The 576,716-nt window shown below is 34.5% G+C and overlaps 2 protein-coding genes across 12 annotated transcripts; one reads left to right on the top strand and one right to left on the bottom strand.

The window, feature by feature from the left end:
- The first annotated feature begins 103,473 nt into the window (after nucleotides 1-103,473).
- LOC149564736 (truncated transcription factor CAULIFLOWER D-like) lies at nucleotides 103,474-352,438 on the top strand. Of its 7 annotated transcripts, none has more exons than XM_089818298.1 (3): nucleotides 103,474-103,941; nucleotides 146,125-146,203; nucleotides 281,547-282,130. In XM_089818298.1, exons 1-3 carry the CDS (start codon nucleotides 103,760-103,762, stop codon nucleotides 281,838-281,840), a joined length of 555 nt encoding a protein of 184 aa, XP_089674424.1. In that variant the 5' UTR covers nucleotides 103,474-103,759; the 3' UTR covers nucleotides 281,841-282,130. The 7 variants fall into 7 exon arrangements, with proteins under 7 accessions (XP_089674424.1, XP_089674423.1, XP_089674425.1 ...); XM_089818297.1 differs by having other exon boundaries at nucleotides 103,475-103,941; nucleotides 281,538-282,130; XM_089818299.1 differs by lacking the exon at nucleotides 281,547-282,130 and adding an exon at nucleotides 287,050-287,448 and having other exon boundaries at nucleotides 103,488-103,941.
- On the bottom strand, nucleotides 264,398-570,470 carry LOC149564735 (protein VERNALIZATION 1-like). 5 transcript variants are annotated; one of them, XR_016361908.1, is made up of 9 exons: nucleotides 569,723-570,441; nucleotides 438,678-438,756; nucleotides 350,870-350,931; nucleotides 350,654-350,753; nucleotides 350,406-350,447; nucleotides 279,658-279,764; nucleotides 265,080-265,121; nucleotides 264,895-264,992; nucleotides 264,398-264,807 (listed from the first exon to the last, which is right to left on the bottom strand). XR_016361908.1 is itself a non-coding variant. In XM_089818295.1 (8 exons), exons 1-8 carry the CDS (start codon nucleotides 569,902-569,904, stop codon nucleotides 264,798-264,800), a joined length of 615 nt encoding a protein of 204 aa, XP_089674421.1. In that variant the 5' UTR covers nucleotides 569,905-570,420; the 3' UTR covers nucleotides 264,398-264,797. The 5 variants fall into 5 exon arrangements, 4 of the variants coding, with proteins under 4 accessions (XP_089674421.1, XP_089674418.1, XP_089674419.1 ...); XM_089818295.1 differs by lacking the exon at nucleotides 279,658-279,764 and having other exon boundaries at nucleotides 569,723-570,420; XM_089818292.1 differs by lacking the exons at nucleotides 264,398-264,807; nucleotides 264,895-264,992; nucleotides 265,080-265,121 and adding an exon at nucleotides 278,946-279,339 and having other exon boundaries at nucleotides 569,723-570,470.
- Nucleotides 570,471-576,716: the final 6,246 nt, after the last annotated feature.

The raw sequence follows: 576,716 nt of genomic DNA, 5'->3' as shown, positions 1-576,716 counted from the left end.
TTCTCAAATGTAGGACAAAAACTATGCTCATCGGGCTCCCGAAATTAACACAAAAATGCCCGAAAACACCACACAACACTAATAAACTATCTCAGAAGTTTAATCATGTCCAAATACATATATTCAGCTCTATTTTAACAGCTTAAAGTCTGAAATACAGCAGCAACCAAAACTGATATGAAATGCTCAATTGTAAACACCAAACTCATGCAAAAAACACAACTGAAAACCCACAAATCTACACTGTTCAGCACAAAGGCAAACTCTGTATGAGCATGCACATGGAATGGCTTCAAACTACCGTCCTTAGCCTTCCTAGAAACCTACAAACTCCCATTCTTGGGTCTCCCTGGAAACCTGCAAACTCTCGTTCTTGGGTCTCCTTCTCCACAGGTTTGGCAGCCTCCGAAGAATAACAAAGAAATCAGCAAAATCAAGTTCTGGAATGAGCCCAAAATGCCTCCAAACCCCTTAAAAGAGGGCATAACTGTAACTCACATCCAAGAGAGGTTAATGAAACTTATTTTAATAATAATTTTCATTTATTAGTCCAACGGTTTCCAAAGATTAACCCCCTTTTTCCGAAACTTCACTTTCTTGGGCCTGCTTGCCCTAGCAAAGATTTTCTTTTTTAATTATTTAAAAAGGGGAAATGACAAGTCCTCCCCTCCCAATCATTGCTTGTCCTCAAGCAATGGCTGAACAATAAACCAATCAATCCACCTGGATCCCAAATGTAGTCATGAACTATACTACTACCAATTAAAACAGGCTCCTGCAATATCCTCTGCAATATGACCAAGAGGAATCCATAATCAAATTGACAATTATAGCTCAACCAAACTCCGAAATCACCACTACCACAATCAAAAACCCATGAGGCACAAACTCTTAGAACATCAGAACCCAAGTAAAGTGGACAAATCAAACTACCAACATAGTAAATACCATCAACGCATCCCATTGGCCTATATGGAATGTACAATCCAACTCTGCAACAATGGTGAACCCTCTCGAATGAAACTGTACCAAGTTTGGAGAATCCACACACTGTACAACTCCTGCAGTCAACACAACTCTGCAAATCATCGACCACTATCTCATAACCTTAACTCCCATACACTACTGATGGTGAAAAGACATTACAAGATAAAGAGTAAGAAATGGAATCCAAACCAAATTTGTCTGCCATCAACTCCTCAGCACAAGGATCAAATGCTAACTTATGTACATAGCCTGCAATATAATGTTGATAAAAAAAACCCCACATGCCATTATTTGGAACTTTGATTTAGGGAAATTAGTGGTTCCAAGTGTCTTTATGGATTATGACATCCTTGATTCTATGGTAAAAAGCTATGACCAAGAAATTAGAGTGATGAGCAGAGTTGATGGTGAAATCCTGCTCACAATCAGCCCAGAGGAAATTAGGCAAGTATTTGGTTTAGGGCCTCTCACTGATTATCATGTGCCCATTGATTTGAAAGGATTAGAAAAAGAATACATGTCAAAGAAGGATGCAGTTAGGCAAGGTGCACTGAGGGCACATATAGACAAGATTAGAACTCTACCAGTAATAACAACATCCTCTAAGGAACTCTTCAAAAGGGCATACTTCAATACTAGTGTTGTGGAGGCATACAGGACTCTGTGCAAAGTTTTGGAAAAGATGAAGAGGAGTTTATGCCCATGGATTTTATGTACATGATTACTCATATTTTCTCTTTTGATGTGGATATAATTTTTTATTTTACTTCTTATTTAGTAGAAGAAATTTATAATGGCTTGGTTGGGATTGCGAAAGGCAAGGTGAAAAAGATTTTTGGTCACTATTCTTTGTTAGTGCACATGTTTTTGTCCAGAGGAGTAACATATTTTGGAAAAGAGATGAAATTGAATAGGGAATAGGATGGGGAAGCATTGGCAGTCCAATTATGGAGTGTAGATATGACTTGGGAAGTAGAAAAGGCTAGTTTTGTTAGGTTTGATAGGTATTTTTCTTCCAAATTGAGATGCCTATTATTGAGTGACAATCCCAGAGTGCCCAAGGCATTAGCCAGTCTTATTAGGCCCCTAGACAATCTTATTGGTTTGAAGGTTTCACACAATTGGGGAGACATCATCCCATATTTAGTCTCAACTATCATTAGGATTTATGGTTTTAGAGGTACCCCCCATGTATTACCTTACCAAGTACTTTTAAAAGTAGGAATAGCTACATTTTTGTGGCAGTTGGGAGGATTGGAGGAAACCTATTTGCTAAAAAGATCAAGAGGGTCAATATTTCCCACTTGTACATTGGCCCATCAATTTGTAATCACAAAAGGGGGTTGGCTTTCTCTACACAAGATTTTGGATCAGTATAAAATGGCTATTTCTCACCCTCATTTTTGCGACACTGAGGCATTTTACCATTTGACCTTTAGGCATAGAATTAAGCTTGGTAAAATTGATCATGAATTCCATTTTCCTAAAGATATAATAAGAAATGAATACTGGACTTGCAAGAGCAGGAGACTAAGAAAGAAAAATGGAGAGTTTTCTCAAAAGTTTTGGATTTCATTCATTGTTCTGATGCAGATTATAGTCCTCTAAGTAATGCCATTACAGCATCAAATAGAATAAATAAGCTTATGCTTACTTTTCTTGAAAAAATGGAAACCACGAATGAAAAAAAGAAAATTCTTATTAATTCTTTCCCAGATAAGGCCAGGGAAGTAATGAGGAAAATGGGATTTCGTCCCAACATAGGGGCAGGTCAATTGACTGTCGAAAAGAGGTCAGATTATACTATCATTCAGAATAAAAAGACCACTATGGACAAAGGCAAACAAATAATTGGGTCCACTAGTGCTATCTAGGAAGAGAGGCCTCCTAATCCCTCCCCTAAGAGGTGGAAAATAATAAGGGAAGAAGATCCTCACATTGAGGAATATTCCCCTTCATAGACACCTCTAAGGATTGAGGAGGAACAACTCACTAGGGAAAAAATTGAACAGTTGGGGTCTCAAGGAGGTGTTTTTGTTACTCAATCTAAAATAGATGAAGGAAACCCCCAAGAGCCTCTTGTGCCAAGTTTTGAGTTGATAGTTGTAGATTATAGAGGAAGGGAATTAGACCCTATGTTAGTGCAAGAAAGTTAACAGTTTCTGTCAGATGATAATTTTCTTAAATCTAGAGCCTTTTGCCAGTTTGCATGGAGAACCAACATGGGCAAGTTCAAAGAAAGATGCAATAAGCTAAGAATAGAGCATCCTGAGATGGAGGAAGCAGCATCAAAAAATCAAATAAAAGAAAAGATGATGCAGGAATTCCAAAACATAACCCCTGAAGAGGGGAGACAGATGGTTAAAGCCTCAAATATTTTAGTATTACCCAATTGGAATGTAGTTGATGCCTTGATTTTTAATTCTATTTCAAATAAATTGGATTTTCAAGACCCAAGAAAGAAGGAATTCATAGGCACTGCATCTACTGAAGACCAGGCTGCTCTGGTTATATGGTCATTGAGAAAGGGATCTAGGGTTGATTCATCATAGCAAGATGACTCTGGATTAATGAGAAATATCATTGTGAGGAAAGTAGCAGAGACATCCCATGTACAAGCAGCTCATACAGGTGTAGGAAACTCTCAGTTTGTTTTGGCCACTGCTGAGAAAGAAGAAAAAATAATGTTTGAACTGCAGAGGGAATATGAGTGTTTTGGAGGCCTATAATAACGAAGTTCAAAAGAGAATTGAACTTGAGAATAAATTAATGGGGAGATGTTCTAGTCCAAGAATAACATATCCCCATCCTCCAGTGGAACCTTTTAAATCCACTCCCCTCATAAAACTGCCAGATAGCCCACAAAGGCCACAGTATTACACTTTTGAAGACTTTGAAGAAGAAAAGAGAAAACTATGGGTATTACATGTAGAGTTGAATGTATAGTATGAAGAAAAATTGAGAAATGCTCTCACATATTTGGGGGATAAAATTGAATGGCCACAATTTTATGATCAACTAACAAAGACAATAAACATATGGGATGAATTGAAAGCCTGTGATGAAGCTCTAAAGCCTATTGTGAATAAATGAGTAAAAAGAAGGAAAGAAATGACATTTTTAAATTATTCTATCATAAAAATTTCACATGATCAAATTTAAAAGACTTATGATATTGTTACTGATCTTTCAGAATTTGATAATAAGAGAATTCACCTACAAAGAAGAATAGTAGGCTACTTGAATAAATATAAGGGCCAAAATTTTGATTTATTCCCTCATGACCTAGGTAGGAAGAATAAGTTAAAGAACAAAGATGAATGGGAAAAGGAATTAGATGATTTAGTTTATTTAAGAATGAATAAAATTATCAATGAAAAGGGACATGCATGGTGGGCTACCACAACAAAAGAAATGGTGAAAGCCCAAATATTCTTTGATTCCTTGAAACAAGAATTTTTTGATATTGACAAAGAAGTTGAATATGTTATCAAAAAGCAATAGGATATTCTACATTTTGATTTCTAGATGATACACTTTATGATAAATGTGTTGGTCTAATTTTTTACATAGTAACTTTTCTTAAAATAATGGTATAAAAAGTTAGATGTGAGTCTTCTTCTTTTTTGATCCTAAGGTTTCAGGTTTTGGGTCTCGTATTTTGATATCTTTTAAAATTTGTGTAAAACCTTAGGTCTTGCCCTTTTAATTTTATCTTGGCATGAAGTCTTTTAAAAGAGGTCAAATATTATTTTCCCTTCTGCTTCGAAGTTATTGTTGAGTCCTTTTGAAAAGGTCTTGTCCTACCATTGGATCTTGTTTGGATCCATGGGTGTTGTGTACTCATTATAAAAAGTTGTGAGGCTATTTACTATAGTGATGTAGTGACCATTGCAAAACACTATCATGGTACTGAAAATGTGGTTCGACATCGGAGAAGTGAATCAATTTGAAAAACATTATGGTCACATGCTTTGTCCTAGGGTTGTCAGTATCAGAAAGGATGCACGCAAAGCAATTCACAAGTGGTGTTACCAGCACCTAAGATATCCTGGTGAGTCACTATATTGCGACTAGAAAATCTATGTGCCCTGCCAGTGGCGATATAGCGAGTGCTCAAAATATAAAGAAAGCAATAACTTTTTAAAGTTGATATGACCATGGAATTCCCACAAAGTTTCATAAATGTGCACGACCACCTTTTTTGACAGCATTATTAATTGGTGAAATTTTCAATCAATGTGTTACATTTTCTACATCACCAAAATTTTGAATCTGTCAGAGGTTGCTACCTCGCTACTGGTGAAAATCATCAATTTTTTGGTAGTGACATAGTGAGTGCTTAGATATTGCAAAAGAAGGTGTTCTTTTAAAATGGGCATTGATTTTGAGGGTCCTGAGAAAGATATCTTGCAAACTATGCCTTTATTTCAATGACAATCATGTTATTCATGGTTATTTTGTTTTAATTTTCCCAAAGCCAATTTTTGATGGGTTACTAGAAGTCACTCTGTTTCTACTGGAAGGTTGGTGATTTTTGTCAATAGCAAGGTAGCCACTAGCTGAAAAGTTGTGATGTAATGACAATTTTCAAAAAGGTGGGCCCCAAATGAGTGATTTGTCAGAGATGAGTTGTGCAGATCAAATAATAGGATGGCATCCTACTAAGCAATTATACACCAAAAATTTTGAGTCCACCGAAGCTCGCTATGTCGCTACTGAAAAGTTAATGACTTTCACTAGTAGCGATGTAGCGCCCGATCGAAAAAATAACAAGCACAAAAAAGTCAAGGAGATGTGATGTCACTTAGGATTAAAATAATAATATGTATATGACAGCTGGTTAAGCTAGCTCAACATCAGTAGTAACCTGGACCTACATTTCATGCATAAAACATATAAGGGATTCTAATCGTCAGATCAAGAATGGATAAATGATACTCACTATATTGCTATGGAAAGATGTGCATTTTTTATGTAGAGCAAGGTAGTAAGTGTCCCACCACAGCTTAAAAGATTCATGTAGTTTCCATGCCCTTAGATCAACTTCCAATCTATGGGTATCTCACTATGAGGAGTTGCAAGAAGATTATGTACAACAAGGTAGCGAATGAAGGACCCACCATATTTCTTGTAAGAGTTGTATCAAATATCTGCCACGCAATCAAAGTAGAATCAATGGTTATTGATATCTAGCTATAGCAAGATGCTTGAAAGTTATGTATAGTGAGGTAGCAACTTGATGACATGTGTCCCCAGTCATTAATAGGCCCAGACTAAAACACCAGCATTGAAGGAAAGGTACAGATGGAAGCATTTTATTGGCTTGACTGCCAGCATCTTAAGAAGAAAGGTGAGTCAGCCTAGTTTTCTTTCCTGGATCATAGGATTTTTCGAGGATCAATGACACAAATTCAAAAGGAAATGTAATGCCACTCTATTTTTCTATTATGTGCATTTATGATGAATGAAAGCTTTATGTGTGAGAAAAAAAAAGTATAATACATGAGATTTTTCCATTTCTAGTCTTACGCAAATAAAGATTTCACATTTTTTGAGCACAAGAGCCTACTAATGATATTGTGTTAAGCCTGGAAAAGATGTGAAGCAATCCTCCATCTATGTTTGAGCTATTGCAGAGGTTCAAAGAAGATTAAGTTAGGAAAATCAAGTATGTACTAATATTATAACATTTGTAGCATTCTAGTTCCTATGAATTACAGTCAAGATGCCTCCCAAGAAAGTGTTTTATGGGCAAGTAAATTATATGTATAGGAATGTTCATGACGATTTGCTAGAATTACTCCCAGAGCCCACCACCGAACCTACACAAGTTAAGAAGTTAATTTCCTTAAACTCTAGGCTTAAGATTGCTAATGGCATGTCTGACAAAAGGAACTGGGTTAGGGATGCAACAACTAAGCAAACAGGTCTTGTTTTGTTCAAAAAATGGTTTTCAGAGAGGAATTTTTTTGCCCCACATGCTAACATATGGAATTTTGATTTGGGAAAACTAGTAGTCCCAAGTGTTTTCATGGATTATGATTTGCTTGAAGCTATTGCCAAGAATTATGACCAAGCTATTAAGGTGGTGAGAAGAATCGATGGTGTGCCTCTAATTCCAATTAGTCCTAAAGAAATTAGAGAGGTTTTTCACCTAGAGCCATTGTCATATTATCATGTGCCAATTAATCTACCAAAACTAGAAAATGAATACAGGGAAAAGAAGGATGTGATTAGGAGAGGTGCGTTGAGGGCACACATTGGCATAATAGGAACTTTTCTAATAATCACTGCAACCTCTAAGGAACCTTTTAAGAAGAGTCTTTTCACTTCCCAGGCTGTATAGATATACAAGACACTGCGTCATTTTTTTGGTGAAGATGAGCAAGATTTCATGCCCATTGGCCTTACGTGTATGTTGGTTCAAATTACCTCTTTTGGTGTAGATGTTATTTTTTATTTTGCTTCCTTTTTAACTGAAGAAATCCATGTTGGTTTGGTTGGAATTACCAAAGGGAAAGTGGAGAAGACCTTTGGACACTATTCTCTATTGATGCACATGTTCTTGTTTAAAGGGGTCGAATATTTTGGTAAAGAGATGGAATTGAACAGAGGGGAAGATGGGGAAGCACTGCAAGTCCAGTTGTGGAGTGCAAATCTGACTTGGGATGCAGATAAGGCTAGTTTTGTCAAATTTGATAGGTATTGTGCCTCCAAATTGAGATGCCTCATATTGAGTGATAATCCAAGAATCCCCAAGGCACTAATGAATCTCATTAGGCCTATGGATAACCCTCATAATTTGAAAGTTTCACATAATTGGGGAGATATTATTCCTTATTCTGTTTCTACTATTTTTAGAATTTATGGTTGTAGGGGGAGCCCTCATGTATTTCCCTACCAAGTACCTTTGAAGGTAGGAATGGCTGAAGTATTGTGGCAATTAGGAGCCTGAGTGGAGGAGATGTTTCTGTTGAAAAGTTCACTGGGGTCAAATTTTCCTACTTGTATTGTGGCGCATCAGTTTGTGATTACCAAAGGGGGTTGACTCTTTTTGCATAAATTTTGGATCAGTATAAGATGGCTATCTCTCACCCTCATTTTTGTGATATAGAGGGTTTCTATCATTTGTCTCTTAGGCATAGGATCAAGCTTGGTAAAGTTGAGCATGAATTTTATTTTCCTGAAGATATAATAAGAAATGAGTACTCTCCGCAAGAGCAAGAGACAAAGAAAGAAAAATTAAGAGTGTACTCAAAAGTTTTGAATTTTATTAAGTGTTTTGAAGATTATAGCCCTTTAAGTAATTTTGTAACTACTACAGATAAAATCAATAAGCTTATGAATACATTCCCTAAAATAATGGGAGCAATGAATGAGAAGAAGCAATATTTCGTTAATTCTTTTCCAGATAAGACCAGGGAAATAATGAGAAGATTGGGTTTCACTCCCAATATAGGGGCAAGTCCGTTAATTGTTCAAAGGAGGCCAGGATATCTGTCATTCAAAATCAAATGGCCATTGTAGATAAAGGAAAACAAATAGCTGGATCTACTAGTGTTGTTCTTGAAGAAAGGCCTCTTGAACCTTCTCCTAAGAGGAGAAAGATAATAAGGGAAGAGGAACCTCATATTGAGGAGTACTCACCTTCCCAAACTTCCATGAGAATTAAGGAGCAACTCATTGATGAGCAAGTTGAGCAAATTGGATCACAAGGGGGAGTTTTTTTACCCAAGCAGAGATTAATGAAGGGAACCCCCAGAAGCCTCCTATGCCAAGTTTTGAATTGACTATTGCATATTACAGAGGAAGGGAATTGGACCCTATTTTGGAACAAGCCAATTAGCAATTTTTGTCTGATGATAGTTTTGTAAAGTCTAGGGCTTTCCACCAATTTTTTTGGAGGGAAAACATGAATAACTTTGAAGAAAGGTGTAAGAGTCTAAAAATAAAGCATCTAGAAATGGATGAAACCTCCATTCAAAATCAAATAAAGGAACAAATGATTCAACAGTTCCAAAGTATAACCCCTGAAGAGGGGAGATAGATGGTAAAAGCTTCAAATATTTTATTATTTCCCAATTTGGACATTTTTGATGCATTGATTTTACATTTTGTGTCAAATAATTTGGGATTGCAAGATCCAAATAAAAAAGAGTTCTTGGGAACTGCATTTAGTAATGACCAAGTTGTGCTAGTCATGTGGTCATTAAGAAGAGGATCCAGGGATGTTTCATCATAGCCTAATGACTCAAGACTGATAGGGAATATCATTGTAAGGAGACTTGTTGACACCTCACATGTACAAGCAACCCATATGAATTTAGATTATTCTCAATTTGTCTTAGCTAGTGCAAAAAGGGAGGAAAAAGAAATGAATGAGTTGCAAAGAAAATATGAGGTAGTTGTGGATGCCTATAATAAAGAGGTAAAGAGGAGAATTGAACTTGAAAACAAGTTATTGGGAAGGTCCACAAGGTCAAGAATAACATACCCTAGCCCTCTAGTTGAACCTTTCAAATCCACTCCCCTCATAGAAATACCAGTTACACCCCAAAGGCCATAGTATTACACTGTTGAAGATTTTGAAGAAGAAAAGAGTAAACTGTGGGCCTTACATGTAGAGGTAAATACACAATATGAGGATAAATTAAGAAAAGCTCTTACATACTTGGCTAATAAAATTGAATTGCCATTAGTTTATGACCAATTGGCTAGGGTAGTGAGTATCTGGAATGAATTGAAAGCAAATGATGAGGTTTTAAAGCCTATGGTAAACAAATGGGGAAATAAATAGATGAGGAGAGAGATGACCTTTTTATGTTACTTTGTTATAAGGTCATCCCATGATCTTATTAAAAAAACCTATGACATTTTTGTTGATCTCCTAGAGCTTGATGAAAAGAGAATTCACTTACAGAGAATAATTGTTGGCTACTTAGACAAATGTAAGAGCCAAAGGTTTAGCTTATTCCCTCATCCCCTAGATAGAAGAAATAAATTGAAAATTAAAGATGAATGGACCAAGCAGCTAGATGATTTACTTTGTCTAAGAATGAATAAAGCTATCAATGAAAAGGGACATGCATGGTGGGCTACAACTAGAAAATAAATGGTAAAATTTCAATTATTCTTTGATTCTTTGAAACAAGAATTAATTGATATTGACAATAAAGCAGAGTTCGTTATCAGGAAGCAACAAGATATTCTGTAGTTTGATTGGCCAAATGACACATTATTTGACAAGTGGATGGTAGAAATTGCTTCTGGTGAACAATTTGAGGAAGTTGAAGTTGATAGTGATGAGGTGCAGGATGATGAGATCCAAATCATTGACACTGTCACTACACAAGGCCAACAGGAAGAAGAAGACAAAAATGATCAGTCAATTTCAGTTGAAGGCCTAGACCCACAGGATGTTGATACAACTAAGGAGGAAGAGAGAGTAAAAGTAACTCTAATAGTACAAGATGAAGATGGTGAAAACCCACAGGTAAAAATTAACTTGCAATCATCAGAACACCCTTCATCATTGGCTAGCTTGGAAATTGCATACATAGAGGAATCAGAATAGTAGCCAAATCAACAACATAAGAGGATGTAATAGAAAGGGACCCACCAAAAGAAATTTTTGATCTAGAAATCTTTCTATTACTCATAGTTTTGTCATTTTTTGATAGGTGTATGTAAATATCTCTTGTAAAGGATACCTGTCAATTCTCTAAGCCTAAAGTTTGTTGCATTTCACATTATATAAGTGATATTCCATGGCTAGAGAAGGGTCTAATTTCTAATGATTTTAGTCATATACTTAGTTTTTTTTCGGTCCAGTAATTTGAGCAAGTTTTATGATATATTTTCTCTACAAGTTTTCTAAGAATACATTAATATAGAATGATCTCTATGTTTCTTTCTAAGGTCATTCTGAGTTTACTACAAGTGTATAAAATTTTCAAAGAAAATAAATATAAATTATGAGTTGCCCCCACATCAATTCTTTCTTAATTTTGTCTCCTTTTGATTACTTAGTTATCTTGATGTTGTGTGAGTTAAAGCTTGTGCATTGAATGCAATCCATTTAGATTGTATATCTTGTCATCACTGCTATTAGTTCAATGAATTAAGTAAAAGCTTTGATGAATTTGATAAGATTTCTATAGTAATGGGGAGGATGTTTTGAATGATAAAGTCCAATAAGAATTGCTGATGATATTTTTGGTAAGGCAACAAATCAAATCTATGGAATTGCAGTAGACTCTGATTCCTAATGCATTAGGCACTAGTCAAATTGATTTAGTTGGAAGAGAAATAGATCATAAATGGGTATCAAATGCAAAATTATAATCAATTTTACTTTTATTTCCTGAAGATCTTCAAAGTTCGTCAATACTTATTTGCATGGAATATTTTCACCTTAGTTAGCCACTATTACTGAGACCACTTGCAAATTTATAGAAGAATTTATGACCAAATCTACTATATGGGATGTATTCTGTTCAAAAGTGTCACAAATAGTTGTGTTTGAGAATTCAAGATGAGAATTAGAATGAAACTAATGTAGTTCTTGCACAATAGTAATCAAATTGAGTCATCCCTTAGGTATACCTACCTTGGTTTTGCAGAGCCTAAAGTGAAGGAAACCACCCTTGGTTTTGTTGAAGTTGGGTCTAAATGATTTACACATGTAATTGCTAATAGGAATTAACTAATCCTTAGGTTATGTGAGTAATATCAATTTGGTATTGAACCTTTGTTGTTTAGTAGTTTTAAAACTCCAACAAAGTGGATGGTAGATATTGCTTCTAGTGAATAGTTAGAGGAAGCTGAAAGTGATGATGAAGAAATACATGAAGATGAATTATAAATCATCGATTCACTTCTGTCAGCACCTAGGAAAGAAGAAGACAAAGAAGGGCAGTGATCTCATGCAAAAGATACAATGGATCAGTTGGATGATGTAGTAGAAATAGAACCAAGTGTAATTGTCACCTTGGTAATACATGATGATATGAGTAAAAATGTCAGAGTGGAGGTGAAGTTACATGATTCAGAGCCCAACACATCACTGGCAAGTCTGATAGCTACATATGTTGAGGACTCAGAGTGAATAAAGACCAATCATGGGATTCATAGCATGCAAAGATGTAACAAAAAAGGGGGCTTACCAAGAGAATGATATGATGTTACCTTTCTATTACATAAAGTTGTCTTTTTCTATTAAGAAAAATGTAAATATTTTTGTAAAAGGACACGTATTAGTTTTCTATGCCTGAAGCTTGTTGCATCTCACACTATATAAGTGAGATTCTAGGGCTAGAGAGGGGTCCAATTTCTAATGCATTTTATCTTTACACTTAGGATGTTTTCGATCTAATTATTGAGCAAACTTTATGATGTATCTTCTCTACAAATTTTTTGAGATTACATTAATGTTGTGTGATTTGTGTGTCTCTTTCTAGAGTCATTTTGGGTTTACTACAGTTGTATATAATTTTCAATGAAGAGTAATACAAATTTGAGCTATCCCCATATCAGTTCTTGTTGAATTTTGTCTCCTTTACTATTACCTGGTTATTTTGAAATTGTGTGAGTAAAGCTTGTCCAATTGAATGCAATTCATTTAAGTTGTATGCCAATTCATTACTACTATTAATTCAATGAATTAAGTAAAGGCTTTAATGAACTTGATGGGATTGCCATGGTAATAGAAAGGATATCTATAAGAATGAAACCCAATAAGAATAATTGATAATGTTTTTTATAATGCAACAAATTAGATCTATAAATTGGAGTAGACTCTAAGTCCCAATGGAATAGGCACTGATCAAATTAATTTAGGATGTAGATAGGTAGATCATGAATAAGCATCAAGTCTAAAATCACAATCAACTTTATTTTACTTTTTTTGAAGATTTTAAAGATGGTCAGCACTTGTTTGCATGGAATGTTCTAGCCTTAGTCAGCCACTATTGTTGGGAATACTTGCAAATCTATAGAAGCATTGGGACCAAATCTACTATATGGGATGTATTTTATCTAAAATTTCAAGATTGTGTATGTGTCTAAAGGTATAAGATGAGAATCAAAATGAAACTAATAAAATTCTCATACAACAATATCCAGTTTTGAATCATCCCTTAGGTATACCCACCTTGGTTTTGCAGAGCCTAAAGAGTAGAAAACCATCCTTGGTTTTGTTGAAGTTGGGTCCAAATAGTTTGCACATGTAATTGTTAATAGGAATTGGCTAATCCTTAGGTTGCGTGAGTATTATCATTTTGGTATTAAGAATTTTGTTGTTCATTAGTTTTGAAACACCAACAGGTTCTACCCTATAAAATGATTAAGAGGCTGGTAGATCTCACCTTGTTAGAGGATTTAACACTTACAAAAAAGTAAGGACTCTATTAAGAGATTTAAAAAGATATATTAAGACTACTCTATTAAGAGATTTCCCCTTATTCAAGTCTATTAAAATTGATTCAATACCTAACTCTTGGTTTTCTTTGTTAGCTAATTTTGAGTATCCTCCTTGCTAACTAATCCTCTCCCCTGTTAGTGTAGTTTTTTTATTTTTCCTATTTTGCTAGGTTTTCCTACACTTTTAATAATCTCACTTAGGTTAATAAAGCATGTCTTATTAGGTGAATGGTTGCGAGGTCTCACCTTCCTACATGTGAGCATCCATTAGCTATCTTGGGAAGATGCTTTGCTATTTTTAGTTCGATAGATGGTTGCTCCTCATTGGTTGGTGTTGCCACCTCCTCCCTCTTCCTAGCCTATATAAGCATGCTACTTGGCTTGTATTTACATCTCTTGTTTTTGAATCCTCTTAATGCTATTTTTCTTCTAGCATTTGCATTACTCTCTTGGAGACTAACTCTGTGTTGTTATTTTGATTTTGTATCACTTGCATTCATAGTTTAGATATTTATTCTTTGCACTAGTTTTCTAGGTTATTAATCTTTTCAGATTCTAACATGGTATCAGAGCTTTTCTATGTGCAAGAGTAGATTTTAGTTTCCTTATTTGAGAGATTCAAGGGGGGCTAATAAATCTTATTGTAAGTGTTTGAAAAACCTAGTATGCTCTTCTCTTGCATCTTTGGATGATCTTCAAAATTAGAAAAGTTTGACAAAAACATTTTTAATCTCTAAGTGATTGTAGCATTTCTGGTTATACTAGCAACATTTCTAGTTGTTCCAACACACCCAACAGGCTTGAAAAAGTTAGATTTGGCTTTCATTTCACTGAGATTAGACAGTGTCATACAAGTTGCAAAATTGGGGTTTCAATCTCAAATCTAACAACCAACTTGCATATTTGGTGTTTTCAATCAATATTGCAAGTTCTAGCATGCCATTTATTGACTTAGGTAGCTAATTCAATCTTTTCATGACGTCTTTTGGTTGTTGAGGTCATTTTTTAGCTATTGGGTCCATTTTTTGTTGTTAAAGGTGTTTGATTTACACTATAGCTACATCTTCTATACATCAACTGTTGGAATATCTTATTGGAAAGAATGCTTCTAGGGGGGGGGGGGGGGGGGTGAATTAGAAGTACTAGCTTTCTAATAGTTTCAAATCTTTAATAACATATCTTTGAAATGAACATGCATGCATATAAACATTATGCAATCATGAGAAATAAATATGCATCACCACATAACACTTGAGATTTTGGTAACCCAAAAACCCTCCAGAAATAAGAAGGTAAAATTGGGGTGAGGATGATACCCACAAAATCACTGCAGTAATAATGTTTGACCACTTCTGATGATCTGCCCTATTAAAGGCCTACCCTATCAAAGGCTTTACACTATATCAATAGTGACCTGGTTAAAGGATTTACAAACACTTTACAGGAAGAGTTACCCTATCAAAGGATTTAGTCACCTAGTTAAAGGATCTACAAAATAGCGGCTAAGCTAACCTATCACCATAGGCTTTTTCTTTCTAATACAATTGCTGGAGAGTACTAGGTATAATAAACCTGATAGTTTACAATCCTTCGATTTCTGAATACAGGCACTTGATCTGCTTTCTCTGATCTTGATCCTTTATGATCTGATACTCTTTTCTCTGAAAATTAGTTTTCCTTACACACCCTTGTCCATCCACTACCATGCAATGAGATTTTGTCTTCCTTATAAAGACACTCAAAGACTTAAGGTTAGTTATGGATCTACAATCCATATTGAATCTCTGTTTCCTGCTTATTCCTTGCACTTTTATCATTGGTTGCATGCCTTCTCCATTTTTCTTATTGGTTGCATGAAGATTGCATAGGAAATATAAATGATTTGATCTTATCACTTAAATCCTCTAAGATTCGTCATATGTCAACTATGAAAATGGTTTTCATCTAAGTTTGTGAAGTTTCAAACTCATATGTTGATTCTAAGTTACTCGGCACTTACTGCTTCCTGATGCCTGGCACCTTTTGTAACTTGGCTCCTGTATATGCTTGGCATCCTTTATGTAACTTGGCTCTTGTATATTGCTCGGTACTTAGATCATGCTTGGTACCTGTAGTCACTCGGCACTTGATCTTCACTCAACACCTAAAGACTACTCGGCACCTAAAGATCACTCAGCACCTAATGAATTTTCTAACTCAGCACACGCTGTGGCTCGGCATACATAGTATGCTCGGCTTCAATGTAGAAAGTGGTTAAGTGTGTTGGCACTCAAGTGTCAAAACCATTTTTAGACTAACAATCTCCCCCTTTGACATGAGTGTCAAAAACACTTAACTAAGCAATATTTATCTGATCTTATGAGTACGTTTACTAATCTGCTTGGTATATATACAAAAATTTTGTAACTTTGTAGCCTACAATATATATATATATATATACTTAAAATTATTATAACTCTTATAACTCCCCCTGAGTTGATCATGTCAATGTCTTGTGCCGTTATGCCTAATGTTCTCTTTAATATATCTTCACAATATTAACTCCCTCTTAGAATATTATCTCCCTCTTAGAATATTATCTCCCCCTTTTTGATACTGATGTCAAAGGGTCCTAAATAGTAATGCCATGCTTGGCCAAAAATGTCTTGTTTACCTCAAGGAGTATTTGGAGAGTTGCATCCTAGTTATTTAAGGCAATATCCAATGACTTTTGTTGGATTGCAAGCTCTGCTATGAGATCAACAAGTCCTTCATGTGTAGAAATATTTGGATCCTTCTTCAAGACTATTTCTACATACATTTTCTCCTTGTGCAATATTTCTAAGTGAGGAGTAATGGAGGCTTGAATTTGCATAAGCTTTTCTTTTATAGTGGCCTCTTCTGCTAATAATGTGGATAATTCCCTCTGAGTGTGTAATGTTTGAGCACATTTCTTTTCACTTTGTGCAGGGTCTGAGGGTAGTTGTGTGCTAGAAAGCTTTAATTTACTCTCAAGGTTCAAAATTTTCTGATTTATTTCTTGTGTGAACCTAGAAAAATCACACAATTTACTATAAAGGGAAAATATGTTCCCTAATACACTTTTTACATTTTCCAATTTCTTGGCTAGGTCAACCTGTACCAAAATTATGTTATTAGCTATTTTTTAATTGAATTTGCCTACAAAATTCTTTTCTTACCATTCCATTAGTTTTACATTAGTATCATGGTCTTCATTATTTACTTGGTCAAGAAATGTCAGATAATTGCTCAAGTATTGTCCTGTTTGCATCTGGAGGTTGAAGACTAAATGCATCCATGAATATATCTTTTATTTCATTCATTACCTATTTGTATTATTAGTCTTTCCTCATTGCCTCTTGTCTCCTTCTCTTATCCAATGCACTCTGTATTTCATTCATCTTTTCCTCATTTAGAGTGCTTGAATCATAATAGGGTATTTTGATTTCTTCATCAAGCTTAGGAATACCATAATGGATGGTCCTGGCTACCCTAGTAGAACTTGAACTTGGTGTACTGACATGTAAGGTCATTGTTTCAGTACTTTTCTTATTACTGGGTTTGGTGGGAGTTCCTATTTTAGGTAATTCAACCAAAGTTTGTATTGCACACTCCTCTTTATTTTGATTTTCTTCCTTATCCTCTTCTTCTTGCTTGTCTTCTTCTTCTTGTTGTGTCACTACTGTTGGAGGAGTACTTGCTGTCTGAACTTTTGTTCATGTGACTACCTTTGTTGTTGCACTCGGCTCCTGATGAGTTTGAGTAGCTAATCTTGGTGGTGACCGAGGTGGTAGAAATGTAAGCCCATTAGTTTGAATGATTTGAGGTGGTTCTAGTGGTAACAACTTGGCTTCTTTGAGTTTATCTACTGACTTTTGAAGATTATCCACATTGACCAATATAGGACTTGTACACAATTGTGCTTGTAAAGTTGTTTGGTCAAGGATCTTAGTAAGATCCGTTGTAGTTAATGGATTGATGTTTTGACATGTGGTGTCAACAACATCCTTAATCTTTATGATTTTTTCAGGTGTGGTAGGTGAGTGAGGCGGGCTAGGAGGTGAATGATGTGTGTCTTGCACACTATGTTGTTCATCAGTTCCTTTGTCTTCATCTTTTCCTTCCTCCTCTCTTTCTTTCTTATTTTCCTCTTCTTCAACATTTTTCTCTTTTTTATTTTTCTCTTCTCTCCTCTTTCTTCTTTCTTTAGGTTTAGCAGTAGCTTCCTCTTTATATACCTCTTCAAGAACATCTTCAAATGTCTTGTACAAGATTTTCCAAACTCTTGTTGTTCTCTGCACAACTTCTTCAATTTTGTTTTGCAGGATGGAAAATGCCCTATATTTAGGTATAAACCTTTTGCTATGCCTTTTGATTGCTTGAGTTACCTATTCTTTTGTTAAATCAGGCAGTAGGTTTGCTAAGGTTGATTCCCTCATCTCTTTCTCCATCTTTAGACAAAAATGCCATCTGTCTTCTATAGTTTTAGACAATTCCTTTGGCAATTGTCCATCTAGTTCAAGAGGTGTATACTTGAACTGTGCCATTAATGCATAGACTGACTCTTCTATGCTATTTTGTTCTTCTTTACTAAACTTATTGAAATCAACCTTTTTCATTTCATTTAAGTCTCCATTCAAAATCTTCTTACATAATGAATCAATTGAAGATTTAGGAGGACTTACCTTTTCAGTTTGATCTTCTTCATCAGTATCAGGTTGGGCCACATATCTTATCCTTTTCTTTGGCTCTTCTTGTGCCTTTATGTTTTTCTTCTTTATGGCTTCCTCTTTAGCCTTTTCAGTAGACGCCCTTGTTGTAGCTCTAGTTGTTGGCTTCTTAGGCATTTGCACGGCAACTTTCTTTGGTGAAGGCTGAGAAGCATGAGGTGTCTTTTTTTTCCTTTTGATGACTCTGCCTCTAATGGGTGCTTCCTTGGTTTGTGCTTCCTCGGCACTCTCATCTTTATCACGTGGCTCTTGTACTGGCTCACCTTCTTCTTCTCCTTCACTAATCTCTTCTTCTTTACCTGCTGCACTTGATTCTCCAATACCAAATTTCTTCTTTATCTGCTTTACCAGCTTGTCTATTTTCTTTACTGTTGAGGCTGTCTTGAGTTTTGTAACAACTCTTGATTTTACAATGTCATATGTTCCAAATGCCTTGGCAGATTTGTCCATTTCTTTTGCAAGTAAAGTTGTGATGGCTGCAGAAGCTGGATCAACATCAAGCTCATATCCTAATGGTCTAAGCCATCTTGTTCTTGGAAGGACTGCTTGAATGTAAGTGTAATCAATATCAACAAGAAAACATATGTCATTTATATGCTTTTCTACCAGTGAAATTGGTATTCTCATTCTATTCTTCATTACATTTTTGAAATCCTCAAAATAGATAGACATTTGATCATCAAAGCTATCTCTGATTTGTGCAATGAAATCATTAATTTGATCAACAATGGTTTTATTCTGACTCCAGTTGACTTTGCCAATTGAAGGGAATTCCTTCATTATATAGAAGAACATACAAACCAACACTGAAAAAAAATTACACTATGCTCCCTTGGACTTTCTAATAGCTCCAAGATTTTCATTGATCTGTTGCAACAAGAGCTCTGCAAGGTCATAAGTGTGGTCTTTCTTTACAAGCTGTCACATCTACTGCTATGTAGGGTACACTGTTTAACCTGCTGGATTGGTAAAACTTATGTGATATGATCCTTACAGCAAAGTCTAGAAGGGGATCAGTTATGGTGTCTATAGTCATGCCTCTATTGTTCCACTTTGCACCTGTGTTCTTCTCAATTGTTTCCTTCTTTTCACTTCTCAAAGTCTTTGGTCGATCTAGGGTTGGAAAACTAGTAACCCTATGAACCATATTCTTAGTAATCTTGACTTGCCCTTGTTCTAACCAGAATGATCCATCATGGATTCTGCTGAGTATAATGCATATCCACTCATTTTTGAATATGATTGGAAAAACTAGGGCTTTGGTTAAATCCTTCTTTTCTATGATAGAAAACTCATCTTTCAAAATACCATTTTCACAGAGTTTGTCATAGGCATTAAATATTTCTAAATCTCTTATGGCTCCTATTTTACAATTATAGCATTTTTGCACATCTTGAACCATAACAACTTTTTCAAGGATGGCGGATAGGGCACCAGTGGGATCGTTTTTATATGCAACCTCTGGTATAGGTCTAAACTCAGGTTGCTTTACTTCGTTGCTGAAAAGTTGAATCTCATGGCTCATTTTCTCTTGGGTCATTTTTGAACTAGATGCCATTTATATTGAACTAGGGTTTTAATGATTAAAGTAAATTTCTCAAACTGTAAAACTCGGCACTTGAAGGAAATACCTGGATAGATACTTAAATCGCTTGGGTAGATGTTGAATTGGTACAAATCACTAGTTGAAAGCTTGAAAGTTGCTCAATCGTGCTCAAGGAAATTGCTCTTCATTTTAATGGTTCAAGAATGAATCAATTTTTACTTTTAAGCAGCAAAAAGAAACTTTTGCATTTAATGCATTTTAATACCTACACCTATCACTCAGCTTTTGAATGTTTTTCAACTCAGCTTCCACTCGATAGCTATACTCGGCATCTACTTACTTTATTGATAACTCAGCATCCAAAGTAGTTTCACTCAGCATCTAAAGACAACTCGGCATCATTGTTCAAGTTTAGTCTTAGCATCTTATCTTATGCTTATTTCTTCTTTTCAGTGCTTCTTTGTCTTGGGACTGATGTATGATACAACTTTGTATATCAGTTCCATATATCTCTCTTATGCTTAGATTGATGAAGTGTGATCACTTGACCCGTTAGGTGAAGTGATCCCTTTTCTTGATGTACTGCACTCATCTTTCTTCTTCCAAGTTTTATTCATTTGTCCTCTTATGACATCAATCTTTTCTTTTCCTTTGTTGGCTTTAGTATTTGGTGCTTTGGACCTTGTAGGACAATTTTTTCTGGTATGACTAGTTTTTAAGCAACTAAAACATGTGGTTTCACTCAACCATCTTTTATAGTTCCCCTTGAAATGTGTTCTTATGCAATTATGGGGTATATGTCCATATTCTTGACAATAGTGACAATTGTACCTTGTGTTATAGTCCCAATGGTAGTGACTTTCATTCCCTTTTGCTGGTTGATTTGATGTCCACATGGGCTTTGATTTACATTCAAATGCCCTATGTCCATATTTTTTGCAATTATGACAATGTCCATCAAATCTTTGTGTTCTTGGGATTTTGTATCTGCAATCTTGTGTCATATGTCCTTTCATGTTGTACTTGTGACAGTAACTCTTGCTTTTGTGTGTGTTTGGCTGATTGATTCTTCTACTCCTGTAAATATTAGCAGTATGTCCCTTTTTATTATAGTAATGACAAGTGGGTTTAGAATTCTTACCTTTGTCACTTCTTTGCTCAACACTCTTTGATGATTCACCAACTTCAATGCTGTTGTATCCAAGTCTTGATGTATCATGGGTTGATCTTAGGAATTTTAGCAATTGTTCAAAGTATTTTATGGCTTCGCTTGACTTGTTGAGATTCTCTGCTATCTCTTTTTCTCTGTTCAATTCATTTTGCAATTGTTCATTCTGCATCCTCAAAGTAGGGATCTCAATATCTTTCATATTAAGTTCATGATGAAGATTCATCATTTGAGCAAGTGTATCCATCTGCATGTTTGAGACCCTTGTTAATTCAGTACATTTTTCTTCTAGTTTATTTGCAAGATTTCTTTTGTCATCTTCCATCATGATTCTATCCTCAACTGCTCTTTTCTTTTGTTTAGTGATTTCACATAACCTATATGGCTTGTGATTCATGTTCCATCTTGAGAGATCTTATTTCTTCTGCTTGAACTTTGTTTTTCTCCATCAGTTTTGTTATTGTTGCATCAAATTATTTAGTGTCTCCATTGGCAAATACTTGTGTGGTATCAATCTCCTTGTAGTGTATGTCATTTTCAGCTATGGCTATTTCCTTTCTTCTTTTCAAAGATTTTTTTAATTCTACTCTAGCTTCTTCTACTTTTTGTAGAGTGAGATGCACATCTATCACCTGGTTTTCAATGATCTTTACAAGTTTGAAAACTTCCATCTTTAGATCTTTTCCTCCAAGCTATTAGGCTCCTTTTTGAGAGAAATTTGGCTCTGATACCAATTGTTGGAATATCTTATTGGAAAGAATGCTTCTAAGAGGGGGGGTGAATTAGAAGTACTAGCTTTTTAATAGTTTCAAATCTTTAATAACATATCTTTGAAATGAACATGCATGCATATAAACATTAAGCAATCATGAGAAATAAATATGCATCACCTCATAACACTTGAGATTTTGGTAACCCAGAAACCCTCCAAAAATAAGAAGGTAAAACTGGGGTGGGGATGATACCCACAAAATCACTACAGTAATAATGTTTGACCACTTCTGATGGTCTGCCCTGTTAAAGGCCTGCCCTGTCAAAGGCTTTACACTGTATCAATAGTGACCTAGTTAAAAGATTTACAAACACTTTACATGAAGTGTTACCCTGTCAAAGGATTTAGTCACCTAGTTAAAGGATCTACAAAATAGTGGCTAAGCTAACCTATCACCATAGGGTTTTCTTTCTAATACAATTGCTCGAGAGTATTAGGTATAATAAACTTGATAGGTTACAATCCTTCGATTGCTGAATACAGGCACTTGATCTACTTTCTCTGATCTTGATCCTTTATGATCTGATACTCTTTTCTCTAAAAATTAGTTTTCCTTACACACCCTTGTCCATCCACTACCATGCAATGAGATTTTTTCTTCCTTATAAAGACACTCGAAGACTTAGGGTTAGTTATGGATCTACGATCCATATTGAATCTCTGTTTCTCACTTATTCCTTGCACTTTTATCATTAGTTGCATGCCTTCTCCATTTTTCTTATTGGTTGCATGAAGATTGCATAGGAAATATAAATGATTTGATTTTATCACTTAAATCCTCCAAGATTTGTCATATGTTGGCTATGAAAATGGTTTTCATCTAAGTTTGTGAAGTTTCAAACTCATATGTTGATTTTGAGTTACTCGGCACTTACTGCTTCTTGATGCTCAGTACCTTCTATAACTCGAATCATGTATATGCTCGACATCCTTTATGTAACTCAGCTCTTGTATATTGCTCGGTACTTAGATCATGCTCGGTACCTGCAGTCACTCGACACTTGATCTTCACTCGACACTTGATGACTACTCGACACTTGAAGATCACTCAGCACCTGATGAATTTTCTAACTCAGCACACGATGTGGCTCAGCATACACAGTGTACTCGGCTTCAATGTAGAAAGTGGTTAAGTGTGTTGGCACTCAAGTGTCAAAACCATTTTTAGACTAACATCAACAAGAAAAACACTTTTTGAGTTTTGTTCATAGCCCCAAAAAACCATCTGGGTGTCTTTTTTTTTTGCATGCAATCTATATATTTTGCAGAATCAAGTGTGGAAAGCAACAGTCATAGCCCTCTCCATTGGCAGTCGCAGTTTTGAATGTAGTTTTCAAATGCCTCTTTCTTGCTCATATGAACTCCAATTTTGATGATTCTTGTTATGAACTTGGCTATTTTTTTGTGCTCTATCCACTAGTGGAGTTGTTTTTTTATTTTCATGCATAATTTTTTTAGAAATTGTAGATTATCTACAGTGACTATGCATAGTTATTATTTTGAAAATTTTAGAAGATCATAACTTTCTCATACGACCTTGTATTGAGGTGATTCTTTTTTTGAAAGTGCATATTTTTTGAGTAGATCGCAATGGTGCTATTTGTTTCCTTGATTATTTTGCCTAAGTTTCACTTTCAACATATGCTCTTCATGAGGGTTTGTAATGCATTGAAATTAAGACCACTAAGTGTTTCTTTCTAGTGGTAGTAGAAAAAGCACTAAACAATGTATCCAAGAAACTTCCCTGATGTGACACCAAATGCGCATTTCTTAGGATTGAGCCGAAGACTGAACTTTTCCATACGATCTAAGATGGGACCCAAATCTTGTAGATGAGTATTGCGTTTAGCATTTTTGACCAAGGTATCATCAACATAGTCCTCCATGGTTCTATGCATCATGTCATGGAAAATTGTAGTAACAACTCGCTAATATGTAGCACCAGCGTTCTTCAAACCAAATGGCATCACATTCCAACAAAAGGTTCCCCATGCACATGTGAAAGCCATTTCTCCTCGTCTTCTGGCACAATTTTTATCTGATTGTATCCATAAAAACCATCCATAAGTGAATACATCTCATAGCTAGCCGTCATGTCCATGATCATATCAATATTAGGGAGCGAAAAGTCATCTTTAGGACTGATGGGGACACAACCCAAGCATAGAATGGACAAAATAAGAAAGGGAAAATTTTATTAACTGTAAAAATATGCTAGTACCCTTAGTTCAGAGAAACAAACTCCAAAACATGCCCTATGGGCTTACAATAGCATAAATCTGGAGATAAATTCTTCTCCCAGTGCCTTCTCTCAAACTCCACTTTGAACTGCCTTTTACAATGCCAGAAATGTTCTTAAATAGACCCTAGAGGGTTAAGGATTAGGAATACATTCTAGAAAGTGCTAGTTGGCATCCACTGACCAAATAGAAGGCTCCAAAAGTCGCATTAGAAGTTGGCACAAAATTAGAAGAATCTAGAAACGGTAATCGAACTTTCAGGAGGCATAACTTTTGAGCCGTAGCTCCAATTGATAAACCGTTTACATTTTTGGAAAGCTCTCGAAGTGCTTTATAGCCCTATTTTTTGGCCCTATTCAAGGTCATTTAATGCCACTAACTCAATTTTGAAGCATTCTTAGGAGGTCTCCAAAAATTGAAAAATTGCAATAACTTTCAAACTGTGGGGCCTTTTGACCTGATTCTTTTTCTAGAATGCTCTAAATTACAATTACATTCATCTGGAAAATTTATACCCTCTAATTTACCAAAATTATGGCTCAATTATATACTCCTATTTTTTTGACATTTACATGTATCCCAAGATGTTCAAATACTCTAACGTAGAATAGTGATAGTGGAATTGTGAGAGTTGGAACCTTTATTTGACCCAAATGGGTATCCAGAAATGAAAACACATGAAACATAAACTAAGTCTGAGTACATTTTTTTTTTGGGTGACACAGGATTGCCCTTATACCGCTGGATGCTCCTGCATCAAGGACATGCCAAGTTAAGATCACGGAAGTCTGTACAAACTCTGATAGATTTATCGTGCTTGGAAATTAGAACAATATTGGATATCCATTCAGCATAATCAATTGCACGAATGAAACCAGCCTTTAGGAGTTTCTCCAATTTTGCTTTGACGAGCAATGCAATGTGAGGGTGCATTTTTCGAAGCTCCTATTTAACTGGTTTGATGCCTAGTGCTATGGACAAATGATGCATGATAAGATCAAGATCCAATCTTGGTATGTCAGAGTATGTCCAGGAAAAATTTATTTTCTTTTCCTTGAAAAAGGCAATGAATTGTTCCTTTTCTTCAGGTGACAGTGACTGTGCCAGATGTATCATATGAGGATGTTCTTCTATGCCTAGGTTAATTGGCTGCATTGGTTCTATCAACACTGATGATCTCTCCTGAAAGTGACTGGGAAGGACATCAAATATCTCATCCGTGGGCACCTTAGAGAGGTTTTCGCCCTTGGATACGTCTTTTGTTTTTACTTTTTTGGGTTTCGACACTGCCACAATGTGGTTTTCACCATCGGACCTTTTGCATTTTTCCTTTTTAATTGTGTGACTGAGATATTTGATGTTAGCCTTAGTCATATTGATGCTCTACTCATTGGTGGAAGATGTTACAGGTTTGATAGTGTTTAGGTAACAAGCCAGAGCATAGTCATTCAGGAATGTGGGGACTTCGCTAGATGCATTAGGGTTCCAGTCTATAAGCTCGGGATGTGTGAGTGAGAGAGTAGTGGCTGGTTCAATTGTGTTCATAGTATAGTCATTAAGTGATTGGACTAGCAATTTGAGACCTACGGTGACCTCATCCACAAGTGTGTTCAAACGTCTCAGAGCACGAATGTTAGTAATTGATGATTCTAGGACACTAGTTGGATCCAACCCATGTGACCTAACTCTAGATGTTTCACCCACTTTGATTTGGTTTTCATAGACATGCACTTGGTCAATGTCTTTATCAATAGTCACTTCTGAAAGAGAGTCAAACTCATATTCCTTAGAATCAGTGCTACATGGTGAGAGATTATAGAACTCTCCAACAATGATAGGGACATAGTCACCTTCATCCTTTGGGTTCTTACACAAATACTCAACACGGCATGACTGACTAGATTCTCCCTTTTCTGAATGATATTTGAGTTGCTTAGTATTGTCCTAAGAAGAATCACTCGTATCATCCATAGTGCTGACACATGGCTCAAAGTCATCTGGCTCAGCAAAGAATTTAGCGAGATCATAAGGGATAGGATGAGCATAGGAATCTTCATCATCAGATTCTTCCTCTTGAGTATCTAACTCAACTTGTGACTCATTTTCAGATGAACTCTCAGGTTTGGGGATGAATTTATTTGATCCCAAATAGAAAGGGACCTTCTTAAACCCTAGGCCAGTTGTATCATGATTTCTTTGAGCTCTTTCTTTGATAGGATCAATTAGGCCATTGTTATTGCACCCAATAGGGCCAGTTCCCTTGTAACCAAAATGCTTCATAAGCCTAAGACCAGTCCATATTTCTTAGGAGTGATTTCTCTAGCTTGTTCTATTAGGTCCACTAGAGCCTCCTCTTTGTAAAGCCATGCAACAATGGCTCTATTTTCACTTTCATCTTCTAAGGGAACTGTAGCCTTGACAAAAGCACCATTATACTTGGTCTGAGGTGTCAGCACAAATGACTTCTTTGCTTCTAAGGATCTCCCATAATGTTGAGGAGACTCTAGGAGAGATGTCAATGACAACACTGGTTCAATGTGGTACTCTCCCATACCAGTTTCTTTCAGTTTGAATGAGTGCTCAATTTGTTTCAGCTTATTGTCATGATAATCAGTAGAGTCACGATTAGCAGGGACAAAAGTTTCAGCAGCTTTGAGCATATTGCAGGTGTAGCTAGTAGTGACAGGAATAGAAACTTCGGAGCCATGAAATGGGAACTCGATGCATTGGTGGTATGTGGATGGCACAACACGCATCTCATGTATCCATGGCCATCCTAATAGAATGTTGTAAGCCAAGGGAATTTCAAGCACCTGACAAGTGACATCCCTTTGGACAAGAATGACATGAATTGGTAAAAACACAAGACCTAGAGACTTTCGTTCCACTTCGTCATATGCTTTGATAGTGATCTTTCATCGAGGATCAATAGAGTCCTCAGAATAATTCAATTTTCTAAGTAGAGTAGTAGAGACAATATTTAGGTCAGCATCGTTATCAATGAGTACCCGATGAACATGTGTCTGATGGACCATAACTTCGATGTGTAGAGGTTGATTGTGTGGGTGACTCAACGAGTTGTCATCTTCCTCAAAAAAAGTCATAAGATATGGCGAGGTTAGGTGACCCACCATGGATTGGAATCACTCAAGATAAAGATCTTAAGGAACATTTTCCTTAGTGAGGGCTTTATCCAGAATCTACTTGTGAGTAGGCAAGATTTTAAGTAGTTCAAAGATGGAAATCTAAGCATTAGTTCATTTCAGCTTATCGAGAACACTATAACTAGTTGCAATCAAGTTTGTTGTGGGTTTTGCACCTTTTCCAAATGGACCAGCAAGGGCTTTGTCTTTGTGTTGTTCAAGATCTGAAGTAGAAGTCATAGGGCCTTTGAGCACCAACTTGGCACGAGAGCGAGTAACAGTGTTAGCATGGTGTTGTGAAGGCATATTATCCATTTCATCGAAAGTAGGGCCCCTCAAGACAAATGGTGTCTTTGGTTTGTCGTTATCTTGCTTGCCCTTAATGGTAATAATGTTGCAGTATTCAGAATCCATAGGCTCAACCATGTGAATGACATTGTCATCATTGGAATATCTATAGTTGACCTTGTTGTAGGGTTGTGGTTTTGAAGTCTCTCCTTTTTCATAAGCTGGGAAAGGTTCTTTGAATGCCTTGTGATCTGAGTTTTTGTTATGTCCATCTACCACAAGATCACCAGCATCAATCATGTCCTTGACTTTATGACACAACTTTATATAGTTGCTAGTTTTGTGTCCCTTGTTTTGGTGATACTCACAGAATGAGGTCTCATTCCACCATGGTGGACAAGGTTGTGGATCATAGGGATGAGGGTTATCCATTGGTGAAATAAGCTTATGTTGTAGCAATGTTTTGTAAACCACATCCAAAGGTTCTCCCAAAGGCATATACTCTCATTGGGGCATGTTGTCCAAGAGTTTCTCTCAATTTTTTCCCAGATGTCTTATTGTCAGGAGTTTTCTCAGTGTTTTTGGCTGCTTTGAGGCCATTTGTGAGATTAAATGCAATTTTTGCAGGTTTGGGTGTGACATTGTCAACAACTCCATCATGTACAATTTCTTAGTTCTTGTTGACATGTTTGGTTTTATTCCTGTTGGAAGTGGAACCTTGTTTTATGTCTCTCTAAAGAGTGAGTTCACCTTTCTTGACCATAAATTCTTTGATACGAATAGCATGTGTAATCATGTCTTCAAACGTATGTGGACCTTGTAGTTGGACTCTATACCTAAAATCAGGTAAGAGGTTATTAGTGAAAATGTCAAGCTTCTCCATTTTTGGAATTTTACGGGAATTCTTAGTGTATAGTTGTCTCCACCTTTGGAGGAAAGTGCGAAAAGGTTCACCAACCTTCTGTTTAAGGTTGCATAGATCTTGAATATTGATAGGATGTTGAATGTTATGAGAATATTGCTAAACAAAGAGATTGGCAATTTCATCAAATGTCTTGATACCAGGAAGTAAATGTGAGAATCGCTCCAAAGCTTGACCACCTAGGCTTCTAGGGAATAAACACATGAGGTAGGTTTGATCGTGTATAAACTCCATAGACAAAGCACCAAATTCTCGCAAGTGATCTTGGGGATCAGTAGTACCAAAGTACTTGTCATATATGGGTAGTTCTATGCCTCGTGGGAAAGGTAGCATGTTTATGCTTTTGTCAAATGGAAATGTACAAAGAGTGTCCAATGTGTATGTCTTTGTGGGTTTCTCTTTCTCATGCATCATCTAAGCCAATTGGTCTTGCATAATTTTCAATTGTTTTTGGAGTTTAGAGGTCTGAATTTATTCTTTAGGTGTGACAATGGTTCCACATTGAAATGAGAAGGTAAATTTTCTCCCTCTTGGGAAAGTTTGAGAAAGTATTTTTCTTTCTCTTTGTTGAGTAAGATTCCCATGACCTTTTGGAAGTTTTTGTCTCTTCGACATTTTTCTATGTGTTCAAGGAGTATTTCCACCTCTTCCTATTCCTCATCGGTGTTATAGTCTTTCTCTTTCTCTTTGTCATTCTTAGGTGTTTCTTGATGTCGACTATGACTACCATGTTTAGGTTCATGATTAGTCATTATAGGAACGTGTTCAGTTTTAGTATGTTGTGTTTCAAAAGATCCTCTAAAAAAGGATTAGACATTGTGTTTGGTAATATAGGATATCTACCTGTCTCAATATCCTCTTGGTACAAAGGATTCCTAATTTGTTACAGGTTTATGGAAAATGTTTGTTGAACTCGAGATGACCTGGCAAGTGAGGGAGATCGTGAAGATGCCTCACTAGTCGAACTAGATACAGATTGCATAATGAAAGGTAAGTGACCTTTGCCACAATTATGACCCCTAGCATGACCATGTCTAAGGTTATGGGGATAAAACACATTGCTGCTTCTGGTTGCGACAGTCATAGACAAGGACAAGAAGCTAGAACTTGGACAAGGACTACACTAAGACTGAGTCTCAAAAAGGACAAGATAATAGTAAGAATTTTGTTCACTAAGGCACAAATGGTCTGATTTAAAGGCTAGAACAACCAGAGATTATGACCAATGCAACACAAAGTATGACAAGCATTAAGATGAGGATTAAAAATAACTTATGAGATGAGACTAGTCAAAGTGCAAGATACAAGCCCTTAGCAAAGCAAAGTAACACTATTTTGGGACTGTTCACAAATAGAGAGTGACAAACAGATGCAGAAAAGGGTAGCGTGTAGGTTGTAGATAGCTAAATCAGACCAAAAGTGGAAATGCTGACACAAGATCTCGCACGAGAAACCTTTACAGGTTGCGCGAAGAAGTTTTCTGAGTCGCACAAAGAAGTTTTCTAGATCGCGCAAAAGTCAGTGATAGTGGTTTAATTTTGTGTGAAAAAGTTTAGAGGCTCGCGTGAAGACTCATGATAGCATTTTAATTTTGCACAAGGACAAAATGACTTCGCGTGAGACTCAACAAGTTTTTGCGCAAGAAGGCAGACCAGTTTTAGAATAGCGACTGAATTTGACAAGATTTTTTGACTTTTCGGAGAGAGTAGATAAATTTATCAGACAAATCTAATTGGACAGGCAGTAAGGTTGACCAAGTAATACATTTGGACAAAGTTTTCAAATTTTCAATCCAGGCAAAGTGTTTAACAAGACAATGGGAAACAAGAGGTAGTTGAAAATAGTCCTGCCGAGGACAAAGCAACTCGATAGGATAAGGGAGTCTTGACCTTTGTTTGTTGTAACTGGTTTGGACTTTGTTGATGACTTGATAACAAACACACTTTATCCCTAGAAAGAAAAATTGGTAGAGAAGGAAAAACCTTTGTCCCACATCTTATGTGCATGCATGTACCTCACACAGTTGTGTCATCCCCTAGAGGGTGCCCATGTTTTTGGTATATTCAAAGGACTCAATAGTATATGTTGAACAAGCGCCCTTATGGTAGGGGACAAGCGCGTATACCACCTTCAAATGTCTAGTAGCATGCTTATGGTGAGTTCTACAGGAGAGATTCTTCCCCCTCCTTGCACAAAGATTATGCCTCCTTTTTGAGGTGAACCGGGTAGCTTCTAACTAGGAGGTTTTTACTTGGCTTCCGTTTGAATTAATCTTCGATGGCTCCGCAAGTGGAGTTGAGGCCAGCAGCCCACACCAGCATCTAAAAGTGCACACTACTTGCTTAACAAGCTAGGGCCCAACAATGACCAGTGCACAAATAGAGCTTCCCCTTGATATGTGATATCAAGAATTAAGGGGAAGAAATTAATCCAGATTTGGAGTCTTTTTCTCTACAAAGCATCTTGATTATAGTGAGTTGGAATCTCTGACAAAAGGAGTGTGCTCACTTGGGTCATTCCTAGAGGTTGGATCACTCCGACAGGCCCTCTAAAGGATTGACACGGACTGGTGGTTTAGATCTAAGGGTCCGAGTTTTTAATTTCCCTCAAGGGGAAATAACATAATCCTCTACCTTATTTCCTCACCCAAACACGCAAGACAAATTAATTATCAACTTGGATTAATCAATCCAAACTCATTCTTCCTTAAAGATTTTGATTCCCTTAAAGGAAATCATTGTCTTATCATAGAAGAGAACAAGCTTTGGAGAACTAGCAAGTTGCTTGCCTTCTTCGAAATGCCATCTTTCGGAAGCATCTAGGTTTCTGATTCACTCTTGGTCATGACCTCCAAGAAGTGAAGAGCATATTCTCCTATTCTTCTATCTTGCACCCTAGGAAGTTCACAAGCACCTAATTAGACTAGTTTTAAAGCAGGAAAAGAAGACACACATTGTTTTTGTGGGTTTGAAATATGGTTTTTGACAGGCGTATCTTCAACAAGCATCCTACAAGCAAACAGTAAGTCAATTTTCAAATGGGTTTTTAAAAGGAATATTTTGCAAGCGTCCTACAAAAAATAGTTAAGCTATAAGAAATCAAAGAAATAGATTCAAAATAACATACGTTATTAAAATTAGATAATCTGTAAATCAAAAAATGCTTAAAACTGAAGCTGTCATTACAAGATCTCGTGCGAGATCTCTAACAGAGCCATGCGAAATTATTTTAGGCTTGCACAAAATTTCTTTATGGCTTGCACAAAATTTTGCACGCTCAGGTAGATTCTCGCGTGACACATAGAGAATCTTTGCACAAAGATTCTAGATTCTCACGCAAAAATGAACAGTCTCGCACAAAGATTCTCAAATCTGTACAGAATAGTACAAACAGAGAACATGAAAATGATTTTAAAAATGCAGAAAGAGGCCAGAAAAGTTGATTTTCTCAGCCCCACGGTGGGCACCAGAAATGTATATGTGAAATGTGGCCTTACGCTTCACACACACACTTCAACATGGTCCTTATTTGCGGATTCATCCTGAAATGAACATTGGATTGTTCATCCTAAAATTAGTCAGCAAGGTGACCTGTTACCTTCTATCTAAAGAGATTTTTCTCATTAGATATCCTTAGATTTGAGGTGTTAAGCAACCAGACCCTCTATGAATGAAGGATTTGAAAGAAAATGCGACTAATCTATATGAGAATGTGGATTAATCTAGAATGGAGTATGCACATTTAATCTAAGAACATGTAAAAGAAAACTACGCTAAAATGTATGCATGTTACTTATATATGAAAAATTAAGCTAAATGAGAATCAATTGAAAATACAATAAGCTTTAAATGAGTATGCAATTTGGCAGCAATTTGATGCAAATTCTAATTTCTCCCCAAAATGAAGAGATGACAGTCTCTTAAATAGACTTTCCTGGAATCCATCAACGGTTGAGATCAATTTCAATCAACGATCAGGATTGAAGATGAAGTTCAGTCATAAAGGAAGATTTCCAAATTAAAGGGAGTTAACTAACTCAGATCTGAGTGTAAGAGTCAGTCAACTCAAATAGACTTTAGTGTAAAAGCAAGTGATCTGGGTCACTTCTAATTTGATCAGCAGTGAACTAGGAATTTCCATTCTTGAACTGAAGAGAAATTAAGAGAGATATTTAATTTAATAAAATGAGATATGCTCTCATAATTACCTTTTTCCATTTAATTAAATAATTCTATTTAATTAATTAGAGACACTTTTCTTATTTAATTAAATAACTTCATTTAATTAATTAGGAATGGCTTCCCATTTAATTAAATAACTTTGTTTAATTAATTAGAAGTAGCTTCTCCATTTAATTAAATAATTTTGTTTAATTAATTAAAATAGGCATATTTATTAAATTAAATAAATTTAATTCCATAGTACATTAGCCTTAGGAGATGATTTAATTTAATTAAAGTATAAATACTTAATAATTAAATTAAATCTTAATCAATAGGTTTAATGTGACTTAATGTGAGTCAATACTATACAAATTAAATAAAGAGTCTGATTAATGCAGATTAAGGTTTTAAGCATTTTGACAATTATGTCAAGTAGGGAAACTTAGAATAAGAATTTGCCTAGTGAAATACGACTTTAGAATTGATTTAGAATAGACCAGAATTGGTATTATGGCAATGAGCCAATTTTTGGGTATTACACAATCAAGCCAAGATGGAAAATGCTAAAAAAAAGTGCAAAAGACATCTATGAACATACTCTGAAGTAGTTCATGTTGAGTCTTAGTGACAAAGAGGTGAAAGAATTTATGAAGAAAAATGAGGAAAAGCTCACTTTGAAATTCAACACATGCATGATATTGGTAAATGATATTGAACATGTGGTGAAGATAGCTACAACTACACGGAAGAATATTTATAAACTTCATTAATCGAGTGGTTTTATTGTTCATGTTAGTGACATAGATGATGAAGATGACAAGGAATAAAATGACAACAATGATGAAGAGGATATAGAAATAGATGATGTAGATCTAGATTATTAGAAGCAAGAATAGGAAGCTATAGAGGAGAATCTCCTTTAGATTTAGAGTATTGAGGAAATTGACCCAGAGAAGATTGCAGCAATAGTAATGGCCTCATTTCATCACTCTTCGAGAAAAGTTTTAATGTCATAAAGCTTAAAGAATTTGGTTGTCACAACCACTACAACATCATGCACCCAACCAATCTCTGCACCTATTTAGTTGAGTACCATATTAACTAAAGTGATCAGCACTTTATCCACCAAGCAGCTAGTGCCTCCTCTATCATCAAATTTGGCTACACAACAAAAAGGTATTTCTATTGTAGTGAAATATCTACTTTTGTTGCTAGCTCTTCTATTTCTACTATTGTTACAATTCCAAGTGTACAAATAGCAAGTACAAGGATGGTTGAGAACAAGTCTCAACCAAGTACTAAACTTTCAATTAAGGATAAAGGTAAAGAAGAAGATATTGATCTTGATAAGGATATAATTATCTTAAATTATGATATCTCTACTCTAAATCCTAATCAAATGAACACAATGGGTGAACTATTGCAAAAGAGAGCTTAGCAACATAAGCTTAGAGAAGAGAAAAGCAGAGAAAACAAGGTGCTTGAAGATGTGAAAGACATACTTGTAGATGCACTAAGCACTAAGGTTAATAGGACGCAACCTATTTTGGTTCAATTAGTAGTTTTCTAGAAATTCAATGAAGACACAATATATTTTGGTTCAATTAGAAGAAGTTATCCAAAACTTTAATGAAGATCTGAATGGACAAGGAAAGTTGTTACAAAGAGCAGAGAGGAAATTTGAGAACAAGTATTAGAGCAAATTGCAATAAATCAAGTAGAATTGTCTACTATTCTCAGCTCATTGGAAACCTATGCAAATAATGTTACTTCATCATTCAAAAAGTTATGTGATACATCCATCTTCACTCGGGAAATCAAAGATAAACTATCTAAGATAGATGAAGACTTGAAGGCAAGTGCACACAAATTGTCACTTGACCCAAGCTACAGTTCTACTCACTACTCAAAGATGATATTTCTAACTAATTTGCAAGTAGAATTATTAAGGGAAGAAGCCAGGATCAGGACCATACTTGTAGACATTCAAGGCATGATTCTCCCAAACGTGGATGCATTGCAGAAACACATTGCACATGCCAAAACTCTCATCCATGACAATAACTTCTCCATAGTTGATCACATGATGGAGTTATTCATAGAATTAAAAATTTCACTTCATGCAAGTAAAGTGTTACAATAAAATTGGGACAAGACTATGGCATTGATTTTGAATGTAGATTATGACTTCTTGTCACATTTTGGTATTACCATGTAGCATGCATCTTTGGCATTTATGTCAAAAAGGGGGAGAAGATGTGATATATAAAGGGGAGAAAATGAGATAGGAAACATATGTATATATTGAGATAAGTATAATATGTATGTGATATATGTATGGGGGACCAGTATAATATTATACAAATACATGTACAGATAATAAAAAAAATCATTTACAAAAGCAATTTTAAAAAATTCTGAAAATAGAGTATGTTACTGAGTTGAAGACACGAGATGGAGAAATAGAATATTTTGGACTTGAAATTTTGAGAATTCATTTTTGGATTGATAAGTGTTTTTGTCACTAATGCCAAAGTGGGAGATTGTTGACATTATGGTCAAGTTTATTTATTAGTGACTCACACTTAGTCAAATGGTTAGTAGCTACTGAGCTTATCTTCCAGTTTACAGTGTTAACTGATTTATCTAGGTTCTATCGAGTTCTATAGTTGCTAATAATTTTTAGAATCAGTATTCAGTTCACACCAAGCAGTTAGCATTGAGTTCATTAGTGACAATACAAATTGAGCCTCATAGTACTAACTGAGTTGAACAATGTCAACCATGGTCTCCAATGTCTACCAAGCTCATAGTGTCAATGATGTGAATCTAGTGTTGACTGAGCCAAGGAGGGTCAACCAAGTAATTTATTTTATACTAAGCTAGCAATGTTAGTACTGATTGAGCCATTGAGTGTCAACCAAGTGATTCAATTTATATGCCAAGTTTTGTAGTATTCATTGAGTCACTAGTGCTAAGCAAGTTCAAACTAGTTGGAAGTGATTAGCATGAATTGAGCTTCTATGTCTACCAAGAGCATGATGATGTCAAGTTTTGACAATGGTTGTCGAATATCAGAACCTCACCAAGTTTGTCTTTAGAACCCGAGTGTTAGCAGTTGAGCCAACTTTGTGTATTTTGCTGAAACTTGTATTATAACCAACTTTGTTAAGCTATATTTTGGATTGGTATATATGTAATACATTGTATCATATCCAAAAGAGAGAAAAATAATAAGAAGAAAGCATGAAGAGAAGAAGTATGAAATAAGAAGGCTACAAGTAGTATAAGGAGCGGCAAAGATTTATCTATCACAGCAAGGTGATACTTGTACACTTCAAAGGAATCTCAACCAATAAATCAAAGTTGTAGATTAGAGATCAATGACTGATTCATCCTAATAGGTGTATCAGTTAAATCCTTTCACAAGGTAGACTTAATAGTCTTTTGTAAATCTCTTTACCAAGTGTATACTTCATTTTATGTTTTGTAAATCCTTTCACAAGGTGGACCTAGAAGTCCTTATTGCTCCTAAGATTATCAGTAGTGATCAATTGTAAGCCTTAACTATCCAAATTTATATTGCAATACTAAAGTTTTTGGGTATCATCTGCACCGTAGTTTTACTTTCTATTTTGAAGGTTTTCGGGTCACCATATCTTGTGTCAATATATTATGAATGTTGTATTACTTTAAGTCTTTCATGCATGCAATTAGATTAGAATATAAATGAAGGATTATTTGGTGAAATAAGATTAATTTTTATTAGTTCCTGATTCACCCCTCCTCTCTCACTTAGCCTATCATATATTTCCAACAAGGGACACCCCAACAAAGTCATGAACTCACACACATTGTAGAATGCAAGGAAAACTCCCCAAGCACACACATTGTGGAGTGCAAGGAAAACTCCCCAAGCACGCTCTATGTTATGATATAGTTAAGAAATTAAGTTTTCTATGTTTACTTTATAACGATGTTGGTTGAGACAAGAGACTAAAACTCAATGAGCCAGCCCCTAACTCATTGACTTAGCAAGTTGTGTGATTCAATAAGTCACAAACTAGGGTCATCCTGACCCACCGAGAATGGATTAGCTCAATGACCTAGATGAGTAACTAGGCTTGCAACAATTCACCACATAAAACTCCATGACGTACATCATTTTCATGAAATTTTAAGATGCCAAAAATAGTGTTGATCAAATTTCCCTACACTTCTCACATCCCTTGATTTATAGTACATAATCCTTGCTAATCTTCTTCAATCTAGTATATAGTACTTCCCACATATAGATGCATTTCCTTTCAACTTCAGTCACATTGCTAGCATTATGATATTAGGCTGTGATGTGGCTGGTGTTGAAATAGAAGGAAACCTCTTAATCTAATATTAATGTTTAGAATGTTCTCCATCCTGTACTAGAGAAGGCAACTCATTGTTTATGACCTAGTTCAACACTATTTGATCAATACCATTTGACCAAGGTTCTAGAAGGGACTTACTTGACTTTCACACCAAACTTTACAAAGCTCTAATAATGATTTTTAACATCACAAAATTTTCCATTGACAAATACCCCACTAACAAGAATTTATTGCAAATATCAAAATTCTAAGGATTCTCAATTTAATGCCACAATATGATGTTCAAATCACACATTTTAAGTCACTACAAATACAAATTTAGTCTATATTAAATAAATCTAAATTTGACAATACATAATCATCATTTTTATTTCTACACCTAGCCTCAAATTCTACATATCAATTTTTTATAAAGAGATCCTCTTTCTAATATGATAATATTTATTTATTTATCTGGTAGTTGGGCCTTAATTTACTTGGTACATGCATAAATATTGCAGAAAGTATGTCCACATCCCAAAGCAATTGGCTCAAATAGTATCCTACAAGATAATCTCAATATAACTCTAAATTAAAAATATTTAGAATTATAAAAGGACCCAATAAATAAAGCATAACTTAAACAATAGATGAAAACCCAAAACATAAGATTTTTGAGACATACTAGGCAAATGGGACAATTGAGATTGAAATCCAGATTTGTCGATTGAAACAATTTACACATGATACTAGGTCCACCAAGAAGAATGGTAAATTTAATATCATATGTAGATCCTTTACATGTTTTACTTGCATAGTTCTAGCCTTGTAAGGCACAGTTGATTTGGAAGGCACATAGTTCTATCAACCATGGGGATTTCAGTAGTTCTAATTATTTTGCATGTAATTTGGACTTAAAGATTGGAGTGTAGGTCAAAGTATGGACCTATATAGTATTGAGAAAATATAAGCCAACATAATCAAATAATATTATTGTGCAAATTGGTTGTAAAGAAATAAAAGATAAGATGAGGAGAATCATAGATTTGTATATTTATGAACTTTATTGTATTTTGCTAGTAGCTTATGGATGGTCATGGTGTTGGTAGTTGCATAAGGTACAAGCTTATGGGCCTATATCTTCTACAACAAATCATTTTAAGACAATGGTTATTATTTGTTGTCTAAAATTGGTTTTTTGTAAGGTTTTGTCAATTGCAAACCCATAATCAAGGACACCTTACAAAAATGAAAATAATGTTGAAGTTTCTACACTTAGTTAAACTCCACAAAAACTTAACTTATACCAAAGAAGAAATAAATTAACATAATTAGTATTGGCTTGAAAACTTGGTAAAATTATATATCTCTCTCATCATTCTTTTGTAGATTGAAAGCTCGAAAGGAGGTGTGAGTTGAATGGCAATCTCCACTAGATAAATTGATAGACTAAATGATTTTCATACCACCCAAGGTAACATAAGTAGTCATAACAATATTTTGTAAACTAAAAGCCCATATAAATCCATTGAAGAAGCATTTTTCAAATTGACCTAAAAGGCATTTATAACATATTATAATTCCTCTTATTTTCAAATGTAAACATCAATTCCACTTATTCTATCTTGAAATAGGCTCAATGTTTTCTACTAATTTCTAGCAAGCCAGCAAGAAAACAACTAGATTTTTATAAATGATTTTTTGTCCATAAAAAAATTATTCTTATTTTGTCTTTGATTAGGTTTAATGTTTTTTTGCAAATGTCCAACAGGCCAGTAGGAATGCAACTAGATTGTTTTTGATGAATTTTTGGCCTTCAAAAAATGGACATGTTCAAATTATGAAACACCTATTCTTAAGAAAAATATTTCAAGTATTAATATCCAGTGTATCTAGTATATCTTGAAATAAATGTTTGAGGTAGTGTGACACTCCTCATGGAAGAAGTTACTCTATTGATATGAAGAAATTTGTTAAGCATAATTTAATAAATTGTGGCTTAAAGATGGGGTAGGAATAAAAAAAAAGTTTCATGCTTCAACTTAGGCACAAAGATCCATCAATCATAATTTAGATAATGATGGATCTTAATTATTATTATTGGATAAGTTTAAGTAAAGTGTATCATGAATCTTATCTAAATTAAGATTGAGTGTGGTATATGCAACACTTAATCCCCAACACTGGAAGTTGTTGAAAACTTGGAGAAGTTCTTCCAAATGATGACCATTTAGATGACAAGATATTAGAAAATTGGAATTTAAAACATATTTCATGCCTAGTTTTTAAAAAAAAATAGAATTATTTCACTTTAACTGTGAGAGATGAGATGCAAGTTTTTTTTTATAGTATACAATAACAATAAAGAGACTATAAATTTGTGAATCATGGCAAGACAATCTATGGATTCACTGTCACACTCTTGGACAAGAGAGAAGAAGAAGAAGAATGGTATTTGATAGAAATGTTAAAATTTTGTAGCTGCAAGATTTCATCTACCTGAAATGATTGCTCTGTATTTATTTGTTATTCATCAAATACTTTCATCAAAATGCGTTGTGATTAATGCTCCTATCAATCTTGGGATAGGTTATATATTCCATGAAAGCATCATCCATATCAACATCATGATACAAAAAAGAATAATTTGCATTTGAATGCTAAGATTAAAAAGAAATATTTTTGGCCATCTTTAAATATAGAAAACTAGAATTTAGTTCTGATAGTTGGCTAACAATATAAATGGATTGGATTGCAGCTAAATATACACAGTCAAGATTATATTGGACCATGACAGTGCCTTAAAGGCTTCTCCATGCTTCTCATATGCCCTAATGAATTAATGTGTTGATTTTGAAACAATAGTGTTTTCCAAAAAGTATTAAAAGGGAAAATGAAATTCAGATGAAATGATAGATTTACCTTTTGGTAGTTCCTGCACTAGAAAATACTCTTTTATCATTTCGATAAAGAACAACTATGATACTTTTAGAAGCCTGAATCTATAAAACTAAAATTCAATGATAGTTGAGTATATATGAAAATATCCATAAGTTATTATGTTGTACTTCCATCCATGATTTGCAGAATGTACATCTATTATATTGGAAACTTGACTGATAGAAAAACATGAATAAATAAGTGGCTTCTTAAACACCAATTATGTTGCTTCCTAATATTAATTTTTGAGATTTCATGAATTTAGAATTATCTGCACCCAAAATAGGCTTCAAAGAGCCACATTCCATGTAAAATAACATTTTTTATATTGAGGTGTTATGTCTTGTATTGATGTCTATGGAACACAAAAATTCCATTTGGTATTTGTATTTCTACTTGTAGCTTGTGGGTTAGCATTTTATCTTTTAATATTTTTATGTGGTTTCCTCACCACCTATGCCTTAGGCAGAACTTTGTAAATTTGAATTTTATCTACTCTTAGTGCTCTTGGCATGCTAGCCTGCTTGCCTACTTAATTTGTAAATAGTTGATTGATGATCATATCTTTTCAGCAATGATGGCTAGTTAAAATTCCATTAGATTTCTATTATGTCATCTATCTAAGTTGCTTTATATATATATTTGGTGTGGATGAAATGACTCGGTACATAACTTATCTAGCTGAGGCTTTACTTAGCTTTGTATATGTAATTATAATAAATGCTACTTATGTATTTATGATAGCTTTTGGATATCTAGAACATTGATTAAAATGGGAAGTACTAAATCTCTTTGATTTTGTGCTATTTCACAAATTTAAACTTTTCTATTCATTTCTTTCAACAAACCTATCTTCATCTTTTTCCATATTATTTTTGGGTGGGCTATTTTGATCTAAAGTGTTGGGGATTAAGTGTTGCATATACTACATAGTTCAAGGCATTATGAAATGTTGGGCCTCTCAGAAAAATATTGAACCTAATCAAATATAGAATATGAAGAATTTTGTTATGGAAAAAAATCATTTATAACAATCTAGTTGTTTTCTTGTTGGCTTGCTAGAAATTAGCAGAATTTGTTGAGCCTATTGCAAGATAGAATAAATGGGATTGATGTTCATTCTAAAATAAGAGGAATTACAATCTATCAAAAATGCTTTTAGGTCCATTTCACCAACATTGCTTCAATTGATTAATATGGGCTTTCAGTTTGAAAAATATTGTTGTAACTTGTGTTACCTTGGTTGTATGAAAATCATTTATTCTATTAGTTTATCTAGAGGAGATTGCCATCTAGCACACACCTCATTTGAGCTTTAAATCTATAAAAGAATGATGAGAGAGACATATTATTTTACCAAATTTTCAAGCCAATAACAATTATGTCAAATTTTTTCTTCTCTAGTATATCTTAAGTTGTTGTAGAGTTTAACTAAGTCTAGAAGGTTCAATATTCTTTTCATTTTTGTAAGGTGTCCCTAATTATGGATTTGTGACTAACAAAATCTTACAAAAAACTAGTTTTAGACAACAAATAATCATCATTGACTTAAATTTATTTGTTTTGGTCAAGCAGGTTTCACTTCCATACATAGGAAACCCAATATCACTAACCATCATAAATGCTAAAATAACCTCATGGGAGACTAAGGGTTTTTTATGCATCTCTATGTGAAGTAGAGGGATAGAGATCCACTAGTCTAGAGACTACGAATCATGTCGATAGACATCCACTTACAATGAAGGATTATTCAATAGACTCAAACTCAAACCTATTGAGGAGAGTTGGACTTAAATTGGTGGAGAATAAGGCTCAGACTATTGATTTGATTGAAATGAATATATTATATGCCAAAACTATGGTGAATGAAATAAAATTGGGAATAATCAGCATAACCATTAAGCTATAGATCTAATATTCCAACTATGAATAAAAATCTAAGAGATTAGATCTACAAAGTGCTCATGGAGCTCAAGTGTCCATTTCAATATTGTACATAGTGTTGACCTTTTCGTCAAATCAGTTATCTATTAGTGACTTAACACTTAGTCAGTTGGTTTCATTTCTACCAAGCTCTATAGTTGCTATAGAGCTTACCATTCTTCTAGTAGTATTAACCAAGTGTTTTAGTTTCTATCAAGCTAAATAGTCAGATTGTTGTTCAAGTCAAGCTTTAGTGAAAGCAATTAAACATTTATAACATTTTGACACAATGATTGGTGACCCAAAAACCTTCCAAATAGAAAGCAAAATTGGGGTGGTGATGATACCCACAAGATTTAGTATTGAAGTATAAAGTTGGCCTGTCAAGGCTTACAATTGGTCACTTCTAATGACTTGCCCTGTTAGGAGCAATAATGACTATTAGCCTACCTTGTGACAGGATTTTACAAACATACAATAAAGTATGCACTATGTTAGGAGATTCAACATAAGATTGTTAAGTCCACCTCATTAAAGGATTTGACTAATGTACCTATTTGGATCGGTCAGTGGCTAATATCTAATCTACAACTCTTATTTGTTGAATGAGATTCCTTGAATTACAATGATCACCTTGCTATGATAGATAAGTCTATGCTACGCCTTATACTACTTGTATCCTTCTTTAATTCACACTCATTTGCTTCTTTCTTCTTCACATACTTTACATTGCATATTTACCAATCCACTTAATTATCTTTTGGAGTCGACTACAATATCAAATTCATCATAATTCACAAAGTCATTCCATTATTGTAACTCAGGTTCTGAAGACAACTTGGTGATGTTCAGACACTCAGTAGACTCTGGCACTTGGTTGACATTGAAGCTTGGTCCATACTAATCACTTTGAGTAGTAGGAACTCGGTCAACACTATGTGACTTGATGAATATTGAGAAACTTGGTAGATACTGAATCACTCAATTGACACTGCATGGCTTGGTCAACACTGAATTCACTTTGTTAACTATGTGAGCTTGGTAGACATTGATATACTTGGTTAACACTATGGAGCTTGATTAACACTGAGAACTTCATTACTTACATTGGAAAGCTCGGTAATCTCTTTTATGCTTGAGTAACATTATGCTTTGCCTTTGAAGCTCGGTAGATATTATAGAACTCGACAAGCAATGTAATCTGTCTCAGATGGTCAATAGATAATATGAATCTTGGGATGAACTACAATCTAACTATTTAGCTTGGTAGCAACTAAAACACTTGGTTAATACTAATAGAATAATGGTAAGCTCAGTAGCAACTATAGATCTTGGTAGTAATGGAATTAATAGACTAAGTGTTAAGTCACTAATAGACAAATGATTTGACCAAAAGGTCAACAATCTCCCCCTTTGGCATTAGTGAAAAAAACACTTACCATACCAAAAATATGAATTCTCAAAATTACAAGTCAAAACTCCTCATATCAATAATTTTGGTCTTCAACACAGTTTTGACTATTGTCTACTATTGTAGCTTGGTACACAGTTACTCTATTTTTTTAAAATTTCATAATTGCTTTTGTAAACATATTTTCTACTATCCATACATGTATTACCTTTTTTGAATTTCTTTTGTAAATATATTTTTTGCTATCTATACATGTATTACCTTTCTTATTACTACTCTACCATACATATATCTCTCCCTAATACATATATCTAGTGTATAATAATATTCTCCTGCTATACTAGTAATCTTCTTCTCCTTTTTGACATAAATGCCAAAGGTAAAAAAAATATTTAGAAGTTAATACCAAAATGAGACAAGAAATTATTATGTACCTTCAAAATGATTTCCATGGTCTTGTCCCAATTCACTTGTAATACCTTAGATGCATGCAAGGCTATATGTACTTCTGTTGAAAGTTCTATCATATGGTCTACTATGGAGAAGTTATTATCATGGATCAATGTCTTTGCATGTGCAATATGCATTTGTAGTGCATCCATAATTGGAAGGATCATGCCTTGAATATGTACAAGTGTAGCTCTAATCTTGGGTTCTTCCCTTAATAATTCTTCTTGAAGATCTATCAAATACCTGATCTTCACAAAATGTGTAGGGCTACAACTAGGATCAAGTGACAATTGTTGTGCACTTGCCTTCATGTATTCATCTATCTTGGATAGTGTATCTTTTATATCTTTAGTGAAGATAAATGTATCACTTAACTTGACAAATAAAGAAACAACATTGTTTACATAAGTTTCAAGTGTAGCAAGAATAGTAGATACTTCTATGTGGTTAATAGCTATCTTCTATAGTACTTGCTCCAAAAAAAAAATCTCTAACTTTCTCTCTGCCCTCTACAAAAGTTTTTCTATCCCATTCAGCTCCTCATTATACTTGTGAAAAACATCCATGATTTGATCCAAAATAGGTTGTTTCTCATCAAACTCAATGCTCAAAGCATCAACAAATATGCTCTTGATATCTTCAAGTACCTAGTTTTTTTCCTCTCTAATCTTTTGTTGCCTTTCTCTTTTCTTTGAGAGCTCGCCAAGGGTATCCATCTGATCAAGAGTTAGAATGGAAAGATCCTAATCTAGTATTACAATGTCCTCCTCTAGATCAATCTCATCCTTAGATGCTTCAAACTCTCGACCCTTTTCCTTATGAATAATAAAGGAAACAATTTATTTTCCTTTATTCAAATCTTCATTGCTCGGTTGAGACTAAGTCTCAACTGTCATTGCACTAGCCATGGTAGAAACATCAACAAATGTAGGAACAATATAAATAACAATGAAGACATGAATACCTTGTTGTTTCTTAGTCAAGCCTGATGTTGGAATGATCTAAGCCTACTACTTAGTAGATGAAGTGATGACAACTACACTCATCTTTTCACTAGATAATGTTTCTCTAGAGATTTTTTGGATGCTTAGTGATGCAAATTTTCCCTCAACCAACTCGGTAGAAGCCTTCTCTAAGCTAGGTTGCATAAAGGCTTTGCTTGGAGAATGAGAAAGGGAGGCCATAAGCTTTGTTGTTATCTTCTCTACATCAGATTCTTGAATACCTTGAATTTTAGGAAGATCTCTTCCTGTAACTTCTTGAACTTCTTACTCATCAACATCATCTCCTTCTACATTATCAACCTCCTGATCATCAATTTCCTCATTATCTTTTTCAACATTTTCTTCTTCATCATCCTTATCATCAATTTGCACAACATGATCACTAGGTATGTGCAACCTAGAGATGTTTTCCATGCAATAGTATTTGATTTTATAATAGATTATATGTCATTTGCAAGGATCAGTAATGCATTGAATTTTAGTGTAATTTTTTTCTCATTTTTCTTCAATGATTTTTTCACTTCCTTCTATGGAAGTTTAGGCATTAATTGCCTCACAATCTACTCTTTAATGTCCTTTGCCACATTGTGTGCATTCTCCCATACTAGTGTAACTGCCTTCAAGATTTCATTAGGAGCCTATTTGGTTAGTTCATCTAGGGAGTATTTCCATTTTGTCATCTTTGCCACTAGGGCATGTTCTATTTGTTTCTTCTCTTCTACACCCCTAGTATCATATTTAAGAGATTTGAAAGATGTCATAGCTCCTCCTTCTTCTAGTCTTTTTAAATTTTCTTTAAATGTAAGGGAAGTCTTCTAAAATATGATTTTCTCATTGTCATCGTCATCATCACCTAATTTTATCTTCTATATTTATCTTGATGTTCTTCTAGTGAACACAATGGAGGAAGACTTTGCAAATTTTGTGATGATGACCTTCCCTTTCTTCTTGGGAGGTTCTTCTTCTTCAAGTTCTACTTCCTTTGCATTCTCCTATTCTCCTTCATCCTCTTCTATGTCATCTCATTTACCTTCAATCAGCATGAGAGGAGATCTTGATGATTTGGTATTCTTCATTATTTTCTCTATCCTCTTTCTTCCTATATTTACTGTTTGGGGTAGCTTGATTTCAAGTTCAATTCTAGCCTTTACTTTCTCATAGGTTCCAAAGTAGTGAGCCTTGGGATCAACTGGTTCATTCAAGAGAGCCTCACTGATGTCCTTGGTATCATCTATTTTAACCTCATATTCTAAAGGTTTAACCCATGCCACTCTAGGCCAGACTGCTTTGATATGGACCTTGTCACAGTCAACTCGAAAACAAATATCTTTCTCATAATAGTCTACAAACTTCCTTGGTATTTTGAATCTTCTTTACATTTTCTCTTTGAAGGCCTCAAAATAGTTATCCATTATACTATCAAAATTTTCTCTCATCTCTACCATAAACTCATTTATTTGATACAATACAAATGTGTCTTTCTTCCATACCATAGTTCCTTTAGAAGGGAAAAACTTTTGTACATAGAAAAATAAATAAGTCAAAAGAGAATTGAAATTACAAGGATTGTTCTTGGAGACTCAGATGCTCTCCACATTTTTTTCCTAATTGATTGAATAGTAGCTCGACAAGGTCAAAAGATAAATTATTTTTCACCACCTTAAGTGCTAGGTCAATTGCTTCATAGGGAACATTGTTCAATCTACTCAAGCTATATATTTTGTGAGCAATCACATGTCTATCAAACTTGATTTCCATGTCTATCACTCCATTTAACTTCATTCCTCTACCATCCCAATCCGCAAGAGTTTTCTTGATTAGTTCAACCTGACCTATGGTTTTTGTGGTCTTTACCTTGTTCAACATTGAACAACCTAGTAATTTTGTGCATCATCTTCTTTGTGATCTGGATAGGGTGATCCAACCAAAAATGGATTTCATGGACTCTTCTCAAGAAGTATTTGATCCATTTTCCTTAGAATTCTCTCAGTATATGCATAATGTGCATCAAACCCTTTGTTTCCAAATATTTATGCTCATGTTTTAAAACACCATCGCCACATAGCTCATTGAATGCATGGTTCATTTCTAGGGTTCCAAGTTCTTAAATTGAACAATGGTAAAATAACCTGATATCTTTTATGAGAAGTACCTTCAAAGTGATCTATGATGGCACTCCAACTGGATCAAGTGCCTTTTCTATTGTTGGGGTCAATTTGAATGTAGGAGCCTTGTAATCAATTCTATGAATCAACATCTCTAAACACTTTTTTACTTTGTTGCTAGAAGATGCCATTTACTCGGTAAGGTTTTGAACATGGGAGAAATCTTCAACAATAATTGCTTGAACCACTCAAGGGCTCTAAAATTGCTCTTTGCTCTATCCTCTAAAAATTTGCAGTGAAACTATATATTTGATTTCTTCTTTTTGACAAAATTTAGTCTTTGAGATTGCCAGTAATGCTTCATACAAGTGTTTGATTGGTGATAGGTTGTCCTTCACTTGGTTTTGTTAGATTGTGGTGATTGATCAGGAAAGTACTGTACATACTTTTAAAAAAATTGGGCCCTATTTTATCAAGATCTTGGGCTGACATGTAATTATTAATTATAACCCTAAAGTGGTAAAAATATTTTCATAAAAGAGCTTAGGGTTAGGGGTTGTTTCATAGTTGTGATGCAAAATTGGTTCTTGTGGCAGTATTGAGCTATAATGGCCCAAGGATTGGGTGAACCATGTTAAATCTTTGTGTCTTGTGTTCTTTTTTGTGTGATCTATTATTTTCAGATATTGGTTATATTTTCATGTAATTGTTATTTCTATCCGTGGTTTAATCCTAACAAGTGGTATCAGAGCTAGGTTGTTTTTCAGTTATCCTTTGCAGGAAAGTCACATTGTTAAGTGGGAGTCTCACAATTGAGTGGGAGAAATGGTAGATGAGGGTAACCTGAGGGTTGACAGGTTTAATGGGTAGAAGATGCAAATGGAATACTATCTTTCTCAGAAGGATTTATGGAAGTCGTTGGAAGGAAAAGCCAAGAATCAAGGATCTATGTCAAATGATGAATGGGATCTTTTAGATAGAAAGGCACTTGGAAGCATTTGATTATGCTTGGCACCATCAGTGGCATTTAATATTACAAAATTGAAGACAATAGAAGAATTGAGGCAAACCCTAGCGAAACTATATGAAAAGCCCTCTGCTTCAAACAAGGTATTTCTCATGAAGCATTTAGGTTTAGTGGGAGAAGAAGAAATATTCTTAATTGTTTTTTGACCCTATGTAAGTGGTGTCATACAAGTCAAGCTTGAAGAAATCTCATCTTCCAAATCATTGTCATCACTATGATCACTGTTCACAAAGGAGGAAGAAGGAGGAGTTGAAGAAGCCAAACTTGGACAAGTTTCTTCAAAGTTCACTCTCCTCTAATAAAATATTTCATGAGTCTTTGGATCCATTAGTTTCTATGCCTTGAGATGGTCAGGATATTCAAAAAATATACATGGTTCTAATGCCTTTTCCTTTTGTGGAGGTATCCTTGCCCATGCTGGACAACTAAAAACTCTGAAGTGCTTTACACTTGGTTTTCTACCATGCCAAGCCTCAAAAGGTGTAATTCCATCTACGGCCTTATGCAGACTTCTATTTTGGATGTAGTTGGCACAACACATGGCTTCTACCCAAAACACTTGATCTAGAGACTTATGTTGAAGTATACAAGTGGTCATTTCCTTTAGGGTTCTATTCTTCCTTTCAGTGACACATTTTTTGTTGTGGCGTATATGCAACTGAATGTTGAGGATCTATACCCTCATGTGTGCACAAGTCTATAAGCCTGGAGTCGACATATTCCCTCCCATTATCTATTTGTAGAATCTTGATGGCTTTCCCTAATTTTTTATCAACTTGAGCTTTGAAGGTGATGAAGTTATCAAATACTTCACTCTTATGAGTAAGAAAAAAGACCCAAGTGTACCATGAAAAGTCATCAATACAGGTCAAAACATAGCGGGCCTTACTAAAGTATGGTAGTGGAAATGGGCCAGCTACATCACTATGAACCAATTCAAGAACAACAGTTGCCTTCCAAGACTTCCCCTTGTCATATTTCTCTTCGGGATGCTTGCCTACTTCACAACGTGGACATACACCCTCTACAAACTTGACTTGAGGTAGACTAGACCATATCATTGCTGCTGAGTTTTTGAAGGTAGTGATAATTAAGATGTCCAAATCTTTCATGCCATAGTTTACTTTGTGTATTTGAATGAGTCAACAAGAAAAGATAAGTGGAATTTAGCACAAAATGTGAGAAAGAATAAAGTCGTGTCTCATGATTAGCCTTTCCAAATGCCACCATTGAATCATCCTGGAGATTTTTCACCACAACTATATTAGGGAGGAACTCTACCTTTTTGCCACATCCATAGTGAGATATCTGATAGATGGAGAGAAGGTTGGTGCTAAGGTTAGTAACATGAAGAACATCCTTGAAGATAGATGTAAGGTACATTTGATGGTTTTAAAGAGGAAAACTACTACCTTGAAGCACCCATATAATGTGTTGCTCTTGAATCAAGAACCCATTCCTCAACATTGTTTGTACTTGCTACCAAAGCTTCTCCCTTACCCTTTGAAGTGGATGAAGATCCCTTGTCCTTATATGCATTTGGTACATCAATTTTATGTTTCCTCATTATGTTGACCAATTCATCAACCTGCTTATCCTTACACTCATGTTCATCATGACCATTCCTCTTACAATAGGAATAAGTTTTCTTCTCCTTTTTGTTGGAATTGTTCCCCTTTTGATTATTTTTGAAAGAAGACTTTCCTTGTTGTGAAGAATATTGTTGAGTGGAAGAAGATTGATTTGAGGAAGATTGTTGTTTTAAGGATGATTATTGTGTGTCATCTTGTGGCTTAGCCTTCCACTACTTCTACTTCTTGTTGGAGTTTTTACCACTTGAATTACCTTCATTTCCTACCAAGGCTTTGTTCTTGGAAGACTTGATAATTCCCATACCCAATAGATTGTCATGTTCTAAGATCAACATTTCTAAAAATTTCTCGAATGAAGGCTTGACATAGGCACTACCCATTGTTCATTTGTGTGTATTAAAACTAGAAATAAAAGGAGCATATTCAAGTGGAAGATGAGTCATGATGTGCTTGATTATCTTTCCATCCTTGATCAGTTCACCACAATCCTTAAGTTGTGCCCTATACAGTCTTTGATGGTGTCAAAATTCCTAGGATCTAAATTGAGAAGTTTGTCCTCTATGGTGTAAGCCATGTCTTCATCTACTGTCCTATACAATGCTTCAAGTTTAGCCCAAACCTTTATTGGATCAATAAGCTTCCTAATGTGAAATTTGATAGGATTAGAGAGATTTTTCAACAAGGTTCATAGGGCCATCTCTTGTTTGGATTCCCAGTCTTCTTTCTGAGCTTCATCAACATCAGTAGGAGGTTTCTTTGCTACACTAGTTACATAACACAATAAACCTTTTTCTACCAATGGTTCCTTAATATTTTCTTTCCAAGTAGCATAATTATGTGGAGTTAACTTTTAAAAAGAAACCATAATGCAAGAGCACAAGATCAAGGAGACACAATACACAGTACACCCCCCCCTTTTCACTGAATCAAAAAATCTGCCCCCCTCCCCCCCAAATGAATGATTTTGGCACTTTATATATACTGCATTTACAATAGGCCACTTGTCAAAATGGACAATGTGGACTTCTAATTTCACTGATTACAACCTCTATATAGAGTACAAATTTAGAATTTTACAATGTAGCTCAAAAATACAATAATTGTGAAGCAATACAATACAAAATAGGACCTATTCTTAAAAGTGGTATTTTTGTCCACACAAGCTAACAATCTAACTATAGATCTAAAAACTAGATGAAAAAATCTACACTTCAAAAAAAAGGAACCTAAAAAGAGTCTAGATGAGCCCGTACGATGTATTTGAAATTGCAAAATGTAGGATTAGATAAGTACAATCACCAAAAACACTTATTCTAACAAATCCATGCACCAAAACCAAAGAAAAGTTGCACCACTAAAATGTTCAAGAAATTTTACCAAAAATAAAAAATTGCACCTAATTTGGAGTCTTAATGACTGAGTTATGGCCTTTCAAAGTCGAGCTGCCAAATGAAAACTACATCTGAAGAGGGGTCTGGAGAGGAAAACACGATGTTAAATTTGATAGTCAAATAGCTGTCACAGTAGTTCAAAAATGCCTCTAGAATGACGGTTAGATAGTTTTCAAATTTAATACAGTACTTTGATGACATCAGCAAAAATGCAAGCCCCTACTGACGTGGTAATGACATCACTTATATGATTGATGATGTCAGCACATATGGACTATACGAATGGATAATGTGGAAAAATGATTGTACAATTACGACTTCGTTGATTGTGCATATGGTTCTAGATGTTGTAGTTCTGACATGTCTAAGAAGGTGACATGGCTGGAGCAAACATAGCAGTGCCACGTGTCAGCATATGACTACGTTGTTCTTACAATAGTAGTCACCACATGTCATAATAAGGGAGAGCCATGTGTTAATACAGAGAATGCTAGAGATTACTTTGCACTGCACCGAGATCCATGTATCATCGAAATCCATTGCCGCGTTGCTAGAATAGGCTTTATCAACTAGCAGAGGTCTTTAAATAGTTCCACATTCAATGTGTGGACTCTTTAAACATGTTTAAAAAAGATGTTGACCAAACGCAAAATAAAGCCACCAGGATAGTTGAAGTTGTGAGCGGTGCCCGATGCAAGATGCTCGAAGCTAGAAAATATGTAATTCACCGATTGAGAATGTTAGCCGCTCCTCGTGAGTGTGGCCAAAATTTGGAATAAGAATATTTGGTGCTACTAGATTTGGATTTGAAGCCTACTAATAAAGGAATATGTGGTCAATAAAAAAATATTCCTCCTTGCAAAGGCAGGTTGTGACTACCCGGTTCTGCAAAAAAAAATTCTTTGCAATCCCAACTAGACAAGAAATTCAAAAAAAATTCTGAAAAAATATAGAGAAATAACAGAATTAGAGATCTGCAATAGAATTAACTAGATAAAACAATGACCATACCAAATTTACAAATCAGGCCTTTGAGTTCTAGTTTGCAAATTTTTTTGCCTCACGATCGACTATGGCCTAAAATAGGCAAATTTATAGCCAATTTTCACCGAATCGTTGCTCTAGATGCACTAGTAAGGTCTGCTTTGGCTTTAGATGCTCACCATTACTACTGATGCTCTGGATTTGAATCAAGTCCCTTTGAGAGATGAAGCAATGAGGTCTCCAATGGCTATGTGACAAGTATTTGATTCAGCTTTGATACCATGTAAGAATTTTTCTTAGGGAAAAATTCACCCAAGACCAAGGAACTCAAACACAAGCACAAAATAGACCAAAGTATGATCAAAATAACTGTATAGTATCAATTCAATGTACAAGTACACTAGGAGTACCTATATATAAAGGCCTCTAAGATGCATCTAGAATGTCTAAGAATCAACATCATGATAAGTCATACAACCAGGTACATGTCCACTAGATATGGGTTATCCACCATTGAGCACATAAGTAAGTGTGATGATGAGAAGTAAGCCTACAATGGTGTAGCATGCACATCTATGTTATAGACACCATGTGCTAAATTAGGAGTGTGAATAATTGTGTTGTCTACATGACAACTCAATGAATGATGCAAACTCCAATGTTTTAGACACCATGTGTTGAATTAGAGTTGAGCACTTTTGTGTTATCAACATGACAACTCACAAAGGTACATAAACTCCTAAGTGTCTCACAAAATAAATAATAAAATAATGCAAAATAATAAAATAAGCATTAACCTAAGTAAACTTAAGTAAAGTGTAAATAGTAAATATATATTTACACCAACACCAAGAAATAGAACCAAAACCATTTTTTTGAGAATAGGGTCTCCTTTTGATAAGATGGATCTCTCAAGGTGAGAAGAGAGGACTCATTTAAGGGAATATGATTAATAACTTGATACATCTTCTTCTATAAATCTTAGTCCATAAGCTTGAATTTTGAATCAAAAGTTAATGAAAATTGCACAAAATCAAATACAATAGAGACAAATGAAAGAATGCCCTTCAATGATTTCTAGTTTTCATAACTTGTGAAATAGGAAAACCCTATAATTTATCAATGAGGATGAATAGAATATTTGAAAACTACAATGGATATTAACTTCATTAATGAAGTCCCTATAACCATGACATGAAAACATCCATTTAGAACAATATGATCCTCTCATTTTAAATAATAGATGTGTAGCTCTCACAACATTGTTGTTTTGTGCAAATGGTGGCTTGCATAGATGTAGCTCTAGAGATGAATTGAATAAAAAATACTCAGAATCTATTACCCTATGCCATACTACGTAGTGATTCCTTGCCCTTTGTCACCATTTCTCTTTTTGTTTTTCGCCATAAATTCCACTCTTTGTTGTCATTCTTCCCTTTCCTGCATAATGAAAAATTCTATTTTTTTGTTTTCTTTTTAATTTAAGATCATTAAAAATTAATTTAAGTGACAATAAACTTTATTAAATAATATTATTATTAAAAACAATATTATTCTTGAGAAACATTTTTTACTTAAAATATTTGATTTGTGTTTTTTTTCAAAGAAATATTTCTCATTTATTTATTAAATAATAACAATTGTAAAAATAAAGGAGACATTAGAGTTTCAAGAGACTTTAGAACTTATAATATTCCAAAAAAAAAACCTTAATGCAAGGTATTTTGTATAACTATAGACATGGAGATTAGTTGTTGAAAACTATTGCAGTCAGCTCTAGAAAAAATGAATGCATACAAAAAGATTTTGTCAAAATGAAACACGTGTGAGACTTCAAAATAGGCTTTTATGGAGAAAGCCTTGAGAAAATGCATATCCGCTTAACCTAAAGGGAAAATGGCTAAAAATATTTCATCAATTTTCAAAAAATTAATTATCCAAAATTGCCTCCAAATGAAAATGCATACCCACCTTCTTATAATGTATAAAAATAATAGCATTTACATGTTGAATATATTTTTAATTAGGTAATAAATTATCCAAAAAAATAACTATGTTTTAAAGTACTAGTTATAAATTATAAATTATTAATTATGAATATTAAAATAAACAATCAAGAATCTAAATGAGTAATATATATGGAAGAGAACCGAATTAAGAAGAAATAAAATATTAATCTAGTACCCATTTATTGATATGCCTCTTAGAGAAAAACTAAATCAATTGTAATATTGATCAAACTAAAGCCCAAAATGGTGAATACAATCTCTCAACCCATTTATCAATGTTTCTTGTATCCTAGAAGATGTAAATTGAAACCACAATTAGTATGAGAAAGAGAAGGTCCTTGAGGGCCATGAATGAGTTATGGAAAATAAAATTAACCTAATCCATTAATAAATAGACCTTAGAGAAAGTGAAAAGAGGAGGTACAAATGACTAATTATTATTTGGTAGTTTGTTTTTATCGAACTAATTATCTAGTCACTTATTTAGTCATTTCTATTTGGTTGATCTTGTGATTTCACCTAGTGACCAAAGTAGTCCCTTATTTAGTCACCTATAATTGTAAATTGCAAAGAAATAGTAAAACGTGACCACTTTTAGTCATGTGACTAAAAATTTTAGTGGTGTGACTAAAATTTTTAGTCACGTAGTAATATATTTTCCAAAAATGTACCAGTGCTATAAAGGAGGAACAAAACACTAACAGAGGCAACAAGAGTGATGATGTTTGAAAATAATGTATCTAATATCTTTTGGAGTGAAGCAGTAAATAAAATAGTGTACACAATGAACAATTAAAAATCAAACAAGGTATTGGAAGTATTGATGATAGAAAAAGCACTAGCAGTAGAAAAAAATTCTTAGGAGGAAGATTGGTTCCTTGGCTAAGAAAGAAATAAGACCGTATTTCATAGAGTACAACAGAAGTAGAATATGTAGTAGCAACAAATAGTTGGAATCAAATTATCTGGATGAAGCAAATGCTAAAAGACATTAGGATTGAGTTTACAGAGCATGTTATCATATATTGTAATAATACAAGTACAATGAGTATGTCAAAGAATCTAGTTTTACATTCAAATAAAAAGCATATATCTATTAAATATCGCCTTTTGTGAGAAAACATTATATAGAAAGAAATCAAATTGGATTATAGTAGCACAAAGGAGTAGATAGAAAATAAATTTACAAAACCTTTGGCAAAGGATGCATTTTAGTACTTAAGAGGTATGCTTGCAATTATGCACTAGCCTAATTTTGAGTAGTTGATGCATTGATTACATCAATCTAGTGGTAGTAGCTAGCATTATTTATTTATTTGGACTAGATGGTTGATGCTTCCTCTATGGGAGAGTATCTATATTTGAGATGAGTCACAAAGGACTCTTTGTAACTAGTATTTGCCTTTGGACACTTGAGCTTATTGTAGATCATACTTAGAGAATTGACATAATGATACATTTGCCATTGGTGTCAATGGGGAAGAGAATAACACATGAAAAATAGCTTTTGATAAATATGGGAGAGAGTGGCACATGAAAAATTTCTTGTATACCAATTCATATCAATAAGGGAAGAAGATTTAAAGAAGCTTATCCTTTGGGAGATAAATATTCCTGAAGGAGAGATTGATTGATGAAGAGAATTTGAAACGCTTGATGAAGAGAATTTGAAATGCTTGATGAAGAGGATTTAGAGATTTGATTAATAAAGAGGGGTTGAAAAGATGATAATGTATGGTCGAGATTAACACCTTCCTTGTACATGATGGCTATAGTACTAATGTCATTTATGGATAACATGAATGGGGGAGAAGATGCAACATAGAAATTTCCTATTCATGGAACTTTGATAATTTTAATTTATGTTTCCATAAATGCCAAAGGGGGAGATTCTTAGCATGAATGTTGATGGTATTCCTATGGGGGAGTTGTTAGCATGAATGTTGATGGCAATCCTTTGAGGAAGTATCCTAAGCATTGAAGAGCATGTAGCACATGTTGTATTCATGATTGTGTTTTTCATTGATGTCAACATAGCAATAATTCTATGAAGACTGGCAGAGTAGTAGATAGAGATCATAGTGGTATGGATAAGGTTTTGATTGTCTAGTTAACCACAACTAAGGACATGTTATACATTGTGTCCAAATGATAAGGTGCAATGCACATTAAGTAAGATGAAGATATGCAGAAACTACGTCTAATTTACAGAGAGCAATCTCAAGATAGAGTACTTGAGAAGAGGTTTCTGATGTTTGGATTATATCTTCTAACAGAGATATAATCTGGTGATGCATGGTCAGTCAATGACAAAAGACAATATGTTGATGATGTTAGTGAGTGTGCAAGCCCTTGTGTTGCGTGTGTGAGACATTGTATAGATCGTAGCAAATAATTCTATTGTAATTATGAATTAATTAATTATCTTATTATAATTACTTAAGATATCCTCAAAGTTGACTCAAGGAATTATTTTGAAGATACGATATAAAGGAAAGATGTTTTCCTCATTTGTAAAATATGTTGTATATGAAGTAATTAAGTGTGAAAAATAATAGAGTGTTTGGTAAATGTGAGTAAGAAATCTAAGGGATTATTGGATGTGAGATTTTTTATCTAGTTACAAGATTAGAAGGAGAAAAAGTTTGATTGACATGATAGAGAAAGAGGAAGGAGTAGTACTATTCAATTTTATTATTCAACAAGGAATAATACATAAATCATTTGGATAGTGGGTTCATTGGTCTTTCCCTTGAAGCTGTTTGGACAGTGGGTCCATCTGCCTTCTACAACTCCTACCTCCTAATAGGGTTGGAATCTCCTAACATGGATTCAAAGTCTCCTAACAAGGACTTATATATATTGAATATTGTTATAGGCTCCTAACAGGGTCCATCCTCTAACAAGGAATAGTTTTTATTATTACATCATCTTGTGAGTACCATCCCCACTAGGGTTTTCCCTCTAATCAAGGGTTTCCCTAGTTGACATATCTAATGTTATTGTGCATGAGTATCTTGTTGTGGTCTCTGATTACAATGCTCATGTGGTTAAATTTTAATCAGGTTGATAATTGTGATAATAGTTGTATAACTAATTCAATTGCCCCCCCCCCCCTGCTAGTTATATTGGTGGACTATATATTCTAACAGGAGTATCCTTGTAGCACTAGAGACATGCTTAAGAGGTTGTGTGTTGTATTCATGATAGAGTTTTTTATCCATGTTCACATACTAGTTATTCTATGAAGACTATCATAGAAGCAAAAAAAGTTTGGTTTTGTGGAGTTTGAGGATTGCAGATCAACTTATGCAAACTTTCGATAATGTTCTAGAGTATGTCTGGATGAGAAAGTATGGAAATATAAAGACTGGATAGAGTTATGTTAGATTTGGTAAAGGAATATTTCAAACATTGTTTAGAGAAAGAGGGTACTAATGTTTAGATTGTATCTCCTAATAGAAATAGAATATGGTTAATCGAACATGTATATAGGTTCAAGAAATGTTGAAGATGTTTGTGGTTAATCATGCACATCTAGATGATTAGCGAGTGGAAACTTATGAAGACTATGAGCCGACAGAATATTGTAAATTGTGAAAAGATATAATATTGTAATGTAATGTGTAATGCAATATCTTAAGTTGGTCTTATACTATTATTGTAAATTAGGAAAGCCTCAAGACTAACTCAATAATTTATTCTAGGACTTGGTATAAATGAAAGATGTTTTACTTGGTTGTAATCATTAGTGAGATCATTACATGTGATATTGTATTGTGTGAGCTTACATGCCAATATATTTTGGATTAGAGAAGTGATTGGTGTGGGTGACAAACGTTAAGCTTATAAGGAATTGTATTTGGAAAAGAAGCAATTATTGGATAGTTGTTGATGTACACTTGTATTATTTAGTAAGGATAGTCCTAAAGATGTTTGGATAGTGGGTCCATCTATCTCCTTTTCAACTCCTAAAAGGGTTGGAATCTCTTAACAAGGATTCAAATTCTCCTAACAGAGACTCATATGTACTGAATATATTTCATTAACTTCTAATAGGGTCCATCCTTTCATAGGGAACTTCTATATTAGTACATCATTATGTGGGTACCATCCCCACTAGGGTTTTCTTTTTGATCAAGGGTTTCCCTAGTCAATAGATTTGGTGTTATTTTGCACTATTATCTTATCATAGTCATTCCATCCACTATTTGCATATTTTAGAATTAGTAAGGATATTGAGAGTTATTTTGATTGCATAATTGATTCACCTCCTCCCCCCTCTCTCAGTTATCTTCGTGGAATTTACCTTCTAATGAAATCAATACAATGACTAATAATTCTTGTAGGAGGCAAACCATCAGGTACATTATCATAAATAATATCTTGAAATTAACCCAATAAAGGTTCAATCTTAGGTGCATGCTCAAGTTCGGCTTGTTTCTTAGCCTTCCTAGGAATCAAGGCAAAACAAACAATTTTCTCCTTCAAATCCTTAAGAAACTATTTTTGTACAACCAAACATACTATTAATGTGGTATAATAATTCTCATCAGGTTTCTTTACCATAGCAAATAACACTTGTTTCTTCCAATTAGCCAAAATAATATATTGATTTAATCTACCACCATGCAAATCTTGTCTATCATAGTACCAAGGTCTAACCAATAAAATATTACAGCAATCCATAGGTGTATTATCACAGAAAACTTCATCAAACAATTTCCAATTTTGAATTTAACCAGGCATTATTCACTTACTAGTAGCTTGTGCTCCTTTTATATCTAGGAAATATAATAATAATTAAGATGTCTCAATATCTTGAACTATAATTTGTAGCTTTGATGATGCCAAATTATTCGAACTGTAACTGTCAATGATCACCTTTCAATATTTTTCAGCAACCTTACATCTAGTCTTGCATAAACTTTTCCTCAAAATAGGTTCTTCATTGGTTTCCTCATTCCATAGAATTCTTCTTAACATTGGGTTGTCACCATGCTCAAGCTCATTGGGTGATTTAAAAATTTCTTCACATGCCAAAGAATTTATGCTACAAACTTTAGTCTTCTTGCCATAATTAGTACATTCAAAGTTTCTATGTCCTTCTTCTCCACACTTAAGACAAGTGCCCTTAAACCAGGATCTCTCTTCTCTCTTGCACCCATTATTATTCCTAGGGTAACTTGTATAGCTAGCTCTAATGTAATTACCTTTTTATCAACATGTTTTGCTTTCTATTCTATTTTTGTTGGAATACTTTAGAATAACTAGGGGGTGAATCGATTATCCAAGGTCTAGATGTATAAATAAAGCTTTTCATAGCTTAGCGAACCCGTTCATATCCATGCATGCATCTATAAGATTATGCAACCATTAAAACTTGTAGGTTACTATCAAATCAACTTGCAAAAATGTAAAGCGTGAAACATAATAGATTCATCAACACACTTGACACAATGATTTACGTGGAAACCCAATTTGGGAAAAACCAATAGTAACACGCTACTCCTTTTCACTCTTCTGAAGTGATGCCCTATGAAAGGCCAACCCTATTAAAAGTTACAATAGGTTACAATACACACTATTAAATATGATATAGTTAAGGGATTTGAATCACCCTATTAGAAGTGAGCCTTGTTAGAGGACTTTAGGCCATTCACTTGGAATGCCACCCGATTAAAAGATTTACAAATGACTATTAGGTCAACCTTACTCCAAAGGATTTACCCTAAACTAATACAATTGTTAGAGAGTAACAATAGAACTTTGATCTGATACAACTTACAACTTCTCTTGTAGATTACAAATCTCTATTTAGTCCTCAATTCTGTTTGGCCTTCATACTTTGTAGCTCCAATAGCTTATTCACCCTTCAAGCATTCATATCCTTAAGCCTTCTTGCTTAACATGCCATTGTAAACTCTTCTCTTGGGTCATTTGATGAAGCAAAACCCTTAACTACTTATCTTCATTAGGTTCTTGCACATAACAATTTTGCTTCATGACCAAACATTCTTATAAGTAGGAAATTAGGATATTTTCCTGCTCATTTTCCATCGTCAAAATTTAAGGTTTAGATGGATTAGGTAGGATACAATCTATCTACCCCATATCTCATATCTCTTCTAGAAACTTCTACAATCCATTTGAATTTTCCTAAAAATGGCTTACCTCAAATTCTGTGCCACCAGCTCATCAACCTTATCTTCCACTTGGTTCAAAAAATTCAAGAAAGCAAACTTGTTGGCTTAGATTCAACGAATCTTTGATCTTTAAAATAATGTAGTAGCTCAACATTATTAACCTTTTGATGCTTGGCACATACTGCATTGCTCAACATATATTATGAATTCACTTGACATCAACTAAAGTTTACTAATGCTCGACATCAATTAAAATTTACTCGACATCAACTATCTTGCTCAACATCCACTAGAATTTTCTTTCACTCGGCTCCAACTGACTTTCTGTTCGACTTGCACTATCTTTGCTCAACACCTACTATCCACTCGGTCAAGCTTGGCAGACAAACTTTATGTAACTTGTTCTTCTAAACTTTCAAAGTGTAGCCAACATTTGTAACCTTAAGTAGATTATCAATACATCATATCATCACTATCTTAACTGATCCTTGTACTCATTGCATAATCATAACTCAACCTTTCCTCTAAGTGCTTTTGTTACATCTTATAATCATGTTCATCAATCAACTAAGTGATAGTACTTGAATCTTATAAGCATTTGTCTACCAACAAATAGTAAGTTTGACATCACTGACAAAACAATAATTGAAACACATAGTCTTCTTCAACAATCTCCCTCTTTCAATGATCTCTTTCAATTAAATCTCAACATATTTTACCTTTTTCTTGTATTGCATTGTCAGATCTACTACTTTCTTCATAGGTTTTGCCTCTCCTTTAAAATCTACCACATCTCTATCTTTGTCTTTGATTGTGTTTCTTTACCAACCTGTCTTCAACCTTTAAGGAATATTGATAGGATTCTTTCACACTATCCAACTTAACATAAATAATCTCATCTTAAATTAATGTACTCAAACCATTCGTGTATCTAACTACCTTCTCGACTTCATCATCCACATGTCCAGATTCAATATCTAATTTATTAAATTTCTTAGTACACTCGTTTACTATCATATCTTTTTATCTTATGTTTTGCAATCTTTGCAACATATTAACCTAGTAATTTGCAAGAAGGGACTTCTTCTTTGTCTTACCATTCATCTTTTCCTAGGTCTTGATCTTCTCTTTTTCCTCTTTTCTATCTTTCAGCCTACAAATGATCCCACCCAAGTAAAGCATGACCCTTCAACTTGGTGACTTCTACCTTTACCATCATATTATTACGGGTACTTTCATACTAAAAGAGCTTGTCCATTTTAGAGATCCAATTCAACACTACATTAATCTCAAGTTTTCCATCATAACAAGCACTTTCAATAACAAGTTTGGAGTTTGCTTGAGATAAAACTCTCAGAAGCCTCTCTTCATCTTGTTCCACTTAAGGTTCAAGATTTGGTGTCATCACTAACATCCTCAAGATTTACTTCCTTTGTTTGGGCTATTTTTGTTGAAGTTGATGAACGATCAACCCAAAAACTCTCAAGAATCACCTGCATGCAAACACCTATTACAAAAGAGAGAAGCAAAAAGCTATGAAGGCAGGAATTGTGAGATCCATAGATGAGATATTCTTGATGAGCCAAAAAGAGATTGCTATAATCAAAACTGAATGATTAAAATTTACAAAGAGAGATCATCCTTATAAAGGAGATCAAAACCCTAAAAAAGGTCTAACCTAGGTTGCATAATAATAATTAATAAAAGAATTAATTATTATATACCTAAAGTTTAGCTTAAGCAAACTAGAGTTAATTAGAAAATATCTAATTACTCTAACACCCCCCCCAAGATAAACTTAGGGAGTAGCTAAAAACCTAGAAACTATTGCTGAAAGTATAATTGGTTCTTGACAAATAAGGCCTGATGAGGTACCCAAGCACAACCAAATCTCTAAAACGAGGAGAAATAGAGAAAAACACATGGGACAAACCCTATGGATTGATCTTGCGTGGGATGCTGAGCAAGCGTGCTACACTAAAAATATACTGAATGACATGATTAAGCAAACTTGAAAATTAGATCAAATATTTAAAAGTTAAATGAGAATTAGAATGTTCAATTCCAATTCCATCTCCTAAGGTGGAATATCAAATTCTCGTTTCAGGTCCAAAATGTGAATGTGAATTCTAATTCTCAATTCCAATTTGGTGCACCAAAACTGAGAATTAGAAATTTTAGAAAATTTGTTGATTTCAATTCTAATTCATTTCTTGCAAACAAATGAACCCCTTAGACTGTGTGGTGTTCTAAAGTGTTTTTCCGGACAATATACTCCACAACATACTATATATTATCTCATATAATCTTTACACATGTTTGTTTTCTTCTTATTAAAATTTCTAACTCGCATGTTTTAGAAGTGTTTTCCCCACCTTTTATTCCTTTTCAATGTCAAACCAAAATAGAGAACTCAAATACATGTCGTAAATTTACATTAACCTTTGACATAGATGGAAAAGGTGGGACCTGCACCATCATTGATGAAATCGCGGAAGGCCAGAGGAATCTGTCAAATTTTCACTTTACACATTGTCCGCCAGATGCTTACGACCATGCTTTCCTCTTTGGTCCAAAATAATATTGTACCATTAGTAGTATCATCCATAATAATATTGTACCATTAGTAGTTTCATCCATCGAGTCGATTTCAGCCTCCTTGGCGCTGTTAACGCCAAGGGCACGTCATTCGTTAAGCAAGTTGTTTGACTAGGTGTACGGGGTCCACTTTAATAAAATACAAATGCGTGTAGCTTCTCATATGGGGGGTTTGAGTGGTGGAGAGCTTTTGCTTGTGCGAACACTCTTTCTTGTCCTCTGCAGAAACCACGAATTGAAGGGAAGAGAATGGCGAGGGGAAAGGTGCATCTGAAAAAGATTCAGAACCCTGTTAATCGAAGGGTTACATTCTCCAAACGCAAGGGCGGACTGTTGAAGAAGGCTAAGGAGCTTTCACTTCTATGCGATGCGGAAGTCGGCCTTATCATTTTTTCGCCCACCGGCAAGATTTACGAGTCTGCGAAGCCCAGGTAAGATATCCCCTTTTCCCTCTGGTTTGTAATCTTAATCAAACGACAAATTCTTTTTGTTTCTCTACCGAGGTGCGAACATTTTGAAATTTAAAGATTCATAATTACACACAGATAGATCCAGAATAGATCAATTGTGAGTACTTAGATTTCATTCTAAGAGTTCCAAATGAGAGCCTCACAGCTTGTCATAGTATTATAATGTTTGAGAGCTTTGTAGACTCAGATGGGTTTAACACGTTTTAGATAATATTATACCATAATGTGGAGTCATTTAGATCTCATAAAATAATAACTTTGGCTCCCTAGCCAGTTCGCCCTTCTTCCACGCAATTTATAATATAATTTATAGCTCTTAGATTACATATAAAGAAAAAGAAAAAATGAGTTCTCCAGCCTCACCAGGACACATGTTTTTACTGAAAATGTTATGAGTAGGTGTAGTTTCTTCTAAAATGCATAACATATACTGACATCATTATGATTTACCGTAGAAGGGGTGGAAACAATGTTTGCATTTAATTTTTAAATACTAAATTCTTATTCTATCTCTAGCGTATCTTAAAATAAGATTCCTAAACATATGTAGATTTATATTTTTAATTTTTATACATTTCTTCTTTATCTTCTTTCTTATATTTATAAGAATATCTATATCTATATTTTGGCCTCATGAATTGGGAAGATTAGTTAATGGTTATCTATTGTAAATCTCTAATTAGCTTTAGTTTGCTTTTGTCTTTTGCTTCTCTAAAATAGAATGTTACTATTCTTTACGATGTTTTCTAAGGAAACATCGTATCATTCTTTTATATAAATTGACCGTCTCATCTCTGTTCATAAATAAGAAGCAAGTATTTATCAATTATTTCCGGCAGAGCTACTACTTCAATTTTTTCGAAAAAAATTATAAATTCTTCTTGAAATTATTTGTTTAAATTTTTTCAAATTTTTTCAGTCAATTTCTCTAAAACCCACCTATGATTTTCTACTTGGAGAAATTCAAATCAGATCACAATCTTGAACTAGGGTTTACACCCTCTATGAATCGCTAGGCTGATGAAACATCACGATTTCCATCAAATACGACTCTGGTTGTTCACCTTTTTTCAGACATTTTGACTGCCATTTTTTTACAGTCTCCATTTTCGCATCTTAGACTTGCTATACTTTAGCTCGTTCGTAATTAAGACCTGCAAGCCATCATTGCGCATTTGCAGAGAGGATTCTATTAGGTAGAATTCGACAAAACTTAGTGTACCTCGTACCTTCTCAAAATGAGTAGATTTTAATGCGGGCGGGAAAAGTGCCTCATTTTGCATATTTTAGTTTATGTGTGATTTAATTCTATTTTCTTTTTCTCTGTAGTGTATATATATATATATATATATATTATTATTATTATTGTTTTCTGTGAGACATGTATTGAAAAAGATTTGAGAGCTGTGTTAAATAAGAGGGATTCACATTTGTAGATAATGTCGCGACTGAAGTTTGGATTTTTTCAATTAATTATAAAGAGGGGTATGAGTTATTCGGTTTTTTTTCCTTTGATACCTGTTTATTGGAATATGGGTATGATTTATGGTTTATTGGAATATGGGTGTGATTTCTTATTAAATACAAAATATCTCACATGCAGCCATATATCGTTATGATTTGAAATTCGCAGCATTTGCATCACAATAATTACAGACATTGGCAGTTCATTGGAAACTTCAGATTATAGGGGGATTCTTGACATGTTTACATTTGTTTATTTATTAATTTTTGTGTTTTATTTTTTAAACATAGGAAATGTATTAGTGTGATCAGTAATCATAGTCTGAAGTTTATATATATATATATATATATATATATATATATATATATATATATATGAGGTTACAAATGAGGTAATACACTAAATTAAGAAAGATACAAGTCTATAATCATAATAGTCTAAATATAACTTTAGTAATCACAGCAATGCTACGACCAGTCAATCAAGGTAATGATTTTTTCAATTAATTATAAAGAGTGGTATGAGTTATTCGGTTTTTTTTCCTTTGATACCTGTTTATTATTGGTTTATGATTTTTTCAATTAATTATAAAGAGTGGTATGAGTTATTCGGTTTATGATTTTTGGTTTATGATTTTTTCAATTAATTATTAAGAGTGGTATGAGTTATTCGGTTTTTTTTCCTTTGATACCTGTTTATTGGAATATGGGTATGATTTATGGTTTATTGGAATATGGGTGTGATTTCTTATTAAATACAAAATATCTCACATGCAGCCATATATCGTTATGATTTGAAATTCGCAGCATTTGCATCACAATAATTACAGACATTGGCAGTTCATTGGAAACTTCAGATTATAGGGGGATTCTTGACATGTTTACATTTGTTTATTTATTAATTTTTGTGTTTTATTTTTTAAACATAGGAAATGTATTAGTGTGATCAGTAATCATAGTCTGAAGTTTATATATATATATATATATATATATATATATATATATATATATATATATATATATATGAGGTTACAAATGAGGTAATACACTGAATTAAAAAAGATACAAGTCTATAATCATAATAGTCTAAATATAACTTTAGTAATCACAGCAATACTACCACCAGTCAATCAAGGTAATAAAAAAAAACTCCTCAAAATCTATCTTTATTTTTCAATCTGAAAAGTGAATTGTTAAACACCTCATTTTAATTAATTTCTTATTCTTCAATATTTTATTTATTTATTTTTGGTAATTTCTCAAATTATATTTTTATATTCATTCTCCATCTTCTTTGAACATACAAAATTGGTGCAAAGAACAAATAAAAGTTTACACTCATTCAGATCTGAATACAATAACTCCTTGGTGGGCTCATTGAGAACCTTTCAACTTCATCTGTAGACCAAGGGCCCATTAACATTACAAGCAATATTTGACTACTTCAACCTTAGAGTTTTTGTCCTACAAAACGAAAATATGAAGGAAATCAAATTAAAGCAAGGCATGTTATTCTGCATATCCATTCATTCTCTATGGATTTGGTTCTAGCGATCATTCTATGAACCCTAGTCACAAATGGATGCAAGACTAGGAATATGTCAATAATGTGGAGTGTATGCAGACTTTGTTGGCAGTATGACCAATCAATCAAATAAGCTGAGATATGTGGTTGTCATTTATGGCAAGATAAGTTTTGCAGTTTAGTTATGATTATTTGTGAAGGAAAATTGTCTAAGTATTGGACAATGTTACAACAGCACGACAAGATTTGTCGATAGCGGAATATTCTCTTGCGTAGTTAACTCTAGATGCATGACATCATCCTAATGATGCATACCAATGCGCATGTTCATACGAGCAACCTAGTTCAAGTTATGGAGGAAATACTGATGCAGTTATTTCACAGTGTAGAACAGAGCATGTCAGTAAACTATGTTGAATGACTTGAAGAATTGTTTTAATTATCAAATCTTGATGAGCCGACTCTAAGGATGATATGTGAGCCGACTAAGGAAGAATTTATTAATATGTTTGATATAAGTAAAGAACTTCAATTGCGAAGTTAAAAGGAATGCGATGAGATACTATGTGATGCAAAGTAATGTTATGTGATGCGAGATATGATGCAAATTGAAGTTACCCCTTGCATGAAGAACTGAAATGTCCCTTTACTAATTTTTTTGATATTTCCAGCCTCAAATCAGAACTTTAAAATCAAACAACCAATATTACAAAGATCTGTCAATTCTCCAATAAAACCCAAATCGGGTATGTCCAAATTAGTGCCAAAAAAACTTCACAACTTCACAAATTGTTAATAAATCTGAAAATGGACATTTTTACAGAAATTTCAGCAGCATAACAGCCTACAAAATGACATTTCCAGATTTGTACAGCCCTTACACAACAGATCACAAATGTAGAGCAAAAACTATGCTCAATCGGGCTCCCGAAATTAACACCAAAATGCCCGAAAACACCAAAAAACACTCATAAATTATCTCAGAAGTTTAATCACGACCCAATACATATATTCAGCTCTATTTTAACATCATAAAGTCTGAAATACAACAGCAAACCAAACTGATATGAAAACACTCAACTGAAAACCCAAATTCAAACCAAAAACAATCCCCGAAAACACCCAAATCGGCACTATTCAGCACAAGGGCAAACTCTGTATGAGCATGCACATGGAATGGCTTCAAACTCCCGTCCTTAGCCTTCCTGGAAACCTGCAAACTCCCGTTCTTGGGTCTCCTTCTCCACAGGTTTGGCAGCCTCTGAAGAACAACAAGAAAATTAGCAAGAATCAAGATGTAGAATGAGCCCAAAATGCCTCCAAACCCCTTTTAAAGAGGGCATAACCCTAACTCACGTCCAAGAGGGGTTAATAAAATATAATTTAATAATAATTTTTATTTATTAGTCCATTGGTTTCCAAAGATTAACCCCTTTTTCCGAAATTTCACCTTTTTGGAGCCTGCCTGCCTTAACAAAGTTTTTTTTTTTTAAATTATTTGAATAGGGGACATGACAAATCCTCCCCTCCCAAATATTGCTTGTCCTCAAGCAATGAAGGTTGGAATTCTCAAGAATATGTTCTCCTTCCCAAGTTGCATCCTCTAGTGGTAATTCTTTCCATTTGACCAAATGCTCTATGATGCTCCTATTTCTCAACCTTTTCTCTCTTGTATCCAAAATTTCTTCTGGTATCAAAACTAATTTCCCTTCATCATCAAGAGGTGGTAATTCTGTAGATACTATGGTTTGCTGGCCTATAACCTTCTTTAAGCAAGATACATGAAAAATATTATGTATTTTGCTGTTTGGTGGGAGCTCCAATTCATAAGCTACCTCTCCTACTTTCTTGATGATTTTATAAGGCCCATAGAACCTTGGCTTGAGTTTCTCTGCCCCACTTCTCTTCAAGGTGCTTTGCTTATATGGCTGCAACCTAACAAATACCAAATCTCCCACCTCAAAAGATCTTTCAATCCTTTTCCTGTCAGCATATATCTTTTGTTGGTTTTGTGCATGTTGTAGATTATCCTTGAGGGACCTTATTATGTCTTGGCTTTGCTTGATGAAATCACTTGCTGCGGGTACTCTGCTATCGGAAAGTATTAGATCAACAAAGGAAAGGGCATCGTAACCATAAAGAGCACGAAAAGGAGGCATACCAATAGACATGTGATGAGATGTATTGTAACAATACTCCCCTAGGTGTAACCATTTCACCCAAGCATGTTGTTGATTTGAAACATAGTTCCTCAAATATCCTTCTATCCATTTATTAACTATCTCTGTTTGTCCATCTGTTTGAGGGTGATAGCTAGTACTGGGAGTGAGTTCAGTTCCTGCCAAATGAAAGAGCTCCTTCCAAAAAGAGCTAAGGAATCTACTGTCCCGGTCACTAACAATGTTTCTAGGCAAACCATGTAATCTAAAAATTTCCTTGAAGAACAATTCAGCCACTTGTGATGCCTTGAAATCAGATGTGATAGGAAAGAAATGTGCATACTTAGTTAGTCTATCTACCACCACATATATGCAATCCTTACCTTGAACCTTGGGCAACCCAGTGATGAAATCCATGGAAATACTTTCCCATTTTTGTTCAGGAATAGGAAGTGGCTGCAACAACCCTGCAGAAAAATTTTGCTCACTCTTGCTTTGTTGGCATACCATACATTCCTTAATGTGTTTAAGGACATCCTCCTTCATACCCTTCCATGAAAACCGCTCTCGAATTTGCCTGTATGTCTTGAAGTATCCCTGGTGACCAGCCAAAGGTGTGTCATGAAAAGCCCTCAATATCCTCTCCTTAGTTTTTGACCCTGGTACTAAGAAGATCCTGTTCTTGTAATAAATCAATTCATCAACAACCTTGTACCTGTTATCATCCACTAACTTATCCAAAATCTTGGTGGCAAATGAATCTTTAGCATACTCTAAAATTATGGAGACTTTCCAATCAGCAGAGATAGATGATAAGGAACACAAAGTGGGCTTTCTTGAGAGAGCATCAGCAACCACATTATTCTTTCCTTTCATGTATTCAATATCAAAATCATAAGCTTGCAATTTGCTTACCCATTTTTGTTGACGATCATTCAAATCCCTTTGGTTCAAGAAGAACCTGAGGCTATTGTGGTCTGTCTTTACAATGAATCTCCCACATACCAAATATTGTCTAAACTTATGAAGTGCATGCATGATTGCCAACATTTCCTTATCATAGATGGAGTACCCTTTCTCTGATTGATTTAATTTTTGACTCTCAAATGCTATTGGATGTCCCCTTTGAGTTATAACAGCCCCTATACCTTCTCCTGAAGCATCACATTCAACAACAAAAGGTAAAGAGAAATCTGGAATTGCAAGCACAGGGCATGAACTCATTACCTCCTTAAGCTTATCAAATGTTTTTTGTGCCTCTTCTGTCCAAACAAAAGCTCCTTTCTTTGTCAAATCAGTCAAGGGGGCAGCAAGCTGAGAAAATCCCTTAGCAAATCTCCTATAGTAGCTACACAACCCGAAGAAACCTCTCAACTGTGTAAGATTAGTGGGTGGAGGCCAATCCAAAATTGCTTGGATTTTTTGTTGATCAACCTGTACTCCTTTAGAGTTTATAATATGTCCCAAATATAGGATCTCTGTCAAACCAAACTCACATTTAGATAGCTTAGCATAGAAGGATTGCTGCTCCAAGATTCCCAAAACAGTGTCTATGTGCTTTAGATGCTCTTCCCATGTTTTACTGTATATCAAGATATCATCAAAAAATACCAAAACAAATTTTCGAAGATGCTGACTGAATACCTTATTCATACAAGATTGGAATGTTGCTGGTGCATTAGTGAGTCCAAATGGCATAACAAGAAATTCAAAGTGCCCATAGTGACATCTGAAAGCAGTCTTTTCCACATCTTCACTCCTCATTCGGATTTGATGGTAGCCTGATCTTAAGTCAATTTTTGAGAAGTATACAGCACCATGTAACTCATCAATGAGTTCATCTATGCGTGGTATGGGATACCTATTTTTTATGGTCTTCTTGTTTAGAGCCCTGTAGTCTATACACATTCTCATTGTACCATCCTTTTTCTTGACAAGTACCACAGATGATGCAAATGGACTAGAGCTAGGCCTTATGAATCCCATGTCCAGGAGTTCTTTAATAGTTTTTTCAATTTCTTCCTTATAACCTCTTGGATGGCGGTATGGGGTTGTTATAACTGGTTTGGCACCCTGTTCTAACTCTATAACATGCTCAAAACCTCTATCTGGTGGTAATCCTGGAGGCAAGTCATTGAAAACTATACTATGCTTATCAAGAATATTTTGAATTTCAAAATGGAAATTACCTTGATTCTTGGGAGAGCTTGTTGGTTGGATTATGACTCCTGCTGCCCATGTTACTTGTCCTCTTCGAAAAGTCCTCTCCATCCTCTTTGCAGAGACCGCCTTAGGTGCTCCATTTGATAACCCTCTCAATATGACTTCTTTCCCATTGGAATGAAATTTAAACTCCATAGTTTGATGGTTCATGTAATAGCCTCCGATAGAGTGCAACCATTGAACACCCAATACAAGATCTGTCTCCCCAATACCAACCACATAGAAGTCATCACATAACTCATAATCTCCTAAGGTCATCTTGAGTTGTTTCACCACCCGTGTGCAAGGCATAGTGAATCCATCAGCTACAGTAACATTGAATCCCTCAAAATCTTCTGCTTTAAGCCCTCTTTTCATGACAAATCCCTCATCAATAAAATTGTGAGTTGCCCCACTATCAAGAAGAACAGTCAACCTTTGCCCTGCTAGTACCCCTCGAATTCGGAAGGGATGGTATCTTGGGACTCCTGATAATGCTGCTAAAGTGCCATCCTTGTCGATTTCTTTTACTTTCTCTTCTTCTACCTCCTCCTTAGTATCATGAAATTCCTCATGCTCATCTGAATCAGATTCTGAAGCAACTTCAATATAGTGCACTTGACCTTTCCCCAAACATCTGTGTCCTGGAACCCATGGTTCTCTACAAGTAAAACAAAGTTTTTTCCTTCGTAATTCACTCCTAGTCTCTTCATCTACCTTCTTTTTTGCCACATTTGTCACATCTTTTGGTGGTAGTGTTGGGAAAGTCTTTTTCTGAAAATTTCCCTTATGTTGCCAAAGATTTGGGGGTTTTTGATTAGTGATTGATTTCATAGGCACGCACGTTTCAAGTTGCAAGCTTCTTTTGATAGCTTCCTGTAAGGTTGAGGGTGAGAAAGCCTTAACCAAACCCTTAACAGAATCTTCTAAACCATCAAGAAAAAGATAAACGATCCTCTTTTCACTCATATCAGGTACCATAACAGCCACTTTTTGAAATTCTTCTACATACTCATTAACTGATTTGGTTTGCTTCAACTTTGACAATTCTTTAAAGTACTCTTCATCATCCTTGAGGTCAAATCTATCTATCACCCTTTGACTGAAATCTTCAAATGTAGTTACCTGATCGTGACCTTGAGTAGTCATTCCATGATACCACCAATCATAGGCTGCATCTTCCAAGTGTAGACTTGCAAATTGAATAGTATCACTCTCTTTCATGGGGTTAAGTGTGAAGAAAGTTTGTAATTTTTGTAGCCATGCTCTAGCTGAAATTTTATTTGTTCCATCAAAAGTAGGCGCTGTAAACTTGCTTATTTTATTTTTGAGCTCTCTTCCACTTGTGTCATGCTCCCTCCTATTCTCTTTCTTGGGCATCAAAGCGTTCATCATATCCACATATTCTTTAAAAGGAACTGAACTACGAAAGTCATCATCTAAGCCATTGTAAGTAGCTCTTAATGTAATCAAATTACCTGTAACCTCTTCCACTGGATTAATGGCTGGATTTGGTACTGGTGGCTCATCTGCAGGCAAGAAAATAGATTTGGATGATTTAGATGGTGTGGATCTCCCGTTTCTCGGCTCCTCTGAAGTGCTCCCTTTCTCATTAATAGATGCAATTCCTTGTAATTTTTCTGTCAATATTCGCAAAGCCTCTCTAGTTTCCGCCAAACCATCCACTGTTTGCTTCTGAGTATTTTGGATGTCTTGGAAGAATTTCTTTGCCATCTCATCTGGATCAGCCATACTTTTTTCTTCCTTGGATTTTGTACTTTTGCTTTCAACTGGGGGTTTGATCAAAATTTCTTTATTCTTTTCTCGCTGCAAATATCTTTTTTCTCTTTCACTTAGTTGCATGCAATCATAAAATATGACATGCAAGATCTGGGTAGTTATCAAAACTTGACATGCAAGATCTGGGTAGTTGTTAAAACTGACATGCAACTTCTACAAACCCTCAGGCTGGCAAGATCACGGCTCTGATACCACTGAAATGTCCCTTTACTAATTTTTTTGATATTTCCAGCCTCAAATCAGAACTTTAAAATCAAACAACCAATATTACAAAGATCTGTCAATTCTCCAATAAAACCCAAATCGGGTATGTCCAAATTAGTGCAAAAAAACTTCACAACTTCACAAATTGTTAATAAATCTGAAAATGGACATTTTTACAGAAATTTCAGCAGCATAACAGCCTACAAAATGACATTTCCAGATTTGTACAGCCCTTACACAACAGATCACAAATGTAGAGCAAAAACTATGCTCAATCGGGCTCCCGAAATTAACACCAAAATGTCCGAAAACACCAAAAAACACTCATAAATTATCTCAGAAGTTTAATCACGACCCAATACATATATTCAGCTCTATTTTAACATCATAAAGTCTGAAATACAACAGCAAACCAAACTGATATGAAAACACTCAACTGAAAACCCAAATTCAAACCAAAAACAATCCCCGAAAACACCCAAATCGGCACTATTCAGCACAAGGGCAAACTCTGTATGAGCATGCACATGGAATGGCTTCAAACTCCCGTCCTTAGCCTTTCTGGAAACCTGCAAACTCCCGTTCTTGGGTCTCCTTCTCCACAGGTTTGGCAGCCTCTGAAGAACAACAAGAAAATTAGCAAGAATCAAGATGTAGAATGAGCCCAAAATGCCTCCAAACCCCTTTTAAAGAGGGCATAACCCTAACTCACGTCCAAGAGGGGTTAATAAAATATAATTTAATAATAATTTTTATTAATTAGTCCATTGGTTTCCAAAGATTAACCCCTTTTTCCGAAATTTCACCTTTTTGGAGCCTGCCTGCCTTAACAAAGTTTTTTTTTTTTAAATTATTTGAATAGGGGACATGACAAGAACTGACAATCAAAGGAATTGCGAAGTACAACAAACGATCTAGTGTTGTATGTATATCTATTCTCTTGAAGAACTCAATTGCATAGTTCCATGTTAAGGCAGTGGGCTCTTCTTGCACACATTTGTATATGATCTACCAACTCCTAACAGGGTTGAAGCAACTCCTAATAGGGTTGAGGCTTCTAACAAGGCCTAGTCTCTTAATAGGGACTCGAGACACTATACATTCTTCATAAACTCCTAATAGAGTCAATATCCTTAATTGAATTCTTTATATAGTGAATCATCTTGTGGGTTTAATCCCCATCGGGGTTTTCCCTTGGCCAGGGTTTCCCTAGTAAACAAAATATGGTGTTATGAGCTCTCTTTGTGCATGGTTGTTTATATTGTTCAGCATCATTGGTTTACTTCCTTATGTGTGTATTAAAGCAATTAATAATATCCAGTTGTGGGCAAAAAGATTGAAAATACTGATTTACCCCCCCCCGCTCTCAGTATTATCTATTTCTAACAATTGGTATCAGAGCCTACTTATGTAGAAGAGGCTTAATAGCTTGAATAAGATCCCTATGGATATGGAACAGTTGAAGAAGAATCTTGAAGAAGCTCTTGAACAAATTGATCTCCTTACTGATGAAAGAGATGACCTAAAAAACAGATATAAAGATGCAAAAGCTTACATTGGTGAACTAAAGGACAAGATAGATGACTTGAAGCAAAAAAGACCTAGTGAGCAGACCAGTGATGATGATATTGAAGATCTAAAGAAAGAAAACGAGATCTTGAAACATGAGAATAACTACTCCTATATCAAAGATGGATAAGTTACAAAAAGGGTTAGTAGGTCAACCATGGAATATTTTATTAGCAAATGGGTGGTATGTTTAAGTTCTATGTAGTCTATAAAAAATACTATTATTGATGGTATAACTAGGCCTTTTTGGGACCCTCATACTAGACTTTTGATGGTCGAAAAATAACTTGCTCTAGGACCACCCATTTGTTTTTGAGGTACTTTACTAGTGAATTATAGTACCACTTTCTTATAGAATAGTTTTGTCACTATAAATGATTGTTAAATTAAATTGGTAAAAGTCTCTTAATATTCTAAAATTACTATAATCAAAATTTAAAGTTGTATGTCAACATTATTTTATAAGGGAATCAAACCTCTAATAGTTTCAATGGAAATGAGAAGGTTTAGGCACTTAGCTTTTGATACTACAATAAGGAAATGAATACTGATACTATATATATTTCTTATATTTTATTCAATGATGGTATTGAAATCAATGTCATAATGTTGATAATGTTGTCTGGGACCAATCATGTGTTCTAGAGTATTGATGCAAAGTGTAAAAATGTTTTCACTATTGTAGAATTGATTGGAATGATTGTAAGTTTTTAGAAAAAGTTAGTGTATCTGTAGTACTTTCTCGTATTTAATGAACAATTATATTATAAAATACCTCATGGGGCTTGATGGATCACAAGGGTTGTGTTTCTCCTACATCCCCTTTTTTTAGATGAGATGTTTTGACCATGAAATAAAGTCAAAAACAACAATCATTATCTTGCGAATGACCTAGATAAATTTGACACAAACTAAGAGTATTTCATGTGCTTCGACAAAAATATTCCTAGAATGGTTCCATTATTTTGCATATGATTTATAGATTCAAAGTTAATTTTAATTAATGAATATTGAATAAATCAAAACCATGATTATTTTTCATATGATTTATAGATTCAAAGTTAATTTTAATAAATGAATATTGAATAAATCAAAACCATGACAATAATAAACCATAAAAATAAATATTAAATCTGTTCATAATCATAAGTGAAATAGGTGGAAGTTAGTAAAATCTGAACTTAAAATTTAATGTTTTAGGGACCTTGATTTTGTTTGGTGAAGATAAAATCTAGGTCATTATATTGACTAGTTAGAGTCATGGATGCCAAGGTGCAAAATGAATGGCCTACGATTAGTGTAATTATAGCATAGTTGGTGATTTATAATGAAAAATCTATAATAAAAAAATGTCACAAGGAATGGGATGTGGGGATGTTTGTGTAAGTGGTGATGGATGAAGAGATGAAACGCATGCACCTTTACACTAGTGTAATTTATTTGATAAATTATATTAAAACTAAGATACTATGTTAAAATTAGCCCAAAACCAAATTAGAATTAACATTGGTATAAAAATTTCATAATTCCACTTTTCTTGGAATTGTAAGTGGTAGGTTAATCCGAATATTAATATTACTTTAATATACAAGAATCTCACAATGATTCATAAAAATATCAATATTTATGTAGATAAAAAGGATATTGAGTTGATGTAATGTAATAGAACAAACATGATCTCTAAATAGTTCTCGCAAGCATGCATGCCCCGAATAGACTTGCAAAGAAAAAGGAATAGGCACATAATAAGTTAATTTTATCGCACAAGTAAAAATGACATTTATAACTTCTTATGTATACATGATAAATGCCAAGTTTTAAGGACCTTGATTTTGCTTGGTGAAAGATGAAATCTACATGTCATTAGATTGGATCAAGTTAGAGTAATGGATGCCAAGATCCAAAAAGAATGGACTACGATTAATGCATTATAGCATAGTTGTTGATTTATAAAAGAAAATCTATAAAAAAATTATGTAACAAGGAATGGGATGTGGGAATGTTTGTGTAAGTGGTGATGGATGAAGAGATGAAACACATGCACCTTTACACCTGTGTAATTTATTTGATCAATTATAAAAAAACAAAGATACTATGTCAAAGTTAACCCAAAACCAAAATAGAATTAATATTGGGGCAGTTCAGCTTCCCTTTATGTGGTTGGCCCTGTTAATTAGAGTATAGTAAACTATTCTTGAAACAAAGCAAAGCTCACTAATATACTAGATCCAACTATTCTCATTCTTACACCATAGTCAATGGTCAAGTACTTCTAGGATCAACTATTCGCTACAAGTCAATCACCTTCTTAAACTATGATCACATCTAGATCAAACTCTCTTATCACTACTCACTGATTCTAAGACATGTTTGAAACAAACCTCAAATAGACTCTCCAACAGTCACAAGATCCTTAAAAGAATCATTCCACATTAAAAAAATCACCTTACTCAACCTTTATATTATACAAGCAAACTTTTCGACTCCAGTGAAGAGTTGTAGGTACCATCCCAGATGTAGTTTTTCTCTCTAACCAAGGGCTTTTGCAATATCAGAAGTCTCTTAGATGTGTGGATGAATTGTTTTATGGTTTATTATTATTATTATTATTTACTATTTTACTGTTATAACATATTCGTAAACTAGGAAATAGTTACTATTGGTTAATGTGAATTACAATTACATATTTATTGTTAAAAAACTTAATTTAGAAACAATTTTTGAGTACTGATTCACCCCCATGTAGTACACACCTTTCCAACAATTGGCTCAGTCCTCTAGAGGTAAAGTTTAACAGCTTGAGAGTAGATCTAAGAATATGTAGAGGTCCCGAAGGGAAAAATTATTGGAAGAAGCTTTGGATGCAACTAAGTATTAGATATAGGATTTGAAGAAGAATTTGAAATCCTCATTTGCAAGAGGAAAGAACCGTTAGAATAACTATAGATAATTTTGGATAATATAGAGGAACTATTTAAAAGTAGTGCGAATTCTAAAGAAGTTGATGTAGTAGATGTAGATCTAATAGAAAGTAATAATGCCTTGGAAGAAGAGATAATTCAAGCTAAAAAGGAGCTTGAAAGTCTAACCCTAAAAATGAGTGAAAAAGAATGAGGACAATTGAAGGTGCCAAAGAAATTCTTGAGATAGATAAGTGAAAAGTTTAAAGATCAAGAAAAGAAAAGGATGCTATCATTCAAAGGTTGTAGCAGGAGAATAATACCCTAAATGAACAAGCAAGTGAAACAATTGATGGTAACGTGTAGATACTCACCAAAACTGAAAGTTTGGGACAAAAGGTTGAAAGCTTGAGGAACAATCTGGAAATTGAAAAAGAAGTCAATGAGAGGCTCAAGAAGTTTGAGCTTATTATGCTAGAAGTTGATGAGCAACTGAAAAATCAAAGAAGACAAAGAGATACAATAGGTCTAGGACATATCTGTGTCGAAAATTTTGAAGTTATAGAATCATCCAAATTGGGAGAAGAGAACCTTTTACAAAATCTAGAGGAACTTATTAGCATACAAACCTATTAAGCCTACTTCTTAAAACTATAGAAATCTTGGTCATACATCAAATATTTGTAAAAGTAGATCGGTTATTGTTCCAAGAGGTACACCATTCAATAGACACTACTACAATTATAACAAGTTTGTACTCCTAGGACCCATTATTCTCTATAAGTTAATCACCTTCTCAAATTGTGATCACATCTATATAAAACTCTTATCACTACTCCCTAATTTTGGGACATGTTTGAAAAAAAACTCAAACAAACTCTCTAGCAGTCACAATATCCCTAAAAATATCATTCCACATCAAGGATCTACCATACTCCACCTTTACATTAGAGAGGGAAACTTTTCGATTGCAGTGAAGAGTTGTAGATACCATCCCAACTACAACTTTTCATTCTAACCAAGGGTGTCTACAAGACCAAAAGTCACTTAGTTATGTGTGGGTGTTTTTTTACATTGTTATTATTTTCTTTTACTATTTTACTATTACAACACATCAGTAAATTAGGAAATGGTTACTATTGGTTAATGTGAATCATGTTGAAAACAGATTGATATAAGTATGATAATGTGTTTCAATCATTGTTTTATCATTGATGTCAAACCTGCTACTTGTTGGTAAGACAATTACTTAGAAGATTTGAGTACTGTCATTTATTTGATTGATGAAGAGGATTTTAATCAACTAACATAATAATAGCATCTAGAGGAAAGGTTGAGTTATGATATGGAAAAGGAGTACAAGGATCGGTTAAGATAGTGATATTATAGTGCATTGATAATCTACTTAAGGTTGCAAAGGATGGTTACACTGATTAAGTTCAGAAGAACAAGTATGTCTACCAAGCACCAGAAGCCAGTCAATGCCGAGTGTTAGCATTATGAGAAATATCTAGAATTCGATAAATCTGAGCTGACAAGTTTGACTTCTTGGATTGTGTGAACTATGTGGAAGATAAGCTTGTTGAGTTGGTGGCACAGAATTCACGGTAAACCGTTTTGAGGCAAATTCAAAGAGGATTGAAGGAGAATTTTCTAGAAGGGAATAAAATGAAATGAGGGGTAGATTCATTGAATCCTACCTAATCCAACCTAACCCTAAAATGGACGATGGAGGATGAACAACAAAAGATCTTAATTCTCTATTTATAGAGAGGACTGGTCAGAAGAAAAGTTTTTCATGTGTGAGAACCTAGGGAAGACAAGGAGTCTAGGGTATTGCTTCATTCAGTGACCTAAGAGAAGAGACTGCATTGGAAAGCAAAACAAGAAGGCTTAAGGGTATGGATGCTTAAAGGGTGAACAAGCTATCAGAGTTGAAGTGTGTGAAAGCTAAGCAGAATGAAGGATTGAAAAAGAGATCTGTAATCTATAAATGGAGTTGTTAGTTGTTATCAGATCAAGCATTACTATTACTTTCTAATCATTATACCAGTTGATGCAAGAGCATACAGTGGTGTAAGGGCAATCCTTTATCACCCAAAAATACGCTTAGTGTTAGTTTCTGTTTAATGTGTTTTCATTTCTAGATACCCATTTGAGTCAAATAAAGATTCCAACTCTCATAGTTCCACTATTGATTTTTTGGGTTAGAGTTTTTGAGCACCTTGGGATACGTACCAATAGAGGAAATAGTTTATTTTGTAATTGAGCCATAATTATGATGAGTTAGAGGGTGTAAGTTGGAGGAATGATTATAATTGTAACTTAAGACACTCCAAAAAAAGAATCAGGTCAAAAGGCTTTACAGTTTGAAAGTTATAGCAGTTTTAAGTTGCTTGGAGACCTCCCAAGATCACTTCAAAGTCAGATTTGAGGCACTAAACGGTCTTGTACGAGCCCAAAAAATGGGGGACAATCAAAGCTTGTTTATAGGCCTATAGAGCGCTCAGAGAGCTTTCCAGAAATGTAAACGGTTAGTTAATTAGAGTCCCAGATTAAAAGTTATGCCTCCCGAAAGTTGAACTACCATTTCTGGATTCTTCTAATTTTACACCGACTTTTGACGTGATTTCTAGAACCTTCTATTTTGGTAGTAGATGCCAAATGGCATATTTTAGAATTTATTCCCAACCCTAAACCTAATTGGGGTTACTTAAGAACATTTCTGGCATTGTAAAGGTAGTTTTTTTTTTGGAGTTTGGGAGAGGGTACTGTGAGGAGGATTTTTCTCCAGAATTAGACCATTGTAAGCCCATAGGGCATGTCTTTGAGTTTGTTTTCATTGTAATGAATGTAATAGCATATCACTTCTGATAATAATATTTCCCTTTTCCTGTTGTGCTCATTTTGGTTGTGGTTTGTTCCCTCATCAAGTGGTATCATAGTGGGTTTTCCTGAGTGTGTAGACAGAGTGCTAACTCTGAGGCAGTTTGCACTAGGACTGTGTGGTTGTGGGTTTGATACAAGAAGATGCCTCTATGAAGGGAGCATGGTGGAAGGGCCGGAGTTGCTACTCCTGAGGTTAGAGCCCTCAAGAGACAAGTTCAGGCATTGCAGGAGGAGATTCGTAGAGGGATGAATGTTGCCATAGGTGACAAAAGTGAGGAAGAAAATGAAGGGGGAAATATTGGACAAGAAGGGGAAGGAGACGGAGAATTCCTAAACTAGGCGGAGGAGAAGCTTTTAGGGCCATTGCCAAGCTTGGAAAAAGACCTAAAATTGACGTCAGCATGTTTTTGGCAAATCTAAACCTGGATGAGTTGATTGACTGGATCAATGAGCTAGAGGAATATTTTGAGTATGAGGATATCGGGGACCCTGAGAGGGTTAAGTTTGCGAAGGCCATGCCAAAATCTGGTGGCAAGAGATTTAGTTGGAAAGAAATAGAAGAGGAAAGGAGAAAACCACATGATGGGATTGCATGGTGGACAAACTAAAGAAGCCGCTCATTCCTGTTGATTACGAGCTTGATTTGGTCAAGAAGATGCAAGGGTTAAAACAAGTGGGAAAATTTGTCTAGGAATACATAGGAATTTTATCGAGTCCTTATTTTTATGTGTTGTTCTTACAATTAGTTTATTTATATCTTGGGCACGCTTCTTATTTTATTTTTTGTAGCATGTTTGTCAAGTTGACCCTTTTCTAAACCTTTGAGACGTTTTCCCTAAAGCCCATTATAAGGTTAGTCTTAGGTTATTGTAGGCATGCATCTTGGATTTTATTTTGTATTGTGAACTTCGGTTGAGGTTCTTGTTTGCCATTTCGGAGCTGGAAGATCCTCTCTATTTGATAAATATAATTTTGGTGGTACACAGTCACCCTAATCTACCCTTTTTAATTTCTGTATAGTCTTCTCCCTCACCGTACTCGTTTCCATTGTACATGGGCACATGAATATGTAACTAGCATGAGAAATTGTTAAAGATTTATTGTATTCTACAACACTATGATCCTTCAACTAAAAAAGATTTTTCAGTTCAATTTGAAAGATGCTAATGAGATAGGGAATTTGATAATTTCCAAAAGTGCAAGAACAAATTTCAAGTCAAGGCTTAATGCGAGTTTAGGTTTAATAGAATAGAGAAGGATGATGGAAAGTTTATAAAACTACTAGATGTCTCTTGATGATCAATAGTATATCGCAAAGGATGTAGATGTGGGAGATTTAAAAGGGAAAGAAGCTGAGCTAGGTTGCGGGGTCTATTGTGATTAGAATCGTGAGAAAGGATGGCTTGCACCATTAGCTAGCTAATGAGTGAAAAGAAAGACTTCTTCCTACTAGGTGACTCCAATGATAATGATTTACAAGGTCAACCGTGTTGGAGTGACTCATATGTAGATGCACTTTGCATGAAGCATGTATGTGTACGGGTGCTTCAATTCTTGAACCAAGTGTATGGTGGCCATCAAGTAGTGATTGCCTTGTACAATACTTGTGTGGTGACAAAGAAACTGAAGGCATTAGCATGACCGAAGGCATCCATGTGATTGAAGGCGTCCGTGTGACCAAAGGCGTTCACGTGATCAAAGGTGTCCACATGACCAAAGCCACTGCATGATCAAAGGCATCCGCATGACTAGAGGCGTTTTATACTGAAGGGAATGATAGGATGACCAGAGTCATCCACGTGATTGATGCCAAAGGTAGTGATGATCCTCTCACCTATGATGGGTGCTTTAGCTGGCTAACTATTACCGCTGTCACTGATAGCTGGTAGATAGCTGCTAGCCTGCTTGCCTACTTAATTTGTAAATAGTTGATTGATGATCATATCTTTTCAGCAATGATGGCTAGTTAAAATTCCATTAGATTTCTATTATGTCATCTATCTAAGTTGCTTTATATATATATTTGGTGTGGATGAAATGACTCGGTACATAACTTATCTAGCTGAGGCTTTACTTAGCTTTGTATATGTAATTATAATAAATGCTACTTATGTATTTATGATAGCTTTTGGATATCTAGAACATTGATTAAAATGGGAAGTACTAAATCTCTTTGATTTTGTGCTATTTCACAAATTTAAACTTTTCTATTCATTTCTTTCAACAAACCTATCTTCATCTTTTTCCATATTATTTTTGGGTGGGCTATTTTGATCTAAAGTGTTGGGGATTAAGTGTTGCATATACTACATAGTTCAAGGCATTATGAAATGTTGGGCCTCTCAGAAAAATATTGAACCTAATCAAATATAGAATATGAAGAATTTTGTTATGGAAAAAAATCATTTATAACAATCTAGTTGTTTTCTTGTTGGCTTGCTAGAAATTAGCAGAATTTGTTGAGCCTATTGCAAGATAGAATAAATGGGATTGATGTTCATTCTAAAATAAGAGGAATTACAATCTATCAAAAATGCTTTTAGGTCCATTTCACCAACATTGCTTCAATTGATTAATATGGGCTTTCAGTTTGAAAAATATTGTTGTAACTTGTGTTACCTTGGTTGTATGAAAATCATTTATTCTATTAGTTTATCTAGAGGAGATTGCCATCTAGCACACACCTCATTTGAGCTTTAAATCTATAAAAGAATGATGAGAGAGACATATTATTTTACCAAATTTTCAAGCCAATAACAATTATGTCAAATTTTTTCTTCTCTAGTATATCTTAAGTTGTTGTAGAGTTTAACTAAGTCTAGAAGGTTCAATATTCTTTTCATTTTTGTAAGGTGTCCCTAATTATGGATTTGTGACTAACAAAATCTTACAAAAAACTAGTTTTAGACAACAAATAATCATCATTGACTTAAATTTATTTGTTTTGGTCAAGCAGGTTTCACTTCCATACATAGGAAACCCAATATCACTAACCATCATAAATGCTAAAATAACCTCATGGGAGACTAAGGGTTTTTTATGCATCTCTATGTGAAGTAGAGGGATAGAGATCCACTAGTCTAGAGACTACGAATCATGTCGATAGACATCCACTTACAATGAAGGATTATTCAATAGACTCAAACTCAAACCTATTGAGGAGAGTTGGACTTAAATTGGTGGAGAATAAGGCTCAGACTATTGATTTGATTGAAATGAATATATTATATGCCAAAACTATGGTGAATGAAATAAAATTGGGAATAATCAGCATAACCATTAAGCTATAGATCTAATATTCCAACTATGAATAAAAATCTAAGAGATTAGATCTACAAAGTGCTCATGGAGCTCAAGTGTCCATTTCAATATTGTACATAGTGTTGACCTTTTCGTCAAATCAGTTATCTATTAGTGACTTAACACTTAGTCAGTTGGTTTCATTTCTACCAAGCTCTATAGTTGCTATAGAGCTTACCATTCTTCTAGTAGTATTAACCAAGTGTTTTAGTTTCTATCAAGCTAAATAGTCAGATTGTTGTTCAAGTCAAGCTTTAGTGAAAGCAATTAAACATTTATAACATTTTGACACAATGATTGGTGACCCAAAAACCTTCCAAATAGAAAGCAAAATTGGGGTGGTGATGATACCCACAAGATTTAGTATTGAAGTATAAAGTTGGCCTGTCAAGGCTTACAATTGGTCACTTCTAATGACTTGCCCTGTTAGGAGCAATAATGACTATTAGCCTACCTTGTGACAGGATTTTACAAACATACAATAAAGTATGCACTATGTTAGGAGATTCAACATAAGATTGTTAAGTCCACCTCATTAAAGGATTTGACTAATGTACCTATTTGGATCGGTCAGTGGCTAATATCTAATCTACAACTCTTATTTGTTGAATGAGATTCCTTGAATTACAATGATCACCTTGCTATGATAGATAAGTCTATGCTACGCCTTATACTACTTGTATCCTTCTTTAATTCACACTCATTTGCTTCTTTCTTCTTCACATACTTTACATTGCATATTTACCAATCCACTTAATTATCTTTTGGAGTCGACTACAATATCAAATTCATCATAATTCACAAAGTCATTCCATTATTGTAACTCAGGTTCTGAAGACAACTTGGTGATGTTCAGACACTCAGTAGACTCTGGCACTTGGTTGACATTGAAGCTTGGTCCATACTAATCACTTTGAGTAGTAGGAACTCGGTCAACACTATGTGACTTGATGAATATTGAGAAACTTGGTAGATACTGAATCACTCAATTGACACTGCATGGCTTGGTCAACACTGAATTCACTTTGTTAACTATGTGAGCTTGGTAGACATTGATATACTTGGTTAACACTATGGAGCTTGATTAACACTGAGAACTTCATTACTTACATTGGAAAGCTCGGTAATCTCTTTTATGCTTGAGTAACATTATGCTTTGCCTTTGAAGCTCGGTAGATATTATAGAACTCGACAAGCAATGTAATCTGTCTCAGATGGTCAATAGATAATATGAATCTTGGGATGAACTACAATCTAACTATTTAGCTTGGTAGCAACTAAAACACTTGGTTAATACTAATAGAATAATGGTAAGCTCAGTAGCAACTATAGATCTTGGTAGTAATGGAATTAATAGACTAAGTGTTAAGTCACTAATAGACAAATGATTTGACCAAAAGGTCAACAATCTCCCCCTTTGGCATTAGTGAAAAAAACACTTACCATACCAAAAATATGAATTCTCAAAATTACAAGTCAAAACTCCTCATATCAATAATTTTGGTCTTCAACACAGTTTTGACTATTGTCTACTATTGTAGCTTGGTACACAGTTACTCTATTTTTTTAAAATTTCATAATTGCTTTTGTAAACATATTTTCTACTATCCATACATGTATTACCTTTTTTGAATTTCTTTTGTAAATATATTTTTTGCTATCTATACATGTATTACCTTTCTTATTACTACTCTACCATACATATATCTCTCCCTAATACATATATCTAGTGTATAATAATATTCTCCTGCTATACTAGTAATCTTCTTCTCCTTTTTGACATAAATGCCAAAGGTAAAAAAAATATTTAGAAGTTAATACCAAAATGAGACAAGAAATTATTATGTACCTTCAAAATGATTTCCATGGTCTTGTCCCAATTCACTTGTAATACCTTAGATGCATGCAAGGCTATATGTACTTCTGTTGAAAGTTCTATCATATGGTCTACTATGGAGAAGTTATTATCATGGATCAATGTCTTTGCATGTGCAATATGCATTTGTAGTGCATCCATAATTGGAAGGATCATGCCTTGAATATGTACAAGTGTAGCTCTAATCTTGGGTTCTTCCCTTAATAATTCTTCTTGAAGATCTATCAAATACCTGATCTTCACAAAATGTGTAGGGCTACAACTAGGATCAAGTGACAATTGTTGTGCACTTGCCTTCATGTATTCATCTATCTTGGATAGTGTATCTTTTATATCTTTAGTGAAGATAAATGTATCACTTAACTTGACAAATAAAGAAACAACATTGTTTACATAAGTTTCAAGTGTAGCAAGAATAGTAGATACTTCTATGTGGTTAATAGCTATCTTCTATAGTACTTGCTCCAAAAAAAAAATCTCTAACTTTCTCTCTGCCCTCTACAAAAGTTTTTCTATCCCATTCAGCTCCTCATTATACTTGTGAAAAACATCCATGATTTGATCCAAAATAGGTTGTTTCTCATCAAACTCAATGCTCAAAGCATCAACAAATATGCTCTTGATATCTTCAAGTACCTAGTTTTTTTCCTCTCTAATCTTTTGTTGCCTTTCTCTTTTCTTTGAGAGCTCGCCAAGGGTATCCATCTGATCAAGAGTTAGAATGGAAAGATCCTAATCTAGTATTACAATGTCCTCCTCTAGATCAATCTCATCCTTAGATGCTTCAAACTCTCGACCCTTTTCCTTATGAATAATAAAGGAAACAATTTATTTTCCTTTATTCAAATCTTCATTGCTCGGTTGAGACTAAGTCTCAACTGTCATTGCACTAGCCATGGTAGAAACATCAACAAATGTAGGAACAATATAAATAACAATAAAGACATGAATACCTTGTTGTTTCTTAGTCAAGCCTGATGTTGGAATGATCTAAGCCTACTACTTAGTAGATGAAGTGATGACAACTACACTCATCTTTTCACTAGATAATGTTTCTCTAGAGATTTTTTGGATGCTTAGTGATGCAAATTTTCCCTCAACCAACTCGGTAGAAGCCTTCTCTAAGCTAGGTTGCATAAAGGCTTTGCTTGGAGAATGAGAAAGGGAGGCCATAAGCTTTGTTGTTATCTTCTCTACATCAGATTCTTGAATACCTTGAATTTTAGGAAGATCTCTTCCTGTAACTTCTTGAACTTCTTACTCATCAACATCATCTCCTTCTACATTATCAACCTCCTGATCATCAATTTCCTCATTATCTTTTTCAACATTTTCTTCTTCATCATCCTTATCATCAATTTGCACAACATGATCACTAGGTATGTGCAACCTAGAGATGTTTTCCATGCAATAGTATTTGATTTTATAATAGATTATATGTCATTTGCAAGGATCAGTAATGCATTGAATTTTAGTGTAATTTTTTTCTCATTTTTCTTCAATGATTTTTTCACTTCCTTCTATGGAAGTTTAGGCATTAATTGCCTCACAATCTACTCTTTAATGTCCTTTGCCACATTGTGTGCATTCTCCCATACTAGTGTAACTGCCTTCAAGATTTCATTAGGAGCCTATTTGGTTAGTTCATCTAGGGAGTATTTCCATTTTGTCATCTTTGCCACTAGGGCATGTTCTATTTGTTTCTTCTCTTCTACACCCCTAGTATCATATTTAAGAGATTTGAAAGATGTCATAGCTCCTCCTTCTTCTAGTCTTTTTAAATTTTCTTTAAATGTAAGGGAAGTCTTCTAAAATATGATTTTCTCATTGTCATCGTCATCATCACCTAATTTTATCTTCTATATTTATCTTGATGTTCTTCTAGTGAACACAATGGAGGAAGACTTTGCAAATTTTGTGATGATGACCTTCCCTTTCTTCTTGGGAGGTTCTTCTTCTTCAAGTTCTACTTCCTTTGCATTCTCCTATTCTCCTTCATCCTCTTCTATGTCATCTCATTTACCTTCAATCAGCATGAGAGGAGATCTTGATGATTTGGTATTCTTCATTATTTTCTCTATCCTCTTTCTTCCTATATTTACTGTTTGGGGTAGCTTGATTTCAAGTTCAATTCTAGCCTTTACTTTCTCATAGGTTCCAAAGTAGTGAGCCTTGGGATCAACTGGTTCATTCAAGAGAGCCTCACTGATGTCCTTGGTATCATCTATTTTAACCTCATATTCTAAAGGTTTAACCCATGCCACTCTAGGCCAGACTGCTTTGATATGGACCTTGTCACAGTCAACTCGAAAACAAATATCTTTCTCATAATAGTCTACAAACTTCCTTGGTATTTTGAATCTTCTTTACATTTTCTCTTTGAAGGCCTCAAAATAGTTATCCATTATACTATCAAAATTTTCTCTCATCTCTACCATAAACTCATTTATTTGATACAATACAAATGTGTCTTTCTTCCATACCATAGTTCCTTTAGAAGGGAAAAACTTTTGTACATAGAAAAATAAATAAGTCAAAAGAGAATTGAAATTACAAGGATTGTTCTTGGAGACTCAGATGCTCTCCACATTTTTTTCCTAATTGATTGAATAGTAGCTCGACAAGGTCAAAAGATAAATTATTTTTCACCACCTTAAGTGCTAGGTCAATTGCTTCATAGGGAACATTGTTCAATCTACTCAAGCTATATATTTTGTGAGCAATCACATGTCTATCAAACTTGATTTCCATGTCTATCACTCCATTTAACTTCATTCCTCTACCATCCCAATCCGCAAGAGTTTTCTTGATTAGTTCAACCTGACCTATGGTTTTTGTGGTCTTTACCTTGTTCAACATTGAACAACCTAGTAATTTTGTGCATCATCTTCTTTGTGATCTGGATAGGGTGATCCAACCAAAAATGGATTTCATGGACTCTTCTCAAGAAGTATTTGATCCATTTTCCTTAGAATTCTCTCAGTATATGCATAATGTGCATCAAACCCTTTGTTTCCAAATATTTATGCTCATGTTTTAAAACACCATCGCCACATAGCTCATTGAATGCATGGTTCATTTCTAGGGTTCCAAGTTCTTAAATTGAACAATGGTAAAATAACCTGATATCTTTTATGAGAAGTACCTTCAAAGTGATCTATGATGGCACTCCAACTGGATCAAGTGCCTTTTCTATTGTTGGGGTCAATTTGAATGTAGGAGCCTTGTAATCAATTCTATGAATCAACATCTCTAAACACTTTTTTACTTTGTTGCTAGAAGATGCCATTTACTCGGTAAGGTTTTGAACATGGGAGAAATCTTCAACAATAATTGCTTGAACCACTCAAGGGCTCTAAAATTGCTCTTTGCTCTATCCTCTAAAAATTTGCAGTGAAACTATATATTTGATTTCTTCTTTTTGACAAAATTTAGTCTTTGAGATTGCCAGTAATGCTTCATACAAGTGTTTGATTGGTGATAGGTTGTCCTTCACTTGGTTTTGTTAGATTGTGGTGATTGATCAGGAAAGTACTGTACATACTTTTAAAAAAATTGGGCCCTATTTTATCAAGATCTTGGGCTGACATGTAATTATTAATTATAACCCTAAAGTGGTAAAAATATTTTCATAAAAGAGCTTAGGGTTAGGGGTTGTTTCATAGTTGTGATGCAAAATTGGTTCTTGTGGCAGTATTGAGCTATAATGGCCCAAGGATTGGGTGAACCATGTTAAATCTTTGTGTCTTGTGTTCTTTTTTGTGTGATCTATTATTTTCAGATATTGGTTATATTTTCATGTAATTGTTATTTCTATCCGTGGTTTAATCCTAACAAGTGGTATCAGAGCTAGGTTGTTTTTCAGTTATCCTTTGCAGGAAAGTCACATTGTTAAGTGGGAGTCTCACAATTGAGTGGGAGAAATGGTAGATGAGGGTAACCTGAGGGTTGACAGGTTTAATGGGTAGAAGATGCAAATGGAATACTATCTTTCTCAGAAGGATTTATGGAAGTCGTTGGAAGGAAAAGCCAAGAATCAAGGATCTATGTCAAATGATGAATGGGATCTTTTAGATAGAAAGGCACTTGGAAGCATTTGATTATGCTTGGCACCATCAGTGGCATTTAATATTACAAAATTGAAGACAATAGAAGAATTGAGGCAAACCCTAGCGAAACTATATGAAAAGCCCTCTGCTTCAAACAAGGTATTTCTCATGAAGCATTTAGGTTTAGTGGGAGAAGAAGAAATATTCTTAATTGTTTTTTGACCCTATGTAAGTGGTGTCATACAAGTCAAGCTTGAAGAAATCTCATCTTCCAAATCATTGTCATCACTATGATCACTGTTCACAAAGGAGGAAGAAGGAGGAGTTGAAGAAGCCAAACTTGGACAAGTTTCTTCAAAGTTCACTCTCCTCTAATAAAATATTTCATGAGTCTTTGGATCCATTAGTTTCTATGCCTTGAGATGGTCAGGATATTCAAAAAATATACATGGTTCTAATGCCTTTTCCTTTTGTGGAGGTATCCTTGCCCATGCTGGACAACTAAAAACTCTGAAGTGCTTTACACTTGGTTTTCTACCATGCCAAGCCTCAAAAGGTGTAATTCCATCTACGGCCTTATGCAGACTTCTATTTTGGATGTAGTTGGCACAACACATGGCTTCTACCCAAAACACTTGATCTAGAGACTTATGTTGAAGTATACAAGTGGTCATTTCCTTTAGGGTTCTATTCTTCCTTTCAGTGACACATTTTTTGTTGTGGCGTATATGCAACTGAATGTTGAGGATCTATACCCTCATGTGTGCACAAGTCTATAAGCCTGGAGTCGACATATTCCCTCCCATTATCTATTTGTAGAATCTTGATGGCTTTCCCTAATTTTTTATCAACTTGAGCTTTGAAGGTGATGAAGTTATCAAATACTTCACTCTTATGAGTAAGAAAAAAGACCCAAGTGTACCATGAAAAGTCATCAATACAGGTCAAAACATAGCGGGCCTTACTAAAGTATGGTAGTGGAAATGGGCCAGCTACATCACTATGAACCAATTCAAGAACAACAGTTGCCTTCCAAGACTTCCCCTTGTCATATTTCTCTTCGGGATGCTTGCCTACTTCACAACGTGGACATACACCCTCTACAAACTTGACTTGAGGTAGACTAGACCATATCATTGCTGCTGAGTTTTTGAAGGTAGTGATAATTAAGATGTCCAAATCTTTCATGCCATAGTTTACTTTGTGTATTTGAATGAGTCAACAAGAAAAGATAAGTGGAATTTAGCACAAAATGTGAGAAAGAATAAAGTCGTGTCTCATGATTAGCCTTTCCAAATGCCACCATTGAATCATCCTGGAGATTTTTCACCACAACTATATTAGGGAGGAACTCTACCTTTTTGCCACATCCATAGTGAGATATCTGATAGATGGAGAGAAGGTTGGTGCTAAGGTTAGTAACATGAAGAACATCCTTGAAGATAGATGTAAGGTACATTTGATGGTTTTAAAGAGGAAAACTACTACCTTGAAGCACCCATATAATGTGTTGCTCTTGAATCAAGAACCCATTCCTCAACATTGTTTGTACTTGCTACCAAAGCTTCTCCCTTACCCTTTGAAGTGGATGAAGATCCCTTGTCCTTATATGCATTTGGTACATCAATTTTATGTTTCCTCATTATGTTGACCAATTCATCAACCTGCTTATCCTTACACTCATGTTCATCATGACCATTCCTCTTACAATAGGAATAAGTTTTCTTCTCCTTTTTGTTGGAATTGTTCCCCTTTTGATTATTTTTGAAAGAAGACTTTCCTTGTTGTGAAGAATATTGTTGAGTGGAAGAAGATTGATTTGAGGAAGATTGTTGTTTTAAGGATGATTATTGTGTGTCATCTTGTGGCTTAGCCTTCCACTACTTCTACTTCTTGTTGGAGTTTTTACCACTTGAATTACCTTCATTTCCTACCAAGGCTTTGTTCTTGGAAGACTTGATAATTCCCATACCCAATAGATTGTCATGTTCTAAGATCAACATTTCTAAAAATTTCTCGAATGAAGGCTTGACATAGGCACTACCCATTGTTCATTTGTGTGTATTAAAACTAGAAATAAAAGGAGCATATTCAAGTGGAAGATGAGTCATGATGTGCTTGATTATCTTTCCATCCTTGATCAGTTCACCACAATCCTTAAGTTGTGCCCTATACAGTCTTTGATGGTGTCAAAATTCCTAGGATCTAACTTGAGAAGTTTGTCCTCTATGGTGTAAGCCATGTCTTCATCTACTGTCCTATACAATGCTTCAAGTTTAGCCCAAACCTTTATTGGATCAATAAGCTTCCTAATGTGAAATTTGATAGGATTAGAGAGATTTTTCAACAAGGTTCATAGGGCCATCTCTTGTTTGGATTCCCAGTCTTCTTTCTGAGCTTCATCAACATCAGTAGGAGGTTTCTTTGCTACACTAGTTACATAACACAATAAACCTTTTTCTACCAATGGTTCCTTAATATTTTCTTTCCAAGTAGCATAATTATGTGGAGTTAACTTTTAAAAAGAAACCATAATGCAAGAGCACAAGATCAAGGAGACACAATACACAGTACACCCCCCCCTTTTCACTGAATCAAAAAATCTGCCCCCCTCCCCCCCAAATGAATGATTTTGGCACTTTATATATACTGCATTTACAATAGGCCACTTGTCAAAATGGACAATGTGGACTTCTAATTTCACTGATTACAACCTCTATATAGAGTACAAATTTAGAATTTTACAATGTAGCTCAAAAATACAATAATTGTGAAGCAATACAATACAAAATAGGACCTATTCTTAAAAGTGGTATTTTTGTCCACACAAGCTAACAATCTAACTATAGATCTAAAAACTAGATGAAAAAATCTACACTTCAAAAAAAAGGAACCTAAAAAGAGTCTAGATGAGCCCGTACGATGTATTTGAAATTGCAAAATGTAGGATTAGATAAGTACAATCACCAAAAACACTTATTCTAACAAATCCATGCACCAAAACCAAAGAAAAGTTGCACCACTAAAATGTTCAAGAAATTTTACCAAAAATAAAAAATTGCACCTAATTTGGAGTCTTAATGACTGAGTTATGGCCTTTCAAAGTCGAGCTGCCAAATGAAAACTACATCTGAAGAGGGGTCTGGAGAGGAAAACACGATGTTAAATTTGATAGTCAAATAGCTGTCACAGTAGTTCAAAAATGCCTCTAGAATGACGGTTAGATAGTTTTCAAATTTAATACAGTACTTTGATGACATCAGCAAAAATGCAAGCCCCTACTGACGTGGTAATGACATCACTTATATGATTGATGATGTCAGCACATATGGACTATACGAATGGATAATGTGGAAAAATGATTGTACAATTACGACTTCGTTGATTGTGCATATGGTTCTAGATGTTGTAGTTCTGACATGTCTAAGAAGGTGACATGGCTGGAGCAAACATAGCAGTGCCACGTGTCAGCATATGACTACGTTGTTCTTACAATAGTAGTCACCACATGTCATAATAAGGGAGAGCCATGTGTTAATACAGAGAATGCTAGAGATTACTTTGCACTGCACCGAGATCCATGTATCATCGAAATCCATTGCCGCGTTGCTAGAATAGGCTTTATCAACTAGCAGAGGTCTTTAAATAGTTCCACATTCAATGTGTGGACTCTTTAAACATGTTTAAAAAAGATGTTGACCAAACGCAAAATAAAGCCACCAGGATAGTTGAAGTTGTGAGCGGTGCCCGATGCAAGATGCTCGAAGCTAGAAAATATGTAATTCACCGATTGAGAATGTTAGCCGCTCCTCGTGAGTGTGGCCAAAATTTGGAATAAGAATATTTGGTGCTACTAGATTTGGATTTGAAGCCTACTAATAAAGGAATATGTGGTCAATAAAAAAATATTCCTCCTTGCAAAGGCAGGTTGTGACTACCCGGTTCTGCAAAAAAAAATTCTTTGCAAGCCCAACTAGACAAGAAATTCAAAAAAAATTCTGAAAAAATATAGAGAAATAACAGAATTAGAGATCTGCAATAGAATTAACTAGATAAAACAATGACCATACCAAATTTACAAATCAGGCCTTTGAGTTCTAGTTTGCAAATTTTTTTGCCTCACGATCGACTATGGCCTAAAATAGGCAAATTTATAGCCAATTTTCACCGAATCGTTGCTCTAGATGCACTAGTAAGGTCTGCTTTGGCTTTAGATGCTCACCATTACTACTGATGCTCTGGATTTGAATCAAGTCCCTTTGAGAGATGAAGCAATGAGGTCTCCAATGGCTATGTGACAAGTATCTGATTCAGCTTTGATACCATGTAAGAATTTTTCTTAGGGAAAAATTCACCCAAGACCAAGGAACTCAAACACAAGCACAAAATAGACCAAAGTATGATCAAAATAACTGTATAGTATCAATTCAATGTACAAGTACACTAGGAGTACCTATATATAAAGGCCTCTAAGATGCATCTAGAATGTCTAAGAATCAACATCATGATAAGTCATACAACCAGGTACATGTCCACTAGATATGGGTTATCCACCATTGAGCACATAAGTAAGTGTGATGATGAGAAGTAAGCCTACAATGGTGTAGCATGCACATCTATGTTATAGACACCATGTGCTAAATTAGGAGTGTGAATAATTGTGTTGTCTACATGACAACTCAATGAATGATGCAAACTCCAATGTTTTAGACACCATGTGTTGAATTAGAGTTGAGCACTTTTGTGTTATCAACATGACAACTCACAAAGGTACATAAACTCCTAAGTGTCTCACAAAATAAATAATAAAATAATGCAAAATAATAAAATAAGCATTAACCTAAGTAAACTTAAGTAAAGTGTAAATAGTAAATATATATTTACACCAACACCAAGAAATAGAACCAAAACCATTTTTTTGAGAATAGGGTCTCCTTTTGATAAGATGGATCTCTCAAGGTGAGAAGAGAGGACTCATTTAAGGGAATATGATTAATAACTTGATACATCTTCTTCTATAAATCTTAGTCCATAAGCTTGAATTTTGAATCAAAAGTTAATGAAAATTGCACAAAATCAAATACAATAGAGACAAATGAAAGAATGCCCTTCAATGATTTCTAGTTTTCATAACTTGTGAAATAGGAAAACCCTATAATTTATCAATGAGGATGAATAGAATATTTGAAAACTACAATGGATATTAACTTCATTAATGAAGTCCCTATAACCATGACATGAAAACATCCATTTAGAACAATATGATCCTCTCATTTTAAATAATAGATGTGTAGCTCTCACAACATTGTTGTTTTGTGCAAATGGTGGCTTGCATAGATGTAGCTCTAGAGATGAATTGAATAAAAAATACTCAGAATCTATTACCCTATGCCATACTACGTAGTGATTCCTTGCCCTTTGTCACCATTTCTCTTTTTGTTTTTCGCCATAAATTCCACTCTTTGTTGTCATTCTTCCCTTTCCTGCATAATGAAAAATTCTATTTTTTTGTTTTCTTTTTAATTTAAGATCATTAAAAATTAATTTAAGTGACAATAAACTTTATTAAATAATATTATTATTAAAAACAATATTATTCTTGAGAAACATTTTTTACTTAAAATATTTGATTTGTGTTTTTTTTCAAAGAAATATTTCTCATTTATTTATTAAATAATAACAATTGTAAAAATAAAGGAGACATTAGAGTTTCAAGAGACTTTAGAACTTATAATATTCCAAAAAAAAAACCTTAATGCAAGGTATTTTGTATAACTATAGACATGGAGATTAGTTGTTGAAAACTATTGCAGTCAGCTCTAGAAAAAATGAATGCATACAAAAAGATTTTGTCAAAATGAAACACGTGTGAGACTTCAAAATAGGCTTTTATGGAGAAAGCCTTGAGAAAATGCATATCCGCTTAACCTAAAGGGAAAATGGCTAAAAATATTTCATCAATTTTCAAAAAATTAATTATCCAAAATTGCCTCCAAATGAAAATGCATACCCACCTTCTTATAATGTATAAAAATAATAGCATTTACATGTTGAATATATTTTTAATTAGGTAATAAATTATCCAAAAAAATAACTATGTTTTAAAGTACTAGTTATAAATTATAAATTATTAATTATGAATATTAAAATAAACAATCAAGAATCTAAATGAGTAATATATATGGAAGAGAACCGAATTAAGAAGAAATAAAATATTAATCTAGTACCCATTTATTGATATGCCTCTTAGAGAAAAACTAAATCAATTGTAATATTGATCAAACTAAAGCCCAAAATGGTGAATACAATCTCTCAACCCATTTATCAATGTTTCTTGTATCCTAGAAGATGTAAATTGAAACCACAATTAGTATGAGAAAGAGAAGGTCCTTGAGGGCCATGAATGAGTTATGGAAAATAAAATTAACCTAATCCATTAATAAATAGACCTTAGAGAAAGTGAAAAGAGGAGGTACAAATGACTAATTATTATTTGGTAGTTTGTTTTTATCGAACTAATTATCTAGTCACTTATTTAGTCATTTCTATTTGGTTGATCTTGTGATTTCACCTAGTGACCAAAGTAGTCCCTTATTTAGTCACCTATAATTGTAAATTGCAAAGAAATAGTAAAACGTGACCACTTTTAGTCATGTGACTAAAAATTTTAGTGGTGTGACTAAAATTTTTAGTCACGTAGTAATATATTTTCCAAAAATGTACCAGTGCTATAAAGGAGGAACAAAACACTAACAGAGGCAACAAGAGTGATGATGTTTGAAAATAATGTATCTAATATCTTTTGGAGTGAAGCAGTAAATAAAATAGTGTACACAATGAACAATTAAAAATCAAACAAGGTATTGGAAGTATTGATGATAGAAAAAGCACTAGCAGTAGAAAAAAATTCTTAGGAGGAAGATTGGTTCCTTGGCTAAGAAAGAAATAAGACCGTATTTCATAGAGTACAACAGAAGTAGAATATGTAGTAGCAACAAATAGTTGGAATCAAATTATCTGGATGAAGCAAATGCTAAAAGACATTAGGATTGAGTTTACAGAGCATGTTATCATATATTGTAATAATACAAGTACAATGAGTATGTCAAAGAATCTAGTTTTACATTCAAATAAAAAGCATATATCTATTAAATATCGCCTTTTGTGAGAAAACATTATATAGAAAGAAATCAAATTGGATTATAGTAGCACAAAGGAGTAGATAGAAAATAAATTTACAAAACCTTTGGCAAAGGATGCATTTTAGTACTTAAGAGGTATGCTTGCAATTATGCACTAGCCTAATTTTGAGTAGTTGATGCATTGATTACATCAATCTAGTGGTAGTAGCTAGCATTATTTATTTATTTGGACTAGATGGTTGATGCTTCCTCTATGGGAGAGTATCTATATTTGAGATGAGTCACAAAGGACTCTTTGTAACTAGTATTTGCCTTTGGACACTTGAGCTTATTGTAGATCATACTTAGAGAATTGACATAATGATACATTTGCCATTGGTGTCAATGGGGAAGAGAATAACACATGAAAAATAGCTTTTGATAAATATGGGAGAGAGTGGCACATGAAAAATTTCTTGTATACCAATTCATATCAATAAGGGAAGAAGATTTAAAGAAGCTTATCCTTTGGGAGATAAATATTCCTGAAGGAGAGATTGATTGATGAAGAGAATTTGAAACGCTTGATGAAGAGAATTTGAAATGCTTGATGAAGAGGATTTAGAGATTTGATTAATAAAGAGGGGTTGAAAAGATGATAATGTATGGTCGAGATTAACACCTTCCTTGTACATGATGGCTATAGTACTAATGTCATTTATGGATAACATGAATGGGGGAGAAGATGCAACATAGAAATTTCCTATTCATGGAACTTTGATAATTTTAATTTATGTTTCCATAAATGCCAAAGGGGGAGATTCTTAGCATGAATGTTGATGGTATTCCTATGGGGGAGTTGTTAGCATGAATGTTGATGGCAATCCTTTGAGGAAGTATCCTAAGCATTGAAGAGCATGTAGCACATGTTGTATTCATGATTGTGTTTTTCATTGATGTCAACATAGCAATAATTCTATGAAGACTGGCAGAGTAGTAGATAGAGATCATAGTGGTATGGATAAGGTTTTGATTGTCTAGTTAACCACAACTAAGGACATGTTATACATTGTGTCCAAATGATAAGGTGCAATGCACATTAAGTAAGATGAAGATATGCAGAAACTACGTCTAATTTACAGAGAGCAATCTCAAGATAGAGTACTTGAGAAGAGGTTTCTGATGTTTGGATTATATCTTCTAACAGAGATATAATCTGGTGATGCATGGTCAGTCAATGACAAAAGACAATATGTTGATGATGTTAGTGAGTGTGCAAGCCCTTGTGTTGCGTGTGTGAGACATTGTATAGATCGTAGCAAATAATTCTATTGTAATTATGAATTAATTAATTATCTTATTATAATTACTTAAGATATCCTCAAAGTTGACTCAAGGAATTATTTTGAAGATACGATATAAAGGAAAGATGTTTTCCTCATTTGTAAAATATGTTGTATATGAAGTAATTAAGTGTGAAAAATAATAGAGTGTTTGGTAAATGTGAGTAAGAAATCTAAGGGATTATTGGATGTGAGATTTTTTATCTAGTTACAAGATTAGAAGGAGAAAAAGTTTGATTGACATGATAGAGAAAGAGGAAGGAGTAGTACTATTCAATTTTATTATTCAACAAGGAATAATACATAAATCATTTGGATAGTGGGTTCATTGGTCTTTCCCTTGAAGCTGTTTGGACAGTGGGTCCATCTGCCTTCTACAACTCCTACCTCCTAATAGGGTTGGAATCTCCTAACATGGATTCAAAGTCTCCTAACAAGGACTTATATATATTGAATATTGTTATAGGCTCCTAACAGGGTCCATCCTCTAACAAGGAATAGTTTTTATTATTACATCATCTTGTGAGTACCATCCCCACTAGGGTTTTCCCTCTAATCAAGGGTTTCCCTAGTTGACATATCTAATGTTATTGTGCATGAGTATCTTGTTGTGGTCTCTGATTACAATGCTCATGTGGTTAAATTTTAATCAGGTTGATAATTGTGATAATAGTTGTATAACTAATTCAATTGCCCCCCCCCCCTGCTAGTTATATTGGTGGACTATATATTCTAACAGGAGTATCCTTGTAGCACTAGAGACATGCTTAAGAGGTTGTGTGTTGTATTCATGATAGAGTTTTTTATCCATGTTCACATACTAGTTATTCTATGAAGACTATCATAGAAGCAAAAAAAGTTTGGTTTTGTGGAGTTTGAGGATTGCAGATCAACTTATGCAAACTTTCGATAATGTTCTAGAGTATGTCTGGATGAGAAAGTATGGAAATATAAAGACTGGATAGAGTTATGTTAGATTTGGTAAAGGAATATTTCAAACATTGTTTAGAGAAAGAGGGTACTAATGTTTAGATTGTATCTCCTAATAGAAATAGAATATGGTTAATCGAACATGTATATAGGTTCAAGAAATGTTGAAGATGTTTGTGGTTAATCATGCACATCTAGATGATTAGCGAGTGGAAACTTATGAAGACTATGAGCCGACAGAATATTGTAAATTGTGAAAAGATATAATATTGTAATGTAATGTGTAATGCAATATCTTAAGTTGGTCTTATACTATTATTGTAAATTAGGAAAGCCTCAAGACTAACTCAATAATTTATTCTAGGACTTGGTATAAATGAAAGATGTTTTACTTGGTTGTAATCATTAGTGAGATCATTACATGTGATATTGTATTGTGTGAGCTTACATGCCAATATATTTTGGATTAGAGAAGTGATTGGTGTGGGTGACAAACGTTAAGCTTATAAGGAATTGTATTTGGAAAAGAAGCAATTATTGGATAGTTGTTGATGTACACTTGTATTATTTAGTAAGGATAGTCCTAAAGATGTTTGGATAGTGGGTCCATCTATCTCCTTTTCAACTCCTAAAAGGGTTGGAATCTCTTAACAAGGATTCAAATTCTCCTAACAGAGACTCATATGTACTGAATATATTTCATTAACTTCTAATAGGGTCCATCCTTTCATAGGGAACTTCTATATTAGTACATCATTATGTGGGTACCATCCCCACTAGGGTTTTCTTTTTGATCAAGGGTTTCCCTAGTCAATAGATTTGGTGTTATTTTGCACTATTATCTTATCATAGTCATTCCATCCACTATTTGCATATTTTAGAATTAGTAAGGATATTGAGAGTTATTTTGATTGCATAATTGATTCACCTCCTCCCCCCTCTCTCAGTTATCTTCGTGGAATTTACCTTCTAATGAAATCAATACAATGACTAATAATTCTTGTAGGAGGCAAACCATCAGGTACATTATCATAAATAATATCTTGAAATTAACCCAATAAAGGTTCAATCTTAGGTGCATGCTCAAGTTCGGCTTGTTTCTTAGCCTTCCTAGGAATCAAGGCAAAACAAACAATTTTCTCCTTCAAATCCTTAAGAAACTATTTTTGTACAACCAAACATACTATTAATGTGGTATAATAATTCTCATCAGGTTTCTTTACCATAGCAAATAACACTTGTTTCTTCCAATTAGCCAAAATAATATATTGATTTAATCTACCACCATGCAAATCTTGTCTATCATAGTACCAAGGTCTAACCAATAAAATATTACAGCAATCCATAGGTGTATTATCACAGAAAACTTCATCAAACAATTTCCAATTTTGAATTTAACCAGGCATTATTCACTTACTAGTAGCTTGTGCTCCTTTTATATCTAGGAAATATAATAATAATTAAGATGTCTCAATATCTTGAACTATAATTTGTAGCTTTGATGATGCCAAATTATTCGAACTGTAACTGTCAATGATCACCTTTCAATATTTTTCAGCAACCTTACATCTAGTCTTGCATAAACTTTTCCTCAAAATAGGTTCTTCATTGGTTTCCTCATTCCATAGAATTCTTCTTAACATTGGGTTGTCACCATGCTCAAGCTCATTGGGTGATTTAAAAATTTCTTCACATGCCAAAGAATTTATGCTACAAACTTTAGTCTTCTTGCCATAATTAGTACATTCAAAGTTTCTATGTCCTTCTTCTCCACACTTAAGACAAGTGCCCTTAAACCAGGATCTCTCTTCTCTCTTGCACCCATTATTATTCCTAGGGTAACTTGTATAGCTAGCTCTAATGTAATTACCTTTTTATCAACATGTTTTGCTTTCTATTCTATTTTTGTTGGAATACTTTAGAATAACTAGGGGGTGAATCGATTATCCAAGGTCTAGATGTATAAATAAAGCTTTTCATAGCTTAGCGAACCCGTTCATATCCATGCATGCATCTATAAGATTATGCAACCATTAAAACTTGTAGGTTACTATCAAATCAACTTGCAAAAATGTAAAGCGTGAAACATAATAGATTCATCAACACACTTGACACAATGATTTACGTGGAAACCCAATTTGGGAAAAACCAATAGTAACACGCTACTCCTTTTCACTCTTCTGAAGTGATGCCCTATGAAAGGCCAACCCTATTAAAAGTTACAATAGGTTACAATACACACTATTAAATATGATATAGTTAAGGGATTTGAATCACCCTATTAGAAGTGAGCCTTGTTAGAGGACTTTAGGCCATTCACTTGGAATGCCACCCGATTAAAAGATTTACAAATGACTATTAGGTCAACCTTACTCCAAAGGATTTACCCTAAACTAATACAATTGTTAGAGAGTAACAATAGAACTTTGATCTGATACAACTTACAACTTCTCTTGTAGATTACAAATCTCTATTTAGTCCTCAATTCTGTTTGGCCTTCATACTTTGTAGCTCCAATAGCTTATTCACCCTTCAAGCATTCATATCCTTAAGCCTTCTTGCTTAACATGCCATTGTAAACTCTTCTCTTGGGTCATTTGATGAAGCAAAACCCTTAACTACTTATCTTCATTAGGTTCTTGCACATAACAATTTTGCTTCATGACCAAACATTCTTATAAGTAGGAAATTAGGATATTTTCCTGCTCATTTTCCATCGTCAAAATTTAAGGTTTAGATGGATTAGGTAGGATACAATCTATCTACCCCATATCTCATATCTCTTCTAGAAACTTCTACAATCCATTTGAATTTTCCTAAAAATGGCTTACCTCAAATTCTGTGCCACCAGCTCATCAACCTTATCTTCCACTTGGTTCAAAAAATTCAAGAAAGCAAACTTGTTGGCTTAGATTCAACGAATCTTTGATCTTTAAAATAATGTAGTAGCTCAACATTATTAACCTTTTGATGCTTGGCACATACTGCATTGCTCAACATATATTATGAATTCACTTGACATCAACTAAAGTTTACTAATGCTCGACATCAATTAAAATTTACTCGACATCAACTATCTTGCTCAACATCCACTAGAATTTTCTTTCACTCGGCTCCAACTGACTTTCTGTTCGACTTGCACTATCTTTGCTCAACACCTACTATCCACTCGGTCAAGCTTGGCAGACAAACTTTATGTAACTTGTTCTTCTAAACTTTCAAAGTGTAGCCAACATTTGTAACCTTAAGTAGATTATCAATACATCATATCATCACTATCTTAACTGATCCTTGTACTCATTGCATAATCATAACTCAACCTTTCCTCTAAGTGCTTTTGTTACATCTTATAATCATGTTCATCAATCAACTAAGTGATAGTACTTGAATCTTATAAGCATTTGTCTACCAACAAATAGTAAGTTTGACATCACTGACAAAACAATAATTGAAACACATAGTCTTCTTCAACAATCTCCCTCTTTCAATGATCTCTTTCAATTAAATCTCAACATATTTTACCTTTTTCTTGTATTGCATTGTCAGATCTACTACTTTCTTCATAGGTTTTGCCTCTCCTTTAAAATCTACCACATCTCTATCTTTGTCTTTGATTGTGTTTCTTTACCAACCTGTCTTCAACCTTTAAGGAATATTGATAGGATTCTTTCACACTATCCAACTTAACATAAATAATCTCATCTTAAATTAATGTACTCAAACCATTCGTGTATCTAACTACCTTCTCGACTTCATCATCCACATGTCCAGATTCAATATCTAATTTATTAAATTTCTTAGTACACTCGTTTACTATCATATCTTTTTATCTTATGTTTTGCAATCTTTGCAACATATTAACCTAGTAATTTGCAAGAAGGGACTTCTTCTTTGTCTTACCATTCATCTTTTCCTAGGTCTTGATCTTCTCTTTTTCCTCTTTTCTATCTTTCAGCCTACAAATGATCCCACCCAAGTAAAGCATGACCCTTCAACTTGGTGACTTCTACCTTTACCATCATATTATTACGGGTACTTTCATACTAAAAGAGCTTGTCCATTTTAGAGATCCAATTCAACACTACATTAATCTCAAGTTTTCCATCATAACAAGCACTTTCAATAACAAGTTTGGAGTTTGCTTGAGATAAAACTCTCAGAAGCCTCTCTTCATCTTGTTCCACTTAAGGTTCAAGATTTGGTGTCATCACTAACATCCTCAAGATTTACTTCCTTTGTTTGGGCTATTTTTGTTGAAGTTGATGAACGATCAACCCAAAAACTCTCAAGAATCACCTGCATGCAAACACCTATTACAAAAGAGAGAAGCAAAAAGCTATGAAGGCAGGAATTGTGAGATCCATAGATGAGATATTCTTGATGAGCCAAAAAGAGATTGCTATAATCAAAACTGAATGATTAAAATTTACAAAGAGAGATCATCCTTATAAAGGAGATCAAAACCCTAAAAAAGGTCTAACCTAGGTTGCATAATAATAATTAATAAAAGAATTAATTATTATATACCTAAAGTTTAGCTTAAGCAAACTAGAGTTAATTAGAAAATATCTAATTACTCTAACACCCCCCCCAAGATAAACTTAGGGAGTAGCTAAAAACCTAGAAACTATTGCTGAAAGTATAATTGGTTCTTGACAAATAAGGCCTGATGAGGTACCCAAGCACAACCAAATCTCTAAAACGAGGAGAAATAGAGAAAAACACATGGGACAAACCCTATGGATTGATCTTGCGTGGGATGCTGAGCAAGCGTGCTACACTAAAAATATACTGAATGACATGATTAAGCAAACTTGAAAATTAGATCAAATATTTAAAAGTTAAATGAGAATTAGAATGTTCAATTCCAATTCCATCTCCTAAGGTGGAATATCAAATTCTCGTTTCAGGTCCAAAATGTGAATGTGAATTCTAATTCTCAATTCCAATTTGGTGCACCAAAACTGAGAATTAGAAATTTTAGAAAATTTGTTGATTTCAATTCTAATTCATTTCTTGCAAACAAATGAACCCCTTAGACTGTGTGGTGTTCTAAAGTGTTTTTCCGGACAATATACTCCACAACATACTATATATTATCTCATATAATCTTTACACATGTTTGTTTTCTTCTTATTAAAATTTCTAACTCGCATGTTTTAGAAGTGTTTTCCCCACCTTTTATTCCTTTTCAATGTCAAACCAAAATAGAGAACTCAAATACATGTCGTAAATTTACATTAACCTTTGACATAGATGGAAAAGGTGGGACCTGCACCATCATTGATGAAATCGCGGAAGGCCAGAGGAATCTGTCAAATTTTCACTTTACACATTGTCCGCCAGATGCTTACGACCATGCTTTCCTCTTTGGTCCAAAATAATATTGTACCATTAGTAGTATCATCCATAATAATATTGTACCATTAGTAGTTTCATCCATCGAGTCGATTTCAGCCTCCTTGGCGCTGTTAACGCCAAGGGCACGTCATTCGTTAAGCAAGTTGTTTGACTAGGTGTACGGGGTCCACTTTAATAAAATACAAATGCGTGTAGCTTCTCATATGGGGGGTTTGAGTGGTGGAGAGCTTTTGCTTGTGCGAACACTCTTTCTTGTCCTCTGCAGAAACCACGAATTGAAGGGAAGAGAATGGCGAGGGGAAAGGTGCATCTGAAAAAGATTCAGAACCCTGTTAATCGAAGGGTTACATTCTCCAAACGCAAGGGCGGACTGTTGAAGAAGGCTAAGGAGCTTTCACTTCTATGCGATGCGGAAGTCGGCCTTATCATTTTTTCGCCCACCGGCAAGATTTACGAGTCTGCGAAGCCCAGGTAAGATATCCCCTTTTCCCTCTGGTTTGTAATCTTAATCAAACGACAAATTCTTTTTGTTTCTCTACCGAGGTGCGAACATTTTGAAATTTAAAGATTCATAATTACACACAGATAGATCCAGAATAGATCAATTGTGAGTACTTAGATTTCATTCTAAGAGTTCCAAATGAGAGCCTCACAGCTTGTCATAGTATTATAATGTTTGAGAGCTTTGTAGACTCAGATGGGTTTAACACGTTTTAGATAATATTATACCATAATGTGGAGTCATTTAGATCTCATAAAATAATAACTTTGGCTCCCTAGCCAGTTCGCCCTTCTTCCACGCAATTTATAATATAATTTATAGCTCTTAGATTACATATAAAGAAAAAGAAAAAATGAGTTCTCCAGCCTCACCAGGACACATGTTTTTACTGAAAATGTTATGAGTAGGTGTAGTTTCTTCTAAAATGCATAACATATACTGACATCATTATGATTTACCGTAGAAGGGGTGGAAACAATGTTTGCATTTAATTTTTAAATACTAAATTCTTATTCTATCTCTAGCGTATCTTAAAATAAGATTCCTAAACATATGTAGATTTATATTTTTAATTTTTATACATTTCTTCTTTATCTTCTTTCTTATATTTATAAGAATATCTATATCTATATTTTGGCCTCATGAATTGGGAAGATTAGTTAATGGTTATCTATTGTAAATCTCTAATTAGCTTTAGTTTGCTTTTGTCTTTTGCTTCTCTAAAATAGAATGTTACTATTCTTTACGATGTTTTCTAAGGAAACATCGTATCATTCTTTTATATAAATTGACCGTCTCATCTCTGTTCATAAATAAGAAGCAAGTATTTATCAATTATTTCCGGCAGAGCTACTACTTCAATTTTTTCGAAAAAAATTATAAATTCTTCTTGAAATTATTTGTTTAAATTTTTTCAAATTTTTTCAGTCAATTTCTCTAAAACCCACCTATGATTTTCTACTTGGAGAAATTCAAATCAGATCACAATCTTGAACTAGGGTTTACACCCTCTATGAATCGCTAGGCTGATGAAACATCACGATTTCCATCAAATACGACTCTGGTTGTTCACCTTTTTTCAGACATTTTGACTGCCATTTTTTTACAGTCTCCATTTTCGCATCTTAGACTTGCTATACTTTAGCTCGTTCGTAATTAAGACCTGCAAGCCATCATTGCGCATTTGCAGAGAGGATTCTATTAGGTAGAATTCGACAAAACTTAGTGTACCTCGTACCTTCTCAAAATGAGTAGATTTTAATGCGGGCGGGAAAAGTGCCTCATTTTGCATATTTTAGTTTATGTGTGATTTAATTCTATTTTCTTTTTCTCTGTAGTGTATATATATATATATATATATTATTATTATTATTATTGTTTTCTGTGAGACATGTATTGAAAAAGATTTGAGAGCTGTGTTAAATAAGAGGGATTCACATTTGTAGATAATGTCGCGACTGAAGTTTGGATTTTTTCAATTAATTATAAAGAGGGGTATGAGTTATTCGGTTTTTTTTCCTTTGATACCTGTTTATTGGAATATGGGTATGATTTATGGTTTATTGGAATATGGGTGTGATTTCTTATTAAATACAAAATATCTCACATGCAGCCATATATCGTTATGATTTGAAATTCGCAGCATTTGCATCACAATAATTACAGACATTGGCAGCTCATTGGAAACTTCAGATTATAGGGGGATTCTTGACATGTTTACATTTGTTTATTTATTAATTTTTGTGTTTTATTTTTTAAACATAGGAAATGTATTAGTGTGATCAGTAATCATAGTCTGAAGTTATATATATATATATATATATATATATATATATATATATATATATATATATATATATATATATATATATATATATGAGGTTACAAATGAGGTAATACACTAAATTAAGAAAGATACAAGTCTATAATCATAATAGTCTAAATATAACTTTAGTAATCACAGCAATACTACGACCAGTCAATCAAGGTAATGATTTTTTCAATTAATTATAAAGAGTGGTATGAGTTATTCGGTTTTTTTTCCTTTGATACCTGTTTATTATTGGTTTATGATTTTTTCAATTAATTATAAAGAGTGGTATGAGTTATTCGGTTTATGATTTTTGGTTTATGATTTTTTCAATTAATTATTAAGAGTGGTATGAGTTATTCGGTTTTTTTTCCTTTGATACCTGTTTATTGGAATATGGGTATGATTTATGGTTTATTGGAATATGGGTGTGATTTCTTATTAAATACAAAATATCTCACATGCAGCCATATATCGTTATGATTTGAAATTCGCAGCATTTGCATCACAATAATTACAGACATTGGCAGTTCATTGGAAACTTCAGATTATAGGGGGATTCTTGACATGTTTACATTTGTTTATTTATTAATTTTTGTGTTTTATTTTTTAAACATAGGAAATGTATTAGTGTGATCAGTAATCATAGTCTGAAGTTTATATATATATATATATATATATATATATATATATATATATATATATATATATATATATATATATATATATATATATATATATATATATATATATATATATATATATATATATATGAGGTTACAAATGAGGTAATACACTGAATTAAAAAAGATACAAGTCTATAATCATAATAGTCTAAATATAACTTTAGTAATCACAGCAATACTACCACCAGTCAATCAAGGTAATAAAAAAAAACTCCTCAAAATCTATCTTTATTTTTCAATCTGAAAAGTGAATTGTTAAACACCTCATTTTAATTAATTTCTTATTCTTCAATATTTTATTTATTTATTTTTGGTAATTTCTCAAATTATATTTTTATATTCATTCTCCATCTTCTTTGAACATACAAAATTGGTGCAAAGAACAAATAAAAGTTTACACTCATTCAGATCTGAATACAATAACTCCTTGGTGGGCTCATTGAGAACCTTTCAACTTCATCTGTAGACCAAGGGCCCATTAACATTACAAGCAATATTTGACTACTTCAACCTTAGAGTTTTTGTCCTACAAAACGAAAATATGAAGGAAATCAAATTAAAGCAAGGCATGTTATTCTGCATATCCATTCATTCTCTATGGATTTGGTTCTAGCGATCATTCTATGAACCCTAGTCACAAATGGATGCAAGACTAGGAATATGTCAATAATGTGGAGTGTATGCAGACTTTGTTGGCAGTATGACCAATCAATCAAATAAGCTGAGATATGTGGTTGTCATTTATGGCAAGATAAGTTTTGCAGTTTAGTTATGATTATTTGTGAAGGAAAATTGTCTAAGTATTGGACAATGTTACAACAGCACGACAAGATTTGTCGATAGCGGAATATTCTCTTGCGTAGTTAACTCTAGATGCATGACATCATCCTAATGATGCATACCAATGCGCATGTTCATACGAGCAACCTAGTTCAAGTTATGGAGGAAATACTGATGCAGTTATTTCACAGTGTAGAACAGAGCATGTCAGTAAACTATGTTGAATGACTTGAAGAATTGTTTTAATTATCAAATCTTGATGAGCCGACTCTAAGGATGATATGTGAGCCGACTAAGGAAGAATTTATTAATATGTTTGATATAAGTAAAGAACTTCAATTGCGAAGTTAAAAGGAATGCGATGAGATACTATGTGATGCAAAGTAATGTTATGTGATGCGAGATATGATGCAAATTGAAGTTACCCCTTGCATGAAGAACTGAAATGTCCCTTTACTAATTTTTTTGATATTTCCAGCCTCAAATCAGAACTTTAAAATCAAACAACCAATATTACAAAGATCTGTCAATTCTCCAATAAAACCCAAATCGGGTATGTCCAAATTAGTGCCAAAAAAACTTCACAACTTCACAAATTGTTAATAAATCTGAAAATGGACATTTTTACAGAAATTTCAGCAGCATAACAGCCTACAAAATGACATTTCCAGATTTGTACAGCCCTTACACAACAGATCACAAATGTAGAGCAAAAACTATGCTCAATCGGGCTCCCGAAATTAACACCAAAATGCCCGAAAACACCAAAAAACACTCATAAATTATCTCAGAAGTTTAATCACGACCCAATACATATATTCAGCTCTATTTTAACATCATAAAGTCTGAAATACAACAGCAAACCAAACTGATATGAAAACACTCAACTGAAAACCCAAATTCAAACCAAAAACAATCCCCGAAAACACCCAAATCGGCACTATTCAGCACAAGGGCAAACTCTGTATGAGCATGCACATGGAATGGCTTCAAACTCCCGTCCTTAGCCTTCCTGGAAACCTGCAAACTCCCGTTCTTGGGTCTCCTTCTCCACAGGTTTGGCAGCCTCTGAAGAACAACAAGAAAATTAGCAAGAATCAAGATGTAGAATGAGCCCAAAATGCCTCCAAACCCCTTTTAAAGAGGGCATAACCCTAACTCACGTCCAAGAGGGGTTAATAAAATATAATTTAATAATAATTTTTATTTATTAGTCCATTGGTTTCCAAAGATTAACCCCTTTTTCCGAAATTTCACCTTTTTGGAGCCTGCCTGCCTTAACAAAGTTTTTTTTTTTTAAATTATTTGAATAGGGGACATGACAAGTCCTCCCCTCCCAAATATTGCTTGTCCTCAAGCAATGAAGGTTGGAATTCTCAAGAATATGTTCTCCTTCCCAAGTTGCATCCTCTAGTGGTAATTCTTTCCATTTGACCAAATGCTCTATGATGCTCCTATTTCTCAACCTTTTCTCTCTTGTATCCAAAATTTCTTCTGGTATCAAAACTAATTTCCCTTCATCATCAAGAGGTGGTAATTCTGTAGATACTATGGTTTGCTGGCCTATAACCTTCTTTAAGCAAGATACATGAAAAATATTATGTATTTTGCTGTTTGGTGGGAGCTCCAATTCATAAGCTACCTCTCCTACTTTCTTGATGATTTTATAAGGCCCATAGAACCTTGGCTTGAGTTTCTCTGCCCCACTTCTCTTCAAGGTGCTTTGCTTATATGGCTGCAACCTAACAAATACCAAATCTCCCACCTCAAAAGATCTTTCAATCCTTTTCCTGTCAGCATATATCTTTTGTTGGTTTTGTGCATGTTGTAGATTATCCTTGAGGGACCTTATTATGTCTTGGCTTTGCTTGATGAAATCACTTGCTGCGGGTACTCTGCTATCGGAAAGTATTAGATCAACAAAGGAAAGGGCATCGTAACCATAAAGAGCACGAAAAGGAGGCATACCAATAGACATGTGATGAGATGTATTGTAACAATACTCCCCTAGGTGTAACCATTTCACCCAAGCATGTTGTTGATTTGAAACATAGTTCCTCAAATATCCTTCTATCCATTTATTAACTATCTCTGTTTGTCCATCTGTTTGAGGGTGATAGCTAGTACTGGGAGTGAGTTCAGTTCCTGCCAAATGAAAGAGCTCCTTCCAAAAAGAGCTAAGGAATCTACTGTCCCGGTCACTAACAATGTTTCTAGGCAAACCATGTAATCTAAAAATTTCCTTGAAGAACAATTCAGCCACTTGTGATGCCTTGAAATCAGATGTGATAGGAAAGAAATGTGCATACTTAGTTAGTCTATCTACCACCACATATATGCAATCCTTACCTTGAACCTTGGGCAACCCAGTGATGAAATCCATGGAAATACTTTCCCATTTTTGTTCAGGAATAGGAAGTGGCTGCAACAACCCTGCAGAAAAATTTTGCTCACTCTTGCTTTGTTGGCATACCATACATTCCTTAATGTGTTTAAGGACATCCTCCTTCATACCCTTCCATGAAAACCGCTCTCGAATTTGCCTGTATGTCTTGAAGTATCCCTGGTGACCAGCCAAAGGTGTGTCATGAAAAGCCCTCAATATCCTCTCCTTAGTTTTTGACCCTGGTACTAAGAAGATCCTGTTCTTGTAATAAATCAATTCATCAACAACCTTGTACCTGTTATCATCCACTAACTTATCCAAAATCTTGGTGGCAAATGAATCTTTAGCATACTCTAAAATTATGGAGACTTTCCAATCAGCAGAGATAGATGATAAGGAACACAAAGTGGGCTTTCTTGAGAGAGCATCAGCAACCACATTATTCTTTCCTTTCATGTATTCAATATCAAAATCATAAGCTTGCAATTTGCTTACCCATTTTTGTTGACGATCATTCAAATCCCTTTGGTTCAAGAAGAACCTGAGGCTATTGTGGTCTGTCTTTACAATGAATCTCCCACATACCAAATATTGTCTAAACTTATGAAGTGCATGCATGATTGCCAACATTTCCTTATCATAGATGGAGTACCCTTTCTCTGATTGATTTAATTTTTGACTCTCAAATGCTATTGGATGTCCCCTTTGAGTTATAACAGCCCCTATACCTTCTCCTGAAGCATCACATTCAACAACAAAAGGTAAAGAGAAATCTGGAATTGCAAGCACAGGGCATGAACTCATTACCTCCTTAAGCTTATCAAATGTTTTTTGTGCCTCTTCTGTCCAAACAAAAGCTCCTTTCTTTGTCAAATCAGTCAAGGGGGCAGCAAGCTGAGAAAATCCCTTAGCAAATCTCCTATAGTAGCTACACAACCCGAAGAAACCTCTCAACTGTGTAAGATTAGTGGGTGGAGGCCAATCCAAAATTGCTTGGATTTTTTGTTGATCAACCTGTACTCCTTTAGAGTTTATAATATGTCCCAAATATAGGATCTCTGTCAAACCAAACTCACATTTAGATAGCTTAGCATAGAAGGATTGCTGCTCCAAGATTCCCAAAACAGTGTCTATGTGCTTTAGATGCTCTTCCCATGTTTTACTGTATATCAAGATATCATCAAAAAATACCAAAACAAATTTTCGAAGATGCTGACTGAATACCTTATTCATACAAGATTGGAATGTTGCTGGTGCATTAGTGAGTCCAAATGGCATAACAAGAAATTCAAAGTGCCCATAGTGACATCTGAAAGCAGTCTTTTCCACATCTTCACTCCTCATTCGGATTTGATGGTAGCCTGATCTTAAGTCAATTTTTGAGAAGTATACAGCACCATGTAACTCATCAATGAGTTCATCTATGCGTGGTATGGGATACCTATTTTTTATGGTCTTCTTGTTTAGAGCCCTGTAGTCTATACACATTCTCATTGTACCATCCTTTTTCTTGACAAGTACCACAGATGATGCAAATGGACTAGAGCTAGGCCTTATGAATCCCATGTCCAGGAGTTCTTTAATAGTTTTTTCAATTTCTTCCTTATAACCTCTTGGATGGCGGTATGGGGTTGTTATAACTGGTTTGGCACCCTGTTCTAACTCTATAACATGCTCAAAACCTCTATCTGGTGGTAATCCTGGAGGCAAGTCATTGAAAACTATACTATGCTTATCAAGAATATTTTGAATTTCAAAATGGAAATTACCTTGATTCTTGGGAGAGCTTGTTGGTTGGATTATGACTCCTGCTGCCCATGTTACTTGTCCTCTTCGAAAAGTCCTCTCCATCCTCTTTGCAGAGACCGCCTTAGGTGCTCCATTTGATAACCCTCTCAATATGACTTCTTTCCCATTGGAATGAAATTTAAACTCCATAGTTTGATGGTTCATGTAATAGCCTCCGATAGAGTGCAACCATTGAACACCCAATACAAGATCTGTCTCCCCAATACCAACCACATAGAAGTCATCACATAACTCATAATCTCCTAAGGTCATCTTGAGTTGTTTCACCACCCGTGTGCAAGGCATAGTGAATCCATCAGCTACAGTAACATTGAATCCCTCAAAATCTTCTGCTTTAAGCCCTCTTTTCATGACAAATCCCTCATCAATAAAATTGTGAGTTGCCCCACTATCAAGAAGAACAGTCAACCTTTGCCCTGCTAGTACCCCTCGAATTCGGAAGGGATGGTATCTTGGGACTCCTGATAATGCTGCTAAAGTGCCATCCTTGCCGATTTCTTTTACTTTCTCTTCTTCTACCTCCTCCTTAGTATCATGAAATTCCTCATGCTCATCTGAATCAGATTCTGAAGCAACTTCAATATAGTGCACTTGACCTTTCCCCAAACATCTGTGTCCTGGAACCCATGGTTCTCTACAAGTAAAACAAAGTTTTTTCCTTCGTAATTCACTCCTAGTCTCTTCATCTACCTTCTTTTTTGCCACATTTGTCACATCTTTTGGTGGTAGTGTTGGGAAAGTCTTTTTCTGAAAATTTCCCTTATGTTGCCAAAGATTTGGGGGTTTTTGATTAGTGATTGATTTCATAGGCACGCACGTTTCAAGTTGCAAGCTTCTTTTGATAGCTTCCTGTAAGGTTGAGGGTGAGAAAGCCTTAACCAAACCCTTAACAGAATCTTCTAAACCATCAAGAAAAAGATAAACGATCCTCTTTTCACTCATATCAGGTACCATAACAGCCACTTTTTGAAATTCTTCTACATACTCATTAACTGATTTGGTTTGCTTCAACTTTGACAATTCTTTAAAGTACTCTTCATCATCCTTGAGGTCAAATCTATCTATCACCCTTTGACTGAAATCTTCAAATGTAGTTACCTGATCGTGACCTTGAGTAGTCATTCCATGATACCACCAATCATAGGCTGCATCTTCCAAGTGTAGACTTGCAAATTGAATAGTATCACTCTCTTTCATGGGGTTAAGTGTGAAGAAAGTTTGTAATTTTTGTAGCCATGCTCTAGCTGAAATTTTATTTGTTCCATCAAAAGTAGGCGCTGTAAACTTGCTTATTTTATTTTTGAGCTCTCTTCCACTTGTGTCATGCTCCCTCCTATTCTCTTTCTTGGGCATCAAAGCGTTCATCATATCCACATATTCTTTAAAAGGAACTGAACTACGAAAGTCATCATCTAAGCCATTGTAAGTAGCTCTTAATGTAATCAAATTACCTGTAACCTCTTCCACTGGATTAATGGCTGGATTTGGTACTGGTGGCTCATCTGCAGGCAAGAAAATAGATTTGGATGATTTAGATGGTGTGGATCTCCCGTTTCTCGGCTCCTCTGAAGTGCTCCCTTTCTCATTAATAGATGCAATTCCTTGTAATTTTTCTGTCAATATTCGCAAAGCCTCTCTAGTTTCCGCCAAACCATCCACTGTTTGCTTCTGAGTATTTTGGATGTCTTGGAAGAATTTCTTTGCCATCTCATCTGGATCAGCCATACTTTTTTCTTCCTTGGATTTTGTACTTTTGCTTTCAACTGGGGGTTTGATCAAAATTTCTTTATTCTTTTCTCGCTGCAAATATCTTTTTTCTCTTTCACTTAGTTGCATGCAATCATAAAATATGACATGCAAGATCTGGGTAGTTATCAAAACTTGACATGCAAGATCTGGGTAGTTGTTAAAACTGACATGCAACTTCTACAAACCCTCAGGCTGGCAAGATCACGGCTCTGATACCACTGAAATGTCCCTTTACTAATTTTTTTGATATTTCCAGCCTCAAATCAGAACTTTAAAATCAAACAACCAATATTACAAAGATCTGTCAATTCTCCAATAAAACCCAAATCGGGTATGTCCAAATTAGTGCAAAAAAACTTCACAACTTCACAAATTGTTAATAAATCTGAAAATGGACATTTTTACAGAAATTTCAGCAGCATAACAGCCTACAAAATGACATTTCCAGATTTGTACAGCCCTTACACAACAGATCACAAATGTAGAGCAAAAACTATGCTCAATCGGGCTCCCGAAATTAACACCAAAATGCCCGAAAACACCAAAAAACACTCATAAATTATCTCAGAAGTTTAATCACGACCCAATACATATATTCAGCTCTATTTTAACATCATAAAGTCTGAAATACAACAGCAAACCAAACTGATATGAAAACACTCAACTGAAAACCCAAATTCAAACCAAAAACAATCCCCGAAAACACCCAAATCGGCACTATTCAGCACAAGGGCAAACTCTGTATGAGCATGCACATGGAATGGCTTCAAACTCCCGTCCTTAGCCTTTCTGGAAACCTGCAAACTCCCGTTCTTGGGTCTCCTTCTCCACAGGTTTGGCAGCCTCTGAAGAACAACAAGAAAATTAGCAAGAATCAAGATGTAGAATGAGCCCAAAATGCCTCCAAACCCCTTTTAAAGAGGGCATAACCCTAACTCACGTCCAAGAGGGGTTAATAAAATATAATTTAATAATAATTTTTATTAATTAGTCCATTGGTTTCCAAAGATTAACCCCTTTTTCCGAAATTTCACCTTTTTGGAGCCTGCCTGCCTTAACAAAGTTTTTTTTTTTTAAATTATTTGAATAGGGGACATGACAAGAACTGACAATCAAAGGAATTGCGAAGTACAACAAACGATCTAGTGTTGTATGTATATCTATTCTCTTGAAGAACTCAATTGCATAGTTCCATGTTAAGGCAGTGGGCTCTTCTTGCACACATTTGTATATTTCAACAATTGTCCTATTTTTTCTCTCAGCCACTGCATTTTGTTGCGGAGTATAGTTGGCTGTAAGCTATTTTCTTATGCCATTTTTCTTGCAAAAATTTACAAACATATTGGAGGTATACTCTCCTCCTCTTATCTGATCTTAGGACCTTAACATAGTGTCCACATTCTTTTTCAGCCAGTGCTTTAAATTCAACAAATTTATGAAATGCTTCAGATTTGTTCTTCAAAAAATACACCCATGGCCTACGATTGAAATCATCTATGAATGTCATAAAATAAGAACTTCCCCCAATAGAAGTAGTTTGCATAGGGCCTACCAAATTAGAATGCACCAATTCTAATGGTGCTCTAGCCCTTCTTCCAGAATTAAAGGGAAGCTTATGTTGCTTACCAAAAATACAAGCCTTACATTTGTCATAGGAATCTACTATGCTTGGCAAACCATCTACCATTCTTTTCTTGGACAAAAAATTTAAACCAACAAAGCCAAGATGTCCATACTTGAGATGTCACTTCTTGGAGAGGTCTTCAATCACGCTCCTAAGAGTTGATTGCTGATGTACTGCTGTACATGTATGCTTGGGAGGTGCAACATTGACTTGAGAAGAGAAACATGCCTCTATTTTCAACGAGAACATCTGGTTCTTTGTCATTTGGACTGCTGCAAGTAATCCATTACTCCCATCCTTCTCATGAATGACACACTTGTCATTTTCCATCAGGACTTCGTATCCATTTTGAATGAGTTTTCCAACACTCATCAAATTGTGCTTCATACCAGGGGCAAAATACACATTCTATATCTCCTCCTTTTCACCTTGATTGGTGCGGACCATAATAGAGCCTTTGCCCACTATTGGAATGGTTCTATTATTTCCCATCTTAATTTTAGATTTAAAAGTCTTATCAATGAAAGAAAATAAACGTTCATTACCACTTATTTGGTTACTACATCCACTTTCCAGGTACCATACCTCAGGGCTGCCTTCTTTACCAATGTTACACATGATGAAGGCTATGAGATTGTTTGCATTTCCCATGTTGACATTAGCCACATTAGCATTCTGCTTTGATTGATCACCCTATTTTTTCTAGCATTCACTTGCATAATGCTCATATTTATGACAGTAGTAGCATTTAACATTGCTCTTGTTGGAGTTGTAATTCTTCTTACCTCCTCTAGAGCTGTTTTGGGAGGCGCTTGCTCCCTCTTGGTTGCTTGCTTGTCCTATGCTTTCTGCACTAGCATTTCTTTGACCATTCCTTCCACGACCTCTACTTCTTTAGCCTCTACTGGAGCGACTTCTTCCTCTCCCCCTACATCTTTAATTCTCTTGAGCCTTGAAAGATTGCTCTTGGGAAGTAGTTGTTGATCTATTTATCCGGTGCTCATGGGTTTGAAGGGTTCCCATCAACTCATCCATGGTCAATCTAGGGAGGTCCCTTGCATCCTCTATGGTCATCACAAGGTTGTCATATTTCTAAGGTAAACTCTTCAATGTCTTCTCTACAATTTTCTGCTCATCATAATCTTCTCCATTTGATTTGAGCTGGTTTATCAAAGTGGAGATTTGTGAGCTGAACTCGGCAATAGGTTCATTATCCCTCATCTGAAGGTTCTCAAACTCTCTTCTAATCATCTGTAGCTTTACTACTCTGACCTTATCAGTTCCTTTGAAGTTTGTCTCGAGGATATCCCATGCTTCCTTTACATAATTTGCTGCTGCAATCTTGGGAAAGACTGTCTCTATCATTGTTGCCTCGATCAGACTTAATGCCTTAGCATCCTTTGTCCTTGACTCTTTCAGTTGAGTCATTTGATTGTTGGTAAGGGTAGCATACTGAGTTGGGTCTGTCACATCATTGAACCCATTAACCACAAACTCCTACAAGTCATTTGCAACCATTATGGTTTTCATTTTCTTTTCCCATGTATCATAATTTTGTTCATTAAATGACGGTGGCTACTGCCATATCTTTCCTACATCTCCTGCCATGGCAAATATCTTAGAAAAAAAAATGCCCTAACTCACTGTGGATGTGGGGCCTCAAAGCTCTGATACAATGTAAAAAATAAATCACAACATTTTAAAAAATTTTCTCGACAACTAATGTTGATTGACAATGCTCGACAGAAGAGAGTGCCAAGTGAGCTTGACACAAGAGGAAGCCGAGTGAACTCAACACACAAGGGCAACTCAGCACAAGTGTATGCCAAGTGAGCTCGGTAGCAAAGGATGCTGAGTGAGCTCTGTCTCCACTGCAAGGTGGTGCTCGACAAAAGAGGATGCTAAGTGAGCTCGGTAATAATTGAATAGATGTAATCCAGTCTAAGACTAGACCGAGTGGGCAGTATAACAGGCTACCATTAAAATGCAGAGAGCCAAAGGATGAAGATTTCAACAATGAACTTTTTAAATGCAAAATATGCAATGATAAATAGAAGAAAAACAATAGATTGCCAAGTATGCTTGCTTGCTTGCTATTCAAATATGATAAAACTATTACAAAATCTGGGTGCATTCGGCTGCAACTAGAGAACCCTAAAATCTTCAAACTGATAAAACTTAAGACTTGCAGTTCTAATTATTGCATATAACAATGCCTGGAGCAATCACTGCTTCATAGGACAAATCCAAAATCAACGAACTTACAGAATAACAAGAGGAAACACGGGCAATTGCAGACACGAAAACATACTTCCTTCTGTCTTCTGAACTCTGACTTGATTTGCTGATCGATTTCTTTTCTCAGCTCTGCAACCTGCTCTTCTGCAACTCTTCAACTCCTTCAATTGGTTGAATGAAAATAGGTTCATTCTTTTTGTCTCTTGCCAAAAATGTTTTGCCTCTCATTTTTCAATTTTGAACTCACCTACCGTACATTAATGTTTTTGATCGTTCTGCTGGGTGTTAGGGCAGTAGGTGGGTGTTTGTCTCTAGGGGCAATCGACCTACCTGCATTAAATATTTCAACAAAAGCGTAGTTGTATTGTTGACAACTAAGGTAGAGTCCATTGTATCTATTTGTGTATGTCAGGAAGTAGTTTTTCTCAAGCGCTTGTGTTTTGATGTTGGCTACGATGCAAGAAGAATTACAATCGTTTCGGAGTGCAATACATTTTGCAAAGAATCCTACTTTCCATGCCAGGGCAAAGCACATTGACGCACAATATTGTTCACGTGATCGAAGATGGGAAGGTAAATTTAGAAAAGGTTTGCACTCGAGAGAATTTTGGAGATGTATTGACAAAGCTTGTGAACACAAATAAGTTCAAATGGTGCCCTAGCTCCATGGAGCCTAAAGCCCTTGACTCTTGTTAGCCATGTTGAGTAACTGTGTACTTCGTCAAGTTGGAGATGGTTGGAGTGACTCATACGTAGCTGCATTGTACTGTATGGTAGCTGCATTGTGTATGAAGCATGTATGTGTACGGGTGCTTCAAGTATTGAACCAAGTGTATGGTGGCTATCGTTTGGTGACTGCCATGTACAACACCTATGTGGTGAGGGAGATACCAGAAGTATCTGGGTGACTGAAGGAGTCCGCATGACTGAATGCATCCAAGTGACTAGAGGTGTTTGATAGCAAAGGGACTGACAGGATGCTTGGAGGCATCCGAGTGAGTGATGCTGAAGGTAGTGATGATCCTCTCAACTATGATGGGTGCTTTAGCTGGTAAACTGTTACTGTTGTGACTGACGGTTGGTAGACCGTTCTGTAATGTAACCGTTTGTTTACTGAATCCTGCAACAAATTGCGATGTGGATAAATGGCTGCAAGATTCCTGAAGAATGTATGATGAATGTCAGGTTGATTGTAAGGCAATCTGGTCCTGTGAAAAAATCCGGAGTGTTGTATGTAAATTTTATTTACAGATACAAAAGGTTGCTCGGACTTTTGAGTGGTGGGCTTTTTCCCAAAAGAATTTCCCACATGAAATCTTGTTTTCTGTGTTGTGAGTTTGCTATTTTTACTATCTTATTTTACTTCTGTATATCTGAATTTCTAATTGTTACTTATTTCCTTCTAAATTTGGCACAATTACTTTCCTAACAAATCAACATAAAGGTATGATTGTGAAATTGAGGTTCACACTAGATTACGGGAATTATTAAAAAGTACAAACACAAAGCACAGACAGCTGCTTCTTTTATGAAACCAACCACAAATCGAAGTAGTCCGATGGAGGAGATAACCGTAATTTCTAATAAGAAAACATTTTATAAAGCAACTTTTTAAGTCGAACTATACTGCGAATTTTTATTCTAGAGCTATTTGGAATTGTAATCGTAACTGATTTTTACAATATTCTGCTATTTGTTTAAACTTTAAAGCTGTTGCAACTTTCCTCTTCTATTTCCAAATTAGCTGTTGGCATTGATAATTTGTCCACCGACCACTGTCAACCAATTTTAACTAGTCCATTTGAAAAAAATGCTGCAAAGTCCAATCTAGTACCATCCAGTACTCTGCATATTGAGTTCTCTCCAACATACATCAATATTGTTGACACGGATATTGAATGCATTCCTGCAGATTTTTAGATTGTCATGAAATCTCTATAAACAGAGGCTTTGTGAAAGGATTAAGCATTAGATTTTTATCTGATCATTATGGATCATGAGTGGGAGTAAAGAACTTACTAGAGTTTAATTAAGTTGATCAATGATAATACTGTGTTGCACAATTTTGAAAATCTGAATATTTGCATATTATTTTTATACTAATCTATGTTATTTCCACCATCATTCTTTTCTGTTCAGAACTCTCTGATCATTCCTTAAACATTCATTCATTTTATTTGTTGCTGTATCTGCTAAAGTATCCACTCATTTTCCATTTGAAAGTCATCTGCCAAATTAATTCCCGCTTCACTACTTTAAGGATACAAATTCCAGAAGATTTAAAATGGGATTTTGTTCATAAGAAGTTGATTGACAGGCTCAGAAAAAACATACGCTCAAACAGCTTCCTTTGTGCAGAGCCTCTCGCGTGCTCAGTTTCCAATTTTGAGGTTACTTCTGTTAAATTTGAAGCTTCTGAGAGCTCGTTGTCACATCTGAGGTTATATTTGATGGCTCTTGATATGCTGCTGTTGTGTCCACGATGCCCAAATAACTTTTCAGGCATTCAAAGACTATTTTATGAGTGGCTTTATGAAACAATATATGAACAATGAACAATAATTAACCTTGCTGTCACCACGCTTAACCAACCTTCCTGTAAAGTTATATTGTATCTCAGCGGGCTTGGTTCAGCTATATGAAATATTGGAAACTTTGTCAAAACTACTTATCATAAATAATATGCTGTCCAGAAACTTTTAATTAATTGTACATCACCCAAAAGAGGTTGTCTTTAATACCTAAGAAAAAAATTTACATTATCCACTTTCTTTTTTCATCGTGCTTGGTGCAGATCATTGAGCGGTCTGTGGTACACAGTTGGAACTATTTCATTGTTGCTTTTTAATTTAATGTATGACATAGTTGTTGATGAAAGAAATAATCATTATCGCCATTCATGTGATTGCTGTAATCTCTTTCCAATCACCGCACTTCACCACTACCTCCACTCACCAATGCTTCACACTGTGGAGGTCTTTGATTGAGCACCGCTCAATGAGAAAGTTTGCGACACCAACATTCTATATTGTTCTTATCATACTAATGACATGAAATACTGCTATTCTTGTCTCCAGAGTTCAATTGATAGTTGCTTGCTTCCTTTAAGTTAAATATCCATTCATAGTTTGGCCCTCTCGATCTCCATTTGAATTTTTTTCGTCGTCCCCACTTCATCTTGTATCGACCCAAGCTTTGAAATATTGCTTTTGAGAAGAAGCTGCTGGCTTGTTTAGCCGTTATTTATAGGTTTTAGGTGAATCCAGCAACTCTTCAACTTTTTTATTGACAACTACCATTGCATTAAACTTGCAAGACATCTTTCCAAGGATTTTCATCATAATCCTCTAGTTATGACTGTACCATTAGTCCTTGATTGGTTTATCAACCCTTCAATATGAGAAATTTAAAATCTCTGCAGAGCATAGGAGTTTCATCAATCTAAGTTTGCCATTCCCCTTTCCCCTTATATCTCGTATGGATGATTTTCCATTATTTGTTTGCATAATTAGTTACTGTTACTCTAAGGAACTTTAAAGATGCATGTATCAAACTCAATGTTTTCTACTACCTCACACACTGTATAGCAAACAAAAAGAACAAACAAACAAGCTACAACCCATATGGACTAACTATGAAATTAAAAACATTCCTTTTGGTTCTAGAGTGTTCTACCAATTCAGCAATTGGTCTGTTTCACTGGCACACTTTTAGTCCGAGTGTGGTTTTTCTCCAAAAGAAACGTATCTTAAAAATTTAAGGAAACAGATGTGAGAAGATCAATAGAGTGGTTATTGAGAGCAGAATTCGATAAACCAGAGACCATGCATGTTCTCAAGCTGGTGTAAACCCCAAGAAAGGAATTGGTGGACATCATGCCATCTATCTCTCAAGCGTTGAGCCATCCAATATGCAAGAACAATGTAGGACCTAAAGAAATAGAACTGAATGGACCCCAGACGGAACTTGATTTGAATGAAATGTTATAGAAGGAACTTGATGAAACAATCTTTATGAGCATGGATAACTGTAAGGGGGCGTGTTAGCACAATACATTTGTAGTAGTGACTTGCAGGTACATCTTGCCTAAAATATAAAATATGGCGATCCTCGACTATTATCCGTTCAAATACGAGTCAGCCTAAGACATTACTTCTTCAAAAATACATTCCTTTTATTCTTACGTCGATAGTATATTAAATCTTGCATGTATTACGTCTGTTTGATACTATACAAAGTGAGGAGCAGTCTTCCACCGATCCAAAGTCATGTTTAGCTAGGAGATGACATGAATTATGGCAATCCCATCTACTCTACATCATGAGTATTTATTAGACGATCAAGAAAGCCAAGTTGAATGGAAATACCCATGGAGATCAACTGTGGAAATCTGTACGTATTGTTGAGAGAAATGGAGATAGAAGAACCTGGAGAAGAGTTGTGCACATGAAAGTTATTCAGATTGGTATTAAGCAGTAGTATTAGGTGTGAAGGGTGAATGGAGTGGACCAACACTTAATACAAAAACACGAAGACACAGATTCATGCTCAGTGCTACTTCACAATAAATTTTTATATTATTATTATTATTCCTTCCTTTCCTTTCATGTTTATGGAGGGCTTATAAATTCTCTAAAAATAGATACAATCATGAAACAATTATGATGGGTAGTCAAACATAAGAAAAACTAGAATGTCGGTGAGGTGGTTGGAAGAAGATTCTAGATCACGAGGTTAATGTAGACGGTGGAAGTGGAGGTAGAAATTAATATCCACCAACATTCCTTCATAATTTCTATTACTTACTAGCTTATATATATATTTTTTATATATAAAATAAGTTGAGAGATATTCTTTTCGATGTGCCTATTTTCATAATTCTATAATTTTCATCATTGCATATTTATGTTGAGTCTAAGAGGCGTGAGGAAATGATTTGAGACTTTTGATCTGCCTCATTTTTACTTCCATTTCCTCTCTGCAATTTCCACGATTTTAATTATAATTATATTTAGTTTATTTCTATTTTGTTTTTATGACATGTAATGAATGTCAATTTTTTTTCAAAATGAAAAATGTTTACATTGAAGATTGTTGCCACTGTAGAAAGCCTCTGGGCTTAATTATATCAAAGTTTACAATAATTTGTTGGATGTTCTTTCCTTAATTTAGATGATGAATGTTGCAGCATTTTAAGTACTTTTTCTTTGCTGATGTCTTTGTCCAACCGCTGTAGCAGTTTTTTAAATCTTGATTTTCAATTCTTCAAAACAAGAAACTTGAACTTTTTGCCAAATAACATTCTATGGATGTCTTGCTAGACCACGATTCTGATTTACTCAAACCATTTATTATCCTCCTCGAACATTCAATCTTTGATAGATTTCTATCATTACACACACTTGAATATTTGTATTAAGAACAAACTTTTGATCACACCTGTTTAAGAGCAACTTGATCCGTAGCTCCTTCCACAATCCATCTTTACGCAACCCATTGTAGAATCCTTCTTCCGCTCTCTCTTTCAACATGTATTTTCACAATGTCTCTTCAGACCGCAAATACTACATGGATTTAGATCCCAACACCTATCTTTTGAATGTCCTTTCCTATAACAATGCAAACATTGCATAATCTTTATTCCTTCAACTAATTTGATTGAGCTTATATTCATCTTTCTATTGCTCTAACATGTCCAAGACCTTCATATCTTGGCCTAACTGTAGGCCCAATTGGATTCCTTATTCCTTTCTCATGCTTTTATAGTCCTTTACCTTTGAAAATTAATCTTCTCATTATTTTATAACAAATATTTCCATAAAAACAACTAGAAACTTTTGCATTATCATTACAATTTACATGTTCATCATTACACTCTTTTTTACAAACAACTTCAGAAAAATCACACTTATTAAGTGATGACTCCATATCATTTGTACTGCATGAAGTATCACATATCAATTTCTGTGACTTCAAACTTTCATTTTCTTCATTTAATTTTGATATTTCCTTCTTGTATAACTAATTTTTTTCTTCTAAATTTTTAATCTTTTCCTTGAGACCACGGAGCAACTTTACTCTCTCTTCTAATTCTCCATTTCTTATATTAATCTTATCAAATAATTAACTTCTCTTCTAACTCTTTATTTTGCTCTTTAAGTTTGCATGATTCTTTCATCTGACAATTATGTACTTCTTCCACAAACTTTAACCTATCCCTCAACTCTTCAGTTTTACCTTTATATCCATTAATTTTATTTAAAAAATTAATCTTCTTTCATCACACTCATCTATCCCAAACCTGTCTTTCACTAGTTTCACCAATCTTTCTTTTTAAATAGTCCATCTCATAAGTTAAATCTATATTTTATTTTAAAACTCTTTTACCTTTCGTTTTCCTGTTGTAATAAATAGTTTAACTCACCTTGACCTTTCTTTCAGAAACTTTAACTGCCTCTTACCTTCTATTATTTTCTTTATTAAATCTCCAAACATCTTGAAGCAAACCTTGCATAGATATCAAACTTTACTTAATGCAATATATATTTTCTGTTCACACATTCTAACAAACTCCTCTATAATATGTAGAATTTAGTTGCTCGTTGTGCCCAATAAAAAAACACAATGACCTTTCAAACATTTTGTTAACTAAAGTGACTAGATAATTGTTTTGATTCTTTCGAAGTTCTGACAATAATCTTCTACTATATATTTCTCATCAAAAAATGCATACATCTGGTAGAAATTAGAACATTCTAAGCTCTAACAATCAACTTACAAAAAATTATAATTTTCTAGAAATAACGACTCTACATTAACTTATAACCCTTATTTTTAAAACAGATAATATTTTTAGATGATGAAATTTTTTCCTTAAACTGACAATGCTCCTACAATATTGTTAGGTTGCGAGTAATGTTAATATCTTGTAACTAGTTATATTATATTGAGAGTTAAATGTCTATCTGTACTTTCCCATGTTCAAGTTTTGAACAATAATTTTTTTAGTATTCTTTTATGAATATGATGTGGTTACTCAATTTTAATCAATTCCATGATTATTTTAGTTATATGATTAATAAGAAGAATTTGAAATGCATCCAATAAATCAAGTTTAATGATTTAAGGGAATACTGGCTCAATGCATCTTCTTTTTGTTATATGATTAATAAGAAGTATTCGGAATGCATCGAATAAATAATGTTTAATAATTTAAGGGAATACTGACTCAATGTCGCTTAGTATTTTAGTTATTCAACAGTTTTATGAAACTACATGAACAAGAAAGATATGTCTTCTAGATATGAATCCCATAAATTGATTCCATGGGCGGGATGCATGTATCAATACAAAGTTGTTTAGGAAAAATTAAATACGTATACTTAGATGAGATCTTAATGTGAGGAGTGAATACTAATTGAAAGGTATATGATCTATTAGAATATGGAAGATATTTGGCAAAATCAACCATCTCAATAGTATCACAATCATACAATGTATAATATTCATGTGCAAGGGTAATGATAAAATCTAAGTGTAAGAATTTTCCTTAGAGCAAAATTCACCCAAGATCAAGGAACTCAAACACAAGCACAAAATAGACCAGAGTATGATCAGAATAACTGTATAGTATTCAATTCAATATACAAGTACACTAGGAGTGCCTGTATATAAAGGCCTCTGAGATGCATCTAGAATGCCTAGGAATCAGCTACATGGTAAGTCATACAACATGACACATGTCCACTAGATATGGGTTATCCTCTATTATGCATAGAAGTAACTGTGATGATGAAAGGATAAGCCTACAATGGTGTAGCACGGAAATTTATGTTGTAGACAACATGTGCTAAATTAAGAGTGTGAATCACTGTGTTGTCTACGTGACAACTCAGTGAATGATGCAAACTCCAGTGTTGTAGACATCATGTGCTGAATTAGAGTTGCATACTTTTGTGTTGTTAACATGACAACTCATAAAGGTATGCAAACTCCTAAGTGTCTCACAAAATAAATAATAAAATAATGCAATATAATAAAATAATGCATTAACTTAAGTAAACTTAAGTAAAGTGTAAATAGTAAGTATCTATTCATACCAACACCCCCCCTTAAGTGCAACTTAGGGGAATGCACTTAAGCTCACAAATGCATGATGGGTCCCGGCTACTAGGCCATTTTAGGTACCCATGTACAAAAGCAATGCTCTACATACTAAGATACAATGTAATCTCTCATAAAGCGGAGAAAGAGGGAAAACCTCATAGGGAAAACCCTCCTCCAAAAAGAGAGATAATTACAGTAAAGAAGATGAGAGAGAAGAAGACCTTAGATGAGGCAAAGATCCCTCCCAGAAGAAAGAAGAGAGAAGTCAAGGGACTACCCTTTTTGCAACATCCCGCACCCCCAAGAGATTTAGTAAATGAATATACTTGATCTCAGTGAAGGATTTGGTGAAGATATCATCGACTTGCTGTGCTGTAGGACAATACTGTAGTGCAATAATCTGTTCATGTATCAACTCTCTAATGTAGTGCATATGAAGCTCGATGTTCTTTGTCCACTGATGCTGAACTGGATGCTTAGAGATCCCAATAGCACTTTGATTGTTACAATGAATAACTGTAGGTTTAGGTAGATCAAGTCCAAACTCCTTCAAGATGTGCTATAACCAAAGAGCCTCTATAGCTGCATTGACAGCGCCTCGATACTCAACCTCTGTGTAAGAAAGAGTAACATTATTTTGCTTCTCACTCTGCCAACAAATAGGGCTAGAACCAAGGTGAAACAGGTGACCTGAAGTGGACTTGCGAGAATCTAAGTCCCCTGCATAGTCTGAGTTTGTGTATCCAACTAGCTGAAGTCCTCTACCTACTGCATAATGTATCCCATTTGTATGTGTACCCTTTATGTAGTGCAAAATGCACTTGGTAGCTTTCCAATTAAGCTCATGTGGTTCTTGCATGAAGCAAAAAACCATGCCAACTACAAAAGCTATATTAGGGCGTGTATGGGTCAAGTAGATAAGGCTCTCAACTAACTGTCTATACAATGTAGCATCAACAAGTGGAGTGGTACACTTAGCCTCTAACTTGACACTTGATAGAAAGGGAGTAGGAGCAGGTTTGCAGTCACTCATGTGAAATCGAGAAAGCAAGTCAAGAGCATACTTGGGTTGAAAAAGTGTAATCCCTGTTGAAGACTATGCGATCTGAATGCCAAGGAAGTAATGTAGCAAACCCAGGTCTGTCATAGAAAATCTGTCCTATAGAGAGGTCTTGACACTGGCAATGATGGATGAAGTGCTCCCTATAATGATCAAGTCATCTACATAAAGCACTAGTATCAAGTGTGAGTCATCCTTATGAAGAATGTAGACATTCAAATCAGAATGACACCTGGTGAATGTTGTTGAGAGTAAGAAGGAATCCATTTTGGCATACCAAGCCCGAGGAGCTTGCTTAAGACGATAAATAGACTTCTTCAATTTGCAAACCATAGTAGAATCCTTTTCAAACCCCTGTGGCTGCTCCATATAAATCTCCTCGTGAAGATCACCATTCAAAAAGACACTCTTAACATCCATCTGGTGTACAACCCAACCATGAGTTGCAACAATAGCTAGTGTTAGGTGAATGGAATCATCTTGGCGACTGGTGCAAAAGTCTCTGTATAATCAATACATGGAACATGTGAGAAACCTTTGGCAACTAGTCTGGCCTTATGCTTATCCACACTTCCATCTACTGCAAATTACGTTCAATGGATCCACTTACATCGAACCACCTTTCTTCCCTTAGGAAGGGGAACTAAGTCCCAAGTGTTGTTTTTCATCAAGGAATTATATTCTTCCTCCATAGCCTTGTCCCATTCTCAAATCCCTGATGCTTCCTTAAATGACTGTGTATTTGAAGAAATGGCTATATATGCATGTGGAAATGACTTGTGCTGTGACCTTGTCCTTTGAGTGTTTGAAGGATTCCCCACCAATGAACTAGTTGTATCAAGGGTCTTCCGTGTCCAATGAGGTTTAGTGGAAGAAGAAGGAATATCCTCAACTGTTTGTTGACCCTGCGAAGGTGATGTCCTGTGAGTCAAACTTGAAGGAATCTCATCTTCTGAGTCACTGTCATCACTATGATCACTGTCCATGAAGGAGGAAGAAGGAGGAGTTGAAGAAGCCAAACTTGGACAAGTTTTTTCAAAGTGAATACTTCTCTCATAAAAGATTTTATGCGTCTCTGGATCTATTAATTTGTATGCCTTGAGATGGTTAGGATATCCAACAAATATACATGGTTTACTTTGTGGTTCTAATGCCTTTCGCTTTTGTGGAGGTATCTTTGCCCATGCTGGGAAACCAAAAACTTGAAGTTCTTTTCATTTGGTTTTTTGCCACATCATGCATCAAAAGGTGTAATTCCATCTAAGGCCTTATGTGGACTTCTATTTTGGATGTAGTTGGCAAACACATGGCTTCTGCCCAAAACACTTGATCTAGAGACTTATGTTGAAGCATACAAGTGGTCATTTCCGTTAGGGTTCAATTCTTCCTTTCAATGACACCGTTCTGATGTGCCGTGTATGCAGCTAAATATTGAATATCAATACCCTCATGTGTGCAAAAATCTATAAGCCTAGAGTTGACATATTACCTGCCATTATCTGTTCGTAGGATCTTGATGGCTTTCCCTAATTTTTTCTCAACTTGAGCTTTGAAGGTGATGAAATTAGCAAATACTTCACCCTTATGAGCAAGAAAAAAACCAGTATACTATAAAAAGTCATCAATAAAGGTTAGAACATAGTGGGCCTTACCAAAGGATGGTACTGGAAACGGGCCAACTACATCACTATGAACCAAGTCAAGAACATTAGTTGCCTTCCAAGACTTTTTTTTGTCATATTTCTCTTCGGGATGCTTGCCTACTTCACAACCTGGACATACACCTTCTGAATACTTTACTTGAGGTAGACCAATGACCATATCCTTGCTCCTGAGTTGTTGAAGGTAGCGATAATTAAGATGTCCAAATCTCTCATGCCATAGTTTACTTTGTGTATTTGAATGAGTCAACATGGAAAGGGAAGTGGATTTAGGCACAAAATGTGAGAAAGAATAAAGTCTTGACTCATGATTAGCCTTGTCAACTGCCACCATAAAATCATCTTGGAGATTTTTCACCCACAACTGTATCGGGGAGGAAGTCTACTTTGTTGCCACATCCATCGTGAGTTATCTGATAGATGGAGAGAAGGTTGGTGCTAAGGTTAAGAACATGTAGAATATCCTTGAAGACGCCATTTTCCAACTCAACATTTCCTTTACCTTCTACTTCTACTTGAGTATCATTGCCCACATAGATGTAAGGTACATTTGATGGTTTTAAAGAGGAAAAATGTTTCCTTGAAGCACCCATATGATGTGCTGCTCCTGAATTAAGAACCCATTCCTCAACATTGTTTGTACTTGTTACCAAAGCTTGTCCCTTACCCTTTGAAGTGGATGAAGATCCCTTGTCCTTATATGCATTTGGTACATCAATTTTGTGTTTTCTCATTATGTTGACCAATTGATCAATCTGCTTACCCTTGCACTCATGTTCATCATGACCATTCCTCTTACAATAGGAACAAGTTTTCTTCTCCTTGTTGGAATTGTTCCTCTTTTGATTATTTTTGGAGGAAGACTTTCCTTATTGTGAAGAATATTGTTGAGTGGAAGAAGATTGATATGAGAAAGATTGTTGTTTTGAGGAGGACTGTTGTGTGTCATCTTGTGGCTTAGCCTTCCACTGCTTCTGCTTCTTGTTGGAGTTTTTACCACTTGAATTACCTTCATTTGCTACCAAGGCTTTGGTCTTGGAAGAATTGAGAATTCCCATACCCATTAGATTGTCATGTTCTAAGATATTTTTGAAAATTTCTCAAATGAAGGCTTAACATACGCACTACCCATTGTTAATTTGTGAGTATTAAAATTGGAAACAAAAGGAGCATATTCAGGTGGAAGATGAGTCATGATGTGTTTGATCATCTTGCCATCCTTGATGGGTTCACCACAATCCTTAAGTTGTGCCTTATATATGTCTACTTGGGTAAGATAGTCTTTGATGGTGTAGAAATTTCTAGGATCCAACTTGAGAAATTTATCCTCTATGGTGTTAGCCATGTCTTCATCTATTGTCCCATACAAAGCTTCAAGTTTAGCCTAAACCTCTATTGGATTGGTAAGCTTCCTAATGTGAAATTTGACAAGATTAGAGATGTTTTTCAATAAGGTTCCTAGGGCCATCTCTATTTTGGATTCCTAGTCTTCTTTCCGAGCTTCATTAGCATTAGCAGGAGGTTTTTTTGCTGCACCAGTTACATAACGCAATAAACCTTTTTCTACCAATGGTTCCTTAATGTTTTCTTTCCAAGTAGCATAATAATGTGGAGTTAACTTTGAAAAAGAACCCATAATGCAAGAACACAAGATCAAGGAGACACGCTACACAGTGCACACACCCCCCCCCCCCCCCCCCCCCTCCCCTCCCCTTCACTCAATGAAAAAATCCCCCTCCCCCCAAATGAATGTTTTTGGCACTTTATATATAGTACGTTTACAATAGGCCATTTGTTAAAATGGACAAATGGGCTTTCTAATTTTGCTGGTTACAACCTCTGTATAGAGTACAAATCTGGACCTTTACAATGTAGCTCAAAAATACAATAATTGTGAAGCAATACAATGCAAAATAGGACCTATTTTTGAAAGTGGTATTTTTGTCGACACAAGCCTACAATTTGATTGCACATTTGAAAGGTAGAAAAAATATACACTTTCAAAAAAACAGAAGTTGAAAAAGAGTCCAGATGAGCCTATATGATGCATTTGAAGCTGCAAAATGCAAGATTTGGCAGGTACAGTCACCAAAAAATGCTTATTCTGAAAAATCCATGCACCAAAACTAGAAAAAAACTACACCACTGAAAAGTTCAAGAAAATTTACCCAAAACAAAAAAAGATCGTACCGATTTGGAGTCTGAATGATTGAGTTATGGCCTCTCAAAGTTAGGTTGCCAAATCAAAACTGCATTTGAAGAGGGGTCTGGAGAGGAAAACACGATGTTAAATTTGACGGTCAAACAACCATCGCAGTAATTCAAAATTGCCTCTAAATGACGGTTAAATGATCGTCAAGTTTAAGACAGTAGTTTGTTGACATTAGCAAAAACTCCACCCTGGATGATAGCACGATGTCATGATGACATCAGCGTATAGATTGTATGGAATTTACAGACATGACAACTTGTGTGGCTATACATAAATTATGCCACTGATGAGTCAAATTGTACGGATGGTGATGTGGCTCTGTTGACGGGTTGCTGACTGTATTAATAACGTGGCAATATCCATGTGGGCGGTGGTTACTACGCTATCTCACTGGATGCTGACGTGGGTTGGCAGGAGCAATATTTACGGCCGCCAGTATTAGGAGTTTAATCCCATATTGAGTGGGTTAACTTGATGTTGCTTGATTAAAAAAGATGCGGCCGAATATGAAATAAAATGAAGAGCCCTTTGGTGGATACGGCTTGCGGAACGTTGATACTTTGCGGTTGCCAAATTAAGCTAGATTATTATGCAGTCCGATCCTACTATGTGGTATGACCTGCCAATTAAATCCATTAGATTTGGAAGCACCGATTACAATAGAATATTTTGCTCCTAAAAAGAATATTTTCTATGCAGGTTAGGGGTGTGATTGCTTGGTGCCTGTGCAAATTTTTTTTCTCTACATGCTTGACTAGGCTAAAAATAATTTTGAAATTTTTCTTCTGAAAATGCAGAAATAATCAGATTTGAAAATAATTAAATAGATCAAATAAAAGACCATACCCAGCTTGCAAATCAGGCCTTCAAGTTCCGATTTGCAAAATTTTCTTTGCCTCACAATCGACTTTTGCCTAGGGTAGGCAAATTTATAGTTGATCTTCACCAAATTGTTGCTCTAGACGCAATGGCGAGGTCCGCTTTGGCTCTAGATGCTGCCAATTACAACAGATGCTCTGGATTTGAATCATGTCCCTTTAAGAGATGAAGCAACAAGGTCTTCAATGGTTTTATGACGAGAATCTCCCTCATCTTTGATACCATGTAAGAATTTGCCTTAGGGCAAAATTTACCCAAGACCAAGGAACTCAAACACAAACACAAAATAGACCAGAGTATGATCAGAATAACTGTATAGTATTCAATTCAATGTACAAGTACACTAGGAGCACCTGTATATAAAGGTCTCTGAGATGCATCTAGAATACCTAGGAATCAACTACATGATAAGTCATACAACAAGACACATGTCCACTAGATATGGGCTATCCTTCATTATGTACAGAAGTAAGTGTGATGATGAGAGGATAAGCCTATAATGGTGTAACACACAAATTTATGTAGTAGATAACATGTGCTATATTAGGAGTGCGAATAACTGTGTTGTCTACATGACAACTCAGTGAATGATGCAAACTCTAGTGTTGCAGACACTATGTGCTGAATTAGGTTTGCGTACTTTTGTGTTGTCAACATGACAACTCATAAAGGTACGCAAACTCCTAAGTGTCTCACAAAATAAATAATAAAATAATGCATTAACCTAAGTAAACTTAAGTAAAGTTTAAATATTAAATATCTATTTACACCAACAGTAAGTTATGAGAGTTTCTTTGAATTGAGAGATATGCTACTTTCTATATACCTCCGAAAGGCAAGTGGAAATTTTGTATGGAAAAAAAATATCTCATAAAGAATACTAAGTTAATATCAAAACTAGACAAAATAACTCTTGTAATATAGTCCGTAAGTTTCCTTCAATCATTCTTAACCCTCTACACCGATGGCTTAGGAATGAATCCATATAGATAATGCAAAGAAATGAGCTACTTAAGGTTAGGAAGCCCTTTCACCAAAAATAATAGTGACCCCCTTATCAGCATTACAAAAAAAGGATGAAGAAAAAATACAAGATATCTCCTCAAATGAACAAAAAGAACCCAAGCCATTAGTTGATGTAAACCAAATCGGACAAAGTCCTTTCTGTTGGAATGTGTAATTTCCCCCTTGAATGAATTACTAGAGGATTCTAGAAACTCTAGTTGGATTATCGAATAGGGTTAGGTCAAATTAATTTTAAGTTTGTAAAGATGTAGAAGTCATTTCTATTTAGATATTTATAGAAAAGTCTATTTGTTCTATGTTGGTTAATTTAGATGCTTTCGGAAACAATCAAAGACCTCTATAAAAGAGGCACAATGTAATGCTTTCTATGATCAGGCAATGAAATGATTTAATAATTTCTATAAGTGCCTGTAGTGTGTATTCTATGTTTAATTATCATTGTGGATCCAATCCATCCACCCCTATCAGTTTGGTATCAGAGTTGTCCTAGGTTTTTGCAAGTGGTATCAGAGCCAAGTTGGGTAGAATTGTTGATTATAATAAAAGAGAAAGCAATGTTTTGGTGCTGCCAAATTGTGGAGGATTGATTTGTGTTATGAAAAAGGTAGTTGTTTTGAAGAAGACCACATAGAAATTGTTGAGCAGTTTTTTGAAGAGGGCAAGACTGACAAGAAAGCACATTATTGAGAACAACAAAATAAGTGGAAAGAAGACTTTTCCTGAAGATTATGTAGGGACCAAAGTGTTTGTAATGAACGAAAGAAAGAGCAGAGGAAAGAAAAAAAGGTATGGTATGAATTCTTATAATTATTTAATGACATTTGAGAAATTATCCTATTGCTGTTAAAAGAAAAGAAGATCATGGTTAGAAAAAGGTTTTAGGTAAATTATAATAGTGGAAGAATATTGTGAGAAGTCTAGCTGCCTAAAGGGTTTGCTTCAAGTTGTTTGAGGATTTAATTAACAAATTCTAGAAGTAGAAAGGCATTTAGAATTTTCTAGAAAGAGTAAGGTGTGTTAAATTGTTAATTTCAATGGGAAAAGTTGGTAGAGTTTAGAAAGAGAAGACAAATAAGTTAGAAGAAGAATTAATGATGGTGAAGAAAGAAAATGCAAGATTATTGTGTGAAGAAGATATTTTGAAAAAAGAATTAGCAAAAGTAAGAAATGAAATGAGAGAAGAAAAGTGTAAAATTTTAAATGAAATTGTGTCTATATAGAGGCAATTGAAGAGTTGAAAAATAGATTAAAATTTGTTGAAGAGGTACATAAGTGGCAGGTGAAGGAGTCATGTAAACATAGAGAGCAAAATAAAGAATTACAGGAAAAGGTCACTATAATAGAAGAGGAGAATGGTTTATTGATAAATAAACTAAATCAATCACTTAGCTCAAACAATGGTAAATCAAAATTAAGATATGATGTTTCTTGTAGTACAAAAGAATTTGAGTTTATCACTTGATCGTTGTGGTTATGTTGAAGAGGTTGATAAGAAAGAATGTGTTGATAAAATTATAGAATACAAAGATAAAGGTGTAAAGTGGAATGATAATACAAATATTTTTGATCATTTTAATGGTAATGTTGGATTGAGAATTATGAGAAAAATGGATTTGAGAGGTAAAGGTTTATGTAAAAATGAACATGGAATAAAGAATCCGATTGAGCCTATAATGAGGCCAAAATATGAAGGTCTTGGATATGCTACAGACAATGGAAAGATGAATACAAGTTTAGGAGAATTAATTGAAGGAATAAAGAATGTGCAATGTTCACACTGTAACAAAAAAGGGCATACAAAGGATAGATCCTGGGATTTCAATCCCTGTAATATTTGTGGCTTGAAAAATCATTGTGATAAGGCATGTGGGAATAGAGAGTGGAATAAAGATTTTATGGCTGGTTGCATCAAAATGAATTGTGGATGGAGCTATGGATCAAATTGGCAAAAAATTGTAGGGATGATCATAGGTTTATTCAGGTACAAATGTTCAAGTGTAAGAAGCTATGGAGTAGCATTGATAAACCAGTTATAGAAAGGCATCAAAGAGGCAAAATGTTTCAATGTCTATAGGCGTTGATGTGGACATGAAAAATAAGTAAAGACAAATAAATAATAATCATGGCACAATGAAATTTGTATGTGACAACATTTGAGGTTGAAATTAAGGGGGAGTGTTGAAATGTGTAATTTCCCCCTCAAATGAAATAGTAGAGGATTCTAGAAACTCCAGTTGGTTTATCGAATAGGGTTAGGTCAAATTAATTTTAAGTTTGTAAAGTTGTAGAGGTCATTTTTGTTTAGACATTTCTAGAAAAGTCTATTTGTTCTATGTCGGTTAATTTAGATTTTTTCGAAAACAATAAAGGACCTCTATAAAAGAGGCACAATGTAATGCTTTCTATAATCAAGCAATGAAATGATTTTGTATTTCTATAAGTGCTTGTAGTGTGTATTCTTTGTTTAATTATCATTGTAGATCCAATCCATCCACCCCTATCACTTTCCTATAAAAATATTATTTCCAATTGTGAAAACATCAAAGTAATTGACTTGTATTTAAAAATACAAAAGCTAAACTTTATTTCCATTTGCAGAAACATCAGAGTATGGTACGTGCATAAAAGAATCTAAAGAGATCTATATCACCTTTCTAATACCACAAGAATTGGCAGAATTAGAGACACTAGTGCGAAAAGTTGAGCCTAGAAAAAAATTCCCATATTTTGTCTTGATTAAAAATAATAGAAACATAGATAGAATTTGTAGATCAAACTTACACCTCTAGAAAATGCTTAAAAGTAACTTTCTAAAGTTATCTTGTTTTCCCAGTTTCAACATCATTTGGAAAGAATATAGATCACTTTAGATAGTTTAGGGTTAAGGAACAAAAAACTCACTGGACTAGAGAGGGATGGGATGTTTAAAGAAAAATACTAATCCATGTCGTTAAATAGTATGTAAATACTGTGAAAAATAAATCAAAAGCTCAAAAAATTTGCTCAGCACAAGAAGGTGTTGAGTGACAGTTTGCTTGACACGCAATGTATGCTGAATGATAGGCAGTAGTTGCCAAGTGAACTTGGCACATGAAGGAGCTGAGTAGCTCGGCACTAAGGGAAACTCGGCACAAGAGGGTGTTGAGAGAGCTCAGTCATTGAAGGCAAGGTGAAGCTCGGCTCAGTGGTTGCTGAGTGATCTCGGTCAACAAAGATACTGACTAAACTCGGTAGGAACAACAAAAGAGAGAACTTGATTAAAGGTTAACTTGAGTGAGCTGTTTAACAGACCTATAGTGTGTGCATTTCCACCATTAAAATGCAAAGGTAATAACAAAGATTTGTATAAAACCTAAACCTAATATGGAATAGATAGAAATGAAGAACTACAACAAGCCAAATATATGGAGATTTACTAATATGCCTGCTTGCCTACTTTTAATTTAAATATTGACTCAATTATTACAAATCTGGGAGCATACAGCTTCAATTAGAGTCAAAATGCGTTAACCAGAAAAAATTAAAAAATTCTATGTATGGTATTCATTTGCAACACTAGATGGCTACATACAATAATGCCTGGAGCAATCATTGCTTCAACATGTCAAACAAAATAACTTATGGAGAACAAGAAGAATCTAATCTTGTGCTATTGCAACTTTGATCTTCTTCCCGAACCTTCTTGCTCTCTGACTACTCTCATATTCTTTCTTCTTCCTTTTTCTGCTCCTGGCAACTATTAAATAAAAATGAGCATATTTTCCTTTTTACCTATCTAAAAAAATTTCTCTCATTTTCGGATTTGAACTAACCTACTTGCATTCAATGTTTTTGATTGTTGTGTAGGCTGGTAGGTGGGCGTTTAGCTCAAGGGGCAACCACTCACGCATGAGACATTTCAACGCTCCCCCTTTTTCCCGAGCCAAACAAAAAACAAGTATCACTCCTGATCAAAATCAACTACACCAAGACACTTTTTTAGGTGCACAAAAGTTCGAATGCCTAAAGGCTTTGTAAAAATGTCTTCTAGCTACTAGTCAGACTTGTAAAATTCTATTTTGAAATCCCCATTCTCCACCAATTTTCTGATGAAGTGATATCTAATCTCTATATGCTGGCTTCTCCCATTGAAGATTGGATTCTTAGATAGTGCATTTGAGGAGATGTTGTTACAAAAGATTGTGGTTCCATTCTCTTGCCTTTCATTCAAATCTGTCAAGATCCTTCTTAACCAAATAACTTTACATGTTACTGCATTCACTACTATGTATTCAACCTTTTTTGTAGATTGAGCAACAATAGGTCGCTTCTTGAATGCCCATGAAATTGTACCTGATCCCATATGGAACATGTATCCGGAAGTGCTCTCCCTATCATCTAAACTTCCAACCCAATCACAATTTGTGTAACCAACCAACTTGAAATCCTTATCTGTAGTATACTAGATCCCAAATCCCTTGGTACCATTCACATTCCTTAGGATCCTCTTTCCTGCTTGCCGATGGGAATCGTTTGGTGTTTCCATAAATCTAGAATCAAACTTATTGCATATATCATGTTTGGCTAAGTTGTAGTCAAATACATCAAACTTCCAACCATTACTCTTGTATAATGTTCGATTCACACTTTTGTTGCAATCTTCCTTGCTCAACTTCAGACCTACTATTGTTGGTGTTGGGGTTGCTTTGTTGTTCAGCATTTTGAATCTCTCCAAGATCTACCTTGCATATTTTTCTCAAGAGATGAAGACGCCATCATGCATGTATTTTACTTCTATGCCTAGAAAGTACTTCAAGAGACCTAGATCTGTCATTTCAAATTCATTTTTCATGGCCTCCTTGAAGTCACTAATTAGAAAATTATCATTTCCAGTGAAGATGAAGTCATCTACATACAAGATAACAATCAACACTTTACCACTTGCTGCCTTGATGTAGAGAGTGGGCTCACCATCGCTTTTGCTAAAGCCATTGCTCATCAAATATGAATCTGCTATACCATGCCCATGGAGCTTGCTTGAGCCCATAAAGAGCTTTCTTCAATTTATACACTTTGTGTTCTTCACCTGCAACTTCATAACTAGGCGGTTGCTCTACATAAACCTCTTCTTTCAACCACACCATTCAAGAAGGTGGACTTCACATCCATTTGATATACCTTCCATTTGTGTTGAGCTGCAATTGCTATGACAGCACACACGATTTTTATTCTTTCAATCGAGGCATATGTCTCATCATAATCTCTGCCATACTGTTGCTTGTACCCCTTGACCACTAAATGTGCTTTATGCCTATCTATTTTTCTTTCAGCATTGCACTTGGTTTTGTATATCCATTTTACTCCAATTAATTGCTTCTTGGGAGGCAAAGTAGTTAACTCCCATGTCTCATTTCTTTCAATAGCATCTATTTCCTCATCTATGGCATTACACCATTTCTCTTCATTCACAGCTTCCTCAAAATAAATTGGATCGCTATGAGAAAATAATTTAAAATTTACACTCTCATCATAAGCTTTCTCATACCTTTCTTCATGGTATATCTCCCTTGGACCTTTAGTCTTTCTTGGCAATAGGGAGGCGAGAGTGGGATCTGAATTCTCAATATTGCAGCTGCTAATATTTTTCATACTAGCTTGGGGTTGTCTTAATGTTCTTGGAGCTGTTGTTCGACATGTTAAGGTCTGCTTGCCTTTTTGCTTTTGTGTGCAATTTATGTTTGCCGCTTCTTTATCTTGTTGATCACCAATGTCATCTTCTTCCTCTTCAATAGTAGACACTTTAGTTGAAGTGCTCGAGGATTCATTTATCGAGCCATCCCATGACTGATTTTCAAGAAACTCCACATCTCTTGAGATGATGATCTTCTTGTCAATTGGATCATAAAGCCTATAAGCCTTTGATTCCAAGCTATACCCTATGAAGATAAATTTGACACTTTTTTCATATAGCTTTTGCCTTTATTCCTTAGGCACATGTGCATATGCTACACATCCGAACACTCTGAAGTCTTCATCTGTCCATCTATTCCTTGACCATGCCTCAAGAGGTTTCTTGTTACGAACTAATTTTGTAGGACACTTATTAATCAAGTAAAATGTTGTTGCTACAACTTGTCCCCAATATTCATTTGGGAGTCCTTTTGCTTTATTCTTGCTTCTTGCCATTTCAACAATGGTCCTGTTCTTCCTTTCAACCACTCCATTTTGCTATGGAATATAATTGGTTGTAAACTCTTTCTTTTTTTCCTTTCTGTCTGCAAAAATTTATAAACATATTGGAGGTATACTCCCCTCCTCTATTTTCTCTATGGACCTTAACATAGTGTCCACATTCTTTTTCAGCCAGGGCTTTGAATTCAACAAATTTGTCAAATGCTTCAGATTTGTTCTTCAAAAAATACACCCATGTCCTACGACTAAAATCATGTATGAATGTCATAAAATAAGTACTCCCCCCAATAGAAGTTTTTTGCATTGGACCTGCTAAATAAGAATGCACCTATTCTAATGGTACTCTAGCCCTTCTAGAATTTCTAGAATTAAAGGGAAGCCTATGTTGCTTACTCAAAATGCAAGCCTCACACTTGTCATAAGAATCTACTATGCTTGGAAAACCATCTAACATTCTTTTCTTGGACAACAAATTTAAACCAATAAAGCCAAGATATGCATGCCTGAGATATCAAAGCTCGGAGGGGTCTTCAATCATTCTCCTAAGAGCCGATTGCTAATGTACTATTTTACATGCATGCTTGGGAGGTGTAGCACTAACTTGAGAAGAGAAACATGTCTCTATCCTCAATGGAAACATTCTGTTCTTTGTCATTTGGACTGCTACAAGTAATCTATTACTCCCATCCTTCTCATGAATGAAACACGTCATTTTCCATCAGCACCTTTTATCCATTTTGAATGAGTTGTCCAACACTCATCAAGTTGTGCTTCATATCGGGGGCAAAATACACATTCTGTATCTCCTTCTTCTCACCTTGCTTGTTGTTGACCATAATAGATCCTTTGCCCACTATGGGAATGTTTCCATTATTTCTCATCTTAATTTTAGACTTAAAAGTCTGGTCAATGATAGAAAATAAACTTTCATTACCACTCATGTGGCTGGTACAACCACTGTCCAAGGACCATACCTTAGGGCTGCCTTCTTCACCAATGTTACACATGATGAAGGTTGTGGGATTGTTTGTATTTTCCATGTTCGCATCAGCCACATTTACATTTTGCTTTGACTGATCAACCTGCATCTTTCAAAATTCACTTGCATAATGCCCATACTTATGACAGACAGTAGTAGCATTCAACATTGTTCTTGTTGGAGTTGTAATTCTTTTTTCCTCCTCTAGAGTTGTTTTGAGAGGTGCTTTCTCCCTCTTTGCTGCTTGCTTATCCTGAGCTTTCTGCACCAACATTTCTTTGACCATTCCTTCCACGAGCTCTACTTCTTGATCCTCTATTAGAGCCATTTCTTCTGCTCCCCCTGCCTCTTGAATTCTCTTGAGCCTTGGAAGATTGCTCTTGGGAAGTTGTTGTTAATCTGTTGATCTGGTGCTTGTGGGTTTGAAGAGTTCCTATCAACTCATCCATGGTCAATATGGAGAGGTCCTTCGCTTCATCTATGGCTATCGTAAGGCTGTCATATTTATGAGGTAAATTCCTCAATATTTTTTTCCACAATCTTCTGCTCTTCATAATTTTCTTCATTTGATTTGAGCTAGTTTATCAAAGTAGAGATTCGTGAGCTGAACTCTACAATAAGTTCATTGTCTCTCATCTGAAGGTTCTCAAAGTCCCTTCTGATCATCAGTAGCTTCACTACTCTGAGTTTATTAGTCCCCTTGAAGTTCGTCTCAAGGATATCCCATGCTTTCTTTGCATAATTTGCTATTGCAATCTTGGGAAGGATTGTCTCTGTCATTGCTACCTCAATTAGACTTAATATCTTTGCATCCTTTCTCCTTGACTCTCTTAACTGAGTGTTTTGTGGGTTTTTTAGGATAGCATACACTACTAGGAGTATAACATCATTAAACCAATTGATCACAAACTCTCACAAGTCATTAGCTACCATTATGATTTTCATCTTCTTTGCCCATGTATCATAATTCTATGCATTAAAGGACGATGATTTCTTCCATATCATTCTTGTATCTCTTGCCATGTCAAATAACCCAAAAAACAAATACCCTAACTCACTATAGATGTGGGGCCTCAAAGCTCTTATACCTTGTGAAAAGTAAATCACAAACTCAAAAAAATTGCTTGGCACAAGAAGGTGTCGAGTGATAGGTAGTAGGTACTGAGTGAACTCGGCACATGAAGGAGTAAAGTAGCTTGACACTAAGGGAAACTCACTACAAGAGGGTGTCAAATGAGCTTAGTCACTGAAGGCAAGGTGAAGCTCAACTCAATTTTTGCTGAGTGATCTCGGTCAACAAGGATACCGACTGAACTTGGTAGGAATAAGAAAAGAGAGAACTCAGTTAAAGGGTAACTTGAGTGAGTTGTTTAATAGACTTACAATCAGAGTCAAAATGCATTAACCAAAAAATATAAAATTCTATGTATGGTATTAACTTGCAGTACTAGATGGCTACATACAATAATGCCTTGAGCAATCACTGCTTCAATAGATCAAACAAAATCACTTACGAAGAACAAGAAGAATCTGATCTTGTGCTATTGCAACTCTGATCTTCTTCTTATATCTTTCTTCTATTCTTTGAATGCTTTGATAGTCTTTCTTTTTCCTTTTTCTGCTCCTGCTAACTATCAAATAAAAATGAGCATATTTTCCTTTTTACCTATCTCAAAAACTTTCCCTCTCATTTCCATATTTGAACTCACCTACCTGCACTCAATGTTTTTGAGTATTGTGCAAGCCATCAGGGTAGTAGGTGGGCATTTGGCTCAAGGGGCAATCGCTCACACATGAGATATTTTAACAAATCAGAGGGAATGCATAAGGCAAAGACAATAGAAATTTTATAATGTTTCTTGTTATGTAGTTTACATTAAATACCCTCTATACAACTATTGGCTAAATGATTACTTTTCCATCTAGATGAATCATTCAATATTGATGTAGTATTGAAGTAATGTTTTTAAATAATACTTAATTTTATTCACTTAAACTTGATTTTGTCACATTGTTACTATAACTATTGGCTAAATAATTACTTTTCCATGTGGATGAATCATTCAATATTGATATAGTATTGAAGTAATTTTTTCAAATAATACTTAATTGTATTTATTTAAACTTAATTGTCACATTTTAACTATTTATTAGCATAATAATTATTTAGATATTTATATGCATCAATCAACTGTGAGAAATTTTTTAATAGAAACTATTCACTTTCCTAGACATGATAAAGACATTTAGATGATTAAGTAATGGCCTTAACAAGATTGGAATATTGATGCAAATCCTCTTATTAATCTTACATAAGGTGATGGAACTTTTATTAAAATGTTAGAAGGTAAATGAAATATCCAATGGCATTAATGTGATACATTATTAGCACCTTGAATCTTAGAAATACTGCATGTTCCTAACTATGCCGAGAGGCATATACAATGGGAGAAGCAAATCCCATCACAAGAATATTCCAAGGAATAATCCGTGTAAGGAAAAAAGTTTTGATGAGAGTTACAAAATAAATTTCATTTTAAAAATCAATTTAAAATAGCAATTCCATTTGGCATTCACAAAAAAGTTTAAAAACAAATTAAGATGTGCAATGCTATTTGGCACTCATAGTTGTTAACAAATAGAAATAGAAAAGAAATTTAATGGGAGTTAGAAACAAATTTTATTTTTAATAAAATGTGTAATGCCATTTGGCAATCACAATTATTAACATATAGAAATAGAAAAGAAATTTAATGAGAGTTACAAATGAATTTTGTTTTTAAAAATCAATTTTAAAAAAAAAAGTCTTTTGGCATTCACAAAAACTAGAAGAACTATATCAAAATAAGTAATGTCATTTGGCAATCATAACTATTAAGAAACAAAATAGAAAACAAATTTGATGGGAGTTACAAACTTTAAAAAAAAAAAATTGAAAATAGAAAATGCCTTTTGGCATTAATTTTTATTTATTTTAAAAATAAGATAAATTGTCAAATAAGATTTTCAAATATAAAATAGATAAAAATCAATATTAAATATGTTAGGTGGCATTTTTCTTTTTCGGATTCAATTTTTCAATTTTATTATAAATTTTTTTTCTAGATTTTCTATTTCTAGAAGTTAGAAAAATGTATATAGGTAGACCTAGTAAAAATATAAAATAAGAAATTAGATACCTCTTATTTTTCTAAATTATAATTAGGATGTTTCTATATTTTCTTTATATTTTTCTATTAGTAATGTCATTATACATACTTAGAAAAGAAAATATAATAATATAGAAACAATTTAGTTTTCTAATGATAACACTTTCTTTCTTTTTATTATTAATCATAGTTAATGAGTTCTATGAAAGTAATTGGAATACCATGAATAATAAATCCTAGAGAAAAATAATTCAATATGGAATATACGTTTAGTATAAGTTTCATCATTAAAGAAAGCGATCATCAGATTTTTGAATTTAATATTAATCTATAATCTATTGTGTATTTGTATTTATAATTCTTTTTCAAATATAATTGTGTTGTATTTTTTGACTTAATGTTTCAAATCAGAACTTCGCTCTTAATTGAGACTTAAACTCTTAACAATAAATGTTCATGTTTCAAATCACAATATTACCTTAAATAAGTTAAAAGTTACCCAATAAAGTTGAGACTTGGCACTAATAATAAATTAAGTTGAAATCTAAATTTAATTATAACTCCACTTGTAATCTTAATTAAATATTTATCATTATTAGAGGGCATAACGAGAGAGCGGGGGGGAGGGGGAGGGGGTGGGATAAGGGGGGAGAAGGGGTAGGGGAGGGAGGGAGAGATTGGGAGAGAGTTGGGAAGGGGTAAAAGAGAGAGGGATAGAAAGGGATATAGATGTTAGACAAAATATCTAGAGAGAGAGGGAGATAATAGTGAAATAATGGGGGAGAGTGAGAGATTAGAAGGCATAACTAGAGAGCGGGGGGGGGTGTTCATATATAGAGAGGCGAGGGAAGGGGTAGGGGGAGGGAGGGAGAGATTGAGAGAGAGTTGGGAAGGGGTAAAAGAGAGAGGGAGAAAAAGGGAGATAGATATTAGACAACATATCTAGAGAGAGAGGGATAATAGTGAAATAATGGGGGGGAGAGAGAGGTTTATTAGAGGGCATAACTAGAAAGAGAGAGAGAGAGGCATATCTAGAGAGAGACAAGTGACCCTATTATGTTTTCAATAGAGAGAGAGCTTAGAGATAGGGTTAGAGAGAGCGATACGATGGTGAGAGAGTGATACGATGGAGAGAGAGAGAAGGGACCTTATTATGTTTTCAATAGACAGAGAGCTTAGAGATAGGGTAGAGAGAGCAATACGATGGTGAGAGATTGATAGAATGGATGGATGGAGAGAGAGAGATCTAGAGTGGGGGGGGGGGGGGATATTGAGGGAGATAGGGGAAGGGGTAAAAGAGAGGGAGATAGATATTAGAAAACATATTTAGAGAGAGGGGGATAATAGTGAAATAAGGAGAGTAACAAAGGTTTATTAGAGGGCATAATGTGAGTGTGTGTGTGTGTGGGGAGGGAGAGAGGGAGAGAGAGGGGGGGGGGGGGGGGTGATTAGGGGTCATATATAGAGAGGGGAGGGAAGCGGTAGGGGAGGGAGGGAGAGATTGAGAGAGAGCTGGGAAGGGGTAAAAGAGAGAGGGAGAAAAATGGAGATAGATATTAGACAACATATCTAGAGAGAGAGGGATAATAGTGAAATAATGGGGGGGGGGGGAGAGAGAGGTTTATTAGAGGGCACATTAAGAGAGAGAGAGAGAGGGGGGGGGGGGGGGGGAACAATGGACCCTATTATGTTTTCAATAGAGAGAGAGCTTAGAGATAGGGTTAGAGAGAGCGATACAATGGTCAAACAAGGGGGGCGAGAGAGAGAGAGGGGTAAAAGAGAGGGAGAGAAAGGGAGATAGATATTAGAAAACATATTTAGAGAGAGAGGGCTAATAGTGAAATAATAGGGAAGAGTAAGAGTAGAGGGTATAATGTGTGTGTGTGTGTGTGTGTGTGTGTGTGTGTGTGTGAGAGAGAGAGAGAGAGAGAGAGAGAGAGAGAGAGGTGGGGATTTGGGGTCATATATAGAGAAGAGAGGGTTCCTATTATGTTTTTAATAGAAGGAGAACTTAGATACAGGTAGAGAGAGGGTGATTAGGGGTATGCATAGAGAGAGGTAATAAATAGTAGAGAGAGAGAGAGAGAGAGAGAGAGAGAGAGAGAGAGATGGTGGAAGGGAGAAAGAGAGGGAGGGAGAGGGAGAGAGAGTAGGGGGCATATAAATATATAGTTTGAGAGAGAGGGGGCACATATCTACAGAGAGATGGAGCGAAGAGAGTAAGAGAGAAGGTGTAGGGGGCATATCTGGAGAGAGAGGCAAGTGATTCTATTTTTTTAATAGAAAGAGGACTTAGAGATTAGGGTAGAGAGAGGAATATGATGGTAAGATAAGAGAGGGGAGACACTGAGAGAGAAGGTGATTAGGGGCCATATATAAAGAGAGAGGGTGTATATATATATATATATATATATATATATATATATATATATATAGAGAGAGAGAGAGAGAGAGAGAGAGAGAGAGAGAGAGAGAGAGAGAGAGAGAGAGATTATGTTTTTAGTAAAGAGGTATAGAGGGATGCCTAGAGAGAGAAAGAGATGATTAGGGGGAATATTTAGAGAGAGAGAGGGGGTAGGGATCCTATTATGTTTTTAATAGAAAGAGAACTTAGAGATAGGGGTACAGAGAGGGTTATTAGAGGGTATATATAGAGAGAGAGGTAGTGGATAATGGATGGAGGGAGAAGGAGAGAGAGAGATTGGGGGAATATCTATATATATACACACACAGAGAGAGAGAGAGAGAGAGAGAGAGAGAGAGAGAGAGAGAGATGATTAGGTAAAATATTTAGAGAGAGAGGTAATGGATCTTATTATGTTTTTAGTATAGAGAGCCTAGAGATAAGGGTAGAGAGAGGGATATAATGGCAAGATAAGAGAGGGGAGAGAGTGAGTGAGGAGGTGATTATGGGGTATAGATAGATAGATAGATAGATAGAGAGAGAGAGAGAGAGAGAGAGAGAGAGAGAGAGAGAGAGAGTATGCTTTTAATAAAGAGGTATAGAGGGAAGCCTGGAGAGAGAGAGATGATTAGGAGGAATATCTAGAGAGAGGGGGTAGGGATCCTATTATGTTTTTAATAGAAAGAGAACTTAGAGATAGGGGTAGAGAGAGGGTTATTAAAGGTGTGTGTGTGTGTGTGTGTGTGTGTGTGTGTGTGTGTACAGAGGTAGTAGAGGGAGGGAGAAGGAGAGAGAGAGATATTGAGAGAGAGAGAGAGAGAGTTAAAGTTTAACTCTCTAACCTAAATAAAATTTAATTATATTTATTAAAAAAAAGTAGTAATTGTCACTTTACTATTAATAATATAATAATTCATATAATGGATAGGATAATATTAATATAATATAAGTATATACTTAGTTTAAAGTTTTTCAAAAATGTCTTCCATGGTGCACAACGATTGCTACTAACTTATATATACTTATATATATAATATGCCAAGAGTCATCCTTCTAGAGGCACCTATTTTTAATTCAAATCCTAACCCACACAAAAAAAACCATAGGATTTAAATTAAAATAGGTGCCTCGAGAAGGATGACTCTCAACATATTATCTATGTAAGTATATATAAGTTAGTTGCAAATCAATCTCGCGCTTATCAAATGATTTCTTATATTTTATTTTAAGTTTGTGATAGAAAGTACATTTGAAAACACTATTCTGTTGTACTAGAATTTAATAAGTCATATTTAATTTTAGGTATTATATTTAAATTAGATCAATGCTCTAGTAATTTTGTGTTATGAAAAATTATGTTTATTCCTTTAAATTCTTATTGATTATATGGAAAACTAAGTGATTTCATTTTTTTGTGATAAAGCATGAATAGAATAATGGAGAAATATCAAAAGAATTATTCTCGAACAAAAGGCAAACTAGAGTTACCAGATAATGTAGAGGTATGCTTTGTATCTTATGATATTCCTTAATTAATTATATTAGAGTTAACAAGAATGAAATAGTATAATAATCATTGTACTATTTTAATTTATTTTTTAATAAAAATAAATGAACCTTTATAATATTTTTATTTAAAATTATTATATTAATTGAATTGTTTATAAAATGAAAATTTAATTGAATTATAATTTGATCGAAGGATAGATTGATTTTAAAAAAAAGAATTTTCTTTTCTTTCATTCAAAAATCATTCACAAATAAATTATATATGTCCCTCATATAGTTAAAGGGATTCTTTCACAAGTCAAAACGAAATAAAACTAATAGTAACCCCCCAATTTTTTTTTATAAAATTATAAACAGTATTTCCATATTTAAAATTTTTTCTCTCTCTAAAATAGATCACATCACCCTTATTTCTCCAACTATTCCAATGCTTTTATAGAATGTAGAGGTTCCTCCAAAGTATCTATGGTCTAGCATATGTGTCTACAAACAAGAGATGCCCTGCCAAAAATTAGAAGAATGAATGGATGTAAATTGAAATGAAAAATGAAGTAGAGGGGCAGAAAAACTCTATAGAGACGTAAAAATACAATCAAATTATTGATAAATTTGAATGTAATATATTTTTTTGCATGAAGATCTCATATAATTGTCATAAAAATAATATAAAATATAATGGTCAAATATAATTACAAATGATCAAATATAATCAAATAATATAATCTTAAAGCCACTATATAAAAAAATGGTAACTTTTAGACTAAACATAAGAGATCTTAGCTTTTACTTTAAAATTCAAATTAAGGATTAAAAGAATTTTTTTTGATGAGGGTTTAGACCTACGAGGCAACCCAGCGAGGCATGAAGACTGCAAGCTACCAACCAGCGAAGACCGCCACATAGACTTTTTAGGGACTCGATATGGGCTCACTCATGCCTGAAACCTCTTCGGCTTAGAGCCAAGAACCAAGGGGCATCCACACCATCAAAATTTAAGGATTAAAGGTATTTTAACTCTTAAAACAAAATAACTTGATCACTATATGTAAGAAATACTTCATCTAGTAGGCAAGAGACTACAACACAATGGTAAATTGTGAGCCTATTATGAGGTCTTGGGTTCGCGTCTACTCGATCTTAATAAATAATAATACTTAATCACAACACATTATAATATTTAATCTTTGCTTTAGCCTCTTAACCATAAAAAAAAGTATTATAAAATTAGAATATACGCACACACGCGTGCACACACACACACACATATTCGATCTCAATAAATAATAATACTTAATCACAACACATAAAAATAAATGATAAAATATATTATATTATAGTTATATATTGATGTTTAATAATATTTATTTACAATCATTTTAGATTAATATATTAAGGTAATCAGTTTACATTTATTTAAAGTTGTCATTTGTAGGTAATGATGAATCACTTCAATTTATATATTTATCAATTTGAAGAGGTGTATGAGGGTATAAAGGACAAGTACAAAAAGATAAGTTACATAAATTTTAATAAGAGTTATAAAAAATATCTATTTTTTTGTTGATGAAAATTAACTTTATTCTCTACCACTATTAGTAGAGTCCAATAGGATTCTAGAAAATTGAAATTTGTAATCATGCAAAATAAAAAATGAATATAAACATTAGAAAATTGTTTAATTCTTTAATATGATTGGTCAATTTAATTGAGAAAATGAATTCAATAAATTCCTTCCTTTCGAAGGAACTAAAAAATTATTCATCATAATGTTTATTTTTTTACCCGCGAAAGAGATCTTACATCTAAGCCTCTTATTGATATTTTTTTCTCCACTAATCGTCATGCTAGATACTAGAAGCATTGGAATAGATAGAGAAATAACGATGATGTGATCTATTTAAGAACTAAATAATTTCGTCAATACAAAAAGATAGTTTGTAATAAAAATAATTTGTTTTTGTGGGTTGCTATTAGTTTCATTTCGTTTTGAATGCAAACTAGATTCCTTCAAATGTGTAGTTCTTTAGAAAGAAGATAAATTTAATTTGGAGTAATTTTAAAATGTTTTCTTCCTTGTAGAATTTGTTATAGTCAATGCTTATTCAAGATTCATTAAGTTTTAATTGTGAACTAATTTAAGATGCTCTCTTTCCTATAGAATCTCTCATAGTAAACATTTTTTTTGATGAATACTCCTTTTCTATTAATAAATAATATACTAAGCATACAATTCACAAAAAAAGGGCCGAGGGATACAAGATCACCCTGCGAGAGTTCACACACTCGAGGTTGGAAACATCAACTATTCATCAAAAAAATATATAAAGCAATCCTCTGGCGGCTAAAGCAGTGCCTTTTGAGGGAGGTGGTTCATCACGATCATGAAATCCCCGATCATCTTTGGGATTGGGTGGCGGACTGGAAACAGTCCAACTGTCAGCAGTAGTATCAGCAACGTCAGTGGCTTGGTTAACATCCTTCATATCTAGCTGTGGAGGAAAAATAGCCAGCTCCAGGTGAAAAGGCCATTTCCAAGAAACCACTCGTTGAGTAGCAGTAGGAGGAGCCGGGGACTAGCCAGAGCCATCACAAAGCGGGGAAATCAAGCGGCGTCTCCATTCATCATTGCCACCACAGGGAGAGCAGTGGTGGGAAGCCTGGGAACGTGGAGTGTGCGAGCGACGGCTTGAGGAGTTGTGCCTTTGACAGTGGCCTCTAGGCATCGAGGTATCAACGGAGGCATCTGAAGGTACCTTGGCAATAGTACAAGGGGCATTGCCCTAGTGATTAAGAAGCTCTTGAAGGTGGGCCACCTCCAAGGCCACCTTGTTTGCTTGCACTTGAATCTGCATCATTACATTATTATAAATGCACGCCTTAGTGTACATAGCAATATTAATATCAAGAAAACTGAGAGTGAAAAGAACAACATTTCTATCTTTCCACAGAGTGAACAAAATCTCCATCTTGAAGGTATGCCAAATCTGGATAAATTTTTGAGGGATCCTAGGGGAATCACCCAAAATAACTATGTGCCAAGAAAAGGGTTCAGGCCAAAACGGCTTAAAAAAATCATGACTTGAGTGCCAATAATTTTGAGCACGTCTACAAAACTAGAAAATATGCAGGAAGGACTCCGGTTGGCCACAGAATGAACATCTAGGATCCAAAACCATAGCATGCTTGAGCCGAGGCCCGAGGGGAAGACCTTGAAAAGCCAGGCACAAGGAAAAATGAGCAATCTTGGGTTCTGTAATAGCACTCAAAATAATGTCAAAGCACTTTCTTCATTGAGAAAGAGAAGATTGCAAATGCCATCACTGGTTAAGCGTATCCACCATCGGCAGATACGGAGAAAGCCATCTATAACCCAAACTTGGTTTGTAATTGGTGAAAGGAGTGGTAGGATACCACTTCCAATTAGTCCACCAAGGTCTAACAGATTGAATACCCACTTTATGAATTAAGTGCCCTAGAATTGCAGAAAGCAAAAAGTTAAAAGTCTGTCGATCTGGATGAGCAAGACAGTAATGGACTTGCATATCTTCCCAAGATTTGAAGTTCATGGAAACCCTAGAGAAAAGATCATTAGGAGTCTTGATGCATCATTTGAAAAAATGCAGAGTACTAGCACCTTGAGTCTTGGCAAGGGGAATACCCTGGATGGAAAATAGGGGAGACCACCAAATGTTCTTCTGGTTCAAAGAGAGCCCATCACGAAACTCATCACTAGACCAACAAAGCCAAGGCTTAACAGCTTCCCAAGCTTTCTATATGCTCTTGATAACAAAAGAGCCTTGTATGAGAATGGGTTCTTGCATGATGAGAAGGGTGTGAAAGCCAATCCCCTTCCATGCAAGCTTGTTGACGGGAAATCCAGAAGAAATGCAATGCCGAACAAAAATCTTCCAGGCTTCATCCCTAGTGATGGCGTGAATAATCCATTTGGCACACAGAGCAAGGCCTTGCTTCTGTGTAGAGAGAAGGCCAAGGCCTTTGGACTCTTTTGGAAGACAACAAAAATCCCAAGCAACTTTGTGAAAGCCGTGATGATTGGAACCAGAGGCCCAGAGAAAATCACGGAGCAATTACTTTAATTTCTGGTAGGAGGCTTTGGAAGGAGCCCAACAAGAAGAATAATAGACATGCATTGTTGCAAGAACTCTCAAGAAAATTTGGAGTTTGCCCACAAGAGAAAGCAGTTTCGTAAGCCAATAATTCATCTTCTTAGTAATCTTGGCAAGCACTGCATTCCACAGATCCATTGGTGACGCTTGATAAGCAAAAGGAATGCCTAGAAAGCGGAAGATCTCCATGTGAGTGACCCATTTCCATTTAAACTGGTTAAGCCAAGGTGGCACTGGCAAAAGAGACTGGTGATAACAAAGCATTTTATGCCATTGAATAGCAGAGCCAGAGGCTTGACAAAATGTATCAAGGCAATTTAAGGCACTATTTATGTTTTATTCATCCTCCAAAAGAGTGAGAATGGAATCATCAACAAAATGACCATTTACCAACTAGGAAGATGATTCTGGCAACGAAAAGCCACAAACCAAACTTGAAGACATGAAGTGGGCTACCAAATAGCCAAACCCTTCAGCAGCAAGAACATAAAGTACCGGAGCCAGAGGACAACCTTGCTTGATGGAACGAAAAGGTGCAAAGGCATCAGATTGGGAGTTATTGATGGCAATATAGACATTAGCATCTCCAAAGAGCATCTCCATGAATTGTAGAAAGTTGGGACCAAAACCAAGAGTCTGAAGCATAGCCAAAATGAAAAGCCATTCAATTCAGTCATAGGCTTTTGCAAAATCTATTTAAAAAAAAATAGTTGGCTGCTTGGACTTGCGAGCCCACTCCATTCCTTCCTAGACAATAATAATGTTGTTAAGAATATATTGGGACTTGATAAAGCCAATTTGCTCAGGCCGCAAAATTAAAGGTAGGAGATGGCGAATTTTGAGAGAAATTACCTCAGCAATAATCTTATATGACACATTCAGAAGGGTAATGGGCCGCCAATTGCAAATATCCTTAGGATCTCTAGCTTTAGGTATGAATTTAATGTTTCCTTTGTTGATAATAGCTCCTAGACTTTTAGAGTGATAGGTTTCAAGATAAACTTTATGCAGATCAGGACCAACATGCTTCCAGAGGTGTTTGTAAAATTCACAAGGAAACCCATCACACCTAGGGGACTTATCATCTGCCATGGAGAAAACCGCCTCTTTAAGGTCTTAGAGGGTAAGAAGTTGCTCATAAAAAGCATGTTGCTCCACTGCTAGGCAGTTTAGAGTAACAGAAATACTCTTTCTGAGAGGTTCCTCCTGACTAATCGAATTTCCTTGTGAAGTAAAAACATTCTCATAGTGATGAACAAATACTTACACGATGTCAGGGAGAGTGGAGAGAACATAAGTGCCTTGTTTGATTTTTTAATCCCAAAATTGGTATGACGGGCTCGAAGAGCCTGGAAGAACTCCTCTGAGGCTTTATTGCCAACCTCCAACCAATGGAGGCGCACTTTGATTTGGGATCCTCGAGCAGCATAATCATCCACAACTTGTTTGTTATGGTGAAGTTTGGCAAGTTATATTTACAAATAAACATCAAAAGGATTAAGGGTGAGAGTCTCATAAGCTTTTTGGAGTGTAAAAGTAGTGGATTCATAAGACCACCTTCTAAAAACTGCCAACTACCTTCCATAGATGCGCAGAAGGTGAGCGGTTTTTGTAATGGTATCATTCCACCACTGGATCCACCCGGTCTAGGAATGTGGATATGGCTCCAGATTCTAGACACATAGTATATGAGCAATAGTGGAAGAATGCATCAACACAGACGTGTTGAAGAAGAATTGTGACTTTACAATTTTTTGGACAGTTGTTTGCCATGAAATGGAAAAATAAATGGGATAGTGGTCAAATAAAGTCACATCTGGCAAGGGAATGACAGGTAAATCTCTATCCTTAGAAAAGGAAAAAAAAAAGATTGTGCAGTAATCATGGCACAATTGAGATGCTTTAAAATGCAGACAGAGCCCAACATGAATGTTGGACCAAGTGTGCCAAACCCCACTATGTTGGTGGCAGTTAGTATTGGGATAAAAAAGGCCCAATTTATTATGCATGTAGTACCAGGCTTCCCTTTCCTCAACTGTCCAGCGAAAAGGAAAAATGCCATCTTTGTCAGAGGCCAACTCAATCATATTGGAGTCACCACACATAACCCAAGTAGCTTGAGGCAAGTTGTTAGCCAGGTAGCCCCACAATTAAGATGTTTCCACAACATCATTAGGAGCGTAAACATTAATGACTCCAACAGAATGATTGTTAATAGAAAGCAAAAGCCAAGTTGTTATGTGCATAGGGCCAAAACCGTGCAAAATAATAGCATAATGAAGACGAGGTGACAAGAGAGTAACTACACCACCTTTGCTAGCATCGTGTTGAGAGGAAAACATACTACCATCTGGCCAAATGATGCAACATGCAGAAGAATGCATGAAACCAAAGATCTTAACTTCTTGTATATAGAGAAAATCTAAATTTCCAAGTCTATGACAGCTGTCCCTGACATAGTACTTTCTGGAGAGGTTTGTGAGACCTCACACATTCCGTGATAAAAAAGTTATGAAAGTTCTACCATATCTTCCTCGTCTTCAAGAGAGGAGTAACTATTCTGCAAGAAAGAAGAACCTGGGTTAAAGTGAGAAGGAAAATCTTCTAGACTTATGGCCCATCATTTCTCCTCTGGTTTCTTAGCACATTCGGGAGGACTGCGAGAACGCTGCGCATTCTGAGTCACTATGGAAGAAGCAATGAGAGGGGTATGAATCATAATCAAGGCATTAGCCCTGGCGGCTGCCTTAATCCTATGTGAAACACCAGGGTTTGAAACCTATGAAACACAAGGGTTTGGTTCCGAAAAAATTGCTTGCACCCCTAAATTGGTTGGGGTTTGCGCTCTTGTTGAAATAGGAGGAACCAAAACGACTGGCACATATGACTATTTAGGACCCAAGGGAGCCTTGCCCTTGTGTCCAACTGTAGTCCATTCTTCCTTTTTCCCTTATGCTAGCTTGACAGGAACCTCTTTAGGTGGGGGTTTAACCCTAGGCACGGCCAAAGAGTAATCCCTAATCTTGTGTTCTACAGACTAACATCTATAACAGGTGTTAGGTAGGTTCAAAGAAAGTACCTTCTGAGAGAAGAGTTGAGCCCCAATCTGTATTTCCACAGAATCTTTAAGATCTTTGGAAAGATCAACCTCCACGTAGATGCATTTCTGAGGGCGAGCATTGAAAAATTTCTCATGTTCCTTTTTGATAACTTTGCCAAGAGTATTGGCAATGGACTCAATAAAAGGCCAACATGGCAAGGGTAAACCTGGGAACTCGACCCGTACAGGAACCCTAAGCTTTTTTTCGTTAGAGACAGTGAAGTCTCTCGACCACCTTTGAAAAACAAGTAGGGAGGAACACACAGACGAAGGACCATTGCTAAAAACCATGTCTGCCTACGATGGGTTGGCAAAGCGAAATAAGAAAAAACCCCTGGTGAGGTTTTGTGCAGCATTAAGGCGGATTCCATGAGGAGTCCAGCTCTTGTTAACCCATTCTCGGAGCATAGCTTTAGAAGTAGTCCTACCCATAAAATACCCTATTAAGGTATGCTTTTTTTACCGATCACAAGCAACATCAAATTCTTGCAAAGGAAGGATAATATCAGGATTACCTCGTGAAAAACCTTCAGGACGAATTTGTGAGGACGTTTGTTCAATAAAGGCACTACGACTTTCCGGAGTAGCAGCTTGAACACTAGTATCAACAACTAGGTCACCATTGGCCGAGGCCATTATAAGCTAGCCTAAAAACTCTCGCAGTAAATGCGGTTCGACAAGTGGAAATAACTGTAGAAAAGCTTAGATACAGAGCTGTACGCAAGAAAACTCAAAGATTGCATGAAACCATAGCAGAGCAAAATACCCTAGTAAACATTTTGGATTCATTAAGTTTCCAAAGTCAAAGATTCACAAGAGATCATTAAATAAGGAAAACTTTCACAAGAGATCGTTAAAGTTTCACAAGAGATCGTTAAATAAGTAAAATTTTCACAAGAGACTGTTAAATTTTCCTACGAAATTCAAATCCACAATATTTACATGAATCATCAACACACTTGCATTTTTGGGCATTTCATTCCACAACAATTTTCCTTTCAAAACAATATTTTTATATTGATTTCAGGAATAGAAAGAGAATTAAATTATCTATAGACCGTGAGAGGCAGTTTTTAGTTTGTAATTCAAAAAACTAGGAAACTAAATAATAGTCATGAAGACAGTAAAGGGGGTTAGATTTAAACATGATCTTGTTTAGTAGAGCTTTATTAATTTTGTGGTTTTATCAATTGGTTTGTCAAATCAATTTTTTAATAACTTCCATTTATTATTAATTTTAAAAAAATTGTTCAACTTATCTTTTTTCAAGATAAATAATTACTGTTAAATGTTTTTACTATAACTTTAATCATTTATTATTAATTTTAAAAAAATTGTTCAACTTATCTTTTTTCAAGATAAATAATTACTGTTAAATGTTTTTACTATAACTTTAATTATTCTTTTACATTGAAATCATGTAAAATATATATCTAATTCTCATATCACACCTTAATCGATAATCTGATAATTTGTGAAATCCTTTAAATTTCATATGGGTGAAATATTTTATAAACAACATAATATTATAATACTTTTGGTGCATGACTACTAAAGCTAGCTTGTCAAGATGCACATATGTTAGTGAGCTCTTTATGTCAGCAATGTTTCCAGCCCAATCAATATTTGTGTAAACTTTTAGCCCAAACTTGTCACTCTTATTGTACCATTATCCATAGTCTTATGTTCCTTTCAAATATGCCAGTATCCTTTTCACAACCATCATGTGATTTTCTCTAGGATTAGTTAAAAATCTAGCAATAATACCAGCTGCTAATGGAATGTAAGGTCTGCTATGTATAACATCTTGTAGTTTTCCAATCATTGACATGTATAGTGTTTGATTCACTTCAACAGAATCATCACTCTTTGACAGTTTGTGAAAAGTAACCATAGTTTTTCAAACTAGTCTTGAGTACCCCATTCCAAAAGTCCTTAATATCTCTTTGATATACGCTGATTGAGTAATGTAAACACCCTTCTTCATTTGATAATCTTGTAAACCGAAAAAGAGCTTGATCTCTCCAACCATCGACATCTCAAATTATTTCTTCATCTAATTAACAAATGATTTACACAACACATCATGCCCTCAAAATATGATATCATCAATAAAAATTTCAGCTAACAATATCGCACTCTCAGATTCAGTTTTCAGATACCAATTGCTATTGTCATTAGTTTTTGTAAAACCAATTTTCACATAATAATTGTGTAACCTTTCATACCAAGCTCTGGGATCTTACTTCAAACCATATAATTCTTTGTGTAGTTTACATACCATATTCCTCTTGCTAGGATAAATAAATCCTTCAAGTCGATCATTGTAGACTTCTTCTTCTATGCTTCCATTCAGAATTGCAGATTTTACACCCATTTGATATAGCTTGAATCCTTTGAAAGCCAAATATGTAAGAAAAGTTCTCACTCCTTCCTACCTTGCAACTGGGGCAAATGTCTCAGCATAATCAACTCCTTCCTATTGTGCATATCCCTTACAAACTAGTCTTTCTTTGTCCTTTTTGACTTCACCTTTCTCATTCAGCTTGTTTCTAAATACCCACTTGATTGGAATCACATTCTTATCTTTAGGCCTGGGTACCAATGTCCATGTTATGTTCTCTATTCGATGAGTTTCCTCATTCATTGCCTTAATCCAATCTTCATTTTCCGAAGCATCTTTAACTGCTTTACGTTCAACCTCCTATAATAAACATGTATCATTTTTCAACTTATTTCTTGTCATGACTCTTGAATCTTTGCTTCCAATGAGTTGGTATAGAGTATGATTCCTCCTTACATACTTTTCTAATACATGTTCAAGTCTTTTTTCCTTTTCATGTACTTCACTTGGTTCTACTGGCTCTTTTATGAAAGGTATCTTTGGTTGAAACTTGACATGACTTGTCTCGTGTGCAGTTTCTTCTCTTTGATGTTTGGCTTCTTCTTTATGTGACTCCGGTCCTATAGCCCGATGCTTGACAACTTGCTAATGCTCACTAGAGCTCTTTTGTTGAACCTTGGCAATGCCTGGCTGGTGATGCTTGACAACCTCTTTTTTTGGTTTAGGTAAAGTATTAGGTTCACCTTCATATATATAGACAAATTTTCTTTAGTCTTTAGGTTCTTTTTTTCATCCATCTTCATTCTTGTCTACAAATTCATTAACTCTAATAGTTTCACTTTACACAATTTTGTTAGTGTTAGACTTCAAACACTTATATACCTTGCTTTTAGTGGAATTTCCTAGGAATATGCCTTCATCACTTTTTGCATCAAGTTTTCTATTCCTTGCATTAATATGTAACATTTGCTTCCAAAATTTTTGAAATAATTCACATTAAGTGCATAGCCATACCAAAGTTAAAAAGGTTTTTTGTTGTACCTTTCTTAACTTGAACTCGATTCTGAGTATTAACTGCATTACTCATTGCGTCTCTCTAGTACTTTTCTGAAACATTCATCTCCATCATAAGTGTCCTTGCACATTTCATGATTGATCTATTTCTTCTTTCAGCTATTGCATTATGTGATGGAGTCCTTGGTGCACATATTTGTCTCTTAATTCCTTTGTTATTATAAAATATATTGAACTCATCTGATATGAATTCACTTGCTCTATCTAATTTCAAACACTTTAAATTCTTTCCTCTTTCTTTATCAACTCCAGCCAAATACCACTGAAACATTTGAAATGTATCATAATTTTCTTTAAAGAACATCATAGTTATCATTCTAGAGAAATTATCAAGAAATATTTGTTACCATAATATCTTTGCACTCCAATAGGACCACATAAATATCATCAGAACACTAAGTCTTGCTCTTAAAACTAGACTTTGTCATTTTTACCTTTTGACATTGTTTGTACATCACTTTATCAACTTTGCTCAATCTTAGTAATCCTATTACTATTTTTGTCTTACTGATGCTTACCAAATATCCTTAAATTGTGCAAATAGACAAGTATCTTCAGATAGGTCTAGATAGAACAACTTACTTGTGTTTTGATCACCACTTCCAAATAGTTCACCAACAACATTATAAACCTTGCCTTCCTATTTTGAAATTCAACTCGGTAGCCTGAATTGATCAACTATGCAACATTCAACAAGTTATATTTTAAACCATTAACCCAATATGCATTGTCACATCTGAACTTATCATTTAGTATAATTGATCCTTTACATTTCACATAACATAGTGCTTCAAATTTCCAAACATAAAAATACTTCCATTATAATGTTCTTCAAACTTACTTGTATCATAAGTCATATGATGTAAACAACCACTATCAATTATCCATCTTTCATTCTTGTTCATCTTTGAAATCAATGCAGTTTTCTCAATTTCATCAGATTCATCTTTCATTACAACATAAACTTCATCATTTTCATCAATATCGCTATCATAATCATCTTCTTTAGTAATGTAACGTGATTTCTTAGCTTTTTCCTTTGTAGTCGTTACGTAGGTTATCTCTACTATTTGTTCTTCCTCATTATTTTTATCCTTCCTTTCTTCCTTTTCTTCTCTTTCAAGACATATTGTAGCAATGTGACCAATTTTGTTACATGTAAAAATGATAATAAGGAGTCTACTTTTGTATTTGCCTTTTCCTCTTAGAAGCCTTCTTACTTGTAATGCTTCAAGATCATCAAGATCATCATTTGATTCACCATCACTGCCCACATATTTTCTCTTCTTCTTTCTCTTAGATTCATCAAGGGTTAGTTTAGACTTGAAAGAACATTCAACACGAGTAGGGGAATAATTATCAAAATTTGACAACTCAAATGTAGTGAGTCTACCAAGTAGATTATTCAAGGTAAGATAATTACCAGGTTTACATCTCTCTTCTTGAATTGCAGATACTCTAATTGCATTAATGAGAAGTAAAGTCATTAATACCTTACTTATAATAGTCTCATTAGATATGATGCCTCCAACTCCTGTAATAGCATTCACAACCTTCTTGATTTGACCATGATACTGTGCACCAATTTCACCTTCTTTAATTCTCATGTGATCCAATTTTCCTCTAAAAATTTCAGCTTTAGCTCTTAGCACATTTTTATCTCCTCCATGGATTTGTGCCAACTTGACCCACATTTTTTTGCAGTATTGCATTCCTTCATATCATGAAATTCCGCATAACTCAAGGAAGATGCTCCAGATCCATCAACTTTTAATTATGCTCCTACTTTTCCTTCATCTGTTCAACAGTCACAGATCTAGGAACTTCAATGTATTCAATTTCTAGGTAGTATAATGCAGAATCTCCAACTCCAAAAAGATGTAATTTCATCAGTCCTTGGCATGCTAGGAAGTTCTCCTTGTTCAACTTAGGTACCTATCTCTTGTAAATCTTGATCATTAGCTTAATTCCTTCAAAAGTTTCTCAAGCATGCACCAATATGCTTTGATACCAAATGCTAGGATTTTAGAATACCTGGGGGGGTGGGGGGGTGAATTAGTTATCCTCATGTCCAGATGTACCAATTCAACTTTCAATTACTTATTTGATCTCATAAAATCACTCGGTCTATATAGCATATCATCAACGACATAACATATTATGTTCTATTTAAAGTCTTATGGGAAACAAGGATATTGAGAGGTGGCGGGGGGCGTTAGGTAGGGGTGTGAATCAGGAGCTCTAAACTTTTCAGTAATAATTTTTTTTTACTAGATTCACTCCTAATCCATCTCATATGTTAGATCCCATATCATATAATCATAAACTTGTAATGCTGAAATGAAATCTATCTAATCAAAACATCCGTGAAAAGATGAACTCATAACACAAAGATTTTTGTAACCCAGAAACACTTCAATATGAAGGTAAAACTGGGGTGGGGATGAAACTCACAAATCTTCAGTGCTGCAACAAAAAAGTTCACTTGTTAGGGCTACAATTTGATCACTTTTGATGATCTACCTTGTGAGGGTTCTACTCTATTAAAAGTGTTTAAGACTATTTGGTGTACCTTGACTAAAGGATTGTACACTTACAATAAAGTAAGGACTTTATTAGAAGATTTAAATAAGGTCTATGAGAACCACTCTATTAAGAGATTTTCCTTGACTCAATATGTCAAAACTGATTCAATACATGATTCTTCGATTTTCTCTGAAAGTTGTTTAGGGATCTCCTCTCTTCGATATCTCAGTCTGATCTCCTTATTTGATATCTATGTTATGTCCATCACTGCTAGGTTGTTCTCTCTAATATACTTGTAAACTTAGCCTTCCTTTCTCTGTACTTAGCTTGTTCACTCAACTTCACCAATCATCATTTACGCTCATAATGAACTGAGGGTTAGAACCTTTCTTAAATAGAAAAAGATCACGATGAATGATCCATATTCCATCCTTTTGCCATTTGACCTTTCTGACTGGTTAATTTTCTTTTTTTGGGATTAATATCTTTTGACAAAATGCATAATCTTCTCCTTAAATGTGTCTACAATCTTTAAATGTCATGTTGAAGTTGGCTAAAATGATTTACATGTGTTTGTGCAATTAAAAACTCATATATCAAAATTGGTTTACTCGGCACTTGAATGTTCATGACGAGCGGTCATAACTTTTGGTCTTGGTTCCAACAAGCTATAATACTGAGGTGACCAAACAACAACACTAACAAAAATAGAAACCTTAGTGTATTTAGATGAATAATAATAATAATTCACCTGTCTTGTGGAAACAACTAAAGAAGCATCAGAATCGAAATCTAACAACACCAAAATGATCCTGATGATGAATGAACCTAACGGGGTGAGTTATTATAAATAGACACTCTCTCCAAGATTCTTGGAGCCTAAACCAAAAGCCCAAAATATAAACTGAGAGCATCCTTCAACTCCTTTGACTGAACTGAGCTCATCAGAACCAACAGTAAGTCCCTCAAACAGTGCCAAAACACACCATAGGCTTTTAGAAAGCCTATAATCTTACAACTAAGACCCTCAAATCCTATTGTCAGCTCATCAGGGTCGCAATGTTGAACTGACCTGGCCAACTGTAGGAACTTGCTAAAAATGGGGACATTACAGTCCTCTGTCCTTAAGATTGCTTGTCCCCAAGCAATCTTGGAGAAAAATTGACATCCCAATCGACCTGGATCCCAAAGGTAGAATTGAATACTATCCCTGTTGTATATAAACAATTCATGGAGCACCAACACCCAAATAATGAACATCAACATCAGAATCATCTGAAAATTGGCTCGAGGTGCTGATGAAGGAAAAAACTCATTAGAACTCAACATAACTGAAATACCAACTCTGTCCACACTTAAGTTCCCATCAAACTAATAATCACACCCAACTGCACTGTGGAGATGGTAACAACCATAGGTACCTGAATCACTAAAACCAACTCCAACCTCTACCAAAATGTTTGGGTTCTGTAGACACTGCAAGCAACTGTCAATCCCATCCACAAAAAATGTTGCTAACCCATCCATAATGAATGGTATGAACTAGAGCCAACACACACCGACATGGAACCAAGTGCTCTACCTTTGGGTAAAAAGAAAATGGTGAGTGCTCCTCATAGTGTAATGGCAATAAAACCCCCAATCTCTGTCAAGGGTTCATTATCATCGAATTGGTAGCCAGAAGATAGCTCCAATCTTTGACTCCAAACTATTGGTTGGGCAGGATCCTGGGGAACCCTCTCAGCAAACTCAACCTCAAAATCCCTATGGGTAAGCATAATAGATAGAGTCTCTACAATCTTTCCCACAAACCTTTGAATAGCACGAGAGCCTCAGATGAGAGTACTCTCAGACACTGTATGAATCCTCCCTCACATCTGAACTCTCCAATAGATATTCCATTAAGGACTCTATGAAATAGAAATTATATGTGGAAGCATCAACCTGCTCCTCTGCGACCCACAATTGATCCCTTTGAAAATGTGGCACTGCCAACTTTCCAATGCTATCAGTTGTATGAGATGAAGAAATAGATTCACTTCTACTAGAAGGAAGCAAATCAACATGAGAGCCACACTCCTCTGAAACTCTCATCTCATTTGTATATATTACACCCATATCTTGGACGAATGTGTTGGCCACACCATCACATCCATCATCCCCAACCGTAGAAGTAAACTCACCAAGAACCTCAATATGCAACTGAACTGGATCTAGGTTTGGTATGGTCCGAACATGCTCCAACTCCACGGTTACCTCATCCAATTGTGACTATGACTCTTGAAGAGCCCACTGAGTACACTAAAGAGAGTCCACATTCACCGCAAGCTCTTGGGTGAGCTCCACCACCTCATCCTCTTTCTCTAACAGTGTCTCACGACAAGGGCTAACTCACTCGAGAAGGTAACCCCGGTCAGTAATTAGCTGCGAGTAATTGTGCTTCAAGATCTTGACAACCTCTCGAAGTGCATGAACCTTTGTTAGAGAAAGAGTACTATCACGAGGCTCATTAGACATAGGAGTACGCCAACCATATGTAGCTAGCATCTGACGGACAACATCATGATTCCCAAGAGGTGAAGAAATGTCACTACCACTCACCTTCAAGTGACTAGTCACATGATGTCTTCGTAATCCTTGACTCCTATGCAATCTCTCTGTCTCACTAAGTGCACTGCGATAGGAAACTGAATCAAAACTACTAATCACAATATCAATCATATGTGTGCAATCATCCTCGTACAATTCCTCATTTGAAGAAATGGAAGCCCTCGCAATATCAATCTCCTCGCATGTCTCAGCTTCCACCTCAAACGTAAGATCATGAAAGCATCGATCTTGAGACTCATCAAAAACGTCCTTGGAGTCATCACTCAATATCTGATAAGGGATATCATACCCGGTGCAACTCATATTATCATCAAATGTGTCTATAACATCTCCATCCACATCTCCTGACTTCATTGGAACACCTATATCACCAAGATCATAGTTGAGTGACTTCATACGTGCCTTGGTCCCACCTAAGGAAGAAGCAACCTCCTATATTGGAGAAACACTACAGTAGTTGACATATAAGTCGCCAATAACAACTCCCTCCTTCGGTTTGTCTAAAAAGTTCGTTTCAACTACATCATCAATTGCCTCTAAACTAACTAGAGTGCGTACCTTGGGAGCCGCAACCTGCTAAAGCTCAGTATTTTTATCCATCAAGGGCACTAACACATCTACTAATCTCTGTGAAATGAATCCATCATCAACACTGTGGATGGTGCTAGTTCGTGTCATACTAAATATAGGTACATCAACAGCATGGACACCTGTAGGGGAAAACTGAAGCTTCCTTCCCTATTACCTCAATGTCAGCCTTCGAAAGGTGGAAACCACCTTGATGCCCTCTTAACCATCACGGGATCCGACTAGCTCTCTGCTAACCTCTATTGATAACGCTTTAGTTTCTCCAAACTCTCTTGCAAGGAATTCATTTTTATGCTAACTTCCTCATTACTCCACTTACTTCTAGATCTATTAGTCCTATGTCTGTCCATAGTTGGAGAAAATAAAGTGCTGGTCACTCTAGAAATTAGATCTGAAAATCTTCAAAGTTAGTACCGATCAAAATTAAAATTGAGCCCAATTCCTGTAGGTTGGTAGGAAACCTCCTTGATACCACTGTAGTAACCCTCAATAGGCTATACCCTTAACAAACATCAATTTGCTTTTGCTAATCAACAGTTTGATATTTTCTCAAACATTTGGCGGGCAAATTATTATCACTCAATAAATGCTTTAAATTCACAGCCAGTTGCTCACAAATTTAATAGATTAAGTCTTTATCAATTTGGACAAATGAACACCACTAAACAATTCAGAAGTAATTCTATAATTGATGGAAATGCTACTAATATCCAATTTAAAAAATTTACTTCTGGAAATTTACAAGAATGCAATAATGAACCTGGAAATTGACTTCTAACAAATGAAATATGGATTGTAGCTTTCAAGAAATAATCCAATTTACTCGCACGTTCAGAAATACATGCTCCTTGCTTATAATCACAAGTGCTCTAAAACCTGATTGCTACCCTCCAATAATTGATTGCAACCTTAAAGTTTGAAATTGCTACTAAATACAGGGATGACAGCCACAATACATTCCTCTTTAACCATGCCAAACGATAGACAATAATGGCATTCAAAATCAAAAATTCTGCAGCCAAGATGAAATTCCCAGGTACAATACATAATAGTTGGGAAATATTATAATTAAGATAATTCTTAGAATTAATTTACAATACCTCAGCTCTAAATTACCAAGCATTTGTTAATTCCAAACTGTTATACTTCAACAAGGGCAAACAAATCAGCAAACTTAGAAACTCTTCATAGGCAAGAAAAGAAAATAATGAATTAGATTCTTTAATCATCAAATGGGCTCATATTTATAATCTCCAAATGGCACAAAGTTTCCCAAATGAACTTCACTTTTAAAAAAAAAAATGAACTTCACTTAAGAAGCTTCCCACACACAATATTAAAACATAATAAAGTGTCATTATAAACTAATTTATTAATTGCTTTTGGCTTCGAAAACGACCTTTTCCACCATAACTTCAAATTTTGACATGTATGGCGACTGTCTCTTATTTCCATGATTTAAAACTTTTTGTCCCAGTTCCAACAAGCTATGATACTAAGGTAACCAACCAACAATACTAACAAAAATAACAACCTTAGTGTATTTAGATGAATAATAATAATAATTCATCCGTCTTGTGAAAACAACTGAAGAAGCATCAAAATTGAAATTTGACAACACCAAAGTGATCTTGATGATGAAATACGATGAATGAACCTGATAGGGTGACTTACTATAAATAGATGCTCCCTCCAAGATTCTTGGAGCCCAAACCAAAAGCCCAAAATAAAAACTGAGAGCATCCTCTAACTCCTCTGATTCAACTGAGCTCATTTGAACCAACAGATTGACTTACTAGTAAGTCCCTCAAACAGAGCCAAAACACACCATAGGCTTCTGGAAAGCATATAACCACACAACTAAGACCTTCAAATCCTATTATCAGCTCACGAGGGTCACGATGGTGAACTAACTTGGCCAACTATAGAAACTTGCTAAAAATGGGGACATTACATAACATGATTGAATTGAAATCAATTTGTTCCTTACGCCACTGTCTCTAGCCATCAACACGACTAATCTTTGCTAATCAAATGTCAGCTTATTATATGAAGGTGAGCTTTAAGTTGCAATCTTGCTCAATGAAATTGTACATGCCTTCATATTTGCTTGTAACATATCTATTGAATGTTGATTCTCCAATGTGAAGAACTCAATATAACAAAGTTTTGTATAAAAAGAACGGATGACTTTCAAAATTCCTTCCAACTGAATGGTAAGGTTAAAAAGCTCAACTTGCCTAACTGTAAGTGTCCTTAACTCTTCTACTAGTCTACTCTTTTGATTCTTTTCTAGATTTTAGCTGATAAATCTTATCTTTTAGTTGTTTGAAAAGCAATAGGGAAGTAAACTCTAAGAGTGGGGGGGGAGGGGCGGTGGGCGGTTGTGAATCAACACTTAAAACTTTGAACCTCTAAAACTATTCACCACACATCCATCTCACAGTCAATGCATATAAACTGAAATACAAAATTAAGCATATAAATCCATTGCATGAAAGTAAAATATTTAACACATGTATGACATAAGATATTTGCTTATCCAAAAATCCTCCAATGAGAAGGTAAAACTACGGTGGGGATGACACCCACAAATATTTACTACTACAGTAATAAAATGTATCCAATTAAGGTTACAATGTTTGATTATGAAACATGATCTACTCTATGAAAGGTCTACCCTGTTAAAGGCTTACAAGATTGTTAGATCGTACCTTGTTGAAGGATTCAAACATCTTCCTAAATTTGTGCCTGGTAAAAGGACTTTAACTTACAATAAATTAAGCACCTTGTTAAAGGATTTACAGCAACCTGTCAAGACTACTCTATTAAGAGTTATAATTGATTCACCTGTTAGAATGTCTTTGCAATGATCCATTGGTTAACACTGTTGCTTGATGTTAGATCACCTCTATCTAGATGTATACTTGAACCTTTCTAACCAAATGTATCTCTGTTGTCCTCTAATTCCTTTCCTCTGTTCTCCTTGAACTGATTCTACAGTGTAACTCAACTCATAACACCTTAGTCACTATGAATGTTCTGTTTGCACATGCAAAATCTCTTCAATTCTCCTTAAGCATTCTTAGAAAGTTTAAGGTTTGTCTTCCTTAAGAAGACCTAGGTGACTTAGGGTTAGGTATGAATCAACAATAGTGATTCACACATATTACCACTTAAACCTTCCCTTTTTTTGATTGGATGTATGTAATGCATAGGGATTCACAATTAAGATTTGTCCTTATCATCAAAGATTATAAAACAATCCTTAAGTCAAGTCAAAAATAGTTTACATACAAGTTTGTGCCATTACAAACATCTATGTCAAAACTGTGTAACTTGGCACTTGAAGTCCTTGATGCTCGACATGAGCAGCAACTTCAATATTATAACTCGATTTCTGGATTACTTGGCATCCACTGATCACTCGGAATTTGAATAGCTTGGCACATACCATCTTCTTGGCACTAGAGTGACTCGGTACTTACTAGTTACTCAACTCACACTAAATATCGATCACTCGTCATATACTATCTGACAACTTATTCTCAACATTTATTATTTGTTCGGCATGAACTAAGTAAATGACTTAAGTATATTGTTACTCATATGTCAAAACCAATCTGAGATTAATATCAGTTTGCCAATATAATCTTTTGCATCTTCATACCTTTCTTTTAGGTTGTCTCTTTCTTCGGTAAGAAGATCAATATGGTCAAGGGCTTCTTTAAGATTCCTCTTTAATTGTTCGATATCCATAGGGATCTTACTTAAGCTATTAAGCCTCATCTAAGTAATTGAGCTTTGCTACCAAGTTTTAGAAATAGATAATATTGAAGGGGGGGGGGGGGGGAGAGTGAATCAATATTCTACAAAATTTTGCCCACAACTGGATACTATTAATTACTTTGCAACATGCATACGAAAGAAAACCAATATTGCTGAACAGTAAATAAAACCATACATAGAGAACTTGTAACATCATATTTTGTTAACTAAGGAAACCCTGGCCAAGGGAAAACTCCACTGGCAATGGCACCCAAAAAATTATCCACTAAACAAAAGAATTTGTTAAGGATATTGACCTTGTTAGGATTCTATTAATTACATATAATGTCTCTGTCCTTGTTAGAGGTTTAGGCCCTATTAAAAGCCTCAACCCTATTAGGAGTTGGTATTACAATTACATATATATGAAAGAAGAACCCACTGTCCAAACAAGCAATTACACAATTCAGTGCTTTCAACAAAATTGGGTAGATACAATAACCCCTTATTTGTTGACTGTTGTATATTGCATATCTCCGATCTTACATAAGAATTCACAACATAGATCTCTCATATAGGTTCACATATTATATACTTGGTTAACATATACATAATAGACTTTGCATTCACATTACCTCTTATATATATATATATATATATATATATATATATATATATATTTACATCGCAATTAGTGACTCTTTACTTATATCCTTTTCGTTCACAAAACACTTGTGCAGTTAGCTTGATGCTTACACACATTATTCTAACTTAAGGTAAACATCTACGATGTCGTCCTTACATTATTAAGTAATTATTTTGTGACTGAAATAATTCCTTAACTCTTTATTCCTTTGTTTTTGTTGTGTTCTACTCTGCTGTGTATACTGCCTTTACTGGTACTTTATTTGTAACTTCGTCCGTACTAACCCTACTGATTTGCACACTTAGGTATGTGATTGTGACACTCTGTTCTACCTTTCCTTAACTATGCACGTGCTGATTACCACTGTAGACTTTACAATGTTGAAGTTGCCTCTGAACTGATATAAAAATGTCTAACACAGACAAATTTCTGCCTCTAATCATGGATTCTTCAGCTGTAAGTCCTGATTTCTATTTTAGAATGATATATTGCCATAAATGACAACCCCTAACCTCACTATCTTAGCCATATTGCCAACAGACCTTCACCAAGTTTTCCCTCTAGATAATCACCTTCTTTCTTTTTTGGTCCATCTTGGGTACCTTTGTTTCCATCATCATTTTGATCTTTGCAATGTCATCAGTATCAAATGGCTCAGCATTTGTATCAATCTGTTCAGATAGTAATGCAATCACTATTGCTATAAAGTCATCAATATTTACTTCATATTGCTTCGGCCTTAGCCATGCAACCCTCCGTATTACTGACTGTGCATAAATAAAATTTGTATCTATCATGAAACATATATCATCAAAATAGTTAACTACAACCAACTTAGGTATGCTCACTCGGTTCTTCATCTTGTTCTTGAATTCTTCAAAATAGTTATCCATCATTGTGTCAATTTTTCCTTCCAATTAACTAATTAAATCACTTAGTTGCTCAATAGTCATTCTATTCCTATCCCATGAAATTGTTCCTACGGTAGGGAATGAATTCTATAAATAGAGAAAAAAAAGACAAGTAGTAAAATGAACTTACATGATGTATTCTTCGCTTTCCTTATTGCTCCAAGTTTCTCTGACAATTATTACAATTGTAGCTTGGCAAGATCATTACTATGATCTTTCTTCACAAGTTTGTATCCCAAGTCCATTACAATGCAAGATACGCTATTCAGTCGGCTCGACTGATAATACTTGTGTACAATCACACATAGTGGAAATTCAATGACAGGATCTATAATCCCATCGATTGACATTCCATAATAGTTCCATGTTGCCTTTGTATGTTGCTCAATAATATCCCTGATGACACTTCTTATCATCTTAGGTCTATCCAAAGTAGGATAACCAGTAACTCGGAATATGATAGCCTTTTTAATCTTAATTGGTCCACCCTCTAACCAATTTTTTATGTTGTGTACTCAGCTCAATACAATCTCTATTTAGTCAACTCTTAAAACCTTTGGAAAGGCTAGGGCACAAGTCAACCCTTTTTTGGCAACTACTTTGTACTTGTCCTTCAATTTTCCATTATCACACAATTTCTCATATGATGCAAGAATTTCATAATCTCCAATTTCTCTAGTTTCACACATGTAACACAATCTTTTTGAAATTAAAGATAGAGTAACTGAGAGGGGGGTGAATCAATTACTCATAAAAATTAATCCTCAAATCCCTTAGATGTCTTAATGATCTAGTTACTGCTTTTACTTGGTAAACAATTGCTGTAATTCGGTAAATTAAACTATTACTTTCTTTTCAAGCATTCATGCATGTAATTGAAAATAAAGTGAACACAAGAGACACCAATTTTAACGTGGAAACCCAATATGGGAAAAACCACCAAGTAACTAGTCACTAATTTTTCACTCTTCTAAAGTGAGCCCTATTAGGATCCAACCCTGTTAAAGGTTACAATACACACTGTTAGGTGTGACCCTGTTAGAGGATTTAATCACCATGAACCATGTTCTTTCTACTAAGCTGTTGAAGATACCTATAGGTGAGATGTCCAAACCTCTCTTGCCACAGTTTTCTTTCTGTATTCGAATTAATTAACAAGGCTTGTGCATTAGATTTAGGCACAAAGGAAGTGAAAGTTTAGAGCCTGGAATCATGTTTAGCTTCACCTATTGCAACCATAGAATCATCTTTGATGCTTTTCACAACAACTGAATTTGGAAGAAATTCAACATTGTTTCCACCTCCATAGTGAGTGATTTGGTAAACTGAAAGAAGGTTGGAGGCAAGATAAGGAACATAGAAAACATCCTTGAACGCTCCACTTTCCATCTTAACTTCATCTTTTCCTTCAACTTCTACTTCAGTATCATCCCCTACAAAGATGTGAGGTACCACATAAGGTGTTATGGAAGAAAAATCTCTCTTTGAAGCACCTATGTGATGTGTGGCACCTAAGTCAATAATCCATTCCCCCTGACCAATAATGTGTGTGAGTAAAGCTTACCCTTTGCTCTTAGAATTTGAAGATGAAGACACCTTTTTCTTATAAGCATTAGGCAATGGAACATTGTGCTTCTTCATGATGTTTTTCAATTCATCAATCTACTTGTCATAACACTCATATTCATCATGACCAATTATTTTACAATAGGCACACATCTTTTCCTGATTATTGTCTCTCTTTTTGTTGGTATTAGGAGAAGACTTTCCTTGTTGATTTGATTTAGGTGGTGACTTTTCTGTGTCCCCATGTTTTTTTATCTTTCCTCTTCTTTTTACGCTTGCCTTTGTTTGAACTTTCACTAGTTGGATTTTTGGAGCTTTCATTGTTAGCCACGAATGCCTTAGACTTTGAAGACTTGAGAATCCCCATTGTTATCAACTTAGCTTGTTCATTTTCTAACAATTAGGCATATTCATCAAAAGTGAGTTTCTGATAAGAAGCCCCTAAGGTTGCTTTTGAGGTGTTGAAAGTAGAGACAAATGTGGAGTAGTCTGATGGCAACTTCTTTTGAATTAGATAAATAAACTTGCCATCCTTAATGGGACTACCACAATCAAGTTTTATTCTTAACTCAGTCACCGTAATGATAAAATCTTGGATGGAATCAATGTTCTTAGGATCCAGGGAGATAAGTTCATCTTCAATCTTGTAGACATCCTCCTCAGTCACTTTCCCATATAGCTTTTTAAGGGCATCCCAAGTTTCCTTGGATGTATCATATTTTATGATCTGATAAGGGATCTTGTCATCAACTCCTAACGTAAGGATTCCTAGGGCTTTTCTATCTGCCAATTCCCAAGTACGAATATCACTTTGAATTACTTTATCACCTGTGGCTTTCGAAAGAGATCCATCTACATATTGAGAAACTTCTTCATTCATTAATTCACAATATTTTTTAACTAACCATTTGGCATAATTATGTGGTGTTATTTTGGAACCTTAATGTTTCCCATAATGCAAGGAAAGAAAGATAACAAGAAGAAGAAAGGAACACAACACCAAGAAACTCCCCACATTTTTACTCAATCAAAGAACCCCCCCAAATGAATGCTTTAGGCACTTTATACTTAGTGCAATTACAATAGCCACTTGCCAATTTAGGACCTAAGTGGACTTTTGATTTTGTTGTGTATAAACCTTCTCTTGGAGTTCAAATGTGGTACTTAGCAATGTAGCTTAGATATACAACAAATTTCAAGTTTGATCAAAGCAATACAATGCAAAAAAAGACTTATTTCTGAAAGTGATGTTTCTATCCACACAAGATTGTAATCTGATTATAGATTTGGAAATTAGACAAAAAAATTATGTACTTTCAAAAAAATGGCACCTGAATTTGTGTCTAGATGATCCCGTACGGAGCATTTCAAATTGCAAAATGCAGGATTGGATAGGTATAGTCACCAAAAACTGATTAATCTGACAAATATGTGCACCAAAATAAAAAAATAATAACACCACTAAAAAGTTTAGGAAATTCTAGTGCAAATCAAAAACAATTTCACTTGATTTGGAGTTCGGATGACTAAGATATGGCTTCCCAAAGTTGGAGTATTCAATCGAAACTGCATATGGAGAGGGGTCTGCCTTGATGATGTTAGCAAAACACTTTGCTAAATTTTACATCCAAATGGTTGTCATGCCAGTGTAATTTGGCCTTTCGATGACGGTCAAATGGCCGTCAAATTTAGGCTCGCCTAGTGATGAAGTCAGTAAAATTTTTAGCCTGGCTGACATGGCAGTCAAGGAGGTTGGCCCGGTGGTAGGCGGTGGCACATTGGCCGCATCAGAGTGGAGAGTTTTGATGGAGGTGGCACCAGAGTCGAGGCTGAGCATAGGCCACTGTAAGCAGTGGAAAGGCTGAGCGATGGCGATGGGAATTAATCCCACATTCACCCTGCAATGTGTCCTACAGCTCGATAAATACGGGAGTCTGCAAAGTTTATAGTGGCTTAAGAGCCATGGTTATGTTTCCGCCCACTTTTGTGTAGCAGTTAACCGCACGGTCTTTGATGCAATTTGTCATCTTGCTATATGGTACCCACAGTGACCCTGTAGATATCTTGTGCCGGTAAGAAACGGTGCTGGTTTGTCGACTGGTACCCTCAGGTGATCGGGGTTTGATCGTCTGGTTTGCCTATAAAAAATAATGCTCTCCTACCGACCTAAAAGACCAATTTTTTTCCAAATTTTTGGAAATAAAATGCAAATCCAAAAAACAAAAATGCAGATCCGAAAAAACAAGTGCAGAGAAGCAAATAAAAATGCAGATTTGAAAAATTAATTGCATAGATCTATAGTGATCATACCAATTTCGCAAATTAGGCCTTTGGGTTCTAGTTTGCAAAAAACATTTGCCTCAGATTTGACTATAGCCTAGGGTAGGCAAATTTATAGTCAAAATTTTTCGAGTTGATCCTCTAGACACAATGGTGAGGTCAGATCTTGCTCAAAATGCTCCCAATTTTTGCGGATACTCTGGATTTGAATCATGGCCATCCAAGAGGTGAAGCAAAAATGGTCTCCAATGGCTATGTGAATAGATCTACTTTGTCTCTAATACCATGTAAGAGTTTGGTATAGCTCTGATACCATGTAAGAATTTGCCTTGGGGCAAAATGACACCAAGACCAAGAAGCTCAAGCACTAGCACAATATAGACCAATAATGGATGATCATAATAACAATAATGAGAATATTGGATAATAGATGAATACATCATAGAAGTGCCTATATATAGAGGCAATTAGAATGATTAGGAGTCAGGAAAGAGATGAACATCACAACTAAGCACATGTCCACCAAGAGTGGATTATCTTCCATTGAGCACAGGGGTTTGTGCAATGATAAGAGGATAAGTTTACATAGGTGTATCTCATAAAGAGATGTTATAGACACTATGTGCTCAAATAAGTTTCTAACTCCTGTGTTGTTAACAAGACAACTCATATGACTATGCATAACAAGACAACTTATAATTATTTACACTAGCAGATTTTATGTACACATAATTTTATTATAACATTAAGTCCATTGAAAATATATCTTATTGAAAATACAAAATTATATTTAAATTATATTGTTATTATTATTTGATAGGTAATTGGCCAAAGGCTAGATTATTTATTATTTATTTTATTATTATTTTTTGAAGTTGATGAAAGATCAAGCCCACAGCTCCGAAGATTCACCAACATGCAAACACCTTTCTCAAAAAGAGTTGATGGAGGTTGAAATTTTTAGAACCATAGATGAGACATTCTTGATGAACAGAAAGAGAATTTACTAATATTAGAAGTGAATGAATTTACAAATAGAGGTCAATCCTTATAAAGGAGATCGGAACACTAATAGGTAAGTAACCTAGGTTTAATGCAGGAGCATCTTGGGTTTTCTCAGTGACTACTTTAGAGTACATGGGAGGAGGCTCAGTAGTTGCTTTGGAGGGTGCTTAGACTAGTGCTCGGTTGGAGGAGTGGTGCTCGGTCATTATTGGAGTTCGACATACACTATGGAATTCGGCATGGTCTCTGGAACTTGGCATGGTCTTTAGATCTTGACATGGTCTTTGGAACTCGGCATGGTCCATGAGCTCGACAATGCTTGGGAATTTACTGGTGCTTGGCTTGGTTTTGTTGATGCTCGGTTTGGTCTTGGTTTTTGTTGGTTCCGAGTTGTATGTGAGCCAACTTTTTATTAGGATTAAACTCAGACAGAAATAGTGGATAGACGCAAATATAAATCAATATAGGAAAATAGTAGATCGCACAAAAGATAACACAAGACACCAAGATTTAACATGGTTCACCTAATCCCTGGGCCACATCCACCAACAACAAGTCCAATATTATTATTATTCTACGATTACAATCTACAATCTTTTACAGATCAATGCCGTCGCAATAAGCTACAATATCACCATTAGATTACAAAATCCCTAACCCTAAGCCTTTTTTATATAAGCTTTTTCTGCTTACAAAATTTGGGCTAGAATAAGTCGTCCAATAGGAAAAATAGCAGCCGACGCCATTTACAATATAATGACATTTTTGGCTTTGAGAGCCCTGCCACCAAAAACCCACATGGGGGAGTTTCCCCTCAACCCCATCCTGTACTGTGACAGGGAGCGCACGCCAAACCCTCATCAAAATAATATGGGGAGAAAACAACACCGAATAAACCTTTGAGTCTGATTAGGCTCCACATCACAACACTCTCCCGCTTGGAGACTAGTTAGACTCTACAATAATAACCTCCCAATTGGAGACTGATCATAGCACTGCTAAACTTGTAGCTCCCATTGGAATATCAAACCACCTTGGACTCTGCTGTTCTTTTATTTTTTTGAGTCTAAAAGAGCTATCGAAGCTGAAGAGGAATTCAGCTTCTCACTTGTCACTACCTTTGTAAACATATCTATTGGATTGTCATTTGTATGTATTTTGTCCAACTTTAACTATCTATCATCCAAAATTGAGCGAATGAAATGGTACTGCAGCTATATGTGTTTTGTCTTTGAATATAGAGCAGAATTATTCAGAAGATGAGTGACACTTTGACTATTTGTCTCTCTTTGGGTGTCCTAACTCTTCTATGAAGAATTGAAGCTAGATCATCTCCTTGGCTGCCTCCGTAGCGGCAAAATACTCTGTCTCTATAGTGGATAAAGCATTAACCTTCTAGAACTTGAAAACCCAGCTAACTAATGCTTCACCAACAATAAATACATAACCTGTAGTACTCTGCCTCGTATCAATATCTCCTGCCAAATTTGAGTTGACATAGCCCTGTAAATTAGTAGTAGAATCCCCAAAGTGTAAACACTTACTGCATGTACGCATCAAATATTTGAGAATCTATTTAATTGTATTCTAATGCTCAATGCCTGCGTAACTCATATAACTGCTAACAACTCCCACTACATGTCTAATATCTGGCCTTGTACATACCATAACATACATCAAGCTTCCTACAATTGAAGCATAAGATACTTTGGACATCTTTTCCTCCTCTTCTTGTATCTTTGTGCACATCTCCATAGTCAACTTTAAATGACTAGGTAAAGGTGTGCTGATAACTTTAGCATTCTCCATAGAAAAACATTGCAACACCTTCGCAATATAATTAGCCTGAGATAATGTCAATTTCTGATTCTTCCTATGTCTACAAATCTTCATACCAAGGATTTGTTTTGTTGCCACCAAATCCTTCATAGCAAATGCATGTGCTAATTGACGTTTCAACCCCCTAATGTCTACGAGCATATCATCAACATATAAACATAAAATAATGTAGTTATCATCATCGAACCTCTCAAAGTAATCACATTGATCTAAATGACACCTACTGTAGCCATACTCATGCATAAAACTGTCAAATTTCAGATACCATTGTCGAGGTACTTTCTACAGAACATATAAACTTTTCTTCAATTTGCACACTAAGTTCTCCTTATCTTTGACTTCAAATCCTTGTGGTTGTGCCATATATATATCTCTTCATCCAAATCACCATGAAGGATGGTTGTTTTAACATCAAGCTGCTCCAAATGCGAATCTTTAGTGGCCACAATACTTAAAATAATTTGAATAGAAGTCATTCTAACAAGAGAAGAATATATCTCATCAAAATAAATGCCTTTTTTCTGTGCAAATCCTTTTACTACTAACTTGGCTTTAAATATTTGCTTACCTCCCTCTTCTGTCAACCTATAAACTCATTTACTATGTAAAACCCTTTTACCTACAGGCAATTTGCATAAATCCCATGTCTTATTTCTCAACAAAGAGTCAATTTTGCCTTTCATTGTAGACTCCCACTGAATCTTAGTATCCACTTGCAAAATTTCATCAAAATATTCAGGCAGACCAACATTTGTTAGTAAAATAGAGTACAAAGAAGGAGAAAATCTTTCTGTAGGTCTACTTAGCCTTGTTGCCCATCTAACATTGACTGGTGTGTGTGGTATTTATTTTTGCAATTGTTGTACATCATGAGGAATTGTTGGACCATCATCTTTTGAAGTATTATCCAACACTACATAATCATTTTCTTTATTCCCATGTTGCTGCAACAGATCCTTTTACAATACTTTCTCATTGAATATGATATTTCTACTTCTTATAATTTTACAATTTTCAAAATCCTAAAGCCTACAACCAAATTCATCAATGCCATATCCAACAAATACACATTTCTTTGGCTTACCTTTTAGCTTGGTTTTATTTTAAGAATCTATATGAGCAAATGCTTCACAGCCAAAGGTTTTGAGAAAAGGATAACTCACCTTTTTACTAGTTGATGCTTTCTTTGAAATACCACAACCCAATGGAGTAGAGGGTCCTCTATAATCAAATATACAATAGTACTAAGAGCTTTCGCCCACATGTTTAAGGGTAACCCTCCACGGAACATCATGCTCCTTGCACGCTCCATTTTAGTTCTATTCATGTGTTTAGCAACTCTATTTTCCTTTGGAGTTCTTGGAACAAATTTCTGTCTACGAATACCATTAGTGGAGCAATAATATTCAAATTCATGATTGCAATACTCACCACTATTATCATATTTAAGACATTTTAATTTCTGACCAATCTCATTTTCAACCAAGCATTTCCGTTTCTAAGAAATTTGAAATACATCAGATTTCTGTCTAAGGAAATAAACCCTACTTTTTTGGTTGCATTATCAATAATGTAACATAATAATCAGAGACACCAAGGGAAGATACTTGAGCTGTTTCTCATACATCTGTATGCACAAGCTCTATTCTCTTTCTCTTTTTTTCCTTCTCAATCTTCACAAAATTCACTCTCTTTTGTTTTCCATACACACAAGTTACACATAAATCTATATTAACACATTTTAGACTTGGTAAAACTTGCTTTAAATAAAGTAATTTCATACCTTTCTCACTCATGTTCCCAAGTCTGTTGTGCCATAGTGTCATATTAGAATCTAAAACAATAATTTTTTCTGACTGCTCAACTGCAACAACTGTTTCTGAACATTCATATTTTTTTTGAAACAATCAAAGTAGAAGGAACAATATGACCTGTACAAAGACATAAGTGCTTACTTTCATACCTTTTTCTACTACAAGGGAACCTTTTGAAACCTTCCAATTTTTATTATTAAAAGTAACTACACAACCCTCATCACTGTGTTGCCCTGTTGAAATTAACTTCCTACTTAGCCTTGGAACATGTCTTACCTCATGTAGTTTCCAATGATTCCCATTCTGCAACTTAATCTTAACTGTACCTTTTCCAACAATTTGACATGGTTCATTATCCCCCAAATAAACAAGCCCAAAATCCCCTTGGACATAATCAATAAAATAACCTTTATAAGGTGTAGCATGAAATGAAGCATCAAAATCTAAAACCCATGAATCATCAACACTTTATAAAAAAAAAAGCAAAGCATCCTCTTCAAATATGTTAGTTACCACATTTTCCTTCTTGTTCCCTTCTAGCTTATATCCTTCAATGTTCTTTCGAGTCCAACAATCTTTCTTCTTATGCCCTCGTTTGCCACAATACCAACAATCTGTTAGTCCTCTAGATTGAGACCTCTTCCCCTTTGACTTTTCTGTTGATTTCCCATGATTTCCAAAATTATTCCCTCTCTCAGTCATTCTGCCTCTTCTTTGTTCGTTCAGAGCACTTCGTGATGTAGATCCACTTGAGGTTTTCCTATGAGTTTCCTCACTCAGAATAACACCGATCAAATCATTATATTTTAAGGTATTAGATTCAGAAACAAAATTACAAACAACCATTACCAAGCCATTCCAGCTTTCGGGCAAAGAACAAAAAATCAAGAGAGCCCTAATTTTTTCATCAAAATTAATACACACACAAGATAATTGACTAGTAATAGTATTAAACTCATTTAAATGATCTGCAACAAATCCACCTTCTATCATCTTCATATTAAATAAATGCTTCATGAATTTTTTTTTTTTTTTGAAGTGGAGGGATTTTCATACAATTTCACCAGGGAAACCATTATCTCTTTCGTCGCCTTTGCTTTTGTAATGTTGAATGTCACCGATGGTGCCAAGCATAAGCAAATGCTTCCAAGTGCCTTTCTGTCTAACATCTCCTAGTCTTCATTTGTCATATTTCCTTGATTCTTAGTTTTTCTTCCGAACGGCTTGCATAAATCCTTTTGATAAAGATAGTCTTCCATTTGCATCTTCTATGATTGAAAGTTTCACCCATTAAATTTGTCAACCCTCAACTTACCGTTGTTTGCCATCGCTCCCACTCAATCGTGAGACCTTCCTGCACATGATTGCTAAGAAAAATAAATAACAAAAATGGTCTAGCTTAAAAAAAATAATGATTGTCTAGCTCTAATACCATTTGTTAGGATTAACCTCAGATAGAAATAATAGTTACATGAAAATATAACCAATATCAGAAAATGATATATTAAATAAAAGACAACACAAGACACCAAGATTTAATGTGGTTCATCCAATACCTGGGCTACATCCATCAACAACAAGTCCAATATTATTATTATTCAATGATTACAATCCGCAATCCCTTATAGCTCAATACCATTGCAAGAAACTACAATATCAGTATTACATTATGGAATCCCTAACCCTAAGCCTTTTTTAAACAAGCTTTTTCCACTTACAAAATTAGGGCTAGAATAAGTCGTCCAATAGGAAAATAGCTGCTCCTAAACCCCGTAGAAATAATATGGGGAGAAAACCATGCCAAATAAACCTCTTAGTTTGATTAGGCTCCACATCACAATAATTTCCTCGTTGGATATTAATCGGACTCCACAATAAGAACACTTTTGGCATTTAATTTATGTATGGGTACTTAATTTAGTGTTATAACCGACATGTGGCTTTAGTTATATTTAATGTAAGGGATTTAATTTAGCTTGTAATGAGCTAGGCTGACTTGTATCTTAGTTGGGTATAAGAAAGGGTCTTGTAGAGTCTTTAGGAGGGTTATTCATTGCATCTTAGAGAAAGGGATGAAGCGTAAATGCAAATTTTGAAGAGCTAGGGTTGCGGCTTAGGAACTAAAGAATTGCTTGGTGGACCTGAGGGTAGAAGTGTGAAATTCTTCTTGGTGTTCTTATCTAGTTGTGGATTTGGACTAGCTGGAATTGGTGTGTGGTAATTGGATCTTGTTGGATCTTGCAGAATAGTATTGTAATTGTTGTTTTTATTTGGCCCTAACCCGAAAGGCCTTATATCGGGGCACATTGTATATAATCAGTTATTTTTATGAATAAAGAGTTGTGATTTGGTATCAAATCTTGCATTGTTGTTTCTTGTTATTGTGTTTTCACTGTGCGGTTATTTGCAAAGGTTTTGGACATCTCCTTTGAGGATTCTCTTGCCTTGAACTGCATTAAGGTTGCATGATAATAATTAATAAAAGAATTATTTATTATATGCCTAAAGTTTAATTTAAGTAGAGATAATAGGTTAATAATTAAATCAATTTGATTTAATTAATAAGAGAAAACTTTATTACTTTAATATCCCCCTTAAAAAAAACTTATGGAGGAGTTAAAAACCTAGAAACTAGTACTAGAAGTGAATTTGAGTCCTGACAAGAAAGCTTGATGAGGTACCCAAGCACAACCACATCTTCTAAAAAGAAGAGAAATAGAGAAAACCATATGGGGAAAACCCTACTCCAAAAAGATATAGAAAGAATGCTAAAAGAACTATTGAAAGATTTAATAAGACTCCAAACTTAGTAATGTTCTAGAAGATAGGAACAAAAAATGATCATGAAGAATGCCACTAAAGCATGAAGTTGTGAACTGTTCCAAACTACTGATCTGAAGAACTTCCACTGTCTGAAGAGCTGATCAATTGATGGAGACACAACCCACAATAGAATAGGCACAACAGAAAAGGGAAATTGTATTAACTGAGAAAATAAGCTAGTACAAACAGTACAGAGAAAATAAACTTCAAAGCATGCCCTAAGGGCTTACAATAGCATAAATCTGGAGATAATTTCTCCTTTCAGTACCTCCTCTCAAACTCCACTCCGAACTGCTTTTTACAATGCCAGAAATCTCCTTAAATAGACCTCAGAGGGTTAAGGACTAGGAGTACATTTTAGAAAGTGCTAGTAGGCATCCACCGACCAAATAGAAGGTTCCAGAAGCTGCGTTAGAAGTCGGTGCAAATCTAGAAGAATCCAGAAACGGTAACCGAATTTTCGGGAGCCATAACTTTTGAACTGTAGCTCCGATTGACGAACCGTTTACATTTTCGGAAAGCTCTCGAAGCGCTCTATAGCCCTATGGACCAACTTTGCTCGTCCCCCATTTTTCGGCCCTTTTCGACGTCATTTAATGGCCCTAACTTGACTTTGAAGCATTCTTAGGAGGTCCCCAAAACCCGAAAAACTGTAATATCTTTGAAACCGTGGGGTCTATTGACCTGATTCTTTTTCTGGAATGCTCTAAATCACAATTACATTCATCTGGCCAATTCAAACCTTCTAGTTTACCAAAATGATGGCCCAATTACATGCTCCTATTTTTTCGGGATTTTCAAACACACTGATAGTTGAACTGTGAGAGTTGGAACCTTTATTTGACCCAAATGGGTATCCAAAAGTGAAAACACATGAAACAGAAACTAAGTCTAAGTACATATTTTTGGGTGACACAGGATTGCCCTTATACCTCTGGATGCTCCTGCATCAGACACCCAGGGTAGATTGAAAAGTGACCCTGTCACTTTATGAATGGTAGCGGAAATCCCAAATGGGAAGCCTCAGCTGTTGAAATCCAAGTTGAGTCCTCGATCGGTCGTCCTTTCCATTTGAACAAATACTCTTCATACTGCTTGTTTCTGGTACTCCTACTTACACGATGATCTAGAATGTCTTCTATCTCCTCTTTCTTAGAAGCAGGAATTGGACATGGCTCTAACATCTCATCTGCACATCATCATGATACTTTGTTAAATCTGCAATGTTGAAAATGGGAGAAATGTGAATACCATCTAGTAGCTCTACCTCATATGCATTACTTGAGTCATGTTTCTTCAAATTTTTGCAGGGACCAAATTTTTTCATTTTCAGCTTGTTGTAAGTACCGGCTGGAAATCTTTCTCTTCGTAAGTGCACCATGACTAGATCCCCTACTTGGAATTCCTTATGTCTTCTCCTTTGATCAGCCCTAGCTTTATACTCTTGATTCATCTTGGTAATGTGTGCTTGAACCTCCTCATGCAGACGCTTGATATGTTCAACAAATTCTTCAGCTTCAGCACTTGTCCTCTCCCCTTGGTCTATCTTCCTCAATTCTGGTGCAGTACTTGGGCTATTCCCATATACAATTTGGAATGGTGATTTTCCAATACTCCTATTTATAGAGTTATTGTAAGCAAACTCTGCTTGTGGTAGAATCAAATCCCATCCCTTGGGCTTATCCCCAACTAAACATCTTAGCAAATTGCCCAGACTTCTGTTTACCACTTCTATTTGGCCATCAGTTTGTGGGTGATGCGTGGAACTGAATTTCAAGTCTGTTTTCAACTTTTTTCACAATGTCCTCCAAAAATACCCCACAAATTTAGTATCTCTGTCAGAAACTATACTCTTTGGAAGACCATGTAGTCTTACCACCTCTTTGAAAAACAAGTCTGCAATATGGACAACATCATGAGTTTTGTGGCATGGAATGAAATGTGCCATTTTGGAGATCCTATCAACCACCAAGAATACTGAGTCATTACCCCTTTGTGTCCTTGACAATCCAAGAACAAAATCCATACTTATGTCCTCCCATGGCCTTGGTGGAACAGACAATGGCTGATATAGGCCAGTATTGTGACTAAACCCCTTGTCAACTGGACAAACCTGGCAACTCTGTACAAACTTCTTCACATCCTATGAAATTTGAGGCCAAAAATAATATTCTCTAAGAATGGCAATGGTCTTATCTCGACCAAAATGTCCTGCCATCCCTCCACTGTGTTTCTCTTTAATCAGATTCTCCCTCATGGAACTCATTGGAATGCACAATTGACTACCTTTGAACAACATGCCATCCTGAATCAAATAGTCTAACCACTTGGTTCTATCTACATCAATAGGTTCTTTACAAGCTTTCCATGCTTCAGCAAAATCAGGATCCTTAGGGTACAAATTCTTGAGTTCATCAAACCCAACTACTTCAACCTGCATTACTGTAAGCAACAACTGTCTCCTACTTAGTGCATCTGCAACCTTGTTAGATTTTCCACTTCTATGCTTCAACACAAATGTATAGCTCTGCAAGAACTCTACCCACTTCATATGCCTCTAATTCAATTTACCTTGGCTATTTAGGTACTGTAATGCCTGATGATCAGTATACAAAAAAAATTCCTTTGGCAATAAATAATGCCTCCATTTCTTTAAGGCCTAAACTATTGCATAGAACTCTTGATCATAAACAGAATACTTCTTCTTTGCATCATTCAATTTTTCACTAAAATATGCAATAGGCTTACCTTCTTGGCTTAATTCAGCCGCAATAGCACTGCCACTAGCATCACAATCCACCTGGAACACTTTTCTAAAATCTGGAAGTGCCAACACAGGCTATTATGTCACCTTCTTCTTCAACAATACAAAACTTCTCGCAGCTGCTGCAGTCCATTTGAACTCTTTTCTATCCCCTCTTATTATATCAGTTAGGGGTGCACATACGCCACTAAAATTCTTAATAAACTTCCTGTAGAAACTAACTAGACCATGAAATGATCTTACCTTAGTAGCAGACCTTGGAGTAGGCCATTCCAAGATGGCTTTTACCTTCTCTGGATCCATTTTTAGACCTTCGGGTGATATAACAAAACCCAAATAGACTAATTCCCTTTTTGCAAAGATACACTTCTTTAGATTAATTAATAGTTTCTCTTCCCTTAGCCTTTCAAGGACACTACAAATATGCAATAAATGTTCTTCCACAGTCTTGCTGAAAATTAAGATATCATCCAAATAAACAATAACAAATTTTCCCAAGAACTTCTTAAGTACCTCATTCATGAGCCGCATGAAGGTGCTTGGGGCGTTCGTCAATCCAAAGGGCATGACTAACCACTCATAAAGACCCTCCTTGGTCTTGAAGTCTGTTTTCCACTCATCTTCTCGAATCCGTATCTAGTGATAACCACTCTTCAGATCTATCTTTGTGAAGTACTGAGCTCCACTCAAGCAGTCCATAAGATCATCCATCCTTTGCAAAGGAAATCGATACTTGATGGTTATCCTATTTATAGCTCGAGAATCTGTACACATCCTCCACTCTCCATCCTTCTTTGGTGCGAGTACTGCAGGTACTGCACATGGACTCAGGCTCTCTCGAATCAAGCCCTTCCTCAACAACTCTTGAACCTGTCTATTTAGCTCCTTTGTTTTAGTAGGAGTCATCCTGTAAGCAGCCTTGTTAGGCAAACTAGCTTCTGGAATCAAATCTATCTGATGACTAATTTGCCTTACTGGTGGCAATCCATCTCGAACATTATCAGAGATAATATCTCCAAACTCTCCTATTAAATCTGAAACTTCAAGTGGCGTTTCACTACTACCTTCTTTATCTTTCCTAAGAATCAAAGCATAGCACATATGCTGATGTTTCATGCCATCTAAAAACTTCCTTTCATCAACCAGACAAATCCTAGCACTGCTACATACCTTTTCACCTTCCTTTTTCATGGGCTTCAATTTGTGGCGAACTCCATCGTTTGTCAGAGAGTATGTGTTTGCATGTCCATCATGTACTGCATCTCTATCAAATTGCGATGGTCTACCCAACAATAGATGGCAAACATCCATTGAAATAACATCACAAAGAACTTCATCATGGTAACTCCCAATTTTGAATTTCACTAAACATTGTTCACTTACCAGGACCTTATGATCATCTTTTACCCAAGCAATCCGATAGGGCTGGGGATGTTTCTCGCTCTTGAGCTTCAGCTTAGAGACCATCTCTTCTGATACCAAGTTATCAGTGCTACCACCATCAATGATCACGTCACAACATTTATCCTCACACTTGCATCTGGTACAGAACAAACTCCTTCGTTGTCCTGGGTCAATCTCACCACTTAGTAGGACTCTTTCATTTACCAAGGTCTCTCCTCTTCCTGCATCCTCTGAATGTGATGATTGTGTATCCTCATCCACATGAGCAACCCTAGCTTGGCGCTCATCTCTCCTATTTTTCCTTCCTTGTCGTTGAGGGCATTCAAAGGCACGATTACCTTCTTCATTGCAATGGAAACAGGTACCACGAAAGCCTCTTCTTCCTTGTCCACGTCCTCTACCTCTTCCTCTCTGATTTCCAAAGTCTTGATCATGGGAGCGGTTGAAATCCTCATTCCTCTAGTTCCTGCTAGTACCCACATCTTCATTTTTCTTTTGGGTTTCATTGCGGCCTCCAGATGATCTACCGCTTCCCCTTCTTCCTTGACCGCACCCTCTTTGTGTTCCTTCAAACCTTTTATTTAGCTTCTCTTCAACTCGTAGGGCAAACTGGTATGCCTCTTCAACGCTGGTCATTCTCACCAGAGTTAATTGCTCCTGGATGCTAGGTCGCAACCCACTGATATAACGAGCAACCTTCTCCTTATTTGCTTCTACATGCCCCGCTCTAGTCAAGAGTCGATAAAATTCCTCTGTATATTCTTGGACTAATCTTCCTGCTTGCTTTATCCCATGCATATTCTTAAACAAATCAAGCTCGTAGTCCATAGGAATGAACTGCTTCTTCAATTTATCTACCATGCGATTCCACCTTGTGATCTTCTGCTTTCCTCTTCTGTTTCTTTCCAATTGAACCTCTTGCCACCAGATTTTGGTATGGCCTTTCAGTTTGGCCTTTGCAAACTTAACCCTATCTGGGTCCCTGATATCCTCATACTCAAAGTATTCTTCCAGTTCATTGATCCAATCGATTAACTCATCTGGTTTTAGATTTCCTAAAAATACACCCACTTCAATTGTGGGTCTTTTCCCAAACTTAGTAATGGCCCTAAAAAGCCTTTCCTCTGCATGATTCAGAACTTCCCCGTCAAATTCCCCTTCTGGTCCTATAACTTCTTCTTCATTGTCATCCTCAATGTCGTCACCAGCGGCAACATTTGCTCCTCTACGGAGCTCCTCTTGCAATGCTTGTACCTGCCTTTGGAGGGCTCTAACCTCCTCAGGATTAATAGCTCTGGCCCTTCCGCCACACTCTCTTCGTGGAGGCATCTTCTAACTCGAACCCACAACCACACAGTCCTGGTGCAAACTGCCTCATAGTCGGCGCTCTATTTACACACTCAGGAAAACCAGTTCTAATACCACTTGATGGAGACACAACCTACAACAGAATAGGCACAACAGAAAAGGGAAATTGTATTAACTGAGAAAATAAGCTAGTACAAACAGTACAGAGAAAATAAACTTCAAAGCACGCCCTAAGGGCTTGCAATAGCATAAATTTGGAGATAATTTCTCCTTTCAGTACCTCCTCTCAAACTCCACTCCGAACTGCCTTTTACAATGCCAAAAATCTCCTTAAATAGACCCCAGAGGGTTAAGGACTAGGAGTACATTCTAGAAAGTGCTAGTAGGCATCCACCGACCAAATAGAAGGTTCCAGAAGCTGCGTTAGAAGTCGGTTCAAATCTAGAAGAATCCAGAAACGGTAATCGAGCTTTCGGGAGGAATAACTTTTGAACTGTAGCTCCGATTGACGAATCGTTTACATTTTCGGAAAGCTCTCGAAGCGCTCTATAGCCCTATGGACCAGCTTCGCTCGTCCCCCATTTTCCGGCCCTTTTCATGGTCATTTAATGCCCTTAACCTGACTTTGAAGCATTCTTAGGAGGTCCCCATAACCCGAAAAACTGCAATATCTTTCAAACCATGGGGCCTATTGACCTGATTCTTTTTCAGGAATGCTCTAAATCACGATTACATACATCTGGCCATTTCACACCTTCTAGTTTACCAAAATGATGGCCCAATTACATGCTCCCATTTTTCAGGATTTTCAAACACACTGATAGTGGAACTGTGAGAGTTGGAACCTTGATTTGACCCAAATGGGTATCCAAAAATGAAAACACATGAAACAAAAACTAAGTCTAATTACATTTTTTTGGGTGACACAGGATTGCCCTTATACCTCTGGATGCTCCTGCATCATCAATCGAAGATGGAAGGTATCTTCATGGGCTCCAAAAATTGGAATGAAAGAATGTTTGAATGGTAAATGATCCATCTCACTGAAATGCATAGGTATTGAGCCACTGCAATTACCTAGTATATATGATCAAATACTGACTATATACCTCACTCAATTGAACTCAGAAAGCAATAGAACCAACCTAACCCCCTATAATGAAGAGAGGTAAGGCATGAACATTGAAACTAAATGCAATATCTCTTGTAGAAAGAAGAACGAGGAATAACAAGAGTGCAAAAGAAGTACAAACACCTAAAATGACACGTGTCATCAACACATCACAAGGCTAACGTCATGAAAGTAACATGCACATGACAAAGGAAGATGGAAAATATGACCAACATGAAACCCCCCAAGGCACTTTATAATGTATTGTGAGTACAACAAAACACAATGATTTGCAAGATCCTAAAATTTAATAGAGTGATGTTGAAAACATGAATGTTGATGATACTTCTATAGGTGAGTATTATAGAAACACAATTAGATCATTATCATGATAATATGTTACAATCATGACTGTGTTTGTCATTGATGTCAACATAGCAATTTTTTGTAGTATTTGACAGAAGAAGAATGGTAAATATCAAGTTGGTATAGTCAGATCATTGAGCATTTTTAGTAAGCGAGTTTAAAAGGAGATACTAACAAGTGTCTAGTATATGCAGCTAAGCTCGAAAGCATAGGATATTAATTCTAGAAGATGTTATGCAAGTTTTGGTGAAGACTATTTTGAAATAGAGTTTACAAAAGCATGTTCTAGTCAACTTGTTATATCTCTTAGCAAAATTGATATTTTAAGAAGCCAAAGTTAAAGATGTATAGAAGACATTCTGAAAATGATGTGGCTTTGCTTGCTCGTCATGATGTCACATGTACGTAAAATTATTCAAGTTACAAGATGAAAGATTAATGTTATTGCTAAGGGTAACGTGTTCTTAATGAGTTCCTATAATAATTAATTGAGAAGATGTAATAGCCAACTTAGAGAATTGTTTTATATATTCAGTATGAAGGAAAGACATTTTGCCTTATCATGTATGGTGTGTATGGATGATTGCAATAATCACGAAGAGCGAAATATGAAGATAAGAAAAGTAGAGCGAAGTTGGAGAAAACTTATTGCTGAGGTTTTATTTTGAGATTCAAGGTTTGGTATTTGGATTTTAGGTTCGTGACCTAGTCTACAAGATCTGATAGTGATTGGTCCAATTGACAGGACATAAGAAAGAAGTGCATTTCAGGGCTTTTTCCCTAGAAGCTATTTGGACAGTGGGTCCTTTTGCATTTACAACTCCTAATAGGGTTGGCACAACTCCTAATAGGATTAGAATCTCCTAACAAGGATTCAAAGTCTCCTAACAAGGACTCATATGTACTAAATGTTGTAATAGACTCCTAATAGGGTCCATCCTCTGACGAGGAATATTTATATTAGTAAATCATCTTGTGGGGATAATTAAGTTTGATAATTGTTTTAAGTAGATAACAAACTCAACTCCCCCTCAGCTATCTTGGTGGACTATTATTTATAATAATTGGTATTAGAGTATCAGGTCCTTGTAGGATAAGCTTAATAGCTTTGGTAGATCAGTGGCGAGTTACAGAAAAAGATAGTCCTGAGTTTGATGGAGGAAATTTTGACACCTAGAAGATGGAGCTTCTTGTTGAGAGATCAGAATTGTGTATAGATTTGAGCACTAAGCTTTTGGATAGAAGCACAAGAAAAGACAGATTGAGATCCGAAGAAGACATGGATATCAAAGAAGGTATTGATTTGCTTATGAAAATAGAGAAAGAAGGTATGAAACCTTTTGCTTGTTGGACACGTAAAGAGTTTGGTCATTTTTCATCTGCATGCCCTAAGAGAGTAAGGAAAACTAGAAAGAGTTCACTTTCTGATGAAGATGAAGAATTTAAAGCAAGTGTGGAAAGATTCTTGAATGATTGTGATAATGAGCTTGAATTGGTCAAGGAAAAGGAAGTAGTAGAAGAGATAACTTTCGTAACAATTGTTGATCCAAAGGTTAACCATGACAATGTGAAAGTTATCATTAGCAATGATTTTTAGAATGTGAATCAGATTGAAGAGAAAAAATTCAATCCTAGAGCAGAAGAAAGAGTGAAGTTGAAGACTCCTGAAGAATGACATTGTAGAGAGATGAAACAGGGAAGTAACAGAAGCAACTGTTAGTCTGAGAATGGTTTTGACATTTGAGTGCCAACACACTAAACCATTTTCTACATTGGAGCCGAGCACACTATGTATGTCGAGCCACAACATGAGCCGAGTCAGGAAATCCAACAGGTGCTAAGTGATCTTCAGGTGCCGAGCAGCTTTCAGGTGTCGAGTGAAGATTAGGTGCCGAGTGAAGAACAAGTGCCGAGTGACTTTAGGTGTCGAGCATGATACAAGTGCCGAGTGATATTTGAGTGCCGAGTCATAGACGATGCTGAGCAATACAGAAATGCAACAGAGGCCAAGTAAGCTAGTTTGTTATAAGTGCTGAGCATCAAGAATCAGTAAGTGCCGAGTAACACAGAATGCACATATGAGTCTGTAACATTACAAATTCAAATGTAAATCATTTTCATGGCCGACATATGACGAATCTCGAAGGATTAAATAATAAGATCAAATCTTTTGTATGTCCTATGCAATCTACATGCAGCCAATAAGAAAAAAAGGAGAAGGCATGCAACCAATAAGAAAAGTACAAGGAATGAGCGAGAAACAGAGATTCAATATGGATCGTAGATCCATACCTAACCCTAAGTCTTCGAATGTCTTTATATGGAAGACTAAATCTCATTGTATAGGTGGAATAAGGACGAGGGTGTGTAAGGAAAACTATTTTCAGAGTGAAGAGTATCAGATCATAGAGGATCAAGATTAGAGAAAGCAGATTAAGTGCCTGTATTCAGCAATCAAAGGATTGTAAGCTATCAGGTTTATTACACCTAATACTCTCTAGCAATTGTATTAGAAAGGAAATCCTATGGTGATAGGTTAGCGTAACAGCTATTTTGTAGATCTTTTAAATAGGTGATTAAATCCTTTAACAGGGTAATATTCCATGTAAAGTGTTTGTAAATCCTTTAACCAAGTCACTATTGATACAGTGTAAAGCCTTTAACATGGCAGACCATCAGAAGTGGTTAAACATTATTACTATAGTGATTTTGTGGGTATCATCCCCACCCCAGTTTTACCTTCTTATTTTTGGAGGGTTTCTGGGTTACCAAAATCTCAAGTGTTATGTGGTGATGCTTATGTGTTTCTCATAATTGTTTGATATGTTTATATGCATGCAATCTACTTTCAGTTAAAAAGTTTTAATGGTAAAGGTACAATACTTTTGATTCACCCTCCCCCCCCACCCCCCTCTTAGAAGCATTATTCCTATTTGAATACTCCAACAATTGGTATCAGAGCCGCAAGGTTCTCACAAGAAGAAGTCTAACAGCTTGGAGAAAAAGGTCTGAATATGGAAGTCTTCAAACTTGGAAAGATTATTGACAATCAAGTGATTGATGTGCAATTGGCTCTACACAAAGTAGAGGAAGCAAGAGAGGAACTAAGAAAATCCTTGAAGAGAAGGAAGGATATAGCCATAGCTGGAAAAGATATAAACTACAAGGAGATTGATACCACAAAACTGTGTACCAATGGAGACACTAAAGAGTTTGATGCAGCAATAGAAGAGCTGATGGAGAAAATCAAAGTTCAAGCAGATGAGATAAGATCTCTCAAGATGGAACACGAATCACAGGCCATAATGTTATGTGAAATCACTGAACAAAAGAAAAGAGCAGTTGAGGATAGAGTTATGATGGAAGATGACAAAAGAAATCTTGCAAACAGACTTGAAGAAAAATGTACTAAATTAACAAGGATTTCAAACATGTAGATGGATACACTTGCCCAAATGATGAATCTTCATCATGAATTTAATATGAAAGATATTGAGATCTCTACTTTGAAGATGCAGAATGAACAAATCTAGAATGAATTAAATAGAGAAAAAGAGGTAGCAGAGAACTTCAACAAGTCAAGTGAAGCCATAAAGTACTTTGAACAGTTGATGAAATTCCCAAGATCCGTCCATGATACATCAGGACTTGGATACAACAGCACTGAAGTTGGAGAATCATCAAAGAGTGTTGAGCAAAGAAGTGACAAAGGTAAGGATTCTAAACCCACTTGTCATTATTGTAATAAAAAGGGGCATACTGTTAATGTTTGCAGGAGTAGAAGAATAAATCAGCAAAACACACCCAAAAGCAAGAGTTACTATCACAAGTGCAACATGCAAGGACATATGACACAAGATTGCAGATCCAAAGTCAGAAGGACACAAAGATTTGATGGACATTGTCATAATTGTAAGAAGTATGGACACAGAGCATTTGAATGCAGATCAAAGCCTACGTGGACATCAAATCAACTAGCAAAAACAAAAGGGAATGAAAATCACTACTGGGATTACAACACTAGGTATAGCTGTCATTATTGTCAGGAGTATGGACGTATACCCTAGAACTGCATAAGAACACATTTCAAGGGGAACTATAAAAGATGGTTGAATCAAACTACATGTTTCAGTTGCCTGAAAACTGGTCATATCAGTAGAAACTGTCTCACAAGGTCAAAAGCACCAAAAACTGAATCCAACAAAGAAAATAAGGGCAAAGAAAAGATTGATTTCGAGAAAATAAGAAGACAAATGAATAAAACTTGGAAGAAGAAAGATGAGTGCGACACATCAAGTGGAGGGATCACTTCACCCAATGGGTCAAGTGATCACACCTCATCAAACTAAGCATGAGAAGTGTATGAGATTGATATACAAAGTTATATCTTACATCAGTCCCAAGATAAAGAAGTACTGAAAAAGTAGAAATAAGCATGAAACAAGATGCAAAGACAAAATTTTAAATGAAGATGCCGAGCTATCTTTGGATACCGAGTTAATCCCTAATACATGCCGAGTTCCTAACAACGACCGAGTTGATAATTGATGCCGAGTTGGTTAACTCCAATGGAAGCCGAGTGAAGTGGAAATATAGTGCAAGCCAAGTTTGTAGTTGAACATTTAATGTGATAGAAATAGGGTATATTATCGTGATTCCAATCATTTTTCCTCATCGCGATCAAGAAGCAAAGGAGATAAAGAGAGCATAGCAACTTCATACCAGAGAATCCAGCATTCCAAGCAGATTGGAACCTCTTACAACGCGTTTTCATCGATCTTGAGGTACTTTCATTTGTGCCGAGCTATGCAATTTCATATTTCTGTGTAAAGGAAACCCTAGTTTGCAAAAATGGTTTTGAGTTCCAATAAAACCCAGGGCAAAGAGTTGTTTGATGTTCAGCTAGTATCTAATGAGGTTAGGCAGCTTGATTTTTGTCCCATTCCTGAAGTTGCATACAAAAACGACCCAACCGGAGACCTTTCTCACATACCCCCAAAAGCTGTAATTGTCCAAGATGTAAGAAGATGCTACAATTGCAAGATAGGAGCCATAGGAGATATGGAAATAAGGCAAGCCTATGAGAAATTGAGTGTAGATGGAGTTTTGAAAGATGAATTCAAAATTGTTGAAAGGAAGGGTTTGATCCGAGTTTTGAGCTTTCCGACCGTATTTAAGACATAATGGGTTAAACTTGTGTTAAGCAGAATTCATGGTGGTAGTTTGTGGTTAGAAGATATTCCCATCAAGATAACGAAAGAAATCATTTATAGGGTAACTAGATATCCTACCCTAGATCGGTTCAAAACCTTGAGAAGTGAATCCAAGGAGGTTATTGAAAAGAACACAGGTGCTCAGTGGAACAAAAGAGGAATGACAATTCACACCATTCAGGATCTTCTAGTTGAGTTTTCTATTAAAGTTATTGCCCACAAATTCTACCAATCCAGTAGACTCAATAGTGTGCCATGTATTGCAATTGATGTAGGTTACAAATTGGTAAAAAAGGATCATACTTATGATCTTGCAGAACTGCAATTACAACAGATTACTGAAAACCTAGCTACCATAATAAGGACAAAGGGTGCTCAATGCAAATTTGGAGCAATTCTGGTTTGTGTGTTCTTTTATGTTCAGAATGAATTTCCCTCTTTTGGCAAAGTTACATGGAGAAGTGATAGAACTATCATATCCCAAATAAATGAATATATAGAACAAATAGGAGACAATTTTGATACCCTGATGACAAGCTATTCTGAGGATTTTAAGAAATCCATGAAGCAAAGGGCAAGAATTCCAGTTTCCTTAGTGGAAAAACATATTAATGATATATGCTTCTTAGTTGATATTGACTTCACCTATATCCAAGCAGCAATTCCAAGGGTGAGATGGCTAAGGCCATTTGGTTATGAGATCAACATAGGTGAAGCATCTACAACAATAATTGCATTATTGGCAGAAGAGAGAGATAAGAGTGCCCCAAACTTTGGCACTTATGATGTGGTAAGGTCAAAGATAAATATGGAATTAAAAACTGCCTCCACATTGAAAAAGAAAGATAAATTGAGGAAGAAAATTAAGAAGAAATTTGGTGAAGGAATAGAGGCTGATGCAGAAGAAGAAGATGATGATGACAATGATGATGATGAGGATGAACAGGAGCAAGGCCAAATGGAATTAACTCTAGGCCTAGGTGAAGACAACGAGGAAGGTGCTAAGGAAGAAGAAGAAGCCAAAGAAGCACCAACCCAAACTGAGCTAAAAAAGAGAAAGGCAACAGAACAGCCTCCGGCTCAGCCCAAACCAAAGAAAACTGCCAAGCCATCACCACAAAAGCTAACAACTAGAGCTGCAACGAGGGCCTCCACACAAAAAGCTAAAGAGGAAGCTACAAAGAAGAAATCAATCAAGAAGACACAGGAAGAGCCAAGAAAAAGAAGAAAATATGTGGCTCAAACTGATACTGATGAAGAAGATCAATCTGAAAAGTTAAGCCATTTTTCATTCGATACATTATGTAAAAAGATTGGAAATGGAGACTTAAGCAACATAAATAAAGTTGATTTCAATAAGTTCACTAAAGATGAACAAAATAAAATAGAAGAATCAGTATATGGAATGATGGCACAGTTCAAGTATACTCCTCTTGAACTAGATGGACAATTGCCAAATGAATTGTCTAAAATTGTGGAAGACATATGGCATTTTTGTTTGAAAATGGAGAAGGAGATGAGAGAATCAACCCTAGCAAGCATATTGCCTGATTTGACTAAGGAGCAAATAGAGAGAGCAGTCAAAAGGCATAATGCGAGGTTTACACCTAAGTACAGGGCATTCTTCATTTTTCAAAACAAAATGGAAGATATTGTACAAAGAACAACAAAATCATGGAAGAACTTGTACAAAAAGATTGAAGATTTTCTTGAAGAAGAATACGAGGAAGAAGCTTCTGCCCCACCAGAAGAAAGAAGAAAAAGGAGAGAAGAGAAGAAAGAAGTAGAGCAAGGTACAGAAGAAAAGAAGGAAGAAGAAAAGAAACAAGAAGAAGAGAAGAAGGAAGAAGAAAAGAAATAAGATGAAGAGAAGAAGGAAGAAGAGAAGAAAGAAACAAAGGAGGAGACACAAAAGCAAGATGAAACGGCAACAGCTGAGCAAGAGCAGCAACATGACCAGAGTGTGCAAGACACACAATTGCCACCTCCTAGCCCTCCTCATGTACGCATCACACCTGCAGAAACTATAACAGTACAAGATGTTCCTGACACTTCTGCTCAGAACATCAATCCATTAACTGCAGAGGATCTCAAAAGAATCCTTGACCAATCCACGCAACAAGCAAGATTATGTGCAGATCCAGTATTGGTCAGTATGGATGAATTACAAAAACTAGTAGAAAACACAATTAGAGATAAGGTGAATCCACAAGAACCACCTTCCATCATCTCTACAACTACTAGTGGTCAACTTCAAATGCCAACAGTTGTTTCGTCAGGCATAGTTGACACAACCATACAAAAGCCGAGTGCAGCAGCATACAAAGAAACATAACAAACAGGACAGACTATTACATCTGATCCTACAGCACAAACTCAAGGTGCACTTCCTAAAATTACAATAATTGATCAAGGTAGACAGCAGGAGGAGAAAACAGAGGAGACCCCTAAAGAGGAGGAGGCAATACAAACATTGATAAATTTGCCTATCTTGGGAACCCCTTCACAACAACCACTGCAAATATCAGAACCAGGATGAAGCTCTACAAAAGTTGCAAGGGTACTTCATTATGGAAACCCTGAACTAGATGAGGAGATAATCATACCAAGTTATGACTCAAAAACAATAAACATTGATCAAATCAATGAGGTGCAGGAAGCCTTAAATAGAAGAAAGAGGCAAGAGATACTCAGAAAGGAGTATAAACAAAAGCAAACAGTGAATGAAGTTAAAGACATATTTATGGATGCTTTCAGTATTTAGTCACCAGATGAGTCCAAACATATCATGGAAAAATTATCGGATATTGTTGACCAGGTGACAAATGCAGACAAAGAGACAAATGCAAAACTTATGGAGTGGTCTGAAAGAAAATTTCAAGGGAAAGTTAATGAGAAAATATCTAGTGAAACAACACTTTCACAGATTGAATTGGCAAAGGTAATAGAGAAAGTGAAAAAGGTACTTGAGAATATATTTTCATTGTACAAAAAGTTGTGTGACTTTTCATACTTCACACAGGAGACAAGCCAAAAGGTAATGAGCCTGGAGAGAAATCTGAATATTTCAAGCATGTAGCTACCAAAAGACCTAGCTCAAATTGAGAAGCATTTTTCTCAAATGCTTCACACTCAAAAAGAAATAGCTGTATTAACAGCAGAAGATGCCACTATTAGGGCAAAATTGATATAGCTCTAGTCCTCCATTACCCCACATTTGGAAGTACTCCATAAAGAACAAGTCTATGCAGAAACTGTTCTAAAAAAAGATCCTAATCTTTCTACTTCAGAAGGACTTATTCACCTTGCTGCAGAGATTGCCATCCAGTACAAGTCATTGGAAATTGCTTTGCACAATTGGGATGCAGCTCTCAGGATGATTATGGAGGTAAATAACACATTTTTGGTGAAATATGGTCTTAACCCTTAAAACCCTTTGACATAAGTATCAAAAAGGGGGAGACAAGATAAAAAGGGGGAGACAAGAATGGGCATAAAATTTTGGTTACCAAGATAGAACAAATAATGGCACAATCAACTCAGGGGGAGTTACAATAATTCTGAGGTATATATATTGTAAATTACCAAATTTTGATTAAGGTTTTAAAACCTTTGCATATATCGAGCAGATTAGTGAATGTACTCATAAGGTCAGTTAAGTGTTTTTGACACTCATGTCAAAGGGGGAGATTGTTAGTCTTAGAATGGTTTTGACATTTGAGTGCCAACACACTTAACCATTTTCTACATTGGAGCCGAGCACACTATGTATGCCGAGCCACAACATGAGCTGAGTTAGGAAATCCAACAGGTGCCGAGTGATCTTCAGGTGCCGAGTGAAGATTAGGTGCCGAGTGAAGAACAAGTGCCGAGTTACTTTAGGTGCCGAGCATTATACAAGTGTCGTGATATTTGAGTGTCGAGTCACAGACGATGCCGAGCAATACCGAAATGCATCAAGAACCGAGTAAGCTAATTTGTTATAAGTGCCGAGCATCAAGAATCAGTAAGTGTCGAGTAACACAGAATGCACATATGAGTCTATAACATTACAAATTCAGATGTAAACAGTTTTCATGGCCGACATATGATGAATCTCGAAGGATTAAATAATAAGATCAAATCTTTTGTATTTCCTATGCAATCTACATGAAGCCAATAAGAAAAAAAGGAAAAGGCATGCAACCAATAAGAAAAGCGCAAGGAATGAGTGGGAAACAGAGATTCAATATGGATCATAGATCCATACCTAACCCTAAGTCTTCGAATGTCTTTATAAGGAAGACTAAATCTCATTGTATAGGTGGAAAAAGGATGAGGGTGTGTAAGGAAAACTATTTTTAGAGTGAAGAGTATCAGACCACAGAGGATCAAGATCAGAGAAAGCAAATCAAGTGCTTGTATTCAGCAATCAAAGGATTGTAAGCTATCAGGTTTATTACACCTAATACTCTCTAGCAATTGTATTAGAAAGGAAATCCTATGGTGATGGGTTAGCTTAACAACTATTTTGTACATCCTTTAAATAGGTGATTAAATCCTTTAACAAGGTAACACTTCATATAAAGTGTTTGTAAATCCTTTAACCAGGTCACTATTGATACAATGTAAAGCCTTTAACAGGGCAGACCATCAGAAGTGGTTAAACATTATTACTGTAGTGATTTTGTGGGTATCATCCCCACCCCAGTTTTACCTTCTTATTTCTGGAGGTTTTCTGGGTTACCAAAATCTCAAGTGTTATGTGGTGATGCTTATGTGTTTCTCATAATTGTTTGATATGTTTATATGCATGCAATCTACTTTCAGTTAAAAAGTTTTAATGGTAAAGGTACATTACTTTTGATTCACCCCCCCCTCTTGGAAGCATTATTCCTATTTGAATATTCCAACAGCAACAAGAGCTATGCTAGTTGAGAATGATGTATCCTAGATGTTTTGGAGAGAAGCTATGAATACAATAGTCTACACTATGAACAAAGTGCAAATTAGGAAAGAGACAAACAAGACCGCTTATGAACTATGGTTGTTTGGTCACTCACCTATAGTTAAGTATTTTTTCAATTTTTGTTAGAAAATGTTATATCAAAAGAGATGATGATGTTGGTAAATTTGGTGCTAGAAGTGATGAAGTTATGGTCTTTGGTTATTCATTGAAAAGAAGAGCTCATAGATGTTATAATCTAAGAACTAAGACTATTGTTGAAAGTGTAAATATAAGAGTTGATGAAAAATTTAGGATACAAGAAGTAGTTGATTACAATTTTGATGACGAGAATGTTGTTACTAAAGCAAGGAATGATGAAGTATTCTTTGAGACTAATAATGATTTGTAGAATGAAGGTGAGCAAAGGTAGGAACAAAGCTCAGAACCTTCAACAGAGCTAAGAGTTGAGATAACAACACCTAATTCTGGTAAGAATATGACAAAGAATCATCCACCAGAGCAAATCATCGGAAGGAAAGATAAAGGTGTGATGACAAGAAGCAGAATCAATGAAGAACTATGTGTGATATATCAAGTTAAACCAAAGAATGGAAATTAGGTATGTAAAGATGACTATTGGAAGCAAGCTATGAAAGAAGAATCGGATCAGATAGTGAAGAATGAGACATAGGAATTGGTCTCTAGACCAATAGACAAGAATGTGATAGGAACAAAATGGGTATTCAGGAACAAGATGAATGAACAAGGTGAAGTTGTGTGGAACAAAGCAAGATTGGTATGTAAAGGTTGCTCACAGCATAAAGGAATAGACTATGATGAAACCTATGCTCTTGTGGCAAGAATAGAAGCAATAAGGTTTTTCTTATATTATGCAACACATAAGAAATTCAAAGTGTATCAGATGGATGTTAAGTCCATATTTCTGAATGGAGAGCTTGAAGAAGAGGTATACATAGAACAACCTGAAGGTTTTCCTTCAACAGATGACAAAGACATGGTATGTAGTCTAAGGAAAACATTGTATGGCTTAAACCAAGCACCCAGAACTTGGTATTCAAGGTTGGACAAGCATTTAACAAAGGTTTAATTTAGCAAAGGTATGACAGACAATAATCTATACTGGAAAAAAATAGATGATGGATTGATGATTTTTGTAATATTTATTGATGATATCATATTTGGAGGAGATAATGATGAAAGTGACAAGTTTGTAGAAGAAATGAAGAAGGAATTTGAAATGAGCATGATAGGATAGATTAAATAGTTCCTAGGATTATAGATTGTGCAGGATAAATAAGGAATCTTTATTTCTTAGACTAAGTATTTGAAAGATCTACTAAAGCAGTTGGAATTGTTGTGATATATTTCAAGTCGATCCTGGATAAGAACATTATGTAGCAGTCAAAAGGATATATATAAACCTGAAAGGGACACCACAGTTAGGATTGTGGTATGATAGATCTAATGATTTCACTTTATATGCTTATACTGATGTTGATTAAGCAGGCAGTATGGATTATAGGAAGAGCACTAGTGGTCGAGCCTTCTTTCTTGGAGGAAGATAGGTTTCTTGGTTAAGCAAGAAGTGAGACTATACCTCAGAAAGTACAGTATAGGTAGAATATGTTGTAGTAGCAAAAAATTATAATCAAGTTGTTTAAATGAAGAAGATGCTTAAAGATATAAGGATAGAATTCAATGAATCTATTGTCATACATTGTGATAACACAAACACAATAAATATATCTAAGAATCCAATGTTGCATTCTAAGACTAAGCACATTTCTATTAAATATCACATGTTGAGAGAGGAAGCTGCATTAAAGGAAAGTAGATTGGAGTATGTAAGCACGAAAGAGCAGATTGTAGATATTTTCACCAAGCCTCTTCCCAAAGAGACTTTTGCGTATTTGCGAGGTATAGTAGGGGTTATGTCTCTTACAACATTAGAGTAGATGATGCAAGAGTGCATTAGTCCTGTATTATAGAGCACTATTATTCTTTTTGACTGAATGTTGATGCTTCCTATATGGGGGAGTATCTTTGATGGACAGAGTCATCTAGGACTACTGTTGAATGTTATTTTTAATAGTGTCTTTGGACACTTGTGCAAGTCAGGGACAACTGTTGTAGAGATAGATGATTGCTGAAACCTTTGACATTGATGTCAATGGAAGAGAGATTATAGCATGAAAAATAGTTTGATATAAAGTACATTGAAGATTGATACAGAGTATATTGAGGCATATCAATGGAGAGGATGATTGATGAAGATGATTTGAAAAGAAAGGATAACAATCTTTTACTATGGTAATTTTGGAACTAGATGTTTTTCATCTATGTTTCCATCAATGCCAAAGGGGCAAATTGTTGGAAGCATGAATGATGATGATACTTATATGGGGGAGTATTGTAGAAACATGATTAGATCACTATCATGATGATATGTTACATTCATGACTGTGCTTGTCATTCATGTCAACATAGTAGTTTTCTTTGGTATCTAATAGAAGAATAGTGGTAAAGATCAAGTTGATACGGGCAAATTGTTGAGCATTTTCACTAAGAAAGATTAAAGAGAGATACTATGAAGTATCTAGAATATCTAGCTAACCTTAGGAGCATAAGATATTAAGTTCGAAAGAAGTTATGCAAATTTTGGTGAAGACTATTGTGAGATAGAGTTTATAGAAGCATTGTCTGGTAAACTTCATATATCTCTTAGCAGATTTTCTATTCTGATGTCACACATATGAAAACTTATTGAAGTTACATGGCGAAAAATTAATGTTATCGCTAAGTATAACGTGTTCTTAATGAGGTCGTATAATAATTAATTGAGAAGGTGTAATAGCTGACTCAGAGAATTGTTTTATGGATTTGGTATAAAGGAATGATATTTTCCTTTATCATGTATGGAGTGTATGAATTATTGCAAAAAGCACGAAGAGCAGAATGAGAAGATAAACAGTCAAATTTAGAGGTTCTATTTTGCACTCTGGGAGACATATATTGTGACACTCTATTTTCCAAATTTTGCTCCAGGCACATTCGACCCTTTTCGAGGTCATTTAATGCCCCAAATCTGACTCTGAAGCATTCTTAGGGGGTCTCCAAAACCCGAAAAACTGCAATAACTTTCAAACCGTGGGGCCTTTTGACCTGATTCTTTTTCTGGAATGCTCTAAATCTTGATTACATTCATCTGGCCAAGTCACACCTTCTAGGTCACCAAAATGATGGTCAAATTGCATGCTCCTATTTTTTCGGGATTTTTAAATGCACTGATAGTTGAACTATGAGAGTTGGAACCTTTATTTGAGCCAAATGGGTATCCAAAAATGCAAAGACATAAAATAGAAACTAAGTCTAAGTACATTTTTTTGGGTGACACAGGATTGCCCTTATACCTCTGGATGCTCCTGCATCAGACACCCAGGGTAGATTGAAAAGTGACCCTGTCACTTTATGGATGGTAGAGGAAATCCCAAATGGGAAACCTCAGCTGCTGAAATCCAAGTTGAGTCTTCGATCGTTCGTCCTTTCCATTTGACCAAATACTCTTCATACTGCCTGTTTCTGGTACTCCTACCCACACGATGATCTAGAATGTCTTCTATCTCCTCCTTCTTAGAAGCAGGAATTGGACACGGCTCTAAAACCAGCTCCTCATCTGCACCATCATCATGATACTCTGTCAAATCTGCAATGTTGAAAATGGGAGAAATGTGAATACCATCTGGCAGCTCCACCTCATATGCATTTCCTGAGTTATGTTTCTTCAAAATTTTGCAGGGGCCAAATTTCTTCATTTTCAGCTTGTTGTAAGTACCAACTGGAAATCTTTCTTTTCGTAAGTGTACCATGACAAGATCCCCTACTTGGAATTCCTTATGTCTTCTCCTTGCATCAGCCCTAGCTTTATACTCTTGATTCATCTTGATAATGTGTGCTTGAACCTCCTCATGTAGACGCTTGATGTGTTCAGCAAATTCCTCAGCTTCAGCACTTGTTCTCTCCCCTTGTTCTATCTTTCTCAATTCTGGTGCAGTCATAACCCTTAAGGTCACTTATACACATTAGTAAGTCACTCTACTTTGCTGCTCATTAATTCACAAGTCTTTACTTCTTCACTTATTATATAAAATACGAGAAATATCTTTCTTGTATACCATGCTCAATAATAAATTCTTGAGTGAGCTTCACACTTCATTATCATACATTAATTAAATGAAATGCACATTTATTCAATGTTGTCAGCTCACAATTATACACAAACTTTCAAACATGTGACTTTCGTACATGCACACTCTCTGACATCATCAACAGTTAGTAAACTATCTCCAATTCACTGCACAACCCTTCACTGCAATTGTAACAAATTGTAGCAATCATGTAATAGGAACTACTTTTCTAATACTTTGTTTCTATATGGTTCTTTGTAAATCAATCATATCTTTCGTACACTATTGATTCAAGTTCTGCACACTTGCCCATGTAACAAACACATTATGTAGTATGCACTGGTAATTGCACATCATCAAATAAATAATATAATGTTCTCAATACAGAAATCATAGTCTACTACTTTGTCAGTCTTTTACAAACTTATTACTATGTTGTCATCAATGACAAACATAGTTATAAATACATCATAACAATGTTATGCAATGCTCCCCCATAGCATCAACATTCATGCTAATAGTTTTTCATCTATGTTGTCATCAATTTCAAAGGGGGAGATTTTTAGCATGAATGATGATGGTATTCCTTTGGGGGAGCATCCTAATAATTGGTAAGCATTTGGCATTACTAACATGTTGCATTCATGATTATGTTTGTTATTGATGACAATATAGTATGGTTTCTATGAAGATTGGCAAAGTAGTAGTGAGAGAATAAGGTTGTATGGATAGAGGTTTGATGGTCAAGTGATGCATGGGTAAGGACATGTTCCACATTGTTTCCTGATGGTGAGGTTAACTATGCATAACATAAGTCAAAGAAATATGTGATTTACAAAGAGCACTATAGAGACATAGTACTTGATAAGTTGTTTTAGATGATTGGATTATATCTCCTAATAGAGATATAATAAGGTTACACAAAGTTATATAGTGGAAGGAGGCAAATAGATGTTGACATCAGTGGGTGCGCAAGTCTTGAAATCACATGTGTGAGAAGTTGTATAGACTATGAGATGAAAATGTTATGAGATTGTGAACTAATTAAATATCTTATTGTGGTCCTATTATAATTAATTAGGGAAGCCTCAAGGCTAGCTCAATGAATTTTTTGAGGACATGGTAAAATATGTTTTCATTTTTTTTAATATTATGGGTAGATGCAAATGTGATCAAAGAAGTGTGAACAAGAGAAGAGATTCTAGTAAATGCAAGTAATTGATCCAAGAGATTATTGGATGTGAATTTTGTGATCTAGTATTGAAATTGGAAGGAGCAGAAGTCTTGTTAATAGGACATAGGAAGAGGAAGAAGAAATATAGTTCAAATCTATTTTTCTACAAGGAATAAGACATAAATAATTTGGATAGTGGGTTCATTGGTCTTTCCCCTAAAGTTTTTTGGACAATGGGTCCATCTACATTCTACAACTCCTAACTTTGTTGATACAACTCTATTTGAAGTCTCCTAATAGGGACTGAAATGTACTAAATGTTTTCATAGACTCTTGATAGGGTCTATCCTCTAATAAGGAATATTTATATTACTATATCATCTTGTAGGAAACATCCCCACTGGGGTTTTCCCTCTAATCAAGGGTTTCCCTTGTTAACCTATCTGGTATTATTTTGCATGAGTATCTTCTTGTGGTTTCTAATTATATTTCTCATATGGTTAAGATTTAATAAGGTTGATAATTGTGATAATAATTGGATAACTAATTCTCCCCCCTCCTTTAGTTATATTGGTGGACTATATATTCTAACAGGAGTATGTAGAGGTAAGATTTTGAAGACTTGCTTATAAGATGTGGAATACTTTATAGAGAATATTTGATGGTGATGGATATGCTAAGATAGATAGATTAAAAATTTGGATATGTTTATTTCAAGATGTAATATGTTGAAAGATAAAACTATAAAAAGTTACATTTGTAGAATATTAAAAAGAAGTTACTTTTGTAGATTTTTTGAGTGGAGTAGGGTATTTCATACTTGATTCATGACAATATAATGTTATATTTATTTGTCCACTGAGTATTGTAGAGATCAAAAGGAGTTATAGTATTTTAAATTAGTTATTTATGGTGTAGCTTAACTATAAAAAAACTTCATAAACCATAACATGTTGTCTCATGGACTCCAAGAATCAAGAACCAGTTAGTCAAATCCTTCTCATAAGAAAAATCAAATTCAAATTTGGCTTTTTGTGAGGCAAAAGTTTGATAAGACAAGAAAGATGTGACCTTTCCTTATGATATTGTTAGGATATTACAACAAATCGAAGGGAAATCTTTGAATGGAAAATGTGAAACTTAGAGTAGAGACCAGACCCATTAACTATTTGATAAAGTTCCTCAAAAAAATGTGGTGTTGTAAATAACATGTTTATAAGATGTGCACAAAATGGATTTTTTTAATAGGCTTCAAAATATTTCAAAAAAAAGTGTGCTCCTGTAAAACCAATTTTTGTAACATTTTTCCCACAACCTCCCTCTTTGATTGTTCTAAAATGGGAACTTTGTAAGAAGTCATAGAATTTGTCAAATATGTTGTTGCAATTACTATATTAGATATTTATTTAGAAAATAGAAGCACATACAAGGAGTGTTAATTCTTTGATCTAGCTAAAATAGAAGCTTTAGATTTGTTTTCTCTTAATTTAACATAGATTTCAACTACTAGGCAGCCAAGACAAGATTGCATCTATAGATAGCTATCTCCTATGATGGACACAATTTGTCTATAATAGAAGCCAACTATAAGGCTAAGCTCCTTCTTTACTTGAGGCTCTGCAAAACCTAGGTTGGTAGACCTCAGATTTGTTTATATGATACCAATTGCTAAAATATACATCTGAATTTGTATCAAGCATATTAAACTCCAGATCTTCTATGCTTATGCAAATGAAAAAGGCATGAGATAGGTAATAACATGACCTATGAGATTGCTAATAACATGACCTATGAAATTCAAAAGCTAAGTGTGGGTTATCCTTTTTAACTCTACAACATGAAAGGGAAATGGATTTTGATTACTTGTTTGATATCAACAAAACCCAAATATCAAACACAAATATACTTGTAGACCTTAAGAATGATCAGTGCCCTATCTATTGGGTCTTCCACAAATCACAACATACATCAAGTTTTGGTGAGCTATCCATTTACTTTGTAAATCAAACATCCATGTTCAATTTGAACCTCTTACTGATCAAATATCCTTCTCATGAAATCACAACCCTATGAAGATGCATCAAGAACTTAAATGATTCTTTAAACCAAAGGCAAACCATATCAAAACATACAACCCAAACCTTTTTCCTCAAGAAGTGTGCCACATCTTCATCCTTTTGCATGCCACATGGAAGCCTTTGGTTGGTCATTCTATCAAAATTTATGTTCTTGGTCTACGTGTCCTATCAAAAATTCTTTGAATGGTCTAATTGAGTTGGGCCCACACATGAGAGCTTGATATCTTATCTTAAGTATAATACTTTAGACACGTGCATATAAAACATGAGTGTATAAAAATGATGAGATCTTCTATCTCCTTATCAATGTAGGACAAATGGTTCCAGATATATTTCTGCAGAGATGTCTAGTTCCATCACATAAGTCTCTTTCTTATTGTGAATGAGGGAAAAAAAAAGACTAGTTTTATTTTATAATAGTACTCATTACCAATTTTGATTCCTTAGGATAGACTAGAGGACCTCCAAATTTTTCAAAAACATAATATTGTAGACCTTGTCAATCAGATAAATTGTTATCCAACTTCAGTGCATCTCTTATTATATACATCTCCACAAACTCATACAAACTAGCAAGGGCGTATTCACTAGTCATCTGTCTCTTCACACATATGCAACATCAAAAAGGACCCTCCCTTTGAAATAGTCCATTCATTTCTTGTTGTGGAATATGGTTACTATAGTCACTCTATTGACTTACATTTCTACAAGGAATATTTTGTGACCAAGCTAGGGAGAAAAGTCAAAATAGAGCTCTGAATTGTGTCCTGTAATCACAATATTAACTTTGCAATCAACCAAGTGTAATAAAATTAGAATGATCCTTTCATTTCAAGAACCACCTTTATTTTGTAGCTATGTGTGCCTTGTATTTTCATTGGTTACACATAAGTTGATGTAGACAAAGTCATCCATCTTTGTTAGAAACAATAGTCCATCAATATAACTAAGGGGGGGGAAGGGGGGGGGGGGGGGGGTTGGTGTAGGGCTGAATAAGTTACCCAATAATTATCAACCTCAAATAATATTAACCATTCAATCAAAGAAAACATCAAATATACAAAGATACACATACACAATTACACTAGATATGTTAACTAGGGAGACCCTTGATCAGAGGGAAAACCTTGGTGGGAATGATGCCCACAAGGTGATGTACTAATATAAATATTCCTTATTAGAGGATGGACTCTGTTAGGAGTCTATTACAAAATTTATTACAAATGAATCCCTATTAGGAGACTTTGAATCCTTGTTAGGAGATTCCAACCCTGTTAGGAGTTGTGGAAGATAGAAGAACCCAATGTCCAAATAGCTTTAGGGGAAAGATCACCGAATTCACTATCCAACTAATCTTTCAACTATTCCTTGTAAAATAATTTTATGTACCATACTTTAACTTCTTTCCTTTTTCCTGTCAACTAGACCAATCCCTATGAGACCTTGTAGACTAGGTCACAAACCTTAGATCATACAATAAAACTTTGGCAATGAAGTTTCCTTCACATTCACTCTACTCTACTTATCTTTGCATCCTACTCTTTGCAATAATTTGTACATCTCATCAAATCTCTATCTTCTTTTGATAAAGGAAAGTGTCCTTACTTTATACTAAATCCATAAAATAGTTCCTTGAGTCAAATTTTCCACTTATTGGTAGTGGGAAAACATCCCTTGCAAGATTCATGACATGGTTCAACCACCTCCTATGTGAAATAAGTTGTGTGGTTGTATCACGCATTAACAAGTCAATATTTTAGCACAATAGCAGACACGATGACTTTCAAGTTTCTAAAAATTTGTATGAGAGCTTGGTCATAGGTTTGAATCCTATGGGCCATGACAAGTGATGCTAGGAGGGGGATTGTTGGTAGTGGGCTAGCATCCCTAGCAAGATTCATGACATGGTTTAGCCACCTCCTATGTTGAATAATTCGTGTGGTTTTATCACGAGTTAATAGGTTGATCTTTTAGTGCAATAGCAAACACAATAGCTTTCAAGTTTCTAAGAACACCTTCTCAATTAATTATTATAGAGTTATATTAAGAACATGTTACACTTAGTAATAACATTAATCTTTCACCTTGTGACTTGAATAACATTCCATACATGCAACATTATGATGAGCGAGCTTAGCTACTTCATCTCCAAAATGTATTTGTCACATCTTTAACTTTGATTTCTCAGAATAACAACTGTACTAAGAGATATAATAAGTTAACTAGAACATGCATTTGTAACTCTATCCCATAATAGTCTTCACTAAAACTTGTATAACTTCTTCCAGACTTATTATCTTATACTTTTGAAGTTAGCTGCATATACTAGACATTTAGTATACTCTCCCTTTAGCCTTGATTAGTGAAAATTCTCAACTAGTTTTCGATACCAACTTGATCTTTAAAGCTACTCTTCTATTAGATACCACATAAAACTACTATGTTGACATCAATGACAAATATATTCATGAATGTAACATATCATCATGATAATGATCTAATCACATTTCTACAATACTCCCCCATAGAAGTATCATCTACATTAGTGCTTCCAAAAATTTCCCGCTTTGGCATTGATGGTAACATAATGAAAAATATCTAGTTCCAATAATATCAATAGTAAAGACTATTAACCTTTCTTTTCAAATCCTCTTCACCAATCAATCTCCCTCATTGATATACCTCAATGTGCTTTGTAACAAACAATTTTACTCAAAATGTAAATTGTTGTAAACTATTTTTCATGTTGTATAACTTCTCCCAAATTGTTTTTCATACTGTAAATTCTCCCCTATTGACATCAATGTCAAAGGTTTTAGCAACCATCAATCTCTGCAATAACTAACTCTAACTAGCTCAAGTGTTAAAAGACACTATTCAAAACAATATCCAACAAGAGTCCTAGATGACTCTATCCATTATAGATACTCTCCCATAGAAGAAGCATCAGTATTCAATCCAGACAAATAATAGTGCTATGTTACACTGGACTGATGCACTCTTACATCATCTAATTTTATGTAGGAAGAGGCATAACCTCTAGGATATATTGCATATACTCAAAAATCTCTTTGGGAAGAGGCTTAGTGAAATTTTTTGTAATCTGCTCTTTGGTGCTTACATACTCCAATCTAATTTCCTTTTCAAAAACTTTCTCTCTCAACATATGATATTTGATAGAATTGTGCTTAGTCTTAGAATGAAATGTTCAATTCTTAAACATATTAACTATGCTTGTGTTATCACAATGTATGACAACAAGTTCACTGAGTTCTATCCTTATATCCTTCATCATCTATTTCATCCAAACAACTTGATTACAATTGTTTTTTGTTACTACATATTCTTCTTCAACTATACTTTGTGAGGTACAATCCTACTTCTTTCTTAACCAAGAAACCAATCTTTATCCAAGAGAGAAGCCTCCACCACTGGTGTTCTTTTTGCCATCCATATTGCCTACCCAATCAGCATTTGTATAAGCATATAGAGTAAAATCATTAGATTTGTCATACCACAATCCAAATTCTAGTGTTCCTTTAAGATATCTGAATATCCTTTTGACTACTGGATAATGTTCTTCTCTGGGATCAGCTTGAAATCTCACAAAAATTCCAACTACATTTGTTATATCTGACCTTGTGTGAGTCAGATATTGCAACCCTCTGATAATTGATCTATACTTCTTTTTCTCAATAGTAGATGTCTCATCCTTTGTAGATAACTTGTGTCCAGTTTCCATAGGTGTTCCAACTAGTTTGCATGTTTCAAAATCAAATCTTTTCTATAGATCTTTCAAATACTTACTCTAAGAAATAAAGATTCCTTCTTTGTCTTGTACAATCTATAATCCTAGAAAATATTTCATTTCTCCTATCATGCTCATTTCAAATTCCTTCTTCATTTCTTCTACAAACTTGGCACTTTCATCATCATTTCCTCCAACTATAGGGTGTATGCACAAAGTTGGGTTGCAATTCGACGGAAGTCAAATCTATGGAATGAGACCTCTTAGAAACAGGTACCAGATTTTAAAAAATGGGCACCTATTTTCGACTCAGGGTCCCAACCCTAAATTTAAAAAATGGGCACCCATTTTTTTTAAAATCGGGTACCCATTTTTTAAAAGTAAAAAATGGGTACCCTTTTCTTAAAAGGGGATTTTACACACCACTTTTAGTTTTTGAAAACAAGTACCCATTTTTTGAAATTCAAATAACAGATGCCCATTTCTTACAACATGAGGTGATATTTTTTTCCTGCCTCAGATTTTGGTTTGTGACAGGCTTTGGTTAGACCAAGCCTATGCCTTGGCCTCTCAAGATTTGGCTAACGCATTGAATTGACAAATTCATGCCTTGCCATAATTTTTAGAAGGTCTTCCTAATCAATTTTTTTACGAAACAAAAATCCATTAGAGCTCTCACTGCCTTGATTTCAAAAATATAAATTTTATAGTGTTATGATTTTATCTACTATTTTTGTATTATTTTTTAATCAAAGGTGGTACATAAATGTAAAATAGAAATGTTCACTAAAACTTTAATAACTTTTTTATTTCATAATTTTTCTTAAATTAATTTATATGTCATCAATCTACATTCATTTTTTTTGAAGTTAAATTTTTTTTTTTTAAAAGTGAAATTTTGGTCAAATGATGGTGTTTGTAGATGAGAGGTTTTAAAATTTACCTTTATAGCCAATTAAAAATTAATAATAATAAAAAAATTCATTAAAAAAATAAGAAAAATATTCTCATCAATCTTTGGTGTGTCTGGTAACTCTATTTAAAAGGATTCACAAAAATTCATTTAGTTGTGTCAAATTATGGTGTCTGTATACGAGCGTAGTATGGTCTTGAAATAGGCATTTTGAAAAAGTGGTTTTTAAAGATCTATACCAAAAAAAAATCTATCATATGGGTATACAAATAAATTACATATTCAAAAATAAGATCCCAGGCACTACAATTTTTTTTGGAGTTTTTAAATATTTAATCTCTAAATGCCTCAAATTTTGGCATCAATTGACAAAATGTTTCAAAAATAGGAAAAACACTTCCACTTTTTGGCCAAAAGTGAGACCCAACTTCTTGCACTGACCCTATGTTTACATTGACAAATATCACCAAAACCATTAATCCATCATATTTTTCTTTCTAGTATAGATTACTATCTTTCATACCTTTGCTAAATCCAAGCTTTGTTAAATGCTTGTCCAACCTTGCATACCAAGTTTTGGGTTCTTGTTTCAAGTCATACAATGCTTTCTTCAATCTGCATACTATGTCTTTGTCATCTATTAAAGGACAACCTTTAGGTTGTTCTATGTATACCTCTTCTTAAAGTTCTCCATTTCGAAATGTTGACTTGACATCCATCTAAAACACTTTGAATTCCTTATGTGTTGCATAAGCTAAGAATAACCATACTACTTCTATTCTTACCACAAGAGCATATGTTTCATTATAGTCTATTCTTTCTTGTTGTGAGTAACCTTTACGTACCAATCTTGCTTTGTTTCTTACAACTTCACCTTGTCCATTGATCTTATTCCTAAATATCCATTTTGTTCCTATCACATTCTTGTCTGCTGGTCTGGGGACCAATTCCCATGTCCCATTATTCACTATCTAATTCAATTCCTCTTTCATAGCTTGCTTCCAATAATCATCTTTACATACTTCATCTGCATTCTTTGGTTCAACTTGAGATATTAGACATAGTTCTTCATTGATTATGCTTCTTGACATCACACCTTTATCTCTGCTTCCAATGATCCACTCTAGTGGATGATTCTTTGTCATATTCTTAGTAGAAGTAGGAGTTGTTATCTCAACTCTTAGCTCTATACTAGGTTCTGAGCTTTGTTCCTACCTTTTCTCTCCTTCATTCTGCAAATTATTGTTAGTCATTGTTACAAACAATAGTCCATCAATATAACTGAGAGTGGGGGGGGGGGTTAATCAGTTATCCAATAATTATCAACCCCAAATAATCTTAACCATTCAATCAAAGTAAACAACAATCATAGAAAAATGCACATACATAATTATAGTAGATATCTTAACTAGGGAAACCTTTGATCAGAGGGAAAACTATGATTGGGAATGATGCCTACAAGATGATGCACTAATATAAATATTCCTTGTTATAGGATGGACCCTGTTAGGAGTCTATTACCATATTTAGTACATATGAGTTCCTATTAGGAGACTTTGAATCCCTATTAGGAGATTCCAACCCTATTAGTAGTTGTGCCAATCCTGTTAGGAGTTGTGGAAGATAGAAGGATCCACTATCCAAATAACTTTAGGGGCAAGATCACCAAACTCATTATCAAACTAATCTTTCAACTATTCCTTGTAGAATAATTGAATGTACTATACTTTAACTTCTTTCCTCTATCCTGTCTATTGGATCAATCACTATTAGACCTTGTAGACCAGATCACAAACCTCAAATCTACGTATTAAACTTTGGATCATAAAATAAAACCTTAGCAATGAAGTTTCCTTCACATTCACTCTACTTTGCTTATCTTCATATTCTACTCTTTGCAATCATTGATACATATCATCACATCTCTCTTTTCTTTTGATAAAGGAAAGTGTCCTTCCTTTATACTGAATCCATAAAATAATTCCCTAAGTCATCTATTACACCTTTTCAAAAAAAAAGAAGGACCACATTAAGAACACGTTACACTTAGCGATAACATTTATCTTTCAACTTCTATCTTGAATAACTTTCCATACATACAACATGATGACAAGCAAGCTTAGCTATGTCATATTTAGAATGTCTTCTTCACATCTTTAACTTTGGCTTTTCAGAATAACAAATCTGCTAAGATATATAACAAGTTTATGAAAACATGCCTCTATAAACTCTATCTTAGAATAATCTTCACTGAAACTTGCATAACTTCTTCCATACTTAATATCTTATGCTTTCGAGGTTAGCTACACTCACTAGACACTTAGTATAATCTCTCTTTAACCTCACTTAGTGAAAATGCTCAACTAGTTGTTTGTACCAACTTGATCTTTACCATTGTTCTTCTATTAGATACTATAGAAAACTATTATGTTGACATCAATGACAAACACAATCATGAATGTAACATATCATCATGATAATGATATTGTTGGTGTAAATAAGTATTTACTATTTACACTTACTTAAGTTTACATGGTTAATGCATTATTTTATTATTTATTTAGGTGAGACACTTAGGAGTTTGTGTACTCTCATGAATTTTCATGTTGACAAAACATAAATATGCAATTCTATTTCAGCACATGGTGTCTACAACATAGGATTTTACATCACTCATTGAGTTGTCATGTAGATAACACAATTATTTGCACTCCTTTTTAGCACATGTTGTCTACAACACTAATTTGCATGATACACCATTGTAGGCTTATCCTCACATCATCGTAGTTTCTTCTGCGCTTAATGGATGATAACCCATATCTGATGGACATGTGTCTGGTTGTATGACTTATCATGTTGTTGAATTTTATGCATTCTAGAAGCTCTCTAGAGGCCTTTATATACAGGCACTCCTAGTGTACTTGCATATGGCATATATGGCATATTGAATGAATATATTGTCATTCTAATCATACTCTCTCTTAAGTTTACTATTGTGCTTGTGTTTGAGTTCCTTGGTCTTGGGTGAATTCTGGCCTAAGCCAAATTCTTACATGGTATTAGAGCTTAGGGAGATTCTCTACACATAGCCATTTGAGACTGTTCATGCTTTAGCACCAACTTGAATCTAGAGAATTTGCACAAATTGGGAGTGTCTAGAACTAGATCTAACCTTTCCATTGCATCTAGAATGTTGATTCGATGAAGATCAACTATAAATTTTCTTATTCTAGGTGAAAGTTGATCGTGAGGCAAATTTTTTTTGCAAACCAAAACTTGAAGGCACCGATTTGCAAACTGGGTATGATCTAATTCGATCTGATTTAATTTAAATTATCTATATTTTTTAGAATTTTTTTTCAATTTTTTTTCCCAGTTGGGCTAGTTGTAGAGAATTTTTTTTTGCAAAACCAGGCTTTTAGATCCTAGCTCTACAATTTTGGAGGATTATTTATTATTAATCGTAGGGTATCATTTAATATTCAGTAGACACTTCTGCATATTTTGGGTCATACACCACATTCAACAAGCAGACAACCAAATCCAAGCCAACCTCATAATTCAAAGAAGCATCTAACTGGCGAGGAAGGCAACAAATTAGGGCACTACAATTTAAATCCAACAACACACAAATTTACCAACGAGGCCACTAATCTTTTGACGGGCTTCTTTGTTAATACCACTATGGCCTCTTCTATTTAAACTACATTGGATCTAATCACCCCATGCATGTGGGACTTTTCATAGCAAAGAATAGCAAACATCTTTTTCCTTTCCTGACATGCAGGACACCAATGATGGTCGATACCTAGCATCAACCCTGACCTGCGATGCATGATAATTTCCAATCACCGCGTGCAGGATTCTAGCAACGTAGACAAATATTTTGGTGTTAACTTTTTCAGCACCCTACGCAATTTGAAAGAGTATATTTTGGCCCTGTCATAGTCCTTCCTGCAACATGTGGCAACATACTACCTAGACATGTGGACACACATGTACCTTTCTACGTAGCATTTTCCCACATGATAGTGAAACCCATAGTAAACACGTGGCGTTTGTTGATTTGACCACATGAAAAGCACCTATCGAGTCAACATTCCAAGTTGGTAGCCAATCAACCATACATGGAAGCCACCTCAGCACGCTGTATCACCCACATGGAAAATCCAATCATGCCCACGCAGATAATAAACCCTACCATGTCACAAAGTGACACGTACATGTACCTACCATCTGTATGCCAAATTAGTAGATCGTACAACATCCAATCAGCAAATTTACCTGGACACATCATTTTTTGTTGCCCTATCCATATAGTACATATAGTAGAAACATATGATCCTGTATTGCAAACATCACCATTTTGTACACTGACATCAGTAGAGGCTTGAAGGTGCGCTCATGTCATCATTTCACGTGCCTAAATTTGATGATCATCTAACCGTCATTCCAAGCCAAAATTGAACTACTGCAACAACTGCATGACTGTCAAATTTAACCCCATCTTTTGTTGATGCAACCCCTCTCCAAATTGATTTTTGATTTTGCAGTCCAACTTTAGGAGGGCATATCTCAGTCATCCAAACTCAAAATCAGGTGCAATTTTTTTGAAATTAGGTAGAATTTCTTAAACTTTTGAGTGTAGTTTTTTTCTAGTTTTGGGACACAAAATTATCAGAATTTGCATTTTTTGGTGACTGCACCTGGATAATCCTATATTATGCAACTTCAAATGCTTCGTACAGGCATATCTAGACTCGAACATTGGTTTCATTTTTCTTAAAAGTGTATTATTTTTTGTCTACTTTCTAGATCTATAGTCAAATTGTAGGTTTGTGTGGACAAAAGTGTCACTTTTAGCAATAGGCCCTTTCTTTTCTTTGTATTGCTTTAGAATTGTAGCACATTGTAAAGTTCCAGATTTGCATTTTATATAAAAGTTGTAATAAGAAAAATCAAAAGTCCACAAAGGCCAAAATTGAAAAGTGGCCATCGTAATTGCACTACTGATAAAGTGCCAAAAGCATCTATTTTGGTGGGGTTTCTTGATTTAGTGAAAAGGGGGGGGTGTTCTTGGTGTTGTGTTCTCTTTTTTTTGCACTTTTCTTTCATTTGCTACATTATGAGAAAATTTAAGTTTCTAAATTTAACTCCACATAACTATGCTACATGGTCCATCAAAATGTGGTATCATTTAATGCACAATAGAGTTTCACAATATGTAGATGGTACTCTTCCTAAACCAATAGATGATAAAGTATTAGCAAGTGATATTTTAGCTTGGGTAGGTATGGATAGGAAAGCCCTAGGTGATATATGTTTGGGGTTGATGATAATATCATGTATCAAATTAAGAAGTGTTCTACATCTAAGAAAGCTTGGGATACCCTCGAAAACCTATATGGTAAAGTGTTTGAAGAGGATGTTTTCAAAATAGAAGATGAGCTTGTCTCCTTAGATCCTAAGTCATTTGATTCAATACAAGATTTTATCATCAAGGTGAATGAACTAAGGACAAAGCTTACTGATTGTGGGAGTTCTATCAAAGATGACAGATTGATCTATCTCATACATAACAATCTAACATAAGAGTATTCTACATTTTTTTCTTCTTTTAACACCTCAAAGACTACCTTAGGGTCTGCATATAAGAAAGTCACTTTTTATGAATATGCTAATCTATTTGATATAGAAGAAAAGAAGTTAAAATCAATGGGGATTCTCAAATCACCTGAGTCTAAAGCACTGGTGGCCAACAATGAGGGTTCTCAAAATTTAGTTGGATAATCTTCAAATAAAGGAAAGGGTAAAAAGAAGTGGAAGAACAAATTAGAGGATGCAAAAAAGATAACACCACAATCAAATCAATAAGGAAAGTCCTCAAATTCCAACAAGAAGGGGGACAACAACAAAAAAAAAATAGAAGAAAAAGTGTTCCTAGTGCAATAAAATGGGTCATGAAGAATATGAATGTTATCTTAAGAAGATTGATGAGTTGACCAACATCATGAAGAAACATAATGTTCCATTTCCTAATGCTTATAAGGATAAAGGGTCTTCTTTAGATTCCAAGGGCAAAGGGCAAACACTCATGGAAAATTCAAATTCTTCAAAGGAATGGATACTTGATTTAGGTGCCTCATATCATATGGGTTCTTAAAGAGAGGATTTTTCTTCATTGAAGCAATCAAAGGTACTGCACATCTTTTTGGGAGATGATAGAAAAGTGGAAGTTGAAGGAAAAGGAAACATGGAGCTGGAAAATGGAGAGTTTCAAGATGTTCTCTATGTTCCAAACCTAAGTTCAAATCTCCTATCAATCTACTAAATCACTCACCTCGGAGACGGACATAGAGTTGAATTCCTTCCAAACTCAGTATAGGTGCATAGTCTCAAAGATGACTCATTGGTTGCAGTGGGGAAAGTGAATCATAAAAAAAGGTTGTACTCTTTTTCCCATTTTGTGTCCAAGTCTCCTTTAAAGGCTTTGTTATCTCAATTCAATTCAAACATGCAATTATGGCATGAGTAGTATGGACATCTTTCCTTTCACTATCTTCACCAACTTTGCACATACAAAATGTTCAAATGTCTACCTCAAATCAACTTTTCCCATGGTGAATGTTCAATAAATTTAGTGGATATGCATAAAAAGGGGAAGTTACAGAGAGGGAAGTCTTCAAGAGCACCAAGTGTTCTACAGATGGTTCACATGGTATTAGTAGGACCTTTTGCAGTCAGCTAGGGTCACTATATACTTACTATCATTGATGGCTTTTAAAGATACACTTGGGTCTACTTTCTTCATAGTAAGAATGAAGTGTTGGACAAGCTTCTAGCCTTCAAGACTCATATAAAACAAAAATTGAGGAAATCCATCAAATTTCTAAGGGTGGATAATGGAAGCATGTATGTGAACAAAAGACTAAAAGACTTTTGTAGACTCGAGGGCATTGAACTTCAGACTCTGCCAGCATTTAGTCTGCATAAGAAAGATGTTGTAGTATTGAGGATCTAAACCCTTAAGTCTATGGCAAGTTGCATGATACAAGCCAAGTCTCTAGATCCATCACTAGAAGTTGAAGTAATCAATAGTGCCACTCAAATTCTTAATAGGTCTCTTCATCCAGCCTTAAATGGTATTATCTCTGATACCATGTAACAATTTGGCTTAGGCTAGAATTCACCCAAGACCAAGGAACTCAAACACAAGCACAAAATAATACTAAAGAGAGAGTATGATCAAAATGGTGATATATTCATTCAATATGTCATATATGTCATATGTAAGTACACTAGGAATGCTTGTATATAAAGGCCTCCAGAGAGCTTCAAGAATGCATAGAAGTCAGCAACATGATAAGTCATACAACAGGCACACATCCACTAGATATGAGTTATCCTCCATTAAGCACGAAAGTAAGTGTGATGATGTGAGGATAAGCCTAAAATGGTGTATCATGCAAATCAGTGTTGTACAAAACATGTGCTAAAAAGAAGTGCGAATAACTATGTTGTTGAAATGACAACTCAGTGAATGATGCAAACTCCAATGTTGTAGACACCATGTGGTAAATAGAGTTGCATACTTGTGTTGTCAATATGAAAACTCATGAGAGTACACAAATTCCTAAGTGTCTCACTTAAATAAATAATAAAAAAATGTAATATAATAAAATAATGCATTAACCTAAGTAAACTTAAGTAAGTTTAAATAGTAAATATTTATTTACACCAATAGATATAATTATGTTTCTACAATACTCTCCTATAGAAGTATCATCAACATTCATACTTGCAAAAAACTTTGCATATATGCATTGCGCAAGGTTGTGATCTTTAAAAATAGTAATTGAGTAGAAAGGTTTAGGGGTTTGCAACTAAGAACAACCCTTTCTTCCACAATGAATCGTGTCCATAAAGGAAAATAAAACTCCTCCCCAACATAAATCCGACACCTTATAAATCTTGTCTACATCCCAAATTCATCTTGTTAACGTCTCATTCTCCTCCCCAACTTAAATCCAACACCTTATAAATCTTGTCTACATCCCAAATTCATCTTGTTGACGTCCCATTCTAACCGTTTCTTTGAGCACCACCTCTTTACAAATTGTGAACATGACATCTCCCTAAGTCCACATAATAGATTGTTCAGAACATTTAACAAGAGAAATTTGTAACAATTCATTTATTTTATTGAGATATCTATGAGTATATTAGGTAAAGAAATGAGCAATGGAGGATCTTATTGCTAGAGCTATTCATATTTCTCCTTGTTTGTGCTCTTATAATAATGATGGAGAGTCAACAAGACATTTCCAAAGTCTAAATGATGAACCTTTTCCAATAGCAGTTCATAGGTTTGGTCTCATCTCTTTAAAAAATCTCACAAAACACCAAAAAGAAAAAATACAATAGTTACAAACAACCCACACCAAACTTTGCAAAAATATAATGGTAGAAAAATAATTCAATTGTTTTATATAGTGTGCAAAATATAATAATAGATAATATTATCTTTTGTTATAATCACCATGAAAGGGCATATGAATTGCCTCCTAGATTTGGTTCTACCTTAATGGTGAAAATGGTTATAACTATTTACTTCATGGGATGAATTTTAGAAAATAGTTTTAAAGGACTGGCCATTTTTGAAATAATCCCCATCATGTGTGAAACTTGAGACCTTTATCATGTTCAACTCTTTCATTTATTTCCCACTATGTGTGATTGCACACACCCACTTGATCTCCATTGATGATGTGTGCACACTGAAAGCTTGTGCATTTTATTTCAAACACTTTGGCTTTCATAATGAATTGATTAATTTAGAAATACAAAATTTTGTCGAGGTCAACTGGGTCACAAGGTTGCCCAACTAATTTTTTTTTCAAACTTAGACAACATACCTCATAAAATTGATTCACAAACATTTCCAAAAACAATCTTCACTGCTAATTCCTCATTTAAAGTTCATTTTTCATCTTTTTTTGAACACTATCACTTCTATGCTAAGAGGTTCTTAAGCTAGCCCTAAAACCAATAAAAACACTTGATTTAGCCTTGAAACCTGGCATGATTGTACTCTACTCCAAATACATCTTTCCTGCAAAATATTTCCTCATGAAATCATCCAGATCAAATGACATTGACCACTAAAATTTCTCTTAAAATTTTTTCCTACAAGTTACATTTCAGAAAACTAAAATTTCAATAACTCTTACTATTTTTTATGATATTTTTCTAATAGCATATAAACACCATTTTATAGAGCTCAAAGTCAAGAATATTCACATATAGAGTTCATAGTGATTTAATTAGATATAGTATTTGGTAATTAAAAAATTCTACAAGTATGTATTTTAACACTTGAAAAGATGTCGATTTTGAAAAAGAAAAAAATATTAAATCAAATCAATAAAAATTAAATTATTATATGAGGAGAGAGCCCTCTTTCAGAATCTATAAGTTTTCTTTTGGTTGGAATATAATTATTTTGAAAAATGTGGTGGGAGATGAAAACTATTGATTTGAATAAGTTGATGTTTGAATCATTATAAAAGAGCAAGGTAAACTTCAAGAAACCCCACTTGAAAAAGAGATATAAAAATATTGGCAAATCTTACATCATTTTGAAAAATAAAAATAATTTCTATTATTAATTGACGAATATTTAACTATTTAAATATTTTTTATAACTAAATTTAATAAAAATGTGACAATTTTAAATATTTTTAAGAACTAAATTATTAGCCAAAATTTTCTAAAATTAGCCAATTAGCTAATATTAGTCACTAAAAAATAACCTGTAAAAGAGAAAATATACGTCGAAAGCCAATTTTTTTATTTTGATTGTTCTAGCTACATATGTTATCTATAACATAATATGAGATCAAAGGGAAATAAGTTTATTTCTATGCAGTTTTGTGGTGGGAACTAGACCCCTGATTTCTAGCATTTTTCAACAACTAAAAAGTTATCATTAAAATAGGAAAATATATCATTTCTATTGGAATTATTTTAAAATAACTAGGGGGGGTGGGGTGAATCAGTTATTCACAGTCCAAATGTACAAATAAAACTTTTCACAATTCAATGAACCCATAAAACATTCTTATCTATGCATGCATTCATTGTGTATCAACTAAAACTTATATGTTACTATCAAATGAACTTGCAGAAATGTAAAGCATGAAACACAACACATCCATCAGCAAATTTGACACAATAATTTAATGTGGAAACCCAATTTGAGAAAAATCACCAGTAACATACTACTCCTTTTTCACTCTTCTAAAGTGATGCCCTCTTAAAGGCCAACCCTATTAAAAGTTATAGTACACACTGTTAAATGTGACCCAATTAAGGGATTTCAGTCACCCTTCTAAAAGTGAGCCTTGTTAGAGGACTTTAGACCATTCACTTGGAATGCCACCCTATTAAACAAATTTCTAATAACTGTTAAGTCAACCTTTACTCCAAAGGATTTACCCTAGGCTGATACAATTGTTAGAAAGTAAGAGTAGAGCTTTGATCTGATACAACTTACAACCTTACTTACAGATTATAAATCTCTATTTAGTCCTAAACTTTGCTTGGCCTCCAATCTTTGTAGCTTAGACAACTTGTTCATCCTTCGAGCATTCATCCTCTTAAGCCTTCTTTCTTAGTATGCCATTACAAACTTCTTCACTTGGGTCACTTGATGAAGAAAAACCCCTTTTCTTTTGCTTATTATATTTTAGCATCAAACTCTCTAACTCTTTTCTTCATGACCAAACATTCTTACATACAAGAAATTAGACCATTTTCCTGCTCATTATCATCAAAATTAGGGTTTTTGATAGATTAGGTAGGATATAATGTATCTACCCCATATCTTGTCTGCTCTAGAAACTTCTCTTAGAATCCATTTGAATTTGCCTCCAAAATGGTTTACATACGATTTTGTGCCACCAGCTCATCAATCTTTTCTTCCTCCTAATTCACAAGTTCCAAGAAAATAAACTTTTCAAATTTTATTTGGTGAATCTTTGATATTTTTCATAATGCAGTAGATTGGCATTATCAATCTTCTGATGCTCGGCACATACTGCATTACTTAGCATCAACTGTAAAATGACTCGACATTAACTGGATTTTACTAGTGCTCGGCATCAACTAAAAATTACTCAACATCTACTAATTTGCTCGGCATCTACGATAATTTTCTTTCACTCAGCTCCAATTGACTTTTTGCTTGGCTTGAACTAACTTTGCTCGAGACCTACTATCCACTTGGTCAAGCTTGGCAAATGAACTTTGTTTAAATTTATTCTTCTAAACTTTCTAAGTGTAGCTAGTCATTTTGTAACCTCAAGTAGATCATTAATTTTTTATGTTACCACTATCTTACCTAATTCTTGTACTTCATTACATAATCATAACTCAACCTTTCCTCTAGGTACTTTTGTTATATCTTGTTGATCAGATCCTCCTCATCAATCAACTAAGTGATAGTACTTGAACCATATAAGTAATTGTCTTACCAAAAAATAGAAGGTTTGATATCAATGAAAAATAATAGTTGAAACACATAGTCTTCTTCAACAATATTTCTAATCAAATGATCTTTTCAATCAGATATCAACAATCTCCCTCTTTAGTATTGATGGCAAACCAAACTGATCAACTAATTCAAACAAATGATGAACATCTTATTACATCAAACTAATTAGGTTAAAATAGTAAGACAATACCAAAAAGAAAACTCGTATTTGAAATTTCTCCCTCTATTGATAGCTTCCATCTTTTGATTAGGTTACAAAATATAACTCCCTCTAAGTTCCTTCTATATCTTTTCAATTGATCCATAGAATATCTTCCTCTTTTTTGTTTTGATCCTTCCTTTGATTGTTTTCTACTTTCTTCCTGTTTCTTTCTTTTTATTTTTTGATCTTCTAATGATGTATTTTCTCCATTGTTCCTCTTGCACTTGATTAGTTGTAATGTAGTTTCTACCTCTTTGAAAACAATACCAAACACATATACTCAACACTTGGTATCTTTAATATATACAAATATAGGCTTTTGTAGCTTCTTCAACATTCTCCCTCTTTCACCTTGCTTGTGACTAATTTTTAGTTTTAGTTCTATGATTACTTTAGGCTACTCCTAAAGTAAGATCCACTGCAACAATTTGTATTAAATGAGTGTCAACTTGTTTAATGAAGAGCACTCCCTCTGTCTTTTATATAGCCTTTAAAAAGGGTATCACCCCCAGTTTACCTCTCAGAAACTCATAAGCATCCATAGATAATGCTTTTGTGAAGATATTAGTAATTTGCTCCTTTGTGTTAATATATTCCATCTCCACCTCTTTATCTTGAACCAATTCCCTTACATAATGATACTTGATTGCAATGTGCTTTTTCTTTATATGCATCACAAGATTCTTTGATGTATTGGTACCACTTGTATTATTACAATAAAATATCACTGACTTTGTGATTTCTTCCTTCATTCACTTAAGTTGTTGTTTGATCCATACAATGTTTATGCAGTTAATAGTAGCAACAACATACTCTACTTCAATAGTAGATTGGGAAGTACAACTCTACTTGTTGCTAGTCCATGTAACAAGTCTTTTGCCTAAAAAGAATACTCCTCCACTGGTGCTCTTTCTATCATCAATATTTTCAGCCTAATCAATATCAATGTAGGCTCTCAATTCAAACTTTTCATTCTTCTTATATTATAAACCAAACTCTTATATTCTTTTCAAGTATCTCATTATCCTTTTCACAACCATCAAGTGATTATTTTTGAGATTAGCAGATAATATTGCAACTATACCCACAACTAATGCAATATCAAATCTTCTATGTACAACATATTGCAATTTACCAATCATGGATTTGTATAATGTTTTATTTACCTCAGCTAAATCATCATTCTTTGATAACTTGAGTGTTGTCACCATAGGTGTACTTACTAGTTTGGAATCCTCTAGTCCAAATGTCTTCAATATCTCTTTGACATATTTTGACTGAGTGATATATACACCATATTCCATCTGATATACTTGTAATCCCATAAAGAATTTGATCTCACCAAACATTGACATTTCAAATTTGTGCTTCATTTGATTTGCAAAATTTTTGCACAAAGCATCTTGTCCTCCAAATATGATATCATCAACAAATATTTCAGATAACAGTATACATTTGTCCTTATATGTCTTCATGTCCAAATTGTTGTTATCATTTGTTCTTTCAAATCCAATTTTCACAAGATAAGTATGAAGTCTCTCATGCCATGCTCTTGGTGCTTGTTTCAATCCATATAGGGTTATGTGCAGTCTACATACCATGTTCATATTATTTTTATCAACAAAACCTTTTAGTTGTTCTATGTAGACTTCTTCTTCTAATATTTCATTCAGAAATGTAGACTTGACATCTATCTAATAAAATTTGAAACCTTTGTATGCAACATAAGCAAGCAAAATTCTCACTCCTTCCTTTCTTGCAATAGGGAAAAATGTCTTAGCATAGTCAATTCCTTCTTCTTGTGGATACCCTTTGCAAACTAGTCTTGCTTTATTCCTTGTCACTTCACCATTCTCATCCAACTTGTTTCTAAATACCCATTTGGTGCCAATCACAATTTTATCTTCTAATCTAGGAATTATACTCCATGTCTTGCTCTTCTCTATCTACTAAATTTCTTCTTTAATAGCCTTAAGTCATCATCTTCGAATGCATCTTTCACTATCTTAGGTTCCTTCATGCTTTAAAAACATGATTCACTTCTCAATCTATTTCTTTTCATTGGCCTTGCATCTTTTTCTCCAATGATTTTATCTATAGGATGATATCTTTTAAAATATTTGGAAAATCTAGGCTCAATTCTTATAACTATATTTTGTCTCTCAACTTTAGTGTCACTGTGTACATCTCTATCAAGTGTTTTAGCATCTCTTTTATGTGTGCTAATCTCAGAATAAGAATGTGCATTTTTCTCATTTTGCAACTTAGCATCTGAATGCAACTCAACATTCACAGGTTGTGACTTGGTAGTTATTGAGACTTGCTATGGGTATGCAACATGATTTGTAGCTTCTTCTTTAGTAGGCATTCCTTCATAGAAATATAAAAATGATTTGTATTCTTCTAGTTCCTTTGTAGGTTCAGCCTCATGTACTTCTATAAACTCATCAAAATTCACATTTGCACTTTCCACAATTTTGTTAGTGTTAGTAATTAAACACTTGTAAGCTTTACTTCTTGTGGACTAACCAAGGAATATACCTTCTTCACTTTTTACATCAAACTTTCCACTCCTAACATCTTTAACAATATAGAATTTTCTTCCAAATACATTAAAGTATTTCACATTAGGTGGATGTCCATACCATAGTTCAAAAAGTGTTGAATGAGTACCTTTCTTGACTTGCACATGGTTCAAGGTATATACAGCAGTACTTACAGCTTCTCTCTAGTATTTTAGAGAAACATTCTTCTCCATCATGAGTGTTCTAGCACAATCCATTATAGACCTATTTCTTTTTTCAGCAATACAATTTTGTGGAGGGGTCCTAGGTGCAGATGTCTTTCTTTTGATTCCTCTATCATTACAGAACATTTCAAACTCATTCAAAATGAATTCTCCCGCTCTATTTGATCTCAAGCATTTTAGACTTTTACCTGTTTCTTTTTCAACTCTTACCAAGTACCACTTGAACATTTGAAAAGCATTAGATTTTTGTTTTAGAAACATGACTTTCATCATCCTAGAATAATCATCAACAAATAGCATTATGTGCTTATCTCCTTTGTAGCTTTGCACTTCAATAGGTCCACACAAGTCAGCATGAATAATTTCAAGTATTTCCTTAGATGTATAAGCTTTACTTTTAAAGTTTGACTTTGTCATTTTGCCTAGTTGACATTGTTTGCATATTATATTATCTGGTTTCTTCAACTTAGTAAAACCTCTAAATCTTTTAATATTATTGATACTAATCATGACATAATCTCTTGTGCCAAAGCCATACATCATTAAACTTTGCAATAAAACAAGTAGCATCTTCTATATCCAGATAGAACAAATTACTTCTACTTTGATCACCTTTTCCAATCAAGTTTCTATTTGTGTCATATATCTTTGTAGATTTATTTTCAAACTCAACTTTGCGTCCCAAATTATTCAATTGTGACACACTTAAAAAGTTATAATTCAATCCTTCAACATAATAAGTATTGTCACATGAAATCTTGTCTGTGAGTTTGATAGACCCTTTTCCTTTTATCAAACATGGTGCATCATTACTAAATCTTACACTATTTTCATCATAATAGGTTAAGGTAATGAACTTACTTTTTTCTCTAGTCATGTGATGTGAGCATCCACTAGCAATGATCTATTTGTCATTCTTATTCACACAAGCCATAAGTGTAGTTGCCTCATCCTCATCAGATTTGTCCTTCATTGCAACATATACCACTTCATCATTATTTTCATTAGAGTCATGTTCATCAACAATGTAGCATGACTTCTTCCCTTTGTCTCTATAGTCTCTTCTATCATCTTCTCTTTTATTTTTGTGCTTTTTTCCTTCTCTATAGTTCTTCTTCTATGTACATCTTGCAGCAATATGACCAACTTCATTACAATTGAAACAAATGATGGGTAACTTACCTTTGAACTTGCCTTGACCTCTGTAAAATATTCTAGCCAGTAATGCTTCAAAATTTTCAATGTCTTCCTCATCTGTTACTATCACTGGATGCATACTTTATCATTGTTTTCTTTTTTTTTTTCTTTACCTCCTCAGAATCCTTCAATAACATTTTTTCTTCAAAAGTTGATTTAATACTCTCTGGTTTGGAGTTGTCAAAATTGGATAGCTCAAAAGCAATGAGTCTTCCGACCAGACCTTCAAGGGTTAAATCATTTTTTGGTATACATCTTAACTCTTGGATTGCAGATACTCTAATGGCATAAATATGAAATAATGTCCTCAAGACTTTACTTAGCACAGTATCATCATCTATATTACTAGTAGCACCTATTATTGCACTAACAACTTCTTTTATCCTAGCAACATATTGAGCAATATTCTCACCTTCTTCCATCCTCATGTCATCAAACTTACCTCTAAGACTCTCTGACTTGGCTCTTTGAACATTTTTGTCTTCTCCATAGATGGTGTCTAGGGCATCCCACATCTTCTTTGCACTATTAAGGCATTTGATATCATCAAATTCAGCATAGCTTAGAGAAGAGGCAATCATCAACATCACCTCATTGTGTTTTTTTTTCTTCATATCTTTAGCAGTTAGGGCTCCTACTAGATCAACATGCTCTACTAAAATGAAAGATTGTACATAATCTTCAAGTCCTCCAAGGTGTAGCTTCATCAAATTTTACCATGTAGGAAAGTTATCTCTATTGAGCTTGGGTACCTCTCTTTTTGACATCTTAATCTTTGTGCTTCTAGTACCTTAAAACTAATCCTCTTAAGCAGATGGCTCTGATAAAAATTGTTGGAATTCTTTTAGAATAATTGAGAGGGGGTGAATTAGTTATTCAAGGTCTAGATGTACAAATAAAACTTTTCACAATTCAATGAACCCATAAAATATTCCTATCCATGCATGCATTCATTGTGTATCAACCAAAACTTATATCTTACTCTCAAATCAACTTACATAAATGTAAAGCATGAAACAAAACACATCCATCAACACATTTGACACAATGATTTAACGTGAAAATCCAATTTGGAAAAAATCACTAGTAACATGCTACTCCTTTTTCACTCTTCTGAAGTGATGCCCTGTTAAAGGCCAACCCTATTAAAGGTTACAATATGCACTATTAAATGTGATCTGGTTAAGGGATTTTAGTCACCCTACTAAAAGTGAGTCTTGTTAGAGGACTTTAGGCCATTCACTTGGAATGCCACCCTGTCAAAGGACTTTTCAATGATTGTTAAGTCAACCTTTACTCCAAAGGATTTACCCTAGGTTGATGCCATTGTTAGAATGTAATAGTAGAGCTTTGATCTAATACAACTTACAACCTTACTTGGAGATTAAAAATCTCTATTCAGTCCTCAACTCTGCTTGGCTTCCAATATTTTCAGCTCTTACAGCTTGTTCACCCTTCAAGCTTTCATTCTTTTAAGCCTTCTTGATTAATAAACCATTGCAAACTTCTTCACTTGGGTCACTTGATGAAGCAAAACCCCTTTTCTTCTCCTTATCAAATTTTAGCATCAAACCCTCTAACTCTTTGCTTCATGACTAGACATTCCTATATACAGGAAACTAGAACACTTTCTTGCTCATTATCATCAAAGTTGGGGTTTTTGATAGATTAGGTAGGATACAATGTATCAACCCCATATCTTGTCTTCTCTAGAAACTTCTCTAAGAATCCATTTGAATTCACCTCCAAAATAGTTTACATAAGATTATGTGCCACCAACTCATCAATCTTATCTTCCTCCTAATTCACAAGTTCCAAGAAATAAACTTGTCAGCTTTTATTTGGAAAATCTTTGATCTTTTTCATAATGCAGTAGCTTGGCATTATCAATCTTCTGATGCTCAGCACATACTACATTACTCGACATCAACTGTAAAATCACTCGGCATCAATTGGATTTTATTGGTGCTTGGCATCAACTAAAAATTACTTGGCATTTACTAAATTTCTCGGCATCCACTAGAATTTCCTTTCACTCAGCTCCAATTGACTTTTTGCTTAGCTTGAACTAACTTTGCTCGACACCTACTATCCACTTGGTCAAGCTTGGTAAATGAACTTTGTTCAACTTTATTCTTCTAAACTTTCTAAGTGTATCCAGTCATTTTGTAATCTCAAGTAGATCATCAACTCATTATGTTATCATTGTCTTAACTGATTCGTGTACTTCATTACATAATCATAACTCAACCTTTCTTCTAGGTAGTTTTGTTACATCTTGTTGATCAAATCCTCCTCATCAATCAACTAAGTGATAGTACTTGAAACATATAAGAAATTAACTTACCAACAAATAGTAGGTTTGATATCAGTGACAAAACTATGATTGAAACACATAGTCTTCTTCAACAATATTTCTAATCAAATGATCTTTTCAATTAGATATCAACAATTTATTATTCCAAATGATTATTAAAAATTATAATCATAAACTTCATCCATTTCTACACATTTCTTTAGTTTATTTCATTTTTAAATTCTAAATAATAATACCAATTTTATGCCATTGAAGGTGAATAATTATACTTTTGTTAGCCTTTTCCTTTGTAAAACAGTAACACAGGTTTGTGCTTTTACCCTTGTCAAAACTTGAAAACTAGCATACTTGTAATATTTTTAGAGTAAAACATAGGGATAAAATACATTGGCTTCATCCATCATGGTTTCCAACTTATAACGTCTTGAACAAGCCTCCTCGTCAATTTGCACCTTTAGTTAACAACAAAACTCTAGAAATGTTGTTTGGAATTACATTTGAAAACTAGTCAAATGGATTCTTCATAGGCTCAAATTTGGAACATAAAAAATATTAGATCCTTAGAAAGGATTAAAAAAAAAATTCTCAATAGGGTCAACTGGGTCAAAGTTACAATTGGTCAAATAGGGCTACCCAAAATTCAGAGCAATGTGCATCAACATGACAATAGTATACAACCAACTTTGAGGGATTCAAAACACATAGGAATGACTTGAAGTGTGAAAATTAAGAAAATTAATATGAATACTAAATACTCCCAAAGTGGCGAGTCATGAAACTTAATCGAGTGCAAGAGATTCAATTACAAACAAGGCTTCCTATCATTGTTTGACACTTAGGAAAGAATGCAGATTTGAGAAATGCTCAAAATGACGCTTCACAAAATGGTTCAGACTGGAAACTTATCATTATAGGACACATGCATATACTAAATGAAACATGTTAAACACATGAAAAACATCATAAGCCCCAAAACGATGGTCAGGTACATATGCATGAAAAGTTCTTATAGAGGCTTAATTAGACTCAATTTTCATAATGGTACTCAAAATCACTAGTTCAATTTTGAGTCCCAACAAGATTAAGATTAGCTACCTGTAAAAGGCAATACTTTATTCTCTATTTTTTCATTTTTATCAAATTGGCCAACATGTTCTATTGTTTCCAAAAGGTATTAAAGATTTCGCCCAAGGCTCACAATTTTTTTCAGACATTTTAAGTTTTATTTTTGATTGAGTATTAACCATATTAATGTTTTGTGAAATGTGCTATTTTATCAATAAATTATTTTGGATTTCAAATTTATATGCTTTTTTGGGATTCAGTACTCCATAAATCTAGATAAGTCCATGGATGTAGTCAAATCTATTACTATAAGTTTATCATATGAGTATAACTTTATCAAATTGAATGTATGATTTTTTTAAAGAAATTTCCAAACATCATTTTGTTCAAAATAATTCTAACCATATTAAAAGATGTATTCTATTGTCAATTCTAAGAAATATGTGCAAAAAAAATTGACTTCCAAATGTGTTTCCCACATTTTTATTTTGACATTATATGATTATATTAATTAACACAAGAAATCCCCAAGCAAGTCTTAAACCTTGAACTTGAATTGGTTTGGTTGATAGTTCAAAGTTTTAAAGTCATATTTACTTCGTATTGTGTTTTTTTGCCTTGTTGAATTTTATTGTGAGCTTGAACCTTGAACTTGAACCATTGAATTGGTTGGTTCAAGGTTCAAAGTACACTAGTTCATGGTCACGTGTTTTGTATGTTTGAAATGAAGCTTTGTGATTTTTAGTGGACATTAACACTCTTAAATGTGATTGAACTTGTACCAGAGGGTTTTGTTAGTTCAAGTTCAAAGTTCAAACAATGTATAGTTCTATATTGTGACTCAAGTTTTTTGAGAACTATGTCACAATATTATTTGTAGATAAAACTTGAACTATGGAGCAACTATTTCATGGTCCAATGGCTCAAAGTTTTCAAGCTTATGGCTTACCACCCATGGACATGTGGCATATAGAAGTACTTAATTCCTCCTAATAAATGTGAAAACACATGTAGTGAATGATCATTAGAAAAGGTGGAAGGAGAAGGAAATTTTTTACATGTCAATGTAAATTCCTCATTAAGAGATTATAAGACCCTATCAAATCATTACCTTCCCATATTTTTTATCACGTGTGTCACCCAGACCTGAGTTGTCATAAAATTCCTTTTCTAGTAAATGCCATAATTTTGCGAACAAGGTAAGCTTGCAACGTCTTCTTGGAGTCGAGAGTGAATAGAAAATAGTGTTTGCATCTCTGGATTTTTGTGAATATGAACACAATGAGTCTTGATTTCTTACCCAAATCCTCTTCTTTTATTTTTCATTCAATAATTTTAAATCTCATCTAGTTTGTTTTCTGAACCCTATTTAATTTTGCAAAATAAGACTTATGTGTTTCCATGGTTACCCTACATCTCAAGTTTCCAAAGGAAAAGAAACCTAGATCTCATGAGTTTCTTACTAGAATTTAGGGATACATCTCTGGTTGATGAAGATATTGAAAGGGCGGTGTCTAGGTTAAAGAACACCCAACCTAGGTCTATAGTTGAGAAAGTGAATGCTAGTGGCCTTGTTCAAGCTATTTTTTCCTGGAGCCATTCATTTCTCAGAATTGGTGCTAGAGTATAGTGGTCAGTATAGTGCTACTTAAAGGTGTATCTGAGATCATCATGGTAAATTCTTGGTGTATGAAAACTATGTCACTATTATAAGTGTTGAAAATAATTGATCAATTGTATATTGTCTTTGATGTTACAAAAAATATCATATCTTTACCAATCAGTGTATGTCAAGCTCACTCAGGTGATGAAGACAGTTTCTTGTGTTTTTTGAGCATTCCAATGTTTGCTAAGTTCAAATGATAGTGTCTATCAAGTTCACTTAGGCATCAAAGAGAAGTTCACAGAAGTTGAGTGTTAACATAGCTCACTCGGTTAACTAAGGAAAGTTGGATGAAACTAGTATTAACCAAGCTCATTTGATTACCAAAGGAAGTGTGCAAAGATGTAGTGTTAACTAAGTTCACTTGGTTAACATAAGAAAATAATTCTAGCATTAGTGTCTATCAAGCAGGGTCAGCTAACAAAGGATTTTCTTGTTTTGGCATATTGAGTTTAATGGATTTGTTTATTGGTTCTAGCCGATTGAGGAGATGGATATTAATTATTCTAAGTTCTATTCAATACAACTTGACAATGTATATGAAATAAGTATAAGTTAAAGTTGAGGATTAAATGTGTGAGAATGTGTGAGAATAAGAAGATGCTTAGAGGAAGCGAATTGGAAGGCTACATAGAATGTCCTTGTTAGGCGAAAACGATTAATTTGATCATGAAGGATCAAGTATTCAAGCCAAAATTGAAATCTAAAATAAAAAATATAGTTGCATCAACAATTAGGTTATATCATTATTACTCTCTATCCATTGTACTAATGTATCAAATCTCTTAACAGAGTTAGCCTAATAGCTATTTTCCAAATCTTCTAACAAGGTGGCATTTCTAGACTAAAGTGTTTAAAGACCTCTAACAAGGCCACTCCTAAATGTACACTAGAAATGTGTCACACTCTAAACCCTTCTATCCAAACAATTCCATGAGTTGAAATGCTTGGATGCCAGCTTAGAGCTCCCTATCCATGGAGTGCAAGAGAGTGTATTTCAAGAATAAGAAGACTCTCAGATAAGCCTTAGATATAGTCTTCTTGCTAGTAAACCATGCAATGGGAGGTTCCAAAGACAAGATACAAGAATGCAAATGTCTCAAGGAGTTCCTCAAGAATGCAATGCAAATGAAGATTAAGCTAGGATGAGAATGCAAAATGCAGCTATGCTAAAACATGTATGAGAGTGTTACAATCCAACTATTAGACTATGTGATTTAAGCTAAATGTAAAAAAAGAAAGCTAAGCTAAGCTAGAATACCATAGATGAGAGAATGTAGACAAGAAAGAGAAGTTCTCCACAAAGCTCTAAAGAAACCTGTTAGAAAATCTGCAGCATAACAATATTCAAAAGATGGATGGATGATTTGAGGGGGAAAGCTCTCTCCCTTTTAAAGTCGTATGGACTATAGAGATCAAGATGAAGATGGTGGATGATCAACGGTGGAATTCAAAAAGAGGAGTGATCCATGTGCACACACAAGTCAACCAATAGAATATAAGTTGACTTGTCATATAAGACAAAAGTCACAAAGCCTTTTCTTTTAATTGCAAAGTAGAAAAATGACTTTATGTGTGCACTTTAAGTGGGTTAGAAGAATGGGGTCTTTTATTTAATTAAAAGGGGACATGTTCTTTTAATCAAATAATGAAATTAGGATAGCATAGTCAAACTATAGGTTATAATCAAATAAATTTATTATTAGCAATTTGGTCTAGGTAAATGATTAAATTAATTTAGCCAAAATGTTGAAAAGGGGGCTAATAGTCTAGATGACCATTTTTAGGTGATTACATTTGCCCCTCTTTGACTAATGCGTTATCGATCTGGGAACACATTATGTCAAAGAAAATGGAAAGCCAAGTAGGCAGTGGTAGATATAGATATCTGATTTTGAAGAACAAAATGTAGAAAAAGATAGCAAGTCCTAAATGTATAGCCTGATAGTGGTAGTACTGAACACTAGGAAAAGATGATGTTAGAATTCAAGAAGAATGCTAACACTTAGCAAAGTAGATAGATTGAGAACAAGTGATAAGGTCAAACAAATGCTCCTAAGAAATAGATAGCTATAACAATCAGCAATAGAGTATTTCTGCCCCCTCGGGATCGAAATCAAAATGAGGTAAGAAGAAGCAGAAAACTTAGCTAGACATGAGAAAATAGAGATATAGTAATGTCTGATATGAATGATAAATGATTAGAACCCAAGAATGACTATGAGAAATTGATAAAATGCCCCAATTTGACCAAAGTTGACCACGAAAGATAAATCATAAAAATTAGGTCAAATCGAGTAGAAAGAGGATTTTAGACATGAAACGGTGAATTGAAGTAGATATGACGTATCAAAATGATGAAGACATGAAGAAATGAAGATGCCCCAGTGATGATTCAGAGATTAGACCTCAAAAGGTCAGCTAACTGCTCAGAAGAAAGTAGAATTTTAAAAGACAATTTTGACCATCAAGATGAACTCAAATTTGGATTTCGATCCCGAAAATGAATCTAGGACATTGAAATTATTTAAGAAGTCAAAACTTTATATAATGTGATGATAAGATAGAAAAGAGATGAAGTGAAAGATTAAGAAGGTGAAAAGACATGAACAAGAAGAAAGTAAAGAAATATATGAAAGGAGTTAGCTGATATGTCCACAAAAAGATGAAGAGAGAGCTCTCCCCATATGCAAGAATGCAAGACTAAGCTAGAAAATGAACCTAAAATGCAAGCTAATATGCAAAGTGGTTTACTAGCAAGAAACACATAACATTTAGACTCTTAATTTCATCATTGAGCATTTATTAGGAACATCATGAGATCATACAACCATCACTAGTATAACTATGAGGATATGAATATGATCGATATTAGATAGGTATGTGGAAATCCAATCTAAGCATCAGAGACATGTAAGTCAAGATAACTACACGATTAGATTCCCTAAGTTTAATTTAGCAAGATTACACCTGTATCAAGGCATAAGAACTAGGATAAACCCTGAGTGCGGTTTTGCAAAACAGTCAAGGATGATACATTTATAAGTCAAAGTGTTGAATAGGACAAGCATGAATGCTTACAACACTATAACAAAGTATACCCACAGGCAGAAATCAAGAAGACATGCCCCATGCCCCCAGTCTTCTAGTCAGTGACATCCTCGAAAGACTATTAGGGAGGGAACACATGGCAAAGAAATTATCATAGACAACACACAAAGTAGATAAATATCAGCATAGCTCAGTCGTTTAAGTGTTAAAGTGTGTGTGTGTAAGTCACTTGACCATTTCTTCCAGACTTGATTCTGATAGTGAGAAATATTGTGACATCAGAGACTGTAGGTAAACTATCGAAAAAGTGTTGAGAAACACTTGATGTCAAAGTGGGTGGGGGTAGTGTTGAGAAACATTGTTTTGTGAGTTGTCAAAGAAACCCAAATGAACAAGAATACCTCAAAAAGGCTAAGTAGTTATGCCCCCGAGACGAGGACAAGAAAAAAATTTCAAGCTAGGAAATGTGTAGTGAAGTAGGTGATTGAGACTGATAGACATAGTTGTAATGGTTTCAAGTAGTGCCTATTTCTAGGTTTTCACCACTTGACAGGATTTTTTCAGGACTTTTTTTTTTTTTTGTATTTTTTTTTTTTTTTTTTTGGTGATACATCAAAGCACCTATTGCTAGGTTTTCACTAAGATGATCATTTTTTCAAGACATTTTCTAATTTTTAAAATTTTTTAAGCATCATATATGATTTTTTTGGATTTTTTAGAAGGTTTTAGAGATCACTAGTTCTCAACCAAGATCACATCATTTTCTCCCAATGTCTAGCAAGGTATAGGACATGATGGAGAAACAAGCCAGTGGATAAGCAAAGATGGATAAGAAAGGAGTATGAAGCAAGTAAAAGTGATCCTCAAGGACTGACTCCTTAAGAGTACCCAAGCTAGGGAAACAGGTGAAATAGTCATATGAAGCATATTTTGGATAAGCAGTGGAAGTAATGAGAAAGATAGCATGTAGAATAAGCAATGAATCCAACAAGTGAGATAACATGAACTGTGTAGTCCAAAAGAGTAGCCATGTCAAGAGACCTATGAGAACCATGTTTCATTTATTATGATCAAGACCAAGGGGTCAACTAGATAGTATAGCAATTGGATAGAGCAATAAGAATAAAGCTCAAGATAGAGGCTATGAGTGAATGGGAGAGAAAAATAGAAAATATGGTGGATAAGATAGCTAATATGAAAAGATAGCTCAACATTGTCAAGATCAAAGAGAGAAGAGGAGATAGATGGATGATGGAAGAATTACACATGATGCCTGTTTGCCAGGTTTTCATCATGGTACTTATCTAAGGTGCCACAAGAAGTAGTTTTCATCATAGGATGCATTTATTTCTCTTTACTTTTGCTACCAAGGTGCCACAAGAAGTGGTTTTCACCAAGGCACATTTTCATTTTTTTCATTTTTTCATTTTTTTTTCTTTTTTTTTGAATTTTTAGAAAGAGCTCAAGCTTTTTGAATGTAGATAGTGATCCTATAGAAAAGATAAGTCATGATAAGCCAAGACCATAGAAAGGTATGCTCAAAGATGTTGATAGGGTGATGAAAGCAAAATGGTAGTAGGAAGAGTATATGGAGGATAATAGTTCATGTATATAAAGTAAGTGTAAGCTTTAGAAGATTTCATGAGGGTAGCTGAAATATTGGATAAGATCAACATTGACACACACCTTGAAGGGTATTGGAATGATGGAGGAATCATGGATGAAGTAGCTTGAGGTTTAGATGTATGAGGTGGTAGAGGAGATTTCAAAAAAAGTGGAGTGGAAGGCTTTGGAATATTTTTAGGAAGATTTTTGGAAGAAGATGGAATAGAAGCCTTTGGAAGCTTGAATGTCAACTTTGAAGTATTTTCAATATTCAAGTCTTTTAAAAGAGACTTGGGAATCTATATAGCTTTAGATTTTCCTTTGGATACTTCAAAACACATTTCTTCAATAATGGGTTTAGGAACCCATATTTTCTTTGATTTAGCTTTTTTAATAGTAGACCTTTGTGGTCTCTTTTGTGCATTCTCCTTCTTAGCATTCACATGTCGATTAGATGGGACATAGTGATCTTCATTTTTCAATGGATTCTTGTGTTTATTCTCACTTCCAAAGGACTTGGGATTTGTGGATGAATAAGGATGATATGACTGGTTTAGATGTATAGATGGGTGAAAAGTCATCAAGGATGAGTGTCTTTGTTGATCTTGAGATATGATGGGAGAGCTAGGAGTGGAAAATGTAGGAGATGACGGAACATAAGGTCCCAATATAGATGGAAGGTTTGAAGGCTTTAGCTTTGATGGATAAGGACCAAGGATAGACTTAGGAGATGCAAATGGATAGTGAAAAGGGATATCAACATCTTTAGAGTGAGCAACATGGTCAAAGCCATCAATAGACTCATGAGTACCTTTCATAAGAACAACATTTTTAATAGAAGCACTTGAAGCTTGAGCAAAATTTTGAAGTGGATGTGGAGAAGTAGAACATGAGGGGATGCTTTGATCTTGACAAGTAGCTTTGGATAGCATATGAAGAGAACTTTTCTCATAATTTTCAGTAAGCTCAAGGGAGATAATGGAAGTGATATCTTCATCATACTTGGGGGATGGAAAAGACATAGGATATGGAGGGGTGAAATTTTGAAGATGAAAGGGTGCTTGATCTTGATCTTTCTTGACATTTATAGCTTTTTCTTTTTGAGAGTCCTCTTGACATGGAGCCACTTCTAAGGACAAGGGAGAATGAAGAGTGAAAGGAGTAGTGCTTGGATTAGGCATAGTAGTGCATGAAGGTTGAGGATGTTTAGGATTAGTAGCATGGAAAAGGTTTGCAGCCAAGTGAACGTTAGCTTGAGTTTCTTTTAGAGATAGCCCTTGAGGATACACATAGTCAATGTGGAAAGCATTAGGTTCTTTATTTGATGGAGGCATGTTGGAAAGATTTGAAGTGTTGGGAGATGTATGAGTGTTGGAAGAAGTGGAAGATGTAATAGAGCTGCTACTAGACATAGGCTCATTAATATAATCTTGCTCAAGAAAAGTATCCTCATCGCATGAATCATTAGAGGTATCAATAATTCTATTATCAATAAGATCTTGGATTTTATGTTTTAGCTCAATGCAATTTGAAGTACTATGCTCATTATGTTGATGATAAGCACAATAGATATCCAAGAATGGGTTTCCATATGAGCTAGACTTTGATAACATGATGATCTTGGTGCCAAGAAGTGTTCTCAAAATGTCATCATAAAAATTCCCCAAGGGAGTAAAATTTCTCTCAAAAGTATGTCTAGAGTCCTTTGGTTTCTTCCCAAGTGAATAGCATGCATACATGTCTTCATCATTGTCTTGGTCAAAGATAGGTTTATCATGAAATTTTGACATATGCTCCAAGGATGTATCATTTTCTAGCTCTCTAAAAAGGCCTTTAGATCTAGAAGATGAAGACATTTGATATCTTGAAGTAGAGCATGTAGACCTAGAAGAAGAGGATGACCTCAAAGAAGGTGACTCACATGAATGTAAAGATCTTAAAGAAGATTCATGTAATGATGCAATCTTCTCCTCTAACTTTTTCTCAAGTTTAGACTTCATTTCTATCATGTGCGTAGAGAGATGAAGGTAAGAAAGATCATTTGTCTCTTCTAGTTCTTTGTATTGTGCATATAGATCTTGAAACTCTTTAGTGACATGGAGGATATCATGATCATCTAGATTCGGTTGAAGTTTGGTAGCACAAGGTTTAGATCTCATAGTTTTAGATGCAAAGCCAAGGATAAAAGAGCCTAGAAGATAACTTGATGTTGAAACTATAGGAGGTAAAGTGTTCACTTGCCAAGATAGTAGAGAGAGATTAAAGTGACTTGTCAAACAATATGTCCAAGAAACTTATGATATGAATGACTCAAGTAAATAGCTAGGCAAGATGCCCAAATAGCCAAATAGATAGAGCAAGCGGGGTGACAAGTGAACAACTCTCCAACCCAAGAGTGTAGTCAAGAAATCAAGGCAACCATTTCAGCAAAAAGATAACGAGCAAGTGGACATAGACCATGAAGATAGAAAGACCAAGAGCGCTAAGACCAAAGAGCCACTTTAAGCATGTTCAAAAACTAGAGACATAGAAAATCAAAGTCAAATGATGAGACTCCCCTTAGCAAGCAACAAAAGAAAATGTTTACACTTGATGTTTTGACTTGGTTGACAAAGTTTGACAATAATTGATAGCATAGCAAGTTTGATGTTCAAAAGCAATTTCTTTCCAAGCAAGATAGTGACACATGGAGTAGTCTTCAAACAATCAAGCAAGGGACAAAGCAACCTTGCATGATACAAGCATATGTGAGGTCTTAAAAGAAATCCCTAGAATTATCGTCATGTGTATGTTCAAAAGATTTTCACAGGTCTAGCACATTCAAGAACACATCAAGCAATATCTACCTAAAGGACATGGTTCATTACTCAACAACTTGGCCCACGCTTGATGCTCTTTCACCTCACACCAAGTGGTTGCCCACAAGAGATATTGGATTTTTCATGGAAATGCCATAAGCATAACCAAGGGAACACATATGGTGAGTGTAAATCTTGGGGTGATCCGGGTAGTCCACTAGGATCAATCCTTGCACCAAGAAGTTAAGAGGCTAAAAAGGGTAGTTACTAACTTAGGGTGTTTAGATAGGACTTCCATTCATAGTGTTCCTCTTGCTCCCAATTACGGGACACCTCACCTTGCGATGAGTAACCAATCTCGCAACCACAAGAGTACTTTAAACATTCTTGCTTAGTGATCTCCCTATGGTTGAAATCCCATAAGCGATCACACTAAGTGAAGACAAACACTATGTCTACCAAAGTTTTGTGTCCTTGATAGCCTTGAGTTTATAGTGGGTTGGAAGAGCTGGGTAATCTACTTGTCCCCACTTGGGTCGTTCCTCTCAGGTTGTTCGAGAGCAGGCCCTCTAAAGGATCCTAACTACCACAAAATGGATCCACTCTCAAGGGTCAATATTTTTGATTCACCTCAAGGGTGAAGAGCATACTCTCCTACCTAGATTGCTTCCCCCAAACACACCAAAAAAATTCAGTTGCCTCTTACTCTTGAAACCAAATGGTAAGTCAAGATTTCTGATTCACCACAAGGGTGAAGAGCATACTCTCTCATCACCAAAAGATCTCAATCGTAAGTTTTAATGTGCTTAAAAAAAAAAAAACTAGTATATGCCGCACATGTAAAAAGTAAAGAACAAGCAAAATTGGGTTTTTATGCATTGAGCAGCCCTGCAAACAATCGTTAGTAGCCTTTGTGCATTTGAAGCTTTGACATGCGTTCTTTTTATGCAATGTTTCAATTTTTTCATAAGGATGGCAACCTGCAATCACAACTTGTTAGCGCCAAAAGTTAGTATGAAATAACATAAAAATATGCAATAAAAAGTGGTGAGTTGCCTCAAAAATCCAATTTATCTTCCAACCAAGTGCATGCAAAGAAAGTGCAAGTTAATAACAAATGCTCTCATTTTTACTCTTTGATTTTGACCTAGTCAACAAGATTGGACTTGTTTGCTATGATTTTGGATCCAAAAATAGAAATGAAAATAAGAGACCCCTACTAAAAGTTAGAGAGATTTCCAAAAATGTAAAAAATTTGAAAAAATCTCTTCATTTGCTCTCTAGAGATCGATTTTGTCAAAATAGGCCAGATTTATCAAATCAAGTTTTTGATCCCTAATACGACCTCAAAAGTCAAAACACAAAGAGAGTACCCCTCTTATAATTCAAAAAGATTTTTGAAAATATAAGTTTTTTCGAAAAATGCACTAATTTGTGATCAAAAACAATTTTTTATGAAAAAAAAAGAAAATATTATAACTCACGCCAATCACCTCAAAATTCTCTAAAAATTGGACTGAGACATTTTTGACACATATTCAACTTGTAAAAAAAATTTCAGAACCAAAATCCAAACGGTTTAAAAGATATGATCAAATATTTAAACCAACTATATTTTTGGCCTTCAAACCAATCTACTTATGGGTTGGCCTTAAAACCCAAGTGATAATTCTACAAAAGCACTTGATTAGATCCAATATGCTGCTGTAAAAAATTAGAGATGAAAAATAAAAGCAAATAGAGCTAAAAAATTGATTCAAGCCCCACGGTGGGCGCCAAAAATGTACACTAGAAATGTGTCACACTCTAAACCCTTCTATCCAAACGATTCCATGAGTTGGAATGCTTGGATGCCGGCTTAGAGCTCCCTATCCATGGAGTTCAAGAGAGTGTATTTCAAGAATAAGAAGACTCTCAAATAAGCTTTAGATATACTCTTCTTGCTAGTAAACCATGCAATGGGAGGTTCCAAAGACAAGATGCAAGAATGCAAATGTCTCAAGGAGTTCCTCAAGAATGCAATGCAAATGAAGATTAAGCTAGGATGAGAATGCCAAATGCAGCTATGCTAAAACATGTATGAGAGTGTTACAATCCAACTATTAGACTATGTGATTTAAGCTAAATGTAAAAAAAGAAAGCTAAGCTAAGCTAGAATGCCATAGATGAGAGAATATAGACAAGAAAGAGAAGTTCTCCACAAAGCTTTAAAGAAACCTATTAGAAAATCTGGAGCATAACAATATTCAAAAGATGGATGGATGATTTAAGGGGGAAAGCTCTCTCCCTTTTAAAGTCGTATGGACTATAGAGATCAAGATGAAGATGGTGGATGATCAACAGTGGAATTCAAAAAGAGGAGTGACCCATGTTCACACACAAGTCAACCAATAGAATATAAGTTGACTTGTCATATAAGACAAAAGTCACAAAGATTTTTCTTTTAATTGCAAAATAGAAAAAGGACTTTATGTGTGCACTTTAAGTGGGTTAGAAGAATGGGGTCTTTTATTTAATTAAAAGGCGACATGTTCTTTTAATCAAATAATGAACTTAGGATAGAATAGTCAAACTATAGGTTATAATCAAATAAATTGATTATTAGCAATTTGGTCTAGGTAAATGATTAAATTAATTTAGCCAAAATGTTGAAAAGGGGGCTAATAGTCTAGATGACCATTTTTAGGTGATTACACTAATAGGGTGATTAAATCCTCTAATAAGGTTACACCTAGCAGTGTGTTTTGGAACCTTTAATAGGGTTGGATCCTAATAAGGCTCCCTTCAGAAGAATGAAAAATAGTAACTAGTTGCAATTGATGGTTCTTTCCAAATTGGATTTCCACATTAAATCTTGGTGCCACTTGTGTTCATGCTATTTATTTTATGTGTATGCAACTAAGTTAACTAAGGTTAATCATAGTTCACATATTAAGATCTACATGTTCAGTATTTTCTGAGTAACAATTGATATTATAGTGCTTGTCGAGTTACAACATATTGTTAGTGTTAACTGAGTAATAATAATTTAAATAGAGTTTATGTTTTGTATTGACATCTTATGGATCTAGGATTTTTTTTGTAGTAATTGATTCATCCCTCCCCTCTTAGTTACTCCTCTTATATTTCCAACAATTGGTCTTAGAGATTTTGGTGCTTGCAAAGAGGGTTTCGAGGACCTAAGCTAAAGATCAAGATGTATTATAGGAGAGAGATTCCCAAGTTGAAGAAAGATAACTTTGAGGCATAGTAGGAACTTATGAAGATGCATCTAGAAACTATCTATGATTCTGGTCTAAAATATTTGAATGCTTAGTATAAAGCTCCTACTAGAACAATGACCATGGAAGAGATTGCTGAAAAGAAGAATCATAACATTATGATGATTGACATTGCATCAACTCTTAACTATGTTGAATTTGATAAGGTCAAAGGGTGTGCTACTATTGATGAGATATGGACCAAACTAAAGGATATCTATGGAGGTGATGATAATGTGAGAATAGCCAAGGCAGAAAGCTTAAGAGGTCAGTTTGATTAGATGAAGATGATAGAGGATGAGAAAATTTCAAAATATGTTGAGAGAATCAAAGCTAGTGTCAGTGAAATCAGAGTCTCTAGAGGGAAGATTGATAATGTGATAGTGGTAAGAAAGGTACTCAAAACCCTTCTTCGTATCTATACAATCAAATTATTAGCTTTGCAAGAGATGAGATGTGATCCAAATAATAAAATAACCTTGGATTCTCTAGTGGGAAGATTGATAATATTTGAGCTAGATAACTATGATAATTATGTTCCTAGTTCTAGCAATCTTGAGTCTACATTTGAAGCCAAGTTATCACTCGAGAAGAAAGTTGCAAAGTCTAAAGTTGAACAATCTAAAAGTGAAGAGGAAGACAATTCTGATAGTGATCTTGAAGCCATTGAAGTATTGCTTGCAAAAAGATATCCCAAAGGAAAAGAAAAGTACAAAGGTAAAATTCCTCCAATTTTTTTTTCTTGTGAAGAAGTTGGTCACACTGCTACAAGGTGTCCAAACAGAGATGAAAAAAAGAAGAACAAGTATAAAGGAAAGAAGGATTTCAAAAGCTACATGGACTACAAGGACAAAGGTAAGAAGTCTTATTTCATTACTAAAGATTCAAATAGTAGTGATGATGATGAAATGGTCTATATTGCTATAAAAAATGAATATGATGATAAAAAAGATAAAATGGCACTTATCTCTCATGATAGAAAAAAAGATACATGTATTATTGATAGTGGTTGTTCTTAGATCATATGACTGGTGATAAAAAAAAGTTTGAACATATGGAAAACTATGATGGTGAAAATGTAAGATTTGGAGACAATGAACCATGTTGCATAAAAGGAAAAGGTTGTATTTCTCTAACAAATAAACTCAGATGTGATAATGCTTATTGGGTTGAAGTATTGAAACATAATATATTGAGTATGGCACAGTTGAATAACATTGGATTCAAGGAAAAATTCGTGAATGGGAAGGCCAAGCTGCTAGATGGAAAAGGAAATCTAGTTGGGTTTGGTAATCAAACAAAAGGTAACTTATTTTACCTAGATCTTAGTGAAAGTTCATGTTTCATTGCTCAAGTAGAAGAAATCTAGTTATGGTATAAAAGGTTATGTCATGTTAACTTTGATAACCTACTCAAGATAAGTGAAAACACAAGAGTAAGAGGTTACCTAGTCCGAGGAAACTTGATATGGGCCTATGCAAAAATTGTCAAATTGGTAAGATTTGTTGGAGTTGAGGAAAGCCAACTCCGAAGACGCCAAGATAACCTGCATGCGAACCTGTCAAAGAGAAGCCATAGAAGGGGAGGAGCATGGAGCATGGGCAAAAACCCTAAACGGACATGAGAGCCATCATAATGCAAACACAAGAAGAAATGTATTTACAATAAGAAATGATATGATGATCAATGTTACAATGAGAGAGAGCCCGAATATAAAGAGCTCATGGAAGCTTGTAGAACAAGCTAGAAGGAGGTAGAAGATAAGATTGACAACTCAGCACACATCCACAAAAAGTGGAATATGCTAAAAAAGGAACAAACTCCCGAGTTGTCAACAACTAACCACTACATGCATTAAATACAAAAGTATTAAATAAATGCATGACCTAAGTAAGCTTAAGAAATAGAATAAATAATTAATAATTAATTATTTACTCTAACACCCCCCCTTAAGTGCAACTTAGGGAAATGCCTTAAGCTCACAAAACAAAGATGAAATGCATAATGGGTCCCGGCAACGAGGCCATTTTAGGTACCCATGTACAATGCAAGAAGAATGCAACCTCTGTAAGTGAGGAAAGAGAGAAAACCACATGGGAAAAACCCTCCCCCAAAAAGAGGTAAGAACCCAGTGAAGAACTGAAGAAGTCTCCAACTAGGGAAATTGTCCCCTAAAACAGGAACAAGGAATGATCATGAAGAAGCAGCATCACTGAAGCATGAAGAAGCCGCAAATCTGTCAAACTGCTGATCTGAAGAAACCTCCATGGAAGAAGAAGGCACGAGCCGAGCATGTCTATATGGTAGATGATCCATCTCACCGAAATGCATAGGTAGCCAGCCACTGCAATCACCTTGTATCTAGGATCAACCACTGAATACATAGTTCACACTATCGAACCATCGAACCATGGATGCATTAGAACACAACATAACCCCCCCTTAATGCAGACGGGGTGTGATGACAGGCAACTGAGAAGGTGAGCCAAAGAACCAAGAACGAGGAAAGAGGAAAAGAGGTACAGACACTGATAAAGACACGGTCTAACTGACTCTGCATGGGGCTAATGTCGTGGAAGGGACACTCACTTGACAAAGGGAGAATGCCTAAAACAGCAAACAAATAATCCCCCCCATGGTGCTTTATGAAAATAGTGCAAGTACACCTGACTCAAAACAACGTTCATGACTCCCAAAATACAAAAGTGACAGTTTATCTCAGTGCGAAATAAAAAAGTGCTTCAAAATGATAGCTACAATGATCAAAAATGAAAAAGAGCTGAACCAAGAGAAAGTACAGCCGAAAAAAAAACAAACCATGCCAAGAAAATGATCCTCGGGCCTAAAACACTCAAAATATCAACCATAGAGCAAAAACGCCAAAACTATGATAGAAAGAGCAGAGGCCAAAAATGAAGAAAAAGGACTACATTTCTAAAAATATGAGAAAACTAGCTTTCCAAAAATATAAAGTTTTCCAAAAACAGACATGGGACGCAAAAGATATGCATGCCGGAGTCAAAAACAGGACTTTGGACTTCAATAGAAAAAACAAGCAATAAAAAAGCATCAAAACCTAAAAATACCTGCACCAAAATCTCCGTCTCGGAACCAGCTTTCTAGCACTTCTTTCGGATTAGAAAAATACCTCCGTATGCAAGAGTTATGGCCAAAAAACCAAAGGTAGGTCCAAAAGCAATCGGGAGAGGTGCATGCAAGGGCTGATGCAGCGCTGACGTCAGCAAGTCAGCCGATTAAATTTGACGATTTGGTGGCCGTCGCAGCAAAAAAGAGTGCCACGTGGCAATACGAATGATGATGTGGCAGGGGCCACGTGGCACGCCTGCCACGTGTCAGTCACAAGATGCGGTAGAAGACGCCACGTGTCGCTGACTGTGCAGAGGCGGCTGAATGGTCGCTGACTCGGCTGCACAGCTGGCGGGCGGAGTTGTTAGGCAGAGGCGGCCGCAAGGGTGGCGGAACCGGGAGGAGACCGGGCAGCGGCGGAGCGCGGGCTGAGAGCTGGAGAGGCGCCGCCGGCGGAGGGCGGCGGCCAGGAGGCGGCCGGGCCGCGGTGGAGCGCGGGCGGCGCTGCCTGCTGCGGCCGCTGTGGGCGGCGCGCGGGTGGCGCAGTGGCGGCCCCGCGGTGGCGCGGCGGCAGTGCGCCCGTAAACCCTTTTTTAAAATTTTTTTTACGCTCTGCGTCCGTACGATCCGTATGGCAGCGACCCTAGAAGCCTCAAAAAATTGCCAAAATTGCCCTGTCTCCAAAAATGAAAAGTTTTATATGAATCCTGACTGCAAACGGCCTTCCGGATCCAATGGCGATGTCCGTTTGGTCCCAAAGTGCTCCAAAAAATTGCTGATCTCCTGATTTGAAGAAAAATTGCACAAACAAACTAGGGTTTGTGACTCCAAACCATGGCTTCAAAATTTCTTCAACGAAGCAGCAGCAGGAAGGCTCTGATACCATGTTGGAGTTGAGGAAAGCCAACTCCGAAGACGCCAAGATCACCTGCATGCAAACCTATCAAAGAGAAGCCATAGAAGGGGAGGAGCATGGAGCATGGGCAAAAACCCTAAACGGACATGAGAGCCATCATAATGCAAACACAAGAAGAAATGTATTTACAATAAGAAATGATATGATGATCAATGTTACAATGAGAGAGAGCCCGAATATAAAGAGCTCATGGAAGCTTGTAGAACAAGCTGGAAGGAGGTAGAAGATAAGATTGACAACTCAGCACACATCCACAAAAAGTGGAATATGCTAAAAAAGGAACAAACTCCCGAGTTGTCAACAACTAACCACTACATGCATTAAATACAAAAGTATTAAATAAATGCATGACCTAAGTAAGCTTAAGCAATAGAATAAATAATTAATAATTAATTATTTACTCTAACAAGATTGACTAGAAACGTTTCACAAGAAAAAACTATCATTCTGAAGAAGTCTTGGAGTTGGTTCATACATATCTTTGTGGAACAATTGGTATTGAGAGCTATAGTGGAGATAAGTACTTTATGTTATTTATTGATGATTATGCTAGGATGATGACAATAATGTATCTAAAAGATAGGTCTGAAGCTTTTCAAAAGTTCAAGTGGTATCTAGAAAGAGATGAGAAGGAAATGACAAAGAAGTTGAAATGTTTTAGATCAAAGAGGAGGTGAATTCATTTTTAATGAATTCAATGAATTATGCACTCAAAGAGGAATCAAAAGACAAGTATTAGCCCCTGGTACACCTCAGTAGAATGGTATAGAAGAAATAAGGAACATATCAATCATGGATTGTGAAAGAACCTTCATGATAGAAAAGAATGTTGTAATCAAATACTAGAAGGAAGAAATAAGTATAATAGTTCATACCCTGAACATAGTACAACTGAAGAAAGACTCAAATCATACTCCTTATCAACTATGATATGGCTACAAACCTAATTTAAGTTACTTGAAAGCCTTTGGTAGCAAATGTTATATTTTGAAGGAGACTAGGAAAAGTAAATTTGATGTCAAAAGTGATGAAGGCATATTTCTAGGATACTCTAGTAGAAGTAAAGCATATAGATGTTTGAATCTAACTACTCATAAGATCATAGAAAGTGAACATGTGAAGATTGATGAGTTTATAGAAAAGAGTGAAGAAGAGAGCAGCAAAGAATCTGCAGATTACATAAAGGTTATTTAATTTGAACTTGATACATTGCCTACTCCAATTGGAAGTCAGAATACTTCACCTCCCAAGTCTCCAAAATCTCAAGAAGCACCCAAGTTATAGCCAGTGCAACCTGAGTCATAGTTTGAAGGATAGGAGTCATAGTCAAAGGCTACTGAGTTGCAACTAGTGAAACACGAGTCTAAATTTGAAGGACCCGAATCACAAATAGTGGAACTCAAGCATGATGCAGAAGATCATGGCAAGACAAGTGGAACAAGTTTTAAATCTAAAAGTACCTATATTAGCAAGATATGTCAAAAGGCACCATGCACCTAAGTAGATCATTGGAGACAAGTCAAATGGTACAATGACAAGGAACAAAGTGAAAGGTACATGTGTGCTTCCTAAATTTGAACCTAGAATAGTTAAAAATGCTTTTGATAATGAATGTTCGATTGAAGCTATGAATGAAGAGATAAAACAGATGGAAATGAATAAGACCTAGACTCTTGTTCCTAGACCCAAGGATTAAAATGTAATTGGCACTAAGTGGGTTTTCAAAAATAAGCTGAATAAAGATGGATTAGTTTCAAGAAAAAAAGAAAGGTTAGTATGCAAAGGTTACTCTCAAGAGGAATGTATTGATTATGGTGAAACTTTTACTCCTATTGCAACATTAGAAGGTGTTAGGATCTTACTTGCTTATGCTGCACATAAGGTAGTTAAAGTGTATCAGATGGATATGAAATATACATTCTTGAATGAAATTCTTGAAGAAGAAGTTTACATAGAACAAGTTTAAGGTTTTGTAGATCCTAGGGAAAAGAATATGGTTTGCAAACTACACAAAGTATTGTATGGTCTCAAGAAGCTCCCAGAGCTTGGTATGAAAGACTTAATAATTACTTGATGAAGATTAGTTTTCAACTTGAACAAACTATAACAATAGCTTATACATCAAAGAAGGACTATAAAAGAAGATTATATTGGTAGAAATCTTTGTAGGTGATACATTGTTTACTAGAAATGATGATTTATGAAAAGATTTTTCAGAAGAAATGAGTAAGTAATTTGAGATGTCAATGTTTGGAGAAATCAAATTCTTTGTTGGCTTACAAATTCAATAAAAGTGAGATGGTATCTATATTACTCAATCTAAGTATATCAAGGAGATACTAAAGAAATTTGGAATAGAGGATTCAAGACCAATTGGAACACCTATGTCTACTAGACATAAGCTTTCCAAAAATGATGATTCCAAGGAGGTAGATTAGAACACATATAGATCGATGATTGAAAAAATTTAGCATGATGTACATGTACTAGGCCTAATATTACTCTTGTAGTTGGTATGGTGGAAATATTTTCAGCTTATCCTAAAGAAAATCATATGATGGAACAAAGAGAATCATGGGGTATTTGAAGGGTATTGAAGACTATGGATTATGGTACAAGAAAGGAGGAAATTTGTATTTGAAAGCCTTCATTGATGCATATTGGGTAGTAAGTGTTGATGACATGAAGAGCACCAGTGGTGGAGTATACTTTCTTGGTAAGAGACTAGTGTCTTGGACAAGTAAGAAGAAAAATTGCATTTCTCATTTTACGACAGAGGCAGAGTATGTTTTAGTAGCAATTAATTATTCCAATGTTGTTTAGTTCAAGCAACTGTTGGGAGGTATGAAGGTAGAAATCAAGGATCCAATGGTTATCTATTGTGATAACACTAGTGCAATCAATATATCAAAGAATCTTGTGATGCATACCAAGACCAATAACATTGCAATAAAATATCATTTTCTAAGAGAATTGGTGCAAGACAAAGAGGTGAGATTGGAATATGTGAGTATTAAAGAAAAAATTGCAATCATATTCACCAAGCCATTACCTAAGGATGCATTCTTGTATCTAAGAGGTAAGTTAGGGTTATACCCCTATCTAAAGCTCACTAAACATCATTTAGTGATGCATAAACTAGAGCATGTTGAAGATCAGTCCAGTTGATGCAATACTAAAAGGAAGGATTGCATATGAATCAATGCAATAAGTACATTGATGTTCACTGAATATTGTCTTTGGCATAAGATGTCAAAGAGGGAGAGTTTGTTTCATATCACATAAATTTTGTTCAAAGATGTCAAAGAGGAAGAACTTTTTCTGCTATCAAAGAGGGAGAGTTTGCTATCAGAAGATGTTGCAGATAGAAAAGTTTGTTTTTAGAGGGAGAAAATGAAGTTAGAGGAAGTACACACTAATAGAGGGAGTTCTCATGGATGGGAATTAGAGTAAAACTAAGGCTATTTTTCTTACTTTATTTTTTTCTAAAATTTTATTATATTATGACATGTTGCATTGCCATCGATGCCAATGAGGGAGATTGTTGAAAATAATTGATCACTTGTATATTGTCTTTGATGTTACACAAAATATCTTATCTTTACTAGTTAGTGTATGTCAAGCTCACTTGGGTGATGAAGACAACTTCGTGTGTTTGTTGAGCATTCTAGTATTTTATAAGTTCAAAAGATAGTGTCTACTGAGTTCACTTGGGTGTCGAAGAGAAGTTTGTAGAACTGGAGTGTTAATCAAGCTCACTTAGTTAACAAAGGAAAGTTGGATGGAACCAGTGTTAACTGAGATCACTCGGTTACCAAAGGAAGTTTGCAAAGATGCAATATTAACTGAGTTCACTTGGCTAACACACAAAAATCATTCTAGTGTTAGTGTCTACTGAGCAGAGTCGACTACCAGAGGATTTTCTTGTTTTGGCATATGTAGTTTAATGGGTTTATTTGTTGGTTCTAGCCCACTAAGGGGATGAATATTAATTATTCTAAGTTGTATTCAAGATGACTTGTCAATGTATATCATATAAGTATAAGTTCAAGTTGAGGATAGAATGTGTGAGAATGTGCAAAGATAAGAAGATGCTTAGAGGAAGCGAATTAGAAGGATAAGCATAATATCCTTGTTGGGCAAAAAAGATTAATTTGATTAGGAACGATCAAGTTTTCAAGTCTAAATTGAGATCTAAAATTAACAATATAGTTTAATAAGAAATCAAGTCATATTATTGTTACCCTCTAACCATTGTAGCAGTGTATCAAATCTCTTAACAGAGTTATCCTAAAAGTTATTTTCCAAATCCTCTACACAAGGTGACATTTCTAGATAGAAGTGTCTAAATACCTCTAACAAGGTGACTTCTAACAGCATGATTAAATCCTCTAATAGGGTCACACATAAAAATGCATTTTGTAACATTTAATAGGGTTAGCTCCTAATATGGCTCACTTCAGAAGAGTGAAAAATAGTAACTAGTTGCAATTGATGGTTTTTCCCAAGTTTAGTTTCCACGTTAAATCTTGGTGTCACTTATGTTCATGCTATTTCTTTTATGTGTATGCAACTAAGTTAATTAAAGTTAATCATAGTTAACATATTAAGATCTACATATTCAATATTTATTGAGTAATATTTGATATTATAGTGCTTGCCAAGTTACAAAATATTGTTAGTACTAACCAAGTGCCTGTGTGTTAATCAAGTAGCAATAGTTTTAGCACAGTTTTAGTTTTGTATTGACATTTAAGGGATCTGGGGTTTATTTTTGTAGTAATGGATTCACCCCTTCCCTCTTAGTTAGTCCTCTTATATTTCCAACATATAGGATCCCTATAGATTCTTCCCAAAGAAGTGTATGAAGACTTGACCATTACATTATCATATTCCCAATTTATAATAGATTCTAAATATTTTAACAGTACCATTGCTAAGAATCGACCACTAAAGCCAAAGAATGATGGTTTCTATTTTCCAAGACACCTAACTAGGTTACAAATGATATATGAAATCAAATATTTCATCATCTTCTTGAATAGGATTAAGGGAAACCTATATGCTTTCTTGTGTGAAAATTGGATGTATTTCTTTATCTAGCTTGTACTTAATGAGGATAATCTCATTGATTAGGCTAAGATTATTGTGTATATGTTTCATGAGGAGCTCTTTTAGGTATCAAAAGCTACATGTTTCTACATGTCATCTTACTTTTTTTTAATATCCTAACTTTTTGCAGATAGTAGGAGGCGTTACCCCACCAAATTTGGGTTGATAACCTGGCTATATATGATTATTACCCATTTCTACAAAAAAAGAAATGTTGAAGATCTTCAAAGGGTACAAGACACATTCTTGGCTAAGTTAGGGTTTGATTTACAAGGTAAGGAAAATAGTGTTTATCTCAAGAGGCTATTCAACTAATCATAGTTTATGGTAGTTTCTTTATAGAAATTCATAATTTTACTTAGCTAAGGGTTGGAGGGTTTTAGGGGAAACCATTAAAGCTACAAAGATACTATTTACATAGATATGTATTGATTGAAGTGTGTTTTTGAGTTGCTAAGGTGGACAAAAATTGTAAAGCTAGGAGAGGTTGGGTACATTTTCTATATCAAGTTAGGTCATTGCTAGTGTAGTGACATCCAATATGATTTCAAGATAAGTGATGAACTATCCAAATAAATAATCACAAACTTAAAAAAAAATCTCTTGAGAACTTCATTCATCAAACTCATGAAAGTACTAGGTGCATTAGTCAAACCAAAAGGCATTACCAACCATTCATACAAACCATCTTTTGTCTTGAAAGCACTCTTCATTCATCACCTTCTCTAATTTTGATCTAATGATATCCACTATTGATATCTAATTGAAATGATCATTTGAGCGGAAAGATTGTTGAAGAAGATTATGTGTTTCAATCATTATTTTGTCACTAATGTCAAACCTGCTATATGTTGATAACACAATTACTTACACGTTTCAAGCACTATCACTTAGTTGTTTGATGAGGAGGATTTGATCAACAAGATGTAACAAAAGTACCTAGAGGAAAGGTTGAGTTATGCTTATGTATTAAAGTGGAAGAATCAATTAAGATAGTGATAACATAATATATTGATGATCTACTTGATGTTACAAAATGACTGGCTACACTTAGAAAGTTCAGAAGAATAAGGTTAAAGAAAGTTCATTTGCCAAGCTTGACCAAGTTGATAGTAGATACCAAACAAAGTTAGTGCAAGATGAGAAAAAAGATAGTTGGAGCTGAGTGAAAGCAAATTCTAGTGGATGTTGAGCAAGTTAGTAAGTGCCGAGAAAATTGGTTGATGCGAGTAATTTTCAGTTGATGTTGAGCACCAGTAAAATCTAGTTGATGTCGAGTGATTTTATAGTAGATGTCGAGTAACATAGTATGTGTCAAGCATCAGAAGATTGATAATGCCAAGCTACTGCATTATGAAAAAGATCAAAGATTTTCCAAATAAAAGCTAACAAATTTGTTTTCTTGGAACTTGTGAATCAGGAGGGAGATAAGATTGATGAACTGGTGGCACAAAAATCTATGTAAACCATTTTGGAGCTGAATTCAAATGGATTATAGGAGAAGTTTCTAGAAAAGATAAGATATGGGGTAGATACACTGTATCCTACCTAATCCATCGAAAAACCCCAATTTTGGTGATGGATAATGCATGGGAAAAGAGTTCTAGTTTCCTATATGTAGGGATGTCTGGTCATGAAGCATAGAGGTTTGAGAGTTTTGATGCGAAAATGTAACAAGGAGAAGGAAAGGGGTTTGCTTCATCAAGTGACCCAAGTGAAGAATTTTACAATGGAAAACTAAGCAAGAAGGCTTAAAGAGAATGAATGCTTGAAGGGGGAACAAGCTGTCAGAGCTACAAAGTTGAGGACTAAATAGTGATCTATAATCTACAAGTAAGGTTGTAAGTTGTATTAGATCAAAGCTCTATTTTTACTTTCTAACAATTTTATCAACCTAGGGTAAATCCTTTGGACTAAGGTTGACTTAACAGTCATTGGAAAATCCTTTAACAGGGTGGCATTCCAAGTGAATGGCCTAAAGTCCTCTAGCAAGGCTCACTTTTAATAGGGTGATTGAAATCCCTTAACAAGGTCACATTTAATAGTGTGTGTTGTAATCTTTAATAGGGTTGGCCTTTAACAGGGCATCACTTCAAAAGAGTGAGAAAGGAGTAGCATGTTACTGGTGGTTTTTCCCAAATTGGGCTTCCACGTTAAATCATTGTGTAAAGTGTGATGATGGATATGCTATGTTTTATGCTTTACATTTTTGCATGTTGATTTGACAGTAACATGTCAATTTTGGTTAACACACAATGAATGCATGCATGATTAAGAATGTTTTATGGGTTCATTAAATTGTGAAAAGATTTATTTGTACATCTGGACCTTGAATAACTGATTCACCCCGCCACCCCCCTCTTAGTTATTCTAAAAGAATTCTAACAATTGGTATCAGAGCCATCTACTTAAGAGGATTAGTTTTAAGATACTATAAGCACAAAGATCAAGAAGTCAAAAAGAGAGATACCCAAGCTCAACAGAGATAACTTTTCTACATAGAAAAGTTTGATGAAGGTACACCTTGGAGGACTTGGAGATTATGCGCAATCTTGCATCTCAGTAGAACATGTTGATTCACCAGGAGCCCTAACTACTAAATATTTAAAGAAAAAGAAAGAACACAATCAAGAATGTTGGAGATTGCCTCTGCCCTAAGCTATGCTGAGTTTGATGATATCAAAAGGCCTTAAAAGTGCAAAGAAGATGTGGGATGCCCTAGACACCATCTATGGAGGAGACAAAAATATTCAAAGAGCCAAATCAAAGAGAACGGAAGAAGGTGAGAATATTGCTCAATATGTTTCTAGAATTAAAAAAGTTGTTAGTGCAATAAAAGGTGCTACTAGTAAAATAGATGATGATACTATGTTAAGTAAAGTCTTGAGAACATTGTTGCCCATGTATGCTATTAGAGTATATGGAATTCAAGAGTTGAGATGTATACCAAGAGATTATCTAACCCTTGAAGGTATAGTAGGAAGACTCACTCATTTTGAGCTATCCTATTTTGATAATTACAGACCAGAAAGTATTGAATCAGCTTTCTAAGCAAAATTATTGTTGAAGGATTCTGAGGAAGTAAAGAAAAAGAAGAAGAAGAAAAGAAAGATAAAGTATGCATCTAGTGACAATAACACAGATGAGGAAGACATTGAATAGTTGGAAGCATTGCTGGCCAGAAGATTTCACAGAGGAAAAGACAAGTTCAATGGTAAGTTTCTTATCATTTGTTTCAATTGTAATGAAGTTGGTCATATTGCAGTAAGATGTACAAAAAAGAAGAACTTTAGAGAAGGGAACAAGCATAAAAATAGAAGTGAAGATGATGGAAGAGACTACAGAGGCAAAGGCAAAAAGTCATGCTACATTGCTGATGAACATGAATTTAATGAAAATTATGATGAAGTGGTATATGTTGCAATGAAGGACGAATCAGATAAGGATGAGGCAACTACACTTGTGTGAACAAGAATGACAAATGGATCATTGACAGTGGATGCTCACAACACATAATTGGTGACAAAAGTAAGTTCATTACCTTAACCTGTTATGATGGAAATAATGTAAGATTTGGTAATCATGAACTATGTTTGATAAAATAAAATGGGTCTACCAAACTCATAGACAACATTTCATGTGACAATGTTTATTATGTTGAAGAATTAAATTATAACTTGTTAAGTGTGTTACAATTGAATAATTTGGGATGCAAAGTTGAGTTTAAAAATAAATTAGCCAAGATATATGATACAAATGGAAACTTGATTGGAAAAGGTGATCAAACTAGAAGTAATCTGTTCTATTTGGATATAGAAGATGCTACTTGTATTATTGCAAAATTAGATGATGTACGACTTCGGCACAAGAGATTATGTCATGTAAATTTTGATAATCTGATTAGTATTAGTAACATTAAAAGAGTTAGAGGTTTATCTAAGTTGAAGAAACCATAAAATATAATGTTCAAACAATATTAACTAGGCAAGATGACAAACTCAAGCTTTAAAAGTAAAGCTTATACCTTTAAGGAGATACTTGAAGTTGTTCATACTAACTTGTGTGGACCTTTGGACCTATTGAAGTACAAAGCTACAAAGGAGATAAGTATATAATGTTGTTTGTTGATGATTACTTTAGAATGTTTACAATGATGTTTCTATAAAAAAAATTAAATGCTTTTTAAATGTTTAAATGGTACTTGCCAAGAGTTGAAAATGAAATAGGTAAAAATTTAAAATGCTTGAGAGCAGACAAAGGAGGTAAATTCATTTCACATGAGTTTGAGATGTTCTGTAATGACAAAGGAATCAAGAGACACACATCTGCACCTAGGACCTCTCCACAAAATGGAATTGTTGAAAGAAGAAACAAGTCAATAATAGACTATGCTAGAACACTCATGATGGAGAAGAATGTTGCTTTAAAATACTAGAGAGAAGCTATAAGTACTATTGTATACACCTTGAACCATGTGCAAGTCAAGAAAGGTACTCACTCAACACCTTTTGAATTATGGTATGGTCATCCACCTAATCTGAAATTCTTTAAGAAATTTGGAAGTAAATGCTATATTCTTAAAGATGTTAGAAGTGGAAAGTTTGATGCAAAAAGAGAAGGTATATTCCTTGGTTACTCCACAAGAAGTAAAGCTTATAAGTGTTTAATTACTAACACTAACAAAATTGTAGAAAGTGCAAATGTGAATTTTGATGAGTATACAAAAGCACATGAGGCTAAACCTAAAAAAGAACCAGAAGCATACAAATGAAGGAATGCCTACTGAAGAAGATGCTACAAATCATGTAGCAAGCCAATAGCAAGTTTCAACAATTGTCGAGTCATAGCTTGTGAATATCGAGTTATATTCAGATGCCAAGTTGTAGAATGAGGAGAATGCACAATCTAACTCTAAGATTAGCACACATGGAAGAGATGCTGAAACACCTGATAGAGATGCACACAATGATACTGAAGCTGAGAGATAGAATACAACCACAAGAATTTAGCTTAGACTCTCCAAATATGTCAAAAGACACCATCCTGTAGATCAAATCATTGGAGACAAAGATGCAAGGCCAATAACAAGGAATAGATTGAGAGGTGAATCATATTTGTTAAGCATGAAGGAACCTAAGACAATGAGAGATGTATTGGAAGATGATGATTGGTACAAGGCTATGGAAGAAGAAATTCAGCAGATAGAAAAGAACAAGACATGGAGTCTAGTTCCTAGACTAGAAGACAAAAATGTGATTGGCACAAAATGGGTATTCAGAAACAAGTTAGATGAGAATGGTAAAGTATCAAGAAACAAAGCAAGACTAGTTTGCAAAGGGTATGCACAAGAAGAAGAAATTGACTATAGTGAAACATTTGCCCCTATTACAAGAATGGAAGGAGTGAGAATTCTGCTTGCTTATCCTGTATACAAAGGTTTTAAAGTTTATCAGATGGATGTTAAGTTTGCATTTTTGAATGACATATTAGAAGAAGTCAACATAGAAAAACCAGAGGGTTTTATTGACAAAAATAATAAGAACATGGTATGTAGACTGCACAAAACCCTATATGTATTGAAACAAGTACCAAGAGTATGGTATGAAAGACTTCATACTTATCTTGTTAAGATTGGATTTGAAAGGACAGATGATAACAACAATTTGTACATGAAGATAGATAAAGAAAAAGTTATAGTGTTATCAGAAATATTTGTTGATGACATCATGTTTAGTGGACAAGATGCTTTGTGTAAGGATTTTGCAAACCAAATGAAGCAAGAGTTTGAAATTTCAATGTTTGGTGAGATCAAATTCTTTGTGAGATTACAAGTCTATCAAATGAAATATGGTGTATATATATCACTTAGTCAAAATATGTCAAAGAGATATTGAAGACATTTGGACTAGAGGATTCAAAACTAGTAAGTACACCTATGGTGACAACACTCAAGCTATCAAAGAATGAGGATTAAACTAAAGTCAATTAAACATTATATAGATCCATGATTGGAAAATTGCAATATGTAATACATATTAGACCTGATATTGCATTAGTTGTGTGGATAGTTGCAAGATTATTTACTAACCCTAGAGAGAATCACTTGATGGCTATAAAAAGAATAATGAGATACTTGAAAGGAACAAAAGAGTATTGGTTATACTATAAGAAGAATGAAAAGTTTAAATTGAAAGCCTACACTGATGCTAATTGGGGTAGAAATATTGATGACAAAAAGAGCACCAGTGGAGGAGCATTATTCTTAGGCAGAAGACTTGTTACATGGAATAGCAAGAAGCAAAGTTGTACTTCCCAATCTATTACTGAAGCAGAGTATGTTGTTGTCGCTATTAATTGTACAAACATTGTATGGATCAAACAACTACTTAAGGGAATGAAGGAAGAAATCACAGAACCAATGACACTTTATTGTGATAATACAAGTGCTATCAATATATCAAAGAATTCTGTAATGCATACAAAGACAAAGCACATTGCAACAAAGTATCATTATGTAAGGGAATTGATTCAAAATAAAGAGGTGAAGATGGAATATATTAACACGAAGGAGAAAATTGTTGATATCTTTACCAAAGCATTACCTAAGGATGCTTATGAGTATCTGAGAGGTAAACTAGGGGTGATACCCCTATCAAATGCTATATAAAAGACAAAGGGAGTACCCTGCATCAAACAAGTTGACATTCATTTCATACAAATTGATGCAGAGGATCTTACTTTAGGAACTACCTAAAGTAATCACAGAATTGGAACTACAAATCAATCACAAGCAAGGTGAAGAGGGAGAAAATTGAAGAACTTGCAAAAGCCTATATCTGCATATAACAAAGATGCCAAGTGTTGAATATATGTCTTTGGCATTGTTGTCAAAGAGGGAGAAAGTACATTAAACTGATCAAGGGAGAAATGATCAAGGGAGAAAGTATATTAAACTAATTAGTGCAAGAGGAACAATGGAGATAGTACATCATTAGAAGATCAGAAGACTGAAAGAAAGAAAGAGGGAGATATTTTGATATTTTGTTGATTCATGAAAGAAGAGAATCAGATAAAGAAGGAACTTAGAGGGAGTTATATTTTGTAACCTAATCAGAAGATGGAGCTACTGATAGAGGGAGAAATCTCCACAAGTTTTCCTTTTGGTATTTCCTTACTGTTTTAACCCAGTTAGTTTGATGGAGCAAGATGTTCATCATTTGTTTGACTAGTTGATCAGTTTGGTTTGCCATCAATGCCAAAGAGGGAGATTGTTGATATCTAATTGAAAAGATCATTTGAGTGGAAGAACTTTTGAAGAAGATTGTGTGTTTCAATCATTGTTTTGTCACTCATGTCAAACCTAATACATGCTAATAAGAAAATTGCTTACATGTTTCAAGCACTATCACTTAGTTGATTGATGAGGAGGATTTGATCAACAAGATGTAACAAAAGTACCTAGAGGAAAGGTTGGGTTATGATTATGTATTGAAGTGCAAGAATCAGTCAAGATAGTAATAACATAATGTATTGGTGATCTACTTGAGGTTACAAAATGACTAGCTACATGTTGAAAGTTTAGAAGAATAAGGTTAAATAAAGTTCATCTACCAAACTTGACCAAGTTGATAGTAGGTGTCAAGCAAAGTTAGTGAAAGCCAACTAAAAAGACAGTTGGAGGTGAGTAAAAGCAAATTTTAGTGGATGCCAAGGAAGTTAGTAGGTGTCGAGCCAATTAGTTGATGCTGAGTAATTTCTAGTTGATGTGGAGCACTAGTAAAATCCAGTTGATGCCAATAGATTTTACAGTAGATGCCAAGTAACATAGTACATGTTGAGCATCAAAAGATTGATAATGTCGAGCTACTACATTATGGCAAAGATCAAAGATTTTCCAAATAAAAGTTGACAAGTTTGTTTTCTTAGAACCTATGAATCGGGAGGGAGATAAGATTGATGAGCTGGTGGCAAAGAATCTTATGTAAACCATTTTGGAGGCAAATTCAAATGGATTCTAGGAGAAGTTTCTAGAAAAGATAAGAAATGGGGTAGATACATTTTATCCTACCTAATCCATCGAAAACCCTAATTTTTGTGATGGATAATGCATGGGAAAAGAGTTCTAAATTCCTATATGTAGGGATGTCTAGTCATGAAGCATAGAGGTTAGAGAGTTTTGATGTGAAAATCTGACAAGGAGAAGGAAAGGGTTTTTCTTCATCAAATGACCCAAGCGAAGAAGTCTACAATGACAAACTAAGCAAGAAGGATTAAAGACGATGAATTCTTGAAGGGGGAACAAGTTGTCAGAGTTGCAAAGATTGTAAACAAGCAGAGTTGATGACTGAATAGTGATCTGTAATCTGCAAGTAAGGTTATAAGTTGTATTAGATCAAAGCTCTACTGTTACTTTCTAACAATTGTATCAGCCTAGGGTAAATCCTTTGGAGTAAGGTTGACCTAATAGTCATTGGGAAATCTTTTAATAGGGTGGTATTTCAAGTGAATGGCCTAAAATCCTCTAACAAGGCTCACTTTTAACAAGGTGGTTGGAATCCTTTAACTGGGTCACATTTAACAATGTGTATTGTAACCTTTAACAGGGTTGGCCTTTAATAGGGCATCGCTTCAGAAGAGTGAGAAAGGAGTAGCATGTTACTGGTGGTTTTTCCCAAATTGGGTTTCCATGTTAAATCATTGTGTCAAGTGTGTTGATAGATATGCTATATTTTATGCTTTACATTTCTGCATGTTGATTTGATAGTAACATATCAATTTGGTTAACACACAATGTTCATGCATGCATGATCAAGAATGTTTTATGGGTTCACTAAATTGTGAAATGTTTTATTTGTACATCTGGACCTTGAATAAGTAATTCACCCCCCCTCTTAGTTATTCTAAAAGAATTCCAACAATCAACTCTTCAAATCAATTTTGGTAAAATACTTTGCTCTACTCAAAAAATTCATTATGGCATCCATCCTTAGCATAGGAAACATATATTTCACTATGACCTTGTGAATAGCTCTAGAATTAGTACACATTTTCCATTCTCCATTCTTCTTAGGTGTTAATACAACAAGTACAACACATGGACTTGAACTTTCTCTAATCAAACCTTTCTACAATAACTCATGTACTTATTTGTTAAGTTCTTCATTCTTTATAGGTGCAAATCTACAAGGTGCTTTATTTGGTAAAGTAGCTCTAAGGATTAGGTCCATACAATTACTTACACTCCTTACTTGTGGTAAACCATCAGGTATTTCTTCTACAATAATATCTTTTTACTCATTCAACAAATTGATGATTTCTTCCGGTACCTAGTCAATACTTACAACTTCTATTGTCACTTAGTTTCCACTATTTGTTACTTGGGCAACACTGCCCAGTACTTGATTACCACTATTTCATGTCATTGGGTAATGACTAGCATAACTTGGTCTCCTTAGAATTATGGAAAAACAAACTTCATTCTTCTTCATTTCTTTTTCAAATTGCTTTCCATTATCCATGTAAATTCTCACAGTAGTACAATTAACCTCATCTGGACTTTCAATCAAAGGAAACAATATTTGCTTTCTCCCATTCACCCAAAAAGTATATTTATTCAAACTTCCATCCTTTATAGCATATCTAATATATTGCCAAGGTCTACCCAACATAATATGACAATATTCCATAGGTATAATATCACACAAAATTTCATCAAAATAATGTGCAATCTTAAACTTCACAATACATTGTTCACTTACCAATATTTTATGCTCATCTTCGATCCATGCAATTGTAACTTAGTAACCAACTCTTCTAATGCCAAATTTGTAGAACTTCCACTATCAATGATCACCTTGCAACATTTTCCATCCATCTTACATCTGGTCTTGAAAATACTTCTCCTTAGAACTTGTTCCTCATCACTTCCCTTATTACATAAGGTTCTTCTCACCATAAGATTTTCTCATACCTCAGGTCCACTCAGTGAACCGTCAATGTCTCCTTGAACCATAACAGTTCTTTTACCTTGTTCATTCTCAGAGGATCTACACTCAAAGGATTTATGCCCTTCTTTGCCACACTTGAAACAATTACCACAAAAACTGCCTCTAGAATAAGAATTACCTCTTCCACGATAAGAACTAGTACCTCCTTGGTAAGAACTACCACATTTCCACTTGGTCTTGCCTTTTTTATCATTATTATATTCATATTTTCCCTTATCTTTCATAGTATTGTCAAATCTGCTACCTTCTTCATAAGAATTACCTCTGCCTCTCTAGAATCTTCCACCTCTACCTCTTTGTCTTTGTTCATGTTTTTTTTTTCAAGATCTCCTCAACTTTGAAGGTATATTGATATGCTTCATCCACACCTTCCAATTTCACAAAACCTATTTCTTCTTGAATTCCAACCTCAATCCATTTAGGTACCTTGCAACTTTCTCAACATCATCATCCACATGTCTAGATCTGATGTCCAATCTATAGAATTCCTCTGTATACTCCTTCACAATCATGTCCCTTTGTCTCATATTTTTCATTTTCCTCAACAACATAACTTGCTAATCAGCAAGAAGGAATTTTGTGTTTACCTTGTTCACAATTTTCAACCAAATCCTTATCTTCTCATTTTCTCTTCTTTGTCTATTAGTTTGCAAATGCTCCCACCATGGTGAGCCATGACCTTTTAGCCTAGTAACTACAATTTTCACCTTCTTACTATTAGGAGTGTTTTCAAACTCAAAGAACTTCTCCATATTAGAGATCCATTCCAATAGAGCATTGGTGTCCAATTTTCCATCATAAGGAACAACTTCCACAATAGGCTTTGAATATGCCCTGGACAATACTCTCAACAATCTTTCCTCATCTTGATCTTCTTCAGGTTCTAGATTAGGGTTTGGTGCTATAACTTTATCATCACTCACATCACCAAGATGTGCTCCTCTTCTCTGGGTTGTCTCCACAACATCTAATATGGCTACAATTTGTCTCAATGTATCCAATATGACATTGTCAGCATTTCCTCTACCTCGAACCATGTTTACGATAAGGTACTAATTTTCTATATCGTTGTTCATATGATGCCTACTACTTAATTTATAAGGTTCTACATTTAAGAGTTAGCTCATGTGCTCTTAGATCTAGATAGGTGATTAATGTGTTGACCTATATCTGAGGCTGCATAAAGTTTTATAATATATTATGTATTTGGTCATTGGTTCACTGAGGGCTAACCCTATATTGTATAACACATTTCCTATTATTGGAGGTTGTAAATTCAAATCAACCCGCATGTCCTAATAGTTATATAAGTAATGTCATTAAGACTTAGGAGGACGATTGGTAGCATCAAGGAGGCAAAGCATGAGTATAGTTCTAAAGTACCAAGTTTTGGTATGTAATCTGGAATATATTGGCCATAACTAAGAAGGCTTTACAACCTAGCATGTTGTATGTTATTTTTCTCATCAATCAATATTTAGTTGTGTAACTAAAATTTTTTTGTGATAAAATGAGTTGGTTTCAATTGTATATTGTTATACTTATGTTTTGTTGTTTTGTTGGGGGCTTGGTCATCTCCTTTGGAGATACACATGCCTTATATTGCATCTTAGTGCAAGGTAATATACATAGCTTTTAGATGTAATTCTTTTGCTACTTCTATAACCAAATATGTTTAGTGTGTTGAACATGAGAAACTAGTTCACAATGTAGGAATAGGAGCAAGAACATAGAAGGTAAATTGATTGATGTGATCAATAGGAATCTAATAAGATTGTGTGGTTATAGATATTAGATCCTAATAATATTACTAACTTGTTGTAACCATACACTAATTGGTGATTGGTAAATAAAGTTATTGGATTTTGGTGTCTGATAGAGAGAATTGTGAAGAACAATTTAAAAAAATTAGTTATTTTATTGATCAATAGAGAAAATTAGTTTTTGGAATCAATCATTGACTATAGATGTGTGATGATGTGTCCATTATAATGTGGATAGTTATGTAGGAGTTGTGTTGGTTGATTTGATCAAATTTCATGATGGAGCACATGCAATTGTGCAAATGCAATAAATTTGGAGTTTTATTTACAAATCAATACATTCATAAAGCATGTTGTTAGAGCAAGTTGAAGATCATTTCCAAATTTTGTCAATAACTTCTAAGGAGGGGAATTTAAACTTCTTATAATTGGTCCTTAGAGGCCATATTTCATAGAACATGATCAAATAATTGTGGGTTCTATCCCTACCAAAGCTTTTCCCTCTAAGAAGGGTTTCCATGATATTAAAAATCTTGGTGTCTTGTGTTAACCTTTTTAGATGCTGGATGTTATATTATTCTACATTATTTTAAGTTAGGTATATTGGTTATTTTAGAAGGCCTTAAGCTTAGTTATCATATTTATTATTGTATTAATTCACCCCCATGTCAACACCTATTAAAACCAACATTTACATCAATAGGTAATATTTAGTGTTTGACATTCATAATTTCCTTCTTGGTTGAGGTTTTTCCCAATTTTAAGGTATTTATTGACACACTTGACTGTAATTCTAATCTTTCATTTGTTGATACGTCTTCCTTCTCATGACATTAGGGATATTAATTTTTTTTAAATTGGACAATTAGATCTCATTCTTCATAATGGGATTCTCTTTCAACCTTAAATATTCTTTAGCGTCTTGATGATTCCTTATAATGGGGGATAATGTTGTCTCTATTAGGGTTGTTTGCATTAAAATCTAGGGATGGATGTAGTTCTCGGGGATATTGGTGTGCAACCTTTGTACACAACATCTTGACTTTCTACGAATCTCTTTTTCAAAGATGAGTTTTGTTCCATTAGATTTTTTCCTTCTCTCCACTTGTGAGATATTAGGTGCACAATACTTGTATATAGTTACCTAACATAGCCTAGTACCAAGGTTCACATGCTATATCTTCATATTAGTCTTGCATTATTTGCATAATAGTTTATCCGCTCAAGTTGAACTAAAAGGGGTGGAAGCACAAGTGAAATAAATATAATTTACTCTATTAATATTACTTAAGATAACTTAGTTGGCATATGATACTATCATTTAACAATAGTTATTTTTAGTATCATAATTTAATACGTTCTATCTTCATTAAATATTTGTTGAGAGGTAGTACTTGCATATATAAGCAATCTCTCTCATATATATATATGCAATTCATCAATTCAATAGTAACTATAATTTCTTATCAAACATTTAATCTTTTAAACAAGGAACATATTTGTTGAGCTAATGCCATGTGTAAGATATGATGAGAAGGCTAATCCAATTAACCAATTCACTATATTGGTAAAGCATGCAAATGGTTAGGTAAACCCTTCTCTTTTCTGTTTACCTCTTTGGAAACTTTGTTCATATTTACTAGAGTTTGTGCCTTATCAAAAGAAAATCTTACCTATACTAAAAAAAATTCCAAACTATTTCGAATTGAGATTAGAATATCTATTACAAACAATATTGTACCACAATCTGTAACTGAAACAAGTTACATACTTGTAAAATTTATCTCTTAGCTCAGCTGGAGCTACCTACTATCGGTGTCCTTAAAAAGGGTATGTTTGGCTGTTGGTCTTATTAGTCCTGCAATAGGCGAAGACTAAAATTTTCATATTGCTCTTACCTATTAATTCATTTTTAGGAAACTGTGTGGAGTCCTTTTATCCAATGTTCTTCCAAAATACTTTATTAAAGTGAGATTTTATCATTTAATTCTTATTTTTTGATTGGTCAGTTCTTTTTTCGGTGGTCTTTTTATTTTTCTATTGTGAAAAATAGCAAATTTTATTTACAAATATTTGGACATTTATTAACAATACATGTAGTAGGAACCATTTTATAGGTGGTAGCTTTATATTAATCCACTTGTATTATATTATCCAAAATTTTAATTCAATCCACATAGCTAAACATCATAGACATGTGACAACCTTATAACACTTCACGTGGTTACAATGATTTTCCCCATTTCGCATGACAACCATATCAATGGAACCTTGTGCTTATAATATAGAGTTGAACTCTCACCTACACTTACAGATATTCTCATTACTTATCATTAATTCTTCATAGAGCAGGCTTCGCTAGTGTGGCAATTCATGTGCAACATTCTAGTGAATTTGATAGTCATCTTGAGAATGGTGGTAGGGATTTTAATAAAGGTTCCTTAGAAGGAAAATTTAGTGAATTTGATAGTCATCTTGAGAATGGTGGAAGGGATTTTAGTAAAGGTTCCTTAGAAGGAAAATTTACATTTAGTGTGCAAAGATTCAACCTCAAAGGAGGATCCTCATCAAATAGGATTCCTGATAATATTGATCATTTTAAAGGGAAAGAATATGAAAATGGAATTGAAAACAAAAATATTCTCTCAAGAGCATTCAAGAAGTCTAATGAGGGGTATATAGTTCTATGGGCTCTGAATGAAGGCGACAATATGCCTTCTTTTATAGTGGAACTAAAAGCCTTGGACTTACAAGTGCCAGAATTTAAAACAACATTTTTTTCCAAGAAACGCTTTGAAACATGCCAATTGTTGTATCATTCAAAATATGAATATGCCTCTTATCATAAAAGCAAGGCAAAACTTGGTTTTGACGATGCCATACAGTCTTACTATTAGGGAGTTGAGAGCTATAGTTAATTAGTCAAGGGTGGTTAACCCAACTTTCACTTCTTTATAATTCCACTCTTTGCATTCTTATTCTCATCACAAAAAATACTCTGTGTTGCAAGTCTTGTAGGGTTTGTCCTCCCAAGAATTTAATTATCTATTTGCGTCCTATTTTTCCCTATTTGCTATGCTTCCTATATCATTTAAATAACATAAGAAATGTTTAGGAAATATATTTTTTCTATTTCAGGTTTATAGTTTTAGATTTTTTTTCTACGCTTTTGCATATTTCATCTCTATATTTGCTCTTTCATTTGCAAGATAGAGATTGTTGAATATGGGTCAAAAAATATGGTTACATACTTAAGGTCTTATTCTAATTTTAGCACATGTATTTGCAAGGTAAGCTTATGCCTCTTCAATTTAATAGAAAACATTTTGGAGTTATCTTTGAACAAATGCATTAGAGACCCCAATAAACTCTCTTTCAAAAATGAATCAGTATTTCATCAGCCACATTATTTATACTTCAGCCAAGAAAACAAACTAAAGGATATTCTCATGTTTTGGCTGGAAGGGTAATATAAAGCCCAACCACAAAATGTGCTCTTCCACCCATTTATATTCCATGAAATATTTTCAAGTTGACACAATGCTATTAAATATTAAGCTTAAAACAACAGAACATTAGGTCCAACGGAATATTTAGACTTACAAACAATTAAATCAGATATTAATGATCTTGTTAATTTATATGAAATTCACAGTCAAGACATGGATGATAAATATGCACTGTATTTTGTTATAGTTTCCTGTTTTGACGGGGCATCATCTTGCATGCTGTGCTATTTTTCTTTCCAATGTTTTTATTAATTATATACTACTGCAAATCTACACAGTAACCAGGTTTAGATATCTGTAGTTCTCTATTTTTTTTCTTTATAAATGAACTGCCAATTCAATGCAATATAGTCTTAAATTTAAATTATATTTGACCATCGCTCCCCTTTGAGCATTAATTTCTTTTCGAATTGTCTATAATAAAATCTCTGTCAACGCTGTATTTTTTAATAAATCTTCAAATAGTAATGATTTTTACTAGGCCACAGCTGCCCTCAACTTCATGACAGGCTGCACAGTACACAAGTAACTTCATTAAAATTTAGCTTTCCAGCTAAAGATAAATCAGTTCGCAGAATTTAATATCATGAAAGTTACGTGAGATTAAGGTTAGCTTGAGGCAGATCTTGTTGAGTTGCACCGTCTGTCTCCATGATGTCAAGATTAATTTCGAATGCCTTGCGAATTCGACCAATCTGTATCATACTTAGAAATTCCATTGTGGTCAAAAGCAAAGGAAAAATTATGGTGAAAGTGTGGAGAAGGTTTGGACAGTTTGTTACCTTTTTATCCAGCTCGGCGTTTTCTAGTTTAAGTGACTTTTCCTGCGTCGAAGTAAAATCATCAGCCATTATAAAATAATGTCAGTGCAGGCGTGAACAGCAAGCAACTTAGAGCAAATTCCAAATTAAAATGCATAGCATATCAATGGATAAATCAAATTAAGCTAAAATGTGATACATCATTGACTTCAACAGATGTTAAAAGACATGAGAATAAATATTACAGGAGCCTCGAGATAAGTTGTCAAAACCATTCAGTTCGTCTATTGTAGGATGATCCGCCCAAAATGTCACGTGAAGAGCTTTAAATCTTCCGAAAAAATAAAACATGAAAAATATAAACAAATAAATATTGAAGACGCAAACAAAACAAAAAAAGGTATAATAGAGTTTAATTTATTAAATTAAAAGGAGAATATGCAGCCAGAAGTGGAGAAACAACTTTGATCGTCATCTTTCCTTACCACGTGAATTCATTCATAGTCACCTTTGGCTGATTGCTTATTGAAAACAGTAGTTCTACACAGACATTCACCATGTTTAAAGGTTGTAACACCCTGTTTAACTATCTGAATCTATTGTTACCAAAGATTTTGTTTACTACACAAGAACCTGAGGTTTCCAACGATGCGCAGAGACTGAGTCTTTAAGTTATCTGAATCAATAAATAATAGTTTTCGAAATTTCAATGCCATGGTCTAGGGCTTGTTGTTGATGGTTCATATTTTTCCTTAAGGTTTCTTCTAAAATTTTACAGTTTTTAAATAATTCAATGGAATTTCAAAATGGAATTTATACAAATTCATCTTAATCATAAAGAGGATAAGAATGAACAGAAGAAAAAGATACAACAGAGTGAATTACATGATTCACTGAGTAACAAAGCAGGCTATTATTATGTGTAGGGGATACAAGCTTTCATATCTTTTAAATGATCTTGCGTTTTCGTTTACCTTTTTTTGTGTGCTGATTCTCATACAGTGACTTTTAAGTTCCTTTTTTCTTTTATAAATAATATATTTTTAATACAATTTAATGGCATTTATCAAAAAATGATATATATAGAGAGGATTTTATATATATAGATAAATTTTTATACAAATGAATAGACAAAGATGCAAGTCCAAGGTCTATTTGAATAAGTGAGTTAGATGTCACAATCAAATAATATTTCGCTTGAAATTGAAATTAGAAGTCTAAGTTATCATGTTTATAGACATCATTCACTTTTTATGGCTTATTCTTGGGACAGTTTAAACATCACACACTGATTTTTCCAATCTTAATTTCTTTCTTAATATATGATTTTTAAAGGTGGCCCTTATTCTTATACCTTGACCAAGCCAAACCAAACTCTATGGACTCGATCTTATCTTTTGAAAAAATCTGACTATAAAAATGAGCCTAGTGTGAATCTCATGCAACTTCAGCTTACTTTGTTCAAATAGACTCTTAGTAAAAGGGAAAAACTAATAGCTCAGGCTCCACCTCATCAAGTTGTTGAACTGAACAGGTGTCTGGTCGAGTCTCATCAAAAATCTTTCCACCTGTGCAACACATATCTAGTTAAATAAGTTATACCAAGTCTTGCAGACCTGCCCATAATCCGCATAATCCATATGAATTCTAAAAGCTTCCTTCATAGCTGAAATTCCTCTATATAAAGAAGCTATGTAATCTGCTATTTTGTGTGCAGCCAGATCTGTATGAATATTTAAATTTATTTCTTTGTGATCTGCTGTCACCTTTTTTTCTTTCTATTTTTGAATATGGTATCAGAGCAAAATGTGATATTTGGGCCGTGATAATTTTTCTGGTGTGTGAAAGAGCCAAATGGTTGATATCTAAGAATTTGGAGAAAGATAGAAGAATCTGACGAACTGTGCATGGGAATAGTGTGAAGAAATGTTTAACTTCTGATTTGAAAAACCTAAAATAAAGAAAAGCATTTGGAATGATGATTGTGAGATCAGAAGATCATTAGAGTGCTGGTTGTCATTAATCTCTGCAACAGAAGTTCAACTAGCACTATGTTATCGTAAAGAAAATTGCAGCCGCCCATTGGGGATGGCAATCCCTAAAGAGAAACATATGGTAACTGCTATCATAATTGAAGATTATGTTTGGCAAATGCAGATAGATGGTGCAAATCAGATTCTGTCATAGAAGCGAGTTTGTTGCTTGTGTATGGGTTATTAGAATTCTTAAATAAGATATGTATGCAGAATGTGAGAGTATGGAAAATATGCATCATGTGTTTGATGTCATGATTAAAACTGATATGACTTCTCATAATTCTACGATTTAAGGCTATGCTGAAAATGGAGATGCCAATAGGCCTTTCTACTGTTTACTCGTATGCAAGTAGTATTAGAAGTGAAAATGGTTGTTGTAGGATGCATAGGAAATTGTCGTGAAAGGAAAACTTAATACTAATAAATATAGTTCTTAAACGCTTTTGACTTGCATATAATTTGTGCGTCTAGGTGTGGAAGCTATAACAAGTCCAAAGAATGTGAATGAAATGCACACATCGGCAAATTTATTATAACAATAAGGGAATATATACAACCTAAAAACTGTTTAGGCAGTTGTGTACAACTATATAAATCGTTACATAAGTAAACTGCCAAAAAACTACTTCCTAAAAAATAAATAAACTAAAGATGCTCCGAGGGATTAGTTAGCATTCTCCCCTTAATCTGAAGGGATGTTTGTCAGGCCAAGTAACATTCCGAATTGTTCAAATTTAACCTCTCCTAGTGCTTTAGTAAAAATATCAGCAATTTGTTCTATAGAGGAACAATGTTTCATCTGTATAGTTTTGGCCTCAATATGATGTTGAATCAAGTGATATTTGCTATTGATATGCTTGGTTCGATCATGAAATTTAAGATTCTTGGCCAATTGTATTACATAATTATTATCAACAAATAAAGTTGTTGAAGTTATCTATTTCTCCTTCAAGTCATCAAGAATTTTTCTCAGCCACACAATTTCTTTTGTAGCTTGAGCTACTGCTACATATTCTGCTTCAGTTGTACAGTCAGTAGGAATTGTTTGTTTCTTTCATCTCCAAGTAAGAGCAGCTGATCCTAGGGTCATCAAATAACCAAAAGTAGATAACCCATTCTCTTTGTCACCATCAAAATCTGAGTCAGAATAGCCAGTAAGATGGAAGTCTGACACTTTTGAATATTTTATGCCAAGAGTTTGAGTTCCTTTCAGATATTCTAAAACGCGTTGTGCTGCAAACCAATGTCCTTCACATGGTTTATGCATAAATCTGGACAAAATTCCTACTGCAAAGGTAATGCTAGGATGAGTAATGAGGGGATAAATCAAACTTCCAACAAGATGCCTGTACTTGGTTGGATCTGATGGAGCCCAATTTTAATCTCCATTTTTTATTGTGAAGAGTGGCATATGGAGAGGAGGTATCATTCATTAAAGTGAAGGAATAGATGTGAACATCAAAGTAAGTATACAATCCTATAGGATAACATAACCTTCTTACAATATGGGAGATATTTTGATAGTATCTTGATTAAGAAAGTTTAACTAATAAAAGCATACTTAGCTTGAACTATACAAGGAATTCACAATCTTCATTCACTCTGGGTGTGATAGACTAGAACCTTTGATCATCCTTGGAGTTGCTATATTGATGGCTTGCAGGCACCCATCACAAGACAGAGATTGATGTTCATGTTTATATGATGGTTAAGACAACCAAGAACAAGGAGAAAGATGATAAAATGATTGAGGAAATACGATGTATCTTCCTATTATTTTGCATAATTAATGACTGTTAGCTCCCGTTGAAGGCCTATTGTGATATCGTGGAGGAACATTATTTAGATTGGTATTCCTTGGTCATGAATGTAGTGGTCCATCTTGGCATGCACTCCCAACACTTTGAAGTGTTAGAAGAATTTTTATACAAGGATGTAAGCGATGGACACAGTCTTCTTGGTCAGGCATTTTCGAGAGTAGCTATATGCATAAATGAAGATATGAATGATAACCGATACTCTTTTTTGTTGCTCTCAACCAATAAGAACATCCACAACGATGGAGTCAAAGGTAACAAAATACAAAGGTTGTGTGAGAAATATATTAAAAAAAAAGAAAAAACTCACAACCTAACCCTAAAATCTGCTCGGGAACAACTATTACCGAGTGATAAATTTTGCTCGGTAACCAAAGAGAATAGGCGGCAGGAGAGTTTACCGAGTTAGCTCGGTAAATGAAAGAACACACAACTCGGTAACCAAAGCAATTACCGAGTGAACTCGGTAGGCAAAGTGATTACTGAGTGAACTCGGTAGAAGAAGACACCGAGTGTACTTGGTAGCCACAGGAGAATGGAGCTCGGTAGAAGAAGGCACCGAGTGTACTCGATAGCCACTGCAGAGAAAGACTTCTACCAAAGACAATACCGAGTGCAAACTTATAACGTGAATAATTCCACCATTAAAACCTGAGACTCAAAGCTTCAAACTTTCAAATAAACTTTCCAAAATGCAATGAATTGAAGAAGGACAACAATGGATTCAAGTATGCTCGCTTGCTTTCTATTCAACTCTGATTCAAATTATTACAAATCTGGGAGCATTCAGCTTCAACCAGAAAACCCTAAAACTTCAAACTGAAAACTTTAAACTTTAAACTTCAAACTTGCAGCTCTAATGGCTGCATACTGCAATGCCTAGAGCAATCACTGCTTCAACAGGTCGAATCAAACAAATGATAAACTTACAGAATGACTAGAGAAGAAACACGTGCAACTGCAGGCACGAAATGAACTTCCTTTGCTCTACACTTTGACGTCTGGATTTGCTGATCACTTCTCTCTTCTTCCTTCTCTGCAACTTCTAACCTGCTCTTCTTCTCCTTCTTTCTTATTGGTCGAATGACACTGATCATTCCTTTTGTCTTCTACCAAAAAATTTTCCCACTCATTTCTAAATTCAAAAAAATTTCCACCTACCATGCAATAAATTCAATTGATCGTTCTGCAAGCTGTTAGGGAGGTAGGTGGGCGTTTGGCTCCAGGGAGAAATGACTGACTGCATTAAATATTCCAACAGGTTGCACCCATCGAATATAAATAAATTTTTCTACGACATCGGGAGAAATTTTGGACAAAGGTTCACTGTATCATTAAAAGACATTGCCGAATAACAAGAATGGAAGTTACGCAAGAAAAACAAAGAGCCTATTGTATTAGTCGTGTCATGTGGAGTCCAGATGGGTTTTTATTTGGAGTTGCTTATTCAAAGCACATCATGCACATATATACTTCCCATGGTGGTTATGATTCACGATATCAATCATAGGGAGGAAAACCACTATACACTATCAGTTTATGAACATCTGAGGATATGAGACTATTCAGGACAACCCCTCATGAGTTTTGAATGTGTCGCCGATGATCTTCATGAGAAACAAAGCTATTTCTTAATAAAGTGTCAATACAAAGCAAGCATATATCAAGATTAATTCAAACGCAAAGTCATGAAGTATTCAAATAAATTTGTTATTAATGTCAATAAGGAACAATTTAGGGAAATTGATTAAATAAGAGGTGCAATTTATTTTTGAAGATAGGTAGCTTTTAAAGTTAATAAGTCACAACTTTAGAATAATAAAGATATAAAAATGGGATGAATAACAAACAAGAGATAGATCCGAACATTCACACATTCTCAAGGAGTAATTTATATTTATTTATTGTACGGGGAATAAGGAGTTCAATATGACTTGTAATATAAATTGATTTATTTTATTTTAATAATAAAATAAAAGTTTTTTTTTAATTTTTCAAATGGCATGGAGATTTAAACTGCAGGGGAATCATTTTTGTAATTATTTTTTGGAATTTTGCATCAATTTAATTGTTGGACAAGTGGACATGGTCATTTAACATTTTAAATTTGATAATCATAGATATTGTGAAATAAATAATTGTTTCCCCATCTCTGTCCAATTTGTCTCCCTAGCAGAGGAGTTAAAATTCAATCTGGATTAATTTAAAATGGCATAATATTTGATCTGTTGTATCTCAATTATTTAATTGTTGGCAGTAAAATGTGTAAAACATTATAAAGTTCTACATGATAATTCATTGAAGTTGACTCTGTTGCCCATATGAGCAGAGGCACTGGTCTTTTTATTATTGAAGTCAAAAAATCTATAATTTCCTTCCTGCAAGCATCAAATTAATTATTATTCAATTATACAAAACATTCAATCATTACCTAGCATCCAATTCTCATTTTAATTGAGTTCAAAGATTTTGCCAGTCGGAGAACTCAAGAAGTTCAAATTCGCTATAGAAAAGCTCTAAACCAGGTAATCAGGTTCAAGGAGGTCTACCCACCTAGGTGTAGTGGAGCTTGAAGTGCAGGGAAATCGAGAAGTATTTCCGTTCATTGGGCAGAACTGATTGAGAAGTCCTATCAGAGAAGTGGCAGATTTGGGAACCAACAGATTGGTGACTCTACTAGGGAGAGTTGTTCACAATAAATCATTGTGAAGCTACCCAAAGTTTCAAATTTTGTAGATCAAAATTAAAAAACAGTTGTATCAGTTTGATTGGAAGTGTACTCTGCTCGAAGTGAGAACCTTGGAAGATCAATACATTCCTCGAAAGAGGTGGCGACTCTATTTAATAAAGTTTTAGTTGGTAACTCTGCTGAGGGAGAGGACTTAGAAGGAGATGATTTGATTATCTAACATGGACAATATGTACTATGATCAGGAGGCAGATCTATGTTACATCATGGAGGAAGAATACATACACCCCTTAGATGCATTTTTCAATCTGGAAAGATATGAAGGCAAGACATCGGCACATTTATTTATAAGGATGGTGGATTTTTTTAGGAATTACCTTTAGACATCATGCCTTCATGTAAGGAATTGATAAGAAAGTTTTGTGAGTTGGGAATCTTGCCAAATGATCCTGATTTGATTCTTCTCTTCCAAATATTGGATGAAAGTCTGAGTTATATATCTCCTTTGGATGCATATTTGAATTTAGAAAAGCAAGAAGATGAATTTGTAACACAAATCTTCATAAGAATGTTTAATGCTTATCAAGAAATACAATACAAACCTCCATCATCTGATCTTCTCTACAAGATGTAGGAATTAGGCCTCTTATATGATCATCAATTTATTAATTTTCTCAAACTTATGGATAATGAGCTGGTTGTAGAGGAAAATGAATGCGAGACTAAAGTAATATATGAGTCAAATGAAATTTCAGATTCAAATGGAGATGAAAAGTTGGAACATTTTGAAGGAGAATCAACCCATGATGATGCTTGTATGCCTACAGATGACAATGAATGTGAAAATGAGGAAGAGGATTCTCTTAGTGAGGAGGAGATTTCAGCCTTTTTAGATTTAAAATATCAGAAGCATGTTGAGAAAAATGGTCCAAATTTTTTCTCAAATCACCATGGTGAACAAGGTGATGAATCAGTACATTCTAAAGTGGTACTGGATGAAAGAGATGATCATTTTGAAGAATCATATAGTGAAGATGATACATAATTGCATATGGCCTATGAACATGAAGAAGTCTTAGGATATATTGCTGATGAAGATATCTATCTTACTGGTCAAGAAGATAATGATTCCCAAAAGGATGAAATTAGTACACTATTTGATGAAACATTTGGTGATGAAAGCTCTCATGATAGTATGCCTAAATTCTTGATGTACCTAAACCCATTGTTTGAAGAAGTAATAGAAGACATATCTGAATTCACTATATTCTCAAATCTATTATTTGAGGAGGATTTTCCATATAGCCAAGTCCATCAGCATCATAGGGCAGTGCATCTATAACAGGTTTGATGTATGAGCAACCGACTAAAATGATGAAAGAAAGACATATATCAAATGATGGTTGTTTTCTAATATTTGCTAATGGATCAAATTCTACTAAGGTGCAACATGCCATAATCAAAAGAAAGAAGGTGTTACATAATCAGAACTATGTGTTTGATAGAGGGAAGAGTTGGTGTTCACTTTTGGGGGGTCGGGGGCCACCCAATTTTCACCTTTGCATCATGTTAAAGAATGGATGCTTAGTCTGCTTCTCTAGAGATAGCTAGAATCTTGCTATTCTCATAGGGAGCATACGTCCCCAACAAGAGCCACTAATGGAGCCCAATTTTAGTCCCCATTTTTATTGTGAAGAGTGGCATATGGAGAGGAGGTATCATTCATTAGAGTGAAGGAAGAGATGTGAACATCAAAGGAAGTATACAATCCTACAAGATAACATAACCTTCTTACAATATGAGAGATATTTTGATAGTATCTTGATTAAGCAAGCTTAACTAATAAAAGCATACTTAGATTGAACTATACAAGGAATTCACAATCTCCTTTCAGTCTGGGTGTGATAGACTAGAACCGTTGATCATCCTTGGAGTTGCTATATTGATGGCTTGCAAGCACCCATCACAAGACACAGATTGATGTTCATGTTTGTATGATGGTTAAGAAAACCAGCAACAAGGAGAGATTAAATGATTGAGGAAATACGATGCATCTTCCTTTCATTTTGCATAATTAATGACTATTAGTTCCCGTTAAAGGCCTATGTGATATCGTGGACGAACATTATTTAGATTTGTATTCCTTGGTCATGAACGTAGTGGTCCATCTTGGCATGCACTTCCAACACTCTGAAGTGTTAGAAGAATTTTTATACAAGGATGTAAGTGATAGACACAGTCTTCTTGGTCAGGCACTTTTGAGAGTAGCTATATGCATAAATGAAGATATGAATGATAACCGATACTCTTTTCTATTGCTCTCAACCGATAAGAAAATACACAACGACGGAGTCAAAGGCAACAAAATACAAAGGTTGCACCCATCAATGAGAAAGATTAATACAACTTCAATTCAAACTCACAACCTAACCCTAAAAAACTGCTCGACAAAAACTATTACCGAGTGACAGTTTTGCTCGGTAAACATTAAGAAACCGAGTGACAAGAGAGTTTACCGAGTTAGCTCGATAAATGAAGAGCAACTCGGTAGATGAAGAAACAACTCGGTAAACACTATTACCGAATGACAATTTTGCTTGCTCGATAACCAAAGGGATCGAATGACAGAAGACCTTACCGAGAGAACTCGGTAACCAAAGAACAACAACTCAGTAGCCAAAAGATACCGAGTGAGCTCGGTAACCACTATAGTGTGGAGCTCAGTAGAAGGAAGCACCAAGTGAACTCAGTAGAAGAAGGCATCGAGTGAACTCGGTGACCACTGTGAAAAATAAAGACTTTAACAAGACTTCACCGAGTGATGATTTATAACGCGAACAACTTCCACTATTAAAACCAGAACTTGAAACTTCCAAATAAAACTTTTTCAAATGCAATGAATAGAAGGAGATAAATGGATTCAAGTATGCCTGCTTGCTTTCTATTCAACTCGGATTTAAATCATTACAAAATCTGGGAGCATTCGGCTTCAACTAGAAAACCCTAAAATAACCCTAAAACTTCAAACTGGAAAAAACTTCAAAACTTTAAACTTCAAACTTACAGCTCTAATGGCTGCATACTACAATGCCTGGAGCAATCACTACTTCAACAAGACGAATGAAACAATAAAACATTCAACTTATAGAATGATCTAGAAGAAACATGTGCAACTGCAAGCACGAAATGAACTTCCTTTTTTCTGCACTCTGACGACTAGATCTACTAATCACTTCTCTCTTCTTCCTTCTCTACAACTTCTAAGCTCTTGAACTTCTTCTCCTTCTACTAGATCGAATGAATCTAATCATTCCTTTTGTTATACTTGCAAAATGTTTTCCCCCTCATTTCTGAATTCAAAAAAATTTCACCTACCATGCAATAAATTCATTTGATCATTCTGCAAGCCGTCAGGGAGGTAGCTGGGCATTTGGCTCCAGGGAGAAACAACCAACTACAATTAATATTCCAACACCATCGAATACAAATAAGTTTTCCTATGACATCAGGAGCAATTTTGAACAAAGGTTCATTGTATCGTTAGAAGACATCACTAAATAACAAGAATGGAAGTTACACAAGAAAAACAATGAGCCTACTGTATCAATCGTGTCATGTGGAGTCCAGATGGGTTTTTATTTGGAGTTGCTTATTCAAAGCACATCGTGCACATATATACTTCCCATGGTGGTTATGATTCACGATATCAAGCATAGGGAGGAAAACCACTATACACTATTAGTTTATGAACATCTGAGGATATGAAACTATTTAGGACAACCCCTCATGATATTTGAATCTTCCGCTGATGATCTTCATGAGAAACAAAGCTATTTTTTAATAAAGTGTCGATACAAAGCAAGCATATATCAAGATTAATTCAAACACAAAGTCATGAAGTATTCAAATAAATTTGTTATTAAGGTCAATTAAGGGAAATTGATTAAATAAGAGGTGTGATTTATTTTTGAAGATAGGTAGCTTTTAAAGTTAATAAGTCACAACTTTAGAATAATAAAGATATAAAAATGGGATGAATAAAAAACAAGAGACATATCCGAACATTCACACATTCTCAAGGAATATTTTTTATTTATTTATTGTACTGAAGAATAAGGTGTTCAATGTGACTTGTAATATAAATTGATTTATTTTATTTTAATAATAAAATAAAAGTCTTTTGTTTATTTTTCAAATGGCATGGAGATGTAAACTGCAGAGGAATCGTCCTTTGTAATCATTTTTTGAAATTTTGCATCAATTTAAATGTCAGATATTGTGAAATAAATAATTGTTTCCACATTTGTGTCCAGTTTGTCTAATTTAAGATGGCATAATATTTGATCTATCGCATCTCAATTATTTAATTGTTGGTAGTAAAATGTGTAAAACATTATAAAGTTGTATGTGTTAATTCACTGAAGTTGACTCTATTGCCTGGATGAGCAAAGCCACTGGTCTTTTTATTATTGAAGTCAGAAAATCTATAATTTCCTTCCTACAAGCATCAAATTAATTATTATTCAATTATACAAAACATTCAATCCAGCATCCAGTTTTCATTTTAATTGAGCTTGAGGATTTTTCCAGCCGGAGAACTCAAAAAGTTTAAATTCGCTATAGAAAAGCTCTGAACCAAGTAATAAGGTTCGAGGAGAAGGTCTACCCATCTAGGTGTAGTGGAGCCTGAAGTGTAGAGAAATCGAGAAGTATTCTGTTTGTTGGCCATAACTGATTGAGAAGTCCTATTGGAGAAGTGGCAAGCTCTTGGATTTTCAATCTGCGATTTTAGGAACCAACATGATCTTCAAAAGCATTTCCTTCATTGGATGAAATCTTTAAATTTTGCTTCATTGCAGGAAAAAAAAATTACAATCTTTCATGCCGAATCTGCATAATAACTCTCCTATATTTATTTTTTCTGGGAAATAAAAATGAACTTGGAATTTTGAATGACTAAAATACCTAAGTAATAATTAAGTAATCCCAAGTCGGTCATATCAAAACACTTTTTCAACTCTCTCTTAGTGGATTCTTTATAATCATCATTATTGCTAGTGATGAGAAGATCATCAACGTATACAACTAGATACACAATTGATCTACCAATGTTCTTGACAAAGAGAGTTGCATCATCTAGACTAAAATGCTTGTAGTATAATTTGAGGAGGTGCACAGTTAATTTTTCAGACCAAACACATGGTGCTTGCTTCAAACCATACAAAGATTTTACCAATTTACATAGCTTTTGTTCCTGGTCTTTGATAAAAAAAACCTTGAGGTTGCAACATATATACATCTTCCTTCAAATCTCCATTAAAAAAGGTTGTTTTAACATCCATATGATGTATATTCCATCCTTTTTGTACTGCCAAAGAAAATAATGCTTGAATAGTTCCCCACTTGGCCATAGGAGCAAAAGGTTCGGTGCAATCAACACCTTCTATCTGAGCATATCTTTTTGTTACAAGTCTTTCTTTGTGTTTGACAAGTGAATCATTAGCTTTATAGCTGTTCTTACATACCCGCTTGCAACCAAAAGGTTTGGTTCCAATGGGAGGGTCCACTAATTTCCAAGTTCTATTTTTTATTAAAGCATCATACTCTCTTTGCATTGCACTTCTCCATGCATCACTTGTTGCTTCTTGAAATGAAGAAGGTTCATCAACAATAGAAAAATTTAATTCAAAATATTGATACCTTTTTGGAATTTTCTTGGTACGCATTGATCTATAGATTGATTGCTTTGATATTTTATCAATCTCAAGAGCCTTTGAATTAGATTCTTCACAAACAATTTCAGATTTTTTAGAACTATTCTCTTCTCTTTCAACGGGTTCTTAACAAACTATTTCAGATTCTTTAGAATTGTTCTCTTTCATATTATCTTCATTCTCTATAACTTCAAAAGATTGACCTAGAAAGGGAATCCCCCCTTCAAGAGTTGGAAGTTCATCATCCCATTCATGATAGAATTTCGTTGATTGAAATCTATCAAGATGAGAAAGTTGTTTGTCAATACTGTGTGCATCTTTTCAAATTCAAGAAATATAACATCTCTAGAAATAACAATTTTTTTATTCTCCTCATCATATAGACGATAAGATTTGCAAGTAATAGAATATCCCAAAAAAATGCATTTTCTAGTTCTACCTTCTAATTTATTTCTTAGCTAAGCAGGAACATAACAGGTACAACCAAAAACCTTCAAATGCTTGACACTTGGAAGATGGCCATGCCATATTTCATAGGGAGTTTTGCTTTATAGTGAAGCAGAAGGACTTCTAGTCTTTATCTATAGATAGCACAAAGCACTGCTTCTCCCCAAAACATTAATTTAACATTTTTAAAAAATATCAGAGATCTTACCATATTTAGGAGTGTTTGATTCATAAGTTCTGCTATACCATTCTGCTGTGGGTAATAAGGAACAATTGTTTGATGCTTAATACCATTTTTCTGCAAATACTTCTCAAAATTCTTAGAAGTGTACTCACCACCATTATCACTTCTTAGGGTTCCAATATTGAGTTGAGTCTCATTTTTAATCCACAAATGGAAATTTCTGAAGGTGTCAAAACTTTGAGATTTCTCTTTTGATAAATAAACCAAACACATCATGGTATAGTCATTAATAAAAGTAATTATGTATTTGTTTCCATTTGTTGATGGAAAAGGCATATGGCCACACAAATCTGAGTGAATGAGACCCAACTTTCTAGAAGCTCTAAACATAGAATCATGAAAGGTTGTTTACTATGTTTACCTAAAATGCAAGCATCACATTGAAAAATTTATTTTGTAATAGTGGGAAGTTCTTGAATTCCATTTTGTTTCATAATTCTAAGACTATCATAGTTAATGTGACCAAATCTTGCATGCCATAACAAGCTGGAAGAAATATTACCGCCATGCAGTGAGAAATTTGCATAATTCTGAGATCTTGATGAAGTACCTTTCAAATATAAAAGTTTATCATCTTTCACCCCAGTCATTACAATCACATGATCATCATCTCTTCTAATCTCAATAATACCATCAAACATATTTATTAAATGACCTTGCTATCAAATATGCACAAGTGATATTAAATTTCTCTTCAATTGTGGAAGATAAAGAACATTAGAAAGTATGTAATCAGCAAGGCCTGGTAATTTAAGTCTAATAGATTCAATGCCTGAAGGTTTTAACTCAGATTTGTCACCAAAATATACTACTCCATTCACTTGATCATTGAATGTCTCAAAAAAATCTCTTCTAAATGTCATATGACATGTGGCTCCACTATCTAACAACAAAGTATCATTCAAACTAGAACTTGAAGTACTAAAAACTACTTCAATCCCAACATTACAATGTGCTATAACATAATGTGTAGATTCAGGAGGGTTACCTTTGTCTGGTGGCTTCTCTTTCTTGTCACAAATCTTCTCCCATGGAGTTCGACAAAGATTGGCACTATGACCCATTTATCTACATCTATAGTATTGTATAGATTGCCTCTCTTTTTGTTGATAATCCCTATACTGGTGTTGTGGCTGAGAATATTTTCTATCAGCTTGATAATTTTTATTCCCCCTGCCTCTAGACTCTCTTCTTCCATGACCTCTGTTGCTATTGTCATGTTTGGAAGGCTCATCTTTGGATGTTTGCCCCTGTTGTTTTTGTGCAAGACATAAATTCTTCGCATTTGAAAGTGACTATTTCTTCCCAAATGCTTTTTCTCTCTCTGCAATCTTCTGGACAAGTTTGTTAAATGTTATATCTTTCATCTTTTCACTAGCTTGAAGAGATTCAAGATAGTGTGAATAGGTAGGATAAAGAGCTTTAATAAAAGCAGTGAATTGTAAATCTACTTTTACACCTGTGGCTTCAATATCATAAAATAAAGCCCTAATTTCAAAGGCTAACTTTATCGGATCATTATCTTTCATTTCTAAGTTGAATACCTTCATTAATAATTGAATGATTTCAAGTTCTGAATGAGAATCATACAAATATTTGAGTTTTTTTAATGCCGCAAATGCACTCTTACAAGAGATTAAATGTCTACTTACCTCTTTAGTAATGGAGGCAGCAATGAGAGCATAAGCCTTTTTGTCTTTACTCTTCTAGATGACGAGCTCATTTTCATCTTTAGGCTGCTCCGACTCTTCATTTTCATCTTTCCTTTCACAAATATCATCCCACAAATCATTAAAAATAAGAGTATTTTTAACTTTTTGAAACCATTCATGGTAATTCTCTTTACCAGAAAGAACTATTCCAATGATTGAAATTAAAGAATGCATTGGAATTGTAATTCAATCTAAATTCCTTTTCTCCAAAAGCTTGGCTTTGATACCACTGTAATAGGCCGAAATAATGTAAATGAAATGCACACACCGGCAAATTTATTATAACAAGGGAATATATACAACCTAAAAATTGTTCAAGCAGTTGTGTACAACTATATAAATCATTACATTAGTAAATTGCCGGAAAACTACTTCCTAAAAAATAAGTAAACTAAAGATATCCCGAAGGATTAGTTAGCAGAAGCCCAATCTGGTTATGGGTGTGAAGTCTTCGTGTAGTTGTGGTAATGTAAATTGTGGAAATGATACCCTTCAAGAAATTGATATTATTTGGGAAGTTCTTAAAAAAAGGATGAATTCTAAATAGTGTGCAATGAAAAAAAATTTGAAGAACGTATTGTACTTGATCTTATGTAATGAGTGCATCCCATATGCCTCCGTAGATGGATTATTTTTCCATATGAGCTCAATAATTATTGTTCAGGATAACATCTCAGAGATGGTTTCACGGTCATTAAAATATATTTTCGCTAAAGTCTTTGAAGGGTTTGTGGTAAGCCAAAACCACTTGTTTGGTTGGAAAACCTAAAAGTCTGTTGAAGGGTTTGTGGTGAGCCCAAACCATTTGTTTAGGTGAAAAACCTAAAAGTCTATTGAAGGGTTTGCCGTAAGCCAAAACAACTTGTTTGGGTGAAAAACCTAAAGTAAAGGCTTATATTGTAAATGGGTACAAGGCTCAATGTCGGGACCTAATCCATCTGAATTTTTGGAGAAAATTATTTAAATTTCTTCTTGTAATTTCTCCCACATAAAGATGCACCACTGGTAGAAATTAAGGAAGGGAGTTGGAAGAACTAATTGCTCAGCCTCCACCTCATCAAGTTGTTATAACTGAACTGCTGTTGGTCAAGAACCTCATCACAAATCTTTCCACCTGTTCAAGACATGTCTAGTTCTTAGCATACCTGCCCATAATCCACGTATGAATTCTAGAAACTTCCTTTTCATTGCCGAAGCTATGTAATCTGTTATTTTGTGTGCAACCAGATTTATGTGAATATTTAAATTTATCTCTTTGTTATCTGCTGTCACCATTTTTTTTCTAGTTCTATTTTTCAATATATGCACAATTCTTTGTACTTTGTTCATGAATGAAAAGCTATGTTTTGGCCAAGTGAATTGTACTATTCTTCTCATACAAGGGAGAAATGTTCTCATTTTCTGCATAATTATTGTTATAGCAACAACATTTGCTTAGTGTTGGCGTAAACCATATTCCATTGTTTGTTTGGTTCGGTAATTGTAATAACTATCCTCAACGGCCTGCAGATAACATTGTATAAATTTCTCCGTAATGTTATTAACTAAGATGAATAAAAATTCAATGCATTTACCTTTACGTTAATTTTTGTATCAGAGCCTATGTTGTACATGTAAAACTGCATGCTTTTATCTGTGCTGAGCACCAAATATACTGCTGTCTGAATCTTACGATCAGATGAGTGAAGTAGATGTTAGATATGACATATTGGTGCTAGCATTGATTGTTATTGGCGTCAAAAAAATCCAATACTAATATTCTGTTGGTATCAATTATCGTGTAACATTTTTTTGATATATGTCAATCAAATGGATGATAGTATGCTCAGACTGGCAGAAGCATTACTCCGACTGTAGACATCCCCCAATTTCTGTTCATATTGGTCTTTGTGAATCCAGTTAACTATATCAGCTCTCTTGGCGGAAATTTCCTGATACAGTTCGGTTGGTCATCACCAAGAGCATATATGACAGAACAATCTACATTCCCTGCTGATTGGCCAACTTGTGCGCCTATTTTGGTCTGCTTATCAATGCACGTGTTGACTCTTGGACGGTTGATTAGGATTGGTGCTGATTGTAACAGGCCAAAAAGATTTACTACAGAGACGGATTTTTATTAAATAAGGTCCAAACTGTTGAGACAATTGGATTAAAACTATAGAAATAGTTATTAAATTAAACTAAACTACTTTCTAGAGAATTAATAAAATAAATATTTTCAAGGATTAGTTCTCATTCCTCCCTTAATTTGAACGGATATTTTTCATGTCAAGTAGCATTGGGAATCCCTCAAATTGATGCATCCCAGTGCTTTGGTAAAGATATCAACTATGTGCTTTTCAATGGAATAGTATTTCAACTGTATGGTTTTGGCCTCAACATAATGTCAAATAAAGTGATATTCAATTGATATGCTTTGTTCAATCATAAAATCTAGGGTTCTTGGCCAATTGTATTGCAAAACTATTATCAACAAATAAATGTGCTGAAGTTATTTGTTTTTCCTTCAAGTCATCAAGGATTTTCCTAAGCCACAACATTTTTTGTGGCTTGAGCTGCCACTACATATTCGAGTCAGCAGGATTTGATTGTTTCATTGATCTCTATGTGATATAAGTTGATCCTAGAGTCGTCAAATAACCACAAGTAAATACCCCATTTTCTTTGTCACCGAGTCAGAATAAGCAGTAAGATGGAAGTCTGAAACTTTTGAATATTTTATGTCAAAACTCTGAGTTCTTTTTTAAATATTTAAATACTCGTTGTGCTGCAGTCCAATGTCCTTCACATGGTTGATGCATAAATCTGGACAAAATAAGTGTTTTTAGGACTCTTTTACCTGTTTTATTTTCCATATAAGGATTTTTGTAAGGTTTGGCAACCTTGGGAGCAAGTTTGAGGGTCAAACACTTGAAGAGGCAAAAGTTGCTCAAAAATTGTAAATGTTGCCATTGACAACATTTTGTTGCATTTGAGCAACTTTTCAGTTGGAGCTTGGTAACTGTCTGAAGTAGTTGGGATAGGAGTTAGGATGTGTTTATAAAGTCATCCTCAACTTTTTTTGTAAGGTTGGAAGTTTGAGCAATTTTAGGTGTACAGACTAAACAACAAGTTTAGAATTACAATTTATTATTTCTGAGCATTTTGGTAATTCTATGGATTGAGATTGTATTGGTGATATGTAGAAGTGTTAGAAGGATTCATTCTAAGGTTTTTTGCATCATTAGTTTGTGATTTTATAAGTTTCTTGTCACCTAAATAAAATATTTTGTTTTCTGTCTTACTGCTGTTCTGAATTGAGTGATTGAGAAAAATGGGGTCATAGCTCCTCTTCCCACTCTGGGGCTCTATACGGTCTCTTCGAATTAGGAGGGTGACTCTTTGTACATACTGAACAGTGAAGGAGGTGCCCTGGGAAGCAAGGCAAGTGTTTTTGTGGTGATACCCTAGGCGAGCCAAAAATGCATGGCTAGGGATCATAGTATACAATAGAGGTGATAGGAGTGGTTGAATGTTTGTGATACTTCAATCCGAGCTTGGAGTGAGTTGAAGGAAGGTGTGGTGAAGCCCCAACTTCAATGGAAGGCTTTGGTGAAAGTTCTATGGAGGGAAAAACGTACTTGTTATGAGACAACGTGGAAAAACCCTTAAAACCCTTGGGTTTAGGCTTAATTTATGGTTGTATTGTATGAATAGGTTGAGAAACTTAGACCACTAAAATATTTGAGTTCTCTGAAAAGGGTGCCTGGATCAATGGTTTATTTGACCCCTTATTAAGGACTTTTGCAAGTTATTCGAGTGTTTCTTCATTTGGAGGGCTAATTGCTTGTAGCCTTTTTACAAGCAATTTTGTGCAATTCAATGTGTTTCTTGGAACTCGTTTAGGGTTTCATTCCCAAATGTGGTAGTAATTTTTGGGAAGTGTCTTAGTGTCATCTGAGATACCTATACTTCTATTTTGGGTGTTGATCATGAAGGTGGGGTGGTTTGTTGACTTAGTAGAGAGGAAGCAATAAAGCCAAAGAAATCATAAGAAGTTGTGAAGGCATGGTTGATCTACCTAGTTGGTGTGCACTAGTTGAATGGACTAGGACCTCAGTGTTAGGATCCTAAGGGGAGTAGGGTGACTAGCAACCCTATTAGGTCAAGAGAAAGACCTAAGGAGACCCTAGAGGAAGCTAGGGTAAGAGCACGACTTTGTGTCACATCAAAGTGGTATCAGAGCAAGTTAAAGACTTGGGAAGGAGGTGTATGTATGTAGCTACTAGAGAGTCAATGGGTGAGTCAATTATGGTGACTAATATAGAGCTAGCTAAGGAAGTTGATGAGAAAAAGGAGAAGAATAGACTCTTGAAAGAAGCCTTAGCAGAGGTAAAGGTAAAGTTGGATGTAGTTGCTGATGCAACCAAGAAAAAGGAAGAAGATAACATTGACAAGGGTAAAGAGGTGGCAGAGGAAGATGTTTTTCCTAAACCAGACTCTATCTTGTATGAAGAGCCTTTCTTGAAGGCCATACAAGCCCTAAGAGGGAATTCCTTAGAAGGTGTACCACTATTTAGTGGGAAGATGGACATAAATGTAGTGATGGATTGGATAGATGGGGTGGAGAACCATCTTCAATGTGAAGGGGTGTTAGAGGTACAAAAGATTAAAGTGGCCACATCAAGACTTAGAGGATCGACATTGACATGGTGGAAATATGTCCAAGATGAGAGGATTAGTATGGGCAAGAAGCCTATAGCCAATTAGAATGCAATGGTAACCAAACTAAGGGAGAACTTCCTACCAAAAGACTATGAGATTCAGCTTCATAAAAGGAGGCAAGGACTAAAACAAAAAGATTTGGATGTGGCCTCTTATATAGAGGAGTTTCATAGATTATGCCTTAGATCCAAGAAGCAAGAGAATGAGCCAATAAAAGTGGCCAACTTCAAAGACAGAGGCAAGGGAAGAAATCAGATAGGACAAAGATGAGGTTACCAAGGTAAACGTAATAAGCAAAGGAACCAAGGTAAGAACAAGCTCACTTAGAAAGCTACTGAAAGCACTCCTAGAGGGGGTTATAGTAGAACCAAAGAGGCTCTAATAGGGGTAGAGGATCTAATAGAAGTAACTCATACTTTTCTAGTACGAAGTGTTACAATTGTGGTCAATTAGGTCATCCAACATATAGATGCCCTGAGAAGCCCTCTTCTTCAAACCATGACAAGAGAGTGACATACACACAAGAGGATAACTCAAGCTGTAAGGAGAATGAAGTGCATCATATAGAGTCTAAGAAAGGTGAGAACCTTATATTTAGGAGGATATTAATCAAGAAACCTACTCCTGATGAACCTAAGCATGGGAGAGCTTTATTTAGGATCAGATGCAAGATCCTTGGGAAAGTTTGTAAGGTGGTGGTGGATTTAGGTTATACTAATAATATAATATTAGAGGAGGTAGTTGAGAAGCTTAAACTAAGTTACCCCATGTGAATCCATACAAGGTGACTTGGCTCAATAAAGGTCAAAGTATACTGGTGAATGAGCAGACTTGGTTTGACTTCACTATAGTAGGGTACAACGATACGCTATTGTGTGACATCTTAACCATGGATGCTTTCCATTTGTTGCTAGGTAGGCTCTAGCATTATGACAGAGAAGTAGTGTATAATAGGAAGGCAAACTCCATATCATTCAAGAAGGGAGGAAGAACTTTTAAAATTCAATCTTTGTTGGAGATAGAAGAACCAAAGAGTAAGGTGCCTAGTGTGTTGTTATGTAGTGGGGAAGAATTGATTAAAGGTCTTAAAGATGAAGAGAGCCAAGGCTATGTAGTGGTGTTGAAGTCCAAAGGACAAGACAAGACAGTCAAGGACCCTTTGCCTACAGAGGTTCAAGCATTGCTTGAAAATACAAAGCATTGTGAGTGATGGCACTCCTTCTACCCTACATCCTAGAAGAGTCATAAGCCATCAAATAGACTTTGTTCCTCATGCATCCTTACCAAACAAAGCAGCATACAAACTTACTCCAGACCAAAAATTGGAAGTAGCAAGACAAGTGCAAGAGCATATGGACCAAGGCCTGATCAAGAAGAGCATAAGCCCATGTCTACTCCCTATCATTCTAGCATCCAAGAAGGGAGGAAAATAGAGATTATGTACAAACTCAAGGGCTATAAATAGGATCACAATTAGGTATAGGTTTCCCATTCCTAGGATTGAGGATCTCATGGATTGTCTTGGAGGAGAAATGTACTTCACAAAATTGGACTTGAAGAGTGGATATCACCGAATCAAGATTGAGGGAGATGAGTGGAAAACAACATTTAAGACAATTTATGGTCTTCATGAATGAATTGTGATGCCATTTGGCCTCTCAAATGCTCCTAGCACATTCATGAGGCTCATGAATGAAGTTCTTAAAGACTTCACTAGAAGGTTTGTGGTTGTATATCTAGATGATATACTCATCTTCAACAAGACAAAGGAAAAACATCTTACATCCCAATTTTTGACCTAATTTGACATATAGCCGTTGAGGTTCAAATGAAGTTAGTTGGCAGTTTAATTTGTTATATTCTAGTAGAATGGTAAGATAGTTAGTCATTATGATTTCAAGTGAAGACAACATGTTAGTTGATCATTAATCACGAATTCATGGAATTAAGAAGATGGTTAACCGTTGTGATTATTTAAATAATTTATTATGATGCTATAATTTAACAATGGAGAATTTCCTTTTGGGAGCATGTTAGTGGGGTGGAAGCATTGTCAGAAAAGAATTAGGCAGGAGCATCACCATTACTAAGCAGATGGGTAGAGGACCTAGCGACTTGGATCAAAATACATCTACAGGACCTGCATGAGTTATTTATTAAATAATTTAATTAATATAATTGAGTTGAAATATAGAACGTATCTTAAAGGATTTTAATTTATCTTTCATCATATTATTTTTAATAATTATTTATATACATGCACATAATATAAAATTGATTTGGCATCATTATAATTTAATAATTTAAATAAGTGATTATAATAATGTTCAAAATATAATAATGTTTGGAATTATAATATTCGAACTATAATTTCTTTCTTTTAACCGATTAACACTTGGCATGAAAATTGATTTAATATTTGACAATTTGAATTGTATAACCTTTCAACTTTATTTTCCAACCTTTTATTTATCTTTCCTTCTTTTTGATTTAATCAGTTTAATGCTTTGGCTGTTGGAAGCAGATGAGCCAAGTTATTCTTTTATATTAGAGTCTTATGATTGTATCAGCTATCCATCTTTTCCCTCTCTAATTTTTGGTGGCTATTGGCTCTGTTTGTTGAAGGAGGAACTGAGTATGCTTTTCAGATTTATTCCTTGCTCTCCGCAACCCATACTGTCTACACGTCTTCATAATCGCGGCTCTAAGAAGGGAATGAAGTATTTCTTCTTGCCGCGAGGGTTCTAGAGTAGATAGAGTGTCACGCAAGGCTTTATTGAATTTTTTTTAAAATTCTCTTCCACTTACTATGTTTGTGTGAATTCTTGATTACCATAAGAACCAAATAGTGGAACCATCACACCATGTTTTGATTCCTATCATACTACTATGCCAGCTGTGAGCCTTGATTATCATATGAAACCAACAAACCTTGTAGTAATTTATATTTTATTTTCCATAACAGTCATGTATCTATTTTACTGAAACCAATATAAATATAGACTAAATCGTGATGGACAGTAATAGATTTCTAGTTCTTGGAAACTGTATTTATATCATAGATGTTTCTTTATTCATAAGAGTGTATCAATCATGTATACAAGATATGGAAATGCAATGATAACTGTGAACAACTAATTCAGCTCAAAATGTAATACATTAATTCATACCATGCAAAAATAAAAATATTATCATGAATCTAGCACCGAGGAAATTCTTCGGCAATGATGCTAATTTAGGTGAAGAGGTGTTAAGCAATATAGTGGATATAAACTTGTGAGCACCAGAGAGTCACTGACATGGTAGCCTAAAATGGTGAGGTGTAGAGAGTCTACACAAAAAATTCACACAATACTTGCTAAGTCCAATCTGATACTTTTTGAATCTTTCTTTATTCTCATTCCTCATTGTTGTACCAAAAGTTAGTGCTCTACTTTATATGTTTACCTTAATGATAGTTCATGATAGTACAATGCTAATTTTATCATTCCATGTCTTTTATATATGAGTGCATCAATTCTTGTTAATGTCATGCTTTGTAGATGATTTTCCAACATTAGGTAAAGTATTGTAAATCTTGATTTATTTTTCACTGATTATAATATCTACTTTCAGTCAGTACATAATGATAGGTTAGAGAATGAATGAAATATGTTCCAACTCTTTTCTTTTCTGATTGGATATTCATCCTTAGCTGGCTAGGCATAATAGTTGAGAACTATATATACTCTAATTGTTGGTTTCCTGAAGTACATAAGAGATCAATCTTCAAGTATCCTTGTGAATGCATCATTTATGAATTCAAATAGTAGTGTTTAAAAACCTGTTTGTTTAAGTGAATCATCATCAATGCACATGCTATCACAATTTTCTGAACATATTCAGAATACTTTTAACACCGAGGAATTCACTGATAGTGAAGCCATGAAATGATGAAGAGGTGGAGCTTATCTACAAGAACATGGAAGAGAAATCAGTTATGATTAAATTAATTAATTAAACATTCAATTTTGAAATCTTTAATGAACATAACTGTGTAATCACAGATTGTGAAATGTTGGATGCATGTATGATTGACAGAACCGGTTGTTCTGAGAATTCCTAATACTTTGGATTTACCCGACTGTGTAGTCAAGAAAAAGGGCGACGAGGTGAAAGAGAGCAATCTGTAATAATATGAATCGATATAAGATATGACATAACAATGTTTATCATTTTATGAATTAATTAATAACTCATGCATATTCCTGTTGTTGTGATCTCTTGTTGCCAAGTCGTATGGTGAGTTAAATACCAGGATGCGCAATTATTGGCAAGATGACCCCTATCTATTCCAAGTAGGGAGGGCCTTTCTCGTTAGAGATTGTGAGGGGATAAGATTTGGTCCAAGGTTGGGTGGTTAAGCCCCTTACAATGTTTTCCCTCTCCCAAAGATGTCAATCATGAGTCAGGTAGAGATAAGCTATGCAGTCAATTGTTTAGCGAAAACAAGTATTATCACTTTTATTTATGAGGAGGTAAGATTAAATTGAGTTATTTCATTATTACTGTTATTTTACACCTAGATATAAGAGATAGATTCATGGATTGTTTTACATTTATATGAATATTGAATATAAGTATATTTTTAAATCTTGAGATACTGTCATAGTTAAGTAATCAAAAGGAAAGGAATCTAAAGTCCTAATTGAATTTGTGGTAGCAGAAGCCCTACTTGAATTAGTGGTATTGGAACCCCTAATTGAATTTGTGGTAGCGGAAGCCCTATTTGAATCAGTGGTAGAAAAATCCCTAATTGAATCCATGGGGAAGCCCTATTTGAATCAGTGGTAGCACAAGCCCTATTTGAATCAGTGGTATCAGAAGTTCTAAATAAACCGATGGTAAATGATGCCCTAATTGTTACAGTGGTATGTGATGCCCTAATTTTAAATATAGTGGTATTTAATTGTGACCATCATTTGTTTTTGAGATAGTAGTTTTTAGATGATAGTCGTCATGTGAAATTGTTATAGTGTATTTGTGAGCTAACTCGGGTGGTTGCAGAAGCATCCCTAGTTTGATTTTGATCTTAGCTTTCTGAGGTATGTGGTTTTTAATTTCTATAGTAATTTCATTTGATCGTATTTCAAGTTTATAGTTAAGAAATTTTGTCTAACTAATTTTAACGATAAATCTTATTCACATGAACATGAATGATATAATTGTCTGCTTATGAAACGAAGTAATAACTATATTCTTTGAGTATGATAGATGTTAATTTAGACCCGAGAAACCGGATATTATAGAGCATATCAAACATATAGAAGTAGTATTGTAGAAATTTCATGAGGAGATGCTATAAACCTTGAGAAGCATGACTTCTTCAAGCAAGAGCTTGTGTACTTGGGCTTTATGGTGTCTAAGGGATTCTTGAAGATGGATACAAAGAAGGTTGTTTCTATCCTTAACTGGTCATCACCTACTACAACTACTCAAGTAAGATGTTTTCATGGTCTAGCTCAATTTTATAGGAAATTCATTAGGAATTTTAGTGGCATATGTGAACCTTTGCTAGATACCATAAAAGGTGGGGTCAAGTCTAAGTTCAAGAGGACCTCAGAAGTAGACAAATCTTTTGAAATGTTAAAGAAGCAACTAGTTACCCAACATATTTTTCAATTGCCTAGTTTTGAGAAACTTTTCACCATAGAGTGTGATGCAAGTGGCTTAACAGTAGGGGGAGTGTTGTGTCAAGATGGTAGGCCAGTAGCCTTCTTTAGTGAAAAACTAGATGAAGCTAAAAAGAAGTATTCCTCCTATGACTTAGACCTCAATTCCCTAGTCCAGTCTCTCAAGGAGTGGAGGCATTACCTATTGCCCAAGGAATTTGTTGAATTCATTGACAATCAAGCTCTCAGCTACATCGGTATTCAAAAGAAGTTGACTAATAGGCACTTGAAATGGATGGAGTACTTACAAGCTTTCACCTTCACAATCAAGCATAAGAAGGGAAAATGAACAAGGTGGAAGATGTATTGAGCAATATATTATTAATAGTCCAAGAGGTTCAATTGCATAGAATTGGGATAGATAGCTTCAATAGTCTCTACAAGGAGGATGAAGACTTTGTAGAAGCATATAAGGTATGTTTTGATTTTGAGAACCATTTCCATAGAAAGTTCTCATAATTTACCTTACAATTTAAGGGTAACCAGTTATGTGTACCAAGGGGCTCAATAAAGGAGAACCTAATTCAAGAAAATCATAGTGGGAGTCTCAGTGGACACTTTTGTGTCAGCAAAACCTTAGAAATAGTCCAAATATTCTACTATTGGCCTAAACTAGTCAGAGATGTGACTAAGTATGTGGAAAAATGCATGTTATGTATAAAAGCTAAGGTTGGTATGAGTAATGAAGGTCTTTTTCAGACCTTATAAGTTGCAAATAGACCATGGGAGTGTATGACCATGGACTTCATAGTAGGACTGCACAAGACAAAATAGGGTTATGAAAGTGTCTATGTATTGTTGACAGGTTCAGCAAGATGGGGCACTTCATTCCATGCAAGACTACCAATGATGCAAACCACATTGCACATTTGTTCTTCAAAGAGGTTGTGAGGATTCATGGACTTCCATTGAGCATTGTTTTAGATAGGGATGTAAAATTCATGAGTCACTTTTGGAAGATTTTATGTAGCAAACTTGGTACAAATCTTTCTTTTTTATCAGCCTACCATCCCCAAACAGATGGTCAAACTGGGGTGGTAAACAGGGTGCTAGGTAATCTCTTGAGGTGCTTAACTAAGGAGTATGGGTAAACATGAGATGTCTTATTCCCCAAGAAGAGTATACTTACAATGATAGTCTCTTTGAAATTATGTATAGAATGTATCCAAGGGGTGTGTGTGAGTTCAGGGGTCTTGGAGGAATGGAACATAGACATGGACATGTTGAAGATTTTGCCGAAACAATGAAAGAAATCCAAGAGAAAGTTGAGAAGACTATACAAGATAATACTAAAAAATTTAAAGCCAAGGTAGATAAAAGAAGGAAAGATATTTAGTTTGTTGTTTGAGATCATGCCATGGTACATTTGAACAAATCTAGGTTGCAAAAGGGTGTGCCAACTAAGCTCCAAATGAAAAGAGTGGGGCTTTGCAAAATTTTGGCCAAATATGGAGCCAATGCCTATAACATTGATTTACCATCAGATTTGGGATATCTCCTATCTTCAATGTACAATATTTGGTTCAATTCAAGCGTACAATACCTTAGAGCAGTTGGGGAGTTAGTGTTGATCTAGAGCCTATTGTAGAACATTCATCTAGCAAGTTGGAAGTTGAACAAGTGTTGGATTCTAGAGTTAAGAAGGCAACTAGGCACCATGTGTACATGGAGCACTTCATCAATAGGAAGGATAAACTTGATTAAGAAGCAACTTGGGTTGCCAAGGCAGATCCCAACAAGGCATGCATCCCCCAAGACCTATTGTCCATAGCAGTGACATAGTTTTGTTTTGTGGGGCGGTATCGTGCAGGGGCACCTAGGTAGGCTAATGAAAGACCTAGGTCTCCTAGGGTATTTTGTCTTGTAGTGGTGCTACCCACACCACTAGGTGAATAATAGGGCTAACCTAGTCTTAGGTTGAAGTGAGTTAATGTGAGCAAGTTTCATAAGGACTAAATTGCTCATAGTTGATTAATTAGGTTTTATTGAGCATCTTTTTGTTTTCAAGGGTAGGATGGCCAAACAAGAATTTTTAGGACCTTTTTACTTGTTTTATTTTCCATTTAAGGATTTTTATAAGGTTTGGAAACCTCTGGAGAAAGATTGAGGGTCAAACACTTAACGAGGCAAAAATTGCTCAAAAATTATCAATATTGTCATTGACAACATTGACAACATTTTTGTTGCATTCAAGCAAATTTTCAGTTGGAGGTTGCTAACTATTTGAAGAAAATGGGATGTGTTTATAAGGCCATCCTTGACCTTTTTGGGAAGGTCAAAAGTTTGAACAATTTTGGGTGTACGGACTAAACAACAAGTTTATAGTTAAAAAAAATTATTTCTAAGCATTTTGGTAATTTTATGGATTAAGATTGTCTTCGTGATATGTAGAAGTGTTAGAAGGATTCATTCTAAGGTTTTGTGCATCATTAGTTTTTGATTTAATAAGTTTCTTTCTACCTAAATAAAATATTTTATTTTTTGTCTTCCTATTGTTCTGAATCAAGTGATTGAGCAAAATGGGGTCATAGCTCCTCTTCCCACCGTAGGCTCTGTAAAGTCCCTTGGGATTAGGAGGATGACTCCTTGTACATACTAAACAGTGAAGGAGGGGCCCTGAAAAGTAAGGCAAGTGTTTTTTTGGTGATTCCCTAGGCGAGCCAAAGATACTTGGCTAGGGATCATAGTATACAACAGATGTGATAAGAGTGGTTCAATATTTTGTGATACTTCAATCAGATCTTGGAGTGAGTTGAAGGAAGGTGTGGTGAAGCCCCAAAATTAATGGAAGTCTTTGGTAGAAGTTCTATGAAAGGAAAAACCTACTTGTTATTAGACAACCTGTTAAACCCTTAAAACCCTTGGTTTTAGGCTTAATTTGTGGCCATACTGTATGGACAGGTTGAGAACCTTAGACCACCAAAATATTTGAGTTCTTTGAAAAAGGTGCCTGGATCAATAGTTTATTTGACCCCTTATTAAGTACCTTTGCAAGTTATTTGAGTGTTTCTTCATTTGGAGGGCTAATTGCTTGAAGCCTTTTAATAAGCAATTTTGTGCAATTCAATGTGTTTCTTGGAACTCGTTTAAGGTTTCATTCCCAAATTTGGTAGTAAGTTTTGGGAAGTGTCTTAGTGTCATTTGAGATACTTATACTTCTATTTTGGGTGTTGATCATGAAGGTCGGGTGGTTTGTGGACTTAGTGGAGAGGAAGCAATAAGGCCAAAGCAAGCATAGGAAGTTGTGAAGCAATGGTTAATCTACCTAGTTGGTGTGCACTAGTTGAATGGACTAGGACCTCAGTGTAAGGATCCTAAGGGGAGTAGGGTGACTACAAACCCTATCAAGTCAAGAGAAAGGCCTAAGGAGACCCTAGAGGAAGCAGGGTAAGAGCAAGACATTGTGTCACATCACATACTTTAGTGCTTCCAAGAGTTCTTGCTTTAACAAATGTTTTGTCCAATCTTTCAATTTTCTTTTCATTCACATTCCCATTCCTTGCAATTTTGTTCACATTCATATTAAAGTTCATATTCCATGATCTCATTTCACGTTGTTCATTCTAGAAAATCTTGTCCCAAGTTGTTGCAAATTTAACATGCTATAAGATTATTTCCATATCCAGGTCCAAACTAATTAGTTTTAAATTTTCAATTCGTAGAAATATGTTCAAAATCGTTACATTTAGAACATGTAACTCCATTTCTTATAAAATTTATTGCTCAAAATGGTATACTAGCTATAGGGTTAGTAATTTCATTCATTCTATTATTATTATTATATCTAGATTTCCTACATTCATTAAATTTATGTACATAAGTAAAACAATTATAACAATAACTAGAAAAGGGTTTAGTAATTCTTCATGTTACCAAACTGATTACATGTAAAGCATCTTTTATTAAGTTATTTCTTTACTTCTTTAGGTTATTCAGATTGATTAGGTACTTTCTTGTTGAGATCTCCATGCTAACCAGGTTGTTGGTACACTAGATCTTGTTCCTCAATAACTCTAGATCCTTTAGATGATTCTCCTTCAACATATCCATTCCCTATTTTGTCTCCAACAAATCTTTTTGCCATAATCTGCTCATCAAGATTCTCAATGCTTGAATATAACTTCTCCAGATGTTTCTTGTTTTGTGTAAGTTATCCTTTTATAATAGTGTTATACTTCTCAAGTTTTGTATATTCTAACTTTGAAGTCTCAAGTTCAGATGTCACCTTGGTAAGCTGAGATTTCAGATCTGCATTCTTAGATTTCAAATCTAATCGACTTTTCTTTTTCATCTTCCATCATACTTATCTTCAAGTTTTTAGTCTCAAGGAAATTACTTCATTATCCTTGATCTGATCACGTGACTCTTTCTTCTTTGATCTAATTGATTCAATGTTCTCTTTCATTTTTTGAATGAAGTTTTGTGTATCTTTAAGTTTGACCTTTAGTTTATTCCTATCTTTTGTAATTGCATCAAGTTCCTCAAGATTCTTTTGCAATTGATCCATATCCATAGAGATCCCACTGAAGTTGTTAACTCTGCTCTAAGTAACTGGGCTCAGATACCAATTGTTAGAAATATGAAATATTGAGTGGGATGGGGGGGCATGAATCAATGTTCCAATTTTTTTTGCCAAACTATGGATATTATTAACAATATTTTAACTTGCATATATGATCAAAAAAGTAAGCATAATAATAACACAATGCTACTCATAACACCATTATTTATTAACTAGGAAGACCCTGACCAAGGGAAAACTTTGATGGGGATGGTACCCACAAAATGATCTACTAATTAAAAGTATCTTGCGAAAATAATTGACCATGTTACAAAGTCTCGGTAAATGCAAGAAGTTGAGTACCAAAATGGCAGAAGACCTTGAGGAAAAACCATTCTTGCTAGAAACAAGTACCTATTTATTAAAAAATGGGTACCCGCTTTAGGCTCGGGTGTCCAACCATACCCAGTTTTTTTCAAAATGCATACCCACTAACCATTATTTTCAAAATGAGTACCCATTTCAAAATGGGTACCCGTTTCTAAAAAATTCAAAAATTGAATTTTTGGCGCATGAAAATTCATTTTTACCTACTTTTAGAAATGGGTACCCATTTTGAAATGTGTACCGATTTCTTAAAATTCCAATTTCAATGTCATGGGTGGCCTTGTGTTTTGGCTTGGCATAGGCTTGGTAGGACCAAAAAAAACCAATTACAGTACTCTCTGTCTAATTTCTAAAAATGTAGTAATATGAGTCATTTTAGAATTTGTACAATATTTGTCAAGCTAAATTTGTACCTAAACTTCAAATAGTATGGTTAACTAAAATTTTAATAACTTTTTTGATTTTATGTTTTTTGAAACACGAATTGTATGTAATCAATGTACATAGAATGCACTTCAATATTTAAAAAGAATTGAAAAAAGGCGCAGTTTTATCAAATTATGGTGGTCTTACACTAGAGGTTTTCAAAATCCCTTTTATGGTCAAATAAAAATTTATGAAAAAATTCAATAAAAAAATAAGGAAAAATATTCTCATCAGTCTTTGGTGTGTTAGGTAACTTTTTCCAAAAGCAATTAAAAAAAATCATTTTTTTCTCCAAAAATGGTAGTTGTACACGTGTGTGGTATGATCTTGAAACATGCATTTTGAAAAAGTGGATTTTTTACACGCTTACCAAAATATAATTTATACCATGTGGGTATTCCAACAAATTACATATTTGAAAACTACACTCCAAAAACTATATTTTTACTAGTGAAGTTTTTTGAGATTCAATTTTGATGTGCCTCAAATTTGGATATTAAATGACAGAAATTTTGAAAAACAGGAAAAGCACTTCAACTTTTTGCCAAAAGTGGAACTCAACTTCTTGCACCCACCCGTCTATTATATCCATATAGTGTATATGTCCTTGTCAGAGGACTAGGCCTTGTTAGAAGCCTCAACCCTGTTAGTTGTAGTTAAAATACAATTATCAAACTATGCCCATTGCCCAAACATACACATAATAATACAATGTGTATACAAAAGGTATAGATACAAAAACCTTTCTAACAGTGCTGATATCTTTGATATCTTATTTTTCTTTTGTGTTTCTCTTCTCTAAACTATACATATAAAGTCTATACTCTACTCTAGCATCAAAATATGTATCACATATCATACAAAAATTTATCATACCATTACATTAAAATAACACACCTCTTTACATAAAAAGTAGTCTTCCTTTATACAAAACTACTTAATCAATTGACTATCAATAGCTTGCACTTTTTTCAAAACTAAAAATTATGTTTTCCTAAGTGAGAGTTAACATCTAGGATGTCATTCCAACCTTGTTAAGTCATTGGTTTCTTAAACCAAAATAATCCCTTAATCATAATATGTTTTCTTTGTGATTTACTTTATTTTTTCTTGTTAACTTGTATGTAGAAAAATGTCCATAACTATGTATATCCATCTCCAAATCATTAGCACTTTTATATACATGTTCTACATTTCCCATTCTATCTTCCCTTAACTACACTCATGCTAAAATGTATCCTATGAAGTGCGCTAAACAAAACACTTTGACTATTTACTATTTTATTGAATAACACTTGGACAACTTTCTAAGTCAAAGAATCCAAAACTTCATAGTATATTTTTCCCTCTTCATAGTAAGTGTATGTTTCCATAAATGACAACCCTATATCATCCTCATAGATAAATGACCAAAATGGTTATCCTCAAATAATATGATACAAGATCATCACCTCTAGATGTCCATCCATGTCACTGGATCACTACTGACTCATCTAGATTTACTACAACCCTGACACCAATTGTCAATCATTAGCTAATCGATTCTTACTCAATAATTCATTCTTCTTTAATCCTTTCATCAAGCCTTTCACTACTTCACTTAACTTTCCATCTAAGAATTTCTTTACCTCTAATGATAATGACTTGGTATCATAGTCGCATTAGCTTCACTAACTTATTCGCATCATCCCATGATTGCTCCACTCAATTGAACATGGATTTGAAAAACCAATCAAATCACTTATTGCTTGTCACTAATATTCTAGTAGTTGCACTCTAAATTCACTAATCAACTTACTCTTCACTCCAGTAATAGTGGTTACCATATGTACTTCAATAGGCATCCTCAATTCTCCCTTAATGATCACACTATTGAACCTTATTGCAATAATATTCTCATCATAATAATGCTCGTCAACATATCGAGAATACTAGGTCAATGGTTTACATTGGTAACAACACAATAATTGACCATCATGCTATCAAATATGTATCATGACATTACTAATAACACCAATCATGACACCATCAGTTATATCAGTTATGCCAATAGTAGAGTTCAAGTAGGACTCTAGTTTATCAAAGAGCGATGTAATTTTAAGGTTCTAGTCATGGAGATGCTCCAAATAGGTAGTAAAACCACCAACTTTCAAGATACTATAGATATTCTTATTGCCTTTGAGGTATGATTCTTGATGCAACCACAACACTTTCCTATGTTGAAAAATTGAGTGAAGTAATACCCATCATAGGGAAGAGCACATTAATAAATCCATAAGGTTCTCTCATGAGCCAAAACTTTAGAATACATGCAGTCTACCTACCCAAAATAAATACCATCATTAATCAATAAATTTCTATTGTATTAGCTATAGCCAAAGTACAATTTCTACACTTCCCCTTGTTGATGTCACCATTATTTGTAAACCAATCTACTACCCATTGGGATAATAGTAAATGTGAGATACAACATTTATCAAAGGATGAAATAATATCTTCAGATTTATGTATCAAAGTTCCATTGGTCTATGAGGGTCTAGAGTTACCCTTTATGCACTTAATAATATTTTAAGAATCTCTTTCCACCCATAAAGTTTTGTAGTTTAATTGACTAGCCATCAAGAGACCCCGATAATCCCCAATAGCTTTGAGCATATTATTTATCTAGCTACTCACAGGAAACACCATAATTGAAATAAAGATGCCATTTTCATCCCTAAACACTCCACCAAACCAAGAAGACTTAGAAACCCCCTTGGTCATCCTATCAAATTATAGTTTTACTCAAACAAAAGGAGATGAAATCTATTTACAATACACTCACCCTTTAGTATGTTTGAGGACCATAGAAATGTCAATCTTAATATTCCATTTGGAGGCAAGAGAGTGGTGATAATCTTTACATAACACCTTCCCTTCAAGTTTATCAACCCTAACAAGAATATTGAGATTTTGACCAATATCTTTTAATATTTTAACAAGAAATAATATTGAAGAGAGAAAATAAATTTCCCTAAAGATCCTATCATTTTGCTCCTTCGACATCTTCAAGGCAACATGATGAAAGATGAAATACTAGAGAGTTTCCAAAATATGGTTGGAGGTTAGCGACTTCCATTTCTGAAATAAATCCTACAAAGAGCTAAAAAAGACCCAACTTAGATTCTAAAAGTTGTGTAGTGCCTACCCCTAATTTTTTTTTTTGCTATATTGCCAAATTCTTATAGGCTAGCTTTTATGGTTGTGTTATGATTTAGTGGTACTTGGTTACTTGGTCCGATTCATGTTATTGCATACTTAGTTTATATATTTGATAAGCTACTTGATACTTGGTTATGTTATGTGTTCATGTTTAGTGTTTTGATGATGATGCTTTGTATGTTCATATAGTGATTTTAGTTGTTTGATGATGACAGTTACATGAATGATGTATATATGATTTTTATGGTTACTTACCCCATACTTACTTGTGTATGTTGTACATGTATGTTTTACTTTATGATTGACTTTTCTGATGTGGTTGAGGAAGCAAGTTGTAGTCACCTGAGATTTACACAATATACCACTCCCTGCTATTGCATTTTTGGTTTAAATATGTATGTGTATGTACATATTTGGCTTTATGCAGATTGCAGGTAACGAGCATCAACTTCCCTGAATTGCTAGGATGAGCGTGCTCTATCATACTATCTCAATGGTAAAGAGATGAGATAGTTCTCAAGTCCAAATCCTAAATATAAGCTAGTTGTCCTAGAAAGTAGGACGAGTATTTGAGTTATCTACCCTTCTGAATTCTTCAAGTGACGTGAATTCGAGATTTTGATCCGTAAGTTTTGAATATGTACTTTTTCTTTTGGTTAGGTTTTCTTGTTCAAATTTGTGGGTTTGTCATCAGTTTTAGTTATAGTTACATTAGATTAAGAGAATCTAATAATTGTTTGGGGTTTTGGGGATCGGACCATGATCCCCAATGCCCCACCACCTTTTTCCTGCCTCCTGACCACCACTGCATGCTCACACTACACACAACAAATGTGAGTGTTGCAAGTAGCAGCTCACACTAAAATGTAGCCTCACACTACGTGTAACAACCCATCGAGCTTTAATTTTTTTTTTAAATATTAAAAAAATGTTTTAAATTTATATAAATTTTAATTAATTAGTATTATTAATATTTAATAAGTATTATTTTATAATAGTAAATTTAATACTTATTGTTATTAATAATTTAATAAAAATTATGTTATTAAAAATTGAATAATAATAATTATTAATTTAATAATTTTTTAGATCGTAATAATGTTTAATTAAAGATTTTGTTAAATGGGTTTATCATTAAAATCAATAAATATAAATATTTTGTTTAAAATAACTTTAATGAAATTTGGATTTTTTTTAAATGGTAGTTCATTTTATATGAAAGTGAGTTTTATATTAAGGTGACTCTAATGGATTGTTGAGTCTTTTGAGATACTCGTGAACTCAAAAACCTTAACAAATGTGACACTTCGAAAAACAAAAACTTAAGCCCATTGGTAAAATCAAACTTTTATGATTTCAAAATCAAATGAACTATGAAACTACACTTGTTAAATGTTTGATGTGATATATGGTTTATTTTTGTGTTGGGGTTTGGTTTGACTTATTATGTTGACCAATTTTTGATGTTTACCAAGGTGAAAGTACAAAGCTGTGTCACCTTTCAGGCTGACTAATTAGAATGATGAAATTTGAGTATTTCTATCTAAAAGTCAATTTTTTTCAAACATATGATCTTGTTAAATTTATTCTAAGTAAGTTATATATGGTCTCACATGTTTTTAATTGGAAATGTCTATTAAATACATGTAGTTAGTATGAAATAACTAAAGAAATTAAATTATTTCAAAAAGCTGATGTTTCAATAACTCTTACTATTTTTTATGATATTTTTTTAATAACATATAAACACCATTTTATAGAAATCAAAGTCAAGAATATTCTTATATAGAGTCCATGGTATTTTAATTAGATATAATATATTGTAATTAAAAAATTCTATAAATACACATTTTATCACTCAAGAAGATGTCGATTTTGAGAAAGAAAAAAATAGTAAACAATATAAAAAAAAATTAACGATTATATGATGTTCTAGAGGAGAGAGTTCTCTTCAAGAATCTATAATTTCTCTTTTGGTTGGAATAGATTTATTTTCAGAAATGTTGTGGGGGATGAAAACTATCGATTTGAATAAGTTGAAACTTTAATTGTTATAAAAGAGAAAAATAGGTCTAAAGTCAATTTTTGTTTTTGATTCTTTTAGCTACATATTATCTATAGCATAATCTAAGATCAAAAGGAAATAAATTTATTTCCTTGTAGTTTTGTGGAGGGAACTAGACCCCTAATTTCCACTATTTTTCAGCAACTAAAAAGTTATCTTTTAGAAATAGAAAAATCTATTATTTCATTTTGCAAATAATTATTAAAAATTATAATCTTAAACTATTTGTACACATTTCATTAGTTTACTTTATTTTCAAATTCTAAATAATAATACAAGATTTATGTCATTGAAGATGAACGATTATACTTTTGTTAGCCTTTTCCTTTATAAAAGGGTGACACAGGTTTGTACTTTTACCCACTAGAGACCTGGGAGTTATTGTTTTATAATGTTTTATGTGATGTTGAGGGAGGTGTTTGATCTATGATGATGTTATGTTTATTATTTGATCATAATATTTTATTCTCAACCATTGTGATCTATTCATATAATTTTGTGATGAGTTTTGTTCGATTATTTGATAGTGCTCCAGTTGCTTGTATAGGACTTAGGTGAAGAGTGTGATTTTATTGGGGGTAAACTATGAGTTCCGATCAGTTATCTTTTGGTGCTTTCCAGTTGCTTGTATAGGATTGAGGTGAATATTATGATTCATCTATAGGTTCTTTCCAATTACTTGTATAGGACTAAGGTGAATATTGTGATTTATATATAGGTACTTTCCAGTTGCTTGTATAGGACTAAGGTGAATAGTGTGATTTATCTATAGGTGCTTTCCAGTTGCTTGTATAAGACTGAGGTGGATATTGTGATTTATCTATTGGTGCTTTTCAGTTGGTTGTTTAGGACTGAGGTGTGTAAGAATTTGGCTTAGGCCAGAATTCACCCAAGAACAAAAGAACTCAACAATAGCACACAGTAGACCAAAATAAGTAGAGTATGATCAGAATGATGATATTCATTCAATAATGGATAAAACCAACATATTCTGAGTACACTAGGAGTGCCTGAATATAAAGGCCTCAGGAGAGCTTCTAGAATGCCTAAAAGTTAGCACCATGACATGTCATACAACTAGGCACATGTCCACCAGATATGGATTATCCTCCATTAAGCATGGGAATAAGTGCGATGATGTGAGGATAAGACTACAATGGTGTAGCACGGAAATCAGTGGAGTAGACAACATGTGCTAAATGAGGAGTGCGGAAAGCTATGTTGTCACCATGACAACTAAGTAAATGATGCATACTCCTGTGTTGTAGACACCATGTGCCTAATTAGAGTTGCGTAACTCAATGAGAGTTCACAAAATCCTAAGTGTCTCACCTAAAATAATAATAAAATAATGCAAAATAGTTAAATAATGCATTAACCTAAGTAAAACTTAAGTAAGTGTAATAAGTAAATACTTATTTACACCAACACCCCCCCTTAAGTGCAAGTTAGGGGAATGCCCTTAAGCTTACGCAATCTAGGATGAAAATGCAAGATGGGTCCTGGCTACTAGGCCATGTTAGGTACCCATGTACATAATGATATGCAATCTCCCATAAAGCGGGGAAAGAGGGAAAACCTCATGGGAAAAACCCTCCCCCAAAAAGAGAGATAGATAGGATGCATGGATGGATGGAGTAATCAAGACCCCCCCATTATGACATACATCCAATATATACATAAGAGAATGAGAGAAGGAAGAGAGACAGAATGGGCTCCCCCCCCCAAAGAAGAATGCCGAACAGTGAATGCTCCAGTAAAGAAGCTGATCCAAGACTGCAGAATGGTGTTCCTCCCCTTAGGAAGAAACAATGCCAAGGGTACAAATGAGACGCTTCCGCTGTGTGTGGAAAGAATCCCATGGATAAGTGATGTCTCTGAAACCTGCTCATCTGGCTGAAGAACTTGTCCCAAAGAACTGTCTGTCCCTGCAACTGATGAAGAACCCTGCTGCAACTGCTAATCATAAGTATCCACATTCACTTCAACCTATAAGGATTGATCATGTAGAGAATGAACAAGAGAGTCTGAAACTCCCGTGACAACTGAAGAAGGTAATTCTGCATTAAGAAGAAGAGGCAGATCATGAATACTGTCCCCCAAATCTGTCACTGAACCTGTATCTGGAAGACTGAATGTACCCTACTGTTCTGGACCTATCACTGTGGTGATGTATGCATGCGGACTGAACTGATGAAGTGACCTCTCACTGTATCTGTCGACAGAACTCCACGTGTCTGAAGCTGTTGAAGCACTATCGCTGGTGTCACTATCAGTTTCCACATTGTATGATGTGCAAAGAGGAAGAGAGGACAAGCTCGGAGAACTTTCCTCAAAATGTACATCCTTCTCCACAAAAATTTGATGTGTCTCAGGATCAAGAAGTCTATATGCCTTCACACTGTCTTCATAACCAATGAAAGTACAAGGCCGAGATGTCTGTGCCTTGCGACCCTTGGAAGATCTGTTTGCCCAAGCAGGACAACCAAAGACTCTGAAGCGTGTCACAATAGGTTTTCTACCACACCATGCCTCAAAAGGAGCTTTTCCATCTAAGGCAGGATGAGGAGAATGATTAAGAATGTGAGTGGCACTTGAGATTGCTTCGACTTCTAATGATGGATCTAGAGACTTGGCATGAATCATGCAACTTGCCATAGACTTAAGAGTTCGGATCCTCAAAGCTGCAACATCTGTCTCATGCGAATTAAATGCTGAAGGAATCTGAAGATCAATGCCCTCATGTCTGCAAAAATCCTTAAGTCTTCTGTTCACATCCATGTTACCATTGTCCATGCGGAGTACTTTGATGGCCTTTCTGGATTGTCGTTCTACATGAGCCTTGAAGTGTAGAAATGCGTCCAAAACTTCACCCTTACTATGCAAAAAGTAGACCCAAGTGAACCTTGAAAAGTCATCAACTAAGGTAAGTATGTAGCGACCCTGGTTGAATGCAAAAGGACCTGCTAATACCATGTGAACCATTTGAAGAACACTTGTTTCTCTAGAAGACTTCCCTCTTTGTAACTTCCCCTCTGGATGCATATCCACTGAATCTGATGAATACTTACCCTTAGAAAAGTTGATTTGAGGTAGACCTTTGACCATTTGGTATGTGCAAAGTTGCTGAAGATAGTGATAGTCAAGATGACCATACCGCTCATGCCATAATTGCATGTTTGAATGTGATTGTGATAACAAGGCCTTGGAAGGAGTCTTGGATACAAAATGTGAGAAAGAGTACAACCTCTTGTGATCATTCACTTTCCCTACTGCAACCAAGGAATTATCTTTAAGACTGTGCACTTGAACTGAGTCAGGAAGGAACTCAACTCTATGTCCATCTCCGAGGTGAGTAATTTGGTAGATTGAAAGGAGATTTGAACTTAGGTTTGGAACATAGAGAACCTCTTGAAACTCTCCATTTTCCATTTCCACGTTTCCTTTTCCTTCAACTTCCATTTTGCTATCATTCCCCATGAAGATGTGTGGTACCCTTGAGCGATTCAATGAAGAAAAATCCCCCTTTGAAGAACCCATATGATATGAGGCACCTGAGTCAAATATCCATTCCCTTGAAGAGTTTGCATTTGCCATGAGTGCTTGCCCTTTGTTCTTTGAATCTGAAGAAGATCCCTTCTCCTTGTAAGCATTAGGCAATGGAACATTATGTTTCTTCATGATGTTGGTCAATTCATCAATCTTTTTAAGATAGCAATCATGCTCTTCATGACCCATTTTCTTGCAATAAGCACACTTCTTCTTCTCCTTATTATTGTTGTTGTACCCTTTCTTGTTGGAATTCGAGGACTTGCCTTGTTGATTGGATTGAGGTGTTGTCTTTTCTCCATCTTCAGATTTGCTCTTCCATTTCTTCTTACCCTTTCCTTTATTTGAAGATTGACCAGCTAAATGTTGAGAACCCTCATTGGCCACCAATGATTTGGTCTGAGGCGATTTGAGAATCCCCATTGTTTTCAACTTCTTTTCTTCATCATCCAACAGTTTAGCATATTCATCAAAAGTTACTTTCTTGTAGGCAGACCCTAAGGTAGTCTTTGAGGTGTTAAAAGAAGATACAAATGTGGAATATTCGGATGGCAGCTTGTTGTGAATAAGATAGATCAGTCTGTCATCTTTGATAGAATTCCCACAATCAGTAAGCTTTGTCCTTAATTCATTCACCTTGATGATGAAGTCCTGTATTGAGTCATACGACTTAGGATCTAAGGAAACTAGCTCATCTTCTATTTTGAACACATCTTCTTCAGACACTTTACCATAAAGGTTTTCGAGGGTATCCCAAGCTTCCTTGGATGTAGTACATTTTATGATTTGATACATGATCTTATCATCTACCCCCAAACATATATCACCTAGGGCTTTCCTATCCATGGCTACCCATTCAGAAATTTCACTTGTTTATACATTATCACCTGCTGGTTTAGGAAGAGTACCATCTATATATTGTGAAACTCCATTATGCATTAAGTGATACAACATTTTTATAGACCACATAGCATAGTTATGAGGAGTTAACTTAGGAAACTTAAAGTTGCCCATGATGCAGAAAAATGAAAGAAATTTGTAGAAAAGAGAGAACACAACACCAAGAATACCCCCCCTTTTCACTAAATCAAGAAACCCCCCCAAAATAGATGCTTTGGGCACTTTATCAGTAGTGCAATTACAATGGGCCACTTGCCAATTTAGGCCTTTGTGGACTTCTGATTTTGCTTGTTACAACTTCTCAATAGAGGATAACTCTGAAACTTTACAATGTGCAACAATACTGAAGCATTACAAAGCAAAGAAAGGCCCTATGCTGAAAGTGACAATTTTGTCCACACAACACTACAATCTGATGCCAGATCTGGAAAGTAGACAAAAAAATACACACTTTCAAAAAAAATGGAACCTATTTTCGACTCCAAATGTGCCCGAACGGAGCGTTTGAAGTTGCAAAATGTAGGATTATCTAGGTACAGTCGCCAAAAAATGAAAATTCTGAAAAATCCGTACACCAAAACCAAAAAATAGTTGTACCACTGAAAAATTTAGAAAATTTTACCCAATTTCAAAAAAAATTGCACCTGATTTGGAGTCCGGATGTGCGAGTTATGGCCTCTTGAAGTCGGACTGCGAAAACCAAAATCAATTTGGTGAGGGGTTGCACCAAAAAAAGATGGGGTTAGATTTGACGGTCATACGACCGTCACTGCAGTTACAAAACGGCCTGCGATGATGTCCAAACGGGCGTCAATTTTCAGGTTATAAAATGATGACGTCAGCAAAAAACTTGGCCCACTAGCTGACGTGGAGTTCCGTACTGTATGGATTGTACGGAAAATTCTGTGAGGTAGGGAGCAGCGGGCGGGACTACGGATTATGGACACCGAATTTTTTAAGCGTCACCAAAATTTGCAAAGTGTACCATAGGGAATGTGGGAATTAGTCCCACATTCGGTGGGAAAGCGCAATATGCGCTTTACAAAATGAAACTCCCACAAAATGTTAAGCGAGTGAAAAGTCCGACAGACTTTGGGCCTGGCCGCCGAATGGAAAGCTCCCGCCGGTGGTTTGTGGGTATCGTCGGTGGGTTTAAGATGTTGCTGCCGGTGTATTATCGTTTAGAGTCTGTGGTGACCAGCGCAGTAAGGCCAAATTTGCAGAGGCCGAGCTGGTACTGTAAATAAATAATTCCTACGATAATATAAAACTCCACCACAAATATATACCATCGAGCCGGGGTGTCACTGCCTGATTCAGGAAAAAAAATTTCTCTGCCTTTTCAATTTAAAATTCCGAAAATATAACGGAAAATTGATGCAGAGAACTAGATTCTGAAAATAAAATAAATTATCAGATCTATTAAAACGATCATACCCAATTTGCAAATCGGTGCCTTCGGGTGCTGGTTTGCAAAAAATTTTTGCCTCACGATCAACTTTCACCCAAGATAGGTAAATTTATAGTCAATCTTCACTGATTCAGCGCTCCGGACGCAACGGAGAGGTCAGATCTGGCTCTAGACGCTCCCAATTTCTGCGGATCCTTCAAAATTGATGTGCTGAAGCATGAAAGGTCTCAAACGGCTACGTGATGAGAATCCTCCTTAGCTCTGATACCATGTAAGAATTTGGCTTAGGCCAGAATTCACCCAAGAACAAAAGAACTCAACAATAGCACATAGTAGACCAAAATAGGCAAAGTATGATCAGAATGATGATATTCATTCAATAATGGATAAAACCAACATATTCTGAGTACACTAGGAGTGCCTAAATGTAAAGGCCTCAGGAGAGCTTCTAGAATGCCTAGAAGTTAGCACCATGACATGTCATACAACCAGGCACATGTCCACCAGATATGGATTATCCTCCATTAAGCACGGGAATAAATGCGATGATGTGAGGATAAGACTACAATGGTGTAGCGCGGAAATCAGTGGAGTAGACAACATGTGCTAAATGAGGAGTGCAAAAAACTGTGTTGTCACCATGACAACTAAGTAAATGATGCATACTCCTGTGTTGTAGACACCATGTGCCTAATTAAAGTTGCGTAACTCAATGAGAGTTCACAAACTCCTAAGTGTCTCACCTAAAATAATAATAAAATAATGCAAAATAATTAAATAATGCATTAACCTAAGTAAAACTTAAGTAAGTGTAATAAGTAAATACTTATTTACACCAACAAGGTGAATATTGTGATTTTTTTATGAGATATACTTTTTATGAGCTTAGGGTAGGTTATCTATGTGTATGTTGGGAAGTGGCTTGCAATGGAGGTTGGAGCCCTAAAGAGATTGTTTGGGTAACCCATTTTAAGTTGTATAAATAAGTGATAAAATTTTATTAAATGGGTTAAAATAAATCAGCAAGAGTCAATGTTTTACCTTGCCCATGCCTCGAGCACTAGTACAAGATAGGATGGGAATAGAGAGGATGTGTGGTTGCAACCTTGCATTGTCTATATGAAAGGATACTGATGCCACATAGAGTCACTATGGGGCCAGAGTCTAGAGAGGCTACCAAGGTGACCTTAGAGTTGGTTCATGTGATGACACTTGTACACTTACATTGTATATTTTCTCCGTGTCTTTGTTGCCTCTAGGATTAGATGTTACTTGTGTACTTGGTACCCTTGAGATAGATTGCTATAAGGATTTCCTTGACCTAGATTTTGGATTATGACGAGGTCAGGTGGTAGTGTTTCTTATACCATTGAGATCTAACAGTCGGATATCATTGCTAGATGTAGTTGCGCAGATGTTCTATTCTTCTAATCTTGTGTTTATGTTCGATGGTCATATTCTATTGTATTGTACTTGATTATTGGAGATCTTATGAGATGCATTTATTCATGATATATATTCTTTTAGCATTAGATACCCCATGACTTGTACAAAGGATGATTATGCAATTGGGATTATGCTATGTGGCATCTTATGTACTTGTACATTATTTACTTTGATTCGTACTTATGGTTAATCTATGATGTGGATTTTGTTATGTATCAGATTTAATCTTTAAAAACTTATATATGTGATTCAACATCATGGAGCCCTTAAGAGATGTAATTGTTAATGTATTGCTTATGTATGTATGCGAGTTATTGCTTCCACTATGTTATCCCTTGTTGTTTTAATCTTTCCAAAAAAAAAAGTTTGGCAAACTTAGTGACATATTAGGTTAATTTATTTTTGGTTCCCTAGCAGGGCATTACAAGTTGAAAATTTCTATTCCATATAACAACAACATGTAGTAATGGAGTACAAGGTGTATCACAAACTCAACATCCTTCATGTATAGATAGCATTTGTTAGGGATACCAAATAACCTCTTGTATAGATGATCAATTGTAAGAATTTTATTGTTAATGAGGATCTAAGTGAACACATTTACTTTAATTATGATATTCTTGTTTCATACTTTAGCCCAAAAACAATAAGGATCGACCGAATGATCAATCAAAGAGACAAGAGAGGAGAGAGAATAAATACTAGAATATGACCATTTCCATACTAAGATATCTTCACCTCTACCATAGTCCAAGTGCTAAGAATTAAGAAAGAATTGAAGAGGTGAAATGAAAAAAATAATTAAATTCAAATCAATCCATCTAGTATACCTCCAGTAGACACAATGAACTTGTTAAAAGTATTAATATTGGAAAGAGTAATATTGGCCTGCCAACAATTTTCTTGAAAGATAATTCCTCTACCTAGCCTAACCTTCCACCCGACTTACATTGTGATAATATCCTTAGTAGTAATAATATTATTTATAAGAGAAGATTTAGAAGTGAGGGTATCTGAGGAGAGAAATTTATTTTGGGAACTAGCATATTGGAGATATTTGTTGTTCCATCTGAATTTTGATTCCGATCTATCTCCAAAAGTCCTTCAGAATTCTTTGGAAAGAAAAGCCCCATTGAAAGTTATAATTCTTTGAATACCAAACTTGCCTCTTGGAGCCTACAGACAGACTCATAAGAAATAAGAATCACTCTCTTCTTCTCTTCAACTCCCAACGAAAGAAATCTTCAGTGGATCTTTTCAATGATATTGTGTACTTCAAAGGTATTGTGAAGAGACTGAAAGCATAAATGAGAAAATTATGAAGAGAGACTTTGAGGAGATGGATTTTACCTGCTAGGTTGAGCAAGGTTCCCAGGTTGAGCAAGGCTCCCTTCTAACCGACTATATTTTTTCAAATCTATCCACCAGAGCCATCAAGAAGGAATCAATAAGTTTAACACAAAGCAATAGAGTAAGATACAAGGCAAGTACCAATCTAATTGTATATCCTAGAATGAACTTGTGATCCTTTTCATTGTCTCAAGAGCGTTAAAGAAGTAAAGAAAACTTTTAGCTCTATTAAGCATAGGACCAATTGATTTGTCATAGAGGTTTAAAGCATTCTTTATTGCTTTAATTTCCCCAATTGTAGATGTTCTCATTATTATTGTATCATTGAATGTCTTTTGATGAGAGCATATTTGATTAGCTTGAGAAGGATTAAGGTCTAAAACACATCCAATTATTGATAGAATTAATTTCTCCAATAACTCGCCATTCATGAGCCATCCACAACCCATATAGCGCAACAAACAACCCATCGAAAGCAACAGAGAGTGCATCGTCCAACATTGTCAGCCACTAGCTGCCCATCTTGACTAGCCGCACATATGAGACAATTAATATTGATATTTTAGTATTGTGTGGACAACCAACTCGAGCCATCCAAGCATAATATTATATTAATGTTGTAATCTATAAATTGAATGTATTGGGAATAGAATGACAGAGCCCATATTTGGGTTTCTCAAAGCTCTTTAACGAGTTTCTCCTTTGTATCTTATTTTTTCTACATGGTATCAAAGCCAATGCTAAATAGATCTTGAACATTTTTTACCAGACTGTGTGAAATGACAAGTGCCAACCATTAAGTACTCTTTTGCTAAGGTCGGGGCAACATAGCTCAACAAGAAATAGAATTTGAAGTTGTTCTTTGTGTCATTAGATCTGCAAAGATAAAAGAACAAAAGAGATTCATGCTAGTTGTTGCATGGAGGATCTCAAGTATGTGAACATAGATCACTGGCAAGGTAGAAAAAAAGAGAAGCTGTAAAAACTAGGAGGATAAAGTTGAAAATGGAAGTTTATTTTACTGATATTAGAAGTGGTGTGTTATGTGTTTGTGTTTGAAATATTTTATGACGATTGAATTTTTAATTTTGTGTTAATCAAATGTGTGATGGTTATTTTTCCTTGTTTTTAATTGAGTTTTCTAAAGGAGTGCAATTGTAAGTAGAGAATGCAGTTGAGGGTGAAGTTTGTTTGGAAGATGTATAACGCTAGTTGCGCTGATGTATTTGGTCAAAGAAGATGTTATGTGTAGATGCAAGAATATGTGTATAAGGAAGATCATAGTTGAAGTTGTAGATTGAAATTGCGATAGTTTTTTATCCTCGAGGGCTATGCATTTTGGACAAATTTTTTGAGTGTGAGATACATTTGTTAAAGGAAAATTTTGACATTGTATTGTACCTAAGTTTTTGTAAGGGATGCATAATCAATTATTGTACTGTACCTAATTATTTATAAGGGATGCATTATCAATTGTATTTGATGCCCTAAAGTTTGGTTTAATGTATTGATGAACCATGTATTTGAAAAGAACTCCTATAGAATTGGTGAGTACACCGGTTGGACACCAATATATCTCGATAGATGGATTTCTTTTTATATGGCCTCAATAATCAGTTTGATGCAAGTCAAGAAGGAGAGAATCCAAAGTAGTGATAGTTTTCCCATTATGTGAGTTTTGGTAATCTGAAACCATTTCCATGTTTCTACATCATGTGAGTTTCTAGTAATCTAAAACCATTTGTTATGTTTCATTGTCTATTTGTAACCACTATTATGTGAGGTTTGTGGCTAGCCAAAACCATTCAAATGCAAAGTTTTTGGTAAGCTAGAAACTATTTGTATTACATTTTTTAGGGGTAAGTTGTAAACCCAAAGTAATTATGATGAGGAAAAACAATATAAATGCAGTATAATTAGTAGAAGAAAATTAAGGGGGAGTGTTGACGAAATTAATTTCTCCAACTCATCATTCATGAGCTGTCTACATCCCACATAGCGCAGCAAGCAACCTGCACAAAGCAGTAGACAACATGTTGTCCAACATCATGAGCCACTAGCCACCCCTCTTGACTAGCCGCACATATGAGATAAGTAATATTACACTACAAGATTTGGGGTCAAATTGTGACGATAATTTGCAATGAAGGTGTTATTTGTGGTGATTTTCATGTTTTTTTTGGCAATTGTCCTCAACGCCATCACAATACCAATATTGGCGTCATAATTGTGATGCCCACATAAGTATAAACAAAATAAATGAAAATACGACATAAATCATTCCATAGTTGTTTTTATTGTAGAGAGTTGTGCGCAAAAGAGGGTGGGGAGCTCCAAATGACGGTCGAGATCTTTGAACGTTGTCGTACCCTTGTGATTGATGTATTTTGTTGCTATGATCTCTACATTTTGTTTTTGTGCCTTTGCTCTACGTTGTCATTGTTGTGATCTCTGCATTTCATTGATGTGCCCTTGCTCTATGATTTTGTTGACGTTCCCTTGTGATCTCTACATTTTGTTGTCATGCCCTTGCTCAATGATTTAGTTGGTGTGTCCTTGCTCTACAATTTTGTTGCCATGTTGTGCCCTTGTGATCTTCATGCCCTTGCTCTACGATTTTGTTGATGGTTCCTTGTGATCTTTGTGCCCTTGTTCTATGATTTTTTTGTTGTGCCCTTGATTTGCGATTTTGTTGCTGTGTCCTAGCTCTGCAATTTTCTTTGGGGGCTATGTAAATGTTCATTTTTTTTCCTTCTATACAAGTATCTCTTTATATTTCCTTATAAACATGTATATTTAGAGATTTTTTTAAGGTTCTTATTACATCTTAGCACAATCAAAAAATTGATCGAGTTGCATACATATTCTAGAATCCAAATGATAAAATAATAAAACTCACTCAACCTATGGTAAGTGACTTAGCTCAAGATCCTCCACAAAATAATGCAGACTAGGAAAAATGGGTAGAGTTTAAAAGAAATTTTACAAAAACATATCATAGAAAATAAGTTTAGAAAGAAAGTAACCATAATCCAGTTAAATGGGTCTAGTTGTTGATTTGCTAGGTTGATTACAAATTCCTATAGAACTATCATCAGATTAGGTACAATAAAATGAACAATCAGTGAAGAGTTGACTATAAAGAATTATTTCTAGCAATTGTTTCTATCATGCAGTATATATATATGTATGTATGGATATGTGTTGTATGTATATATGTATGCATGTATATAAATATATATACATATGTATATGTATATATACGTGTCTATGTATGTATGTATATATACAGAGAGATCTTGTGGATTGTGGATTATTGATTATAAACAAAAAAGAAAAGAAAACACAACATTAATCATTCCCCATTCATTTTGATTCATTGTGGAGAGATGTGCACTAAAGAGAGTGGAGAGCTCTAAACATTGGTGGAGATCAATGGAGATCTAGGATTTTGTTGTCGTTCCCTTGTGATCGCTGCATTTCGTTCCTGTGTCGTACCCTTGTGATCTTTGTGCCCTCCCTCTACAATTTTCTTCAAAGGGAGAAGAGGTACCTATGTAAATGTTCTTTTTTTTCCTTCTAAAGTATTCATACCAAACTAAGTATGCAGAAATTTATAGTTACATACTATATTATCTCTTGGTCATTGAGTAAAGATCTCGTGCATAATAACTTCAGTGAAGAGTGGAGTGTAAGGAGTAATACTATAATTATACAACTACAACTAGTATTCTTGCTTATATTCATTAATCATATACATTTAAGACTTATTTTTCTTAAAACTAGATTGTATATTTGTTATCACTAAAACATAAATATAGTTCTCTGGTAGTTATCTTTCTTAATTTCAAGATCTTCATATCTAACGTGAAGAGTTTCCACTACTAGAAAGTGGAATAGCCATAATGTGGAGCCACATAGCTCATGGATTTTTCCACCATATTATATTTTTATTATATTTTTTCCTTCAAAATATTATATATGTATCTCTGCATCTCTACATTTTTTTGTTGTGTCCTTGTGATCTTGGCATCTCGTTGTTGTGCCCTTGTGATCTTTGTATACTTATTTATGTATACATATACATATATATATATATATATATATATATATATATATATATATATATATATATATATATATATATATATATATATATATATATATATATATATATATATATATATATATATATATATATATATATATATATATATATATATATATATATATATATATATATATATATATATATATATATATATATATATATATATATATAGACATACACATACATATACATAAACAAAAGCTTCTCTAATCACCTACTGGGGGAAATATAAGAGATATGTATTTAGAAGGAAAAGAAAAGAACAATTACATAGATAACTCTTCTCCCCTTGAAGAAAATCATAGAGAAAGAACTACTACATTTGGGCCCGAATTACACCACAAATTACACCGTCATTGCAAATCACCATCGCAACTTGACCCCAAATGTTTTAGTACATAGGGCACAAAGATCACAAGGGGTCGACACAACAAAAAATTCACAAAGCAAGGGCACAAAGATCACAAGGGAATGACAAAAAAAGACAGAGATCACAAGGGCATGGAAATGAAATGTAGCGATCACAAGGGCACGGTAACGAAATTGTAGATCTCCACTGCTCTCCAGCAAGAGCACGGAAATGAAATGCAGAGATCATAAGGGCATAGTAAAAAAATGTAGCAATCACAAGGGCATGGTAATGAAATCTCCACTAACATTTTAAGCTTATAGATCTCCACCAACGATCAGAGCTCTCCACCATCTTTCACGCGTAACTCTCCACAATTAAATCAAATGGGGAATGATTTGTGTCATGCTTTTTTTGATTTATCTCTAAAATCAACTTTAAATTGTGTTGTAACTCTGGCATAGCTATTTGATCCTTGATAGCTTTCATTTCAACATTTCAGCATTTAATTTTTAAAGTTTCTTCTTTATTATGTTTTTGGTTTATCAATGATTTCCTCTAGTTCTATTATAGTACATCTCAACTAGCTGCTCCAATGATGCAATCACATCTATCTCTAAATTATGTAAGCACCTATTTTTTTACAAAATCTAGATGGATACCCAAGAGTTATAAAGCCATAAAGTTGAAGACCATCATTTGTGTGTCCCAACAATGGAAGCCAAGGATGTAACCATGTATGTATTGGCATGCTCTCCCTGTGAGGATCCCAAGTATCTATTGTGGCTTGTAATTTGGGTATCACTATATGATCCAAAATGTTATGAAGTACTAAAGTCAGTAGTAACTTTTCCCATGTCTCAAAAAAAATGTAGCATAGGTTTAGGGTCCCTTGGCTCCCAGGAATTTGTAGCATAGGCTCAGGGTAGTAAGTCCTTACACTCAACTCTTCACTAAAGTTATACACTCAACCAATTTTATATTTGAATAAAGGGTCCCTTTATAGAATGCAGAATCCATACTTGTGGTTTATCTTAAGACATTTCAATAGATGCAACCTAGTCTACCTAGCTTTTCAAAATAAAAGGCTAAACTCTAAGTTTCAACATTAACTTGACAGGTCTATTTAAACCCATTGATTGTTGTCACAAGCTTTTAAACAAAACTATATAAGGAGTGACTTAGAACATATATAGGTTAATCTTACATTAACTGTAAACTGCAATAAGAAGGATGCATCAGGGTATTACAGTATTTTAATTGTAGAAAACCGCCTGATTTGACTAAGTGGGTATATGATGGCGAAGAGGTGTATTAGGTGAGTAAAGCTCACCAGTGGTTATAGAAATAAAACTACATCAAAACAATTAAAAACCATAACTACATATTTGTTAGAGTAAGGAGTTCAAGGGTCTTGATCCTATGGACACGGGTATGTAGGTAGCTTGGTAGGTGGAGTATGCCTCCAGTTTGTAGATGCCTTGGACATAGTTAGATAGTACTTTAACTATTTTAAGACATTATATGTATATATACAAATATATACACACATATGTGCGTGCCTATGTATGTATATATATAGAGAGATCTTGACACATGAAGCTTAGGGAAAAAGTCCTTTCCACCCTAAAAACTAGTTTGTTACTTCATTAGAATCAAGACTTGAACAAAGCCAATGATATAAAACCTACTGCCACTTTGGAAAAAATGTTGCCTCGAACATTGTAACCATATGATAAATGGAAATAGAACATGTCGAGCCATAACCTAGTTAAATGGGTTAGCTGCTGATTAGGTGGGTTGATTACAAATTTTTGTAGAACTATTATTAGAATAGGTACAATAAAATGAACATTCAGCTATTCCCAGCTAGCAGGATCAAATACAGTTTTACAAGGTGATAAAATTGCATATGCAGATGCATCACTTGAATGCTAGGTATAAAGCACATTCCCTAATTTACAATAAAAGGTTTGATATAAAGGCTCCATATGTTGGCCCAACAATGGAAGCCAACGATTTAACCATGCATGTATTGGCATGCTCTCCTTGTGAGGATCCCAAGTATCCACTGCTGTTGTTAATTTTGGCATCACTATATGATCCAAAATGTTATGAAAACTCCTCCCATGTCTCCAAAAAATGTAGCATAGGTTTAGGGTCCCTTGGCTCCTAGGAATTTGTAGTAGCTATTCTGACAACTGGAAAAATAACTTCAGTGAAGAGTTGAGTCTAAGGAGTTGAATAAGCAAGTTTTGCTTTTGTGTAAATGCCATAATCACAAGGCTCGTTCCATTGCAAAAGCCTTTGCCACAATGACATTACTTCTAAACTATGCAAAGGATGTTGAAGTTGTTCTCAACCTTTAAACACTCTTATAAGCAATGACAAAGCAAATTGAGATGCAATACATATACTCCTATCATTTATGTATATGTATGTATGTATATATACAAGCCATAACCCAGTTAAATTGATCTAGTTGTTGATTAGCTTGGTTGATTAAAAATTCTTGTAGAACTATCATTAGATTAGGTACAATAAAATGAACAATCAGTTGTTCCCAGCTAGTAGGATCAAATACAGTTTTTCAAAGTGATAATATTGCATATGCAAATGCATCATCTGAATGTCAGGCATGAATTACATTACCCAATTTATAACAAATGGTTTGATATAAATGCTCCATATGCTTGCCCAACAATGGAAGCCAATGATATAACCATGCACATATTGACATGCTCTCCCTGTGAGGATCCAAAGTATCTACTACTATTGTTGATTTGGGCATCACTATATAATCTAGAATATTATGAAAACCCTTGCCATGTCTCTAGAAAATGTAGCATAGGTTCAGGGTACCTTGGCTCATAAGAATTTGTAGTAGCTATTCTCACTATTGGAACAATAATTTCAGTGAAGAGTTGAGTGTAAGGAGTTGAAGAAGCAAGTTCTACTTCTGTGTAAATGATATAATCATGAGGCTCATTCCCTTGCAGAAGCCTCTGCCACAATGACCTCTAAACCATGCAAAGGATGTTAGTGGTTTCCAACCTTGAAACACTCTCATAAGCAATGACAAAGAAAATGCATATGCAATACATATACTATTATTATATATGTATATGTATGTGTATATATATACAAGCCATAAACAAGTTAAATTGGTCTAGTTATTGATTAGCTAGGTTGATTACAAATTCATGTAGAAACTGTCATCAGATTAGGTACAATAAAATGAGCAATTAATTATTCCCAAATAACAAGATCAAATGAGTTTCCACCTTCACGTGGTTGGCCTTGATTAGTAGAGAATATTAAACTATTCTCAAAACCAAGTAAAGCTCAACGTTAACCTTTTATGATTCCATGAAAACTAACTATATAAATCTCTTGGTTTCACACAATGCAGGAGGAGGCCATAGTTCAATATGCAATCTCAATTCATATGCATATGACATCAAGTGCAGTTGAAAAATGCAACAGGTTTGCATTTTTTAGTAGAGGTCTTTAATTAGGTATTTTAAGTTATAGACCATTACGAACATTTTCTTAGCCATAGTAGCTATAGTTCTATTTTTCATGATAGTCTATAACTTTAAAAACTTAATAGACCTATTAAATAAATGTAATTGTGTTGCATTTTTTTAAGCTGTGCCTGTTGTCCATACATATAAAACGCAGTTGCATGTGGATTCTTAATTCAGAGTGACACATTCTTATTTTGGATGCGATGGAAAAATGACATGTACCAAAAGATGGGAAAATGATTTCACTTTTGTAGCTCTAGAACATTTTTTGTACTTTAAAGATTGATCCTTTCTTAATTATTTTAGATATTGTGTGTGGGGGGGGGGGGGGGGGGGGGGTGCGGGCAGGGTGAGGGGGGCAAATGAGCTTCCACCTTCACCTGGTTGGCCATGATTATATTTTTGAAACCAAGTGAAGCTAAACATTAACCTATGATTTTATGACAACTAACTATGTGAATCTATTGGTATCAAGGAATGCAGAAGAAAATCATAGTTCAATATGAAATCTCAATTCATATGCATACAATTTTAGGTGGAGCTGAAAAAACCCAACAAGTTTGCATTTTTGTTAGAGGTTTGCATAGGCATATTAAATAAATGTAAACATCGTGGGTTTTTTCAGCTCCTTCTATTGTCCATACATATAGAATGCAACTGCACGTGCATTCTTGATTCAAAGTGGCAAAATCTTATTTTGGATACGGAAAACTGATATGCACCAGAAGATGGGAAAATGATGTCATCTTTGCAAGTTTGGAACCATTTTTTGTATTTTAAAGATTGATCCTTTCTTAAATATTTTAAATGTTAACGAAGAATTTAGATGTTGGGGGGAGGAGGGGAGGTGGGGCCAAATGAGATTCTACCTTGATGTGGTTGGCCCTGATTAGTAGAGAATATTAAATTATTCTTAAAACCAAGTGAAGCTCAATATTAACCTATGATTGCTTGACAACTAGCTAACGATAGTAAAATTAATATTGTATCAAAGAGATGCATATTCTAGATTTGATTGTGTCATATTTTTACATCAACATTTCAAATTGCATTTAGTGATTTATGTCCTCTAGCTCTTCACATCTTGATGATGGATCACACTTGATGCAAAAATATGGTACACAATCGAATCGAAAATATGCATCTCTGTACTATGACTGATTGTGAAAATTTGTTTATGTTAATATTTTATCAATTATCTTAATTTTTTTTGGGGATTGTCATAATCAGAAATAGACGTTGCTCTCGTTGGGTTGTGTCAGGAAGGATTACATTACCAAGAAATCATTGAATTTCGTCTCATGGACAGAAAGGAGAGTTTACCCTTAACCAGCCACAATTAAGTTCTAATGTGACAGTTTAAGAAAATAAAGGAACTAAAATATTACAGGCCTATTAGGTTGAATTTCCGTGGCCTTGCCCAACCACATTTAGAAAGGGATCTTAACTCATGCAAATGGCTTCCACTTGGCATGTCGATGAAACTGCACAGTGAATCAGAGCTGCAAATTAGCAATGGGATTCATTTCGTGCCAAATTTACTTTTTAGTAATTCAGCAATCCATCATAATTGTGATGGCTTATTTTGATGGATAGTAGTCACAATAACAACATTTTCGTTAGATCCCTATCACAATTGTGACAGATTATTTCAATAGATAACCATCACTTCTACACCACATTTGACGCACACTCATCGCAACTATGATGGATTGTTTCAATAGATAACCATCACTTCTACACCACATCTGATGCACAGTCGTTGCAATTGTGACAGATAGCTCTGATGGCTAGCCATTGGTCTAACGATAGAGTGAAAGCTTATACCATTACAATTGCGACTGTCATGAGTGGGAGGGAAAGAAGATTAACTCTTTCCCTTGCATGTTCCAAGTTACGACACCTTTATCCATCACAGTTACGATGGATGTCCTTGTCATCACAATTTGTGAGAGCAAAAGTTTGACGCTCATTCGACGGTAGTAGATTCATGGTATCATCATGTGAGCAACGAGTGACCATTGCAATAATAGCCTTCTATCAAAATTTGGGCCAAAATATAGTAGTGTTAATATTATATATTTTAATATTGTGTGGACAAGCTGATAGCCCTTATTTTCACTATGCCAAAATTTTGGAATTTGATTTTGAAAATATTTTGAAATGTGTTGCATTGTTAGGGTTTGTTCTTTATTTGTTATTAGTTTACCAGAAAACAACCATAACCTAATCATTTTTCCCTAACCCAGTTCGAGGTTTTGCCTTAGTATAAGATATTTTAATGTCTTAAGGATCTTGCCCTTTACCTTGCTATTAATTTTTCCTCAATCCACGATCAAATTTAAACTTTACTTTAGGTTTTGTGTTTAAGTGGGAGATTGCATGTGATTTTCATATTTTTCATCAAATTATACGATCTTGCGATTGGGGTTTCAAGCATCTAGTCGTGAGCATAATTTTTCCCTCTCCCAACGTTACGAAGTGAAGGCTAGCAAAGGATCGTAAAGGTGAATTTTGGGTCTCTCGATGTTATGGTAGACAATGTCATTGTAGCATCGTGAAGGTTTGTTATGAAGGTTCAATTCTTATGATCATCCCATATCGTGTCATTGTAAGTATGTTATGATAAGCTGAAAAGCATATAGGCATAAAGGATTATAAGGAGAGTTTTAAAGCTATGAAAGTAAGGATGTTGTAAGATTTTAAGAAAGGAAATATTGAAGTTACAAGATAAGATGTTACAATAAACTAGTAATCATGAGATTGTAAAGGCTAAAAAGGAGACTCTTGACCATATGAAGGAGGGAGGATCGTGAGATCGTAAGAACATAAGACGTTGAGGTTATGAATGGTTACTATCTTGTGATAAATGGAAGATCGTGCAATATTAAGTGTTCCTAGAGAGACTTTTGAAGCTATGAAAGAGTAGTAGATCATAAGATCACAAGTGCAAATCATGAGAGTTTCAAAGGTATGAAGCAATGCCAGGCATAAGATCACAAAGGTAAAAGTTAAAGTTTCAGAAGCTACAGTGAAGAAAGGATATAGCTAGGCATATGATCAGGGGGTAAAAGCAGCGGTTAAGAGATAACTTCTAAAGTTACGAAGAGCTTCAGTCAACTGCGATCGAGAGATCTTAAAGCAAGAGAAGGGGAGATATGATGCTTCATTGAGGTGATAGAAAAAACTGCATTTTAAATCTCGTGCATGCAAGAATTCAATGCATTGTTTTGGTTGATGAAGTACGTACAACATAAAAACATTCTCCAAGCTAGCAATAGGTTACTGTTTGTAGAAAGAAAAGATTTCTAGCAATTGCAGAGTTTCAGGATTTTACAACCAAGATGTCTAATAAAGAAGTTGAGGAGATTCAAGCCGCAGATATGGAAGTAACAGATACTTCTACTTCCAAAGGAGCGAAAACTACCAGGTAGAGAAAACCAAATAGGTTAGACCAACCCTTCTACCTAAAAAGGTGAAATAAAGGACATTACAGATCTTGCCTGGAAGAAACCAATATTTTGTTAATCTGAGGTAGAGCTATATACATGATAGAGTCAATACAACAAAGAATTCTTTGACTGAGTTAGAATTGGCAACAACAAGATTAGATGATAGGATCATCCAAGCTCAACAATTTATAGAGGATGATGAATTCATCAAATCCACTAAGTTCAAAAGCTTCCTCTACAAAATAAAATAGAGTGAACTAGTTTTGAAAATGGACCTAGGAGAATCAGATGAGGAGAAGCAAGAATTGGTTGATAAGTTTCATGCCTATGATCCAGAGAGTGAGGTGATGACTCCTAAAGAAGCTAGAGACCTACTACAGAGAAGTGGTATGCTTCTAGTACCTGGCTGGGGTTTGGAACAAGTACCTGGCTAGGGTTTGGAACAAGCTTTCATGCTTGACTAGATAGTTTGGACCATGTAGGGTACCTTAGGTAAAGAAATCTACAAGGCAATGAAACACTTCTCATTTATGAGGCCAAAGTGGAGGAGATAGAGACAAGACTGGCTAGATCATTCTATGACTATATAGATGTCAAGAAACTCTATGAGGAAGAGCTTAGGAAGAGCCATGTCTATAAATAGAGGATAGATGAATTGGAAGCCAAATCTCAAGGTTTAGAGGCAAAAGGTGCATTTTTGAAAGAGCAACTAGCTAATGCAAAGCAGAATAGGGTACAAGGCATCCAAGAGCAACCAACCATGGTCATAGTGGAGATGTCCACTCAAACTGCAGAAGTAAAGTAGGAAGAAGAAAAGCCCAAAAGAATGAGCATTAATGCTCCATTTCCATAGCAGGGTGGTGAGGTATGGACAACTATCCTAAAAAGCATGATAGACCACATAATAGACACTCTAAAAAATATATCACAACAAGCTCATGCTTTTTTTATCTCTTTACAAGATGTTGAGCATGTTTGCAATGAAGCGCTTGCATGGCTATCACCCGCTTGTAATCTATGGGGTCCATATGTACAATTCTTGGAGATGCTAATCATGTTGATAGCGAAGAAGCCAGATCTACCTGATAAGATCATCACAGTATAAGAAGGCTTGGACACAATGAGAGAATTAATAGGCTTCTTTATTGGCAAGTTGTAGATTATACAAGGTTAGATGAAAATCTTATCACAAGGGATTGAGCCCTGTATCCTCCAATTTTGGATGCTGACAGTAAATTGAAGGACGAGCAAGAGTGGTCATATTCTTTCAGTGCAATGCTAACTCAAGTAGGCACATCATCAGTTTTTGAAGATTGCTTTTAATTCAAAGAGTTAAGTAGATGCTTTCAAGAATTGATAAGGTTTCTAGGTATATGGGAGGAATATCATAAGAATGAAAGGCAAGGTTAACTACAGACAAATTTAATTGCAAGTCAATTAAATAGGTCTAGAGTTATTGGTTTGACTCTGTATAATAATGGATAAGGCATTGATCAATTAATTTAGTTGCAAGTTGATATGTTCATGTGGTTGTACAATACATATATCAATTAATTATCAATTTTTCATTTATGTAATGAAGAACTAAAATTGCTAGTCATTAGTTATTTGTAATAGCACTTCCTCTAAGACATAGTTAGCTACTGTAATCGAGGAGTTTATTGCAACAAGTCCAAGAAGAATAGTGACCATTTGTCTACTATGGTTCAAATTCTTTGATTGAGAGTTTTACTTTTAATATGAATCAAGTGAAGTGCAAGTGACAAAGTTCACATTTTCTCATAATTGATATATTTAATATTAGCCCATGTGGTAATATGTTATAGATATTCCAAATCTAATTTGATGTGAACAATCTAGCAACCACCCCTTTCAACTACTTCAACTTCGAACATGGAAGCAATCACTTCACTATTATCATTTTGAAAACCTAAAAAGTGAGAGAAGAAAATAAAAGTAAACTAAAATAACTTAAAATTGATACCTAGTGGTGAAATTAATTTTACAAGGAAATAAACACCTTAATATGCTTTATAGAAATTGAAGTTGTATCCTTGTGTTGGAAACTATAATTGGAAGAACTTTTATGTTGTCATTGATGAAAAACCGTACTAGTAAAACATTTGCTAATAGTGTAGAGTGCCATATCAGTTGATTGATGAAGAGGATTTCAAGAGACTAAAAAATAAGATGAATTAGTGAAATAGTTGACTAAAGAGGAGTAAGTATGATCGAGTTACAATAGGCACTTGATCAGTTAGTATTTGACAAGATAATTTGTTCTTTGAACATTGTATTAAGGGAAGAAGAAAGAAGAGTAGAAGTGCAGATGAGATGTTTGATAGAAGACAAGAATTTGTGTAGAACACTGAGCTTCATCGAGTGACAAGTTACTAGGTCAATGAATAAGTTGTAGCAGAAGATTAAGGAACTTAAGTCATAACTAAGAAAAATAGTATTATCAGAGTGATGGTAGAGACCAAGAAAGATGAAGGTATGTTGAAGTAATGAGCGAGCGCACTAATTGACGAGTGTGTCAGTGTAAGCCAAGAGAGATAGATCTATAGTTACTGAGCTACTTAATGTTGACCAAGATGAAGATGTTTGAAGTTGGTTAAAGTTGAATTGGTACATCTAGACATAAGGATAACTCATTCACTACCCCCTCTCCCACATTCCATTATTGTAATCGTTCCAACACCTTGATGGGGATATGGATGTGCAACTAGATGCAAGGCTCAATCTAGTTGGTTATAAGGAAATGGTTGAAACAGGCTAAGATGATATTGATCTCATACTATTTCATTTAAAGAGGAAATCAACACATTATAGGCAAAAAAAGAGTTTGATATATATCATAAGAATATCCTCATATATTCGCAACATGTCAATCCCCAAGTCAATAGTATAGTAATTGATGATAAATTTAATTCTTGGTAAATCTTAAGACTAAATATTTTATTACTTCCTAACCTAAAGATACTATTACATTTGTTACTCCACTTTGGTCATTCTTCTTGAATTCTTGGTATGCCAAGGTTTTAATTGGTGGTATTGCTATACATTTACATTTAAATTCATCCACATTTTCCTTGAATCACATCACTCTTCAACAAAATTATAATACCAATCAAATCCCATATATTGTTCTATAGATTTAAAGCTTTTCCAAAGAAAAGGTTTGTTTTCTTTGATACTAAATTTTCAATCAAGATTTCCTACCTCTAAAAATTTTCTAGGAATGAATCTATGAGTGATGAAACTTTCACATAAATAACATGTCCAATAGCTCCCATGTTATTGGTTTCATCATTGACTACTAATCAAAGATATCATATATGGGTCAACAAGGGTTAGTGATACTTATGCGAGTAGTGTATCAGTCTGAAAGAAATTATCTCGTTAGAGCGAGTGAAAATCGAATCAGTCTACTATTTCTCTTCCTAACATCGAGTCTAGGAGACCTTTATCTTCTTCACAATGTAGATTCCTCCTCCAAAAGGGTGAGTACTCCTATAATAAACATTTCTATTTGATGAGCTAGGGGAAAATTATAGGCGTCAAGCCATATGTAATGACTGCCCTTGCAAAACCAATGCCATCTCAGCAATCTCCATAAAATGTGGAAGATTCAATGATAGTCAAAGTCTTTTGAAAATTGACCAGTCAATATTAGTTGATTAACTATCATTAACTTTAACAAAAATGATACATATACATATATGCTCAAATCTAAAAGAAAACATAATTTCATTATCAAAATAAAAATAACAAGATGTACTGATTATGTTGACCATTTTGACCGAAGCTCAATAACCTGTCTAAGAACACAAGGGTGAGAATATTGTAGGATTGCTTTACCACCCTACCACGAAGCTATTAAGCTTCCTCAAAATCTTTCCTAACATGAAAGATACCCAGCCTGGGAACAAGGATTTCTAAACATGTAAAACTCAGAGTAGTAATGGAAGGTGTGGTCAAATCAAACCATGTTCAAAAAAGATTCACAAATAACATGGATAGCTGAATCAATGTATGAAAGAAATTCATCATAATTCATTGATCAACATGTATAGATCTAATTTTCTATCACATTCTATTTTCCACTATGCACTACCAACATATAGGTATACAATTAAAATGCTTGCTAAAAGTGTAAACACTTAATGGATACATTAAGTTTATGTTAGTAAGTATGATGTCATTTCTAACATATCAATAAAATATAGTTGTTCATAAATCAAGCAAGGGAAATAATGGATATCAAGTGAACCCGCATCTTAACTAGTTCATCAAATCTCAACTATCCAAAATAGAGAAACATTACCAATATACTCACATGTGGATTTGAGGCACCATATTAGACACACATTCGTCTGATCTACCCTTCCTTAACTTACCCATAATCACCACCCTTCTAAAATTCATCTTCCTCACAAAAGAAAAATTAATCGCATATACTTAACTTTTTAAAGACTAAAGTAGAAAATGATCAAAATCTTTCTCCTAGAAAGAAATAGAAGAAAATGAAACACTAAGAAAAATGGAACACAATTCCCCATTTTTATAGAATACAATAATCTTTCAGTAAAAACACTTCACAAGTGTAGATATTCTTCCCATTTATCATTTCATTTGATTCTCACATTAATTTACAAGGAATTTTAATTCTGTATAATGGTAAAGTTTCCTCTCTTATGAGAATGTTCAAAGACAAGCTCTTCTTAAATTTTATATACACAAATTTTTCATCTTTCTTGATTCAAAAGAAAACAACTAACAACATTCATTATTAAACTACATAATCCATGAATCTTTTAAGATCTATCTAACCAAAAAACTAGTAACAATATCACAAATTCAAATTCATTGAACCTAACAACTCTTCTCTAGGCCCCCTTTGCATTCAAGAAAAAATATGAAATCAAGTCATGACAAATTGAGAGTCAATACTTCAATTCATTTGTTAAAGTATCAAAATCATGCCGTGTCAACCTTTACAGATGAGAAGGGTGATTTGATTTATAAAAAGATAACTATTACAATGAGTGTAGGGAAAATTGAGGAATGAATTAAGCTTTTTAGCATAACTAAATCTATCTTACTAATAATAAGGGGTAGTTCTTAAGTAGGTAGCAGAGGTGTGATACTTTGATTTAGCAATCACATGTTTGATACAAACAACCAATAGGTTCCTAATTCACATACCCATATAGAAATGAGTAGTCTATGGTTGTATTTGTTGAAATAAAGAAAGGAATGATGTGACAAGAGAAGACTCCACAAATTCTTAAAAGTAATCAAAAGGTCACGGGTAATAGATTCCACACAAGATTGCCAGTGGGCATGACACCTGGCACTAACATATTCAGATATCCAATTAATATACAAAACATCTCCATCATCACCGGGTATATGACACAAAGGCAGTGCAACCGAGCATAAGAGATCCGAACAAGTCACATAAACTGTCTCATAAGAGAAACTCTCCGACAAAAATAAAAGAAAGAAAAAACAATAGATCCGAACAAGTCACGAAATGCCCGACACCACCAGTCGTGTTTACAAAAGGACTTCAGACAGTGTTGAAACCCTCCGATCTTTACAGTGAAAACTAAAACAATAAGAAAGGATTGCTTTTGCCTATCGGCAGTCATAAATTTTGATATGAATGTACACAAGTTCTCCTACAAGTGCAAGATTATTCATCCAATTTAATTGAACAGAAATATAAAATGGGCAATATGTGTTGCTACCAAATTAGTTTGTATATAGTTACTTAAAAGATGGCATGGAAAAGAGAAATTTGGGTGATCAGATTGCAAATAATAATCAATAGGGTGCATCATTGTTTCTTACAGGATTCCACTCCCATAGTTTGTTGGAGCATGGTAGCAAGGTGGTGTTGTAGTCAACCGCAAGTTGTGGCAGATATGGTGGTGTAGATCTTCCAACATTGGATGAGGAGCTGAACTCAGATGCCAACTCCACTAATCGCTCGCAATGCGTGCCTGCAATTGCATGTTCTCCAACTCATCAAGAAATTTCATCTGACCTGCAAATCTTTCGTCCACCATTAACTTGCACTTCATTTCTTTGTCATCATTGTCATTATTTTCCAAGTTACCAACAGCTCTTGCAGCTTTGGATTCAGTAACTGAATGAATCCTCTTCTGTTGAGAAAACAGTGTAATAAAAATGAAAAATTGGGTGACTGCGAAACAGCTTGCGGCATAAAGTGCAGGACATGGAAGCTGCTGCCACAACACAAATATTTCCGCCCCATAAAATGTTCAGTAGAAGAAATAAGTTAGGGATTTTGCACAAAAAGGTTTGTAACCATTTCATAATAATCCGTCAAATGCATAACGAACCCCCAATTCTTTGCATTCCCCAACTTCCTTTTGTAACAGTAGTACATTATTATTATACTGTAAAAATAATTAGGCTTAATAAGTACGTGGCACAACAACACCTCTACTATTTATAAGTAGAGAAATGGGTTGTGACACCTTATTAAAGTTGACCCAAGCTTGGTGGATTTAATTTAATATTGACTGACACCTCTTTGCTCATGTCTCTTTGACCCGAGGAACAACCACTTCTCTTGTTTCAAATACATCTAAAATATCAGTTCAGATAGTCGAGAGTAGAGGCTGACAAGTTGCTTAGGTCTGGCGGTCATTTGGAGATATCCATTGTTAGCAATCTTTTTGTCAAATCACTCTAAGCTCATTTATGATTCAGGTTCAACAAACAACACTGTTCAAGTAATGGCCCATAGCCCATCTAGGTAACAACATTATGTAAAAAACTTACTTCATCAATGCCCGGTTGATCATTTTTCATCAGTCAAATAACTTCAAACACCATTTTGACCTCAATAATTTAGGCATTCCTCTATTTATCTCTTTTCTTGCTTGGCCTGAACATCTCAATTGAGAAAATGTGTCCTTTAGTTTATAAATAAAAAGTATTGCAAACTGATTGTTGTATTCCAACTATATAGATTTCAACTTGGAATATGATGAAAAGAACACAACTTGTATGACTCTTGAGAAACTCTTAACACTACATCAACTACTTTAGCATATATTTGAAAGCATTTGGAATACTTTATTTGCTTCCTATTGGACTCGAGTTCCACCTTAGTGAGAAATATATCATAACACATTATCTTATGACAGAAAATTGAAGTCATTATTTCAATGGAAGACCTATCTCGATACAACTTTATCTTTGAAAACTTTGAGACCCCCTCTAGTATGTTCAGTTTTCTTTTCAATTGCTCATTAAGTATATGGAACTCACATACCCATTTGATCTTAAAAATGTGCACTCTCAATGCCCTTTTAATTATCACCATCATAAAACAATGTTAATACTTCCACATCCTATATCTTTGTATTTAATACATTCTAACCAAGATCGACTTATTCTCAGAGATTTTCCATATTCCATTAATTTAGAATGTAAAGTCTTAAATGAGGAGAATCAGGTCTCCAGTGGGTTTGACTAAAAAAAAATTCAAACTCAAACACTTGACCTTTTAATTTGACTCATTTGTTTCAATGTACTAATCTAATTTTGAAATGATCATTGATTGACCACATAAAACTCAGTTGTGCCCCTTTTATATATTGTCCAATTTGTGTAAGGAGGCCCAAAAGCCAACCTTAAAAACTAACTGAAACAATTGACTAAGCCCTAAAACCTTGCAATCATGTTCTCTGGTCCACAAATATTTACCCTGCAAATTCTTAAGTCTTGATGACATCTGGGTCAAAATATTTTGACCGTCAAAGTTGCTCACTTAAAACTGTCCTGCAAACAACCATGATAGAAACAATAAATTGCAATTTGATTTGGCTTTGAAAACATGTCAAATAGATACTTTGGGAAAAAAGATCTAGGGTATTGATTCATTGTCATGTGGAGAATATAAGTCTATAATTTGGGCTCATGATGAATAACATGGCATATTTGGCAAGTGCGTGAAAGGGGCTACTTGGAGTTGCATAACTAGGAACAATAGCAGAATAACAATTTTCGCAAATGAAATGGACCTGGAAAAGTGTCCAAATAGATTTGTCAAGACTTGAAAACTGGCAAACTCGAAGTATTTTTAGAGAAAAACATAGTGGTAGAATCCATTTAGATCAATCTATCACAGTTTCAAAATTATAACATCCTGATTAGGGCTTCTAATTGTTATACACATCTTGTTACTAGTAAAACATTAGAAATTACATTTGGAATCACGTTTGAAGACTAGTCAATTAGATTCTTCATAAGTTCAAAATTGAAACATAGTAAGTCTCTGACCCCTAAAATACAAGTAAAAAACAAATTTCTCAATAAAGTCAACTAAGTCAAAGTTATAACTAATCAAACAGGGCTTCCTAGAATTCTGAACAATATGCATTAGCATGACAAGAGTAAACAACCAACTTTCAGGAATTCAAAACCTGGTCAAAATATATCAAGAAACTAGAAATTTGAAGTATAGGTTCTCTGGTATGCAAATTAGACACTCCCAAAGCAGCAAGCAATTAAATTTAACTAGGTTCAAAATATTCTATTGCAAACTAGGCCTCTTGTACTGAATGAAAGGTGTTGAACATATGAGACACATCATAGGTGTCAAAATGATGGTTGGGTACATATGCATGAAAAGATCTTATAGGGGCTTAATTACACTCAAATTTTAGAATGGTACTCCAAATTAGTGCTTCAATTTTGAGTCCCAACACTTTGAAGAGCTTCATTCTGTCCACTCAAAAGGACTCTCCTATTAACTTGGAATTCTCTTTTAGCATCTTTAGAATTGGATGATATGGTATCTTCATCAACATGCGCAACTTTGGCCTGGCCTTCATTTCCTTGATCTATCCTTCCTTAGTGCTGGTAGCATTCATGTTTGGATTAAAGCACAGACATAAATAACAATTACATGCAAATATAAACAATATCAAAAACTATTGAATCGCACATAAGAGAACACAAGACACCAAGATTTAACATTGTTCACCAAATCCCTAGGCTACATCCAATAAATAGGAAGTCCAATTTTATTACAATCTAGTGATCACAACTTGATTATAATCTGTAATACCTTACAGCTTAATATTGCCGCAAGAAGCAATTTTCGCATCACACAATAAAAGATACCTAACCCTAAACCCTTTTATGCAAGTATTTTTTCCACTTTAGGGTTACAATAGTACTTCCCTAATTAGTCACCACAAACTAACAATCTCCACTAGGGGACTAATCAAGCTCCACACTAAATAACAATCTCCCACTTCGACACTGATCCTATAACAATATTGCTACCACATAGGGCTCCCATTAGATCAAACAACCTTGGACTCTGTTGTTCTTTTATTCTGTTCAGTCTAGAAGAGAAACCAAAGCTGAAGAGGAGTTCAGCTTCTCTCTTGTCACTACTTGGGTAAACATACCTGTCAGATTGTCATCTATATGGATCTTGTCCAGCTTTAGCTGTCCACCATTTAAATTGACCGAATGAAATGATATCACAATTGTATGTGTTTTGTCTTTAAATGTAGACTAGAATTCTTTGCAAGATGAATAACACTCTTAACTGTCTGTAAACAAACAACTATCCTTCTGACGATGTGCCAATTCTTCCAAGAAAAATTGAAGCCATATCACCTCCTTGGTTGCCTCTATAGTAGCAATATACTCTGCCTCTATAGTGGATAAAGAGTTCACCTTCTATTTAGAAACCCAGCTCACTGCTGCCCCACCAATATTAAATACATAACTTGTAGTACTCCACTTGGTATTAATATCCCCTACCAAATCTGAGTCAACATATCCCTGTAAATCAGTAGTAGAGCCCCCAAAATATAGACACGTATTGGATATTCCTCTCAAATATCTTAGAATCCATTTAACTACATTCCAATAGTCAAGCCTTGCATGACTCATATACCTACTAACTGCATGTGCAATATCTAGCCTTGTACATACCATAGCATACATCAAGCTTCTTATAGTCGAAGCATAAGGTACCTTGGACATCTTATCATCTTCTTCTTGTGTCTTGGACACATCTACATAGTCAACTTCAAATGAGTAGGTAAAAGTGTGCTCGCAACTTTAGCATTCTCCAAAGAGAAACATTGCAACACCTTCACAATATAATCAACCTAATATAATGTCAATTTTCTATTTTTCCTATCTCTAAAAATCTTCATACCAAGGATTTGTTTTGCTACCGCCAAATACTTCATAGCAAATGAACGTGCTAACTATTTTTTTAAACCCTTAATGTGATTCATATTAGACCTAGTTACAACCATATTGTCAACATATAAACATAAAATAATGTAGTTGTCATTATCCAACCTCTTAAAATAAATATAATGAAATGAATGACACCTACTATATCCATGCTCATGCATAAGACTGTCAAATTTCAGATACCATTGCTGAGGTGCTTGCTTCAAGCTATATAAATTTTTTTTCAATCTGCACACTAATTTCTCCTTACCTTTGACCTCAAATCCCTATGGTTGTGCCATATATATCTCTGAATCCAAATCACCATGAAGAGAGGTTATTTTAACATCAAGCTTCTCCAAATGCATATCTTCAATAGTCACAATACTTAAAATAAAACAAATAATAGTAATTTTAACAACAAGAGAGCATATCTTATCAAAATCAATGCTCTTTTTCTATGCAAATCCTTTTACAACTAACATGGCTTTAAATATTTTATTACCTCCATCCTCTTCTTTCAACCTGTAAATCCATTTATTCTGTAAAGCCCATTTACCTGCAGGCAACTTGCATAAATCACAAGTCTTATTTTTCAGCAAGGAGTCCATTTCATCCGCCATTACAGACTCAAACTCAATCTTAGTATCCACCTGCACAACTTCATCATAACATTCAGGTTCACCAGCATCTATTAGTAAAATAGAGTACAAAGAAGGAGAAAATCTTTTTGGAGTTCTACTTAACCTTGTTGACCATCTAACATTCACTGGGGTGTATAGTATTTGTTATTGTGGTTGTTATAGATCATGAGGAATTGTAGGAACATCATCTTTTGGAGTATCATCCAATGCTACATAATCATCTTTTTCCTTCTCATGTTGCTAGAAAAAATCTTTGCACAATAGTTTCTCATTAAATATGACATCCCTGCTTCTTACAATTTTACAATTTTCAAAATTCCAAAGCATATAACCAAATTCATCAATGTCATATCCAACCAATACACATTTCTTTTACTTATCTTCCAGCTTGGTTCTATTTTCAGAATCTATATGAGCAAATGCTTCACAATCGAAGATTTTAACAAAAGAATACACCTTCTTTCTAGTCCATGCTTCCTCTAGAATACCACAACCCAAAGGAGTAGAGGGACCTCTAATGATCAAATATACAGTAGCATTAATAGCCTCTACCCACAAAGGGTAACCCAGTATGCAACCTCATGCTCCTTGCACACTCCATTATAGTCCTGTTCCTATGTTAAACCACTCCATTTTCCTATGGAGTCCTTGGAATAAATTTATGTCTATGAATACCATTAGTGGAGCAATAATCTTCAAATTTATGACTACAATACTTAACACCATTATTAAATTTATGATATTTTACCTTTTTACCAATCTCATTCTCAAGCAAGCATTTTCATTTCTTAAAAGTTTGAAATACATCAGATTTTTGTCTAAGGAGATAAACCCATAGTTTTCTAATTGCATCATCAATAAATGTAACATAATAATGAGAGCCACCCAGGGAAGATACCTAAGATGGTCCTCATACATCTATTTGCACAACCTCTAAGCTCTCATTTTTCTTTTCCTTCCCACTCTTCACAAAACTCACTCTCTTTTCTTTTCCATACACACAATTTCCACAAAAATCTATATTAACACATTTTAGACCCAATAAAACTTACTTTGAATGAAGTATTTCATACATTTCTCACTCATGTGGCCAAGTTTGTTGTACCACAATGTTCTATCAAAATTGATAACAATAGTTTGTTATCTTTGCTCAACTGCAGCAACTATTTCCAAACATTCATTTTTCTCTGAAAAAATCAAAGTAGAAGGAACAATATGACTTGTACAAAGATATAAGGTGCCTACTTTCACACTTTTTGCTACTACAAGGGAACCTTTTGAAACTTTTCAATTTTTATCATTAAAAGTAACTAAACAACCCTCATCACCAAGTTGCCCTACTGAAATTAAATTCCCACTCAGGCTTGGAACATGTCTTATGTCATGTAGTAGCCAACGATTCCCATTCTACAACTTAATCTTAACTTTTCCCTTCCGAACAATCTCACATGGTTTGTTATCTCCCAAATAAACAAGCCCAAAATCCCCTTGGACACAATCAATAATATAACTTCTATGGGGTATAGCATGAAATGAAGCACCAAAATCTAAAACCCATGAATCATCAATTCTTTCTAAAGAAAGAAGCAAAGCATCCTCTTTGGATTTGTTACAACATTTTCCTCCTTGTTCCCTTCTAGTTCATCTCCTTCATTGTTCTTTTGAGTCTAACAAACTTTCTTCTTATACCCTGGTTTACCATAGTACCAGCAATCTCTTGGTCCTCTAGATTGAGAACTCTTTCCCTTTGACTTTCATCTTGATTTCCCATGATTTCCAAAATTATTTCCTCTCTCGACATTCTTCCTCTTCTTTGTGCATTTAAAACACTTCCTAATGTAGATCCATCTGAGGTTTTCATATAAGTTTCCACACTCAAAATAATACCAATCACATCATCATATTTTAGGGTATTAGATCTAGAAATAGAATTACTCAGCCATTACCAAGCCATTCTAGCTTTTAGGCAAAGAACACATAATCAAGAGAGCGCTAATTTCTTCATCAAAATTAATTTGCATAGAAGATACCTAACTAGTAGCAGGACTAAACTTATTTAAATGATCTACAACAGATCCATCGTCTTCCATCTTCATATTAAATAAATGCTTCATGAAAAATACCTTATTTGAAGCAGAGGGCTTTTCATATAATTTCACTAGGGTTCACATCAACTCTTTTATCATCTTCACTTTTGTAATGTTAAATGTCACTGATGGTGGCAAGCATAATTGAATGCTTTCAAGTGACTTCTGTCTAAAATATCCTAGTCCTTATTTGTCATAATTTCCTATTTCTTGGATTTTCCTTCCAATGGCTTCCATAAATCCCTCTAATAAAGATAGTCTTCCATTTGCATCTTCTATAAATCCTTCATCTTCACAGTACCCTATGCCCTACTTCTCCAAAATAAAATAATTCGCCACAAAACCCCTTCTTCCAGATCCTTTCCCTCTTCCTCTTCCTCGTCCTCTTTGATATTTATTGTTTTATTCATTGAAATGATTGGAATTATTTCTTCTCTTGTTCTAACTACTACTATGGTGTAGGAGCACCTAAGGGTTGCTTAATCAAGTCAAGTTTTGTTTTGTTGTGTGTGTCTTTAGGCTATTTTAGAAGTATTTTGTTTAAGGTCATGTGGGCCATGGTAGGAGTGCAATAAGGTTTTATTTGAAGAGTCTTAGTAGATCAGCATAAGGTTAGTAGGGTCTAGGGTAGGTTAGAACCATGTTTCAATCATGGTAAAGCTCATTGGTAAGGTTTAATGAGCATTAGAACTCATTTAGTTAGTTTTGCAAAAAAATTGCCAAAAAGATGTAAAAGTTGCATTTTATAACTTCATAACTTTGAAATGTTGCATGGACAACATTGTCCAAATGTTGCAACTTGTTGATAAAGAGCCCTAATGGGTAAGTAAGTACCTAACCACCCTACATAACAGATGCCCTGACCTAAGTGCAAGGTTGGACACCCATAGTACGGAGAGAAGATTTCAGTATTAATGCATGTTAGAGGATTGAGGCTGACACTTTTAAATTATGGATGTTGTAGTTTAGATATTTTCTTGATCCTATGTGGTATTAATTGGGAGTTTTGTTTATATTTTCTTCCTTTTTGTAAATTGTTTCAATTTGGCATTACTATTGCTTCTGTTAAGATAGTTACAATGATGGAGTACTAACTCACTTTTCCACCATCCATTATGAATGACCTCTTGAGAATAGTGAGTAGACTCCATGTATATATATATGGTGCAGAAATTTTGGCCCTAAAATGTAGAGGACTTGTTTTTAATGCCTTTTCATTGGTGAGCCTGTGGTGAGCTCGAATATGGAAGACTAAGTTATAGACAACATAACTTGTAGAGGTGCATATATAGACCGAATATTCCTTTAGGAATTAGAAGATACGAGTCTTACCAAGGTTTGGTGAAGAGGAAGTATTCACACCAATACATTTACTAGGTTAAAACTTTCCATCTTGGAGAGGATTCAGTGAGAGTCCAGAAACCCTTAATTTTACTCAGTTTGACTTAAGGTATTGTACGAAAGGTGGTGACCTTAAGATCCCAAAAATCCTTGAGGGATACACATATAATTTAGGATTTACAATAAATGATACCAGTCTTCCTTGGAAGGATTAGGAGATTATCCATATTTTCTTGGAGTAGGAGACATAATTGTAATAGTAGCCTTTTAGGCCTGTTTTATGGAGAGTTGGTGAAATTGAATGAAAAGTTGAACTAGGTGAGGATTATAACACCCCTAGTTGGTTGAATTGAAGTCTTTGGAGACACCTCCACACCTTTGTACGGCTAATTACAAGATTTGGTGGTTAGAATCGTTTAAGGTGGTTTAAGGGCTATGGCTAGAACATTAGTGAATATTTCGTAATTGTTTGGTTGGCTAGAGAGACAAAGAGGTCCATAGGAAATGAAGATCCTATAGGTGTCAAGTGGTGTGGTTAAGACACCCTAGAAGTCTTTCAAAAAGACTAGTTGCATGAACCAGTGATTGGTTCATCCAATATACTAATGCCTCAAAAGATTAGGCTTGTGGGTAAATGTTTCAGACAGAGGAATCAGTAGGAGAAACTATGATGGTGAAAAATGCAAAGTTAGATAAAAAGGTGAATGAGAAAGAGGAAGAAAATAGATTCCTCAGAGACAGATTAACCCAACTAGAGAAAAATATAATTCAAGTGGAAGAAATGACTAAGGAAGTCAAGGGCAAGTTTGAAGGAAAGAAGAAAGAGGTGGCTAGAGAGGATGAAGAACCTACACCTAACCCTATCCTTATAGAGGAACCATTCTTAAAGGCATTGGAAGCCATTAGGGGGATGGGACTCGAAGGGATACCACTATTTAGTAGGAAGATGTAGGCAGATCTAGTCATGGACTAGATAGAAGGAATGGAAAATCATTTCGAGTGTGATGGAATCACTGAGGCACAAAAGGTGAGGGTAGAAAAGTCAAAGCTTAGAGGCTCTACATTGACATGATGGAAGTTCATCGAGGGAAAGAGAGAGAAAGAACGTAAGAAATGAATTTTTTATTGGAAGGGAATGGTTCTTAAAGTGAGAGGCATACATGCCAGAGGATTATGAGATTCAATTGCATTCGAAGAGGCAAGGTCTTAGACAAAGGGATCTTGATGTGACCTCCTATACTGAGGAATTCTAAAAGCTTTGCATAAGGTCAAATGTATCTGAAGATGAAAGTCTTAAGGTGGTTAGATACTTGAATAGTTTGACATGGAGTATACAAGAAGAGATGGCTCTTCTCAATCCCAAAACATTGCATCAATGTTATCAACTGAATATCAAGATTGAATATTAGAGCAAAAGGAAACATGATCAGAATTCCAAAGGAATAGGAAGAGGAAGACACCAAAGAGGTCATATAGGTGGATATCAAGGTAGAGGTATAGAATCAAGAAATCAAGGAGAGTATAAATCTATAGAGCATGGGAACGAGACCACTACTAGAAGAGGCCATGGAAGAGGTTAAGGAACTCAATTGGGTTCTAACAAAGGAAGAGGTGCAGGAAAAAGCAACTAATAGTTTTCTAGCATGAAGTTCTATAATTGTGGACATTACTAGATGTTAGCCATATTGAGTCATAGACAGGGGAGAATTTGATATTTAGAAGAGCTCTAATCAGACAACTAGTCAAAGAGAAGCCAAAGCAGAGAATAGCCTTATGTTTAATAAGATGCAAGATAATTGGTAAAGTATGTAAGGTTATTATGGATTCAAGTTCTAGAGATAACATAATCTCAGAGGAAGCAATAAAGAAGCTCAAGTTGGAGAAGATACCCTATACTAATCCATACAAGGTGACATGGTTGAATAAGGGGCAAAGTGTCCCTGTATATAAGCAGACATGGGTAGATTTCTCCATTGGAGGATATAAAGACAAGTTGATATGTTATGTGTTGCCTATGGATGTATGCCATCTCCTCTTGGGTAGACCATGGCAATATGACAGGGAATCCATCTATGGTGGAAAGGAGAACATAATCTCTTTCAAGAAGGATGGCATGACCTTCAAAATATAGTTACTAATAGATGAAGAGAAAACATAGTCAAAGTCCCCTAGAATCTTATTCAATAGTGGCAAGGATTTTATTATAACTCTTCAAAATGGAGGTGAAGGATATGCTATAGTGGTGCAACCCAAAGAAGGTGAGAAGACTATGCAGACACCAATACCAGAGGAAGTACAAGACTTGCTTGGGAAGTTCAAGGACATAATTAGTAATAGAGGACCTCCAACATTACCTACAAAGAGATCTATTAGTCATTAGATAGACTTTTTTCTAGGGGCTTCTTTACCAAACAAGGCAGCCTACAAGCTCACCCTAGAGTAGAACGAGGAAGTCGCTAGACAAGTGCAGGAGTTGCAAGACCAAAGATTGATCAACAAGAGCATCGACCCTTGTGCAGTACCACTGGTATTAGCATCCAAGAAAAGGTGGTAATTGGACGCCCTGTAATAATTCTAAGGCTATAAATAGGATTACAATCAAATATAGGTTTCATATACCTAGGATTGAGGATTTGATGGATTGTATAGGAGGATCTAAGTATTTCACCAAGTTGAACGTCAAGAGTGGCTACCATCAAATTAGAATCAAGGAAGGGGATGAGAGCAAGACAACATTGTCCAAATGTTGAAACTCCTTAACAAAGAGCCTAAGAGGTAAGTGACTATCTAAACAATATACATAAGACATGACCTCATCTAAGTGCAGTGTTGGACACCCATTGTACAGAGAGAAACTTTGAGTAATGAAGTTTCAAAGTGATTTTGTGTGAATTTTATGTGTAATTTCATGACAGTGGGTAATTAGAGGATTGAAGTTGGCACTATAACTTGTGCACGTTGTATTTTAGATGTTTTCTTGATCCTGTGTTGTATTAATTAGGATTTTTGTTCATATTTGTTTCCTTTTTGTAAATAGTTTTATTTTGGAACTGTCACTCATTTTGTCTAGATAGTTTGCAAAGAAGCTTGGACCCTAAAATGTAGAGGAGCTTTTTTTAATGCCTTGCCCTAGGTGAGCCTGTGGTAACCCTAACTAGAGGAGACTAATTTGTTGACAACATAACTTGCAAAGGTACATAGTTAGAACCAAAATTCCTTTATGAATTTGAAGATAGGAGTCTTACCAAGATTTTTTCAAGAGGGCGTGATTAGACCAATCCATTTACTAGCTTAAAACTTTCCATCTTACAGAGGAGCTAGTGAGAGCCTGAAAACCCTTAATTTCACTCAATTTGAGTTAGGGTATTCTACGGAAGGTGGTGACCTAAAGACCCCAAAAATCCTTGAGGGATTGGAAAATGATTCAAGAATTAGAAGAAATGATATAGATATTCTTTTGAAGGATTAGGAGAAAATCCCTATTTTCTTGGTGTAGAAAACCTAATTGGACTAGTAGACTTTTGAGCATGTTTTGTGAAGAGTTGGTGAAATCGGTTAAAAAGTTTAACTAGGTGGGGTTCCTAACACCACTTGTTGGTTGAATTGAAGTCTTTGGAGAAAACTCCACACCTATATAAGGATAATTACAAGATTTGGAGGTTAGAAGCCTTTAAAGTGGTTTAAGTGCTATGGCTAGGAAAGCAAGAATAAATCATGTTTTGACATTATTGGTGAATCTTTCTTGGTAGTTAGGTTGGAAAGAGAGACCAGGGGATCCATATGTAATGAAGATCCTATAGGTGTCAAGTGGTGTGGTTAACTAGATACCCTAGAAGTCTTTCAAGAAACTAGTAGCATGAACCTTTGATTGGTTCATCTAACCTCCGTATCATACTACTTACCTCATCCTTGTTCTTCTGATCATAATTTTGGCCTTTATATGACCATCCACCAGATCTTCTATAATGACTTCTTCCACTATTCTTGTTATCAAATATTTTTCTTAGCTTCTCTTCAACTCTTGGGGAAAACTGGTACGCCTCCTCAATACTGGTCATTCGAACCAGGCTCAACTCCTCCTGAAGGCTTGGTCTTAACCCATTAATATAATGGGCAACTTTCACCTTATCAGCTTCCATATGGTCAGTTCTTTTGAGAACTTGATAGAACTCCTCATTAAACTCTTGAATAGATCATCTGGCCTGCTTCAACCATCACCTTTTCTTTAGTAGATCAATCTCATAATCTATAGTATTCAATTGTCGCTTCATAATCTAGTGATTTTGTCCTTCACTCTTCTATTTTGCTCCAATTGGATCTCCTACCACAAGATCTTAATGTGACCCTTCAGTTTGGCCTTTGCAAACTTCAACCTATTTGAATCTTCAATATCTTCGTATTCAAAGTACTCTTCCAATTCATTGATCTAATCAAACAATTCCTTTGTGTTAAGATTTCCTGAAAATGTGGGAACATCAAAGTTAGGTCTTTTTCCAATCTCGGAAATAGACTTAAATTTTTTTTTTCCCTCTGGGTTAAGAACTTCATCTACTACCATTTGATGAACATTTGTTTCTTCTCTTTCATCCTCACTTTCATCACATCCTATGGTAACATTCATTCCTTTGTGCATTTATTATTACAATGCTTGCATTTATCTCTGGAAAGCTCTAAAACCCTTAGGTGTAACACCTAAAACTCTCCCACCATGCTCTCCTCATGGAGGCATCTTTTTGCTTGTATTGAAACCCTATTGTAAACCGCCTCATAGTCGGTGATCTTTCTACAAACATAGCCCAAACCATGATCTTGGTGCATCTGCCTCACAATCGGCAACCTGTTTACACACTCAAGAACTCAAACTTAGATACCACTTAATGAAGTGTGCTCCCCTTAATACCATAAACATATAATCGAAACAAATAAATAACAACAATTTGCGAGAAAAAATATGGGTTTCATTACAGTAATCTACAAGACAAAGTTGTGAACTATCATCGAGAGTTATCATAGACAATGTACGAACATTTCTTAAATAGGCAATTTTATGGCACCCGAGAAGGTTCTAGACACGCAAACTTAATACCTAGGGCCAATAGACCTTAACAATACATATCCAATAATCCAAATACACCTTTCACATTTATTTTTAAAGTTTTTGCTGGCCTAACTCTGGAAGGCAATAACTTTTGAATCATTGCTCTTATTGGCCATTATAACCACTTTTCAAAATTCTCAGCTTCTAATCTACAAGCACAAATTCACGCAAATGCCCATCTACCAAGTTTTTCGGGCCTTATCCAGGCATGTTTAGACATTAAACAATGAGCCTAAAGTATTTATACCAAACTTGCACACCAAAAGTCTATAATAAATCTACGAATACTCATGATATGGCACTAAGCCTCAAATAATAGGTTGATATATCTAAGATGAACATCCACCTCTAAAAATAGGACATTCTGAGATAGTATGAATGGCTTACTAAGTAGAAGGCCTCCAAATAGACCGATTCTGCATTGAAACAACCCTTATTCAAGAATAAAAAAGGAAATATTTTTGGGTAATGCAAGATTTCTCTTACACCCAGGATGCTCTTGCATCACATTGACTACATCCCTTAATTAGAAATGAAATATTTTTATTTAAATATTTTAAATAGTTTTGTTGACCAACTAAATGAAGACTTGATGAAAGTTCTTGTAACTTAATGCTTATTTTATATTGAGACCTAATAAGGTAAGAAGATTATGTCTAACTACCTATGATTTTAAAAATGGGAGACTAAACAAGATTAAGAACCCTCTTTTCCACTCACATTAGAATATGAAGAAACAAAAATGCAAGAATGATTGGTTTACCATTGTAAAAGAGTAGATTCACTATCTATGATGGCTTCTATTCAATTGTTTCTTAGAATTGATAGGATTAAGAGATTTATACAAATAACTACAAATAAAAAAATAAGACTTTATTAAATCATAAATAAAGTACAAAGGAAAATTAAGAGGATATTTTCTACACTCATGAACCAAACTAGTTTTGTCTCCATGTGGGTTATATTCATTTGGTCCCCAAGAATGTGCAGATAATTCCACTTCCAAATTTTGGTTTCTATTTCCTAAAACTGTTACTAAAAAAATGAACAATTTTGAGGAAGAAAAATTTATCAATTGAAACTTGCTCTACGACCGAATTGCCTAGGATGACTTGGTAGTTGTAAATAAGATTTAAATTAATGGATTTGTAAATGTTTCAAGATAAGGAGTTATGTTTTCCTACAAAAATTGGAATTGGAGTGTATGTGTGTGTGTGGTTATATAGGGGATTCTTTAGTCAACCCCCTATTTTGGTGATTTCTGCCTCCAGAAATAGCCAATATGATAACAAAGGGAATGTTTGTGCTCTGGAATCCTAAGTGTGTCTTATATTTATATGAGATAAATGTAAAATAGAGATGTACTGAAGCATAATATAGTAAAACTTAATATAAAAATTTAATCAAATTTTATCAAAATCATGTTGTTAAATTGAAATCAAAACCTCAAATGGTTAGATATTATGATAACAAGAAACCATACCCAAACACAAAGGTAGTGTACAAGATAATTGTCAATATGTGATTTCATAATTTTCTTCAAAATCCATTCAAATTCTTAGGTTGATGATGTAGTTGTTGACTGCTAGATGTCAAAAAAAAAAAATTGCATCTTGAGGCTTGTTGATCAACATATTTGCACTTTATAAGATATCTTTAAACTGTGGATCCAACCTTGCAATTTATTTCATCTCTCCAAAATGATTTAAGATAATTATTTTTATATATTATCAAATATAAATGTCAATAATATTTTGAATTTTCCACTTAATCATTGAGATCTACACGAGATTTAAATTTCTAGGAAAAAATTATGGATCGAGTTATTAGTGGTAACTTGGTCCAAGCCTAACTTAATTATAATAATTTTCTCTTACCAATAGGCATAAAAATATTTCTTTAGAGGTAATAATTGTAGAGACAATGCTAGATTCTAAATAAAATTGAGTTTCAGTATCCATATGGAATTTAGAGGGTCACACATAGCAATATATGACCTATATTAAACAACAGATAACTAAAGAGATGAAATGATAAAAGGGCACACCTATAAGTAAGAGCACACATTGGTTAATGATAAAATTGGATTTGGAGAGGACTCATATTTTATGTTCAATATTTTTTGACATACAACATTAATTCAAAAAATGCATACTAAGATGAAAATAATACGAATATTAAACAAGTTTGGAATCGTAAACATCAATGAGGTTCATACAATTTACAATCATACATTAATACCCCACTTTAGTGCTATATGCCACTGTATGGCCATTAAATGTAGATTATAGGAAAAATAAATGAAAAGGACATTCTAAAGTTGTTGAGCCGAATCTCCAGTGTGGAAACTTGCTATAGTTATTATGAATTGAATTATGCAAGACAACTTTTTCAGTAACAAATCATAAATAGGCTTGATAACTAGGAAGGTCAAATAGGCTATTATGTTTATTACAACAAATTATGAATGAAAGTTTATGGATAAATATGTTTAATGAGGTCTAGGTGAACCTAAAAAATTTCTCATAGAGAATTTAGGAAGGTGTAGAATTGAATCACAATCTTAGTTCAACAAATGGTGTGAAACTAAAAATTTTTTATCTCAAGATATTGAAGATTTAGTAAATAAAGAAAAATAAAAGAAGTCCAAAATAGATTTTTGATAATGTCCTAGGATGAAGAATCCCTGATGGAGATGTACAACCATTTAGCAAGAGTAACATCTGAAAGAATATTAAATGAAGAAGAAAATAAATGGATAGATTCAATTGATTACATTCAAGTTCAATGATTAATAACATACAATGTGTTAGGGAATAAGATCTGTCTAGTTGAAGCCTTAAAATATGTATAAATCTAACAAGAGATCAATATACTCATGAGAACTCAATTACAAGATCTTCCTATTTAGTTAGTCTACTATTCTACTCTTAGGTACATCAAAAAAATTCCATATTAATTCACTTTAACAGACATGTTGGCTTAGGATATTTACTCTTTCATATGATTTGGGAGATGTATTATATCTCATAGGATGAACCCCAAAGATAGTCTCAATGATGAGGATAAAAAATTGATAAGAAATATATATCATAGATATATATCATTACATATTCTCAAAATCACCATTAAGAATCTCAAATGGCCCCATGTAAGAATCACACAACTCTTCATTAAATCGAATGGTCTACAATCTCAACAACCAATGATCATTACTTGAGAATAAACATAGAAGAAATATGCAAGATCACTAAGAAAATCAAATGCTCCCGCATCAAGTTTCTAGAAAGACTTATATTTTTTATAGTTAAAAAATTACTATTCACCTTGGTTGTTTCAATATTTATCATTGTGTTGTAGTGAGTGCTCTAGAAAGCATTGACAAAATATGCAATGCTTCCCTTAGGATTTGTGACAAGGGCTTAATTGCCTCCTATGTGCTATAAGTCAAGTGATTGTATCAAACACTAATAGATCAGTCTTTTCATACAAAGGTAACCCTACTCTAACAAGTGGTATCAAAGCTTGGTTACAAGTTTGAATCCTTAGGCTCTTAGATAATTCTGAGGAGGAGATTTTTGACAAAATGCTCCCCTTAGGGTTTGTGGCAAGTGCTTAACTTCCTTTTGTGTTATATAAGTTGACTATTTGTATCAAACGCTAACAAATCAGTCATTTGGTGAAATGACAACCCCAATCTAACAAAAATATGCCAACCAGATGGCCATTTATACCTATAAGGAAGAAGAGATTGAGAGAACCCACTAAGGATGGAATGCCACCATATTGTTAATCTCAGATTTGTTTTGACAAGGTAGTGACAAAATACTTAAGTCATTATCTAGCAGAAACTAAGTGCATGTTGAGTAATCAAAGCATGTCAAGCATCAATCTCCAGACAATACATGCCAAGCAATATGACAATTAGTGTCGAGTACTAGTAGGTGTCAAGCATTCAGTGTGTACAGAGTCATTCACATGTTGAGTAGAAAAAGGTGTTGAGTAAACTAGTATGCGCTGAGTGATTTAGGTATCGAGTAGACAGTGAGTGCTAAGATACTCATAAGCTAAGTTACAACATTAAGAGCATAGTGGAGGCCAAGCATTAGAGCCTCTAAATGCCGAGTGAATAGTTCATGACATAAATGTTTGTAATGGCATAAACTTCTATGTAAACTATTTTTGGGCCGACATAAACAATATTTTACAATTATAGAAGATATGTATGGAGACATATTATGAATCCCTAAATAATACATGTAACCAATCCAATTGAGGGAAGCTTTAGGTGGCAACAAGGATCAACCATAGTTGTCGATTCTTACCTAATCCGTCACAACCAATATTTATTTAAAAAGGCTAAACCCTAAGAAGTTTATGAGTGTGCGAGGAGACGAATGTTAAGAGTTCATAAGGCATTCACATGGTGGCTTAGATGGATATGATAGAGTGATACTTTGTAGTATTAGTTTGAGAAGAATTGAGCAAAGAAGTGGAAGGACAAAGGAGACATATCTAATCAGGAAGATCAAGGTTTAAACAACAAGGAGGACATTTGACATTAAGTAGCAAGGTGCTAATCGAAGGATCACGGTGCTAAATCATTCTAATAGGTGATACAAAGCAAATCTCCTAACCGAGTAGTCCTAACAAGTTATTATAAATATCTTAACCAAGTACTTTATTATAAGTTTAAATCCTCTAACAAGATGAGACCTAATAGTGTTTCTAAGGCTCTATCAGGGAAGACCTCTCACAAGGTGGATCATAGATTATGATCAAACACATTGTAGCCATAATTGGCCACACTTTACAACTGTAGTAGTGAAGATTTGTGGGTGTCATCCCCACCCCAATTTTACATTCTTATTAGAGGGTTTCTAGGTAACCAAATTTATTGTGTTATGCATTATTTACCTTATACTATCGATGTGATGCATGTGAAGTTAATTCGATTTATATGTTAAGTTATGATATTGATGTTGGTGATATGTTTTAAGAAGAAACAAATTTGAGTGTTGATTCACCCATAGCCCCCGCACCCCCCCCCCCCCCCCCCCCCCCCCCCCACTTACTTTCCCATTGTTATTTCCAACAATTGGTATCAGAACTTACTTCTTTATAAAGTAAACTTTTACATCTTTGGAGGTAAGATCTTGAAGATGAAAGTGTACAAGTTGGGAAAGATTGTTAAGAAATAGAAGAATAAAATATAGGTTCCCCTACATCAACTCAAGGGGGGGGCAAAAGAGGAATTGCAATGTTCATTTAGAAAAGAAAGGAATTGGTTATTCAACAAAATGACACTGAATTCCAAGAAGAAGATACTAATAGATTGTTTCAGGATGGAAACTCAAATGAACTTGATGTAGCAGTTACAAGTTTGATGGAAAAGAACAATGCCCTAACTAAAGAAGTCAAAAATTTCAAAAGAGAACAAGAAGTACAATCAATATTACTATGTTAGATAACTGAAATGAAAAAAAAAGCCAAGGAAGACAAAGTCATGATTGAAGAACACAAAAGAATACTGGTCAACAGAGTCGAAGAGAAGACATCATATGTGTAAAAGCTTGCTAACATGAAATTGGATACAATAAATCAATTAATGCTTACAAACCATGAATTGAATGGAAAGGACATTGAGATCACAACCCTAAAATCATTGAATGATCTATTGAAAAATGAACTAAGAACAAAAAAGGAATTCATTGAAAGATTCAACAAACCAATTGAAGCCATAAAATATTTTGAGAATTTGACAAAATCACCAAGACTTAATAATGATATAGCTAGATTGGGATACACTAATATTGAAGAATGAGAATCATCTAAAAGTGGTGAGAAAAAGAATAACAAAGGTAAGAAATATAAACCCACTTGTCATAATTATGGAAAATTGGGTCATACAAAGTTATGCAAAGGAGGTTTTTGAAAAGAATATAGGTGCCATGTGGAATAAGAGAGGGATATAAATAGATACTATTTCACATCTCATTTTTGCCTTTGCAATCAAAGTCATTGGCCATAAGTTATTTCAGTCAAGCCGGCTAAACAGTGTTTCCTATATGGCAGTGGATTTAGGTTACAAAATTGTGAAGAGAGATCATTCCTATGACCTTGTCGAATAACAAATACAACAATTATCATAAAACTTAGAAGCCATTAGCAAGGCCAAAAGTGCTCTTTTAAGTTTGGTTCTTTGATTGTTTGCATATTTTTCTATGTGCAAAACACATTTCCTACTTTTAGTAAAGTTGCTTCGAAGACCAACATGTCAGTTACACAATAGATTTTAGAATTTATTGAACAACTTGGAGACAATTTTGGGTTAGTTATGACTAGTTATTTTGATGACTCTAAGAAATCCATGAAACAAAATTGAGGATTCATGAATCATTAGTGGAACAACGTTATAATTATGTGTGTTTCCTAGTTGATGCAAATTATACATATGTGCAAGTAGCAATACCCAAGGTTAGATGGTTAAAACCCTTGCCATATGGGATCAATTTCAATGAAGCCTCTACAATAATCACAACCTTACTGGTAGAATAAATTGATAAAGATGCTACATCTTTTGGAAACTACAATGAAGCCAAATCCATAATAACCATTGACTTGAAAACAACTACAATTTTGAGATAGAAGAACGAAATTATCAAAAAGCTTAAAGAGAGATTTGGTGAAGGTGAAGGTGAAGAAGAAGATGAAGAACATGGCCAACCACCATTGAAACTTACCCAAGGTCTAGGTGAAGATGTTGAAGGTGTCAAGGAAGAAGAAGTTGAGGAAGCACCTAAGGAAAAGAAGAACAAAAGGAAAGCATAGATTGAAATAGTGGAGAAACCTAAGAAGACTATGAAGAAGTCACAATAAAAGACAACTATACGTATAACTAGGTAAAGCACAAGGGTAGCCACTATATAGGCTAAAGGAGTGACAAAGGCTAAAATAAAGAAAGCCAATACTGCAATAGACCCAACCCAGCCTGCTCCGAAGACATTCAAGAGATTAAGCAAGAAGTACACACCTCAGAAAGATTCAAATGAGGAAAAGACAGAGTTAGATGACTTGAGTCAATTCAAGGTGGTAAGTCACAATCCCTCTTCTGACATTAACAACTTGTGTGAAAAGATTACAACCAATGCAAATTTGTCAGGTTTTACACATGTTGATTTTGATAAGCTAGGGAGTATTGATAAAAATAAGGTTAAAGAGGCCATATATGAAATGATGGTTACTTTCAAGACCACTGCTTTAGAGATTTCCAACTCTTTACCTAAAAGTCTTTATGAAAGAGTTGAGAAAAAGTGGCAATTCAGTTTGACCATTGAAAGACAAATTAGGTAAACTACTCTAGCCCAAGTAATGTTTCAATTGGATAAAAAGATGATTGCCAAAGCAATGGAGAAGAATAAAGGGAAATTTTCCCCCAAATACATTCTAAAGAAAAAAATGGAAGATGTGGTAACCAAAAGTACATCAATTTGGAAATCTATTTATGGGTTATCCACTAAAGTTATAACTGACAAAGGTGAACAAGAGGAGCAATAACCTGAGAAGGATGAGGAAGTGAAAGATAAAGAGGTAAGCGCAGTCAAGGAAAGTAATGTGGAGGGAGTTGAAGGAATAGAAAAGGAGGAAACAACTGAAGAAGAGCAACAAGATGTATAGGATATATACACAAATGTAGAGTGCCAATCCCCCACATGATGACCAAAAGAGTCAACACGACTCAGTAAGCATCAAGGATGTTCCTAATAGAATAAAACAGAATGTCAATCCTTTGATTGAGAATGATTTGAAGAAAATTTTGCACAACTCTACCAATGCAGCACTTTTATGCAATACTCCTATATTGGTGAGAGTGGATGAGATTCAATAGGCAGAAGTTGCACGTGCAGGGGAGAAGACAAAAGATACATCAAATGTACCCCCACGAACTAAAAAGATAAAAGAAAAGGAATCAGAGGATCTACAAAGAGATCAAAGTGTTAACCTGGAACAAAAGGATGATACAACTAGGACACCATCTACAATACCAACAGCTATGATTTAGATGAAAGAGGTAGAAGCACAATCTAGAGATACATCAATGCCCAACCTAAATAGTTCAAGTTTATTAGTTGTAGAGATTATTGAGAAGGATGGAATAGAAGTGTATAAGGGTCAGGAAAAAAGTCTTGTGCCTATTCCACGATCATAGGGTGAAGTCTAGAAGGAAGGAGAGAATACTGAAGAGTTGAAGCTGACTACTAAACTTGAGGAGAAAATTGCAATATAGACTCTAGTCACCTTGCCAATTTCCATTTTTCTTCTCAGTCATCATACTCTTCAGAGGCTGAGTACACATGCCACACCATTACAGATATCATAACTGAGTTCAAGCACACCAAAGAGTGAAAAAGTTACATCATTTGAGGATGTAAGCTTAGATGAGGTGATTGAGTTACCAAAGTTTGATCTAAATACAATCACAATTAAAGAGACAAGCACTCTTCAAAAAACTCTATAGAGAAAGAAGAGGCAAGAAATATTAAGGAGGGAATAGAAATAAAAGCAAGTCTTACATGAAATTAAAGACATATTCATGGATGCTCTTAACCTCGCAGAAACTAATGAAGATGAGCCCATAATAGAGCAACTTGTCACCATTGTGGACAAGATATAGAATGAAGACCTGGATTCTAATATCAAATTGTTAGAATGGTCTAAAATGAAATTTTATACAAAGGGGTTTCAGAGAATATATCTAGTGCTATTAAACTAAGACAGGTTGATTTAGCAACCAAAATGGAATGTGTGAAGAAGTTATTAGAGAATATTTTCTCTCTTTACAAAAAATTATGCAACGTTGATCTATTCACTAAGGAAAATTAAAAGGCTATTTGACTAGCTGCAAGGTCATTTGAAACTCCCAGGATATTTGATTCTTACCTAATCCATCACCTCCAATATTTATTTAAGAAGGCTAAACCCTAAAAGGTTTATGAGTGTGTGAAGAGATGAATGCTAAGAGTTCATAAGGTATTCATGGTGGCTTAGATGGCTATGACAAAGTTATACTTCGTAGAATCAGTTTGAGAAGAACATAGAAAAGAAGTGAAAGGTTAAAGGAGACATACTTGATCAGAAGGATCAAGGTTTAAATAGCAATGAGGAGATTTGACATCAAGAAACAAGGTACTAACCAAAGGATCACAATGCTGAATCATTCTAATAGGTGATACAAAGAAAATCTCTTAACCAAGTAGTCTTAACAAGTTGTTGTAAATCTCTTAACCGAGTGCTTACTTTATTGTAAGTTTAAATCCTCTAACAAGATGAGACCTAATAGTCTTTCTAAGCCTCTAACAGGGTGGAACATACATTATGATCAAACACATTGTAGCCATAATTGGCCACACTTTACAACTATAGTAGTGAAGATTTGTGGTTGTCATCCCCACCTCAGTTTACCTTCTCATTGGAGGGTTTCTAGCTAACCAAATTTATTTCGTTATGTGTTATTTACTTTATGCTATGGATGTGATGCATGTTGAGATATATTTTAAGAGGAAAAAGGATTAAGTGCTAATTCACCGCCCCCAAAACTTACATTCTCATTGTTATTTCCAACACATATGAGGCTAGACTTTTGATTAATTCTTTAACTTTTTAGATATGTTATTATGATAATTTTAAGTGATAGCTTAGGCTACTCATGCGTCCAGTCTAAAGAACATGTTATGGTACAAAAAGAGTGCCATGGTCCTAGAAAGGTTTAATTGTCCCTTGAGGGTTCTATTTTCCTAAAAATATGGCATGGTCCCTCTAGGGTGTCATGTTCCCAAAAGTGGCATCAGTGGGCACTTAGGTGTTATGATTGTAATGTTTTTTTTGAATACTAACCCTAATACTAATTATATAAATTACTTATATTTTAATATAAATATATATTCATGCTTTGCTCAATTTTTTTTTAAATAACTAACTTTACTATTTAAATAATTCAATGGGAGCTTATGATATATAATTATTTACACAAATTAAAGCACATCAAATCTTATCTAGTCTCATTATTCATACATAGAGTATAAAAATTCCTCATCTTTTTATAAATTAAAATTAAATAAATAATTGAAAAATGCATATATACTTGATTTTTCATAAGGATATTGTGCACTACCTTGACTTTTAGCAATCTAATATTTTCTTGTGAAACTTTATCCTGCAAAATTTAAATAATATTTTACCAAATGTTAATATACCTTTAAAAAAATTAATTACAATATATTTTTAATTGACTTCATTCTTTCAAAGTAAATAATATTCAAAGAGTTACAAGGAAGATACTACTAGAAGACTATATACTTTCAATCCAAGTAAACCTTATTTTAAAATATAATCAGTAAAAAAAAAGCTATTGTGAGTTACCTTTCGTAAATTTATTTTCTTTACACCCAAACTGATCTTCTTTTCAAGACACTTCAATTCCTTAAAATTTAACATATCCAAATCTTCACCAGTCATATGTCTGTCATAAAAGAAAAAATGCTTATATTTTAAATGGAAGTAAATATTTAATAAAATTTATAATATAATCTATAAAAATAATTATTAAAATATGATGATATATGTCAAATTTCTTACTTGTGCATTTTTTTTAGATGTGTCAACCTCCTTTCCAAGTTCTCAAATTCCACTCCTAATACCTGATCACAAAAGGTTAGTTCTAAACTAGTATCATAATTTAACATATTTTAAATCAATTTATACACAAACTTTATGTTAAAATGTTGTTCACTTATATAGGTAAGAAAAGCATATAGATCTAAAGTAATTATTTAAAATTATGTCAGGAAACATTTATGATAAAATTTTGTTCGTTTTATTCTTTGATATTGATATTTTCTTATAATTTTATAAGTTCATAAAATTTATTAAATTTATAGTTAAAGAAAAATACTTTTGAGAAAAAGAAAATCACTTATTCAATCTATATAAGAAATCTCTATAAACTTTCTCTTTTAACAATCTTGAAAATAAATTATTACTATTTTCTCTACTTATAATATGTTCAAAGAAGCTTTATATGAAAATATTCTTATCTATGTTCAAAGAAGCTTTACAAAAAGAAGTGTTCTAAAATAGAGGCTCTATGAGAAATTTTTTAGAGTAATTAGATATTTCCTAATTAACTCTAGTTTTCTTAAGCTAAACTTTAGGCATCTAATAATTAATTCTTTTATTAATTATTATGATGCACCCTAGGTTAGATCTTTTTAGAGTTTTGATTTCCTTTATAATTATGATCTCTCTTTGTAATTATAAACTAATTCACTTTTGATTATAGCAATCTCTCTGTTTGCTCATCAAGATTGCCTCGTCTATGGATCTGGCAATTCTAGCCTCCATAGCTTTTTGCTTTTCTCTTACGTGACAAGTGTTTGCATGCAGATAATTCTTGGGAGCAATGGGTTGATCTTTCATCAACTTCAATATGGTATCAAAGCTCCAGATCTTCATGCCCCTTTTTTTTCTTGAGAGATTTGGCATCATTTTTCAGATCTGTGGCTTTCAAAGAATTTTGCATTGCACCTGGGGAGGTCCTATTTTTTGGAGCACTTCGAACCCAAACAGACATCACTCTTGAGCTCAATGCTCGAAAACCCCCATTTCCATATAAAATATGTTCAGTTTGGACGTTGTTGAAACTAGAGACCCTTAAGATGAACTTAGGGAGTACCTAAAAACCTAGAAACTACTACATAAAGTTTATCCTAAGGGAGGATGTTAGAGTAATTATATATTTCCTAATTAACTCTAGTTTTATAAAGCTAAACTTTAGACATCTAATAATTAATTCTGTTATTAATTATTATGATGCAACCTAGGTTAGACCTTTTGAGGGCTTTTGTAAGACCCTTCCACGTATGTACTTATTTAAATATGAATTTTTCTGTTAAATTCTTTATAGGGGATTTGAATAGATATATGAGCACAAAAAGGCAATGGTATGGGGAAATGTTATTGTTCTTGCTAGAAACCATGTAGAGGACATCATGATAAATAATGGTTGTTTTATGTATAATAGCTATGATGATGGATATGAATTAACATTTTATGGTTTAGGTGTCCCAATGAAAACTGAGATCAATTGATATAGTAATGTTTTGATACTTTTTGATTCAAGACTTACTTATTGTCCGATTATTCAAACACCAATTTGTACTAACAATGATATGAGGTGTTTCATCTTGCGATGATGATGTTAATTATGGTACCTTGATGATTAGGAAATATGCATTCAAATAGTTCAGTATGCCTTATTGCTAATGTTTATGATGTTTAGGTATATGCATGCCTAATAATGATTATTCTAATATTTTAATTTGAATTGATGAATATGTTATGTTATATTGATTATGCAATTAGTGACAATTAAATATGTCTACAAAAATGAGAAAAGTTATTTAAATAAAAGTTTAATCTTTCAATCAATGTGATTAAGCAAATTTGGTTTAAATATATGAATTTGATGTTATCGAGCTACTAATATTCGAATTGTGTGTAGAATAATTAACCATGGAATTAATTAGACAATCAGTAATTGACCCTATGTGCAAACTATAAGACTAAATGTTAATCCAATAAAATGATTCAAACCTCATTGTTAAGTGTTTTATTTGTATCAGAATCTGAATGTGTGTATATCATTTTGTAAATTGTGACATGTTGAATGTCTGTAAAATCAAATCTTATGGTGTTAGTTAACACTCGTTATATGTATATGTGTGTTGACATGTCAATTTAGGGTTAGCAAAGAAACTTATTAATATGAGACTAATTAGTTAGTAACCTAGATTAATCTCCTTAATTAGGGTTTAGTGGAAAGACTACATCCTTAAGGTTTTAAAAGATCAAATATTTCTAATCACTTGTACAGTTCTTAAAATGATCATAGAGGCCAAATTTAATGTAATCCAAGTGCCCAAGTGGTATGTGTATAGGTTAAGAACCTTTTCCACCCTTCTAAAAATTCATAATACATTTTTGACCCCTAAAATATCTTATTTTTTCCTTTGTGCAAAAATGAACCATCTCCATGAGGTTAGTCAAGTTTATACTTCTCCTAAAAGGTTGTCTTGATGGTAGGAACAAGTGGGAAGACCATAGAAGGCCTAAGTCAAGTTTAGAGTTATTGTCATTTTGGGTGGGTGAGTTTAGAAGCCTATTTAGTGACCATTTTGAGAGTTGAAGGTCGTTCACTCATTCTCTATATTTAGTGAAGTCAAGCTTTGAATTGAAGAGGAAGAAGAATTTAGCTCATCTCAAAACTCCATTTTCCATAACCTTTGTGAAGGTAGGATTCACTATGGCCATGTTATTCATTCATTGTTGATTGATTGCCTGTATAAATATCTTGCATGTGTGTATTTAGTGTTTGTATTGTAACATGTGAGGGATAGGTAGTTGTGTTATCTATTTGCTTTTCTTTCATGTTTTCCTTTTGGTTGTTTTACGAAATCTGTGAAGGGTGTGTTGGCATTACCTGAAAGATCCCTGATGGATCTCTGCTGCAAATCTGCTATAGATTTATTTTATTTTTGTTTTTTCCTATTTATTAATGTTTTCTTGTAGAACTAGATGGAAATGCAGAAGAGTTTGTTTGTTTTTTTTTTTTTTATGATTATTCCACATAGAAATGAGAAGTAACAAATGGCAAGAAAAGAGTCTGAAAATAAATAACAATATGCAGTAAAGTCAGAGTTGATACAAATCGTACCAGGCAGATTTCTGAATTAAAGAGCCAAATAAAAGATCCAGTACACTTCCTCTAACAATGACCCCACAACTGGCTGATGAAAATGGTTGATAAGATGTAAGATTCAGCTGCTGAGTAACCAATTTTTCTATGTATCCAAGTGCTGCAAATGATAAAGTATAGCTGCAAGTACAACTGCAAGAAATGGCAGTGTACAGTTGCTAGAATTCACCTCCCATACACCAAAGAACATACCCAACAAAACAAACTATAGGCCCAAGCTGAAGTGGCATCTACCTTCCTCTTGAATACTGTTGAAACTACTGACAAACCAATACCCAATGCTGCTGAGGGTTACGTCCCAGCCAGCAATTACCTTGGGGTTTGCGTCCCAGAATGCAAATCGCTCAAGCAGAGCAAATTTGAAAAGAAGTGTTTGAAAAATATGCATAATCATGAGAAATGGCGCCCATCTCCTTATAACCCCTTGCAAAGCAATTCGAACCCTAAAGTGACCCCCAATTGGCATTGGCTATAAAAATGAATTAAATCTTATTTTAAAGTGACCATGTCACTAGAAAATGACCTTTTCCACCATAGTAATAAATCCGCTCACCGAATTGCCCTGAGACCATAGAGGAAGATTTAGAGAATTTCAAGACCTTTCCAACGAGCTATCATAACATGGGATACACATCCAGATGAGGCCAAAATTCCCTTATTACTCCATAATGGCTATTAACTTAGCCCTATTTAAATATTAAACACTAACTTAGGAAATATTAAAAATATAACCCAAATAGCCATAAACTGCCAAACTGACATCACAAACCATGAAATCATCCTATCACCTGTCTGTGACTGAAGTCAGAAATCAAGGATCCACTGGCAATCTCATCCCTAAACTCTAGGGATGCTCCTAAAATTTAGGAAACAAGCCCTATCCCTCTGAAACTGAACCCAAAGGGTCATCTCATGGAAACCCAGCGCTGGGCATGATCATACCTCCTAAAAAGTAGGAATGAACCCCATAAATGTAGGAACTACCTCCTAAAACAAGGAATGTCACCCAACTGATCAATACCCACCAGAAAACCAAGTCCCCAACACTGAATAACCATACTGGGTCTCTATCCAACCCTGTCAGCCTACAAGACCCCATAATAAGCTGACTCACATGTCTCTGTTAGACTGAGCTAGAGTGGGGACATGACATTACCCACCCTCAGATAAAAAAGAAGTGGTCATGTATGGGAGAAGGACCTTAGTTGGACTCTAGGTCAGTGCAGAGTCTTTTCTCATGATGAAGAGAGGGAGAAAGTAAGGTGTTATGTGCCCTTGCTTGTCAATATAAACTAATTTTGTTTTCGGGAAATAAGAAGAGAAAGAAATGGAAGTTAATGTGATTTGGCAACATTAGAAGAGGCATATGATTTGTGTTTGTGATTGACATCTCCTACCTTGAAAAATCCACCTTCTCCCTAGTCATAGGTTCATTATGAAACCTATTGTGTATACCTTGGATGGGAACTATATGTTGAGTGTATTATTGTGATTGTCTTTTGAATGTCACCCAATCGATTGTTGGTTCTCCTAGCTCATGATGTGGCCTCACATCGAGGCCTTGGTTGAGAGGTGACCTCTCCATGGTACCTTGTGTGTATTTGTAAATTTCTGATGGATTCGAATAGGGGAGCAATCTTGGATTGGATTAATGGTTCTCTTGATGTCATATGTTGGGGGCTCCTCCCTTGCCTCATCTTTCTTGTTGTATCATTGTATTGATGTGTTGAGACAAAGGATTAATACTTTCATTATGATCTATCAAAATGTATTCTATGTTGTTGAATGCATTTTCATTGAGAAGAAAGGTGATTATTTTATGATCAATTGTATAAAATGGTGATAAGATTTCAAATTGAATGCACTTCTATTTTTCTTTAGATGCATTGGAATGGCATAGTGTCAAAATGCTAGATTATTTCATAATACAACCTATTACAATCTTGGGATTCAATCATGAATGTAAATAGAATTGGTATTACTAAAGTCATTGTATTGGATAAAGGAATCAAAGTGAGAGATACATATAGACTTCCCTATAAGTTCTTGTTAAAGATTCAATATTCAAATTTAAACATCCAACTATATTGTGCTAGTTTACTTACCTAAAAAATTCAATGCTTTAAATGACAGACTATAGCCCTAATTGAAAATATTTGTAACACTATTAAATCGCCCCTATACTATACAAAAATAAACACATACAATGTAAATAAATCCATGAGAAAAATCAAGTGTGAAGAAAAGAAAAAAGTATATAAAAGAGAGAAAGAGAGAGAGATGAAAGTTGAAATTTAGAGAGCCAAAAAGATATCTGGAAAATGTATGGGAATCACTTTACTTTCGATTTTGGTAACAAGAAATATTCCCTAGATTCCCTTCTTAATTCCTATATAAAAATTTGTAAAACAAAAGGGGGTCACCTAATAATCTTTGTTATAACTTACTCTTTACTTCCCACTACCAAAACACTTTGCAAGATAAATATGGAAAAAAAATTAAAAATAATAATAACAAAACTAGCTGAAGAGGGATAGGACAGCTCATGGGTCCCACCCCCACCTCACATCATCCTCTATCAAAAATTGGCATAGGTCCTAGAGGAGTGGGTCGAAAATTTAAATCAAACCTAATCTTACCTTTTTTTCTAAAAATTCCTTGCTTTGGATAGTGGGACGCCATCTTCTTCAAACTTATCCTAACTTTCAACGTCACCTCTTACCATGTGTTCCTTTCACCCACACACATTGACTTGGCTAGAAACATATTATCAAATGAATGGTCCGAGTATAGTATGCATTAATTCCTCCTCCCCTTGCTTTTGGGAGACCCCAAACCAATGAAATAGCCCCACAAGCGTACCTTCTACTTGAAAACAAGATGCAGTCTAGGAAGCTGCCCATACCCCCCTTGTGTTCACGTGCTTGGTCCTTGGGTAGTGCATTCTGCACTTGGAGGATGTGTGAGACCTCGGGGAGCGTTTCCAAGGCATGGGAAAGGCTTAGGTAAGATGCCAAGTGGATTACGGGGTAAGGTTGGTTGTTAGGATTGTTAGAATTAGTCAGTAATTAATTAGGATGTTAGGAAATTGTTGTGGGTTAGTAAAATATAGATTCATTAGTAATATTTAATTAGTGATTATTAGTATAGTTAGTGAGTAATTTAGGTATTATTAAGTAGAACTTGTAGTATTTTATATTTGACATAGGGCTAGGATAAGATAGACATTAGTACTTGGTACATGTGTTTTGATGATTTATGATTGGGTTTAGCTTGAGGGTATTTCTTTTTACTTTGAACATTTAATTTGTATGGGGAATGTTTGTTTAGGATTTTATAGTATTCCTTATTAGTTGGAAATTGGTAGGATTGAGGGATTGTTAGGGTAGTGTTATGGTTTGATGATGTGGTTTTATAATTAAATATTATGCATAAGATATAGTAGAATATAATTCTAATATTATATTAAGAATTGCCCCTTTTCTTCTTTTATAGATTTGAATTTACATCTATTCTAGTTAGCAAATAATTAAATGGGACTTAAGATATGGAAAATGTTCATGGTTTGAAGTTGAATAAGTGTTCAGGTATGTAAATGAGATAATATTTTCAAGTTTGTATAACGTTGAAATATTAATTGATGGCTTGATTTTGATATTTAATTAATTTTAGGATGACGTTTAATTAAAAAATAACAATTAAATAAATATGGGGCTTGAGATAGAAATTGGATAATCAGAAAATATTAATGTTTTGAAAGTGTATAGATTAAGGTTAACTAGATAACTTGATGGGATGAGTCTGAATTATGTTAGAAGATAAAAATATATGTCGTCACTGATTTAATGATGAATATTTAATGTTAGGTCAAATTCCTAGAGATATAGAACTAGTCCAATGAGGGTTTTAAACTAGTATAATGAAATGAATTTAGGTATCATCTCAACCTAATGAAACTTATGTTATTGATCGAATAATGTCGTAGAATGAAATTTAATTAAGCAAGGTTTCCTTAACATTTAAATAGGGTTAAAACTCAAATAAATCAATAAAGGGTTATGTTTCCACCCTCACGACTGGAAATGCAACTTATGTATTAGACCTTACCTAAACTAAACCTATCTAATTCAATTCAACTTAGGGACTTCAAAACCCTAGATACTTTCCAAACATGATGTCATACCTTGGCAAACATAGAACTATGGTCCAAATCAGTTGACTTAATCAACACGACCTAGGTGTTCCTATAGCATTAAAACCTAGGGTTTCAAACGTGTGATGTATGATTGAATATTGACTCTTCATCCTCTTGTGATGTAATCCAAACACAATTGCTACCTAAAATGTGTGACTCAAACTTGACTTACCTTGTTGTTATCTTTTTCCAATGCATTCTATGCTAGTATATTATGACCTTAGTCACTATTATTCTAAAAAAGAAAAATTTTGGTGTGCTTTTGCCTCAAATTTTGGGTATGACAGTTTCAATCTGCTTTATACGGATGATCTCTCGTTGTAATTGTAAACCAATTCACTTTTGATTATATAAATCTCTCTTTTTTTTTATCAAAAATGTCAGATCTATGGATCTGGCAATTCCAGCCTCTAACTTTTTTCTTCTCTCTTTTGTGACAAGTGTTTGTATGCAATTGATTCTTGGGATTTGTGCAGTTGATCTATCATAAACTACAACGGAAATGGAGAAGAGAAAATAATATTTATTGGAAAAACACATTTGTATTAAAATAAGTTTACAATAAACATGTCTTCAATGCACAATCCTTGAAAGAACAATAAAAAGGGTCTACAAAAGCACCAAGGCATTACAAAGAGAAGTATTACAAAATACAACTTCTATGAAATACCATAGAAGAGAAACATGCAACTTATAATAAAAGGATGTTGCTTTTCTCCAAGAATATCAAGCATATGCTCCTCCACAAGGGACTTCAAGTCACCTAGGTTGAACATGATAGATTTGCATTTTGGACTCAACACTATAGCTAATGTTCTATTTTGAGGATTTCAAAAGAGAGGAATGTGTAAAATAATACAAGAAAACTAGGCATGTGTAATTACTTTTCTAAGAAGGAAGACATTACAGAAATCTATTTTTTATTTCATCATCCATTCATATTTAAAAACATACATTAACAAAAAGATTCTCCTATCGTGCTCTCTTAGCAATGTAGCCCTATGGTTTTGGAATGTCATACTCAACCTATCCCATCATGAAATCTGTAACCCCATTATGGTAAATCAAGCATTTACATGACTCCTTGAATCATAAGAAAAGCATACCAAATGTACAACATAAAATAGATTGCAAATGGGCTTTGTGCTCTTTGTTCACATATCACAAAAGGCCACAAACATCACAAATAGGAGATAAGAATCAGACTAAAGGTAAACTTGTTACTGCACTTTTATTCATTTCCTTGAAACAAATACATGATGGATGCATGAAATGCAATCATATCACTGCTAAATAGACTAGAACTATCTATATTCTCATTACTTGTTCATTACATGAGAGAAATGCTGAAGAATAGTGGAATCACATATATCACCAAAATCTCAACCTAATTGGAACCATCCTTGTGGTATTACGGTAGTGAAAATGTCCAAGAACTGGAACCAACACTAGAGAAAGAAAGGAAAGAGAAAGATATAGGAGAGGAATGAAACCCTAGATCTGATCTGGAAGTGACACATATCCACTTGAACATCCATCCCCTACTACTGCAAAGCATCTCTCTTCTCTATACAACCAAGATCTGAAAGGAAACAGATCATTAAGCTTTAAGAAACTTAAAATATCTTCTCCAACTGATGATAGACCTCATTCTCAAATGATAATAAAATCTTCACTAAACAAATTTGGAGGTGGAAAAACTATTGGAAATTTGTTCAGTACTCCCCTTGGGATTCATGACAAGTTCTTAACCACCTCCTATGTACTATAAGTTGAGTGGTTGTATCACGCATTGATAGATCAATAATTTGTTTCAATGGCTTGGTCACAGGTTCAGATCCTTAGACCCTTGGGTAACGTTCAGAGGGAGATTGTTAGAAATTTGTTTAGCACTACCCTCGAGAATCATGACAAGGGCTTAAATGCCTACTGTGTACTATAAGTTGAGGGGTTGTATCGAGTATTGATAGATTGGTCTTTTGGTGCAATGATAACACTACTCTAACAAAAATATATTTAACTATATCCTTACCAACTTTGGTGCACACACAGTTCACCATTTTTCCAAAAAAACCAAGTCTGAACTACCCTAACAGAATGTGGTTGAAGAACAAGCACCTAGAGCAAAAAACTAAATAGCTTAAATACACTTTTTCCTATGTAAAACACAACTGAAATTTGTGAATGCTTCTTCAGAGACCTTTCTATTGGTATATGATAGTCATATATTGGCTTATCAGAGATGCCCAAGAGATCAATTTGAAAATCAAGTTTAGAAACTGCTATAACATGCCTTTCAACTTTGCAAATTTTTTATTCTAAATCAAAAGTTGAAACTATATTATGTAACATTTTTTATTTAAAAGGTCTTTTGCATGTTCAAAACTAGAAATAATAATAAAATATTATTTTTTCCTAAACATTGGTTTTTCCTTCTAATTTTGCATTTGGGTCAAACCATAAGTTGACCAACCTTTGTCATTTGTCACCTTGTGATTCGTCAGTTTTTGCATTGTGATCTACTACCTGAGTGCCATGTAGCGCCCTCTGATTTGATCACCAATCTGTCACATATCGCCTAACACATCGCCACATGGCAAGCTTTGATTAGGTCTCTCCCTGCATAGTCATAGCCACCTCATCAATCTATTGGGCACCCTGCCACGTCATTGCCCCATGGGATCCTCTAATTGGTTCAAATACTCTGTCATTGCCACTTAGGCTCACTAATACATGGTGGCATGACACTTCCCTGCTTTTCTTATCTTCCCTACATCTTCATTTTTTGAGGAAGTGTGAACCGTCAAATCCTACCACATGTTAGCATCTGATGTGTCGCTCATGGAATCTGCCATGTCATCAATGAGTGACACCTGTCATCATGACACTTCCCTTCTTTTCTTAATGACCTTGCATCTTTAAAATGTGGGGAAGTGTAGCCTATTGGATCCTACCATGTGTCACCATCTTAAGCCTCCATCTTGAAACTGTCATGTCAACACCTCATAATCTATGCCATATTTTGCCCAACATTTGGTTGTTGGGTTGCCACTTGTTTGCTTTTGATTGGTCTATCAGGTCCACATCATCCTACCTAGTCATCTTTGAGTTTGTGGTTCACGTTAAAATTTCCTCCTGGTGTGATCCAACTAGCCATGGGCCTCACATGAGCTGTCCCATTTGTCCATAAGGGAAAGCCTTAAGAAATTTGAAGATAGTGTGGTCATTGTTTAAAATAATCTTAATTCCCCAGCCTAGCGCATGTGAGATTAGTACATGTAGAAAAACTTAATTAGACAACACCACTACACACCCATGAATCACTTTGAACGGGTTCTCTGGATGTAAACCATTGCATGTGGTGTGAAGACATCTCTGATGAGAAATTATAAATGCTACCCCACCTCATGCTCAACATCATACCTGAAAACATAGGTGAGAGTAGAGTGATTAGATTCACTTGTGTTGATATCACTGAAGGTAGAAGGAGCCTATGTGGTTTGTCCAAATTCCACTCCTTTCTAGTTACAAACTTCTCCATTTGCATTTGCGTAGGATCTATTGCAGTCCATTAGCCTCCTCCTTAAGGGGAAGTGAAATGATATTAAGTTCTAGATGAGACACGTAATGACAATCATAAGATACAAACAAGGGATGAAAACTACACAAACCGTTGTTGACTCCCCTTTCTTAAAACCTATCAATCATTTTTCATTTTTGCAGACCTTTCACTTTATAAGAGAGTTCCTATGAGATTAGAGCTCCAAAAGCTATACATGCATACGCAAATACAAAATAAATCTTCTTTTTGGCCTCCTCTTCACTGCCAACAATAGAAACAAGTGTTTTCGCATAGGTGGCCACCATCTCATCCTTAGAGAGCTTGGGATCCTTAGGGAATTCCATAATAAATAGCTAGTTCTCATAATTGCTTCCATCTAGAAGAATTGTCTCTCCCTTTGCCGCAAACCCAACCATCACCATAGCAATACGTAGTTTGGAAAGCCTGAAAGAAATAGTTCAAAGCTCTCATGTTTCATTTTTCTACTATTCCATGCACACCAAGCATCAATTTGGGAAACCCTCACAAGTTTCTTTGGTGAGGGACTTGAAATTGCTTCTTTAGCTTTTTTATTTTTACCATTATATTCCATTTTTTATCAACTGAGGATATAGGCAGAACTCCATCTGAAAATGGCCATAAGAAAGACTGTGCCATAGCTATAAATATACTAGCTTGAGGATTCTTCCTCATACCATTTTATCTTCCAAGCTCTTATTGAAGACCACATCCTTAAGTTCCTCCAAGTATCTACTACTGTTGTTAATTTGGGCATCACTATATAATCAAGAATACTATAAAGTGCTGAAGCCAATGGTAAACTATCCCATATCCAAGAGTCAAAAGAACTAATTTCCTCATGCTGTTAGATGCAACGTAGTACTTTCATGGATATGTGATAGGCGGTAGAGATCTATTTTGAACTAGTAATGGGGAAGCGTCTCACACCCAAATTTCTCACCACAAAAACATGGTACTAGAACAACACACACCAAAAATGGATACTTTGTATAGTAGGCGATGAACATTTTATCTCTCTAGCCCATTAACAATTGATTCACAAACCGTACAACATTTTACAAATTTATTATAAAATCAATTTAACTTCAACCATGGGCACTTTCATGCACGGGCCGAAAAGAAAAATATCCTCTCTTATCTACTCATCACCATTTGACAATCAAATTGGTAGTCAACATATTTTTAATCATTCATATTGCTTTAAAACATCCATTTATCCACTCACACATATTTGACTCGTCTATTATTCATAATGTCTCTAATCATACACATTCATTTGAACTCAAATGATGATATGAACCTAGTGAAACATTGTAACAATTAGAATAGTTACAATTTCCCTTTCATTCAATTTGCACACATTTTCATGGACGATTATGACCTCCGGCCCAATTAATGACAACCTCTCACTCTTTCCTATTAAGAATAGTAGTACACCCATTTGATTTTCAATCATTATGTTCACATGCCAAAACATAAACATGAAAAGAATCATATAATATCTCTTAAAACACCCTCATTCCCCAACATCTTATCAGTGTGACTAAATTAACCGGACCCCAAAGTGGGTTCGGCTAAATATTTTTCAAACTTAAACACCTGATCCTTTAGACTAACTCACTGGACACTTGGTATTGATCAAAACCCAAATCCATCACTGAAATACCAATAAAAACTCATTTTATCATTTTCTACAAACTGTGACTTTCGTGCCAAGGGGTCATCTGGCTAGCCTTAAAAAATGAGTGAATCCAACAACTGGGTTGTGAAAACTGACATGTTGATTTTCTATTTCACATTCTCTTACCCTATCAGATCTTGTGTCATGATGATCTCTAGGTCAAAAGATATTGACCATCAAAGTTGCCTTCGTGAAACTTCTTGCAAACAAATATGTCAGAAAACCATAAAATGCGTTCGATTTTGGCTTTCAAAACAAGTGAAATTGACACTTGAGGGCATGAAAACTGGGGCATTAGTTCATTGTCACGAGGAGACTATAAATTTGTGATTTGGGCTCATGACAAATAACTGGGAAAACTTGGAAAGTGTGCAAAGTTGGGTACTCAGATTTGCAGAACAAGGAACACTGATGGAAAAGTGATTTTTGCATATGGAATAGACCTAGAAAAGTGTGCAGATAGATTCATCAAGACTCAAAAATTGACACACTTAAAGTATTTTTAAAGTAGAACATAGTGATACAATCCATTTGGTTTAGACAAGCACAAATTCAAAGTTATGACATCTGAAAAGAGCTACTGATCAATCCAATTTTCTGACAACAATAAAACACTACAAATTACATTCGGAATAGTGTTTAAAAACTGATCAAATGAATTTGTCATAAGCTCAAATCTAAAACATAACAAGTCTCTGACCCCTAGAGCACAATTCAAATGGAATTTTCTCATTTTGATAAACTAGGTCAAAGTTATAACTAGTCAAATAGGGCCTCTTAGAATTTTGAACAATTTAAATCAACATGACAACAGTAGACAACTAACTTTAAGGGAATTAAAAACTAGCCAAAACATATCAAAACAACTCAAAAATTGAAACATAGGTTCTATGATATGTGTACTAACCACTACCAAAGTGGTAGGCTGTGTAACATAACAAGGTGCAAGATATTCAAATGGAAACTAGGCTTCTTGTCGTTGTTTGACACAAACAAAAATGCAACTCTAAATATTGCTCAAAACAAAACTTCATAGAATGAGTTGGAATGGAAAATTATCATCAGGAAATGCATGGATATGTTGAATGCAAGGTCTTAGAAACATAAAACACCTCCTAAGCCTTGAAAGGACAGCCATGTAAACATGCATTAAATGTACTTATACAGGCTCAAAATGACTCAAAAGCTTAGAATAGTACTCAAGTCGGGGATGCAATTTTCAATCCCAATGTATGGTAACTTATTTCTTATCTTGGGATACATTCCTTAAATTCTTTATGAACTAATTTACTTCAATCAAAGGTAACAAAAGTGGTCTTTTCTCATTAGCCACAACGGTATAATGGTTTAGTCTACAATCATACAAGGCTTACCTATCACATTACTAAGCTCTACCCAATAAGATGTGGAAACAATCTATAGGCATTATATCACATAAAATTCATCATAATTTGGAAAAATCTTAAATTTCACAAGACATTGTTCACTTACTAATAAATTATGTTCATTTGTCATCTAAGTAATCTGACAAGGCATGTGATACCTCATTCTTGGTCACTACGATTCAATGGGAAATTCTTCTAATGGCAAATTATCAAAACATCCACTATCAATAATCACTTTGTAACATTTATCTTTACTATTACATCCAGTCTTGAATAAATTTTGTTGGAAATATAAGAGGAGTTAGTGAGAGTGGAGGGTGAATCAGTTACTACAAAAATAAATCTCAGATCCCTTAGATGTCGATAGAGATAAAACTCGAATTAAACTGTGTTCTACTGTAGCTCGAAAAACACACACGCACTCTGTTTGCTCTAGCAAATACTATAACTCAGCAATAACTGAATATACTGATGTTAATGTGATTAACTTTAAGATTAACTGAGTTGCCTACACATAAAAAAAATAGCATGAATACAAGTGATACCAAGATTTAATATGGAAATCTAATTTGGGAAAAACCACCAATTGCAACTAGCTGCTAATTTTCACTCTTCTGAAGTGAGCCCTGTTAGGAGCCAACCCTATTAAAGGTTACAAAACACACTGTTAGGTGTGACCCTATTAGAGGATTTAAACACCCTATTAGGAGTGGCCTTGTTAGAGGTCTTTAGACACTTAATCTAGAAATGCCACCTTGTTAGAGGATTTACAAATAGCTATTAAGCCAATTATGTTAAGAGATTTAGATCATTGCTACAATGGTTAAAAAGTAACAATGAGATGACCTAATTTCTGATGCAAATGAATTGCTGATTTAAAATTTCAATTCTAGCTTGAATTCTTAATCCTTCCGAATCGAATATATCTTTGCAGCTCAACAAGGATACTCTGCTTATCCTTCTAATTTGTTTCCTCTAAGCATCCTCAAATCTTCTATATTTGTTCCACTTCTTCTTGACCTTATATTTATATCTTACACAATGTCAAGTCAACTTGAATACAACTTATAATACTTAATATTCATCTTCTCAGTCGGCTAGAACCAACAACTAAATTAATTGAACTTAATATGCCAAAATAAGAAAATCTTTCTTTAGCCGACCATGCTTGACAGACACTAACTCAAAAATAATTTTCCTATGTTAACAAAGTGAACTTAGTTAACACTACATATTCACAAAGTTCCTTTGGTAACCAAGTGAGCTCGGTTAACACTGGTTCCATTCAACATTTCTTTCATTAACCAAGTGAGCTTAGTGAACACTCATCTTCTGCAAACTTTCCTTTGACATCTGAGTGAACTCAATAGACATTGTCTTCTAAACTTGGAAAACTCTCGAATGCTCAATAGACATAGGAAACTATCTTCATCGCTTGAGCAAGCTTGGCATACACTGACTGGCAATGATATGACATTCAGTCTAACATCAAAGACGATACACAATTAATCAATTATTTTCAACAAATCTATCCTCAACAAGATCCTCAAAACTTCTACTACTAGGTTCTCCTAACCATCAAGTTTTTTTTTCCTCCTACTCCATTCAATCAATGAGAGGAACCTTCTAGTACAAGTGCATTTCTACTACTACTACCAACCTTACTATTTGAATTAATATATATTCAAATGCTTGGTAAATTTCTTCTACACATTTGAAATAAGTTCTTTTAAACCACTTCCAATCTTCTCACTTATGATAATTCCTTTAGCTTGAATAACTTCCTTTGCCTCTATATAAATTTCCTTCCTTCCATTTATACTTTCCTTTTTCCTTATTAGTCTTACCTTGATTTGAACAAGATCTTCTAATCTCACCATAAGATCTACCTCTTCATCTAGAGAATCTAGTACCTCTACTTCTAGGGCTTTATTTATGCCTCTTGTTCAAGTTTTATTCTACCTTTAATGATAATAGAAATGCCTCCTCCATGTTATACATCTTGACCAAATTAATATCATCCAATATAGAAGTCCAAATATATTCTAGTATTTAGCAATCAATTCCACCTCATCATATATGTGTCCAAATATGATATCCAGTGTTAAAATTACCTTAGAATATTCCTTCACAATCATAACTCTTTGCTTTACATTTTCCAATTTCTCTAATAGGCTAACATAATAACCACACAATTGGAATTTACTTTTTAACTTGCTAATTATTTGCACCCAAGCCTTAATCTTTTCTTTTCCACTTCTTTTCTTATTTGTAAGAAAAATGTTCCCACCATAGACATGCATGTCCTTTAAATTTTAAACTTGAAAACTTCACCTTCTTATCAACAAGTGTATTCGTATACTCAAAAGTAAATTTCCATCTTAGAGATCTAATCAAATAATTCATTGGTGCAAAGCTTACCATTATAATAAAGAGGATTGAAATGTTACTTAGCATTCACTCTTGTCAAGGCTCTCAAGAATCTTTCATCACCTTGGTCAAGATCCCTAACTTTCTCTTCCACTTTGTTGGCTTCATCTTCATTAATATCCACCATAAGTCTTCCTCTTCTTTGGGTTGTCACAATAGTTTTAAGTCTAGCTACAATATTTCTCAACATATCTATCACCATAATATCTTTTAGAAATAGATAATACTGAGAGAGTCAGGGGGTGAGTCAGTATTCTACGAACTTTTGTCCATAAATGAATATTATTAATTACTTTATAACTTGCATATGAAAATAAACTAACAATGTTGAACAATAAATATAACAATGCACATAGATAATTCATAACACCATTATTTGTTAACTGGGGAAACCCTGGCCAATGGAAAACCCCTGTGGGGATGATACTAACTAGATGATTGACTTAACAATAGGATCATGTTAAGGATATTCACCTTGTGAGGAATCTATGCAGTACATATTGTGTCTCGAGTCCCTATTAGGAGACTAGGCCTTGTTAAAAGCCTCAACCCTATTAGGAGTTGGTAGAACAAATACAATGTATGCAAGAAGAGCCCATTGCCATAACATGCAATTATACAATTCAACTCTTCACAAGAATAGATATGCATAAAATACTTCTTATCTAATGTACTTCACACTTGTTCTGATCATACATCAAAATTCACATCACATAAGGCTCACAATTATTTCAAGCTCATTTAACAATAGTTCACATAACATAACACTTGCTCATTTATCATAGATAGCACACTTATCTTCGCAAGATAAGATCTCTACTTATACCTCACGTGTTTACAAAACTATACTTAGTTGGCCTTAATATGTTCACCTGCTTGACATAATATAGAATAACTTATGGATTAATATCGGCATAGTCACTCGGCATAACTTAGTAATTATTTCAGAACCAAAATAATTCCTAAAGCCATACAACCTAATTCTCTGCTATGCTTTGTTCTACACTATTCAATACCTGAATTGGTATTGTAACCATATCTCACCGCGTATTGTCCATACACATTTGCGCATTGGAACACATCATCATGATACTATTATTAAGCTTTCCTCAACTGTGCATGAGCTAACTCCCAATGAGTTGTTTGAACACTTAATATTTGTTCACTGTGGTGCTGAAAATGTCTAACATTGAGAAAATTTTCTAACACAAAATGCATAAATGAAATGTTGAATGTATGTTGCCATAAATGATAACCATCAAGACATCTATTTGACCATATTTCAAAAAATATCTACATTTACTCTTCTATAAATGATCTTTGCAACCCTTATTAAAGTTATAGATTAGATTTAATATATGTTACCCTACAATCAAATCACTTGGTTTTACAGACAATTAAATCACATCTACAAAGAGCATAAAACATTATTGTGAAATCAAATCACACAACTCAAAGATGGATAATCCCAAAACAAGACATCCACCGAAGTAACAAGACTTACATATGAAAGAAATAACACGATGGAAGAATGCAAAAACAATTGAATTTGATTGAGAATATACAGATCCAATGACAAATTACTTAAAATATACCGAGAAAATGCCTACCTGGTTATAGCCTTATAAGAGGAAAAAATCCAATTTGTGATCACAATGTGCATGAGATATTTACCCCTAGATCTTTGTTGTACCTTTATTATGTTAGATACATCAAGGATATTATATATATAGTCATCACAAGGCACAAGTTAGCCCAAAAGATTCATCGTTTCTAATAATTTGAGAAATGTGTTATAACAAATAGGACAGACCCCCAATGATAGGATTAATGATCGAGAAAATAAGAAAGCAAGAAGTCATGATCCTAGATATTTGTCCACACATAATCCAAGAGTCACCATGAGGATTCTTGAATCACTGCACATTAAAATCATACACTACAAAGCAAAAATCCATCAACTGATCAAGGTGTCTGCATAGAAAATACTAGGTTAGAGAAAAAGAATGAAAACTCATTAAATAGGAATCTAAATGATGTGTCATCCTAGGATAATGATCCATATTAGGTCTTTAATAAGAAACTAGAATTGCACAAGCTAGGTGCATAATAAAAGAACCATACACCCAATTATCCAGACAAAAAAATAAGAATAGAAAGAAAAAAACTAGAAACAAAATTACACAATATTTTGAACAATCTTAAATACTCCTGCATTGAGAACTCTTCAATATATTACTTTATAATCATTTCTGTGTGCCTTAAGTTTTGTAGCATCTTGAATAATTTGAATACATAATCCTTGGATGAGAATTTATCTTACACTAGAAATCATCACCCTCCATCTAACAATTTTAATTTCACCATTATACTCTATATTGATTTGCAATTATTTTTATCATAAGACACCATAACTCTTCATCCTAGTCTATATTAACCCAACCCTTTATGGATCTATGACATCCTTAAGCACAAATTAATGTTTTAGTTCTCTTATCATGTCTAGCGAATCCCAAGTATGTAATGAATTAGAGAAATTATAAACATATCTATTATAGATCATACCTACTTGTTTCATAGCTCTCAACAATATTTACTGAGTCATAGAAATCACAATGTCTATAATATCAAGATCATGAAAATTCTCTCATATGATTGCTCTATCTTAGGATTCCTTTGTACCCTAAGAAAAGTATTTCAGATCTAAATCCTTATTTCCTTCTTGAAGTTATCTATAATTTATTTTAACCTTGTAAGGTCCATTCTTCTAGATGTGATTTAGGATCATCTTTGATTTATGAGCAATATTGCATCAAGAAATTTTTTTTCTCATTTTTAGTACCTTTCTATTGGTTGTAAAGTAGTCGTTACTACTTTTGGATTCATATGTTGTGCGATTTTCATCATGTTGAGCACCTATCCTAGATCCTTGCCCTAAGTACACGCATTATGATGTTTAATATTCTTCAAGTTTTATGTTGTTTTTGTCATCTTTATTTCTGATAATTTTCATTCAGTGAGGCATAATGTTTCTATTCCTGTAATTTTTGATGATTATGCGATATCTTGCATAATTGGGAGTCAACTCCTAACTCCCACATGGACCTATCTTTAAGTGCATGTAACCTTATGTTATACTTTTCTTAGGTTTTTTTTTATTCTCCCAAGATTGTACCTATAATGTAATTAAATACTTGACTAAATGACTTGTAGATGAGCTACCTATATAAGAAGCTTGGTTAGATATAGGAAAAGGGTAGATCAATAGTAATTAGAGAAGCTAGAAGATAGATGATGTGATCTTGGACATGTTGTCACAAACTCTTATATTAGTACATCATCTTCTGGGCATCATTTCCACCAGGATTTTCCCTCTAATCAAAGTGTTTCCCTTGTCAGCATATCAAGTGTAATTGTCTATGAGAATTTTATTATGGTTTCTGATTACTTTGGTTGAATGGTTAAGTTTGTTTAAAGAAGATAAATATTTTTATTGTTGGATAACTGGTTCACCCTCCCAAACCCCCCTCAGTTATCTTGGTGGACTATTGTTTCTAACAATTGGTATCAAAGCACCAAATTCTTGAACATAAAGTTTAACAACTTTGGGAGATCCACGGTGAACATGTTCAGGAAAGATAGTACAAAGTTCAATGGAACAAATTATAACAGTTGGAAGGAAAAGATGAAGACACATTTGTTGTGTATGGGTCCAGGATATTGGATCTTGACAAAATCATCGAAGATAATCATTACAAAAAAGGATTTGGAAATTTGCACTGAGGGAGAGAGAGATTTTTTCATGTGTGCAGTGAGAGCTATAGAAGCACTATTGATTGCATTTCTTGAAATTGAGTACAATCAGGTAAAATCACTTGCTACTTTACATTTGATTCGGAAAGTTTTGGAAAATAGTTTTCCCTGTGATACACATTCTAAGAAGTTGAGGCTACAAAGTTGGATTTGTCCATTTCAAAATGCTAAAATGATGGAAGATGAATCTGCAAGAACATATATAGGCAAGATATCAAAAATTACATGTATTAAAGCTCAAGGAGGAACCAAAGAAGATGATGAGGTTATATGAAAGATATTGAAGACTCTAACATCACCATTTAAGTCAATTGTTCACATGATAAAGTTGTTGATACCTTGTACCAAAAATTTGACAAAGGAGAAACTGCTTGGAAGACTTGAAGCAATTGAGAATGAACTTAGATATTTTGAAGAATTAACTAGAACAGAGATAAATTTTAGTGTCTTAAATATTCAACCCAACTTATCAAGGAGCACAAGTGCTAGAGGATATTTTGCTAGCAGTAGCAGATCTGAAGAAGATAGAAAGATTGAACGAGTTGCACTTTTGGTAAGAAGAGAAAAAGGAGGTAAGAAAATTTTTAAATGTTGGAGTTATCATGACTATGGTCATTATGCATCTAAGTGTCCTAAAAGGGAGAAAAAGTATAAGAGAAATCATAAGCCTAGAAAAGATAGAGAGTATTTGTATGCAAATGACGATAATGATTCTAATGAACAAGCATTAAGTGTCAGTGATGATGAAATTGGATTTGTGGCAATTAAAGAAGAAAGTCTAGATAAGGTATCTTTGGTATCACAGGTTGAGAAGAAATCTAATTGGATAATTGATAATGGTTGTCCACATCATATGACTAGTGACATGAACAAGTTTGTTGACTTCAAAAGTTAGGATGGAGGAATTGTTAGAGTTGGAAACAATGCAGCATGCAAAGTTAAAGCTATTGGATCTATAAATCTTGATGCTAAAACTAATACTAAGGATGTATACTTTGTTGATGGTTTAAAGCACAATCTTTTGAGTGTTGGATAACTAATAGACAAAGATTATTAGTTGTAGTTCATAGAAAAGACATGCACCATCAAGGATGAAGATGGAAAGGTAATTGGAACAAGAACCAGATCTAGAGGTAATGTATTTTAGTTGAATTCTACTGAAATGACATGTTTGGTTGCAAAGGTAGATGACAATTGATTGCAGAATAAGAGATTTTGTCTTATAAACATTGATAATATTGTAAGGACTAAAAAAATGGTTTTTGTTAGAGATTTTCTGAAGATTGTAAAGCCTACTAACATAATTTGTAAGGAGTGTGTTTTGGCAAAGCATAATAGAACTTCTTTTTCAAGCAAGAAGTTTACCACTATAGCGAAGTTGGAGATTGTACTCACAGATTTCAGCGATCCTACAAAGACTAAAGGATTCTATTTTGAAAGGTATTTTATGATTCTAGTTGATGATTTTTCTAGAATGATGTCGATTGCATTTCTTAAAGAAAAATCTAAGGCATTTGAGAAGTCCAAGATATTCAAGAATAGAGTTGAGAATGAATCTGGTATGAAGATAAAATGTTTAAGATCAGACAGAGGAGGAGAATTTACTTCAAATGAGTTTAACATGTTTTATGAAGAAAATAGAATTAAAAGACAACTATCAACTCTAAGAACCCCTAAATAAAATAGTGTTGCAGAGAGAAGGAACAAGTCAGTTATAGAATCTACAAGAGCTATGTTAGAAGAGAATGATGTATCCAAGAAATTTTGGAGAGAAGCTATGAATAAAGTAGTCTACACTATGAACAGAGAGCAAATCAAGAAAGACACAAACAAGACATCTTATCAAATATCATTTAGTCACTCACCTATCGTTAAATAATTCAGAATCTTTAAAAATAAGTGTTACATAAAGAGAGATAATGACATTGGTAAGTCTAATGCCAGAAGTGATGAAGGTATGTTTCTTGGTTATTCATTGAAAATCAAGGCTTATAGATATCATAATCAGAGAACTAAGACTATTATGGAAAGTGCAAATGTGAGAATTGTTTAGAATAAGAGAAAGAATAGTTGATTACATTAATATGATGATGTTGTTACTAAGCCTAACAATGATGAGGTATTTCTTAAGAATAACAATGATTTGTAAAATGAAGGAGAGCCAAGGCAAGAAAAAATCTCAGAACCTTTAGTAGACCCAAGAGTTGAGATAGAAACTCCTAGTTTAGGGAAGAACATGATAAAGAATCACCCATCCGAAAAGATCATTGGAACCAAAGACAAAGTTGTAATGACAAGAAGCAGAGTAAATAAAGAACTATGCTTGATATCTCAAGTTGGGATTAAGAATGCAGATGAAGCATGCGAAGTTTACTATTGGAAGCAAGCTATGAAAGAGGAATTGGATCAGATAGAAAAGAATGAAACATGGGAATTGGTTCAAAGATCAACAGACAAGAATATGATAGGAACTAAATGGGTATTCGGGAACAAGATGAATGGGCAAAGAGAAGTTGTAAGGAACAAAGTAAGATTAGTATATAAAGGTTACTCATAGAATGAAGGAATACATTATGAAGACACTTATGCTCCAATGGCTAAAATAGAAGAAGTGAGATTATTCTTAGCCTATTCAATACAAAAGAAATTCAAAGTATATCAGATGGATGCCAAGTCAGCATTTCTGAATTGAGAACTTAAAGAAGAGGTATATATCGAATAGCCTGAAGGATGTCCTTTAATAGATGACAAGGACATAGTATGCAGACTGAGGAAGCATTGTATGGATTGAAGCAAGCACCTAGAACCTGGTATGCAAGGTTTGATAAACATTTAACAAAACTTAGATATAGAAAAGGTATCAAAGATAGTAATATGTATTGGAAAGACATTGATGATGGTTTAATGATTTTGGTAATATTTGCTGATGATATCATATTTGGAGGAAATGATGAAGAAAGTGAGAAGTTTGCAGAAGAGATGAAGAAATAATTTAAAATGAGTATGATAGGAGAGATGAAATATTTCTTAGGATTTCAAATTGTATAGAATAAAGAAGGAATATTTATTTCTTAGACTAAGTACTTGAAGGATTTACTAAAAAAGTTTGGTATAGAAATATGCAAACCTATTGGAACACCTATGGTAACTAGACACAAGTTATTTACAAAGGATAAGACACCTAGTGTTGAGTAGAATAAGTACATATCTATGATCATAGGATTGTAATATCTAACACACAAAAGGCCGGATATAGCAAATGTGCTTGGAATTGTTGCAAGATTTGAGGTTGATCCCAGAGAAACACATTATGCACCAGTGGAAAGGATATTTAGATATATAAAGGCAACATCTAAGTTTGGATTATGGTATGAAAAATCTAATGATTTCACTCTAAGTGTTTATACAAATGTAGATTAGGCAGACAATATGGATGACAAAAAGAGCACCAATGGAGGAAATTTCTTTCTTGGAAGAAGACTGGTTTCTTGGTTAAGTAAGAAGTAGGATTGTACATCTCAAAGTACAGCAGAAGCAAAGTATGTTGTAGCAACAAATAATTGCAAGATCAAGTCATTTGGATGAAGTAGATGTAGAAGGATACAATGATAGAAATCAATGAACTCATTGTTATACATTGTGACAATATAAGCATGATAAATATGTCCAAGAATCTAGTATTGCATTTGAGGACTTAGCACATTTCTATTAAGTATCATATGTTGAGAGAAAAAGTTGTAGAAAAATAAATCTGATTGGAGTATGTGAACACTAAAAATTAGATTGTAGATATATTCAGTAAGCCTCTTCCCAAAGAGACTTTTCAGTATCTGTGAGGTATGCTTAGGGTTATCCCCCTTCCTACATTAGAGTAGAAGATGCAAGAGTGCATCAGTCTAGTGTAATAGAGTACCATTGTTTTCTGGACTAAATGCAAACACTTCTTGAATGGGGGAGTATATGTGATAGATAGAGTCATCTAGGAATCTCATTGATGTTGTTTAGAATAGTGTCTTTTGACACTCAAGCTAGTAAGTATCAGTTGTTGCAAACTTTGATGCAGAGATGTTGGATACAAAAACCTTTGACATTGATGTCAATGGGGAAGAAGTTTGGCATGAAAAATAGTATGTTGAGGAAGATGTTTGGCATAAGCACAATATGAAAAATAACAATTTGGTATAGAGCATATTGAGCTAAATCAATGAGGGAGAAAGATTGATGAAGAGGATTTTAATATGAATAGTCTTTTGTTGGTATTCTTGGAACTAGATGTTTTCATCTATGTTTCCATCAATGCCAAAGGGGGAGATTGTTGGAAGATTGTGAAGATTGATGGAAGATTGGTTGGAAGCATGAATGCTGATGATATTCCTATGGGGGACTAGTACTACTACGATGATCTAAAACATTCATGACTGAGTTTGTCATTGATGTCAACATAGCAGTTTTCTGTGGTATCTGACAGAAGAACAACAGAAAGATCAATGTGGTATGGATGACTAGTAGAGCATTATAACCACCCAAGGTTATGGGAGATACTTTTGAGTATCTGGTATATGCAATTAATGTTGAAAGAATAAGGAATAAGTCTAGAAGAAGTTATATAAGTTTTGGTGATGTCTATTTTGAGATAGAATTTACAAAGGCATGTTCTGGTAAACTCGTTATATCTCTTAGCAAAGTTAATATCTTGAGGATTGAAGTTGAGGACATGGAGAAGACATGTTGAGGATGACATGGCTAAGCTCGCTAATCATAATATTGCATGTATGGAAAGTTATTCAAGTTGCAAGGTGGAAGATTAATGTTATCACTAAGTGTAATGTGTTCTTAGTGCGGTCCTATAATAATTCATTAAGAACCTATAACAACCGACTCAAGGAATTATTTTGAGGACTCGGTATAAAGAAAAGAATATTTATATTAATACATCATCTTGTGGGCATCATTGCTACTGACATTTTCCCTCTAATCAAGGGTTTCCCTATTCAACATATCTAGTGTAATTGTTTATGAAAATTTTATTATGATTGCTGATTACTTTGGTTGAGTGGTTAAGTTTGTTTAAAGAAGATAAATGTTTCAATTGTTGGATAACTGATTCGGCCCCACCCCACCCTCCCACCCCCCTTAGTTATCTTGGTGGACTATTGTTCCTAATAGAGGCATCACGTAACTCTAATCCTAAACCTATGGTTAAACAAGATGAAGGGTCTTTTGAGAGGGTTGTCAAGGGTGAGATCTAGACCTATTATTAAATTTTCTTGCTATTACGGAGGAATTGAGACTAATGTTGTATTAGATATGATCACTAAGATGAGTATGAAAGTACTCATTCTAACAAGAAGATTAAGATAGTAATCACAAAGTTAAAGGGTCATGCTTCCCTTTGCTGGTATCATTTGCAAACTAAAAGATATAAGAGAGGAAAAGGAAAGCTCAAGATTTGGATGAAAACAATTGCAAAGATGAAGAAGTTTCTTCTTGTTGATTATCAAGTTAACATATTGAGGAGAATGTAGAATTTGAGGCTAAAAGAAATGAGTGTGAATGAATATATTGATGAATTCTACAAGTCGGACATCAGATCTGGACAAGTGGATGATCAAGTTGAGAAAGTTGCTAGGTACTTGAATGGTGTGCATGCATCTATTGAAGATGAGATCATTTATGTTAAGATAGACAATGTGGAAGAAGAAGGTTAGTATGCTCTAAAGAATGAAGAATGATTAGCAAAGAAACATGATCAAACATAGAGATGTAGAGGTGGCAGATTTCAAAGAAGTAGAGGAAGAACATATGGAGAAAGTAGGAGATCCCAAGCATAAGAAAATGGGAAATCAAACTACAAAGATGATAATGTTGGTAAAAGAGGTAGCTATGCTGGTAACTCTAGGAATAGTACTAATGGTAAGTGGGATGAAAGATCTTAGTTTAAAGTTACTTGTTATAAATGTGGTGAAGTTGTACATAGATCTTTTGAATGTTGTAATTATAGAAAAAAGGTTGGAGGAAGTAGCAAAAATATTTTTTTCTTCTGAATAGTTGCTAAACACCTAATGGAACTGAGAATGGTGAGAATCTAATGATAAGAAAGTTCTTGTGGAATCAGAAATCAGATGAAGGATCTATTCTTGATGAGAAGTCTATTTAAAACCAGATATAAAATTGATGGTAAATATTGTAAATTGATCATTGAAAATGGTAGTTTAGATAAATTCGCTTCTAAGGATTTTGTAAACAAGTTGAAGTTGCAGAGATTGAAACATCTAAATCGTTATCGTGTTTCTTGAATTTAGGATCAGCATAAATTCTTTGTAAGTCAACAATGCCTTGTGGAATTTGAAATTAAGAATTACTATGATAAATTCTTGTGTGATATTACGCCTATGCATTGTTGCCACATTTTGTTGGGTAGAGATTAGCAATATGATAGACAAGCATCGCATCATGCTAGATTGAATTATTATACTATTTGGAAAAATAGGAAGATCAAAATTTGTTACGTTTGTTTTAAAGTTATTGTACTACAGTAATAGTTTGTTTAAAGTGGAAACTGTAGGATTTGATAAAATCCAAATCTACAGCTCGCCAAGATCACCTGCATGCAAATAACCTATCAAAAGGAAACCAAGAAGGAAGAGGTGGAGCTTGGAAAAACCCTAAACAGACTTGAGAGAGAAGATATTACAAATAAGAAAAATGTATTTACAATGTGTCTTGAAAATGAGTGGTGTTGTGAAAATACAATGAGAGAGCCTGAATATAAAGGCCTCATGGAAGCTTCTAGAACAAGCTGGAAAGTGGTAAAAGATAAGGTTGACAACTAAGCATACATCCATAAAAGGTGGAATATCCTCGATGAAGGTGAGAGGATAAGTATGACTATATAGGAACAAACTCTTGTGTTCTCAACAACTCATCAACTACAACTATTAAATGAATGAATTCACCTATGTAAACTAAAGTAAAAGAATAAATAATTATTTATTCTAACACCCCCCTTTAAGTGACACTTAAGGGAATGCCTTAAGCTTACAAAAGATATGATGAAATGTAGAATGGGTCCCAGCAAAAACGCCATGTTAGGTACCCATGTAAAATACAAATAAATGTAACCTCTAAAAATGGGGAAAGAGGGAATACCTCATGGGAAAAATCCTCCTCCAAAAAGAGGTAAAAACAAACATGGAGAAAAAAAAATGAAGGAAGGAAGGCCTCAACAAGACCCCCCAAGGACAACAACTGGAAATGGCTCAAGAGACTCTCTCAAAACCATAAGTACAACTAGTCCCCCCATGAGAATAGACACCAAAGGCCCCCAAGAATGATGGAGCTCATGTAGAAATGATCAAACCAATGAAACTCCAATGCAAAAGGAACAAGGGCACATAACAAGGGAACCCCTAAATGAGAGGGGAAACTAGAATGCCTAGTTGATGCCCAAAGGAAAAAGTATGAGGATCTTGAAATGGAATCCCCAAGGCAGGTGCGATGACATTGTTATGAATGTCAGCTATAGTATTTGTAATAAGTGCACCTGGAGGCTCGATGAATGAAGCTAGAGAATCAAGCTGAGTGGAAGAAGAATCTTATAGAGGAGAAAAGCACTCAACTGGATGTGGTGTGGCAGTCAAAATAGGGATCTTAGAAACAATACAAAGGTTCAAGTATCTAGACTATACCACATGATGCTCCTGCAAAAGAGAAGAGTTATGATCCAAAAATAGAGATGGTGGGAAAAAGTGCAAGGTGGTGTAGAGACGGCTATAAGAATCCACTGTTCTTGTAGCAATAATGCCTCTTGTGACACGATCCTGAATGAAGACTGAATCAGCAATGAACTCAACTATCTTCCCCGATCCACTACATGTAATATGAGAAATCAAAAGAAGGTTGGCAGATAAAGATGGAACATACAATACATCATTGAATATACCATCCTGTATGTGAATTGAACCTTTCTCGCAAACTGGTAAGGCAACATTATTCCCCATGAGAATATGAGGAATGGGAGAAGCCTCAAGAGTAGAGAAGACACCTTGAGAAGATGTCATATGGTGAGAAGCAACTGAATCTAGTATCCAAGGGACCTGTGAATAGCATGTAAAGGATACCTGTAATACATGACCCTTTCTAAGATCTGATGTAGATGTCAAAGGTGTGGAAGAAGATTGAAAAGTAGACCCCTACAAGGTAGAAAAGAATGGAGAGAAAATAGTGCTCTTCTGACGAAGAGCTTGAAAATATGCAATTTGTTTCTCATAGTCGTCAAATCTCTTCTGAAAAAAATGTGCCTTATCATGAGATCCTTTCCAACAAGGGGAACAGCTAGGAGTCTCAGTCTTATTTTTCTCCTTCTTAGAAGATGATGATAAACTAATAGAAGAGGAATTTGATATCTACTTCGGCTTCTGCTCCTATGTATCCTTGGCAAGCAATGCATGCGACTATGAACCTAAAAGTGAATCCATCTAACTAATCTTGGACTATTCACAAGCTAATTAAACACAAAATATCTCAAATGAAGGCATCCTGTGTTTGTCACCCAAGTAATCCATAGTAGAGTAGAAAGTAGAAGAGAAGATCTGATATTGACCTCGCAACTTTGAGAGTATTAAAAAGATACACTCATCATCAGTCTTGTTTTTCCCACATTCTTGCAAAAGTGTACACAGAGATTTCAACTTCATCAAGAAGTCCTCAATGGTGGGGAAGTCAGTAGGTGTCAAAGATATCAATTCTACATCAAGCTGAAGTGCCCAAAACTCATTCATTGTGCCAAACAAAGTCTAAAATTTGGTTCAATAAGCCCGTGGAGTGGTCAAACCATCCAAGTAAAATAGTAGACTATCTAAAATGTTCAGTGTAATCAATCTCATGGCCTCATCCATTTTATTCTTGTTTTGGAAAACGTCAAAAGGGCACATTAGAATAGGTTGATTCTCATCTAGACATGACCATAAGCCTCTTGACATGAGAAGCCTAGTCATTTGTGCCTTTCAGGTGTGATAGTTGTTTGGCATGAGCCAGGTCACAGAAGGATCTAACATTGAGAGAAGAAGATACAAGTAGAGGGGTCTATTCTGAAGTAAATTATAGAAAATTAAATGTCCCCCTACAACTGATAAAGATATCCCTCAAATACCAAAGAAAAACCTATAGAAAGCAAAAAAACTGAGAAACGAACCTAGATTTCTGATGCAGAGAGGGAGGAAACTGAAGCCTCTACTTTAGAACCAAAAATAGGAGCTCAATATTACTCCAAACTGATTCCAAATCTGGAAAGTAGACAATAAATCATGCACTTTTTTTAAAATAGCATTGAAATATGTGCCCATATGATGGGGACACAACCAAAGACCAAAATGAACACACAGAAAAAGGGAAATATTATTATCAATGAAAAATCCCCTATGGGCTTATAGGAGTATGATTCTAGAGAAAGAAATCCTCCACACAGTACCTTCTCTCTAACTCCACTAAGAACTGCCTTTACAATGCTAGAAATGCTCTTAAATAAGCCCCAAATGGTTTAGGGTTAGGAATACATTCTAGAATATGCCAGTTGGCATCCACCGCCAAAACAAGAGGTTCCAAAAATCACATTAGAAGTCAGTGTAAAATTAGAAGAATCCAGAAACTGTAGCCCAACTTCTGGGAGGCATAACTTTTGAACCGTAACTCTGATTGACAAACCGTTTACATTTTTGAAAAGCTCTCAAAGCGATCGACAGCCCTATGGAAAACTTTTCTTGTCCCCCATTTTTCAGCCCCGTATGAGGGCGTTTAGTACCCCATATCTGACTTTGAAGCACTCTTAGGAGGTCTCCAAGAACCAAAAAAATGCAATAACTTTCTAACTATGAAGCCTTTTGACCTGATTCTTTTTATGGAGTATTTTAAACATAGTAACACGGGGATATTTTTGGGTGATACAAGATTGCCCTTATAGCACTAGATGCTCCTGCATCAGACACCCAGGGTGGATCGAAAAGTGACCCTATCACTTTATGGTAGAGGAAAACCCAAATGGGCAACCTCTGCTGCTAATATCCAAGTACTCTTCATATTGCCTATTTATGGTACTCCTACCCACACGACTATCCAAAATCTCTTCTATCTCCTCCTTAGAAGTAGGAACTGGATAGGGTTCCAACATCAAACCCTCATCTGTGCCATCATCATGATACTTTGTTAAGTCAGCAATGTTGAAGATAGTAGAAATGTGAATCCCATTTGGCAACTCCACCTCATGCATTTCCTAAGTCATGTTTCTTCAAAATTTTACAAGGGCCAGATTTCTTTATCTTCAGCTTGTTGTAAGTACCCATTGGAAACCATTTCTTTCGTAAGTGTGCCATAACCATATCCCCTACTTGGAACTCCTTATGTCTCCTCCTTTGATCAGCCCTAGCTTTATACTATTGATTCATCTTGGTGATGTGTGCATGGACCTCCTCATGTAGGCTCTTGATATGTTAAGCAAATTGTTCTACCTCGGCACTTGTCCTCTCCCTTTGCTCTATCTTTCTCAATTCAATTGCAGTCCCTAGGCTACTCCCATACAAAATTTGGAATGGTGATCTACCAATACTCCTATTTACAGAGTTATCGTAAGAAAATTCTACCTATGGTAGAATCAAATCCCACCCCCTGGGCTTATCTCCCACTAAACACCTCAATAAATTGCCCAAACTTCTATTTACCACTTTGGTATGTCCATCAGACTGCGGATGATGTGTAGAGCTGAACCTCAATTCTATCCTCAACTTCTTCCATAAAGTCCTCTAGAAATACCCCAAAAATTTAGTATCTCTATCGAAAACAATACTCTTTGGGAGACCATGTAGTCTAACCACCTCTCTGAAAAATAGATTTGCAATATGTACAGTATCATAAGTCTTGTGGCATGGGACAAAATGTGCCATCTTGGAGAACATATCAACCACCACAAATAATGAGTCAGTACCCCCTTGTGTCCTCAACAATCCAAGAACAAAATCTGTACTTATGTCCTCCCAAGGCTTTGATGGAATAGGCAATGGTTGATAAAGTCCAGTATTGTGACTAAATCCTTTGGCTTCTTGACATACTTGACAACTCTGCACAAATTTTTTCACATCTTGTGACATTTGAGGCCAAAAATAATGTTCTCTAAGAATGGAAATGGTCTTATCTTGACCAAAGTGTCCTGCCATTCCCCCAGTGTGTTTCTCTTTGATCAAGTTTTTCCTCATGGAACTCCTTGGAATGCATAATTGACTACCCTTGAACAGCATACCATCCTGAATTAAATAATCTAGCCACATAGTTCTATCTACAGTAACAGGTTCTTTGCAAGCCTTCCATGCTTAAGCAAAATTAGGATCCTCAGGGTATAGATTCTTGAGTTTATCAAACTCAACCACTTCAACCTGCATCACTGTAAGCAACAACTGTCTCCTACTTAATGCATCTACAACCCTATTAGACCTTCCACTTCTATGTTTCAATACAAATGTATAGCTCTGCACAAACTGTACCCACTTCATATGTCTCTGGTTCAATTTACCTTGGCTCTTTAAGTACTCCAATACCTGTTGATCAGTATACAAGACAAATTTTTTTGCCAATAAATAATGCCTCCATTTCTTTAAGGCTTAAACTATTGCATAGAACTCCTGATCATAAACAGAATACTTCTTCTTTGCATCATTCAATTTTAAACTAAAATATGCAATAGGCTTACCTTCTTGGCTCAATATAGCCCCAATAGCATTGTTGCTAGCATCACAATCTACCTAGAACACTTTATTGAAATCAGGAAGTGCCAACACTGGTTGTTCTGTCACCTTCTTCTTCAACAATTCAAAACTCCTTGCAGCTATTGTAGTCCACTTGAACTCTTTCCTATCCCCCCTTATTATTTCAGTTAGGGGTGCACATATGTCACTGAAAGTCTTAATGAACCTTCTGTAAAAACTAACTAGACCATGAAATGATCTAACCTTAGTAGCAGACCTTGGAGTAGGCCATTCCAAGATGACTTTTTCCTTCTTTGGATCCATTTTGAGACCCTGAGATGATACAACAAACCCCAAGTAGACTAACTCCTTTTTTACAAAGCTACACTTCATCAAATTAATCAACATTTTCTCTTCCCTCAGCCTTTCAAGGACTCTACAAATGTGCAATAAATGTTCATCCAAAGTCTTGCTGAAAATTAAAATATCATCCAAATAGACAATAACAAATTTTTCCAAGAACTTCTTTAGTACCTCATTCATAAGCCGCATGAAGGTGCTTAGTGCATTGGTCAATCCAAAAGGCATGACTAACCACTCATATAGACCCTCCTTGGTCTTGAATGCAGTCTTCCACTCATCTCCCTCTCGTATTTGTATCTAGTGATAGCCACTCTTGAGATCTATCTTTGCGAAGTACTGAGCTCCACTCAAGCAGTGCAAAAGATCATCCATTCTTGGCAAAGGAAATCGATACTTGATGGTTATTCTGATTATAGCATGGGAATCTATGCACATTCTCCACTCTCCATCCTTCTTTGGTGCCAGTACTGCAAGTACTGTGCATGGACTCAGGCTCTCTCAAATCAAACCCTTCCTCAATAGCTCTTCAACTTGTCTGTTTAGTTCCTCAGTTTCAGTAAGAGTCATCCTATGAGTAGCCTTGTTAGGAAAACTATCTCCAAAGATTAAATCTATCTGATGACTGATCTTCCTTACTGGTGGCAACCCTTCTAGAACATTATCAGAGATGACATCTCCATACTCACTTAATAGGCCTGAAACTTCAGGTGGAATCTCACTACTACCTTCCTTATCTCTTCTAAGAATCAAAGCATAACACAAATGCTGATGTTTCATACCATCCAAAAAAATTCTTCCATCAACAACACATATCCTAGCACTACTGCATACCTTTTCACCTTCCTTTATCATGGGCTTCAGTTTGTGGCAAACTCCATCCTTTGTCAGAGAGTATGTATTTACATGACCATCATGTACAACATGTCTACCAAATTGCCAGGTCTTCCCAACAATAAATGGCAGACATCCATTTGAATATTGTCATAGAGAACTTCGTCATGGTAACTCCCAATCTTGAACTTCACAAAAAACTGTTCCCTGACCAGGACCTTATGATCATCCTTCACCCGAGAAATCCGATAGGGTTGGGGGTGTTTCTCCTTTTTGAGCTTTAGCTTAGAGACCATCTCTTTAGGCACCAAGTATTCAGAGCTGTCACCATTAATAATCACATCACAATACTTATCCTCGCACTTGCACCTAGTATGAAACAAAATCCTCCTTTGTCTAGGTTCAATCTCACCACTTAGGAAGACCCTTTCATTTACAAGAACCTCTCCTCTTTCTGCATCCTCAGAATGTGATGACTGTGCATCTTCCTCCATATGAGCGACCCTTGCTTGACCATCAACCCTCCTATCTGTCCTTCCTTGTCATTGAGGGCATTCAAAGGCACGATGACCTTATTCATTGCAATGAAAATAGGTACCACAAAAGCCTCCTCTTCTTGATCCTTGTCCACATCCTCTTTTCCTTCCTTCAAACCTTTTATTTAGCTTCTCTTTGACTCATAGGGCAAACTGGTATGCCTCTTCAATGCTAGTCATTCTAACCAGACTTAACTCCTCCTGAATGCTAGGTCATAACCCACCAAGCTAATGGGAAACCTTCTCCTTATTTGCTTCTACACGCATTTCCCTAATAAGAAGTTGGTAAAATTCCTCTATATATTCCTAGATAGATTTTCCTTCTTGCTTTAATCCTTGCATTTTCTTGAACAAATCAAGCTTGTAGTCAACAGGAATGAACTGCTTCTTTAGTTTGTCCACCATGCGATCCCATCTTGTGATTTTCTCCTTTCCTCTTCTATTTCTTTCCAGCTAAATCTCTGGCCACCAAATTTTGGCATGGCCTTTCATTTTGGCCTTCACAAACTTAACCCTATCTAGATCCCTGATATCCTCATACTCAAAATACTCTAGTTCATTGATCCAGTCGATCAACTCATCCGTCTTTAGATTTCTTGAAAATGTATCCACATCAATTTTAGGTCTTTTTCCAAGCTTAGAAATGGCCCTAAAAAGCCTCTCCTCTATCGATTTAGGACTTCCCCTTCACCTTCCCCTTCCTGTCCAATTTCTTCTTCTCCATTTTCTTCCTCACTTTCATCACCTATGGCAACATTTAGTCCTCTACGGATCTCCTCCTACAATGCTTGAACTTGCCTCTGGAGGGTTCTAATCTCGTCAAGATTAATAGCTCCAACCCTTCCACCATGCTCTCTTTGTGGAGGCATCCTCTTGACTCAAATGCACAACCACACAGTTCTAGTGCAAACTGCCTCACAATCGACGTTCTGTCTACACACTCAGGAAAACCAGCTCTAATACCACTTGATGGGGACACAACAAAACACTAGAATGAACACATAGGAAGAAGGAAATATTATTATCAATGAAAAATGCCCTATGGGCTTACAACAGTATGATTCTAGAGAAATAAATCCTCCACACAATACCTTCTCTCTAACTGCACTAAGAACTTCCTTTACAATGCCAGAAATGTTCTTAAATAAGCCCCAAATGGTTCAAGGTTAGGAATACATTCTAGAATATGCTAGTTTGTTGGAAATGATTGAAATGATCATAAGAAAATTTGTTGGAATAACATATGGAACTGGTAAAAGAATGTCTTCAATCATTGTTTTGTCATTGATGTCAAACTTGCTACTTGCAGGAATGACAATTTCTTTAGTGATCCAAATACTATCAATTAGTTGATTGTCAAGGAGGAGGCAATCAATAAGATGTAACTAGAACACCTAGAGAAAGGTTGAAGTTATTATGTTGTAATGAAGTACAAGGATCAACTAAGCCATTGATGAAAAAGTGTATTTGATGGAATACTATAAGATACAAAGAATGGGCACACTGAAACATATCAAAGATTTAAGATTTTAGCTAAGTCTTTTGTAAAGCTCAAACTAAGTTCATTAGAGAGAAGGAGCCGAGCAAACTAGTAAGAGCCAAGCAAATTCCTAGTTAATGCCGAGTAAACTTTAGATGCCGAGTGACACAGAGTTAATCAAGTGCCGAGCGGAACCAAGTGCCGAGCAGAACCAAGTGCCAAGCAGGTATAGGTGCCGAGTAACACAAAGGTGCCGAGCACCAATAACTCAATAATGTCGAGCTGCTGCATTATTTTGGAAATCAAAGATTCGCCAGATCTAAGCCGACAAGGTTGTTATCTAGAAATTTGTGAATTAAAAGGAAGATAAGAATGATGAGCTGGTGGCACAGAACACCATGTAGAACGTTTTTCTTTTAAAGATACAACTGGAAAAGTTTCTAAAAGAGAACAACATATGGGGTAGATACATTGTATATTTAAAAATTGAGCGGCAAAGGAAAATCAAACTTCTATATAAGAAGACATAAGTTAATGAAGAAAGAGAGCGAGAGGGGAATAAAGAAAGAAAGGTGGTCAAGCATAAAAGCATGAAGTGTTGTAGAATGTGCTAAGGAGAAGAAAGCACAGGAACTCTGTTTGGATAGACGACCACAGGGATGATTGCATTGGTAGAATAAGTAAGAAGACTCAAGGAGACGAAGCTTGAGAGGGAGACAAGTAGTCAAAGCTGAAGCGATTGAAGCCAAGCATAAGGATTGAATTGAAAGTGTGATCTAAAATCTGCAAAGTATGTTGTAAGTTATATCAGATCAAAAGACCATTATCGTTACTTTCTAGCAATTGTAACAGTAAGTTTAAATCCTATGGACTTAGGTTGGTTTAATAGCCATAAGATAAATCCTTTAATAGGGTGACATTCCAAGTGAATGTTCTAAAGACCTTTAGTCAAGCCCATTCTTAACAATTTTGTGAAATCCTTTAACAAGGTCACATTTAACAGTGTGTTGTAAGCCTTTAACAGGGCAGGCTTTTTACAGGGCATCACTTCAGAAGAGTGAGAATCAAGTAGCATATTACTGGTGGTTTTTCCCAAATTGGGTTTCCACGTAAATCATTGTGTCATGTGTTGATTTTGGATGTTTTGTCATTGCATATTGATTTACTGTAACTTGCTTATATGATTGATTTAAGTTTGAACAGATGAAAAGGGTATGAATTCATTAAAAACAGTAAAAAGGTATTAATAGGGAATTTTAGACCTTGAATAACTGATTCACCCCTCCTCTCAGTTATTCTAAAGAATTCTAACATAGTTGGCATCCACTGCCAAAATTGAAGGTTCTAGAAATCACATTAGAAGTCAGTGTATAATTAAAAAAATCCAGAAACGATAGTCCAAATTCTGGGAGGCATAACTTTTGAACCATAACTCCAATTGACAAACTATTTACATTTTTAGAAAGCACTCAAAGCGCTCTACAGCCCCTAAGAACCAACTTTTCTCGTCCCCCAATTTTTGGCCCTATACGATGTCGTTTAGTGCGTCATATCTGACTTTGAAGCACTCTTACGAGGTCTCCAAGAACTAAAAAATTGCAATAACTTTCTAACCGTGAAGCCTTTTGTCCTGATTCTTTTTCTAGAGTGTTTTAAATTACAAATATAACCATACCTCCAATTTACACCCTTTAACTCACCATAATTATGGCTCAATTACATAGTCCTACTTTTTTGGCATTTACACGTATCCCAAGGTGCTTAAAAACTCTAACCCAGAACACTAATAGTGGAACTGTGAGAGTTGGAACCTTTATTTGACCCAAATGGGTATCCAGAAATGAAAACACATTAAACAAAAATTATTTCTAAGCATATTTTTGGGTGATATAGGATTGCCCTTACCCCACTGAATGCTCCTGCATCGCCATATGAGCCCGAATGAAGTCTTTGAAGGTGCAAAAAATGGGATTTTTGAGTTGTGAAAAAATTCAAGAATAAAGATGTCAAACTTCTTGCATCAATGTGTAGATCACAAAATTCTACCCCAAAACAAAAATAATTGCTCAAAAAAATGAGTCCGTATGAGGGTAATATTGTTGTTTGAAAATCACCTTTGTAGTTATATTTTTTGAATCGCCGCTATCGCACGTCCAAAAAATAAAGAAAAAGGCCCAAAAAATATCAGATCTATTGTGTCAAACCCTCTTTCTCCTTTTTTCTCCAAATACTGAAAAAATGTTCTTCCTCTCGATTGAAAAAAAAATCACAAACATAATAGGGTTTGTGTCTCCGAATCGCGGCTTCGAAAATCCTTCAAACAAGGAAATAGAAGGGAGGCTCTGCTACCATGTAAGAGTTGATAAAATCAAACTCCACAACTCACCAAGATCACCTGCATGCAAATAACTTGTCGAAGCGAAACTAGGAAGGATGAGGTGGAGCTTGGAAAAACCCTAAATGGACCTGACAGAGAAGATATTGCAAAAAAGAAAAATGTATTTACAATGTGCCTTGAAAATGAGTTGTGTTGTGAAAATACAATAAGAGAGCCCAAATATAAAAGCCTCATGAAAGCTTGTAGAACAAGCTGGAAAGTGGTAGAAGATAAGGTTGACAAGTAAACATACATCCACAAAAGGTGAAATATCCTCAATCAAGGTGAGAGGATAAGTATGACTAGATAGGAATAAACTCCTGTGTTCTCAACAACTTATCAACTACAAGTATTAAATGAATGCATTAACCTAAGTAAACTTAAGTAAAAGAATAAATAATTATTTACTCTATCGGAGACTACTAGAGGATATAAAATAGATTTAAAGTGGGTATAATATTTGTAGAATTTCATCTTTGCGTTGAAACATAGAAGTGGACAATCAAACAAATTTGTAGATGCTTTGATTACAAGGAGTTTGATACTAGAAATGTGTTAGAAACATAAGAGTAGTAACTGAGAGGGAAGGGGTGAATCAGTTACCACAAAAACAAATCCAAGATCCCTTAAGATGTCAATATATTTCAAAGCCAAACTCTATTGAAACTTTAATATTGTTGTAACTCGATTAACGCTGAGAATTATTGTCACTCGAAAAAAATTGAACCAATTACAACTAGTTATTATTTTTCACTTTTCTGAAATGGGCCCTATTAGGAGCCAACCTTGTTAAAAGTTACAAAATACACTGTTAGGTGTAACCCTATTACAGGATTTAGATCACCATATTAGGAGTGGCTTTGTTAGAGGTCTTTAGACACTTCAATCTAGAAATGCCACCTTGTTAGAGGATTTGGCAAACAACTATTAAGCTAACTCTGTTAGGAGATTTGATTCACTGCTAAAATTATTAGACAGTAAAAATGATATGACCTAATTGCATATGCAACTATATTTACCAATTTAAGATCTTTTTCCTAACTTAAATACTTGATCCTCCTTGATCAAAATGTTTTCTGCAGCTTGGTCAACTCAGATACTCTGATATCCTTCCAATTCACTTCCTTGATCTATATTTTCATTCTCATGCTTCTTCTCTTATTCAATCCTCAACGTGACCATATATTTATATGTTTTACCTTGTCAAGTCAGCTTGAATAATTTCAAACAAATGAAATTCATCCCATGAGTGAGCTAGAACTAACCAACAAAACTGTTCGATCAAATATACTAATGCAGGAAAATCCTTCATTAGCTGACCCAACTCAATCAACACTAACTCGTATAATATTTTCCTTTGGATTTCCTTTAGTAACCTAGTGATCTCAATTAACACTCATTCCATGCCAAATTTTCTTTAGTGAACTGAGTGAACATTGGTTCCATGTAGACTTTCCTTAGATGACCAAGTGAGCTTGGTAGATAATCAAAACTTGGTTAACATTAAAAAACACATCATACAATGGAACTTCCTTTGACTCCTGAGTGAGCTCAACATTTACTGGTTGCTCAGTATATACTTGGCATTTATGTAACATCAAAGACAACATATAATTTGAATGATTATATCTAAGAAAATGAAGGTTGAAGAGCTTGGTTTTGATGACTTGATGACTTTTTATGAAACTAACCTTGATATTGAGGAATCTTAGAAAGCTTGTAAGTATTATTTGACAACTGAACAAAATAAGTGGATTGAATATTTTTTTCAAGATGACATCTTGTTCAAAGGAATTCAACTTTGAATACCTATAGGATATAGAAGAGTAACATTATTAAAGAAAAGTATAGTGCTAGACATGCTAGGCATTTTGGGATTGATAAGACACTGAAGATGATTGCTGAAAGATAGTATTGGTTGCATATATATAAGGATTTTTAGAAATTTGTGAGAAGTTTTAGATTTTGTCATGTAGTAAAAGGAACTAGTTAAAATTTGGATTTTTATTCACCTTTTCCTACTTGTAGCAGAACTTTGGAAGACAGAAGCTTGGATTTTGTACTTGGATTCCATAATACTCAGAGAGCTTTTGATTCTAACATTATAGTAGTACATAGATTTCCTAAAATGCCACATTTCATACATTGCAAAAGAATATTTAATGCAATTCATATAATAGAACTGTTTTTCAAAAATATAGTGAGGTAACATGGATTTCTAAAGAAAATGTTTCTGATAGATATACTAAGTTCATTGGATACTTATGGAAGATACTTTGGAAGAATTCGGGCACTAATATAGTTTAGTTCTACATTTCACTCTCAATTGGTAGAAAAATTGAAGTTGTGAATAGAAGTTTGGGTAATTTTTTCAGATGCTTAGTTGGAAGTAAGCCTACTAATTGGGACATCGTCTTGACAAAAGATAAATTTGGACACAATAATTTTGTTAACAAAAGTACCAAAAAGACACCTTTTGACATCATAAACATATTAAACCTTAGAGGAAGTAAAGAGCTAAGAAACTTGAGTAAGGAACAAAATAATAGTGTTGACGCTAAAGATTTTATAAGTTTCTTAAAGGATTTATACGATGATGTAAGAGATACCTTGTAGAAAAGTACTCCAAAATACAAACAACTAATGCAAAAATAATTTGAAGGTACCCATATTGGAAGTAATTCGGACCCTCGCAAATCACCACAAAGTGGAAACACAACAACAAGATAAACAATATGATACCAAATACTACTCTTTATTCATAATAAACTATTTGCATGTAATGGGCCCAACTTTAAGGCCTCTGGGTTAGGGCCAAATACAAAAATCAATTAGAAAAAAATTCTACAAGATCCCTCAAGATCCAACTCAATCCTAAGCCCAGCTAGTCGACAACCACACTCTAGTAGAAAACCCCAAGGAAGTCTTAACTTGACCTCACAAGCCCTCCAAGCAATCTCTTTGTTTACCAATTCTCAACTACTAGCCCTTCTCAAAATTCTCTCCTACACTTCATCCTCTTCTTTAAGTTGGATGATCTACTACTTTCTCACTTAAGCCTCCACAAAACACCTCTACTTATACTCAACTAAGCCATGAGTTGTTCTACCCCATTACAAATTAAAATAAACCCTTACATTAAATGCTTGCATAAGCAACAATTTGTCTACAACACTAATTAAAAACCAATACACAAATTAAATGCCAAAAGTTGGCTCACAGACAACTCAAGCACCACAGGAACCAAGACCAAACTGAGTGTATGGGAAAACCATGCCAAGTGCCAACATTCCACAAGACCTAACTGAGTTTCCTTCACTAACTAAGCACTAGTATGTGTCGAGTCCTTTAGAAGAAACCAAGCCCCTTCATTAACCGAGCTGATTGGGCAACACTATTGTTGAGCTACCAGTGCAAACCAACCTCCCAGTATTTCTTGAGTGTCCCAAGATTGGCCGAATGTCTTCATTAATCAAGTCACTTGGTTAATTTAGAAACCAAACCAACTCAGTATCAACCAAGTCATACTTCATTTTTTATCGAGTCCTCCAACTCCAAGGTCAAACCACACCAACATGCAGGATTTCAAGCCAACCAAGGATGCTCTTGCATCAGACACCCTAGGTTCAAAAAGATGTTCTTGATAGTTGGAAGAACATTTTTTGGGATTTACCACATATATCCCAATTTGGTTCTTCACATACATATTCTCCAAGTCCTCAACTTGTAGACTTTTTCCCTTAACCTTCTCCTGCTTCTTTTCATCTATCCTCAGTGTGACACGGGTCTTTTTTCCATGTTGATCTCTAACCCTCTCTAAACCTACAAAATCAACTTGGTTGCCAATACTCAAGTTCCTCCTACTAAACTCGTCATTCTACAAAGGACTCAGGGAATTCTTCCTACCACCTCTCACAATTGAAAACACATTCTTGACACAAGCATGCACAACCCTACAATCATACTGCCAAGGTCTACCAAGAAACACATGACAATTATTCATGTCTATAATATCACACAATACTTGATCCATATACTACCCAATATGGAGATCAACAAGGCATTGATCCTTTACTTCCAAAGCATGCTCACCTTGCAACCAAGCAATCCTATAAGGATAAGGATGTCTCACTCTCCTCAAACCAAGTTTTTGAACTATCTACTCAGTAACAAGATTAGCAATACTACCACAATCCACAATAACATTGAAAACTTTACCACCAGACTTACAATGAGTCTTGAACAGACTAGTCCTTTGACAAGAGTCCAGTATGCTCTGACCGACTAGTACTTGCTGAGCTAATCAACTCTCCCCTTACTTAGGTTCGCCGGTAGGGTTTTCCGCCTCATTAATAACAATAGTTATTTTGTCACCATTTTTATGATATTCATAAAATGTATGCCCTACTTCTCCATATTTTTAGCAAGTACCATGAAACGTACCTCTACCTATCCTTCTCCTCCGATCAACAGGTTTTGGTTCATCTTGTTCACTCAGTTTAGCTTTTGTCGAGCTATCTTGCTTCTCCTTCTCTCTATTATTACCTTGACTTTTCCTCTTAAACTTATTTTCTTCCTTCAAGGCATATTGATAACCATCCTCAATTGAATCAATCTTCAACATGCCAATTGAATCAATCTTTAACATGCCAATTTCATCTTGGATATTGAGTCTCAAAGCATTAATATACTGAGCTACCTTCTCCTTTTATAATTTGCTATTCCCAGACCGAATAGTCAACTTGTAGAACTCCTCGATATAATCTTTCATAGACATATCTTTCTTCTTCAAATTATGCAATGTTTTGAATAACTCAAATTCATAATCAACGGGAATAAAATTAACCTTCGATTTAGTTATCATTAATCTCTATCTAGTGATCTTCATTTCACCTAACTCCTCTGTGTCTCATTGCAGTTTTTTCCACCAAAGTGCAACATGTCCCTTCAGTTTAGTTTTTACCAACCTTACTATAAGTGGATCCTCAATATCCTTAAGCTCAAAGTACAAACTACCTCAACTTTAATGCTTGGTCTACACACTCAGGAACAATTGTACTCTAATACCACCTGATGTAGTGAGAATTTGAAGGTACCCCTTCTGGAGGTAATTTGGACCACTACAAATAACCATACAATAGAAACACAACAACAAGATACACAATCTGATACCAAATACAACTCTTTATTCATAAACAAATGTTTACATGAATTGTGCCTAGCTGTGAACCCCTCTGGATTAGGGCCAAATACAAAAAATAATTACAAAATAGTTCTGCAAGATCCCTCAAGATCTGACTCAATCCTAATCCCATTCTATAACGTTTGAGATCAATTTGCGATGACCATTTGTGACGATGTTGTAATTTGTGGTGATTTTCATGTTTTTTTTGCACTTGTCCCTGACGCCATCATAATTGTGAAGTTCATGTAAGTATCAAGAAAAAAAAAAAAAAAAATTCCACATTTGTTTTGATTATGGAGAGCTACATGAAAAAGAGGGTGGAGAGCTTCGAATGAGGGGGAAGAGGCTTGAATGTTGTCGTTCCCTTGTGATTGGTGCATTTTGTTGTTTGCCCTTGTGATATTTGCATTTCATTATCATGCCCTTACTTTGAGATTTTATTGTTGTGTCATGCCCTTGTGATCTCTATGCCCTTTCTCAACAATTTCAATGTCATTTTGTGCCCTTGTAATCCGCATGCCCTTGCTCAACAATTTTCTTCAAGGGCTATGTAAATGTTCTTTTCTTTTCCTTCTAAACATGTGTCTCTTTATATTTCCTTCTAAACATATATATCTTAGAGGTCTTTTTTAAGGTCCTTATTACATTTTAGCACAACAAAAAAATTAAGGCAGTTGCATACATATTCCAAAATCCAACTAATAAAAAAATAAAACTCACTCAACCTGTGCTAAGTGACTTACCTCAAGATCCTGCACAAAAATAATGTAGGCTAAGAAAAATGGAAAAAGTTCGTAAGAAATTTTACAAAAACATATTATAGCAGATATTTTGAGAAAGAAACTAGCCATAACCCAACTAAATTGGCCTACTTTTTTATTCGATGGGTTGATTACAAATTCCTATCTAGGACTTTCATCAGATTAGGTACAAAAAAATGAACAATCAATTGTTCTGAACTAACAGGATCAAATACAGTTTTCCAATTTAATAAAATTGCATATGCAAATGCATCACTTGCCTACTAGGCATAAAGTGACAGTTCACAATTTATAATGAATGGTTGGATATAAAGGCTCCACATGCTGGCCCAAAAATGGAAGCCAAAGATGTAACCATGCATTTATTAACACACTCTCCCTACAAGGATCCCAAGTATCTATTGTTTTTTTTAATTTGGGCATCACTATATGATCCAAAACGTTATGAAGTACTGAAGCCGATAGTAACTTATCCCATGTCTCCAGAAAATGTAGCATAGGTTTAAGGTCCCTTGACTCCTAGGAATTTGTTGTAGCTATTTGCACTACTTGAAAAATAACTTCAATGAAGAGTTGAGTGTAAGGAGTTGAAGAAGCAAGTTATGCTTCTGTGTAAATGTCATTATTATGAGGTAATGGCTTGATAAATATGTCTGCAATCTATTCTTTTGTATGGACATATTCCAATCTAATTTCTTTGTCCTGCACCAATTCTCTGACAAAATGATATTTTATAGCAATATGCTTGGTTTTGGAATGCATCACTGGATTCTTTGATATGTTAATTGCTCTTGTATTATCACAAAACATGACACTGGTTCTTTGATCTCAACCTTCATGCCTTCCAACAGTTGTTTAAACCAAACAACATTAGAACAGTTTACTACTGCAACAACATATTTTGCTTCTGTTGTAGATTGGGATGTGCAATTTTCCTTTTTACTTGTCTAAGATACCAACCTTTTTCCAAGAAATAATGCTCCACCACTTGTACTATTTCTATCATTAGCATTTTGATGCAGGAGCATCCAGAGGTATAAGGGCAATCCTGTGTCACCCAAAAAAATGTACTTAGACTTAGTTTCTATTTTATGTCTTTGCATTTTTGGATACCCATTTGGCTCAAATAAAGGTTCCAACTCTCATAGTTCAACTATCAGTGCATTTAAAAATCCCGAAAAAATAGGAGCATGCAATTTGACCATCATTTTGGTGACCTAGAAGCTGTGACTTGGCCAGATGAATGTAATCAAGATTTAGAGCATTCCAGAAAAAGAATCAGGTCAAAAGGACCCACGGTTTGAAAGTTATTGCAGTTTTTTGGGTTTTGGAGACCCCCTAAGAATGCTTCAAAGTCAGGTTTGGGGCATTAAATGACCTCGAAAAGGGGCAAAAAATGGGGGACGAGCGAAGCTTGTCCATAGGGCTATAGAGTGCTTCGAGAGCTTTCCGAAAATGTAAACGGTTCGTCAATCGGAGTTATGGTTCAAAAGTTATGCCTCCCGGAAGTTCGGCTACCGTTTCTGGATTCTTCTAGAATTGCACCGACTTCTAACGTAGCTTTCGGAACCTTCTATTTTGTCGGTGGATGCCTACTAGCACTTTCTAGAATGTACTCCTAGTCCTTAACCCTCCGGGGTCTATTTAAGGAGATTTCTGGCATTGTAAGAGGCAGTTTGGATTGGAGCTTGAGAGGAGGTGCTAAAAGGAGAAATATTCTCTAGATTTATGCTATTGTAAGCCCGCAGGGCATGTTTTGAGTTTATTTTCTCTGCACTGTTTGTACCAGCTTATTTTCTCAGTTAATATAATTTCCCCTTTCTATTGTGTCTATTCTTGTTGTTGGGTTGTGTCCCCATCACATTTCCTACCCAATCAAAATTAATAAACACTTTTAAATCTAGATTTCCTCCAAGTTTATACCATAAGCCATAATCTTCAGTACCTTTCAAGTATCTCAAGATTTTTTCAATTTCGATCATATGATTTTCTCTGGGTTTTTCCAAGAATCTTGCCACTATCCCAAACACAAGAACAATATCAGGCCTTGTATGAACTAAATATTGTAATTTTCCAATCATTGATCTATATAAGGTTTGATCTACCTCTTTTGATTCATCATCTTTGGTAAACTTTAATCTAGTACACATGGGTGTTCCAACTCATTTTGAATCTTCCATACCAAACTTCTTGAGTATCTCTTTGATATACTTAGACTAAGTGATGTAGATACCATTCTTGCTCTGTTGTATCTAAAGACCAACAAAGAACTTAATCTCACCAAACATACACATTTCAAATTCTTTGTTCATTTGCTCTGAATATTCTTTGCACAGATCATCATTTCTTATAAATAAAGTATCATCCACAAATATTTTTGACAAAAATAATCTTGAACATTATCTAGTCCTTCCTTAATGTACAAACTACTATTATCATTAGTTCTCTGGAAACCAATCTGAATAAGGTAGTTATGCAATCTCTCATACCATGCTCTACAAGCTTGTTTCAAACCATACAATGTTTTGTGTAATTTGCAGACCATGTCCCTTTCGTCTAGATCAACAAAACCTTCAGGATGTTCAATGTAGACTTTTTCATCAAGAATAGCATTAAGAAATGCAGATTTAACATCCATCTGATATACCTTAAATCCTTTATGTGTTGCATATCAAAGTAAGGTCCTGAAACCTTCCAATCTTGCAATAGGAGCAAAAGTTTCACCATAATCAATTCCTTCTTCTTGAGAGTATCCTTTACACACCAATCTAGCATTGTTTTGTGATACCTTACCATCTTCATTTAACTTATTCTGAATACCCATTTTGTTCCAATCACATTTTTATCTTTAGGCATAGGTACAAGAGTTTAGGTTTTGTTCTTCTCTATTTGCTCTATTTCTTCATTAATAGCCTCAATCCAACTTTTATTTTCCAACACGTCTTTGACATTTCTAAGTACAAAATCAGCAAGTAAACATGCACCTTTTAGCTTACTTCTTTTCATAGTACCTTCTGTTTTATCTCCAATAATCTGATCTGGTGCATGATGTCTCCTGACATACTTGGCCAATACAGATTTCTTTCCTTTTGAATGAATTGCATTGACATCCTCTTAAACTTCAACTTCAGGTTCTGGTTGCTCAAACTCGGTAGGAATTAGCTTGATAGCTTCAGAATGTGACTCAGGTCCTTGTGACTCGGTTTGAACATCTTGCAACGCGATGACTAAGGAAGACTCAAGAGTAGAAGTCTACTGATTGACAAATGCATCTGACAATGTATCAAGTTCCTTTTTGCTTTCTTCTTCAGTCCTTTTTGCAAACTCGTCAATTCTCACATGTGCACTTTCTATTATTATATGAGTAGACAAATTCAAACATCTATATGCTTTACTTTTGCAAGAATAACCTAAGAATATACCTTCATTACCTTTCACATCAAATTTTCCTTTTTTAGATTCTTTCAAGATATAACATTTACTTACAAAAACTTTCAAGTAACTTACATTGGGTTTATAGCGATACCATAACTCATAGGGTGTTTTGAATGAGTCCTTCAATTGTACTCGGTTTAAGGTATGAACTACAGTGCTGATGGCTTCCTTCCAGTATTTGATAGCAATGTTCTTTTCAATCATTAGAGTTCTTACACAATCCATGATAGATATGTTTTTCCTTTCAGCTATTCCATTATCCTCAAGAGTTTCAGGGGCTGATAGTTGTCTTTTGATTCTTCTTTCAATGCAAAAGTTATTGAATTCATTGCAGATGAATTCACCAACTCTATCTGATCTTAAGCATTTCAATATTTTCCTTGTTTCTTTCTCTACTCTTGCCAAATACCATTTGAATTTCTCAAATGCTTTTGATTTTTCTCTAAGATACATAACAATAATCATTCTAGAGTAGTCATCGACAAAAAGAATAAAGAATTATTCTCCAGTATAGCTTTCTATTCCAATAGGTCCACACAAATCAATATGCACAATTTTAGACTAATAGTTTTTTCTTTTAAAACTAGTCTTTCCCATTTTGCCAATCTGACAATTCTTGCATAAGCCAACATCAGGTTTCTTCAAACTAGGAATGCCTCTTACTTTCCTAAATTTTCTTATTTTCACCATCTTATCAAAATTTACATGACATAACCTTCTGTGCCACAACCAACTTTCTTCAACTTGAGCAATAAAACATGAGCACTCACCAAGATAAAGATAAAATAGGTTATCTTTCGTTTGTTTGCCTAATCCAATCAAACTTTCATATGTCATCCAAAAGTCTTGCCTTGCCATGCATGAATTCCAACTTGTATCCAATGTTGATTAGCTGTGCCACACTTAGCAGATTACGTTTTAGTCCTTCAACTCAATAGGCATTATCACATACAAGTTCCTTGGTTAATGAGATTTGACCTCTTACTTTTATGCAACAAGGTTCATTGTTTCCAAACCTTACACTACCACCATCATAGTCTTTAAAGTGTTCAAACTTTGTTTTGTCACGAGTCATATGATGTGAAAATCAATTGTCTATGATCCATGTATCATTTTTGCTTACATGAGAAAAGTGCCATTTTATCTTCATCATCATCAAATTCACCTTTCATCGAAATGTAAACTATTTCATCTTTAGCCATAAAACATGTCTTCTTATCTTTATCTCTGAATGATTTGAAATCCTTCTTCCCATTATACTTGTAACCTTTCTTCTCATCCTTTCTTTCTTTGTTTGTGCTTTTGGCATTTGAAAAATAGATAAAGGGAATTTTACCTTTGTATTTTCCTCTGCCTCTAGAATATTTCCTTGCAAGTAGAGCTTCAACAACTTCAAGATCACTGTCAGAACTTTCCTTTGATTCTTCTTCACTTTCTGACTGACTGTCCTTCATGTTCTTTCCTTTTTCCTTAAGTGAAAGCTTGGCATTAAATGCAAATTCAATATTCTTAAAAGCTGGAACATAATTGTCATAGTTATCTAGCTCAAAGGTTGTCAATCTTCCTACTAAGGTATCCAAAGTTATCTTATGATTTGTTTCACATCTTCTTTCTTGAATAGAAAATACTCTAATTGCATAAATAGGAAGCAATATTCTAAGAACTTTACTTACAACAATTCCTTCCTCGATCTCTCCTCCAGAAGCTTTGATTGCACTAACACTTGCTTTGATCCTTTCAACATATTTAACAATGTTTTTGTTTTTTCTTATTCTCATCTAATCAAATTGTCCATTGAGACTTTCTGCTTTGGCTCTCCTCACATTGTCGTCACCACCATAGATATCATTTAGCTTGTTCCACATTTCAAAGGCATTTTTGCAGTCCTTGACATCATCAAATTATGCATAGCTTAGAGTAGATGTAATGTCTATCATCATGGTGTTATGAGTTTTTTTCTCAGTAATGTCACCAACACATAATGTACTAGAAGGAGTTGTATATTCTTCATCAAGGTATTTCAATCCCGAATCACAAAAGGAAGGTAGATGAAGCCTCATGAGACCCTACCATGCCGAAAAGTTATCTCTATTAAGCTTTGGAATTTCTCTGTTGTAAGACATCCTGATCTTTAGCTTAGGTCCTTGAAACTTTTCCTACAAGCACCAAAAGCTCTAATACCAATTGTTGGAAATATAGATGGATTAACTCAGAGGGAGGGGTGAATCAATTACCACAAAAATATATCCATAGATCGTTTAGATGTCAAATAAAACTAATTACTGTTATCATTCAGTAATCATACAAAAATTGTTGTAACTTGGTAAATGCAGTGTATGTTATACTTTAACAGATCTTAAACATTCACAATGATTATCATGCAAGCATAAAAGAAATAACATGAACAGATGAGACTCCAAATTTAATGTGAAAACCCAATATGGGAAAAATCATTAAGTAACTAGCTACTGATTTTCACTCTTCTGAAGTGAGCCCTGTTAGAAGCCAACTTGGTTAAACATTACAACACACACTATTAGGTGTGACCTTGTTAGAGGATTTAATCACTCTATTAGGAGTGGCCTTGCAAGAAGTCTTAAAACAATTCAATAGAACTATCACCTTATTAGAGGATCTACTACTAGCTGTTAAACCAACTCTACTAAGAGATTTTGGAATTACTGCTACAATGGTGACAAAGTAACAATAAAATGACCCGAATGAGATGCAACTGAATTGCTGATTACAAATCTCTATTCTGCTTCACACTAGATCATTCCTGATCGAATATAACTTTTTTGCTCCTCAAGGATATCTGACCATCCTTCAAATTTGCTCACACTTTCCTCTCCATACCATCAATACACTTGCATACTCGCTTGGATGACAAAGAAGGAAATTGAGAAGGCAGGTTTTGATTTTGACTCAATCCCAACTCAAGGGACTTGAGTTCTTTGAAGGTGGGTAGTATGGTGCAGAGCACCAAGGGCATACAAAGAAGATGACAAGGAGGCAAGGTCTCAATGAAACCTAGACACCATGGGTCATGGACCTATAAATGCTAATTGATCTTGTTTCCTTGTATAAATGGAAAGTAGATAGGTTGATTAGTCTTGGAATAATGTGCCCATATTGTAAAGGCACTTGGTACAATTTGGTGTTCTATAAACCATGTGCCAAGTAGCCTAAAGGGCTAAATAGTACTTTAGAGGGCTAGATTAGGAAATAAGTTATGTTTTGTATCCACTTAGTGGAAAATGTCATTTCTCATGTTTTTTGAGTCATTTGAATAGGTTTGGGCAAGTTTCATAAGGTTTGAAGATCAAACAAACTAAATTGCAAAAAGTTGCAAATGTTGTCAAGCAACTTTGAAAAGTTGCTGAGCAGTTTTGAAGAAGTTGCTCGGACTGGTGTGGAACTGATTCCAACCGTCCTCTGAGCATTTGATCGGTCTTATGGGCCTATTTAAACACTAAGTCATCTTCCCCTTGAGAACAGATGACATTGTATTCATTTTGCTTGAGAAATAATAAAGATCCAGTTGTTTTCTTGTCAATTTCTCTGCTGTTTGGGATCCACACGTGCGGTACGGACACCAGATGAAGGCATAGTAACATTTTTGTAATCCTTGGTGACTTACCTCTCTGTTGCACTTGGTTTGGAGGCAAAAGGAGATCGGTGCTGAAAGTTATCCTCATTTCTTCCTAAACAGCCTGCAAACCCTCACAAACCAGGGTTTGATCAAAGATGGATGTGTAGGTCGCGGCTGCACCATTCAAATTGGATCAAACCCAATGAATCTGCTAGCAAACATAATGTTCTTTACCATTTTAGGAGTAGGAGTCATAGTTTCAACAAGGTGGATCAGAACGTTCAAGCCCTAGGCCAAATCTAACCATTGATTTGGACCCGGAATTGTAGGATTTGCAGATTTTGAGTGTATGGGATTATTAGGATCCTAGAAATTGGTGGAATTGTTGTTGTTTGATCAAGACAAGTCATCCTAAGACCAGATTTGGGGTTGAGAACCCATCCCTACCAAGTTTACCTTGAAATCCAAGCCTAAGGTGCACATTAGGCCTGTTGAACTTTGTGAATTTGCCATATGCTGGATTAACTCTAGAATCTAAGTCTTTGGGATTTGTTAGAACATCCAAAAGGGTATCTGAAAGTGGGATTTATTTGCAGAGTTATTCAAAAGAATACAAAGTTATTGCTCTAAAACAGATTTGGGAGACCTACAAGGATTTCTAGGTCCAAACCCACATTTGTCATTGTAGTGTTTTGGGAACCAAGCTAATAGGTTGGATTGTGTCATTTGGACATATTAAGGTGTTTTGAATACATTTTTGCAGTTGGATAAGTCATTATACCCTAGATTCCTATTTTGGCCAAAATTCAGGGATTGTGTCCTTAAAGAAGGAAGTTGTCTTGAATTGATTTGTGTCTTGTGGTCATTTGATTGACTAGGAAATCATCATAACTCATTTGGGAAGGAGTTCATATAGTTGCTGAACCAAAACCAAGGTTGGTTTGTGAATTTGCCTTGATAGGAGTGCCTAGAGTGATTGGGCATCTTGTGAAGCGTTTCCACTGCCACCTCTGCATCACAAACCCTAAAGAGAGAATATGCCTTTCCCTTTATTATCAAATGACATCTTCTCAATTAAAAGGCCTTTATGTATAGGAAAACCACCCCTTTCCTCAAATAACATAACTCTAGTTGCCTGAAGGTCTCTGGATAATGAAAATAAGTTACAATAATTCAAGGCCTTTCTAATGAACTATAAAACGTAGGCCTGCCTAACTAGATGAACCCAAAAATCCCCTTATTACTCCAATTAGCTATATAAATAGCTTTATTTTAAATTATTTAAACACAAATTTAGGAGATATTAAAAATATCTCATTTTATTCAACTGGAAAGCCAAATTCAGTTGGAAAGACAAACCAATTAAATAATCAGTGAACACGTCCTGTCACCTGCCTGTGACTGATGTCAAGCAATGTGGGCCAACTGGCAGTTTCATTCGTAAAAAGTGGAGATGCTCCTAGAAACTAGAGAATATACCCCGTCACCCTGAAATTAAAACCATATACTAGTCTCGAGTAGCCTCAAATTTGATCACTACCACAACCTCTTAAATTTTAGGAAAATCCCTAAAATTAAGGAACTACCCTGACTGGGTCTCAAACTGGCTGTAGAACAAACTTTTCTCACTGAGAATCTAGTGTCAGTCTCTATCTGCCACTGCTAGCCTACGAGACTTCAATAATAGACTAATTCTCATGACTCTACTAGTCAAACTAGAGAGGGGACATGATAGTACCATTCTTTGCAACCTTTGTTTCTTATAGTTTTTATCCAACAAGGCATGTTGTTTCTATTCAAAGAGTTTTAAATGATGATGTGGCACCTTGCACAGTTGTGAGTCAACTCCTAACCCCTGCTTGCACCTAGGTTTAAGTGTCTATTTCTTTATGTTGTCCTTTTCTTGAGTTTGGTTTATTCTTCCTAGATTGGACCTATAATGTAATTAAATGCTTGACTAGCCAACTTATGGCTTAACTAGCTATATAAGAAGCTTGCTTAGATGCATAAAAAGGGAAGATAATTAGTAATTAGAGAAGGTAGAATATAGATGATACAATCTTGAATACTAAACTGTAATTTTTTTCTATATAAGGTCACATCCCAAAAGGCCTCACAGTTAGACATGTTGTTTTATTATGTCAAGTTAAATAATTACACCTATTGAGATGTTGCGTATAGCATCGCGTTCCTTGTTGTTTTTTTTATTAAGCTTTTATGTGTTACTCTTAGCAAGGGTAGCTTAAAGTTTACCCATTGATTAAGACTTCAACCTTGTGTTAATATATAAGTGCTCCCAATCCTTTGGTACAACTAACCCAACTTGGATAATCTAACTACAAGTTCCAATTACCTCTCACTTGGTGATCTATTCAAGAAACTTGTATGCTAGCCCCATCTTGAAAATTGTTCACCCTTGGAATTCCTAAACAACCCAAAGAGGGTCATCAACTGACAAACTGCCTCTTGTGACCTGTTAACCATATTTTTCCTCCTACCAAAATTTAAGTTTTGGCTGCCAAACATGTCCAATGGTCATATATTCAAAAATACAAATGATCAAATAAAGATATATTTGAAACTTTGGCTTATCCTTATCCTAAGTCTCAAGCTTTTTATACTTTATCCTATTAGAAACTCAAGTCGCAACCATGTGACTATCCTTCATTGCCCACCCACTGCAATCTATGGGCTAACCATCAAGAGAGGTATGAAAATGCAACATGATCTTCCCAATGGTCAATGTGGCTTCACGGTTTAAAAGGCTAGCATCTAGTAATGAGTGGCAATGTAGCAATATTAGTTGATCACTCAATCACAAAGAGTTTAGCATAAACCCTAGTCAAGATGGCAGAGCCACGAGTTACCTTGTGCGTGCAATTGCTAGGGGTAGTGATGAATTAAAAGGTTAAGCTATGAAGCAACAATAACATGAAGTGAAAATGACCCAAGTGGAGAGCAACAACGATGGTTAAGTCCATTTTTGTGTAGTCCTAGGCATTTCATGTTAAGTCAAGTTCTATGTTGCAATGAAATGAATAGTATAAACTGGTTAGGTTAATAGTTTTTCCAAGTCACAATAGTCAATGTAAAATGTTGAAGACAAGCTACAAAGAAACGATAAATAGATGGTTGCAGTTTCACAAGTAATAACTGCTAACGAGGAAAGGTGGTGGCAAAGCTGTGATCATAGGCGGTCAAACATGAAACATAAGTCGAATGCTAGTAGGGTGGTGGAGTAATATAGGTGGATTGGTCCACGTGGCAAGGACTAAAGTTTGACTCTATTTGACCAATGACACGATTGATTAGGTGTACTAATAACAAAGGAGGCATCTCTTTGATGGTATATCTAATCATTTCTATCTCCTTCAACCAATTTCATCATTCCCCATGCCTAATAAATATAAACGAAAACTCCATCGTTGCCTAGTGACCCATCTAATTAGTCAGAATGTTAATGGCCACCATTTCTATCTTCTCAAGGCTTTGTTTGGTGAAGTGATTTTTTCTTGTGTCTAGATGTGTGCCATGATCAAATATTTTCCAGATTTGTAGTCACTGTTCTCTGCAATCTTTAATGCACTTGTTGAGTTTTACCTTAGGGTAGAAGCTATCTGAGTTATGGTTGCACTATAAAAGAAAATTTTGTAACCCTTCTTAGGGTCAATCATTTTTGTGATTTTGTAGTATTGTATGTCTATGGTTTTCCATTGTTATCTCTTTTGCCTCTGAGTTAATACATTCCTTCGTGGTATCTCTTTCTTCCATTGATATAAAATGCAACACCTTCTCGCCCTTGTATTAATATATTGTTTTTGTTTCTTAACTATGATTATACCCATTTGGATTTTGAATGATATAAAGTGAAGTCTCTTCCTAAGACATTCTTTTGGTTTCTGATCTCGCTATGGTTGTTGAGTTAAGAAAGGACTGAACTAGTATATTTTGAGGTTCTATTGGTGAATTATGCATTCCTAGGTAGAGATAAGGTTGAACATACTATTTGGTGTGTATCACCTCCTCTTAGACTAGATTAGGTAGTTTTCTTTCATGCATTCCTTTTCCCTTTTTCTCTCAAGAAATAGTTAGGTGCATCCTGATAGTAAGGAAATTGGCCTTCCCCAAAGATTCAATCGAAAGTTGCAATATCCCACACTTTCAAGATTGTTTCCATGTTATATGAGGTTGCCTTTAAGTAAGAATTTAGGCAAAGGTGCAAGATTTTGTGTCAACATGACCATCTTTAGAAAATACTCGATAATTGGGGACCATATCTAGAATATTCTACAAGACAACGAAAACATCTAGGGCTTCATAAGGTTAGAAGTTGAAATTGTCCAACACATGAACATCACCCATGTACTTATACCACTTGATGCACTCATGAAAGGGGTGTCCCCAAAGGATATGGTTGTAACCATGCATCATGAGTCACACAATAAAAATGCCAAGTGAGATCAAGAACAGGTAGTTAACATGTTTCAATAGATCTTTGCATTATCATAGAATTTAAGATTTACATCAATTTACCTTGTAACATGCAATTTACTTTAAAGAAATCCATGCTTTCTGTTGGCCAATATTGTCACCTAGTTTAAAACTTTGAAAATCAATTATGAAAATATAATTCCCATCCTAAGCAGTCAGGGTTTACAAATTTTCATAAGCAAAGTCAACCTATAAAAAACCCTAGTTCATAATTCTTGCCCTTGTCTCACTAGAAACCCTCTCTTTTTCTTTGAATTCTTTTCACACTTTCAAAAGATCTTTGAAAATTTTAAGGTGCGACCATGTGATCAATGTGATTGCATGGTTGTTACAAGGTTTAACTCTTAGCATCTTTATGTTGCAACCACACAAAATAGTTGGAAATACCTTTGATAGCTTGGTCATATTGGTTTGTTGTAGAACATCATACTACACAACAAATGGGCAAAATGGTTAATGTTGATCTCAAATAGGTTTTGACAATTGAGTGTCAACACACTTAAGAAATTTACTAAGTTCATGTTGAGCTGGTAACATATGCTGAGTACAATATGTATAGATGCCAAGTTGCAATGAGTGCCAAGTCACTCATGTGCCAAGTAAATACAAAGTGTTGAGCAAGTTTCAAGTTTCGAGTGAACAATAGATGCCAAGCAAGTTCAAGTACTGAGCTAGAAAGAATTATAGTATGTGTCGAGCATCAGTATCAACAAGTGCCAAGTGAACAATAGATACTGAGCAAGTTCAAGTGCCGAGCTAGACATAATTATAGTATGTGTCGAGCATCAGTATCAACAAGTGCTAAGTAACACAAAATTGACCTAGTTGTTTGTGATGGCACAAAAAACTATGTAAAGCATTTTTGAGCTGACATGTAGATAGATCTCAAAGCTTTGAAGATAAGATTGAATCTATTTGTATTCTCTATGTGATCAGCATGCAACCAATCAAAAAAATGGAAGGAATTGAGTGAGAAAGTTGGATGAATGTCAATCCTAGATTCATACCTAACCCTAATCCACCAAAGTCTTTTTAACGAGAGATGAAGGCCCATAATTAAGAGTGAGAGAAAGCATTAGGGAATGTATGCAAGAAGGTGATGATAATAGAAAAAGGGGTGAATTGATCAACATACATTCAAGGTGACTTAGAAGAAGGGCAGAATTGTAGAATGAGTTAACAGAACAAAGGATCAAGGTTACAACAATTTCATATCAGATCAGAGTGGATTGAGATGAATTGTATTGGGATCTAAAATCAACAATATCAGATTGTAATTGTATCAAATCAAACATTCTACTGTATTTTCTAATAACTATATGAGCAAGATGAAATCCTTTGCATTAAGGTTGATTTAACAATCATTGAGAAATCCTTTAATAGGGTGACATTCCAAGTGAGTGTTCTAAAGTCCTTTACCCAGGCACACTTCTAACAGCGTGTTAAAATCCTTTAATAAGGTAGGATATAACAATCCTTTGTAAGCCTTTAACAGGGCATTCACAGGCAGATCATGAGAATGCTCAAATCATGTAACCATAACAGGTGAACTTTATTGCTGCAGTAGTGAAGAATTGTGGGTGTCATGCCCACCCCAGTTTTAACTTTTCATTTGAGGCTTTTTGGGTAATCATATTTGGTGTTAAGCTTTGATGTGGATGCATTTACTTTACATGTTATTTTAGTATGTTTGTGCATGTATTGTATTGAAGTTAAAAGTTCTATTGGTTAAAGATTAATACTTCTGATTCACCCCCCTCTCAGAAGTATACACTTCCCATTTATACTTCCAACAATTAGTATCAGAGCTAAGTTCTCATCAAGAGAAGCCTTACAGTTTGGAGAAAAGATCTTGAGATGGAAATTTACAAGTTGGGAAACACTATTGAGAATCAGGAGATTCAAATACATCTCTTACTGCAACAACTGGATGAAGCTAGAGATGCCTTGAGAAGTTCGCTAAAGAGAACGAAAGAGATTGCCATAGTAGAAAATGACACTCAATACAAGGATATTGACACCACAAAATTATTTGCAGATGGTAACTCATGTGAATTTCAAGTAGCAATTGCAGATCTCATGGATAAGAATAGAGCACAGCCTGAGGAGATCATAAATCTCAAGTTGGAGCAAGAATCACAAGCAATATTGTTATGTGAGGTGACTGAACAAAAGAAGAAAGCTATAGAAGACAAGGCCATGATTGAAGAAGACAAGAGAATTTTGGCAAATAGATTGGAAGAAAAATCAACAGACTTGTCTAGGATCTCAAACATGCAGTTGGACACCGTAAGCCAAATGATGAATGCCCATCATGAGTTAAATGTCAAGGACATTGAGATAACCACATTAAAGTTGCAAAATGAACACCTATAGAATGACTTGAAAAGAGAAAAGGAGTTTTCTAAAAGTTTCAACAAGCCAAATTAAGTCATCAAGTAATTTGAGCAATTACTAAAATCCCCTAGATCCAATAAACATACATCAGGATTGGACTATACAAGCACTAAAAAAAGAGAATCATCCAAAGCTACTGAGGAAAGAAATAATAAAGGTAAGAATTCTAAACCTACTTGTCATCATTGTGGAAAGAAAGGACAAACAACTAATGTTTGCAGCAGCAAGAATGGTAGTAAGAATGCCAAGTCAAAGAATATGATTCATTGTCACAAGCGTAACAAACAAGGTCATCAAGCACATGAATGTAGAACAAGGACCATGCATGAACCAAGATTTGAAGGACACTACTACAATTTTTAAAAGTTTGGACACAGAGCCTTTGAATGCAGATCCATGTCCACATGGTCATCAAAGAAGGGAAGAAGCTATGAAAATTCCTATAATTAGGATTACAATACAAGACATAGCTGTCCCTATTGTCAAGAGTATGGACACATCCCTGAGAATTGCATAAAAACACATTTCAGAGGTAGCTACAACAGATGGTTGAGTCAAACTACATGTTTTATTTGTTTAAAGACTAGTGATATCAGCAAGCACTACCCAACAAAGACAAATGCACCTAACTCAGAATTAAATAAGGGAAAATGCAAGGTAGATGTTGAGCACATTAAAAGAGAGATGAACAAGACATGGAAAAAGAAAGATGGATGCAACACATCAAATGAAGAGATCACTTCATCTGAAGGGTTAAGTGGTCACACTTCATCAAACTAAGAAAAAAGAGGTATGTGGGACTGATTTTTAAGTGCCTCATCATACATCAGTTCCAAGGCAAGTTAGTGCTAAAAGAGGTAAATTAGAAGGAATAAAGATGCAAGTCAACAAGTGAAAACCAAAGTCAAACCTTTAAGTTTTTATTTTATTGCCGATTAAATTCTAGTGTGTACTGAGTTGTCAACCAAAGCCAGTTGAAGTCGAGTCAGTAGTATTTGTTAAGTAAAGGTAATTCCTATTGGAATCGAGTAAGGGTAATTCTAATAGATGCCGAGTGATGGAAAATCAATGGATGTCGAGTGAAGTAGAAATTGCATAGAAGCCAAGTTTATAGTTGTACATGCACATGCATTAAATGCTAAATTTTGAAAAGGGTATAAGGAAAAATTTTGCTCTTTTTTTGTGATTGAAAACACAAAGCAAGAGCGAGCAAAGAACATAAGCGATTGACGAATAGAAATTGAAGCATTTGCACAAATTCCAGTAGAGATCAAGCATCATTTCATCAATTTTAAGGGTATTCTTCATGTGTCGAGTTATGCAGTTACGAAGTTTAATATCTATTGAAACCATAGCTTGCAAAATGGCCTCTAACTCTAGAGTTCCTAAGGATAACGAACCTTTTGAAGTTCAGCTGGTTAGTAATGAGGTTAAGCATCCAGATTTTAGTCCTATTCCTAAAGTTGCATATAAGAATGACCTGGTTGGGGAATTATCAATCATTCCACCTAAGTTCGTAATGGTTCAGGACATGAGAAATAACTATAAGGTTAGAGGGATAGGAGACATGGAAATTTGACAGGTGTATGACAAACTATGTGAGAATGGAGTGTTGAAAGAAGAATTTCAAATCATTGAAAGGAAGGGCTTAACCTGTGCCCTAAATTTCTCCACTATCTTTAAGACTAAATCGATAAGAATTGTTTTGAGTAGAATCCATGATGGATACCTATGGTTAGAAGGAGGGCCTATCAAGTTGTCAAAAAGGATGTGTACAAGGTTACAAGATATCCAATCCTAGAATGGCCCAAAACCCTAAGGAGTGATTCTAATGAATCAATTCAAAAGAATATAGGGGCAAAATAGAATAAAAGGGGAATGACTATTGATACCATCAAGGATCCACTTCTAGAATTTGTAGTGAGGGTCATATCTCACAAATTCTATCAGTCAAGTTGACTGAATAGTGTGTCATGAATTGCAGTTGATGTAGGATACCAAATTGTGAAGAAAGATCATACCTATAATCTTGCAAAGCTACAGTTGCAATAAATCAATGAGAACCTAGGAGCAATAAGGAAATCAAAAAGTGTTCAATGCAAATTTGGTTCAATTTTGATATGCATATTTTTCTATGTTCAGAATGAGTTTCCTTCTTTTGGTAAGGTAGGATGGAAGACTAATAGGTCTGTGGCTATACAAATAAATGACTACATAGAGAAAATGGGAGACAATTTTGAATCTATAATGACTAGTTATTTTGAGGATTTCAAACAATCCATGAAACAAAGATTGAGAACCCTAGTTTTCATGGTGGAGAAGTATTACAAGGACATATGCTTCTTAGTAGACATTGATTACACACTTATCTAGGTTGCAGTACCCAGAGTAAGATGACTAAGGCCTTTGGGGTATTAGATTAACATAGATGAAGCATCAACAGCCATCACTGCCCTGCTTGCTGAAGAAATTGACAAGTTAGCAAAAATGTTTGGCAACTATGATGTTATGAAATCCAAGGTTGAAATGGAATTGAAAACTGCCTCAACTTTAAATAAGAAAGATAAAATGGTTAAGAAGCTAAAAGAAAAAGTTGGTGAAGGAGCTAAAGGTGAAAATAAAGTTGACGAAGAACAAGAAGAACAAGAACAAGAACAGGGTCAAGAACCTCTTGCCCTAACACAAGGTATGGGTGAAGATGAGGAAGAAGTTGTTGAGGAGGAACAAGCCAAGGAAGCACTAGCAGAACCAGAGCCAAAGCAGAGAAAGGCTAAGATACAACCTATAGCTTAGCCCAAGGGTAAAAAGATTGCAAAACCTAGCCCTGCCAAGCCTAGTGCTCCAGCCACAAGAGCAACTACAAGGGCCACCACTCAAAAGGCTAAAGAGAAAAATAAATAAAAGAAGAAGGCTACTGAGCAACCAGGTTCAGTGCAAAAGAAAATGAGGAGGAAATATGTTGCACAACCAGAATTAGATGAAGAGACGATCGAGTCAAAAGACACCAACCAGTTCAAAGTGGTAAGTCATGCACCCAAGTCTAATATTGATAACATTTGTGATAATATTATGGATAATGCAGACTTGATTGGTTTGAAAACTATTGAATTCAATAAATCAAGTAGAGAAGAACAAAATAAGGTTGAAGAATCAGTATATGCCATGATGAAAAAATTCAAGAATACCCCACTTGAATTTGACACTACAATGCCCAAGGATCTATATTCCATTGTTGAGAATAAATGGCATTATTGCCTAAACATGGAGAAGGAAATAAGAGAATCTACACTAGGACTAGTGATGCTAGAATTGTCAAAAGGCCAAATAACAAAGGAAAATAAGAAGAATGGTTACAAATTTGCACCTAAGTACAGGGCCATCAACGTTCTTCAAAACAAGATTGAAGATGTTATCAAGAAGTCAACTCAAATGTAGAAGTTGATATATGGGTTGATTACTATTAAGGAAGGAGAGGAGGATCAACAATGGAGAAGAGGAAGAAAATTACAAAGAAGGAGAATAGAGAAAGAAAAGGTAGATAGTACAATGGAGGATGCACAACAAAAAGGAGATGAAATGGAAACTACTGAGGAGCAACAAATAGGTCAAAGTGTGCAAGACACACAATTGCCACCATTAAGCACTCCACATGACACCAACACACCTGCAGTGACAATCAAAGTAAAAGATGTTCCTGATAGCTCAGTTCAGAACATAAATACACTAACTACAGAGGATCAAAAGAAGATCCTTGACCAATCAACATTACAAGAAAAGTTGTGTGATAATCTAGTATTGGTCAGTGTGGATGAGTTGCCGAAAGCAGTAGGTGACCTAACTAGGGACAAGGTGAGGACATAAGAACCACCTTTTGTCATCCCTACAGCTACCAATAGACAACCTTGTGAGAAAACATCAGTAGATATATCAGCTAAGGTTGATACCACTGTGAAGGTTGTCATGACTGAACAACAAGCTAAAACTACAAGAGAGCCAAAAAAGGAACAAACAACATAGATGGAGGTATCTGTTCCTACTGCACAAACTCAAGGTGCACCACAAATAATTATGATTGATCAAGGATGATCACAAGAAGAGAAAGACATTCCAAAGGAAAAGGAGAAAGAAGCCATCTAGACATTGGTTAATTTACCAACTACTGGGACTCCTACAAAAGTTCTTCAGAAGCCGAGCACTGAAGCAATGCCACTTCAAATTTTAGTACTAGGCTTAAGCTCGACAAAGGTTGCAAGGGTACTTCACTATGAAGACCCAACATTAGATGAACAAATTATTATACCAAAGTATGATTATGCAACCATGAACCTTGAACATATCACTTAGATGCAAGAGGCATTGGAAAGGAAGAAAAACCAAGAAATACTCAAAAAGGAGTATAAGCAAAGGCAAACATTACATGAAATCAAAGACATCTTTCTAGATGCATTTAGCTTGCAAACACCTGATGAAACCAAGCCAATATTGGAACAACTGTCATAAATTGTTGAACAGGTGATAAATGAAGACCAAGAGACTAATGCAAAACTCATGGAATGGTCTAAAAAGAAGTTTCAAGGAAAGGTAAATGAGAAGATATCTAGTGGTGTAACACTGTCACAATTGGAATTGGCTACAAAAATAGAAAAACTGAAGATGGTACTTGAGAACATATTCTCATTGTACACTAAATTCTGTGACCCCACACTCTTCACACAAGAAATGAGCCAAAGGATTCTAAGTCTAGAGAGCAACTTGAAGATATCTAGCATGCAATTACCACAAAATCTAGCTCAAAGTGAGAATCACTTTCATTCCATGCTTCGCACATAGAAGGAACTAGCTATATTGACAGCAAAAGAGGCTAATACAAGAGCCAAGTTAGTTTAAATTCAAGCCTCCCTGACCCCTCACATGGAACTCTTACAGAAAGAACTATCCTATGTTGAGATAGTACTCAAGAAATATCCTAATCTTTCAACACTTGATATTTTAGTTCACCTTGCAGCAGAGACAACTATCTAAATCAAATCACTAGATGTTACAATAGACAACTAGGATGTTGCTCTAAAAATTGTAATGGAAGTTAACAAGAACTTCTTGGATAAATATACACTTAGTGTATAAACCCTTTGACATCAGTGTCAAAAAGGGGGAGAAATATATATGCAAGGGGAGACATGTGAAAGGGGGAGTTACAAAATAAACAGAGAGAAGAAAGGGGGAGCAAATATCAGGCAAGTAGAAACATGACATATCAAAACACATCAGATAAGGAGTCAACACATCAGATAAAGAGTATCAGAATGATTTAAGTCAAAAAGTTACAATAGAGAGATTTTAGATATAGCAAAGACACATTAACTCAAGGGGAGTTATAAAAATTTGAGGTATATAGTTCTTTAAAAAAAATTGAACACCTTTTCTGAAGATTTGTGTATATGTCGAATTGGATGTATATTATACTCTAGGAGATTAGATTCATCATGTATAGTTAAGTGTTTTTGCCACTCATGTGAAGTTGGGAGATTATTGATCTTAGATTGGTTTTGACAATTGAGTGTCAACACACTTAAGAAATTTACTAAGTTCATGCTGAGCTAGAAACATATGCTAAGTACAATATGTATAGATGTCAAGTTGCAATGAGTGTCGAGTCACTCATATGCTGAGTAAATAGTAAGTGTCGAGAAAGTTTCAAGTACCAAGTAAACAATAGATACCAAGAAAGTTCAAGTGTCGAGCCTGACAGAATTATAGTATGTGCCAAGCATTAGTATCAACAACTGTCGAGTAACTTAAAATTAACCTAGTTGTTTGTGATGGCACAAACAAAGTCCTTTAACTAGGCACACTTCTAACAGGGTGTTAAAATCCTTTAATAGGGTAGGATCTAACAATCCTTTGTAAGATTTTAATAGGGCAGGCCTTTCACATGGAAGATCATGAAAATGGTCAAATCATGTCACCTTAATAGGTGAACTTTATTGCTGCAGTAGTGAAGTATTCTGGGTGTCATCCCCACCCTAGTTTTACCTTCTCATTAGAGGGTTTTTGTGTAATCATATCTGATGTTAAGCTTTTATGTGGATGCATTTACTTTACATGTTATTTCAGTATGTTTGTGCATGTATTGTTTTGAAGTTAAAAGTTTTATTGGTTAAAGATTAGTATTTCTGATTCACGCCCCCCCCCCCCCTTACAAGTATACACTTCACATTTGTATTTCCAACAGTTAAGCGGACAGTAATCACATGGTTGCATAGTTATAAGTGATCTTAGAAGCTCAAGAAATGACTGCACAAAAAGAGGTTATCACTTAATTGTAAACCTTTTGGCACTTAAAAGATTCTGACACTTGGATGCATCAGAGAAGGTTTTTGGATTATAACAGTGAAGTTTTAGTGCGACTATGCGACCAAGGTTTAAAAGTGTTAGTCGTTGTTTTGTTACTAAATGCTCGAAAGGTCAAGATTACGAAGTGACTCAGCGACCATCTGTGATTGCACGATCAAATACTAGAAAGATAACAATGAAAGAGAGAAATTGTCAGTGCAATTGGTTAAGATCTTTGATCATGCGGTCTTGAGGCTTAAGTAGTAACATGAAATATAAGCTACAACAGGGCGATGCGGTTATAATAAGTGAAATAAGTTTTGTTCATGCAATCACGTAGTTGGAAAACATATGAAAATCTTAAGCTATGACCTTACGAAGCTATCAAGAAGAACACAAAAGTGCTAAGTCACATAGTTAAGAGGAAAAACTAAAGTAAATCCTACAACCATGCAAATCCTTTGATCACACAGTCACAAGTCCTAAGAATGCAATAAAAATAAGGATAGAGAACTGGAAAAAAGGTTTATAACCTATAAAGAATTATATGATCCTATAGTTGCAACATTAAAAGAGGAACTCAAGGTATAAGCATAAGAATTGCTTAAATTGCTCAGTTGTATAGTTAAAGTTTAAAGATGAAAAGGAAGTTGTGACTAGGCGAAACAATTAAGAACTTGTTTTTAAAAACCAATGACATAGAAAGAAAAGAAGATAGTGACCAAGTGATCAATCAAATATAAATTCTTTTCATGGTCTTGAGCCTTAAAATACTAAGCTTAAGATTAAAGTGCAACCATGGGATGTAGTTAGAACTCTATTGAGATTAACGAAATCACTCAGTCGCATAGTTGAGTACATGAAGCATAAAATAAGGTATGAAGTAGCAACCAATGGCATGGTCGCAGGCAAAAGCATAAAAGGGTAAGTGGACCTTGCAAAGCTGTGAATAGCTAAGTAGTCTATAGTGGTTGTAGGGTTGCAACATAGGCTAGTAATATGAATATGAATGTTGAAAGCTCATGGTGATTAAAAAGGTATGTAGTGCATAAAAAGTGCAAGAAAGATTTCAAAAGGTTGGCAGTACAAGTGTTGTAAAACCAAAATTTGATGATTTGGAAATTTTAACAATTCTCAAGCATGTTGACATAAAGACACCATAAATGATGTTCTCTTGCTCAAATTGCTATTAATGAGATGATGTAATAGATTTCTAATTATAGTATTCAGAAAATTCATAGCGAAAGGGATTGAGTGCAAAGTGGTTTTCAGAGTTTTCATAATTTTCAATGGCAAAGAAATTATTTGAGGAGTTGAATTCAGGAAATATGGCACAAAAGGAAGGAAATATAATTTCTCAAGTAAATGTGGAAGAAGCTTCACAGGGTACCGAGCAACCTAAAGCTAAATTGACCAGCTTGTATGGTGAAGAATAGGTATATTTTTTCCTAGGGTTGTCCCATGCACAGACGATGAACTCTCACATTTTCAAGGACACATCCAATTTCTTTAGGAATTCCATTGTGCCACAAACTAATGGGAATGAAATTTTTTGGTATTTCTATAATAATAGATTTTAGAAGCCACCAATCTATAACCCTTGGATCAGGAACTTGATGAAATTAATTATGTTAGAGGTAATAATGGATGTGGACTTGGTAAAAGCATTGATAAAGTCTTATAATCCTACCACCCATGAGTTTCATAGGAAAGACATGAGTATCCTATGCAAATTAGACAAAGAAACTTTCACTATAGTATTTAACTTGGGAGGATCAATGACAAGGCCTATTAAACAAGAGAAAATGAATGATACTTTCAAAAATAAAAGAACTTTCTTCCGTAGGAAGGTTATGCGAAGGCATGTTCCCAAGGCCAAGAAGGATAAAGACGAGATACCAAAGACAACATGTGACTTCATGCCTCTAGAGTTTTTCATTAGGTACTTCCTATAAACTATATTTAGAATTGATAAAGTGATTGGACTGGATGTCATGATAAATTCCATAGACTATATCTACATCATGGCCCTAGACATCTAGGATTCACACCACAATGTGGGGTATGATTTTGTGACACACATAATAAATGTGATGCACAATGAATTGTTGCTACCCAAAAGGCAGAGATGAAAAAATTCAAGTTCCATCACTATTCACTATTGATGCACATTATTCTCTATAAGAACACAGGAAATGTCAGTCCAGATTTCATTAAAGGGACTGAGGAAAATGGAGAGAATTTGCTAGTGCAGCTATGAACTTAGCTATGGCAAAGGTTCTATCCTTAATCTAGTGTCATTTCCTTTTACAATGATTTTGTATTTCCTATTTCTAGTATGCTAGCTGACATAAAAGAGAGAATTCCTGGGGGGGTAAGAATGCTAATAAGACCATATACATGCCCAAATACAGATAGAATGCCAAGGCATAATTGGGCTAGTGTGTTTCTTTTTTAAAACATTTCCTTAATAAGGGTTTTTGGATGTTGTCAATCCCCTCATATATTACCTGGATATATCTTAGAAAGGTTGGGTCAATTATAGTCCTTTTGGCAATTGATCATGATGAATAGGGAATACTTAGGTTCCACTATTAAGAAGGGTACCTTTGTTGCTAGGAATACAAAGATAGGGGATTTTGTTATAGGGAAGGATGCAATAGAGGAGTTAGATGCAGGTATAAGTGAATTCATAATACCTTCAGCCCCTACTAGAATCTATGATCCAAATGATTTGGTTAGGCATGTCATCAAACAAATGAGGAAAAACACTCTCCAAGATAGCAAGCCTTGTTGGGATGATGATGTAATAATGAAATCTTTAGAGATAGAGGACTGCAAAAGCATAACCATAAGATGGAGAGAAATCATGAGGGTAAAGAAGGCCATGAAGATAGAAGATCCATCATTCAAGGGTTTCTACCATAAGGCAAGATATTTAGAGAGGTATAATAGGTGACTAAAAAATTTTGATGTAATAATGTCCCAGATGCCTATTGACATAAAGGATAAAGTAGAGCCCTAATTCCCTCAGTAAGAGGATGTGATTGAGATAGAGGTTGAGGATGATCAACTAAAAATCTCGTCATGGGCCCAGGGAGGTAGGAAAAAGCAAAAAATGATAGAGATCCCCAAATAGGCAAGCGAGAAGGCTTTGTAGATGCTGCCAAGGGGAACTAAATAATTTGATAACATTAGACACAATTTCCTTATCAACTACATAGGCCAAAATGAAAGAGTCCCAAATAAAAATGAGCTTAAGATAAAAATGTTGGATGAAAGGGTAATCCAACCTTGGTAATATATGAAGGATTATGACTTCATAAATTCACAATAATTCAAGTGATTTTTGTTTAAAGTTGAATAAAATGAACTTACATTACAACTACAAGGAGATTGACCTTAGAAGATAGCTGAACTTGTGCAAAAATTGCAAGAATATGACCCAAGCAGTGAGACCCTAATTGTAGATGAAGCTAGAGAGCTAGTTCAAAGGAAAAGAATGCTACTTTTCCCAGGATTGGAGCTCAACTCATCATTTATGCTTAACCAAATTAGTGTGCAAGACAAATCAGTCTCATTTGAGGAAACAAATATTCTAGGGATCTACAAAGGTCGAGATTTAATGTGGGCAACAAAACAATGGCTATATGAAGTATGGCCCCTTAATCAGACAAGCCAACTCTCATGCAGGTAAGGGATTCATCCCAAGGAAACATAATATTCTGGAATGTCATGACTGTCTCAAGTGACTAGATCCATAATCTGATGAATATAGCATCATTAATGGGGCATAGTGAAATGGACATTCTTATAGAGCAGTTGTATCAGACATGTAGCATATCCATTAATGCTAGGAAAAAGTATGAAGAGAAGCTCAAAAAGACATGTGTTAGAGAAAAGTATGTCCAGACTTGAGGATGACGTCAAAAATCTAAAAAATGTAACAAGGGCTATTAACGAGGCGAGGGACCAAGAAACCCAAACTGAAGCTAATGCAGCAAATGTGGGTATGAGTCAGCAAATAGAGATAGATGAATTGGATATTGTGTCAGTTTTTTTACACTATTAAGAAAAAAAATACTTAATACCAAGATAATAAAGATCACCACAACCTAAGGATTAGCTATTTCCCATAAATAGTTATATGTGCTTCATATCTAGACCCAACTTCAACAAAATCAAGATAGATTTTTTGCTCTTTTGGCTCTACAAAACCATGGTAGATGCACCTGAGGGATAAAAGATATTCAATCTAATAATACATACATGTTTCACTCATTCCATGACATTTGACAACAATACCAATCCCTTACAGTAGATTAGTCACAATTCTTCTTAGATTTACAAGTAACTCTTGGCAATAGGAGCTAACTTAGACTCAAAAATTAAAAAGTAAATAACTGCTAACCAGCTTTGAAATTCTTCCAACATGAAAGTAAAATTGACTTGATTTTAAGATTGATGCATATTCATGATTTCTTCATCTATAAACTGAACTAATAAATCAGTGCCTTATCCTTGGGGTTTCAAAGTCTATCCAACTTCTAGACCTAATTGACTGCATTACAATCAATTTCATCAACAATTCTCACTAAAAACTCATTCTTATACACATGCTTCCTACTACCATTGAAATCCTATAAATTTCACTAAAGCATTTACTTAATTCATTGAATTAAAAGCAATAGTGAAAAGACATACAATTCAAGTTGAGTGCATTCAATTGAACAAGCTTTTCTTATACAATCTCAAGACATCCAACTAATAACAATGGAGACAATATTTAGGAAGAAAAGATATGGAGACAGTTCATCTTTATATTAATTTCATTTGAAAATTGTATAAAAATTGTAATAGAACTCAAAAAATGACTCAAGATAAGACATAAAGATCCTATAATACCAAGGTATTCTCAAACATTTGTAGAGAGAGTATATCATAAAGTCTGCATCAGAAAAATTGAACCGAACAATACTTAGTAATTCTAAACTTGTAAAAGATTCAGACCCTTTCTCTAGCCTTGGGATCTCACTTATAGAGGGTGAGATACAACATGCTTTAGTCATAGAGAACTAATAGCTGTCCTTAAGACAGAAGATATTTACATTTGTTGCTGTCATAAAAGACAAAATTTATGCAATAGGAAAGCTTTACATCATAATAATCTTTTGGTGGGACCACTTTCTGTTACACCTTTTGTTATTCTAACTCTTCAAAATATGTAGCCATTAGGTTTGTGAGTGATGTGTCTGGTTTTGATTGCTACATATTTACTTCAATTTGTAGCTCTCCACTTACATCATCATCTATTGATAATACAACTGTTATATGTGACACTTCAGTTGCTATGTCATCAGTTGGAACTATTGTTCTTATCACTAAGGATGATTGTTCTATTTTGTCTTCTTCTTTTGAGGTGTCATTTGTGTGACTCTCTTCCTAGCCCACACCCTCTTCTTCTGTTTCCATCTATTTTGAAGACAAAAAGTCTTCCCTCCATTTGTTGAAAATTGTATCATCAGGCCAATCAAAATTGAACATTTAACGTTACTTTTTTTATCACAAAGCCTCATATTTTGTCTATTTCAACAAATTATTTTCTGATGGCATTATAGAATAGCTTACTTTGACAAATTCTGCATTGGTCATTGCCCACAACACATGCCCCTTTTCATTAATGACTTCATTCATTTTGTGGCATAATAAATCATCCAATTCTTTCCCCCACTCTTCCGTTTCTTTTATTATATCAATATTTTTGAGTGTACCGAGAACAAGATCAAATTTCTATCCTATACAGTTAGAAAGGCAAATCATTATTCTCTTTTGAACAACAACCCTTTTCTCATCAAATTTTTTCAGATTGTTGGTTATATCAAAAGTCTTCTCTATTTGTTCACAAGATAGATTGATGACTGAGATACACATGAGAGAAATATCTTTATCTCTTTCACTCCATTTTTGCACAATGGGCTTCAGGGTGTCTTCATCTCTTCTTATCTCATTCCACATTTCTAAGATCCCCACCAATTGGTCATAGAATGCTGGCCAGTCAATCTTATCTACTAAGTATAAGATATTTTTTTGAGCTTTTCTTCATATTGATTATTCAACTCAACATGCAATTCCCATAGCTTATTCTTTTCTTCTTCAAACTCCTTTGCAGTATAAGATTTAGGCCTCTGTGGAGTATATGGCAGCTCTATAATTGGAGATGATTTAAATGGCTCAATTGCGGGGCGAGGGTAAACAATTCCAGGCCTGCTAGATTCTCTAACCTTCCTCTTTCCTAGTAATTTATGTATTTGAGATACTTGAGTTTCAAGCTACTGTATCTATTTCCTCTTTCCTCATATGCTTTTAATATTTCTTCAAATTTTGCATTGAGTTCTAGGAACTTATGCTTTTCTTTTCCAACAACCTCCGAGCTGAAATCCACGACTTCTTTAGTCATTTTGGTCACTTCTTCACTGTCCACTGCATCAACTCTATATACTGTAATAGTACCAATATGCTCTACATTAGAGATTTCTTGTATCCTAGTTTTATCTCTTGTTTCAATGGACCAAATTACCAATGCTTGGTGGTCATTGCTATACTTCACTCCTCTATGTGCCTGCAAAATTTTCTCTTCAGTTTTGTATTGGACATCCTTCTCTTTTATAAAAGAGTCAAAAATCATAGCATTAGCTATGTCCCACTCAGGTAATATCAAAACACCTAACTCTTTCAACAATTTTCTTCCTCCCTCAAGGATCAATTGTGCAAATTTGTCTAAGAAATTAGCCCTAACCACTTCCTCAATCTCACAATCCAACTTACTTGGTTGTTCTATTTTTATTGATTTTCATTTAGCCTCAAAATTTTCAATGTTTCTTCTCATAAAAATTGTGCAAAAGGTCTATATTTTATAAAATTTTCATCATCAATGAAATTTTTTAAGCTTGTGCAATTATAGGGTCTATCTCCCTACCCCTAGTCAGAAAAAGTAAGGTCAAAGGATGGCATAGGAGGCTCCTCAAGCACTCCTCCAATATCAACAGTTGTAACAATTATGTCCCCCTCCCCTCCAATCTATCTTAGTTGTTCCCTCAAAGAAGCCTCATTATAAATTCTAAGTGGAGAGTCAGATGGTGAGTATTCTTCTGCTTGAGAAGATGATCCTTGTTCTAACTTTTGTTTCTTGGGGGCACTTGTGTCAGATGGGCTTTCTGATCTTGGCCTCTTGTAAGGAGGGACATATTGTACATTCTAAGCCACAACATACTCAACTTTTCTTTGCAATGTATACTGGCTTGGGGTTACAATCATTCTACTAGTTAATCTCCTTTCTACCTTGGCCACTCTATCTAGATATGTCATTGTTATAGTGTCTCTTTTCTTATTCAAGGTCTACATTATCCTAGCAAAATTATTCATTCGCATGTCCATTTTAGCCCCCCAATATTTCTTATCTGCTAAAGGATTATATGTGGGCTCAAACACATTTTTGATGACATCCTCCGAAAAATACACAATTTGTGTATAAGCCTTACATTTGCTTCTTTCCCTAAGCAGGTCATAGAATCCCTCTAGATCAATATAGCAAGCATGTGACTGGTCCATTTGATATTTATATAGAAATTTTCCCAAACTCCTCCATCCTTTCTTAATAGATACAAAGTCATGCACAACAATAACCACCTAGAAGAACGTACCTTTGGATTTACCTAGTAAATCCCTTTCATCAATTGTCCCAATCTGCCATAAAAATTCTACAATTCTTACCTTCAAAGGCACCTAGTAGGGTAGCACATGGGGTTTTTCTTAGAAACCATAAACTCTAAAAATAGTGGGAATAGGATATGGGAAGATATCCCCCCAATTATCACTGACCAACAGCCCCTTGGCATGATCCTTAGGTCTTATCAATTCTAATAAGGGCTGGGATATTCTAGGGCTATCCCCTCTTAACAAAAATTTAAGCCTTGAAACAAAATATTTGGCAAACTAATAAAACTAGCATCTATGTCATCCCATGTCATGTCTACACTCCACAATTGGACTGGGAGTCCTTCTCCATCTTTCTCTAGTTCCAATTTCATCCCTTTGGAGAAGAAAGTAACTCCTTTATACAGAGATATATACATCAATAATAAATACCAACAAAAATTCCTATTAACCTTAGCTTGAGCTATTCCAATCAAACCATTGTGAATTTCCTGAGCTGGGTAGGTAGCAAAATCAAGAATCGAGATCATTCCATATTGCAAAGTTTGAGCCATGACAAGAATAATAGAGCCTTGAATATAATCTTGCTCATCCATTTCAAATATTTTGTAGAGAGATAAATATAAGGCTTGTGCCCTTGGATTAAAATATTTCTTCAGCAAGGGCTTTAGGGTATTCAGTGTGACCAAGGGCAGTGACCCAATTTTAACAAAATGTTGTTGTAATGGCCCTCCCCTTAAGTATACCCGCTGTACATCATGTCTGACCTAGAAATCCTCCATATCAATTTTCTAATAGGTACAATGGTTAGGATTTAGCTTGAAGACTTCTTTGATTAATCTAGGAGAAACCTTAAATAGATTATTTGCTACATGGTTTTTCACAATTCTAGTAATTAGATCATATTTTTTAGCCATTTCTTTTAACATGTCACTATCAAAGAAGAATCCAAGCACAATCAGCTTCCCTGTATCAAATTCCCAAATTTTTCTCATAGGAGTATCTAAATTTCACTTTGCAAACCATTTCTTGAAAAGCTCTAAACCCCCACTGAAACCTCTGCATCCCTCAAATAGTTAGCCTTATCATAAAAGCCCTCACTGACAAGTAAGCTAGGGTTCTTAGGAATGAAATCTCTACCCTTAGTGAATTCACTTACTGACGGAGGTAGTTTTTCTAAAACATCATCATGAATAGATCTTTTCAAATAGTCTACTTTACCAGAAAAGTCCTTGCAAGGAGGCATTTTTAATTTACCCTAGCACAATTAGAATTTCTCAAATTTTAGAAGTTTTAGACCACTTTCCTACCCTTTTCCTGCTGATTTTCTTTGGTGAATTACTCTACAAATTGCTGAAGACCCTAAAAAAAATTGTGCCCTAGCTCTGGAAACACTTGCGCTCTAATAATCTTGCGATTTTGTGATTCATTAATGGTGGATTTCAAATTATATTGTATCATTAACGTCACACAAAATGCAATTGAATAACATTAATGCTTCTATCAATTAATTTTCAAATCACACCTCAAATTTGAATTTCCTTCATGGATCATAGATCATCACACAGTCAAATTTAAAACTAGATAAGCGGTGTTACAACATTTTAAAACATGTCATGCATCAAATAGGTGCTTGTGCACATTAATTTAAGTTCAATTATATTCATAATGCAGTGAAGCACTGATTGTTGATCTTCCTAAGATCAATGATCACAAAAAACCAATACAATTGCATGATTAAACCCTTAAAATTGTGGCCCCATTGGTACATTCATTGCCAATCTGGCAAGTATGTGTATTGTTATACCAATTACTATGCTTCATTTCACCACATCTTTCCACCCTGGCGTGACTTGATAGTTTCCTTTATGACTTGGCCCACTTTGCCATGCGTCAAATAGGCACTTGCCTAGATTAGTTGAAAATATTCCTACTTCATTTTACGAGAATGCGCTGCCCATTGATCTTGAAAAGATCAACAGTGTGTGTAATTCATGCCTTTTTTTGGATCCAATCAGCGAACTTGACCAATAAATGTATTCCTTTTTTCTAGTGTGTTTGACAAGTGCCAATTATTCATGTTGTGTCATTACCTTTCACAGAATGTAGGCCCATGACCTCACTACATGCCATGTGTCAAGTAGGCGCTCGCCCACATTAGTTAAAGATTGAGCAACTTTTTATTGCAGTCATGCGCCATCCATTGATCATCTCAAGATCAATGGCTTATATAACATGTGTCCATTGAACTGCATAAAGCGTATTTCATGATGTTATCAAGGACAAGTGTCACCGCGGTGCTTCCACACATTAGTTAAAATCTTTGCATCTCCACAAAGTGGTAATACGCCTGTTGTTGATCTTTGAGAGATAAAAAACTCAATGACATGATAGAAAAAAGCAACCCAACTATATGGGTCAACCAATGGCATCACTGGCAAATTAAACGTACCTTGACAATTCTATAAAAATACTGATAATTTCTATATTTTATGGTGTAGTAAAAGCTTAACGTCACCAAATACTACATGGCACAAGGCACTTGCCCACATTACATAAAAGTCATGCAAATTCACATTGTGGACATGCACTCACTGTTGATCTCAAAGAGATCAATGGTAGATCAAAACAAACCATCACAATTAAGATGCTTCAGAGAACACTTATAAAAGATAACCATGGTTAGGGCATGCTTAAAGTGAAAAAGGTTTATTTTCATTAAAGTAATCAAATAACCTTGGGAAAAATGAAAATTTAGGATAATATTCTCCCATGCAACTTCATTTAAATATTACTTTTCAAGGCTAGGGCAATAAAACAAGGGTTTATAGAAAAAATTTAAACATGACACTAGGGTTTTTTCAATACTGGATATAACAAGATTATAAATGGTGAAAAACTAAACTAACATACTGCAAAAGAGGTAGAAATTAGAACAATACATAACTTTGTTATTGACAAAATAGGTGAGATGAAATGTTCCTCATAGAATGTACACACTAGTTATATTACTTTGTAGGGAGCTAGGTTTTAATGCTCATGGGCATTATCTTTATTATCCCCTTTATTCACAACATGGGGTTCTTATACACAAATTTTTTGATAGCCTTATCCCAATGTTGTCACAAAAAAAAAGAATTACCTAAGGGGGTAATTATCCCTGTTAGAAAATAATTAATAGAGTTAAAGAGTTAAATGGTTTTTTCTCAAGGAAATTACAATTGGTTCAAAACAAAATGAAAACAATTACCACAAAGTTTTATACCTAGTATCGTTGATGATAGTGGAAATATAAGGGAGTGGTAGGAATGATCTTCCTCTTTTGATGACATTCTTAAACATGCAAGGTTTTTTTCACATTGCAATAATGAGACATATGTCACAATAGTATATGATATAATTGATTTATTGTAGAGAATCGAATCAGATATGGGAAGTTACTGCAGAGGTAAAGGAAATAATAGATTCAAAGTGGAACAAGTGCCTTGATGAGCTGAACATAATCAGAGATGCCACCTGGCCAGATATAAATATAGGCATTGCCATAGAGGAGGTCATAGCTAGGATCAAATAGCTGTCATCTGGAGATAGTGATTGAGCATGCAAAAAAGTCAAAAAACTTCAAGAGGAAGGAAAACTACTTGATAGAGACACCTTATCTTTGTGGATCACCTGATATGGGTGTGCTCCTATTACAGATCAAAATTTTGATCCTAAACATTAGAAGTGACAGCTGCTCAAATTTTGGCTATCTCCAATTTTCTATTTGTAACAATCTTGTCTTATATGCAAAATGTTTTAACTAGATTTTGAACATGTGTCCTCCCATCTAAACCTTATTAAAATCCTTCTTTCTATAAAAGCATTTTAAAGATGTAGAGTAAAGGTCCAAATTCTATTTCACTTTTAATGATAATGCAATTTTACAGTTGGTCCAATTTTTGGTATTGCTTTTTATGTTGTCTCTATTTTGTAGCACAAGAACATATTGAATGAACGAAATACTTGTCAAGTCTTGAGTTATATCTAGAGTCTTGTATCAGATACATGTATCATTCTCAAGAAGATTAATACAAAAGGAAGCTATTGAATATTTGTGTACTTAATCTTTGTCTCCTTTTTTCATATTATTATCATTCTAAGATGAAATGAAGATAGTTTATTTTATTTAATGCAACTTGGATATATTGTATATCAGTTCATTGTTTCTTTTAATTCGAGAAATTAAGTAAATGCTTCTGTGGATTGATAGGGTTTCTAAGTATATGGAAGGGAGATCATAAGAATGGAATTTAGCTTTAATAACTAATATATTTGGTTGCAAGTCAATTAAATAGATCAAAAATTTATTGATATGACTCTGTGTAACAATGGATAAGGCATTGCTTATTAGTTAGGGTACAAATTAAGCAATCATTTAGTAACACAAATCATTTTAAAAATCAACTCAATATCTGAAGTTTGTAACAGAGAGTTATATGTTGGTCTTTCACTTATTGTAATAGCTTTTGAATCTATAGTTAGCTATTATAATTCAATAGTTGTTTTCATTTCCAAGAAGATTAAGAGACCAAATCTTCTCTAAAGGGATTTATAGTGTTAAAATATGCAGAAATATCGAAATCCCTAGGTAAACCCACCTCGGTTAGAAGAGCCTAAAATGTAGGAAGAATTGTTGCTTCGTTAGTTGGTCTAGGTCTTAATAGGTTTTGTTGAAAATGGGAAGTAGTTATTGCATATGTATATCCTTTGTTTTGTATTTTGATATTGTTTTAAACTTATAGATTTAAACAACAACGCTTTCTTTACAACAAAAATTCATATCCTAATCCTAGATCAAACCTCTAAGAGGATATCTTACAACTATACGGAACCACCTCGAAACACCTCTACTAAATAAAGATCAATTCCCTCTATATTTAGAGCTTTTACAAGATCCAAGTCAACCCAAATCAATTATACTTTACAAGAACAAAAATAAATAAAATAATCACATAGGTGAGGTCCTCTATCATACAAATTTCCCTCAACTTGATAAAAAGGAAATATAAATCCTAGAGAGATATTGGTCATAGATCTAGGTACATCAAGAAATACACCAATAAGTTCATCATTCATGAAATAATATCACAAGACCCAAAAATAATTCCACCACTATAACTATGTAGTATACATAAAACCAAACCAAAAAAAAGAATATTATTTTACACAAATGAGATGTGAACCTAGACATAGATGAACAATGATGTCCAAATTATACACTAAGGTTTGCAACAAAAAATAATTCATCTTAAAGCATGTCTACTACAAATATTGAAACTAGAAAATAGGAATAAACTAAATGGAATAATTATTCGGTGATGCAATGACCCAAGAATGCTCCTACATTAATACCTTATCAAAATTGTCTAATTAAAAAGAAGCATATAACTACTTTTAAATTTTCTCTTAATGTTGGTTTTTTAAATGATGTAATTTATGCATTTATTTTTATAGGTTATGTTGATTAAGATCTAGAGGGAGATCCCATTAATAGGAAATATAATCATGGTGTTATGATTTTTCTTAGTCATGTAAAATCCTGTTGAATTATGAAATTTTCAATCTAGTTTTCTGGACTCCACAAAAACGTAATATAAAGATTGTACCCATGAATCCAAAGAGTCTCTATGGATAATAAGATAACTTGAAGATTTGGTTTTAGCTAAAGAAGACTCTACTATATTATATTCTAATAATCAAAGTGTCATTGGCTTAGCAAAGAATCCAATCTTTTTGGCAGGGACCAAATATATTTCTATTCAACTTTACTACATTAGAGGGAAATTGAAGAAAATATTTTTTATTTGTATTATAAGGGAAAAGATCAAATTATATATATCCTCACCAAACCTATTTGTACAACTAAATTTCTCTATCATTCTAGAATCTATATTTGTGATTTACAGCCCTTGTAGAGTTTTAAACTTCTCTTTCATTGTATATTTGTGATTTACATCCCATTATATGATTTGTTGTAAAACACCGAACAACTATAAATTAAGTAATGGTGTTAGGAATCAATGTTTACTTAGAAAATATTGTTTTCTCATTTTGTCTCCTCCAGTAATATTATGAAGGAATTCCTATAAGTTATTTGTCCTTTATCTATTCTCAGAAGTCATTTTAATTTATTCTATATATATGGAATATTAGATTTATTCCTTATGAGGTGACACATTACAACCACATAAAGTTTAGATGACATTATTAGGCTTCAGTGTTACTTCATAACTCCTCTCTCACCTCTATATATTCAAATGCTTCTCCCTTTATATTATCAAATTGTTTCTATTATATTTTCAATCTCTCTCTTTCTCTCATTGTAATTCTTTTAGACTTTATGCTACCTACATAGTCATGGGGCTTTATCTATATTTTTCCTTTTATATAAATTATCTCCCTCTTGAACCACAGTGTATATAATCTTTCCTTGGACTTTTCATCTTTATGGTAATATGTCAACTTCAAATGATTTTTCTTTGATAAGTTTTTTTTTGTATACTATATATTATTTTTCTTTCTATTTTAACAATATATGTATGTAGTCTAGTGAGTTTATTCATTTAAATAGTATTTTTCCTGTTTTTTGTTCAAGTTGGTTCCTAGATAAAGTTTCCATTCTAGGAAGTTTTTGTTTGATTGTTTAAGTATTATTTGTACTAGGGGTCATGGGTCTAGGACCATAAAGCATAAGGAAGAAGTAGGTTTTACCCTATATTATCCTCCATGATTTTTTTACATCCTATTGCCTGGATTAGAGATCCTACATGTGATACGAAGCAAGAAAGGGAAAAGATGTCAAAAAGATGTAAATTGTGCAAAAGTTGTTGTTGTGCTGTAATTTTACACAATGCTTAATGGTAGGAATTCTTTCAAACTCCTCTCTTGAAAAGTTGATGTGGGATCAACTCCAAGGTTCTGGGCAATCTTATGACCTACTGGAATCCGCTCAGTAGAAGATAAATGTAAGTATTCACGAGGAGGGCTTTGCTAGTTCTAACCAATTTTAGATAAGATGTTGAATCTGCTTCCTATCTCAGAAAAGTAACCACACAAAAAGAAATCTACTTTTGTATTTTATGTTTTATAATGAATGCAATTTTAACTATGCAACTATATGAATTCCTAAATATACCAAGTGTTTGTAAAAGAAAATAGCGAAGATATGGTAACAAGAATTTTAAGAAAATGACTTGAAAAGTAAATCGCTAAAGGACAAAAACCATGAAAACAACACGCTTCATAATTATGCCTTTGAAAAGATCGATAGGTAACCAATGAAAATAGGAGTAACACTTCCTTAATTCTACTGATGCAATCGTCGATGGAAATTTAGTAATGGTAAGATGTTTCACTTTTCATCAAACCACAAGGCCACAGAAAGTGTGCTCATATGAGACAAAAAGCTATGCAGGAACAATAGAGTGATCTCTTCTCCAACTAAGTACATCAACAAAATTTGTAAACATGTGACAAACACCAAAATTAAAAAATCGCTCAATTAAAATCACAAAATAAAACTATTGGCTCCATTACACTCCATAAACATACATTCACAAAATATAATACACTCAGCCAAGAATAACTTCCCTCTAAATTAGATGACCAATAGCATATGTTATTGCATCAAAATAACGGCCTAGAATACATATTACATTCCTGAATTTATAATAAATCATCTTTTCTACTTGTGTTGAGAGTGAGAGATTTATTTATGCCAACATATGCTTCTAAACTAATAAAACAAATCTATTTATGTATAAATTAACTCTCTAACTAGTGTTGAGTAGGATTCCACCCTTATTTATATCATTTAATAGGTTCATAAGCCTTTACATGTCTTAAAACAAAGAAAGCATAGGAAAATAAGAAGAAGAAAGCCATCAACGATTAGGAGTCTCTCGTGATGCCAAAAATAGAAGTTGAACCTTCTCTAGATGTTTGTAGTAGTTAATTTGCCATTAGAATGCATTTTTGATGCATGGAGAGCTCTAAATGTGGAACTAGCAGTTAACTCTCAGCACACCTATGACTTCTTTGAAAAAATTGGTGCACCTTTGGGGAAGCAAAACTTCTTAGAAGCACACCTTGTGCACATTGCGCACCTTGGGAGAACTGAACCTTGGAAGATTGGTTCAAAAAATGCAAAATTTTACCAAGTGTCAAAACTAAAATTCTAACTTTGGGTTTTGTTCCCCTTCATACCAAAGCTATGTTTGTCTATTTGTTCTTGAATTTCTCTATAATCTCTATCACTTTGGTTGCATCCGAAAAATCTAAACCATCATATTTATCCTTTACCTTTTGTCAATAGTTACCCACCTCTATGTGAGTCTCTACAAAATCTCCCAATTTCACATCCAATTCTAGCAATTACTCTTAGGTCTTAAATGCCTACTTGATATCCTCATCAGTGGAAGCTTCTTCAAAAGTCTATCAAAATTGTTCAACAACTACTCGCACAATCATAAGTTTATCCCTTGAATCATCTTGAAAAATGTTTAGGAAAGCATCATTGTAATGTCTCTCTACTTCCAAAATCTACTCTTGGGCATGATCCTTGAGCTTATGAATAATCACATGTAATGTTTCTATTACTTTATTACCATCCACAATCTTCTCTATCCAATCATCTATCTTATCTAACTCATCTATAGTATGTACATCCATCAACCTCTGATACCTTTGACCCTTTATTGATTGTAACACTTGCAAGTCTTTACCCCATGTATGTACTTCATCCATTAACCCAAAATACTAGTTCAATATAGCAAGTAGCTTATCTACATTATTCCACATATGGTGTAGAAATTTAAGATTTCCTTATATAATCTAAACACCTTTCAATTTAAAACTTTCCCACCATTGCTAACAAGCCTTCAAAAATATATCTAATTGTTTAGTCTCCTTATCCCTCTTATCAAGTACCGTGCTTAGAGTCTCCTCAAGATTTTCAGGATCCAACAGACCAACTACTTCATTCAAATAACCTCTTAAGATTTCATTCTACTTCCAGAGGTTTAACAATTCAGAGTCATCTTGTTCCAAGTGTCTAAGCACTTCTTTGATTCCCATAGTAACCATCAATTTGGCAATATCCACAGTGGGTTTCCAAGTAAGACCTCCTTGATTTCATAAACTTTTGGAGTGAAATCCTCAATATCTACATGTAGAGGAGGGATAGCAACATGGGCAAACAAGTCTTAATTTTGATCACTCATGACAAAGGCCAATGTTCATCCATCGCCTATGGGTTTCTTAGGTTTCTTGAGAAATTAATTCTATCATTGCCTCTTCCTCAATATAATACAACTGTCTTTTGTATCTAATCATCACCTCTTTTCTCAACAATCTTGGATTATATTCCATCGAAGATTTACCCTTAGATGAAGAAGGAGCTTGTATCGCTAGGCTTTTTCCCTTATCAATCCTCTCCAGAGTCTTCTCCTTTTGTAAGAGATCCACATCAAGCATCTCTGTGTCTATTGATTCCATAGTCCTCACCTCTATATCTTTGAAATTCTGTTGAGGTTCTTCATATATTTGCCCCTCCTCTGATACTTCATCGACAAGTCTTTGTTGTGGCTCTTCTTTCTATTCAACTTGTACCTATTCTTCATTACCTGGAGGGAGAGGAGTAACTAAACCTTTATCCAAGCAAGATAAACCTTGACTTGGTGATGGTGGGGCACTTAAAGAACCTCTTTGCTAAGGTGGAAATTGACTCCAATCCTCTTGTGGAGGTTGATATTTGGGGATATCCCATATCTTGTCACCTACCAACTCAATGCCTAAAGGCATGAAATCAACATCTGACATCTTAAAAACATCACCCCCTTGATCCTCTTTCTCATCAATGCATTATTGTAACTCATTCTTCAAAGCCATAACCTAAATAGGTTGTGTAGGAATGGATGTTGGTGTTATCATAGAGCTTCTTCTCCATTCTACCTCTGTAGCCCTAATAAGACAAGTCCTTTGACTCAAGGGAAGGTTATCCTCTTTGTCCTTGTCATCCTCTTTTTCTTCCTCTGAAATAACTTCTAGGACTAATGGAAAATGAATAACCTTTCTTAACACCTTTTATCTCCTTGTCCTTTTAACTGAAGTTTTCATCTTTCTTTTCTTGGGAGCTGATGGAGAGGGTTCTTCCTCTTGTGTACAAGAAGACACTTCATGTGCTTTTGCTTCAGCTTGAGACCCTTGTTCTGGTGGTGGCACTAGCATATTATATTGAGTTTGGATGACTTCTACATTTGTTGTCCATTGGCTCCCGAGTGCTTGAGTTGCCTCTTCTTCAAGCTCAACTTGTTGAGGGGAGGTTCTTTTCCTTTTGTTTTTACCCTTTTGTGCTCTGAAGTATCCAACTTCTCTATCAAGTTGATGCACTATTTCTACCCTTACTGTAGACTAAGCTGTGAATGTTGGCATTATCACCTTGGCTCCTCTACCTTTCATTAGGTAATTTGTAGCTTGGAAAACTCCAGTTTGAGGAATCAGATCCATCTTGAATGTTCTCTTGATCCATTCCTTAGCTAACTAGATGACATACCTCACCCTATGATTGATATTTGTGTTTTCTTCTCTATCAATCTCTACATTCATTATAGGTCGATTAAATATCTTATCTCTATTATACAAGGGATCTAAAACCTCTTTAGTGTCTAGCTACGTGATCTTTAATGGGATCTTCATTTTCAAGGCATTGCCTGCCAAATAGAGAGTCATCCTACAATAATCCCTTATTTGGATTTCGTAATCATCTACTACATTCATCCAATGATCCTCTATAGCATCTTCATGTTGGAACTATTTTCCTACCAAGTACGAGGAGAGTTATAATCCTCTAAGGGATATTGATCCCATTCATACTCAAAAGTCACGATATCCTACTTTTATTTAACACTAAATGGACCTATAATGATTGGCCATACCTAGGTCTCCTTATGTTGCTTCCTTACTCTCTCATATGGGGATGAGAGTTATTGTGCAATCTATAGCAATATTACTCTATCACATTGATACCTAGGGAGCTTCTTTGGATTCACAATCATACCCGCTAGCCTTAAATAGGTGAATGTCATGAATTGGATGTAATATGCGCCTATTTCTATAATCTTTTCCGCTGCCTCTTCTTATATCCTTTTCGCATAATCTCTCTCAATGAATAAAAAAATTGCAAAAATAAAGGAATCATTCAGTATTTTGTATTCCTTGCTATGATCTAAAAGCTTTTTCCTCACCAACTTGGGGTATACCACATAAGGCCATGCGTTAGCATCTTGTAAGTTTCCCTTTTTGAACAACCTTGGATAATATGTTGTTGTTGCAGCTAACAAATACACTAAATAAGATGTCATATAGAATCTTTGGTTGGTTCTGACCACCACTAGTTGCTCATCTAAATTCTCACTGAGAGTTTAGGCCTAGTCAATAGGAATCTTCATCATTTTGATTGTTTCAATGGAATGCACCATCCATATATTCAAGTGTCCTACTGCTGGTAATTCCATGATTCTACTTATGAGCACTATCATATAACCTCTTTTCATATCTACTTTTCCTACATTTCATCCAAGAGGAGTCTTATCAATGAGATATGAGGATTGAATGATTTTTGATGCTTCCTCTCCATGCTCTCTATACCATCTTTCTACTTGATGATATGTATGTCTTATATACTAATCTGCCCTCAGAAGATGGAATACTTTCTTGATGTTCTTTGGCCTCAGATCTAGGATGATCTCTCCAATTATGCTTTTTACAACTCTCTCATGTGAAACATAGTTTTCTGCAAATGCCATAATCAACTCAGAAGACTGTACTAAAACTAGGTGTGCCACTACATTTACTATTCTCGATCTGATAAGTACAGATACCATAGGGGGCCTTTCTTTTGGCTTGCTACTTAGCACCATAAATGCATTCCAGTCAATATGGCCTAGCTTTGTATCTCGGATCTCTAAATATGCATCCTGGAAGCATGACTTTGCTGGAACACCTTAAAAATTTGTAGATCACCAATTTTTGAGCCAACTTTGCAGCAAGGGAGGATGAGGAGGAAGCCATTTAATCTACCAAAAATAGACATCCATTAGTCTGGAAGATTAAAAAAATTAATTTAAACAAACCCTATTTACGACAAAAATAAACCCAAAAACCCTAAAAACTAAAAATTGGAACAAAACACCTAAAAACCGTTTAAACATCTCTAATGGACAAAAATTGGTGTATTTGAGAACCTTGAAGGTACACTAGGTGCACCTTTCCCTAAGAAACAAAAACACCACTAAGGGTGTGCACCTAGCTCACCTTATGGGGTGCGCTAGGTGTGCAACCTTACAATGCAATATAATGTCAAGTGTGAAAGGAATGTGAAAGGTATGCTATGTGTGCACCCTTACAACACTTAGGGGAATATTTAGCCTATTGGATAGGTGCACATTTCCCTAAGATGATGCTTTGTTAGTTTTCTTAGGTTCTTTCTTTCTTTATTAACATTTTTTAGTGTGTTTGCAAAGAAAAAAGGTGTGCACCTTGGATAGGTGTGCAAGGTGCCCACCTTCTAACTATGTGCTTTTCTGTGTGCAAGATCTATGAAGATTTGGAGCACCTTATGGGGTGCGGAGGTGCGCAACATGTTGAGGCAGAGGGAAGAATGAATAACAGGGGTATCATGAGCTTTTATAGGCCCGACATAGACCACACCCTTTGGGAAGTGCACCTACGTAGGTGCGCATTTCCAAAGGGAAGCATTCCACACTAGTGCAACTAGCACACTAGCACACCTCCAATGTTGTGCTAGTTGCGCCCTATTCACTTATGAAAATCAAACTTTACCAAAAATATTTGATTTTTGGCCACCAAGTTTCTCAAGCAGAGTGCTAGGGTTGACTTTTACCCTAGGTAAAACCCTAAAAAAGACTCAAACTCTAGACCAAGGATCTGGAAAGCATAAAAAAATATACTAGGGGGTCCCCATTTCTCCTTGTGAAACCACAATAATTGTCAAAAAAGGAAAGAATGAAAAAAATCATGCAAATTGATTTTGTAAAGGCTAAATAATGCCTATACACCATTAATAGATCATAGTGGAAAGGTTTGGAAGTTCCCAAGTGAAGGAAAGGAAAGTTTCTCAAAGATGCAAAAAGTTGTCAAAGTTGGTCTTTTTTTTTTGAAAAGTTGCTTGACAGTTTTTTGACAAGAAAAGTTTCATAACAAAATAAAGAGGTTGATGGTTATTCAAACTACCTAAAACCTCTTGGGGAACTTATAAAACAATGAAGGAATACCATCCCAAGGGTTAAAAGTTGTAATCAACAAATTTTGTGCAAGTGAATCCACAAATTATAATCTAGTTTTTAACAATTTTTTAGTTTCTTGGTTTCCTATGTGGAATAATGGATTGAAATATTCATTCTAGTACTTGATTTTTTTTGTTCATGTTATTACAATACTTTTCCATTTAGATTTCAAGTTTTTAGGTATTCATTCAAGTAGATTTTGAAATTCATTTGTAAATACCTTGTGTGTTGGTCCAATTTTGACCATTTGTAGAAGAATGGATCCCCCACAAGTTCATTTCATGAGTTCTTCATGGCTTTAGGTAGAATGGGAGTAGAGCCAGTGTACATAATGTAGATAGGTTTTGTGGCCCTAGAAAGTTGTTTGAGCAACTTAAATGTGATGCCCTAGGAAAATCTTTGATACTTGGTTAGGTGATCACAGTTTTGGTAGGAAGGTTTTGCAGTTTCAATGAAAAGGATACTTCAAACAAGGAGTTTCACAAGGAGGAGTTAGCAATGTCATTATATGCCAAAGGAGGTCTCATAACAAATTTTGTGGAGGGAATGATCAGACCCTAGGTAGCCTTGTCATCTTTATTGCAACACCCTTAATTATAAACATAAAAATTGCGTTGAGGTGTATAAATGGCTTGGAGATTTGAGACCTAAAAAATCCATGAGGTTTTCCAAAAGGATACGCAAATCTTTTTTTTTTCCATCTTGTTCAAAGAAAATTGGACTTAAAACCCAAAAACCCAAGTAGGAGGGTTAATTCAATTAGGTCTAATTGGTGCAACTTTGGCAGTTTTACAAAGATTAGTAGATAACCCTATTTGTGTTGAGTTGAGGAGGATGGATAATGTCCAAAACTTCATAGGGGAACCCCTCACTCCTTATAGTTGTAGGAATGGTGAAGAAAGATAAAAAAAAATTGTAATTGGCAAAGTGGCTTGAAGAGGCATTGATGAGTCTAAGAAGCAATCCCATTAGTGTATCTAGGTAGGGAGTAGTTAGAGGATAGAGTAGAGATACTATAGGGATTAGGGTATCAAAGGGAACCCTAAGAGGCTAAGAGTAAGCCTAAGAAAGTCTTTGAGAAGCTAAGCACTAAGCTATTGGAAATGTATGGTGGGCTAGGTGACTGAGAAGGTGGGGTGGGGGATGAATTAGGAACCAGTAAAACTATAACTAAAATTCACCAATTAATCCTCTTTGAGTTAATCTAATATAATTGCATGCAGGAAAGACTAAAAGCAATAAACCATTCATAACAGTTGACACAATGTTTGGTAACCTAGAAACCTTCCAAATAGAAAGTAAAACTGGGGTGGGGATGATACCCACAAGATTTAGTACAGTAGTATAAAGTTGGCTTGTCAAGGCTTACAAATGATCACTTTTGGTGATATGCCCTATTAGGAGAAATAAGGACTATTAGGTCCACCTTGTAAAAGGATTTGTACAATACAATGAAGTATGCACTTGGTTAGGAGATTTAGCATATGACTATAAGTCCAACTTATTAGAGGATTTGACTGATGTACCTCTTAGGATGAACCACTGGTTGATCTGTACTCTGCAACTCGACTTGTAGATTGAGATTCTTTTGATGTAGAAATGATCACCTTGTTGTGATAGATAAGACTCTGCTTTTCCTTATATCGCTTGTAGCCTTTACTCTTCAATTCCTATTCATACTTGTTACTCACTTATACTCTCACATTTGGATATGACAAGATATCTTACATATATACCAATCCAAATAATTACCTTCTTTGTTGGCTATAATACCTAATTCAACAATCTTCACTAAGTCAACTCAATACTGTAACTCGAGTTCTAGAGACCACTTGGGTGATATTCTAACACTTGGAAACATAGCCAAGTCAACAAGCTCTAGCACTTAGTTGATACTAATGCTCATTCCACATTGATCACTCAAGAGTAGGCATGAACTCAATTAGCACTGATGACTCAGTAAACACTAGAGAACTCGGTTGAGACTATATAGCTCGGTTGACACTGTCATTTTGTTCTGCTTGGTTAACAATTACTTTCTTCTTGGTTGATCCTACAATGGCTTAATGTACACTATGAGGCTCGGTTAACACTACAATAGCTTGGTTAACACTATGAAGCTCAATAGCAATATGACCAACCAAATGATTATGTGTTTAGCAACTAATTGAAAAATGATTTGACCATAAGGTTAATATAAGCAAGCTACCTACCTTGTCTTACATCACTTATATAATTTATAGTATTTAAGGGTTTGTTATAATTTTATGCATCATCTCTCCTATTGGATTTAGAGTTTTAAAGTGCTATTCTACACATCGGCTTCCTCTAAAGAGTGTGTGTGTTATTATACGTGTTGGCTTCCTTTAAAGAGTGTCGCAACACTATTATTAAGCATACAAACCATCTCATCTTCTAAAAACTGTAATGAATGTTTTACATGCTAAGATAAAATAAACAAGAACTTCCTTTTTTTTCTAACTACCATTCAAAAAAGAAACTTGAATATCTAGACTTCGAGTTTGACATTTCAATAATCTAGATTGAATAACTCAAAAGCGCATGGTATGTGTATATACTATAAACATTGATCTATAAAGGCTAATAAGATCCTTATAATCTACTAATTTAATTTCATTCTAGCATAGAATGATTTGTAATAGAGTAAATAGAAGCATTTTTAAACAAAAATATTTTTGTTAATAATTTATTTTAATTATCAAATGCTGGAAAAATATATAACATGCTTCTATCACATCTTCCCTAATTTAGCATCTTAATTATTAATAATTTAAAAATTGCAAAAAAAAAAAATTGAACTTATATAGCAACTTTAAATAATAATTCAGTAATACTAAAAATTAATACGATACATATCTGTAACTAGATCTTAATATGATTTTGTATCGAAAAATAGTCATATTAGCACCTACAGAAAACTAAACATATAACTCAAACAAGAAATCAATAATACCTCAAAATATTCAGATGATGATTTTTGGTGTTCCAACCAAGTGCCAAACTTTTGGTATCTCACCATTATTCTACTCATGCTTTATATAAAAAAAAATCAATTAATTAAAATCATATACAAAAAAATTCCAATAAATTATTATATATATTGGAAATATTTTTAAATCTATCAATTCATAATGATCAATTAAAAAATTATTCTTTGATAATTACTTTAAATATATACAAAAATATTACTGGAGAAATCACACATAAATATGACAACTTTTTCAAGAATTGTGTTTTATATTTTTTTGATAATAAAAGATGAAACATCACATATCATAAGACATGTAAATTATAGACTAGATTATTAGTCATGAATTTGTGCTAATGCTATAGATATCGTCAAATTATTATAATAAGCCATGAATTTCCCTCCACTATCTTTATACATTCATGTTGTGTTCACATCACAAAAACCTAATATTATCATCTTGATTATGTAGGTAGTGCAACAATCCCTTGTATCACTTATGCAATGGTTAAACCATCTTCAATGGATTATATAATGTAAGTATCTAATTATTATATTTACAATTGTAGTTTTTAGAAAATAAATATATCTTGAAATCAACCATAGAGTGATAATTGGAAACATTTTATTTGTGTAGGGAGACTTGTTTGAGCTATTCTATATGTATTTCCAACATTTTAGCCTTTTCTAGATTGTAGACATCTTTGGGAAGCACTTTCTAATTTATAAATGTAGAAAAATAAAGTCTGATTCTAGGGGATACTTTTTGGATACTTTATTCATTATGTTAGCACTATTTTTACTTGCACTACTTTATAAACTACCATGGCAATAGTTTTGGAAATATGGTCAAATAGATGTATTGAGTGTTGTCATTTATGGCAACATGTATTCAACATTTCATTTATATATTTAGAGGTAGAAAATTGTCTAAGTATCAGACAGTTTCCAACAGTAGAGAGAGATGATGTGACCTATACAAACAACTCATTGAGAGTTCACTTATGTATAGTTAAGGAAACCTCTATAATAGTGTAATGATGACATGTACCAATGCGTAGGTGTGTATGGAAAATACAGTGTGAATTATGATTGAAATGCCAGTACAAGTATTTAACAATGTAGAATAGAGCATAACAGAGAATTGAATTGTACGACTTGAGAAATTATTTTGGTGACAAAATAATTACTAATTCAAGATGAGCCAACTATGTGGATATTATTCCATAAGTTATTTCATATTATGCCAAGTTTGTGAAAGCATGAAGGCCGAGTAAGCAGTAAATTATGAGGATGTGAGGTATAAGTAAAGATCTTATTTTGCGAACATAAGTGTGAAAGATGAGTGCAATATGTGATGAATTATGCAACATATGAATGATCTATGATTAATTTGAAGTTGACGATATGCAAACTACATCTGATATACCATCAAAGAAAGTGTGAAATACAGTAGACAGAAAAGTATTGTATTTATATCTATTCTTGTGAAGAATTGAATTGTAAATTACATGTTAGGGCAATGGGCTCTTCTTGCATACAATGTATTTTTTCTACCAACTCTTAATAGGGTTGAAGTAACTCCTAACAAGTTGAGGCTTCTAACAAGGCCTAATCTTCTAATAAAGACTTGAGACTCTATATGTACTTCATAGACTCCTAACATGGTCAATATCCTTAGTAGGATCCTATTGTTTAGTGAATTGCAGAGCACTTGAGAATAAGAATGGAACTAATTAGAGAAGAAATGCATCTGTGTGTAAGCTACATAATAAATTTGGAAACAAAGTGAGATATTGTTAAATGGATAGAAGAAACTTTAACAGGAATCCTAATATTAGAAGGAACAACAACAGAAATGACATAAGTAATGATAATGGCACTAACAACAGTCAGAAGGAAGCAATTAAGGAACATGTTGATGAATTCAAGGAAGACTTTGTGATAGCTAAGGATCTAGAAAATTCTTATACAATTTTGGAAGAACATTATTTTGATGCACTTGGTAATACATTGATGTCATCGATTATTTGTGATTCATCCTACTTGAATTAAGCAGTTTTAGCAGAGGCAGTATATCAATTGGCCAGAAATGATCTTAGAGAGAGAGTTGGAAGTTGTGTAGTTAATAGAAGGTTAAGGACATAAAGAGAAGGCTAAGGTCAAGTGCACAAGTCTAGCTATGATCGCAATGAGCATGAGTTGAGAAATCAAGCTTACTAGTAAACATAGGCAATATTTGAATTTGTGGTGGATACACATTTAATGCATAGTGTGATTTGAAATGATTTAAGGATCACAAGCAAGATTTTGTGTACCATTTGTTCATGTGAAATTCTTGAGCAAATTGAAGAGTCATTTGATAGTGAATTCAAGTACGAAGTGAAGGTTATGAAGTGGAAAGTTGCAAAAGCCATAGATTGCGTTTTTAAGGTATTTTATGGAGTTTCAATCCAAATTTTTAGTGTTTACAGTTATAATTTTGATGGCTAGTCAGAATGTGTATAATATGAGTCATAGACCATGGTATGTATTCAAGAAGCATCCATTTGTGTCACTGTTGTATGACCCATTGGGCATGTTTTCGCAAGTGCCAAAGAATGTACTACATGTTGAGGATGTTAGAAGCTATATTCATTGCAAGATAGAAAGTATCGATGATGATGATATTCATCAAGATTTGGGAAAAATGTGTAACAATGACCTAACCTTGAAGTCTGAGTATGCACACCTAGATGACTTAAATCTAGTGAAGTATATGTTCTATACGAAATTTGACAATCACAAATGGACCCAAATAATTATGAGTAGGTACATGATGATATGTTGTGGCTGGGTGATGCACAGATTGTTATTGATAATGCCCTAATTCATAAGGTCACAAGATTAAGTAATGAAGGTTATAATCCTGTTAATGAGAATAATGCCAAGAAGATGGTTGAGACAAACTTGAACACAAGGTTTGACAGAAGAAACATGAAGGTAGACTCCATTGAAGACAAAGGAGTAAAGCTACTAAGCCAGATATTAGGGTACAAGTTCAACCATGGATCAAGTGCTAGCTCAACACTAGCCTAATTTTTGTATGCAGCTTATGTGGTGGTAGTACAAGGATAAAAAGTTAATCTATGTGAGATTATCAAATTGCAATTGTTGGATAACATTGCAAAGTTGAAGAAAAATAGGAGTTCAGTTTCTAGATTTGAGTCCCTGTTGACTCATTTATTCATTTATGCTATAAAGAAGTTTCCTGGTATGAAAAATTGGGATAGAAACGAGTGCACAATAAATATGATGACTCAATGCTAAAAGTTAGAAAATGTTAGAGATAATGAAATTGACAGGATGATGAAGAACTTTCAGACTAAAATGAAACAAAGGTATAGGATACCTCCCTCAAAGGTGGAGAAATATAAGGATGAAATATACTTCATGGTGGAAATAGATAACACTTGTATGGAATTCGTGGTACCAAGGGAAAAGTTCATAGAACCTATGGGATATGAGATGAGCACAAAGCTCATAGAAGGGTATCTGTAGATCATACTCCAGTTAGAAAATGACACAGAGTGCCCTAGATGGAGAACATATGAGTAGATAATGAGAGTAGTTCAGTCAAAACTACATAGCAAGGAGAGCAAGAAGAAAGTAGAGAAATTTTTTGATTCTATCCTTAACGAATCAAGAAGGACAAGAGAAGAGTTTAATGAGGTCAAAGGAATTGCAATAGAGATGAGAGCAAGTGGATAATTTGAAGTGATTGCAGCAACTCCTATTGCTCTATCGGGACCTTCAAAAGGTGTGACAATGGAATGCACAGACCCCCATTGCACCTTATGAAATAGTTGTGCAAGTGTAACTTGTGAGAACCAAAAGTGATCAATCAAAGAAGCATCCAGAGGTGGAAGCACCTACAATGTAAAGAAAATCGGAGAGATTCTTGAAGGTGAAGCAAGAACTTGCACCATCAACCAAGAAAAGGGTCAAGTGGACCACCAATGGACCAGGCAAGAGAAGAAAAATGATGCCAGTACATGATTCATAGACTTCTGAGGATGAAGTTGGAGATAGACCACTAGTGCAAGATGTGCAGGAAGACAAAATTGCAGCTAGAAAAAGAGCATGGAAACCAAAGTTAGAGAACCTTAAAATGTAGTTAATAAATGATGATAATTTTATTAAATTAAATAAGTATTACAACTTGTGCAATAATATGGATAGAAGGCAGCTCGAAAAAGCCATAGTGAGAAAGATGATTTTGACCAATAAGAAATTTGACAATATATAGAATATGATACCAAAAGATCTATATAATAGGCTTATAAATAGAAAGAAGAGAGTACTAAAAGAAGATATAAATATGAGGATCTCTATGATAAATAAACTATATGATGTTGACTCTAAGGAGGACTCAAACATGATTTTTAAGGGTACTAAACCATTGCTGACGAACAAAAGAATATATATTGTTATAATTACATTTTTGAGTTGTGAACTCATCTTTCACACCTTTGTAATTTTAATACCAACTCCTAACAAAGTTGAGGCTTATAATAAGAATTGGTACTCTAACAAGGTATTGGACACTAACGTATGTCATAGACTCCTAACAAGATCAATATTTTTCCCAAATTACTTTTGATTAGTGGATTATTTGGTGGGTACCATCCTCACTAAGTGTTTTCCCTTAGCTAGGATTTCCTTCGTTAGCAAATAATACTGTTATGAGTTTCATTATGTTATTACTATATTTAATTTTTACTTTAATCACATGTGCGTATTTAAAGATTGTTAAGCATATTAATAATTGGGCAAAAGTTTGTGAAATAATGATTCACCCCACTCTCAGTATTTCATATTTCTAACAATTGGTATCAGATCACAGTTACTCAAAGAACATCTAAAAGCTTGAGTAAGATCACTATGGATTTGGATCAATTATAGAAGAACCTAGAGGAAGCTCTTGAGGAACTTGATGTGATCATCAAAGAAATAGACAGTTTGAAAAACAAATACAAAAAGTGAAATCTTACATTTAGAAGTTGAAAAAGGAGATTGAATCTATTGATTCCCAAAAGAATGAGCCATATAATCAGATCCAAGATAGTGATGTAGTTTCTAACCTAAGGAAAATGAAATCTTGTAATTTTAGAAACATTCATTGATTAGTTGATCAACACTAGTATTTATCCATAAAATGTTTAAAGATTAATAACATTTTTTTCATCTTAATATAAAAATTAATCCTTAATAACAAGGTTTCGTTAGAAACTCCTTTATGGCCATTATGATAAATGAGTTAATACAAGTTTTGTGTAACCCTACCAAACAAAAACATCTTTGCATTGGCTAAATGACCAAAAAACATTCGTAAAAATACAAATTAGGAATTCTTATGAAAGAATGTACATAGTGTTGGAATATTCAAATATGGAAAGAGTACTTATGAGGGGGCGGGGGGGGGGGGGGGGGGGGGGGTGAATCATAAGTATCATACTTTAGCCAATAAAAATTTTAACTGAAAGTAAATTCCATGTATGTAAATACATCAAATAAACATGTAACAAATCACATGCATCAATAACACTTAACACTCAAATTTGGTAACCCAGAAACCCTCTAGGAATAAGAAGGTAAAACTGGGGTGGGGATGATACCCACAAAAATTACTGCAACAATATTGTTCAACCACTTCTGATGGTTTGCCCTGTTAAAGGCTTTACACTACGTTAATAGTGACCTGGTTAGAGGATTTCAAACACTTAACATGAAGTGTTACCCTGTTAAAGGATTTCATCACCTAGTTAAAGGATTTATCGAAATAGCTGTTAAAATAACCTATTACCATAGGATTTTTCATTCTAATACAATTGCTAAAGAGTATTAGGTACAATAAACCTGACTGATTACAATCCTTGATTGCTGATTGTAGGCACTTGTTCTGCTTTCTCTGATCTGAATCCTTTCGTGATCTGATAATCCTCACTTCTGAAAATAAAATTCCTTACAAACCCTTGTATGTCTTTTCACACCTCTTGTCTCTTACACTTTACAATGAAGTTTCGTCTTACTTATAAAGACATTTGAAGATTTAGGGTTAGGTATGGATCTACGATCCATATTCAATCCTCATTTTTTGCTCAATACTTGTCTTTTGCTGATTGGTTGCATGCCTTTAGCATTTTTCTTATTGGCTGCATGCAAATTGCATAGGGAAAATAAAAGATTCAATCTCATCATTAAATCCTTCGAGATTTACCTTATGTTGGCTGTAAAAACTGTTTGCATCATAGTTTGTGCAATTACAAACTCTTATGTTGATATACTGAGTTACTCGGCTCCTGAAGTATTGTTGATGCTCGGCACAAACTATTTCCTGGATAGCTCGGCACTTTAACAAAATTGTATTACTCTGCACCTCATGTTACTCGGCACTTGATCTTCACTCGGCATCTGATCTTCACTCGGCATCTGAAAACTACTTGGCACATGAAGATCACTCGGCATGCATGATGTACTCGGCATCCAGTGTGGAATATGTTTAAGTGTGTTGGCACTCAAGTGTCAAAAAAATTATGATGTTAACAATCTCCCCCTTCGAAATGAGTGACGAAAACACTTAACTGATGTTATAAGTACATTTACTAATCTGATTGGTATGTACATATTGAAAACTTTGATCAAAATTTATGACTTACAATATATACCTCAAAAATTTTGTAACTCCCCCTGAGTTGATTGTGCCTTATCTGTATATCAATGCTCCTCTTTTGTATCTGTTCTCCCCTTATTAATCTGTATACTCCCCCTTTACAATCTATATCTCCCCCTTTTTGACACTTATGTCAAAGAATGTTTAAGGGTTAAGACCATATTTAGCCAAAAATGTGCTATTTACCTCCATAATCATTCTGAGAGCTGCATCCCAATTATTCAAAGCAATTTCTAGTGACTTATGCTGGATAGCAGTCTCGGCAGCAAGTTGAATAAGTCCATCTAATGTAGAAAGATTTGGATCTTTCTTGAGTACATTTTCAGCATATACTTGCTCTTTATGGAGTATCTCTAAATGTGGGGTAATGGAGGACTGGATTTGTATTACTTTGGCCTTAATATTAGCCTCATCTACTGTTAAGACAGCTATTTCTTTGTGAGTGTGAAGCGATTGAGCAAAATGCTTCTCACTTTGAGCTAGATCACTCGGTAGTTGCATGCTTGAAATGTTTAGATTTCTTTCCAAGCTCAGTATCTGTTGGCTTGTTTCTTGTGTGAAGTATGAAAAATCAAACAACTTTTTGTACAGTGAGAATATATTCTCAAGTACCTTCTTCACCTTATCAATAAGCTTTTCCTATTCTACTTGTGAAAGTGTGATTTGTCTTGATATTTTCTCATTCACTTTCCCTTAAAATTTTCTTTTTGACCATTCCATAAGTTTTGCATTGGTTTCTAGGTCTTCATTTGTCACCTGGTCAACAATATCTGTTAGTTGCTCTGTGATATGCTTTGACTCATTCGGTGATTGCAAACTGAAGGCATCCATAAAGATGTCCTTGATCTCATAAAGTGTTTGCTTATTTTTATACTCTTTCCTAAGTATTTCCTGTCTTTTCCTTCTATTTAGTGCATCCTGGACCTCATTTATTTGATCAATGGTTATTGATTTTGAGTCATAGCTCGGTATGACTACCTCTTCATCTAATTCAGGGTATCCATAGTGAAGTACCCTTGCAACTCTGGTAGTATTGGATGATGGTACTAAAATCTGCAATGGCTGGTGTGAAGGAGTTCCCGAGGTAGGCAAATTTATTAATGTTTGAATTGCCTCTTGTTCCTTAGGGGTTTTTACTATTTCCTCCTCCTTCTGTCTACCATGATCAATTATTGTTACCTATGGAAGTGCACTTTGTATTTGTGTTGTAGGATCAGATGTAATAGTCTGTCCTGTTTGTTCTTTTCCTTTTTCTATAGCTGCACTTTGCTTTTGTCTTGCAGCATCAATTATACTTGTTGGTATTTCAAATTGACTACTAGTAGTTATGATAGAAGGTGGTTCTTGTGTATTCACCTTATCTTTACCTGTACTTTCTACTAGTTTTTGTAACTCATCTATATTGACCAATACTGAATCTGCACATAATATTGCTTGTTGTGTTGATTGGTCAAGAATTCTTTTCAAATCTTCTATAGTTAGTGGATTGATATTCTGACAAGAAGTATCAGGAGATTCAGTAATTGTTATTTTATCTGCAGATGAGATGGATGCTTGTGGAGGGCTAGGGGGTGGCAATTGTGTGTCTTGCACACTCTAATCTGGTTGCTCTTCTGGCTCAGCTGTTGCCATTGTATCTTGTTTTTGTGTCTCTTCCTCCTCTCCATCTTTCTTTTCTTCTTCTCTTTTCTTTTCTTCTTCTTCTTTCCTCTCTTGTTCTCTTCTCTTTTCTTCTTCTTCTTTCCTTTTTCTCCTCTCCTCTATTGGTATAGCTGCTTCTTCCTTGTATTCTTCTTCAAGAAAATCTTCAATCTTTTTATACAAATTATTCCACGATTTCATTGTTCTTTGAACAATCTCTTCCATTCTGTTTTGAAGTATAAAGAATGCCCTATATTTGGGTGTAAACCTATTATTATCCCTTTTGACTGCTTTGCTGACTTGTTCTCTGGTCAAATCCGGCAATACACTGGCTAGGGTTGATTCCCTCATCTCCTTCTCCATTTTTAAGCAAAAATGCCATCTATCTTCTACAATTTTTGATAGCTCCTTTGGCAATTGACCATATAGTTCAAGTGGAGTGTACTTGAACTGTGTCATCATTCCATACACTGTTTCTTCTATTTTATTTTGTTCTTCTTTATTAAATTTACTAAAATCAACTTTATTTAAATTATTCAAGTCACCATTTGCAATCTTTTTACATAGGGTATCAACTGATGAATTGCTTACCTTTTCCGTTTGTTCTTCGTCATCAGTGTCAGGTTGAGCCACATATCTTCTTCTTTTCCTCGGCTCTTCCTATGATTCCTTGACTTGTTTCTTCTTGGTAATTTCCTCTTTAGCCTTTTGAGTAGAGGCTCTTGTTGATGCTCGTGTTATTGGCTTTTGAGGTGATGGAGTAGCAGCTTTCTTCGATCTAGACTTGGCTGAAGGCTGTTCTGTTGCCTTTCTCTTCTTTGGCTTGGCTTCAATTCGTGCTTCCTTGGCTTCTTCTTCCTCTGTACCTTCCTCCTTGTCTTCTCCAAGACCTTGAGTTAGTTCCATTTGCCCTTGTTCCTGCTCATCTTCATCCTCACTTTCATCTTCTTCTTCTTCTACCTCAGCCTCAATTTCTTTGCCAAACTTCTTCTTGATCTTCTTGATTAATTTATCTTTCTTCTTCAATGTAGAAGTAGTTTTTAATTCCATGTTTATTTTTGATCTTACCACATCATAAGTGCCAAAATGTGGTGAATTTTTATCTGCTTCTTCTGCCAATAATGCAGTTATTGCTGTTGATGCCTCATCAATATTGATTTCGTATCTAAATGGCCTTAGCCATCTTACTCTTGGTATTACTGCTCGAATGTAAGTAAAATCAATGTCAACTAAGAAACATATATCATTAGTATGCTTTTCCACTAATGAAGCTAGTATCCTTGACCTTTGCTTCATGGCTTTCTTGAAATCTTCAAAATAGCTTGTCATCAAAGTATCAAAATTTTCTCCCATTTGCTCTATATATTCATTAATTTGTGCAATGATGGTTCTGTCATTCCTCCATGCTATTTTACCAAAAGAAGGAAATTCATTCTGTACATAAAAGAATATGCAAACTATGATTGCTCTAAATTTGCATTGTGTGCCCTTTGTTCTTCTTATGGCAGCTAGGTTTTCATTGATCTGTTGCAGTTGCAGTTCTGCAAGATCATAAGTATGATCCTTTTTCACCAATTTGTAACCTACATCTACTGCAATGCATGGTACACTGTTGAGTCTACTGGATTGATAGAATTTGTGAGCAATAACTCTAACAGCAAACTCAACTAGAGGATCCTTTATAGTATGAATTGTCATTCCTCTTTTGTTCCATTGTGCACCAGTATTCCTTTCAATGACCTCCTTTGATTCACTCCTTAGGGTCTTGTACCAATCTAGGGTTGGGTACCCTGTTACTCTATGTATAATTTCCTCTATCAATTTGATGGGCATTTCTTCTAACCACAAGTTTCCACCATGGATTCTGCTCAATACAAGTCTAATCCATTCAGTTTTGAATACAGTGGGAAAACTTAAAACTCGGGTCAAACCCTTTCTTTCAACGATTTTAAATTCTTCTTTCAATGCTCCATCTACACATAGTTTATCATAAGCTTGTCTAATTTCCATATCTCCTAGAGCTCCTATCTTGCAATTGTAACATTTTCTCACATCTTGAACCATTACAACTTTTGGGGGAATGTGGGAGAGAGCTCCGACTGGGTCATTTTTGTAAGCAACATCTGGAATAGGGCGGAAATCAAATTGCTTCACTTCATTTGAAACTAACTGGACTTCAAAAGACTTTTTCTCCTCGACTTTCTTTGAACTTGATGCCATTTTGCGAACTAGGGTTTATACAACAAATGGGTATAAAACTACGTAGCTCGGCACAAATGAAAATAAATTTAGATCAACGAAAAACGTGTTGAATGAGGTTGCAATCTACTTGAAATACTGGATTCTTGCTATGAAGTCGCTCAGCTCTCTTTCTTCTCCTTTGCTTCTTGATCGCGATGCAGAAAACTAATTGAAATCGTGATAATATACCCTAATTTCATCGCATTGAATGCTCAACTGCCAACTCGGCTTCCAAAGAATTTTTGACCTAACTCGGCTTCCATTATTTCCCTTTTACTCGGCTTCCATTGGAGTTATCCAACTCGACATTAGTTATTAGCTAGGTCACTATTGGGAGCTCGACATCTGTTTTAACTCAGCATCCAAAGGCAGTTCGGCATCAACATTTAGTTTTTATCTTGACATCTTGTTTCATGTAGATTTATACTTTGCTTAGCTTCTTTGTCTTGGGACTGATGTATGATATAGTCTTGTATATCAGTCCTATGTACCTTTTTTCTTTGTGCTTAGTTTGATGAAGTATGATCACTTGACCCATTGGCTGAAGTGATCCCTCCACTTGATGTGTTGCACTCTTCCTTCTTTTTCCAAGTCTTATTCATTTGCCCTCTTATCTTTTCAATGTCAATCTTTTGTTTTCCTTTGTTATCTTCAATCTTGGGTGCCTTTGATCTTGTAGTACAGTTTCTGCTAATATGACCAGTCTTCAAACAACTGAATCATGTAGTTTAATTCAACCATCTTTTGCAGTTTCCCTTGAAATGTGTTCTTATACAGTTCTGTGGTATATGTCCATATTCTTGACAATAGTGACAATTGTTCTTGGTGTTATAGTCCCAATGATAATGACTTCCATTCCCTTTTGTTTTTTCTGGTTGATTTGATGTCCACGTAGGTTTTGATCTGCATTCAAATACCCTATGTCCATACTTTTTGCAATTATAACAATGTCCATCAAATTTTTGAGTCCTTGTGACATTCGATCTACAATTTTGTGTCATATGTCTTTGCATGTTGCACTTGTGACAGAAACTTTTGAGTATGTTTGATTGATTGAATCTTCTACTCCTACACACATTAGCTGTATGTCCCTTCTTATTACAGAAATGACAAGTGGGTTTTGAATTCTTACCTTTATCACTTTTTTGTTCAGCACTCTTTGATGATTCTCCAACTTCATTGCTATTCTATCCTAGTCCTGATGTATCATGGGCAGATTTTGGTGATTTCAGCAACTATTCAAAATACTTGATGGCTTCACTTGATTTATTGAGATTTTCTGCTACCTCTTTTTCTCTATTCAATTCATTCTGCATTTGTTCATTCTACATCTTCAAGGTGGAGATCTCAATATCTTTTACATTGAGTTCATGATGAAGGTTCATCATTTGAGCAAGTGTATCCATCTGCATGTTTGAGATCCTTGTCAGATCAGTACATTTTTCTTCAAGTCTGTTTGCAAGATTTCTTTTATCATTTTCCAACATCACTTTGTCTTCAACTGCTCTTTTCTTGTGTTTACTAATTTCACATATCATTATGGCCTATGATTCATGTTCCATCTTGAGAGATCTTATCTCATCTGCTTGAATTTTATTTTTCTCCATCAGTTCTTCTATTTCTGTATCAAACTCTTTAGTGTCTCCACTGGAAAATATGTTGGTGGTATCAATCTCCTTGTAGTGTATATCATTTTCAGCTATGGCTAGATCCTTCCTCTTTTTTAATGAGTTTCTCAACTTATTTCTGAATTCCTCCAAGCTATGAAAAGCAAGTTGCACATCTATCACCTGATTTTCAATGATCTTTCCAAGTTTGAAGGCTTCCATCTTTTAGATCTTTTCCTCCAAGCTGTTAGGCTTTTCCTTGTGAGAACCTGGATTTGCTCTGATACCAATTGTTGGAATATTCAAATATGGAAAGAGTACTTATGAGGGGGGGGGGGGGGAATCATAAGTATCATACTTTAGCCAATAAAACTTTTAACTGAAAGTAAATTGCATGTATGTAAATACATCAAATAAACATGTAACAAAACACATGCATCAATAACACTTAACACTGGAATTTGGTAACCCAGAAATCCTGCAGCAATAAGAAGGTAAAACTGGTTGGAGATGATACCCACAAAAATTACTGCAGCAATATTGTTCAACCACTTCTGATGGTTTGCCCTATTAAAGGCTTTACACTGTGTCAATAGTGACCTAGTTAGAGGATTTCAAACACTTAACATGAAGTGTTACCCTGTTAAAAGATTTCATCACCCAGTTAAAGGATTTATCGAAATAGCTATTAAACTAACCTATTACCATAGAATTTTTCATTCTAATACAATTGCTAGAGAGTATTAGGTACAATAAACCTAACTGATTACAATCCTTGATTGTTGATTGCAGGCACTTGTTCTACTTTCTCTGATCTGAATCCTTTCGTGATCTGATAATCCTCACTTTTGAAAATAAAATTCTTTACGAACCCTTGTATGTCTTTTCACACCTCTTGTCTCTTACACTTTACAATGAAATTTTGTCTTCCTTATAAAGATATTTGAAGATTTAGGGTTAGGTATGGATCTACGATCCATATTCAATCCTCATTTTCTGCTCAATACTTATCTTTTTCTGATTGGTTGCATGCCTTTAGCATTTTTCTTATTGGCTGCATGTAAATTGCATAGGGAAAATAAAAGATTCAATCTCATCATTAAATCCTTCGAGATTTACCTTATGTTGGCTGTAAAAATGGTTTGCATCATAGTTTGTGCAATTACAAACTCTTATTCTGATACACTAAGTTACTCGTCTCCTGAAGTATTGCTGATGCTCGGCACAAACTATTTCCTGGATAGCTCGGCACCTTAACAAAATTGTATTACTCAACACCTCATGTTACTCGGCACTTGTTAACACTCGACACTTATTAACACTCAGCACTTGATCTTCACTCGGCATCTGATCTTCACTCGGCATCTAAAAACTACTCAACACATGAAGATCACTCGGCATGCATGATGTACTCGGCATCCAATGTGGAATATGTTTAAGTGTGTTGGCACTCAGGTGTCAAAAACATTATGATGTTAACACATAGCTATGGTCATCACTCCATATAAATATAACTTACACTTAGTTAATAGTTTTCCTTTATAATGTATAGTGATTACAAAGTAGGTCTTTGGAAATAGACTGATTAATATCGTAATCCCATTGTACTTAGTAATTAATTCTAAAAAAAATGGTAAATATTAATAAGGAGGACCAATGAAACTTTCTTATTATTTTATGTGAGTTATTTTTTTACCTTTTATTTGGATTTGTAAACTTTTAGATTGATTCTTGAGTAACATCATGTTAGCATGAATTCTGATGGTATTCCTTTGGGGGAGTATCTAAAGCATTGGAGAACATGGGACAGCATTGATATGTTCCATTCATGACTATGTTTGTCATTGATGTCGACATAGCATTAATTCTCTAAAGACTAGCAGAGTAGCAGAGAAAGATCATCATCTTATAGAAAGAGGTTTGATATTCAAATGATGCAAAGTCAAAGACGTATTATACACAATGTCTTGATAACGATGTTAAGTGTGTGTAACCTAATTTGTAAAGATACAAAAGTTATACATGATTTACAAAGAGTAAGTGTATAAACAAAGAAATGTAAAGTGGCTGCTGATGGTCATATTATATCTTCTAAAAAAGATATAATATGGAGATGCAAAGATACACACTAGTAGAGGATAGTTTGATGATGATGTCAGTAATTGCACATCTCTTTAAGTCACATGTGTGAAGAGTTGTATAGACAATCCTAGAATTTTAGAGAGAAAGTGGAATTTTTCTTTAAGACTAACAATGATCTACAGAATGATGTGTGATTTGTTGAGAAAAGAATCACAAGAACCTAACAAAGAATCACCCTCTAGAGCAAATAACTGGAAGCAAAGATAAATAAGTGACAACAAGAAATAGAATTAATATTGAATTATATTTGATTTCTCAAGTTGAACCTAAGAGTATAGATGAGGCATGTAAAGATCTTTTGATTCAAGCAATGAAGGAAGAATTAAACTAGATTGTAAAGAATGATACATGGGAATTAGTTCCAAGAGCAAAAGATAAGAATATTATTGGAACCAAATGGGTATTCAGAAACAAGATGAATGAACAAAGAGAAGTTTTAAGGAAATAGGATAGACTTGTATGCAAAGGATATTCATAGAAAGACGGAATAGATAATGAAGAGACACATGCCCCTATAGCCAAAATGGAAGTGGAAAATTTTTTCTTAACTTATACATAAAACAAGAAGTTTAACGTGTATCAGATGGATGTTAAATCAGCCTTTCTGAATGGAGAACTTAAAGAAAATGTATACATTGAGTATCTAGAAGGTTTCCATCTGACAGAAGAAGAAAAATATGGTATGCAGACTGAAGAAAACTCTATATGGTCTGAAGCAAGCACCTAGAACCTAGTATGCAAGGTTGGACAAGTATTTGGTAAAGCTTGGACTTGCTAAAGGTACAATAGATAGAAACTTGTACTTGAAATAAATTGAGAATGGTTTTCTTATAATAGTAATATTTGTTGATGACATAATATTTGGAGGCAATGTTGAAGCAAGTGATAAGTTTGCTGAAGAAATGAAGAATGAGTTTGAAATGAGTATTATAGGAGAGATAAAGTTCTTTTTAGGTTTGCATATTATGAAAAATAGTCATGGCATTTTCATTTCACAAGCAAAGTATTTGAAAGCCTTATTGAAAATATTTGTCTTGGAAAGTTGTAAACCTATTGGTATACCAATGATGACTAGTCACAAGTTCTCTAGCAAAGATGAGACACTTAAGAGTATAGCAGAAGAAGTATAGATCCATGATTGGAGGTTTACAATATTGGACTCACACTAGACCAGATATAACAAATGTTGTTGGGATTATAGATAGATTTCAAGATGGTGGTAAGGAGTATCATTATGCAACAATAAAGAGGATATTTAGATATCTAAAGGGAACATTTGATTATGGAATATGGTATGACAGATCAATTGATTTCACTTTATATGCTTAGATTGACCTTTATTGGGAAGGCAGTATGGATGACAAAAAAAGCACCAGTGGTGGAGAATTATTTCTTGGAGGAAGATTGGTTTCTTGTCTCAATAAGAAACAAGATTGTATTTCACAAAGTACAGCTGACGTAGAATAAGTAGTAACACTAAATAATTGTAATCAAGTTACGTAGATGAAGCAAATGTTGAAGGAAATTGGGATATGATTTTTAGAATATGTTATCATATAGTGTGATACCACAAATACAATATGTGTCTAAAAATCTTGCATTGCATTCTATGACTAAGCATATACATATTAAGCATCGTGTTTTTCAAGAGAAGGCAACAAAGAAAGAGATCAGATTGGACTATGTCAGTACTAAAAATCAGATTGCATGTATCTTTACAAACCCCTTACCTAAAGATACATTTCAGTACTTGAGAGGTATGGTTGGGGTTATGCCGCTACCTACTTTAGAGTACATGATGTAGAGATTGCATCGTTCGAGTGCTACAGACCACTATTGTTTCACTGAACTGAATGTTGATGCATCCTGTATGGGGGGGTATCTGAGATGAATAGAGTCATTCAAAACTCTTGCTAATTGGTCTTGAACAGTGTCTTTGGACACTTGAGCTGGTTGAAGACTTGACGCAGAGAGTTGACATAATGAGGCCTTTTCCATTGATGTCAATGGGGGAGATATGTACATGAAAAACATCCTCTAGTTGAACTGGGGAGAGATAGTTGAACATATCTATATTAGGGAGATTTTGAAAGATTCATGTAAGAAAGGAGAAGGAATATATCTATGGGGGAGATATAAAGCATGAAGAACTATGATGTATGGGGGAGAGGATGAGATTTGTTTAAGTGTGTGAAAAACTAGTGCTAGTTGTAGAAAATGCAACACAGAGTAATGTTCTAGAGGATTTTAGAATTGATTGATGAAGAGGATTTGAAAAGTTGAGAACAGAAGCAACAACAACAAAGCATTTCTTAGTGTTCTTGGAACCTAGATGTTTTTCATCTATGCTACCATCAATGCCAAAGGGGGAGATTGTTGGCATGAATGTTGATGGTATTCCTTTGCAGGAGTATCCCAAGCATTAGAGAACATGTGACAACACTGATATGTTGCATTCATGATTGTGTTTGCAATAGATGTCAACATAGAAGTAATCCTATGAAGACTGGTAGAGTAGCAAACAAAGATCATGGTTGTACGGATAGAGTTTTGTTATTAAGATGATGCAAAGTCAAAGACGTTCCACATAGTGTCTAATAATGAGGTTAAGTGTGTGTAACCTAAGTCATAATGCTACAAAAGTTATATGCTATTTACAAAGAGTAAGTGCAAAAATAGAGCACCTATAAAGAAGTTTTTGATGATCGTATTATATATTCTAATAGAGATATATGTTGGTGTTTTAAAATGATAGGTTTCAAAAACCAAATGATGACAAAATACATCTAGGGGTAGCTAAGGCCCATATTCAACATACCCATTCAGACATCAGGGCCAACTATAAGGTTATACTCCTGCTTCTTCAGGCTCTGGAATACCTAAGTGGGTAAACCTTAGATTTTATTATGTGACCGATTCCCAAAACCATAAATCTAAATCTATATTTAACAGATGAAAACCCCTAAATCTTCTAGGCTTATGCAAACAACATAGACATGAAATAGCCAAAATTACGACTTATGAACCTGATAAACTAAGTGAGGGAAAATTCTTTTAGCTCTTCAACATAAGAGGGAAAAGGTATTGATTAAAAGATTGATTTCACCATAACCAAGAAATGAACAACAAAATATATAGATCTTTTAGTTGATCAGTGTCTTATATATTGGGTAATTCCACAAATTACTAACATAGATCCTTGGAAATCATTAATACATCTCATATATCAAGAGTCAAAATCTATCCATTCACCTTGTGAATCAAACATTTGTATCGATTCTGAATCTCATACTCGACCTATCGCTTCATGAAATCTGCAACCCCATTATGGTAAATCAAACATTTACATCACTCCTTTAATCATAAGAAAAATATACCAAAACATCCAACCTAAAACAAGTTGCAATTGGATTTGTTCTCTTTGTACAAAACCATAGAAGATTACAAACAACATGAACATGAGACAAGAATTAGACTAAAGATAGACTTGCTTCTGCATTTTTATTCATTCGTTGAAATAAATACAATAAGATGCATGAAAATAACTCTTAAAATAGCTCAATATACTAGGACTATAGTTGTATTTTTATTAATTGTTGTTCATTACAAAAGAGAGATATTGAAGAATGGTGGAAACCTCGCTGAAAACTTGCTCAAAAAACTTGGGAACCAACCAGGTGGTATCACAGATATGGAAAAGCTATCCAAGAATGTGGAACCAACCCTAAAGAAAGAGAAGAGAAAAGACAAAATAGAAAGGAAGAAATCCTAGATATTCTATGATGCTGCCATTTGTCCACTTGAAGAACTTCCACCTGCTGATAAAAAAATTCTCTCTAGTCTCTTCCTGTAACTGAAAAATCAGATCTATATCACTGTTGTTGAAGAATGCTTGAAATATTTACAAAATCATCAAAACAGAACAAACTGCAAAAGATACCAGATATGTTGCTAAAACATATGCCCAATGACTTTGATAGCAAAACAATACTTTTAAAAATATTTTCCCAAATCTAGAGCCAACAAACTTCCATAGTTGCTTTCCAACTGATTCTGAATCTCCATCATGAAAAACATTTGTTCTGCTAAGAATGCCCCTTATTTCACAAATCTACTTATAGCTTTTACCAGTGAAGACCTGCACATATTCTAGCTGTAGATTTGGAAAAAATTTCTTCTCCCCCTGTCAATTGTATCTTGCACTCCATATTACGGATATAAATGACCCACCTGGTGTGCATTTGAAAAATCTAGCGCTTGGCCATCAATAGGGCTTTTTAATGGTTGAATTTTTTTATTTTTTTATATAGTTTGGACTATACAAAACAAGAACATCTTTAAAACTTTCAAATCTGATGCACTCTCAGTTTTGAGAACATTGGATTTTAATGTCTCAGAATTTTTCATTTTTTCCTTATCTCCTGCCACGTGGGTGCCACTTGTTAGCTCCCCATTGGTTGAATTGCCACCTAAGAAGGACCCACATTTCCTTTACATTTCCTTAATCATAAGTTTGTAGTGTTGAAATTTTTGAACTTCGACCATATGAGCCATCTGAACTCACAAATTCCCGAACAACCATATCATCTAAACTTTGAAATTCCTACCTTCCGATTATATGATCCTCGTGACTTCGTAACTCATAAATTTCCTATCTCTGATGATACTCTGTCATAGGTTCACAACTCACACCTTTTCCTCTCCTGACCATAAGATTCTTTGTATCATCGTAAATCCACCATCTTTAGCCTCCTAAACTCACGTTGTGCCTCTAATCATGCAACATTTCGCTTCTTGGTTGGTCTGTCAAGTTTCACATACACCACCACTGAATTTGGTCAAAAATTCCACCACACATCACCATTGCCAGCTAGGTAGGGTCCCACTACACAAGCTTGGCTTTGCCTACAATACATGTCTTTCAAAGACAATTGCATAATCACATTCCACAAGTAATGTGGGATATTCTGATTTGCCCCCAGCCCCCTTTTGACAAGTGTGTATGTCAATGCAAAAACGAAATCCTTCCACCCTTTTGGCCTTCAAGTTGGGCGCCTTTTATGGCAATTGCTAGGTGGAAATGCACAAATAGGAAAACATCTGCTAGTTTACAACAATCTTTGTTTGCATGCATGTATATGTTAAAATACTTTAGAATAATTGAGGGGTGGGGGGGGAGGTGAATCAGTTATCCAAGGTCTAGATGTAAAAATAAAACTTTTCACAACCTATTGAACCCATAAAAGAAAACTAGGCAGAGTTTGGTTTTCTAAAAGAAAACTAGATACCCCTTTAACTAATGTTTGGGAGTTCAACATTGGAAAGTTAGTAGTACCAAGGGTTTTCTTTGATAGTTATCTACTAGTTGACCTAGCCAAGAAATATAATCACATTTAGATTTGTGAAGAACTATGCTGGAGAAAATCTTTTTAGGGTTTCTCCTGAATTGATTAGGGAGCTTTTCAACCTCAACCCTAACCGTCATGTGCATGAGATTATTGACAAGGATGAAATTCAAGCAAGGTATGATGCACAGAGGTTGTATCTAAGAGAAAGGCCTCTACAACAACATTTCACCAGGATTGGTACACTACCCTTGGTCACACCCAATACCCCAGAACCACTGATGAGGAAATACTTTAATCCTAGGGATCAAGCTTTATATTTTTCCCTCTACCAAATCTTTGGGAAGGATGAAGGGGAACACATCCCAGGCTCTATGGTCCTTATTATGGCTCAAACATTACAGTTTGGAATAAGCAATATTTTGGATTTTGCCTCTCTCATAGCAGAAGAAATTCACAATGGATTGGTAGGAATATCAAAAGGGGAGGTAAACAAACCTTTTTACTAGTACTCCCTACTCATGCATGTATGTCTTTTTAAAGGATTTACCTTTTTCTCTAAAGGTATGGAATTGGAATTGACAAGCAATAGTGAAAAGAATCCAGCCCAATTGTGGAGCGTTGATATGACTTGGGAGGCCAGGAATGCCAGCTTTGTAAGGTTTGAAAGGTATTTTGCATCTAGACTTGGATTTCTTTTGAGAGGGGATAGCCCTAGAATGCCGCAATCACTGTTAGAATTGGTCAGACCCAAGGATCATGCAAAAGGGATTTTGGTTAGTCACAATTGGAGGAATGTAATCCCATATAATGTTTCTACAGTGATCAGAGTATATGGTTTTTTGCGGAATCCTCATGTTCTACCTTTCCATGTTCCATTGAAGATAGGGATAGCATAATTATTCTGGCAGATCAAAACTATTGAGGAGAGAGACATGATTGGTAAGGGTAAAGGCACTTTCTTTCCAATTGTTACTCTAGCACATGATTTTGTTTTTGTGAGGAAGGAATGGAGACATCTAAGTTTTTTTTGAATAAGTACAATATGGAAAAATACCACGCAAGGTACATTGATCCAAAGGGATTCTTTGATCTTTTGAGAGAAAGGAAAAAATCCACCCGTAGCATACAACAGGTATACTTCCCTGAGGATGTCATTATGAATATCTTCTCAGTACAAGAGCAAGAGTTGAGAAAAGAAAAATGGATAGTATTCAAAAAAGTCTTGGAATTCATCAATGCATTTGACTCTTATTATGATCTTTTGAAAGATAAAAAATATTAGGGAGCCAAAGTGCATGTGTTGATGAATAACTTTGCTACAATAATGCAAACCATGAATGAGAAAAAGGCCACATATGTCAAAGCCTATCCTAACAGAGCTGCAGAGGTCCAGAGAAGAATAAACAATAGAATGATAGTTGCTCCTAGTTAGTATACATTGCAAAAGAGGGCAGGGTATGTGATGGTTGAAAATATACAATAGGTTCCCCCTCATAAAAGACCAAGGCTAGAGAGTCCACCTGTAGCTAGTGCCCCAAAGAAGCAAAAGCTGGAACAAAGATCCTCTTGTCATGTAGAAGAGTACTCCCCAAGTCAAACCCCAATTAGAATAGAGGATGAAGCATCCTTTAAGAGAGCAGCTAAGAAAAATGGATGGAGAAGGGGATGTAATTGTTACTTCTGCAGATATAGAAAAAGGAGTCCCTTAAGAGCCTCATGTACCCTCCTTACACCTTACAGTTGCTGATTATCAAGCTAAGGAGATACACCCACTAATTGCTCAAGCTTTTGAAAAGTTTATAAATGATGAAAATTTTGTTAAGTCTAGGGATTTTGCATAGTTTTTATGGAGAAAGAATATAGGAAATTTTGAGAAGGTATGCAAGAAAATAAAGGCAGAGCAGCCCGAAAAACTTGATTCCGTCATTGAAGAGCAGGTAAAGTCTAAGTTTTTGAGTGAATTTTCCCAATTTACACATGAGGCCGAGAGGCAGTTAATTAAGGAGTCAGGGGTCCTAGTTTTGCCAGAGTGGGACATAGCTAATGCTATGATCTTTGACTCAATTAGAAAAGAGAAAAATGTACAATATAAAACAGAGGAGGAAATACCGCAAGCACATAGGGGAATTAGATTCAGTGATGACTACCAAGCCCTAGTAATATAGTCAATTGAAAAAAGAGATAAAACTAGAATGCAAGAAATTTCTAGTGCAGAACATACTAGTGCTCTTATAGTATATAGGGCTTGTGAAGTAAGTAGCCAACAATTTTTTTGAATGGCTTCAAGATTGGTAAAATTTGGGAATGTGGTGTTTGGAAAAGAATAAGATAAGTTCTTAGAACTTAATGCTAACTTTGAAGAAGTTCTAAAAGCCTATGAGGAAAGGGGTAAATAGATACAGTTGCTAGAAAATTAGGTGGCTCAAATGGACAAGTAGCTATGAAAGAAAAAGGTGAGGGAATCCAGTAGGCCAAGAATTGTATACCCCTAGCCACCATTTGAACCATTTAGGTCAACCCCAATTGTTGAAATCCCAGACACCCCACAGAGGCCTAAATTCTACACTACAAAAGAATTTGAAGAAGAGAAGAATAAATTGTATAAAATGCATGTATAATTACATAATCAATATGAAGAAAAACTGAGGCAAACAATTTTGTTCTTGGTAGATAGAATTGACTGGCCAACATTTTATGATCAGTTGACAAGATTTGTAGCTATCTAGGATGAAATAAAAGGAGATCAAGACAAGTTGATACCCCTTGTACAGAAGTAGGGTGAGAGAAATAATGATATTACTGCTATGTGCATATCTACCATCCAGTTATCGTGTCACCAGATAGAAAAGATTCTTGATTTATTAAATAAGCTAGACGATTTTAATAATCAATGGGTCTCTATTAAAAAAAGAATAACCATTTGCCTCTCCAAGTACATAGCTGATAATTTTGACCTTTTTCCTAGTGCTCTAAAATAGATTGATAGAATAAAGGAAAAGGAAGAGTGGAAAAATGAATTAGATGAAATATTGTGCCAGAGAATGAATAATTTTATAAATTAGAAAGGGCATATACTATGGGTAATGCCCAATGAAGAGTTGGTTAAATTGTAGTTATTTTATAAAGCCATCAAAAAGGACCTCATTGAGATAGAAGCAGTTGGAAATTCTGTAATAACAATACAAAAGGGAAATCCTAAATTTTGATTGGCCTAATGACACTACTTTCAACAAATGGAAGGAAATTTTTTTGTCTACAGAACAGATGGTAGAAGATGATGGGGTAGAAGAAGATGCACATGTAACTGTTCCTCTAATAGTTCATGATGAAGACAGTGAGAACCCCCAAGTTGAGGTGACATTGCAAGTAATAGAATAGGACATGTCACTTTCAAACCTGATAGCCACGTACTCTGAAGAATCAAACTAATAAGGAATCAAATCATGGAGTTTATAATGTCCCAAGAGATGTAATAATAAAGGTGCCTACCAAAAGAATATTATGATGTATAAGTCTTTATGTTACACACAATTTTGTCTTTTTGTGACAGCAGTATGTAAATACCTTTTGTAAAATGACACCTGTCAGTTCTCTATGGCTGAAGTTTGTTGCATCTCACACTATATAAGTGAGATTCCAAGGCTAGAGAAAGGTCCAATTTCTAATACAATTGGAGTCTATATTGAGTATGGTTTGGTCCAGTTTATGTATGAAAAAACTATGATGTATTTTCTCTATAAATACTTTTTATATATTGATATTGCAGGGGTTTAGTGTCTAGTCTAGAGTTATTCAGAGTTTTATTACAATTGTATACAACTCTTCAAAATGAGATTAATAAAAAATTGAACTGTCCCCATATATTCTCACTGAATTGTGTCTCCTTTGTTATTCCCTGGTTATTCTGATATTGTATGACCAAAGCTTGTCCACTTGAATGCAATTCAGTTAGGTTGTATGTCAATTCATTATTGCTATTGATTCAACGAATTAAGTAAATGTTTTAGTGAATTTGATGGGATTGCTATGGTAGTAGAAAGGATGTTTATAAGAATTGCTGATAATATTTGTTATAATGAAACAAATTAGATCTATAAATTGGAGTAGACTCCAAGTCCTAATGGAATAGGCACTGGTCTAATTAATCCAGTCTGCAGATAGGTAGATCATAAATAAGCATCAAGTCTAAAATTAAAATCAATTTTGTTTTACTATTTGAAGAGTTTCAAATATGATCAGCACTTGTTTGCATGTAACATTTTAGCTTTAATTAGCTACTATGATTGGAAATACTTGCAAATCCGAGAAGAATTGTGACCAAATCTGCTTATAAGTGATGCATATTATCTGAAAGTGTCAAGAAATGGATAAAACTATATATATGTCAAAGATAGAAGATAAGAATCAGAATGAAAATAATAAAATTCTCATTCAACAGCATTTATTCTGAATCATCCCTTAGGCATACCCACCTTGGTTCTGCAAAGCCTAAAGAGTAGAAATTTAGTCTTAGTTTTGTTGAAGTTGGTTCCAAATGATATGCAAACATAATTGTTAATGGGATGTAGCTAATCCTTAGATTTTTGAATATTATTATCTTGGTATTTAACCTTTGATGTTCAATAGTTGCAAAACACCAACAGGGTAGACATGTAAGAAAAACACTTATAGGGGCTCAATTGACTCAAAATTTTGCAATGGTACTCCAAATGGGGATGCAATATTGATTCGCAACAATATAATCTGGAGATGTAAAGTGACACAATAGTAGAGGAAAATGTGATCATGACGTTAGTAAGTGCACAAGTCCTAAAGTCACACATGCAAAGAGTTGTATAGACTGAGAGTCAATAGTGCTATCGTGATTGTGGAATTATTAATTATCTTATTGTGGTCCTATTATGATTAATTGGGAAAGCTCCAAATCTAACTCAAGTAGTTGTTTTTAGGACTTGGTATAAAGAAAAGTACTTTCCTTGTTTGTAATTATGAATGGAGTTTGCAAAGTGATCAAGCAAGTGTGAACAAGAGTAGAGTGTTTCATAAATGCGAGTAAGCGATCCAAGAGATTATTAGTGTGAAGTTTGTGATCTGGTATTGAGATCAGAAGGAGCAGAAGTTTGGTTGACATGATAGAAAAAACATGAAGGAACAATATAGTTCATCTCTATTATTCTATAAGGAATAATAGAAAAGATCATTTGGACAGTGGGTTTACTGGTCTTTCACCTGAAGTTGTTTCGACAGTGGGTCCATCTACCTTCTACAACTCCTAACAGGGTTGGAATTTCATAACAATGATTCAAAGTCTCCTAACAGGGCTTGATATGTACTAAATATTTTTATAGACTCTTAACAAAGTCCATCCTATAACAAAGAATATTTATATCATTACATCATCTTGTGGGTACCATCCCTAGCGGGGTTTTCCCTTTGATCAACGGGTTCCCTAGTTATCACATTTGGTGTTATTGTGCATTAGTATCTTGTTGTGGTTTCTGATTATATTGTCCATATGGTTAAGATTTATTAAGGTTGATAATTATGATAATAGGTGGCTAACTAATTCACGTCCCCCCCTCTAAGTTATATTTGTGGGCTATATATTCTAACATGTCATTATTATCGATTGAAGCCTCTTAAGTGGATTACTCGAAGTGGCTCAATTAAAGTCAATAATAATAAAATAACACATAGTTGTCAAATATAAGTAAACATGGAAAATAATAAATAATCTCTATCTATTTTTACATCTTAGAAATGAAAATTCTTTGACCATTGATATCTTCTATTGGATAAGATATTCATGTTGCAAATTTTTAAACCTACCTATAAAATAAATCACTTTTCCATTAACACTTTACTTAAAAAATCAAGCCAATCAAAGAAATCTAAGAGCTTATTTTATTTTCAAAATTTTTATTGAATGCATTAGCCAAATATTTGAAAATAATTAATAGAATAAGTGGCAAATAAAAAAATCAAGAAGGCCTTATTTAAATGTACTAGAAAATAGATTGGCCATAAGCCAATGATAATTTTAGAAATCACTACACAAGATTTGAAATATTTTTACATGAATAAAGTAATCACCTTTTCTATTGTATGTTTCCAAGTGTTTTTTATGTATTGAAAGACAACACGGCATATATTATATCTTGGGAAAGTGTCAAGGAATTGTTTTGAGGACTTGGTATAAAGGAAAGTATTTTCCTTGTTTTTAATCATGAATGGAGTTTGCAAAGTGATCAAGTAAGTGTGAGCAAGAGTGGAGTGTTTGGAAAATGCGAGTAAGAAATCCAAGGGATTATTAGATGTGAAGTTTGTCATCTGGTATCAAGATCAAAAGGAGCAAAAGTCTGGTTGATAGGACAAAGAAACATGAAGGAGCAGTACAGTTCAACTCTATCATTCTAGAAGGACTAATACAAAGATCATTTAGATAGTGGGTTTATTGGTCCTTCCCTTGAAAATTTTTGGAGAGTGGATCCATCTGCCTTCTACAACTCCTAACAAGGCTAGAATCTACTAACAACGATTCAAAGTCTCCTAATAGGGACTGATATGTACTAAATCTTTTTATAGACTCTTAATAGGGTCCATCCTCTAACAAGGAATATTTATATCAGTACATCATCTTGTGGGTACAATCCCCGTCAAGGTTTTCCCTCTAATCAAGGGGTTCCCTAGTTAACATATCAAATGTTATTTTTCATGAATTTCTTGTTGCGGTTTCTAATTATATTGCTCATATAGTTAAGATTTATTAAAGTTTATAATTATGATAATTGGTGGTTAATTGATTCACCCCCCTCTAAGTTATATTCGTGGTATATATATTTTAACATTTAATTCTTATTGATTGAAGCTTTTCAAATGTATTACTCGAATTGGCTCACTTAAACTCAATCATAATAAAATAACACATAATTGTCAAATATAAGTAAACATAGAAAATAATAACTTATCTCTATCTATTTTTATATCTTAGAAATGAAAATTCTTGGACCATTGATATTTTGTACAAGATAAGATCTCTGTGTTGCATATTTTTAACCCTACCAAAAAAATTAATCACTTTTTCATTAACACTTTAAAAATCAAGTCAATCAAAGAAATCTGAGAGCCAATTTTATTTTGAATTTCTTTATTGAATGCATTAGCCAAATATTTGAAAATAATTAATAGAATAAGGGGCAAATAACAAAACCATTAGAAGGCCTTATCTAAATTTACTAGAAAATAGATTTGCCTTAAGCCAATGATAATTTTAGAAGTCACTAAACAAGATTTGAAATATTTTTACATAAATGAAGGGATCACCTTTTCTATTGTGTGTGTCCAAGTGTTTTTATGTATTGAGAGACAACATGGCATAAATTATTTCTTGGCAAAGTGGGAGCCAAAAGAAGCACAGGTCAAAATGTTATAATTTAAATGGGTCATAGATGTTTGTTGTTGTTATAAACAAGAAAATCTTTAGGCTAGGTTACTTATGGTTGATTTAGTAAATGTATCGGTATTAGATACATGTATTATAGTGATGGTTGTTGGTATGGCATAGTGGTGAGAGTGGGATTGAATTAGTAAAATAGGTAAAGCTTAAATTTAAACTACCAATCAAACTTTACTTCCAAAATCATTCACAAAATAATCAATAGAATTACAATATATAACAAAATCATTTTGGTATTATGAAAACCCATTTTAGAAGGAAAAAAATATAGTGGGGACAATACCTACAGGCATTTCACTATAATTAAAAGCTTTTCTTTTTAGGAGCTTACAAATAGCCTTTCTAGGGGTTCAACTTGTTAGGAGTGTTTATACATTGTTAAAAGTACAAGAAGATATGTTAGGATCTACCTTAATTAGAAGATTTAGAACAACTTATGATAGTTTTTCCTATAAAGGATTTACAATAGAAAAGACCAATAAAGGTCCACCCATCTAAGGGATTATTGTCACTACAACTGTAAGATAATAACAAGTTAAATGATCTAGCTATAGCACTACTTGCATGTTTGATCCTTTCTACTTTTTACACATTGTAGTTTTTCTCTACTCAATCTATTTTTCCTTCACTCAATCTTTTCTCCTTCACTTGTTGTGATCACATCCACTCTCTAGATAAGCGTGCAAAATTGTGGTGCCAAAAGGGGGTATTAGATGTCATTTTTTTCATAAATTAGTAATTTCTGAACTTCAACAAGAGTTTGAAGATAGTTACACTAAACATTTCAAGATATGACTAAAACAAATGTTGTATTCCTTCGAATCTAGTTTCTAAACTACTAATGGTTTGTTAAAATTTTGTTGGTTAAGGCTCTCAAAAAAGGAGGCCACAAAAAGTGGTACCACTTTCTTAGTAAAAACATAACATAGTGTGAAGTGTGGTCCCCCTAAAATCGTAATTTCTGAACTTCAACGAGAGTTTGAAGATAGTTACACTAAACATTTCAAGATATGACTAAAACAAACGTTGTATTCCTTCGAATCTAGTTTCTAAACTACTAATGGTTTTTTAAAATGTTGTTGGTTAAGGCTCTCAAAAAAGGAGGCCACAAAAAGTGGTACCACTTTCTTAGTAAAAACATAACATAGTGTGAAGTGTGGTCCCCCTAAAATCGTAATTTCTGAACTTCAACGAGAGTTTGAAGATAGTTACACTAAACATTTCAAGATATGACTAAAACAAACGTTGTATTCCTTTGAATCTAGTTTCTAAACTACTAATGGTTTTTTAAAATGTTGTTGGTTAAGGCTCTCAAAAAAGGAGGCCACAAAAAGTGGTACCACTTTCTTAGTAAAAACATAACATAGTGTGAAGTGTGGTCCCCCTAAAATCGTAATTTTTTTTGGAAATTCTTTAATCATTCTAGTCAAAAGTAAGCTAACACCATTTTGTTTATCCTAGGTTTTTTAGATTATTTTTTATGTGTGTGTGTGTGTGTGTGTGTCTATATATATATATATATATATATATACAAATTTTGTAAGTGAGCACATCCTAAAAATATGAAATATTTGTGTTCTGCCCCTAAAAATCATTGAGAACTAATCAAAAATCAATTGTTTAAGTGTGTAGAATGGAGTATAGTTTCTAGAAAGATAACTTGTTTCAAAATCCAATGAACAAGAAAAAATCTAACCCCCAAATACTACACATTGGCTTTTGAGGAAAATTTTACATAGATTCAAAATAAATTATAGTTGAAAGACTTAAAATAGTCTAAAATCAAAATAATTTTTTTGATATTCAACCACAAATAAATATGATAGGGAGAACATAAGAAAAGTTATCCATTTTTTGATATGCTTGCTGAAAAGAACTTCTTAGTCCAATTTGAAGCCATCAAGCCTTTGGGTTGGACCTCCAAAGCAAATCTGAGCCTTCGGATTGTTGAATCATTAAAAAAAGTGCTCACGCAATAGCGCTAGCATGCTATAGTGTGAGTGCACTATGAAAGTATAATGATTTTAAAACAATATTAACATGCTATTAAAATATAGTAGTTTATATAGCACACACATTCTATAGTGGGTGCACACTATATTGTGTACTCTCGCAATAATAAATAAAGACTATAAAACCCTTTCAAATAGGCCACACTCATGTCAATTTGAGCATTGGGATGATATACAAAAAAAAACATTTAAGTATGCATAAAATATTAAATTTAGGCCACACTCATAGCAATTTGATCTCTCTCTCTCTCTCTCTCTCTCTCTCTCTCTCTCTCTCTCTCTCTCTCTCTCTCTCTCCTTGTCTTTATACATATTACATGATCAAATGGGTCAAAAGGGTAACCTATGACCACTTGTAACGTATTTGACCCATTGTAAGCTTGTTAAGGGATCCCTCAGCCCTTCAAGACACACATTATGTGATTAAATAGGTCAAAAAGCATTACAGAGTACTCGATGACCATTTTTTACCCAACGTAACATTAAGATATGTGTTAAGGGGTACTTAGACCCATTAGGACATACATAATGTGATTAAATGGGATAAAAGGGGTCATAGGGTACCCTATGATGCCTTTTGACCTTTTTGAACAATTACATATGTATTAAGAGTTCCTTCGACCCATTAAAGCAAACATTCTATGATCAAATGGATCAAACGGGTGCTAGGGTATCCTAAGACCCCATTTGACCCATTAAAAACAATATATGTGTGATAAGGGACCCTGATATCCCCTTTTAACCCATTTGATCATATTAGATGTGCTAATGGATTCGCAAACCCTTTTAGACATACATTATGTGATCCAAAAGGTCAAAAGGGGTCATGGGGTACCCTATGACCCCCTTTGACCGATTTGAAATACTAAATGAAAATTAAGGACTCGGATGACTCTTAAGACACATTATGCAATTGAATAGGTCAAAATGGGTTATATGTTACTCTATAACCCCTTTTGACTTATTCAAACCATTATATGTGTTATAAAGAGGTCCTTAGACCTTTTCAGAAATACATTATGCAATTGAATAGGTCAAAAGGGATCATAGTGTCCCCTATAACTCCTTTTGACCCATTTGAAACATTATATATGTACTTAGGGGTCCTTTGGCCCTTAAGACACACATTATATAGTCAAATGGGTCAAAATGAGTCCTAAAGTACCATATGACACCTTTTGAACCATTGTATTGGTGCTAAGGGGTCCTTAAATGCCTTAAGGCACATCTTATGTGATCAAATAAGAAAAAAGAGGTTAGAGGGTATCCTATAAGACCTTTTTGACCCATTTGAACAATTATATGTGTACAAAGGGGTCCTCAAACCCCTTAAGATACATATTATATGATCAAATGGGTCAAATGTGGTAATAGGGTATTCAAAGATACCATCTAACCATTTCAAACCATTATATGTGTGCTAAGGGAACCTTGGACCCCTTAAGACCCCTTAGGGCAAAAACTATATGACTGAATGGGATAAAATAGGCTATAGAAAATACTATGACCCGTTTTGGTGCAGAAGCACCCTCAAAAAATGAAGTGTCTTGATACACTTCAAGGACTTCTTCAAGGTCCTAGGAACTATTAGGATAGGGAATGTAGGTTATTCATTTTGACCCAATTGTAAGACCTAGTTCCAAGATTGGCACATTATAAGCCCTTGGTCAACTATTGGTTAATGGAATCAAATAAACTTAGTTTTAGCATATTTCCTTATTTTCATTTTTTTAGCATGTTTAGATCCATGTTGAATCATTTAGATTAGATTTGATCATGATTAGATCAAATATTGCAAAATTTGCACAATTCTTGCAAACTTGCTAAAAAGATGTCAAGCAACTTTTAGAAAAAAGTTACATAATTTGTATTTTCACTCCCAATTGGAAATATTTGGTTTGAATGGTTGTTATGACCATTGGGGATGCCTACATAAGCCCTTTTAGGAAAGTGGTAGGAAAAAAATGTGTACTTATTCTCTTGAATCAATAAAAATAACACTATTTTCCTACAAAATCAATGTTGTAGTAGATTGTACAAAGGTGTATTGACGGACCAAAAGGATTGAGTGACATTTTTGGATTCTTGGATAATTTATCTTCCAGATGCGTCTGGTTTGATTCCTTGAATCATTTCCTAACTCTATTTATCTATATTTTTGCAAATATTGTCATAATTTGTTAATAGACACAGGGTTCCAAAAAAATTAGCCATATCTTGGGATTTCACAATGGGAATCTAATGGTCTCTGGTGAAATCTAAGTACTGACCTTTTACTTTAAGATGGTTTTCATTTTAGAAAATAATATGTAGGAGGCAAGAAGTAGTTTGATGCCCGAGGCATGCAAATCCCACGTGCATGCCCTCGACGTTGAACAACAACTCTGATAACTCGTTCTAGAAAAGTCATCAAGACTTAGGATTTGGTTTTTGACTTTTATTAATGTGCTCCCTCATGTTCCAATTTTTAGATTGGGGTCTTGGCAAGGAGAAATTATACGTCCTTTTTTATTAGAGGCCTAATATGACTAATTGCCTAGGAGAAAAAGTAAGTAAACTATGATTTGTTTATATCATTGAGTGCTAGTGCTTTGGCATGTTTTGTAAACCCCAAAAGGGTATCCAAATTCATGATTTGTATATTATGTTATGTGGAGTTCACTCAACTTAAGTTTGTTTTACAATATTTAAGGGCTATAAGCCTAGAGGAGAGATTGTGATGCAACTATTGGAATAAAGTTTTGTAGTATGGATTTATCCATCATCCCACTCTGATTAGGACCTAAATAGAATAGATTTCCATCCTACAATCATCCTTGGTCCTGGTTTGTGTTTTAGGGGTCTTGTGTCAAAAAATTTCATTTTTCCTTGTAAGAAACAAGAGATTATTTGTCTTGGAGAACTTGGAGCATCCTAGTTATTAGGATTGTCTTGTTGGCTTGGGTTGCGATAACCCTAAACCACTCTTTTCTAACACTTGTGATAAGTGCTTGAGGCACTTTGGCTTTTGGAAGACACCTTGTATTCAACACTTCAGGGTAGAGGATCTTGAGTCTATTTTTGTCCTTGAAGACTTACATGACTAGCTCCATTACATGCTCCATTGTATCACCTATTGACCCATTCAATAATACTATATGTGTTAAGGAATCCTTAGATCGTTTAAGAGACACATTATATGATCCAATGGGTCAAAATGGGTCATAAGGTACCTTATGACCTCATTTAACCTATTCAAATAATTATATATAATTTAAGGGGTCTTTGGAAAAATTAAGAAATACACTATACTTTTGAATGGTTTAAAACAGGTCATAGGGTACCCTATAATTCCTTTTGACCCATTCAAACTAACATCATGATTGAATTCAAAGCACATGGAAACTCTTATTTTCATATTAAACATTTTGATTTTGGTCACAACTGATAGCAAAGGAAAAAAAATTACATACCAAGGTCATATGACTCATGACATGTATTACAATCATTTTTCAATTAAAGGCACATTTTAAATAAATGCAACATAGTTTTAAAATGTGTCGCCACTGCGGCATCGATGCTCTACCATGACACTATTGCTCAGTTGAGCTTTTTAGCCCCTACGCCACCCAACCACCATCAAGCCCTTTCTTAACCCCTTTCTCTCTAGCTTGGGTCATATTGAGGGCAAGGGGCTAAATCTTTTTGTCCTCAAACAATGGTTTCTAAATTTTTTTCGCCTCCAAAGCACTTATTGGTTTTCTTGTGATATCTAGAGCATGCAATATTTTTTTGGGCAAACATGATACCGTCAAAAAGCTGATTCTAAGAAGAATGTATTGGTGTAGGTTTGACTAGTGATTTTTTCTAGTATAGTACCTATTTTTTCCTTTACAGAACCTAGTTGTTTTTTTGCAATATCTAGAGAATACGATATTGTTTTTGGGAAAACAAGATACCATCAGAAAGCTGATTTTGAGAAGGATATATTGGTGTAGATTTATTGGTGAAGTTTTTAGGTATAGTACCTATTTTTGCAGTCAAAGATACATGAATCTTCTTGCATTCTAGGGGGGCTAGATTGCACAATTTTGCTCTATTTTTTTATCCAGAAGAAGTAGCAAAAATCTCTCTTCAAGCTCTTTCAAGATTTATTGTTATTTTGATCAGATGTTTTTCAAAGGTACAAATTTTACTCAATTTAAGCTTTTTTTTTGCTCTTACTTGTATATGTGTTCCTTCTATAATGTCGCATTCTATTTTTTACATTATGGGAGGTGTTTCTTTATTCTTATTTCTTTAATTTACATTAGTAGACCAAAATTATATTAAAAGAAACACCTAAAAAAAGTGGCTTAGACCCCTTATTGTCTCGTTCCTCTATCCCACATAGCTATTTACATATGGATAACTACCATGAAATGACTTCTCCATTGAAAGGGTTTGTGGTCTTGTTTAGATAAAAACATAACTCATTTTTCATAGTACCTATCAGACCTTGTAGCATAAGAACAAGACGGATGAGACCATGGGTCTAATTTCTTGGAGTGTTTCAAATAGCTTACAATTTCATCATGATGGGTATGATACTACTCAAGAGATGTGGGACAAGTTCAAGAACTTGTTTGGTACCATCAACAAGTTCAAGGTACTACAAATTGAGGGTGATAATGCATCACTTGTACCTGATACTTTTTCATCCATTGAGGACTTTGTGATGATATTTAAACAACATATATCATTGTTACAGGATTGTAGAAAGAATGAGATTAGCACATAGTGCATCTTTATGATTCTATCAAAGCTTCAAGGAAATTCAAATTTTCTCTTCCACCTTCCATTCCACTATGGATGCATTGGGTCTTACATTTATCATTCTAACATTTGAGGTATTCTATGATTGGTTGACTAGAGAGAAGGCCAATCTTATACACTTATAATCTCTACAAGGATCAAAGGACCGAGAATTTTTTTCTCTGACATCTACAAGGAAGTCAAAGAAAAAATTGAAGCCAAAGAAGATTCAACTAGCAGTGAGAGTTTCTCCAAGCCATCTTCTAGATCAAATAATTGGAAATCCATTCCGAAGGGTAAAACTTCAAAGTTTACTGAGTCTTCCTCCAAGACTAAGAATTTTACAAGTGATTCTTTCATTTTTATTAGCAAGAAAGATCATCCAATTTCCAAGTGTTGGAAATGTCTTGAGGTGTTAGAGAAGGTCATGGAGTAGCACAATATTGCTTCTTTGAAGCCACCACCTCCTCCTTCAGGAAGGACACACTCTTTCTGCATCATCTTTTTCTTCTAGTACTCCTTGGATCATTAATTTGGTTACTTCACACCATATGAAATAATCACCTTATTTGGATACCTCACTTTCTTAGAGTGTTACTACATAGATTGTAGTTGATGACTTCACACAACTTTTAGTTTTAGGTTCTAGCACTATCTTTTGGGAGGGTGGTTCCCTATAGGATATTTTATTTGTTCTAGCTATTTCTAAGAACCTCTTTCTTGTCTATTATATTTTTCATTCTTCCACTGGCAAGATAGTTGAGTTCTCACCACATGATGTGGTTATTAGAGACCTCAATGATCCTAATTTGGTTGTTACTACTTGGAGTGTTAATTTGAAGCCTAACTTATATATTTTTTATGTCTTCAAAAGCTCTAATTCTCTAGGTATTTCTCTTGTTGCTCATGTAGACAGTGGGAAAACTTTGGCATGACCATTTTGGTTCACAGAAAGAATCGGAGTTTGGAAAGAGGAGATTTTTAATCAAGCATTAGAGTACTAACCAAAGGGTCAGGTACTGATATATTCTAGCAAAGTGCATTAGGGTAAATCTCTCAACAGAGTTGTCTTAATAAGCCAATATAAATCTCCTAACAGAGTGCTTACTTTGCTGTAAGTTTTAACTCATTTAATCAAGATAGACTGAATAAGATTTATATCTCTTAATAGGGTAGACTCATCACAGGGTATATAATCAAAAGTGATCAAAATTGTAGCCTTAATAGACAAATTTTATTGCTACAGCAGTGAGGATTTATCGTTGTCATCCCCACCCCAATATTACCTTCACCTTGGAGGGTTTATGGGTTACTAAATCTTTGTTATATATGTTGATTATTTACTTTCATGTTTATGGTTGTGATCAGTAGATTAGATCTAATATATCATTGCAGAACATATTTATGCGATTTATGATATTGTTCAGATAAGGGTTAGTTTCATAATCATTTCAAAGGATAAAAGTTTTACACATCTTGATTCACCCCCCCTGGGTATCTTTCTTTCTCCATAGACTACAAACAAAATATATGTCTGGTCTTGATAAACTGATATGATTAATAATGCAAGGACTTAAGGAATCAAGAGATTAATTAGACGAAATGATTTTCTCAATAGTTATGCCATTTTAGTTGGAAAGATATAATGATGTTGTTGAATTGTAATTAAAAAAATGAGAGTGATATTTGAGAATGGAACATAATTAGCAGCTATTAAAATGAGATTATTGCAGTGAAGAAGATTGATGAAACCTATCATGGAACAATCATTATTTTGTCACAAATGTCAAACCTACTACTTGTTGGTGAGAAATTTGCTTAATTTGGTCTGAATAATATCATATGTTTGATTGATGAAGAGGATTTGAAAAGAAAGGATAACAAGAGAACCTAGAGAAAGGTTGAGTTATTTGGTGTTTAAAAGGAGCACTAAGACCAAGCAAGACATTGATAATATAGTGTATTGTTTATCAACTTAAGGATATAAGGAAAGGATAGCTCAGAAAATACTAAAGAATGCTAAGTAAAGAAAAGTGTTTGCCAACACTAACCGAGCAAACAGAGCAAGTCGAGCAAAGTTAGTGCAGGCGGAGTAGAAAATAGTTAAGACAGAGCAACAAATTTCAGTATGTGCCAAATGAAGAAAGTGTAGGAAGATTTGGAAGATTGGTTGGAAGCATAAATGTTGATGATATTCCTATGGGGAGTACTACTATGATGATATGTTACATTTGTGATTGAGTTTTTCATTGATGTCAACATAGCAATTTTCAGTGGTATCTAACAGAAGAACAATGAAAATATCAACTTGGTACAAACGACCAGTTGAGCATTATAACCACCCGAGGTTATGGGAGATACTTCTAAGCATCTAGTATATACAGTTAACATTAGAAGGAGAAGGAATAAGTATAGAAGAAGTTATGTAAGTTTTGGTCATGTCTATTTTGAGATAGAGTTTATAGAGGCATGTTCTGGTAAAATTGTTATATCTCTTAGCAGAGTTGATATCTTGAGGACTGAGGTTGAGGACATGAAGAAGACATATTGGGGATAACGTGTCTAAGCTCCCTCATAAAAAAAAAATTGTGTATGGAAATTTCTTCAAGTTGCAAGGAAAAAGATTAATGTTATTGCTAACTATAACATGTTCTTAATGTGGTCCTATAATGATTAATTGGGAAGGACTAACCGCCAACTCAGATAATTGTTTTATGGACTCAATATAAAGGAAGGACATTTTCCTTTATCATGATGATCAAATGTATGAAATATGAATTAATGACAAGTAGAAGAGAGTGTGGAATACAAAGTTGAGTAGAGCAGTGCAAAAGTGAAGGAAACTTCATTCCAAGGTTTTGCTGAGTGCTACAAGGTTTGGTATTTGAATCTAAGGTTTGTGACTTGGCCTACAAGGTTTGAGAGTAATTGGTCTAGTTGACAGTATAGAGAAAAGAGTAAACAAAAGAAGATAATGGTAAATTACTTGTTTGAATAGTGAGCTCTTCTTGTAGTTAAAATTGCATGTTTGGGAAGTGGGCTCTTCTTGCATACATTGTAGCACAACTACTAGGTTGGAATCTCCTAATAGGGATTCAAAGTCTCCTATCAGGGACTCATTGTACTAAATGTTTTAATAGACTATTAATAGGGTCCACCCTCTAACAAGAAATATTTATATTAGTAAATCATCTTCTGGGCATCATTCTCACCAGAGTTTTTTCCTTCGATCAGGGGTTTCCCTAGTCAACATATCTGGTGTAATTGTCTATGAGCATTTTATTATGGTTGTTGTTTACTTTGGTTGAATGGTTAAGTTCGTTTAAAAAAGATAAATTTTTTAATTGTTGGATAACTGATTCACACCCCCCTACTCACCCCAAGTTATCTTGATGAACTATTGTTTCTAACAATTAGTATCAGAGCATCAGGACCTTGAAGATAAAGTTTAATAACTTTGGGAGATCCACGCCAAACATATTCAGGAAAGATAGTCCAAAGTTTGATGGAGCAAACTATGACAACTGGAAGGAAATTATGAAGACACATTTGTTGTGTATGGGTCTGGGATATCGGATCTTGACAAAATCAGCAAAGATAATCATTGAAGAAAAGGATTTGGAAATTTGCACCAAAGCAGAAAGAGATCATTTCATGTGTGGTGTGAGAGCTAGGGAAGCACTATTGACTGCACTTCTTGAAATTGAGTACAATCAGGTAAAATCACTTGCTACTTCACATTTGATTTTGAAAGCTTTGGAAAATAGTTTTGAAGGTGATGCACATTCTAAGAAGTTGAGGTTACAAAGTCGGATTTGTGCATTTCAAGATGTTAAAATGAAGGAAGATGAATATGTAGGAACATATATAGGCAGGATATCAGAAATTATTGCAAGTATTAAAGCTCAAGGAGGAACCAAAGAAGATGATGAGGTTATATGGAAGATATTGAAGACTCTAACAACACCATTTAAGTCAGTAGTTTAGATGATACAATTGTTAATATCTTGTACTAAGGATTTCACAAAGGAGACATTGCTTGCAAGACTTGGAGCAATTGAGAATAAACTTAGAAAATTCAGAGAATTGAACAGAACAGAGACAAATTTTAGTGCCTTGAATATTTGACCCAACTTTTCAAGGAGCACAAGTGCTGGAGGAGGTTTTGCTAGCACCAACAAATCTAAGGAAGACAAAAAGATTGAAGGAGTAACCCTTCTGGTAAGAAGAGAAAAAGGAGGTAAGAAAATATTCAAATGTTGGACATGTGATGAATATGGTCATTATGCATATAAGTGTTGTAAAAAGGGAGAAAAAAATATAAGGTAAATCATAAGCCTACAAAAGATAGAGAGTGTTTATTTGCAAATGAAGATAATGATTCTGATGAACAAGCATTAAGTGCTAGTGATGATGAAATTGGATTTGTGGCAATTAAAGAAGAAAGTCTATAGAAGGTAGCTTTAGTATCACAGGTTCAGAAGAAATCTAATTAGATAATTCAGAGTCATTTTTCACATCATATGACTGGTGATATAAACAAGTTTGTTTACTTCAAAAGTCAGAAAGGAGGAATTGTAAGAGTTGGAAATAATGCAGCATGCTATGTTAAAGGTATTGGATCTATAAATCCTGATGGTATAACTAACACCAAGGATATATACATTTTTGATGGTTTCAAGCACAATCTTTTTAGTGTTGGACAACTAATAGACAAAGGTTATCTGTTGTAGTTCACAGAAAAGACATGCGTGATCAAAGATAAAAACGGAGAGAAAATATTTACTAGGATTGCAAATTGTACAAAATGAAAAAGGAATTTTTATTTCACAGAAAAAGTACTAGAAGGATTTACATAAAATATTTGGTTTGGAAACATGCAAATCCATTGGATCACCTATTGTAACTGGACACAAGTTATCTATAAAGAACGAGACACCTACTGTTGAATAGAAGAAATACAGATCTATGATAGAAGGATTGCAATATATAACTCATACAAGGTTGGATATAAAAAATATAGTTGGAATTGTTGCAAGATTCCAGGATGATCCCAGAGAAGCACATTATGCAACAGTCAAAAGGTTATTCAGATATCTAATGGGAACATCAGAGTATGGATTGTGGTATGATAGATCTAATGATTTCACTCTAAGTGCTTATACTGATGGTAGTATGGATGATAGAAAAACCACCAATGGAAGAGCCTTCTTTCTTGGAGGAAGATTGGTTTCTTGATCAAGAAAGAAGCAAGATTGTACAACTCAAAGTACAATAGAAGCATAGTATGTTGTAGTAGAAGACAATTGCAATCAAGTTGTTTAGGTGAAACAAATGCCAAAGGATATAAGGATAGAAATCAATGAACCTGTTGTTATATAGTATGACAATACAAGCATACTAAATATGTCTAAGAATCTAGTATTGCATTCGAGGACTAAGCATATTTCTATTAAGCATCATATGTTAAGAGAAAAAGTTGCAGAAAAGGAAATCAAATTGAACTATGTGAGCACTAAAGAGAAAATTGTAGATATATTCACTCAGCCTCTTCCTAAAGATATTTTTGAGTATTTGTGAGGTATGCTTGAGGTTATGCCCCTTCCTACATCAGAGTAAGAAGATGCAATAGTGCATCAGTCTTGTGTAATAGAGCACAATTATTGTCTAGACTAAATGTTGATGCTTCTTATATGCGGGAGTATCTATGATGGATAGAGTCATCTAGGACTCTTGTTGATCTTGTTTTGAACAATGTCTTTTGACACTCGAGCTAGTAAGTATTAGTTGTTGCAAAGTTTGATGCAATAGAGTTAGTTACTTTGATATTGATGTCAATGGTGGAGAAGTTTGGCATGAAAAACATTATGCTAAAGAAAATGTTCAGCATAAGCACCGTATGCAGAATAATAATTTGATATAGAGCACATTGAGGTATATCAATGTGGGAGAATTATTTATGAAGAGGATTTGAAGATGGACAGTCTTTTGTTGATATTCTTGGAAATAGATGTTTTTCATCTATGTTGTCATCAATGCCAAGGGGGAGATTGTTGGAAGATTTGGAAGATTGGTTGGAAGAATGAATGTTGATGATGTTCCTATGAGGGAGTAAAAATATGATGATATGTTACATTCATGATTAAGTTTTTCATCGATGTTAACATAGTAGTTTTCTATGGTATTGACAAAAAAACAACAAAAAGATCAGGTTGGTATGGATGACTAGTTGAGCATTATAACTACCCGAGGTTATGGGAGATACTTTTGAGTATCTTGTATATGCAACGTCAGAAGAAGAAAGTATAAGTCTAAAAGAAGTTATGTAAGCTTTGGTGATGTCTGTTTTGAGATAGAGTTTACAGAGGTATGTTCTAGTAAACTTGTTACATCTCTTAGTAGAGTTGAAATCTTGAGGATTGAGGTTGAGGACATGAAGAAAACATGTTGGGGATGATGTGGCTAAGATTTCTCATCATAATATTGTGTGTACAAAAAGTTATTCAAGTTGCAAGATGGAAGATTAATATGTTATTGCTAAGTGTAAGATGTTCTTAATGTGGTCCTATAATAACTAATTGAGAAGGACTAACATTCGACTTAGAGAATTGTTTTATGGATTTAGTATAAAGGAATGACATTTTCCTTTATCATGATGATCAAATGTATGAAATATGAATTAATATTAAGTAGCAAAGAGTGTGGAATGCGAAGTTGACCATAGCATTGCAGAAGTGAAGGAAACTTCATTACCGAGATTTTGTTAAGTGATCAAAGGTTTGGTATTTAGATCCAAGGTTCATAACCTAGTCTACAAGGTCTGATAGTGATTGGTTTGATTGATAGGACAAAGGAAAGAGCAAAGGAACATGTATCTTAAATCTTCCACTTATATATCTTTAATCTTCCAATGTATATAGGACCAAACATCTTCAATTAATAGCACTCTAGGAGGTGTCAAAAATAGGACTCCTATCATGTCATTATTTCTTGTGATCAATAGATGTATCTTACAAACTAGTTGGTGCTTCTTGATTAGATCAATTATGATAGGAGTATCCACTTCGTGCTTCATGGCTCAGTCTAAATGACCTTATCACTATTCACAAAGATATAATCTAGCTTCATTCACTGTGATCTTTGCAATTCAATTCCTCTTACAATTCTAGAATTCCTCCTAAATGTAGTAACAATTATGAGGTGGGAATAGATAGCTTCTCAAGAGTGTTTCTATATAGTGATGCAATAAATGAACTCATTCTACTATTATTTATTCTTAAAATTAGTTACCACACCTCTTCTAATGGTAAGCAATACTTTTCGTCTACTAAAGGTATCAACCACTATAACCTTTCCCCTTCAATGCTTAAAGTATCTTCCTTCCAATACTAACACTTTGTAATTGCAATGCTTAATTATATTATGATATCTCCTTTGCAAATTTAATTCTTTTAATATTTTAATAAAATCAAATCAATGATCAACTTGAAGCTTCGTGTGTTTATTCAAGTGCATAATTCTTATCTCTAAGACTTATTAGTGTATAGACAGTCTTATCGTCCATTCCCATTCTTCCATTTTTTCTCCTCAAGAGTGGGATTGATTCTCAACGTATATCCTATGTGTAAGACTAGATATGATTGTAGAAGTGTCTATTCATGAATAGTTCTCACCTCCTAATTATTATGATTTAGAAAACTAGGTTTCAATAGAACTATTTATTAAAATATTTACTTAGTTAATATTATTTTATATTCATATTAATTAATATTAATATTAAATATTGATATTATTAATTCGAAATAGATTAGAATTAATTAGTTACCCAAATTAATGGATATGCAATATCCTCTTTGTATTATAATAGGATATACCTATATGTATCAATCAACTCTAACTTGATGCATTAGATTGTATTATACATTCAATATATTAGTTTCTAATACTATTACTATATTAAAATTTTCTATATCAAATATATTCTATTATTGTAATTATTTCATAATAAATTATGTTATAATATATTATTATTCATATGCTTATTTGTACTATATATTGTTAAATCTCATTTTAAAGATATGGCGGTCTTCATTTCCCAACATTGTTTGTCCACACGAAAAATTGATGAATTTCAATCTTTTTCTCCACAACCAATAATTTTGGTTTGAGATGAAAGCTACAAATACGATTATGAAAATATACTTACAAGATATGCCATAATATTTAATTTTAATTTGTAAGGAAAAAATCAAAATACAAGACTTATCTTGATTTTTTGTACCACTTATGTTCTTCTCTACTAAGTATTTATTTGCTTCAAGAATGCCATAATCAAATCTGACACTTACCAAGAATATCCCATCAAGACTTGACACTCACCAAGAATGTCTAAACCATCCTTTGAAACTCACCAAGAATGTATCTTGATCCAGATATAACACTCACCGATAATGTCCTTGATCAAGCCTTAATACCCACCAAGAAAACCTAAACCATAAGTGGTGATGCTTTTCAAGAACGTCCTCCTCCAAGAGAGGTGAAGCTCACCAAGAACCTCTACTAGGAGTAGTGACACTCACCAAGAACATCCTCTGTTGGTGCAGGACCACCTAGGCTAACTCCTAAATGTAACTCTACACTTTGGGTTTTTGGCTTGTACTAACCCTAGCCAAGTTAGTTATGATGCAAGGAGCTCCCCTTAATAACATAAACTCATAACAAAAATGCGAGAACAAAATATGGACTTCTTATTTTCACTGCAAATGCGGAATTGCAGAATCCATAAGAACAATATGCTAACCCACATGGGTGCCTTCATAACAACAATCTGCAAGACAAGCTGCCAACTATCAACTAGAGTTGTCCTAGACAATGTCTGGGCCGTTCTTAAATAGGCAGTTTTATGCTGCCCGAGAAGGTTCTAGATGCTCAAACTTAATACCTAGGGCCGAAAGACCCTATCAATACACATAGAGTCGGCCAAATACATCTTTGACAAATTATTTTAAAATTTTTGATAGACCAACTTCTGAAGGCCATAACTCATGAACCTTTGCTCCGATTAGTTATCATAACCACTTTTCAGAAATGCCATCTCCTAGTCTATAACCTCAAAACCACACCAGTGCCATTTTGTCAAATTTTCAGACCTCATTCAGCCACTCTAAGGCCTCCAACGGTGAGCTTGAAGATTTTTCAACAAATTTTTCCACCAAAAATCTGTAATAACTTTTCTGATACTTATGCTTGAGCAATGAGATTTTTATGGTAGGCTTAGAACTCTAAAATGAACCTTCTTGTAGAAAATGAGAACATTCCAAGCTCATATGACAAACTTACTAAAAATAGCAGGTTCCCATAAATAGGAACCACCCTGTCTACTAGTACTTATTAAAGTATAAAAGATTGAAATACAAATATTTTTGGGGTGATACAAGATTGCTCTTACACCCAGGATGCTCCTACATCAAGTTAGGTGTATTTGGACCTTAGAGGGCCATGCGTGTTTTCTCTTAGATGGATTTGACTAGGTTCAATCCATTCTAGTTGTTTTTAAGTTATTTTTGCTTACTTATGTTTTGGGTGTTAGGAAGCTAAACTAGGGTTATGGGTCTTATACCCTAGCAACCTGAGAAGATGTTTTTTGAGCCATCTTATCCTCTATTATGTTTTTGCATCCTTGTGCATAGGTTGGAGACTATGCATTGTCATTTGGAAAAAGTTGGGGAAAGATGTCAATTGTGTAAAAGTTCCCAATTAGGTAAAAATGGTCACAATTATCTGAACTGAGGTTCAAAAGGCTAAATCATTATCCACTTACTATTGCTTTGTTATATGTCTCTCCCTTTTGAGTTCATTATCCACATGATATTAAATAAGGATATCTTTTTATTAATAATGCATACCATTTTATCATTAATGTTGTATTAAGAAAATAGTTGAGGTGTCCTTTGGTTTGTACTCACAAATCACCTATTGTTTGTTTTCTTCCATTTGACTCAAATTTTCATGATTTTTCTTTAACGTTGTATGATATCATTCCTTTTTCTATTCACAATTTTCTTCTATTTGTTGAATTATATCCATTTCATAACTATAAGAGGTTCCCATTTGATCTCATTGAGTCTTCAGATAAATTGATCATGTTCCTTTATTTTGTTTAATACGCACAATGCATAATAGAAGACTTTGTCAAATATATCAGTTTTTTGTGCATGCAAATCTTAGATCATTGCATTTTGTGCTCATATCAATTCATTATAATAATGAAGAATAATTTTCATGAGATATTCTTGTATGGTCATATAAACATGAATTTTATATATGGATTTGTCAATCTTCTTTTATATTACGTATCTTTGCAATAATTTTCCTTATGGTTTTCAAATTTTATCACCTCTCAACATAGGGGATACATATTAAGTTCAGTGCAATATATACCTTCACACAAGGTGGATCACCAATGAACAGCTCTTTTGAGACATATACTTTCCTTTACCTTAAATATTTATATTTCATATTACTTTCATTGATCCATTATTTTTTATTTGTTCCCATCCTCCCTTACTTGAACATGCCTACAATCTGAATTAATATTGTTCCACTAACATGAATATCCCAAGCACTATCCCTAATTTCTTTTCTTTTTTGTTTTTTAATGACTATTATGTATGCATATTCTAAAGCATTCATTTCAAGTTAGGTACCAACATTGTTCTCCCCCATATTAAACCCTCGTATTTTCCACTAGATAACATCATTCAAAAGTCTTTTTTATATTTTTTAATCAAAAACGACATATATCCTATTTGCCAATCTCTGTATACTCTACCAAAAAGTTTAAAAATCTAATATTACCTTCCAATTATATCATTCCCCTTTTTGTTTCTGATTATATAATATTTCTTGTCGCTCAGCTATTCTCAATGTTGGTTATTTTCTTATTTGCTAACTTAGACTTGTTTGTTGCATTCTTTCTTATAAAGATGTGTATTTATAATCAAATTCATAACCCTCTCTTCCATATTATTCCAACGAAATAACCCATTATAGAAAATTGTTGAGATTTATTAAATTTGGTTCTTTACTATTTTTTGTTGTTTTGTATATTTGTCTTATCAAAAATATTTTAAAACATGTGATGATCAATGCTCTAAAATTGATTTCTAAATAGAACTCCACTCTCTTTTGTATGCATCCCACTATCTCTAATGGTCCACTATTAACTGATTAAAAGTGTATTCAAAATATGATTTATCATGTATTTTCTTCTATATCCATACTTGTATATTCATTGCGTTCTTGAATAAGATCGATTCCATCTATATCTTTTTCTTATCCACACTTTGAGATGTTTCATATACTATTTATAACAAGCTAACAAGAAATTTTCTTTAATACCATAGTGATATCCCCTTAGAAACATTAATATATTTCTTTTAATTATAATGCTCATTTATATAATGATGTCTCCTTTCCAAATTTAATTCTTTTAATATTCTAATAAAATCAGATTGATGATTATCATGAAGATTCATGTGTGTGCTCAAGTGTATAAATCTTATTTCTAGAATAGATTCATGTATAAACTATCTTGTCATCCATTCTTATTCTTCCCTTTTCTCTCCTCAAGAGTGGGATCAGTTCTCAACTTATATACTATGGGACTAGATGCAATTGGAAAAGGTGTCTATTCATGAATAGTTTCACCTTCTCATTATTATGCTTTAATAACTAGATTTTCATTAAACTATTTGTTAACACATTTGGTTAGTTAATAGTATTTTTAATTGATTATTTATGCAAACTAATTGATATAAAATATCCTCTTAGTATTATAATAGGATATATCTATATGTATCAATAAAAATATAAGTTAATGCATTATACTGTATTATATATTTAATATATTAATTTGTAACAATATTCTTATATTAAATATTTCTATATCAATTAATTTTATTATTATAATTATTTAATAATAAGTTATGTTATAATTTATTACAGTTTTGTTTGTTTATCTTTATTATTTGTTATTAAATTTTATTTTGGCAGGGACATTTAAGTCCATAATGTCCATATGTTGAACTAGGGACATCAAATTGTCGTTCTCTAGCCAATGTAACCACTAGTTTGACTAGGGACCTAGGAACATGTACTCTTGACCTATAATATTTAGCTTTGTGGTTGTACTCGTTATACACATAACAATGAAAATCAATTTTACTACCACTAGATTTACTACTTATACTAGATCTACATTCAAATTCCGTGTAGCTAAACTTTCCACAATTAATAGTTGTGATTGTTACATACTTAAGGTTTAGTAATAACTGGTATGCTTCTCTAAGATTAGCAGTATAACCAAGTTTTCTATAATCTAAACAAGTATGTTTATTTGGCTTCTTGCTAGTTGCTTGATTGTATTGTTGAGTCTTGTAGAGTCTACTTTCACTTTGATGATTCTCCAACTTCAAATGTTCCTTAACTAGTATAACCCAAACATGTTGTGTCCTTGTGTAACTTCCTTTGGCTTTTCATATTTTCATCAGATTTCTTGAAATTTCATTATACCTCTTCAGTATTTCATTGTTTTTTGTTTTTATTTTTCAAATTTTCTGTTAGATTATACACTTCATCCCTCATTTTTTCATTCTCATTCACAACTTTTTGCTTCTCATAATTATTATCTTAATTTATATTTTACACTATGCTAATTCTTGTTTGAGTTGGTTGAGGTCCTCTTCTTTTGTGCATAATAAATCTTCATCCACTTTCTTTGCATCATCAATGTTAGAAATATTAATCTTTCCTTGGATGTGTTTTATTTGGCATACTCCAACGATCCCTACTTGTAGTTTGTCCTCTAGTCCACATGTGAGGACAAGTCATTTTGTAATTTATTTTATAAAGGAAACTAGTTAATCCTCCTTAAAAGGATGTTGACACTTTGCACACACTTATTATGAATGTGGTATTCATAGAAATTAGAGTTACAAATGTGACTCCTTTTTCATCTTTATAAAAGCGATGTATCCTTCTCATTCTTCTCCATACATCACATTGATGTTATTAAAATGAGCTCTCTCTCTCTCTCTCTCTCTCTCACACACACACACACACACACACACACACAAGCCTTTTCCTTCATTCATAACGCTCATAAGGGGCTTTCTTTGCTTTCCCCTTTCAAATCTTTGTCTCCTTTGTTGCTCTACATTGGTGTATGCTCTTGAAAGTTATTTATTTAATGGTAACATTTCTTCTTACTTAACTCACTTTGATTTAGTTTTCCTTTCTCTCATTTACATTTCTTGCATGGTATCAAAGCCAAGGTTCTAATCCTTGTTTTGAGTTTCTTAGCGTTCGAAGGTTTCCATTCATTGGAGCTCACCTTATTTGGAGACATTTTGAGAGAAGAGTCTTTTTTTAGCTCATTCTAACACTTTGTGTATGTAAGTTTTATTATTTTATTTTATTTTAACTAACCCCTTTGGAATGTTTGCAGCCAAAAGGTTACTTTCTTGCAAAAAAACCTTTTCTTCTCTCTCTTATTTTGGAAGGCTTTCTTCCAAAAATAGAGAAATCTTGATCCATTTTTTTCTTTTGTTATTTGAAACCCTTCACATTGCAATTTTCACTATCAAAAGTAATTTGTATTGATTCTAACATTAATGATCTTACAGGCTATTTTGTTTCATCTTGTAGACTATTTTTTAAGAATATTAATCTACTAATTATTTAATTGCAAGTTTAAATTTTATTATACTATCTTCTTTTTAGATTAATCTTGTACTACTACAATTTTTTTGCAAGACAAATAGTTTTTAAAAATAATTGTATACTCATAATTTGTGCCATTTTTTTACGACTCTCGTTCTCATTCTTTTTAAATCCCTACTCATTTCACTCAAACTTGAGTATCTATCTTTATCATCACTCTCTTTGTCCCTCTGCACTTTCCCCTAGCCATGTACTTTGCCTTCTTTACCATTTTTTTCCAATGTCCTTTCCCTAGTAGTATCGCTCATTCTTCTCCATCATCCATGCGTCTATCCCTTCTCCCTGCAATCTTAGATTTTCATTTTAAAAATAAAGTTCTTAAATTTATTGTGGCCCACCATCTCTCTCTCTCTCTCTCTCTCTCTCTCTCTCTCTCTCTCTGAGTAAGTTCTCCCACCTTTGGTGCTATTCACTTTAGCTCTAAACCTTTTTTTCCTTCATTTTCCAATTAAGTTGGTCTTTTTGATTCCTTAGTCTTGTCTATCAAGGGAATTTTTCTTCTCTCCTATGCATGTAATCATTGTCATATTCTATCTTTTTTGGCTTTGTTTTCAAATATGTGGCATTCTTTTCAATTCCAGCACATGTGTTTACTTTGGGTTGGTAGTTACATTATCTCTAATAACAAATTCCATGTGTCCATTTTTATTTTTTTTAATATCCGCCTTTTAATCTAGAATCTCTTCTTGTGTGCACTCCAACCCTGGCAATTTCTGCACATTGATAAGTGTTTTTGTGTTCATCTTATCACTCTATATAGTGATGTGTTATTTATTTTTATTCATGTTATTTTCTTTGAGCACTACAACCTTGTGCAAGTTGATATTTTTTAATTGTTCTTTATCTTGGTTCCTAGTAGAACATCAATTCTCCTTATTGGATGGTAGTTGTTCATATCTTCTTACTTTTTAATTTCTCTTGTTTTGCAAAACTTCTAGTGTTGATAATTTATTGATTCATCATTTGTAAGGTTCTTTTATCTTCTCATTTATTTTCTTTCAATTTTTTATTTATGTGTTCTTTATTTTATATTCTTGTCTAAAGGTTACAAGTCTAATTATATCCTTATCATTAATTAATTTTAGGATCAATTTTAGAGTTTTTTTTACTTCTAATATATTCACCTAAAGGTAATATTTTTTCTCTCCTTATTTGTTATTATCTTTCACATTTACCTTTCATAGTTCTTTTATTCAATGGGGAGTGAATTCATAATGTTGTGATCTATTATCCTTGGTATTATGTCAACCTTATATATATATTTTAAAATTAATATCTCTAACTATCATTCATGAAAGATACGTATCTCAGTTTTTTTTGTTTTAAACATATATTGGATGTTGCAACTAATGCTTCTATTGAGCTCACTATAACCATCACCCAAGATGAAAAAGATGCTTGGAAAACTAAGAATGAAGAGGCCTTAGGTTTGATTGGCATTTCAATCATTCCTGATTTATATGTTTTAATTGCAAATTATTCTAAAGCTCATGAAGCACAGGCAATTTTACGAACTACTTAAGATAGTGCAGATGAATCGCACAAAATTAAATTGTAGGAATAACTCAAGGATCTTAGGTTTATGGATTTCAAAACTATGGATGAATTCTTTTGAAACTTTGGCGTTCTTAAAAGTCATTTGATTGGTTTAGGTGTTCAATAAGCTGATTTTTTTTTATTCATATTATTCTTAAAAAGTGTCTTCCTAGACAATTTCAGAATTTTTTCAATAATACCCATACTAAACTTATGATTCCTAGTTTATCCTCTCAATTGACTTATGTTATTTTTCAAAATTTATTGCATCAAAAAGAAGCTAAACTCATTCAACTTGGTACTCATAATCAAGTGAACATGCTTTCATGTTTAGGAATTCATATAATAATTTTAGATCTAATCGTAACAATCATCATAATAAGCATAATCATGATCACAATAACTTTAATCATTCAAATAATAAAACTCATGTCAAGTCTAATAATAATAATAATTATTATCATAATAATATAAACCATAATAATAATAATAATCAAATGAATAATTTCAACTCCAAACCTCATTGTGCTTATGGTGGCAAAGATGGTCATGTAGTTAATAATTGTTTTAGAAAGAAATATGATAAGAAACCCATTAACAATAATCACCATAAAAAATGAAATCATAAAAAAGTAATTTAATGGTTGAAATTCTCATCATGTTTCTATTTGTAGTTATAATGTTTCTAGGCCTTTACAATGGATTGTCGATAGTGGTGCTTCCCAACATGTTACTTCTCATAAGGAAGCTTTTGATTATTTGCATCCTGATTTGGCTCACATTCCTATTCAACTAGCTAATAATTATACTTGTAAAGTTGAAGGATTTGGTAACGTGAGTGTCCCTAATAGTAAATTACATGATGTTCTTTATGTTCCTAATTTGAAAACTAATCTTCTTTTTGTTGCCAAGCTATGTCAAGATTATAAAGTTGAATTTTATAAAGATATGTGCTATGTGATTAATCCTCAAAATAATCAAATTATTCCTAATGCTAAATTAGATCATGATAATTTGTTCAAATTTTATGAATTTGCTAGTTTAAGGTATTCTCACACACCACTATTGAAATTAATATATACCATGAAAGACTTAGCCATTTAGATTTTGATTATATTACCTTGGTGCAAAAATAAAAAGTAGTTGATGGATTACCTCAAATTATTCCTACTAAAATTGTTTGCACTGGTTGCATGAGTGGTAAGTTGCATAGGGGGCCCTTTCCAAATGGTAAGTCATGGAGGGCAAGTCATAAGTTGTTCCTAATCCATAGTGACCTATTGGGCCCCATGGAGAATAACTCCATCCAAGGATCAAGGTATGCCCTTACTTTTGTGAAAGGTTTTTCTAGATGAACTTGGATCTATATTTTTTATAGCAAGGATAAAGTTATTGATAATTTCATTGAGTTTTATTTATATGTTGAAAGGCAATCTGGCTTTAAAATTAAGACTCTTAGAATTCATAGTGGGAAGGAATGTATGAATAATGTTCTTCATTCTTATTTAAAATCATATGGAATTAAACATGAGCTCACTATTCCTTATACACCACAACAAAATATTTTGGTAGAAAGAAACCATAGAACCACTCTTGAAATGGCTAGATTCCGTTACATTCCAACAACATGTATTATAAATTTTGGGCTAAAGCCATATCTTGTGCCACTTATCTTATTAATAGAACTCCTACCAAATCTCTTAAGAACTATTAACCTTACATAGAAATAACAGTTACATGCAAATAAAACCAATACCAAAAAATAGTAGATTGCATAAAAAGGAACACAAGACACCAAGATTTAACGTGGTTCACCCAATCCCTACGCTACGTCCACCAACAACAAGTCTCATATTATTATTATCTAATGATTACAATCCACAATCCCTTACAACTCAATACTGCTGCAAGAAGCTACTATATCACCATTACATTATGAAATCCATAACCCTAAGCTTTTTTTATACAAACTTTTGTCACTTACAAAATTACGGCTAGAATAAGTCATCCAACAGGAAAAAATAGTAGTAGAAGCCTTTTAAAATATAAGCGAATTGTTTTCTTTGGGGACACTACCCTTGAAAACCCCTGTGGAGGAGTTGCCCCTCAACCCCACCCTGTACTATGATAAGGAATGCACCTGGGGCGCTACCCCAAGACCCTGTAGGAGCACTGGCCCCAAACCCCCATAGAAATAATATGGGGAGAAAACCACATAGAATAAACTTTTGAGTTTGATTAGGCTCCATATCACAAAAATCTCTCACTTGGAGACTGATCATAGCGCTATTAAACCTATAGCTCCCACTGGAATATCAAACCACCCTAGACTCTGTTGTTCTTTTATTGTGTTCAGTCTAGAAGACCAACCAAAGCTAAAGAGGAGTTCAGCTTCTCCCTTGTTACTACTTTGGTAAACATATGTGTTGGATTATCATCTATATGTATCTTCTCAAACTTTAATTGTCCATCATCAAAAAATGACCAAATGAAATGGTACCACAACTATATGTGTTTTATCTTTGAATGCAATGCTGAATTCTTTGCAAGATGAATGATACTTTGGTTGTTGGTAAAGAAATAATTATCCCTCTGTGGGTGTCCCAATTCTTCCATGAAGAACTAAAGCCATATCATATCCTTGGTTGCCTCTATAGCGGCAACATACTCTACCTTTGTAGTGGATAAGGCATTAATCTTCTACAACCTAGAAAACTAGCTCATTGTTGCTTGACCAATAGTAAATACATAACCTATAGTACTCTCTCCGGTATCAATATCTCTTGCCAAATCTCAGTCAACATAGTCCTGTAAATCAGTAGTCGAGCCCCCAAAGTGTAAACACTTATTGGATTTACCTCTCTAATATCTGAAAATCCATTTCACTGCATTCCAATGCTCAATTCCTGGATGACTCATATACCTGCTAATAACTCCCAACACAAGTGCAATATCTAGCCTTGTACATACCATAATATACATCAAGTTTCCTATAGCTGAAGCATAAGATACCTTGGACATCTTATCCTCCTCTTCTTGTGGCTTTGAAAACATCTCTTTAATTAACTTCAAATGACCACCTAGAGGAGTATTGATAGCTTTAGCATTCTCCATAGAGAAATGTTGCAACACCTTCGCAATATAATCAGCCTAAGATAATGTCAAATTCTTTTTCTTTCTATCTCTACAAATCTTCATAAAAAGGATTTGTTTTTCTGCCCCCAAATCCTTCATAGCAAATGCATGTGCTAACTATTCCTTTAACCCCTTAATGTGATCCATGTTAGACCCAGCTACAAGCATATAATCAACATATAAACATAAAATAATGTAGCTTCTATCATCCAACCTTTTAAAGTAAACACAATGATCTAAGTGACACTTGTTATATCCATGCTCATGCATAAACCTGTCAAATTTTATATATCTTTGACCTCAAATTCTTGTGGATGTGCCATATATATCTCTACATCCAAATCATTATAAAAAAAGGTTTTAACATCAAGTTGCTCCAAATGCAAATCTTCAGTAGCCAAAATACTTAAAACAGTGCGAATAGAAATCATTTTAACAATAGGAAATAATATCTCATCAAAATCAATACCTTTTTCTGTGTAAATCCTCCTACCACTAACTTGGCTTTAAATATTTTACTACCTCCATCCTCTTCTTTTAACCTGTAAACTCATTTATTCTATAAAGCCATTTTACCTACAGGGAACTTGCATAAATCTCAAGTCTTATTTTTCAGCAAAGAGTCCATTTTGTCTCTCATTGTAGACTCCCACTAAATCTTTGTAACTACTTACATAGCTTCATCATAACATTCAGGTTCACCAGCATAAGTGAGTAAAATAGAATACAAAGAAGTAGAAATCTTTCTAGAGGTCTACTTAGCCTTGTTGACTGTCCAAAATTCACTGGGGTGTGTGGTATTTGTTGTTGTGGTTGTTGAAGATCACGAAGAACTACTAGAATATCATCTTTTGGAGTATCGTCCAACACTACATAATCATTTTCTTTCTTCTCATGTTGCTGCAACTAATCTTTGTAGAACACTTTCTCATTGAATATGACATACCTACTTCTTACAATTTTATGATTTGTAAAATCCCAAAACCTATAACCAAATTCATTAATGTCATATTCAACAAATACACATTTCTTTGACTTAGTTTCCAGCTTGGTTCTATTGTGAGAATCAATATGAGTAAATACTTCACAACCAAAGGTTTTGAGAAAAGAATAACTCATCTTCTTACCAATGCATGCTTCCTCTGGAATACTACAACTCGAAGGAGTAGAGGGACCTTTATTAATCAAATATACAACAGTATTGACTACCTCCATCAACATCTTTAAAGGCAACCCTGCATACAACCTCATGCTTCTTGCACGCTCCATTATAGTCCTGTTCATGCATTCAACCACTCCATTTTCTTGTGGATTCCTTGGAATAGTTTTATGTCTATGAATACCATTAGTGGAGTAATAATCTTCAAATTCATGATTGTAATACTCACCACCATTATCAAATCTGAGATATTTATTTTCTTACCAGTCTCATTTTAAACCAAGCATTTTCATTTATTAAAAGTTTGAAATACATCAGATTTCTATCTAAGAAATAAACCCATACTTTTCTAGTTACATCATCAATAAATGTAACATAATAATAAGAGTCACCAAGGGAGGATACCTGAGCTAGTCCCCATACATCTGTATGCACAAGCTCTAATCTCTCACTTTTTTTTCCTTCCCAGTCTTCACAAAACTCTCTCTTTTGTTTTCTATACACAACTTTCACAGCAACCCATATCAACACATTTTAGACCTGGTAAAACTTTATTTGAATTAAGTACTTTCATACCTTTGTCACTCATGTGCTAGAGTTTGTGGTGCCATAGTGCCATATCAGAATCTACATTAGTCATTTGTTCTCCCTACTCAACTGCAGCAACTATTCTTAACTATTCATTTTTCTCTAAAACAATCAAAGTAGAAGAAACACTATGACTTGTACAATGATATAAGGTGCCTACTTTCACACCTTTTGCCACTACAAGGGAACCTTTTGAAACCTTCCAATTTTTATCATTTAAGAGTAACTACACGATCCTCATCATCGAGTTGCCCTACTGAGATTAAATTCTTACTCAGCCTTTGAACATTTCTCACCTCATAGAGTAGCCAATGATTCCCATTCTACAACTTAAATCTTAACTTTTCCCTTACCAACAAAATGTCAAAGTTCATTATCCTCTAAATAAAAAAGCCCAAAATCCTTTTGGACATAATCAATAAAATAACCTCTATGAAGTGTAGCATGAAATGAAGCACCAAAATTTAAAACCTATGAATCATCAATACTTTCTTAAGAAAGAAACAAAGCATCCTCTTCGAATTTGTTACTTACCACATTTTCCTCCTTATTCCCTTCTGGTTTATCTCCTTCATTATTCTTTCGAGTATGCCCTGGTTTCCCACAATACCAACAATCTCTTGGTCCTCTAGATTAAGACCTCTTTCCCTTTGACTTTCCTCTTGATTTCCCACGATTTATGGAATTATTTCCTCTCAATCATTCTAACTTTTCTTTGTGCATTCAAATCACTTCTTGATGTAGATCCACCCGAGGTTTTCTTACGAGTTTCTTCACTCAAAATAAGATTGATCACATCATCAAATTTTAGGGTATTAGATCCAGAAATAGAATTACTCACAGTCATTACCAAACCATTCCAGCTTTCAGGCAAAGAACACAAAATTAAGAGAACCTTAATTTTCCCTAATTTCTTCATTAAAATTCATACCCATGAATAATAACTGACTAGTAACAATATTAAATTCATTTAAATGATCTCCAATAGATCCACCTTTTGTCATCTTCATATTAAATAAACGCTTCATGAGAAATACCTTGTTTGAAGCAAAGGGTTTTTCATACTGTTTCACTAGGGTTTGCATCAACTCTTTTGTCATCTGTGCTTTCATAATGTTAAATGTCAATGATGGTGTCAAGCATAATCGAATGATTCCAAGTGTCTTTCTGTCTAAAATCTCTTAGTCCTCATCTATCATAGTTCCCTATTTCCTAGATTTTCCTTCCAACGACTTCCACGAATCCTTCTGATAAAGATAGTGCTCCATTTGCATATTCAACAACTGAAAGTTCAGCCCATTAAATTCTCAACCTTTAGCTTACCATCTTTTTCCATTGCTGCCACTCAACCATAAGACCTTCCTATAAAGGATCGCTAAAAAAAATGACGATGCTTTGGCTAAAAAAAGTGATGACCATCTAGCTCTGATACCACTTGTTAGGATTAACCTCAAATAGAAATAACAGTTACATGTAAATATAACCAATACCAAAAAATAGTAGATTGCATAAAAAAGAACACAAGACACCAAGATTTAATGTGGTTCACCCAATCCCTGGGCTACATCCACCAACAGCAAGTCCAATGTTATTATTATCTAGTGATTACAATCTGCAATCCCTTACAACTCAATACCACTGCAAGAATCTACAATATCACTATTACATTATGAAATCCCTAACCCTAAGCCTTTTTAATACAAGCTTTTTCCACTTACAAAATTAAGGCTAGAATAAATCGTCCAATAAGAAAAAATAGTAGCTGACGCCTTTTACAATATAAGGGCATTTTTGGCTTCAGTAATTTAGGGCGTTGCTCCTTGACCCCACTCTATACTATGACAAGGAGCACACCTCACAGGGGTGCTACCCCTTGACCCCGTCTTCTAGACACTACCCACAAACCCTTGTAGAAATAATATGGGGAGAAAAATGTGTCAAATAAACCTCTGAGTCTGATTAGGCTCCACATCACACCAAGAACATGAAACCCAAAGAAGTTTTCGCTGGTAGGAAGCCCGATTTACATCACTTGAGTAGTTTTTAATCTATTTCTAATGTTCATACCCCTAAACAAAAAATGCATAAATTAGATGTTAAGTCTTCTCCTTAAATTTTTGTTGGGTATAATGAAAATATTAGGCATTATAGAGTATACGATTTGAGTTGATGTAGAAGCATCTTGCAACACAAAATAAAATGGGGCATAATGGAGAAGAAAGAAAGTTACAATATTTGGAGGAAAAAAGTAAATAAATAAAATGGATAAAAGAGGGAAAAATGCATTTACCGTTTGATGCCAAGTCAACTTGTGGCTTGAGGGTTTATTTTATTTGTAACTTGCTAGGCCAACGTGTGGCTTAGTAGGGTATAAGTAGAGGGTCATGTGGAGTTGAGAATCATAATTCATCCAACATGGAAAAGAAGAGAAGCTGAGAGTAGTGAAGATTGTTTACAGAGCTAGTAGCTATGACTTGGGACACAAGGAGGTTACTACATGGCTTGTGAGAAAAAGTTTAGATTCTTCTTTGGGTTTCTACCGTATTGTATATTTGGGTTAGCTAGGGTTTGGATCTTATGAGATCTTGTAGAATTTTTTTTGTATTTTCTTATGTATTTGGCCATAACCTAGAAGGCCTTATAGTCGGGCATGTTGGATGTAAATCTTATGGTTATATTATGAGAATTGATATTCTTGGATCTTAATCTTTGTGTTATTTTGTATATTCTGCTATATGGTTCATTGTTTGGACTAGGACATCTCCATTGGAGATTCTCCTACCTTGCATTGCATCAGGTGGTATCAAAGCCAATTTTCCTTAGCGTGTAGATAGATCATCATAGTTGAGGTAGTTTGCACCAAGACCTAGAGTAAAGATTATCCAAGCTTAATTCAATGTTTTTGTGGATTGTTCCTTCTAGACTCCTAGATACCTTTGTTGTAAGGTGGCAGATCGTAGTTATGATTTACCATTACAAAGGCTCACAAATGAATCTTGATATGAAGAGACAGTTGCAAAAATAGAAGGTTAATCTTGTTGAGTAAAGGTTCGATTTGGTTGGATATTTGTTGCATAGGGTTTGCGAATATCTTGGAAGATGCCTCCAAGAATATTGGGCCTTGAGATGATTATAAATCTACTACTTCCCCTTCCTCCTTGACCGCGCCCTCTTTGTCTTCCTTCAAACCTTTTATTCAACTTCTCTTCAACTCGTAGGGCAAATTGGTATGCCTCTTCAACGCTGGTCATTCTTACTAGACTTAATTCCTCCTGGATTCTTGGTTGCAACCCACTGATATAACGAGCAACCTTCTCCTTGTTTGCTTCTGCATGTCCCGCTCTAATCAAGAGTCGGTAAAACTCCTCTGTATAGTCTTGGACTGATCTTCTTGCTTGCTTTAACCCATGCATCTTCTTAAACAGATCAAGCTCATAGTCCACAGGAATGAACTGCTTCTTCAATTTGTCCACCATGCGATCCCATCTTGTGATCTTATCCTTTCCTCTTCTAAGTATTTCCAGTTGAACCTCTTGCCACCAAATTTTGGCATGGCCTTTTAGTTTGGCCTTTGCAAACTTAACCCTATCTGGGTCCTTTATATCCTCATACTCAAAGTATTCTTCCAGTTCATTGATCCAATCAATCAACTCATCTGGTTTCAGATATCCTGAAAATATACCCACTTCAATTGTAGGTCTTTTCCCAAACTTAGTAATGGCCCTAAAAATCCTTTCCTCTACAAGATTCAGAACTTCCCCGTCAGCTTCCTCTTCTGGTCCCATTACTTCATCTTCATTGTCATCCTCACTATTGTCACCTGCGGCAACATTTGCTCCTCTACGAAGCTCCTCTTGCAATGCTTGTACCTGCCTCTGGAGGGCTCTAACCTCCTCAGGATCAATAGCTCTGGCCCTTCCACCATGCTCTCTTCATGGAGGCATCTTCTAACTCGAACCCACAACCACACAATCCTGGTGCAAACTGCCTCACAGTCGGCGCTCTGTCTACACACTCAGGAAAACCCACTCTGATACCACTTGATGGGGACACAACCCAAGAACAGAATGGACACAACAGAAAAGGAAAATTATATTAACTAAGAAAATAAGCTAGTACAAATAGTACAGAGAAAATAAACTTTAGAGCATGCCCTGAGGGCTTACAATAGCATAAATCTGGAGAATATTTCTCCTTTTAGCACCTCCTCTCAAACTCCACTCCGAACTGCCTTTTACAATGTAAAAAATCTCCTTAAATAGACCCTGGAGGGTTAAGGACTAGGAGTACATTCTAGAAAGTGCTAGTAGGCATCCACCGACAAAATAGAAGGTTCCAGAAGCTGTGTTAGAAGTCAGTGCAAATCTAGAAGAATCCAGAAACGGTAGCCGAACTTTCGGGAGGCATAACTTTTGAACCGTAGCTCCGATTGACGAACCGTTTACATTTTCGGAAAGCTCTCGAAGCGTTCTATAGCCCTATGGAGGAGCTTTGCTCGTCCCCCATTTTTTGACCATTTTTGAGGTCATTTAATTCCCCAAACCTGACTTTGAAGCATTCTTAGGAGGTCTCCAAAACTCGAAAAACTGCAATAACTTTCAAACCGTGGGGCCTATTGACCTGATTCTTTTTCTGGAATGCTCTAAATCATGATTACATTCATCTGGCCAATTCACACCTTCTAGTTTACTAAAATGATGGCCCAAATACATGCTCCTATTTTTTCAGGATTAAACGCACTGATAGTTGAACTATGAGAGTTGGAACCTTTATTTGGGCCAAATGGGTATCCAAAAATGTAAAGACATGAAACAAAAACTAAGTCTAAGTACATTTTTTTTTTGGGTGACACAGGATTGCCCTTATACCTCTGGATGCTCCTGCATCATACTTGGTCTTAGTGCTCCTTTTGTATACTAAATAACTCAACCTTTCTCTAAGTTATCTTTTTATCTTCTATTTTCAAATCCTCTTCATCAATCAAACAAATGATAGCATTTAGACCAAAAAGCAATTATCTCACTAGCAAGTAGTAGGTTTGACATCATTGACAAAATAATGATTGTCCCATGATAGTTTCTATACTTCAAACAATCTCTTTTCAACATAGTTGAGTTTCATAGAGATTTCTTCAGCTGGAGTCTTCTCAATTCAGAAGAGAGTGGTTTGGCAAGTTAAGAAGATTTTGTAGAGGAGAAGAAACTTTTTCTATTAAGGAAGAGGTAAAGGATGACCTTACTAAAGCTAAAGAGGATATTTGTTTTCATGATCAGTTAGATGGATCTAACATGAGAATTATAGAGCATCTTATACTACAGGATGAGATTATTGATCACGAGAACTCACATATGGATGTCTTTGTTGTTGTAGAGTTGGATATTGCTAGTGTGAATTTCTTCGTTGTTGATGCAGTTGAGGATCTATATGATACTGTGGATCTATATGTTCCCGACCTGCCTTTGGTTGACATAGCTGAAGATTTACATGTTACTCTTATTGTGGACTTGAGCTTACATATTGTTGATTTGGTTCGAGGGTTACCTTACGTTGGTGACATAGATTTCATGTTTGAGGATATTGTTCTTGAAGGTTGTGATCAGTTGCAAAGATTGTTGATGAAGTATTATGTTCATTTTGTTCCTTGTTTTGAGCTTGTTGATTAGTTTGTTGAGATTCATTCAATTCTACTGTTTGAATGGATAAAGCAAAAAAAAATCGTTTATAGATTGGTTCTCTTGTACTTCATGGATTGGAAGCCTTTGTTGAAGATGAAGATTGTTACAAATATTTATTTTGGCATTAAATTTCTATCTACCTGGGGAGTCTAATGCAGGAAGATCTTACATCACAAAATAAAATGGGTCGGCATAATTTAAATTTATTAAAATATTAGAAATGGAAGAGAGAGAAAGTGATGAAATTTGTAAGAAAAAGAGTAAATAAATTAATTCAAAAAATGGAGAAAAGCGAAAAAAGGATAGTTAACGTTTGATTCTAAGTTGACTTGTGGCTTGAGGGTATATTTAATTTTTCACTCGCTAGGCTGACTTGTGGCTTAGTTGGGTATAAGTAAAGGATCTTGTGGAGTTAGAATCACAATTGATCCAGCATGGAAAAGAAGAATAACCAAGAGGAGAAAAGTTTGTTAGCAAAGCTATTAGCTATGGCTTGGGAAATAAGGAGGTTTCTTGGTGGCTTGGGAGCACAAATTTATATTCTTTCTGAGGTTTACCAAATTGTGAATATAGACTAGCTAGGATTTGGATCTTGCTTATGTATTTTCCATAACTTTGAGGGCCTTACAGTCGGACAGGGTGGATGCAAATCTTATGATTATATTATGAGAATTGGCATTGTTGAATCTTAATCTTTGTGTTATTGTGTATATTCCATTGCATGGTTAATTTTTTGGGGCTAAGATATCTCTATTGGAGATTCTCATGTCTTGCATTGCATTACTAATTATAACAAAGTACAAGTTACAAGCAATGTTTGTATTGAGAAAATGAAGTTTTTTTCAGAATACTTTAGAGTAATTAAGAGGGGGGTGAACCAATTGTCTAAGGTCCAAATGTACAAATAAAACTTTTTAATACCTCAACTTATACTTATGCATGCATTGATAATTCAATATCTTAAACATATGCATATTGTTGTCCTAGGTCAAAAAAACTTTGCAGAAATGTAAATATGCAATACCACAAAATCAATCACACATTTTGACACAAGGATTTTATGTGAAAACTCAATTTGGGAAAAATCACCAGTAACATGCTACCAATTTTCACTCTTCTAAAATGAGCCATGTGAGGAGCCAACCGTATTAGGAGTGAGCCTGCTTTAGAATATTCCTTTAGAATATTACCCTGTTAAAGGATTTACTAATGACCGGGTAAAAGCACAAATCTATGTCACCTTATACAAAAAAATTGAGATATCAAAATGTGATAGTTCAACATTAATGACAAAAAAAAAGGTATTTGAGTTTCGAATTTGAAGATGATGTGAACGGATGAAATGTGTAGAATTGGATGATTTTATGCCTATAATTTTAATAATTTTTTTGAGTAAGAATTTAATCATTTTATTTTATTTTGAAGTCTCTTCTTTTACTGTAAAAAAGATAGGGCGTAGTTCTCGTCAAAAAAGTATATACAAATCATATTTTTTTGTTCTAATTTGAAAATATCTTATGGATGACATGTATAGCTAGGGAACAAAAATAGAAATAATTATTTTTAATGTATATTTTCTTTGTTATAAGTACTTAAGCTCGACCTTATCAGAATCCAATTGTTTTGTCCTCCCGTCAAAACTTCCCTATCAAATCTACACCTTCTTGAGAAAAATCATATATTCATGAAGAGGACTCTCTCCTCTAGAAATAAATTTCTTTTTCTAAATTTTTTGATATTATTTACTATTTTTTTTTCCATTTTTGAGTGAGTGTCCTCTGAAATTTTGAAATATTGACTTATAATATATTTAAATTATAACATATTATAACTAATCAAAACACTCAAAAATTTATGTAAGATGATATCTAATCTAAGATCTATAAAATGGTATTTTTAATTTTTTTTTTTAAATGAGTTTTGATAGAGAAATGAGAATTGACCAAAATGGGTTTTAGTATCCTAAATGATGACACAGATTTGTGCTTTTACCCGAATATTAGGTCAACCTTAGTCCAGAGGATTTATCCAAACTGATACAATTGTTAAAGAGTAACAACACGACTTAATCTGATAACAACAATAACTCACTTGTATATTATAGATCTCACATTCAATCCTCCACTCTACTTAGCATTCATCCTCTTCATCTCTAATAGCTTGTTCACCCTTAAAGCTTGCATCTCCTTAAGCCTTCTTGCTTTGTATGTCAATTGCAGACACTTTCATTTGGCCACCATATGAAGAAACACCCTAGACTGCTTATCTTTCTCAGGTTCTCACACATTACACAGTTGCTTCTACCCTATTATCTCCTTATATAGATAATTTAAGTCTTTTATCTCTTAACCACAATCATTCATTCTAGGGTTAGGTCAGATCAATTGAATCTACCCATCTTTCAATTTCTTTCCCTCTATAAACTTTCTCTATAATCCTCTTTGAATTCACCTCAAAATGGTTTATCTTAAATTCTGTGCCACCAACTCAATTTAGTTATCTTCCACTCACTTCACACAGTTCAAGAAATCAACTTTGTTGGCTCATATTCCTTAAATCTTTGATCTCACTCATTTTACTAGCACTCAAAAAAATACTCTACATGCTCGACAAACATTGTCTTCTGATGGTTGGCCAACACTAGGTTGCTCGACATCCACTAAGTCTTTACTGGTGCTTGACACGTACTAACTTTCTTCACTCGTCAGCAACTATATTTCTCTTGCTCAACACATACTAAACTTCACTCAGCTTCAACTAATTTTCTACTTGGCCTACACTAACTTTTCTCGCCTTTCACTATTTACTCGATCAAGCTTGGTAGACACAATTCTTTACTTAGCCTCCTTCTAGTCTTTGCTGAAGTATCCTTTCATCATAGCATTAAGTAGATAAATAATACACTATAGCATCAAAGTCTTGCTTGGTCTTAGTGCTCCTTTTATACACCAAATAACTCAACCCTTCTCTAAGTTCTCTTGTTATATTTTCTTTACAAATCCTCTTCATCAATCAAACAAATGATAGCATTTAGACCAAAGTAAGTAGTTGTCTCACCAACAAGTAATAGGTTTGACATCAGTAACAAATTGTTCCATGAAAGGGTTCACCAATTTTCTCCACTTCAACAATAGCCTTTTAAGAAGTTCATGATTTTTCCAATGTGCAAGATGCAAAATTTAGTGGCACTAAAATAGTGCTAGGGGAGGACCAACCTCCTTCTCTAAGCCCTACTCCTACGCTTAACCATTCTCCTCAAGAACCATTATTTATTCCTCATATTTCTTCTAAAGCTAGTAATATTGATAGTGTTCATACTGATGAAGCATTTATAGATAATGACTCCTTTCCTAGTGATGACTCCATTACTACTAAGAGAAAATCTAAATGAGCTCAAGGCTTACTTAATTGATTATCTTACTAGATTTGGTGGACTTAAGCCTGGGAGAATTAATTATTGTAATTATGCTTTTATAAATTCTAGTATATATTCTAATGATCCTAAATCTTTTAAACAAGCTAACTCTCAACTTCATCATAAAATATTAGTTTAATGTAAATGGTTATATAAAACCAAGTTGAGTGCCAATAATTCAATTAGTAAGTTTAAATCTAGACTAGTTGTTAGGCCCTTTTCTCAAGTTGAAAGATTATATTACAATGAAACTTTTACACCCGTTGATAACACACCTACTATAAAAATTGTTCTTGTTTTAGCTTCTAAAATGAAGTGGCCTATTGATGCAGAGCTCTCCCTTAAACAGAAAAATACTTGTGGTGTAGCCTTAGGACACTTCCAAGCACTCCAAGATAGAGTCCAAAGAGGAATCAACACCTTTGAAATTACTCTACTTACAAAATATGGCCTAGGCACCAAAGTTGCTCTACTAGGCTACAAAGCACAAAATCTACCAAAACTAGGATTTTGCTTGGATATGGAACCTATGAGTTTAGGAGGAGCTGGAAAGGTTCCTTAATGATCAACCATCTCAAACTGGTGAGGTTGGTATGCCTATTTGGTTCCTAAAGGACTCAAATAACCATTTTGCCTATTACCTCAAGGAGCCCCTTTTAGCCCTATGAACGAGGTAACTGGGACATGCTTTGAAATTACTCCAAAGGACCCTAGAAACAAATTGGGTTTATGGATACCCTTTTGGGAGAAGTACAAGATTCTAAATTGGTCAAATGATGTCCTAACCAAAAATGTATAAAATTCCTTGTATAAGCCTACTTGCTAGGGTTTATGAAGGAAATGTTAGTTAGATGTTTGACTTGACAAGTCTACTAATTAGAAAACATAAAAGGAACCATCAAGCTTCTATATCCACCATTAGATTGGCTTCATCCACTCCCCAAGTACCTACAATGCTCTAATACCTATTATTCTACAACAAACAAATAGAGATGTTTAGGCTAGAGCTTGCTACAAAATGAAGAAGCCTTGACTTGCATCTCCCATCCTTCAAGCATGTTATAGTACAACTTCATAACTTGCATTTTAGCAAGTGGTTTGGAAACCCCATGGTTGGAATGCAAGTTAGGGCCTCATTTGATCTACCCAAGGAAGATCTTTTAATAACTTGAGTTGTAGAGCACTTCAAACCCTCAAATTGATTAAATTAACCAGGTAGGATGTTCAAGATTCCTAAATGATAGGTTTTTCACATGTGTCAATCCATGCTTGTCTGCACACTCAAAAATTGCAGCATTTTACAAGGAAAATGGGATCTTTATTTGATTTGAAAGGAAAAATTGCATTGCCTGACTTCCTTATGCCTAAAATGGCTATTTGAAGTCCTTCCCCAACCATCCCAACCAAAACTAAAAGGTTGTGACCGTTGAGGGAAGTTTGAACAAAAAATGACAACTCTTTGTAAAAGTTGTCAAATAACTTTTTGTTGCATTAGCAACTTTTTGCAATTTTAACAATTCGCACAATTTGATCCTTCTAGGACTTTTGCCTTGTACCCTAGAGGCCTAGAATATGTTTAAAAACCTAAACACATTCCTATCCTATGCTAGATTTAAGAACTACCTCTTGACCATAGTCAAAACCCATGCTTTATAAAGTACCAGATGGGGACTAGGTCTTACAATTAGGCTCAATTTATTAAATACCTATGATGATCTTATTACAAATGTCTCTTAGGCTTAAATTCCCTTTAGTAGAACTCATGAAGAGTTAAAAATGTAGATTCCATGGTGAATGGAGAGTTAGGTGCTGAGCCTACACCACCTATTCATCAAATGGATGTTAAAAGTGCTTTCTTAAATGGTAATTTAAATTAAGAGATCTATATGGCTCAACCCCCAATTTTATTATAAAATTTGTTTTGCAATTTGAAAAAAATATATTTATGCTCTCAAACAATCACCTGGGGAGTGGCATTCAGAGATAAATCATTGTTTTCTATCTCAAGGTTTTTCTAGAAGTAAAAGTGATCCTAACTTATACATTAAATATACTCAAGATGACGTTATCATTGTTATTCTATATGTGGATGTTTAGATTCTTACTTCAAGTTCATATTCGTTAGTTTCTAATATTAAGTTTCAAGGTAATCAAAAATTTTAGACGATTGATTTAGGTATTTTATATTATTTATTAGGCATGCAAATTTGGAAAATAATGACATTATCATTATTATTCTATATGTGGATGTTTAGATTCTTACTTCAAGTTCAAATTCTTTAATTTCTGATATTAAGTTTTAACGTAATCAAAAATTTCAAATGATTGATTTAGGTATTTTGCATTACTTATTAGGCATACAAATTTGGCAAACACCTAAGGGTATTTTTCTTTCTCAAAGCAAGTATGCCCATGATCTTTTGGAAAGGTTTAAGAGGAATGATTCTAACTATGTTTCTATTCCATGTGAATTGGGCACTAAGTTAATGGCTGGTATGAATACTCTCTTTGTTGATGAAACTTTGTATAGGCAGCTAGTAGGAAATTTAAATTATTTGACTCTTACTATATGCGATATTACATAAAGTGTTGGTTTTGTTTCAAAATTTACATCTAAATCTCAACAAACACATTTTAAAGTTGCTAAAAGAATATTAAGGCTTCTCAAAAGAACAATTAATATAGGGCTATTTTATAATGCAAATTCTGATTTTACTTTACAATGCTTTTTTTATTCTAATCTAGGTGGAGATCCCAATGATGGGAAATCTATTTGTGGTTATTGTGTCTTTCTTGGTTTGGATGTAATTTCTTGGAAAAGTAAACAACGACATTCTACTTCTCTTTGGTCAACTAAAACTGAATACAAAGGTTGTACTAATGTATCTAAGCAGGCTTTGTGGCTTAGAAGGATACTTGAAGATTTGGGTCTATTGCAACATGAACCTACTCCATTATATTGTGACAATCAAAGCATTGTTTCCTTAGCAAAAAATTAAATTTTTCATGCAAGGACAAATCATATTTCTCTTCAACATAACTTCATTAGAGAATAAGTTGAACAAAGAAAGTGACACTTACTTTATTGCAAGGGTAGAGATCAAGTAATTGATATTTTGAAAAGGCCACTCTCTAAAGATAGATTTCAATTTCATTCAAAAAATTTGGTTTGACAACCCTTTGATGTAAACTCCCGAAGTAAAGATTAAAGGGGGTGTTAGAAATATTAATATGTCGTTGGATGTATTTAATTTGATATATTCCCAGGGTTTGTACTTGTAGTTTGTCATATAGTCCACATGTAAGGATAATTCTTTTTGTAAAAGAAATTAGTTTATCCTCATTAAGGGGATCTTTGCACTTTGCACACACTTATTATGAATGTGGCATTTATAGAATTTAGAGTTACAAATCTAACTCCTTTCTCATCTCTTCAAAAGATATCTCTCCTTATTCTTCTCTATACATCACATTAATCTTATTGTAATGAGTTATTTTGCTCTCTCTCCCTCCCTTCCCCCCCCCCCCCCATAGGTCTCTCCCCCCCCCCCCCCCCCCCCCCCCGCATAAGCCTTCTCTCTTTCTCTAGGATTTTTTCTTCATTCATAATAGTCACAAGGGGCTTTACTTTCTTTTCTCTTCCAAAATCTTTGTCTCCTTTATTGCTCTACATTAGTGTATGCTCTTGGAAGTTGTTTATTTCATGGTAAATTTCTTCTCGCTTAACTCATTTGAATTGATTTAAAATTCCTTGATCTCATTTATATTTCTTACACACAATATGTTTTATTTCATCTTCTACAATTATTTTAGGTACACACATTGATAGCTTTTCGTTCAAGTTATCTTTCTAGATTCTTGACTTTATCTTTCACATTTATATTTTTCTCCTAAGTTATTCAATGATTTTTTGTAGATTCTTTGAACATGGTTCCTTTAGATAACTACTTTATGTAGTTTTGGCTTTCATTTAGCCTTTGAGTTAGCTCTCTTCTCATTGCAAACAATTTCCTAAGTTTCTCTTCTAGTTCATGAATCTTATTAGCTTGCTCCTCATGCTCTTTCTCATACCTATACTTGTACTTCGTCATGAATACTTTCCTCTAACTATTATGCTTATCTTCTTGGAGACCTAGGCTCTAGTACCAACTATTGGTATGAAGTGACACTAAGATGTGGGGTGACATAGTGCAATAGGTAAGACACTAATTCAAACTACTGACCTAACTTTACTTCCAAAAATATTAACAAAATAACTATCGTAAAAAATAATCTTAATCCACCAATCAATCAAAGAAGCACAACACATAATGCATCCATTTTGGTATCATGTAAATCGTTGTTAGAAGGTGAATACTTTGGTGGGGATGATACCCACAAGAATTTTACTATAGTTAAAAGGTTTCCTTATTAGGAGTTTACAAATATCCTTTCTGTAGGATCACATTGTTAGGCATATTTTTTACACTATTGAGAGTAGGAGAATATCTGTCAAGATCTACGTCAGTTAGAGGATTTAGAACTCTTTAAAGAGTCCACCATGTTAAAGAATTTATAATAGAAATATTTCTTAAGGGGCCCCTATTTTAGGGATTTCCTTCACTGCAAATATTAGGTAAAAAATAAGTTTAATGATGTGTGTAGCACTATTTCCTGTTAGTTCCTTTCTTCTTTCCTCACATAATACTTTCTCTCTATTTGTTCACCTTTTGTGATCACATTCACTCTTTGCATTCTCCTATCAATTTCTCTATATTTCTCATATATTTACTTCTCCTCTCTTCTCAATTTGTACTTACTCTTTTGTCACTTAATCTTCACCATTCATTTAATTGAAAAAGTTGTCATGCCTATACCTTGTTCACTCAACATATCCATATGTGCTTAACATGTTTTTTAGGTTGACCTTGATCTTCAATAGGTCTTCTTAAATAATTCCCTAGAATAATCAAAACATATTTGATATGTACAAGATTCATCTCAAATATTCTCACATGTCTTCCATCCATCTACTAACTACCAAATCAGTGATACTCTATCCAAGAAAATACATCATCACTACTTTGCATTTGATTGCATTGATCATATCAATCATTTAATCATCTTTTTGTCACAAGTACCTTACGAACATATTACCCAATCATATTAAGACATGTAGATTAATTTTCACCTCTAATCATTATGAGCTTCTATCACAAACTTCATATGTATAGACATCATTGAATATCCTCCTATGATTGCTTTTCTTTATTTTCACTTTCTTGTTACTACTCTTGACACACCAATTGTGACTAAGTGTCATCGATTTTATGCTTTATCTCATCAATCCTTCCTATTGATAAGTTTCCATCAATTAAAGCCTCTTATCGATAATATTTGGTTGGTTCAACCATTCAATTTGCTCTTTTTAATGCAAAATGCCAACAATATGGTGTGGGGTAGTATGTGTAAATAAACCAAGGAACACTCAGCAACCACCTCACTAGAGTATACACATGAAAGGCAATAAAATATAGAAGAATAATAGATTATATAGATTCCAATGCAGATAATCTCATTACAATGTGTTAGGCATAAGGCCTACTTGGTTGTATCCATTTATAACTTAATTACAATCATTGAGCATAAAATCTTAAAAGCTTAAATTTATACAGCCAAACTTATATTATCTCTCTTTTACTATCCAGATCACTACTTACTCTCATCCTAAATACCAAATATATAGCCATCAAGACCACAAGCTAGCCTTATAGGTGCATTTATTATAAAATATAGGTCATGCCCTAAAGGAGAAATTAGAGACCAAATAAGTAAGTCAATTTTTATCTACACACACTATGATAAGTCCACACATCACCAAAGAAAATGCCTCCAAGGTTGTGGAAAGCCTTGAAATTACATGAACCTCACAGAGAACAATTACATGTTTCTTGATATTCCAAGAAATGAATAAACCTTGAGAAAAGAGAAAGATATATTTTCAAAATGATGGAATTAAGTTCTGCAAACATAGGAGGATGATCCACAATAGGTCGACATTAATAAATCAATTACAAAAAAAGAAAGAACTCAAACAATCAGGAATTCTCAACAAACATATGATTTCTGAAGGAAAACGAAATATCTCTGGATGATGTAGGATTGCCAAAGAACCCAAGATGATCCAACATCAGACATCTAAAGTAAATAAGGATTGATGTCCACATCAGGAAGCCCTAAATAATCATAAAGATTCAACTTGGCTTGAGTTATCCAAGAAGTATACTTATTTGGCTTATTATACAACTAAACTAAGTATTCTTTGTAATCTTTTCCTCTTGTACTTTTTCTTACTTTGGTATCCAAAATTTTGTCAATTCACTCTATCTTCTTCTTAGGATAATCTTGTTTATCTGTTGTCTCTTCATCTCATTCAAAATACTCATAGATGTCTAAAATTTTTAATATAAGTAAGAAATCCATGTCCTTAGGCAATTCAAATTTAAACATATTTCCACTATCATGTTTCCTAAAGACCTAATAAGGTATAAAAAAATTCATATTTAGCTTTCTATACGTATCAATTGGAATTATGTTTTTCTTTAGGTATATTATTGCTTCATCCCCAACTTCAAATTGTGTATGTCTTTTCTTCTTAACTTCTCTCTCCTTATATTCATGATTACTAATTTCCAAGTTACTTTTTACTTCATGTGAATTCTTCAATATAAAGTCTACAAATCCCTCAATTTCAAGACTCCTTAATTCCACATTCAAGTTCCTCAATTCTGTAGTACCTCTAGGATCCATACTATTCACTATCTCAAAGGGTGTCCCCTTAGTGCTTATTTTCATTATATAATTATTATATACAAATTTTACTTGTGCCAAAATTAAGTCCCAATTAGAAGGTTTATGTCCAATCAAACATCTCAACAATTTACACAAATTTCTATTTACATCTTCAATTTGTCCATCTGACAATGGATGAAATGTAGAACTAAACTTAAGCACAATATACAACTTCTTTCAAATTCTTCTCTAGAAGTAGCCAATAAAATTAGTATCTTTGTTTGAAATAAGTGTCTTAGGTAATCCATGTAATCTCACAATTTCTATGAAAAATAGATCTATTGTGTGTACTACATTTGATGTTTTCTTAGAAGGTATGAAAATTGATCACCTGCCACAAAAACAAAATTATTGCCACTCTGAGTTCTAGGTAATCCAAGAACAAACCATATCAATGTCTTCTCTAGGTTCACTAGGATTGGGTAAAGGTGTATACAATCCCACATTTTGACTAGTTCCCTTAGCTACTTGACAAATTCTACAAATCTTGATCATCTTCTAAACATCTTGTGCAGGAGCACCCACAAAAAATGGTGAATCATCAAGGTCCTAAGAACATCTAGAATAGGTTAGATCAATCAATGACACATCTAGACCAATTTGTATCACTTAGTTCCAAGATTAGCACAATTATAAGACTGTGGTCAACTATGGTCAAACCTGGAGAAATGGCCTACAATCTTAGGATTTTGATTCATTTCATGTTTTAACATGTTTAGGACCTATTTGGGTCATTTGGACTAAGTTTTATTAGTTATACTTGTAAGTTTGCAAAATTTGCACGAAATGCAAAAATTGCTTAAAAAGTTGTCCAAAAACTTCAGCAACTTTTTGCAAAATGTTGCAAAAACTTCCCCAATGGCTCAACAAATTCAAAATGTTGGTATGACATTTGGAAGGCCTATAATAAACCCTTTTAGGTGGGTGATGGCAAATAGTGATGTACTTTCACTTTTCAAATCAATAAAAATACCTTGTTTTACTGCAATCTATCTGTTGTCTTGCATTGTATAGATTTGTACAGACTCATCTAGTGTTGAAACTTAAATTTCTGGATAGGTGGATGAAATATATTTACAATGCATATGTTTTGATTTCTCCATCTATCTTCTATCTCAAGTTATCCTTATTTTTGCACAATTTGGTTTAGAAATATGTTAACCTAGGGGTTTCAAGCATAACCAGGGATTTCACAATGAGAATCTAATGACCTCTAGTGAAATCCTAGTGTTCAACACGTATGTAAAGATGCAAATGGTTTTAGTTTTGTAGTTGTAGGGATCTATGAGCTATTTGATGCCCTAGGCATGCATGAGCATTGTATAGATTTGTACAGACTCATCTAGTGTTGAAACTTACATTTCTGGATAGGTGGATGAAATATATTTACAATGCATATGTTTTGATGTCTCTATCTATCTTCTATCTCAAGTTATCCTTATTTTTGCACAAGTTGGTTTAGAAATATGTTAACCTAGGGGTTTCAAGCATAACCAGGGATTTCACAATGAGAATCTAATGACCTCTAGTGAAATCCTAGTGTTCAACACGTATGTAAAGATGCAAATGGTTTTAGTTTTGTAGTTGTAGGGATCTATGAGCTATTTGATGCCCTAGGCATGCATGACCCATGTGCATGCTACGAAAGGGATGAACATCTCCCACAACTTCAACCAGACTTGGCATCAAGGCTTGAAATCAGGTTTGTGACTTCTATAGGGTTTCCCTCACATGTTCCCATCATTAGTTTGTAGGATGGAGTCTTAGAACATGTACTTCCTTTGTAAATGGAGGCCTAACAACCCTAACTGCCTATGCGAGGAATTGAACAAAAGTACATTTGTTTGTGTCATCAAACCTTGGTACTTTATTATGTTTTGTAAGTCCCAAAAGGGTACCCAAAACTGAAATTTGTTCCTATGGTTGTGTGCATATATTTTCTTTTAAGGTATATTTTCATCAAAAGGGGCTACTAGCCTTTTTGAGTGGCTTAACAAAGAAACTATATGCTAGAAGTTACATATTAAGTTTTTAATCACTGGATCATTCCATTTATGACCTAAATAGACCACTTCCATGAGTATGAGTCTCCCCTGGTCATTTCATGAAGTTTAGGGTTTTTTTACCAAATTGGGTCAATTTGTGCATTATGAGCAACTTGTGATAAGTTGTGTTGTTTGTAGGGTTCTATAGTGATTAGGTTCTTTCTTGTTTGGATGAGTGGTTGTGATAACCTAATGTCATCCTTGAAGCACTTGAGATTGGTGCTTGCACATTTGATCATCATTCCAAGGAACTTGGTTGAAAGAACTTCAGTGAAGAGGGTTTTGGACTAGTTAATCATCAATTGATTAATCCAACTAGGCTGCATTACATCAAGTAATATTAGATCCATGGACTTACTAAAGAAGATGAAGAAATTCCTACAAGGGTAACAAATGTTGAATTGGAAAAGTTGATGAGAGAACAAAGGGCAACTAATGTTGCTCTTGCAAAGAGTTTGAGAGAACTTCAAGGCAAGGTGGACAAACAAAAACAGGCACAATCTAATGAAGAGGACTAGAATATTGAGGCTGAAGACCTTGAGGAAGATAGTGAAGTGCCTGTTGAACAAAGACCTCTTTTGAATGATTTCAAATCCATGGAGAAAAGAACCATGGAGGGGAAGTTGGAATTACCAACTTTCAATGGCAAAATGAATGTTGATGTGGCATTGGATTGGATAGAAGCCCTAACTAGTTTCTTTGAGTGTGAAGATATTCCAAAGAAGCAGAGGGTAAACAAGACAAAGTCCAAGTTGAAGGGAGTAGCCCTAACTTGGTGGAACTTCATCCAGACAGAGAGCATAAAGAAAGGAGGAAGCATGATTTCTTCTTGGGATAGAATGGTGGCACTAGTCAGGGAGACATATATGCCTAAAGACTATGCAGTACAACTCCATAGAAGAAAACAAAGTTTGAAACAAATGGATTAAGATGTTAGTTCCTATACATAGGAGTTCTTGAAGTTGTCTATAAAAACCAACACAATAGAGGATGAGAAAGAAAAACTAGCGAGGTATATGAATGGCCTTAAGTTACCCATTTAAGAGGAACTCAACCTTCACACCCCCACTTCAGTAAATAAGTGCTATCAACTAGCTCTTAAAGTGGAGGAAAAATGGAAGAGGAGGAAAGATCAAAACAAAGGCAAAGAGAACAATAAGAACTTCAAGCCAAAGAACAATTCTTGGAACAAGGGGCAAAATAGTGGAAACAAATCTACTAATTAGAACAAAGATCAAGGAGGACAAAGTTATGAAGGGAACTATAGAGGAGGAAGGTCTTTCAGAGGTAGAGGAAGATGCAATGGACCTCTCACATGCTACAACTACAATCAAGTAGGACATCATGCATGAAAGTTCCCTGAGAAGATGAATACCAATCAAGGGGAAAGAAGAGCAGGAAGAGAAAATTGACTGTAGAGATCTTGAACTTGAGGAAGGAGCATGTCTAATGATGAATCAAGCATTTTTATAGATCTCTCACACCCAAGAGCCACCCTGAAGGAAGAATCTCTTCAAGACAAGGATCAAGTTCCAAGGCAAGATATGTAGTTTGAATCAATTAAAAATATTGTTTCTTATGAAACGGTAGAAAAACTCAAACTACCTAAGAAAACCCACCCCTTTCCATATCATGTTTCTTGGCTAACAAATGGTCAGCAAATCTTAGTGACAGAATAAGCATGGGAAGAATTTTCTTTAGTAGATTTCAAGGACAAAGCACTTTGTGATGTTGTAGAAATGGATGCATCTTAGATACTCCTAGGAAGACCCTGGCAATATGATGTTGATGCCATCCATCATTGCAAGAAGAATACCTATTCTATATAACTAGAGATGGTGTAACTTTTACCATGAAACCTATGTCTAATCCTAAAGCAAAGCATACTATTGTAACCATAAGGGAGAAAGAAATGATTAAAGACTTGAAGGAACATGATTTCCAAGGTTTTTTATTGGTCTCTAAGCCAAAGGAAAGCATTACTTCCAAGGAAAAAGATCATATTCCTCAAGAGATACAAGACCTGTTGCAAAAGTATAGTCATGTTACTGCTACTAACCTACCCACAAGCCTCTCTCTCATTAGATATATCAATCATCAAATTGACTTGATGCATGGCTCTTCTCTACCTAACAAGGCACACTATAAAATGACCCCAACTCAACATCCAGAAATAGCCAAGCAAGTAAATGATTTGTTGGAAAAAAGGCCTAATATAGAGAAGCTTAAGTCCTTGTGTTGTTCCATTTGTTCTTGCTCCCAAAAAGGATGGAAAATGGAGGTTGTGTACTAATAGTAGGGATATGAAGAAGATTATCATAAGGTATAAATTCCCCATATCCAGAATTAAGGATGTATTGGATCAATAAGGAGGACCTTGCTATTCCACCAAGATAGACTTCAAGTCTAGATATCATCAGATCAGAATAAAACTAGGTGATGAATGGAAGAAAACATTCAAAACAATTGAAGGTTTGTTTGAATAGTTAGTGATGCCCTTTGGGTTAAGCAATTTCCCTAGTACTTTTATGAAGCTTATGAATGAGATGTTCATTGATTTTATTGCAAAAACTAGGTGATGAATAGAAGAAAACATTCAAAACTATTTAAGGTTTGTTTGAATAATTATTGATGCCCTTTTGGTTAAGCAATTCCCCTAGTACTTTTATGAAGCTTATGAATGAGATATTCATTGATTTTATTGGAAAATTTGTTGTTATTTACCTTGATGCCATACTAATATTCAATCATATCAAGGAGGAGCATCTTGATCATGTGGAACAGGTATTGAGAAGGCTTCATTAGCACAAGTTGGTGATCAACTTGGAAAAGTGCATGTTTATGAAGAAGGAACTTGTGTTCCTAGGTTTTGCGATCTCACAAGGTACCCTCAAGACGGACCCTGAGAAGGTTGAAGCAATCATCAACTGGCCTCTACTAAAGAACCAAGGTGATATAAGAAGCTTCCATGGTCTTGCCACCTTCTATAGAAAGTTTATCAAAAACTTCAGTCATGCATGTGCACCAATGCTTGACACCATTAAAGGAGGCACGAAGACAAATTTTTCTTGGACAAAGGATGCCAATGATGCATTTTAGTACTTGAAAAATAGAGTCTCCCAAATACCCAATCTTGGTTCAACCTGATTTCAACAAGATTGTCATTGTGGAGACAGATGCAATTAATTTTGCCATAGGTTCAGCCCTAGAAGTCTATAGAAAGTTTATCAAAAACTTCAGCCATGCATGTGCACCAATACTTGACACCATTGAAGGAGGCAGGAAGCCAAAATTTTCTTGGACAAAGGAAGCTAGTGATGCATTTCAGTACTTGAAAAATAGAGTCTCTCAATACCCAAACTTGGTTCTACCTGATTTCAACAAGGTTGTCATTGTAGGGACAGATGCAATTAATTTGGCCATAGGTGCATCCCTAAGATAGGAAGGTAAGGTAGTTGCTTTCTTTTTTGAGAAATTAAATGATGTTAAGATGAAGTTCTCAACTTACGACTTGGAACTTTATGCCATGGTTCAAGCCCTCAATAAATGAAGGCACTTTCTAATCCCAAAAGAGTTTATAGAATGAACGACAACCATGCATTGAGTTTCGTCAATTCTTAGGAAAAGCTATCTGTCAAATATATGAAATGGATGGAGCAGTTGTAGGCTTACATTTTCAACATCAAACACAAGAAAGGTGTGGCAAACAAGGTTATTTATGCCCTTAGTAGGACGGTTAGTCTAGTTGAGGAGGTACAACTTCAAAGTGTGGGAATTGATGCCTCAAGCATGTATATGTTGATGATCATAATTTTGCAAAGATCTTTCAAGTTTGCACAAAGATGGTTGAAAGATACCATACTGATTTTTTTGAATACCTTATTCAAAATGGACTCTTATTCTAAGGAGCTCAACTATGCATTCCCAAATGCTCAATAAGGACAAATATCATAAGTGAGTTCAATATTGTAGTGGTTTAGGAGGACACTTTGGCATTGAAAAGACAACAAACATGGTGAAAAGAAGTTATTACTAGCAAAGAATGAACAATGAGGTAAAGAAGTTCATAGAAACTTGCACCATCTATCAGCAAGACAAAGGCATTTAACCAAATCAAGGGTTATATCAACCCTTACAAATTCCCACAAGACCTTGGGAATCTATCCCAATGGATTGTCATGGGGCTACCTACAACAAAGCAAGGTTTTAGTAGTATCTTTTTTGGTAGTGGATAGATTTAACAAAATGGTCCACTTTATACCATGTAAAAGCACAAATGGTGCTTCTCACATTGCACATTTTTTCTTTAAGGAAGTAGTTAGGATCCATGGTTTACCACAAACTATTGTATGTGATAGGGATGTGAAGTTTCAAGGGCACTATTGGAGTACACTCTTCAAGAAGCTTCATTCTAACCTCACTTATAGCTCTGCCTACCATCCACAAACTGATGGACAAATTGAGGTGGTGAATAGATCCTTAGGCAATCTCCTAAGATGCCTAACCAAACAATATGCTCAGAGTTGGGATCTACTCTTGCCTCAAGATAAGTTTACAATTAATGATTCCATGAATAGGTCAATAGGCAAGACACCTTTCCAAATAGTGTATGGCCTTCATAACAAAGGACAATAAGACCTGGTAGAACTACCATCTGATTTCAAAATCAGTGCTCAAGGAGAAGAATTGGAAGAACTCATTTCAAAAGTGCAGAATGAAGTCAAGGAAGTATTACAAAGATCAACACTCAAATAAAAGGAACATGCAAACAAGAAAAGAAAGGAAATCCACTTCAAAGTTGGAGACAAGGTTTGGGCATTCTTGAGAAAAGAGAGGCTGCCTAACGGTAGATATTCCATACTTTAGATGAAGAAGGTAGAACCATGCAATATACTCAACAAGATGGGTGAAAATAAATATGAGATCTCTCTTCCCCCTAACTTGCAAATTTCTCCAGTCTTGAATGTTGCAGACGTCACCCCATACAAAGGCCTAGCAAATTGAAGAAGTGAACAAGGTGAGCGAGAAGACATCAATTATGAAGGCTATGCAACTAATCTCCCTCGAAGTAAACAAGTGGAGTTAGAAGAAATTTTAGACACCAAGTTGTTGAAGCGAACAAGAACCAAGAAGTACATGCAGTACTTAGTCAAGTGGAAAAGGCTCCCCAATATTGATGCAACTTGGATGACACAAGACCAAATCAAACAACATGACACTTTTGTGGAGCAATTACCCTCAAGTAGGAACTTGAGTTTAAAAATTCAAGGGGAGTATGGTGTAACAACACCCACAATAAATGGTGAATCATCGTCTTAAGAACACATGGAATAGGTTAGATCAATCAATGAGGCATCTAAACAAATTTGTAAGACCTAGTTCCAAGATTGGTACAATTATAAACCCTTGCTCAACTATGGTCAAACATAGTCAAATGGCCTAAAATCTTAGGATTTTAATTTATTTCATGTTTTAACATGTTTAGGAGGTATTTGGCTCATTTGGACTAAGTTTTATTAGTTCTACTAGTAGGTTTGCAAAAATTGCACAAAATGCAAAAATTACTAAAAAAGTTGTCAAGCAACTTTAGCAACTTTTTGCAAAATGTTGCAAAAACTTTCCCAATAGCTCAACAAATTCAAAAAAAAATTATGACTATTGGAAGGCCTCTTGTAAGCCCTTTTAGGTGGGTGATAGGCAATAATGATGTACTAATACTTTTCAAATCAATAAAAATACCCTATTTTAGTGCAATTTTCCTACTCTAATACGTTGTATGGATTTGTACGGACTTACTTGGGTTGAAACATACATTTTTGGACAGGTGGATGAAATAGCTTTATAATGCATCTAGTTTGAAGTCTCCATTTATCTCCTAAATAAAGATATCCTTATTCTTATTTATGCTTCTAGTCAGATTGTGTGTAAGTTTATCAGCATCAACATTTTGGATCATACTCCATGATCCATAATCAGGATGAGAGCACTAAGAAAAAACAGAATAGGTTACAGACCCAAACTGAATAAAAAGAGGAGAGGGGGCCAGGGAGGATAACATGCAATTCAAGGAAACAAAAGATTGAAAAGAAAGACAACAAAGAGGTCAAAAGAGAAAGTAGGAGAAAAGAAAATACATCACAAAAAGAACTCAAAACACCTAAAAGAAGTAAAAAGAAGGAAAAACAAAAATGACTAGTTCTAACTAAATAAGATAAATAGTATATAAATATATGTATGTAAAGAAAACTAAGAAGAAATAAAGAACAAGAACATCAGAGAAATGCAATAATCAAATAAGGCAAGATAATGAGCAACCAATTCAAAAGGATCTGAGGATGAGAAATGGGGCCAAGGGAGAGGTGGGGGTTTCTAATTAAAGAATCAGAGGAAGGGATAGGCCAAGGGTCAAAAATAAAAATTGAAGGAGAGCCTAAATAAATTAAACACAATTAACAATAAAAATGATAATAATAACAAAAACTAAAATAATGATAATATTAATAATTAAAAATAACAATAAGTTAAATTAAAAACAAGAACAAGAAATAGATTGACTGAATTAAAAATAATACTCATACTAATATACAAGCACATATGCAAAAATTAAAATTAAAAAAATATGTATGTATGTATATATGTGTCTATATATACATACATCCCTACATATAAATGTGTTTTGTGTACATATATATATATATATATATATATATATATATATATATATATATATATATATACTAAAACATATCAAGTAAAATAAAAATATAACAATACAAAATAAATAATAATAATGAATACATATTGATAATAGTAACAATAAAAGCGAAAAAATAATAATAAAATAATGAGATAAAAATAAATTAAGGAAAAACAAAAATATAAATAAAAGAGTAAATGAAAATAATGAAAATATTAACTAAAGTTTAAAAAATGATAATGATATATATGAGTATATGTATATAAATGTTTGTAAGTATATATATACTTACATATACACCTACATAAATAAAGGCAAAAAACTAATACTAATAAAAATATATATATATACCTACTAAAACATATGAGATAAAATAAAAATATAACACTACAAAATACAAATAATAATAATGAATAAATATTTATTATAATAACAATAATAGCAAAAAAATAATGATAAAATAATGAGATTAAAATAAATTAAGGAAAAACAAAAACAAAAATAAAAGAATAAATAAAAATAATGCAAAGATATCCTTATTTTTGCACAAATTGGTTTGGAAAGTTGTTAACTGTTGTCCCACTTTTTACCATGTAACAATTTTGCAAAGTGGAGATTAACTTGTATTGTGTTTAGTTTAGTTGAGTCAGTTGATCCTTTCTTCCTCAAGTGATAAGTACTTCCATCGAGTTTTCATCTTTTCCCTTCTCTCGCATTGTATGGCCGCGTGGGTTTTATTTATCATCATTAGTCTTTGGGGTAGTTTAGGACCTTGCTCGATGGAGACTCTTAAATTATGTTACTTCAGATCAACTTACTTGCACCTCATTTTGTTCTAAACATATAGAAAGTTGAACTGGCAGAAAATCCAGTTTTGTCTTCTCCTTGGCAAGTTTTCGCACCCCAAAGGTGAAACTCCATCGAGATGCACAAATGTGATTTGCAAGCTTAAATGAAAAGAAGCGAATTATGTTATGGATAGATCATTCAATTATTGCCATGTTTTCACTGAGGGAATCTTTCAAAACTCACTAAGATAATAAAAAAGGGCATTGGCAGAAAACTCAGAAACAACTTCTCCTCGACGGGTTTCAAACCAAGAAATCAATTTTCGGGAAAGGCATTTGTGGAAAGGTAAGCAGATCAGTGGGTCCCATCTTTCACTTGCAAAGCCAGTTTTATATTTTTCGGAGGCTGAAAGTAAAGTGGTAAGGGGAGAGAAGGTAAAACGAGGGCAAAAGCGGCAAAATGGAAATCATCTTCTCCTCTGCAGGGTTTCTACCCTTGAAGGCGGTTTTTCGCATCCAACAGAAAATCACTCTTGCAAGCATGGTTATTTGACCAATCGATTACATGAGGCTAAAAAAGATAAGGGAAGCATGTTGATCACACTGAGGAAGGTATTCTATTCAAAATCTGGCTGAGTGGATTTTTACTCATGGAGTACTCGGTTCTTAATTCTCCACAGCTTGGTGAAAAATAGGAAAGTAAAACTGTAATAAAGGAAAGTAACAGTTGGGCAAATCGAAACAATGAAAAGACAAGAAAGAATCCGTTGTAACCTCCACATTTACTAATCTAATGGATTTATCATTTAATTCATTTGTGTGGCGCGGATCTTAAAGATTAACGAGTGGATTGGAGTTTCTATATAGAGATGAACATAATGGATTTTCAAACTACTGCTTACTTATTTAAACTGTTATGCTATTGACTTGACCATTGATTCTGAAATTCCCATAATTACATAGTTCTACTCTCTATCCTATTTTGAGTTTTAAGATTTTCAATTTATCTCTACCTCAATTGACATGGCAACAAGATTTGTTGTGTTTGATGGATTTGGTGGAATCAAGTCTACATGGCAGAATATCACAGACACTTCACTCCGTTTCTTTGACATGCAAGATTTCCAAATAAGGTTGAGGACAGAACCAACCCATCCACTTTGAGGAAGTGGGCTGGTAGAAGCAGCAGGATTTCTCGTAGCAGTACAAGCCCCAGAACTAATTATTGAATGAATCAATCACTATAACCCAGATATGAAGCAAATCTTACTGCCTGATCAAATGATGTTAATCTCAATTGATAGGCAACCGGTAGTGAACTGCCTACGAATTCCAGAACAGGAGGAGTTCTCTGAATTAATGATTGGAGGAGACTTGTCTGAATTCTCTCTGAAGAAGATGGTGTGGCAAAAGGAGATCATGAGTTGTTGGTTCCAAAAGCCAAGGGGGGCTAAGAGGTAGGTCCCTAAAACCCTTTTCGGTACTGATCTCAAGCTCGAGATTTTGGACATTCTGGTCCTCTTGCATCGACTTAAAGGTGAGGTAGAAGCCTTTAATTTTGTAGAACAATTCTTCTTTTTGGTGCAAATTATTTGCTTGGATACACAATATATTGACTGGGCGTATGAGGTAAGTGAACATCTATCTAGGGCTCTCAGTGCACCTAAGTTCTACAATTCGTTTTACATGTCTTCTTTCTTGATATATATGTTGGCTTCCCTACAATTGTGGCTGGGACTCCCTAGATTAGATAATTTCCCTGATGACGTGAAAAGCTATGAATTTTATCCATGCTTTCAACTACTGAATAGTTATGCAGAGTATATCTGAATAAACGATGCGTTCACAATGAGAATATGTAGGGAGCTCCAAGGCTGTCTGGAGCAGAGATTCAGCCCAAAGGCAATGGCAGTCGTCAGTCAATTTGGCAGTTATTTCATCCAATTCTCATCCTTTTCATATTTATGTCTTGCAGCTTTTGATGGATTTCCCCTGAAGCTGCCTAGATATCCAGATGACATGATCCTGCTCATTGAGATCGTGAGACAAGCAATCTAGGTGAATGTGCTGAGTGCCAGTTTGAGGAAAAAGGGATACGAATTTCCCATCAAAGTTGGGACCTAGAGTTGTGAGTCCCAATCAAATGCCAAAAACATGCTCAAGGCATTCGAGAACAAGTTCAAATTAGAAGAATATGAAGTGGTGAGGCCAATGTTTGACCCAAATGGGTATGCCAAGGATGTGCTTCAAATTGGAAGCGTGATCAAGAATGTTATTACTGTAGAAGATTATCGACCAGATTGCAAAGATGAGTTGGAGAGTCATGATCGTGCATTTGCCAGACTCACGGTGGAATAGATAAAGGCATATGGCATTGATCTCAATATAGAAGGACTGGAAGATGATGGGCAAAATATGTATAGTAATACATATTTGACCAAATTAAGGAATACTCCTATCAATTCCAAGCCATATGTTGATATGGAAGAAGACCTTGATGTTATGATGGCCTAGATTGTCAAAAGAACCGGAAAATGGGTTGAGTGGACAGCAAAAAAGGACTGGAGTAGGAGCAAGACTACTCAAGCTTCTCCAGCAGATGCTACCCCCACTTCTTCTCAAAGTGTCACATCCAGTGTTACAACTACGACTGCTCAAGGACCTGTTCAATCTGTAGGAGGAGGTGACCAACCCCCAGAGAAAAACATTCCAATACCTCCAACTTGCCAAGGCAGTCCTCTACTAGTTATTGGAGCCCAAGCTAGCACCGAAGAAAAGAAGCCTGAAGAGACGAAAGATGATATTACTGCTCCAATCTCATTTCCTCCAACTCCATCTCCTCATTATAGTCCTGGTCCATCTGAAAGCACTCCCCTCTTGAAGCCAATTGGTTCCCCCATTCAAATAGTAGAAATCAGAGATGAACAGAGCAGTAGCAGCGAGTCCACTAAATCTGATGAAGCTACAAGGAAAACACAAGAAGAAGAGAAAGCCCCGAGTTCATCTAAGCTTCTGTTTCAAGATCCTAAGAATCCTTTTTCTGCAACTACAGTGGTAGTGACTCTGGTGAAGAAGAAAATGTGCAGTATAGAATCACTTAGGGCTACTTCTAAAGTGATTAGTATAGAGTCCTGGCTAGAAGACACCTTAGAAAGGAAGAGAAAGAGGAAAGAGGAGAGTATTCCTACAAAGGATACTGTGTCTCAAGTAGTTTGCTCTGGGTCTACAATAGTGAAAGGTAAGAAGCAGAAGACTTTATCAATACTTGGGCAAGATCTAGAAATAGGACACTCAACAATGGAGGTAGCAAAGCCAAAAAAAGTAGGGAGAATTGAGGATATGACACCCGATGATTTCACTCTGCATTCAATTGATCTTGGAGAGGCTAAACATGATACAAAGGTGGGCCTATGGAGATCAAGTAATGAGGTGATAGAAGAACAATTAGAGAGCCTCAAATCATCAAAAATCAAGATGAAGGCCGCGATTGAAGAATTGAAAAGATTTATTAGGCAATTAGTTGTTCCATTAGCAACCATTACTGGTGTGCCTGCTATTGAGAACCCCACAGCAGAAGAAGTGCAAGCTTTCATCTCACAGCTTCAGAAAGATAGGCATTTTGGTTAGATCGGAAGAGAATGGATTGATAAACTCAATGTAGATGGAATTGCTCTCATTGATCAAATTGGAAATGTTATCCTTCGATTGGAAACTAAGAAGGATAATATCATATCTAATCACAACACTTTGGCCGTAGAGGAGGCAAGACGTGATGAATGTATTTCTCTCTTGAAAATGGTCATCCAAATAAAGGCAAAAGAGGCAGTTGAAACAAAGATTTTGAAGAAAGGGACTGAGCCTATGTTCAAATGGCTTCAAAGCATGCAATTTAAGTTAGAGATGATTCAAGAAGCTGAAGAGGGACTCAAAGAAATAGGGGAAAAAGTGAGACTCAAGACAAAGCATTCAAACTCATGTGAGGATTACACACTGAACCATAAACCAGTCGGCAAGGGAAAGCTCTCATTGGGGTACTCTCATTGGGGTCGAAGTAATGAAAAATAACTTCTCCACATACTTGAGTGATCTATCTAGAATGACTTCAAGTAGTCAAAATAGAGTGGTAGAGTTGTAGATGCTTGGTGGATATGTACACGTGGCTGCTGGAGAATTGACAAGTCAGCTAAATACAGTGAAGGAGCTAGCTCGAGAGCATTCGAAGTGGCTCTTAAGATTCACTAATGTACATGTGCCTAGTCACGAAGAAATGACTCCAATTATAGTTGCTGCTAAGGCATACAGAGCAAAAACTGAAAAGGGAAACAAGTCCAAGTGATTCAGATGACACTCCCTTTTCATTTTCTAATGTAAATTTTGCAAATTTTGTAAATTTTGTAATATGACAAACTGGCATCTTGCCATTTTTCATCCTTAGAAGATGAACCGATTAAAATTCCTATTGTAACGGTCATCTCTCAAATCTATATTTATGAAGTTGAATGATTAATTAAAGGTTGGAAAATTTTGGTATAGGATACTTGATGTTACAGAGTCAATTGAATAGTATTTTATGTCAATTATTTCTTGTTCCAGTAAGTTGAGAGTTGTTAATTAGTTGGTTCTTTCTCTTAAACTAAGTTACAGTAGGAAGGAAAGAATTGTTTCATTCCTTTGTTTCGAAGTTGTGAATAAACCCAGTAGGATGTGCTGTGAAATATTCAGAGGACTCATTAGAGCATTTTTTTATTATTCCATTTACATCTCGGTTAATAGTTGTCATTGATTAGTTGAATGCTGAGTGTATGAATTCATAGGATGTGTGAGTTCTATCATTTGGTTCATAGGCTAGAAAGTTTACCCTGCCTGAATTAAGTTCTTAATTTGGTTTACCTCTTCTAGTCTTGGGTTAAGAGCATACCCCGCATTAGTTTTAGGAACAAAATATAATTCCTTGAACATCATTCACATAGGGAGTTGTACCTACCAATTCAAAGAGAAGCCAAAAATCAGAGAAAGGCTTTTCAACTGTTGTACACAAATATTGTTCATCATTCGGGCATTAAGAGTCATATTTTCACAGGAACCAAGAAAGGACAAATTTGTTTACCAACATTAACCTAGGGTTTTCAAGCATATCTAGAGGTTTCACCATGGGAATCTAACGATCTCTGCTAAAATCCTAGTGTTAAACATGTATGTTAAGATACAAGTGATTTTATGTTTGTACTTGCATGGATCTATGAATTATTTTATGCCCTAGGCATGCAAGACCCATGTGCATGCTAGGAAAAGGAAAAAATCAATGGGTTTTATGTTTGCTAGGCATGCAAGACCCATGTGCATGCTAGGAAAAGGATGCATCATCTCCCACAACTTCAACCAGACTTGGCATCAAGGCTTGAAATCAGGTTTGTGACTTTTCTAGAGTTTCTCTCACATGTTCCCATCATTGGTTTGTAGGATGGAGAGCATGTACTTCCTTTTTAAATGGAGGCCTAATAGCCCTAAGTGCCTAGGTGAAAAATTGAACAAAAGCCGATTTGTTTGTGTCATCAAGCCTTCATGCCTTGATATGTTTTGTAAGTCCCAAAAGGCTGTCCAAAACTGAAAATTTTTTCCTAGGTTGTGTGGAGATATTTACTTTTAAGTCAAATTTTCATCAAAAAGGGGCTAATAGCATTTTTGAGTGGAATAACAAAAAACTATATGGTAGAGGTTGCATAGTTGGCCTTTAATCATTGGATCATTCCATTTATGACCTAAATAGACCATTTCAATGAGTATGAGTCTCTCTTAGTCATTCCATGAAGTTTAGAGTTGTTTTACCAAATTGGATCAATTTGTCCATTTTGAGGAACTTGTGATAAGTTGTCTTGCTTATAGGGTTCCTTAGTGATTAGGGTTTTCCTTGCTTGGATGAGTGGTTGTGATAACCTAATATCATCCTTGAAGCACTTGTGATTGGTGCTTGCATATTTGATCATCATTCTAAGACACTTGGTTGAAAGGACTTCAGTGAAAAGGGTTTTTGGACCACTTGATCATTAATTGATCAATCCCACTAGGCTCCATTGCATCAACATCCTTATATAGTAGTGGAAAAAAGTATCTCTCTACAGTTAAATTTACTATCTTATCAATCCCAAAATGTCATGCAAGTCCACTACTATGTTTTTGCTTAATGATGTTCTCTATCATAGATCCTCTTGCTATACATAATAGAATTTTGTTGAATAACATATCTTCTGATGCAAGAGCATCCTGGGTGTAAGAGCAATCTTCCATTACCCAAAAATATTTTCATTTTAGTCTTTTCTATTTTAATAAGGACTAGTAGACAAGGTGGTTACTATTTATGAAAACTTGTTGTTTATAGTAAGTTTTTCATATGAGCTTGGAATGTTCTCATTTTCTGTTCGAAGGTTCATTTTAGAGTTGTAAACCTACCATAAAAATCTTATTTCTCAAGCTTAAGTATCAGAGAAGTTATTATGGATTTTCGATGAACAAATTTGTAGGAAAATGTTCAAGCTCACCATTGGAGGCCTTAGAGTGCTTGTATGAGGTCCGAAAACTGGACAGAAAGGTACTAGCACAACTCAAAGCCTGTAGATCAAGAGCTGGCATTTTTGAAAAGTGATTATAATAGCCAATCAGAGCAACGCATTGAGAGTTATGGCCTTCCAAAGCTAGGCTACCCAAAATATCTAAAATAATTGTCAAAGATGTATTTGGTCAACTGTATATGTATTGTTAGGGTCTGTCGACCTTAGGTACTAAGTTTTAATGTCTAAAACCTTCCCAGGTAGCATAAAATTGCCTATTTAAGAAAGGCATGAGCATTGTCTAGGATAGCTCTAGGTGATTGGTCATAGCTTATCTTGCAGATTATTGTAATGAAGGCGCCCATGTGGGTTAGCATATTGTACTTGTGAATTCTATAATTTTGCATTTACATGGCAAATAAGATGTCCATATTTTGTTCTCCATTTCATGATGTTTCTTTGTTTATGTTGTGGTTATGGTATTAAGGGGAGCACCCTTCATCAAGTGGTATTAGAGCTAGAGTTCTTGAGTGTGGGGATAGATCGTTGACTGTGAGGCAGTTCGCACTAGGACCTTGGTTTGAGGTGAGTGTGTAGATAGATCATTGATTGTGAGGCAGTTTGAACTAGGGTTTCCATAGAAGTACGAAAATGTCTCCATAAAGAGAGTGTGGCAGAAGAGCTGTAGTTGTTACACCTGAGGGTTTTTGACCCCTCTAAAGACAAATACCAGTATTGGAAGAACAAATATGCAGAGGAATAAATCTTCACATAAGAGATGAAAGCAAGGATGAGGATGAAGTAGAAGGAAATGCCGAAGTAGAGGTAGTTCTAAACCCAGAGGAAAAGAAGTTATTTAGAGCCATCTCCTAGATTGGAAAAAGACCTAAGTTTGAAGTTCCCACATTTTCAGGAAATCTTAATCCAGAGGAGCTGATCGATTGGATCAATGAACTAGAGGAGTACTTTGAGTATAAAGATATTGAAGATCCTTATAGGGTCAAGTTTGCAAACGAAAAATTGAAGGGACATGTGAAGATCTGGTGGTAGGAGGTTCAGTTGGAGTGATATAGAAAGGGAAACGACAATATCATCAAATGGGAATAGATGGTAGCTAAACTAAAGTGATAATTTATTCCTGTCGATTATGAGTTTGATCTATTGAAGAAAATGCAAGGGTTGAAGCAAGTAGGAAAATCTATTCAAGAGTATACCAAAGAGTTCTACTGAGCTCTCATTAGAACTGGCTATGCAGAAGCTAATAAGGAGAAAGTAACCCGTTATATTTATGGGTTAAGGTCAAGCATTCAGAACAAGCTGAGTCTAGTTTGAATGAATAGTATTGAGGATACTAATTTTCCCTAAAAGTTGAAGAGAAACTGAGCAAGAATTTTGACAACAAGAATAGCGTAAGAGGTTGTGGTGTAAGATCTGGCAGACAATCTTATGGAGGTTGTAATGATGATCAAAAGAACAAGGATGAGACTGGAAGTAGCAATTAGAACCAAAGGGGAAAAAATTTCAATCATTTCCATGATCAAAATAATAGAGATCAGAGAGGAAGAGGCAGACGACAAGGATCTAGAAGAGGAGGCTTTGTGGTAAATATTTTCACTATGGAGAGGAAGCACATAGAGCATTTGAATGTACCCAGCGCCAAGGAAGGACAGATCAAAGAACCAATGTAAAAGCCAGAGTTGCACATGTTGATGAAGATGTCAGATCCTCACATTCTGAAGATGTTGAAAGAGGAGAAGTCCTAGTTAACAGAAGAGTCCTGCTAGGTGGTGAGAATGAACCTAATCAAATAAGGAGCTTGTTTCGCACAAGGTGCAAACGTTAAGTGTTGTGATGTGATCATTGATGGTGGAAGTATTGATAATTTGATGTCAGAAATGATGGTCACCAAGTTGAAGCTGAAGAGATAGAAACACTCACATCCATATCGTATTGCTTGGGTGCAAGATGACCACAAGGTCATGGTCAATGAGCACTGCTCCATGAAGTTCAAGATTGGAAACTACCAGAATGAGGTACTATTCGATATCATACCTACGGACATATGTCATATGTTGCTAGGTAGGCCATGGTAGTTTGATAGGCATGTTGTACATGATGGACGAGCATATAACTACACTCTAACCAAGGTTGGAGTGAAACATAAGTTGAAACCATTGAAGGATAAACAAGAAAAGGTATGTAGTGCTGCCAGAATATGTTTTCTTGATGGAAAAGAGTTTCTCAAAGATATGAAGCATGAGCATGTGTGTTTTTCTATAATTCCAAAACATAGTAAAGAGGAAATAGAGGAGGTACCTGTAGAAGTTCAAGATATATTGGGAGAGTTTGTTGAAGATATATTGGGAGAGTTTTTTGATATTGTATTAGATAATGTAGTTAATGGATTATCCCCAATAAGGAAGATCATTCACCAGATGGATTTGGTTCTAGGAGCTAGTTTGACAAACAAGGAAGCATATAGAATGACAACAACAAAAAGTTAAGAGTTGAATAGACAAGTTCATGAGTTGTTGTAGAAGGGGTTGATTTGAGAGAGTCTGAGTCCATGTGTTGTACCATCCATATTAGCACCAAAGAAGAATGGAGAATAGAGGATGTGCATAGATTCTCACATTATCAACAAGATCACAATCAACTACATATTTCCATTTCCAAGAATGGATGATATTATGGATTGTTTAAGTGGGGCTAAGTATTTCACAAAAATAGATCTGAAGAGTGGGTACCATCAGATTCATATCAAAGAAGGTGATGAGTGGAAGATTGCTTTCAAGACAAGGGAAGGACAATACAAGTGGTTAGTCATGCCTTTTGGGTTAATGAATGCACCATGCACTTTCATGCAGCTCATGAATGAGATACTAAAGGAATTTTTGGATAAGTTTGTCATTGTTTACCTAGATGATATATTGATCTCTAGTAAGACATTGGAGGAGCATTTGATCCATATTCATAAGGTGTTTGATAAGTTGAGGGAAGAAAGGTTGTTGATCAACCTAAAGAATTGTAGTTTTGTAAAGAAGGAGTTGGTGTACTTGGGATTTGTAGTCTCAGCAGAAGGTTTGAAAATGGACCCAAAAAAGTACAGGCTATCCTTGAATGGCCTACTCCAAGGAGTACGACTGAGGTAAGATCTTTTCATGGTCTGGCTAGTTTTTATAGAAAGCTCATGAGAGGTTTTAGCAGTATCTGTGGACCCCTCACTAAAAAAATGAGAGGGTATATGAAAGAATTTAAGTGGATTGTAGGAGTGGATAAGAGTTTTAATTTAATAAAATAGAAAGTTACTGAGCAACCTATTTTAGCACTTCCTAATTTTAACAAGGTGTTTCAAGTAGATTGTGATGCTAGTGGTACTGCAATAGGAGCTAATTTGAGTCAAGAAGGTAGACCTATTGCTTATTTCAGTGAGAAATTGAATGATGCAAAAAGAAAATATTATGTTTATTATCAGAAATTGTATGCTAGTTCAAGCATCGAAGAAGTGGAGACACTATCTTCTTCCTAAGGAGTTTGTTTTGTATACTGATCATCAAGCTTTGCAATGTTTGAATAGTCAAGGAAAATTGAACCAAAGGCATTTGAAGTGGATTGAGTTTTTGTAGAGTTATATATTTTTTTTGAAACAAAGGAGTGGGAAGTCTAATAGAGTTGAAGATGCTCTTAGGAGAACACAACTTTTGTTGACAGAGATGCAAATAGACGTGGTTGGGTTCAAGGAACTCAATAATTTGTATCTAATTTTGCTAAAGCGTGGAAGGTTTGTATAGAACCTATTAAACTTGACAAGAAAAATTGGTTGGATTTCATGATCCAAGATAGTATGTTGTTCAAAGGAAGCCAATTGTGCATTCCAAGAAGTTTAATGAGAGAGAATCACATCAAGAAGAAGCATAGTGGAGGATTGGCTAGACATTTTGGTAGAGATAAAACCATAGCTTTGGTTGCTAAGAATTATTACTAGCCATAGTTGCAACAAGATGTGAAGAAGTTTGTATAGAGTTACAAAGTATGTCAGATGACGAAGGGAATAAAACAGAATATAGGGTTGTATCAGCCATTACCTATACCAGAGAAGTCGTGGGAGAATGTCAACATGGATTTTGTTCTTAGATTACTTAGAACATAGCGTGGGCATGGTTGTGGAAATGCATATGAAGTGTTTCCACATGCTGAATTGAATATTTCACCAGAATTTAACATTTCAGATTTGACAAAGTATTATAAAGGAGGTGATAGAGATGAAGTTGCAGAAGCACAGTGGAGTATTCTAGTAGCTAGTTCGGCTACAAAGGAGATTGAGGAGATACTCGATAGTCGTGTTGGAAAAAATAAAATGAATAGGACTTATGAGGAATATCTGGTCAAATGGAAAGAGAGGCTAGTAGAGGATTCATCATGGCTAGCAAGGGAGGAGGTTAACTATCTTGGTTTTCCTCTCAACACATGAGACATGACGGAGTCACTTCTCATATTACCCCAAGTGTCTAATGTAAGAGTATCCTGGGTGTAAAAGCAATCTTGCATCACACAAAAATATTTTCATTGTAGTCTTTCCTATTTTAATAAGGACTAGTAGACAAGCTGGTTACTATTTATGGGAACTTGCTATTTTTAGTAAGTTTTTCATATAAGCTTAGAATGTTCTCATTTTGTATGGGAAGGTTCATTTTAGAGTTGTAAGCCTACCATAAAAATATCATTGCTCAAGCTTAAGTATCAAAAAAGTTATTGCTTATTTTCGGTGGAAACATTTGCAGAAAAATCTTCACGCTCACCGTTGGAGGCCTTAGAGTGCCTAAATGAGGTCCGAAAACTCGACGAAAAGGCACTAACACAATTTTGAGCTTATAGATCAGGAGCTAGCATTTCCAAAAAGTGGTTATAATAGCCAATCAAAGCAATGGTTCAGGAGTTATGTCCTTTCGAAGTTGGGCTTCCTGAAATATCTAAAATAATTGTCAAAAATATATTTGGCTAACTCTATATGCATTGTTAGGATCTAAAAGCCCTACGTACTAAGTTTCAATGTCTAGAACCTTCTCGAGTAGCATAAAATTTCCTATTTAAGAAAGCCCCAAATATTGTCTAAGACAACTCTGGGTGATAGTTCACAACTTGTCTTGTAGATTATTGTAATAAAAGTGCCCATGTGGGTTAGCATATTGTACTTGTGAATTTTGTAATTCTGCATTTGTAGTGTAAATAAGAGGTCCATATTTTGTTCTCACATTTGTCATTGTTTCTTTGTTTCTATTATGGTTATGGTATTAAGGGGAGCACCCTTCATCATCTTACTAAATGAAATAGAGAGTCCACTTATTCTACTTATATGTTATGCCATTATTACATGGCTTCCAATGTTTAGTAAACTTAGGATCACTTTCATACGAGGTCTACAAATCATTGAGCCCAAGTACTTCAACCTTCATTTCTATTAACAAGCTTCTTCATCTACTCAAAGCGTATGGTACCCTATTTTACTTTATACTCCTATGCTTCAACAAAAAAGGAAATTTATGCATGTACTCAATCCATTTTATGTCTTTAATTCAACTTATTTTGACTTCCCTGGTATTGTAAAGCTTTATTATTAGTGTACAATATGCAAATTCCCTAGGCAAAAAGTAATGTCTCTATTTCATTAAAGCTTGAATAAGTGCATAGAACTCTTGATTATAGATTGAATATTTCCTCTTAGCATCATTTAATTTCTCACTATAGAAAGTTATAGCCTTACCTTCTTGACTTAAAAAAACTCCAATTGCATTCCCATGAGCATCACAGTCAACCTGGAAAACTTTAGTAGATTTAGAAAAAGAAAGCACAAGTAATTCTACTACATTTTGTTTCAATATCTCAAAACTTTTATTCACTCCATATGTCCACCTAAATTCCTTTTTATCACCTTTCACTGTCTTCTTCATAGCATTACATACTGAACTGAAATTTCTAAGAAACTTTGCAACCCATGAAATGATCTAATTTCTACAACATTTCAAAGCATAGGCAACTTAAGTATAGTTTTTTCTTTCTCAAGATCCATCTTCATTCCATCAATAGAGATCACAAGGCCAAGGTACATAATCTCCTCTCTCATAAAGGAACATTTCTTGAGGTTTATCAATATATTCTCCTCTTTAAGCCTCTATAATACATGTCTGGTATGCATTAAGTTTTCTTCTTTGGTCTTACAATAGATTAGTATGTTATCTAAATATACAATTACAAATTTACCAAAAATATTCTTTGAAACTCCATTCAAAAATCTCATAAAAGTACTACGTGCATTAGTTAAAATTGTAAGAATTTGCCTTAAGGAAAAATCCACCCAAGAACTAAGAACTCAATCACAAGCACAATTGTAGACCAGAAAGGAGTATGATCAGAATAACAATGTATTCAATTCAATATGAATAAAAGTACACTAGGAGTGCCTGTATATAAAGGCCTCTAAGATGCATCTAGAATGCTTAAGAATCAGCTACATGATAAGTCATCAAACCAAGCACATGTCCACCAGATATGGGTTATCTTTCATTATACACAGGAGTAAGTGCTATGATGAGAGGATTGTTAGAAATATAGATGGAGTAACTAAGAGCGGGGCTGAATCAGTTACCACAAAAACAAATCCATAGATCCCTTAGATGTCTTTAAAACTAGTTACTGCTGTCACTCGGTAGATGTATTGTAAGTTATTACTGATCTTTAAGCATTCACAAAGATTTAACATGCATGCGTAAAAATATAAATAACATGAACACAAGAGACACCAGATTTAACGTGGAAACCAATATGGAAAAAACCACCAAATAACTAGCTACCAATTTTCACTCTTCTGAAGTGAGCCCTATTAGGAGCCAACCCTGTAAAAGGTTACAAAAACACACTGTGAGGTGTGACCTTGTTAAAGGATTCAATCACCTTGCTAGGAGTGGCTTTGCTAGAGGACTATAGAACAATTCAATAGAACTATCCAACTTGTTAGAGGATTTACAAAATGGCTGTTAAACCAACTCTATTAAGAGATTTAGGAAATCAATGCTACAATGAAGAGAAAGTAACAATGAAGTGACCTGAATGAAATGCAAATGAACTTTACTAATAAAGATCTTTGTTCTACTTTACTAGATCCTCTCTGATTGAATAAATCTTTGCTGCTCCTCAAGGATATCTGATCCTTCTTCAAAATTTGATCACACTTTCCTCTTCACAATCAATACACTTGCATGCTCACTCATTCATCCATCCATACTTTTGAATTCACAACTTGATCTTTTATTTATACTTTACAAATTATCCAGTCAACTCATTTACAAGTTACAATTACCAATAATCATTACATTAGTCGGCTACATTCATTACATAAAACAATTAAACTTTATTTCTCAAAACAATGAAATCCTTCATTGGTCGACCCTGCTTGGTAGACACTGTTCCAAAAATGATTTCCAGCGTTAACCAACTAAAGCTCAGTAAACACTTTAAACTTTGCAAAATCCTTTGGAGATCGAGTGAACTCGGTAAACACTGAATTTCCTTCTTTGACCTTGTGAGCTCAGTAGAAATTGACTTCTTCCACAAAAACCTTCGATGCCCGAGTGAGCTTGGTAGAAACTATTTCCACAGAGTAACTTCCAGGAATGTTAAGTAGACTCTGTAATTTGCTTCACTAATCAACTGAGCTTGGTAGATACTAAGAATTGCCTTGCTGATCAACTGAGCTCGATAGACTCTATCTGATAACATATACAACATTTTTGTAACATCAAAGACAACACACAATTGAAAAATTGTATACAACAATCTCCTTCTTTGGCATTGATGGCAACACAACATGTCTTAGCAGATGAAATTGGAAAACAAGTCTTTATCTAACAAAACTTCTCTCCCTCTTAGATTTTAAGCCACAAACTTCTCAAATACAATAATCTTCCTCTATGAAGGAATTACATAGCTTCTTTTCAAATGGAAAACTCTACACAAACAAATTCAAATTTCAAAAATATGATAGTACACTCCCCTCTTTGACAACACATGCCAAAGAGAACACATACCAAATGAGTAGCAATGTACTTTAAGTACTGATTCATATGCAATGTTTCCATGACTATGCTACATCAACTAAAAAGATCTTCAACTTGGTTCCTATTGATGCATCACTAAAACTTCATTTTAGTGAACTTCAAATAGGGGAATGACCCCTAGCTTACCTCTTAGATACAAGAATGCATTCTTAGGCAATAGCTTGGTGAATATGTCAGTAATTTGTTCTTTTATATGGACATATTCCAATTTGATCTCCTTATCTTACACCAATTCTCTGACAAAGTGATACTTTATTGCAATGTCTTTGGTTTTTGAATGCATTATTGGATTCTTAGATATGTTGATTGCACTTGTATTGTCACAAAACATAACTAGTTCTTTGATCTCAACCTTCATGCCTTCCAATAACTATTTGAGCCAAAAAATACTAGAAAAATTCACTGCTGCTGCAACATACACTACTTCTACTGTAGATTGGGATGTACAATTTTGCTTTTTAACTGGTCCAAGAAACCAACCTCTTTCCAAGAAAGAATGTTCCACCACTTGTACTCTTTCTGTCATCAATGTTTCCTGCCCAATCAGCATTAGTAAACACTTTCAAGTCTAGATTACCTCAAAATTTATACCACATTCCATAATCTTTAGTGCCTTTCAAGTATCTCAAGATCCTCTTGATTGCCATCATGTGATTTTCTCTTGGTTTTGCTAAAAATTTCTCTACAATACCTACTACAAGAGCAATATCTGGCCTTGTATAAACTACATATTACAACTTTCCAATCATTGATCAATATAAAGTCTAATCTACCTTTTTAGATTCATCATCCTTGATAAACTTTAGTCCAGTACACATGGGAGTCCCAACTAGTTTACAATCTTCCGTACCAAACTTTTTGAGTGTCTCCTTAATGTATTTAGACTGAGTGATGTAGATACCATTCTTGCTTTGCTGAATTTAAAGAGCAACAAAGAATTTAATCTCACCAAACATTGACATCTCAAATTCCTTGTTCATTTGCTCTAAAAATTCTTTGCATAAATCATCATTCTTGTAAACAAAGTATCATCCACAAATATTTCTGCCAAAACAATCTTCTTATCTGGTCCTTCCTTGATATACAAGCTACTATTATCATTAGTTCTCTGAAAACCAATCTAAATAAGATAGTTATAAAATCTTTCATACCATGCTCTAAGGGCTTGTTTCAGACCATACAATGCTTTGTGTAACTTGCAGACCCTGTCCTCCTTGTCTGGATCAAAAAAACTTTCATGTTGCTCAATGTAGACTTTTTCATCCAAAATACCATTGAGAAATGCAGATTTGACATTCATTTGATATACCTTAAATCTTTTGTATAATGCATATGCAAGTAAGGTCTTGACACCTTCCAGTCTTCCAATAGGAGCAAAAGTCTCTCTATAGTCTATTCCTTCTTCTTCAAAGTAGCCTTTACATACCAGTCTAGCCTTGTTTCTTGATACCTTACCATCTTTATTCAGCTTATTTCTGAATACCCACTTAGTTCCAATCACATTTTTATCTTTAGGCCTAGGTACAAGAGTCCATGTTTTGTTCTTCTCTATTTGCTCTATCTCTTCATTCATAGCCTCAATCCAACTTTCATTTTCTAATGCATCTTTGACATTTCTACATTCAAAATCAACAAGTAAACAAGTACCTTTTAACTTACTTCTTGTCATAGTACCTTCAGATTTGTCTCCAATAATCTGATCTGGAGCATGATGTCTCCTTACATACTTTGCTAATAAAGGTTCCTTTCCTTTTGATTGAGTTCCACTGTCTTCATTTTGAATTTTAATTTTAGGTTCTAACTGTTGCTCGGGTCCTTTAGACTTGGTAGGCATTAGCTCGATAGCATCTAAATGTGGCTCGGGTTCCTTCAACTCGGTTTGAACTTCTTGCAACTCGGTGACTAAAGACTCGAGACTAGAAGTTTCCTGATTGATAGATGTATCTGGCACTGTATCAAATTCAATGAAAACAAATCTCCTATAATCTTCCGGTTCCTTTTTTTTTTCTTCTTCAGTCCTTTCTGCAAACTCATCAACTTTCACATGTGCACTTTCTATGACTTTGTGAGTAGACAAATTTAAACATCTATATGCCTTACTTTTGCAAGAATATTCTAAAAATATGCCTTCATCACCCTTCACATCAAATTTTCCTTTTCTAGATTCTTTCAAAATGTAATATTTATTTCCAAATACTTTTAGGTAACTTACATTGGGGTTATAACCATACCATAACTCATAGGGGGTTTTGAATGAGTCATTCTTCAATTGTACTCAGTTCAAAGTATGAACTACAGTGTTGATAGCTTTCTTCTAGTATTTGATAGCAATGTTCTTTTCAATCATTAGAGTTCTAGCATAGTCCATGATAGATCTATTCCTCCTTTCAGCTATTCCATTCTACTCAGGAGTTCCAGGTGTTGATACCTATTTTTTGATTCCCCTTTCAATGTAAAAGTTATTGAATTCATGGGAGATAAATTTACCACCTCAGTTTGACCTCAAGCATTTCAGTCTTTTCCCTATTTCCTTCTCTACTCTAGCCAAATACCATTTGAACTTCTCAAGTGCTTCTAATTTCTCTCTCAAATACATGATAATCATCATTCTAAAGTAATCGTCAACAAAAAGAATGAAGAACTTTTCTCCAGTATAACTCTTAATTCCAATAGATCCACACAGATTAGTATGCACAATTTCTAAAATTTCTTTAGACTAATAATTTTTACTTTTAAAGCTTGTCTTTTCCATCTTACCAATCTGACAATTCTTGCATAGAGCAACCTCAGGTTTCTTTATACTAGGAATGCCTCTTATTTTCTTGAACTTGCTTATTTTCACCAGGTTATCAAAATTCACATGACATAACCTTCTATGCCATAACCAACTTTCTTCAACTTGAGCAATAAAACATTAACATTCACCAAGTTCAAGATAGAACAAGTTACCTTTAGTTTGTATGCCTGATCCAGTCAACTTTCCTTTGTCATCCAGCAGTCTTGCTTTTCCATGTATGAATTCCACTTTGATCCAATATCGATTAGTTGTACCACACTCAATAGATTGTGTTTTAGTCCTTCAACCTAATAGGCATAATCACATACAAGCTCTTTGGTAAGTGAGATTCTTCCTCTTTCTTTTATGCAACAAAGTTCATTATTACCAAATCTCACACTACCACCATCATAGTCTTCAAATTGTTCAAACTTAGTTTTGTCACCAGTCATATGATGAGAGAAACCACTATCTATGATCCATGTATTATTTTTGATTACATGAGAGATAAGTGTCATTTTATCTTCCTCATCATTATTAGATTCATCTTTCACAGCAATGTAAACAATCTCATCTTCACTATTGTCAAAATCCTTAGAATCTTTAGCCACAAAACTTGTTTTCTTATCTTTTTCCTTGAATGATTTGAATTCTTTCTTGCCATTACACACACTTGTGACCTTTTTTCTCATCCTTGTTTTGCTTGTTTGGGCACCTAGCAGCAATATGACCAATTTCTTCACATGAAAAACAAATTAAAGGAACCTTACCTTTGTATTTCCCTTTGCCTCTAAAATATTTCCTTGCAAGTAGAGCTTCAACCACCTCAAGATTACTGTTAGAACTCTCTTTTGATTCTTCCTAACTTTCTAATTGAGATTCCTTTATCTTCTTTCCATTTTTTTTGAGTGAAAGCTTCGCTTCAAATGCTAATTCAATGTTCTTGGAAGCTAGAACATAGTTGTTATAATTATCTAGCTCAAATGTAGTCAATCTTCCTACTATGGCCTCTATATTTATCTTATGATTTGCTTCACATCTTCTTTCCTGAATTACAGATACTCTAATTTCATAAATGGGAAGCAATGTTTTAAGAACTTTACTTACAATTTTTTCCTCTTTGATATCTTCTCCAGAAGCTTTGATTGCATTGACGCTTGCTTTGACTCTTTCAACATATTTAACAATGTTCTCATCCTCTCTGATCCTCATTTGATCAAATTGTCCTCTTAGAATTTCAACTTTGTCTCTTCTCACATTGTCATCACCTCCATAGATATCTTTCAGCTTGTTCCACATAGAAAAAGCAGTTTTGCAGTCCTTGATATCATCAAATTCTTCATAGCTTAGGGCAGATGCAATGTCTATCTTCATGCTGTTATAAATCTTCTTCTCAGCAATGTCATTGACAGATAGTGTACCAGAAGGAGTCACATATTCTTCATCAAGATATTTCAATCCTGTATCTCCAATAGAAGCCAGATGGAGTCTCATGAGACCTTGTCATGCTAAAACATTATCCCTGTTAAGCCTTGGAATTTCCCTCTTGTAAGACATCTTGATCTTTAGCTTAGATCCTTGAAATCCTTCCTATAAGCACCAAGTTCTCTGATACCAATTGTTGGAAATATAGATGGAGTAACTGAGCAGGAGGGTGAATTAGTTACCACAAAAACAAATCCATAGATCCCTTATATGTCTTAAAAACTAGATATTATTGTCACTCGATAGCCACACAGAAAAATGTTGTAACTCGGTAAATCTACTATAAGTTATTACTGATCTTTAAGCAATCACAAAGATTTAACATGCATACATAAAAAATAAAAAAAATTAACACAAGAGACACCCTATTTAACGTGGAGACCTAATATGAGAGAAATCACCAAGTAACTAGCTACTAATTTTCACTCTTCTGAAGTGAGCCCTGTTAGGAGCCAACCCTATTAAAGGTTACAAAAACACACTATGAGGAGTGACTTTGTTAAAGGATTTAATTACCCTACTAGGAGTGGCCTTGCTAGAGGACTTTAGAACAATTCAATAGAACTGTCCACCTTGTTAGAGGATATACAAAATGGCCGTTAAATCAACTCTATTAAGAGATTTAGGAAATCATTGCTACAATGATGAGAAAGTAACAATGAAGTGGTCTAAATGAGATGCAACTAAACTTTGCTGATACAGAGCTCTGTTATGCTTTATTAGATCCTCTTTGATCGAATAAATCTTTGCTACTCCTCAAGGATATATGATCCTTCTTCAAAATTCCCTCACAATTTCCTCTTCACAATCAATACACTTGCATGCTTTCTCATTCATCCATCCATACTTTTGAATTCACAACTTAACCTTTTATTTATACTTTACAAATTATCCAGTTGGCTCATTTACAAGTTACAATTACCAATAATCATTATATCAGTCAACTACATTTATTACATGAAACAATTAAACTTTATTTCTCAAAACAATGAAATCCTTCATTGGTCTACCCTGCTCAGTAGACACTATTCCAGTAATGATTTCCAGTGTTAACCAACTGAAGCTTGGTAAACACTGCAAAATCTTTTGGAGACCAAGTGAACTCACTAAACACTGAATTTCCTTCACTAACCTTGTGAGCTCAGTAGAAACTGACTTTTGCCACAAAAACCTTTGACGCCCGAGTCAACTCAATAGAAACTATTTCCATAGAGTAACTTCTAGGAACGCTCGATAGACTGTAATTTTCTTTGCTGACCAACTGAGCTCGGTAGATACTTAGAATTGCCTTGTTGATCAACTGAGCTCAGTAGACTCTGTCTGATAACTGATATGACATTTGTGTAATATCAAATACAACACACAATTGAACAATTGTATTCAATTCAATATGAATAAAAGTACACTAGGAGTGCTTATATATAGAGGCCTCTAAGATGCATCTAAAATGCCTAAGAATCAGCTACATGATAAGTCATAAAATAAGGCGCATGTCCACCAGATATGGGTTATCCTCCATTATACACGGAAGTAAGTGTGATGATGAGAGGATAAGCCTACAAAGGTGTATCACACAAATTTATGTTGTTGACAACATGTGCTAAAAAGGGAGTGCGAATAACTGTGTTGTCTACATGAAACTTAGTGAATGATGCAAACTCTAGTGTTGTAGACATCATGTGGTGTATTAGAGTTGGGTACTTCTATGTTATCAACATGACAACTCATAAAGGTGTGCAAACTCCTAAGAGTCTCACAAAATAAATAATAAAATAATGCATTAACCTAAATAAACTTAAGTGTAAATAGTAAATACGTATTTACACCAACACCCCCCCTTAAGTGCAACTTAGGGGAATGCCCTTAAGCTTACGAAAACTAAGATGAAATGCAAGATGGGTCCTAGCTACTAGGCTATGTTAGGTACTCATGTACATAATGAAATGCAATCTCTCATAAAGCAGAGAAAGAGAGAAAACCTCATGGAAAAAACCCTCTCCCAAAAAGAGAGATGAAAAGCAAGATGCATGGATGGATGGAGTAATCAAGAACCCCCCATTATGACATATATCAAGTATATACAATAGTGAAAAATGAGAAGAAAAAGACTTCATAAGAGGAAAAAGTCCCCCCATAAGAAATAAGAGGAAAAGAGACAAGGTAGTCCACCCTAAAAAATGAAGAATGCCGACGAGTAATTTCTACTCCAAGGAATAAGTTGGTCCATGAGTACAAAATGATGTTCCTCCCCTTTGGAAGAAACAATGGCAAAGGTATAATCCTAAAAATATATGGTGGTCCTAAAACCTACTCAAGTGTCCCTGTGTCGAGACTGATGTTTCCCCCTTCCAACACTGCTGAAAAGTACGAATGCAGATCTGGCAAGGATGTCTATTGAACCTGTTCCAATGAACCATCTGTTTCCTCAACTGAGAAAGAGACCTCTGACAACAATTGTTCATAAGGATCCACAATCACACCAACCTGTAAAGATTGATCATGTAAAGAATGGAAATGAGGGTCAGAGTGAGCCCTCGCAACAACTATAGAAAGATCATCTTCATCAAAGAGAAGATGTAAATCATCAAGGTTGTCTCCCAAATCTGTAGTGTGACTCCACAAAAAAACCTGCAATGTCTACCATGTAGTCATCAACTAAAGCTGGAGCTGGAAGACAAATTCTACCCTATTGTGTTGGACCTATCACTATGGCAATATATGCATGTGGATTATACTGATGTCATGACCTCTCGCTGCAACTATCGATAGAACCCCATGTGTTTGAACCTATTGAAGCACTATCGCCAGTGTTACTATCAATTTCCATAGTGTATGAAGTGCAGAGAGGATTAGAGGATAAGCTGGGTGAACTTTCCTCAAAGTGTACATCCTTCTCCACAAAGATCTCATGAGTCTTAGGATCCAAAAGTCTGTAAGCATTAGCAGCATCTTCATAATCGATGAAAGTACAAGGCTGAGGTGTTGGTGTCTTGCATCCCCTGGAAGATAGGTTTGCCCATGCAGGACAACCAAAGACTCTAAAGTGACTCACAACTGGTTTTCTGCCGCACCATGCCTCAAAAGGAGTCTTCCCATCTAAGGGCATTATGAAGAGACCTATTAAGCATGTGAGTAGCACTACTAATGACTTCAACTTCAAGTGTTGGATCAGGAGACTTGGCTTTTATCATGCAACTTGCCATGGTCTTAAGAGTTTTAATGCTCAATTCTGCAACATTTTTCTTATGTGGACTAAATGTTGGTGAGTTTTGAAGATCAATTCCCTCAAGTTTTTAAAAGTCTTTAAGTCTTCTATCCACATATCTACTTTCATTGTCCATCTGTAAAACCTTGATGGCTTTCCTTGATTTGTGTTCAACATGAGTCTTGAAGGCTTGAAGCTTATCCAACACTTCATTCTTATGATGAAGGAAGTAGACCCATGTGAATCATGAAAAGTCATCAACAAAACTAAGGATGTAGTGGCCTTGGCTGATTGATGTCATTGCAAGAGGCCCTACTCATACCATGTGAACCAATTGAACAACAATTGGTGCTCTAGAAGACTTCACCTTTATCATACTTCTCCTTGAGATGTGTATCCAGTAAACATGATGAACACTCATCCTTAGAAAAGTTGATGTTAGGTAGACCTTTGACCAAGTGTTTTGAGCAAAGTTGCTGAATGTAGCAGAACCCAAGATGACCAAACCACTCATGCCATAATTTGAATTGTGAAGTAGAGTGAGTCAACAAGGCTTGAGAAGGAGTCTTAGGCACAAAGTGGGAGAAGGAATAAAGCCTCTTGTCATGATTGACTTTCCCCACTGCAACCAATGAATCATCTCTAACTCTATGAACCATCACTAAATCTGGAAGGAACTCAACTTTGTGACCATCTCCAAGGTGAGTGATTTGGGAGATTGGAGCTAAGGTTTGGAACATAGAGAACATTTTGAATTCTCCATTTTCCATTTCCACATGTCCTTTCCCTTCAACTTCCATTTTGATATCATCTCCCACAAAGATGTATGGTACCTATGACTACTTCAATGAAGAAAAGTCTCCCTATGAAGAACCTATATGATAGGACGCACTTGAGTCAAGTATCCATTCCAAAGAAGAACTTGTACTGGCCATAATTTTTTGCCCTTTTTCCTTTGAAGAGGTTGGAGTTGAATCCTTGGAAGTACCTGACACTTGAATTTTGTTCTTCTTGAGTAGGTTTTCCAACTCATCAATTCACTTAGTCTTGCAATGATGCTCATCATGATTTGGCTTTTTGCAATATACACAAAAAAGTTTGTCCTTTTCATTACTTCCCTTCTTGTTGGAAGAAGAATTATCTTGCTGTGAGGAGGACTGTTGTGTCTCAGATTGTGATTTTTTCTTCCACTGCTTCTTCTTCTTGTTGCTAGAACTTTTCCCTCCTTGACTTGAGTGGTGCTCATCACTAGCCACCAATGCTTTGGTCTTTAATGTCGTAAGAAGTCCCAAATCTATCAAGTGAGATTTTCCAACAATCAACATCTCTGTAAATGAATCAAATGTAGGCTTCTGGTAAGCACTTTCCATGGTCAACCTGTGAGTATTATAACTCGAAACAAATGAAGCATACTCTGAAAGTAGCCTCTTCAGGATGTGATGAATCAAATTTTCATCTTACATGGGATTTCCACAATCTTTAAGTAGTGCCTTATACTCATTGGCTTTGTTGATGTAATCTTGAATTATGTCAAAGTTCTTTGGATCCAAAAGAAGTAGATCTTCCTCAATCTGAAAACCCTTCTCCTCATCCACCTTACCATACAATGCTTTAAGTTTGTCTCATGTATGTTTTGATTCCTTGAAACTAGAAATGTGGAAGAAGAGATCTCTATGTACACAATTCTTGATAATTCCTAAAGCCTATTGGTCTTGTTTTTGCCAATCAATGAGTTCTTTAGCATCAATGAGTTTGGGCATTGTACCATCAACATAAAGACTATAACCTTTTTCCATTAATCTACTCCATGTAATATCTTTCCAACTAGAATAATTACATGAAGTTAGAACTGGACATTTAGGTGAACCCATGATGAAGAAAATGAAAAGAGCACACAAGAGAGACACAAAACACAGTACACACCCCCCTTTTCACTCAATCAAAAGACCCCCCCCCCCCCCCCCCCCAAAAAAAAAAAGATTATGTTGGCACTTTATAAGTAGTGCATGTACAATAGGCCACTTGTTAGAATGTACAAAGTAGACTTCTAATTTTTCTTTTACAACTGCCTTTTGAGGCCCAAATCTGAAACTAAGCACTATAGCTAAGATGTACAACAATTCTAAAAAGAAATGAAAGCAGTATAATGCAGAAAAAGCCCTAATTCTAAAAGTGAGATTTTTGTCCACACAACCTTAGAATTTGACTACAAATTTACAAAGTAGACAAAAAATAATGCACTTAAAAAAAAAAATAGAACCTATTTTCATGTCCAGATGAGCCCATACAGAGCTTTTGAAGTTGCAAAATGTAGGATTAAATAGGTAAAGTCACAAAAAAAATACAAATTCCAAATAATCCTTGCATCAAAACTAGAAAAGAACACCACCACTGAAAAGTTTAAGAAATTCTACCCAAAATCAACAAAATTGCACCGTAATTAGAGTCTGAATGACCGAGTTATGGGCTCACAAAGTCAGGCTACCAAATCAAAAATGCATCTAAAGAGGGGTCTAGGAGGAAAACTACGTGCTTAAATTTGATGGTCAAAGGGCCATCATAGCAGTTATAAAAGGCTTGGTTTTGACAATCAGACAATCGTCAATTTTAACCTCATGTTTGGATGATGTTAGCGACTTCTAGCCCTCTGATGACATTAACATGATGTCATGATGGTGTCACCTGTGCATAATTATACGGATAGGGATGACGTGTTTGGCTGTCATGTCAGACGAATGCTAAGTTTAGTGTACGACCTATTGAGTTAGATTTGTTGACTGTGCATCCACGTAAGCACTACTGATGTGGGTGTTGGTTGGATGTACAGTCACGTATGCTGACTCAGTGCTTCATATGTGGTGCAAATTTGCCACGTGGGCAGCTATGATAGTGTCGTGTGTCTAGGACGTAGCGAGAGGTCTTCAAAAAATGTTGCCGCTGTAGCAAGTTGGAAAACTCATTAACGCGGACCGAAAATTGGAGCACTTACAGGGTATAATCTGCGTGGCCAGGAAAAGAATTTAGCAATAGCCAATTTGTCATGGGCTCCTGGTAAACTGAATTCATGTTGCCAAAATTCTTATTTAAATCCCACATTCATGGGGGATTCAACTTTAATAGTATATAGAACTCAGTTGCCACATAGGCAACATAAACAACGAGCTCACCCACTGGGAGTTGAGGGCTTCGGTCTGCCAGTTGGAATTGGGGCTTATTTAGAATTATGTGCCTGTCCGGATTTAGATTGTGACGGATTGTTGATAGAATGTGTAGAATATGCTCGTTGTAATGAGGTACAGTCCGATGCCAAGAATATTCTCCCATATTGTAGGGCCGAGGAGTGACTGCCCGATTCTACAAAAAAAAAATCTTTGCCAACCTGATTGGGAAAAAAAAATTCTGAAAATTTGCAATAAAATTGTGACGGAAATACAAAGAAATTAAAATGTAGATCTGAATTAAATTAAATTACAGATGTAATAGATTATACCCGAATTGCAAATCGAGGCCTCTGGGGGCCGATTTGAAAAAAAAATTTCCTCACAATCGACTTTGGCCTAAGGTAGCCATATTTATAGCTGATTTGCACTGAATTGTCATTTCAGACACTCTCAATTTTTGTGGTACTCTAGATTCAGGCCGAGGTGCTAAAGAAACAATGCTCTTGAATGATTATGTAAAGAGAAAATATCCAAACTCTGATACCATGTAAGAATTTTCCTTAGGGAAAAATTCACCCAAAAACTAAGAACTCAAACACAAGCGCAACTATAGACCAAAAAGAAGTATGATCTGAATAACAATGTATTCAATTCAACATGAATAAAAGTACACTAGGAGTGCTTGTATATAAAGGCCTCTGAGATGCATCTAGAATGCCTAAGAATCAGCTACATGGTAAGTCATATAACTAGGCACATGTCCACCAGATATGGGTTATCCTCCATTATGCACAAGAGTAAGTGCGATGATGAGAGGATAAGCCTACAAAGGTGTATCATGCAAATTTATGTTGTAAACAACATGTACTAAAAAGGGAGTGTGAATAACTATGATGTCTACATGACAACTCAGTGAATGATGTAAACTCCAGTGTTATAGACACTATGTGCTAAATTAGAGTTGCATACTTATGTATTGTCAACATAACAACTCATAAAGATGTGCAAACTCCTAGGTGTCTTACAAAATAAATAATAAAATAATGCATTAACCTAAGTAAACTTAAGTAAATGTAAATATTAAATACATATTTACACCAACAAAAAAAAAGGCATAGCCAATCACTCATACAAACCCTCATTGGTCTTAAAATCAGCCTTTGATTTGTCTCCTTATTAGCATGAATGTTGATCGTATTCCTTTTGGGGAGTGTCCTAAGCATTGCTAGAGCATTAAGGAGATTGTTAGTATGATTAATATGTTGCATTCATTACTGTGTTTTTCATTGATGTCAACCTAGTATTATTTTTGTAAAGACGGGTAAATTCAATGATAGAGAATGAAGTCATACACAATATGTATTGATAATGAAATAAGGCACACTAGACGATATATTCTATAAAGTTATTTAAGATTTATAGAAAATAGTATGCAGGAAAAGTACCTAAGAACTGGGATAGAATCACGATAAGTAAAGTTTGGTAGTAATAATAGAAAATTTGGTGATGATGTCAACTAGTGCACAAGGTTTGAGGTTGCACATGTGAGAACTTATAATTATTGTGTACTAACAGTAATTATAATTGTAATATCTTAATAAGGTCATGTTATAATTAATTGGGAAAGCCTCAAGGCTGACTTAGGGAATTATTTTTAAGATATGGTATAAAGGAAGGTTATTTTCTTTGTGATGATGTATCTGTTTGATGAGGACACAACCTAAGACAAAATGAACATAATAGGAAAAGGAGAATCTTATTATTAGAATTGATATGGTATTACGTTCCATATAGAGAAACTAGACTCAAGTACATGCCCTATGGGCTTACAATGGTATCAAATTCTTGAGAAAAAAAACCCTTCTAATAGCACCTTCTCCCAAACTCTACAAAAATTGCCTTTACAATGGAAGAAATGTTAAGTAATCTGAATTACATTTAGGGTTAGGAAATTTTTTTAGAATGTCATTTGGCATCCACCTCCAAAGTAGAAGGTTTTAGAAGACATGTCAGAAGTTAGTAAAAAATTAAAAGAATCCAGAAATGGTAGTCCAATTTTTGGGAGGCATAACTTTTGATATGGGACTCTAATTGACAAATTGTTTACATTTTTGAAAAGTTCTCCAAGCGCTCAGAGACCTTTGGATATTTTTTCTTGTCCCCCATTTTTTCGGCCTATACAAGGTCATTTAGTGCCTCAAATTTTACTTTGAACTATTCTTAGGGGGTCTCTAGGCAACTTAAAACTGTAATAACTTTCAAACCATCAAGTGTTTTGACTTGATTCTTTTTTTGGAATGCTTTAAATTACAATTACAGTCATCATGCCAACATACACCCTCTAACTCATCATAACTATGCATTAATTACAAAATAACATATTTTCCATACTGGGACACATCCTGAGGTGCTAAAAAACACTAACCCTAAAAACCAATAGTGGAACTATGAGAGTTGGAATCTCTATTTATCCCAAATGGGTATCCAGAAGTATAAACACATTATACAAAAACTAACACTAAGCATTTTTTTGGGTGATACAGTATTGCCCTTACACCATTGGATACTCTTGCATCAGACAGCTGGGTAAACTGAACCATGTCACTTTGTAGATGGTAGAGGAAAACCCAAATTGGCAACCTCTATCTTTGATAACCAAGTCAAATCTTCTAATGGTTGTCCCTTCCACTTCATTAGGTACTCCTTGTACTGCATGTTTCTGGTGCTCCAACCTACACGACTATTCAAAATTTCTTCAATCTCCTACTTCTCAAAAGTAGGAATGGGAAATGGCTCCAATATCAACTCCTCCTTTGCACCATCATCATGATATTACATTAACTTTGCAATATTGAAAATGTGGGAAATATAGATCCCATCTAGCAACTCCACTTAATATGTATTTCCTGAATCATGTTTCTTTGAAATCTTGTAGGGACCAAATTTTTCCATCTTTAGCTTGTTGTAGGTGCCCAGTGGAAATCGTTCTTTCCTCAAGTACACCATAGCTAGATCCCCAACTTGGAACTTCTATCTCATCTTTTGATCTGCTTTATCCTTATACTGCAGGTTCATCTTGGTAATATGTGCGTTTGCCTCCTCATGCAGGTTCTTGAAATGTTCAGCAAAGTCTTCTGCCTTAGCATTAGTCCTCTCTCCTTGCTCCATCTTCCTCAACTCTAGTGTAGTCCATGAAGTACACCCATACACAATTTGGAATGGTGATCTACCAGTACTCCTATTCACAGAATTATTTTTAGAAAATTATGCTTATGGTAGAATCAAATCTTATCCCTTGGCCTTATCTCCTAAACACCTTAGCAAAATTTCTAGACTTCCATTCACCACTTTTTTTTGTCTATCAATTTGCGAATGATAAGCAAAACTAAACTTTAATTCTATCTTCAACATCTTCCACAAAGTTGTCTAAAAATACCTAACAAATTTAGTATCTCTTTTAGAAATAATACTTTTTGGGAGATCATGTAGCCTCACCACTTCTCTGAAAAAATAAATCTACACTATGCACTCCATCATGAGTCTTGTAGCATGGAATCAAATACGTCATCTTGGAGAACCTATCAACCACCACAAATATTGAGTCATTGCCCCTTTGTGTCCTCAATAATCCAAGAAGAAAATCCATACTTATGTCCTCCCAAGGCTTTGATGGAATGGGAAATGGTTCATAGAGTCCAATATTTTGACTAACTCTTTTGGTTGTCTAACATACTTGACAACTTTGCACAAACTTCTTCACATCCTATGACAATTGAGGTTAAAAAAAAAGTTCACTAACAATATGAAATGGTCTTATCATGACCAAAGTATCCTACCATCCCCCCACTATATTTCTTCTTGATCAAGTTCTCCCTTATAGGACTCCTTGGAATACACAATTGACTGCCCTTGAACAACATATCATCCTCGATTATGTAATTCAACCACCTAGCCTTGTCTAGAGTAACAGGTTCATTACAAGTCTTCCAAGCATCTACAAAGTCAAGATCATCATGGTATAGATTCTTGAGTTTATCAAACCCAAACACTTCAACCAACATTTTTGTCAGCAAAAATTGTATCCTACTTAATGTATTTGCAACTATATTTGCATGAGCTCTACCCATTTCAAATGTATATGATTCAATTTACCTTGGCTATAGGTACTGCAATGCCTAATGATTAGTGTAGAAGAAGAAAAAATTTGGAAACAAATAATGCCTCTATTTATTTAAGACTTGAACTATTGCATAAAAATCTTGATCATAAACATAATACTTCTTCTTTGAATCATTCAATTTTTCACTAAAATAGGCAATAGGCTTAACTTCTTGGCTTAAAATAGCCCCAATAGTGCTACCACTAGCATCAAAATCCACCTAGAATACTTTTCTAAAATTGGGAAGTGCCAACATAGGTTTCTCTGTTACCTTTTTCTTCAACAACTCAAAACTCTTTGCAGCTCATGTAGTCCACTTGGACTCTTTTCTATCCCCTATCATTGTTTTAGTTAGGAGTGCATGTATACTACTGAAATTCTTAATGAACTTCCTATAAAAACTAGCCAAACCATGGAATGACCTCACCTCAATGGCAGACTTTGGAGTAGGCCATTCAAAGATGACCTTCACATTCTCTGGGTCCACTTTGGGACCTTCAACTGATACAAGAAACACCAAATAAACTAACTTCCTTTTTTGACAAAGCTACACTTCTTCAAATTTATCAACAATTTCTCTTCCCTCAACCTTTCAAGGGCAATACGAATGTGCAAAAAATGTTCATCCAAAGACTTACTGAAAATCAAAATATCATCCAAGTAGACAATAATATTTTTTCCTAAACATTTCTTTAGTACCTCATTCATAAGTCCCACGAAGGTGCTTGATGCATTGGTCACTCCAAAGGGCATAGCTAAGCACTCATATAGACCCTCCTTGATCTTGGATGCATTCCTCCACTCATCTCCCTCTCTTATCCATATTTAGTGATAAACACTCTTGAGATCTATCTTTGTGAAGTATTGAACTCCATTCAAGAAGTCAATAAGGTCATACATCCTTGGCAAAGGAAATTGGTACTTGATGGTTATTTTGTTTATAGCCTAGGTGTCTGTACACATTCTCCACTCTCCATCCTCTTTAGTACCAAAATTATAAGTACTGCAAATGGACTCAAGATTTCTCAAACCAGACCTTTCCTTAGCAACTCCTAAATTTGCATGTTCTACTCCTCAGTCTTAGTAAGAGTCATCCTATCAGCAAACTTGTTAGTGAAACTAGCTCTAGGGACTAAATCTATTCGATGATTGATTTTTCTTACTCGTGCCAACCCTTCTGAGACATTATAAGATATGACATCTCCATACTCACTTAATAGACCCAAAACTTCAACTAGAACTTCACTACTACCTTCCTTGTTCTTTCTAGGAATTAAAGAATAACACATATGTTGATGTTTCATGCTATCTAGAAAATTTTTTCCATCAACTAGACATGCCCTAACACTACTGCATACCTTTTCACCCTCCTTTATCAAGGGCTTCAATTTTTGACAAACACCATCATTTGTTATAGAATATGTATTTGCATGACCATCATGTATAGCACACCTATCAAACTACCATGACCTTCCCAACAAAAAATGACATACATCCCTCGAGATGATGTCATAGAGAACCTCACCATGGTAACTCTCAATCTTGAACTTTACCAAACATTATTTGCTAACCAGGACCTTATGATCATCTTGCACCCATGCAATCTGATATGGATGGGGGTGTTTCTCTCTCTTCAACCTTATCTTTTATACCATCTCCTCTGGCAACAAGTTGTCAGTTGTCCCACCAACAATCACATCACATTATTTACCCTCACACTTGCACCTAGCACAAAATAGACTCCTCCTTTGTCTAGGTTCAGTCTCACCGCTTAGCAAGCCCCTTTCATTAACCAAAACTTCTCCTCTTTCTGTATCCTCTAAATGTGATGACTTGGCATCATCATCCACATGAGTAACCTTTGGTTGACCATCAACTCTCCTATCTGCCCTTCCTTGGCATTGAGGGAATTCATAGGCATCTTCATTGCAATGAAAACAAGTACCACAAAAGCCTACTCTTCCTGAACCTTGTCTATGTCCTCTACCTCTTCCTTTTTGGTCTCCAAAGTTTTGATCATGGGAGCGATTGAAGCCCTCATTCCTCTAGTTTTGGTTGTTATATAAATCTTCATTTCTCTTTTGGTTCTCATTTTGACCTCCAAATGACCTACCATTCCCCTTCCTCCTTGACCATTCCCTATTTGCCTTTTGGATCAAACTTTTTTTTTAGCTTCTCCTCAACTCACAAGGCAAACTAGTATACCTCTTCAATACTAGTCATTCTAACTAGACTTAGCTCCTCCTGAATGCTAGGTCTTAACCCATTCAAGTAACAAGAAACCTTCTCCTTGTTTTCTTATGCATACCCTATCCTATTAAGGACTTAGCAAAATTCCTTTCTATATTCCTGGACATATTTGTCCGCTTACTTTGACGCTTGTATCTTCTTGAACAAATCAAGCTCATAGAGATCACAAATGAACAATTTCTTTAGTTTGTCTACAATGTGACCCCATCTTGGGATTTTATCATCCCCTATTTTATACCTTTCTATTTGAATCTCTTGCCACCAGATTTTGGCATGGCCCTTTAGTTTGGCCTTCACAAACTTAACCCTATCAGGGTCCTCTATATTCTCATACTCAAATATTCCTCCAGCTCATTGATCCACTCAATCAACTCATTCGGGTTTAAATTTCCCAAGAACATGTCAACCTCAAGTTTAGGTTTATTTCCAATCTTGATAATGGCCCTAAAAATATTCTCCTCTACCTAGTTCAAGAATTCTACTTCTTCTTCTCCTCCCTACACAACATTTTTTTCTTCATTTTCCTCCTCACTTTCATTCCTTAGGGAAAGATTCATCCCTCTATGGATCTCCCCTTGCAATGCATGAACTTGTCTCTCGAGGGCTCTAACCTCAGGAAAAGCACCTCCAGCCCTTCACCCAAGCTCTCTTCGTAGAGGTATATTCACACTATCGCAAAACCCACAACCACACAATCTTGGTGCAAATTGCCTCACAATCAATGCTCTATCTACACACTCAGCAACTCCCCCTCTAATACCACTTGATGAAGGTCCAACCCAAGACAAAATGAACACAACAAGAAAATGACAATCTTATTATTAGAAATGATATGCTATTACATTCAAAATACATAAAATAGACTCAATTATATGCCCTATGGGCTTACAATGTTATTAGATTCTGGAGAAAAAAATCCTTCTCATAGTACCTTCTACCAAACTCCACAAAAATTGTCATCCATATTTCCTACCCAATCAGCATTAGTATAAGCATATAAAGTAAAATCATTAGATCTGTCATACCACAATCCGAACTCTGGTGTTCCTTTAAGATATCTAAATATCCTTTTGACTGCTACATAATGTGCTTCTCTGGGATCAACTTGAAATCTTGCAACTATTCCAACTACATTTTCTATATCTAGCCCTGAGTGAGTCAGATATTGCAATCCTCTAATCATAGATCTATACTTCTTCTGCTCAATAGTAGGTGTCTCATCCTTTGTAGATAACTTGTGTCCAGTTACCATAAGTGTTCCAATTGCTTTACATGTTTCCAAACCAAACTTTTTAAGTAGATCTTTCAAATACTTAGTCTGAGAAATAAGGATTTCTTCGTTGTCCTACACAACCTGTAATCATAGGAAATATTTCATTTCTCCTATCATGCTCATTTCAAATTCCTTCTTTATTTCTTCTAAAAATGTGTCACTTTCATCATCATTTCCCCCAAGTATGATATCATCAATCCATCATTACCAAAATCATCAATGCATCATCTATTTCTTTCTACTATAGATTACTGTCTGCCATACCTTTGTTAAATCCAAGCTTTGTTGAATGCTTGTCCAACCTTGCATACGAAATCTTCAGTGCTTTCTTGAAGCCATACAATGTTTTTTTTCAATCTACATACTGTCCTTGTCATCTGTTAAAGGACAACCGTTAGGTTGTTCAATGTATACTTCTTCCTCAAATTCTCCATTCAAAAATGTTGACATAGCATCCATCTGATACACTTTAAATTTCTTATGTGCCACATAAGCCAAGAATAACCTTACTACTTCTATTCTTGCCACAGGAGTATAGGTTTTGTCATAGTCTATCCTTCTTATTGTGAGTAACCTTTACATACCAATCTTGCTTTGTTTCTTACAACTTCACCTTGTTCATGTTGGAAATATAAGAGGAGTAACAAAGAGGGGAGGTGTGAATCAATTACTACAAAAATAAATCCAAGATTCCTTAGATGTGAGTAAAATAATTCTATTGATGCTCGACAAGTAAAGAAATGATGTAACTCGATAAACTCTATAATTTCTCAGTAATTACTTAACATGTAAATCTTAAGATGTTATCTGGATTACTTATTACTTTAACATAGTTGCAAGCACATAAAAGAAATAGTATGAACACATTTGACACCTAGATTTAATGTGGAAATGCAATTTGGGAAAAATAACTTATTAGAACTAGTTACTGTTTTCACTCTTCTAAAGTGAGCTCTATTAGGAGCCAACCCTGTTAAAGGTTACAAACTATTAGGTGTGACCCTATTAGAGGATTTAATCACCATGTTAGGTGTGGCCTTGTTAGAGGTCTTTTGATAATTCAATAGAACTGTCACCTTGTTAGAGGATTTACAAATAGCAATTAATCCAACTCTGCTAGGAGATTTAGAGCACTGCTACAATGGTTAGGGAGTAACAATGACATAACCTGATTTGGATGCAACTAAATTGCTGATTATAAATCTCAATTCTAGCTTGAATACTTGATCCTTCTTGATCAAATATATCCGTTTAGCTTCACAAGAATATTGTGCTTGTCCTTCTAATTTGCTTCCTCACTAAATCATTAGATCTTCAAAATCTTCCATGCATTCCCATTCTTACACACACATCTCACTCATTTTAGCCCACAACTTGACATTTTATTTATATCTTTCATTTTGTCAAGTTGGCTCAAATACAACATAGAATAATTAATATTCATCTTCTTAGTCGGCTAGAACGAACAAATAAATCAATTGAACTCAATATGCCAAAATAAGAGAATCCCTCGTTAGCTGACCTTGCTTGGTAGACACTAACTCATAAACAATTTTTCTATGTTAACCAACTGAAATTGTCAATCTGCATACTAGCAAAGTTCCTTTGGTAACTGAGTGAGCTCGGTTAACATTGATTCCATCCAATGTTTCCTTCATTAACCAAGTGAGCTTGGTTAACACTCATCTTCTACAGACTTTCCTTTGACACCCGAGTGAACTCTGTAGACACTGCCTTCTGAGCTAGGAAAATTTTGGATTGCTCAGCAGCCTCAAGAAATTAGATCTTCAATGCTCGAGTGAGCTCGGCATACACTAACTGATAATGTATGACATTTTGTGTAACATCAAAAACAATACACAATTAATCAATTGTTTCAACAATCTCCCTCTTTGGCATTGATGGCAACACATGTCATAATACAATGAAATTTTGGGGAAAGAATAAAGTAAAGAACATATCCCTAGTTTCATTCTGATTCTCATCAATAAGAACTCCCTTTGTCAATATGAATTCAGTTTCTCCCTCTTTGACAATTCTTCTCTTCCAATCTCTCTTTGACATTTTTTTATTATGACAGCACACTTCTCCTTCCTTTCAACAAAATTTCTATGAGATATAACATTATACTTCTCCCTCTTTGACATCCCACACCAAAGACAATGCTCAGTGAAACTCAATGTACCTTATGTATTGATTCATTTACAATATGCCCTTGTCAATACTGCATTCACTTATTGATCTTCAACATGATGCATCACTAAACTTTATTTAGTGAGCTCAGATAGGGGAATGACCCCTAGCTTACCTCTTAGATACAAAAATGCATCCTTAGGTAATGGCTTGGTGAATATGTCTATAATTTGTTCTTTTGTATTTAAATATTCCAATCTGACTTCTTTATCTTGCACCAATTCACTTAAGAAATGATATTTTATAACAATGTGCTTAGTTTTGGTACGTATCACTAAAGTCTTTGATATATTGATTGCACAAGTGTTATCATTGAATATGACTACTAGATCCTTGATCTCTACCTTCATACATGTCATCAGTTGTTTGAACCCAACAATGTTAAAACAATTAACTACTACTGCCACGTATTTTGCTTTTGTTGTGGACCAAGAGATATAATTTTGTTTCTTTCTTATCCAAGACACCAGTCCTTTACCAAGAAAGAATGCTTCTCCACTAGTACTTTTTCTATCATCAATACTTCATACAAAATCAACATCTATAAATAATTTTAAATCCAAATTGCCTCCTATTTTGTACCATAAACTATATTCTTTAGTACCTTTTAGATATCTCATGATTCTTTTGACTACCATCTAATAATTTTCTTTGGGATTTGCTGAGAATCTTGCCACTATACAGACTATTAATACAATACCAGGCCTTGTATGCACTACGTATTGCAATTTTCTAATTATTGATCTGTATGTGGTCTGATCTACCTCTTTGGAATCATCATTTTTGAAAAGCTGATCTCTAGTAGACATAAGGGTTCCAACTGGTCTTGAGTCTTCCATTCCAAATTTCTTTAGTATCTCTTTGATATATTTAGATCGAGTAATATAGATAACATCTTTCTTCTGTTGAATCTATAATCCAACAAAGAATTTTACCTCTCCAAACATAGAAATCTCAATTTCCTTACTCATTTCTTCATAAAATGCCTTGCAAAAGTCATCATTTCCTGTGAATAATGTGGCATCAACAAATATTTTTGCCAACACAATCTTCTTGTGCAGTCCTTTGTTGATATATAGACTATTATTATCATTTGTTCCTTGAAAACCAATCTGTACCAAGTAATTATGAAGTCTTTCATACCAAGCTCTAGGAGCTTTCTTGAGACCATATAATGCCTTGTGTAATTTGCAAACCATGTCTCTTTTTCTAAGATCTACAAAACCTTCTAGTCATTCAATGTAGACTTCCTCATCAAAAAATTTATTCAAGAATGCAGATTTTACATCCATTTGATAAACTTTAAATCCTTTGTAAGTTGCATATGCTAGTAAAGTTCTAACACCTTATAATCTTGCAACAAGAGCAAAAGTTTTACCATAATCAATACCTTCTTCTTGAAAATAGCCTTTATATACTAACCTTTCTTTATTTCTAGATACTTTTCCATCTTCATTACGCTTGTTTCTAAACACCCACTTTGTGTCAATTACATTTTTATCCTTGGGTCTAGGAACAAGAGTCCAAGTTTTGTTCTTATCTATTTGTTCTATTTCTTCATTCATTGCTTCAATCCAACTTTCATTTTCCAAAGCATCTTTAACACTTCTAAGTTCAAATTCAACAAGTAAACATGTACCTTTTAATTTTCTTCTTGTCTTTGTTCCATCTGATTTGTCTCCAATAATCTGATCAGGTGCATGATGCCTTTTCAAATATTTTACTAATATAAGTTCTTTGGATTTACTAATTTCATTATGAACTTCAGTGTCAAGCTCAGGTCCCATTGTCTATGACTCGGGTCCATTAGACTCGATTTGCTTTTGAACTAGCTTGATAGCTTCTGACTGTGACTCAAGTTGCACTATCTGCAACTCGGTAGCTGTTGGAGATTTTGGGGACTTAGAAGGTGAAGCTTCCTTTCTTTCACATAGATTTGGCAAGGTGTCAAGTTCATAGTACACAAATCTTCTGTAATCCTCGGGCTCTTTACTACTTTCATCTTCACTCTTTTTCAACAAACTTGTCAATCCTCATGTGCACTTTACATAATTTTATGAGTAGAAAAATTCAAATATTTGTATGCTTGACTTTTGGAGGAGTATCCTCGAAATATGCCTTCATCACCTTTCAAGTCAATTTTGGCTTTTCTAGACTCTTTCAACATGTAGCATTTGCTACCAAATACTTTTAAGTAACTTACATTTGATTTGTAGCAATACCATAATTTATAAGGAGTTTGATTTGGGCCTTTCTTCAGTTGTACTCTATTCAAGGTATGAATTGCAATGTTAATAGCTTATTTCTTATATTTTATTGCAACATTATTTTCTATCATCAACGTTCTTGCACAATCTATGATGGATCTGTTTCTTCTTTTAATGATACCATTATGCTCTAGTGTACCAAGGATTGATACTTGTCTTTTAATTCCTTTATCAATGTAGAATTCATTGAATTCATTGGAGATGAATTCACCACCTCTGTCTGATCATAAGAATTTTAACTTCTTTCCAGTTTCTTTATCTACTCTTGCCAAGTACCACTTGAATTTTTGAAAAGCTTTAGAGTTTTCTTTTAGATACATTACAATCAATATTCTAGAATAATCATATACAAAAAGAATGAAAAAAATTTCTTCACAATAACTCTATATTCCAATAGGTCCACATAAGTCTGTATGCACAAGCTCTAAGACTTCTTTAGAATGATAGTTTTTGCTTTTGAAACTAGTCTTTCCCATCTTACCAATTTGGCAATTTTTGCATAGACCCATATCAAGTTTCTTCAAACAAGGAATACCTCTTATTCTTTTGTGTTTTCTTATCTTAACCAAATTATCAAAGTTAATCTTTTGTGCCATAACCAACTTTCTTCTACTTGAGCAATAAAACATGAACTTTCACTAAGATCAAGATAAAATAGATTACCTTTTGTTTGCTTGCCAAATCCAACCAGATTTTCTTTACCATCCAGCAATTTGGCCTTTCTATCCATGAATTCTACCTTGAATCCAATGTTATTCAATTGTGCCATACTCAGTAAATTATGCTTTAGTCCTTCAATCCAATAAGTATTATCACATACAAGTTCATTGGTTAATGAGAAACAACCTTTTCCTTTTATGCAAAAAGGTTCATTGTTTCCAAATCTTACAATACCTCCATCATAATATTCCATATGTTCAAACTTTGTTTTATCTCGAATCATATGACATGAGAAACCACTATAAATAATCCATATTTCCTTTTTGCTAACATGAGAGATAGGTGTCATCTTATCTCCTTCATCATCAGATTCATCTTTTATAGCAATATATACCATTTCATCTTCACTGTTACCAAAATCTATAGCCATAAAATGAAATTTCTTATCTTTGTCCTTGTAGCTCTTGAATTCCTTTTTACCTTTATACTTATTACTTTTCTTCTCATCCTTGTTTTCTCTATTTGGACACCTAGCAAAAATATGACCAACTCCTTCACAAGAAAAATAGATTAGAGGAATCTTGCCTTTGTATCTACCTTTGGAGTATTTCTTTGCAAGTAGGGATTCAACAATTTCAAGATTACTGTCAGAACTTTCTTCTGTTTCTTCTTCAATTCCTGATTGGTTGGCCTTTGATTTCTTAATTTTTTGTTTGATTGAGAGTTTGGCTTCAAATGCAGACTCAATATTTTTGGAACAAGGAACATAGTTATCATAGTTATCCAACTCAAAAGCTGTCAATCTTCTAACTAGAGCATCCAAAGTTATTTTGTTATTTGAATCACAACTCATTTCTTGAATAGTTGATACTCTAATTGCATAAATAGGAAGAAGAGTTTTGAGTACCTTGCTTACAATTGTTTTCTCATCAATGTCTCCTCCAGATGCTTTGATTGCACTCACACTTGCTTTGATTCTCTCCACATATTTTGCAATGTTTTCATCTTCCCTAATTTTCATCTGATCAATGTGACCTCTGAGACTTTTTGCTTTGGCTCTTCTTATATTGTCATCTCCTCCATAGATGTCTTTCAATTTGTTCCATATTTCATGCGTTGTTTTGATGTCTTTTACTTCATCAAATTCAACATAACTGAGAGCAAATGCAATATCAATCATCATGATGTTATGATTCTTCTTTTCAGAAATGTCTTCTACTAATAATGTTCCAATAGGAGTCTTATATTTAGCATCAAGATATTTACAACGTGAATCACTGATAGTCACTAGATTTAATCTCATAAGTCCTTGCCATGTTGCAAAGTTGTCTCTGTTCAACTTGGGAATCTCTCTTCGTAAGATATCTTGATCTTTGGCTTAGGTCCTTGAAACCTTCTTTGCAAACACCAAAATCTCTAATACCAATTGTTGGAAATATAAGAGAAGTAACTGAGAGAGGAGGGGTGAATCAGTTACTAAAAAAAAAATTCCAGATCCCTTAGATGTTAGTAAAAGAATTCTGTTGATGCTCAATAAACAAAGAAATATTGTAACTTAGTAAACTCTATAATTACTTAACATGCAAATCTTAAAATGTCATCTATGATTACTTATTACTTTAACTTAGTTGCAAGTTACTTATTACTTTAACTTAGTTGCAAGAATAGAAAAGAAATAGCATGAACACATTTGACACCAAGATTTAACGTCGAAACTCAATTTGGGAAAAACCACTGGATTGCAGCTAGTTACTGTTTTCACTCTTCTGAAGTGAGCTCTATTAGGAGCCAACCCTGTTAAAGGTTACAAAACACACTGTTAGGAGTGGCTCTATTAGAAGATTTCATCACCCTATTAGGAGTGGCCTTGTTAGAGGTTTTTGACAATTCAATAGAACTGCCACCTTGTTAGAAAATTTACAATTAGCTGTTAATCCAACTCTGGTAGGAGATTTAGATCACTGCCACAATGGTTAGAGAGTAATAATGACATGACCTGATTTGGATGCAACTAAATTGCTAATTACAAATCTCAATTCTAGCTTGAATACTTGATCTTTTTTAATCAAATATATCCTTTCAGCTTCACAAGGATATTCTACTTATCCTTGTAATTTGCTTCCTCACTACATCATTAGATCTTCAGAATCTACCGTGCATTCACATTCTTACACACACATCTCACTCATTCTAGTCCACAACTTGACCTTTTATTTATATCTTTAATTTTTTTAAATAGACTCAAATACAACTTAGAATAATTAATATTCATCTTCTTAGTTGGCTAGAACCAATAGATAAATCAATTGAACTTAATATGCCAAAATAAGAAAATCCTTTGTTAGCTGACCCTGCTTGTTGAAACTAACTCAAAAATGATTTTACTGTAATAACCAACTGAAATTCAGTCAACATTGCCTACTAGTAAAGTTTCTTTGGTAATTGAGTGAGCTAAGTTAACACTCATCTTCTATAGACTTTCTTTTGACACCCGAGTGAACTCGGTAGATGCTGCCTTCTGAACTAAGCAAACTCTGGATTACTCGGTAGCCTCAGAAAATTTTCTTCAATGCCCAAGTGAGCTCAACATACACTGACTGATAATGATATGACATTTTATGTAACATCGAAGACAATACACAATTAATCAATTGTTTCAATAGTTCATTCATTTTCTTCCTGAATACCCTTTTTTTTCTATCATGTTATTGTCTGCTAGTCTGGGGACTAATTCCCATGTCACATTCTTCACTATCTGATCCAATTCCTCTTTCATAGCTTGCTTCCACTAGTCATCTTTACATGCTTCATTTGCATTTTTTGGTTGAACTTGAGATATCAAACATAGTTCTCCATTGATTCTACTTGTCATCACACCTTTATCTCTACTTCTGATTATCTACTTTGGTGGATAATTCTTTGTAATATTCTTACCAGAAGTAGGAATTGTTATCTCAACTCTTAGCTCTATTGAAGGTTTCAGGATTTGTTCCTACCTTTTCTCACCTTCATTCTGCAAATCATTTTTAGTCTCAAAGAATACTTCATCATTCCTTGGGTTAGTAACAACATTCGCATCATCAGAATTGTAATCAACTACTCTTTCTTGTATCTTAAATTTCTCATCAACTCTTACATTTGTACTTTCCACAATAGTCTTAGTTCTCAGATTATAACATCTATAGGCTCTATTTTTCAATGAATAACCAAGAAACATACCTTCATCACTTCTAGCATCAAACTTACCAATATCATTATCTCTTTGATCTAACATTTACTACCAAAAATTCTAGAATACTAAACTGTAAGTGAATGACCAAACCATAGTTCATAAGGGGTATTGTTTGTGTCTTTTTTGACTTGCACTCTGTTCATAGTATAGATTGTTGTATTCACAACTTCTCTCCAAAACATATTGGATACATCATTCTTAGCTAACATATCTCTTGTTGCTTCTGTTACTGATCTGATTCTTCTCTCTGCAATGCCATTTTGTTGAGGGGTTCTCGGAGCTAATAACTATCTTTTGATTCCATTAGCTTCACCAAAAATATTAAACTCATTTGAATTAAATTCTCTTGCTCTATCTAATCTTAAACATTTGTTCTTTATACCTGATTCATTCTCAACTCTATTGTTGAATATCTTGAACTTATCAAATTCCTCAGATTTTTCTTTAAGAAATACAATCCACATCATTCTAGAAAAATTATCAATTAAGATCATGAAATACCTTTCACCATAGAATCATTTAGTCTTTGTAGGACCACTAAGATCTATAAGTACAATCTCCAACTTTGCTATAGTAGTAAACTTTTTGCTGAGAAAAGAAGTTCTAGTATGCTTTGCCAATACACACTCTTTGCAAATTGTGTTAGAAGGCTTAACAATCTTAGGCAAATCTCTAATTGAAACCATACTACTAGTTTTCACAATACTGTCAAAGTTTATATGACAAAATCTCTTGTGCCATAACCAACAATCATCTACCTTAACAACTAAACATGTCATTTCAGTTGGATTCAACCGAAATACATTACCTCTAGATCTGGTTCTTGTTCCAATTACCTTTCCATCTTTGTCTCTAATCATGCATGTCTTCTTTGTAAACTATAATTGATAACCTTTATCCACTAGTTGTCCAACACTTGGAAGATTGTGTTTCAAACCATCAACAAAATATACATCCTTAGTGTTAGTCTTACCATCAAGAGTTATAGATCTAATAACTTTAACATGGAAAGTTGCATTGTTTCCAACTCTAACAATGCCTCCACCATGGCTTTTGAAGTCAACAAATTTGTTCATATCACTAGTCATATGATGTGAACAACCACTATCAATTTTTCAGTCAAATTTCTTTTCAACTTGTGATACCAAAGCCATCTTCTCTGGACTTTCTTCTTTAATAGCTACAAATTTTATTCCATCATCACTAGCACTTACTGCTTGTTCATCATAATCATCTTCTTTATTTGCATACAAACACTCTCTATCTCTTCTAAGTTTGAACTTTCCTTTATACTTTTTCTCTCTTTTAGGACACTTAGATGCATAATAACTAAACTCATTACAAGTCCAACATTTAAATTTTGTCTTACCATCCTTTTATTTTCTTACTAGAAGGGCTACTCCTCCTATATTTTTGTCCTTGTCAGATCTTCTACTGCTAGCAATGTCTCCTCTAGCACTTATGCTCCTCAATAAGTTAGGCTGAATATTTAGGGCACTAAAAGTTGTTTCTATTCTAATCAATTCTTTAGATTGTTTAAGATCATTCTCAACTAGTTCAAGTCTCCCAAGTAATGTTTCCTTTGTAAAATCTTTGGTGCAAGAGATCAACAACTCTTTCATTTGAACTGCATGCTTAAATGGTGGTGTAAAACTCTTCAATATCTTCCAAATCACCCCATCATCTTGGTTGGTTCCTCCTTGAAATCTGTTATCTGCAGTAATTTTTGATATCTTCCATCATCTTAGCATCTTGAAAAGCACAAACCCATTTTTGTAACCTCAATTTCTTAGAATGTTCATCACCTTCAAAACTATTTTCCAAATCTCATGAGAAGTATTAAGTTATTTTACCTAGTTGTACTCAATTTCAAGAAGTGCAGACAATAGTGTTTCACTAGCTCTCATGACAGACATGAAAGGATCCCTTTCTTCCTCGGTACAAGATTCCAAATCTTTTTCAGCTATGATTGTTTTTTCTGATTTTGTCAAGATCTAATATCTTAGACCCATACACAATAGATATGTCTTCATCTTTTCTTTCCAGCTATCATAATTTATTCCATCGAACTTCAGACTATCCTTTCTAAATATGTTTTCCATGGATCTCCCAAAGTTGTTAAACTTTATCTTCAAGGATCTAATGCTTTGATACCAATTGTTAGAAACAATAGTCCACCAATATAACTGAGAGGGGGGGAGGTGAATATGTTATCCAATAATTATCAACCTTAAATAATCTTAACCATTCAATCAAAGTAAACAACAACCATACAAAGATGCACATACACAATTACACCAAATATGTTAACTAGCAAAGCCCTTGATTAGAGGAAAAACCCTAGTAGGAATGATGCCCACAAGATGATCTACTAATATAAATATTCCTTATAGGATGGACCCTATTAGGGGTTTATTACAACATTTAGTACATATGAGTCCTTGTTAAGATGATTTGACTCCCTGTTAGGAGATTTCAGCCATGATAGGAGTTGTGGAAGATAGAAGGACCCATTGTCCAAACAACTTCTGGGATAAGATCACCGAACTCATTGTTCAACTGATCTTTCAACTATTCCTTGCAGAATAATTATCTATATTGTACTTTAACTTCTTTCCTCAGGCTTGTCAACCAATTACTATCAGACCTTGTAGACAAGGTCATGAACCTTGGATCCAAGTATCAAACTTTGGATCTCAAAATAAAACCTTGGCAATGAAGTTTTCTTCACATTCGTTCAACTCTTATAATCTTTGCATTTCTCTCTTCATGCTTCTTGCAATCATTCATACAAATCATAGATGATAAGGGAAAATTTCCTCCCTTTATACCAAATCCATAAAATAATTCCCTAAGTTGGCTATTACACCTTCTTAACTAATTATTATAGAACCACATTAATAACATGTTACACTTAGCGATAACATTAATCTTTCACTTTGTAACTTGAATAACTTTCCACACATGCGACATTATGACAAGTGAGCTTAGCTACATCATCTCTAGAATGTCTTCTACACATCTTTAACTTCAGCTTCTCAGAATAACAACTCTGCTAAGAGATATAACAAGTTTACTAAAACATGCCTCTGTAAACTCTATCTCAAAATAGTCTTCACTGAAACTTACATAACTTCTTCTAGAATTAATATCTTATGTTTCCGAGGTTAGCTGCATATATTAGACACTTAGTATAATCTTCCTTTAACCTCACTTAGTCAAAATGCTCAACTAGTTGTCCATACCAACTTGATCTTTATTGTTGTTCTTCTGTCAAGTACCACAGAAAACTGTTATGTTAACATCAATGACAAACACAGTCATGAATGTAACATATCATCATGTTAATGATCTAATCATGTTTCTACAATATTCCCCCATAGAAATATCATTAGTATTCATGCTTCCAACACTTTTGAACTTTGAACTATGTGATTCAGGTTTAAGTTCAACTTTCACATATGTGAATCGAGAGAGTGATGACTAGAGGCCAACCAACCCACTATTAACATTTCCTGCTAGTGATAGAACTTGAACTTGAACTCACATGATTTCGAGGTTCAAGTTCAAGTTCAACAATTTTACAACTGAGCCTTGACAATTAACTATAAAAGAGAAGAAAAATATATGTGTAACATGTATGTGTAGATACTTATGGTTGTTAATTATATTGTTCACATGCTTAAGGTTTAATAAGGTTGATAAAAATTATATTGATTTGATACTTGATTCACCCCACCCCAGTTATTTTGGTAGAGTTTACTTTCTAACACTTTTTTGATTCCAAGTTGATGATATCCACTTTTCAAATCAATTTTGGTAAAATACTTTCCTCTACTTAAATGATCCATATCATCATCCAACCTAGGAAAAGATAACTTATACTTAACTATTGTTCTTCTTATAGCACTAGAATTAATACACGTTCTCTATTCTCCATTCTTTTTAGATGTCAATGTAGGATGTATTGTAAAAGGAATCAAAGATTCTTTGATCTAACATTTCTTAAGAAATTCTTGTGCTTGTTTATTCAACTCTTCATTTTTTGTAGGTGTTAATACGTGTGCTTCTTTGTTAGGAAAACTAACTCCATGTATTAGATCCATAAAATGACTAATACTTCATACAAGGGGTAATCCATCATGTACATTGTTTAAAATAATGTCTTGAAACTCTATCAACAAAGATCTACACTTCGGTGCATGCTCAAGTTTATCTTGTTTGTCTATCTTCCTAGGGATCAAAGGAAAAAAAAAAGATTATATTTCTTCATGTCTTTTACAAACTAATTTGCTTAAAAACCAAGTAGACTCTAACTATGATACAATGATTTTCCTCTGGTTTCTCTATCAAAGATAATAAGATTTGTTTACTTTTATTTGCCCAAATAGTATATTGATTCAATCTATCTTCATGTAAAGCTTGTCTATCATACTGCCAAGATCTTCCCAAAAGAATATGACAACAATCCATAGGCATAATATCACAAGACTTCATAGTAATTTCCAATCTTCAATTCTACAAGGCATTGTTCAATTACTAGTAACATGTTCATCTTTGTTCTAAGCAATGTGATAATGATTATGAAGTTTCAATCTCTGCAACTACAATTTAGAAATCAATTCTTTTAATGCAAAATTATCTTAACTACCACAATCAATGATCACTTTGTAATATTTTCCTTCAATCTTACATCTGGTATTTCAAAGACTTTTCCTCAAAATAGGTTCCTCGCTAAATTTTTCATTCCACAAAGTTCTTCCAATCATAAGGTTCTCTCTATTTTCAAGTTCATTCGGAGGATCAATAGCTTCTTCTTGAATTAAACTATTTTTTGCACCACTACTTTTCTTGTTTCCTAAAAAGGTACATTCAAAGGCTCTATGTCCTTCTCCAAACAAATGAGTGCCCTTAATGAAAGATATAACTTCTCTTTTTCCATTAAAATTATTCCTTGAGTAGCTAGACGAATTACCTCTAATGTAGTTACCTCTTCATCTTCTAGTGTTATCATCTCTCCACTTAGATTTTCCCTTATCATAAGATGCATTATCAGATTTGATGCCATCTCCATTAGATCCACCTTTTCTTCACTAAGATCTTCCACTTCTTGTCCTTTGTCCATTTTCTTCTTTTTCAATAGTTCTTTATCTCTCAATAGATACAAGTATGCATCTTTTACACTTTCCATTTACACAATTGATCTCATCTTGAATTGAATTTCACATTTCATTTTGGTATCTACCAACATTTTCAACCTCATCATCAACATTTCCATATGTAATTTCCAACTTATAATACTCCTCAGCATAATCCTTCACAATCATGTCTTTCTGTCTCAAAATTTCTATTATTCTTAACAAGTTAACTTGGTAACAAGTAGAAAGTAATTTCTTTTTTGACTTACCAACCATTTTCATTCGTCTTGATGTTTTCCTTTCCTCTTGTTTGTCTATCAAATTGAAATTGTACCCACCAAAAAGAAGCATGTCTCTTAGACTTAGTACTTGCTATCCTCAAATTTCTTTTTTTAGGGGTACTTTCATAATCAAAGTACTTTTCTAGCTCAAAGATCTTATCCAACAAAGCATCTATATCAAGCTTTCCATAATAACTTGAAAGTTCAAAGGAATGTCTAGAATTTTCTCAATGCAAACCTCACAAGATTATTTCCTCATCTTAATCCACTTCACATTCAAGATTAGTTGCAATTGCTTCTTCTTCACTGCTAACATCATCAAGATGTACTCCTTTTCTTTGGGCTATTTTAATAGCTTCAAGTCTAGATGCAATCTTCCTTAACATGTCCATTATAGCATTATCTACATTTCTTCTACCTCAGCACATTTCACCAATAGTTCTTGCAAGAATCATAACTATATGCAAGTTATAAGTCAAAAATTAGATCTCCTACCCTACAACCAATCTTATCAAGTTTCTTCACAATCCTAAGTATCTACAAGAAATGACACCCTCTTTATGATATCAGTGTACCCAGGGTGGGATGGATAAATGAACCTTGAGGAACACTCAACAACGACCCTTCTAGAGTATACACATAAAAGCCAACAAATTGTGGAAGAATAAGAGATTATATAAATTCCAATGCAGATAATCTCATTACAATATGGCAAGCATAAGGCTTGTCTGTTTGCAATCATTTATAAAAAATATAATTAAAAAGCATGGAAGCTGAAGTTTACAAAGGTAAATTTCTATTATCTCTCTTCTACTATAGAAATGACTACTTACTCTAATCATAAATCTTAAATATATAGCCATCAAGATGACAAATTGGCTTGATAGGTGCATTTAATAAAAAAATATAGTTTTTCCCCCAAAGGAGAAATCAAAGACCAAACAAGTAAGTGAATTTAATCATCCTCAGTCCCCAAGGCCATGGAAAGCTTTGAAATCATACAAACATCACATAACTAATTACCACATGTTACTTGATATGCCAAGAAATGTATATGCGTCAAGAAAAAAGAAATATATATTTTCAGCAAAATGGAATTAAGTTCCATGAACATAGGAGGAGGATCTATGATAGGTCCACATTAGGAATTCAAGTATGCAGAAAGAAAAAACTCAAACAAAAAGAACTACTCAATGAACATCGTACTAGTACAAGAAAAGGGTATAGTTTTTGTTGATGCAAGATTACCAAAAAACTCAAGATGCTCTTGCATCATAATGGGTGTGGAGAATTATATTCAAAATGTTTTATCAAAATATGAAAGTGAGATATTATTGTAAGTAGGTATAGGAGATGATAAAAAAACTACATTGAACACTCATTGTAGGAGATATGATATGATTAGAGATTCTTCGAAGGATAAAATATGCAGGCTTGATGTATTGAATAGTTGTAGCCATTAAAGGTTGAGTATAGATATGAGCATTAGGTAAATAATTAGATATTGGAATTGAACATCCAACATGATTATTGGGAGTAGAGTGATTAAGAGATTCCACAAAAGTTTTTATAAACATAATAATCCTATCGACAATTTGAGATATACAACACAAAAAATCCACACTATTGTTCATCATTTTGAAGCATCCTTCTTAGTTCATTAATCAAGGGGATTTTATCAGTGTTCAAATATTTTTTACAAATCCGATGGCCAAAATTTTTAAAATCATTAACAATATTTTTTTAAATGGAACTCAAAAAGTAATACGACCATATGTTAGGTACAATAAATGTAAGATAGGGAAATAGGGTTCACTACCTTATATTGGATAACTACAAAGATTAGACCCATTTTCACTTACATTAGTAGGAAGATGATTTACTAGGCCCAAGATAGCTCAAGCTTTATGAGGATTCAATGATCCACTATTGATATAGTGACTATGAATATGTAATTATGACTGAGAAATGTAAGATCTAGGGAAAAGGAGGGTAAAAAAGGGTAATTGTTTTGCATGTATAGGATTAATAGGAACAAACAAATAAATTAAGAAAGCATATATTGCCAAAACATATTGTAATTGACCTAGAATCTAAATTTTTGGTTGAAGTATAGGGACTAGGGAATTAAGGTCATCTTGCTCCCTTGATAGGGTTCCCTCCTTGGCCCACTACCAATAATTTCTTAACTAAATAATTACATATTGTATTTCTTCCCCTAATTTGACTTTATCTCTTTCAACACATATGACACTTGTACCTATATAGAGAGTAGAAAGCACACATTATGTTGAAAGGAGTTTTCTAAGTTAAATTCTAGTTTACGAATTAACCTTGAATAAAAAAATAAACATGGATTTTTCTGATATGTAGCACAAAGTAGATCTAAAATGAATTTCTTATACTTTCATAAACCTTCATGATTTCAAAATACTCATAAAAAGGTTTTTTTAATGAATTGGGTTTGACATTAAGATAATGAAGGTCATGTATGCCTTTTAGTAATGCGTAGATCTAAAAATATTTTATGTCTTTAATGTCCTCCATAGGAGCCATCTCTTATTGTAGGACTTGAAATGCAAAAATATAGTAAAGTCTGTGATTCTGAATGTGATTGTGTGTCAAAATGAGGGAGGGTATCTTTTGCACACACCTCTCCAATTATTTTGAGATGTCAAACTTGAAAGATGTTGATGTGGGTTCAAAACTCCTTTCTAAAACAACATGATTGTTAAGTTATTTCAATTTGGTCTCAAACATCGAAGAGGTGGGGTGTCCCAGTTAGCTTGCTCTCTAGAGAGGACACTCAAGGGACCTCACATTCTCCAAAATGGTCATAACTTGGAACCAAAGAACTTAGTTAGAGAGATGATGCTGAAATCATATGCAAAATTAGGTTGGATCAAGTGTATCATGCACAAAAGTCCAATAAAAGGCATCGTACAAGGATGCAAATTATGACACTACACATTTATCTAATAACATTTATTTTCCAATGGGTCACACAAGAATATTTATTGTAAGACTAAAAGAGAAAGGCATATCAATGCATGTATAATTTTTTTTATACAATGAAAAGGGGGTTCTATTTATGTTATGGGTTTTGTCTTGCCATAAAATATTATTTCTTCTTATGTTATATATTATTTGGCCTCAAATGACATAGCTCATGTCATATTTTATTATTAGTATTCTTTTCATGATAATCAATGTTAGGCATATGGTTCTTGTTGAGCTATTAGGTCGTAGCCTATATTATCGACTGTATATGATCAACAATTATTGAATTATGCGTAATAGATAACTATGGTATGTGAAACTTTCTAAGGCTGTATAGGATCTCCAACGTTATTTTGTAGAGTGAGATTGACCTTTATTACCAAGCTCTTGATTGATGGAGAAAATATAGCTTATATGAAAAATCAATGGAAGTCCAAGATTATTGAGTAAAAAGGAAAGTAAGATTTACACAAAATAAATAAATATTATTTGTATTATTTTTTAGATATGTGAATTTGTTAATATTTGTGATCTACAATTGAGTAATAATAATTACTATGTACATATTATTAATATATTTACCTAGTTTATTTACTATTAGTCAAGTAGTATATTGCTGAGAAGCTATTGTTAATTGATTATTTTTAATCAAGGTTGCCACTCATTAGTTCCCTTTTAATTATAAAAGTTTGCTAGATATTATAGTGTAAAAGTTTGCTCATTCAAATTTCTACAATTGACTGCTAGATACTTTGAAAGAGACGACTTTACAAGATAATAGATAATCTCGATGATACAAAGGGATAACCTCAATGGTTAGCATATTATATGAAACCACAATGACAGCCTTCCAATACATATCTATACCTAATCATTTATTGGTCATCAAAATTAGTAACACTGGTTTCCTTTGAATTTAGTAAATATAATGTGTTGATCAAATGTTCATAGTTAGCTGGCAGTAATCATATTGAATTGTGGTGTTCTTCTTTTTACCATAAACAAATCTTATAAATAAAATAAAGAAGGCATTAAAGGCCCTAAAAATCTTTGTAAACTATAAATCCAACGTCGAACATTTTTTATTTATTCATTCATAACGATTGAGGATTTCTGTTGTAATTTTGAGTTTCCTGTGATTCTCATCCAACAAACATCGTTCAGTCTACAAGTAATGTCCTCCAGCTCCCGCATGTTTGAACTTATTAATATTTTATTCCTTTCTTTCAATCAATATGGAAGTCATCCGGAAAAAATTTAGGTTTTGGACACTCCTTTCTGCTCATTATGAGATATGAGGTAGTTGCATGTTTTGACGAATCCTAACAAATGCTCTGCATTGGCTAAATGATGACTATGCGTGCTTTAAATATGAATTAGCTGGCCTTGTGAATGGAAGTACAAACTTAGCTACGGTGATCTCTGCATCTAAATGCAACTTGCACTTAGTTATTACCAAACTAGGGTTTCTCAAACACACCGATTGCTATCCTTTGTACTAAATGGTGCTCTGTGAAAGGAAAAATCTACAGATAAGGAGGACGAACGAAATTCTCTTCTGGTTATTGTAACTGTTTAGATTCGCTACATATTGTATCTATTTTTTTGTAACAACTTTTGCATCTCTAACTACGGAAACAAAAACAAAATAGACTGTAATGTTCAGCTGTTTGGAGAACATAATCGAGAAAGGAAAAGGGGGATTCCTTACTTGGGGTTGGCAAACTCGAAGAGCTTTCCCGTGGGAGAGAAAATGATGAGTCCAACATCAGCGCCGCAGAGAGTAGAAATCTCCTTGGCCTTCTTCAGCAGTCCTCCCTTGCGTTTAGAGAATGTAACCCTTCGATTTACAGGGTTTTCTATCTTTCTCAGATGCACCTTTCCCCTCACCATTCTGTATCTTAGTCTTCAGCCGAACGAAGAGCTTTCCACCAATCAAATTACCATACAATGAGCTGAGCGTGGGAATCAGTACATTTTGACACCACTTGTCCTCTTCTCAGTAATTGTATCTTTTCAAATATAAATCTTGTGACTATTCTTGCTTGAAATCATCGCCCGCTGCCGATGGTCCCCCTAATTTAGGTATGCATTATTCTGTATCTGCGTGGGTTTTTCTAGGTTTGTACAAGCAGCCATCGCTTTACAGATGCTCACGGCTTAAATTTGCCGTCCACTAGTGCACATCAACGAACTGGTGAATGACGGCTTGAGGAATTTAGTTAGGAGACGAAATAATTTTACTTAAGACACCTAACAATCAAGAATGCTCTCTGGTTGGATAAAGGCGGAGGTCAATCTTGACACAGAGTTTAGAAAGATAGAAATGGCAGCCGGACGTACTTCGGAGCACAAATAGTAGGGCTTTGTACTGTCACATGCAAAATTCACCATGATCAATGACATGTGGTCAATTAGGTGTTTGATTTTCCCATTAAGATGAAATCCAACCATGTCCCTTTGTTATTAAGCTTGTCATTGAAGTCATCCACTACATTGAAAGGATAATTCTTTATAAGCGGAAAATTCTTGTGAATGGTAAACTAAAGAAATCTTTAGTGTCGCATGAGGACATTCTCATTTGATAAAGAAAATCATATGGGATAAAGTAGTCAATGAGGTAAATTGTCGAAATCATAATAATTTATGAATTATATTAACATAGTATATCCCATTCTATGAATGAAGAGCATGAGATTGTTACGAAAACATTAAAAGAGAGTAGAATGAACAAAGAAAAGAAAATCTAAAAAATAGTAGAATATAAAAAGTGTTTCATGCAAATGTCATATAAAGGAAGTTAAGTTCTCTTTAAAACACGGTCTATTTTTTTTTCAAATTGAACCAAGTATATGAGAACATATATTGAAAACATCAAAAATGGTCAATTGTTAGAATAAGTAAGGCTCTTCTTTGAGTGACTACAAGAGAAAGTTTCTCGCATTGGCAGTGAACACAATAATAAAGCTCTTCACAATTCATTATATCAAACAAGAAATAATAACCAAAAGAAAATGGTTTCACATAGCGTAGGGGTATGTGTAGGATCATGGTGAAAAAGTGGAGCTTTAAAATGTCTAAAAGCATTTCAAAATCTGCTCTCACTTTTTTCCACCCATCCTGGTACCAAAGTAAATAGGTGATACCAACCCTTTTCAAGTATCTGATATAATATCAGGTACCCAAAACCTATGACCACAAATTTAAAACCCAAAAACTCGAGCGCCTGTTTTTCATTGTTTCTTCTTTGGTTTTGGTGTTTGCTTGCCCGCATTATTTATAGGGTTACAAACTATCCAACCCTAGAAAAGAAGAAAACCATGTGATGTTTGAGCCAAGAAGAAATTGACACGAATACAAGTAGTGAAGTGGAATGGACATAGTTTTTCCATCACAAACATTTATGATCTACTAATTAAATTTTTAGTGAGAATCGTTGCTCAAAAATTCTATCAATCAAGTAGATTGAACAGTGTGCCTTATATGGTTATGGATCAAGTGTGGAAAATAGTGATGAGAGATCATGAGTTTGATCTTGCCAAGCTACATAAACTACAACTTGAAAAGAATTTATCATCCATAAGAAAAGGGAAGAATTCAATGTGTAAGTTTGGATCCCTCATTGTTTATATTTTCTTTTATATCTAGAAGTATTTTCCTAGTGTTGGTAATTTCATATGGAAGCAAGAAAAACTAGTGACAAAATAGATTAATAAGTATATTACTCAATTGGGAGACAATTTTGAGAATGCAATGGATATTTATTTTGATAAATTTAAGAAAAGGATGAAAAGAAGGACGAGGATACTTGATGAACTAGTCACAAGGTACTATAGTGACATATTTTCTTGTGGATACAGACAACACTTTTGTACAGTCAGTAAAGTCAAGGAAGGCTTGGTTGCAAAGTTTTGATTATGAAGTAGATAGTGATATAGTGTGTACAAATATTATGGCACTACTAAAGGAAGAGATATATGTCGAGGTTGAACCTTTTTGTCGATATGAAGAAGCTAAAGCAAGAATAACTGTGAACATCAAGATAGCTTCTAAGGAGAAGAAAAGGAAGAAAATGATTGAAGATCGAGAAGTAGAACTAGGTACCTTAGGCAAGGAAAAAGAATAATAATAGTTAACACAAAGTCTTGGTGAAGATGAGGAAAAATACAATGGTGAAGAGGAAGAGGAAGAAGAAGAAGGCGACAAGGGAAAAGCCCTAGTTATTGTTATGCCACCTAGAAAAAAGGTTCAAGGAACAAAAGAGAAGCCGAAATTGACACCCATCTCTCCTCCACTACAAAAAAAGCCAAGGACTAGGGTAGCTAATAGTGCCAAGCAGTATACAAAGCAAAAGCTAGAAGAGACTACAGATCTCGGTGCTCCTAAAACTAGAAGAAGGTGATTAATCAGAGGACCACCTATTAGACAAACAAGGACTATTGAAGAGGTATGTGAATATTTGAGAAGATCTATTCTAGTTTCATATTTGTAAAGTATGATACACTAGATAATGATGATAGAAATAAAGTTGAGGAGGCTATGGTAGATATAATTTCCAATAATAAATAGTAGGCTAAGGTTGTAGAGAAATAGTTAAGAACTGACACATTAGTGAGAGTCATTCCTGATCTATCCCAAGAACAACATGACACATTTTTGGAACAGTGTAGGAGCAAATTTGTTCCTAAATACATAATGTTTTTTATACTACATAATAAAGAGAAATTTGTAGCACATCAAATTAAGTTGTTGTGGAAGAGAATTTTGGATCATCTACAAAAATAATAGAGATAAACACTATAAACATTGAAGATGATTACAACTCAGGTGTGTTGAGTTGGCAAGGTAGCATGTCTCTAGTACATGCCCACACCCCTAACACTCTAGAGGTTGAGCACTCAAGGCCCATAGGTACAAATGAAGATGGTGAAGAGAAAGAAACAAGTGTAAATAATAAGATTGTTTTAGCACTTCATATTGAGGAAAGAAAGGAATAAAATAAAGTCAAACCAAGTGCAACTATTGTTATCTCAAGCACAGATACACAAGCAAGGCGAAGTGGTGAAACCCCTTCACCAAATCTCAAAGCAATGTTGAGAAACAACACGCCTTTGCTGAGAAAGAAAAGAGAAATAAAATATGTTTCTCCATATACTGACATTTTTCTAGATGAAATCATTGAGATACCACAATTAGATCTGGAAAATCTCACCTTGGAGCAAACAATTTTGCTACAAGAAGTTTTGGCAAAGAAGAAGAGACAAGAAGAGCTAAGAAGAGAGCACTGTTGGAAATACAGGAGTAACTCAAAGGGGGGGTGAATCAGTTATTACTAAAATAAATCCTAGATCCGTTGGTGTCAACAATAAATTTAGATTGAGAAAAATGATTGTTGTTGATGCTCAGTAAACAAACAGAAATTGTTGTAACTCGGTAAATGTAGAGTGAATTACTTTTAGCAGATCTTAAAATATTATTAGTAATTAAATTGCAAGAATAAGAGAAATAACATGAACACATGAGACACCAAGATTTAACATGGAAACCCAATTTGGGAAAATTCTCCAATGTAACTAGTTACCTTTTTTCACTCTTCTGAAGTGAGCCCTGTTAGGAGCCAACCTTGTTAAAGGTTACAAAACACATTGTTAGGTGTGACCCTATTAGAGGATTTAATCACCTTGCTAGGAGTGGCCTTGGAAGAGGTCTTAAAATAATTCAATGGAATTGCCACCTTATTAGAGGATTTACAAGTGGCTGTTAAACCAACTCTGTTAAGAGATTTTAGATCACTGCTACAATGGTTAGAGAGTAACAATGAAATGACCTGATTGTGATGCAACTGAATTGTTGAATCAAGATCTCTTTTCTGTTTAAACTTGATCCTTCCTAATCGAATATTAATTTTCCACCCCACAAGAATACCTACTTGTCCTTCAAGTTTGCTCCATCTCTTTTCTTTTCAATTCAATCAACACACTTACACACTCACTATAAATCTCAACTTGACCTTTTATTTATACCTTCGAGAATGTCAAGTCGGCCCAAATTCAAATTACAATAACCAATATTTATCATCATAGTTGGCTAGAATCAATACATAAAGTAATTAAGATTCATATGCCAAAATAAGAAAAATCCTTCATAAGCCAACCCTACTTCGTAGAAACTAACTTTAGAACGATTCCCTATGTTAGCCAATAGAAGCTCAATTAACACTGCGAGCTTGTAGAAATCCTTTTCCTACCCAGTGAACTCGATGAATACTAACTTTGTCCAACTTTAACTTCGTTTAACTAAGGAGCTTGGTTAACACTCTTTTCTTCCTAAATTCCTTTAACACCTGAGTGAGCTCAGTAGACACTTTCATTTGTTCAGAGTAAACCTTTGAACACTCGGTAGACAAAGAAAACTGTCTTCACTAACCAAGTGAGCTCGGTAAGCATTGTTTGTCAATTGATATGACATTTGTGTAATATCAAAGATAACACACAATTAATCAATTCTATCCAATAATCTCCCTCTTTGGCATTGATGGAAACACAACATGGCATAGCACAATGAAATTTTGAGAACAAGATTCCTTTTGAGAGAACGTTTCTCCCTCTTTAATTTTACACAAGAACTTCTTCTTTATGTTGTATTCTCCCTTTGTGAAGGAATTGCATAACTTCTTTTCAAACTTCTCCTTCTACAAAATTTTAGAAAGATAAAGATATGACAGTAAACTTCTCCTTCTTTGACAACACATGCCAAAGACAACGCATGCCAAATTTATATCAATGTAACTTGAGTATTAATTCATATGCAATATTCTCTTGATCATGTTGCATCAACTAATTGATCTTTAACTTGGTTCTTGTTGATGCATTACTAAACTTTATTTAGTGAGCTTTGGGTAGGAGAATGACCCCTAGCTTACCTCTTATATACAAGAACGCATCCTTAGGTAATGGCTTAGTGAATATGTCTACAATGTGTTCTTTTGTATGGACATATTCCAATCTGATTTCTTTGTCTTGCACCAATTTTCTGACAAACTGATATTTTATAGCAATGTGCTTTGTTTTGGAATGCATCACTAGGTTCTTTGGTATGTTAATTGTGCTAGTGTTATCACAATACATGACTACTAGCTCTTTGATTTCAACCTTCATTCCTTCCAGCAATTGTTTGAACCAAACAATGTTAGGACAATTTACTATTGCTACCACATACTCTACTTCTATTGTAGATTGGGATGTGCAATTTTGCTTCTTGCTTGTCCAAGATACTAGCCTTTTACCAAGAAAGAAGGCTCGACCACTAGTGCTTTTTCTATCATCAAGATTTCTTACTCAATCAGGATCAATAAATACCTTTAGGTCTAGGTTTCCTCCAAGTTTGTAACATAAACCATCATCTTTAGTACCATTTAGATATCTCAAGATTATTTTAATTCCCATCATGTGATTTTCTTTGGTTTTAGCTAAGAATCTTGCCACTGCCCAAATTCTAAGACAATAACTAGCCTTATGTGAACTACATACTGTAACTTTACAATCATTGATCTATATAAGGTATAATCTACTTGTTTGGAGCCATCATCATTGGTAAGCTTGAGTCCAGTACACATAGGTGTACCGACTATTTTTTAATCTCCGATTCCTAAATTCTTGAGTATCTCTTTTATATACTCTGATTGAGTGATATAGATACCATTGTTGTTCTGTTGTATCTGCAATCCAACAAAGAATTTTATTTCACCAAACATGGACATCTCAAACTCTTTGTTCATTTATTCTGAAAATGCTTTGCATAGGTCATCATTTCCTATAAATATAGTATCATCCACAAATATCTCTACCAACACAATTTTGTTATCTGGTCCTTCCTTGATGTACAAACTACTATTATCATTTGTTCTTTGAAAACCAATCTATATCAAGTAGTTATGTAGTCTTTCATACCAAGCTTTAGGAGCTTGTTTAAAACCATATAGCACTTTGAGTAATTTACAAACCATGTCCTTTTTGTCAGGATCAACAAAAACTTCTGGTTGTTCAATGTAGACTTCTTCATCAAGAATTCCATTCAAGAATGCAGATTTAACATTCATTTGATATACTTTGAATCCTCTATGAGTAGCATATGCAAGTAGGGTCCTAACACCTTCTAATCTTGCAACAGTGGCAAAAGTCTCACCATAATCAATTCCTTCTTCTTGAGAATAGCCTTTACACACTAATCTAGCTTTGTTTCTTTATACTTGTCCATCTTCATTCAACTTATTTCAGAATACCCATTTTGTTCCAATCACATTTTTATCTTTAGGCCTAGGAACAAGAGTCCAAGTTTTGTTCTTTTCTATCTGTTCTATTTCTTTGTTCATTACCTCAATCCAACTTTCATTTTCTAAAGCATCCTTAATACTTCTAGGTTCAAAATCAACAAATAAACATGTACCTTTTAATTTGCTTCTTGTCATAGTACCTTCTGATTTATCTCCAATAATCTGATCAAGTGCATGATGCCTTCTAACATACTTGGCCAATATAGGTTCTTTGCCTTTTGAATGAATTGCACTATCTTCATTTTTAATTTCAACTTCAGGCTCAGGTTGTTCAGACTCAATAGCTTCAGAATGTAACTCAAGTCCCTATGACTCGGTTTGTACTTCTTACAACTCGATAGCTATGGAAGACTCGGGAGGTGAAGTCTCCTTA

The sequence above is a fragment of the Cupressus sempervirens genome, chromosome 3 (assembly GCF_028749045.1).
Source record: "Cupressus sempervirens isolate cs-2001-9-10 chromosome 3, ASM2874904v1, whole genome shotgun sequence".
NCBI classification, from domain to species: domain Eukaryota; kingdom Viridiplantae; phylum Streptophyta; class Pinopsida; order Cupressales; family Cupressaceae; genus Cupressus; species Cupressus sempervirens.
This window is presented reverse-complemented; position numbering and strand designations above follow the sequence as displayed.

What these genes read in the sequence shown, in the direction of transcription:
- LOC149564736 (XM_089818297.1), top strand. Translation starts at nt 103,760, where the DNA reads ATGGCGAGGGGAAAGGTGCATCTGAAAAAGATTCAGAACCCTGTTAAT. An exon ending in TACGAGTCTGCGAAGCCCAG is followed by an intron (nt 103,942 to 146,124) that starts GTAAGATATCCC and finishes TTTGTGATAAAG; the next exon opens with CATGAATAGAATAATGGAGA. An exon ending in AGTTACCAGATAATGTAGAG is followed by an intron (nt 146,204 to 281,537) that starts GTATGCTTTGTA and finishes AATGGATGATAG; the next exon opens with TATGCTCAGACTGGCAGAAG.
- LOC149564735 (XM_089818292.1), bottom strand. Translation starts at nt 569,904, where the DNA reads ATGGTGAGGGGAAAGGTGCATCTGAGAAAGATAGAAAACCCTGTAAAT. An exon ending in CATCATCTGAATATTTTGAG is followed by an intron (nt 350,932 to 438,677) that starts GTATTATTGATT and finishes TTTTGTGATCAG; the next exon opens with GTATTAGGAGTGGAATTTGA. An exon ending in AGAAAATAAATTTACGAAAG is followed by an intron (nt 350,448 to 350,653) that starts GTAACTCACAAT and finishes TAAATTTTGCAG; the next exon opens with GATAAAGTTTCACAAGAAAA.